General features: G+C 41.1%; 26 protein-coding genes, 3 long non-coding RNA genes and 1 pseudogene across 62 annotated transcripts; 20 read left to right on the top strand and 10 right to left on the bottom strand.

Moving 5' to 3' along the window:
* Positions 1–105,051: 105,051 nt before the first annotated feature.
* Positions 105,052–137,312, bottom strand: tsc22d3 (TSC22 domain family, member 3). 2 transcript variants are annotated; one of them, XM_046406908.1, is made up of 3 exons: positions 136,513–137,312; positions 107,388–107,439; positions 105,052–106,789 (listed from the first exon to the last, which is right to left on the bottom strand). In XM_046406908.1, exons 1-3 carry the CDS (start codon positions 136,845–136,847, stop codon positions 106,496–106,498), a joined length of 681 nt encoding a protein of 226 aa, XP_046262864.1. In that variant the 5' UTR covers positions 136,848–137,312; the 3' UTR covers positions 105,052–106,495. The 2 variants fall into 2 exon arrangements, with proteins under 2 accessions (XP_046262864.1, XP_046262865.1); XM_046406909.1 differs by lacking the exon at positions 136,513–137,312 and adding an exon at positions 107,893–108,371.
* LOC124068560 lies at positions 121,447–134,353 on the top strand. 5 transcript variants are annotated; one of them, XR_006844935.1, is made up of 5 exons: positions 121,448–121,871; positions 123,333–126,877; positions 132,660–132,872; positions 132,948–133,380; positions 134,083–134,353. It is a non-coding gene; the product is annotated as an uncharacterized LOC124068560 (long non-coding RNA). The 5 variants fall into 5 exon arrangements; XR_006844936.1 differs by having other exon boundaries at positions 121,450–121,871; positions 123,333–124,511; positions 126,740–126,877; positions 132,660–133,380; XR_006844937.1 differs by having other exon boundaries at positions 121,447–121,871; positions 124,323–126,877; positions 132,660–133,380.
* Positions 137,313–157,436: 20,124 nt separating the features above from the next.
* mid2 (midline 2) lies at positions 157,437–288,681 on the top strand. 3 transcript variants are annotated; one of them, XM_046405338.1, is made up of 11 exons: positions 157,437–157,889; positions 221,073–221,953; positions 244,431–244,496; positions 246,898–246,993; positions 257,277–257,384; positions 262,420–262,568; positions 264,467–264,594; positions 264,772–264,915; positions 270,916–271,077; positions 284,466–284,673; positions 285,020–288,681. In XM_046405338.1, exons 2-11 carry the CDS (start codon positions 221,129–221,131, stop codon positions 285,441–285,443), a joined length of 2,310 nt encoding a protein of 769 aa, XP_046261294.1. In that variant the 5' UTR covers positions 157,437–157,889; positions 221,073–221,128; the 3' UTR covers positions 285,444–288,681. The 3 variants fall into 3 exon arrangements, with proteins under 3 accessions (XP_046261294.1, XP_046261293.1, XP_046261295.1); XM_046405337.1 differs by lacking the exon at positions 157,437–157,889 and adding an exon at positions 199,746–200,506; XM_046405339.1 differs by lacking the exons at positions 157,437–157,889; positions 244,431–244,496 and adding an exon at positions 199,747–200,506.
* Positions 288,682–307,726: 19,045 nt separating this feature from the next.
* On the top strand, positions 307,727–310,348 carry LOC124068330. The gene is made up of 3 exons (XR_006844901.1): positions 307,727–308,198; positions 308,805–308,946; positions 309,693–310,348. It is a non-coding gene; the product is annotated as an uncharacterized LOC124068330 (long non-coding RNA).
* Positions 310,349–311,735: 1,387 nt separating this feature from the next.
* On the top strand, positions 311,736–321,027 carry pmt (phosphoethanolamine methyltransferase). Of its 3 annotated transcripts, none has more exons than XM_046406852.1 (12): positions 311,736–311,757; positions 315,835–316,006; positions 316,557–316,712; positions 317,031–317,167; positions 317,473–317,621; positions 317,760–317,948; positions 318,738–318,827; positions 318,929–319,018; positions 319,110–319,232; positions 319,469–319,600; positions 320,595–320,711; positions 320,872–321,027. In XM_046406852.1, the coding sequence occupies exons 1-12, from the start codon at positions 311,751–311,753 to the stop codon at positions 320,980–320,982; spliced, it is 1,473 nt and encodes a 490-aa protein (XP_046262808.1). In that variant the 5' UTR covers positions 311,736–311,750; the 3' UTR covers positions 320,983–321,027. The 3 variants fall into 3 exon arrangements, with proteins under 3 accessions (XP_046262808.1, XP_046262809.1, XP_046262807.1); XM_046406853.1 differs by lacking the exon at positions 311,736–311,757 and adding an exon at positions 313,262–313,397; XM_046406851.1 differs by lacking the exon at positions 311,736–311,757 and adding an exon at positions 313,677–313,831.
* Positions 321,028–322,726: 1,699 nt separating this feature from the next.
* On the top strand, positions 322,727–344,245 carry zgc:152774 (uncharacterized protein LOC553526 homolog). The gene is made up of 18 exons (XM_046405261.1): positions 322,727–322,858; positions 323,000–323,072; positions 325,456–325,588; positions 325,824–326,044; positions 326,231–326,378; positions 327,107–327,260; positions 329,597–329,725; positions 330,581–330,700; positions 330,802–330,905; positions 331,233–331,361; positions 335,764–335,880; positions 336,244–336,321; positions 337,114–337,153; positions 337,267–337,613; positions 338,481–339,003; positions 339,532–339,686; positions 340,052–340,205; positions 343,541–344,245. Exons 1-18 carry the CDS (start codon positions 322,820–322,822, stop codon positions 343,541–343,543), a joined length of 2,667 nt encoding a protein of 888 aa, XP_046261217.1. The 5' UTR covers positions 322,727–322,819; the 3' UTR covers positions 343,544–344,245.
* Positions 344,246–345,326: 1,081 nt separating this feature from the next.
* On the top strand, positions 345,327–365,507 carry f8 (coagulation factor VIII, procoagulant component). The gene is made up of 27 exons (XM_046405260.1): positions 345,327–345,597; positions 345,908–346,005; positions 349,568–349,690; positions 350,888–351,100; positions 351,448–351,630; positions 351,800–351,903; positions 353,096–353,216; positions 353,305–353,575; positions 353,671–353,836; positions 353,979–354,066; positions 354,690–354,907; positions 355,104–355,248; positions 355,856–356,065; positions 356,660–357,528; positions 357,644–357,786; positions 358,441–358,606; positions 358,823–359,062; positions 359,462–359,690; positions 359,804–359,986; positions 360,365–360,481; positions 361,623–361,694; positions 361,912–361,997; positions 362,121–362,276; positions 362,922–363,066; positions 363,173–363,321; positions 364,260–364,442; positions 364,828–365,507. The coding sequence occupies exons 1-27, from the start codon at positions 345,419–345,421 to the stop codon at positions 364,981–364,983; spliced, it is 5,013 nt and encodes a 1,670-aa protein (XP_046261216.1). The 5' UTR covers positions 345,327–345,418; the 3' UTR covers positions 364,984–365,507.
* Positions 365,508–370,104: 4,597 nt separating this feature from the next.
* slc16a2 (solute carrier family 16 member 2) lies at positions 370,105–395,106 on the bottom strand. Of its 3 annotated transcripts, none has more exons than XR_006844821.1 (8): positions 393,936–395,103; positions 382,744–382,888; positions 381,395–381,893; positions 379,487–379,630; positions 377,465–377,693; positions 375,255–375,527; positions 374,953–375,143; positions 370,105–374,581 (listed from the first exon to the last, which is right to left on the bottom strand). XR_006844821.1 is itself a non-coding variant. In XM_046405428.1 (8 exons), exons 2-7 carry the CDS (start codon positions 394,360–394,362, stop codon positions 375,271–375,273), a joined length of 1,701 nt encoding a protein of 566 aa, XP_046261384.1. In that variant the 5' UTR covers positions 394,363–394,396; positions 394,710–395,106; the 3' UTR covers positions 370,105–375,143; positions 375,255–375,270. The 3 variants fall into 3 exon arrangements, 2 of the variants coding, with proteins under 2 accessions (XP_046261384.1, XP_046261383.1); XM_046405428.1 differs by having other exon boundaries at positions 370,105–375,143; positions 393,936–394,396; positions 394,710–395,106; XM_046405427.1 differs by having other exon boundaries at positions 370,105–375,143.
* Positions 395,107–401,437: 6,331 nt separating this feature from the next.
* si:ch1073-303k11.2 (leucine-rich repeat neuronal protein 4) lies at positions 401,438–403,571 on the top strand. 2 transcript variants are annotated; one of them, XM_046405430.1, is made up of 2 exons: positions 401,438–401,612; positions 402,389–403,571. In XM_046405430.1, exon 2 carries the CDS (start codon positions 402,395–402,397, stop codon positions 403,190–403,192), a length of 798 nt encoding a protein of 265 aa, XP_046261386.1. In that variant the 5' UTR covers positions 401,438–401,612; positions 402,389–402,394; the 3' UTR covers positions 403,193–403,571. The 2 variants fall into 2 exon arrangements, with proteins under 2 accessions (XP_046261386.1, XP_046261385.1); XM_046405429.1 differs by having other exon boundaries at positions 401,438–401,615; positions 402,393–403,571.
* A 124-nt stretch (positions 403,572–403,695) lies between these two features.
* tstd1 (thiosulfate sulfurtransferase like domain containing 1) lies at positions 403,696–405,889 on the top strand. Its single transcript, XM_046405431.1, has 4 exons — positions 403,696–403,896; positions 404,959–405,087; positions 405,297–405,459; positions 405,662–405,889. Exons 1-4 carry the CDS (start codon positions 403,884–403,886, stop codon positions 405,714–405,716), a joined length of 360 nt encoding a protein of 119 aa, XP_046261387.1. The 5' UTR covers positions 403,696–403,883; the 3' UTR covers positions 405,717–405,889.
* Positions 405,890–406,249: 360 nt separating this feature from the next.
* Positions 406,250–411,376, top strand: zgc:195212 (DUF4554 domain-containing protein). The gene is given in 8 exon segments (XM_046407038.1): positions 406,250–406,265; positions 406,419–406,470; positions 406,862–406,933; positions 407,116–407,311; positions 408,066–408,189; positions 409,934–410,061; positions 410,346–410,402; positions 411,197–411,376. Coding segments are annotated over 8 exon segments (825 nt in total).
* Positions 411,377–411,851: 475 nt separating this feature from the next.
* pola2 (polymerase (DNA directed), alpha 2) lies at positions 411,852–418,526 on the top strand. Of its 2 annotated transcripts, XM_046406922.1 has the most exons (19): positions 411,852–411,923; positions 412,116–412,201; positions 412,735–412,859; positions 412,995–413,083; positions 413,202–413,259; positions 413,380–413,489; positions 413,771–413,970; positions 414,297–414,385; positions 414,612–414,764; positions 415,121–415,183; positions 415,347–415,398; positions 415,537–415,655; positions 415,755–415,793; positions 416,022–416,095; positions 416,216–416,324; positions 416,462–416,568; positions 417,176–417,232; positions 417,327–417,453; positions 417,733–418,526. In XM_046406922.1, the coding sequence occupies exons 2-19, from the start codon at positions 412,117–412,119 to the stop codon at positions 417,883–417,885; spliced, it is 1,809 nt and encodes a 602-aa protein (XP_046262878.1). In that variant the 5' UTR covers positions 411,852–411,923; position 412,116; the 3' UTR covers positions 417,886–418,526. The 2 variants fall into 2 exon arrangements, with proteins under 2 accessions (XP_046262878.1, XP_046262876.1); XM_046406920.1 differs by having other exon boundaries at positions 411,852–412,201.
* Positions 418,527–423,460: 4,934 nt separating this feature from the next.
* Positions 423,461–427,327, top strand: zdhhc24 (zinc finger DHHC-type containing 24). The gene is made up of 4 exons (XM_046407163.1): positions 423,461–423,620; positions 423,728–424,119; positions 424,666–424,943; positions 425,480–427,327. Exons 2-4 carry the CDS (start codon positions 423,815–423,817, stop codon positions 425,770–425,772), a joined length of 876 nt encoding a protein of 291 aa, XP_046263119.1. The 5' UTR covers positions 423,461–423,620; positions 423,728–423,814; the 3' UTR covers positions 425,773–427,327.
* Positions 427,328–427,393: 66 nt separating this feature from the next.
* Positions 427,394–432,313, top strand: LOC124068724 (centrosomal protein of 85 kDa-like). Of its 6 annotated transcripts, none has more exons than XM_046407158.1 (12): positions 427,394–427,444; positions 428,140–428,220; positions 428,329–428,487; positions 429,181–429,292; positions 430,086–430,136; positions 430,220–430,297; positions 430,454–430,510; positions 430,662–430,721; positions 430,902–430,966; positions 431,092–431,227; positions 431,495–431,559; positions 431,723–432,313. In XM_046407158.1, exons 2-12 carry the CDS (start codon positions 428,198–428,200, stop codon positions 431,916–431,918), a joined length of 1,002 nt encoding a protein of 333 aa, XP_046263114.1. In that variant the 5' UTR covers positions 427,394–427,444; positions 428,140–428,197; the 3' UTR covers positions 431,919–432,313. The 6 variants fall into 6 exon arrangements, with proteins under 6 accessions (XP_046263114.1, XP_046263113.1, XP_046263116.1 ...); XM_046407157.1 differs by lacking the exon at positions 427,394–427,444 and adding an exon at positions 427,451–427,609; XM_046407159.1 differs by lacking the exon at positions 427,394–427,444 and adding an exon at positions 427,868–427,892.
* Positions 432,314–432,500: 187 nt separating this feature from the next.
* LOC124068714 (sodium/potassium/calcium exchanger 3-like) lies at positions 432,501–443,562 on the top strand. Of its 2 annotated transcripts, none has more exons than XM_046407140.1 (17): positions 432,501–433,165; positions 433,370–433,468; positions 435,084–435,160; positions 435,277–435,351; positions 435,875–435,959; positions 436,770–436,873; positions 437,081–437,155; positions 437,729–437,754; positions 437,881–437,934; positions 438,030–438,166; positions 438,471–438,559; positions 439,700–439,967; positions 440,578–440,744; positions 440,831–440,945; positions 441,599–441,711; positions 442,145–442,210; positions 442,361–443,562. In XM_046407140.1, exons 1-17 carry the CDS (start codon positions 433,057–433,059, stop codon positions 442,469–442,471), a joined length of 1,770 nt encoding a protein of 589 aa, XP_046263096.1. In that variant the 5' UTR covers positions 432,501–433,056; the 3' UTR covers positions 442,472–443,562. The 2 variants fall into 2 exon arrangements, with proteins under 2 accessions (XP_046263096.1, XP_046263095.1); XM_046407139.1 differs by having other exon boundaries at positions 438,471–438,640.
* Positions 443,563–443,699: 137 nt separating this feature from the next.
* On the bottom strand, positions 443,700–453,689 carry dpf2l (D4, zinc and double PHD fingers family 2, like). 3 transcript variants are annotated; one of them, XM_046407145.1, is made up of 11 exons: positions 453,538–453,686; positions 451,733–451,893; positions 451,197–451,304; positions 450,838–451,034; positions 449,844–449,936; positions 449,514–449,598; positions 448,887–449,021; positions 448,106–448,237; positions 446,980–447,092; positions 446,201–446,282; positions 443,700–445,375 (listed from the first exon to the last, which is right to left on the bottom strand). In XM_046407145.1, the coding sequence occupies exons 1-11, from the start codon at positions 453,567–453,569 to the stop codon at positions 445,290–445,292; spliced, it is 1,224 nt and encodes a 407-aa protein (XP_046263101.1). In that variant the 5' UTR covers positions 453,570–453,686; the 3' UTR covers positions 443,700–445,289. The 3 variants fall into 3 exon arrangements, with proteins under 3 accessions (XP_046263101.1, XP_046263103.1, XP_046263104.1); XM_046407147.1 differs by having other exon boundaries at positions 450,838–451,031; XM_046407148.1 differs by lacking the exon at positions 448,887–449,021 and having other exon boundaries at positions 453,538–453,689.
* A 4,244-nt stretch (positions 453,690–457,933) lies between these two features.
* LOC124068715 (high-affinity choline transporter 1-like) lies at positions 457,934–466,376 on the top strand. Of its 2 annotated transcripts, XM_046407142.1 has the most exons (8): positions 457,934–458,254; positions 458,946–459,059; positions 461,578–461,733; positions 462,084–462,232; positions 462,541–462,684; positions 465,123–465,276; positions 465,353–465,570; positions 465,652–466,376. In XM_046407142.1, exons 1-8 carry the CDS (start codon positions 458,071–458,073, stop codon positions 466,207–466,209), a joined length of 1,677 nt encoding a protein of 558 aa, XP_046263098.1. In that variant the 5' UTR covers positions 457,934–458,070; the 3' UTR covers positions 466,210–466,376. The 2 variants fall into 2 exon arrangements, with proteins under 2 accessions (XP_046263098.1, XP_046263097.1); XM_046407141.1 differs by having other exon boundaries at positions 465,353–466,376.
* Positions 464,831–469,593, bottom strand: LOC124068723. 3 transcript variants are annotated; one of them, XR_006844965.1, is made up of 3 exons: positions 469,440–469,593; positions 465,135–465,290; positions 464,831–464,995 (listed from the first exon to the last, which is right to left on the bottom strand). It is a non-coding gene; the product is annotated as an uncharacterized LOC124068723 (long non-coding RNA). The 3 variants fall into 3 exon arrangements; XR_006844964.1 differs by lacking the exon at positions 469,440–469,593 and adding an exon at positions 469,255–469,420; XR_006844966.1 differs by lacking the exon at positions 469,440–469,593 and adding an exon at positions 467,140–467,652.
* Positions 469,472–476,381, top strand: LOC124068717 (annotated as a pseudogene).
* A 2,353-nt stretch (positions 476,382–478,734) lies between these two features.
* Positions 478,735–493,484, top strand: ttc9c (tetratricopeptide repeat domain 9C). 3 transcript variants are annotated; one of them, XM_046407153.1, is made up of 5 exons: positions 478,735–478,891; positions 479,844–480,007; positions 491,363–491,531; positions 491,785–491,967; positions 492,884–493,484. In XM_046407153.1, the coding sequence occupies exons 1-5, from the start codon at positions 478,885–478,887 to the stop codon at positions 493,039–493,041; spliced, it is 681 nt and encodes a 226-aa protein (XP_046263109.1). In that variant the 5' UTR covers positions 478,735–478,884; the 3' UTR covers positions 493,042–493,484. The 3 variants fall into 3 exon arrangements, with proteins under 3 accessions (XP_046263109.1, XP_046263110.1, XP_046263108.1); XM_046407154.1 differs by lacking the exon at positions 478,735–478,891 and adding an exon at positions 479,393–479,532; XM_046407152.1 differs by lacking the exons at positions 478,735–478,891; positions 479,844–480,007 and adding an exon at positions 490,102–490,255 and having other exon boundaries at positions 491,199–491,531.
* si:ch211-168f7.5 (mucin-5AC) lies at positions 481,429–505,826 on the bottom strand. Of its 3 annotated transcripts, none has more exons than XR_006844963.1 (5): positions 505,143–505,825; positions 498,532–498,751; positions 497,256–497,483; positions 494,480–497,099; positions 481,429–481,619 (listed from the first exon to the last, which is right to left on the bottom strand). XR_006844963.1 is itself a non-coding variant. In XM_046407133.1 (5 exons), exons 1-5 carry the CDS (start codon positions 505,410–505,412, stop codon positions 481,608–481,610), a joined length of 3,138 nt encoding a protein of 1,045 aa, XP_046263089.1. In that variant the 5' UTR covers positions 505,413–505,826; the 3' UTR covers positions 481,429–481,607. The 3 variants fall into 3 exon arrangements, 2 of the variants coding, with proteins under 2 accessions (XP_046263089.1, XP_046263088.1); XM_046407133.1 differs by having other exon boundaries at positions 481,429–481,780; positions 494,853–497,099; positions 505,143–505,826; XM_046407132.1 differs by lacking the exon at positions 481,429–481,619 and having other exon boundaries at positions 493,570–497,099.
* LOC124068716 (high-affinity choline transporter 1-like) lies at positions 482,220–489,030 on the top strand. The gene is made up of 8 exons (XM_046407143.1): positions 482,220–482,625; positions 483,192–483,305; positions 484,032–484,187; positions 484,548–484,696; positions 485,010–485,153; positions 487,802–487,955; positions 488,035–488,252; positions 488,332–489,030. Exons 1-8 carry the CDS (start codon positions 482,442–482,444, stop codon positions 488,887–488,889), a joined length of 1,677 nt encoding a protein of 558 aa, XP_046263099.1. The 5' UTR covers positions 482,220–482,441; the 3' UTR covers positions 488,890–489,030.
* Positions 505,827–505,909: 83 nt separating the features above from the next.
* On the top strand, positions 505,910–509,169 carry map1lc3cl (microtubule-associated protein 1 light chain 3 gamma, like). The gene is made up of 6 exons (XM_046407156.1): positions 505,910–506,013; positions 506,352–506,428; positions 507,536–507,759; positions 507,880–507,935; positions 508,037–508,143; positions 508,268–509,169. Exons 3-6 carry the CDS (start codon positions 507,702–507,704, stop codon positions 508,455–508,457), a joined length of 411 nt encoding a protein of 136 aa, XP_046263112.1. The 5' UTR covers positions 505,910–506,013; positions 506,352–506,428; positions 507,536–507,701; the 3' UTR covers positions 508,458–509,169.
* Positions 509,170–511,187: 2,018 nt separating this feature from the next.
* Positions 511,188–524,250, bottom strand: ehd1a (EH-domain containing 1a). The gene is made up of 6 exons (XM_046407144.1): positions 523,458–524,250; positions 519,010–519,107; positions 514,616–514,857; positions 513,792–513,962; positions 512,697–512,861; positions 511,188–512,348 (listed from the first exon to the last, which is right to left on the bottom strand). The coding sequence occupies exons 1-6, from the start codon at positions 523,844–523,846 to the stop codon at positions 511,815–511,817; spliced, it is 1,599 nt and encodes a 532-aa protein (XP_046263100.1). The 5' UTR covers positions 523,847–524,250; the 3' UTR covers positions 511,188–511,814.
* Positions 524,251–528,289: 4,039 nt separating this feature from the next.
* Positions 528,290–533,025, top strand: ubxn1 (UBX domain protein 1). Of its 3 annotated transcripts, none has more exons than XM_046407149.1 (10): positions 528,290–528,366; positions 528,936–529,000; positions 529,099–529,152; positions 529,260–529,393; positions 530,760–530,844; positions 531,056–531,247; positions 531,555–531,606; positions 531,718–531,840; positions 532,108–532,291; positions 532,436–533,025. In XM_046407149.1, exons 2-10 carry the CDS (start codon positions 528,942–528,944, stop codon positions 532,474–532,476), a joined length of 924 nt encoding a protein of 307 aa, XP_046263105.1. In that variant the 5' UTR covers positions 528,290–528,366; positions 528,936–528,941; the 3' UTR covers positions 532,477–533,025. The 3 variants fall into 3 exon arrangements, with proteins under 3 accessions (XP_046263105.1, XP_046263107.1, XP_046263106.1); XM_046407151.1 differs by having other exon boundaries at positions 528,297–528,366; positions 530,763–530,844; XM_046407150.1 differs by lacking the exon at positions 528,290–528,366 and adding an exon at positions 528,422–528,440.
* Positions 533,026–534,170: 1,145 nt separating this feature from the next.
* si:ch211-114c17.1 (pre-mRNA-processing factor 39) lies at positions 534,171–542,657 on the bottom strand. Its single transcript, XM_046407137.1, has 15 exons — positions 542,504–542,657; positions 540,742–541,055; positions 540,472–540,597; positions 540,225–540,343; positions 539,893–540,060; positions 539,449–539,629; positions 539,217–539,321; positions 538,391–538,508; positions 538,121–538,275; positions 537,886–538,012; positions 537,118–537,389; positions 535,596–535,780; positions 535,396–535,470; positions 534,955–535,126; positions 534,171–534,697 (listed from the first exon to the last, which is right to left on the bottom strand). Exons 1-15 carry the CDS (start codon positions 542,553–542,555, stop codon positions 534,626–534,628), a joined length of 2,241 nt encoding a protein of 746 aa, XP_046263093.1. The 5' UTR covers positions 542,556–542,657; the 3' UTR covers positions 534,171–534,625.
* Positions 542,658–542,969: 312 nt separating this feature from the next.
* Positions 542,970–556,071, bottom strand: ganabb (glucosidase II alpha subunit b). 3 transcript variants are annotated; one of them, XM_046407134.1, is made up of 25 exons: positions 555,864–556,071; positions 554,952–555,053; positions 554,725–554,833; positions 554,279–554,406; positions 553,604–553,783; positions 553,376–553,441; positions 551,245–551,302; positions 551,057–551,138; positions 550,847–550,943; positions 550,570–550,750; positions 550,313–550,466; positions 549,623–549,858; positions 549,384–549,510; positions 549,121–549,200; positions 548,641–548,781; positions 548,052–548,148; positions 547,775–547,876; positions 546,755–546,998; positions 546,362–546,426; positions 545,900–545,976; positions 545,692–545,766; positions 545,437–545,550; positions 545,208–545,317; positions 544,898–544,998; positions 542,970–544,278 (listed from the first exon to the last, which is right to left on the bottom strand). In XM_046407134.1, exons 1-25 carry the CDS (start codon positions 555,881–555,883, stop codon positions 544,169–544,171), a joined length of 2,856 nt encoding a protein of 951 aa, XP_046263090.1. In that variant the 5' UTR covers positions 555,884–556,071; the 3' UTR covers positions 542,970–544,168. The 3 variants fall into 3 exon arrangements, with proteins under 3 accessions (XP_046263090.1, XP_046263091.1, XP_046263092.1); XM_046407135.1 differs by having other exon boundaries at positions 555,777–555,864; XM_046407136.1 differs by lacking the exon at positions 553,376–553,441.
* Positions 556,072–556,850: 779 nt separating this feature from the next.
* Positions 556,851–562,468, bottom strand: ints5 (integrator complex subunit 5). Its single transcript, XM_046406714.1, has 4 exons — positions 562,196–562,468; positions 560,852–561,104; positions 558,237–560,213; positions 556,851–557,943 (listed from the first exon to the last, which is right to left on the bottom strand). Exons 1-4 carry the CDS (start codon positions 562,288–562,290, stop codon positions 557,224–557,226), a joined length of 3,045 nt encoding a protein of 1,014 aa, XP_046262670.1. The 5' UTR covers positions 562,291–562,468; the 3' UTR covers positions 556,851–557,223.
* Positions 562,469–562,930: 462 nt separating this feature from the next.
* LOC124068626 (phospholipase A and acyltransferase 3-like) lies at positions 562,931–565,748 on the top strand. Of its 2 annotated transcripts, none has more exons than XM_046407024.1 (5): positions 562,931–563,073; positions 563,648–563,716; positions 563,917–564,025; positions 564,270–564,538; positions 564,865–565,748. In XM_046407024.1, exons 2-5 carry the CDS (start codon positions 563,702–563,704, stop codon positions 564,985–564,987), a joined length of 516 nt encoding a protein of 171 aa, XP_046262980.1. In that variant the 5' UTR covers positions 562,931–563,073; positions 563,648–563,701; the 3' UTR covers positions 564,988–565,748. The 2 variants fall into 2 exon arrangements, with proteins under 2 accessions (XP_046262980.1, XP_046262979.1); XM_046407023.1 differs by having other exon boundaries at positions 564,267–564,538.
* A 961-nt stretch (positions 565,749–566,709) lies between these two features.
* scyl1 (SCY1-like, kinase-like 1) lies at positions 566,710–576,214 on the bottom strand. Its single transcript, XM_046407021.1, has 18 exons — positions 576,015–576,214; positions 575,199–575,339; positions 574,464–574,586; positions 574,141–574,367; positions 573,934–574,024; positions 573,110–573,265; positions 571,905–572,063; positions 571,549–571,656; positions 571,247–571,360; positions 570,973–571,128; positions 570,676–570,864; positions 570,349–570,424; positions 570,058–570,252; positions 569,591–569,739; positions 569,404–569,493; positions 568,561–568,878; positions 567,930–568,008; positions 566,710–567,702 (listed from the first exon to the last, which is right to left on the bottom strand). The coding sequence occupies exons 1-18, from the start codon at positions 576,120–576,122 to the stop codon at positions 567,578–567,580; spliced, it is 2,604 nt and encodes an 867-aa protein (XP_046262977.1). The 5' UTR covers positions 576,123–576,214; the 3' UTR covers positions 566,710–567,577.
* Positions 576,215–576,716: the final 502 nt, after the last annotated feature.

Genomic DNA, 576,716 nt, shown 5'->3' with positions numbered 1-576,716 from the left:
TTAAGGTGTTTCCTTCAGGTGCTTGTGGTAGCAAGTTTTTTGCTTTAAGATATCACCATGAAGAAAATGTTGGCTGTACAGTGTAGTGACTATGGACTAGTGCAATACATTGTCATTCCCAGCTTGTCAAATACAGCAGTTGGTCAGTAGACCTAGGCTTCAAACTACAACGTGTTTCCTACACGTGGCATCACTTCCTGTGCCATCACTTCCTGTGCCATCAAGTTATCAATTATAAATATACAACATCTGCTTAGACTTTCAAAATAAAGCTTGCTGAGAAACATTTTGTGTATTACGACATATTATGATTTATGGTTAAGTTTGGGCACAAAAACTAAATGGTTATGTTCAGGAGAAAGACGTGTGTTAAATTGCGGATGTTAACATGTGTCATACATGTATGTTATTACATTACATTATGCAACCTTCTGTACACAGGTACATTAATTACATAAAGTAATAGAAGTTAAAAATAAAGCAACTCACATTTTGTTATACCTGGGGTCAAACTTTTTCGCTTTTTATACTCTCTCTATACTACACAGGCGCCTCCAGCTAGATGCTAGAGGGCTACAGGGCTAACAGCATCATACTTTGAAGCAAAGGGCCACTGACCAGGCTGGCATATTTGATGCTCTGGGAGTAAGAACAGGATGAATATTGATGTCATTGGTGTTTCGCCTGGTTCCCTTTATACCTTGAAATATCCCAGGAAAATGAAGGCCAACTGGCGATCCATTCAGACTGGCAGCTTGGCACCATTTCTATCTGTTTTCATGTCACTGTTAGAGACGAATGAACTTGAACGGACTCGTCCTGTGTTGTTGGTAATTGCTACTCTGAAGAAAAAATAAAGCGAGACAGCTGTCTTTGCGACTGCAGAACAACAATCATACCATTTGAAAACACTGGGGGAGCAGTTGTCTCTTTTCAGCTGAGCGTTGAGCTCTCATCGCAGGTATAAGAAAGAGACATATATGCAGTAATGGCAAAATATACACCTATTAATATGGCCAGGCCATTGCTTCAGAGTTTTCTAATTGGATCTCAACTCGTAACGGATTTTTTAAATACAAGTTAGCAAGGAACTTCTCTCTTACTTTGATGTTAGTCTACAATTGCTTTGCCAGTTTTTTGCGGGTAACAGGTCTTTAACATTAAATTGGCGACAGTAGGATGATTGTAGTTTTGGCCTTTTATCATATTTTGCTATCAGCTGTTCACACAAAAATGTTAACACATGATTAACATCTAAATCATGTGTTAATCATTTCAGCAGCAGTGCTAATTCAGCAGCAATATATAACTGTATATCGAATTTTCATCAAAATGGCCCACCCTCTCCAGAACCGACTCATATTGCATCTCTTTCTGCACCCAACTCATACTCATTTGTTCCCCAAAAAAGCTCTTCAGCCTTTCTCATTATAATATATTATCTTTCTTTCATTTCATAAGAAGACGTGATGTCTTTATTTTCAGGGTAACATAGTTATGACCCTTGAATTGCGTAAAAAATGTACAAATTCAACTTCTTTTTAGTCATGCATTTAGTCATCAGTCACTCCTGGATAAGAGTATTGGCTCTGCACATTATAATGTATATTAAAAAGTCAATCTGGAAGTGTCAGTTACTTAAAACACCATGAAATAGGCTTTGTCAACTCCAAACTGTGATTGTACCATGTCATTTAATTAACACGTCTATCTATGTTTTGCAATTACAGTACACTGAATATTGATGAGCCACATCAATAAGTATTTTAGATAGCATCCATTTATCCGAGCAAATAATCGGGCACACTTTTTATTTACTTTCAAAAAGTATGTGCCTTCTACAGTAAAGCACATGAAGAAAGTGGAACAAAAATTGAGGTGAAGCAATCAGCTGATAAATCTCTTTTTTCTTTTTTTTTTTCAGTTTTCCTATCAGACGTGAAAGCCTGATAACCACTGGCACCCCACCACACCCCCCTTCTCTTGCCCTTCACATCTGTGTGTCTGCACAGCCGCGATAAGCAAATCAATATCCTGTCACTTCTCATTTTTACTAGCCCAATTCTGCTCTCTGCACCTTCCACAAGGTGACAAGCTCCTGTCTCATGGTTTGGACTGGACAATCTCAGTCTCCTCTTTGTTGAATATTGTCTCTCAAGCGACTCTGAAAGACACCCCCTATCACTTGAATAATGCCTACATGTTGGTTCTAATGCAGGCAAGGTAGGTGCCGGGTTGAAGCTCAACTTTCTTTCGTTCTTTCTTTCCTTTTTTTCTTTACTATTTTCAGTTCACTCGCAGTTCATCGGATGAAATAGGACTGTGAGGAGTTCTATAAGAAAATTCATGCTGTGAACAATTCCTTTGTATTCGTGAGATTGCACTGAGGTCCCACTGCAGGTGAGGCCTTATGCTGTGATAGTGCACCACGGCATCATCGTGCCTAAACACTGCATATATGACAGCAGCTTCAGTTCAATTTATGAGTCAATACCAACTGATCTTACCTTGGTGACGAAAAGAATGCTTACATCTCATATCCCGTTCTCTGATAAATTAGTGTCAAAGCCACATTCATGCAGTTATCTTAAAAATCTGTAACTATAAAATGTAACTGTAGTGACTTGAGGGTGTGTAGGTGATTCATTTCTTTGGCATCTACTCATTTCAATCATAAGAGTATGTTGGTGCCGAAGACTTGGGGAGATAAAGACTGAGTCCATGCTTTATGTTGTGCATATTAAACTAAATAGCTGTGCCCTAAGCAATACAACCAAAGCCATGGAGAAGTTATGTGTCTGAAATCACTAAAAGCTTCAGTTGTTCCCAGTGCTTCATGATAGATGTTAAAATAATCTCACATTTATTGGTAACAAAAGCAATTCAAGGCAGTGGGGGAAGTTTTGGTGATAGGACTTGACAACTAAATTTAGTTGTTGGAGGTTACAGCCAAATCATTGGGGGTTTAAAAATGTTTCAGTCTCCATCAGAGCTACTATTCTTTTAAATAAAAGACTCTACACAGCATTCCAAGGTAAAGTACTGTGCCAACTCAATATAACCTAACTGTGCTTACACATCTGCCACAACAGTCACTGAAAAACACTCTTTGTTCTTTCATCATGTAAACATTCTGGGTCTAAATCACCATGGACTGCCTTACTAGCACCAGTTCTTTCCCAGAATTATTTGCAGTAGACATGATACGACATGCCAAGTAACAAAGATAATGGAAAGACAACTTTGGCCTGATCTTTTCTAAGGACAGCTAACATTCAACAGGAGAAGATAAAAATTAATTTGGTTGGAGCCACTCAAGTTTTTTGGGCAGCTGGGAGAAGAGTTGTTTAAATATTCAGTGCCCAAGGCAATGTCAAATAAAAGCAGACCCTGATAAGATTTTCAATGCTTGCCACTGAAATTAACGCCTTAAACAATGATTTTTTGGAAATATTCTTGCGCCTTTAGGTTGAAGGTTTAGAAAATGAACTGTGGGACTGAGGGATGATGTGTCGCTTTTTTTCAAAAAAAAAAAAAGAAAACAACTTCAAAATGTCAATTCTAGAGTGGGCATAATGAAATATAAATTAAGCCATGGACCATCACTAGCCCAATAATGATTTCTGCCAAATGTGTGCCCTCCAGATTACTCCTTATCACTACCAAGACACATGCACTGGTGTCCTGAATCGGGTAAATAAACACCAGCATCTAAATGGACAGGGCAAAACGCAAACTTGAAGACTTCATGTCCATTTTTGAAGTCTGTAACCACAGGCTAAATGGAAATGACAGCTATGCATAATCACCTGCAGTTTTAGCTGGGGGTGCTTTGGCTCGCCTAGGACACGGCCTTGTTGAGAGCGGATTCAGCCCCAAAAGCCCCATTAAACTCTAATCCTAATGGGGTTCCATGCCCTGACAGTTTAGGAGAAACACAGTACAGTTAAATGTTCCCTGCCAAATAGATTTGGAAACTACTCTGTTGTGATGCCCATGTCTGTAAGGGAAATATAATATAGGTTGAACAGCTCTTTTCCCTCGCAGTCTGAATCCTACTAAAAAATATTAGAGAAATATTAGATATTCTTTTGTACTTTATGTTCTTATTGTCTCAGTCATCTGCTGTGTCACTATCTTGCATATCTGTCTTCCATATTCCCATATTCATTTATTTTATCCTTGATACCACAGGGGCTGATATGTACCTAACTGATTCAACCTTTCAAGAGATTTGAATAATGCAATTGTTCCTTTTGTTCACATAAATGTCCCCATGGGACCTGCTTGATCAATTAACATCAGATGAACAGTCGCTTTCATTACTGTCTTGCTCAGCATACCTTACAGGGGAGTTAACAAAGAGAGTCAGGCAGATGTTTGGGAGCCTTCATTTAATGCTTGATTTCATTTGGTGAGTGTGTTTCTGTAGTTTTAATTGTTTGTTCATGTGTGTGTATGTGTGTGTTTGTCTAAATTTACGATTTGGTACTTGTGAGAACCAGAGGAGTTTTTAGTTTTATGAAATTTGGGTTTACAGTTAATATTGTGGGCCATAGCCATGTTCCCATATGCCTTAGTTCTATTTTATGTTAAAAAGAAACAAATGGTGAAATGCTAACACACAAAAGTAAGACACCATGGTAAACATTACGTGCTAAGTGTATATAACAATGTTAATATTAGGATTTTAACATTATTATAGACACTATCTTTGCATTCTGACTTCAGCACTTAGCTCAGACCAATCACATAGGCGGATTCAGGGTTGTATCGCAGAAGACACACGTGAGAGAGCATCATCATTTGGTCTGTGAGCTCCGTCTGGATAAGGCACGATTTCTAGCTCTTGGCTTTGGAGCAAGATCTCTTCCAGAGAAGCTTTCTCCATGTGCAGCAAGTTTGCAGAGCATTACTCCTGGTGCTGTCATTTGGCAGTGCAATGTTGTTTCAGGCACCAAGAACCATAACACAAACTCCGAGTAAATTGTTAACAGCTTCAACAACAATCCTGATGACCAGTTGGTCTGATCGACAGGTTGTGTGATTGGTCACCAAAGCATGACATTGGGTTGTATTTCTTCAGAGGTATAGTCAGCCTCAACTTCTCAGGCCAAAGTGTTATTTTTATTCTCTTGGAAACTCCTGTGGCCCACTCCTCTGGAGCTTAATTTTACTACCAACACTCAAAATGAATTCCATTTTTGCCACAGTTCCTAACTAATTCTTACACAGTTTTTACAGAAATGTGAATTACACTCATATTTTCTGCTAATTTGTATTCATGTTTGCGGTTCTCCTTGCCCACGATGTAATTATTTGGTTCGTCTTGGGAAAACTAATCCCATACACTTGTGTGCTTCTGGCCATGAAAATACTACAGATGAATACATTTTGATTTGCAGAGATACAAAACTATTGAAGTAAAGCACAAGTATGTCAAATTATTTTTTTTCAGAATAACTTGAGTAATGAGATAAAAGTATCCATGTCCTTGGAGTAATTAGGTTTACTTAAAGGATAATGCCAGGGAGGGTCCAAAATTAAGTTTTTGGTCCACCAGCTGCTAAGCTGAAAAAATTTACTGGCCAAATTATTTTTCCAACCAGCTATAAAACTGCATAAGATATGATGTACAGTATTAACATTTCATTTGTAACAACAATTTTGGTGGGGAAGGCCTTACTAGTATAAGCTATTTTGATAATTTGATGATCAGAATTTATGGTGCAAAAATGTTGCACGTTTCCACCTTCACAAATATGAGGATTTGCTGCTTTTCCTGCTTTAGTTAATTAAAGTATCTGAGTACTTTGCTGCCTGTTTATCAAGGTAAACAAAACAATTATAATAAATAAATATAATAAATAACAATTATATTCACACTGTTACTTTGCTTGTTAACAGGTTAAGTTAACACACCAACACCCACGTGTGTGTGTGTGTGTGTGTGTGTGTGTGTGTGTATGAGAGAGAGAGTGTGTGTGAGATGTAGTCTAACAGGTCTGGAAACAAGTCAAAAGTGCTTCTACAGGTGCTAAAGTTACTTTAGTAAGCCATGGCATGGCTAGATAATCATGGCAGTGACTGAAAGGTGTTGTGTTTGCTGTCACAGAAAATAAAATGTCCATATTTGTGCAATGTTATTACAGCGTCTTTCTCACAGCAGAGTTGTGAGAAACACTACTTACCAAGGATAAATGTTTCCAGCAGAAACACTGAGCCAGTTAGATAACCCTAGCAACTCCATTAAAGAACTGCGATACAATTATTGATCATAAGTAGTTTTTCCACTGCAGGGCATGGCTCGGCTCAATTCAGCTCATTATGTTGCATACCGCCACGGTGTGCAAAGTCGATGCAAAACAAAACGTGGTCGGTCAACTTAGGTGTTATAATGATGACCTCTTTCAGCACCCACCATGTGGTGACTGACATCATTTATATTATTCCTCAATGTGTGGTGGGTGTTAATTTTGGACCTTGACGCCAGGGCATGTAGAAGGGACTGTGAAGTTTACAGTTCAGGATGAGGAATTCATAGAGTAAGATTAAATTGTAAGTGTTTGTGCAGGAAGTGTTGAGTTTTCTAAAGTGTGAAGCTAAGTGTGAGGGGGTGGATGTCATCAGAGCCACATGAAGGTCACAGAAAAAAACTAGAATGTGCTTTTGTGCACAGCAGAGACAGATCACCTATTTCTTCAGCTACATAAAGGCCAACCACGCAGAGTCAAGACAGTCAAGTTACAGTCCAGTTGTGTCAACTGCACCTACCACAGTTATGTCTATCTACAGCATTAGAAATAGCATCTTAAATGGATTCTATTTGAAAAAGTTGCATTCCCATCTTCATACAGCACAACTTTGCTGGTAACAGAAATAAATGCAGTCTAGCTCATAAACTATTGAGTGTTTACAATAGAATTCCACCATTGGTGCTGCTTTTGAGTTTCTGATGATTCGCGATTAGCTTTGACTGGACTTCATAAATGTAAAATTAAATATTGATGAGCCAAAACAAATAAATAAATAAAATCACTCCCTCTCACAAATAGATTCTAGATTTGGTGAGCTGATGCAAAAAAGGTGAAATTTTGGACGGGATACAAATCCTTCATTTTAAATTGGTCATGAAATATTTCATACTTTTTTTTCGACAGTATATAAATGGAGAATGAAAGAATGAGAATTACAATCCACTACAGCCTGCAGATGAACAAAGGCAGTGAAGTTGTTATGTGCCTCTGAGAGATACGACCTTGTGAAGTCCGTGTAATCTGCACAGCGCACAAGTTCACATGTCCACAAACACAAATACTGCCAACATAGCCACATACATTCGAACAAACACACAGCTGCACCTGCACACACATGCACACACACCTACTGATGCCCCCGCAAATTCAAGTTCCCACCCACACACACACACATTAGCACCCCCACAACTGCACCAGCTAGCTCTCATCTTATTTCATAAAGCAGTTGGCTGAACATCTATAAATAGGCTGTAGGGCACTGCACAACCTCAATTTGCCACCCCGTACACTCCTATAGCAATTATCCCAAGGTTTATTTCGGTTAAGCAGTCAAGCACAGGGAATAAACGACTCAGCCCATTCAGCAGTGCTTAATAGGAATGAGGATACTTAATAGCAGCCAGAAATCAATCAGATCAAAAGGGAGTGAGTAAAATAAGCTAATTTGGCATTGCACATGATCTGAGAATAGAGTATTTGTTGAATTGTCCCAAATTAAGCAAATGTGATGTCCTCTTTTGGGATTTTTGGTGTCACAGATTTTCAGCTTTGACCTTACATTACCCACATGATCAAACCAAGTCAAAAGTCCATGACACAATCATATTCTTGATTATGTTTAAAATTCCACCATACAGTGCATGTATGAATGCTTTCAGGTTACATTCCATGGCAATCTATAATAGTGAGCCACATTTTTAACTTCTAACTATTAATAGAAACAACAACTTGGAATTGAAAACAAATGAAAAAAAATCTTGAAAAGCCCAATCTTGCAAAACTACGGATTAAAAAAAAAAAAAAAAAAAAAATCTAAATCACGAGCTATAAGCCCTAAAAGACAGGTTATCAGTTTTTCAAGTCTGTCTAAAGTCAGTAGTAGGGCATCCATATAAACATCAGCACAGGTTTTGCTTGCTGTAATGTTTCCCCGGTTCATACTGGCCTTCAAGAGATTCCTTCAAAATGCATTTACAATGGAGGTGATGGGGGACACAGTTCTTGTATTCCAAATGTATTCCAAAGTTTACCTGAAGCTAATACAAAGTTTGGTGCTGGCAGACAGCCAGCTTCTGCTGCTGCCCGGCAACACTGGTGTTCTTTGTTCTGAATCGGCATGGCACAAGACCACTACAGCAGCTCCCAGCCACATCCAGTCCTACCAGCCTATACACCACAGGCTGCTGCTATCCACTATACAGTTCAGTATAACCTCATCATACAGCTAAGTGGAGCAGGCTCAAACTTGAAGACGTTGGCAATATGACTCAATTAATGTAGCCTGTTTTAGTTATTATCATTTATTGTCCCAAACTGGATTCAATACCTGATCCAATACCATTTATCCTCATTGATCTGTCTGTTCTCTGCTGATGAAAAGGTGTCTCATTCAGGTAACTCGGATACTAGTGAGATCAGCTTCTGCATCATTTTCCTCACTGTAGTTTCTGTAGTTGCCATGGTCACAGGCGCAGCACAGGGGCAAGCTGAAAAAGTTGAACCTTTGGAAAAACTGACCCACCGTGCTGTGCACGTTCATGAAAATGGCAGGTGTCCTCCCTCTCCTCGGCGCTGCTGTCCTTTCCACAGGCAGTGCTTCTGCGCTGAGCTCTAATAATAAAGAGGGAATTTTGGACTTAAAAAGACTGACTTTAAAAGACATTGTTGAGTTGTCTAACATTAGGCATCAGTGTTCATACGGACATCTGAGAACTGCTTTTAAACTGACTTAAAAAACTGTGAACTATCATAAGCAATCAGTTGCACATTGATTGGTGTCGTGTGGTGGTGGGTGGCTGATGAATGGCCCCTCCTGCAGCCATCTCCTGTGCGGTCCAATGGTGATTTGGTTTGGCTCTCTGCCCAATGTCATTGAGCTATTTCTTCCATTGGGCAACAGTTCTCCCAGGACCAGAGCAACATATGTCTTCTCCTCTCATGCCTATTTAAATTAAGGTGCAATTTATTTGCTTGTGGCAATTACGAACCTCGTGTACAAGGACATGAGTTTTCTCTCAGTAAATCCTTTTGTTATGGACCTGGACTGTCCACTACAGTACCAAATTTTACAATGGATGGACAAAATGGTAGTTCATCGTGAGTGGAGCCAAGCTTGCACAGCAAAGATTTAGAATAAGTGGTGGTTCACAGTAACATGAGACAGAACTATTCTTAATGGTAAATTTTGAGTGCTTTGACTTAAATGACGTTGACGTTATGTGAGATGTTGTCTCTCAATAAGACAGAGTTGTGTTATGTTTATTATATTATCTTTAAGAGGTATAACAATCTCACAAAGAACATTAGTGCTTGAGCTATACCCGGTTTGAAAACTTACAAGACAGGTGTGCATGTGCATGGTTGCTGGTGCATGAACACCAGTCAAATATTGACCAACCATGTGTCTCAGTGTAAATTTGTCATAATTTTGAAATCTTTTGACAAGCTGACTTCTCACCAGTCAAATCAAACCACTAAATCCAAACTGCTGCGGTTGATACGCTCAGATGCCAAAAGTACAAACATATAGCTGTAAAGGCTGCTGCCAGGTGTATTCGGTGTCCATATGGCATTGGAAACTTAATTTCAGCGACACACATGTACACACTCTATTACAAGCCCCCCCTTTCTTCTCATTATTTCTTTAACTTGCATCTTCAAAAACAATGTTCATTAATGAGACTGATCATGCAAGAGTACCTTTTTTACCAATGATATTCTTTCCAGTCAGTCATAGAAATATCCTGTCCTTGGTACAGATGAGGTTGCTATGAAGCTTTGCAGATGTGCCGACTGCATGGGACTGATTGGATGTGAAGATCTGGAGTCAGCACTGCGGCAGACTGTGCCACAAGGAAAAGAAAGTGAATTTTATTGAGGTTATGTTGAATCAGAAACACACACACAAAATGAAAGGAGGGAAGAGCTAAAAAAGATAGCAAGGGGGGAAGTTGTAGAGTGAGAAAGAGAAAAAGAGGGAAGGGGGGAAAGAGAGAGCATGGTGAGGTCAGAGAGAAAGTGTGGGTTTAAAGAAGTAGAAGGAGAGATAGACTTTACTGAAAGAGAACATAAAGTGACGGACAGGTCTAACAGACACAGTGGCTTTGATATCCCCTCAGCTTCAGACTGACCTTCACCTGCTCCACATGAACCAAACAGCGGAGACACAAGGTGGATAGACTGTTCCCTGTGCTGTCCTTTAGCTCACGCTCTAGTAACTGTAATAAAACAGCACTGTCTGGATGGCAAGGACTGACAGAGGAAAAAGGTACTGTGATCTGCACATGCAACCTGTTTAATGACCTGAAAGAGATGTCGGGTTGAATCGTATACATAACCATAAAATTCTATTGATAAATAGCAGTGTGCTGTTTGGTGAGGTGTGACATATATACGATATCTATGGCATAAATTATTGAATATTGAAACATGTTACAAATGAATTATATATCATTATTCAATCACTTTAAATCAGGACTCAAGACTCTTTATCCATGAAGCCATTAGGTATTCTGTCGTGTGCACAATCAACAATAGCTATATGGTAAAGAGAATTCATAATGATTAAAGCCCAGTCTCTTTCACTTTCTGAATTCTTGTATAATTGATGAAAGTAAAAACCACTTTGATATCAATTTCAAAGGAGATTTAAAGTGGGATGCAAACGAAAATTTTAATTACGCTTTAGAAATGTGGGTCATGTTTAATTTGCGCATGGTCTGAGATTGTGTATATGAGTGTATAGCTAACAGTACAAACCATATTCTATTCTGATAAGGCCACATGAGAGTTTTTTTTCTTTCCTTCCCTGTAATGTGAACTTGAGTCTCCCAAGTCATACAGAGCGGCTTTACAGCTTCCCTTATATCCACTGATTTCTCTTCCTGAAATATTTATCATCTGGGTGAGAGGGGGTTAGAGTTGTGCCGCAGGGATGTGATCCACCTGTGGGGGAAAGGATTGTGCTGAAATAGCCAGACTGCACACTGCCTTTATCTTGAGACCCAAATCCATGAAGTGTATGATCTGCTTCACCTTCAGTCAGAAAAATGAGAAAGTGGCCTCTGGGAGACTCTTTTTTCAGTGTACACAAGATCCTTCAAACAAAAGTCAAAGTGGCACGGTTCTTCCAGTATTCATTAATACTGTTATTATTAAGATTTAAACATTTATGAGATCTATTTATGGCTGATTCCAGATTCCATCTAATCATATTGAACATTGCTTACACCTGCCTGATTAGTGTTGGACTTATTCTGAGCTTTGACAAAATAAAAGTAATTTAACACCGCCGTTTGCATTAACTGTAAATACATGTTAACTGTTAATCACCAACCAACAGAAGATATCTCATCCCCAGAATGAGATATCTACTGCTGCGGTGATCCTCTCCATAATGTTTTCAGATACTGAGAGTAACAAGTAACAGTCATAAGATTGCGAGTTGCCCCAAAGAACTGTGTTGCAGCCATTGCAGCCAACACACTTTGTGGCAAACTACTGGACCTTTCAACTTCAATATAAACATAGGACCCAGGTTTAAAAATAAAATACATAATATCTTGTTAAGGACAGTGTCTGAGAAACATCCCAGCCATGTTTGTGACGACTAAAACAAATACCTTGAAAGTCGGGTCCGGCAGCTTTTCCAGCAGCGCCCTGACACCTGGGAAGGATGGCTGCTAAGCAAGAGACAAGCAGACCAGGTCATGCACCACTTTACAGTACTTTTAGGTCTATGAAAACATTGACATGCCATATAATTAAACACAATGGCTTTATTTTCAGAGAGTAGCAACCCAGTCACGGACCACAGGGTGAAGTTTTAATGAGCACAGGATGGTCAGGGGTTTTCATCAGCTCACACAGGGCCATGCTGTAAAGATAATGGGTGGGTGTGTGCAGGTATAAAATTAAAGCGAACACAGACATAGGAGGGGGAAGATTTAGTTAAAGTCAGTTCTACAAAAGGTCTGGGAAACTTAGGCTTTTAAATGGCCCTTCTCAAGTAGATGAATTGAACATAGAGTGACTTGTTTGCTTTTGCATTGGCTAATTACGGAATTTAGTTGTCGAACTGAGAGACAGGAGAAGAGAGCAAATGCAAGAAAGAGAGAGAGGGAGAGCAAAAGAGAGAGTTATGTCTGTTTTCATTTCGAATTTATCTGCACAGGAGAAATTACAGTTGACTCTCCCACTCTAGTGGGAAAGCAAACCAATAAAAAGGAGAAAAAACAACAGCAGCAAAGCTTTGAAACTCTGGTGCAGTTCTTTTCATTAATTGCATACAACACATTGACTTTACATTCCCTTTGAACCCTCACCCCCTTTGAGCTTTCTCTGATTAACCCAGTTTGTCAGACAGATTGCTGATCATACTTGACAGTTATAATCATGAACCTCTATTATACAGCCACTGTTAATAGTTTTGCTTATGCATTTGTGTATATCTTGTCGTTCTTGTTTACTTTCTTCACACACCAATGACAGTCCTTGGAGCTGTATGTGGCTCTTTGTAGATGGTTTCACCACTTTCTGTCTTGAAAACGCCTTGTGATTATCAGTGTGCGTGAATAGCTGCTTGAATAGTGTTTTCTCTCCTCAGCCCCTACTCATCCAACTCTGTAAAAGAATATCCACCGTTCTGTTGAACAGACTGAACAAGGTAAAAGCCATGACTTTCAGTTGCTGCATTTCCAACCTGACCTCAGAAAGAGTGTTCATTCTAAGTAACAAATCATTTAAAAGATGGTTAATAGGAATTTGTACCGTAATATGTATAGTAAGGCCCAAAGATGTAAGAAAGTGAATTATTCATATTAACAAATGCTTTGCTTGGCCTCCGAACATGCGCTAAATAACTTTACATCTTCCCTGAAATCAAAATCATCTCAGTTATCTTTAATCTCCCTGGCAGATATTGGTTAGGAAAAGTCACTTTTTCATATTCGCACGTCGTCTTCGTGAAAGACCATTAATGAAGATACATGCAGAAACCTTTTGGTTAATAAGACACATGTCAGGTTTTTCTTGCCTGCGGAAGGAGCACTAAAACTCAGGAGCAAGCTGAAGTTAAGTCTTAAAACTGTGACAAACCGCACTAAAAGAGGGGGGTTGCCACAGGCACAGGTAAAGAGGGAGATAAGAATGGAGGAAAAGAGGGAAAGGGGGAAAGGGAGACATAGGGGTGTCAAGGCAGAATTACTCCTCATTACAGCGCAGTGAGGAGCCAGTAAATCAAATGCCATTGCGGCCGTTCTGCAACTCAGCCCCCCCCCCCCCCCCCCCCATCATCAGTCAAAAGCCCTCCCTGTAAAACATGCTCTGTGTTCTGGCGCATAACTGCCTCCAGACCTGTAATAATAGAAACATGTCCCAGTGCACTATGTTCGACAAGGTCGCCTCCTGTGTCTTCCATCTGAGTTGTGTTGTCCTGTGGGGGTGTGGCCGAACAACATGGGAATGAAGGGGGGACGGGCTGTCTTTCTCATGGTCAACAGAAGGTCGATTGATGATATCGATGCCTGATTTTCCAAAGACATCCAAGCGTTGTTTGGAGGTTTGATGCCTGACTGGTCCACATGCGCCATCAGTTGAGCAGGTGATGTCCTGCCACCATCGTTTCACAAATGGCATGTTGCAGCACCTTGACATTGTCGTGGTCACAGGGTGAAAAACGATGTCGCACTTCATTAGGTCCCTGCTGGTGGAGAGCTACTCGTCCCATTAGACACCGCAGCGTGTCGCACCATGTTACGGCAAGCCCCATTGCCATTTATTTCACAATCGGCCAGATGAAACGGCTGATATTAACAATCTGTTCCTTGATGTGTTTCTCTCTCTCTCTCTCTCTCTCACTCTCTGTCACACACACACACTTTTTCTCTCTCTCTCCCCTGCTCTTTCTCACTCACTTTTCTCTCCCCACTTGCCTCTGGCTGCAAACTCCTGGCATTAGCCTTGACAAAATTTTAAAAATCATTTGTTATGTTGGGTCACGTTTCAGGACACAATTAATGGGGGGGATCGTGTGGACAGGTAATTTGAATCATCAGCTCCATTTGTTATTTACAATTGTCAATTAATGCTGCCCTCAACAGCCCTTGTGTCAGCTCTCTCCCTGCCAGTTGCCAATTACTCTTCAGCCCACCTTGCTGACCTCCTGGCAGGGAGAGAGGAGGGGGGGGTATGAGACAAGCACGATCCCTCTGAGACATGAAACATCCCAGCCATCTGCCGCCCGCATTCATGCCTCCCCAAGCAGGAGAGAGGGGAGAAAGTGTGTGAGAGTAACAAAGAGAAAAGAGAAAGAGCAAGAACAAAGAACAAAGAACAGAAGATAGAAAATTTGAGAAAAAAAAAAAAAGGAAATGAAAGCAGAGAGGGGATAAAGTGATAAGAGCAAGGAGGACAAGCAAAATGACCTGATTTCTTGGGACAGTTTTGACCTTTTGGCTGAATTACTCAGTATAGAGTTTCTGACCAAAAATAGTCAAAAAGATAATATCAGTCTTTTGTGCTTCATCTTTAACTCAGGGCAGGGCAAGACTGTGTGTGTTTGTGCTTACTTGCACAAGTATGAATTTTGTTGGGTTTTTAATGTACGTACTGTCAGCTCTGACAAGATGCCAGCTCAGAGGTGTGTGAGTCTCTGCTTTTTGTGACCTTTTTGATGTATTTTTTTTATCATTATGAAACACATGAAGAATGAAAGTATTTCTTTAATATATCAAAATCACTTGTGACTGTATATTCTATTTTGAGCAATAAAATGAGACCTGCACAATAATAATAGATTTAATTTAAGAAGATTTGCCGGGTATCCTTGCTCAGATTATTTCATCACAAGTATGTGAATGACACGAGTGACATTTTTTTAACCAAGACTTGAGGAGATGCCAACTGTTCTTAACACAGCAACCATTTAACTTGTATGTGTCTGCTAAAATAATGTGAAAAACACAATCTTAATTTTTATGCCTGTAATATATTTACAATATATATATACCTGTCTTGACTGGTGCAAGCAGGGTAACTGAAACAGGACCCAAATGCATGTGATGGATGCAGAGCTGGTGCAGATAAACGATTTATTCTCAAAAATAGGACCTGAGGATCCCAGGACCATGAGGCAGACAGGTGGGTACAGGTGACAGCGTTCCAAGAAACAAGTAACAGTTTGAAAGCAATTGTACCAAACCACAGAGCAACTCTGACAATCTGGCAAGGAGTGGGAATGGGAATGGTACAGGTTAGAGGGGGGATCTCAAAGTCAAATAAGGATCCTCAAACGGCTGAATTTCAAGAGTGCCACAACATCGAATGCTGCCAATGGACTGCTCCAAAGTCCAAGATCCTTCAAATCCTACCAAGGACTGAATCTTAGAGATTTTTTAAGGGTGTGTGTCCTCGGCAAGATGAAAATACCCTCAGTGCTTTGCTGGTCTTTTAAAAACGGCAAACAAAATCAAAAGCACAGCGTAATGGATGTCACATTCTACATTAAAGGTAGAACTTTTTCAGTGATGCACACTCACTAGCTTGTTTCAAACATGTGTCCTCGAATGCTAGGAAAGAGTTTTGCCTAGCCTCTGTAGGCCAGGTAACTGCAGGGCAGATGAGGGAAATGAGAACAGATGTAAGGTTGGGTGTGGCAGACAGGTAATGGGGCAAGAAGGGAAAGTCTGAGGACATCGAAAGGATTCGTAGATAATAGCACTGAAGGGCCTGAAGGACCATACACATTGTACCTTTGTGTATGGTATATATAGTTAGCGCCTTACGTGTTATTGTATCTATCTTTATTAAATCAATAAGTCAAAGTGTTTTTTTTTAATTATATATTAAAACCATAGAAAGATTTATTTCTTTCTATCTTTTTTCCTCTCTTTTTAGTGTTAAGAGTCAAAGCTAATAGCAGATCTTTGTGACTTCAGCTTCCTGAGGGGATTAAGGCTCTCTTCTTCTACTAGTCTGCCCATATTGAGTGTCATTTTCCACCCAAAGAAAGAGAAACAAGGAGGAAGTGTGAGGCGCTGACCTTATGGGATGTGGAATTGCAATTTGCCACAGTGGGCACCTCGACACATACAAATGACGAGGGGAACTAAAATTCCAATCCCTTAGAGTCTTCAAGCTGGAGGTTATTGCTTTGTAAAAGGAACATGACATAACCAGCCTTGCAAATGTGTCTGATGGCTTTGTTATGGAGGGACTGAGCAGGGAACATGTGGAGGAGTTATATTGTCTATGGTTAGGTGCTTAGCTTTCCAGCCTTTGTCTGACCACTGACATTTGCCTGGAAGAAAAAAACAAAAAACAAAAAAGTGTCACTGGAGGCTACACAGGTCTAAATGCTGTATGATAGGACATTCATTCAGATCTTTTTTCATGACAGCAAATACAAATCAAAGAGCTAACCAGATGTTTGGGTGTTGTCTATAGGCTATGGGCTGTCAACAACAAATTAAGCTACAGCGACAAGCTGTTATATCACTTGGAGGTTTAAAATAAAAAAAGGACCAAAAAACAATCTTTAGAAGCCATACACACTTTAGGAATATGACTCTGGCAAGTTGTTGATACTCAGACATACCCTGTCTCTTGAAATAGGCACTGCAATAATTACTCACAATTAAATTACAAAAGTAAAAATCAAGGCAAAAATAAAATTAACAGAAAATCAACAATCACAAGTAGAAGCAGAGAACATGCCGGCAGTTATTTTTTTTTTAATTCCATTATCATTATAAGTTAATTATTTTGTTACCTCAAGACAAAAAAAGCTACTTTGTGATAACAGGTTAATTTATCTCCTTATCTCAAGCACCTGACTTCATCATGACTGTCAGCGACGATTCATAACTGAGCTGTATATTTACACGCGCTTACGTGATCAACAGGATCACCAAAGTGCACTCGCCTGTGAAGTTGGAAGGGGGTTAGTCTTCTCCTTGAAAAGCCTGATATGAGTGTCGTGTCTAACAGAAAGACACGAGGCAGTTTCTACCTGTCTGAGACCTTACGTCGGACGTGTTGATTCATAATGGGTACTCCTGATCTCTGATGAATTTTAACTGTTTGTTTGAAAAGAGAGCGTGTTCTGATAGTATGGATAGATAGGAGATAATGTGTGACTGCCACTGGACCAAGTGGAGCATGTATCTTGAAAGCTTCACTTTAGCAAACCCACTGGCCCCCTTGTGTTTTGTTCACTGTGAAGCAAAGCTTGGCGAACAAAATTCCATTGCGATCTTTTCAATGCCACGCTAGAGTAAAAGGGTGGCATGTCTTTAAAGTTAACAACCTTTACGTTACACTATGGTTGGATTGGTTTGGTCCTTTATTTTTTTTTTCCCTTACATTCAAGCATTCGAGGGCCATATTTGAGTAAAGCTCATTTCCAAGGCTATGTGAAGATGCAGTACCTGCTGCACCTGCTGCACCTGCTGCACCTGCCCAGTGGAACTTTCCCTGATTGTAGAAAAGCCTCAAATGAGTGCAGGTCATGAGTGCAATTTTGCCATCATATAAGGTACTAAAGAACCTATTTGTGTGATCAATAAATGATATTTGTATTGATATTTCCGTGTTATTGTAGATGTCAGCAGGGGTGAGGTTGCCAGTGTGTGCCCACTTGGCTGAAGAGCTGAATAACAACTGCTGGACTTCCTTTGATTCCTTTGAATAGCCGCCATGGCCAAACATTACAGTGTCTAACCTGTCAATGACATACCACGGATTGCTATTGATTGGCACTGTTATTGCTGCCGGCTAAATTCATTACAGGATCGACCAAGGTTGTCTGAGACAGACACAGAGGTTGAAGCTTCTCAAAGCACATGAAAGGTTAAAAAAGGAGAGAAGAAAAAAATAACACTTTCAAGGCTTAGGGCTATGAATATAAGGAACGATGAGGGAAGGGAAGCAGGATGATATTTTGTCACATCATTTTGCCTTCAAGTAAAAAAAACTGTTTCCTTTCTGTGGGTCAAAGATGGAACAAAATTATTTGTTTACTTATATCCTACTGGCTCCTCTAAATACAGGCTTTATAAACTGATACCAGCCAAGGTTGAATTTGATGAATGGTCAGCAAATAAAATCATTTAAGATCACTGAGTGAGTGTCTAAGTGTGCATTGAGCTCTCAGCCTCATTTGTTAAGTTCATGTGGGTGAGATGTGTTTTGTAGTGACAGAAAAATTAAGTTAAATTCTGCTGAGAGGAAAAAAAAAATAGCTTGACATCTTTTCTGGAAACTGTGATGTACCTTTGGCTCAATCCAACAGAATAGATAATATATGGGGTTATAGAAAATGTGTCAACCAACAGCTGTATCAAACATATAGCGTAGAAGATTAAGGAATATTTTTATGTGAGTCTTCTTGTCTGCAGGCTGGCACTTCAGAGCAGCGTACGGTACAACAAACATACACCAAAGAATAAGACCACAGCCTCTGCATTTTTAGATGCAGAGCATGCTGCGTTCTCCCTCCGTCTATTGATCCTATTGTAATTTCACCATGCTATGTTGATTTCGTCGATGGAGTAATGTGGCCAAACAGTTTGACAAATGAAAACAGAGACATAGCCATCTCAATGCCTAATCTGCAACTTTATATTGATAGATATAAACCCTCTCCTGGACTTCATTTGTTCTTCTACCCATTAATCCACAGCTAGGCATTCTCCATCCAGGGGCTTAGTAGCTCTCCATTCTTTCCTTCCTAGTTGGAGATTGGGAACGCCATAGGGGGCCGGAAGATCCTGCAGCATACCAATTGGCCACACCGGAGGGGTGGGGGGTGGAGGGGTGTGGGGTGTCTCGATTATAGATTTCGCTTGAAACATGTTTTTTTTCCACCCCTCTTCCCATCCAAAGGTCTAAAGAAGGCTGAAGGAGAAAGAGATGAAGTGGACTTTCAGCGCTACAAAAAGTAACAGCATCATCAGGCTGGTGTTTACTGATCTAAAATAGCAGGTCTGTGGACGAGGCTCTGACGTTTTTCTCTGTGGTTTACAAATTATGATCTTGACACCGAAAGTGCAGACATGGGAAGAAGTGAATTGCTTTTCTAAGGTGATTTCACTGTGTTCTATACTATGATTGGCCAAGTAGGTACAGGGTATGTTGGCAGAGATGAGAGAGAAGAGAAAAAGAGGAGGCAAGGAGGGATTGGAATAGCTTCATTCATCATAAGGTTGCCTGCGATTTCTCCCGCCTCTGTGATTCCGCATGATCTGGGAGGATTTAGTTTGAGGTCTAAAGCCCTTCCAGACAAAACTGTACAAATTGAGTTTGATAGTTACCGACTCTTATATTCTACCATAAATCTGGTCTTTGCAATTGACACTCGTACATGTGTATTGGCTTTGTCTGTATTTGCACTGTATATTTTTTCAAGCGGGATCCTTTTCATTCCCTTACATCTTTACTTTTACTTCCATGTTACCTTTTTCTATTATGGACAATGAAGATTAAAAATAAATAAATAAATAAAGAATTAGCTTTGCCACAGTCTAACACACCGGCGGCATGACTGAGTACTCTAAATATATACTACACTGTATATATGTACTGTAATACTGTAACTGTAAAAATATATACTGTGGAGGCAGCTGTGGCCTAGACGTTTGAGAAGCAGCTTGTGACCAGAGGATCGCCGGTTCAATTCCACCCTGGACTGCCAGGAAAAATTTGGGTGTTGTGGAGTGATTGCCCTTGAGCAAGGCACTTAACCCCCCATTTTGCAGTGTGTGTTTCACTGCATGTTGCATGTGTGTGTTCAATCAGTGATGGGTTAAATGCAGAGAAAGAATTTTAAAAAATAAACTGACAAATAAAGTGAAACTGAAGATAAGAAATATAAGCCTAGAGTAGGTCTCACTTAAAATTGGACATCATAGACTTGAATGGACATCTGATAAATTACTGTAAAAACAGTAGCCTGTCTCTGCTTGTTGCTTTACATTTGATATTCCTTTGTGAGCAATATATTCCCTCTGGTATAACTTAATCTACATTTCATTAATATCTTCAACTTGAAAAACCTCATTCAGCCGGAATAGTTTTCAGTTCTGTGATTTTGCCTTTCAAATGCACACCACACGTATACAGTAAAAGACAGATTTAAAATCACTAACATATTCTTCAGTACATATGACAAAACCACGACTTCAGCCCAAGCCTCCATTTACAGGAAAAGAAGTGGTCATTGTAAGTTGCTCAAATATTTTGTGATACTTAAAAAGGCAACACTTTGTATTGTATTAGATAAAATGTTTGCCCAGAGATACCATCATGCAGGCTGATATTCCAGCATCTGACTGTGTCCTGGAGGCCGGTAGAGCAACTACCGGCCGAGGCTACAGGGTTTGGTTTGTGTGGCGGGATCAATGCTGATCGCTTTAGCTTCCCTCTGTCAGTCAGTGAGCATGTTATCTGCTCTCGTCCTTCACTCAATCACCCATTCACTCATTCACTCACTCACTCATTTAATTGCTCACTCCCTCACACTATGCAGCAGCCAGAAAGGCCATCAGACCCACCTTTCTTGCAAAATAACAACACTGCCCCCTTTTGGTCATACTAATCCGTCACCTGGACAGGATGATGTCCCACTTGAAAAACGACTGCACTGAACAATTTCTGACACCCACCCTATCTCATTGATTTATAAATCTTCTTTGCGAGAAAAGAAAGATTTTTTCTTCTTTTTTTTATCAAGAATTGGTTGATAAGGGGTGAAGGTTGATGTACTTTTGCTTGGCCTGACTTGGCTATGTCTCTGACTGAATCACTGCCACTCAAAGCTTGTTACTGAGACACAGTCATTTCACAAGTGCTGGGGATTCACAGCGAAATAGCGCTTGTGGGAGAGATGGAGCTGGACCGGAGTCCCAGGGGGAGGGTAATTATCCGTTATGATCACTAGGAGACGACATGAGTCTGTGTGACAGCTTTTGTTATTTTGACCGCCGAGAAGAAGAGTAGAGGCTAGAAAGGATGATTAAAAGAGTGTCTGCCCTCTTTGTGTCTTTGGAGGAAGAAGTATGGTGACACCCGGGTGGTTTTTAAGGATGCGCCTTGACAGCAGAGTGGGAGAAAGGGCTGGAAGAGGGATGGACATGAGAGAAAAGAGTGTCCTAAGGGGGTGTCGGCGAGATGTTTGAGGCCCCTCCAGCTCCTCCTCCCTCACTTTGTTGCTTGGAGACATTTGGAGAAAATGCAAATGAGCAGGAAACAGAGGGACTGCGTGATTGTATGAACAGTTACACAAACACAGCTGCCACAACAGCCACACAGATCAGTGTGGTTAAATGGCTGATTATGATAACAACTGATAATTTAATGGCTGCATTAATCTAATTTATGCACAGCATGCAATGACACATTTTACGATTTGAATAATTAAAGTTCAGAGAAAAATGCAATCATAGCCTTTACAGGAATATATCAGAAGGGTCTCTGTCTTCCTCGTTTTTTTTTTTTTTCCTTGTTGGCAGTTTCACTTGTCAAAGAAAAATGGACAACACTCAGAGGCCTGTCAGTTTTTGTGGTCATGTCCCAGTTGCAGTATTGTTAACCACTGTTAATTATTGTTAACCATTCACCAATTCATCGCTGGAAATTTTTAATTAGACCACAAAATGTCAGCCTTTCTTCTACAAAGGCTTAATGGGATTTGGGTGTTTTAGTCTCCCGGTGAGTTCTGCTGACACTCTTGTGGTTCCATGACAAGCCAAGGATTAGACTGAGGATGGTTTATTCATTTTCGGTGCACTTTATGGTCAGTTGTTTTCATCTCAGCCTTAAAGCCTTTCTCTTGTTTATGCCACCCTAAAAATAAACATGAAACATTGGTTTTGAAGCGTGAAGAAAAAGCTGAGATGGAATATATAAGTCAGTGAGGGAGAATGAGGAAAAAAAAACTGTATCTACAGAGATTTTTTTTTTCAATGTGATGAATTAAAAATGTGTGGGAGTCTCAATACACTGGTCTTACAATTCCCATGCTAATAGCCCAAGAGTGTAAAGTTGTGTCCAGATTTCAGCATTACATGTGCGATGTTTGTTTTTATCTCTCGATTTCTATATAGGCCATAAACTTTTGTAAGAAATATATGCCAATGGAAAATTCTTATTCATAAACTAACAAGAACACAGCAAGTGCAAAGATGAAAATTCAGTTGTAGTTAATGGTGTGGGGGTGGAATTCACAATAAGTATAAAAGAGCTCGACTATTCAGGGGTGTTCAGAGAGACCAAGATTGATTTCGATAAACAAGTTGTTCAGATAAATGACTGACACAAGTTAGATAACATATGCCTGTTACCAGCTGTATGATTTAAAAAAAGAGAACACATGTCTATTAACCAAATTTTTCTGTTTCAAAACATTGCTTGGATAAACTGCACTGTACATACAGTGAGCGTAAGTGAGAGTATTAATTGTCTGATTCCAGTACAGTTTATGTTATGTTGTAGTAGATAAAAGTAGACCTACCAACACATGTGAAACTGGCCATTTTAGGGATACTGAGGACAAACTAAACCTTTCATCTCATTATCGTTGCAAGCTCCTTGTTAAATGCAGTGAAACTGTAGCTGAACAGGTGCTGCAAACCACTGAGTTTCAAACTTATACAGATTACATTTGCATTTGCATTCACTAGAACACAACAAAATTTAATAAAATTATTTAAAATGTACTGAAGTACAAATAGTAAAGTCGCAGATTGTAACGAGGCAGTATAGTTAACCCATGTTAAAGTGAGACAGCCACAAAAGTGCAAAACCCTTTAAGTAAAGTAGAAAAGTAAAAACCCTATAGGGGTTTTCTGCTGGCCTTTTTCCCACTTCAACAGAAGAAATACAAACATGTATACATGCACAAGCTTCTATCCAAGTGATCACTCACTGCTTTTCCTGCTTTCTGAGCAGCCATTGTTTTTTTGTTTGTTTGGTTTTTGTTTGTTTGTTTGTTTTTTACACTTCAAAGTGAACTTGAAATTGCTTGAGATACAAAAGGTGATCATCACAACCCTAACCCTAACCTTTTCGGCTTCTACTTGTCGACGCAAGAGGGAAACTGCTGAAACCAAAATGAACAATGCAATGTGCGATGCGATGCAATGCGATGTGCATGTTTGTTTTCTTGGGTGGAATTTTCCAACAATATAGCTTGTGAATGAAATGCTTTTCTGTAGCTTAATCTAAAATGTGCCAATTCAAGCTCCCTGTGGTCCTAAGAAAACTTGTGCTGGGAGACTCTCCTACCAGAAGAAAATATGTGATATGCTTCAGAGCAAGGCACCTGGAAGCCAATGTATTTGATTTTGAAAGATTTTAAAATGTGTTCTGCATTGCCAGTGACTTCAATGGTAGTGTAACACATATATATGATCATTCAATGTTGGCATCATGCATATTCACAAGTCATATACACCATTCAGTCCACCCACAGAGAATTTGCTTATACAGTTCTGTCATATGTGTAATATATGAGACAAATTAGTGTGTTCTGACACGGTGAAAAACAACATGTGATGCACTGAAAGCACAGGTTGTCATTTAGTTGAAATCATATCATACAATTGCTTTTTAGTAAACAGTTGTGTAAAGTAAAAAGCCAAAAGCAAAGCCTCTTCAACACTAACATGTTTAGAGATAAAACAGAAGTTAGCCCAGTTTACCTGCTTGCTGATCCTGCAAGTCTTACATGCAGTTGTTATTATTTGTGTATGAATTCATTTGTTTGTTCTTGTTTTTCTTTGTCCAGAGGGATAATGCCACATTGATGCCATCCTTTCATGGCCTTAACAACATTTGCAGTGGCATCTTGACATGGGTGGGCGGGCCAGTGGGCGGACCCTTGGGCAGCGCGGGGGCTCTGTGAATAGCTGCCTTTGTGTGTGTGTGTGTGTGTGTGTGTGTGTCCCTAATTCAGCAGTAGAGCCTAGAAGGCACAGAGAGGTAGAGAGAGAAACACCTTACTCTCCCATGGTTTGGCTTTACCGCTGCAGTGTGAGGCTATTTTCAGGCCGTGGCAATAGGGGTGAGGAAGGGGCCTCTGTAATAGTTTTTATAGGTCCAACACTGCCCTGTCTCTGCACCTGGCATTTATCCCCCCCTGGAGGCGCAGCAAATGATTTTAAATTAATAAGCAGGTACAGGATTGGCTGGCTATGATGGGGTAGGATGCCCTGAACAGAGCAAGATGAATAACTAGCTGCACAGCATACGGTCGTGCCTGTGATTCTGTTTGGACTATTTTTATGTATGATCCATATGGCTAAATCTTTTGCTCATTGCATCATTTGGGGTCCTAGAAAAACAACAACACAATGTGACTAGAAATCTATAGAAAAACATAAACACTACAAACCTTTTGATAAACCTAGATCTAAAGAGAAGTCCCACAAGCCAAATCCCTGTGGTTATCTTGGCCCATTTGCTTACACACAAGTAATCAGCAAGACACTTCTGAAATACAAAGACTTGATCACCATTGCAGTTATCCATTCCACACAGCTGCCTGGACCCCTGTGAATCTGTCTTCTTTTTTTAAACTCATGTCTTGCCTGGCAGCAGCTGGTGCTGTTCTTTGCTTATAGATGGAATTAAACTTTAATAAGTGCAGTGTGTGCACACTCTACTGTCTTGCATGGTTTCCTTTCCCTTTGTGTTTATGTCTGTTCAGGACATCTATACATTTCAAAATGAGGGCAATGCTATTCTTTTCCTTTAACGCTAATGGATTAAGTTTGAAAAACAAGGACCACACCTTAGAGCTGTTAAAAAAATCTTTCTTGCTAGCTTATCAAATTATCACCTAGCATCTGCAGGGAACTGGTTCTTCTTTTTAACAGTGTGAAAGTATCTGCTGAAGTGAACAAGCAGTGCCGATGTGGAAGTGTTGTTTTATTAGTCATTGTTAATTAGGCAGAGGGTGGGCATACTCAGCAGGTTGCCATCTTCCATTATAGCCTTGTGGCAGCATTTAGCTTTTGATAATACCGCTGGTTTCTGCCTTCCAGTGGTTGCTGCCTACATCCATGACCGGGCCATTTCCAGATTCCAGGTGTATGGATGTGGGAAGTCAGGCTGAAGTAAACAGCATGTGTGCATGCATTTTCATACAACGCCCTCAACCCTCCTGGATTTTGGTTGGCAAGATGCCTTTATACTAGCAAAAAGACATTTTTTTCCTTTTACAATTCCACCTACACGCATGGGGTTGCACATAAATGAAGGCCATGTCCATGATTGCCCCACACAAGATAATTTCATGCAACCTTATTGGCACACAGAAACAGAAAGATCATGCACAGTAGCATATATGTATAGGTTCAACAGTCCACAACATACACAAACAAGTGCTTGCACATATGTTAACTCACACACAACCCTTTCTTTTTCTTTTTTTTTGCTCATCCCTCCTTACAGATATTCAGAAGACAAGAGCCATCTCATTAGACTGTTCTTTTGTTTTCCTGCTGCAGTGTAAGTTGAAGTTAACACCTTAAAAATGAATTACTTTCCCAAACTTTGATAGAGTCTGAGTCATTTCAATATTTTTAATGCACATCAGAAAAGAATAATATCTAGCAAACCACACTGCAAGCTGTACTAGGTTTGTGTTCCCAGGTTCATATCTGTACAAAGCAATCCATTCAATAGCTGTTAGAGATGTAGAATAGAGAGATAGAGATATTTCACCCAAAGACAAAATTAGTCATGATATAGCACTAAAACAAAAGTGATGGGATTACCGTAGGAAGTCGGTAGGAATCCTTCTCTAGTTACCATAAATGTTTGTGCAAAGTTTTGCAGCAATCTACCAGATAAGTTGATATATTCCATTCAAGACCAAAGTGGTGGGTCTACCGACTGACCGTGTCTTCTCAAGCAGCGCCTTTAAAATGGCAAAAAAATAATATAAACAGCTGGGTAAAACGTTGATCAAGGAGAGAGCTGACATGACAGTCGCAACAGCTTCTCTAACTCTCGTCTCAACAATCTCCCATTCGCCTGTCTTTGTACCACGTCCATATTCTTTGTAGCGCTACCTTTGTGATTTTAACAAAAGTTAAACAATAACTGCATTGCAGCGCAATTGCAGCTGCCAAACACAGGAGGGACAGCTGGCAAAAAACACTGCTGACTGTCTGAATGCATAAATTAATAGGTTTTTAATATCACTGTCACATCTTTAGGGTGTGTGGAGATCCAACTTCATGTATTTCATTAAATTAATATGTTGCTTAGATGTAGTGTCATGGCTGGTATGACAGTTTTAGCCTTATTCTAAATCAAAGCTTTATGTAGGCTTACTTTTATATATTATAAGTACAACAAGTACAAGTACTCAAGTACAAGTACCCTGAAGACCCAGAGTTAACCCTTTAGTTACCAGAAGGACAAATCCTGCTTCGTAGGAAGGGCCTAAGTGGGGTCTTGTTAGTTGGTTGACTTGGTTTGTTGTGACTGCATATCCAGATAAAGAGTCCACTGTAGTAAGTCGGGGAAATATTTGACCATTTATTTAAACTGATAAGAACTGTTTACCCAAAATATGTCTCTTACTTTTAGATTATAGATTATGTTATAGATTATATCACTACAGTCTCTTCTCTGTTTTATTTTTTCTTTTAGTTCTGTTTGTTTATGTGTGATCCCTCCGACCCAGTCCTTCCTGCACAGATGTTTGATTATTTATTCTGGATGATTAGACTTTTGCTCAGCTGTTGTTGTTTGGAGTTATGTAAATGGTAGTAAAAATGATTAAGTTATCATTTGTTTAAAAGTACTGTAGGTGTAGAAAATACAGACCTCAGATGGGGTTTAATGAACCAAAATAAGTGAAAACACTGATGCTGGTTAGCCACAGGGGGAACCTTTAAACTGAACATAAGTCCTTAATTCTGGTACTTAAAAGCCACAGCACTCCTGGGACTGTATAAAAAATATGAATTTGAACAAATTATGATTGATCTATAAAAATCTTACACTGAAAAGGTGTTGAGTTCAGTTCTCACTGTTTCATTTCAGGTCTGTATGGTTACAATATCTATTGTTTTTGAATGGCAGTTAAAGGAGTTGCTGATTTATATTTCTAGCAATATTTAGTTAAGGTACTGGCCTAAATTTGGTCATGTACCACATAAACATGTAAATAAACATCATTAAAATGCTGAATCTAATCAATAATTATTCTTTTTAGGATTTCTGAAAGAATCAAGAATGTCTATTGAAATTATTATATCCCACCTAATTTCACTTAACATATAAGACTGTGCTACTTCCTGTCCTGGAAGTAGATTTTTATCATTAAAACATTGAGAATAATATTTGATTTTGATTTGCAAGACAGTTTAAAATTTTGTGCTTAATTATCAACAATATGGTTGCTTAACCCAGATACTTTGTAAACTAATTTCTAATTTAATTCATCTTTGCTTTCATTTTCATAGCTTAAGAAACAGAAGATGACAACTTTGCTATTAAGTTCCTGAGATATTTTCAGATAAAATCTTTTAGTCCTTGAGTTCTTCCATGAGTTCTTCCTTCATTTCAAAAACTTTAACCCTAGTGTCTATCAAGTAAGGACCGCAGATCTTCAATTCACCACAGTGTAAAATCAGGGGGCAGGGGCACAGGGGCAGTCGTGGATCAGCGGTTAGGGTATCGGACCCGTAACCGGTGGGTCGCTGGTTTGATTCCCCGTACTGGTGTCCATGGCTGAGGTACCCTTGAGCAAGGTACCTAACCCCCACTGCTCCCCAGGCGCTGCACGCGGTCGCCCACTGCCCCGGGTTTGCTGTGTGTGTGTGCACGTCACTTGGGTGGGTTAAATGTAGAGCACGAATTTCGTTGGAGTGAGTTCCCTCCAATGACAAAATATGTCACTTTCACTTTCAATTCACTGTAACATACATATTAGCAAACCTAATCTGATTCCTACTCCAATTCCTCAGAGGTCCACCTCCTGGCTGAGGATTCTACCAAGTGGGTTTCTGTGAAGAAAAGAGTGGGTTCCTGTCTTGGCATTTTGTTCACCTTCCAGCTTTAGTAAGATTAACTCTAGCCTGAATGTTACATAGTAGAGTTATTGTACATTTTGAATAAAAAAATATTGTGGGGAAAAACGTACCTCTATTCACACTAGCAGTTGTGTGTAGGCTTATTCAGACATGTTTAGACCACCGCCAACATATGCACCATCAAGTATTGTTCTACCTCAGTTCAGCAACAAAACATGAGTAATATTGTGCTAACCACACTGAAATTCAAGATTACATTTTTAGCACAAAAAGAGGACTGTGGATTTGTAGTCTTACTAAAAGGGAATCTCAGTGAACAATATGGAGAGGAAGAATGATGACACTAACCTACTATTTCATTCTACACATGACATGTGGGTGTACACTTTCAGAGCCTATCCTTTAGGTAAGTCTTCTTTAGCATACTGCTGATAACAAAATGTCAACAAACTTTATAAAAAAGTTTTATTATAAAACAAACAACAAGCATGCTGATTTTATCTGTTCTTGCCAAGATGTGGGAGGTTTTATTTTCCCTTTTCATACTCCTGGAACAGCTGTTTATTCACAGGATTTATTAAACTGGATGGATTTTACACTGTGGTGAACTGGCAGCATTGCAGTACGTCATTCCCTCATTGACCTGCAGGCCAGCTCTCCTAGACCTACAGGACATGGCAAAACCTATATCAACTCTCTTAAATGCATTGTGACAATTTTCACTGTAGTGAAACTAATTTGTTAAAAAGCTCAGTTAAATGCAAAGTCGAACAATGTCAAATCTGAGTCAAGGTGAGATATTGCATCTAAGCCCTACCATATATCACAAATACACCTCAGACACATATGTGTAAAGTGTTTGTCCCGCATAAAACAAGCCATAGCAAACAGAAATCCATTTCCAGGTTCTGTTTGTTATGCAGTCTTTCACTAAGCCAGAGCACAACAGATTAAGGGGGCCTGGCTGGTACATCTTATCCCATGCACCAGTGACATGAGGCAAGCACACACACCTGCACAGCAGATATTATGCAGCATAACGCTCACTTACACATCTGTTGAGGAAGAGACTGGATGATTTATTTATTAGCACCCAATTAAAACTTCAGGAACAAGAACACTTCAATGGGAATATAAATATCAAATAGAGTAAGCTCTACACGACTATTTAGTCATGCAATCTGGCTCCTGCACCACGGAATGCCAGAGAGAAAGAGGAGCTGAAGATCAGGAAATGGAAGTGGAAACACTCAGATCTTTTGTGCAGCAAAAGAATCCTTTATTTCGCTCTCATCATTTTCACCTCCTCCTCTATTCTTTCTTCTTTCTGTGCTGTAAATGTGATTTCTTTTTCATGTTCTTTTTTTATTTTATTTTTTTAAAGGGAAACAGGGTCGGTATTTCATTTTGGCTGACTACGGTATAGGCCAATCAATTGGCCTCGCTTGGTTTAGTGCAGGAATAAATGTTGTGGACATAGCCAAAGGGTGGAGAGGACTGATTGTGTGGCATTTGTTAAGCTCACTAGGGAGTCAAGAGCGGTATTGTTAGGGTGAATATAGATTTCAGCACAGCTGAAAATGGACAGACTTCCGATACTGGAAGCAGATGTGCACGTGATGTCATTGAATCTGCAGGTAACCATTGTGCTTTATACACCACGCACCTTATCTGTCCCTGTTAATGATTTTATTTCATGCTATTGCAGGGAAAAATCAGTGACTGTTTCAGCTGCAGCTGTTCCTACATATAATGCTCCATTATACCTCTTCCTAACAGCAATACAGATGCTGTTAATGTGCAGGACACATGGCCCACTTCCTCCTGAATTAATCCATAAAGCCTAAGATACTTTTAGGATAAGTGTCTTCTCTCACACATGATCTGAGATTCATTTGAAAGTCATTACTTAATTAAAAAAGATTGGTATCTAGAGGTTAAAGAAGGGGGAGAAATTCTCACGGGAGGATGAATAATTTCCACAGAGATGTAGATGTCAATTATAGACTTAAAAGTACACTCTCAGAAAAAAGTAGAGCAGTGTGTAAGGATGCAATATGGAATCACTGCAGTTAGGTATGCCAAGTGACCAAAATGCAACTTTTTAGACAATACAGAAGATTACAGTATTCAGTCTCTTTTACTCCCATATGAAATTGCCAGTTCACTTGCTGGCAGCAGTTACTGGTGGATCAAAATACACACACTTCCTGTTCTACTTTTATAAATGTGTGTGCTGAATCCTCTACCTCATCCTGTGCATAGTTAGAAAGCAAGAGGAAAGAGGGAGGAAGTCTTGTTAAAGACCAGTTAAATCACTCACAAAACAGCAGCACATCTCTAAAATTAATAGAAAAGTCTTTCATAACTGCATGCCTGTCTGACTTGCTGGCAGTCTGCCACCTATCACCACTGTGTCCTTATTACCTATGACACAGTAGATGTGATGTGTTCTGTGGCTCTGGTAATAAACTAGACGTCCACAGCCTGCACTGACAAATCTATATCAACAACATGTTCTGTTTGATCCTGTCTAACCTCTCTCTCCTCCTGTCATTCATTTATAAAGGACAGATGGTCAGATGAGCGAGAATTAGATTGACATGGGACCTGTTAATATTTCTTGATGACACATACGCATCCTCTGTCTCATACTTTCTTAATATGTCTTATAGAAATATATGTGTGTGCATGTGTAGCTGTCTCTTTTCTTTATTCCCGTCTTCAAATGGACACTTCTCATCACTGAGCTGTCTATTTGACACGCACCCTCTTTTGTCGTAACCTCAGCGGCGAGACGAGACCTGTGCAGGGCAGAGGGACCAGGTAAAGATTTGTCAGATGGGCCAACAACGAAAACCTGCAAACAGGCTGAGCTTTGGATGATTTATAGGGCTTATTTCTGAGAATGGTAAAGTGAAATTAATCACGTTCCCACCTGAAATCGCTGCTCAGCAGTGACAAATGACAAGCTGCCAGGGACAGACAGCGAGCCATCCATGAAGTGTCCACCAATATGCTCCTTCCTCAGATAGCCTGACCCAGGGTGCTGCCTTGCCAGATGCCCCCCTCTGGATGGCGAGTACCAAGCGTACTGGGGCTAGCCCCGTCCCCTCCTGCTTCACTCCCCCCAAGCTGGGTACCCAAGCAGGGGTCTAATGATTTGGGGACAGCCTGCCAAGCAGATGGAGAGTGGAACGGATGCTTACCCTATCAGCTAATGGTGCCGTCTGATGGCTGGGTCCGTGAAGGCCACAAAACAAGTCATGTATTGCTTCCAAACTGTGGACGCAAGAAGATGTAATAGACAAGCAAAAATTAAGTGGAAGAAAAAACACTGCATATTCAGAAGAACTACTGTAAACTCTGCAATTGCCTACATTCATCTTGTCTTTCTTAACATGCTTTTTTATTTAGATTATTTATTTGTGAATAGGCCTTTTTCAAGGCGGGCAGTTTTCCCAGGGAAAGCTCACATGTATTTACTATCATTAATGATGATTTTACTCCTAGGTTCTAGGATATTTAAGTTTGTATGGATATTTTTGATATTTTTTATAAGTCAGTCATCATAAACTTTATTTTGCAAAATATCCTCTTATGCTGGAGGGTGTAAAAAGTGGTTCCAGAATGCTCAATCAAACATGCTGGATCAGTAGATCTCTGAGCATTGGTAGTGAGCTTGTTTTGTAGCAGTAACTTACACAAATATAGATGATAACATGGAAGAAAATGTTTTCAAAAATGGATGAGAGGCCAAAACATTGAGCTAAATGTGTATTTTCAAAAATATTTGTACACATGTACGCAAGAACCTAACTGATCCATTGTTAATTGTTAATCACCCAACCCTGTGCTTTTCCTTTTACCACAAGACAAAATATAAGCACAGCATTTTTCTATCGTGGAGCACAAGTGACCAAGATGAACAATAATGGGATATTTCTTACGCTTTATTAGCATCATAATTATAGAAACAAGACTTTCTAAAGGAACACTATTATTAGAAAGTACTGGACACACAATCCTCTGAAATGTCTGAGTTTTCTTTTCATAAATGATGATTCTTTTTGTTTGAAAATCATTATCTAGCAAGAAGGAAACTTACTACTTACTTTTTTTTTTTAAATCTGCAGAAAACAGAATTGGGGCTGGAGACGAGAAGAAGTTGAAAGAATGTGAAAGCATTACTGTTGTGTTCATGATATGGTTTAACTGCATCTTTAGTGGTTCTTTAGAGACACTAGGGAGAACTGTAGCCATGAGGACTTTTAGTGCTTCTTTAGGAGATGGCTACATTTTTATTAAGGTGACAGGTGACTTTCAGAGTTATCATTTTCCATTTAGCCAACAGAATTAAGGAAGTATTTTCTGCTGCCATCCATGGAGCTGAATTCTGGAAGACATTCAAAAACCCATAGAGAAAAAAAGCAACACGGCTGCCAATGATGACTGCAGCCAATCTATTCAAAGTGTCAGTGCTCATGAGCTACTTACTTGCAGTTCTTTTCAGTGTTTTTTCTCTGCTCAGCTATCTTTCTGCATTAGGCTTTAAGTTTGAGTCTCTGTGTGTGTGTGTGTGTGTGTGTGTGTGTGTGTGTGTGTGTGTGTGTGTGTGTGTGTGTTTTTCTTTTTTTTCTGATGAAATAGCATTCCTTACCTGTCTGTATATGTACTGTATGTCCCCATTCATGCATTCAACTGTGATTTTATGTGTAATTACAGTGAAGACAGCAAAATTGAAAAAAATTCTAAAACTAAATAGCAACTATTTATCATTATTACACCATGTCTTCTGTTACAAAAGCTTCTCCGTATAGAACATCAAATGAGTTCGACTTTAATTTGAATCTCATACAGGCTCCGCTCGCTACTGGACTCTATGAGTAATGTTTTCCTCATCACGATCATGATCACGATTTACACACCGAAATCTGCGTAAACGTACTCTGCACACAAATACATGGAGACCGCACCATATATGAGCCTGTGAAACATTCATCATGCATCATTTTTCTCTTCAGCAACTGGTAGGTTTGCCCACCCATCTCATTCTCTCCATGGATGAAGTTCAGGAACTGTGGTCGGGCATGTCGTGACCTGGCCTTATTGGGACACACCAGCATTCCTACTGGTTCAAGTGCGTGTGTTGCGGAGAACGCCGAGAGGGTGGTGCTCAGCAGCCATCAGCCTGCACGGACAGCTGAGTCCTGCACCGGATTCCATGCTAGCAGCAATGATGAGCCTGTGCTGCGGTGCGCGTGAGCTACAGCTCGATATTTAGCACTTCAAGACCCCTGCTGCTGTCAGTCTCACGCGGCTCCTGATCCCACTGGGACAACCGCTAGCCCTCCTGATAAAGACATCAACATCTGCTCAGCGTTGGTGGCTTCAGTTTTACGTGGAATTCTAACACCGACATCTGTCCTTCAATAGTTCCCATTAATGACATGGTGGGTTGTCTTGGGCACTGCCCCTGCCCAGCTTTCACCTGATGATCTGTGTCCTTGAGGGTTCCATGGCCCAGTGGCCTGGCCATCCTTAGACTTTTGTCTCACCTTACCCCCTTGACATCTGGTGGTGTGTTAGGGCATCCTGACAACAGCCACTTAAGACAAGAGCCTAGAGGCAACATACTAAGTCATCTCAGACTGGCTTTTTGGACAGCAGCATCAGCTGCCAGATGAACAATCTTATTCAAGGAGTTGCAACTGTCTCATGTTAAATTCCTCACAACTTGTTTTCTCTATTGAAAACCTTTGAGTGGTTTATGGTACCAGTTATATGTCATATGTAGCAAAAAAAAAAAATATCAAAGTGAATGCTAAAAAAAATTACAATTATGATGACTCTCCCCTGCTAGTTCAGTTTCTTCTTTTACTCTGCCCTGAAATTCGGCTCAAGACTAATCTGTTTGCATCTCTCGAAAGGTACAAGTTAGATTTGATAAACAAGTCTTGCATCACTGGAAACTGGAACCATTTTCGATCAGATCTTGCTTCATTTTTCTGCACGGCGGTGAGTGATGCCTCAAAGCAAGAGAGTTCCGGATTCAAGTCCGAGTCTTGGCCCTTATGTTTGGAGTTTGCATGCTTTCCCTGTGTCTGTATGGGTTTGCTCCGGGTACTCCGGCTTCCTCTCGCAGAAAAGCATGCACATTAGGTTAATTGGTTACTCTACATAGGTGCAAGAGTGTCAGCGTGTGTGATTGTCTGTCTTTGTGTTGGCCCTCCAATTGACTGACATCCAGGCCAGGGCATATCTCCAAAAAAATCTTAAAATGATCCTGATTCATCCAACTAAAATTATCTTGTGTTGTGTGTTTGTGTTGCTTCGACCCAAACATTATTCATTATTAACATCCTTTTAGAGTAAAACAAATCATGCAATGTAGCCTTCAATTAAAAACTGACATTTTTGGGTACATTTTCAGTTTTTATTAAAAACATGTTGATTATGGCATCCAAGTATTTCTTATTTGTCCTTTCTGTAGCTGTAAGATGAATCCTGTGGTCTGACTTATATCCTGTCATTGAGCATTAGGAACAACATTCATTCAGACGCTCAGCTCGAGCTTTTGTTTAGTATACAACATTTATCTGGCTATTCAGAGCATGGCAAACAATTCCTCCCTCATTAATGTCAGCAGTGACATTGCAACACTGGCCTATTATTTCCCATAATTCAGGTTAAGCCATCTATTGCCCCAAACAATGATGTAGACATTAGTGGCCTTTGATTAAATGTCCGTGTTTCCTTGTTGTTCCGTTTAGAGGCGCATGTGCACATGAAAAATGACTTCCCTAAAAACCCCAAAGCAGTCACCTACGACATGGTTTCACTCTCTGCCGTGAAAATAAATAATCTTTACCCTTGACAGCCACATAATTAATAGTGATGCGTAGCAGGACCATTTCAACAGACCCACTTAATCTAATTTTGTTTCCACTCTGCGATTTGTAAATTACTGCAAAATGACGCGCCATTTACCACTGTCTCTGTCTGCGACAATGGCAATTTTTCTTCTTGTGCAATTCTCTCTTAGCTGAGAATTTTTTTTAAAAAAAAAACACTCATCTCTTCTTCTTATCTCTCTCACTCTTCCTCCTCCTACTACTTTTTCCTCTGCTGCTTTCCAACTCCCTTACTCCCCTCTCTGCTTTCCTCTCCAATTTAGCAGCATTCGAAGCCGCTGAGACCCTGTAACACATTAGCTGTTTTACAGCTTCCCCAGAACACATATGAGCCCCGATCTAAAATGTCAGCACTACAAATTCCTCGTCCACACAACCCATTATTTGTCTCTAAATGTTAAGTGTTTATATTCACACAGTATTATAGTGACATTTGAGAACAAGAGGTGAGAGTGTGTCCTGGTGATTTGCTGGACCGTTACATAATTTGTGAACATGCTAACAAATGACAATCACTCAGGTGTCCAAAGAGACGATACTCTTTGTTCACTGTCCCGAGAACTGTCAAAGAAATACTTGACGTGTTAGAGTTATCTGCTGATGAAAATGTCACTTAAAATACTGACAGAGTAAAAAGGTTACACCGGTCTCGCCAAACTGAAGACAGTCAGCCCCAAATGTCACAAAAGAATATTCTGCTTAATAATCAGCCAATGAAGGAAGCACCTTTAGAGCATAACCATGCAAATCTTTGCAGTCTGTTACATAATATGAAGTTGCAAAAATGTAAATTGATGGATCAAGTTTGACTTTATATTCACGGCAGTTTTGTTTGACATTTGATGCTGAGATTGACTCGACAGAAAGGCTTTGTTTGTAAAGACCATGTTTTTTCTGACACCTTCTGTATTTAATCACAGGCCAATTTATAGGGACAGACGTCTTGTCGGTTCACACATGATGCAAAGGTATGTCACCTTGCCAAAAAAAAAAAAAAAAAAATTAAAAATGTAGGACTAAATCTTGCCTACCCCCTTTGCTGGGAGGATTAATGAGGCAAGGCGAAGTGTTTGAACAAACCTCTTGGCCCAGGGAGAGCAGGGCCCTGACCTGACTACCATTCACAATGTCCAGTAGGTGCACTGTCATTTTATACATGCCACAGAAGACTGATGGTCCCTGACAAACGCCACCAAGTAAGAGAAAATACAATTAGCAGGCTCGTTGGACAGGGCAGGAGGCAACCATTTATTTAAAATACTGTTGACAGCTACTAGCTGCTGCCATCGAATATCTGCTCTGTGTGTGCCTGTGTGTGATGTGCCTGTGTTTCTGTGTGTAACGTATTAAAATCCGACCTTTCTTATTGGTGCAAGTCTGAGCTGCCTTTGTGTGCATTAGTGGACAACTGTCTTTATTAGAAGTCAGAAGTGAACATGCTGCCTGATAGCATTTAATCCCCACATTAGGCTCCATAATAAACAATTATCTAAGTAGGACCTGCATTGGGGAGAAGCAACTTCTGGGAGAGATAACTAGGGCTGCAAAGAACACGGACTGATCGAGCATCTTGTGGTCCTCCTCAGTGGCTTCCATATTATCCTGTGACAGCGGGAAGAAAATCAGTCTATTTGAGATGGCTACCCCCTGAGACAGTGAGGGAAAGGGAGAAAATGAGAACAAAAAATACAAAAAGACAGTAAATGAAGGATGGGGGTTGCACAGAGAGAGAGAGAGACAGAGAGAGTGCTAGTGCAAGTGTGCGAAATCTGTTTCCAGTACAACCATGGCAGCACAGCGACGATGAAAGCCATGTATCGATTGGTTGGAGTGAACTGTATAACAAGGTCCTGCCAAGCTGTGTGGCTATTGTAAATGACAGCATGAGGAATGTTAGGCTGTTATTTTGTTTTCAATGATTCTATTTCAGGGTTAGATCCAGTAGCCACACCGCCCTACTTTAGAGGAAAGGCATCTCAATAGAGCACTGCGGTAGACAGGCATATGTATGTGTGTGTGAGGTGTGTGTGTGTGTGTGGGTGGGCATCCACAGTAGACAGGCAATTGGACAATGTCTCTCAGGGACTGTGATGCGGCCAAACAAGTGTCTGCTTGTGAGGGAACTTGAAAGAAAAGGCAAATTTGTCAGAGTTGAACAGAAACGGAGTGAGACTTATTCAGACTCAACATCCTCTCTTCTTCTGGTCTCCACCACCCACTTACAAACATCCATCCCACACCCACCCCACTTACAAACAACTCCAACACCCTTTCCACAGGAAAGGATACAGGAAATTACTTAATGGAGCCAATAATCACAATAAATTAAATATAAATTCAGTTTGCATTTGATTTGAAGTGAGGTACACCTGCTGCTGTGATATCACAATAGACAGTTTGCATTACACCTTAGTGTAGTGTAGTGTATATAAAACCTGTCATTTGTACAAGCAGCTGAACATGGCGTGAAATTGTTGAGCAAAATAAATTTTCCCAGCAGTCCCAGTGTTTATTTAAAGCATTTCTACAGTCACAGAATTCATACTTACTAATTTTCAAGCAGATTTACGGACATCTAAATAAAACTTCACTGTCAATGCCGCATTTCTTCACAAGAGATGTTTTCTTTTTAGCCACCTCACAGAGTGTCTCCAGGCATAGTTCACCACTTTACAACTTTTTACTGGGCTACCATAAATAATATCGACATTGTCACCAGAGGATGGATCCTTTTGATCGCTTGACTTTTCATATCTCATCATCAGCAGTTAAAACTTTTTAATTGACCAGGGAAATAAGTCAGCATTCATTTGGTGAATTGGCAAAACATTCTGGACAGACATTCATAATCCTCAGAGGATGAATCCAACACCATGAGGTTGATATTTGTGTTGTGGAATGAATGAATGAAATTTTATTTATTATTTTATTTTTTTTAACCCCCCATGTTCGGCTTGTCCAACACTGGTTTATAAGCAAATACCATTAAAATTAATGCTGTCCCTCCCAGCCTCAGCTGCATGTAAATGATGGGCTGCCAAAAAACTAAACAAAGATGGGGAGTATTATACCATTTATTTTAAAGTCCTTGTGTGCCTAAGAACAGCCTTTTAAAGTTGTTATATGGCTAGTAATTTAGACTTGGTCACTGATTAACAGTATGTTTTCTTTGCTCATTTTTAAACTCATCATTCACATCGCTTAAGTTATTCTCAATATAAAATTAATAAACATACCATAAAACCTAAACATACCACAATTCCCAGTGTTTTCTATGGGCCCATTTCACCAACTACCAAAGTGCAGCTGGTGTTCACTGAAACGTATGTCTTTGTCATTTCGATTAAAGGCCCAGTCAGTCATTTTTGACCATATAAATTACAATTATATTCACATAGGTAATTGAGAATTTTTACATGATTCAGCCGTTCTTAAATCACGAGAAAGCATCAAAAAATATCAATGAATTACGTTTAGGTCCACATGTTTACAGACCTGTCAATTAAATTAAGAGGAAATTAAAATTTTGCATCTTGATTTTTGGTGGCAGGTCAACACTGTTGTTTACATTTGGATATGAGCTCTGCCTTTAATTAATCACTTCTGTCTGGTTTAAGCCGCTTGAGTTAATATACTGTAAGTATTCTTTCGTCCTAATATGTAGAATGATTGACTCACAGAGATTGAAGTTATATTAACAGGGTGTTTTACATGTCCCATGGTGCTCTTTTCACAGGGGCTCTTAATCCAGCCCTTTAGGTGTCTACTTATGTGCTTTTATGGATGATGGAGCCAACACTGAGCCCACGCCTGTGGCACCAACAGCCTTTGAATTTTTCCATTTGCACTCCCTTCTTGGGTACAGCAAAATACAATTTTCGCACAAAAGCCTTATGTAATGACAGTGAAAGAGGTTTCTATTATTTATACAGGTGCAAATGGTTATTTAAAAGCACCCAACCCCCCTCTACCTTTTCTCAGTTGTTATCTCTCCTGTTATTCTTTATTACTTTGCCGGTTGATTTATAGAGACATTTTTAGAGATGGCTGAGGAATGCATGTACATTTTCATGACAAAGCTCAGAACAAAACATAGAACTCTTTGCATTTCAGGGCCGTCTCACACCATGCAGCCAACTCCTTAAATGAATATTTGCACAGTATTGATTAGCATTAAACCCACAGCAGTGTCTTTCATTTGCATATGGCAGCAAGGGATCATCACTGGGGGAAAAGCTGGAGGATGCAAGAAAAGAGATGGAATGTAAGTTCCGTGGGTGGTGGCAAAGATATAAAAAAAAAATCTTTTCTCTCAACAGGGCTTCCCTTAATAATCCACCCATTATCTTGTGTTTCTCTGCTCACTATTGAGCCTCAGACTGCCATGCTATGCAATCTGGCCCTCATCAGTGCAGACAGCCAGACAGAGAGAAGAAGCAGCGAGGTTGGCAGAAGTGTAAGGGGTTGCAGTGAATGGTTGGCCGGGCACCTCACTGTAGGGTACCAGAGAGATAATAATGTGTGGAAGCAAGCAGAAGCCATGTATGTCTTGCAAGAGAATAATTGCTACCCTTTCAAGAGCCATTTCTTAATTGGCCTGGTTGTTATTGAGGGGAATTTGGAGAGGAGACAAGTGAGAGACAGACTGAGAGAAAGAAAAGGAGAAAGAGTTCGAAGAGGAAATGAGAGAGCACCCAGTTCATGTGTTATTACTCCCACATCACATCATATGCTTCAACAGGGCTAAACTGCACCTACCAGTAGGTCAGCAGGTGCATATTATCTATTTTTATCCTACAGGCAGCAAAGGAAGTAACCCAGCTCCATTTTAGTTGCTGATTTCTTTTTTTTTTTTTTTCTCAGACTCCACTGCACATCTTGTCAGGTAAGAGGACTTGCAAGTTTGACAGTTATTTCAAAGAAAAAAAAAACAATATTTAGCCATGGAGAATCGCTGCAGTTACAATGAGATTATTATCTTAGCCTTCCATGCAATTGCTTAATATTTAACTGGTTAACTGTGATAGCAGCTGACAAAATACACTTTAGCCAATGAAGATCTTGCAGTTTCAGTGTTTCTCTCTCTCTCAAGACCCTGGAGAAATACAGTACTATCTAGTTGTGTGTTTCTCTCAGACAATCTGTAAAGGTGTCTATCTCTGTCTGCCTAAACAAAGGAACAGTGTGTGTTGCAAGACCAACAAGATAAAAGTCGTACAGAGGACCACTGATGGCGGTGGTGTTAAATTTTTATTATAAGAAACAGCTCGAGTCAGATTGAGTCTGTCCCTTTCACATCATCCACAGCTCTGCTTGAAAATATAAATGAAGTACCTAGCAGCAGTTCTAATGGGGAGACCACATGTAACAAAAAGAGCTCAGTGTGTACTTGTTGAAGGAGACTGAATCCTCAGCACCATCAACAATCTTTGCGCTGTTTGCAAGGAACATTTTTTTTTTTAAGTTACTTTATTAATCCCAAGCTGGGAAATTACTTCTCTGCATTTAACCCATCACTGATTGAAACACACACACATGCAACATGCAGTGAAACACACAGGAGCAGTGGGCTGCATCAAGCGCCCGGGGAGCATATATTGGGGGTTAAGTGCCTTGCTCAAGGGCACATCAGCCGGCTAAGGAGGGTGGGGACATTATCACTCCACCACACTCAAATTTTTCCTGCCCGTCCGGTGGGGGAATCGAACCAGCGACCTTCCGATCACAAGCCGCTTCTCCAACCTCCAGGCCACGGCTGCCCCCCCATGCTGAATATACAGTGATATACATTAAGTGCCATTTCATTGGAACAGACGTTACAGACGAGTGTTACTGCAACACAACACAAATACTGAAAACGTCTACAGAAATGGTTCAAGAGGACACTGGTGCTGAACGCATCTTGAACTCCCTTGTTGTGAACTCCCTTGTTTTTGTCACTTGTGTATCATCTGTTTAAGTTTAAGTTATGGACTGACACTGTGCTACTGGTCTACTCTGCCCACGTGCAAAAAGCAACTGTTGCATGTACAACTACATATTTTTTCTTGGCATGGCCGAGGAATGGCTTGACCTACTCTGCCACTGATTTTCTTAACCTCATATTCACACCTTAACTCTAACCAGCCCAACCAAACCAAAACCCTCACTGGTTTTACCTTACATCATCAGATCACTCTATCCTAGTCTACATCCACTGCCTGTCCATTTTAGAAATGATTTTAAGATTTTACTGATCACTTTCAAAGCAATCCTGGGTCTGGCCCCAACAAACATAACGGAGTTGTTGACCCCATATGAACCAGTCCACAGACTGAGATCCTTGGATGGGGCCCTTTAGTCGTTTCAAAGTTGAGGTCAAAGACTAAAGGTGGACTAAAGGACTAAAGGTGACAAGGCTTCTGCTACCAGAGCTCCTCGGCTTTGGAAAACCCTGCCTGAGGAGATAAGACTCGCAAGATCAGTGACTTCTTTTAAATCACTTCTTAAAGCTCATTTTTATAGACAAGCTTATATGTGATGTTGTCTTTTTGACATCCTTTTATCTTACTTGTTACATTTCTTATATTTATTGTCAATTAATTTTCTATATTTACTTTCTGTATTGCTCTTCTGTTCTGTTTGATTTGTAGGTACTGATTGTAACTGGTTGTTAGGCACCTTGGGAACATGGCTTTTAAAGGTGCTATATAAATAAAGTTGTTGTTATTATTATCATAAGTACTGGTCAATCAGAGGCAGAGTAGGGCCAGTCATTCCTCCATCCTGGCAAAAACAAATTGTCAAAATGATCATCCACCCAAGAGGGTCACAAACTGTATGAACACCAAACATGTCCAAGCCATGTTAAGCAGTGTAGTATCCTCTGGAAATACTTCCGTTGTCTTTTTTCTGAATTTACAGTGCTTGTCTGTGATGTGTTGTGTGAATTGTGCTGTTTCCGAAATGTTACGCATGTGTTGTTAAAATGATGGAAAAAGTTTTCTTAAGTTGCTTGTGTTTTGTACATTTGCATACATTTTTTAAGATGCCGTGCTCTGATCCTATCTAGCTTATGGGCCCACCATCAACAGAAAGTGGTTCAGCAGCATTAGTATAAGCCAGTGAACCATGGACATGGGAGTGAAGGAAAAAGTGAGAAAAAAAATTAAGAGAGTAGGAAATGAGATGTGAATAGGAAGTGGGACAAGAGATGAAAATGTATTGAGAAGAAAGGCATGAAGAAAAGAAGAGGAAATGAGAGCAGAGGTGTCAGAAGCAGATGTAAGAGAATAAGATATGCATTTAATCTTTTTGCATCTCAAGTTCTTAAGAGTGGAGCTGAGAGAGTGAGAGGAATTAACAGGGAAAAAAGAAGGAAAAGAGAACAGAGTGACCAGGAGTAGACCAAATAAAGTACCGTGAGTAGGACTCACCCCTATACTTCAAAGCTTCGTCCATTTCCATGATAATCTTTGTACAGATCAGTATTCGAATGCCTGTTTATTTTTTTCCTACGAAGAAGGAAACATTAAACCTACTGCACTAACGAAGAGGCAAAAGACAGATGCGAGTTAGATATCGGGCTCCTCCGTGGTTTACTCTCTAAACCTACTCATGAAGATATGCACTACAGTAGCTAAGCAGAATTCTTTGTCCGTTCGACAAAAAAATCCAACTGTTCCAGGTGAGACACATAAGAGCGTGACAAAGAGTTTGTATGTGATGACATTTTGTAGTGTTGGTGGTTTGGGCCTAATGTGGAGGAGATGAGATAGGAAGTGGAAGCGTGAGGTGTTTTATTGTAATTATGGTATGTATTGAAAACTAAGTGTGGCTAATTAAACATATGATCTTAGTAATTTTACCTCTTCATCAATGATGTCTTAAATGTGTGGCTTAATTGTGCAAGGTCACTCATTTGTTGTCTCCTTTCCAGGGTGTTCAGGCTAAAAGAGTCCCCAGGAAAACTGAATGTCAATTTTAACGTTCTGGGAGATACCATATGGTTAATAGGGGGGTGACAGTGTAGGGTATGTTTTCTTTCCAGGTTTCTGTCCCTTTATTGTACTGTATAATATAAATAGAGAGCATGTCAGCTGTGGGTAACAAATATACTGGATATTTATTTTTAATTTTTTATTTATTTGGATATTGTTGTGATGTTTGATGTTTGGGAAGGGGCATATTTTCCTATGTTTGGTAGTGGCTGAGGTCCTAATCAGTGGCAGACTATAAAAGGCTGCCAGTATTTAGTAAGAGAGCCTGCTGTGAGGACCTCATGCTGCCTGTGGGCCACAGTGTTTGTCTGTTGTTCTGGTGTTATGTGTTCTCTGAGTGATGTAAAAGCCTGGTTGGTCTACCCCTAACCTCTGCCTCAAGCCTCCTGTTTTTAAGTTCATTTGCTACATGGCCATCCTAACATGAACAAAATGCTTCTATTTCATGCTGCACACATAATAAAGTGGGAGAGAAATCTTTATGAAACACATATTGTGGAAGGTGTACACATACTTCATCCTATAAAGTTTAACAGTCATGGGCTGTCCACACTAAGAACAACAACTATAATGATGACTGAGATCTGGAGAGCTATGAAAACATGACCTGGTACAAAAGAGGTCGATATCAGTATGAGCAGTCATTGCTCTGCATCATTGTTTACCATGACAACAAAGCCCTCATATTACAACATTGAAAAAAATGATGCTGTTAGACTGAAAAAAACAGATAATCTAATGTAGTATGTTCACTCTTTTGTCTACAAGCTAGCAGCAAGCAGTGCAGACAGTGAAGGTGTATTCTGGTGGAGTCAGTACATATAAGTCTGCTTAAAACAGGCTGTCCTCTGCAAACCAATGACAAATCTGATCAGCAATAGCACATAGTAAACCCTACTTAAGTGAAAGTACTGTTTTGAATCAAGGTTATCCATTGTAAATGCTTACATCATTCGTAACTTAGCATTAGGCAAATATGAACAAAAACACAAATGGCAAACAATCAAATATGTTTTCACTAATGTAATCGTTTATAATAGTAAATAAAGAATTGCATTGAGTCTGTAGAGGATCTGAATTACTTTTGGTCCTCCTTGTGGTGATTTAGATGACAGAATACTAGCTGACTGAGAGGCGAAGATGGCCCCCACACCCTCTTCTGTGGTATCGATAACTGATAATGCCCATTTACCAGAGTGATAACATTTGAAGCAGATGCAAAGAGACATTGAAAAGTCTTCAGCACACAACTCAGTGTGTATACAGTATGTTTGTGTGTCACTGGGATTGGTGTAGACTTCTTTACCTTGTCTTGCACCTCTGTTGCCCTGGGAGCGGCAGCCATGGAGCTGCAGGAGCTGGAGACACACACACACACACACACTAAGGCACTACTGTGCACAGAGACTAAATGCACACAGGCAGATAAGCCCAACCACGTACATGCTCACAGACACAGACAACCAATCATAAATACACGTTTCAGGTTCCGGGTGAGACTTCTTCCAGAATGTGGATATTTCTGGCTTTGAAAAATCAATTTCTAGTTAATATTTCTGTTTGGAAAACTAATTCCTTGCTCCTTGTATTCCTTGGTCTTGCCCTTTGAAACAATGTTATCAATTAAAATCAATAAACAATAGATTGTGTGACTCTCCTTACAAATTGACTGCAGCCATTAGGCCATAAAAAACACAGAACATAGTCTCTTGCAAGTGTTTAGACAGAGAAATTAATATGTAAATGCCATTTAAGCTACCTTTTCATGAGTTAATTTTGCAAATTCAGTTCTGCACTTCACTACACTGTACGCTGTTAAGATTCATCATATACCCATGTGTTGTCTATGGTGTCCTTCCCACTATTCAAAAGGCTCGCTGAAATGTTTTAAAGCACTGTTGAGTGTTTATCTTTCTCTGCTGTCTCTCTGATTGTGAAGCCATAATGACTACAGCTGCCACAAGAGCAATGAAACATGCATTTGCAAATGTGATGCATTAAACATCCAAAAGCAGTGAATGCTCTTTCCTGAGCAAAAATTATAGACGTATTTGATTACCTGTATTTGGAATATCAAAAGGTCCTTGTCAAGAGCACACAGAGAGCAACTCTGATGATGCTGCTTTATACCTTAAAACTAAAATAAAATGTCTTTGCATTAGAGTTCAACTTTTATTGAGCATATTTTCTCAATAAAAGCATCTCTAAATGCGTTATTAACACAGTAAGCAAGTTTGATAATTCAGAGCAAGGCAGGTAGAAAATTTATTGAATGTATAAGTATGACATTTCTAATAACTGTAATACGGCACAACAAAGTTGTGCAATGCACTCAATGTTTTTCAAGGTAAAGCTCTTGCCCAGGCAGCATTGACCAGATAAGGCCATACGTGTTATGAGAGAGAGGGAGCTTAAAGGATGTCAGCAGCATACATCACCACAATGTCTTATACATCTGACAGCCCACAGATGAAAAGAAAGCCTATATGTACTTGAAATGATGCAAATAATGAATGTACTGTGGAAACGTGTCATAAAAATAAAATAAACTGATACCAGCCCTGCCTCCTCCCTCACAAGCAAATACTTTAAAGACAAATACTAACAGGACTCAATAACCTTAATCTTTGACCAAATGTTCCATCTATACCATGCTACTCCCTGTATTAAACTAGGCTCTTGAAACACCCTATAAGCTCACTGCATATGCAGCACAGTATAAAAGCAGAATAAGCAGAGAAGATCCCACCTTTTCCCTTGCAAACAGTTTCATGAATCATGAACAAAAAGTACGATTTAAAAATTAGAAGACAGGGATTGCAAAAAAAACTGCTATGCAAAACAAGCCAGGGCTCAGATCATTCATGCTTCCCTGTTGTAGCTGTAGGTGTATTCTGCCTTAGCTTGACATCAGGTGAGTCTCCTTAAGTGTTAAGCCACTGTTTTATAGGTTGACAGAGGAAGGACAGCAGGGCGGAGTCGGGTGTTGGAATTTACAGTGTTTGCTATCATGGTCACACCTAAAGGAAAGTGATGACCTGCCTGTTTGTAGAGTGTGCCTGTTGGTGTGTGTGAGAGAGAGAGACATAGAAAGCCATCGCAGGCATATTTATGCAATGCTATATCCTGCACTCTGTACGTGTAGGTCATTTTACTAACGGTGTTGTGGGGAGGGGGCTCAGACAAATTTCCACACCTAGAGAGAGTGAAGGAGAAAGAGAAAGGTTTTGATTGAGTGCCTGCTGAGGTCCCATCAGATGTGGCTTAAAGGAATAAAGGATTCATTTGAAGGAGGGTGAGAAAGATTACATACAGTCCTCACATCTATCCAAATCCCTTCCAAATCCCTCTACATCACACTTATCAAGCCATGTGCAGCATGGTAAACTAACTCTCATTGGTCTTATCACAAGGCTACCATGTATCATAGTTGTCTAGTGGAGGTGTAACTTATGCCACCATACACTTTGGATCATGCATGCAAGTGTGAGTGGGTTACTGCTCCTGTTTCTGAAAATGCCAAACTTTAATCACAGCGGTGCTTTAAACAAATGCCAATATTGGTTGTCCAGGCATTTCAGCCCTTCATTATGAGATGGTGAGATAGAGCTCTAAATCATTTTTAAAACAGAAATTCCTATGAACCGGTCTGAACCCTGAAGGCTTCTCTCTTTTTAATTCTTACAGCGTTTGCGAGGAACACTTGTTAGACAGTATACATGTATTGGTCAGCACTGTAAAGACCCTTAGGCATGGCTTAAAGCATTTTTCTCTTGTCTTCAGGGCACCTCAGTTAGGCCAACAGTACCAAGTTTAAGTGCTTCATGCAAATACACATCAGTACTGAACATCATATTAACCACTGAAGTTGCTGCAGAGTGCAGCAAACCGATTAGTATAGCTAGCATAGAGCACTTATATGTTGAGATATTAATATCCTGAAGAAAAAGAAAGAAAAAAGTAAGAAATAAAATGTGTATTTTACCCTCACCCTCTCCCTGATCTCATTAATGACCTTTATTCCACAATACACACTGATATTGTGGTCCAAGAAAAACAAAATGTTACATCCAAAGTTCCTAATGAGATAAAGTTTAATGTGGGAGAACTTTGAATGGGAAAAGCTGATAAATCTGCCACAAAGGTTCACCCATGTGTTTAGAAAGATTTCTCAAAACCCACTCACTGCGACCAACATGTAGACTCAAAATGGTTGACTGACCACTGGCTATACATGAGAGCGGTGAGTTAGTGACTGGTGACCTAGTGACTAGTTTTTTGGGGGGTTTTTTTGTTTGTTTTTTTTTTTTACCATTTTTACCATTTTACCTTTACTGACAAAGTTTTAACTAGCAATCTACCATTACTGTATGTATCGGTTGTGAAATAGGCATAACATGCCTTACAGTGAAACAAAACTGTGGAGGACATGATGCAGTATTTGACAGAGAGGCAAACACGCAGACTATGCCGTATACATGCTATTGGAGTCACAGTCATTATGTGGCAGCAGCAGTAGACAGATTTATGGTCACCTCTATCCGACATGAATGTGAAGCAACTTAAAACCTTTAGCTGATTATCTCTTCATACATGGTAACAGATTGAAGCACTTGACTGAAGATGGAAGAAAACAGTTAAACATGCTGTTGCCATGGCAAGGAAATAGCATATCAGAGTGAGACGCACTTATACAATGCCCCCTTTGCTTTTTCACCCACATGTATGGACGAGTATTGTTGCCTCTGCTGTTTCTCCTGCCTCTCAAGGTTGTTGTACCTTTGCAGATTTGTGCTGCTCATGCCATTATTTTTCAACAGGCTCTGCAGCTGTGCCGTATTTATGTATTATTCACCCAACCCTTTGAATGTGTCCATGTACTGTTTGCCCTCCAAGGCTAATCTACTCTCTCTTCTCTATCAAGCATCGTTTGGCACCTCATTTTGCAATTCACATGACCAAATTGTGTTAAGAGGGATTTGCTATAGAAATGATAAACTGCTGGCCAGTGATGAAAATCAGTCATTGCTATAATCCTTCTAATTCTACGCTTTGCAAGAGGTGCGCACAGAGGTTGTGTTTTGACAGCCATGGAGGCAGACAGGCAATCTGTGAGAAAAGGAGTGAGAGAATAAAACTCACCTCACCATGTAACCCAATAGAGCTTGGTGAAGAATGTGTCTGCTGAAGAAAAAAAAAAAAAAAAAGAATAAATAAATAAGCTCCTCCTGAGTAATAATCCAGATGGTGGGGGGCTCGAATTGAAATATCAAGCGGAAGGAATGGAGGAATATTTGTGCGTGGGTTTGGTTATGTAAAGAGAGAAGAAACACGGACGTGCCATGGTCAAAATAAGGAAATCATTAGAGATGATGAGAGTGAGCGTGTGCAAGGCAGGGTGCATTTTTTTAAAGGTCTGCAAAATTTACTGTTGTTTGAAAGGTCACTGTCTGGTGCTGGCAAGCAGCTGGGAGTTGTAAACGACCCTTCTTATCAAATGTTAATGCTGGCAGACTTCACGTCACATGCGCCGGCAGCGGGGATATGTCTTTGAGGTCCTGCAGGTTCCATGGAAACAAGTCATTTCATTTACATGCGGAAATGCGACCAGCTAATTGGTTTTTGTGGAACATCAAATAGCAGGATGGCTTTTTGTGGCGGGGGCCAAATGGAGGGCTCATGGGAGGGAAGGAAATGTAAGACCTCCCTAGGGTCCATTGAATCTGTCTGTTTTTTTCACCGTATGTGTCACCAGTTTTGTGGAAAGTAGACTCAAGGCTGAAGAAGAAAGGAAGAATATTTTGTGTCTCTGAGGGATGTTTGTTGTTTAGAGGAAGTGTTTGCTTTGGGACAAAATAATGGTCACTTTAGGCATTAATGTTCACAAACCAAACTCCTCACGGGTTCACAAAGAAGGTTCATGAGCAATGAAGACACGGGTGGATGTGAAGATGTGAAACCAGAGAATGACCAAAAAGGGGTTTTAAAAAGCATTTTTTTTACAGATGCGCACTGTAACATTCCCTTTTCGAGTGCGTGGTCAGATAGAAATGAAAAACGCAAAACATAATTTGCTGTCAGCAGATGATCTTTTAATTCTCATCTGGCAGCCTTAACCGCTGACTAAATTAGGATGTGTGTCCACACCAACTCCTCAATAAATTCAGCCACTGTGAATATTGATGTATGGCGTGTCTCTGTTGTAAACATTAACCAGTGGATAGGGTCCATTATGATGTGTGTTCGAATGCCTCTGGACCACAAGGAAGATGGCACTTACTGTCTGTTTACCATCTCAAGGCTGATAACACGATGTGACGGAAGCAGAGAAATTGATTTAATCTTCAGCTGTGTGGCAATGAATGTTAATTTTCCTAGAAGATGTAATCTGTGCCATGAATGGTTTGTTGTAGACATTAGTGTAAACCCTTCTGTTGGAAGGAATATGGCTGTTATCATTTCCCTTTTGTCCCAGCTGAATAGGAGATCAAATGATTTGTGATTACAGTGATACGGTGTTATTTTCAATCCAAAAATGCCGGAACCAGGAAATGTAGACAGCAAATCCCCCAGAATTGTTAATAAATCTAATTACATGCCCACCACTTGGCAATTTTAAGAGAGAAAAAATAAGACTTGCATATGATCCCCCTTTGTCCTTGAGAGCTATTAATAAGAATAAGTTTGCATAATGGGAACAGAGAGGAAAAAAGAAACAAAACAAATATATGGCTAAGACACAGAGGGTCCTCGGTTTTTTTATTTACGAGTGCCCCGGAGACACAAAGCATACTAATCACCCAGACGAGGCCTGAACTTGCGTCCAGAAAAAGTAACAGTGTCAGTGGTAATTACACATGTAGAGTGTGGTTTGTCCAAACACAATTGAGATGTAAAACAAGGGGAGAAACGTAACTCCACCGGCCTCGTCTCAGCCTCCCACCCCCACCCCTTGATGCACTGTTGCTTTTTGTGCAATGTACCCCCCCCCCCCCAATTCTTTTTCTCTCCAATTCTCCCAGTCTTCCTCTAGACAAGACTCCAGCCCCATCAGTCTGAGAGGACAAAAAAAAAAGAGTCACCAGTGAAAGAGGTACCGCATTTAACACTGCCCCCTGCTGTTTGGAAATAGGAAGGGCAGCTCTGAGAGAAAAGGGGAGATTGCAGCTGTACACCTCACTGCTCCATTCAAACAACTTATTCATAGAATCCTTCGTGAATACATAAATTATATGCCTTTAAAATGCCAGTTGTTCTACGTTAGAAATACAGCCCTCTAAGCATGCTGCATATCAAGCCGTTAAATCCATCAATGCACCTGACGAAATGTAGATGTTTGTCTGGAGCAGTTTATAGATCGGTGGTTTAAAAATGTCATTCTTATCTCCCCAACTAGCTATTGTACATGGATTCAGCACTTCAGCACAAGACTTCAGTCTTTGAAGTATTTGAAAGGAGGTAGTACATTGACCATGGTGCAGCAGATAGAGAAAGAGAGTGAGGAAAAGACAGGGGACGAACTGCACAAATGTAAGAGAGAGAAAGAGAGAAAGGAGCAATTAAATCATTATGGCAGACAAATATAGATTTTATGTCTGTCCTTCATTGTAATTATACTTGGACTTGGACCATCTCTTCGGTGTATAGGATGTAAATGAGCTTCAGGGATCCCTGTATGCAGAACTTCAGATTATGTTTGAGTCCTGAGAGACTGCAGTCAAGTCACCTCCTTTAGACAACCTTTACAGGACAGATGGTAAAACACGACAAGGCAAGAGTGGAGGGAGAAACAGAGTTGGAAACCACAAAAAAAAGGGGGAAAGTAAATTCACTTGCACAACATGATGAAATTGGTGCTCTTCTCTATGTCTCCTCCCACCATCACCCCACCTTACTGCTATTCTCACATCCATCCCAATTCCATCCCTCCTTCTCCTCCACCTCCTCAATTGGCACTGTCCAGGAAAATAAACGATCTGCAAGTGCAGGCACAGCATGGTGCCAGAGTTAACTTAGCCAGAGTCGGAGAGATGTTTTAAATTGTATTCTCCAAAGGTCACGCTCCCCTTTCTCACAGTCTCTGCCTGTTACCTCAGCTTTTCGTGTGAAATCCGTGCCTATTGATCTGGCCTCCGACGAGCACGTCCTTGGCGGCAAGCTGCTTGAATCACAGCATGCTGGCGTTGGGAGGCTCCCACACTGTGCCCAGATCACAAAGCGTTTGATAAGGGAAGGGAGGGTGAGAGGGCCAAGAGATAGGAGGGCTGGATGGCAAAGAAAGAGGGATGAAATGACAGAGAGGAAATGGGAAGTAAGCATTGTGTTCAGTATGAACTACAAATTGTCTGCAGACAGAGAGAGAAGCCTCCCCCGGATGTGTGAATCTTTTTTTGAAAGCTTTGAAACTCTAAATGTTCTTCACCCCCCCTCCCCCCCTCAGTTCTTTCCCTTGTTAAACGAAGGCCAAATCACAAGCCCCCATGTGTAATTTCTCAACAATGCCTCTGGCCGCCTGGCTTGATGGCTCAATGTTCCCCGTATGACATGTACTGCCTCAAAGGGAGGTCTGCGCTTTTATTCAGCTCAAACTTGATACCAAAGCTGTTCAAACACCGAGGCTTTTCTTCTAAAAACAGAATAAAGAGCGCGTATGTGTCTGTGTCTGTGTTTGTGTATGTGCGTGTGTGGGAGAAAGAGGTAAAAAGATGAGAGGATGTTTTTGGTAAAATAACTTTGTTGCTGTGTGTGTTTTTCCCTTTATCCTCCTGGCTGGCTTGCATCCTTTCTGTTTTGCTTTTTGTCCTTTCTTTTTACATGCCAATTACATGACCTTTTGAAGGTGTGCCATAACTGAGAATGTATTACGTTATCACTTAGCATGACAAATTAAAAGATCAACTGAAGCAAGAGCAAATATCATCTTTATTTGGCGGGCAGGGGGGATCAATAAAGTTCCTGGCATTTGCGTCTCTTTATCTGTAAGTCTTGGGGGGCATCAATCACATTGCCCATGACTTGTGTGGTCACTGTGGATCTTTACAAACAGCCACTCGGGATACAAATAGTCTGAGCAGTTGTTGAATTACTGCCTTTGAGTTGCTGGCCAGACTGAAGACTCCCGTCCACTTGTGTGTGAATTAGCTGTTGATTGCTGCCTTATGTTGAACTCACAGACACTGATTACCAAAGGATGACAATTCCTGAGTGTGCAAGAACAACCACAAATGGATGCTTGATTATTAAATGAAACAAAGTATCCTTAAAAAGCCTTTGGGCATGAACAGTTCCACACATTTTAATTCGGGTCACATGGGGACCAACAACATGCTTAATGGGACATTGGTTTAATTTGTTAAATTCATCCGTATCCAGGAGATTGCTTCTTACAAGGCTCCGGCAGAATATCCTCCCACACTCATCTCTTTCATGAGTGTCTGCTATCACAAGAAGAATAATGAACTACCTAAAGAACAAGAGCACTGAACATGTAGCCTCATTGTCATGTTGTATCACTGCTTAGGCTGCAAAACACAACGGTCACATGTAGGATTACGCATAACACGTCGAAAGCTTTCATTGTTTGTGTGTAAATTAGACTTCAGCATGTGGGGTACATAATATCATCAAGGTGAGTTTAAGGTATTAAGTGATTAGATTTTGTTATTTTTAGCCACTGAATTAAATTATGTAAAATACAGATGTTAGATTATTACTAATTTAATATTTTATCCTCACATCTCCTTTGTATGTCCACCAATTCAATTTCCTGAAATTAAGTCTAAGTTCTAAGTTTTGTGAATATGAAATTAGATTAAATCTCAAGTTCATAAACGTAACACGTGAAATTATTCCCAAAATGATTATCTTCTGATCTGTTTCTCACGATGCTGTTCGGGTTAATGCCTAGTCACACTGCTCAACTCTCACAATCGCAGTAAAATTGGCAGATAGCACAACTGAGCAGAGTACAGTTTGGTTTGTTGGAGGTGAACATGGCTCTGGTGACTGCAGCAATGAATTCTTAGACACAAGCATAAACACTGCTCTCTAGTGCCACCATGTGGGAATATAGAATACAACTTCTTATGTCTGCTCACTGCACCAAGAGCACGATTGAAAACAGTCTTTTCTGAGATTTGTTTGCTTAAATTATGAATCTCTTTAAGGATCATGGGGTCTGGAGCCAAGTCCTGCATCAGTTTGGGCACAAGGTTGAACACCCAATACCGATGGACTTTCTAAAGCCTCCACCTGACCTGTATTCCTTTAAAATAGGGCTCAAACAGTATGAACACTAACATAGAGGAGCAGGCAAAATCATCTCAGTATCTTGCACATCTGCCTCATCACATCACTATATGGATCAATTATTTAGTACCCCCTTTAATAGCAAATTGTTTTGTTATTTTATTTTAGCAAAAGAGAAGATTTTTTTTTTCCTAAATTTGCAAATTCAATAAGATTATTTCATAGATTGACTATTTAATCTAATTTGACCTAATTGAGGATCAATTTTAATGGAATCTATCCGAACTGTGTAGTCTTACACATAATTGTAATAATGTTTTCTACAGATATTAATTTTGACTTTGTCACTGTAATTTCATTATTAGATATAACTCATTATAATCCAGACTATCCCAAAGGTGTGAGTAAAATTCAATAATAGCCTTAGATCCTTCGTCATACAGGAGTATAATCTATGTTAAGGATTAAAAGGCAAGCATGTGAAATCATGATTGAAGTTACGCTCCTTTTCTTTTGCTTGTTTGTTTAGCAAATCCTTTAAGTCACATTGAACTGGCATGAAGGATCACTGAGCTGTCTGAAGAAACTGACTAAAGGACCCAGCTTTGTGTGGATCAGTTGTTCCCATGTTGTGTAGTAAGCGGGAGATCACAGAAATAAGTGTATTTCAAGCTATATGTTGCAGCACAGATAGTTTAACAACCTACGCCATTGCTGTCTTCCTTCTAAACTCGCGGCGTGCAGTGAGATAATCACTCCTGTAATGAGTCCCCAAATTAGGAAGGGAATGGCATGCCAGATTAGAGCAGAGCAGAGAGCCAACAAAGGGCTCTGGGAGAGGGGAAGGAGAGTTGATGAGGAGCAGCAGTGGAGGGACGGAGAGGGAAAAGTCAGAGGGAGAAAAAGAGAAAGAAAGGGCTGGCAGATAGTTTTATTCCTTAATTACCCCCCTTGTTAACCCCTCGCAGTCTGGTTCGTGTGCAGGTCAGCACTACAAAGTGGCTGAATGAAGAGGCCAGGGACTGTTTAATCCCACTTCCCTCTGTATCACTGCCTCTGCAATAGATTCTTCCCACTGTCAGTTTCTTCTCCTGCCTCCTGTTCTCCAGATGAAAACTTTCCCTCAGAACCACACGCAGCCCTTCACCCCACGGCCTTGAAGATAATGATGGCGGCAGAAAGACTACAGATTATTTGAATAGCGAGTCCCCTTAGAAGTCTCCATTCTCTTCCTTGCAGCCAAGATATTTTGCTTTCAAATAATGTAACATGTGGTAGAGGACACATTCTGAGAATTCAATATCTGGCTCTGATTATAATATTCACCTTCTGATAGTTGACAATAAAACACAATTTTTAGACAACCTAATGTAAAGCAGCAGTCTAGCAGTAAAATTGGTGTTAAATATGAATGTTTCATTTGTCAGACTTGCTTTGATGCCTGTATTGCTTTCTCTATATTCTGTCTGCCCTTGAATATAGTGTAGTATACAGGAAAGGCTCTCACTGCATGAAACTGACTCTACAAGGAAGTGCACCATGTATTGCCGCTTAGTGTCATTGGGATGAATAATGTACCATATTCCTGACTACACATATTACATTCAGTGTGCATTTATTGTTGAAACCAAGTGGAAAGCTCCTAAAAATGTTTTTCTGGAACAAAGGTTCACTGTGTCCGAGGCTTTTCTGGTGGAGGGTGCGATGGGAGATAAAAGTGCTGTTATCAATAAGATAGCATGATAAGGTGTACACACACACACACACACACACACACTGGCTTTCCCACACCGAAGGACACAGTCTCTTCAGTGGAAAGCAGGTAACAGGTTCTGCAGTATTCATATTGCTATAAATGAGGCTCAAGTTGAAAGATGTATTTTTTATTCTAAAGACAATAAAATAAAAATTCACGTTACGGCTTGTCCTGAATCACGTGAGATTTTACAGTGCTGGTTTGGTAAATGTCACGTTCCCTTTTTTCGTCACACAGCCGTAAGCATCAGAACACGCTGCTCCTTCTGGTTATGAGTATCCATCAATGTCTCTTTTTATCAAAGACAGTATTGGCCAACTACAAACTAACTGGCAAGAAAATGACAAGTTTTTTTTTTTTTTTGACAAGGATGGAAACTGAAAGAGCGCTGTTAGGATGAATATATTACGTGAGAAACAGAACTGCATGTACAGTTGCTAAGTATGAAGCGATGACCCTGGCTGCCAAAAACTGTCCACCATCAGGTTTCACAAATGTCACAAGGAGTGTCAGACCAATACAGTATGTGCAAAGTCCAGAGGTTCATTGGCTGTTGGACTTGAGTTTAAAATGGGCAAGCTGAGTGATCGAAGGAAGCTGAAATTTGTTATAATGGTTGGTACTAGGGATGCCACTGGCTGCTGTCAAGGGATTTTGGCTTGGTACATTTAGAGAAACCAAACTAGCTCTCAATAATGAGACATGTCAATAGTAAAACAGTAAGACTAGGTCAAGCCTCAGCACAGCAGTGATGAGCAGAAAGGCATCTAACAACTTGTCATAGGCAGACATATATGGGCTGAAGCAGGTAAAGAGCTACCGGTTATGGTTCAGACATCAGGATGTCCACATGTTGAAGGCTGTTCCACAGTTCTGAATGTGGAAGAGAAGGATTAGCAAATATAGTGTATTACTGTTCAATGTAAGACATTTCCATTTTATACTAGATATGAATTTGGAGGTACTTATATATTGAAACTACTAACATGTACTATGAGTCAAAAGTTGGACTTTAGATAAAGTCTACTGGATTGTCATCCATTCCCACGCACATGAAGAAGAGTAGCATGATTTTAGGTATAATCTAAATCATTTTAGAGGTGCCTGTAACACTATCACTGTCTTATCAATCAATATATTTCAGTCAAACAAACCATGAATTCAAATGTTTATGATAGCAGCAGAACATGTTAAAGTTTGGCATCTAGACTCTGACCCATCACTCCCTGCAGATACAATATGCTTACATGGAATATTAAGGAGTGATAAGACAACATCTTGAATCTCACCCACGCTGGAGCCTGCAGGTGGATTCTGGGGTGATGGAAGAGCCGAGAGGACGAGCAGCAGTACTGAAGCAGGGCGGCAGCGGCATTGCCAGGAAAAGGGCGAGAGGGGAGATTTTTGCAGCTTAAATAGATGACCAAAATAGAAAAGGTGAGTTTGGTGACCACTAGTGAGAGCGAGGCATGTCGCTATGACAGTGCAGCAGGAGTTGATTGCCTGAATTAGCTTGTAGGCTTTTCTCCACTCTAAAAAAGTCAACAAACAAAAAGAAATCTAAATTGTGCTCTTGTGACTGTACTTACCACCACAATCAACACCACAAATTTAAATGTGGCCCATTTCTGGAATATACTGAATATGCTCTAAATATTTTTGAGTTGTTGTACTTGTGCATTTGTCATAGAAAAACACCTCAAAGATTTACCTGCAGAAATTCCTGATAACTGACATGTTTCAGTAGAAGTATAGTATAATAGTAATACCTGTAAAATGTTATGTGGCATACTTTCTGGGCTTATCCATTCAAAACTAAAAAATAAAATAACAGCCCAGTTTTTCCAGTTTTTCTAGGATAATTAACATGCTTGAACAGTTCCACTCATAATATTGTTGTAATGGACAAAAATGGAAGACTGTCTCTAACAGTCCCATTTATGTCTGTTAACTCCAAACTCCAGTTATTGTTTTGTACCTTAAAAAGTAAACGTATCTTTCTAAGTTAACGACTTCCAACAGCTTCAGGGTGTGCTTGATAAGCAGAAGAGTCTGCTTTACCACTTTAAGAAGTGGTCAAACAAACTGCTTCACGACAGATAAAGCAGTTTTAGATGAAAATCATACCTCAACTGAGTTCAACGGCCGAACCAATGATGTGGCACCACCTTCAATACATGACGGCCACCTACACTACATAGAACAACCAGTAGGAGGAAGCACATGCTTTCCCTCCAAACTTCATGACCTAGTTTCAGCTCTGAGCGTCTAGAACATTTTGTTCTAGTCTCATCCCTTGTTCCCATTTTCTCACATGAGGTCAACAGTTTTAAGTAGCTTAAAGGGCAATAGCTCAGGCGACTGAGGCCGGATAAGGACATATTTCAAATCCACAGTGCCAAGCTTGTCCTCTTTTCATGCAAACAGACCTGTGTCCACCATTACTGAATTTCAATGCATTTAAACAGGATTCAATATAATTTGCAAAGGAAAATTTAAAAGGATTTGCACCCCTTCAATTCTCTGTTGACCCCTGCTAATTTAGCAAAACAAGCCTATATCTATGACTACTGTGTATATGATAGCAAATGGGTGTGGATGTGTGCTGGTGTGTATGTGATGTTTGTGTGATGGAGATTAAAAAAAATGCACCCACAGGATCCATGACAAGACTTAGGTGTGTTGTTGGACCACATGATGTTCTCATAACGTGTGCAGACAAAGAAAACACTGTTATGTGCAGACACATACAGACGCAGCACTAATTGTGGTGTGCACATTTGTTGAGGAAGCACATGTATGTCTCGCCATGTGGTCAGAAGCAGATACATTTCCATCGTATTGTTGCCATGCAACTCAGTGCAGTGACAGAAGAAAGAGTGAGTTTGTAAAAGTTCAGAGCTAAGAGGATTATGTTATGTAAAAGCTTTTTGTTGTGCGTGTGCCCATATCTTTATCAGTGCTGCTGATCAAACAGTGATAACGAAGAAGTGGGATCATGTGGGCGTCTACGTGAAGTGGAGCTTGTGTGGTGCTTGCATGATTTAAAAACCGTCACCAAGATGTTCCTTGATGGCTTGTGCTCACAAGTGAAGCTTCACAAAACTTGGTGTGAAGTGATGAGGTGATGTATCATTCAGTTCTGCTTGTCAGTGTGCGTGTGCGGGTATGTGTTTTTGTTTTTGGTCGTGTTACTTCTGTGTGTGTTTTCCCAAATGTATGCATACAACCATGGAAGAAGCAAAGTTTCTCTTGTCTAAATAAGTGATTTTGCACTTACACTGGGGATCATATTAGTACAACGTATCTTTATTTGTATACTTTCTATTTTAAGTTATTATCTTATGTTAGTAAGTAATATTTCTATTTGTCCTACTGAGTCAAAGTGCAAGCCTCACTGTGACAAACTAGTTTTGAAACCAAAATTCCAGGCAGTTCCAGGGAAGACTTCTTGGAATAACTGATAACAAGGATTGATAATGTTTAATTCCAAAACTGTAAACAGTGATGAAGGTAAAGCTTTCAGTAGGTGCCCATTTGGCAAAATGAAAGCTATTTAGGCTTAGCAAATCTCCAGCAGTATGTCTGTGTGGCGCTAAGAGTGCCTCAGTGATACCTACCAATATGGCAGCCAAAGCTGACTGTAGACATATCCCAAAGCTGAACAAAATGCACAGAGCAGCCACCACTAAACCCATGAAAGGCCTTGCCAGTCAGCCAACACAGAAGCCTTTGTTCACTGTATCACTAATCTTCCACAAACCGTTAGGATGAAGCACATTGTATTCAGAACCCTTGTGGTGACAATGCAGATTAGAGACATAAGGGGAAATGAGCTAAGGATGAAATGTTGTGAAATTAACTAACCATTTAGACAGGATTTTCAGTGAGGTGTTTTTTTTGTTTTGTTTTGTTTTGTTTTTTTGTTTTTTTTGACAATACCCCGTGTTACGTGTATACATTTGTTTCTGTACTGATGTTTTTGTTTCTGCACACGTCTCACAGGACCGCAAACAAATACAATTACGTAAAAATGGTGACTACAATGAATGGAGATCACTGTGCAGTTGTCTTAGATCACCTTGATGTTCATTATTGATGGTGCATGTTTCCGTCTCACTCACAGACAAAATTAAAAGGTCGCTTGCACATTCGTCATCTTCTTTCTGTGGCTCATCTACAAAGTGAAAGCAGTCATTTTCAGAACATTCTGTCCTTGGTTGGTTTTTACAAAAGGAAGTGGCTGAAAACCATCGACACACACATGCACGTACACACAAGCTTGCACACCACCTACAGAAACACATCATTAACAACGGGGTGTTGTGTATCTGTTGACAGTGAAAGGAGTCTAAGATGAAAAGATTTTTGAGGAAAATGTCTTCTGAAGTTCACTTAATAGTTCGCCACTGCTGTCATAAAACTATTTCATGAAAATATTTCACAAGTTTTGAAAATGTGCAAAGTAGAACTTTATGTTTGAATCAACAAGCCAGCACAATTAAAACACCTATAATGATAATACATTCTGTAAAGGTTCAGTGGTCTGTTTATTCCAGGTGCAGCATATAAGGCTTAATTGTGAAACAAATCTCAAGTATGAACTATGCAATGATTTAAAATTTGAAATGTGACTTATTTACATGTAATAAATTTTTAGTTTTTCAAAGTGACGCAGTGTATAGTCAAGAGTGCATTCAGAGTTTCACACTGAATGCATGACTGACAGTCCTACTATACAATGCAAAGGCTGCAAAACAAACATCCTATTATTCTTAAGCAAGGTGAGAGGGCATGCTCAAGAAGGTACAGTAACTTGTGTGTATGCGCTTGTTTGTGTGCACTTTGTGAACTTGTTTGTATTGTTTGTTGTGTCGAGTACAGTCTCAGAGTTGTTGATGTTGTTTTCTCACAGGGGTCCAAACCATTGCCACCTTCACCTTATCACTCAGCTGCAATGCAGGGACACAGCTGCAGCTCCCTGAAAAGCTTGAGGGCAATGACAAAGCCCCCAGTGTTGAACTATCAGGACCATCACCTTAAAGTAACAAATAAAGAAATACAATAAAATGAACCAGGCTACCTCAGGCTGTAAAGGGTCTTTTTTTATGTTCAACTTGAATACCCTTCAAGTTGGGGAGTATGGGAAAAAACTTATGCTGACTTCTGTGTTGTGAGCTCCTCTTCACCATCTTACACCAAGGACATCTTTTTGTTCAAGGTATTCTCATATACAGCCAGTGTTGGATGTAACAGGTTATAAAAGGAAGGAATTATATGAATGATAATTTATATATATTAGGCATAAAGTAGCACGACTGTTATACATGTGACTTGTAGAATTTCAATAAAATTATTGAATTTACTATGTTGGGTAATGAGTTGCCACACGATCTCATCATCTGGGGTCACAGATGTCATATACAACATCAAAGTACATTGTGTGCAACATACTAATTATTTCTGGACAGCTGCAAGTTAAAGACTTACTTTTGTTGCCAAGATGAGTATAGTGTCAGTGAGGGCTCTGGTCTGATCTCGTGTGAATCCAGCCTTGAACTGCAGTGTCTTTTTGGAGACTGTAAAATAATTTGATGAATGATAAATATAGTGTTGACTAATCAGAAGTTGTGTTTCTAAATGACAGTCTTCATTAGGCTATACAATATCGACCACCACTAGATGCTTCTTCATCTTATCTTGTATCGGCACACCATGCTTGTCTTGATTCCACTGCTACGTAGATGACAACTTATTGTATCCTCTGATAAACGCTGGCATGATGATTACAAATCACAAATTATAATTACCTGCTGTAACTCCAGTACTGGCAGCATTAAAACTCTCCTCTAGTCTGGATTCCTTATCTAACAATGTTCAAAAAGAGGTTGGCAGTCTTGGTGATTTTTTTAAATTCAGAACTGTCCTTTGATGCTTTTCACATGCACTTACGGAAGCGAAAATATCACACCAATCCTTGCTGCCCTTTAGTGGTCACCTATGAGTTGAGTGGAATTGATTTTAAGATTGTACCGCTTGTTTTAAAAGCCTTGAAACGTCAGGCTCCTGCTAATGTCTGTGATGCCCTATGAGCCTATTTGGTTGCAGGGCCTTACTTTCCACTCCAAAGTCTGGACTTGTCACTGAAGGTGACTGTGCTTTCATTGCACGGGTCTCAGGCAGGCAAACTCAGAATCCTCTTTTAATTCTCTTTTTAAGACTCATTTTATCAAATCTCTTTATGGTAAACTTTTTATCTTGTTGTATCATAATTTCTGGAACTTAATGGCTTTTACTATATGTTTTAATTGTAAAGCACTTTGTGACTTTGCTTTTCAAGGGTGCTATGTAATTAAGGCTGTTCTACTTTTTCTTGTTATTATTATCATTATTATTATTAATATTATTGTTACTGTTATTATTATTATTATTATTATTATAGTCAGTAAATAATGCAAAAAAAAAATAAAAAAATCAGAGATTCCAAATCATCATTCCCACTCGAGTGGGCATTCATGTAAATTTTAACCAGTTGTGAACTCATTTTTCCAACTATTCAGATACCACGTGAATGCGCTATCAAATCCAAATGACCATATGAACAGTATTAATAAATATCCAATAGTGTAGCATGTGTTGCTAGACGTGTACTTGGATGAAAAAGCAAATGATTTACTGGTGCATGATTTTGGTGACTATGGGACAGTCACATTCTCCAAATTCTGATGCAGTATTTTAAAATTTGAAGTTTTGAAGACACTTCAGTTATTTTTTAACTACAAGTTCGCTGACCAGCAGGTCATCAGGTCAAACAGTGGGTTTCTTTTATGTGAATCAAAACGTGGCATGTCCTCATGTGCTCTTTGAAGAAATCGTTCAATCTATTGAGGACATTGGAATTACACTGATGGTTTCTGACTCAACAAACTTTGCTCAAGCTGACCTAGCTCTGCTGTTATGTTTTACTGCCTTCAGGATAGATCTGCTTTGACCTAAAAAAATGGTCACAGGCAAACAGAGCGATAGTATAGAATAGGGTGGAATTGTGTAGATTCAGCATATCAAATAATTGTGTGCTGTTCTGCTAATAATCAGATAATAAACACTGAAGACTGTGTTTTCAATCCAGTTCTCTTTTTGCCCCTGATGCTCTGGCATATAATGAGAAAATCAAGTCACGAAATTAGTTCCAAAGAAATTAAATATCTATAATACAAACAGCCTTAAGTGACTTGCAGTCCTCTGACATTATATGCCCAAATGTTTCAATGATATTTGCTCAGCACATTGCAGAAGCACTTCAAAAAAGTTGGTTTCAAAAAAGTCCTATACATTTAATTATGTGTTCTGTGAAACTAAAAATGAGCCCACTCAAATGGGGTTCGATGAGTAAAGCCTCCTTTGGGGACAACTACATGTCCTGCCGCTGCCAGCTTCTCCATTCATCCATTGGCACTGTATGCACTGTGCTTTACATAAAAGGCCTTGAACGCGTTGCCCTCGTGATGAATGTGAGTATTTTTGCAGGTGTTCGGGGCACAGTCCCAGGTGGGCTCTCACATTGTAAAGTATATGAATTTGTCATGAATACTCCACGTCCCAAGATTCCAGCAAAAAAGGCAGCTCGTTTACACCCTGTTTTTTCCCTTTTTTTTATTTTTAGTCTTATTTATTTATATATCTATTTTGTGCTTGTATTCCAGATGTCCACCTTATTGTCATCATGCACTGTTCACTGTAAGGTACTATAATCAACCATCCACCCCACCCCCATCTCCCCTATTGTTTATTGCTATTGCTCTTGGGAGAATAATACAGAAATAGTTCTACAGAGAAGTGAGAGTAGAGAGGGACGACAGACTTAAGTCAGAGAGAAAAAAACACACACACACACACACACAAACCAAATGACTGATGAATCATCCAAGTTTTTTCTACAGCCCAGATGCAAATCTAACCAAACACTGGTGGCACGCAAGCGCCAACCGTCTGGGCATTGTGCCAATCCACAAAAGGGAGACACACTGTGCTAGGGACAGGCGAGGTCATGCTGTTTTCCAACTCAGCACGTTTAATAGGCATGAGGGATTTTTTTAAAGGAGGTGCATTGTGATTTGTGAAAACTGGAACCAAGATGTAGAATAATATCTCATGGCATGGAGTCTGCAGTTTAAGTCCTGTGCTACTGTAGCTTGCACTGCAGAACAGAAAATGATAGACAGAAGCAGAAAACCCCCCAGAAAGGGGTTGCAGTGCCACTTGCTCTCTTAGAAAACTAATTATTAGATGCATACTTAACTTTATTTACTAGTTACCACAGTTTGTATCACTTTGCACTTTGAGTTAAGTTAAAGTTATTTTACAAACTAAGAATCCTATTACGACAAACAAAAAAATCACTAATTGCTACAAGGACTTGGAAATGGTCCAACCCAGCTAATGATGCAAGTCAGGAGTGCATTCAAGAAAGAAATTTGCTCCAATGATTGCGTAAAATACAAGTCTGCATTATAATATGACTCTTAACACAATGTAATAAGGCAGCTGAAATACTTAGACTTGAGACAGAGAACACACTTATGAACCTGGGTGTTCTTTCACACAAGAATGCATTTATTGCGTCTGGTTTTTTGTTCTATGTGTCACATTTGAGAACTTTGGCATGTTGTTTGAGTCCTCAGGTAACACACCCTCTGGGCATGAGCTGCGATGCAATTAAAATATTTACCTCTAGGGGGCTCACCGGTACAGGATTCTTCACTCATTGCACTGCAGGACAGAACAACTGAGCACACATAAAGTGATTGAAATGATCATTTAAGATGTATAACTGGTAGACAAGCACACAGTTAAGACAGCCAGACATCATCAATGTGTGATATGAGCGAGATCAAAAGCAGAGGATCTCTGTTCAGTAGAGGTTTCGTGGTTCTGCTGGTTCTCATTCTGTCCACTTCTTCAAGAACTGTTTAACACCAAGGATGGTACATGAATGTAGTCACCTACTGCAGCTGTTAGAACAGAACAGCAGTGCCTTGGGCTCAGAAGGATAAAGGTTAGAGAAGTGAGGGTTTTGAACAGCCACCACAGCTCATAACTGTTAACTGTTCTGCTGATGCTGCTAAGTGGCCAGCTTAAAGGTGTAACTGCTGGCAGCTGCGCATTATTGTGTACAGACGCCTAAACCTCTAGAGGGCCCACTAATACTACCTGTAATACCTGTGTATCTGCATGTTGTATCAGTGATTCAGAGATTGAATTTTTCCCTACCATGTGGGAGGTTTACATGAATTTCTGGCATATGCAATAGTTTCACACAGTTTATGCAAGCGCAATGTTTATAGTGAATATTTTGCTGACAACATGTGATTTCCTGGTGACCAATTAAAAAAAATCCAAAAAAACAACAGCAACAAAAAAAAATTCCCTCTGTGTCAGTGACAAATGAGTTTCACACCTGTGGTAAATAGCTGGTAATAAATAGTGAAAGTGAAGTGAAAGTATAGAATCAAATGAATGTGAAAAAAAGTGTTGCTGGCAAAAACATTGGAACCTGAACTGGGTTTTCCTGGATGTAGAAAGGTTGGAAAAACAACCGTAGGCCTTTTGATGACATGAATGTGGTGTTAAAGTTGTGACATTTTAGTAATTAATGTCTTCAGAGGAGCAGCCAAAGTGACTTGTGCTAGCATGCAATTACCACAGCCTCCTTCCCATATTCTGACACGTGCTCTGGATCCAGGTCGCTGCATCTGTTTTCCATCTCGACAGTCTTGTCAGGGTCAAGCTGACCATTACACATTGGTTGTCCACCCTCTGGAAGGCAGCAGCGTGGACTTCTCGGAGAATGGAGACAACAACAGAGACATTTATGGGCAAAGACTGTGCATGTTTGAAGATGAGTTGTGTTTTGTTAATGCATGTGTGAGGTTATTAAGTTCTCCCTGTTCCCAAATTGATCAATAATGTTACAGCTCATGTTAATAACTTGGCCACTGTCTTTGAAACAACTTACCAATAGCTACCATGAACTCTTCAACTTGCATACAAACACTGCCTGGTTATGATTTTACAGCTCCCATATAAAGGTGCTTTTTTGATACGGTAATCTCACCCAATCTCTTTTAATTTGTTTGGCTTTTACTGTTCCCATAAGAGACTCCTCTTCTTGGCAGACAAATAATCCCCTGCTTGGAGTCTGATGGTGCCAAACTGCTTGAAGGAAACACTTTTAGTTAAAGTTGAACAGGGTAATATGAGCCTAAACCTTTTTCTCTGAAACAAGTGTGCACTAAATACCTCAGAAACTTGTGCAATAAGTTTTTTCTGGAAACCCCCATGGATTCAGTTTCGCTTTAGTAGCCTGCTTGGGATGTCATGTGACGACTACCATGTGGCTTTCATGATGCACACTTCAAGTTACTGTAAGTGAAGGTAATTTGTGCTTATAAGATTTTGGGAGGGATGGGGAGAATGAGAAGAACAATCCTCAAAAGTTGTTTATCATGTTCTGTGCCTTCAAAGGTTATGTAACAAATAGTCCATGCATTATTTAGCACACACACACACACACACATATGACACCACACCCAATTGATTACCTTGTCTTCATGTCTGCTCATTTCAAATTCCAACTCAGTGGTTTGTGTGTCGCAGTTCAGATGTTATGGATTCTCTGAAAGCACAAGATTATCTAACTGTGTGAGTGATGGACTGGTGACCTGTCCGTTCTGTGTACTCTGTGTACCAAGGACATGCTGGGATTGGCATTGGCTTTAATTGTTTGAACAACACTGATAAATGATTTTGTGGCTACAAAACACACGTTATCACATAGTTTTTGTAATATTTAATGAAAGGTATTTTTTCAGGGACGTAGGGCCGCAATGCATTTCAGAGTTTTACTTCCTACATAGGATTAGCTCAAAAGGTGAAGCTAACACACCGCCTGACAGATGTGAAATCTCTCGCTGGTGATGCTTTCCTCACAGGAAGCAGAGCCACCCTAAGGTTGGGTCTTTAGACTGGGGTCGTTACGCCACTGTTCTTGATTTCTCTCAAAAATAAGGGAAGTTTGTGGTTGCAGAAGTTACCTCAGTGTCTCATTGCTGTACATCACATCAGCAGGGCGTGATGGGAAAATGCATGAAGACGTCCCGTCGCTATCACGTGTTCAACTTCTGCTTCTCGCTGAGGTATAAAAGCCCAAGGGGTTATTCTTGTGCTCACAGCAAGCCTGTGCTGCAACTGAACAACAGGTTGAGTATGGGTGTGATTGTGTAATATTGATTAGGATCTTGCAAATTAAACAGTTTGTTACCATGTTATTTAAGGAACACATAGTGTTATACTGTTTTGTTTTGTTAGTTTTTAAATTGAGAATGGAAAGTTAAATGTAAGACATGTTGTTTTTTTATTTTCGTTTGTCTGTCAGACAAAAAAAAAAAAAGGTGTTGTCAAGGAGGCAGCTGTTTCAGATGGAAATCATATTCTACTGTGTGTATGTTTGCTGGGGTGCATGAGTGTGGGTGTGAATGCCCACTTCTATACTTATGACTATCTTAGTGTTTTTGTGTGGGTCTGTGTACTGTATATGTATATGCAGTACTATACATGCGCTGTCTTTACATGAAGCCTTCAAAATTGTGAAAAACAAACGCTTAAAATGAAAACTTTCCTCCTTTGATTTCTCTTCTCCTTGTGGATTGCGGGGTGCATGAGATCTCTTTCATTTACTATCACATCACAGCACCAAATCCCCAAGAGTCCAATTTAGACTTCTGCATTAAAAAAAAAACCTTCATTCTCTGTTGTTGTATAACTTTAACCACTGCCTTTGTGCCAGAGTAACCATTCAGGAAGCAGAAAGGGTATAATTTGTCAGGCAGTGAAGTAGTTGGCATCCAGTTCAAATAACACACTTCATGTTCTTTATAACAGTGCTCTATAAAACTGCACAGACCAACATGAAAAGGTTTGTTTATGATATAAAGGATTATGAGCAGTGAGGTAGCGTTCATTTTGCTACATGAATACTGGCAGCATCTTAACCTTTACGGCGTAACCTCAGAGGGGAAAATACTGTATTTGAAAGCACATACCACAATCCTCCAACGCGTGCATGCTTACTCTACACAAAGGGCAGATTTGCACTTGCTGAATTGTTCTGTAACAGCAGACTGGAGCATTATGCTACGTTATTCATTACAGTGTTTTGAAAAATCGGCCCTGGGTCACCTCATACCCGCAGGAAAGCTTTTCAAAATGAGCCCTGTTACACGCAAGTAAATAGGACGCCATCTGCATGCATTCCGTATTATTTTTCTTATAACCTCATCTCAGCTCAGCCCTGTGCAGAAGCAGAGCTCTGTTCCTCACCTGTGAAGTCAGACAGAAATGTCATCACCTCAGGATTACCTCTGCCTGCACTGGGCGTCGGCTCCCTCCGCCCCGGCCATGTTGTGATCTCAGCTGGTACGGCAGCACACGAAAACACATGCACTCACACAGGGTCACATATGCATATGTGTATGACTATTTACACACAAACATACAAATATAAACATTTAAGAAACATTTAAGTTTCCAAAATGAAATTACATATTCAGTCATTTTCAAATTAAAATATGTGTTGTGTGATCTGTAAGAATGAATTTCATTCTTACTGCACTGCACATACTACTTTGAAATAAGCAGAATTGTTTAATGGTTTTCCAGTAAATGATCAATAATTGTTTATTTATTTATTTATTTTAAGATAGTTATCTAGAACCCCAAAGCACGTTTTGTTCTGTGCATACTCAAATTCACATGGAGTCCACACACACACACACACACTTCACACACAAATGAATCACATTCTCACCTGCAGCTGAGCTGGATTTGACAGGCTGGAACTTTCAGCGCAGCGGCTGTGTTGTCGCTCTCCTGGGAGACACTATTAATTGGTCATTTGTTTTTTCAACTGTGCGGGGATGTTATATAACTTCAGCTAACTGGCAACAAGGTCACAACATCTCACATGGGAGCAAACATTAGTTCTTAACCTACCTGCTGTTTGCAAGCCAGGCCTGCTGGTGAGGTTATGAAAGAGATTCTTTGCAGAGTTTGCAGTTCATTTATGAAGGTGTAATTAGACGGTGAAGAGATAACATTGCAGCATTGTTAAACCACATGAGTGTGTGTGCATGTGTTTCTGTGTGCGCAAAGTAGGCACACGCATGTTTTAATATTCTGCACACATGATATTCAGATATACTGCACTCACCTCACAGCTTCTCTTCAAGATACTCAGAATGTTTTTGACCTTAGGTTTTTGACATTGCACCCCTTCAATGAACACACACACAATCGATCAGACTCTCAGGTCCTGAATTTACTCTTTGATTACGTCTCCCCTCGTTCCCATAAAACTACAGGCCAGGTGCACGGTGTATTTCTCTGTCGCTGTGTGTTGGATTCTCCTTTTGGTTTCATAAGGATTTGTTGTTCAGTGTTTGTGTTCAGCTGGGATACTGTGGGTGGGAAACTGAATGTCCTTCGGATATTTAGCTCACTGTGTTTACCTAATGCACTGTGCTGTGCTTCCCATTTATACGTGAAATCTCTATAATAGGTCATGTCTGCCTATGAGAGGGAGCCATAAGTAAACCTGACCTTCTTGCTAGAGAACTGCACCAGTGTCCTTAGATTAAAATCATGTGCCACAACCTCTACAAGTGCAACCGTACCTGAACTTTTTCATTCATTCATTTATTTATCTTTTAAACCATATTTAAGATGAAAAGAAATAAGGCTTACCAATTTCAGTCATTCTGCAACTGCTGACATGAAGCACACGGTTATGCGAGAGGGTGAAGTATTTTCATACGTCCTGAAATCTGTTGCAAAATAAGTTTTCAGCTCGAAAGTGACAGTGCAACTTTCATTGTATCTCTCACATTACCTCAGATAAAATCACAAAACATGGAAGGAAAAGAAAAATGTGACCTGCTCATACATTCTTTAACATTTTTTCTTAGTATTTCGTCTACTTATTCAGCTCATATCTTTATTTCATCATGTTATTTATAGCAGATTGCATTCCAAGAACAGTGAAATGTTAGGCAATATGTTTGATTCAGGTTCTCTAGAGTGCTTTGACTATTTGTAAAATGTCCTGTCCGCACGCCCTCAGAGAGGTTTGAGCACTGCAGCAGTGTCTGCTGCGTGTGGACTCATCCACGCCGTCATGCATGTGAAAAACACATCACATCTCAATGCCTTTTGCCCCTTCAGGCCTCTCGGTCCTGAACTAGTATGTCAGTTTGATAATATATTCAGCATTCAATTTTCTACACTATTTAATAGATGCAGTGGGCCAAATTGCCTTCGAGAGTCATGCTAACCTTTAAATATCAGCTTTCAAAATCTCATATCCGTCAAAACGTCCTTGTTATCCTCTCGTTCTTCCACTTCATCTTTGAAATACACCCCTGACTCCCCTCCCTCTCTACTTCTGTTCCCTTCAGCTGAGCACTTGTTTTGCAAATGTCCCTCGGCGGGTGGCGGTGGAAGGAGGCTGTGGGTTGCAGCCAGTCATAAAGTATTGTGAATGGGTGAGCAGCTTGTACCAGACACATACAAGGTTGTTAGCTGTCTGGATCCTAGGACTTAATCCGTGCACTGGTAGGAGTTAATAAGGGTTTAGAGGTAGGAGACTGTCTATTTATTCTGAGCTTGAATGTCCTGGTAAGGTTGATGTGGCATTCAGGAATGTCCTTCTGCAGTCAAACACGTGTGTCTACAACTGTACAGCAATGCCCATGCACCGCACACTGCACAGCAAGCTGCGCTCAATCATGAATGTCCAAGAGACAGCTCCCAGCACTGTGGACAGAGGAAACGCCCTTGATTGCCTGAAAGGTGTCTTTTAAAATATATATGGACATTTCAACCACCATGCCACTCAGTTCATCTTCCGGGTGTTCAAAATCGATTGTGGTGTGCTTTAGATATTTTGTGAAAACACACAAATTGTTCAAATGTTTGTTTTCTTCACATTTATTATTTGCAGTTAATTGTAGGTTATCCCTTTTATTCACAACAAATGAAGAAAAAACAGCTTTTATCTTGGTAAACGGGGCAATAATGCACAAGGTTTGCTGTTGTAGATAATAATAGAGGCAGACAAAAACTTCCATCTCTGAATCCATAAAATTTTCCCCTTTTGTCACATCATCATGCATCATATGATCACATTTACAGCATAATGCAGCTCCAACCCATCTCATCTGTCCATCCTGAGTGAATGCATCACAGCGGTGGGAGAAAAGGTGTGTAAAGGTTTTCACGTTCCCACCCCCCATGAAACTTTCCTACTGGTAAAGCTCTGGTGGGTGTAACCATCCTGCCTCGGGAAGTCAGGTGTCATCTCGTTGACGGCAACAAAAAAATGGGTATTACAGTGGAAACAGCATCCTGTAAGTCATATTCTTATTATTGATGTCAGCACTGACAGCCTCCACACACCCACCCGCCCACACATCCATGCCTGCATGCAGCAGCATGGTGCTACTAATCTAATCAGCAGGAATATGGCTCGCTGTATGTGCTCAGCTCCCCAGGGCCTGACTGGGAAAAGCAGTGTGTCACACACAGTTGGAAACCTTTGCACTTTCCTCCAATGAGAGCTGCTTTCCTGTTAGTACCTACTATAGAGCACAAAATATATTGTGAGCTACCCTGAGGAAAAATTAGATTGCAGTTCAATATCTTAGAAATTTGTTTTCATCACATTATCTTCCAAAAGAAAAATACAATGTTAACTTCTTCACTTTTCATTCTTGGGATGTATGCTAATCTGTGGTCACTTTAAAAAGTGTCCAAAAAGAAATAAATGAAAATGGCTTTTTTTTTTGTTTTACAATAGCAAAAAGAAAAATCCATTCTTCAGCTTTGTGTCATCGGTGATAGATGAGGATAATGAAATAGGATATGTGCTCATTCCACTGCCTAGCTGTTCTTCATGTCTTATGGACTTGAGTGCTGGTGATGCATGATATTAAGTCTATTCATTGCCATATTATTCAAGTTCAGAATAAGACTGATCAAGTCCTTAATGTATCACATTTTGTACTGTGTTGATGCATGCCCCTTAGCAACATATGCAGTAGCTGCCTGATAGCTGTAATGCTATCAATAAATCTGGCCTAGTCCAGGAAGTGAGAGGGCAGGGCTCACTTACTGTTTCCTGTTACAAAGAAAATTTGTTCCTTCTCTGCAGAGCTCAGTGGTATGGGAATATTTTTACTGTGAGCAGTGCCTTAAAATCTAAACTTTAGTGTACAAATTGTATAGATGGCGCAGCTTTGATTCACCGTCCAAACATCATCTGGAGGACATTTTCAATCACATGCCAGTGTCTCAGCAACACCTTGCCATTTAGCAAACACTCTCCGTACCACGCCTTGTCAGTGTAACATCTATACATATGTCCGACATCTGCGAGATGTGTGCTGTCTGGGCTTTAAGTTCAAAGCAGGTGATGGTGCTTTGTGAGAAAATCATCATCAAGACAAATTGTTTACCTTTTCATGTCAAGGACCCTTGAGGGTCCCTGGACCACACTTTGGTTTAGATCATTACCCCAGATATGATCAGGCTGTATGACAGTGAGGTGTACAGAGCAGGCGTCAGCTCATCTTCTCGTCTGATTGGTGGTTAGGAGAAGAAAAGTTTCTGATTAGAGGGGGAATCAAAGCAAAATGTGAAGAATTTGATTAAATGCCTTCATATTACCGTAATTTGTTTATGTAAACATTGGTATGGGTCTCCGTACAATATAGGCAGAGTACGGCAACATCATGATTGTTCATATGAAGTAACACCAGTGAATGCATAAACAAATGAATAAATGAAGGAAAAGGAAAAGAACAAATGACTTATTGAAAGTTGGGCACAATATGTAGAAATGAAAGAACAAGATGAGATTTGGGAAATCTTTACAAACTATCAAATTTTATATGTTTTGATTAAAATCAAATGTAACCTCTCCCTTTGAACAAAGGTTAAGTGAACGCAGGCAGAAAAACAACACATCCACCAACCTATTTTGGTTGGATGTAATTAACAGGCGCAGCCTTGCTTCCATGGAAGTCAGCTATTAATCTCACTGAAAATGGTTACCACCGGAAACAGGCCTCACCCCCCCCTTTGTAGGCTTCCAGTATCATCTCTCTTTTGGCTGAATTTTCTCTCATTTGTCCTGATCTGCCCATTGCCACACCCCAAAGCTGCCACCCACCTACTTTTGATGTCGCAGGTTCCCTGCCTCAACCAATCATATTTCCAAAGAAGAACAAAACAGCACATTGCATCATCAATGTCCTAGACACACCAGACCAGTTCAAACAATAGCTGTAACAGTACTGGCACAGTCACGTTCACACTCCGAGAACAGGTCAGGCCTTACAAGGAAATCTTCCAACTTGTGAGTGCATATATGCCTGTGTGTGTGTGTGTGTGTGTGTGTGTGTGTGTGTGTTTATATAGTTGAACTTTATAGTTGAACTTTTACTGTCTGACCCGTTGATATAAAGTTCCGGATGGTTGCTGAACATCAATTTCAGCTCACCTGCAGTGCCTGAAACACATGCTGGGGAACACATACACACAACGTAGAAGGCCCAGTGGCATGAACACTGTGTATGCACAAGCAAGTACATGAATACAGCACACACTCATAAAGTATTCTCGTGAATTTAACTGAATTAGCTACAGCACATTTAGTTAAGCAGGACTGCTGAGGGCTGCAAAACTTAAAGCTTCCCGCTCTGATTAAGCTTGCTTAGGCTCAAACCATGTCTCACATAGAGTGTGCATGTGTTTGTACACGCATGTGTGTGTAATTATATACTAATGGACACCATGCTATGGACTTTTGGTGCATTGCATTCTTTGCATTTGTTGCTAATTTGACTTTTATAATGTGGGTACATGTATTGGTACCACCAAACCTTGTGCTTATCCAAAGAAACTTTGAGTTTCTTATATTAAAATTTAGTCTAATACATTTTATCCAGTATCCCTGGTATTCACGAGCATGCTATTTAACTGGCTGAACATTAACTTTGGCCGCCGTTCCACTGAACACATTAAAGTCTTTTCTCAACACGCTTGTGTGTCTGAGACTTTTGTTTGTTCCAAAGACATTCTGTTGTTTTTTTTTTTCTTCCCTCTGTATGTGAAGTGGCTGTGTGGGTGTTTTCACAGCACTGTGGCTGGTTGCCTGCCAGTGACCGTACTTTGAACCAGCAGCAGCTGGGGCGTGAGCACAGCCAAAGATAGATGGCTGACTGGAGCAGAGAAGCCAAGAGAAGTCTCTCTCTCTCTCTCGCTCTCTCTCTCTCTCTCTGTCTGCCTGTCTCTCGCTCTCTCTCTGTGTCTGCCTGTCTGTCTCTCTCTTTCGCTGTCTCTGTCTGTCTTTCTCTCTCTCTGTTTCTGCCCAACCCCTGCTTTCCTCTCTTGCACTTCCCACATCACTGAGCAGGCACTATCTCTAACCTCTACCAAGAATAAAAACACCTTCCTCCTTCCAGCAAGTTTCAGTCTCTCAGATCAGCAGGCCTGTGATGCCACCTTGCCAAAGACATTTTCTCTTGACCTAATTTCTTAGTTTTAATTGCTCTAAAACATCCACATTGTGTTTTTTTTTAATATTTCCTTTGACTCACTGGTTCCCCAGCATATGGACATTCTTATATTTCCAAAAGGCCCCTTTTTCCAGCTGACAGGGTGGCCTCTGTGTATGTATGTTAGTGTTGGAAATGTTTGGATATTCGCCGTCCCACCTCGATTTTCTTCTTCTTCTTGCATTTGCGTTGCCTCCTCTTTCTGGTGTTTGCCATCTCTCAATTATTCATGTATCGTCTTGCCAGTCACAGGGCTCAATCATCTGTTTTTTGGAGTAGTGACAATCATGTGTCAGAGTACAAACAGAAGCAACAAGAAGCAGATAATGTTTATTCCTCACAATAACTTTTGCAAAATGTGCAGTTGTTGTTGTTTCTCTTGTGGTTTTGCTCTAATAATAGGTTTTCCTTCTACCCTAAATAAAACGGTCCCTAATGGACTGCAGATTTCCTCTTTTCCCACCCCCCCTACATGTTTTGTCCTTTAAATGCTGAGTCAGACACAGAGAAAGCCTGCACCTACATACAGCTCCATCCATTTATTTAAGGGAAAGTATAAATGCTATACACCTTCTTTACCAGTGATTGTTATTCTGAGATGTTATAGAAAGCGTATGAAATCCATGACCAGGGTTTTCTATTGGACTAATTATAGAGGCTATGCTGAAAGAACAGAGGTACTGCCAGTGGATCAAAGCTCTTTTGATCCATGTGATAAAGGGTGGAAGTGGTGGATCGCTTTGATATTCACAGTTTTTCCCCCCACTTCTCTGTTACAAATCTTTAAGGCTTGCTCTTGGGGAGTCAGCCAATTATTAATGCCTCTCTTGGAAACCTTGCTCGGAATAACTGAACAATCAACTTATTTGAACATTTAATTGTGCACAGTATGTGGAAATCTGTGGAATTAGTTTACGCCAGCCAAAAGTCCTTTTCCCCCAGACACAGGAAGCATAAGACACAACTGCCAAATGTTTGTTTTAATGTTTGGACTATTCTACGCACACAGAGTTAAGTTTTTTTTTAGACTTTTTCATAATATGAAATATTGCCACTAATATGGGGATAAAGTAGTGTCTCAGATCATCACTAAACTTGTTATTCATGCATGCACATGAGGTTCTATGTGAATGTATGTCAAGCCAGATTTAAAATGCCAGCTATCTCAAAATCTAGTTTACATAAACATTCTGAACTTTGTTGTCTTGTGTTTGGCAGATGTAAAAGGCAGTGTTTCATAACCCAATTTACTGTACGAGTTTATGTAATGCAGACCTAAAAGCTTAGCACAAGGATTTGTGTTCATTTTGAGACTAAATGATGGTATAAATTGTCCCAGAAAATAATGCGTTACAATGTGACCTTCAAACATTGCCACTGCCATTCATTCCTGTTTTAAAATGTCTGTTCAGATGAATAGCATGTTGTATGTGAGTATAAGCATTGAGTGGCACTGATCCCAGAGAATCCATTTAGTGCACACAGTACTGTCTGTAGCATGGAATCAAATTTGACAGCTAATTCAAAGCTAAGAGGAAGGGCACTGTGTCTGCCTCTTTACGCACACAGGCACAGCTTCAGTTTATGTACATTACATTTCATTTAGCTTATAATCAGCTGACTGACTGCACACATTGGGCAATTAGCGAATCAGGTCTTTTATTTCTTCCATTACCTAAATGACATTTTCTTTAGATAGTTTAGCTTAGTTTAGTTTGCTTCAAATGCACTCTGGCCTATGTGTGACAGAAATTAAAATGCCATGAATTTATAAGGCTAACTCAAACACACACAGTTTGCTGAAAAGTAAAAGAATTTAAACCATATGGTTTCTATTGTATTCTTCTTGAGCAAAATGAATACCTGTATGCCAAGCTTTTGGTGTGCAGATGTGTCCCACCATGACTGTATGCATCAACCTTCTCTGGAAAAAAAAAAAAAAAAAAAGCTGTCGGTGGATGTGAGTTAATGTATTTCTTCACAATTTAAAACGCCTACCACCTGTGCTGGAAAAAAAACACTATTTATATAGTGAAGCATCCATTCATGACTTTGTTAATGGGATTGGCACTGGTCCAGCTCTTGTTTTGGCTGCTAGCGACCATATGTCAGGGCCGAACATTTTAGCTGCCAGGTTGTCAGGTCGAGTCCTCAAATCCTGGACTGGCTTCACAGAGAGAGAGAGAGAGAGAGAGAGAGAAAGGGAGAGACTGGTCATCTTGTAAAATGAAGCCAAATGGGAGAAAAGGGAGCACTTGGAAAATATAACACTTGGTCATGTTTCACTGCCTGACTAGGCACGAATCAATAAGTCAGCCGTCACTCCGTTGTCTTTCCTGTTAGTCATGTCAGCTACTTAAAAAATGGTAATTGACTTAGTTGCAAACTTTCGTTATGTGTGTCTATGCGTCTTTGTGTACTCATAGAGACTTTAATGAGCCCATTCATTCCATTTTCAGTCATGGATTTATGGGGTGTCAGGTTTGACCCACATTTTCAGACATGGCTTGTCTCTTAAACACTCTGGCAGCTACAGTTGGTGACTTGAATCCAAGCTGCTGACCCAGTGTCACTTCTAACATCTTTGCGCAGTTAATCCATGGTGCCCTAGGATCAGGCCTGTTTAGATTAACTGTATTTCTCTCCAACTGGAGCAAGCATCATACTTAGTGTTCAGTCATTTTCCTTTTCTGTGTTTAAAAACAAAAAAAAAGGCACAATTATATATGTCTGCCTACCGGTGGAATGATGGAAATTAGTGCCCCAAAATAGAAACACATGAATCTGAAAATAGGCTGACTCAGATAGTGAGGAAAAGTTGAGGTTGAGGCCGGGAAAAGGACATATTGTTGAAGTGAGGTCATCGCTGGAAAAAGACATTATGAGGCCCCCAACCCTCTTGGTACACTAATAATGGGTTGCCTCGTCCCCTCCCGGAAAACAAACATTAACAGGGCTGTAGATGAGAATCACTGTTATAAGAAAGAGAAAAGACTTTTTGTCCCCACATGGCTTCGGTATACAATTTCATAGGTCAACTTCACCTTAATTTTTCAATATCAAACTTAAGATGTATTTTGCTTAAACAGCCTTCTGTGATACAACGTCTCGCTTTAACATTCAAGAGTAAACAAAATTCTAAAAGTGCATTTTGTGGATTTTGTGGGACACTAATTTGTTTAGAGTCTAAAACCAAACATGAAAGTGAATTCCTGTGTGGGGCAGAGCAGCAAAGCTGAAGCGCACAGTTCATCAGCTAACATCCGCTCAGCGTGTTTAGGCTGACTCGCCTTAAACCCGTGAACCTCCAGTGACGATGAAACGGGTCATTTCATCAGGACCGTGGGTAGCTGAATGAAACTCTTGTAGTCACGTATCTGCTTCGAGAGCTCCATTAACAACCAGCAGTGTTGATGTTAACACCAAACATAGAAGCGGTTAACGACGTAATGTACCTACTTTAGAAACTGACGTCTAAGCTTGTGATGGCAGAGTGGTGTGACATTTTCAACAGCCAATCATTTTGTGCAAGTTCTCTTTTTTTCTTACCCAATATGGCCAGTTGTGGAAAAAAAAAGGGAAGGGCTGTGAAAACGATGATATCACTGTGCTACTGTGTACTATCTCAGCACTTTTCACCAAAACAGTCATTGGGAGAAACTTTGCTACTTGACAAACCAGCACATTTCTTGCAATGTTTGTAAGAAAAAAAAATCAGTTTGTTGTGATGTATCATTAAACAGACAAAATACAACATACAACATAAAATATGATTATGACCTGGACCTTTTCAACAAGTGTCCTCTGCTTTGCTTACAGTTGCAGGCAGTTGCACCATGTTCCTAAAGAACTATTTCACTTCACTTCCTCTTTACACATCATTGTTTAGTGTGCCGTTGCCATAGCAGCCACTTGACAACAATGCTGAGAACAAAAACAAACAAAAAAAGAAACATACAAATGACGCAATAGAGAAATTACCCCAATCTCCAACCAGTGTTCATACAGATAGTGAAACAACACCTGTAATCGAACAGATGCAATTAGCAGTCAGTAGTAGCTTCTAGAAACTTCTCACTCAGCTGGGTGTGCCTCAACAAACAAGGGGCAGTATCCACTTGATATTTTATAGACCGGACAGCAGTTTTAAGAGTGGAGGGGAGGGGAAAGGAAGATTTTACGTAGAAGGGATGTCTGAGTCTGGCTCTCTTCCTGATGGAGACTCCGACCGAGGGGGAGGGGGTTTCCCAGTCTAAAATCCATGTTGGTGTCATTCCCCCGTTTAAGTTAATGTTAGTTTTCTTCTGTCATTCTTTAACCATTTCATCATCAGCCTTTCTATTTTTTCCCTCCAACCCTCTGTGTTTTTCCCCTCCGCTTTCACTCAGAAGTGGGAGCCAAAAGGGGTCTGTCCTTATAAGGCCTGGTAAGGGGTCTTGTGACAATAGGCCTGCCGCTGACATTCGCCGCCGTGCTCTGCTTCTCCTGGGGAGCTGAGCGGTAGGTGTTTCCCGGCGCCCCCGCTGACAGATGCAGACACAGACGAGGGTAAACAGGAAGCAGATAAAAAAGCTGCTGAGCTCCTGGGGTTGACATCATCGTCTGTTTTCCAACTCTTTTCTAAGGTTAAAGGGTTTGGAGATGTTTTGTCTGTTTGGGCATCCTGGAGAAAAGGAGGAGGCATGTTAAACAAACTTGTTCTACAGAATGGGCCTGTGATTTTCAGCACAGAGTGATCTTATCCTTGTTTTTTCTATCTTTCCTTCTCTGTCTCTTTGTTTCTCTTTGTAGTCCATAAGACTGGCATCAAAGCTTTTCTGACAGTGTTATTGGTTCACATTACCATCAGTGAAACGTGTTTGTACACGATGATAGCAGGTGAGACAAATGCTGTGTTTAACCTAAATGGAGACATTACATGCTGTCGTGTAAAATAAAAAAAGCAAGAACGTTTCACATTATCTCATCTTTCGGTTGCTAGATTGTTTTTAATTCTGATATCTCAGAAATAGCCCTCAGTTACATGTTTATCACTCCGAAGTGAATGCTACCATTTTGTCAAGCCTATCTTTGCAAAGTTATCAGAGTTTTAATAGGTGTTTAAGGGTGTAACCACCTTATAAATTCTTCCAGAATATTAACTGTAAGAATATTAACTTGAAAATGAAAAAGATGATAATAATATGAAATTTTTTATCGACGTCTCTAAGTAAAAGCACTGTCACAAATGAGATTTCCCTTCTGACTATGATTCACTTCACTGATGCATTTTTCCAACAGACTGTGACTTGAGCTTTGTGAAGCATCTAAAAAAGAAACTAACCAGAAATTGCTTTTTATTTACTTTATGATCGGCGGCAACACAAAAAAAAGTTTTAGTTAAGAAAACATCAAGCTCACAAATAAAACAATGCTATAAATCAGGTAAACTCTAAAATGAACATTACACTACAACAATAATTCTTCATACATAACAAGGCATAACCTCAACTGCGATGTCAGGTCCTCGTGGTCAAACCTGTTTCCGTTGAACCAGACACACATACCCATCATGTTATGAATATTGCTGGGCTTTCCAAATATCTAAGTGTGCTAAGTTTTCCTAGTGAACAAAGCAGAGAGGATGAAATGAGGTCCCAATCTGTTGTGATAAATAGAAAGTCACACAGAGGATTTGGATTTTCTCACATGGAAGAAATGACCTACTTATGGTAACAACATGTCAGACAGCTAATGAACATAACCTTCAGTTAAAGGCTTCCTCCAGAAGGACACAGCATCTAATAGATCATATTTATGATGTGAAAGTCAGAAGCTACTGCTTCCAAAACAATGAAGTGCATGCACTTTCATGCCAAGCAGCAGGCTTACATATTCTTGCTCAGCTAAGTGAAGAAGATATTTTTTTTTCTTCGGTTAAGAATGTGTCTTTCTGCATCACTTAAGTAGGTTGTCAGCTCACAAAGAGTTAATGAAAGGCAACGTATCAACTTACATGAGGCGATAAATGAGGGAAGGGTGTGGGAACAGAGGAAGGGAGAGGGAACAGTGTACAGGTGTGTTTAATTGCTGACTAATTATCAGGATCATATAATACCTGACAGCATGAAGGTCAAAATATTATAACACGATTAACCTTAAGTCTTGGAAGTAAATGATACTGCAGGCGAATTCACACATATTAAGGAACACGGATATCTGAACATTCTCAATGAGGGCACAGTCGCACATGTGCCAAATCAACATTGGTGCATATCTGCCTCCTGTTCACCTGCATTCAGGAGAAGGGAATGACCTACTTCTGATTACAGATCTCATACAGCTGATGACGACAACCTCCAATCAGACGCTATATTTCTGCTGTTTACCTGGCGTTGGTCCCAGTGAAAGACAAATGATTGCTACACTTCACTGATATACCAGTCTTTGTAAGCATTTGTGGTATTCTCATGAATTATGATTGTGCATACATTTTGGATCAGTTTTAACTGTGTGGTTATGGTGCAGAGAAGGCATAAAAAGGTTAGCCTTTGTGGGCAACACAACAAGGAAGAAATTTAAACAAAATACATGTATAAAGATGCATTGGAGGGAGCCTGCCAGAGAGGCTCTGGGTTTAATAGAACCAGCTGAGAGCAAAGAGGAGTGGTGCACTCAAGAACAGTCTAGAAAAGGAGACAAACAACACAAGTGGGGGAATAAAAAGAGATGGTGGGGTATTAAGTGGAAGAGGGGTGGAGATGTGGGAGTGAGATAAACGTAAGAGTGATAGTACTGAGAACTGAGTTTGAGGATATGGAACAGATATGATAAAAGGACGCTTCAGTCGCCTTTTACTGCAGCAGAGCTGATTTGCTGATTTCTTGGAAGGTGTGTGCCTTCTTTCTCAGAAACAATGGTCCCTCCTTACATTTGCAATGTAAACTCACACCTCCCCCGGCACACACCGTTGCCATGGAGCAGCATGGTGCTGTTGTTGTTGGTGATGGTAACCAGGCATGGAGTGAGAGCACAACACCAGCCTTATGACTAATACAGAGAGTGACTCGCCTATCCTTCCCTGCCTACAGACTGTCCATCGGCGGGAGAGAACGCTTTACGTTAGTGTTCACATCACAGTTCCTACATTTTAACATCTAGCTGTAGTTGCCATAGTGACAACCTGTAAGTACAGCTTGTGGTTGTATGGAAATCTTGTGGTTTCTTTGAAGTATGACGCCTGGCAGCTTGCTTACTGTAAAATTTCATCATTCATCAATGAACAGGCCTAATTGTGCCTAAATCCTCATAACTTACATGCAACTTTCAATTGACTAAGTTACTGACAAATGCCAAACAATCCAACACTTGTGAACCATACAATGTCAGCTTTGCAATAATGAAAAGCAATTAAAATTAACCTTAACGATCACACAGGAATAGACACTAATGAAAGAGCAACAAACATAACACACTTGTAAATGTCACCACTGCTGAACAGGGTAAACAGTGCCAGATGGCATTGACAACACACGAGCGGCATGCAGAACTGAGAACACTTAAAACAATATGAGACGTAGCCAGGAAACAGACTCTTAAACACAGAGGTCAACTTGTCATGCTGTGTTACTACTGCTGCAAAGGTTCATGCACAAGACTGCAACACACGCTGCTTGGCTCTGCCATGATGACTGTGTTTACTGTTGAAGTACTTGGAGTGCCACCACGCATCATGTGGAGGTGAAGGCCATATGGTGCACAGTCACACCTGTGACACTGGTGCAGTCACCAGCCCCTTGGTGTACTACAGTATGTTCATGCTATCTGTTCCACTGCTCCACTTCAAGGAAGCTCCCTAGAGTGTTTGTTGGCTGTGGTCTGCTCATGTTGGCCACAATGTAGGGCAATGTGCTTGCTTACATAAGCTGTGGTATAGTGAAAAAAAAAAAGAAAAATTCAAAGCTCATGTTGTCAAGTAGTACCACAAAGGGAAAGATATGTTTTGTCTTGCACAGTCCAGAAGAAAACATTTTGTTTTTTCCTCTCATATTACTTGCCATGAGACTTGCCATGCATTGCTGCTATGGTTGCATTTGCATGTCTGTCTGTTTAGTTCTTGGAACTGTCTTTCTGCTTAATTATAATATGGCATGGTGAGATCCTGTTATACAAAACATAACATTGATTAAACATGGCAGCTCTTACATCAATCCTCTGCTGTTGTGCCATTAAAAAAAAAATCCAGTTACTATCAAAGCAGATTGTGGGCTTTATGAAGTCTAGGGAAAGATCAGTGTAAAATAAGTAAAGTAAGTAAGAAGTCGGGCTCTCTGGTGTTAGTGTGAAAGATTAAAGAAATAAAGGAAGAAAACAAGGAGTTTGCTGTTGGTTGAATGGTCAAGCTGACATACTTTTGCACTGTCTGAGTGACTGCAGGCCATGAGGTTATCCACTTGTGTGGCTGTCATTACCTAATTACCCATCAATTCCTACAAAACTAGAGGGACACAAAGTACAACCTCTTTTGCAAACCCTGTATTTTCCTCAAACCGACCAAACTAATCCTGTTGTGTGTCTAGTGCTAGACATTACCCTCGTGTGTTTACATTCCCATCTGTTTGCAGTCAGACACACCACACACAGGCAAAGACCTGCTCACGGCCATGCACTTTGTCAAGTCTGTCTGTTGCATAACTAACTGCATTGCTAAGCAGCAGTCACACATATTCCTGCTCATCTAATTGGAGCAGATTCTTGTTTAGTTAAGAAAATGCCTTTTCTGCATCAATTAAGGCCAAGGTAGGCTGTCTGCTGCTTTAAGGTATTGTGACAGCTTATGTAAGGTGATACATGAGGGAAGACAGTATATAGTAACTGACTAACTAATTCTTCTCAGGTCCAAACATGTATAGTATTTGAAGGTGAAGTTATTATTGCTAACACGATTAACCCTACCTAACCCTACCCTAAATTAAATGTTATATAATTATTTTTTTCCATTTTTTTCAATTTTTTTTTCCCTTTTACTGCTGGTAAATGCACTCATGTCAGTGATATAAGCTGAAAGTCTGGAGACAAGCACTGAATTTTACAACCAGCAACAAACAACCACACAAGTAGGCTACAAATTGATTTCTGTATGTGTTACATCTTGCACTGCCCACATCCAGTGTGTAATTGTACCCTAATGCCCACACACTTCAGATCCACTGTATTCTGTTAGCTGAGATATCTGAAGCTTTATGCATTATACTAATACCTTTTACATGTCAGTAAATTGTACATAAATAAATAAATAAATTTAGTAAAACGTGCCAAAAGCTGACAGCCAACAGGCACTCGGGATCAACAAGCTGCACAAGTGTATCTGGAGATATACGACCGAAATTCAGTCCTGATTACTTTCACTTGTTGAATCACAGCCCTGCCTTGGTTGGTGATAAACACACTTTGAGTGTATATTATGCTATAAATTCAGGAATACGTGAGTGAACTGAATAGTGATGCTTTTATAAATGTGTGCTGGTTGCAAGCCATTACAATAAATTCTGTTGTTATTGTGTGTACGTCTCTGTGCATATGAGTGTGAGCATGCATGTATGTCCTCTCCAGGTGCATAGATTTGTCCCTGAGTTTTGGTACCTGTGTCTGCTCTTCATCGTGTGATCATCGTCATGATGCAGTTTAAAACTATGACTTGGGGCAAGAGCATGACTCTATATAGTCTTGCAGAAGTGAAAAGTATTGAATGAGTTGGATCAACTTTATACAGCACACAGCTTTTAATTAGATTCATGTTCATGTCTGTGTACAAATAATCTTCTAGTCAAGCTTTAATGTTGTTCATAAAGCTGGTCTGTGCTTGGTATTGACCAATATGTCTGCTTACCCAATACCAGTCAAAGCGTTATGTCTGTGTCTAAGTGTACTTCAATGAGCTCATTGCTCTTCCTGTTTGCTAACAGGCAGCCATCCTTCTATCTGTGGAGGAGATCTTCCCAGGAGATCTCTTGAAGTAGAGCTGTGGTTTACTCCACTTTGTCTGCCTGCCTGCACTTACAGAGAGAGGAGGTGAGTGCAATAGAGCTCAGCTGTTGATGAAACACACCCAGGAAAAAAGAGATATGATCCTAGGATGAACACATACTCTAGTATTTGGTTCCTGTCCTTCATCGACAATCAGTTTCACTTTGTGACATTAAAATGTAACTTATTGTCTAAGGGTGGGTTTTTTTTAGGACTAATGACTCAAGCAGGGATGACTCTGCTTTTACTGTCATTTCTCAGACTTCTCTGTCGCCAAGTGTATTTGTGTGTCTCAACTTAGTATTTATTCCCATGGTAACAGCGGTAGAGGGAAACCCATAATCAACAGACAAAATCTGACTAAGAAATTCCTCCACTGCTCACGACAGTAAACCAAGAGCATCCCAAAATAGAAGTTACTGAGCCCCAAGGTTTGTTCTCTTGTGTGCTGATGCACAGGAGGGAGGGGAGGGAGCAAGTGTTGAGCTGTTGTACTTCAAAGTGACACTGGAACATGATTCAGTCGAACACTTTTTTCCCAGGCTTTGAAAAGAGGGAGAAATGGAAAGAGAGGGAAGTGGGTCACACCCTGGTCAGCTGTGGAAATCCAACTCAGCACAGATGTGTGTCACCAGGAGTCCTGGCACGGCTTCTTTCAATAGAAAAGCTGGACTAAGTTGATACACACTCAGTGCCTGGTGGCTATTGTCCAGAGTGTGTTGGAAAGGCCTGTGCTGGTGCCCAGAAACAGATTAATTCTCTTAGGCTCATTGAAACAAACAGTTGGATTATCTGCACTACTGCAATGAACCTACGATAAATAAAACATGGACCAAACTCTGCCCATGATCAGGTGTCTGTTGTGCAATAAGATATGCAAATGCAGTAGATTTATTTAATCTGTCGTAACCCCGGAGTACAGTTTAGACCAGGCTTATGTGTGCAGCTGTCTAAATAGTGGTTGAGTCCTTCAAGCAGTGAGGGAGGTTAATTTCCCTCTGTGTATCACTCCCGGGGAATCTACATAGCCGCAGCATGCATGGAGAAAGGAAACGTAGCAGTATACACACACACACATAATACAGTATATGAATTCACCATTGCTTGAAGAGGCTTACATGTGATCTCCTGTGCAGTGGCCATAAAAGGCAAACATTACAATTTTCTAACAATAAGACCTCTTTTGGTAGAATTTACAGTGTTGCTATTCCATCTCTTGCTTCACATACGTGTACAGAAATGAAATCCCAGGGGAGCATTACTGAACTTCATTTTGTTTTCCAAAAACCTTTATTCTGAAGACTTATTACCGTAAACTGCAACAGAAAACAGTAATTAAGATGTAGCTTTGCAATACTTGTATAGACAATGCTGTCAGGTATGAAAGTGTCATGTCACTTTGTACCAAAAGTGAAAAATTTTAACTTGAGAAATAACAACTAATTCCCAAACTGTAGTGACAGCTATGTTTGGTGAAAGTTCGATTGGCAGTGTTAGACAGCTTAATAAAATATGTACTTTAGAAAATGATGAAAGACTGGCATGGCTGCGCAGTGTGCAATTTACTGCACTGGTGTCACAGTACATGATTGTGGGGTTTTAAAGGCCTCAAATTTTAAACAATTAGTCTGTCACTCTTGTTTTGGGCCACCAACATGCAAAACACTAGCGAGGTTTAAAATTAACCTGCAGCATTTTCTAAATTACAGATCATTGCATTCCTTAAGAGAACATTTATTCCTGCTAGATCAACAGACCAAAGCCATGGAGGAAGCGCTGGGTGCTCTCCTCTGCAGAGGATTATGGGTTTTCCCTCAGCATCAGGCAACCAGATGTTATATCAGAATGGTAGACATGTGTCAGCTGAAGTCTTTGTGGTGTAGAGCAAAGGCACAGAGCAGAGTATATCTTGTTTTTATCTTGTTTCCTCCTGTCTTGTTTTGAAAAATACAAACCAAAAATAACACACGGTCCTGCTTTCTTTAGTTGTCAATTTGTTGTCCTCACTTTGACTCCTGAGAATCCATGTAAGGAGAAGAAAAGACAGAACAGCAAGACCCCTGGAATTTATATCGTGTTTATTTGGGTTTTAGTCGTATTAGTGTAAGGGTACGTCTGAAGTTTTAAACACACAATTTAGACTTTGAGATCAAGTATTTCTTGAGGTCACTTAAAAGCTCCAGATGCCAATGTTACAGCGTTGAATTTTGTTCAGCAAAGCAGTTTAGCGACACTCAGATTTTTAATTAATATCAATCTGTTCAGAGCTCAGGTTTGTTTTTTTAGTCTGGTATCTTATTTTCAGACAAAGAAAACAACAGAAAATAAACATGTGATTGCAATATCAACACAATCTTTACACTCTTCCAGATCTATCCAGGTTAAACTTATCCACAGCTGGTAGTGATGTAAGTTCCTTCAATGGCTTCAGACCAAGTGTGAATATTAAAACCCCAACACCGCCAGCCTCTGACAAGCACCCCACTAATATGGAAACCAATCCAAAAGACTTGTTCACTTGACTAATCCTCACAGCTTCAGAGGCACAAATAGAAGTTATTATATAATTGAACAAGGAGATACTCTGCGCTGATCCACATTAGTGTGTTTCCTTTTTTCAGTGAATTAAAGATCTAGTTAGTCTTGTTTATATGAACTAATTGGGCAATACGTGTTTCATGTCACTGATGAGAACATCAACATTTATCATGTTCTACCAGTTACAAAAGACTGACATATCAAGCAAATGTTTTCAGGGAGCTAACGAGTTGACCAGCATTAGTGATTTGAAGAATGTATTGCCAATAAACCTCAATGTAAAATGAAAGTAGCTCTACAGTTCAACAGTTTCAGCAAAAGGCCATCAAGGCTGCTGAATATGGTTTGTTTTTCTCTCTCTCTCCCTGGCCTATTAAGATGCCCATGGCATTCCTGCAACGAAATCGTATTTGTTAATATCGTGACCAAAGCTAAGGTCTTACTTTTTCAATTTATTGCCTTTTTGTTTTTGTATTTATTTGTTAAGACAAAGCTACATTTCACGCATAGTCAGCCAGTGACTCATCCTGGCTTATGTGATGGGAATCTAGCCAGCATTTGACATTAGCAAACAACTATCAGTGCCTCCCAATGACGCAGCCATAGCCAGTTTGAACAAGAGCCTCCACTGTTGTATTATGAAGGCCTTCCTATATGGGCCAACACCATGCCATGCCATTTTCAACAAGGAGGACATTCTCTTTGTGTGCACACTATTAACACATTTGGTCTGTAGCATGACAACTATTCCCATCAGCATCTTGGATTTAAATTTTTTTACTTTTGGTTTTGTTTTCTTGTTTTTTTTACCTCCTGTGCTTTGCATCTCAGTTAAAATTTGGCAATTAGTTATATGGCGGATAGTAAAATAGCTGTAAAGTTGATGAGAAATTATATTTTCACTGCTGCTCAGATTTGGCTGCGCACAAACCGTTTACTGTGCACGTGTTGTAGTCAACACCCATTAAAAACGCTTTCTGCCAATTCAGCAGCTGTTTTCATTGACTAGTTTTATAGGTATATAAATGGGATGCGTGTCAGTGTGTTCAGGACAAACTTGGAGATTATTTGAATTAAATCCAAAAGGCATTGCATCACCTTTTAAGATTTGTTGCGTTACTCTCCGCAGCCAATGAAATAATTTAAATAGACATAATAAAACTCCCCATGCATTCTATGCCAAATTAAACTAGAAAGTTTCCGCCCTTTCACAGTGATATTTGTTATGCATATAAACAGAGTCAATTAACTCCCATAGTCTTCAGGACATGCTTTTAAATGTGAAGGGTTTACAACAGTGCTACCATCAGGGTGTTTTAATTATCCGTCAAGTCAAACAAACAAATAATAATAAATGCACTGCCAGCAAATCATCAGTTCCCATCTGTGTACCCATTTACGCTGCATATGTGAGCACATGCTTGTAAAATTTAGGGCCTTTGAGTGTTGGTCCTGCACAGAACTGACCCTGGGAAAGAGTCAGAGGTATTTACAAATGAACTTATTTGCAGTGATAAGCACATTTGAGCACCTTACACAGGGTCTTAGAGAGAGTTAAACTCTGATCCGCTTTCAAGTTTTTTGATCAGATTATGCACAGAAACTCAGAATGGGGATGAACTCCTGTGTGCCAGCATGTAAATACTGGTCCCCAGCAGCAGTGAAGCTCAAATCCAGTTTCCTAACATCCTTAGCAAGCAGTCAAAATGTTTTCCTAACTTATGGCATGAGCTCGATTAGTTAACAGAATATTTTTTTTCTAAAAACCTGATGTTGATTACTGAAATTCAGTATACAATATAATTAATATTTTTTAGCGGCCATATGCAGAATTTGTTGATATTTTACAGGCGGTAAAAAGTGACTGCAGAGTATGGAGTTTCTCTAATTTGTTTCCTGTCGTGCCTGGTTTAGTTCTTCATTTTCTGTCTGTGTGTTTGTCTGATTGTTTGCTCCGCCTTGATTGTGTTCACCTGTGTCTAGTTACCCCTGTCTTTATATACCTGTTCTCCTTTTGTGTCTCGTCAGTTTGTTGTGCTTCCAACCTTCATGTCATTCTTGTGCTTCCCTGTGATTCCTGTGTTTTTCCTTCTTTATTTCTTTGTTTGGACTATATCCCCTGGACCCCCAGCTGTCTTTGGTTTACACCTGTTTCTTTTTTGAGTATGTTCTTTTATTATAAGTCTCCTTGTTCACCTTATCCTTCATGTTGGGGTCTGCATTTTGGGGGTCCTCCACTCTGTAATTTTTAACACAAGGGGAACTGCCCAGACATGTTTCTGTTTCCACGCAGTGTTGTGGGACATAAAGAAACTGACCTCAACTCTGGTAAATGGATTATTATACATAGTCTGAAGGCTTACACTGGGCAAGCACCAATTCCAAATCCAAGTGCTGATAAACCAGAGCAATGGGGTGAAGATCTATAATGCAGGGACACTGGAGGAAGACAAAAAAAGAGCACATTATGAAATCACGACCTTAATCTGTCTGTTGTATTTGTGCTATACAGAAGAAACACCCTCACCCGGTCCACCATGCATTGGCACCCTTCACACTATTTGAACCCAAGGATGGTTTGCAGGAATGTTCTCTCATCTGTGCCCCACATGACCTAAAAACAAACCAACTGAGCCTGAGATTAGTGTGAGGTTAACATGCAACATGTGAATGAATGTAGGTCAGTTGATCCAGCATGTCACATGCCATAACTTTAAGTGTTAAGGGTAAAAACTTATTTTGGAGTCCTGTTGGGTTTCATGCTTGTCAGAATGAACACATTATACTTGAACAGTGAACATATACAGCTACAGTGGTACAGATTAAATAAACAATATATAACCCACTAAGATTTCCTCTATTACCTTTGGACAGAGCCAGGTTAGACATTTCCCTCTGATTCCAGTCTAAGATGAGCTTCCTGGTCACTGGCACACACAGGACAACATTCATTAAAATATGTATTACTTTGTTGCCCATGCTTTCATAGAAACATATCTTCATTCAAGTAAAAATACATGTAAATGTGACAACATAGGGGTGAATTAGTATGTTATTTTGGCAACCTGGGACTCCTCGCACCTACATACAATACATAGAGAATAGTATTCGAACACACCTCTTTATTACTGAATACAGGTGTGGTATGGGGCTGTTTTTCAGGGGTTGGGCTTGGCCCCTTACTTCAAGTGAAGGAAATTCTGCTTCAGCATACCAAGACATTTTGGGCAATGTTATGCTTCCTACTTTGTGGCAACAGTTTGGTGAAGGCCCCTTTCTATTCCAGCATGACTGTGCCCCAGTGCACAAAGCAAAGTCCATAAAGACATGGGTGGGTGAGTTTGGTGTGGAAGAACTTGACTGGCCCATGAAGAGTCCTGACCTCAACCCCATCCAACACTTTTGGGATGAACCGGAACAGGGATTGTGAGCCAGACCTTTTCGTCTAACATCAGTGTCTATACGTCATGAATGGGAAAGAATTCCCACAGAAACACTCCATGATCTTGTGGAAAGCCTTCCCAGAAGAGTGGAAGCCATTGGAGCTGCAAAGCTGTATGTGGATTCAGAATAATTCACCATTTGTGTAATGGTGTAATGTCCCAATACTTTTGTCTATATGGTGTATAGAAAAAGAGATTTTTTTTTGTTTGAATGCTAGTAATGCATCACCAAGAAACCACTGATCTTTTGAGGAGAGATGGTATCACACTCAGATGCAAATGCAGATACAGGAAGCAGCTGTTCCCTAAGCTAGCACAGCTCGTCCTCCACAGTATAAGAAAGTCACCCCACTCCTCAGTGGCTGACTGGTGCTTTGACAGCTGAAAGGAAATGATTCTGAAGCAGGCTGGTGATCCTTCCTGTCCAATTTGCAGGGCCACAAGTCCCTGTGGCTGCAGAAAAGGAAGCGAGAGAGAGGGAGGGAGCATGTTAGTCCTGTCAGTGAGCCATAATAGCTTTCCCTCAGGAAACTGTGAAAACGCACAGTCAGACCTGAATAGCGCTCTGTGAGTCCCAGGCTGTGACTGAGACAGCACCAGGAAAAGCCAGAAGGATTTCAAATCTTTCCTCAGTTTATTTTCATCTGAGTGACACTGTAAGAACCTATTGTTAAAATGGTAGCTCAGATAGCAGGAAATAACACAAACTGACAAATTGAAGCATAATCATCTGGCACTGAGATCTCAGTCACAGGCTCGCTATTTGCTATGAAGAGCCCTGTTTTTTTTTTTTTATTCATCTATAAAATCAAGTACGTGCACAATTCATCTGTTTCTGAAGCTCAACAAACATTATGAAAGTGATTTGCAGAAAACACTGCACACATTAATCTATAAAAATAATAAAAATGCCATATAACTGAATTATCTTGAATGTTCAAGTCCAAATGTACAGACGTATAGTTTAAACGTAAGGTAATAAATTCCTACACTTGCAACTTTCCTGGTATGTGTATTGCTTGGACCAAATGCTTTAAAAAGGTTTTTAATTGTCACTCTTAGCTCATTAGCCTGAAGGCCCAAGAGTCAGCTGCTGTCAGCCATTTAGAGTTGTATGTCTAGTCTGTTCATTCCATATCAGTATCTGCTTGCTCCTTTCAGTCACGGGATGCTGGATCCTGTTCCAGTGTACACTGCTGGGAACATTCAGGGATTTTAGCATAAGTAATGAATTACAAATATGCAGAAACTAATGGCCCTATATCCTGACCGTTTTAAAGATGGTGCACATGCTGTATTGTTTTGTTGCTACGTTTGTGAGCTGTATCAGAAAGAATCTGTCAGAAAAACACCTGCATGACTCATAGGGCCTAGTAAATGTAAATGTAAGTCTACCAACTGTGCAGCACTCTTTGTCTGCAGACTTTATAAAGTCCCAAAGGAAGATCTGGATAGAAAAAAAGAAAAGTACAGGTTTACTGATCTGTATTAACTTGCTTTATTTTCCTTTCTACATCACAAAACATATGTAACTTTTTTTGTTGTTATTTTGTAGTTTGTTTCCTTTTTTTTTGTTGTTCACTATTTTCACATTACATCACTTTATCCAGTTACAGATTAAACTGTCACAAGATAAAAAACAAAAAAGAAAGATGACCCACAAATTAAGTTAAGGACTGAAGTGACCCAACAGTCTCATTTAAGTCACTGTTGTATACATACTGTATGCTGTGGTGCAGTTCAGGGATTCAAAGCAAACAAGCGAGGTTTAAGCACACAAACACAAACACTGTACAGCACGCACGCACGCACAAACCCTCTGCTCGGGGCGAGTTGCGTGTGAAGATTGTTGAGTCTGGAGAGGTAGACTGTTCTCTGCTGGGCTCCGTCTGCCTCAGAGGTTATGCAAGAAAGGCCTGGCCACACCACATGCTTCTTTCTGATTGGTCTCATGGAACTGACTGATTTGAATACCCTTCCCCCCGAAACTGTACCCTGTCTGGAGCTCAACTGACTGAGAGTAGGTCTGTTTTGACTGAATGACTGTACTTCATTTTAGAACAACCACAGCACTGAAAAAACATTGTTCTAAAGGCCTGCTTTTCTTTTTTCTTTCTTTTTTTTTTTATTTGGCAATTGGAAAAAAGGAAATCTTAAGAAAAGCAATACTTTTGGGAGGGAATGAACTGAATGAACTGAAAGATGGGGAATAAAGGAGGAAAACATGAAGTTAAATCAACAAATCAAATCTCTGGGTTCTAGTTTAGTAATGTCATCAAATATGGGAGAGAGAGAGTTGCACTTCCAAAGCGTGACAAGTCAAAAATGAAAAAGACGTCTTACATAAGAATCTGACTACCAAGAGATGCATGGGAAAGATATTCCTTTTCTGTTTGACCCCTCCTCATCTAAGAGCAAATATAGAGTGACCAAAGCTAACCCCAGAGCCTCAGCAAAGTCCTCAGCTATGTAACCATGAAGCGTGTAAACAATATGGACCACCAGAGATGAAAATATCTGCAAGGGTTATTTCATGCTGCATTTCCCCTGACAAGAAAGCAAGCGAGAATAACACCCAAAATGTTATTTTGTTATGCAGACATGATGATTCCATGCAATGTAACATTTCATTTCTTCACTTCTGATCCTGATTCTGCAAGGCAGGATAAGAGAGGGTTCAGATGCACCTTCCTAACAAGGACAAAAACAACACACACCCATGTCTAATGCTGTCCATTAAGGTGGAAAAGAAATGTTACTTTTGTCTTCAAGGGAAAATAATATGGTTTCCAAATCCAAAATTCTTGGATTCATGCACAGTGCTATCCCATATATGTTACACACATGTCTTTTGTGAGACCCGCACACACACATACGTGCAGAATCGTTTCACATTCTTTTTTATTCTCGTTCTACTCAGCTACCAAAACCCACAGGTGTCGCCTAAACAAAGAACAACTGTGTCTGCAGATTGCCTCACCCTGCACTTCCAGTATGTTTTATTTATCATTGGGCTATACTGCTTCAAAAAGCACACACATCAGTTCTGCTGACCGGCATAAGAAGCAGAAACAGATGTGACCCAGTTGCCCCTCTCCTTCCATCCTTGTAATGGTTGATATTCAACATGTCAAAAGGGACAGACTAAGAAAAAAAGGCCCTGGACTTCTGGACTCAGATACCCACCCTGGACTCAATAAGCTGCTCTCATTGCTCCCTGCCAGCACCCTTAGGCTAGTAGGATGATTGACTAGTAATGGTGTCAAATGAATAACTTGTTATTTTAAATCAGTGTCAAAGGACATACCAACCTGCTCTCTCTCCACTTCCCAGCACCACCTTTACATTTTTTTTTTCTTGGTCCACTCTGATATTTCTCCAAATGCTGCCAAAGATAGGCGAGGCCCAGGTAAAGCTGGAATCACAGCTTTACAAGCTGCTAAGTGCTCATATCAGCTATGGCTCGAGAGCCTTGTTAAGTTTGGTAATTAAGCTTCATGGAAATTGCTGGGCAAGAGTTTCCTTCAGTTTATGTGTAATTTCACCCACTGCTAACTACTGAGAGATAGTTGCTCCATTTTAATTCCATTTTACTAATTCGAGCTATTATTTCTTGTTTAACCACGTTAATGAGTACTTCTCTCCTGTTTTACACCCACAGCCACATATTTGCGCTGTGGCAGACATATAGATAAGATGGTAAACAATTGTACCTGATGGCTAAACCAGGCAATAAAGTTCGATAAAGCCAAAGCCTGTCTCCATGTCCTGACCTGACATCTCGTATTGGTGAACACCACATAAGCCAGCTAAAGCCTTCAGTGCAGCTGTACATGATAAACCCTGAGGGCAGCGACCTACCTGGCATCAGTCCCTGTACAGGTTGTCTGTTATATCAGTGCTGTTTTCTGAAAATTGCATCATTTGTTGATTTTCGATGCCAAATGCTTATGGGGTCATCCCACAAATTCTGCTCTATTTAATTGCTGTTAGCCAATCTGGATTACTTTTCTAATTTCTTGAAAAGTCTGTTTTATCACATTCTGACAAATCATGTCTCATAAATTATAAGCTATATAGTTATAATAAGTCTTTAACTGTATATTCGTGATGTTAATATTTCCGTTAATATGATGCTAATGTTTTATCGGTTGTGTTTTGCTTTAATGAGCAGTATCAGAAAGGACCTACTATGTTATACTTTTGAAATTAAACAGTAAAATCCCGGAGAGAAGTTTAGAGTTTACATTCTCTACCTTTGAAATTGTTGTAATCTATTTAGCAGTTCAACTTGCTGAGGTGGCGCTTTGACAGACCTACTAAAGAGGTTAAATAAGTCTTCTGGGTTAAAGGCTGAGTGATTATGCACAAGAGCAAACACGCTGTCTGTTAGCACACACAAAGAGGCATCTGTATCCAACTTGTTCAGTATGTACAGAGAGCGCTGGAACACTCAAGAGCTCTCAGGTGGTATATAACATATATCATAGTCTCATACTCAGCTGTCACTTATGCACTAGAATGGTCTAATTCATTTGTAAGGCTCACAGTTCCATTTGTAGATTTATTTATGAGGTGACTAGAAATATACATTGTGGTAAATGCATTATCAATGTATTATGCATGCAGTAAGTTATGGAAGAGAGAGAGCAAACCAATAGGAGGGTCAGTTTTTTTCTTGCACTGTACACAGTGTGTTGGCTCACTGTGTGTTTGCGTGACTGGCTGTCTGTGTGTGTACATTATGAGTATTGTTTGCTCTGAACGGCTTTATTTTGTTTGTTTGTTTGTTTTTTTCTTTTCCATGGGAACACAGAAACTAAATATAGAGAGCAAGGTCTGACCTGTCAATACACAGTCATGGTAAGCATTGAAGTCAGCCATAATCGCAATGAGTGTACACGCAAGGAATTGTGATAATTCATGATTAATGTATTTGAAGAACAAAGTGTTATCTTAGTGAGGTTAGTTACACATGTTTTAAATTTTTTCATTATCATATTAAACAACATCATTCAGAATCAATAAATTAGGCATTCTTAAAGGACAATTCCAGTGTTATTTGAGTTTTCTGCTTTACCTTCGTGCTTTAATTTTGAAAATATGGTATTGTATAACTTATGGACTGTAAAACTTCTGAGCATTTGAAAGTTTATAGGTGGTAAAACTTTGTTTTATACAACATAAACATCTAGTTTCCACCATAAATGTCTAATCTAATCAATCAAAAGCATCCATGTGTTTAAAATAAACTCTGAAACTAACCCGATATTAGGCTTTACTTGGATTTAAATTAAAACGATTTTACAAACTAAAGCTAAAATTGTTTTCCGTAAAGGACAGGAAGAAATGACCCCAGTCACACTGAGACTGTCCTTTGATGCAATAACTGGAGCCATGAGCATGAGACCCATTATTTCAGTGTTAATCTCACACCGCCTCTCCAGAGCACAATGACAACAGGTTTTTAACACCTTGTCACTTTAAATGGTTTATTTTTTACAGTTTCACTGTTCTTAATAGCGACTTAAAACAAAACTAAAAACACTTGAAACGAACTGCTCTGAGTGAAGCTTTGTTGTGACACAGATGCATATTACTGTGAGGAACACAAAGGTGCAGCTGCCAGGAGTCATCTTCCTCGTCAAGATAAGGAGCATCTTCCTGAAGCTGTCAAGAATGAGCTGTGGGGGATAAACTTACACATTTATGTAACTCTTGCATAAAGCCTAAAGGGTCTATATGTATGTGTGTGTGTGTGTGTGTGTGACCATGTGTGCGCTTGCTTGTGTGTGTCATGTGTAGATCATTTGACCTGACAAATCTTTAGTTTTTTCTCTTTTTGCAGTGTTTCATTTCAAGAGATCCTGCCAAACCCCACGAATTGAATCGAATTCTTAAAGTTTTAGTTATCAACAACAAATTTTCTATTATGAGGTGACCAAGCATATTTTGCTAATTACTCAATAAGAATCCGATCTGATCTCTGAAGTCCAGACGAATGTCTTTGGTCGTTCAGTGGGTTCCTTCTCAGTCAAGACTGACGGTCAGAGGTGAAAGTCAGCTCTCGTTGCCACAGAAAACGAGCAGCATGTTGGTGACCTTTCTGCATATATAACCGTTGCATAAGCCTCAGCGTGAACGTGCGAGTGAACGTGCACCAGTGGAGTTGTCTCCATGCAACATTTGTGTTCAGGTTGAATGCATGTGCAGAACAGCGCCTGTATGTGAGTGCCCCCCAGTTTTTAGATGCCATGGCACTTATGCTGCCACCTTTCACATATATCTGCAGGACAACACAGCACTGAGTCCAGGCCAAGTTATGTTTATGCTCAGAGCCTTATCGTCTGAGACTGTGGCTCCAGTGATGCCAAGAATTAGATCACAATGTTCAGCACCTCTTCAGCAGCAGGGTAAGGGAAGACCATACCAAAACACTGCCTCCTAAATAGGCAATGATACTAAATAAAGCAAAGTGAATGATATTATCAGATGAAACACACTGACACTATTCCTGAAACAGACATTTAACAGCTTATTATGTACATTCCTCCATCAAAACATGCATTCTTCATTCTTTCTGGAAAGAAAGTTCTTTTCCTGAAAATAACACATTTATTTATTACACATTAATGACAGTTCAGTGTGAATTGATGTTATCCTCTTGAGGTTTTTGAGTTTGTCTCATCCTTGACCCAGTGACAAGTTTTCATTTAGCAAAGCGCGGCTGTGCATTTCATTTCATTTGTGGTATGTACAGTATGTGCTTCTTGCGTGAGTTTAATCCCTGGAAACTCAAAACCATCCAGCGAGAGCCCCACATTCTGCTTCGCTAAAGGGTCGTTATCTGTCAGTCACCTGAAGCCAAGCGCTTTGGAATGTTGTTTGATGGTGTGCTGCTTCTGCAAATTGACACCTCGTAGCCTCAAAGCTCATCAGCATCACCAGATGACAAATGATTTCCAGATCAAAGAGGCTGTGGAGACATCTCTCTTTATGACGGATATATTGCACTGGTAACATTAGCCTTTCCTCGAAAAGCTCTGAAGCATTTTTATTAATTATTTTGACAAATGTTATCATTTTTGTATTTGCTCATTACATTCAGTATACAACCTTCGAAGTGCAGATGTTGTCCCCTTATCAGCTTATGCTATTTAATCTTCAGCATGCCTGTAAGAACTCAACAGGTTTCCTGTTAGCAGTAAAATATCAGCATAAATCTTGAATTTCCCTCGGGATCAACAAAGTATCTATCTATCTATCTAATAAAAGTTGATTCTTCTTCTTCTTCTTCTTAATTGCCTCAAAGCATCGTGTGAACCACAGAATGAAATAATGGCATGTGTATTTACGTGTACTGTCACACTTGAGATTCAGAATGTGTGTTAATTTGGGTGGCTGGCAGTCAAACGTGTCATGTAATGAACACATTCCCTTTACCTGCATGAACTCCACTCACAGTTATTGTACTGAATGTTCATACATACTTTCATAAAAGTTTTAGCACGTTTAATTAATAAACTCTATATTATGATAAATGAAAAAAAAATAATGAAAGATCAAAGTCCATGTCATATACATGCTCACCTACTAACACACCTTTCATTCCTCTCATATCACTGTGTGATTTACAAAGCAACTGTGGTGAATTATGCAACAGCAGTAAACAACAACAACAAAAAAAAAAACAGCCAAAAAATAAATAAATAAATAAAAAACAGTGGTGCCTTGACTTGTTATTTCAAAACAACATAATCACATAGTTGCCAGTATAGGAGCATAAAGATTTTTGCCCACTAGTAAACAATTCTTCCTGATCCACAGCAGCTCCACACAGCTTGGGACAGGAGAAACGGCTGTAAAACAGTCCTCATAAAGTTCACAACCCGGAAAACCACAGGAAGGCAATAAACCATCAGAGGACATGCTGTTCTCCCAGTCTCCCTGAACCGTCTGGAAGCGGAACAGGACAGGTGTGAACTCTGAGGATGGATCCAGTTCTTTCTGTCTGTTGTCAGTGTGCAATTATGTTATTTAATTATATGTTTTAATGATATGTTTTTGAAGCTCACTGCAAAGCTCACTGTGTCGCAAGGTGTACACAGATGGCATTTGTGATTCTTCTTTCACTAAAATGTGTAGCCAGTTCTTTTTCTTCTCAATATTTTTTGTGTTGCGCAAGGTTTTAGCATCACCTGTTTGACATTCAGGTTGCCTTGCGTTCATTTTCCCGTCAAACTGTCAGACACACCTGAGAAAAGATAGGAAAGTGAAATGCTTTTGTTCTGCACTGTCTGTCCTCAGCCTGTTGGACCACTTTCTGTCTGTCTCACCAAACTGTCCTCGTGCACCAGGTCAGGTCACAAATTCTGATAAGGCAGTTTTGTAAAACGTGTTGAAAAACTGGAAAGAACCATGAAAAGGGAACTTCTGCTGAGTCAGCTGTTTTTTGTTTGGTTTTTTTTTGGGGGGGGGGGTTGTTTTGTTTTTTTGTTTGTTTTTCTTCCCACCACATTTCCTTTTATGAATTTCCAAGAAATGAATGGAGAAACTGTAAGTTCTAACAAGACTGAAATTCCAAGAGGACGATTTGGAACACAATTAAACTATGAAAAAAGAGGGACCTGAAGATCATGTGACCTGCTGTGCACAAATTCAAAAGCTATTTTCTTATTAAACATAGAGAAAATTCACTGAAAATCATGTTGCAAAAAGGAAAAATGTGTGTGAGTGACATATTCATGACATTAATACACTCCTATTCCAACCTGCCTTAAACAATGTTTTAATGTGTTTTTTCAAAGCACACAGCCTGAGACTATTTTTCCAGACAGAGCGCAAACAGTCATGAGACACAGCGTAAATCTTATCTATATCTGTGAATCCTGTTTGGCCACATCACATTCAGTTGCACTGTATGTAATGAATCCTGTGGGAAACAAGAAGTTTAACTATGAGGACTCGCTATTTGTTATACTGCACATTTTTGGTATTGAATGGGTGCCATTTTGACACCTCAAACATCCTCATCTGCCAGACGACATACACCTTTTTCACAGCAGACATTTGATGTGGAGCTGATATCTTCACCAATCACATACATTTTGGTGGGGCAGTTCCAGGCAGGACCCTGGTATTGTTTGCGGCTCACTGACACTTGATGGAGCCATCTTTTGTGATATTAATTACATCTGTGCCTTTCCTGCTACCACAAGTCAAAATGTCATAAGGTCAGTCCTGACAACTTTATAACTGTCAATAATTTCAGGAAAATAATTTTTTAGACCACTCAGTGTATATTTATATTAATCTATTGCTAATCTATTTAAACAAACTTTAGTATTGTAACATTATACCATCCATCCATCCATTTTCTATACCGCTTATCCGTCACGGTCGCGGGGGAGCTGGAGCTTATCCCAGCTGACTACGGGCGAGAGGCGGGGTACGGGGTACACCCTGGACTGGTCGCCAGTCAATCGCAGGGCCAACACACAAAGACAGACAACAGACAACAGACACAAGACAGACAACCACACACTCTCACACTCACACCTAGGGGCAATTTAGAGTAGCCAATTAATCTAATGTGCATGTTTTTGGGATTGTGGGAGGAAGCCGGAGTACCCGGAGAAAACCCACGCAGGCACAGGGAGAACATGCAAACTCCACATAGAAGGGTCCAGACCGGGATTCAAACCTGGAACTGAAAATGTGTTCCAAATGTGTTTAAAACGATAATCATACCTGTGCTGTGAAGAAGGCCTGTGTTGTTTTGTTTTGGTTTTCCCAAATGTACATTTGTAAATGAAAACTTTCCATTGAGTAAAGCGATTATACAGAGAGTCATCCTTGAAAATATGTTTGGGCGAATGAACAGCAACATCTGCTTAATGTAGGACACTGAAATAGGGTCACAGCATAGGAAGGTTTGTCCCGCCTTCTGTATTATCATAAATAGGACACTTAAAGTGTGATGCTATTATCATCAACCGTCTTCCTATTCTGATATGCGTGTCTTGGTCCTGACATGACTTGCTGCTGTGACGACCTAGTCGACTCCACCCTACGGAACATAATGCAAAGAGATAAACCTGGATTTGGAAAAACTGTGTTAATTTCCAGATGATGACTCCAACACGAGGGAAGAAATCCCACTAAAATCCGTACATTAAAAACGTCTCAAATTTCTCAACTGATGCTGTCATATTTCAAAAACATGTCTACCTCACAGATCATGAGCATGCTTCACATAAATTTACATCATGTTTTTAATGACCTTTACTGCATTGTTTATCTTGTTTTGTATCACCGACTCAAAGGGAAACCTTCTACCGGCTCAGTATAGCACACATCTACTCTCAAGGTTGTCTGGAGATCATTTCCTGCCCTGTTTACATCTTAAACTTCCTGCAGTCCACGGACAGCTCTCTTCACATGGGCCAAAGTAGAATGGAGGATGTGGGATGTTTACCACACCAAGGGCACAGTCATACAAACAGACCACAATAAGAGGGAGAGGGGGATTGCATAACCCCTCCAAAACTCTACCAAATAACTGTTAACCCCACATTTGTGGTAGAAAGTAATATGACCATAAACATACTGCAGTAAACTGTTCCATAAACACTGTCAACTGCCTTGTTGTCTTTGTACATTTGTTGAGGTTTACTGAGGCCTCAGCAACCTGCCTCACCTTTAGGTATGGCCACAAAAAACTTTTTGGAAAAACTGTTCGCTTACATTCTTAGTTCGTGTTGCGTAACATATACAAGATGTTAGCTAAATGTAAAGAGATATGCATTTGCAGAGTTACAGCTGCAATGCAATAACAATATGACCCTTCTGTGAAAATATGTGAGCCCCATGCAGTATCAATAAAAGAATGCAATCTTGTATTTATTTTTAAATTTTCAATACAATACAAAAAAAAAAAACAAAACAAGAAATAGAAAGGTCTATTTCCTTGAATTTAATGAGTATTATATAGAAATTAACTTTTCAGCTAAGTCTTAATATGCTCAACAGTCATGTGATTGATGGCCACTGCTGTGAAGGAGCACAGCTTGAGAAAATGTACAGTTTCAGTATTGTGCATGTTATATAACCGTCTCCCCTTTGACCCTGAATGTGTCACATGTTAGGACGGGGGTCTGCGGTGCTTTAAACTGTGTGCGAGCTCCTGCAGTGCACTGGTGCCATGAACCGGGTTATCGCTGTAAATCCGAAACCGGTGGCTCCTGACCTCTTGTCTTCATGAATAAGATGTCCTGGGCCGGCAGCATTCCTAAAGTGGCTTTGATCAGTTAGGATACAAATACAGCTGACACCACCATGAAGAAAAACAAGTAGTTCCAAGCCACTAAAATGCTAGTTGTATTGTTTTAATTCTGTTGTCTTTTATGTTTACTTGTTTCGTTTTTTTTTTTTTCCCAGAAAAATCTGACATTACCATGTTTTTTTTATATGATTGTGGTAAAATGACACCACATAGTATAATGAATTAAAATGTTAGTGTTTAACACAGATGTTTAGAACAAAAGCTGAGAAATGAATGTGTTTTTTATTATGTAATCACTGGACAGACAAACAATCTAATAAACTCAGCAGTTTGGTCTAAGGTCAGGCTGTCCAACAACCTGAGGCGTGATAAACGTGATTCTGGAAACATGACAAAATTCTCCAAATGGGATTACAAATGCTGCTGATTTAACACACCGGCAGGATGTTGTTCAGTTGTGACCTTTGAAATACAAAACAAATGTATTTTAACAGCTAATTTCTAACCATTTCAGCAACTTTAAATATTTTGTCAACAAACTGGGGAGGGAGATTGTTGTCGTCTAGGAGGATCAACCATGTTTGGAATAATTTTCCATCTTTGAGCCAAATCCCCCACACATATTAACTCTCTGGCTTCATTTCTAATGTTGACAAGTTAGATGATTATTGTTTGGTCCTTAATTTAGTCAAAAATAGACAGAAGTGGAATAATATGCTTCAAAAGCGATACAAAAAAAGTTAATCTTCGATTATTGCACGATTCAAGGCATAATCAGCATCTGTCTGTGGTGCTACAACGTTGTCTGTGTGACTGGACTTTGTACTTTTGAGGATAGTATCCATGTAACAACACATGGGTGAAGCAGTAACAGACACACTGACACAGACAGCAGAATTATGCAGACATAAACTGAATAAAATGCATAAAGTGTTACACATTATTAGGCAGCAATAAACCACCCCAGCTCAGATAGTAACCCTGTATTAACGTGTCCTTTGATTTTCAGTTCCTTGATCCCCTCTCCTTCATAGGTCCACATCATGAAGGAACTTATCAATGAAGTCATGCTTTTAAGTTGTGTGAAATGTTGTGTCTCTGAAGCCAGTCAACAGTTTTCTCGTGAGAGAGCGTTATGGCACATTTTTAGCTTACATAACTATCTGTCATGAACAATTTGGAACCGCCTTTTTCTTACACGGCAGAGCAACTCCTTGTTCATAATACAGGAAATGTGCTGTGCATGACACTGTCTGCAGTTTGACATAAAATAAAAAAAAAAAAAAAGATTTGTTTCATTCAGCTCTGACTTGACAACTGAATGTTGACATGACAAATACGCTGACATCCAGGTGACACCCTGAATTTGTATGTCTGCATGCGAAGCAGTCAGACCAAATTATTGTCTTGCATGTGAGCCCAGCCACACCGAGGCAGAGCACACTTATCCCAGCACAAGCCCTGAATTTCCATCCCAAACAGATGTTCTTTTTTTTCATTGCATAACACTAGTAATCCAACACAAACTCTTCTCTTGGCTGCCTCATTTCAAGCAAGTACCACCCTCAAGTTTAATTCCACACTCAAGGCTCTTCCTACATTGTTAATATTTAACTGTACTTTCTGGGGACTGATGCTGTGACTCAAATCTCGTCTTTTTTTTTTGCCATTTTAGAAAATCCGGTGGAAGCCAGAAGTGGGTACAGGTCTTTAGTCATTAACAAATGAATGAATCTGAGCATGACCTACACATTAGCAAGTGAGCTTTTAACCGAGAGGCTGAGATCAGTGATTGATATATGACTGTACAAGAGGAAACATGTTGAAATCATTTATAAGATCTTTGTTAGAAGTGTTGAAATGGATAACTTCATTTATGCATTCTTCTACATCCACACAGATGTGTTACAGGAGAAAATGTTACAGTACAACCAACTAATGTACACTGTCTATAGTATATGACCTTAATAAAGCCTGACCTTCAGAAATAACTGGAGGGACCAAATAAACAAAAATGCCAATGGAAAATCCTAAACTGGAAACACGGCCACAGAAAAAAAATCCTGACTGAACTTCAGTCGTGAACCATGGCTGAAGATTTATGGTGAATTGGTTTCAATAAAAAGCCACATGCACTAAAGTGATTCTAGAACACACTGTTACCGAAACGGTCCCAGAATAGAAAGACAGAACGAGTCTTAAAGCAAAACAGTAAATCAAGCTAAAGTCTTAATTGTGTTCAGACTTATTGTGAGTCGCTATATCCTGAGGCATGTACACACTCGCTGTACAAGCCTCATGTGATTTTTTTCTACTGTTTCACGCTCCATTAGCTATTAGCTCAAGTATGATTAAACTGAAGTACCACTAGCATTGACAAGCACAAAGAGCTCAGGTATCTGGATAGGAAACAGAGCAACTGACTCCAATTATCTTGTGCAAAAGAGTCAATAAACGCCTGTCCTTCTCCTCTTTGCTACATTAAACAAATGTCCTCCTCGGTCAATACGCTACGCATCCCGCCTGACGCTAATTAAATGCAGAACGCATTTCAGAGCAGCCATATTGATCAGGACCATCAGTTTCTCACAGAATGATTTTGTTTAGACACAAACACGAGGAGAGACCACAGTTTCATGTGTAAGACTGAGCAACGGGGGAAGACTATGTGTTTGCTCTGGTGCTATTTGATATGTGCTGGTGATTCTGGGCTCAGCTTCCCTCTCTCTCTCTCTCTCTCTCTCTCTCTCTGTTGTCATCAGTAGATGGATGGGAGCCTGGTCCACGCACCAGGGAAGCCACAAGATATCTAGTTACAGACAGGCTGCACTGACTGGCTGCCAATCTGTCTGAAGGGAAAATACTACTAGGACAAACTGTTTTTTCACCCCGACAGATTCCATTGGCAACCAGCTATTATTACTTCACTATCATTAGTGGTTACACTGTTTTTGACTTTTGGAAAAAAAAAAAAAAAAAAAAGTTTGTGTACTTTCTGATACTGAAGTAGCATTTCTTAAAATTCTCAATGAATAAGGAGCCCACATGCTAAATCAGAAAGCACCTTTGTCTGAAATCCGAGCGTCATGCTCACTGCGACGTTGTGTTGAATTTTACAAATCACGTGCTCCGCGTCAGACCAACCTCGCAAAACACAAAACTCACAAAGCTCAATAGAAATCAACAAATATTTAAAGATGTTGTGGTGGAGTGGCTCCAACTTCCATGAATGTGAGGTTAGTTTTGTGAACAGGCAACGTGTTGTTTACTCTGAAAATCAAATGAGAGGAATTTCACAGTCTCAGACTCTCAGCACCAGAAAATGAAATTATCCTGGTTATAGCCATTTCATGTCTTCCCTAACTCGATTTCAAATGAGCACATTTCTCCACTTGCATAGAATATGTAACCCCCAAAACACTAACAACTATGGGGGAAAATATGAACAAAAAAAAAAAATACAAATCTGGTTTGGTGGGGCTCCCATGTAATGCATAAGGCACTGGTAATGGCTTAGGCTGAATTATATGCAAAAAAGATTGTGTAGCAAACAAGCTTTGTTCTCCTTACGCCTGAAAAAAAGGCCAGGGCATCTCCGTAGCACCACAGTACTTCATATATAATGATATAATGGTATGTTGTGACACATTTTATCTTTATCAAATAAATGCAACTCCTGCGTCTGGATATTGCACTTGCACCATGCTGCAATTTTGATAATATTTTGATTAATTGTTCAGTCCCGGTAATGTAACACGTAATAAGTAACATTTGAAGTAGATATTCTACTTCCCAATTATTGTAAAATCACAATACTTGATTAAGAATTTCAATTTTCCTTCCAGCAGCCAGTGAAGACACAAGTCATTTGGGCGCAGTAGTGAACAAAAGACAGTTTGTCAGCGTACTGTATTATGCAAACATAAGGTTTATTGCAAATGTGCAGTCGTATCCAAACACCATAGTGAACAAAGGTTTCCAGGATACTTTACAGCAACAATACCGTTATCTTTACAAAACACATAGAAACTTTAGCACTAGCTTCTCCCTGTGAAGTTTCAACACATGGTCGCGATTTGCTCGGCTTCTGTTGTTGTGAGAGCAAATAAAAAAAATAAAAGAAAAAAAAAGAAAGTCTTTGGTAGCTAGAAAACAACAACAACAGAGCTCGGTGTGGAAATGTGTTCCTCTGACTATGAACAGGCACTGTTGTCATGCCGTTGTTTTTAAGTCGCCATCTCAGCGAGAAGAAACGGATCAGATACTGGACGGCGCTGCTAAAATCAGGAGTGCATCTGCAGTGATGAAATGCCGGTGTCTGACCTGTTCGCCATATCCACCACGTTCAGGGCCTCGGGACATTTCAACTTCTAGGTACAATGTAGTTATCTTTGACTGTGAGGAGGCTAGGCAAACAAGGTGGACAGGTATGCCTGTCCCCCTAGTTAACAAAAACAAATCTAAGACCACTGTACAATACTCCGATTTTACGAACTGATTTTTGCTCAGAATCACAAACAAAAACAGGAGCTATAGCAGGATTAACTTTAACCACCCTAAGCAGCAAGCCCCATCTGCAGTCAATACAAGATTACATTTTATGAATCATGACAGTATACTGATCAGTCTGCTGCAGCTGTGCACCAGCTCTAACATGCTATACTGTATTAACCGCCACCTCTGTTACCTTAGCTTATCCTGTTAATTATTCTTGTTATGCTTAAATGTACATGAACACATGAGCAATACATTGAAGGTACAGGGAAAGTCCTTGTTATGTGGCTGAAATGTGTGGCTTTGAGTCCTTGGAACCTGGACAAATCCACATGATGGTGCTTTTCTCTTTGAGACCTGGAGGACAATCCCACATGGGTCTCCCCTGGGTGAGTGGGGTGCAACCCCGCGCACACACACTTTCCAAGTTAGCACCTGCAGGGCCAGCCCGATCAGCACCTCCCCACAGCCCTCTCTAGTGCAAAGGGTGTTTGGTGGAAGGGAGCGGAGGCTAGGAGGGGAAAGCCCCCCACCTGTCTGAAAGCAAGCGCTCTTTGGTGCCCAAGTCAGCCCTCTCTCTCTATTCTCAGCGCTTTTGTCTACACAGAGACTACGACAAAGAGTTGGACGGTATCAGAGGACGGGCCCGACACCGCACCGGTCAGAGCATCTTAAGTTCTGTTTTGCGCTTATCACAGTCAACAGTTCTTTAGTGTCCCATCGATCATTTACAGCCCAGATGCTTCACCTTCATCGTTTTCCAAGGGTTCTTGGAGACGGCGATTTTGAAACGCTTCATTCAAATGGAGGTCCATTACTGTTAAGAGACAGTGGCTCTGCCCGCCCCAAGGCAGAGCCACTTACACAGCAGAACCAGTGCTCTGGATGCAGGTCTGCTGCTGCTGCTGCTGCTGTTGCTGTTGCTGCTGCTGGTGGTGGTTGTCTGGGGTCACCTGGGCGCTCTCATTGTCCAACAGCACGTCTGTCGGGATGCGAGACTGGAACTTCTCCAGCTGCTCTGGACTGGCCAGGTTCTTCAGTAGGTAGTTCTCTCTCTCGAGCTGGTTGTTCTTCTCCGCCAGCTCTTTGATCTGCTCTTTGAGGATCTCCACCTCCTCTCGCACTGCGTACATGAGGTGATTCTTGACAAGATCCTGTCACAAGAAAGGAGATAAATCAGTTTAGATAAAAAAACAAAACAAAAAACAGCTGTGTGTGTTGAAATAATGATGTTCTCCCAGCAAGTGTGCTGTCAGAGGATGTCTTCCTCTCCATTTTGTCTATTTGTCTTCTGTTGTGAGGCACAGTATACATGTTACAACTTTGACTCGAGGGTGTTTTCAATAATTCTGTGCTGCAAAGATGTTATTATTCTCTGTTTTTTGGACTTCCTGCCATCCTTCTGCTCTTGCTTACACCAGCCTGTGCAGCACTCCTACAGAATTCACACACAGCCTGTTTTTGTGCAAAATGCATAAGGGAAAACAGTTCTTTCGGGAATCTATTGGGCTGTCACTGTTCTATTAAATGTTGTTGTTTCTTTCAGGACCAACTCTTGTAGCCAAAGAAACTAAAAGCTCTGAAAGCTCACAGTCTGATGTTAGTAACAGACAGTGTGAAACTACTAATAGTCATTGTAATGACTGTAAGTGGCAACAGCTGGCTGTTAAATGCTAACCAAGACATGCATATATTGTAGAGTGCAATCTAAATCCATGTCTATGCTTGTTGTTTGTATTTTTTTCAACTTACCATCGCTTGTTCAATCTTGTTGTCGATGGCCACAACGCTAGCACCAGAGGCACTGCAGAAGAGAGAGGGAAAAGACGATATAAGTTAACAATTCAACGCCAAACGATTAACCAAAACAAACAAACAAACAAAGTACAGCGGTACATCCTTAAGTCACTGCATTATGACAGTGAAACAAACAGCTTCTAAAACGGAAAGTAAAAGCGTTTACTCAACTGTTATCTCATTCGTGCTTGTAAAGAATGAACTACGTGTTAATTGCCGTCACATTGAGACGAGACTTTTATGTGAGGTAAGCAGAGTAACGGAGAACAAAGTGTGCAAAAGCAGCACAGATAAGTGCTCAAAGTCCAAACAAACAGCAGCACAGTAAAACACAGCTGAGCAGGCAACGTCGCTTTTGCCAATTCCGCACACATTACGCGTTGCAAATGGACGCATTTACTTCGTGCTACTAGCATATGTAAATACAGTGTCTGCAGGCCTGCGGTGCTCCGATATTTACCTGTTGTCAAGTTTGACCGATACAACATCTCCTCCGAGTAGCGAGGAGAAGAAAGAGATGGAGAAGTTATGCAACTGGTAGACGGCAACCTCCATGGGTGTTTTCGTGAACATCTCCGTGCTCATGTTGAGTACCAGACTCGTTTGGATTATACTTCTCGCCACGATTGCGACTGGTTAGTTCACCTAAATGTGTATTCCGGATTTGTTTCGGCTTTAGTAACGATGCACTAACTCGCTGCTGCTGGCTGAGCTGCGGTGCTGTGTCCGTGTGTGAGCTTCGCCGGCTGGAACGAGCGACTGTCTGAAGCTATTTCTGCCACCGCCTGCTATTTCAATGGCTGGTGTATTGACGTCACTTGACGTGCGCATGCATATTCAAATTAGTTGGCGGGGCAGATTTGGTGGTGCCTTCCATTAAATCAGGTCACATTTGTTGTGGGACCTGCACCATGTAAGGATGTGGTGAGGACACATCAGGTTTTTCTTTAATAAACCTGGAGGGTGAATAATACCCCTTGGTCGTGTACTGGCTGGTTCTAGTAGTAGCTTACTCTACTACTCAGGGATATGTTTTTTTCCCTGTGTTTACATTATTGTGCAGAATAAAGATTATAATGTAGCCTAACACACGAAGCAAAAAAAATAAATTGAGTAGACAGCCTAAGCCTACAACTGCAAATATTAAGCCTCATATTAGGCTACTGCACACATTTCACACGAACTATTGTACTGATGAATTAATAATATTTAATTATTTGCCATTTTCACTTGAATTGGCCTGCTTTAATTCATAACACTCTTAGTCTATAAACGTTTACTAATGTGAAAACGTCCACCATTGTAAAAAACACATGTATAGTAGTCGAAAATATATGTGATATCCTAGATTGGCTCCCTTAAATAATTTGTCATATTATTCTGAACTGTGAGGTAAGGATGGTCTACAGCGCCCAAACAGTTAATCTAAACGGAATACAGAGGTCACCAACGACAATACGCTTTAGGTTACAGCTTAGTTTTCGTAAACAAAAGAGCTCTTCGAAAAAAACGATTTCAAGGGGAGTATTTGAACGCATCACTTCGTCTGCCCTGCTCCTGAACTTCTCTTTTGCTGGTGGCTTCATCAGTTAACCCACAGACCAAAAGCCGTACTTGTTGCTGCAAAGTACATCAAAACAACCGACTGAACAATTGGAGGCCTGCACAAATAAGTCACTCGTTGTGCTCATAAATAAAAAGTCGATTTCGACACAGGCGGGTCGCATGTCGCGAGGTTTTGCGTCATGAGATTGTCACGTGAATCGCCGAACTTGTTTAATACGTGTTTTAGAGTATGTTATAGAGTATACATCTATAACATATCTTGGAAATGCATTAGTTACGGATTTGCTGAGTGTAAGATAAGCATGCAAACTCTTCTAGACCTTTGGGCTACTATGACAAATTAACATTTTGTTCCCATCACTTTATTGTTGTTTGTACAGTGAACGCTATAACGGAATGTCCTGAGCCTTCTACACATGCATAGGTACACTGCATAGGTACTTTTCCATCCTTAGGCTCGGTAAATTTCCTCTCAGTCTGTGTCTGAACTCGGTCGGCCTCTAGTGGTGAAATCGTATATTACACCAGGCTATAGGGGACACGGGGCTTTGTTCCCGGACACGTTTACCATGGAACTTTCCGTACACCTTTTCTCCTCTATAATTTAAGGTCGTTTATCTTCCTTGGAAAATTCCCATAGGACACTCTATATAAATGTTATTTATCTATTATTTAAATAGTTCATGTTCGTCTCCATTTTTCTTTTCTTTCATTTTCTTTTTCTGTTTTGTCTTTTTTTGTCAATTACAGCAACACTGGCTGTAGTACTTCTGTTTAGTATCAATATCCGCTCATTGGTACGGTGCAGACCTGAAGCCCCGTTTTCTGCACTTACGTGTGACGCAACTGTGCTGAGCCTCCTGCAAAGTGTCACAAACAATTTGTGATAGAAACGGACCACTGCAAACACGGACGAAAAACATACCTGCTGTTATCTCTTTTCTCTCCACAACACTTTCTCTGAGTACTGACTGTTATTGTTGTTATTGTGCAATAGACCTTGTTTTCACTGAGGCGTCCATGCAGGTTTTAATAGCTCTAATGCAATTGCCAAACGCCTCTCAGCTGTCACATTATATTCCCTGTTGTTGTTACAATTATCTGATTCAATACTGATTAAACCAATTAAGGAGCCTTTGTTGCATCCTGACTTTTCTTCCAAAACACCAACAACCTGTAGAACATTACCAGCTGGTCACAATAAATGTTATGGAAATTTTCTGCTGAAAATATGGAAAAAGCACGCTCACGCCAAGATCATATTGCACAAGAAAACATTTGAATGGTGGCAAATGAACTGTAGCCCTCGCCTTTCTGATCTTTGCATAGTAAACTTAGGCCTAACACGTTATTTGGAGAAAAGTTAGCTCTGTTATGTAACATATGTAACAAAGCTATTTGAGAGGAAAGGCTGACTTTTGGAGAAAGGCTAAGCAGAAAGCACACACACTGGGTATTAGGGCCCGCAGTGTCTGTCGTCTCAGATTTCATGCTGTGACAGTACAGCTGCCAGGTTTAATATCAGGCCTTGTTCTGGTGATGAGGGGCTGGTGAATTACCTTGCCCTGCTGTGATAGTACCATTTAGGAGGGACAAGTCACAGCGATTGCCTGTGGCTCAGCTGAGATGCACAGATAGAAACTACAGATGGTGGGGAGCCTCTCTGCGCTGTTCTAGTAAAATATACAGTACCTAACAAACCACATGCAGTAAGATGATGACAGTGTAAAATAGGATGCCATTGCCCTTGCCGCATTGCCTGCTATAATCACGGTTTCATAAACGCTCCAACACAAATCCTTAACAAGTGAAAGACATTTACACACAACAAAAACTATTCTAATTGAAATTTTGCCAAAGACATTAACCTATGCTGCCCTCTCAAGAATGTTTATATTTATATGGGACTCTTACTGCCTAACCATGTTTGCCATGCGCCAAATCCAGTGAGTCACTCTAAAGCTAGGCTATGGGCCATGGTTTCCATCAGATGTCCCCTGTGCAAGAGCCAACAGCATTATATAATGTCGTGATTCATCCGCACCAACGGCTGTGGAAGACTGAGGTTGAGACATGCCGCCATCCTCCCAGCTTTTGTTATGAGCAGCATTCTGGAGTTTTCACGTACCAAATTCAAGATGGACATAACACAGCCCAGTAAAAAGAAGGCAAATCCAGAGAGGGGAAATTCTTCATCTTATGCTATCCATTTGAGATCACATTTTGGTCTTTTATGTATGTTCCATCATTATTAGTAATGCATGGCATGTATGAGAGTGTGGCCTCAGAACACACAGCCCTGCCATGGGCTGCAGCCAGAGGCTGTCTCGGAGGAAGCTGTCAGTGTGTGCAACACGACTAGTTACAACCAATGCATACTGAACACTCTATATACACTAGGACACCCAGAGGCAGTCATTATTATCACATCACCTGTAAGTCTCCTGAGTCATGAATTGAAACACAGGACATGACCTTTGCTTTGCTTTGAGATTTTTCAATAAATTTAACAGGCTGTCAATTTCTTCCCTTGGATTGCATTTAATATTACTCAGTGTGATAGGTGGTTTGAAACATGCAGTGCATGTGGAAGATGACCGTCCTTATATTATTATCCAGGGTCTGGTAAATGTATTACTCTCTGCCTGCTTTCGGTGCTGTGTGTAAAACAGCCAGTGTAACAGTTTAGCAAAGGAGGATGTGTTATTGTGGCATTCCATCTCTTTAAACACAGCAGATATATAGAATATGTTGCTTCAGTTCTTGTTCTGTTTTGTTCTCTGTTAGGCACAGCTGAACATTGCAAATGTTCACTGTACTGCTTCAGATGACTCTTAATGTCAACATACATATGAAATGTAATCCAGGCCATTTCCTGACTCTGCACACACAACCCTGCATCATGTCAGCACTGACACACTGCCAATATCATCCATTTTCTCTTGAACTGTGCCAGAAACCCTCTCACACCACAAGACAAACACTCTCTCTATCCTCTGCAGCCTCCTACTTACCGCCGATCCGGCCTCTTGAACAGACTTGGAGAGTAAGGGGGAGAATAGCTCATGGCTCTCTCAGGATAGCTGAAGTGCTGATAGTGACAGCAGAATCTGTGGGGAGATTCGGCCAGGCGGAGGGCGCACACCGTCCTGGGCGAGGGTGGCATAACCCCAACAGGGGGAACTTCAGTGGGACGCGTCTGAGGCTGTCCCATCTTGACTTCGAAATGAAGGGGCTGTTCAATTGAGCCGAGAGCCCTTTGACCATTTGCTGCTCACTGCTCCGCTATTGTTTGTTCTCAACAAGTGTGAGCACAAAGAGACAATTGAGCACAGGCAATACCGCTGGATATGCTACCATAACTGTGAGTGCCATGCTCAGACTGGCACTTGTATGATGTGTCTCCAATCCTGTAGAGCACAATGACCCCAGAGATACAATGAAAATGACATGGCGCCAATTGTTTCATCTCTACTAGTGCGTGGGAGTGTTTGTTTCAGGCTATCAGAGAAAGAGGATCTTTCGCAAAGTGTACCTGAAGTGAACAATCATCATTCCTATCTGCATACCTCATTCAATCAGTGTTCAGTTCACCCTGATGTGAAACAAACTTTGACCTTCTCCAGTGCTAGACTTTCTAAACCTCTAAAGGCAGCCAAACAAGAGCAAATATGTTTTAGCTTGTGCTAGCTAGTGCTAGTTTGGAGCTGGTTTGGAGTGAAATTATTACACAAATGTGAGACAGCTTATGTAACATTTCAGATTATGTGTGGTGTGCACAAATCCCCTAAACACTTCAAAATTCTGATTAAGTGCGTTTGTCATTTCCATTAAGCCTCTTTTGTCATCAAGGGTGTAATTAACTTATTAATGTTAGGATAACTAATGTTGCTGGCAAAGGTGTAACAACAAAGGTAAGCCACTCTTGTCATCATTACTTGCAAGCTGCTTTCTAGTTTGACAGCAAATGTCTCAGACTTAATGTCTCCGTCTAATCCATTTGGTTTTGACACTTGATGTTGTGCACAGAATGTGATGCACAAGCGAATGTGATGTTACAGGACAGACAGTTAAGTAAAACCAGTTTCAAACCAAGTAAGTGTCAGGCGAATGCACTTCACACCCTTTAGGTCAACAAAATGTCATTTATATTTAATCATAGAATTGGAATTTGAAGTTCACTCAGTTCAGGTCCAAACAATCACTAACCACAGCAACATTCAGGGTAATTTTCCTGGGACAGTAGTTCAGCTGCGTCTGAAGGGGCAGAGAGAATGGGTGCATTGGGCATGTTTACACCCATCACATCAGGAGCAATTCGTTTAAAATCAGGAACATTTAATCCTTATATATATATACTCAGCTTAGTCATTCAAACTCAGGTGATTTGTTTTTCTTTTTGCTCTCTTTTTTTCTCATGCTCCAGTTTCACGAGGCCTCACTTTGCTCAAAACATCAAAAGACTTCAAGGCCTTTTTTTCTCTAGTGTGAATTATTTATTCTTCTTAATGTAGTACTTTGATACTACACGATATCATGTTTTCTTTTTTGCATCCAGTAAGGGGCAAAATGAGCTGAAACGATCCCTCTCATGAAAGCCGATGAATGCCAATGAGTCAGAGGTAAAGAGAAAATGCCACTTTTGCTGTAATAGCATTACACAACAACTTAAGTTCATACATCGTGTATGCAGGGAATTAAAGTAAAACCAGTTTCCAAGGCTGATTATATATTATTTTAAGATGCTAAAGGACCTACTTTTTAATAGGCTACTTAGATATAAAACGGTTTTAATTACAATTTGCGTTGTAGGAAACATAGAAACCATTTCCTCCACTGTACATCCTTAAAGGCAGTTGTTACACAATCAGAAGACACAATAAGCCGGTGTGTCTGTGTGTGTGTTCACATCTGTACACAGCATTGGTAAGGAACTGTATTAAACGTATTATTCCCATAATAGGGAACATCCTTTGTTATGTACCTTTGCTCTCAGTGATATGCTAAACTTCACGCATTACCACCACGAAGACCAGACAGGACCTGCTCCTCACTGGCCTTGATTCCATTTCTTGAGACAACACAAAGGCCCACTTTAATGCTTTGCTTAAAGAGAATGAATGCACTTAATTTCAGTTCATACAGGGTGATAATCAGTTCGTTTACAGTAGTCTGCACACTAAGAGCAGTTTACAACAGGACGAGCAATATTGTAGCAAATGGTGCTGTGTGCAGTATATTACAGTTAACAAGCTTGGGGACCTCACAGCATCTGGCACTAGGCTGTGATTCAGTACAAGTCAGACAGCTTGAGGCCATAATGTAAAGATTTACCTTGTGTTCTAACTGTGCTATATTTACTGTGAAAGTACTACAATAGAGCTAGGACCCAGAGGAGTGTGTTAGAGGAATATTGCAGTATAGTAAACACTTGTCAGACCCCAACCCCAATTCCCGCCAAGAAGAAATAACGGTATGTTCTCGTTCATAGCCCATAGAATTCCCATCAGTGTTTGAGTGCAAACATGTGTACTCATGAAAACACACACAAGACTGCCTGCTCTGAAAGATCAGGGATTAGACTCTCTGGGTTTGGATGTAGTTAAGTGGTCTTACTAATGGCTCCGTGGATGCTCTACAAAAGGTCAAAGGTTGTGGACTCAATTGGCCATGCAGTGTTAAACAGCTGTGAACTTTGTTATTATACGTGTCAAAGCCCTCTGACTCGTTATGGGTCGCCTGGTTTACCACAGGCTTTTATGAGAGAGCTGTTGGGTCTCGCATTAGGTTTTCTGTCTGATGTACTGCGCAAAAAAATGGATTTGGGCTTTCTAATTGGAAATATCTGTAAGTTTATACAGTATTTCAAAAATAAAAAAGTAAGAAAACTCTTCAGAAAACATGCTGTTTTTATTCAGCACAAAGCATGAATAGTTATACTATGAAAGACTGGATGTTTGCCATTTTGCATGGCACTTGTGATAAATAAACTGTTGGCTGGATCATGTCCCAGAACAAAAGGTTACAGAGTTCAGTGCCATCTGTCTATATTCATCTGTCTATTTCCTGTACTCTATAGGCTACCTCAGCTGTCATAGCTGGGGTGGATATGTGTATCTATATCTAATCTGAGTTGCCTTCAGTCACAGAATGCTGACATTGAACTAATGGGTACATACAGCACCAAAATCCATCACAAGTCAACTCTGACACTGAGAAATGGAAATCTACTCCATGTGTAGTGAAGTTAACTGATACACATACACAAGAACTGTCCTAAGTTGGCAGGTTTTATTTTTACTGCAATCTGTGTCCTTCGTTGGCTGTATCTTAACATCTTCACATACCAACCATGTGGGTGTTCTGGTGCTTCAGCATTCACCAAAAAGGCTGAGCACCCACAGGAGAGGTTCATCAAAAAAATGATTAACTAATTAAACAGCTAATTAGTTAAACAGCGTTTTTGTGTGTATAAATGTAAATACAGTGTATTCATTTGATCTCAATGTGGTCAGTGTGTGTATGGCTGCCTGAAGACTGTTTGCTGGTGTGATGTTGTAGTTTGTAGTGAAGCAATGTTGTGTTTTGTTGTTTGTGCCCGACAAACATCAGTCACTTACATCGTGGTAATTATTATTACAGCATAAAACAGCCGGCATGTGTTTTTCAAGAGGGAAAATGACTGGGAAAATCAATTTGAAAAAAATTACTTTGAGAATGAAACAAGAGTAACAGCATTATGAGAAATAATAAGCAATTTTACTGATTTTGCCTTAGTGCAGTCTGAGGCTGAACAGATGAAAGAAAAATGGATGGTCGAATCCACCTTTGTCACCATCTACCCCTCACAACATATAATACACCCTTTTTATTCTTCTCTAAAGTATCCCACACTCTAACATTACCACCTTAGTTTTTTTTCTGCTTAGTCCCCCCTCTCTTTCCATCTCCCACTTCCCCCATCATTTTTCCTCTGTGTGTCTGCCTGAGCTAGCAGCTGCATGACCCAAGTCACCAGCAACTGGGACAACACTGGAGGGAGCCGGGCGCTCAACGAGTCGTCCCCTTGGTGGGTGTTTGTGTGCTCACTTGTGTTTTTGTTTGCTTGTGCGTATGTTGATGTGTGCGGTTGGCCACATGCTTGCATATGTGCTTGTACATGCACGTCTGGCCTTGTCCGCACGATCTGGATTTAACTGGATGATAGGCACCCTGCTAGCTCACGCTGTCAGTGTCATCCAAACACAGAATCGTTCCCACAGACTCCAGCAGGCTCCTCTGCTGAGCTTTAAAGCTAATCCTTTGTCACCTGCAAAATGACGATGGTGCAATGACTAATTTCCCACGGATAATTTGAGACAAGTCATTAGCGGTCATCGCTGGAGGAAAGTGCATTAACAGCTTAAACAGCTACAAGAATGAAAAGACAAACATACAGACATTTTGACAAAGATGCAATAACTATTGTTTTATTAAAAATGAGAATTTACTTATATGTTTCACACATTTCATAAAACTTTTTTCTGCCATCTGTCCATCTGTTTCTGCCCTTGGGTGCCTGATATCTACAAGATTTCATAATACTTTCCAAAGCTGATGATGAATTATACTCTTTAATTGCTATCAGCTACTAACAATTCATCTATTCAAAGTAGTTTTGGTTTTTTTAAATAAAAAAAAAAACCCAAAACTTTAAATATATCACTCCTTTACCTGTAAAATCACTTTAAATATCCCATAGAGTGCAGTAACCAGGGCTGTATTTATTAGCCTGAGGAAGTTTCATTTGCCATCCACTGATCTCTACAAGCCAAACAAATCATATTGTTCTTCTTCAACAAGACCACAGGAATGACTCACACCATCATTCAGTCAGCTTTCCACACAGCATATTCTGACTCAATCAAGAGACCTGTAAATCTAAACTGTGATGATAGAATAACATGCAAGTTATCTATAGGTAAATGTGTACTGTCAAGTATACAGATACTGGCAAAGTGAGACTAGCACACTTAAATGTAGTTGAACATCTATAGGCTCACATACAGGCCTCCTAACTCTAGTCTAAATGTTAAAAACAAGAATTGGACTTTGAGTGGAAACAGGACACAGACCACTTCTCCTTGGTACTGAATGTACTCGCCAAACCTTTAACATTCACTCCAGGGATCTTTGTGTTTCAACTTGGGGCAACACTATTGAAAACATGGATTGATTGCTACAGACACAGTTAAGTACAGTTGGACAGGCTATGTTGTTTTCATATGTAAATATGCACATAAATTTAGCCAATCCTATACAGTTGTATCAAAATCATTCACAGGCCACTTTTACTTTCTCTCAAAGGGGAATCTGATATAACTCAAAGTGCAGCTGTGAAGTGGTGCAACAGAAAACTCGTCTATATTCAGCACCTCATATAACTCTTTCCTTCCAAATAGCATCACAAATTAAAACCTTTCAAATTTGGAGTCCCACAGAGGTACAGTGTGGACAGCATGCAAACAGAGAGGAGGGCCGAAGACTGTGTGAAAGTGGTGTACAAGATGTTTCCTTGGCCCGTCGGCACGGGGAGGATCCCCTACCGATAAAGAACAGGCTGAGACAGACGCAGACAGGACCAGATGTGCAGGCCCCTTTTCTACCAAGTCTTAAAAAGAAACATGTTGTAGTTTAATAGAAGAAAGCTTCAAGAAACATTAATGAGAAAGTGCAATTAAGGCAGCCACATCTCCAGAAGGAGAAAAAACTAAAATGTATATCCAGATGTCGGCCACCCATGTGGAGACTGTAAAACAAATACATTCAGGCTATAAACTCACATATTACATCACCATTCTCACTGCTAAATTCTGGAAAGTTAATGAGGACATATTAGTGTTAAATACAATGCACTTTTACAATAAAATGTAATAGAACCAATTGCAGCCTTCAGGATGCTTTGTTTTGTTAAATTCCCAAGATGCTGATAATTTGCCAGTATTTTATGTATTAAATACTCAATACTTAATAATTATGTTTTTAGTTACCAACTTCTAAATTGTTTATTTCCATCAATGTATTTCTCATTTGTTCATTTGAAACGACTGCCACAGGTATGCCTGAAAACTTCTGCAAATGATAGCATGCAGTTATACAACAAACTGTGGGGCTCCCTACCAATATGCAGTATATGTGTCACTGCATAGAAGGTTAGATAAATTAAACTGTGGAGTGTCCTACATGGCTATTCATTAACTAAAAATCATTCATTTGCCTTGTTTGCCTGCAGTGCTGCTGAACTCTGTGGGTACATCTTGTCAATGATACTATCATTGTATCCTTGTCATATTTATACTTTGACAATTTCATGATATATTTATATATTTTAAATATAAACATATATTTAATTTTGTTGTGGCTGTAGCATCTGTATCCACTACCATTCACCATTTATTAAGCAGGTAGCTAACATGAGCATATTTATAGTTATGTCTAATTTCTACCTACGAGACTAGAAGACTATTCCTAGACCTCAGAAATTCAGCTCTTGTTAGGTCAGCAGGATTTACTGTGTAACACAATAGCACTTTTACAGGATGTGATTCAGTCAGGGGAAGGATCAGCATCAAAAGCTTCTGTGTGATCCAGATAACTTGGTCATATCCAGCACTGCAGAGCTGATCTGAGAGGCTGTTTGGGAGTTTACAGGAACCCCAACCTATCCTGCCTTCTCAAAGCCAAGACAGCCTGCCCCTCCGACAAAGACGCAAGTCTTGTTAGCTTCACGGATTGGTCATTTGCCTTTTTTATTTTTTTTTTTTATTATTTTTTTGTTCTTGGTCACAGTCCATTTGTAGATGTGCTGCAGAGAGCTGAGGTGAAGGGAACTGAGTGAAACCTGACTTCAGGATATTTAGTGACATTGTTGGAGTCAAAAAATCTGACAAATGGATTGTGAGGTGACATCTTACCTTGCATCGACAATATAATAATATGAATTAAATAAACATAACACATTACAGTCAGTGAGTGAAAGTGACTTCCATCAATGTGGTTTTCAGGCTGTTTTGAGCAGTAAATGCGACAAAACAAATGAGGAGAGTTTGTCTTTATCTAATGGGATTCTCCTTGAAAACACTTTTCAGCTCATTCAGCATGCTGCTATGTAATGAATACAAATTTTAGAATTAAGCAAATTATGCTTTAGTTACTGAAATATCGCACTAATGGTGTCACTACTTTGCAAATACAAAACTCTTTTGAATAATTGCAAAATAGCTGTGAGCTTAGGACAAATTTCAAAGAGAATATTTTATATGCTGCTTTAAAATACAAACATGTCACTGTGATAGGCTTTGCCATTGAGAAGAGGCTTAAATCCAGCAGATTTTACAGCAGACGATTGGCTGACAGCAAAGTTAAGGTTCAACATTTCCTCCAAGAAACAAACAGGAAATACCTTCATTTAAAGCGACTCTTGAACTCAGAGTCGGTCAGAGTACACAAGACAAATTGTCTTTTTTTTCTCATTTTCCTTGTCTCGAAGCTGCGCAAAAGAGAGAGTCATTGTTTAAAAGCTCAGGTAAACAACTGGCCTGCCTCCAGCGTGTACCCAAGAGGTCCAAAGTTCACCTATGAACACTATCTGTTCTGCACACACGCACCACACGCCAGGTACAGTCACACTCCCATGCAATTCAAAAGTGAGCATTCAAGCATGTAAACTAACAGCACCGAGATATTTCTCACTATGTACGCACGCAACAGAACAGACACAACAATACACGCAGACACTCAGGCACAGAAATGGACGTGCATGTGCACACGAATTTGACGTCATTGACATCTGCAGAGAAGGCACACAAATGCATAAAGGCATGCATGTACAAGTACTACATACACTGTCTCTGTCTGGATGTGCCAATTTACAGTGTCAGGTGACCACTCATATTCTCACAACTCTGAAATAAAGAAATTCTTTTGCAGGACTGAGCATTTTTTATTCCGAATTAATCATACTTTTGAAAAAAATGGAGATTTTAGGATTAACACCAACAGGAGGTAGGAGAGACAATTAAGCTAAAAGCTCAGTTCTGAAAATGTCATTTTCTGGCATCAGTCCTACTCTGAAATACGCACAATAAATGAACCGGATAAGGACGATGGCTATGCTTGAGATCTTCCGGAACGAAAGTTGAGACTGACGTAAAAACTGTAATCAGATCTGGCCTATGGGCAAGGAGACATACGTAATAGCCCTTTTTTGTTTTTGAGATGGACAGATTTCCTGACAGAAGCAGTGTTTTGAAGCCAGTAAGTTGTCACCTTATCTTCACACACAAATCACAGAGTTCAGGTGTTGAGAGACAAGGTTCCCACCAGCATGGCACTGCCTCAACACAGCAAGCTGAAGCTGCAAGTGAAAGCTAAAAATGGCATTGCTTGATGTTAAGGCCACGTTAGGCACTGTACAGCACAAAGCACTCAAACATGCTCCCTGGAAAGAAATTAAAACTGTCCAGAAAAGATCTCAGAGGCAGGAAGAGACTGGGAGAGGTCAGTGAGGTCAGACACTCAGGCACCTCCAGAGCGGTGTACTGATCCAGGGTTGTCTTTGGCTTCAACCCTGCAATAGCAAAAGAGCATGTTGCAGCGCATAACAAAGTGGGAGAGAATATGCCAGGCTCAGCTTGCAGAGTTATTGCACATGAGAGCAGGTATGTGCCAGCACATTTGTCAGAGACAGCTACAGGTATGTCCTCAGATATTTTCTGTCATGTCAATACAGCACAGGTCTTCAGAGTATTGGCTTAACGTAAGACTCCCTGTCATCTCTACAGATTCTCCTTAGGATAAATGATTGATTAAATTAATTTGACATCTGGCTTTCTCTGTTATCACGGTAAATTAAGCAGCGAGTCACAAATGAAACTGTCAGTTAAGTTACAGTTTTGAGGAACTACTTCAGGATTTGGAGAATTGAAACAAAATCGGGTATTTCACAGGTTCCCACACCCACTGACTAACTCATGACCTAGACACACACACACACACACACACACACACACACACACACACATACAGAGTCGTGTTTCCATCACTTCTGGGGACATTACATGGACTTTAATTTCCTGGAGGCTTAACCACCACCTAACCATAGCAATAAACACTACTTCCCTAATCCTACCCCTTACCTTAACCTAACCCTAACTTCAAATGAACCTTAAAGCAAGTCTTCTAATATTTAATGATTTATGTTTTATGGACTTTCATTTTGTCCCAACAAGTAAGGCAGGTCCTCACAATGTGACTGTGTAAACAGATTTTTGTCCCCACAACTGCAGAAATATGCATCCTCACACACACACACACACACACACACACCAAATACGCACAGTCAAAAATAAAGCCAAGTCAGTATCTTATTTTCCATCTTATGTGACTGATTGTCTTCTTCACACCAGTCTAATGACCGCAGTGTTCTCTCTTGGTGAGGCTGTAATTTTTGTGTGACCGCAAAGGAAGGAGCACAGTGTGATGCTTGTAAGGTAGCTGCCAACCTTTCCCACATGGGCACCCCCTCAACAAAACGTAATAGTAATAGTGACAGTATGTGGCAATTGATTTTCTGAATATTGTTAATAGAGTGTACAATATCCTGCCAGTGACTGTTTGATTTGGCTTTATGTAACTTCTGTATCTTGTCTGCCACCTTGTGCACAGTCCTTTGTCCTGCTGTCTGTCATCTCTCACTCCCTCTAGATTCTTCTCTGTCTGTGCTGCTCACCTCCTCCTCTAACAGCTTTTGTTATTCCTGTTCTTTCACACTGTCTCGGAGCAGTAAATCCTATCCGACTGGCAAGCTCCAGGACGTCCTAACCCTGACTTGAGGTAATTATCCTGTCTCTGATCTATCTCATCATATTCCTAGTCGTCTGGTACACGCTTAGGCCTACCTATTTTCATCTGTTGCTCTCTCTGTGTATGTAAGTTTGGAGTGTCTATAGATGCAAGATGGGAGGGGTAACTGTGACAACAACATCAAGTCTCATGCGTCATAAACTTAGACACTTGTGTTTACTCTGGAAGCATACCATGTCTGGGCTATATTCCTGAATAAAGGGATAACCACAAAGGGATGCTGTCTGGTCATGCCCTCCCATCCTGTTATTCCAGAAATCAAAGAAAAAAAAAATTGCAACAAAACATCTCCTGTCTGTTTCATTAATGCAAAAAACTAGGCCATCGCACACATCGTGCAGCAACTTGTTGGTTTGTTTTTATTCAGATTGCACAGAGGAGACTGCAGAGAATAAAATTTTATGTGACATAGTACATGTAATTTACACTCACATATATACATATATGTATATAAATGTATGTGTGTGAAAGAACATTTATCATAAGAAAAACACACCACATATATGAAATGTGATTGGGCGGGGTGAAAACATCTTGACATGTACATGGAAGTCAAAGAGTTGTTGCAAAATATGCATATTTCCTTCAACATGCCAGTACAGAGGAGCACAGTTTGAGGCATTTCCTAAGGGCATTGTGTAACTGTGTGACTAATATATATCTTTTTTGTTTTTAATTCTTTTGTCTTGACTGTTCATCACTTCATCTGGTTGCCTATTCACTATTCATAAAGTGTAACTGTTCTTTTCTATTTGCTCCTACAGTTATTTTTGCAGACCACCACCGTACATTTGTTGAAAATGTAATTTATTTGCACGAAATTTAACAAAAAAAACCACAACAAACAAAAAGATGAATTTGACTGATGGCTCCATTTTTTTTTTTTTTTTTTGTCATTCATTATCATGAATTCATTTGGCCATGATAATCAGTGAAAACCTGATATGGTGATGGACCAAGTCTGTGTGAAAAGAAACACACCAGTCAGCACAAACATGTACAACCATGAGGCAGACAGACAAGCAAATGAGGGCAATAACAAGAATCCGTGGTATCGCCTTTCATTAGTTCACCAGATACTGCGTGTCTGGCTCTGCAGCCTGAGAACAGCCTCTTGCCTTGTATCAAAGACTCAGCAGAGCGCTACCAAATGCCAAAACAGGAAAATGCAAAAATGAGGAAGAGAAAAGGAGAGGAGGAGAAAGAGGGAGGGAGGAGAGGGCTTTCACAGCTGTTGTTAGGCAGTGTTTCCTCTGATAGGAGGCTTTGGCTGTACTCCCAGTTCTTCAGATAAACTGTCAAAAAAACATGGTTACCTTGAGATATGAGGGGGGGGCAGGCTGGGGTGTTTGCATTAGAGAAGGAGAGATAGAGTTTTAATGTGCAAATTTAATCCAACTTTTTATTTGACTTTATCCCCTGGTTGGTTAGATAAATCATGCTGCACAAATCCTGCAGAAAACCTCAGAGATACACCCTTTCCAAGTTTGAACACCAATTAAGCAGCGCATTAACTCCAGAAAAGATAAGTCTAACCCTAAATATTATTTATGTCACTATTTGATATGGTTTGTTTACATATGATGGTTTTTTTTTTTGTGCATTTACGGTCTATGTTGTACAGGGACACATTGGTTGTTGTAATTTCCTCATGAAGACATCGTGAGGCAGGAAAAGCTTAATACTCCACTTAAAGGTTTAAGAGATATTGCATTTCCCATTTGAATATTTCATGTTTGTTCCAACAGAATTGTTCGTTCTTTGTGTGCAGCAAGCATTTATTTTATTGTGTTTTAGGTTTTGTTGTGCATATTTACAGTTTGATTTGGTCTAAGGATTGTGTGGTATGAATGCTTACTTGTGGATTTAATTCAAGTTTGACTCAAGTGTGATTAAGATGAATAAATCTATTGGTAACAGAAGAAATATAATAATATAAGTAATAGTTAGGTATACAAGATCAAACTCCCACCTGTGTTTGTGCAGTAGGATGTTGAGCAGGACTGCAGTGCAGACATCTGCAAAACCTGTTAGCCTCTTATCATGGGATCAAGACGATAAGCAGAATCTAAGTCTTAAATCTGTCCTACTGCACGTCTCATTGTGTTTGTGATAGCAAGTGTCACGGACTGTTAAGTTTTATCACCGCTGGGTCAATGTTTTTTGAATTACTGTATGCTATAGTTGGCCTTGGACAAAGTGGCAGCTTAGCTGTTTCAACATCAAATACTGGTAGTTCTGAACAAAAAACATTTCCTCAGAACAAATATCTAAACAAGTGATGTAACACAGTTGCTGAGGTATTGGCTTAAGTACTGGTGAGTTTGGTCCCGCGCTCAAAGGAACAAGAAAAATATGATGATTCATCATTTCATTTCGCAGTAGCATCATGTCATGTGTTTTGTTTCATATCTGTTTCAGTGAAAGCCTAATGGCATCTGCATTTTGATGCTAGCATAAGAGGGACAATGACACGCCAGAGATGACAGAGGTCCTGAGCGATGCTGCTTTCAGTGAATTGGCCCAGATATCATTTCAGAAAACACACAAGGGGAGAAATACCGCCATGTCTGAATCTGATATCTTCTTCTAGAATATGAATGGCAGGAGGTATCATTCTTGCCAATTATTGTTCTTTTTTTATATGTTTTATATGCACCTCTTGCTGGCTGTCACAGAATAACAGCAAGGGAAGTTTTTTGTTTTTTTATCTGGGTGCTTCTCTGAATTTCCTACTAATACAAGCTAATACAAGAGGGTTGCAAAGTAGGTCCATGAACAAAGACAGACCTAGAAATACACCAAACCACTCGCTAAAAAAAAAAAATGGATCAGATAACAGCACATTAAATTCCAAACTGATGATTCTCATGGTAAAATCGGGCACGGCATGGAAGGATTGAAACTGTTTTGCCAACATTTCCACACTGTTGTGTCTGTCTGTTTGTTATGTAAGCTCTGGTTCAGACAGGAGTCGGTCTTGGAATGGGAAGGAGCACTCGGCCGTTACAGGTTACACCTACAGATTATTAATGGTTGGAATATCAGAACATTCTCTGACTGATTGCACCAACCAGAGATGACCTTCATCACCCATATGTTACCTGGGTGTACCCTGCATGAGGGACGGTGGTGTGCTTTCTTCCATTTCATGTCAAATCCAAAATACTGGAAATGGCTGGATTCTGATTCATTAAAACATCACCTTCAAACTGCATAACACATAATATTTAACTGCTAAAAGGGCATTCTGATGCATGCATTATGTGGCATATACATTGTCTTAGTTGCTTCCGATTGATGCATGTAGGAAAGTATCTTTTTGAAACTGAAAACTGAGCCCTAAACACCAGACCAAAATTTGCTTTAAATTGGCAATACTTTGAGAGATATGTCTTTCATGTGTGCACTTACAGCAATTTATTTCAGATGCCTAAAATGAACCTCAAAGTCATTATAAGCTAAAATAAAAAGCTACAGCAGTTGTTTTAACTTTACATTCTGGCCCAAAAATCAGCTCATCAGCATTCAAAAAGGAAAAGTCAACATTTTGGAACACGATTATATAATATGTGCACTGTTCTCTACTTCCCACACACCATGACCTGACATAAAAGAATATGCAACGCTCAAATTATACTAAACAAGCCTGAAGGAGATGTATTAGTGCAAACATTATAGTTGGGCAGATCGAGCGTGTGGAACTCGCAGATGGAAATGTATCGGAGAGAAAATCATCATGCGCCTCGCAGATGATTTTGATTTCCTGTCGAATTCCTGTATACGTGAGCCTTTAGCGGCATGGAAAAGGATTAATAAGTCAACTGTTCCTTGAAAAGCACTCAAAATTAAAAAGGTGTCTCCCCTTTTTATAAAAAATTAAAATTCTGTTTAGTATTGGTGTTCTTTTTTGGAATCCAATTAATCTGTACTAGAAACCCCTAATCTCTTGACTTGTTTAGGGTGACTTTTGCTTTTGTCAGTCTTCCTGCCTAAGCCGAGCTCTTCCGCAACAAAACGTGCCCCTACTGATGCAAGAAAGACCTCCCGACCCCAACCGACTTCCACTCTTTTGGCTCACAAGTACTGAAAGGTTGTGACCTAAAGTGTTACATAAAGCAAAACAGGCTCCACTTCCCCTTATATGACAGTGTGTGTGCAGGTTAGTGATGAATAGGTTTTTGTGTGCATTGCAGACCCCTGAAGGACTTTTGTCAGGGATGTGGATGACAGCCTTGATGGAATCTGTGGATGTGTGCGATGTGCATGAGTGTATGCACAAGAGAGGGGGACAGGAGGAATGGATGAACAAAGGGTGGGGAAAGAGAGTTTCAGCATTCTTCAGCATCATGCCAAGAAAGAGGCCAATGCCACTCTTTCCTGGCGTCGGCCTCACTTGTTCCTAAACCCAGCATCAGAGCCCTATTACTCTGGCCCAGGAGCAGCTGCATGTATTCAGAGAACTGTTGCTGAACCTAATCCCAGAATGTGTAAAAACACCAAAGTATGCAAACATAATGATGATCTGTGGCTCAGTCCTCCTCCATGATGCCATATTGGGAGGAATGCAGAAAGAGGTCATTTAATGTGACTGGTGATAAGTGCTCTTCTTAATGGCACAGTAAGATGGCAGGGGACCGAGCCATAACGTCCTGTCAGACACGACCGACCTGGTCCGTTCCATAATACAACTTCTTCTATTAAAACACAGGGACACAAAGGCAGATGTGAGGTCTTGAACAAGTTGATGTTCATTTCAGTCTGCCATAGTAAAATCACAGACTCACTGAAACTTGGCACATATCTGCATGCTCATTTTTCTCCTTTTTGTCTGGCAGGCTCTTGTCTGCCAGAAAGGACAAAAAAAAAGGAGCTCTGCCAGTGGGACAGGATTTGTGTTCAGTCCAGCAAGCCTCTCCTCTCTGCTGCTGAAGCTATAGTAAGAACTGACTTGGATTTAAGACACAGCCACAGTGGTAAGCAATAAAATGCAGATATAGTCAGCTATGTTTTGTTTGTTTTTTTTTCCCCCATGGACTCACTGTGAAAACTGCATTGTCATCACAGAAAAAAGTAGTACATTTGAAGGGTTTTTTTTTCTTTCTTTCACTGTGAGTTTGTTTAGTTTTATCTTTTGGTTTCATTTTCAGATTTCTTTTTTCCTTCCTTTCTTTCTAACAGAGTCGCTCGCCAGTTGTGCTGGAACACTTGAACCCAGTGAGAGTTCGGAAATTTGGACTCACCGCTAACAAACAGGAAACCATATTCATTACACCAAAGTCAGAGTTTGATTACGGTTCATAGGGATTTGCCAGTCATCTGGCCTTTTTAGGACATTTATACTGTAAAGTGTGATTCAGAGTGGCAGTTATATTACAATCAATTTGTGCCAAGGTCAGCCTCTGCCCTCACAGCAGAAAAAAAAAGGTTTCCAGATTTAGCAAAGTTTATTGCGTACTTAGATACGTCTGACGAAACAAACTCGTTGCACCAAGTTGTGAAGAGGTTGCACATGTTCTCGATTCATTTTCACTGTTTGACAGCTGTGAGAAGTCTCTCACTTGTTTATTTGGCTGTTTTGTAAAGGCCCAATTTCATGATGCAAGTATGAATGACAGTACAACGCAGGACAGTACAACGCAGGCCTTCCCAGACATGAGGGGTGGGGTGGGGTGGGGGTCTTCAAAGTGAGGTAAACACTTGATGAAATGAACTAAATGTTAAAACGCCAGTTGCTTTAGATTTCAGTGACGATATCATGTGTGAGGGGAAGGAGAAGTCAGAGACTCCAGTATAACTCTAATTACACATTTACTTTTAAAAACCACATTACATAATTGTTTAATGGGCCAAAACAACTTGATTGAGTGATTAGCTCAACTGATTTTGAAATATGCTTCCTGACCAAAACTGTGTTCGCTTATGATTCTTATTACTTGTTTGTTTGTTTTTTTCTTGGAAAACTTTGACATTTAAATTACACATCCTCCCTTCAGAGCTCAAAATTGTACACTGCAGTAAAGAAATGCACAGCACTGATGTTGCCAAACTACAGATGCCCAGAAACTTCACAAATAGAAGGCGACTGTCCCTGATGCTGTAACCTTTCCTGTGTTGTGGAAAGAGTTTCATGACCGGCAGAAGTGCAAAGAGGTAACTGTTTTCTTTCGGAGAGACTCTAGGAACATTTCAGTATGATCAGGTATGACAACACAGTTGCTAAATTATGGCTAATTCGTAAGAGTGTTTGTGTAAGTAAGTGTGTGTGTGTGTGAGGGTACATCATGTACCCAACCTGTGTGTGACTAGTACCCAGGGAGGAATAAGAGGGTAATGATAGACCTGGCTCAGACTCGCTCTGGCTGCATTGTGTAGCAGCCTATTGTAGTAAGAACAAAAAAAAACACAGTTTGGAGCAGCAACACTTGGGATTACAAAACAGGTGTCTGGAGAGAAACAGAAAGACAGAATAAAGCTGAAAATATTTACCAGAATTTTAGTGTGAGTTTTTACATCAAAGAGAAAGACACTGTATGCTCATGAAAAGCATTTGTTTCAACATTTACTGTTCCTCTCCTCAGCCACAGTTTGATTTGGCTCTTAGTAGCAGGGTGTGTTACCACATTCCCATGCAGAGTGAGAAAAAATGGGAATCCCATGCTATTGAAAATGGCGCTGAATAAAAATTCTACTGCCCTCCAGCTTGCAGTGTGGGTGGTATAGTGCAAATCATTTCAGCTTGCCTGCATCCATACCATGAACTACGCTGGAGACAATACAAGTATTTTCCAGTGCCCAAATAAACCACTGATGCAGCAGGTTGTTATGTGCAAGCTGCAGACTGATAAAAAAAGCAAATCACACTGAACTAACCCATTAGTGTTATGCAAGTGGTATTAAAGCCTATTCATAGAGTGTAATTATGACATATTGAGTATTTGTGATACTATTACTCACTCTAAAGCACAGGGCTTTGTGTGTGTGTGTGTGCGTGTACATGCATGTGTGGGAGTGTGATGGCAAGTGTTGACAGGCTGCCTTATTATCTAAATAGACGCCGTAGCCATGGTCCAAAAAGATAAGGCAATGAGTGCAAGACAGGGTCATTTCAGCCCCCCCGCTCCTCCTCCTCCTTTACTCAGACTTATTTAAGCCCCGCAGCTCCCAGTTAGAACAACTGAGATGGAGAAAGAAACAAAAAGAAAAGAGAGGGAAGGATGAAAAAAACAAGGATAAGGAGCAAGGGAAGAGATGTAACAAATAAAAGAGGGGAGGACAAAGAGAGCTGTGCAAACATGAAGCATGGAGGAAGAAAGTGTTTTAATGTTTTAATGGATGGGTGGTACTGCTTTCCTCCTCTGAAGGATTTGTGATTTTTTTTTTGTTTGTTTTTAAGAATGCTTCCTTCTTTTTGTTGCTCTGAAATATCAAACCCAATGTGTACTTTCCATATCCATTTTATAGGCGTCTGCACTCAGCTGTGCTTTAGAGGGGTGGAGATCCTCTTATTTGTTTTGACTTCAGGAATTCTTCTCCATTTAAGTTTACGTTTACGTGGCAAAGCTGAACCGCCTCATGACAGAAATAGTTTTCAACAGAAACCACGTTACTCTGGACAAATTTTAACCGCTAAACAAAACCAAAACAAACAAAACAAAATAAAAACAGCTTTACCTTTGCCTTTCCATGACATGTTGGATATTTACAAACCGGAGCCTGGTAACAATCATAAAACAGGCATTAAGCAATCAGAAAATGACCTTTTAATGTTTCACAAACTGCAGATCATTTTCACTTTCATTTACTATCACACTGAAAGTGCTGACGATTTGAGTTGGAGGCACACATGTTGTGTTACTTATGGATTTCTAATCCACCTCTGGTACATGCCGTCTCTTACTCTCTGTCGCTAAGAACAAAAGAGCTTAGCCGGATTCTGCTGCGGTGACGTGTCAAGAAAGCCATAATACTCGGTCACCTTTGTGTACTATATGCTGTAAGTGTGTTCATATTTGTGTGGAATGGAATGTGACCTCTAGACAGACTGATGACTTACTCGTTCCCGACCCTTGCAGCTGTCACAAGCAGTGCAGGACAGGTTTGTGTAAAGGTTACAAGGCTAAGCTAACAACTCTAATAAAGGGGGAAGGGGGAATTGATGAATTTTGTAAATCATAAAAACAATACATAGCAGGCAGTTTGCACGGAGCGACACTTTTGAACACAGAGTATCATAACGGCTATCTGGTGAGCATGTCGTGTTTATGGTGTTGCTAGGCGCAGCTGAACATGGAACCAAACTGGTGTTGGTAAAGAAAGACCTGTGCACCAACCTGTGGTGCAGGGCGTGTCTGCAGATTTCTGAGTTGACATACACTGATCGCTGCCTGCTGAAGTAGATGGTGTGTGTCTGGGATGTAAAACGCATGTGTGATAAACTGAGAGCATGCTCCACAAGGACCACCGACAACTTGGCTGCCGTTTTATAAACTTTACTGTACATCCCTCTTTAAACTGGCCCCTCAGTGATATAATCAAACACAGAACTAAGTCCTGGTGCAAACACACCAAATATATAGCAACATGTGTTTGGAAATCCAGTGATTTCTAATATTATAAATCAGTCTCTTCCCCCATGAATGTCTCTTTTCAACTCTCCACAGGTCAAAGCCTGTGTTATTCAGGAAAGTCATAAAAACAACCGTAAAATAAACACTTTTCATGGCTTTTACTTCCTCTAGCCTCCAAACAGTCACTTCCTTTAACTATAGAAAAAGGTTGTGACTTTTACCACAGACGTCTGCAGTCTACCTACAGCATATCGTAGAGTTCAGTGTTAACAGCACACTATTTTTAGCAAGTCCTGTCTATGTTTTGTCTTCGCACCGGCCTCCTGTCTGGCTGTTTGTCTACCCCTGACTCTTTCTCTATCTTTCTCTCCCTGTAGCTCTCCCTCTCACCCCCCCCCCCCCCCCCCCCCCAGCCCTGCTCAGAGCTCACTTTTGTGGCCTTTGTTTGTTCAGGATTTGCTCCTCAGAATTGCCCGGCCATGAATCCGTTTTTCCACCCAGACATCCTTCCCTTTGCTGCCTTCTCACCGCTAATCCCTGTTTTTTTGTTTATATCCGCATCCCCTGCCACCTGTAACCCGTGAAGTTACGTAACTCCCTTCAACCTTGTGTAGGACACGTAGCTTTTCCTGTGAAAGTTACATTGTTTAGTTGCAAACAAAAAACAAAGTAAGTGGATACAGGTTCTGTTATCAGAAAGGGTGTATTTGATGTGTATCAGCCTTTTATGTGGTGAAACTGGGAGAGACAACAGTAATGATTAGTTTAAAACATATTTCACCTGCCTCACAAAGTATTCTGTAAATATGGAACTTCAGATTATATTGCTCTCTCCTGGATACTGGATACTGGATACATATGCCTGTTACAGCTGTTCCTGAATTCACATGTTTGCAATAAGTGTGCTTTTTTTCATTACGTAGCATTTGTCTGTCAAATGAGGCCAATTTTAGAGCAGTATAGAACACAGGATACTGAGGAAACTGCGTTTTGTTTACCTTATCATAACATCTTTACATTGACGACTGATTTGTGTGCTATTTTACCACCACAATGTTATCTGAACAACAGAACAAGCCTGAATGCACAAAAGCATGTGATATATATATATATATACAAGCGATTCATGCAAAAGATTTGCTCACTCATAGTTACCTCCTGTCATTATAAGGGGCTGTCAATTGAGACATCAGCTGGTCACATCTATCCAATAGCTGCCTACATCGTCACCCTCTATAATCTTGATGCTGCCTTTAATTATGATTTCCTTTACTGTGGCCACGCTGTTGTTATTCGCACCAGCCTCAGCAGAGTCGACAGCCACGGCCACCAGTGTGTGGACTCCAAGGAGGGACTGATCTTGCTGCAGCTCAGGGAAAATGCCCCTCGAATACAAATCTCCCTGAAGAGTCCGAGTGCCAAAGACTGTCTGACAAGGCTTAAATATCACCTACTATCTGTTGTGATAACAAATATCTTTATTTTCTTCGCTTGTCTGTCCGGGTTGAACTGCCCTGTACTCAGCTCTACTTTGACTACCTTGAGCAAGGCACTTAACTCCCAATTTGCTCCCCTGGCGCCTGACAGTGGCAGCCCACGGCTCCTGTGTGTGTGTGTGTGTTCACTGCATGTAATTTGCTGGGTTTTGCGTGTGCATTCAGCCAAGGAAGGGTTAAATGCAGAGGAAAAATTTCGTGCGTGTAAAAATATATATACTGCCAACAAAAGTTGATTCTTCTGATTCTTCGTCTTCTGACACAGCTGGATCCTGAATCCGCTCTACTGTGGGAGGGCTGGGTCATGTTCAGTGGTGTGATCTCTGGTCAAAACTTTTACCACTGTAATGTGGGCTGGTTTAGTTCAGCCAAGTTTAGAAAGATAAATAGTTGTGTCAGAGCAGAAAAAAGTCATAGGTTGTAGCTCTTCTGTCAGAATCCTTTTACTGCCATTTTTGTACATTTTATCATTCAAAGCACAAACTTGGAGTCTGTGTATCGTGTGAAAAGAGCCTCACCTCAAAAAAGACATTTTTGCTTTTAGGAAAATTCTTTCTCTCTCCACAGACCTGAATCAAGAAATGAAAATCATTTCATTAACACCAAGCAACTTCTTGTTTAAACTTGTTTAGTCGCTTCATGTACTATTAAAGATTATACCAACTGGTTTTAAAGCCCTTTCTGTCTTACAGTTACAGATGGAGGTATGCAAGTCCACGCCACTGCATTACTGAAAAGAACACTTGAATAATGACTGATCATTACTCTGTTGTCGGTACACTTGGGAAGAAGCTCTCCACGCTGAAGGGTGCAAATTAATCTCAGCCCTGTCCTGTGGCAACATCATTGGTTGCTGCAGAGATCTTTGACACTTTGACATTCTTGTGACATCTTTTGTGCTGCCGGTAAGTTCTTTGTGCTTTGTATTTTGACTGCTCACTGACGTGAAGTGATAAACGTTGAATGTGTCATCGCTGCAGGCTCCTCATCCCTCTTCACGCCAGAATGACGGTGTTTAGCGGCTGTTAAGTACTGACTGACTGCCTGGGGTGAAGGTGTGCAAGAGACTCATTCCCGCCACGCGTAGCTCTCTAAGTTTCAAAGTAAATGAACACATCTCCTCTGGTTTTATCATGGGGACATCACAGATCCCGTCCCCCCCACCTCTCAAGTGGTCTCTGGCTCGGCTGGAAACATTAAACAAGACTTATGAGTTCAAATTCTGCTCTCTGCACATTTCTGTGACCTCTGTGAACATTTACATAACTAGTTTGCTGGCCACTGCCACTGCCTCATACTGATATTCAGTCCCAAAGTTGTCCTGGCGTCCTTCCTCAGGCTATGCTGAACATTTTATTCTGTTAAGAAGTGGCAAACGCCAATGATGGCAGCTCAGCAGACTGACCACCCAGGGTGAGTTCACAACATAAACCTTTGCCAGGCTTTCATCAGAAACCGGGCCTTCCCAAAGCACTTGAAAAATGTCTGAACTTCTGCAAACTTCAGCAAGGCAGCTTTCTTATTTCAACTGACAGGACTAGACTTTGAGTACGTGTGTGAATGAATGAGTGCGTTTGTGTAGAAATCAATGTTTTAATCCTGCAGGAAAGTCATTCCATAAAAGCCACATGATCCAAGACTGTGATTCCCTCTTGAGAGGGAAAGGTTCAGGTACAAAGTGTTCTAGCTAAACACTCTGTTTGTCATGCAAACAGTTGAGCTGGTACAGACAGATGCACGGTCATACTGGCCAGTGACACGAGTGAGCATATTGCTTATGAGCCAGAAATGCCACAAATGCTGGCATTAGCAATCAGATTTTTTCCTCATTTAAGTTTAATTGATTGAATAATCTTTGGTTAGTGAGGAAATGCATGAAGCTGCGAATACAGCTGTGGCGTTATGACTAAAAACTATTGTGTAACATTTTGAACAAAGCCACTAGAAATTTTTCAAGGTATGATCTTGTAAACAACTGAATGTAGTGACTAATAACTCATTACCTAGAAAACTATAACTTCAAGTCTAAAGATATGTTGAAAGTATTGTCCTAAAATGAAAAGAAAGAGTTTGAAAAGCATTATTTTTGTTCACTGATTTCGTTCTTGTCTACAGAAGGTTGTCCTGGCTGGAGCTGGAGCTACAGTCCTCAACCACCAGCCTCAACCTCAACCAAGTTTCTTCACCCCTTGCTCTTCATTCTACAGTATCATAACAACACACCCTTACTATCATAAATAAATCAAGAACAAATTGTTCCTGCTTGAATAATGCAGCTCCACAGCAAGAACAATGTTGCCTTGAATGGTTTCAAATTAATGAGCATTGAAACAACTGTTATGCAACCTAACAGATGGAAAAATAAAGTGTGTGGAAGTTCTCCAAACAGCCTATATGTGATCATTTATTTAGACAGAAGTAGCCCCTGCAGCAAATAGGTATTAAAAACAATTCACGTAAAAGCTTACTTTTTCCAGTTGCTTGAGAGTTTGGCATTGATAAGCATTTACAGCCAAAAGCAACTGCTGTAAGGTCTAATCATTATCGTCATCAGCCCCATCAGCTGCAGCACTCAGTCAATGGTTTTACATCCCCTGTACTGTATGTACTTACACACTTGTCAATCATCACCACAGGAGATAAGAATAGACTCTAATAGCCGTAGCATATAGCAAAGTTAAAACAGGTTAAATTTTAACTTGTCTGGGAGCTTGATTTGTATGATGTGGCAGCTTCTGGGGATATTTGATAAAGTGCTGATAACGCTTCTTGCCCGAGAACATTCCAGATAACATCTACAAATAACTGAACCAATGATAAAAAAAAAAAAAAAAGTTCATTCCAAGGAAATTTTATCAGGATAAATATTATCACAGATAGTTTATCTGGCTTAATGTCGGGGGAAAAAAAATCTGGTTTTACCTGAGATTATTTTTTAGAAGGATTCACATTGCAGAGTGAACTTTATGTTGAAAAGTCTTATGAGTGTTAACAAATTTAATAGGCTTTCTTCAGTATTTTTGGACGTTTACCATAAAATATTAATGGAACAAGTACATAGCTGTGAAGTATTAAAAAAGAAAAACTCAGAAGGACATCATCAAGAGTTAGTCAGATAAAAAAATCAGTCTGTAGGTTACAGTGACTTCAGGAAAACAGACAAGACAGAAATAGTAGGAACAGGAGCAAAGGTCTTTTTTTATCAGGATTCCTTTAGTCCACCTCCAGACAAAGAAGAAAACCCCTCTTTTATCGACAAATTATCAGATGAGTGTTATCATATGATGTACATATGTCTAACATATATTCCATGATCTTTTGACACATATCTCTGTTTCCCTGACACAAATGAGGACAGCTCGGCAGTATATGACATTCAAAGGTGGCTCCCATAGTGTATATCGATAGCCTTCAGATCTCCACATTTTACTGCTCTCATAACCAAACAGACCAGATGTAATTACAGCTTTTCCAAGTTATCACTGTACAGTAACTGCTGGCTCCGGTTCAGGAGTTCAGCGACAATCAAAGCCGTAGCCAAGTGGAAAGATGGTAACTGCTAATCTGAGGCTGAAGTCATTTGACAGTAGCTGCCAAACAAACTCTCCAATTGGCAACAACTTTGTAGCAGGACATTCTCCTTCTCAGAGACACTGTGAGGTGAGCTGCCAAACGCTGTTTTCTAAACAGCATTTGGCAGAGGCAGAAAGTATCAGGTCAGTTTTAATTGACCTCCAGCAATGATCATTTTAGTTTGGTCAATTTGCTGGCAAGCTGTTTGTTTTCTTCTCTGGCTTTTTGTTCTCCACGTCATATTTTGTTGAAATCTTTCATAGAAAGACTTAGCATTGTGAATCTAGGAAAACCATTTCTTTCTCAGAGTTTTACAGTGTTTTACGAATATAAACAAATGCCCCTAAACTGAATAGCCCTATAAAAGGAAAACACAGCATGGGGTAAATACTGTAGAGCACATGCTCATGTCATTGTCAGCATCATGTAATGTAAGATATCCAGTGTGCCACGTGAAACATATGGACGGTGCAGATTTAAATAGACACTGCGACCTGCAAATACGTTCGGACACTTTTGTATGTTTTGAATTCACATTTCAGTGATTTTAGATGCGAAGCAATACAAAGTATTTAGTGTTTATCAAGCACAAACAACCTGATGCTCAGTCCTACACCTTCTTATGAAGAAAGTAATAATGTTTACTGAGTCATATCTACAGCTCTGACATGAACACCCTTATCCTGGCCTATACTTAATCCATGGCTGCAAACACTTATGTCAGCTGTTACAGAAAAAGTGCTGACCCAAGAAACCTGATTGGTCAACACTAGCCATCTGTAAAGTAAAATAAGGTTCCTGAGCAGCACTTACATAATAATTTGATACATGTAGATCCAGAGGTAAAAGATGGACTTTGTACTGAATATCCCTAAAGGATAACTTTTCACATTTCAGGAAAGGTCCTTTCTAGTCAGTTCCTACCTCATCAAATAAGCATGTGCCTTTCTGATAAGTGAACAACAGACATACCTGTGAAAGAAGAGCAGAATGGACAGCATGGTCTGGTCAATATTGCTGTTGCAGATCCCTTCATTGAGCAGGAAGCAGGGATCCCTCACCACCGATTCCAGGGAGTCCTGCCTCATGATGTTGTTCAGCTTGTCCGTGTTCAGGTTCTGGTACATCAGCTGGTTGCGGAGCTGGCGGAAGTGACTGACACTGGGGCTGGTGGGGCTTGCCGGCAGGCCCCCTGTAGTACCAAGGCCTGGACTGCCGGACATGGAGTCATCACAGCCATTGGCGAGGTCCAGGCAGCAACTGCAACAGTCCAGGCCGATGGGCGAGCGGCAGTCATCGTCAGACATCTCGTCTGACAGGTAGATGGAAAGTAAAGACGCCCAGGTGTGGAAGGGCAGGTGCAGGAATCTCAGTAAACGATTACAAAGACTGAGGTATGTGAATGACAGACAAAGTGAAAGACAAAGCAGTCAGTAACAGAGTGCTTTCCTTAGCTCAGAGAGAGACAGACAGTCTGCATTCTGTCTCGACTCCAAAGCCAGGAGGGTTAAGTGGCAGGTTGAGTTGCTCCCTGAGAAGTGCAGTCACGCTGGGCCACTCAGCCTGCTTCTATCCCTGAGTTTCTCCTCCTGTGGCTCTGCGGTGTTTAGCCTTTTGTTCGGGGGCCGACGCTGCTGCACTGTATTGCTACTGTGGCAGGACAGGGTGAACGCCCCACACACACACACACACACATCCACATTCACTCACACCGATTCAGCAGGAGTGCGCTTGAAAGCAAAACCCAGAAGCTGCTTGCTGCTTATCACTTTTTTCCCCAGCACTTTTTTTTTTTTTTGCTTTGGTTGGTGTGCCTAGAGACAGTAGGAGGGATCTAAAAGGGAGGGAGACAAAGAGGGCGGGGAAGCCCCTGTGATTGGTAAAAAGCATTGCTGGGTACATGCAATAGGCCCTCCTCTTTTCGTTTCCAGCTAAGCCGTGCACACATTAGTTGAAGGGAAATAGAGGGGTGAAGCTTCAGAGCATGCTTGAAACATGTGCAGTTCTGCCAGCTCCACCCGGCCATGATGACAGAACAAGGAGTGGCTAAGCAAGGGAGTCTGCAGGAACACACACAAAGACATGATAACGTGCCTGTCTCGCTAATTTGTGAAAAGAAGAAAAAATAAACTAATCTTTCCAGTAGATGTGAGCTACGACGACTGCATTTTGCATTCTTTTAAAATTAAAGGAAATGTTTCTTGTTGAGCTTGTGTGCTTTTATCCATTTTGCCTGCCTCTGTTGAATTAGTTTTTATTTATTCAGTAGCAGCATCAGCTTCTCCAGTTCTTCAATATTTCCCTCTTCAGATATGGACTGTGAAGAGATCTGAAGAGTCATAGTAAACATTGCATATTATTTAATGCTTTATGTTTTACAGTAATGTGTTTTCTAGAACTTAATGTCATTATAAAAACAACAATATATGTATTTCACATATGCAGACTGATTTAATTTGCCTCTGTGCACATGCATTTGTGTCAGGGCGAGAGTGAGAAAGACTGACAGAGTGTTCTCAGCTTGCACAGTAAACATAAACATCATCTTATCAAGCCTTCTCTGTGTTTCTTTATGATTTCGCAAATTTCCATATCTGTCCCCAAACAGTTTCGGATTGGGTAAGAGCATACTGTGCTCTTGTACTCTAGACAAGTGTTTCACAAGCCCTGGTAAATACTGGGACAATGTCATTACAGCCAAACAGACGGCTCCAGGAGGAATTCTCTGCTGAGCCCCTGACCTCAGTCGCTGACCAACAAGTGTACTGCATGCTGTCTGCAGATGGCCGGTCATGCAAGAACACAACAACAAGATAATTACAAATAGCATGTCTTACTCTGAGGCATGCTGCTGTTTCTGCTGCAATAAAAAATGTCACACCACGCATTGTTGGGTAGCAGTGGGATCAATTAAGCAGAGAAAATGACTGACTATTGCTTTATTGAGTGTGTAATGATGTCCTCGGGCAGCCCGGGGCTGCTGCTGTCTGGTTGGTGGAAAGACTCAGCATTAATTTGGGTAAAGGCTGCCCTCTAGTGAGAAGATTTCAGCATAGTCACTGATTTAGAAGTTAGGTGGAACCAGCATCTATGAGCACGTAAGACAAAACTTTCCAATAAAAAAAAAAATCAATTTCTATACTTTGAAATACCACAGTTGAAAAGATATCCTAACTCAAAATATCACTGTGATGTATGCTCTGAATACGAGTTGTACTGGTTTATATAAGCCTGTAAAAAGTGGATAAACTGAACTTTTGTGAGCTTAGTGTAAATGTGCTGAGAACTTTGTTTCGGTGGAGATGAGGAGAAAAAAGGTCTGCAGTCAAACAGCAAGAGGAATAATTGAGCTATGGATTTACTGCATAATTTTGTATTTAAAAAAAAAAAAAAAAAAAATTCAACCTGGGTCTTATTTTGATAAATCACCATAAATATTATGGATTAATATGGCATTTTACTCACAAATTAAATCCTCTTCCCTCACTATGAGTGTAGTTGCACAGCTCCGCAGACATGAGTTAACCTTTCCTGGAAGCCTTAGCGAAACTGTGCAAACAATATTGAACAACAAATTCAATAATAGGAATTACTAATCAGAAAAACTTAGATTTCACAAACTAGAATAAGACCAATAATATTGTAAAAATAAATATAGTAAAAAAGATGCTTTCTTAACAGCATATAGGTTATTGTCAAATTAGTAATAGCCTATTGCCTTTTGCCAGGAAGAGCATCACCAGTGAAAGATCAACATTTATTTGCTTTCTTGTCAAAAATCAAATGAGAAGACCTATGCCACTCTGACATATGTGTGTTAAGTATAAGGATGGAGCCAGTGAGCAGACACTCCATGCAGTGACTGGTACAGAATAATCCTCAAAACAACAAGCTGTTGTTTTTACACTTCAAGCTTTTGTCAAAATTAATTAATCCAATTAATTAATTAATGTTTTCAGTGTTTGTGCTAAGCCAAGCTAAGGGCTCCTGGCTGTACAAACAGATAACAGAGTGGTATCAATCTTTACATACACTTGGAGTCCACAAGAGCAAAGACAGAAACAGTAAAATGCAAGTGGCCCAACTGTAAATTTACCTGTTACTTCAAATGCTTTATTAGCAGCACTTAAGCCTCAGCCAGCTAACAACAAGCTTGGCTGGAAAAAAAATGTAACAAAATCAAAACAAAAGCAACAATCTCAAAACAACTGTAATAAAAAGAGAACCTTGATGCATTCATTATGTCGTTGAAATAAGTATTGTAAAATGTGGTATGGCTCTGATCACCCTTTGACCAGTCAGTAAAAATTATTATCATTACACATGAATGATTGCAACTACAAATAATTTATTTTGACTATGAAAAAAGTAAGCATCTATACCAAATAATCTCAGCAAAAAAATCTCTGTGAATTCAAACTCTTTGTTTTTCTTTTGCCACACCCAATCAATGTCATCAGAGCAGGTGATGTGTCTTTAACAGATGGAGGAAAACACGCGTTTTGACAGGAGCGATTCAGGTGCGGTCAGTCGGAGCTGCAAAATGCAATTTCAGACCATGTTTCACACCTGTGCTGCAGCATAATTTCACCCTGTATCAGTCTGTGTGGATTCTTCATATACAAATAAGTATGAATTTGTATGCATTTTTCATGCACATATATTCTGATAAAAATAATAATAATAATAATACTGGCAGTTGAAATGTGTAACACATACTGGTCTCGGTTCTCTGGTAGCTTGTTTTGGGTGAACATGTTTGTCTCCAGAACGGCAGACTGCACTGAGCTAAATGATGTGGACAGTCGATATAAATTATTAATTTTGAGGAGAACTGCCTTTTAAAGACTGACTCCCACAGCTGTCTAAACTAGGTCAGTGAAACTAGGGTAGTGGAAACTCATTGCTACTGGTAGCACATTCCTAAAATCTGTCTAAATAACACTGATAAGTCCAGTCAGGCCACGAGACATGTGAGCACATTTTGCTGTCATGTGCAGTCTGCAGGCAAACAAATGATAAGGGTATTTGTTGCTCATATTGTAGTAATAATTATTTATTGATACAATTGAATAATGATTCTGAACAAAAAATAATAATAATTATGGCTGCAGCATAGCGTCATATAAAATGGTTGTCGCTATAACTGCAAATTCTGTTCCAACTGACATGAGCAGTCAAACCTCTAATGTATTTCTTAGTACTTTGTTATCAGGCAGCTTGGGCATTTTTATCCATTTCTAAACACCATAATGAATCATATTAATCAATTAATCAGGATTCTTTAGATTATCACCAGAAAGTTCTGTGTTTTTTGCCAAAAAGTTGCTCTCAAACAGCAGACAGAATTTAAACCCATGAGAAACTGGGCCAAATTTGCTTGATACCCACATTCATTACGTTTCACCGACAGACAACTGGCAAACTGCACCGGAGTTTATGCCAGAATAACATTATTCACATTCTACTGTTGGCTTTTGATTTATTTAGTTAACATATTTATCTTGATATACTGCAGATTTTATATGACACACTGGGATAGTTTGACACTGATATAGTACTGAATGTAACTTCACCAGCTGAGGAGGATCACCTGAATGCTTCATTAAACTCACAAACATGCACCGAATTAAATAGAGATTTGCAGAGTTGTTGTCTGACATATTCAGGTCCATACTCGGCAGGTGTGCACGGCTACGTGCACTGAAATTCTCACACATTGTTGTGAGGTATGTGGAAATCGGAGAGGTGACCCAGTTAATAGGTGAGGACAAAGTCTGTCTGTGTATAAGTATACAGAATAGAGTATCCTCAAAGTATGTACAAAATGAACTTGTTCACTTTAGTGTTATCTTATCACTGGCACTACAAACTGACTTGGTTTTCTTTATCAGTACAGCTTTAGAATAATTATGACGGTAACCCAGATAGTCTCTCTCTATCTTTATTGAACCAACATTAATAATCTCTGTAGGGAGAAATGATTTTCAGTACATGTAGGTTTTGTGAGCAAGAACAGAATACAGCAGAACATACAGCAGACAGAAGATTATATGAAAACTTATGAAAAAAATATGAAAAGGAAGCTAAGGTTCATGCATACACATTATAAGAAAAAAAAAATCCAATTCCATATGGCCTTCAGCAGGAACAAGATACAGCAAGCAGAACCTATAATAATGAGCCAGAGATCCAAACTTGGTGGATTTTGTTTGAGTAACACCAACATACTGCCACTGGAGGGCAGTGAAAGCAAACAAAAGATTCTTACCCCTCAATATCACTTGTACTTTTAAGGTACGCGAGCGCACACACACACACACACACACACACACTCAGAGTTCTAACCTCAGCCTAACCTTAAAACAAATCTGCACCCTAATATTTAATGATGTATGCTGTGGGAACTTGTGTTTTGTCCCCGTAAGTAAGGCGGGTCCTCACAATGTGACTGTGTAAACAGATTTTTGTCCCCACAAACACAGGAAAACGCATACACACACACACACACACACACAGCTACAGCTTCACGAGAGGCCACAGTCTGCCTACTAATTTGTAACTGTCTGCGTGAACATTGTTAGGGTGATGGTCTCCTCCTCTTTGTATTGTTTGTGACACATACTGTTGTGTTTGCATGTGTGTTGGTGTGGGAGTCGCTTGTGGTGCTGCAGTATCATCACAGCTATTTGTATGAGAGTGAACGCATCTTGTTTTTCTTCTGCACGCCTCATTGTGGTGGCAGAAAACAATTTGTGGCCATCATCATGCTAAGCCAACCTTAGCGTTTCTGTTTCTGTTTTGGTTTGTTTTGGAACAATGAAAATGACAGCAGTGGCAGGTGCAGGGTGCGTTGTAGATAGATGAGGAGGATGCACTGAAAAATAAGAAAATGAAACAAGAAAAGGAAAGGGTAGGGTAGGGTAGGGCGTTAATAGTTATTTATTTCATTCACATTTGTTGTTTGAGCAACAGATGCCTAACAGATGAAAGTCTGATGCCCAACATTGATTTGATGAAGGTAAAATGTTTTCAGTGTGATGTAAATATTGGATCAGAAATCAAATTAACAGCTTTGAAAACTTACATGTTTACAGCTGAAGGGACTGTGGTATGAACGTCTACATCATGATAATTGCTGGGTGTTCTAATAAAACAGAAGAAGAAGAATCTATCATTTTGCAATGAGACGTTAACAAGCAAACAAAGTAACAAATGCAACTTTTAAAATCTGCATTAGAATTTTTCTGATGTATTTTGTATTTTACTGTTCTCCAGATCAGTAAAGAGCCACTCCTTTACACCACGGCTATCACAGTGCATCATTTCTTCACTGCTGCTCGCTCCCATGTGTATTTGATCCTCTGCTTCAGGCTGTGATTGGCCAAGACATCGGGGCCAGACAGGCTCAAATCCTCCCATTGGTTGGCGCGATATGGCACATAATCCTAAGCTTCTCTCACCCTCTGAGGATTAATTTTTTTTTTTTTTTTTTTTTTCTGTCCACTCATCTTTAAGAAGTTTACCCCACTGGTTTGGCTTGGACTGTGGAAAAGTAAAGCACAAACTCTTTACAGGCAATCTCTCATCACAGGAACACACAGTGCCGAGCCCAAGTGGTGAGCATTAGTTGGCTGTGAAGGAGATTCAGGCCATGAGTTAAGCCAGGGAAGTAATTACCGTTGTCAGGAAACAGAGGTCTGAGCTGTCAAGGCTCGGTCTCATGCTCTCCACTTCTTTCCCTACCTTCTCTCTCTCTCTCTCTCTGTTCAACTTTAATTCTATGCTTTCTTGCTTTTCCCTTTTTTTTTTCTGTAACATATCTTCCGCTGTGCCTCAGTCTGTCTTCCTGGCTGAGGAAATCCATATTGACTTAGTGTCAGTATCTACCGGCTTGCCCTCAGCTTTGTTATAGCTTGCTTTCTGTCAGAGCATGGCCTTCACACACTACATATCTCTCATTTGTTCTCAGTGATAAGACCTCAAAACATTCAGGACAGAGGATATTACTGAGCTTTGTCTGCTGCTTGCCCAGTATTAGACTTATAGTGATTAAAGTCATACATGTAATACGTGCAGCTTTTAATTATTTAGAAAAAACTAAGTTGAAGAGTGTGATCTGGACGTGCTCCATTTGGAACGTGTCGTTGTGAATTGGCGCTATATAGATAAGCTCAATTGAACTGGATTGAATTAGGCTTTTATATTGCAAGGTTTTAATTTTAGAAACAGTGACAGATGCTGGAGAAACCTTTGAGCTCAGGTTAAATACAGCATTACAAGGAGACAAGCAGAATGTGACTGATTTATTGCTGTGAATGAACTGTGATCTTCATTGCTTCATAATAAAGATGTGGAATATATTTTATATTCAGATCCTAGCAAGAATAAAATGTGAAGAAATTTGAGAGCCAAGACCAATAGAGAAGCTGATAACAACTCTGGCACACGCACACACACACACACACACACACACACATACAAAAAAAAAAAAACATGTAGTATTTAAATGCTGTCATTTATGATTCACCAGGCCGTCAGTGTTTGGAGGGCTGCTACTTCATTTTCATGTCTTCGATCTCTACACCATATTTGTCTACAGCTCATTTCAAGTTCAAACGGATCAGTGCTGAGCAGTTGATGTACGTTCAAGAGAAGCTTTTAAGTATTGCTTCGAACAATCTCTCGCCACCTTTTTTCATTTCAGACGTGTTATCTTTAAGGAAACATTGCAAAAGGAACTATATGTATATGTATATGTGTGAGTGTGTGTGTGTGTGTGTGTGTGTGTGTTGCAGCCTAGATAATGGTAATTGGTAATGTGTGTGACAGAGATGTTTGTCTCAGACTAAGACTGTAAGAGCTTTGAATTATGCTGAACATGTGCGGGGAGGAAAATATTAAGAACGAAGAAATCGTTGCTGATGTTAAATTTATATTTGTATATAGTTTATTACACTTAAACTTGCCTGTAATTCCAGTTATGAAAGTTTTATTAATGAGCAGCTGATTGCAGGGCTTTAGGCATTTCTGAGCATAAAATTTGATGTTCAAATTGACATGATACCAGGTTAACCGACGTCAGCATCTCTCAGTCGAGCCTGCACTATGACAGTGTGCGGGGACATATGCAATGGAGCAAAACGGGAATCGCGATCAATGAAGTATTGATTATCTTTAATGCAAGTGAAATAAATGAAACAGTCGAAAGTCAGATGCATGCAATGAAAAATCCGCATCTCTCTGGACTTGCAGACAGTGTGGAGAGGTCGGTTCCAAAGCACGGGCAAGGTGTGCCAGGCCTAACGTTTAATCTATTTCATCAGCAGCTGCTTATCGAAGAATTTACACACAACAGACACACAACCCTCACACCAGTGGCTGACCAATGCTGTCTGATGGGCAGGAGTAAAAAAATAAAAAAGGCACCTTAGAGGGTGCCTTATCTCATTTGCGCCACTAGAGGAGCACCCACATGCTTCACCCCTTCAAGAAAGTATTCGCACACACAATATACAAGTAGTTTTAGGCAGCTAAATCTTAAACGATGCTTAAACCTACAGTAAGTAAATTTGGCGACCATGGGTCCCACAGTCGACGCACTTACAGAAAAGGGTTTAGTTTAGCCCTGACCTCAACCCCATCCAACACCTTTGGGATGAACTGGAGATTGTAAGCCAGAACTTTTGGTCCAACATCAGTGTCTGACCTCACAAATGCTGTACTGCATGAATGGGCAAAAATTCCCCCAGAAAATCTTGTGGAAAGCCTTCAGAGAAGAGTGGAAGCTGTAAGAGCTGCAAAGCTGTATATGTATTTAGAATGTGATGTCCTTAACGTGCCGGTTAATGTAACTATCAAGTGCCCCAATACTTTTGTCAATACGATGTATATAGCAAAAGTCTAATTGTTTTCAGACATTTTAACACAGAATTCCTACATATCATATCGTCAAGGTTGGGAAGATTAATTAGACTCACAGTTTTCATTTTGGTAAATAAGAAGGAACATTCTGGAAAACGCACACTTGCATAAGGCAATGTCTGTGATGAAGATTTAATTAAAAGCTTGGTCGCCAGATTTAAGGACCAGTCCCCTCCCACCAGTTTATGAATGACTGTATTCAGACTGGAAATAGCAGGAGCACTCTCCCTGATTGACCAGCCTCAGAGGCCTGTATTGAAGTGGAGGCTGCTGTCCTCCATGTGGATCAGTATTGATTGGACCTGTCTGGTTTAAAAGTCCACCTCCTCTTAGTTAATTACAACATAGCCGTCACCAGAGCGTTAAAACAATGGGTGTGTTTATCTGCAACTTTACATTCATTCGTTCATTTGTTCTCTGTGCCACTGATGAGGAAGAGGTGGGTAAAAATGGATTTAAAAACAGTCTGGAACAGCTGAAACGGTCGCTCGTGCCTCTGAAAGCTGCCGTGCTGTGACAGTTTAGTGACTGATTGACGCCGCTGATGAATGCATGTTTGTTTGTTCCTGAGGCTAGTTGTGGCACTCAGCACAGAGAGGATGTGTGTCCTCTGTGGCAGCAATGTCCATAACAGAAGTCAGAAACATTCACTTTTCCTTTCTTGGTCATTAAAATAGTGACACATCAACATTTAAGAGTAATTAAGGCAAGGCAAGTATTTGGTGCCACTGACTAAGCCTCTCACTGTGGGAGTACTAATCCAGGGTTTGCAGCTCTTCTTGGCCACGTTCACTGACATACTAATACATGAGAAATTAAGACCAGGCTGAAACATAACCATCTGCAGCAGAATTGTTTCTTACGTGGCAGTGTTAAAACTGCTGGGGAACACAGCTGCTGCAGCTAGTGGGCCTTGTCTCTCACTGTTTAATTAAATTCCATCAGTTGTTCCACAGAGAGGTCTTTATGATTTTTGGACAAACACCATGAGATCAGGCGCAAAAGCAACAGCAGGTGGCCTGAAGCCCGGTCACACTGCATTTTCAAAAGGAATCTTCTCAGTAAAATTACTTACCACAGAAAAAAGATATTTTGTTTAAACTAAAAGCTGTGGTTCAGACAGTGTAAAAAACACTGGACTGGCATAATGAATTTTAACACTGAGTGTTGTACTTTAATCAGCAGTAGCTACATTATAAGTATGTATGGGAACCTCGTAAGTCAGTCAGTTTTCCATGTGTTCCTGCAAGCCTTTGACAATAACAGAAATGAAGGATTTAACAGGACAAACAGGAGCGGATCAAAACGAGGCTTCATACCAAAATCAGTCCAGTTTAAGCAAAACCAGAACCCTACCCAACCCTACTCGCAGCCAAAAAAGAATAAAGGAGCATACAATTAAGCTTTTTCAATGTATTTCAGGAAGGACCTGAGAATGACTGAATAGTTAATGTAGACCATATAGCAGAAAATGAGAACTACAGAAAAACTGGGGGATACTATTAATGGGTCATTAGTTGATGAGTAGATTCATAAGTGTTGGTGCATAGTAATAATGACTGAGTGAGTGTTTCCTTGTTATTATTTAGAAGGTTTTTATTAACTATTCGTGAATGTCAACTCATTCATTATTCATCTTCACTCGTTTTTTTTTTGTTGTTGTTGTTGCAACTACTCGCAATTTTTTTGCACTGTATTTTCAAGTGCTATCCCATATATTCTATACTTTCAGAATACCTTTTCTAGTTTTTAGCAATAACTGGATATTAAAATCTAAGTAAATAGTGTCTTTAGTCACGGTGATTGGAGTCCTGTAATGAAATCAGCCTGTGTGAATCAGCCTCTTTTCAGTGTACTGAAGGTCTCCCTTGAGTTTGATTGCCAAAATGTCCAGCTTCTCTAATCAAATCCTGTCCCAGATAATTTGCTTCAATTTGTAATTCACTAAGTGAATTTGGAGAGGAAATATTGTGATAGGAGAGACGAGTCCTAACATGCTGACTGAAGTTATTGAGTTTGTGCAGCGGCTACCAGCTTTAGTGCAACGAACACATTTTGATCCATCAGAACTTGTCATCAAAACATCAGTATGAGATTTTCGGAAAGGCTCTAGACCTTTCAGAAAGCCTTTCATTTTCTTGTGAATTGACGAGGACAACTTTTTTTACAGTTTGAAAACAACCCTATCTTTCCACTTTGTTTTTCATCCCTTAAGTAATATAATGTCTATGATTTCCATATGCTGTGACTTAAACACACCACTGAAATTGTATATGTCCTTAAAGGAACCGAAGTCCCTTTGAAAGAGGGAAGAAAATGCCAAGACTGTAAAAGCACATAAACATGCTCACCTCTCACCTCTCTCCCTGTGTACCTCAACTTCTACCACACTAACTTTAGTAACAAAATGTATGGGTGTACATTTCCCCAAATGCCACATCGGGAGGGGCTACATGGGGTCTGTCGGTGCCGGTGGGATAGGGTGACTTAGAGATCAAAGGTCAAGACAACTGTGACAGATTCCCAACTGTGATACTGTGTCTGGGTGCTCGGTTAGTTGACTTTGGAAGCAAATAAAATGCAACTTCTTCGACAACAGTACAATAACAGATAGTTGCAGCTGTTGAATGAGGGTTCATGATGAGTGCATAAGAAAATATGTGTATTAGACTGAATGCATGGGTTTTATGGGTTTTGTGTGCTTCTCTGTGCACACATGGAGGAAGCAAAGTGCTGCTGGGTCACCCAGTGTGACAGAGAAACTATTTGAGGCCTTTGCCTTTGATGTCTGTCCAACAACACAGCATGATCTTCTTCCGCGGGCTGTTAGGTTGCTGGCCGTGTGGTGGCAAACAACATTTCTGTGCAGCACTCTCATTTCCCATCATACACAAACTGAAGCTGACTATGAATATCTGTTTTGTTTTGTTTTGTTTTTTCATTTTCTCTACCAGCAAGTTCCTGGCACTCAAGAACAATGCTCATTTAAGTCACACTTCATCTGCTGTATTATGATGATAAACCAAAAATAAAGGCTTGTTGCATGAAAGGCAGAGGAGAAATGTTTTTAAAACATGTTCATCATATCTTCTTGCTTGTTTTTGCTCATGCTTTTTTGCTTTTATTGTAGCACTCCTATGATAAAGATGGTGCAGTGTACAAAGATGGCACTTTGTACATGTGCTCAAGCTTCATACTTTAGAACTTTAGGTATGTTTTGTATAGAATAGTTTTACACTGTGGTATTGGAACCTTTACTTGAGTAAATGATCTGAATGTCTCATCCACTACTGATAAAGATGTAGCTCTTTCCCTTTGAACCATGTCCTCTAGACATGCCCCAGTCCAGCTGAGTCTGTGACCCGCTGAAGGCAGACGGTCCCTCACCGGGACTGACAGCTTGGGAAAATGTTTGAGAGCCCTGATGACAAGTGGTCATGACCCTCAGGTTTGGGCAGTCAGGGACAGTCTCCACAGAAACAATTCATTAAGAGCCCATGGAACCGCAAAGTGGGACCCAAGTGGGGAAAAGAAGGGGGCCAGTCCAGAGCGGAGGAGGTAACCCGCCAGGGAGTTTAAGTTAATGTGCTGACACTATGTACCTGCCTCTCTGAGGTCTCACAGCCAAACCACTAACAACCAGGGCACTTAAAGAGCACTGAGATAAACATCCTGCTGCAACGATGGCTGTTTCAATCCCTGCACACGCTACACACCACATCTTTTCACAAGCCTCTTGTCGCTAGCAGCACTGTCTGGATGTATCGATATCTTATGAGCTCTGTGTTTCACTGGAAATGAGTGTATAGCACAGTCGAGTACATTTCGCAGTTTTCACGTCCTTTGCCCACACTATATACTCTATAAGCTTGGTGGCATGACAAAAGCACAGATGTCACGTTGATCAATCGCCATTGATGACCACTGTAACGCCTGCAGAGCTGTCATGCACTCAGACGCGTACGAAACAGCATTTTTTGCTCTAAATGAAAAGCATGCTGCTATATTGTATTTTCAGCTTGCTGTTTGAGAAAAGAGAGCAAAATTAAAGGGGCACATGCAGCACAGTGCCGTAACACGAGCTTTTCATTTGAGACAAATGCGCCATCTAAATTGCAGACACACTAAGATATGACTTGGCTTTTTGCTGCAAAGGCACTACCTTATTCTACCTGAAGCATTACATTTATGAGGCTGCCATTCTTTTTTTCCTTAATTTGGATACAATGTTTCACTTACACTTTCCCCTGGAGTTATTTTTACACAATCATCATCATCACCATTTGGCAAATTAGCAGTCACTCATTTCTCTGTGGCACGGGCTTTCGTGTGGATGAACTAGTTTTTTTTAGGAAAAACATACATTCAGGGGTTGAACTTATTATTTTTATTAAGTGCCGCTCAGCAGAGAACGTGTGGGTGTTTAATGGGCAAAACTTGTTTTTATATTAGCTGGCCGTCATGATGGAATTTCCTTTTAAAAGTTGTATTGTATATACACATGCACAAGAAGGATAGGATCGAAATTTTCTATTAAAAGCCTCATTGTCAGTGATATTGGAAACAGCATGAATAGTTTCAGGCTCTTCTATCTGCTGTGTAGCAGCAGGCCCTAACAGTGCAGCAGATGCTTTATTCAGTTTATATGGTTCAAGAATGTAGTTCGAGTTTACAGAATTGAACCCACAGATACGTTAAAATTTCCTCCACTTAATGGGGAAAATAATCTTATATTCATAAGTTTGTCTTAACTGTGCTCACTTCTTTGTCTCCATCTCTCTGTCTCTCGCCCATTGTGCTCCACCATCCAGTCTTCTGTCTGTCACAGCTTCTTGGCATTTTCACCCCTATCTGATTCCATCACACTGAGAGCCAAAGCTTTTAAACCCATTAAATCCCTCCCAATTCAATTTCAGGACGGTGACACCGCCTTGTGGGCTGCTGCCAACCACGGCTGTGCTGCAGACAGGACCCCAAGATAATCACAGACCCCTGCTTTCGTAATCCGGCGACGCTTTCTGGGCAGGCAGCAGCAGATGCTTGGATATTCTGTTCAACTCTGCTGTGACATGAGACCACCCCCTCAGGCCTGCAGGTGGGCGAGGTTTTATCTCGTCCATACGAGGCTGCTGTCAGGTGCCTTTATGGAGCTATGGGCTGGGAAGTTTAAACAGCTTGAGAGTTAAATGGTACCTGCCAACTGCCATGCCCAGCTGGTTTTCATTCTTCAGACGTAAACAAAAGAGTCAGCACATCTTGTAACTGACTTTACTAGAAGGCTTTACAGAAATGCTATTGCTGCTCTTGCCTTCCTTCAATTCCTAATGGATTTCACAGTTTTATGTTTCTGATTCCACATTCAGAGATATAATTGCAAAATCTTAACGGGATCACAATCTTGTGGGATGCAAATCCTTCCCTCCATCACTTGATTCATTTTCACATTTTTGTCTTTCAATAGTGAGAAGAGTTAACAGATTATTTCTACCTTGAGCTAAGCTAACTATAGCAAGGTGTTGACAGCTTTAGAGCTTGGGCCCACTTGCTGAGCACAATCTTCATTCCCTTCAATTCGTACCTCTCTAAATTGTCAGACTCGTCCAAATTCCTGTCTCCGCTGTGTCACCTGTGTCTCAGTAGAATAGCGGTACGTCTACAGAAAGCAAGATAACCTTTTCCAAGTTGACAAACCCCCAGGCTAATTTGATTGCAATCAGTTACCAAACAATCTACTTTTCTAAGGCCACTATTTATCTGATTGAGAATTTCCTCCAGTAATCCACAAGATAAAATATCTGACCCAAATCTGCAACACTTACAGGAGAAATTTCAAATACAATTTATGTATGTTGGGGACAATTTCACAAAATAGCTTCACTTAAAAATAATCTATTTTACTAACTTAAAAGAAAAGATCAAATCCTTCCACCTGACTTGGATTTTCAGTTGGAAAATCCAATGCGGTACAATGATCATAACATGCAGTTGGACTATATTTTGGTCTATGAACTATGAACTCATAAATTTACATTGTGTGATGATGCCACTTGAACTTAAAAGTTTCATTAAAATAGTTTTGTAGCTTAACCTGGGAATCAGAAGAATTGTAGGCCAAACTTTCAATTATTTCACCTCAGCAATCCAACAAAATCTGCTTCAGAGCAAAACTGCAGACTCAAATAAGCAACCCAGTAGCTGAGTCTTCACTCATATTAAGTCTACAAAGCCTATTTTAAAAGTTCGTTCTGACTTCGGTAAGGCAAGTGGACAATTCGATGGCGGTTTTTTGCTTTAACAAGTGATCATGTTAACTGGTGATTTACAGCCAAACACAGTGGAACAAAGTTAGTTTGCTAGCAACGATCCATCCATCCATCCATCTTCTTCCGCTTCATCCAGGACCGGGTCGCGGGGGCAGCAGCTTGAGCAGGGATGCCCAGACTTCCCTCCCCCCAGACACTTCCTCCAGCTCTTCCGGGTGGACCCCAAGGCATTCCCAGGCCAGTCGAGTGACATAGTCCCTCCAGCGTGTCCTGGGTCTTCCTCGGGGCCTCCTCCCGGTGGGGCATGCCCGGAAATCTCACGCTCCCATCTTCCCTCACTCGTGAACAAGACCCCGAGATACTTAAACTCCTCCACTTGAGGCAGGAACTCTCTTCCAGTTGCTACCAACTGTTACATTTAATCTGTGCTTTGAGCAGTGCAAGTTCTGCTGTCATATGTGTTGTGCACCTTTTCCTGCGTCTTTAGCTGACCTGCAGAGTTTCACGGCTGAGGAATCCAAATACAGTGTTTGCAATGCAACAGCTCAGCATGCAACCATCTGCAAGCAGACGCCTTCCTGTTCAGACATTTATGAGCCGGTGCAGGATTTTATTTGCGAGTGGCTCAGCAAACAGGACCGACTGGACAGTGAGCTGAAACACAGCAGCTGGCAGCTACTTGCCTTAACACTATCCTCAGAAACCCCAGACAGGCATGCAGACAGACATAGAGACAGACAGACAGCAAACACAACCAAAGCCTCAGGTCTGCTCAACAAACAAATGTTTTTAAAACTTTACAATTTAGAACATTTAGAACATTTTGAGAGAGGAGATTCATCCACATACTGACACAATGTATACAGTATTATGCAGTCCTTCTAAACTTCCAAGGTGCAGGATATGTTTGCTTATGTCTCCAGGCATGCAGCTGACTGATCAGAAGTTGTTTTATCCCTGTTGCTCTTTTTGAAACTGTAATCTAACAAGTACCTGCAATTAAAAAAAAAAAAAAAAAAAATCATGTTATCAATGTCCAAGATAAAAGCAGTCAGCTGAGAGAAACATTAATTTTGTTTTACACCAAAAACGTCATTTAAAAAGTTTACAGTATATATATATTTCCATTATTATTATATAACATTGTATGATTTCTTTAAACCGACTTTAAACTTACCCATACTCAAAAACAACTTCAAAAATAGGGCATTGCCACTGCCAAAATTTAATTAAGCACCCCATACTGTCCCATCTGCATCCAGCCTCATTAATTATTACTTTTCCCCAGTCTCAGTTACCCCTCTCCAATTAACTATTAATAAGCACTGTAATGATTAACAATATGTTTTGGGCTAATCTCTATGTAAATTAAGGGAGCTTTGTAAGCAATAGTGCAATCTGGCAGTTGTCTGCGCATATTACTAAACACTATTTATCTACCTCTAGGGGTTCAGTATGGGTGAGGGTTAATGTTTTATTGAGGGGTTAATATCTCTTTCTCTTTTCACTGTTAGGTGTAAAACTCTAAAGTCAGCAAAAGCCTCAGAGAGAGAGAGAAAGGTGCTGTATGTCTGTGCCTAAAGGTTTTTGTGATCTCTCACGCCGCCTCTAGCATAGCTTACATGTTTCCTTAGGAAAGGCACAAAATGAACAACTCCACACTATTCAGGGCAAAGAAAAGTTAGGTGGCATTCAGGGTTTATTGCCAAAACATTTTGTGTGAATCCTGGTTTAGCGTTAGCATTAGCAGGAGCTAATGCAAACGCCTATGCATGATGGAAGCAAGAAATATTTGATCGTGTGTGTGTGTGTGTGTGTGTGTGTGTATCTATCTGCAGCAATCTTCCATACAATTGGACCCATCAGATGAAAACATTTTCATATTCATGACCTTTCATGGTTGCAGGAATTATTCAGATTTTTTTTTAATGCTCTATATTATCTTCCACTGTTGACTGCTGACCCCTGACACTCAGTCCTTGCGCTGCAGTACACTGGTTATAAAGGGAAATGCAAAATCAAATGTTATCCATCTTGGTCCATTTTGTTTGAATGGATGAATACATTTCTTTGACAGAGTTTGTACTGTAGATGTGTTTTTGAAAGCTGTTAGCAGTTAAGCATTGTCACGCATCCCATTCATTATCTATGTATTCAGACATGCCATGTGTTCTGGTTTTGTGTTTAAAGAGATCACATTGGTCGCTCCTAATTTGCATTAAATCAATGTCAAGGCTACTTTATGCAAATCATCCAGCGTGGCTCCACACCCCCGAGAAGCTTTTCAGCTAACCATTGTCATTCTAAAATAAAGATAAATTGAGCAGCTGCATGTCTTATTTCTTCAACATTTTTAGAAAAATATTTTAGCAAATTATTTTTGTAATATCAAAGAAAGTTTTGGGAGCTGACAGCCCATGAGTGAAAGCATTTGCCCAATGAGGTGCAGCCAGGAAGTGTTTGCACACCTGTAGGAGGGTGTAACAACAAACAAAGGCACCGCCTCGTCAGGAGAGCTTTCTGCTGCTGTCACCGTGTCCTGACATCGCTCACACCTTGACAGAGATGAAACCCACCTCGCCTAGCTGCAGGTCCTTGAGGGAATGTCAAGTTTTACAGTCTTGACACACCAGAACCAACTGTCACCTTTGATGTTCAGTCCTATGGATAAGCTAAACCCTGATCTAGAGTGGCCCCATTTCACAGATCACATGCAAATATTCATATATGCTCAGGGCAAGTTCTAGAGAAGATTGCTAGGCTTCTCCTTAGGCCTTATTCAGTGATGTTTCCCAATGTGAATCATCACTGAGCATTTCCTTTGTACGTCGTGTTTCTTCTGGGGTGTGCTTCTACAGGTCAAATGGATAGACTGATCCTTCAATAGGCCAAAGGCATGTTGGGAAACAATGTGATGTGCTCAGAGGTGTATAACAATTCAGTCAATAATGCTGACTGTTCAGGATATGGCAACTGGCAGTATGTGTAGGATTTGAGCGGGTGGATGTGACAGGGAGAGAGACAGACTGAGACAAAGACCACCAATCAGTCTCCCCTCCAGCATTAAGCTGTCTTTTTCGTCTCCACTGAATGAGAAGCTTGTCACAGAGGAACTAATTAAGACAGCAACTTGTACGACTGTACAGCTCTGCTACTATTTAACATCTGTCACATTTGCATTTGAGAGCTGTTTGAAGGCACCAATTCAGGAGACAAATCCTTGTTTTTCAGCAGCACACCCACGTTAGCTCTTCCCATCTTCATCTTCAGGCTCATAACCTTGTTTCCAAAGTGCTTCCATGGGAACTGAGTCAAGTGACAGAAATATTTAGGATGCACGTGTTTTTCTGCCCCCGTCGTTTTAACGTCATGTGGCACTTACGCACTGATATGTCTGATCAGTGCTGCCTGAAACGGTAATCGCTTTATCCCCATGAAAACATCATGTTATCATGGAAGGAAATGCTAAATCTCACTTGGACCAGACAGCATCTATTCCAGGTCCTCCACCTTCGCCATTAGCTGGACCAGACAGCTATTACACAACAGATCCAAGGTTTCCACTGCAGAGGCGAGTTGTTTCCACTGTGACTGCAGAGCAGCTGTCAGCAGTCATGGTGTAATAGACACCCCCTTGCCTGCATCTGCACAGCAGGCTAATGATCACATATTAGCCTGCTGTTTCCACTCACCCACTTAAAAAAATGTGGCCATAGGTACCCGAGGAGGTGGATTTAGGCTGAGATGTCTCAAGTTGCTGTTCTGCTTCATTTGGTAAATGTCATGCACTCTCAAGCACAGGCAGAATGCAAAAGTGACATTAATAAGAGAGTTGAATATTCAACAGCCTGACAGCAACTTTTGCTGTGCTGACAGCCTGCTTTGCTGATGGGTGGGAGCAAAGAGGACTGACACATGCACCTCAATGCACATGCCGAGCATATTAACGTTTGCTTTGCACGGATGTATTGTGTGTTTTTTAAGCTTCACATCGACTTCATTTGGAAAACATCCCATCAGAACTTTTCGATTTTGTATATTGTTTGTTTTGTATATTTGTGTGTTTGTTTATTTGTTTTGTGTTGGTCAAAACAGTTCAAGCACACAAACCTGGAACGCCTTTCAGTATCTGCAAACTGGCACACAGACATTGTGTATAAAATACCATTAAAAAAAACAATGTAAAAGAAAGAACTGGACACTCTTTGCAATGGTGGAAATTTATTTTTTGGTTGGTGCCAGTTCAACTGTAGCACTACTGGTATCCTTCATTGCCCAAACCAATCAGCATTTGCTTGATCCAAAGAACAACAGGGATTTTGTTCACATTAGCTTCTCTGGAAACACGCCATGTTTACTGAGAAACCTAAACTTTTGAGTCCCTTCTCAAGGGTGTTTACATACTGCTTACCATTCAAGAATGTGTCGTGCCTCAAGATTCAGCACTTTTGCATGTTGATATGTGATATTAAACAATGTTATCATAGTCACCTGCTACGTCAGAAGACATCAATTGGAAGACTGTGGCACCTGGGCATCCATTATCCTCTCACTGGCTGCTGCAGCGGTTTGCATTTTGTTTTTAATGGCTTCATCCTGTGTGTAAGTTCAGAATGTGGATAATGAGTCAGCACCAACTGCAACCGCGTCCAGTGTTGGCTCTATATTTATTCAGGGTACGTTCGCTGTTGGAATGTTCTCCAAATGCCGAAAACACAGGCTCTTGTTTTACAGCGTGAGGCAATTAGTCAAACCCAAATATGTCTGGTAAGCCCAGTGTGACCCACAGGTGTTTCTGCTGACTCATGTTTTGCTTTCACAGAAAAGTATAGGAAACTGCATCTCCCAGTGCTTTTTTTTTCTGCAGAAATGGACCAGCAGAGTTATCATCAAGTGGCCAAAGATGAGGTGCTACGAGGTGTCCCAAAACATCTGACTGAAAAGAAAAATAAATACATTTACGCTCTATGCAAAGTATTTTCAAAATATGTTTAAAGGTCCAGAGTGTCAGATTTAGTTGCTTCTGGAGTTGTAATTGCAGACTGAGCAGAGCTGCCCAACAGATGGCCATGGTAGGCTGGTTGCTAAACAAAGCAGCTATTATTTTAACTCATTTTCTGTTTCCTGATTATTTCTTTGCAAACTTGGTTTCAAGTCTGAGGTTTGTCGTGTTTCTTAAGTCTTGTGTTGATGAAGTTCTGATTGATGCGTGGAAATATATGGCATCACCTTTTCTTTTACTGCTGGAGCCAAACCCCTTACACAGTGAGAAAAGAAAGTGGAAAGCTGGTCCAAGTGCAGTAGAATGTACTTATTCATAACCTTTCTGTCTGTTACAACATATTTTGCTTTTTTAATATATTTAATATTCTCTGTTCACGCTAGAAACCTGACTGTCACTGATAGAAGGGAAAGCACTGAAATGTTTCCTTTAAAGGTGGCAAAACTGACATATGAACAGTGTGATTGTTTCACTATTTATTTGTTCATTTGTTTTTGTTTTATCAAAATCACCCTGAGATTACTAAAAGATTACTTTCACTTTAGGGACAGTATGATTATTTGCAATTTTTGTCATTTAATTTATGAGTGGAGAAGATGTACAGTATTTTCACAGAAGTCTTGTTTGGATCGTATCTCGATGACAGCGACACCGTGAGGCCACAGGGGATGGGAGGACGGGTGGAGGAGGAGTATGGGCGCGCACAGCTCGGGTTTGTTGCTCGGGCACTGGAGCAGCGGTGTAAGCGATCCCAGCTGCTGCTGCTGCTGCTGCTGAGGGAATGAGAGCTATTCCCGTCCCCTGTGGCTGGTCACGTGTCCTTGGGGAGCGTTTGGGGACCGCTTCGGGAGAGAGTGGGAGCGCATAGTTGCGCACAGCCCAGTTGGACAGCAACGTCTTTAACGCGCGTTAATGATCCGGCGGCGAATCAACCAGATCAATTTTGTTTTGAGGCGTTGTCATATCCACTCCACGGTGGTGTGTGCGTGTGTGTGAGATACACTGATCTGTCAGGCACTGACACAGCGTGTGTGATCCCTCAGTCACTGACTCGTCAAAACTTCTGCGCTTACCAACTGTGATTTTTTTCCACTGCGAGCGTCACGTTGTTGCCAGCCGCTGCTACAAGTCGACACACGGAGCTGTCACGGCGAACTGAGGTAGGCTGCGCTTCTTTCCTCTGGCTTGTGAAGGAGCACACAGAGCAACGTGCACAGGGGCTAAACAAAAACAGCGTCAGTGTGTGCTCTGTAAGGGGCTGTTTAGTGCGAGGCACGGGATAGCTGGTGCGGGATAAACAGCCGTAACGAGTCTATGAAAAGCTTGTTCTCTTTGCACAGAAACATGCAAGATGAAAACAACGATTGTGTTGGGAAAAGCGGGAGAGCAAAGCTGGTGTGTTGTGCGTCAGTGTTACAACACTGACTTAATGTTTCTGCATTAATCTTTATTTTATATTAATCTAACTGAGTTAAATGGCGCTGAAACTACACTAAGTGTGAGACTGACAGCTTCTCTTATCTGGATGAAACTGCCATCAGGGTGCTCTGCTGAGTGACATCTTTTCGTGGCATGTTAAGCGTCACTGGGTGATTTTGCAGCTTGCTTTACGTGTTTTCACGCTTCTTAGTGTAGTAGTACCCTACTATAGGATGACAGGGAGTGACCTGAGCTGACTCCCAACCACACCCCTGAACCAGATCAACACTCACACATACTGGGCATTTTACCTACCCATGAGGTCTAAAGCTACATTGCATTTTTTTTAACAGTAGAAAGTTGTGTGTGTGTGTGTGTGTTTTACATTTTTTTTTAGGTTTAAGATATAGAAAAATACAACACGTGTGTTACGGTAGGAAGACGGAAACACAAAAGCCCTGAACTCACATATGAACGCATTAGGATCCCCGCACAGTCTCTATAGAGATGTCCCATCATGTTGTGGCTCTGACGGAGGGACGGTGTGCTTGTTGTGAAGACAGTGCTGCAGGTGACAGTGGAGGCAGTGTGGCTGTAGGGTCTAAAATATCAGCTCCACATCAATAATGCAGGATACCAAAACAATGGGGAGCGAAAGGCCCATGGCAGCCCCTTTCACCAAAGGGACACGAATCCTGATCGCTACCAAACATGGCGTGTTCCAAAGGCTCATATTAGTGAAAGCACATTAGATGCACTGGGCAGTGGTTCTTCTATCTCATAGAAAAAGATTTATTTCCCTGCTCTCTCTTGCTCTCTTGCTAACGATGATCACTCTGGTTAATGAGACAGGTCTCAGAGTATGAGGCCCGACCCTCTCAGTGACAGCGCTGCTAGTTGGGTGAATACAGCTGACACCCTCATTCATCATGCATCTACAGGGTGCTCGCCTGCGCTCGCTCGCTTTCTTTTTCTCTCCACTTGCACCATTAGATGATAATTATTAAGACACTTTAATGACAACAGCGGTGCTGTTTTCTCAGGAAAAGACGGGGCTTCGGCTTCTACGTGCTGGGATGATTATAGCTGTGACGGAGGGGTTGGCGTTCTGTGTGGATGCTGCAGCTGTGATGACTTCTAAGAATAGATGTTGACACCTACTGTACAGTGGTGTGCTTGGTTGACTTTCTTCAGCACGGAGCAACTTTTACGTCTCTGCTATCCAAATTGTAGAGTTGCTGCTTCTGCAAACTACAGATCGACTTCGCTTAGGAGCAGTTTCAAGAATGCAATACTATTTTTTTCATACATTTAGAAGATCAGGTGAAATTGAAAGCCACCATGTAAGGTCATAATGTTAGTAGCTGAGCCACATATAGTGAAACTTAACACTCATTCACAATTAGTGCACTCTTCATTAAACTTTGTTGTCTAACGTACTCTATTAAACATTGCAGAGTAAGTTTACTCTTTGACGAAAACAGGAAATGTCTGGATCCCAGTTTTACTGTGACTGCCTGGCACAAAAAAAATGAATCCTCAAAAGATATTGTTCATGTTCTTTCTTTGCTTCCGGACGCTCTCTGTATCCATTTAATGGCTTTATCCTCACAGATCTGTTAGCCAGAAAAGATACCCATCACTGGGATGTTTTTATTCTGGGCTGTCTGTCAACAGCTGATGCCAGTTTGAGCCTGAATGAGGCATTTCTCGGGAGTCAGCCTCTTGGCTTTCACAGGGAGCCTCTCGAAACAGCAGGAGGGGGGGCATGTTGTTTCAGGTTTTCTAAAGTTGGGTGAAGGATATAACTCCTGTGGGGAAAAAAGCACTTTGTGGTGTAACTCGGATGTTGTGGTGTGATTGGTTTTGTGTACATATTTTCATGGTAGACTTAATGAGGCGTGAAAGCAGTGCAGACGTGATTTATTGGCAGTGAAGGGTAACTGAAAAGTGGCAGAAGGCTTTTGTCAAGTCATCAGTCAAAAGTCATCATTGTTCTCATGACATCAATAGGCACAGGTGTGAGAAAAAAAAGACAGCTTGCGTCTCCAGAAACACTGGTTGCATGTAAGTGATGAATGCATTTTTACTTTTGAAGAATCCAAATTTCGACCAGCGCACAAAGCATCCTTTGAACTTTACCGCTTTGCGTAATGTTCTGCCTCGGCATCCATTTCATCCGTCAGATTATGGGCAAAACACCAGAAAAATACAATTTAACTCTGTGTGTCTCCTCTCCCCATTTTTATTTGTGTGCCCATGAAAAGCAGATTTGCACTGCAGAATCACAGATTGCTCCTTAACCTTTAGTCTCATCTGTTGCCAAAATACATTTTTTAAAAAAAAGCCAAATTCATTAACTGACCTAACTGAAGCAAAGGCACATTTCTACAGCCTTCCTACACTGCCACCATCTACAGCCAGCTGTGTTTATGTGTGTGGGCGCCAAGTGTATTCATGCCTGAGTACATCTGTGGCCCGTGTGTGAGTGTGTGTCCATAAATACATTTTTTTTTTATCCAAATGACTGAAATTTTGACAGTGTGACAGAATAACCTTGGGGCAGGCACGATAGCAGCAGTAGCAGCAGCTCATCACAGCCTCCAGTCGGCATCGCAGTAGCTTGCCTCGCCACTCATCGGGAGCTTAATATTCAATTAAGAGGGTCCTCAAGTTCAAGCTGTTTTGGATGGCTTGTGGAAGAGCCCCACTGGCTGATGAGTGGGCATCTTTGCTAACTACGCTCACAGTTTGCCCCCTGAAGAAGGACAAGGCAGATGGTTCATGGGAGTGTTTTTAGTTTCTTGTGCGTTTGCCTTGTTAGGGGTGTACGCAGTAACAGGAGTATGACAGTGAATCAGTGTTCAGTCAGATCAGGTATTATGATCGGTATTATTCATATGAGCATATGACATTTTCCCCTGAAATCATGTTTTTCCTCTTTCCTTGAAGTAACGCAAAAAAACGGCTTCAAATGTATGTACGGTATACGTTAATAATGACGCACTGAGGGCGAAGGTTTAAAGTCATCCTTTCAAAATGCCTGCAGAAAAGTAACGTGACAGTGTCATCCCCTCTGCCTTTTAGTTTGCTGCCGTGACAGTCTGTCAAACTGTCACATCCAGCTGAGTCCAGAGAAGTGTAGGTCTCGCAGTGTTGTGCTGACAAACAACAAGCAGACAGACATCGAGGCAGAGAGTGAGACAGGCGGTTGAGCATTTGCTGGGGAGCAGTGTGGGGAGAGCAGCATCCCCTCTGTCATCTCATGGCAGATAAGATTCTTTAGCAGGTATTTGGACCTTGCTGGTGGGCTGCTTCTTGGCTTAAAGCAGGACCAAGCTGTCTGTCAGATTAGTGCTATGAGCAATTGGTGGGAGTGCAGTCCCTACCCTCGAGGGGGACAGCCGTTAGAAAGATCTGCAAATCCCCGATGCTCAGCATGCACGGACACGCACGCGGGCATATGCACACACAACCCCCACCGAAGAAGGAAGGGACGAGATCAAGCCAGGTCATGGGAGGCTCTTCTCAAATAAATTCCTCCTTTGGGAGACTGCTGCCTCCCCCGTGCCCTTCATGCACATGTGCATGCATTTGTACTTGAAAACACACATACCCACACACACGCATCCTGTCCCCTTCTTTAAAGAGGGACAGCAAAAACAGTGACAAATGGTTGGCTGTCCAAGGTTTATGGGTCAGTGATTTTAACTGTAGTTGATATGCACTGTAGTGTGTTGCTGCGTCTATAGAAAAATACATTAAATTGCAATGTGAGACTTTGTTATATTTAATATCTAAAGGTACCATTTCCACCATCAATTCTAATATTTGGGGAGAGAAAATGTGATTTTTCTAAATTTATTTGACTATACATCAAACAATATGTGTCAGTATATAGTCCACAGTTTTACTGATTAGGCTTTTAATACATTGTTTTGCATCATCCTGCCTCTATGCAATAAAATATGTATATGTATATACTGACATGCATTTATGTTGCCAATATAAACTTGGATTTTTTTAGATAAAATCTTATGTTTATGAACTTATTTTGAAAATTGTACCTGGTATTTCATCTTTTTATATGCAGTGAAATGCATCACACGATTCCATATATTCACCATATACTGTATGTTTAAATTCACAAATGTTTCCGTGCATACACGTTTAGCGTTTTAAATAACATTTCCATTTAAATGGAGTGTGAAAACTGATTAATGGTACCTTTCCTCTTGTCTTGTTTTCTGATGCCTCTGTATTCACAGAATCAGACACAATATCAAGCCTCGTGATTTTATCGCCTGCTTCCCCTGGAGTGATTTTATTAGAGGCACGTTGCATGGCAGAGGCGACATGTCCTGCATTTAGAAGAAGCCATTGGGGGTGGGGGTCTCTGAATGTGATCCAACACAGAGAGAGCAGAGATGTTGACTGTGTTGATTGTGTTTACCCATGGGAGGAAAACAGCTTCCAGCCCTTCTTACCATAAATATGGTGTGGCCTTTAGCTGTGTATTAAAGGAGTGAAAAGGTTTCGTTCCCAACTGCTTCTGTACCTGATGATTGCTCTACTTAATTCTAAAGCAACAGAGCTCATTCACTCCTGTGAAATGCCAGGGTTTTGTAACCAAATCTGCTTTCATAGCTTCAGATTTAAATGTTCCATCATGATTATAAGCATTTTTCTTCTGACAGTGCACAGATTTGGAACAAACCTCCAATACAGCCTGCTTGGATTAAGCTTAATCCAATTTTTTGCTCCCTGCCTTTACTTAAACCTCTCTTGAGTGCAAGTTGGATTGTGAATTCATCACCATTTGTATAGCATGATATATTTGAAGATATGTGAAAGCCTTGGGCTGCTTTTTTCATACTGCATCGGTGGGCAAACAGTGATACTTGTATGTAACGCTTTTTATCCAAATGTGATTCTAGTCCCCTCTTTCACGCTATGCAATTATGCATTAGGACCAGACGATCACGTACTGTATTAAAGGGTCACTGCAGAGGGTGTAGGGGCTGTAGTAGTTTGAGAGGGAGATGAGCAGAAGATGACAGCGACCTCTGGTTGTCCTCTGTCACCACTTGTTCTATCACAGCGGGGGAGGAGGAGGCAGTGCAACCGTGAGATCTTCTTTACTTAATTCACTGTGATAAATTGCTCTTGTAACCTCTCACTGTCTGGCTGACCTCTGCTGCCAAACTGCAATGTAAGGATTTCCACATACATGCATAAACATACTCAGTTCCCCTTCCTGCTCCCTTCTCTCCCTCTCTGTCCTCTCCTCCCCTCTGCCTTTCCCGATTATTGTGTACCTCTTTTCCTTATTCAGATACATTCCACACACACACACACACATACATAAACATGATCTAAATCTTCCCTTTGTAGTTTCTAATCATCTCTCTAGCAGTCTATCCGTCTCCACACACTGCTGCCAGTCTCCAGCTAGATTATCTCATCCTCTCGTCCTCTGCTGTGTTGATAGGAACCTTCATTATTGGGTTTATACAAAGACGATCTATTTGTCACAAGCATAAGGTCCTAAATTAGAAGGTCACGTGTGTTTTGTTCATTGACCCGCGCTAATTACTTAACCTCATAGTCCGCCAATTTGTCTGCCAGAGCAGCTGACCAGCCAATCATCCTCATTTAACTGGCACCCTTCTGAATCTCTGGAGGCTCAGGCGGCACTAATCAACATGTCTTGTAAATTTACATTAATGAATAATGGCCTGTGTTCTGCGGTTTCACAGAATATTGAGCCATAAGCAAGAAGATAAACTGGGCTGTTGCGAATAATTGCGATCAGCTATCTGAGTTCTCTGTCTGCATTCCACGTAATGAAATGATTATGCTCGCGTAATTATAGTTGCAAGAATATATTTGGAGGGACTCCATGTTCATTGCTTTGTAATTCTGAGATGTAAAAATGCTCAGTTAGTGAAGTTGCATCATAAATCAGTGTAATGTTATATTTTGACGTGTTTTGAACACACTGTATATTCATGAATTTCAAGGCAAGAATGACTGAAACTGCTGGGTTACAAGGGAATATTACTTCACATAGACTTTGTATGAGGAGCAGTTTGACACAGTTTGACACAACTTTTACTTTAAAAATACAGGACAAGAGAGTCACCCTCCCTAGCCTGCTGTGACATCTTTGCATACTGATTGCCAAGTTAAACCAGAGAGTGCTGAAAGCTTTAATGCTGAGCTGCAGGATCATATGATCGAGTCAGATACACTAACTCCATAAAACTCAATAGGACTCGAGGGCTGTACAAGTCAGATTAACACTTTTATTTTAAGAATCCCATTCGTGACTCTGGGATTAACGAGTTGACCTCTTGATAAAAAATGATTTACAGTAAAGCAGGTGAAAAAAAAAAGCAGTGTTTCTCGTACAGTATTATATGAAACATTGATCTGTGTTAAAAGCTGTCAAACTCTGATTGAATGTTACAAATCAAAGATGACAGGACTTCATAAAGACAGGCTCTGGAGCACCTAGTGGACTTCATGCTCGTCCCTTCAGGCTGGTCGGGTCAACTGTAATCATACAAGCGGGCTTTGACAGCGATATTGAATCAGCCCTACTGCTCACACAGGCTCCTCCACCTCCACCGTCGGCTTTTTCACACACAAAATAAAGACTCTTGCTGTTGCATCATGTTTTTTTTTTGTTTGTTTGTTTGTTTGATGTTTATTTCAGATGGTAAAATTCCTCGAGAGGAGGAAAGCCTAACCAAAGCGAGCGCATAACCCGCACAGCCTCAGCATCTTGGGAAAATGCAGGCAGTCCTCACTCCTCCACCCCTTCACCCCTCCACCACCCCCACTCCGCGGGGATTCTGCAGCTCAGTTGAGGATGTGATCTAAGCTAAACAAAAAAAGAAAAAAGAAAGCTTTCATTCTCAGTGTGTTTGTGTATTCAGTTTTTAGAAAAATACCACACACCAGTTTGAATGTGGCAGGGTGTTTTCTGTCTTTCATATGTGCTGAAATACAAGTGTATGGTGACGATGATCGTGTCTCAAAGGGTCGAGATTACGAAGTGGAGCCTTTATTTTAAAATTTTAGCACGGCACCACTGCCTATGTGGTTACATAATCTCCCCTTTTACGAATTCATGTCTGAGTTGAGCGACCTGGGCGGATTGGTTTAAGGCTATTTGACTTGAGAGAGAATTTGATATCCATATAGATTTTACTCACTTTCATTCATGCCGTTTGCTGCAGGAAATGAGATAAAACAAAATTTAAAAAAGCTCCTTTTTCTTGCTCAAAGCTGTTTGAACTGTTTTTTTTTTTCTGACTTGATCCAGGCCACTTTTTTTTTCTTTTCTGAGGATAAAGACTTTTTTGATGAAACATTGCATCAGTATATGACACCTTTGTGCATATTTAATTGCCACACTATTCTGGTGCTTGATGTTAACCTTGGAATTCTTGGCTGAATGCTAACTGTACCCATATACTTTAGATTGGATCAATTAATAATTTGATTCATTTTCTTTAGTCCAGAAAATGTCATTGAATAATGAAAACAGCAGGTTACTGGTTCAGAACCTGAGATGTTGTCTTTCCTGTATGAAGTGCAGTTTTTTTTCCTCCTAAACTGGTTTGAGCAAATATGAAAAAGCAAATATTAAATCTAAAAAGAATTTATTCCAACATCATTTTTGCTCAACCATTTTCCATATCCATTGCGCAAAAGCTGGTGTACATCAGCAAGTTTGGGAGTGGTTCCTGCATCCCTATCAAGCCATCAATTCTTCTGGACAGGGAATCTCTTAAGAATGACAGCATTTTAAAGAGGAGTGGACGGCATATCGAGTCTGAGTTTCTCTTGTCTTTCCCAAGGGATCTTGTCTGTGCCTTCGAGCCTGGCATACAGTATCCCTGCTCTGCCTTGAAATTAGATCCTTACTGCTTTGAATTAAACCCAGCAGAGCTGCTGGCCATTTTGGTGCTGTAAGCATGATTGTTTTGTGGTAACCCTCCCAAACTTGAGAAGCAGATTCTTACTATCAGTGTTGCAAAGAAGAAAACCAGAACTACACAATAACGGTATATATTACACCATAGACCTAATTATAGAGACCCCTCACACACAAAATGTGAAATCAGAATCTTCTTTTATTGTCAAAATAACAAAACTTTTTTTATATTATTCTCATGTTGCTACTGTTGTTCATATAAGAAGCAAGTACAAATAAGAAAAACAGAACTGTATAATCAGTCAGAAAATAGGCTCCAAAAATGTCTACTCTTTGCAAAGACAGTGTTTATTAAAGTGAAGAGCTACAGATCAGATATGTTTCAGCAGCCGGTGATTCCTCTGACACTTGGAGCCCTACATTCAGCAAGCAGGGTTTCAAAGCGTTGGTGGCGTCTCGTGCAGGCTTCACGTGGATGTAAAACCACCAGGTTGAGTCTTAGTGGGTGTTATGTACCTGACTGTGTCTTTGCAGGGAGTATTGACTTGTTGTCAGAGACTCCATTAAATCCCTTTTTTTATGCTGTGATTTTTGCACAGATTAAACATGAGAAACATTTTTTGTTTGGACAGAATCTGGCTGCCCCCCCCCCCCCCGGTTACGTTCTTTAAAGGTTTTAAACTGTGGCTTCAGATTTGCTGTTCAGATTAGTGTTATCAGTCTTCTCATCTCACTCTCAGCAAGAAAGTGAACAAGAGTATATCCCAAAATGTTGAATTATTCCTTTGAGAGGACTGGCCATCTATAATGAGTCAAGCTTTATCTGATTTTGATCTTAAAGCTTAACGAATCAGTGGTTAAGAAGGATTTTGTAAAAGTGAGTAATCTGTGGATTCATGGATTCATTATGAAGAAGTAACTGACTAAAACCGCACCTCAAAAGGTGTATGATTAATTCCCTTTGCTGGGCATCTGGGCAGCTATTCAACTTAAGCAAGCTGACCTTCGGTAACGATGGGGAAAACACTGCAGAAAAATGAACCACCTGGAGAGAATAAGCAGCCGTTCATCTCCTGGGGTAGAGAAAGGTCAGTCCTTTTCCGAAATCACAAGATGCCCAAACTAGAATTACTCAGTTTTATCTTAAGCCTCATTTTGTCAGCCTTTGTGAGTGTGTGAGTGTGTGTGACCTTGTAGGGAGAGTGTGCTGCCTTCTTGGAGCTCAAGTAGTAAAAGAGTGAATGTGAAAAAAACTACTCCATTTTATATATATATGTGTGTGTATGTGTGTGTTTCAGAGAGATTTTGACTGGTGAAATGATGAAATGGGTCTTTTGCTGCAAAAGAAGAAATTTCAGTTCAATACTTATCAAGGTGAATCAACCATAATGCATTCAGACGGATGTCCCCCAGTGTTTATGTCTCCTGTCATAGCTGGCAATTGTTCACACTCCCTCGGCGTATGAAATTATGATGTAATATTCAGATAATGTTTTTACACCTTTCCTCAGCAGCCTCTTTTTTGAAACATGTTTTTGATTCTTGCAGTGACCGAATGAAATGTTTTTATTCACGATTTAGGGTAAAGTTTTTTTTATGTTTACCAGTCACTGTAAACCTACAAGAGATGCAGACCAATTCTTTATTCCTCACACTGAAGCTTGCTGACAAGGGAATTGCTAATAATTAATGACATCTTTTGAAATCTCTTTCAAGATGGTCTAGGAAAGAACATAAAATGGCTTGGAGCTTGCAGCAAAAAAAAAAATAAAAAAAATAAACGCAAATTCAGCGAGAGAACCAAAAGGGAGTTCTTCAGCTGGAGAATCAAAATGGGGGATTTATCAGTAAAAACATCTCTGTGACGCATTTTAAGCTCCAGCTGATGACTGAAGAGATGCCAGTATAAAGAAGGGCTTGGTATCTTAAAAGAAATCATGAACATAATTCAGGGAAAATTTATTGACACAAAATGTAAATGAAAGAATTCACACATTTCATTCAAAAGAAAACCAGACCAAGTGACTTGTTTACTGGTGAAAATCAGGAAACCCTGAGGCTAATGTTATAACTAATATCTCATTTTTACATGATACAGTCTGCAGTCTGGAGATGCCCATTATAATGCTGGGCTACCTGTCCCTGACAGGTTTTAAGACAGATTAGAGAGTTCACGCCAGAAAACTCCCAAGCAGGTTAGTAGACACTATGAGTAAGAAGCATTTAATTTATTTGAAAAGAGTCCAGCCATCAAAGTCATTTCCATCCTGGAGGGACTAATGAAATGAAGTGGAGTAGACACTGGAGAGTGATGAAGCCTGCAGGACAGTGGAGAGATCAAACAGATGGAGGGTGAAGTAGATGAGCAGGGAGGACACTGATTGGAAGACGAGGGTTTGGGGCTTGCTGCGGAGTACAGGACAGTTACTGGTACTCCCACACACGCGCAAAGCCGTGGCCTTTGTACTCCTGAGGAGAGGCCTCTTTCATAATGGATTTTACAGGACACGGCTCCTGCCAGAAAGAGAATATTGAATTTCAGCAGCAACAGCAACAAACTCAATACAGCAGAGAAGTAGAGCAGAACATGGAGCGTTTCACTGGTTTCTGCACTCAATCAGGACAATGTATTTTCTCTGTTTATGTAATTGCCCTGTTTAGTACACACTGTAGGTTGCTGCAAACGTGTGAGCGTGCACACCTGTTTGTGTGTGCGTGCAGCATCAGACATGCATGGCTGTAAAGGGTAGGCTATAGAATATCCCTGTCATTGTGAGCTAAATATTTTGTGTATACAAACTAAAGTGGAATTTTAAAGTATAACATGTACACTTGTTCTATACTTAGTACATTAATTGTCTGCGATGGCAAAGTCTTAGTACACTTGCTGTGTAGGAATATGGAAATACAACAGAGCACCATATGAAGACTTTTAGAGGGAATAATTAACATTAAAGTGACTTGATTTCTTTACACATGTTGCATGAATAAGCCTTACCTTAGAAACACATGACTGTCCATGTCGTCACTGTAGCTGGAGCTGTTTGTGTGTGTGTTTCCAGACGACACTAGATGGCACTATAGATATATAATCCCTGGGAAAGCTGAATGCCTCTCTCTCTCTCTCTCTCTCTCTCTCTCTTGCTCTCTTTCATACACACAAAATCACAATGATTTTTGTGTCACATTTAAAGAGGGCAATTAGAAAGTATTTTGTATGTTTTATAGAGTGAATTTACAATCTGTAACCATTTGTGTGTGTGTGTGTGTGTGTTTGTGTGTGTGTGTGTGTGTGCGCGCCTATGTTTTTGTTTCCAATCTAGCACATGACTTTTGTATTGATTGACTCTAACGCTGTGGTTCTCAAAGTGGGATCTAAGGCCCTAAGGAGTCTTTGAAGGGTTTCCAGAGGTTCCCCAGCATAAGGAGTATAATTTATTTTCACACTAATTCCATCCATAAGTAACACAATTTGGTTTGGGTTTTCAAACACTTCCACTGATAAAAGTTTTTAAGGGAAAGTTCTTATGAGACGGGAGACCTTGGGACAGAATCTTGTGAAAGTGGTGTCCGTGGTCCTTGACGTGAAAACATTGAGGGACGACTGCTCTTATGTAGTGAACAAAACAACATCACAGTGATGCTGGTTTACTCATGTAAGAAGTCTTTCTGTTTTACCTGAGTATGGTATCTCCAGAGGTAAGATTTTGCATGTGAGTGCATTACTGTGTATCATAATACTGTAGGGACAAAATGTGTGTATGTTTGTCTGCTCCAATCCCTCAGCTTAGAGCTGTACCTCATAAACATGCATTTTGTGTCATGCGCTTAATCTGCTCCATGTTTGGGATTAGCCTTCCTGTTCACAGAGAGGATGCCCTCTCCTCTCCTCTGCTTTTCACCTCTCATTGTATTTCCTCTCCATGTAGCTCTTTCTTCACACTCCCTCCTGTGTATCCTCCTTTATATATATATATAAATCTCACTTTCATCCCCATTGCTGTCCTCACGTATTACTCCCTCTACTTGTCTATTTCCACCTCTTTCTCTCCAGCTCTCCTACCCTCTCACCCATATTGTTCCCCTCAGTAATAATCAATTCAATCTAGCAGGCCCTGATGCCTTGATACAGTTGTTACCATTCTGAGCTTCAATATATTAATATATTTACCCAGCCAAATTGTTAAATGCACTGGAAAAAATGATGACCAGTTGTGCTGGAATATGATGAAAAGCAAATATTTTATAGACTCATGGAATATTTTTCAGATGCTAAACACTGACTTGAAAGCATTTGCCCAGCAAGCTTTAGTTTATTTTATTTTTTATTTTTTTTTGTACTATAAAGGATTTGATTCCTTGAATATTGCACCACCTACAGCGGGTTTCAGTCAAATTTCATGCAACATAACTTTTACATTCTGGCACAGCAATTCAGACTCGGAGATTCAGCCAGCAAAAACTAAAGCAGGTGCACTTGAAAGGAAAGATTTATCAAGGCCTGAAGCAGGGGAAGGCATGGTATCCTTTTGCTATACTACTGCTTGTCCTTCTGTGATGTGTGCGGGGACTGCAAAAATATCATAAAACACATACAGGAAGTGAAGTTTCAACATCACAAACGCTTCCATCCGAGGCAATATGACAGACTTCTTGATGCAACATGCGTGAGGTTTATGGAGGAGTGGCACTGCGTTATAGAAGGAGCGTGCGAAATTTCCTCCAGACAGCAAGAAATCAAAACTGATAACAGAGAAAATTGTGAAATTGATACTGGATAACCAACCCCGTCTTTTTTGTGGTTAATGCTGTGATTCAACTCTTAATTGAACATCTCGAAGCTCGCTACGCTCTTCCAAACCGACAGGAAACGGCTGGCTCACATCTGTTCACTCCGTTTAGCGTGTTGATTTCACAACACTCAGAGAACGTTGGTGAATTTTAACATCTGACATATGGATCTCAAACAAAATTCCCATGACATCACGATGTTTGGCGGCATGCTGCTTGTGTGTTGCAAAAAGTAACTACACAGGATAAACATTTCTCGCATTTAACATCTCAGTCGTCTATAATTCGTTTTGCCAGCAGGGTGGCTGTAGGCAGTGTTCTGTCAGCAGGCCCTCAGAGCAGGTCACTTTGGTCCGACTCAAATTTCTCTGCATCTACTGGGTGAATTACTGTCAAAGTTTGCACAAACGCTCAAAGGAGGAGGAGGCATACTGACTTTGGTGGTCCCCTGAGCTTTTCACTAGTACCACCACCTTTTCCACAAGGTTTGCATGTTTTTTTCTTACAACTATAGAATGTATCACACTGTATGTATTTCATTCCAGCTCTAATTATAACAGGGTTGTGTTCCGCAATGCAACATAGTATGCAAGCAAGCCATGTGCCACCTACAATGAACTGCACTGACAGAACTATCCGTAAAGGTGGGAATGTTTTCAGACGTAACCTGTGTGATGTTCAGGATTTGCGCATGTGCAACCTGGAGGGAGGTTCACGTGTCTCTGTAGCATTTGGGTTGAATGAACGCCAACGCTGTCCTCATCTTCCAACACCTTCCAAACTATATCAAATGCGTCATTTGTGATTGACCTATTGATTTTTGTAGCAGTCTCAGTGGCCATCCATACTGCTCTTACCTGAACTGAATGTTTTTTTTTTCCTCTCTGTGACCTTTTCTCGAACAAAGCTAACAGATCAATTGCAGAGGAAGCTCTATTAGCTTTAACGAGCACACTGTTATCAACACAAATGTTTATCCACACTAATTGGAGCACTTCATAGTCAAGAGAGTTGTCTGGCAGTGTGTACTTCTGTGTCTGCATGGGTGTGTGTGTGTGTGTAGCTTGTTGATGCCTGTTAAGCCCACAACAAGGCCACTAGAACTGACCCAACAACAGAAGCACAGCTTATCCACTCTCCACAGAGAGAATCAGTAATTGATTATATTTCAGTCAATAATAACTCAAAACAAAGAACTTTGTACTCCGATTAGTAACAGACACCCTTGTTGGTAAGTGATTTTTGAAAGTTTCATACAGATGGTTATTAGATGTGTGCTTGAGGCAGCTGCACTCTTCAAGGTGTCTTGGAATAAAGTTGCCACCACAGCAGTATTTTAAAGATGTGAGTACAGGGAAAAGGCCTTGGAGGAAAAACTATGACATGACAACTTCTCCCCATCTAACAAGGAATGAAAATTGCACCTAATGTTAGGCTTCACTAGGCGCGATTTTTAATGCAAGCACAGAATTCAGTCCCTGCAGTAGAATAGTCATAGATTAGATTCGGTGTAAAAATGGAGAATGCTCAACAGCAATAAGAGGAGTGTGCCAGTTTACAACGTTCTGATCAATAGTTCTTGATCATGAACAAATCTCTCCTAAATCCGAACACTAGAGAATCAAGATTCGACCTTGCCATCCAATCATTCTGTCTTTGGGATAGAGATATTCATGGCTGTAAATAGTAATTAGACCATTCTGAAAGATGCACCCATAGGTAGTATTATTTTCTATAGTCAGAGTCCTACTTCCTAAGAATTAAGGTTTGTCATGTGTTTGCAAAGTGTATATTATTATTTTGTTGTCAGCTTCTGTATCAGTTGTAATTTGTAATTTAAAAAAGCGTTCAAGTGCTGTAGTGCCGTCCACTGAGTGTCTGTGGGACCCATGTGTGGTATCCCTGATTACAGAAACTTAATTATAGTTTCAAAGTGTCACAGAAAATTTAGATAGCTGTATCGTGAAGTGAAAGCCGCTGTACCTGCAGAGGAGCTTTCCTGTCCCATTGCGTGATGTGGATGCCTGGTCAGGCTCTCACACATTAGTATTAATGGAGAGTAATGACTTCCGCATTTCCAACATGTTAGTCTGCGATGCTAGCATGTTAAGACTAACAACCCAATTCGAGCTACCATTGTGGAAAAATCAGGCCCTCGAGGGAAATGAATGAGAACATGTTGAAATCGACTGCGCCTATACACAATTTAGTCTATTACTTAAACCATTCAGCTCAAAGTGGAACGACGGTTCAATTCATTTTGAGGCATACAAGGTAGCACTTTAAACAGCATTTAAATCTAAATTTTCTACTCTGAAAGACCCCTGTTCAATATCTCTCCATGACTTGGGTCTTTTGTCCATTTTGTCCATTTTGTCCATTTGTCGTAGCTTGGATTAACAGAACAGGCTTTTTTAAAAATCTGGATCAGACACATTAAGGAATGTGTCTTGCTGTGTTTGTATAGTACTGGACTGTGCATTCCTGTGCATGCATTCACCCAATGCCTGCGCAAATACATGTGGGCTTGGACATGCGTGTGTGCAGCCACCACTTAAAACGAGCCGTGGTTGTAGCTGTGGCCTTTTTTCAAAGGGGCCTTTGATAATGGATGTATGATGTCCTGCTTGGGCTGTTTGGCTGCTTTCCTCATGTTGCTATAAAGGACAGTCCATTTATTCATGTCCGTTCCCAGAGCCCCAGCAGACCCGCTCCCCAACTTTCCCTCAAAGAACATGAACAAAGGGCATATTCTGTCACAAGAGAGTGGAGGGGACAGAAAAGTGTGTGTGCATGTGTGTGAGAGAGCACATTAAACTTGACTTGTTGAGAAAGTCTGAGCATGTACCCAGTTGAATGGTCCAAGTGTGTTGATGTTGTTTTGTCCATCTGTATGTGTGTGTGTGTCTTGTGCATATGTGGCATCCCCTGACTCAAGGGAAATACCCACCAGACATTATGCCACTGTTCTCTGTAAAACTTTGTTGAGCACAAAGGACTCGTTTCATGCTCCGCTCTTTAGAAGCTTGTACATCAAAAATGCGACGGGGTGGGTAATGGGTTGCATTGTGACAGATTCGCTTGGGGCTTTTTGTCCTTGGTTTGACTCATGGGAACCAGGTACTGTTGTGACATGGGAGTCTCATGTTTCTGGTGTCAGTCGTATCATAGCGTAAATTCCCACATTATGAACATTAAACGTATGTGTGAAGTCATCGCACGTCATTGTAACATCAGCCTTGATTTCTTCATGTCCCAAAGGGGGAGATTTCTGTTGCACCTCAGTCCTGTCACTTCAACTGAAGCTGCAGTCAGTCTCCAACTCACTGATGTAGTCCCACATCAATGCTTTTGTTTAAACCACTGCATCAAGCAGTCCTACGAACACCTCTCAGTACAAGACCAGCAGCAGCAGTACGCATTTTACGGAATGTAAAATATGTCATGTCAGGCCTCTTCTTAGAGCTGGTTAGACTGATGTTTGCTAAGGCTTCATATGAAAAAAGATGATAGATATTTCAATAACTCAAGACATGTTTTGTGACCTTGCGAAGTCTATTCCACTGCAAGAATGTAAAACATGATTACTTCTGCTGTTAATCATTACGTTGTACTAATTTCAGCAGCTAGACAAGACAAACCCCCGCATCATTGTTCCATGTCAAAAAGTAAATTAAAGTTTATAATTTCTTTGAGGTGTGCAATCAGGCCTGTTAATTTACATCATCTGTGGTGCTATGACAATCAGTGGGTGAATTACTTCATATCTTGGAGGCATCCTTGCTTGGATCTTTATACACCTTAATGTAGAAGCATAAATCCAGCTACAGCTACTGTTAATAGACCAACTTTGATCTTTACCTCTTATAGACACAAGAACGAGTTTAAATTCTACTTGTGGCCTGGACATGTTCATGTTTCGAAATCTAAACCGAACCTGAAATTGCAGTGGGAAAAAAATGAAATCTGTTTAAAAGGAAGATTTTATCCTCAAACTTTCCATCTAACTTAATACAACCCTGCTGGGATCCCAATTCTACTCAGCCAATTTCAACTGAACTTCTGTTAACGCATTAAATAAATGGGACACTAGTTAAAAATAGCTTTTCCCTACAATTTTATGCCCATTTTGAAGCCGACCTTACACTACCATTTCCCAATTTCTCAGTCCATTTACTGTATCTCCTTTTTTCAAATTTAATTTTACTGCACTCTTTTTCTATGTGGCACTTCTTCTTCATCTGTGTCAGAGCAGAAATGAAATTTAAGCTTGATCTGAATCTATATAATAAATCCTAAAACTATAACTCATTACAGCTAATTTAAAATTCCAAAAAATCTAGTGGAGAAGTCAAGGTTGCATTCCCAGTTTAGATCTAATTATCCAAAGCAGTGTGATGTTCAGCACTGTTTGTGCATGCGTGCCTGCTCCAGCAAACATGTTCTGCCTCTCTCTCTTTGTGGTAGGTTATCAGTAGCCTTTCCAGAACCCATCACATGTTCTTTCTACAAACATGTCCACACTGGACTACTGGATGATGATCAATACAGTATCTATCTATCTATCTACACCGCTTGGCCTTCCGTTTTCCATCCACCACAAGACTCTTTGCTTTGTTCTGACCTTTCACAGGTTCCGTGGCTGTGGATAAAGGGAAAAAGTCACACTGAAAACATGCACCCCTTGACAAAGACAGCATCTATAATCCTCTACTTGGCATTGTTGAGCACAGGAGTGCCCTCTTTTCTTCATCTCTTTTTTTTGTGTCTATCTTTTGCTTTTTTTTTTGGTGCTGTTTTTGCAACACCATACTGAGGAAATTTAAATGTGTGCCACTCGTGGCTCTGTTCCACACTACTCGTTCTTGCTGGAGGTTGGAGTAAGTCGTTTGAATAGCTGTCATGTTCCAGAAGAAGTGCAGAAAATGTTCACACCGGTCCCTCTACCCCTGCAAGTCACTGTAAATTGGAGGATTTTTCAAGGACATGGAGAACAGAATTCGTATTCATGCATGGTGATCAAATGTAAACGATTACCCACAGGATTATGGCGGCAGCAACATTTCCTCTCACTCCCAGATTTTAGACCCCGTTTTTAGAAAACTTTTTTCCTGGCTGTGCAGGACTGCAGTTTCAACATCAAAGCGACAGTAGTTTTTGGCTCGGTAATGCAACGAGAGCTGATATGATTTTGTAGCATACAGCTCATCTTTCCTGACTCAGAAAACTGTCCTTCTATAATTACTGCTACATTTGCTATTTAATTTTTAGCAGTTCCAAAGAGAACTTTCAAGATGCACAAATTAGGATGTCAAATTTCACTGGAAAAAGCAAAATATATTTCCATATTCAGTATACACACACACACACACAAGAAGTCGTTTACAATTAGCAACATGGCTTTCAATTTGGTTTGAGACTAGAAAACCAATTACAGTTGCATGTACACACAAATTGGAGCAACATTCGTTTTACTTTAGGCAACTGTATGTAATGGTAGAACAGCATTGTTTTGGGGCCTTTAATGACTGATAAAACAGCTGAAGACAAGCTGATGATGCATTATTTATTGATTTGTCTTTGTTTTTCCGTGAGCCTGTCTTCTTGCCCCCTCCTCCGTGATGAAACAGCCAATGCCTTACTCTGCTCCAGCAACAAATCAATGACAGTCAGTCTGATCAAAGAGTGGAACTCAACCCTAACACAACATCAGGCTACATATAAAATATTTAGATGGCGCAGAGGAAGACAGTAGAGCGAGAACAGTGCAAAACGGCAGCCGCAGGAAGAACTGCAAAAGGAGTGAAACGAGATGACTCCCACTCAGCAACCTTCCCCTCCTGGTGGTGTATTTGATGTGGGCTCGTGTATGCTGTTTAAATGGGTTTCTTATACTGTCTGTTACATTCCATTCTCCTCTTTTCCTTTTGAGCATATTTCCATCATCTTAGACTAACCCTTCATCTCTCTCAGTGATGTTAGACATCTGTCCATCCCCTAAGTCATGTTGGCCCAAATATGACTCACGCTCAACGTGATGGCTCACAGATCCATGTGTTTTCTCTCGTCTTTCATTTTTTTTAGGTCTCGTCCTGTGCTATTTTTTAAACAGCACAGTCACATTGGAGTTTCTCAGAATATGAGAAACTACTGATTTATTTTGCTGCACAAAATCTGGTTTGCACATCAAAAAGGAGGGCCATTAGATATTTTTTTACAAATAAGACGCTTATTAATTATGTAGCAGAACTGAGCCAATGTTAGCATGTTGCATTCAGGCTATGCTTTCATCTGTGATGAGATACTGTTCTCTAGTTTGCATCCATACTGAGGACCATTAATTTATCTCACACTCATGTCAAATTTACATGAAATTAACATTACAATGTAAAAATGTAAATCCTGAATCTGTTATCTGTTATGTTCAGTATGTTGACATGTGGTCACTAGAGTTCTGTGAAACATGATTATGTGAGGTGAGAAAACTATTTTTGTAGCGTCTTGTAACATTTTGGGTCCTCTAAGGCAGCAGGATATAATCATGAAATGGAGTACGCTGAGATCATACCTTCAATTTGGAAGATAATCCAGCAGTTGAATATGAGCCGGCGGCTTTTCATTTGAGAAAGATTTTTGAAAGATGTAGCAGTCTAGTTCCGCAGCCCAGCAGCTAACAAGGCTCAGTTTTGAGCAGCACCTGACTGGCTGAGCGTAGATATAATAATTGTCTGACACAGCAATAAAGGGAGGAACACCCATGGCTCAAAGATGCCGATCCAGCTGGGTTACTTGCTAAATGAAACACTGACTGACCCAGAGGGATTGTCTACCAATCAATTGTTGTGCCGCCAGTTTAACCATCCTTGTTCACTGTCTCACTTTTTTTTGTTTAATGGAGATGAATTTTTTAAGGTTTGTTTTTCCAGGATGGAAAAATGGAGACATAAAATGTTATCTCTGAGGAAAAAACAGGCTCTCCACAACCTCCAAATTGTGGGGCTTGAAGCTGTGAGTGTGAGTATAGAGGTTACTGTGAGAGGTTACTGTTGTAAGACTAATTGATAGAAAGTAACTTAGCTACCAGATTGTCGCAAGAATGGATATACTTCTCATGCCATTTAAAGTTTACATCCTTTTAATAATGGAACAGCCGAGGTGAGATGCTGTTGCTATTTGAACTCACATTGTTTCATTATATGCAGTTTTTGCATTTCTGTTTCAGCTTAAATTTTGCACAGGATTGATGCAACCCAGCTCAGACAATGTAAAATAACATGTCCAGTAGCATGTGCAGAACATATGAACAGTTATTGTTAGAAAAGTAGTATAAATTAATATTTTTATGATAGTTTAATAATTAACAATGTGAATTTATAATTGTTCATATTGTTTGTAATATATTTATTTAAAAAGGATGTTTTTCTGCATTAAGTAAGAAGTATGACAGTTAAAATTAGGCTCCTGTGTTTCTATAAAATGATGCTTCATTCAAAAGCTGAAGAAAGAAACTGTGCTCTACAATAATGATGTCCCACGGAGAGTTTCAGCGTAGAAAGGAGAGCAGCTGCCTGGTAGAAAGCTATTGTTGCTGTTCGTTTGGGTGAACCACAGAAATAGGAAAAATATGCACAAGCCGCAGCAGGGTAACTTTAGGCAGCCTGATTAGGCTTATGTATGTCTCAAGGAAGTCATCTGCGCATGACTAACGCATCAGATTCTGATAAGATCTGTCACATGTATTGTTATCTCATTGCTGACTGGAGTATAGTAACGATGTGTGCCCGTGCAGCAAGTTTCCAAAATCCAAAAGGAGCTGTGATGAAGGTACAGTGTGTTTTGAGAGACAGACGCTAGTATGATTTATGGTTTAAAGGCGAGTTAGCATCAAAGCTGCTCTCTCAAATGACCCCTCACAGCATCATGACCATGGGAGACCTCATGGTCATGATGCTGTGAGACAGAATAACAAATATGGCAGAGGATTTTCTCATCAAACCTAAACTCAGGAATATTTCTCCACATATTCAGATCAAGGTCATTATGACTTGCCATACAGTATGTCATAAAATACAAAGCAGCTTAGCAACTATGCAGGTTATTAGTTTAACAGCCAGAATAAATACGAGACTACCATAAAAGGGTTACTGCAGTTCTGCTGCTGTGCGGCTGAGTTCAGCAATGCTAACAGATTTTGAGCATGACTTTGAGCCAGCCCTGTAAAGTTGGAGGTTCTTAGTTAAAAGGCAAGCTCTGTCCTCTGAGTACAGATGTTACAGAGAGCCTTGGAGCTGATAATTAAAAGTGCATCCGACTGAGGAATAAAGTCGACAGTCATTAAGGTGAGAGGTTCAGCTTTATTGAACAGTCTACACAAGGACTGAGACCTGGCTGTAGCTGGCGCCCCATTACAGAGTTGGTTGGTTGGTTTGGAGCCATGGGTGGACACCTCAGTCCAAGATGCTTAAATCACTGAGTCCCTCTCATTAAATTCACAATGCTAAACTTGTGATGCAATTTAGTGAAAATGTCAAAATGAATTGCCGTGTGTGGCTGAAGCTCACGTACATTCTCAAAAATGAACACGATGAGATGATCGTCAACTTTGTGCCTTACATTTACTGCTCTCAGACAGCTCTTTTTTCATGCGTGCTGACACTTATGAATAAGTCCCTCATAAACCTCTGCTCACTTCCAAGTAATATATGTCTCTGTAGCTTTGTAACTCAGTATGTGAAGGTGTTTCATCAATGTGAACGAGTACCCAATAGTCTGATTTCACCACATTGCATCATGTCAGTATAGATAAATTCTGTCACCATTGCTCATTTTAACACTGTTTTCAAGAGCACTGTTAGTGTTTAGGCTAGACAATACAGTTCGACTTGCATTTAAGCACTTTCGAGGAACCTACTACAATTCCACCTGCTATTTGTAGATATAATATTCTACTGACATAATCTGTAATTTCAGAGTGTGTAGTGAAACACAGCGAATGCAGTAAATTAGCAAAATGAATGAATGCAAACATAGTAGTTCATAATATTGCCGGTCATTTCAGCTTAGTGAGGTTTTAAAAAAGACCTGTTGACTGCTTTCCTCGTGCTGGGAAAAAAAAACAAAATTCTGATGGTTGACGCACAATGTTTATATTCTGTTACGAGTGAGGTCATACCAGGAAACGCCGCGAGGATGTGTGAGTTTCCCTGCCACTACAAAGTGGCTCCTGTGTAACGTGGTGTAGCTGATAATGACCATGGTGTGTGCTGAGCTAATTCTGGAACAGGCAACCAACGCCCTTTCACATAAAAGGGTCGCCCCGAAGACTTTAAAAGTTTTGTTTTTCCCGAAAAGTTCCCACCAGTACTATTTCTATCCATGCTCCTTTGACAACATGTCACCCGGAACAAAGATGCAGCACATTAGTTTCTCCTGATTTTTTTTTTTTTTTGTAACACTCACATTATTATCCAAGATCAGCAATGGAATGTAAGAGGAATTTTGAGGTACTTGAACATTACTTCAGTATTTTCATTTACTGCTACTTTATACTGCCACTCACTATATTTTGGAGGCCAACATTGTACTTTTTACTCTACTGCATATGTTTGATGACTTCTACACAGTATATACATACATGTACATATACTGCATAAATAGTTTACTTTTGATATTCAAGTACATTTAATATCAGATACTTTAAGACTTCCTCATGGGTCACTTTTATCTTTAATTTTACTCAAGTATGACTTTACTGTTTACAACACTGTCTGATATCAGATTTAGGTTAAGGTGGTCAGGGAAAATAACTCACATTAGTGCTCTTATCTTAAGGAATATTGATAAAGTTTGTAGTTTTTTCTCTGTTCTGCGTTCCATCACAGCATTGACAGTTAATTTACTCTCGTTATTCGAAAATGAATGAGTTGACTGGGCACGGCCTCTTTCCAGGCAGGATAATTGAATATAGTGAACCAGTCATCACTCTTGTCTTTTGTGTTTTATTTGAGCCAAACTGTGTCAGAGGTGTTCAAAACTCATTAGCCTGTGTACATTGCACCACTGACATTTATCTCCTTGTGATACTCCCTTTTGGCATATTAATAGTTGATTTGTGATGGCTGAGAGAAGAGAGTCATTTTAATTAGATCAAGATGGATAGGGTGTTGGTAGAAAATGTAATGGTATTTGTCAGGTTTTAAGTGGGTGTGTAACCACAAAGTGGTCACCTTCAGCCCAGACCAGCTCGAAGAACGTGGGCATGAAAGGAGAATGACTACTAATGTCAGTGTGTGTTTGTGAAATAAATTTGTGTTGCTACTGAGGATCTAGCAGAAGAGGACTGTGGTTGTACTGGGCGGATCCAAGTGGTCACCAGCAGGAAACTGTGGTTGTGAGTACTGGAAAAGAACAAGAGGGTTCAGATGAGTTTTCTTAAATGAGTCAAATAAGAATAATGATTATACATCACACAGCTAGGACTACTGGGTAGGCATGGTGAAGCGATAGGTCTTTCTGCGTTTTGTCCTTAAAGACATACTTGCACAGTATCAGGGTCAGAGAGATAATTCAAGCACACTCTTGAAATTTTTTAACGTCTTATCTGCCAAGCCAGTTTGTGGTCATGAAAGGCCTTTTATCCACATCAAAGGCTTGTTTCTGCTCAGCACATGTTGCTCACACAAGGTTAGCTTTATTTTCTCACAGTAATCACCAGCTAATACGAGAAAACTAAAATTTTCTGACACCAGTTTAGGGTTTTCCTTTTGAAGCAGTGCCTCTGCCAGACAGCCAAGTGAAGCTGGAGAATTTGTGGACAAATTAGAGAAAACATAAAAGATGAAAGCTGAAATGCATTGCGGACCATTCGGATTACATCTGAGCTTTTAACCACCTGAATTCCATCACTTTTTTATGTCAAACTATGCTCCCAATTATACCAATCACTCTCTTTGGTCTGCCACTTTTATCAGCAGGGACAGTGACAAAAGCACATACAGCATATCAACATGTCAAAATGTCAAATCACATGTTGGATAATTTTATCTGGATGTCCTCCTGATTATCATCATTATCATTTTCTGACTACCACAGGAAGGGAATGGCTGAATGATGCCACAACTTCTATAGCAGCTTAAAAATAAAGTGAAAGAGGAAGAGAATAGTTAACAAAAGGGAAAGGTTAGCAAGTGAGGATGCTGTGTTGTTATTTTGTTCAGAGGTTGGTGACAAACCTGTTTCGTAGTTACAGGCAGTGTTTGCCTGTTAAGCGAGAGGGACCACTTTGACATTATCAGCAGGTTTTCACTGCCACACCCATTTCTATTCAGAGGATCCAGATGTTCCACTCAGAGTAAATTGTTCCCTTTTCTAAAAACATTGAGAAGATTAAAGGATACATGAACTTTTTACACCGTTAGTTAGCAGTGGCACTGCCAAGAGGTGGCCGGGAGGGCTAATCAATCACTGGAACCCCCTCATGAACTGCATATGTGTATGCTTCAGAGTATACATAATGTACTTCTGTCTGATATTTTACATTAAGTATTCATTTAGGTCAGTAATGTAATGTATGTATTTTAATAACTGTGAAAGAAAACCATCCATCACTGTGTCACACTCCACTGCCGGATAATCCTAACCCAGTGTTGGCTTGTGGCTTTGGTGCGCCACCCCAAGATGTTCAGTGGTCTCTTCTGGCCACCCATGTGAAAAATTTCTGTGGGCGCCACTGTTAGATGTCACTAATCCTACATGTGATTTCTGACTTTGGAGAACACATATGACCATGTCCTTTCTGTGGGAGCAAGAGACTCTCGGGCATTCCTACAAGCCTTACATAATTGGAATGAGAACTGTTTCTGTATTGTTGGAGTTGGGGACTTCAGAATCACTTCTCTGTTCTTTGTAGATGAGATGGTTGGTTGGAGATGTGTTCCTTATGGCTTTAACAGACTGTGACTTCCAGCATGTGCTTAGCCAGTTTGCAACCAAGTGTGAAGCTGCTGGGATGAGAGTCAGGATCTGTGAGTCTGTGGCTATGTTTTTTTTTTTTTTTTTTTGCAAAGCAGTGTATTTCCCCCTTCAGGTTGGGAGTGAGCCGCTGCCCCAAGTGAAGCAGTTCAAGTATCTTGGGTCCTTGTTCATGGGTGAGGGTAAGTAATGTGGGTGTTTTGTCCATAGCTTTGGGTAAAGACTGAAAGGAAAAGAAGATGCAGAAATAAGCAGCCACCCTCCCAAACATGGGGTAAGTTCAGACATCCAGAGGGAGCTCAGAATAAAGCTGCTGCTCCTTTGCATCATAAGGAACCAGCTGAGGTGGTTTGGGCTTCTGATAAGGATGCCTCCTGGCTGGCCTTTAGAGGTTTTCCTGGCACATCCAACTGAAAGAGGACCCTGGGGTAGACCCAGAACACTATAGAGGAATTATATATCTTGTCTGGCTTGGGAAACCCTCAGGAGGAGCGGGAAGATATTGCTGTGGACTGTTGAAAATGGCGAGATGAACAGAGGTCATCAATTACACTATAATGAAAGAATATATATATATATATATATATATATATATATATATATATATATATATATATATATATATATATAGTATAGTAGAGGGTTTCTCATAATTTTTACCCTTTCACGGAAAAAAACCCATTCAGCTTAAGTCCAGCTCTGACATAGTTGTGACACCAATCTTTGATAAAACTGATGTGTGATGTATAAACATAATCCAGCATCCCCTAAAAAGCCTTTCTAGCTCTCTCATTTGGTGTGTTGAGGGACTTGATGATAGGATTTCTTCACATCAGCATAGGTGCAAATTGTGTATTCTGCAAAGGCCCTTAAGCCTTAGTTTTAATTGAAAAACATTCCAGTATCTTAATACTTGAACTCTAATTGTTACTTGACCTCGTTCATCATCAGACCATTTTATGTGCGTCTTAGCACAGATTAAAAGCAGAAGTAAAATTTGTAATTGCGACATTAAAAAAGTACATCTCTCCTTCTTCTCAAAGGCAAAACTACAACTGTATTACATGCTGTCACCAAGTACAGTATACTCAAAGTTTTTGCAGGGTAGAAAAAACATGTTGTGTTATTTTAATCCATGTCATCAGTGCAAAGCTGTAAGATTTATTGCTCATTACTGGTTAATTATATTCTCTTTTTATAATTGCTAATTGAGATTACAGCTCAAGTTCACTCATTTTCAGTTTTCATTATTTTGCAGTAGGAGATACTTTATGTTGTTATAGATACTAATCCCACATTTACTTTTGTATGTTATCTTATATAACCTTAACTGACACATCCACAATGAGTGATGGAAAAATCCATTTACTGAGTATACTTTGAATATCGTTTAAAAAAAAAAAGGCAACATTTAACAATTGAAATTCAGAATTTAAAAAAAATGGATTTGTCAGGGGTTTGAGTGTTTTTCATTTTGACAGTATTGAAATTAGCTGATTGATATAACATTAAGTATATCTCTGCACATGGTTAAGTAAACTGAAAATGCTTAAAATGCATTTGACTTTAAAGGGTTTTGTCTCTTTTCTTATTTCTCTGCTATGAGGTAATTGCTTACTTACTAGGAATTGAGAGGGAATGAAAACTTGTTGCACCACTTAGTCATCCACTGACAGACCTGTCCTCTTATTTGCTCTTATTAGGTGATCATTATGGTGAATTGTTTTGTGGCACACAGATGTGCTTCAGTGAGTAAGAGACAGTGATGGTGGACGACTGAAGGACGAGCGATTGGCAGCCACTTTGTCCATAATTAACGATGGTTTTGTTAGCACACCTCATCTGAATTAGTTAAAATGCTAAATAAATGAGCTGTATTGAAAATTAATGAATGCTTTTAGAGTGATTTATAACCAAAATTCATTACTCGCTGTGCAGCAAATAAACCTAATTGAAACACATGAATTGAGTGCTCACATGAATGTATCCTGCTCATTGTTTGAATGGCTTGTAACTCTGATTCTCATTATTTTAGTGCCAGGGACCATGAAATCAATTCAAAACTCAACATAAAATTCATACACTGGTGAGTGATTAAACAAAAAAAATAGTAAATAAAATATTTTATCAAAGAGAAATATTTTCATATACCAGATAAGGCACTGAGATTATTTTGAGAACAACTAGATCACATCAACAAGTGATGTCGAAATAATGTTTTAGTGAATACTACAAAATCCCCAGTATCTCAGTATTAAGCTTCAGAATGTGGAGGTATTTTCAATACAGCTGCTCAGCACAGTCTCTCTTGCCAAGTCTTCCTCTCTGACGGTCGTGGGTGACTCACTGAAATCCCTCCTGAACCAGATAGGAACAATAGCTTATTATGAACCAAATGATGAGCTGTGTGCTCTTTTATCTTTGATTATTTAACACTGACATAAAAGTAGAACTGCACCTGGCTGGCCCTCAATTAAACAATGCACTGATTGTCCCCGGGGTGACGGTCCTTCTGTTGTCTGCCTCCCGTTGCTTCTGTTTGGCTTCCTTAACTTTAACCCATCTGAGGCCATTCCTAATATGAAATCATTCCATGTATGATTATCATTTATTTTCTTATTTTTATTTGTTTACATTTTTTTCTTAGTGCTGTTGTCACTCTTTGGGTGCAAAATGTGCTTTGTATGTGAAGCAGCTGGGTCATTTGTTTAGATGAACAGTTGATTTCTTTCTTTCTTTAGCCCCAAGTTGTCACTCGTGTTGAGTCCAGAAGTGCTAACTCCAGTTACCTTGTCTAAAGATGCATATTCTTCTGAGTTTGTGTAGTCAGGGCCTTGATTAACAGTGAGGTGAACATAAAAAGCCTCAGTAAAGATATCTTAATACTAAGTGATTGACTGTGAGAGTGCATTTTTCATCTTTTAAATAAAATTACAGCCATGACTTATGAATGACTAGCTCTCAGAGAGAAGCACCACATGGCAATAATATGTCATCTTATATTGCTGTGTTGTGTCTATATAAGTGTGGCTGTTGGAAAGATTGTTTCTGCAATCCAAACCTCTAGCACCTCCAATATAACTCCCAGTTTGTGTGTGTGTGTGTGTGTGTGTGTATTTATGTAACATTTGTATGATCAGCATGTGGATGTGTCACAGACTATTGCTAGTCATTGTTGTCATCTGCAGCCTGCTGTGAAATTATTGTCTGTTTTTGACTAAAACATGGGGTTTCATGGTCATCTGACTTGATTTCTCATTATCCCCCTCAACCCACCCCCTTCTCTCTCTTTCAGCTCATTATATATCGTCTGGTTGGTTTTCGCCTCACTTCAGCCTCATCTTTCTCTCTCATTTGTCTCCATCCTTCTCCCCCTCTCTCTCTCTGTCTCCCTCTCCAGTCCGTTGTGGTCCACAGTGGTGCTGCTCATTACTAACTATAGGCTGCCTCCAAGCCCACAGGTACTTCCCCTTCACCACTCCATCCCCCTGCCCCCCTCCCTACACACACACACACACACACACACACACACACACTTCAGGCTCTATTTTTAACTCCCCTCTGCAGGATTCTTCCCCATGATTCTCTGTCCAGCCCCAACTCACATCCCCTCAGCACCTCAGCCATGGAGACTGTTGACCGATACCTCGTTATTAATTTATGCCCATGCTTGCTTTTATTTTTATTTATTTTTAATATACTTTATTTTTCTCTCCTTTTGGAGAAGGAGCAGAAGAAGCTCTACCTCAACATTTTCACTATCAGTGAGAAGTGAGTGGCACAGCACATTCATTTTTAAATAGCAACATTAGATGCTTTTTTCCCATATCCTTCATATTATAGGTATCAACTAAGCACATTAGATATGCTTATTAGATAGCAAGCATGAGCTAAAATGAGGATGTGACCAAAGGTCCTAATTAGGACTCAAACACACGATGTCAAAAGTTTACGTATTTTATGAAAACCTGCTGAGAACCACAGTGACTTAAATTACTGGCTCTGTTATCAGTGAGTATGTTCACTCGTGTCTCAAAAGGTTTGCTTTGTTAAGCTGCCGCCTTGTGCGAGTGTGCGAGTGAGTTTGGCAGCCATTTCAGCCCCCCCACTGAGGAAACATAATGCGCTTGTTGGACTGTATAGCTGAAGTCCAGGGCCTTGTGAACCTCTTGTGTTTTTAAGGTAGTTTGACTGGTTTTTCCATGTGCATATCCTCCTGACAAGAGCTTACAGCGCATAACCTCCTTCAGCAGATGTCTGCCACGCTCTCAAAGCCTTCTGCGTTTGTGTGGGAAAAAAGCATGTGGATTTTATTATATACAGGATGAGTGGGTGTTCTTTCATATAAACTAATGTTGTTACTTATGCCCTTGTGATGGTAAAGAGAAGAGCTATAGCATAGCCCTGGAAGCTACACTTTTTTAGAGACATTTATTGTCATATTGCAGAGACTTTTGTACATAGTTAACTTTAACAAAATAATAAATAAACAAACAAAAAACTTTTTTTGCAAAAGTGGTACAAAAATCTTTTTTTTCTAGAGAAAAGCTAAATGTCTCATCAGGACAGTGATATACTTTCTGTTTAGCGGTTGCCACCCTTAGGCTTGTAAGGCCCAGTTCCCATGGTTACACTGTTTGTCTTCAAGTATTTACATCTAATATGAACTTGATCAAGGCTGTTTTTGATACAAAAGGGAAGAGGGACAACGAGCGAAAAAAAAGCATAAAAAGGATAGATTGACTCATTTAAAAGTCATTGAAGCCAAGCTTTTTCCTGTTGGCAAGCATTGTTTGGTTTTAACGTTGGCCTCAGGAACAGATTGCACTCCAAAATACCTGCTGACTTAAATGATGAATTTCCTTTTTTTGTTGTTGTTTGATACAGACAGCTGAGAGAGCTGGCCATGACTGTGATGAACAACATTTTGTCAGCCTTAACTGCACGGTCTGACTCGGTAATGATCCTCGTCTATGTTCTGACACATGTCATTTAGGACTAAGGACAGACCTGCCTTGCAGCATTCCTCCCTGATTTTCCCATGCAGAACCTACACAGGTTGGCTATGAGAGAATCCATTTGTCAAACTCACAGTCCTTCACGGCTATAGACAACCACTGTCAATGAGAGGCTTTTGACTTATTATGTGCCTTACCAAGAGAAGCATGCGGCCTGTTTTTAGAGCAAGGCTTCACAGAGATTTTGCACACACACACACACACATTAACTTCCCTCTTTTCTCGCCTGCCTCCTGTCGAGGCACATCACACACTCTCAAAATACTCTGTCTTTGCTTGTAAAGGACTCACTCTGCAGCAGATGCAACAGGCCAAGCAGTAGCACGTTGAGATAATGTACACAGTAATGCTGCCAAAGTTGTGATGTTACATGCAGCAGTGAGTCTTGCCTTTGCATAACTAGCAGCCATGTCTGTGCACTCCCGTGTTTTGGTTTACAGCACTTTCAGAATTTAAAAAATGGAGCACATCACATAAACATGTCTTTTACTAATCCAGGATAGGATGTTTGTAGCATGTAAACCATGATTTCCCTGTTTTCCTTTGCTGACACTTAATAATAAATGCAGCAGAAATGCACTTTTTAACTGATTTTGTCTTGGACTTATTTTAGGTGAAAGCGTGAGACCCAAGTGGCTGCATTATCAGGAGCTTTGTAAATTGGCACTCCTCCGTGAGCCACAAGGGTTTCTCTGTCTCTCATCTTTCTGCTCCACTTCTGCTTCCCCCTTCTCTGCACTCCATCGTTTCCCTCTGATGTCTGTTTCTCACTCATCTTCATTTACACCCTCTTTTTTAGCGTCTGGCAAAAGCATAAATAGATTATTAATACTAGAGAGGAAAGTTTTTTTGGTCCTTTTCTCTTTCCCGCTCATTGCATTTCATTTCCCTTCTCTCATCCCTCCTCCCTCCTCTGGTGTATATGCCTTCTGACAGCTTAGCTACCCTACAGTCTGCCTTGGCCAGGTATAGCACTAGATGAAAGGTTTGCAGTCAGAGCTGTCTTTCAAAGATGCCTTCTGCTGCATCCATGCTCTCCATGGGCACTTGGTTGTCCCTGCCAGGCAAATGGAGAGAAACGGGGCAAGGAAAGGAGACTAAGGAGGAAAGAAAAGGGGACAAGAGTGAGGGAGAGATTACTAAAGACAAACAGCAACAGAAAATAGAGAAAGAGACAGTGAGATCTTGAGGCATGTCTTACTCCAGATCCGGAAGTTACACCTGGCCTCTGTAGATGATCAAAGAAGCTCAGCATCCAGGTGAGAACAGTTAGGGGAAGTGCTGCACCCTTTACTTTGCTTCCAGTTTGACGCTGCTCTTGTATATCCTTACTCAGTCTGAAGCCCGCCATCGGGACATGAGAGCGTTTTTGAAGGTGTTCCTGGCATATTTTCACCATCCGACGTCTTGAAGTCACTGAGGTGTGGGTTCAGTTGAAGAAGTTGCATGTCATGTTCTTCAACAAAATCCACTCAACTTTATCACCTCAAGATGACATTTAAATGGCTTGATCAGCCTCAGTGATCATTCAAGTTGGGACTGACGTCCTCACATATTTAGTGTAGAGTTTGTTTTATCAGTTTGCTACAATGTAACCAAACTGCTTTCCCCCACAGTCACACATGTGCATCGAAGTTGCAACATTTAATCTTGAGAAAAACTTCCTCCAATTCTCAAGTCTCTTTTCAAACTAATCAATAGGAAATGAGGACTCCCCAGTTAAACTTATATTGGCTTGCCACACGGGAAATATGTCATGCCAGTAGTCCACTATGTGGCAGACCTTTAGAGTTGCCATTTCATTCTCCTGACAATAGTCTGCCGCCTCAGCTCCCAGACTGTTTTATAAGCCGTTACCAGACCAAATCAAAACACAGCATTGTGTTTACAAGTCCAAACAGACATTTATTAGCTTCTGTCAGAAAAGTCATTGCATGGGAATAATTGAAAACTTAAAGTGTAAAAGAGATATTGTATTTGCTGTCAGAATGCATGAACGATATTTTTCTCTAAAACAACCAACCTTGATAGCGTTTACCTCTGTGATTGGAGGGCAGGCAGGCAGCCTCTATAGTATTACTACATAAATCCTATCTGAAGACAAGTTAGATAATGCACTGTAGGTCTGAGCAGAGAGATTTAGCTTCTATAGTGACAGGAGATACTGAGGGGAGGCAGTGCGGGCAGTAAAACAACTGACAGTTGGTCATTACAAAAGACGCAGGTGGGCAAAAAAATCAATCACGCCGAGACTGGCCTGGACTCTGACAGATGCCTGACGTCTGCTTGATGAAGAGCACTGCTGTTCTTCTGAGTGATGAGGAAGAAGGGGAGTGGGGAAAGAAAGAAGAAGGGGGGAGGAATTAGGATGAGTTGGACGATAAGAGGCATAGAGGTAAAGCCGCAGAGGAGGAGGTGTGCAGACAGCAATGAACCACTGAATCAGAGGATCAGCAGGAAAGAACTGAAAGGGCTGTGGTGTCGTATATGTTAATGAATGAATACGGCTGAAAAAGCTGAGGAAACAGGAGGAGGTCAGCATTTCATAGGGTAGAAGGAGAAAGGCACTCGAGACAAAGGCAGAAGAAATTATAAGGAAGGGGAACAAGGCACGAGTCATTTTTGCCAAAACATGATGTCAAGCTGGTTTGGTTTGTCTAGAGCTACCATAAAAGCACGGTAACAACACTGCATGCAGGTTGGGTCGCTGTTTTGACACGGCTTTAAAGGCTATTTCATGGTGTCTGCTCAAACTGTATGAGAAAATATCTCAGGTGTGAAATGTCACTGTATTATTGACCTACACTCAATAAGCGGGAGCACTTGATTTAATTTTTTTGGTCAATTTTCAACTCATTTAGAAAATGTATATATCAAGGGGAATTTTCCACTTCGGGATTACATCCGTGTTGTAAATGTAGTCTTAAAGGTCGGCCAAAGTCGAGAATGAGATTCATTTCTAACAAGCTCTGCTATCGCACCATGGCTATTTTATGGCTTTGTGTGAAATAAAGGGGTGGTGGTAGTGTACACCTGTTTTTCCAGTCTTTAACCACCATATCTTGGAGTCAAGATAGTGCTGTACAACTGCTCATGTTCATTGCACTACGGTCATTTTGCACTACCCTGTCAGCCATTTTGCACTACTGTTTATACTGTTTACACTGGTGTTTATATCATCTACTGTGTTCACTTATATTACACTGTTTTTATACTATATAGCATTGTTTATATTTATATTTATTTTGTTAAGAAACTGGGCTGATACTGGGACCGGGGAAACTAATTTCGTTCCACTCATGTTTTACGTGTGTGAAATGACAATAAAGCTCCTTGAATCCTTGAATCCTTGAATCCTACAAAACACATCCTTGCTGATGGTAATATCTTGTGTTGCGATCTGTCCCAGCAGACTGAGAATCTTTATCATATAGAGAATGGAGTGTCAAGCTCATATCTGTGCACAGCCCTCTTCCTTTTCTGTGGCACAGTGAAATGGAACTACAGGAAATGGAGGCAAATGAAGCAGCAATCCTTTTGCATGTTTACAGAGCATTAAGACTACTTATCCATTTCATCACTGTCAGTCTAAGGATTTCACAGCAAGGCCAGCAGACAACATATGAGCAAACAACAAGTTTCAGATTAGTGTTTGGGCTGTCAGGGTAGAACAGAAAAGGACTTATTTAAGCCTTGCTACTTCTGCTCAGTCACGGTGCTGCTGCCGTGAAACATCCTCCTACCAAACATACCGCAGAGTTGGCTCCATGCATTGAGCCAGGAGCTTTGAAAAGCAATACTGATTCTGACAGTCTTTGTTCACGCCCTCCTTTCAAAGCTCCTTCAAACCACCAGGTATGACCACATACCTGATGGGTACTCTGGATAGCAACAAAGGAAAATATTCCGAACAAGGAAAATTGTTATTGGCTTCTCACACACCACACCCGAACACATCACACGTACAGTATGACGTGCATGTCGAAAGCAAAGCCTTAAAACCCAGAGTTGCCTGACGTCTCTTTAAAAAGTCATGAGGTCATTTGCTGCTGAACCAAGAGTTATGCAATTTAAAGAAAGTGAGTAGGACATGCAATCGGTGCTGGATATGAATAATAGATTGAAGGAAAGATTGTGGGGATTTTCAGCTGCTTTCCCTGCATAAATTACACTTTTACTACAACCACTGTACTTTACAGTTCATAATTTATTCTCAGTTGAAAGAAGGACAGGAAAGACAAGAATGTGAGGGCATGGGCACAATGCAGGTTCCACTCGATGTGGATATAACCATCGTATTGCTGGCACATATCGGTTGCAAATGAGAGACTCTTCCAGTTATAGTTAGTTACAGTTTGCTCAAGTTGATTTCCACCAGATGTTGTCATTACGCATTCACGGTGTCTTACAGAAATCATTTCTTAACGAGGAAATTATGATTTCATACGCATAATTAATGCTCACATTCACATACATGGCCCAGCTACTTTCATTGGGCTCACATATGAACATGTAATTCAGGTCAGCTGTTATTCTTATATGCTATGCAATTTGTCTTAAGCTCTTTATTTGTTCTAATGTGTTGCAGACACTTTTTCATTTTGCCATCCCTCTGTGCCAGTTGATGGGGCTGCTGATACAATACGCTGTGCAGAGTCTCCACCGCACATGTTGCCTGCACCGTACTGTCTCTCTATCTCTGTGTGTTTCTTCTCTATCGGACACTCGATCCATCTTTTGAGGCGTCCTGTAGCTCATACGCCTCCTGCCTCCATCTCCGTCCTCTCTTTTCTTTTATCTCCTGCTTTAATCAAGCATCCGATCACAGGCCCAGGCAGGCGAAGGATAATTAGATTAGGCCTGTTCATGTTTACACATTCTGATTTACACTGAGCTTTCCCTGTCTTTCTCTGTCTGACCCACATTTCCTTTCTATGCCTCCTCCGTGTTTTTGCTTTTTATGTCTTCCTCTCAGGCTCTCTCGAGCTTTCCCACTTGTGTCGCCTGTTTTATTGGAGCAGCGAGTAGTGTGGATACACACGCTCTGGCCACCATCAACCAGTAATGTCATCCTCTCTACACCAGTGAGGTTTTCATTCCAACGCTGCAGGGTCAGATCTAATTATTTCAGTTCGGCTGATGGTCGCATGCATAATCTGTTGTTCTCACTGCTTTGCTTGTTTAGCAGGAGATTGCAGTTGTGTTGTGGGTTATGTAATAAACATTTTTTTTAGGGGAGACCCAAAGTCATTAGAGTCACATCATCAACATGATGACCAGTCACTACATACTGAGCACTCCTCCTCTAGTTATCTGACATTAAAACTGTCCTCAGTGCAGCCTCCCTTTACGCCACCCGATAGTCTGAGAATCGGATTTTTACACAGTAGGGGCTATTCAAACATGGAAAAAATGTTATTGAGACTGCAACTAATGCAACTTGCAGAATCCCAGGTTTTAGCAGCCAACCCTTGAGAGGAAGCATAAGGTCTTTGCAATACGGGAAATGAAATTATAAGTGCTTAGCAGGAGGGCCTTATTGATCCAGTGCGACAGAGATAAGGCGAGTGAGCCAATTCCAGATGTCTGTAATCCTAAGCGACTTCTGTGGTACCCCAGGGATATGAGATACGCATTTCACATAACTGACCATATCTACATAATTGACCAATACTACGCAGCGCTCTAATTTGGAGTCCCTTTTGCAGGCTTGAGCCGTAATCCTAAGGTAATGAAAAAAGAAGTGCCAAGGACACCCATCAAATCTCTCAAACCTGCTATTTTTCTCAAATTGATTGTTTAATCCAAACTTTTACCACGAGACTTTTAGAATAAACTGGCCTTGCACAAGTTTGCTCATATCAGTAATACTTGTAAACACAAAAGTAAAGATAATTTCCCTCCAGGGATTAATAAAGGAATTCTGATTCTGATTCTGATTCTGATAAAATAGTGATCAAAAAATTTCCATCTTCGTAAAGCTCAAACTCTAAATATATTATATGTATATATATGTGTGTGTGTGTGCGTGTGATTTGGATAATATAGTTGTGCCTATAATTACTGGTTCTGACAGTAGTAGTTTAATTGAGCGTGAGATTTATTTATAGATAATGTGCTTGTTCACCAAATCAGTCTCTGGTTTGAATTTTAGAAAAAGAAGAATGAATGAATGCAAGTAATAGTGCTGTACTAGTGAATGCCCACATTGTGCCCTCTCCCTTAGCTGTGAAGTGTGGTTGAGAAACACATATGGGTTGCTTTCTGTGCGTCTTACTTCACACAAGACATTGATTTATAACAGTTAGTGGGTGCCACACTACTGTTTGAGTGAGCCATTTTAATTCTGCCTTTTCAAGTCATTATTAAGTAGCAATACATTCCTGACTTTGTGACAGATACCAGCAGTAGGGTGTAGGACCCGCTAACTTGTAGGAATAAATGTCTATGCGTCCCAGTCGGCCTGTATTTGAAACTAACTCCAACGCACATCGTCTTCTGACCAATGGACCATTGTGGCTGTCATTCATTCATTCTGGTTCCACCAGGCCATCACTGTTACAGTAAACCAAAACTCAACTTGTTGCATCATTATAGGTAAGAAAAAAAAAAAGCAGCTGCTGTGATCTTACAGATCCTGGCAGTTGACAGCAAACTGCATGTTCCCAAGCCAGGCAGCTACTCAAGCAGAAAACACGAATGTGACATTATGGAAACAAGCTGTATTTGACTCCAGATTCCTTTAAAAGGTTTCAGACGACCATGTTAATGTGGAAGCCTATCAGATGAACTTACATAAGTATTACAGTGTGGTCATGAAACATTGATTTGGCTTAGAAACAGAGTGCTTGGTGTTGGATGTTATATTTTGGATTTATGCTTGATTCTTTTTACCAATAAGATTGTGTCCATCAGTTTTTTTTTCCATTTTAATTCTTTGACTTCTCCTTTATTGCTTTGTTGACCTTTTTTTTTCTTTTTATGCCCAGTAATTAGTGTTAGGTGTGTATTAGGTTGTATCAATGACACATTATAGCATATTTTAAGATTTACCAAAGTAATACATTTGCTCCCTGTATGTACAGATTGAATTTATGTTTCAAATTTTGGTCTCCATCAGACATCCAACTATTTTTGAGAAACTTTTCATTGGTTTTCGTCTACTAATCCTAATGAGTTCCCCCAAAGCCCCCAAAATTGCATCTGAGTTCTATAATGTCCCAATGTTATCTTATATGAATTATGGTGTGTCACTGTAACCACTGTAATTACAACAACTAGTGTCAAGAGGCTATAAAATGAAATCACCCATGTTAACTTCTGTGATGATGAGTATAATGTTCCAGTTTATCAGACTGTTGTGTATGGGAAAAGTTTGTTTGTTAAGGACTACGACTTAACAGTGTGAGTCAAGCAAAGGGGCTGCATTCTCTGCTTGTGTCTGTGTTTTTCTTGCGGTTGGTTTGGAAAACAAACATCCTGTAGTGGTGCTGATACAGCATACTGTGAGCTGTTCTTTTTATGGATAAACACACCTCTTTGGCTGTCACAGCTGTGTCTCTGCAATAGGCAGTAGTGGACAGGATGGGTGTCCACACTCACCAAATTTGGAAAAAGGTTAGAAACAACCAGGTCTAAGGACAGACCGCCCTGCAGACACCCAGCCTGTCCAATTTGCTTGGTCCTGACTGAGAGACTCTGCAGAAAAAAGGAGGCTCGGGAGAACGAATGACTCAGGGAATAGCAGCAGCAGGCCAGGCAAGAGGCAATGCACGGGCTGAAGCAGTCTGTGTGTTTACCAAGGGCTGGTGTTTCAGCACTGCCGCTGGTTGTCTGCAGTCCTGCTAGGCACAACCAGCTCTACACTTAACACAGCCTCTATATTTGACTCAGACTGTTAACCTCACAGTCCCCTTCGAACCAATGCAGCCAACAAAGGCTCTGCAGTGCACTGCTGTCACTCATGACATTTCGCCTCTTTTTTAAAAAGCAACAAACCAAACTTGTTAGGAAAATGAACATACAACAGCATGATAAGACTAAAACTAAAATGACAGAAACCTTTTGGGATAAATTCCTTTGATGTGTGAGTTTTCAGCCCATGGAGCGGGAGGGGTTTGTAACCTGTACTGCAGTCAGCCACCAGGGGGTGACTGAGATGTTTTGGCTTCACCTTTGGGGAGTTGACATGTCATCCATCTCTATATACACTCAGTTGTCCAAAATTGAGTGTAAAATTGTCCAAAAAGACCAGATAAGGTAGGTGTGAAAGTGCCTGATGTGTACTATAAGTCTCAGGCTCACAGCTCAGCTGCAAAGGTCATGTGCATTTAGAAAGATAACTTTGTCTAAATGTATTTTAGTCTTTTTAATTGAAATACTTTATGAAAAGTACTGACTCTCTTATTTCACAAAGGCGTTTCAAGCTATGGATGACAAACACCCACGTGGACCCCTGCCATATCCGTTCAAATGACCATGTAAAGAGTGTGTGAGAGTGTGTGGAAAGTGGATATTTTTATTTTCACCTTTTTTTTCAGTTTGTTTTTTTCTCACTCTCACTGATGGTACAAACAAATGCAATGGTAGCCACTCCTTAGATTTGGCTCTGTGTCTATGGACAGCCTGTGTTCGGCTCCAGTCTGTCTTGCTGTGGAGCCAGAGGGTGAAGAAGGCAATGTGACTATGATAAGAAAGTCTGGGCATTCCCTTTACAGAGCACACACACACACACACACACACACTGCCGTGCCATTCAAAGGACACAGCATTATTTCATCAGACAGGGGTCACCGTGTCTTCCGTTTGGTTTACACTGCCAGCTCCAATCTAGTTTTCTCATACCAGCTATGCATTTGATCCTGTCACCAACATGATGCCGATCTGCCCTGTTCACCGTCTAAATATATGCACTACTACTTGAACATCTACGTCAAACTCCTGTAGGAAGAAGAACTACATGATTTCAGCCATTCTACTTAAAGCAATACAGTAACTGGGAAATTTGGGAAGTTTTGGGAAGTTACATCCAAGTAAGTGGCCAGTTAGATTTGTAATGTTTTGTCACTTTAAGGACATCAGAGGGTAAAGTACACCCCCCTTAGTTATATAAAAGTGAACAAGCCAATATCAGAATTCTCCACTTGAAGAGGTTTTGAAGATCTGAACCATTTATTAAGTGAAAAACAAACAGAAGTCTTGTTTAACTCTACTGGCAAAAAAAAAATATATCAGCTATGAGGTTTCAAGACTAATGAAAAGCTGATGGAGCGGTGCCATACCCAGCAACTTTATACCGTCTGAGTGTTTTATTGATCATTTTATGAGGGAATCAATTTAAGTATGGAGAAAAGGGTGGCCCAGAAGATGTCACATTTAACTACATTAAAAATGTTTATTACTACCAACCTGTGGCATTTTATCATTCTAAAATAATAGAAAAATATACATACGTTATTTTAGTTACACAGCTGTCACTGCTACGTTCTGCAAAGCACTGTTAGAGTACTGGACCATTTGTTGCCAAATGAAAGTGTATGAAAATGTGCACAGTAGCATATCACATTTCCCAGCTATCTTGCAAAATGAACAATGGGTGCTTGTAATCAAAGAAATGATGATTACAATTCCGTGAAATGCAAGTGAAATAAGATGATCGCTACGGCTACTGAGCAGTGTATGTGTTAGTGGACAATAGTAGGAAACGCATGCAGACGCAGAATATTAACAACCACAGATCATTCTCTTGAGCCTTCTGCGACTTGGCCATAAATTCTTATGTTCTGAAGGGAACAAAGGGTTTCTTTATGTCTCGGCAAACAGTGGTTTTCCCAATCGCTTCATGTTGCTGCAGTACACAGACAGACTGCTGCTGTACAATAAGTCCCAGATGAGCTGTGGGCTGAGAGGAAAGAGGAAGAGAGGAGCTGATGTGTTTCCTCTGGATACACGCTGCTCGGTGGTGGTGAACTGTCATGTAAGTGTGTGCGTTTCTAAGGGCATGCACACACACGTTTGTTAAGTTCTCTGCTGACTGTAATTTAATATGTAATATGCCCCATGGTAACACAATGGTGAGGCCAAGTCTCCGGTGGGCACTGTGTTTACTGTCCACAGCGGCCCGAGTCTTCCAGCCTGTCCTCATTCTGTCACAGGCCCTTTGTCGTTCACATGTATTCATCACACTTCTCATCATGTCTTCTGTTTTCAGAGGCAACACTTTAAAAAAAAAAAAAAAATACAGACAAACAAATACAGCGGCATCAGTTGCATCAGGTGATTGTACACTAGGCTGACATAAAATTAGTATATATTAGCCCTTCTGTTTACCACAAGTGTTCAGCACTCATTCAAACAGTCAGATAATGGGTATTTATATATGTAATCACAAAGCAGTTAGTCAGTTTGTAAAGAAATGATTATGATGTAAACATGGACTATAACACTGATATTTTGGCTTACAGGCTCTGACGTCACCACTCCTACTAAAGAAGCACCAAAACTGGCATAGCTTAGCTTAGCTTAGCTTTCAGGTAACCAGTTTTTATCAAAACAAGCAGGGAAGATAGACAGATAGGCTGCACCAGAACCATTTACACTCTGGGAGGCCAACATTGATGCAGACAGGAAAACAGGGTTTGGCAAAGAGGAGGGAGCCCAAACAGTTACCAAGACAAGAAAGGGCATGACTGCTGTTGTACATGTATTCAATATAGACATACTAAGACAGTAAATATAGTAAACAGTGAGCCAAATGAAACAGACAGGCTCTCTGACAATTTGTGGTCACTCTTGTTGAGTACACCTGCTTGTCAGGCCGCACCTTGTCTGGCTGTGTTTACCCACAAGCAGCCTACCTACTGTGTTACGCCCTAATGCCACTGATTCTTCCTGCACTGTAGGTGTAGAGAGTATCAGTTTGATATTTATCAGTGTGTGTGTGTGTGTGAGACCAACTGTTAGATACATATTTTTCATATTTCATATTTAGCTCAGGGTCAGTCGTGATCCTGCCTACTTTTGATCTCTTAAATTTATCAGTGACGCCTCAAAAGTAACTTCAATAAAAGGTGGCTGCCTTTGATAGCAGAGGGAAATATTTGTTATGACTAGTGATTTTTGATGGCTGCAGTCAGAAATAAAGCTTCAAAGCATCCTTTAAGATTTCCTTTTAAACACTGTTTCCAGAAAGGCCAGTTTGTCAAAATGTCAGATAATCTTAAAGTCTGTAGGAGTTTCAAGCAGCACATGATCAGTTCTGAGTAACACTTACATCAGTACTACATTATTCTGACCATTTCTTTACATCTGCATGTTACTGTGTGGCTCAAATGCAGACAGCGATACATGGAAAGACAGTATTACAAGCAGTGTTTGGTCAGACAGGTGCAAAACCCTGCAAAACCCCTTAACCTCTGCTGTTTGCAAGCACACATCAAAGCAGCCGAACACACACACAGGCAGACACAGGCAGCACCAGGACCCCCTCTCAGAACAAAGTTACAGTGATTCCTCCGACATATTTCTGGAATATATTCCTCTGGTACGCGTGACACCCTGTAGAAATATGATGGGGCCCATATAAACCACAATTAAGTACCAAACTAACCGTGTCTACACCCAGTAATTCACACAGGCCTTGCTCTGCTCAGAAACACGCAGAATCGAGTAATTAATCCAGGAAATTAAAGTACGATAGCGCCATTAATACAAACCACTTTTGCCCAAGTTTAAATCTATGAATATTCTAATTGCCGCCTTTGGGCCATTTTTTTTGCAATTGAACATGGTATTACCTCCCTGTTTTACTTATTGATACTAACGAACAACGCAGGACTTTTAATATCTGAAGCCTGCTTTATTATTACTCAGTGTTGCATCATTTTTCCAGGATAAGGAAATGAAGAGCGATTGTGGCCATTAATTCATTCGTCATCCAGGCTGGAAAACTGCTATCACCTACTCTTAACTGCCCCGCGTTAAGGGGAATTAAACCGTGTGTGACCTCTTTGCCTGACCCTCGGCGGGCGGCAGCGCCGGCTCAAAGCCTGGGACATGGAGATGGTGATTTATTTAGGTCGTAAGCCACTTGTAGGTCGATTTGTGTTCATATTTTAATGGGATCATCCGAATAAAGTCACTATGAATCAGGGCGTACGTCACGTGGGGCCTGCTGCTAACGCGCACAGTTTCTGTAACAGTGCGTTACAGTTTGGAGTAACGTGCCCGGCTCTGCTCAGCCAAACGCAGTGAAGCCCCTCTGTCCGCTGGCTGTTACTTTTTGTATTGTGTGGGTAGGAGGAGCCGCTTTCCTGTGATTGTCTGGCTGCTCTCTCTCTCTCTCCCTCCCTCTCTCTCTCGGCGTGTCTCTTTCCCTCTCTCGTTTTCCCAAAGTTGAATATTCCGCTTGCCTGGGAGCTGTCGCCAGCGGAGCGGAGGCACCGGACTGGTATTTTGCGTTGCGCCGCACTGCTGCGCCCTCTGAAGCAGATTTGGGGAGAAGGAAGTCGTCAGCAATATCCCGACTTGGTTCATCTGCCCGTTCAGTCTTCCGGCTCCTGTGTTTCTTCCAACTTCATTTCGGGCTACTTTCAAAATGACAGAAGAAAAGAGTATTCGGCATGTAAAGCTGGTAGGTGTCTGAAACCCCTCCCTCCGCGCAGAGAGGTGTCTGTCTCGGTCTGGCTGCTGTGTGGGGTTCAGGTTTGTGGCATCGCACAGACGCGCCGGGGTGAGACAGGCGCCCGGGAATAGAAACGGGAACCGGCGGTTATTTTTTTTCCATCCATGGGGGATTTTCTCATGTTCTATCCGCCAGCTTTCTCTTTAAGTACGCTGCTGCTTTAATGCTCCAACTTCGACACTTGGTGATTTATGGAAAGGGTTTTCTCCTGTGTTGTCATGTCTGGAGACACGCGGAGCCAAGCTGATGTTATGCCATGTTGTGTCGTTGGTTTAGTAGGCTCCCAAAATGGACTAAAGCGTTCTGTGTAGATACTTTAGGAGCATAAAGCATAAGAATAAGACGGTGACAACACTAATTCCAGCGCTTTGAAGACCCCTGCAGCTCCCATAAAACCGTAAAGGCTCTGCACTCTACTTTGGGCAACCCTGCTGCGCAGAAGATTGCAGACTCTTGTTATTTGAATGAATCAGCAGAGAGATTCATGTGTTGCTGTCATGCAAGGCATGTGGAACAGTTTAAACAAGCACGTGTCTCCCTCAGCTTATTTCAGGGTATTTACAGACCCATTTAGGGAGCTGTAGGCTTTCTGTGCCATGAAACACAAACGCTTTGCTTAGGTTTTATCTCATTCTTGTCAGGGGTGATGTGTATACAAGCGTCCTCATGGCTTCCTCGTGCTGTCCAGCTTGTTCTGCATTCCTCCAACAGAAAATCACTAACCCGAAATATTCTTGTAACATTCATGTAGGATTTGAGGCTGTGAGTTTGTGATTTTTCTTTCTAATGTATCACTGTAATATTGCGGCAATAGTCAATACTCAGGAGTTCTGATGTGATTGTTGTGCAGTAACCACAATTAAATGTTAAGCCAGGTTTCATTTTAGGACTCCTAAAGGACTCCCATTTAATAATTATAGTTTGACAAAAGTGTATATGACATTTTTATACCGATGAAGCCAACATGTTTCTGATGTCAGCTTATCCAAAGCAACATTGACTTGAATATCAGAAACAAATCTGCTACTGGTTAGCGCTGAAGTGAGCCGCCCCCTGTCAGACTGTGCAGTGCACAAAGTTGTCATGAGTGCTGAAGTGTCGCTGCACATAATTCAGCTCACGTGGGGCCGAACGCTCCAACAATGAGTTCAGCTGTGTTCTGATGATCCTGCTGAGCTCAGCTGACAGCGCGAGGGAGCGTGTTTGTTGTTAGGCTGTTTCGAATGCCCCTGTATGTAAGTGTCAGGTAGCAGTAACAGAGAAGGTCAGCGCTGTTGTTATGGATCATGCACATCTTGAGTAGTCTGCTGCTTGTTATTTGGCTCTAACCCGTACTTCAACCAGTGGCTCTTTGTTGAATCTTAAACCGTCTTTCCAAACCGATACGCTGCCTCTCTTGTTCTCTCTCTCTGTTGGGTCTGCGCAGTCTGTCTGAGCGAAGGAAAACATAAGGTGGGCTGAGAGCACAAACCCAAACATCCCTGTGCCCTTCGCTTCAGCACGCTGTAGTAGTAATTGTATACCCAGTTGTGTGTTGTTTTTTTTTATTTGCCATGAAGCCTCAACATTGCCCCGTCTCATACCATTACACAACATGGCTCATCAGGCCAATTGCACATCAGCACATGTATGCTTCCATCTCAACTAGACAAGAACAGCGTCAGTGCTGCCACTTATACCTTCAAAAGCCATATGTTCTCTTTCCTGTCTGTCTATCTTTAGGGTTGTTTTCCTGTGGTCTCTCTCTCTCGTTTCGCTCTCTCTCTCTCCCGGTTTATCCATGCATCAGTCGTCCCTCTCCGTCCTCTCGGCTTCCATCCAACTCTCTGAGTCTTGTGGGTGTTGTTCCCTGTCATCGCTGTAAGGCATATTGCAAAGCTCAGTGTTTTTTGTCCGATTTACCTGCCGTTAAACCATTTTGTTTGATGCTTTGTGCGTAAAGTTTTGTCTGTTTAGAGGACAGCAAGGGGGTTAAGGTGGTGGTAGCTTTAAAGAAATGAAATTTGATTGATTTACATTGCTTTTTTATTAAGTTTTAATTGTTGGCATGTTGAATTGGTTTGGAAGTGACACGGTGCAGTTTTCAGAGTGTGCCTACAGCAGATTAGAGGAAAAGGTTTCAACAAGTTGTGAAAAGAATCTGGAAAATAATACTGATGATAATTATTACATTGACTCTTTTGACTTTTTGTGCGGTGAGTGCAACAGTGTGACCACAAGAGGATATTAACACAGCACAGGAGAGAAGAAGGAAAGTGCAGGAGACATGTAATTGGTCTCATTTTGTCCTTTCTTTCCATAGTGCTAATTGCCTTAATAAATATCTCAGATTGCTCATTTCCATATTTAGTGACTTGTGACATTTAGCTGATTGATCAAGGCGTCTACGAGTTCTTATCATAAATTATATTTTGTTCCTCACCTTTACTCAAGTCCTCAAAAGTCCTTGAATACTTTTAAATACAGTCTAGCATTCAGCAGCTTAGACGTAAGTCCAGTTAGGCAGACCTGACTCTGAGAGGACTTATTTTTTTTCCATCTTCATTTCAGAGGTGACATAAGTCGTACATATAATTCCAAGTGGCATTAAAAGGTCTTGAAAGTCTTCCATTTACCTGACTGAAACTTTGAAACAGACAGCCTGAAGTTGGTGCCGCTGTCAGTAATGTTTTAGTACGTAACATCATGTGAGTGTTGTGGTGGTGAACCTCTAAAGACCAGAAAAAAAAAAAGAACCCTAGTGTGTGTTCATTGAGGTGGTCACTTTCATGCAGCTGGCGCACATACCAAGGGAAGCCATGAATCTGTACCCCTGATGTTTGAAAATCCCTGCCCTCTGCTCCACGACTTACCATTAGTCACAGTGTGCCAGCTTTCTGCAGCAAATCTAGACCACAGCAGTTCCACTAATTCTTCTTAACGGTTCAAGTAAATCATCTCAGTGAGCCTTTCAATAAACCGTGAGCTCCTGAGTTTTCACCCTCTGCGATATTGTTTTGCACACATATGGATAGTAAATGAGCTGAAAACAACACCCCTCTGTATTGGCAAATGTTGGGCCTAAATCAGTGAAAGAAGACTTTGGCTTAAATATGCTGCTGTGTTTCAGTGTTACTGCGGTAGGATGAAATGCCATTATTTGTCTGTTTTATAATAGTAATAATACCCAAGAGGACACGCTTTTATGGTGAGTGTAAAAGTAATGTGTTGGGAGCACTGAAGTAAGCATAATCACAGCATCGAATGGTCTTCATGCTGTTGTGAGTTGGACAAAGCAGCTGCCAAATGCTGGCGTGCTGACAGAAAGCTCCTCTTCGAAACATATCTGTGTATCTTAAGTATGAAAAGTGCAACAAAACAGGGGTGTAACAAGCTTCACTTTAACCACAAGAGCTAACACAGCGAAGAAAAAAAAACAAAACATGGCTAGTTATGTTATAAAGGAAGTGTCAAAACAAGTGGAACAACATTACATTCCTGAGCCCTAACCAGCCACAAACACATCCTGTTGAAACTCGTTTATTAGGAATAAAAATACTAAATGTCCTCAGACCGAGGACATTTAGAATGTGTCACACATAGTTGGCAGTAACTGGCAACCCACACAAATCTTGTTTATAGTGGAAAAAAAAGTCTAACTTTTCTTGTCACAGGTCTGATTAGTGGGATGGAGGTGAAATTGTACATTAAATATATACGTGAAAGCTATCGTGAGTCGTTATGGAATTTACAAAAAGCCGCATTCAGCTGCCAGATTGCCAAGTGTTTCCGGAGAGCATTCATTAACAGAGTAAGTGGTTTTTATGTGATATAGAATTGATGAAGAAAATGAATGCCGGAGTCGGGGAGCACCTAGCATGGATGGATGTATGGTGTGACAGATTGCCTCCTGTCTTTGTCTCCAGTCTCCTTTGATCTCTTCATTGCTCTGAGTGTAATGAAGGTCTGTGCCAAGAGAGGCATCGTCTGCATCCCAGATGCATTTTGCTCTTTGTGTAGATCAGCAAAGAATATTCGTGCACGGCACCACATTGCTTAACTTTCTCCTTCTGCCCATAAACAACATTAATGTGATTTTTATAGTTATGCTGGTCAGGCGTTAAATATCTACCTGACTGATGACTGAACTCCAGTTCAGACGGGGACTGGGAGTTGTGGCACCCAGCTGGTTGTCTGGCATGCAGAGCTGTCTGGGTGAATACATTTAGTGGGGGTGGGGGGGTCTTAAGCTCTTTCATCATAAACCAAGATTTATTGTATGGTTTGGGTTTTTTTTTTAGGATTTCTCAGACATTCAAAGTTGTCCTCCAGTGTAAAGGCTTGTACACTGATTGAATCAGTCCGAGCTGCAAATCAAATGGATTGTCCATTCCCATATTCATCTAATCCACAACTCATTGTTTGATTGGTTTGGCTTCCAGCTGTTTCTCTAAATAAATCCTTAGTGGATGCTTTCCAGACTGATATCCCAGAGCAAAAACTGAGCTTGCAAGATTTTCAACCCAACTAAACTATATGTTAGGAACAAAAAGTGGATTGTAAAGAATCTTGGGAGAAGAAGTTAACAGACTCCCTACTGCTAAGAAAGACACTATAGACCTCGGGTTGCTTACTAATGCAAAACATGTTTTACGCCAAATTCTATATGTTATGCCAGGAATGGATCACATACTCTGAACCATTGCTTATTAGATTATAACTGTGGAGGCAGGGGTAGCTCAGATGACAAACTGGTCGTGGCAGAGAACATGTCATGGTCCAGTCTCTGAAGGTAAACCAGTGAACGCTAATAAGCTGCAGGCAGAGGCCCAGGCTTTAGTTTGGGGCTGCAGGCTCCACTGGTTCCAGATTCAACAAGCCACTTACCTAGCAAGGAGAAGTTTGGAAACCAATGTCCTGAAACACGAGACAGCTCAAATATTCTAAAAATAAATAAAGAAACAACAGAGGAGGACAAGTATCACTATAACTTATTTCACTCTTGTCTGGCAGTTTCTTTCATTTCTGTCTGTCTCTCTGTCTCTGTAATCTAACACAAGGGCAAACCTTCTCAGTTGATAGTAATGGCGATGTGATATACACAAGTGTTGCACACACACATAACAGATTACACACCCACTTGTAGGATTGTAAATAAATGATCTTATGGAGGAAATCTCCCATAGAGTACAAAATTCTATCACAAAAGCAGGTGAATTATTTACACATTTTTACACCATTAAGGGTGTGTTTGCTGTGAAGTGCCAGGAAGGCTACACGTCCAGAGAGTTTGGATAACATTACACAGCATGGGTTTGGACTGGAATCCCATGAGGCTAAAATTGAATTGTCTGCTATTATTCCTGCTGCAGTTTAAGTCGACTTTGTTGAGAGTGGCGCCATTTGAAACTTAATTAGCCAGAAGACCAGTAGTCTGGATTGCATGTGATTGGAAAGATGCATTGGCCATGAATCTTTTATCTCAAAGCTGATTTCATACTAAAAAAGATTTAAAGATGTTGACTCTGAGGCAGTACCTCCACTGTTTCGATTTGTTCAATTTGAAGTCAGATGACACTGAATGTGTTCATGCCTCACAATGGGAGTTAGTTAGCAGGACGGTACATTTTGGAAAGGAGTGCAGGTAACAAGTTCAATGGGGTGACATCAATTTGAAGTTGATATTAAAATTTACAATGAATTAGACTCCATGAAGAGATAACAACTCTATTCAGTCATTTGGTTAGAAAATGTTTGGTGATTTAGGGAATGTCTGAATGAGAGGAGCTTCAAAAGCATGGGATAGCAGAGGTGAACGATACTTAATTGGTGCAGGATGTTTGGTAGAGCAGGGAAGGTTGAAGTTTATCAGTGGAATATTAAAATGTGTTAACATGAAGACAAATTTTTTTTCTAATGGAGCCATATTAAAATTTATGTAAATGCAAGAATTTGTTTTGACCTCCTGACTGCCAATAATTCTAACCTTGCAAAGCTGGTGATCAAGCAAGTTTAGGGTCCGTTTGTCTGCAAAAAGGTGGCATGTGCTCTCTTGTAGTTAGGCAGCTTAAGCCTCGACAACCAAATATCAAAATGTAGTCAAAGTAACATTTGGGTTATGGTTTGAACTGAAAAAGAAACTGAAAGTGTGAACAAGGCCTCTGCTTGACCTGTTGCTCTGATATGAGCGTAACACACACACACACACACACACAAAAAAAAAAAACACCTCCGATCACTGGAGTCCAAATCCTAAGAATCCATCCAGACAGGAAGAGGGAGGGGGCTTTTCCACCCCAGCCCAACAGCAGCAGCTGAGCGGAGGAGGCGGCCCACCTCCCAGCACGCAGAGCCCGCTGCATGTGTGTGTGCTCCTACAGCAATGTACGCGTTTCCATGATCTCACCTGCTGGCACCGGGAGCTTGGGATCAGGCGCGGTTCTGCCGTCATGCTGCCCACCCCAGAAGCCTCTCTGCTGGGTAAAGGGTGCCACGCCTTCTCTCTGTGGGATGCAGGGAGTTGTGGATGTGGGGAGCTCTGCTCAGGGAATGATGGTGTGACCCACGCGTGTCGTGGTTGTTGATATTCAACATTAAGTGCACCATGAGAGGATGTTATGAATGATTCTACATAACCTTGCTTCACACGCCACTGCGTTAGAAGATTGTTTTCATAAAGGATTCTGACTACAGTGGAAACTTGTTACTAGCTCTCACTCTTTTTATTTCTGGGCCATTTAACTGAGAGCAGGTTGCTGTAATGAACATCTCTGTAACAACGCCAGCATAGGCTAGGATGCAGTTGTGATAAAAATAGTGGTGTTGGGCACGGAAAACGGTGGCAGAGAAAGCGAAATAACTATAAAGAGACAGATCGAGAGGGTAGGTGTAAACAGGAGGAGGCGTGAAAGAAGATTTTTGAGCTTCAAGGATGTTTGATAGATTCTGGGGAGGGTTAATAGCCACACAGAGCAAAGCAGAAAACAAAAAGTCATGAGGGTAGAGAAGCCAAAAAAAAAGGCTTATTTTTTTGACTTACTCATCTCATGCGCTCGTATACAGGCACATACTTTCATCATACATACTCATCCACCCAGCAGGCGTTTTAAAGGAACACCTTCTGTCTAAAAGCAGCTCTTTCCCTCTCTTGCTTAGATACAGTGACCTCCAAAGTCCGCTGATATTTTCTCCTATAAGACTCTGTGCTAAACATAGAGCATCTGTCAGCACCTGTAGGATGTTGCATTGTAACACTATTAGTTCCTTAAAATATGAAATTGCTCCAATGAAGCTGACCATTTTATCCAGCCTCCATCACATGAGTTCTTGTGAACCTGCGTGCAGCAAAAAGCCCTCGGACTGAGCCTTTTTCTTTGAGTCTCCAGGCCATCGGTTCAGCTCAATATTGATATAGCAGTAGGCATTGTTAACCTTCACAATTATTCTCTTTGGTTTTGCTCTGCCCCAGGGAATGGCTATTTTTAAAATGCCGGCAATGTTGGGCAGCTATTGTTTAGCTAACAACCTATTGATTTGTGTCTGCTTCAGTAGCAGGCCTACAGTTTGGGGGTGGTGGGTGCGGGCTTTGTTTTCTCAGTTCACAAACACATTATTGAGAATGTTTTTAAGGATATCTGACTGCATCTTAGCCCAAGTAATTCGTTTTCTATAGGTATTCACATTGGGATTTTAGGTGAATATAATTACATATTTCTGTGATATGACATTGTGTCTGTGTTCCTCTTTGTCAGTGAAGTTTTGTGGGAAAGCTCCATAAAGCAAGCGACTGTGTTTCCAGTGATTATGTGTCCAGTGTTGCAGCTGCTATCAGATGTCTTGTCGGAGTGCCAGGCAAATGCAAATGCATAATATGATGTTTGTAGCTTAATTTACTAAAAAAAAAAAAAAAAAAGTTTTTAATTTTGGAAATGATTTCATCTGTTTTTATTCAATAAATTTTGAGTTTTGGAGTTTCGATTGAATGCTCTGGAATTATTCATCACACAAGTTGGAAACAGTCCTGCATAGCCATCACTGCAAACCAATTTAGTGTAATACTAATATTAGTGTAGCCTAATTTCTAAATGCAGCTTTCATAGAAATACTGACTTTAAACACAATGAATTGACAGGCCAAAATAAATAAATAAATAAATCTTCACAGCTTTCGAATGTTGATTTAAAATTTGACTGTTATTTTCACGAATGAAACTTCGAAGCTTTGAACCGATCTGATCCAGCCCGCCCCAGCGATGACGATAACAAGAAGGGACAAATGATTGTGTATCGATGATAAATAAATAAATCTAATAGAGGTACAAGCTCCTGACATTTCAATGCATGGAACCTGCTGAGCCAATCGAACGGCAGCCAAGGAGAACAATGGCTCACACGCTCGCCCTCGAAGGAAATGCCAAACATTACAGTGCTGTATAAATAGAAGGCTCTGACTCTGTAGAGCGAGAACATGAGAAAGAGGACAGGAACCCCCTCCCTGGGGTCACACCAATGGCAAGGTCTCCTACCTCTCCGCTTTATTTCTCTTTTTGTTTTTCTCTGTCTGGGTGTGTGATCTATTTTTGAGTTGATTTCTCTTGACCTCCCTGTGTTTTTTTTTTGTTTTGTTTTTTTTCATTTCCTTTGTTTGTGTTTTTCCTCTCTCTCTCTCTCTCACACACACTTTCTTCGGACATAATGAATAACTGAAAAGCCCAGTAGCGCATCACAAACACCTCCTGCTTTATTAATGACACCATCTACTACAGCTGAAGTAGCAAATGGTCCTCCTGGATGTATTATGTTGGCGGGGGGGGGGTCTATGGACTTTGACCCAAGGTGAATGCTGTACTTAGAGCAGGAAAGCGTGTGTTTAATGGGTTTTGGTTAAACAGCCTTTTCTCACTGCTGACAGCTCAGTGCAGTTCAGTTTGATGTAATGGTTCTAAGAAATTTCCCATTGCTTCTGGATAAATGCAGTCCTTGTATATGCAGGCGCACATGGTGCTACAACGTGAAGCGTGAGGTGTGGCAGTAAGGCCTTGTGCACGGAGGGCACAACGCTGGAACAGAAAATCCATCCAGGGTTTAAAGTATTGAATCGTCGATTTCATTTTGTCAATTCATCCTGTTTCTTTTCTTTTTTTTTTCTTTGTTTCTTTTTTTATTTGCGCTGCACCTCTAGTGAGAAATAGAGAGAGGGAGGGAGTTAGAGTCGTCTCAAAAAATGAGGTTAGTTGTTCCGACTGTGTATAATGAGGTTATGGATGATTCAACTGAGACAACTCCAACAAGTCTTTCGTCTATACTGTCTTTTGTATTAGACGTATGAATGTATTTCCCTCTGCTGGCAGGCTGCACAGACAGTTTGGAAGACTGAATCCCAGCTGCTGGTGTATTTAGAAAAACAGCGTGCACATGAGCTGGCACACATATACACACACAAGGATGCACACATTTTGCCACCAAGACATTCTCTCTTTGACTCTTTGTCTTCCTCTGTCTCGATGTTATCAGCGCACTCACCAACAGAATCTGTAGCTCAAAAGTGTAGGTTTTTCTCTTCCTGAAATATTTTTATCTTATAAAATGAGCAGGAAAAATGTCTTAGGTGTCATTTTCTAGCAGACGAATCTGTTGAGTGGCACGACACACCATTTTTTCTCTGAGATGTGTCTTAATAAGGACAGCTGTCGTACGAGCCGTCAGCATTGTTGATGCTTTTGAGGCCCTAGTATTGACCCAAGCAACTGCCTCCTCTGTGGAATCAATAACACAGCTTGGACGACATCACTTGCTAATACAGTTTGGCAAACTACCGATGAAGTGGCTGACACCTTACTGATTAGTTACTGCTCATTTAAAACACAAACATGACGCATTCAAAGCTGTCAGCTGTTTTTCTGCAATGGGAAAACTTTTAAGGAATACATATTGTCAATTTTCATACAGAGGGCTATGTTTTCTCTTGACAGTCTTTCCTGGCTAATGTAGGTGTACACAGGCCGGGAATCCAATTTCCAGCTGAAAAGACCCTCTTTTCGGAAGCTGAAAGTGCCATTTATGTGGTTTGTAGATTGCTTTTTCACGCGATGTGGAGTAAATTTGCATATATATAGAAAATACCAGTAAAAGGTAAGCCATTAACTTGGTACTATGCTCTTGTACACATACGTATGCACGCACAGCCAGATGAAAATAGAGAAAAATTGAAGCCGAACTGGTGTCATCTGTCAATATAAGCAAGTTTGTTTTCTGCAAGGCAAGACAATACATTTCTCAAGTTCTGCAGTATGTGCTTTTTCATATTATTTTAGCCTATGTTATGTTAGTTTTTATCAATGCATGTAGGACAATCATTTTGCTCCTGAATAAGTTAAAAAACAGATTCACTGTTAGTAGTGATCCAGACACTAGTAGTGGATTCAAGTCATGTTAGCATGCTGCAGAAAATACAATATTTGAAGAGGGGAATTACCATTATACTGTCCACCTGACCACAGTCTATCTACAAGCCTGATTTCCAGGGTCAGCAGTTCATAACTCCAACACCCGCCGCTGGGCTGGAAGCCTGCTTACCGATGATATTTTTGCTTCTGCTGTCAGTGAGCGGGAGCTCTGTTCTCCCTCGTTCTTTATCCTTTGCGCCCTCCAGCATGCTCAGCCGGGTCTAAATATCTAATAAGCCGTTCTACCTACTTCTGATCCCGGGTTTGTTCTCACCTGGGCAAATGCACATGATTAATGGAAGCAGCATGAAGTGAGGCAGGGGCATGGTTGCTACTCAGTGTTGTGTTGAGGCCTGATAAGGTTCTCAGCAAAAAGAGCCTCAGAGAGCTGATGAGACAACGTATTAACTTTATTACCCACAGGCTGCTGAGCTGTAACAGGCAAAAGTCTTTAGTGGTTGGTAAAAGAGAGGAGGTGTGTTTTATACACTGTCACAAACCTGTGAAAATCTCATTTAATTCTGCTTTCATGTGTAAACATACTAAACCAATTAACAAGTCTGGCTTGGCCTTGCGCTTGACAAGAATTGATTGTTTATTTTATTTTCAGTGTCTTGCATCAGCAAATGTCCTTCACACAATAGAGTCCTCATCAACACAGTTGACAGGCTGCAAAAGGAATATAAGAAACAAATACGGCTGTGAAAGCGAGTGCAGGCGTATCCAACCACACACTCGGCTGTACCTACAGTGACAAGCCCAGAGCCCCCCGTCGTACTGGTCTGATATACTGAGGGGCACCTGCATGAGACCATATAGGCAAAACAAACCCTTTTCTTAAAACACAGTGCACATACTGACAATGGATATGCGTAAGAACCATGCAAAGCCAAGCCAAGCAAACACACTTTCCTAATTATATATAGAATTGGATCATAGTGGCAGCAATCAAAATTCCATTCATGTATATATGTATGCAGAAGAACATGGAGCAAGATTTAGTAACAAGACACATCCAACCACCTCCTCTGTTTTATCAAAATTTTATTCTTCCTAAATGAAGACAGGATGCAGAAAATACTTGGACCTGGACATTTTTAGCTCAAAATCAGCTTTCATTGGCTGGACATCCTCACTGGTACACGTAGCTGTTTCCACATTTACTAATATTTCCCTGTTTTCTGCTTGCTGTTGTCCCATGCATCTTTCTACTTCACTTGGTGCTGTTGTTTAGGATTTTCCTGTTTGTCTTGCTGCTTGTGTATGCTACTCTTGTTCCTTATGTTCTTTGAAACAGTTGTCTCCTAGCTATGTGTCTGTTGTTTATGTGCTAGACCGCATTTAATTTATGTAACACTTGTTTTTTTTAGCCCCCATCCCATGATGAGGCTCTACCTTTTGCCAATACAAAAAAAGTTGTTCTTAAAAACTTAAATAGAAAAAACTGTGGAAGAGAGCAGGCTCTGTCCTTGAAGCCTACCAGATGTTTGCTAGGCAGAGAAAGTGACTTTTGTTGGAAATCCTTTAAAATATGTGAAATTATTCCCTTATAAGAACTTTTGCCTTCAGCCTGAGACACTTTGAGACTGATATAAACTTAATTAATTGTGGGATTAGCTTGCAGCGGAGTGTTTGCAGATGTACTGATGCAATATATCATTCTAGATTTATTCTGAAATTGGTTTTGTAATAGGACCTGTCTCCAGCATAGCAGTGAGAGGGTTAAGCATAAGCCAGCCCGCTCAGCTGCACTGAATGTGAAATGGAAACACCAGCTTGGCTGCATTACTGTTTACATTCTATGAATAGGAATCACATGTTTGGTGAAACCAACCCACTCTGAGTGCTGCTGGAGAGAGAGACAGAGAAAGAGGACAGAGGGAGGGAGTGCAAGGAAAGACTGGACAAGTGGAGGTTGGAAGAAGAGTGAGAGCAGAGGAAGAAGAGAGGAAAAGATGAAGGTGAAAGAGTGGGAATGAAAGGGGTGGCTGAAGAAACCTTGGCCAGTTTGTCATATGCTCATCTATTCCTTTTTATCCCTTGAAGCAGCTGAGACACATGGCTCCTGTCAAAGACTGAGCGGAAATGTAACACAGCAAGTTTAATGTGCTGCTTGATCCCATTTATATAATCATATGTACAATTTGGTGTGCTCTGGTCATCGGGAGGGCTCTCATTTTGGGAGCTGCCCCATTTCCTTTTTCCAAAACCACAGCGGTAACTGTTCAACTCTTGATGTCTGGCAAAACTCAACAATGCTTGGTTCTGACATTTTCCTTGCTTGTGGTTATTTTTAACCCTGATTAGTTAAAAAAATATACATATCTAAAAATTTGCCCTCCAGAAAAGGCCTGGATTTCAATTGATTAATGCCACTGAATTCCACTGAATCTGCTGAAACAATGTCTCAGTTCTTTCTGGTTTAAATGCTGAGCTGTGGTAATTAAGGTAAATGACATGTTTAGGGCCAGAGCCAGAGATTTATGTTCGCTAACATGGTTGCTAATGAAAGTATTCTTACAGCAGTGCTGCTTTAAGGTGTTTTTATTAGTCATTTTAATGCGTGCAAATATTGATAAGTACCTGTGCAACACCAACATGTGTAGAACATCTGTGAACGCCTAACATTGCACAGGCCAGCCATTCTTTGTGGAAAGACGTGTTTGCTCCAGTTATGGTGTTTGGTTACTTAATAAAGGAACGATTGAAAGCTCCTTGTTTTGGAGAGACCAGGTGCGAGATGGAGATAGAAACCACCATCTTGTCATTCTATGTTTGAACATGTTTCTTGCTCAAGCTTCATTTTTCTGTTTTCTTCCAGGCAGCTTTTTTTTTTGTTGTAATTAATAATGTGTTACTGTTTCACATGAGCAAGCTAGCAAAGAAAGCCTTTAATTTGTTATTATCATCTTTAACCTTTCGCCTGTTTTGAGGCTATTTGTGGAATGCTCACTGCTTAACATCAGGTCTACAGCAGATTGAGGTCACAGACTACAGACTGGGCTTGTCAGTTGGATAGCAACTGTATTTTTCAGCCCCAAACCGCTCTGGAGAATCAGTCTGATCGTGTATGAAACTGGCTTCAAGCAGACCCTTAGCAAAGAGCTACTGTACTTGTTTGCACAGCGGATAAAACAATTTTCAGCTTTCTGTCGATGCGCACATTTGGCCAATTGTTTGTCAGCTTTCTTGCTAGTATTTAAAAGGAGCAGTTCAACATTTTGGAAAATACACACAGTCATATTGACAGTTAAACGAGGAGACTGATACCACTCTCATGCGTGCACGGTAAATGTTAGCTTACAGCTAGTATTGGGTTAGCTTAGCTTAGCTTGTCCTGAAGAAAGGGGGATTTTTATACCTTAGCTCATATCCAGGTGAGCTCTTTCTTAATCTGAAGGCCAAGCTAAGATAACTCCTGGTCTCCTGGTCCTAGACATGCAGTAAGCTAAGGCTCCTTCTTCTTAGCTTTCTTCCAGTTTAAGTGTCTGGCAAATGGGTTGTGAGAGTTCTGCCAGTTCTTTGCTCTTTAGGGAAGGTTTGAATTTTTCTATCATGCAGTATTGGAAGAAAAAGCAAATTCCCTCACTGCTTGTGGCTTCATTTAACTATTACTTAACGTGTTTGTTAAACACACATGGCGTCTCAATTGTTTTTAATATAATCCCTCATGCCAAGCACTTTCAGTTGTGACAAGTCATAGCATTTTCCCGTAATGAGAATACAAATGTTTTTCCCCAGCTTTAACGCCCCACAGGTACAAACATCGTAGCGTCTCACTGTGTGTTCTTTTCAAAGGCCCTGCAAAGGGAACATCTCAATCCCCTGCTGTTGTTGTTTACTGTCATCTTGCTGTCTGCAGCCTTTAAACCCCAACTATGTGATTTTCTGCTCCCCGTACTTCACTGTGATAAGCCTAGGACTGACAGCTTCCAGTGAGATGGATAGATTCCAGGTACACTTAGGGAAGACTAGAGTAGTGGGAATACTAGTGGAGGGATCGGGTGGGGTCTGGAGGGATGAAGGGTGGCAGACACACTGTGAATTTGACAATGAAAACTGTTGATTCACTGTAGATTCTCACAGTGTTGAGATTCAGTCACTTGCCACAGATGAAGGCTGCTGATATGGGAACAGTGACTAAGGGCTCCAAGTGAAGTGTGTGTGTGTGTGTGTGTGTGTGTGTGTTCTCCTTGTCAATGTGTTTACTTCAGTTAAGGATCCACATAAGGATGCATGCATGCGTGCACCTGGCTAATGCCCGTATAATCTACCTTGCACTGAAGCATAGCCCTTCCTGGAAGTAATCTTTTATTCTGTTTTCCACCCAGGGAATAAGTTTATTTGATAAATTTCTAACACCTGGCTCTGTTTGCACATCATCATGTCCTTCGTATCTTTAAAGTGAAATGTTTTCAGTAAAGGAAGGAAGTAAGATTTACTGCTCAACATGTGTTCTGTATTTTTAACTTCTCAAAACACAAATGTTATTGTGTTTTATTCTGTCTGGATTGGATTAGATCCCAGTAGGATAAATGACTCTTCGAGATACTAGTCATACAATTCATCATTGAAAATATATAATTCATATAATATATATGGAAAACATGCAGTGGGATATTTTGAATGTACTCCAATATTTTTAACATTCTTATATATAAAATTCATTACATATACATTAAAATGTACGTAAAATATGTATTTCAGCTAGAAAAAAATAATAATAATTCAGTGCCAAAGTAGGATCACCAACATTTATAACAAGAAACGTAAGAATTAGAGCTTTTGTGTCCTAGCAATGTTTGTTTGAAAAAAGTAAATATTGCTGCCACAGTGGGAATGCACTTGTGTTTTTGATTCAGAGGTGTAGGTGTGGTGATTTGTTTCGATGATCGTGCCGTCATTCCCACATCATCAAGTGTCCATTAAGCTCTCTTTTTGGCTCTGCAGCTGTGCCACTACAATTCAGGAGGGAGCAATTTGGTTTTTACAAGTGGATTGTTTACACGAGGATAATCATCTTTGTTCCACAATTGCCTTTTCTCTAGACTGATGCGTGCGTCAACAAAGTGAACTCATACACATGCAACCATACTCCCGGGGGACTGTGACTGCTTTTAAATAAAAAAAACCCTCTTTTATTGTTTTGATGTTTGCAACATTATGAAATGACAGAAAGCGTGACATCAGTGTTTTCTATTTTGTGGAATTCCCCAAGGTCCTGTCTGATAAACTGATGGTGGAATTTATTACTGTTTATGAATTTATTGGATCCAATTGAAGCTTAAAATACTACCATGCTGGGTACACTCTGGGCCTTAACACTGAAAATACACTAGGCTTATATTTTTTATTTACACACAGCAAATATGTGTAATTTATATGTTTAAATTTGCCAGCAATTTGTCAACGCTCTTCATATCCTTCACCTTTTGACCGCCATGGAGCTTGACTGGCATTGTTTCCTATTGAACCACTCTGTTCCAAGTTCATGCATACAACACCTGACCAGGCATCAGATGTAGCGTGAATGTATATGTGCTAATGCATAAAGCTCATGCAGGACCGTACTGGATCCTAAGTGGCAAAGCAAACACCAAAAGGGATTTTACATACCCAAATACAGGATCCTGTTCTGTGAGACAAACTACAACGTCAGTGTTCTATTTAAGTATTTCTATGTTATCAGTGCCATTTAGGAACAGGGCTAATGTGTCTGCTTACAGATGTGTCCTTGCACCTGTTAAAATGATCTCACAAGTATCAGCAGATTAGAGTCTGAGTGTATTTACTAAAAAGAATTATTTACCTAGCCCTGCTTCTTTAGATAGGACTAATGAATCTAGTGATTTCGCCATTTTTTGCTTTTTCATTTGTTCTGCAAAAAGCCCTGAGTGAGACCTGAAAGTCTTGCTACGGTAAACGATATATCAGAGTGAGTGCCTAACAGATTTTGTTTCTGCGCGCATGTGTGTGTGTGTGTGTGTGTGCGCACATATTCCTGTAGCTGTGGAGAAAAAATCTTTTTCACAGTCACATTGTGAGGACCCGCCTTACCCCACAAACCCCACAACTTAAGTCATTAAATGTTAGGATGAAGGCTGGCTTTAAGATTAGGTTCAGGTTAAGGTAGGGCATGTTTATTGTTATGGAGAGATGGTGGTAAAGCCTTCAGGAAATGAGTGTAAGTCTGTGTAATGTCCCCAGAAATTATGGAAACAAGACTCTATGTGTGTGTGTGTGTGTGTGTGTGTGTGTGTGTGTGTGTGTGTGTGTGTGTGTGTGTGTTTTTCTTCAGGCACCAGCTCAAGCTGTTCTCCGTCCAGATGGGACACTTCACCTTAACAAGAATGGCAGATGAAGAGAGACAACGAGACAGAAGAGTTTGTACTTGTAAATGTGCAGCTCTGGTTTTGTGTGTGTGTGTGGGTGTGTGCACGTGCGCACTGTGAATGTAGTTTGTGAATGTCTGTCTGCAGAACACACGCCTGTACCATGAAGCCAGTGATTCAGTCCCTAAGTGGCTCCCATCACAGCAGACACTGTTTCCCCAGAGTGACATAGCTGAAGCTTAATGGGCCTGCTGATGGTGTGTTAAAGCTTGGTGTTAATTATAACGCCACGCTCTATTAAACACAGTCACATTAACATCGGCATAAGCAGCACCGTTGAGGTCTTTCCTCAGGAGTAAAGTGAGACTGCTGATTCAATCGACGTTTGAAATGGACAGTTGCACAGATCTAGCATGTGGATCATGCACCCAACCTATTGATTCCATGTGCTTAATAAGTGAGCGGTTTAATTCGGTTTCAGACTCTGTGTGTGTGGTTTGTTTGATTTGACTGATGTACAATCCACTTTGATGACATTTGGATTATTTCTGTGAGGAACAAAGGAAGTGAGGGATTTGGATGACTTCCTGTGTTTTATTTATCAAATATTGATGAACGAAGGTGCCATGTAGGAAATCACTCTATGGAATAACAATAACAAAGTATTTGCTTGTATTTTCTTCTTGTGGTGCCGTGATAACGAGACGTTGTTCTTCGTTGCGCTGGTTTCACCTGATTCCAGAACAAAGTTCACATGGGTTTATGTGACCTGATGATCCTGAATCAATGTCTGTCCCGAGAAGCTTTATGAATGAGTGCCCTGTTTGCTGATGTTGACATATTTTGCCTCTGAAACAGTAGCCATGGAGCTGAACTGCTGACGTACTGAACAGCCTAAAGTTGCTCTCAGTGAGAAGAATTCTATCATCTGTTTGTTTAATTTTGACGATTGTTTTCAGACCGAAGTATTTCTCTTACCCACATATGCCTTGCTGAATTGGTTATAAAAAAAGACCTAACAATAAATTATATATTTACTAAAAGTGGCTACAGGTTAAATAAAATGGTTACATATAGCTCAAAGGCTGGAGTCCACAAACCGAGTGGTTAGTGGCCTTGCCCAAAAGGTATTGAAGGTTGTCCTTGTGTAACCCTTCCCCACCTCACGCACACACACACACACACACACGCATCCTGCCTCCATTCGTCTGCCGCTTGTTATCAGCTGTCTAATACAGTGGAGATAAATTAGACCTATTGTTTGTGTGATGAAAGCAGAACCCTATGCTAGCTCACTCTGTGGTAGCTCAACTTTCTCTCTCTCTCTCTCTCTTTATCCCTTACACGGCCAGGCTGGGTGATAACAACCACATGAAGCATCTGATAAATAGCAGCCAAGGTGAATATCGGAGGAGGACATTACGCGCATGTGCAAACGTACCTATACAGCCTCACACACACACACACATGCACACACATATTTATTTGCACACAAACACAATGCCCGTTGGCTTTTATCAGCGTAATATCTGCATGATTGGCTGCGAGCGGTTATTTATTTCTTTTCCAGATAATGAATTTTGTAACAAAGCCACGGTGTGCACAGAACTACTCTCTTCAGTTGAGTGCCTTTCCCAAGCACTTAGCTGCTGCTCAAATCATGTTTGCTTTGAACACAGCTCAGTGTCTAGGCATGGTTTCTGTTGCAGCAGAAGGGAGGAGGCTTTTGTTAGTGCAAATGAGTTTGAGCCTTTGAGCCGTTTCTGTCTTTATACAGTCCTGTCTTCAGCTTGTCCTTAGATTATGTGTGGTTCTGTAATGCTGAGTTTTCAATGCAGCTGAATTCATGCGTCCAATTGAGGATAGTGCCCCAGCACAATGAAGTTATCACAAATGGGCTGTGGGTGGCAGAGCTAACTCGGTATACCTTAATGTAAGTAATTAAATAGGTTCGATAGGAGGACAAGGCCACTCTTCAGCGTGTTTTCACAACAAGTTGTGAATGTTATTATCCATTTGGAGTCACGCTGAACTGTTTCAGCTCATAGCGCCAACACATTTTAGCTGCAAAATCCACAAGAGCTGCGACAATTAGCAAATTTTAGCAGTTATTTTGATAATACACTGATTACTTCATTAGTTGTTGCAAAAACAATGCCAACTAGTCTTGTGTTCATACTGAACTATTTTTTTGTCATATGTGACAATAAATTAAAAATCTTAAGCTTTTGGACTTTAAATGAAGGCATCGTCATGGACTCTGAGCATTTGAGTGATCAGTTTTTTTTTTATTCTCTGGACTAAACAATTACTCAGGAAAATAATGTGCAGATTAAGATACACTCACCACAAAAAACCCTTATCTGTGTTGGACATAGTTTCCGTAGTGACAAAGGACAAAGAGCCAGCCAGGCATGGGATGCTGAACAAAAATGAAATGCTGATTTTTCACATTTCTTTATGCAAAGTGATGTGTTAGGTGTTAAATCTGGAATTCATTTGGAATTCCAGGAGGCTGAATGCTTTGTTGCCGGACAGCTCAGTGCCATTACACTGGATCCACAGACTGTCTTAAACCCTTTTCTTGATAACATGTTTTCACCTGTAAATTATACGTTTTTGTACGCAATGACTTAACCTTCAGAGGACTCACTCACAGGAGTTTAAACCCCTGTCCTAAAGGTGAAAAGTATTTTTTTGATTAGTCATAACCAGTAAAACACAGTCATCAGTAAATCCTGCATGACTCACACAGAGGGAGATGAGGGCAGTCTTTCAGGACCGACCTCACCTAATGAAATTGTCACTGTCAGCTATCCGGGGTCGTCCGCTTTAATACTGTAGTTTCACGGTGTCTGCTTTGTTTCTCTTAAAGGACACAGCCACTACAAGCAGGGCTCCTATGCCACTGAATCAGTGTGGGTGGGAGAGGGTTATTGGTGATTTCTCATGTCAGTGGTTTTAAGGCCACCCAGGGGAGACAGCTTGATATGCAGGCTGCACGACGGTGAGATTTGGAGGGCCTGGAGAAAGAGGACGAGGATCTGAAATCAATTTTCTTGTTTAGCTCAGGCCCTGTTTTCCCTGTCCTACTTGAAATTATTGTTGGGATCATGCTTTAGAAGTTGATATGTCCTTGGAGATGTGTTTATTGCTTGATAAGTCAAGCTGATCTTACCAGTGATGCTATAAAAAAATAGGCAAAGTCAGTGGTGAGAAAGAAAGATGGAAGTGCAATGTATGAGATTGAATGAACCATTTAAGAGTCAGTCAGGGTGTTGCAGGACTACAGAGGTCCTCTGTTTTACAAGTTCCTCATGTTCTGTCCTCTGCTGCTGCTGTACATCCGCCTCTTCACTCCACTGACTTTTACCTCTTCCCCACCAGTCAGTCAACGTCTGTCTTCTTCTTTTCTTTTCATGGAGTCATTCCTTTCCTACTCACAGCTCTGCAGGAGTAATCGTGTTAAAGGCTGACACAAGGAGGCCCAATCCACAGTTGTGCTAGTCGAGCAGATGACATATAATGGTGCAAGAAAATGTGTGTGTTGGTGATGTTTCTGCTGAATCTGTACGGGCAAGTCAATATTTGAAGCCAATATGTCATGAGTGATTCAGTTAAAATCAGAAATTGATGAATTGTGTATACTTTCTGCCGTTCGATAAAATGGCCCAAGAACGAAAAGTGACAGTTGTTGATTAGAGGCATTTTTATTTTGCAGCTGTAAATACTCATACATATATTTTTCTTCTTCGTGCAGGTAATTGGCCAGCTTCCGTGGGATTTGATGTCACCTTTAGATCGGTTCAACTGAAGATGGAAACACTGGAGTCTGAGCTGACCTGCCCGATCTGCCTGGAGTTGTTTGAAGATCCCCTGCTCTTGCCCTGTGCCCACAGCCTGTGCTTTAACTGCGCCCACCGCATCCTGGTATCTCACTGCTCTACCAGCAAGCCCCTTGAGTCCATCTCGGCCTTTCAGTGCCCCACCTGTCGTTACGTCATCACGCTGAATCACCGCGGCCTGGAGGGCCTTAAGCGCAATGTGACGCTGCAGAACATCATTGACCGCTTTCAAAAGGCCTCCCTTAGCGGCCCCAACTCCCCCACCGAGAGCCGGCGCCTGCAGCCGCAGCGGCCCTACACCGCCACCATTAGCGGTACAATAGCTGGAACGGTTGGCGGTGGCGGTGGTGGCACAAGTGGAAGTAGCGCCCGCAGCAGCCCGGCCACTTCCAGCCACTCCCACCCGCACGCCAACCACACTAATCACGCCAATCACACCAACGCAAACCACAGCCCTGCTGTTGTTGCTAAAATGGATCCACGCATCAGCTGCCAGTTCTGCGAACAGGATCCACCGCGTGAGGCAGTCAAGACTTGTGTCACGTGTGAGGTATCATACTGTGACCGATGTCTGCGCGCGACACACCCCAACAAGAAGCCGTTCACCAGCCACCGTTTGGTAGAGCCGGTACCAGACACTCACATCCGTGGCTTGACCTGCCTGGAGCACGAAAATGAGAAGGTCAACATGTACTGCTTGGTGGATGACCAGCTCATTTGTGCCCTCTGCAAGCTGGTGGGACGTCACCGAGAGCACCAGGTGTCCTCGCTCACTGAACGTTTTGATAAGCTCAAGGTTAGTCCTGTGTGTCCTTTTCAGTTTACAAAGCATGCGATAAGGTCGTATCAGCAACAATGTCTGCTTACTGCTCATTTTTTATGTTGTTTGACATCTCTGGGACTGAAGGTAAGTCACGATCTGAAAGATTTGATTGAAAACCACTTACGATTTACTGTTGAGCTTTGCAGCTATTTTCATTCTCACCAAGAGTATTATAGCCTTCAACATTCATTATGATATCTTTGTTTGCAGTTTGCCAAACAGCAAAATCTTTAATCCATCCATTCTTTCCTTGGGGATGTTGATTCTGCATATTTGTGTTGACTATGAACTTTCTGTAGTGCCTCAGTAGCATCATACACAATCACACAAGCCCTTGTTCCACAAGAAGGACAGAAAGACGGATCACAAAAAGAAAGAGAGCCAAACACAATTGGGATGGTGTGCTGGTGAGAAGGGCAGAGAGAGGCGGAGAGCAAAAGGGAGGCCGTGATTATAATAGTCGATGAGCTGGCATTCCCTGTGGCCGCTGAGCTTTCAGTGGCTCTGCGTAAAGTCCAGGACTGCTGAATCAGGGTGAAAAACAACAGAGAGAGAGACACTAGCAAGAGCTAATTCCACGACTATAGACCCAAAGCAGCCAGCCGCATCTGCTGGCCTAAAAACATTTACCATGAGTGTCTGTCTTTTTTTTCTATTTATATACCTCTTTATGGATGCATGAAAATGAAACATTATCATAGATTTTACATGAGCACGCAGAGTCTATGGAATATTGAAGTTGGATTATCATCTCATTACAACATATAGGAAGGGAACTGTGTTTTGTCTGTGGCCTTTTACTTGTTGTTTAATGGCATAGAGGAAGTACTCTACTCTGGTTAAGTTACCTTGCCAATGAGCATCCTCATCCCCCATTGCAACAATAAACCAGTCAACAGAATAATTCAGTGTACTAGAGGTGGTCTCTGCGCTGACACAATGCTTGACAACAGGAACACAAACATCAAGAACAAATTGGTATGAAACAGTGACTTTGTTTTTTATAATGCTTTGCGAATGTGTGATCACACATATAGTGTAACCAAAAGTGAAAGAGGCTCTGGTATTTGCCTTTCAGTCTGCGTGAGATAACTTTTCTTTTGCTATCTGATATATCTGAAGATATAATGTTTGAATGCAGCAGATGATCTGTGTTTTGCCTGACACTGCTTTGTGCAATAGGAAACACAAAGTACTCTGCTTGAGACACCTTATCATTATGTATGCTAGATTTTTTTTTTTTAAGAAGTAAATCCCCTCCTTAAACGCATGATCCCGTGTTTTATACTGTAAATCTCTGAAGTCTTTTAGATTAAGGAAATTCCATTGATGTTTTCTGTCCCCAGGGTGTGAAGGTGTTCCCATGGGTTGATTGTGTCAAATGAATGGCATTGTGTAGCACACAGAAAGAAATAGACACCTGAGAAAGTAGCACATTGGCTGTTTTTGTCTATAGAAAGGTGCGTTGGTAGGTTTATGTTCTGTTTCTCAAAGAAAATGCATTTTAATGCTCTCTCACATTTGGGCTTTTTTGTCCCTCTGCATTACAAAAGTGTGGGCGTGAGAATATGTTATCAGCGTTTCAAGAGACATGTTAACATTCCATGAGCAGCAAAAATCCATCTCACTGAGTCTCAGAGTGATCACAACAAGCAGCGGCATAAAACATTAGTTTTATTTTAGTTAAAATGCCATTTCACCTTCTGTTTTATTGATGATTTGCAAATGTTTGGCTCTCGCTTTCAGGTTTGCTCCAGCATGTCAGCAACATTCCACCTGCTTAGCACCGCTCATCGTCTTAACCCACAGGAGCATGCAGTTTATTTTCACTAGCAGTTTTCCTTTTTTACAAGCACTTCCACCCCCTTCCTCATTCTGCCACCACATTCTCTGTAGACTGTGGAAGAGTTTACTGTAAGTAGCTCTCCCCCTCCTTTCCTCTCCACTTCGTGGCTGGCCGTGGTTCTTTTGAACGTTCCCCAGCCAATGGCTTTGAACTTTCTTGACTTTGAAATCCCCAATCAACCCCAAATCTGGGAGGAGACCAGCCCCAGTCCTAGTTCCAGCTCGGTTCACTAGCGGCAGTGGCAGCTGACTTATAATCTTCTTCTCACTCATGGCAAGGCGGAGAAGAGGAAGTCCTATTTGTGCATAGCTAATCGTGGAAGATGTAGGTCAGAAAGGCTTTCTTGTTTTGCACTTCATTCCCTTTTTTTTTTCTTTTTCTGCGTAAGACAGAAATTCAATGAAACATTCTTGGTTTTCAGTATGCAACTTGTTTTGATACTGACAGGTTTTCTGCAATGGCCCGATCAACTCCTCTAATTGGCCTTTATTTAATACCACTAAATAATTGACTCTGTTTGACCTGTGTTTTCCTCCATTTGATCTTTAACCTCTGGATTACCTTTCACATTATTTCTTCTGTCTGCTGTATACGCTGCAAGCTACTCTGTCACTAAATGATTCGTCACACATTAAGGAAAAGGTAAGCTTCCCTTGGGCAAGGAGAGTGGATAATTCAGGAGAGAAAATGCCAACAAGTGCGAGCGCTCTAAAAGATAGAATGTGGCACAGCTGAATCTGCAGGGAAGTGAGTTAATTCCCCAGGCAGCTGTTAAGCAGAGCTCTTTGCTCAGAAGCAAAGACATTTGTGTTTTATAATTGGCAGACCTTGGATATAGTTTTTTACTTTGATATTCTTGAAAGACTGCAGCTCCGAGGTACTACATTTGAGATATTTATTTGTTTTTACACAATCAGAGTCACCGAAATCACTTCCAGCTAGGATACATTCTGTTTCATGAATGTTTCATTGCCTGCTGCTTGCAAGTGTTTATCGCAGGATCATTAGAGTGTAATTTAGATAAATTTGTGGCAGTCTAACATCCTCTTGCAGAGGCTGAGTAGAAAAAAGTGTGTGATGTGTGCTCTCACCACTCACGATTTTAGTCTTACATGTGTGATGCAACTCTGGAAAGGGAAAAAAAAGTGTAATACCAGTCATGGCTGACTTGGTGAGTTGAATGGGCTTTGAAACAGTATGCAGGTATGCTAAAGCCACAAGTGGTTGTGAGATTGCTGCAGCCATTTAGCTTTTTCTAGCTAGCTTTAGAAGTTTTCTTGGCCTGAAGATGTTCCCACACAACCAGTAGCAACACCAGAAAGTTGCTGCCCAAGTGGTCCTATCATCAAACAGCAAAATGTTGATTTTACACCAACTTGTGAGCTTTGAGGGTAGATGTTTCCTCCTGTTTGAGTCGTTATGCTAAGCTAAGCTAAGTGCTGCTGGCTCCAGCTTCATGTTTACCAATCAGACAAAGGGATACTGATCTTCTTATCTAACTGTGCGTAAGAAAGCGAATGATTAATCTTTCTCAAGGCTGCCTTTCTCTTGATTATTCATGTCTTATTTGAAATTTTGCTTAATTTGTTATGTGTTTTCTTTTGGCCTGCCCTAACATGACAGGCCATCTGTTTCGTCAACTTGCAGCCCTCGTGACTAAGTTTGTGCGCCAGTGTTTCTGGAGTGTTTCTCCCGTGTTTAACTCACTTAGTCATTGTCTGATTAAAGTGTCTTCAAGTGTTGTTATTGTTGGCTCAAGGACATCTGGATAGCTTTCTGTTTTCCTCATAGTAGCAGCTATCAATAACAAATGACAAACGTGTGAGCTATTTATTCATGTGCAACCGAGTATGACAGAGACATGAAGTCAGATAGAAATGGTGCCACGTTGCCAGCCTGACTGGATCACCAGTCAACCTTCGTTTTGGAGATTTTGTGCTTGGTGGCATTGTGGATCTGAACGTTGATGGTGTCATTATTCTATTGCAGTGTGCAATGACCGTGTACTTCAGAATGAAACTTTTGATCAAAAACACTTGTCTGTTGCCAGTTTCAAGAAAGACACATGAATAAAAATAAGTGGTAAGGAAAAGAAGAGGCACGCAAAGACAAAGACTGAAGGAAGTGGAGGAATGGTGATAAATGGATCACATCACAAGGATAAGAAGTCTTTCTGTTCTCTTCTGCATTACTGGCAGTTAATTTACTGACTCTTGGTCTCTGGAGGGTTTGAAGTGTGTGTGCTTTAGAGTCAAGTGCTAATGAACTGACATGGAGGCAAAGCCTATAGCAGAGCTCCTGACATTTGTGACACTCAAAGCGACACTTGAAATAAGCAGCAGATAAACTTAAAGACTTTGGATCTCCAACTCTTAGTGGCGTCACGTGCAGTAACCCTACGGCACTGGGATTTGTTCTGTGTGTGTGTGTGTGTCTGTGTGTGTGTGTGTGTGTGTGTGTGTGTGTGTGAGGTCTTGACAGGACTCACGCATACTTGTGCCAGATGATAGTTTGTTATGTACACGAGAAGAATGTAGAAATATGCAAAACATTTCAAAGCGATTATTGGATTAATTCCTGTTTTGGAAGAGGAAAGTCATAGCATACTGACTACCACCCCCAGCTCCCCTCTCCTCTCTGCATTTTTGCTCTCTAAGTCTCCCTTCTCTTCATTTTCTTCAGTCCCTCCAGCCCTGCCCTGCTTATCCCCACCGATTTCTTCCTTCACCTCCCCCCATAACCCCTCCTTTTCCCCCATCGTAGCTCCTTAAGGCGCTGTCTAAGTCCTTTTCTGTGTGCTTCTGAATGTGTTTGACGTCTGCTCCCGCTGCTGACTCCACTCCTGCTGTATTTATGCCCATTTGCGCTAAATCCTGAGGTGAACTTGTGTGCACGTGTGCATGAGCACAGACGCAGGTGTGCAGATTCTAATCACAGCCACACCCTCACAAACTCGCTTGTACTTTCTCACTCTCAGTCTCACGCGTTCATATACACAAAATGGAGCTCATTTCACCTAATCTGACTGTACGCCAAACACTGACAGCAAAGATTTTAAGAGGAAATTAAGAGGCTGCAGTGTTAAGTACTCAACCAAGCTTTCTTTTACCTTTTCACACAGACTCCCACTGCTGTCCCTCTCTGTCACTATAGCCCTCTCACTTTCTCAGCTTTGCATGCAGGCTCACAAACATCATCCTTCCCACCTACTTTCTGTCACCCTGTCTCGCTCTCTCGGCTCCCTCTCCCTCATTTGGCCCCAGGCCAGTCTGTCTTGTTTTTTAAGGTAACACTCCTGTCCACCCGCAGTCGCCCACAAACCCACGTACACTACGCAGCATATTGCTGGTGAGAGGGAGACTCACAGCCCTCCAGTGTGTTTGTGTGTAGGAGGGTATATGATTGCTTTCAAATATGTGTGTCTGTGTGCAGTATTTACAGGTGTGTGCGTGCGTGTCACTGCGAGCACATGTGGGTGTGCATGTGTGTCGAAGCAGATACTATTAGGTCTGACATGTGTGGAGTGATTGGGAGCCGAGTGTGTGATGCCAGGGGAAATCATGGCTCTATCTGGAGAGGAGTGTGAGATGGAGCACACTTAGTCATGCTGACGGAGCCACCAAGGATGTAGAAAGCTTTTAGTGTCTGTGTGCGCCACTTCTCTGGCTACATGCGTTCACATGCCTATCAGGAAGTCCGCATGAGTGTGTGTGTTTGTGCGTGGGTAAGTGCATATACTTGCCCTGTCAATGCATCATGAATGTGTTGTGAAAATATGTCACGCCAGCCCATCATAAAATTTAGTGGGTCATGAAGAAAAGATTATCAAATTGCTCCCAGCCTCTGCATCATACATATGCACAATTTATGCAGAAAGAAAATGGAAAGCTTTTAAGAGCTTTGTGTCAGCGGTGATACAATGCAGTGCAAAAAGAGGGATTTAATGAGTGAGCGATGTACAGATTTCACCATTTATGCATTATCCATTGATGGATGTCCTCACTTTTCTTCCATAATGTGAAAGCAGGGTTCACTTACGTAGCTGGATCCTTGTTATTGTCAGTTCAGGCAACTATACTGTGATACTGATAGTCATTGCTATATGGTGGACAATAGGAGCAAAGTATATTTCTGCAAATCAGTTTTGTTCATCATCACTCAGGATTCAGCACAGCTACATATACACTATCCTTGAACTCTGCTACTTGATGATTTGAAGCTGCAATTCATCCTAAACTCTTTCCTATTATGTAATATACATTATAAGTACAAAAATACATTTGGACACATTACACCAACACAGTACAGTCATGCTGGAATACAAAAGAGCTTTTCCCAACCTGCTGCCACAAAGTTGGAAATATAGCATTGTCCAAAATGTCTTGGCATGCTGAAACATTAAGACTTTTACGCACCATGCCCCTCAGCAGTTGGTGAGCCTGATCTGTGACGCGGTCTTCCACTTCGTGGCTGCTGTTCCTAAATGCTTTCTCTTTTTAACAATACCACTTACAGTTGACCGTAGAATATCTAGCGGGGATGAATTTTCACAAACTCTTCAGAATGACCCGCTGTTTTCACAAATGTTTGTAAATGCAGACTGCATGGACCGGTGCTTGATTTTATATGCCTGTGGCAATGGGTCTCATTAAAGCCCCTCAATACAGTAATAAAGAGGTGTGCTCCATTACTTTTGTCCACGTAGTGTATGTACTAAATATTGTTTTAGAGGATAAAATCCGATTTTTGTTTAGAATGAAAATGCTCAAGTTCAAAAACTCTGAATAGCAGCACAAAATATTTAGAACATTCATCATCAGCCTGTATCTCAATATTTGCCTCCTAAATCCATGCTGGGTGAACCCTGCTACATTTTCCATCCTGTCTTTTTTTCTTCATCTGCTTTTTTGCCATCTCTTTTTTTTTCTTGCCTTTTTACAAGGCTTAAAACTGGAGTTTAGGCACTTGAAGACTTGTGCCATGTCTATTTTAGCATAAACCTTTAAGAAGCTGCCAACATAGCAAAGCTTTGCTGAGCCTCTGACATTTTTGACACTCAAGGAAAATCATTTTAACTAAGCAGCTGATAAGTATAATTTTCGAATCTTTGTGACTTCTACAATACGACCTTACATATGTATATCTGCTCTGCATTACTGGGTGCAGCACTGAGTTCCATATGTTCTCATGTGTCGTATGTTATTTTTTTTACAGTAGCTGCACAACATGGTGTGTCATAATGCATGGGAGATCATGAAGTCATTACTATTTATATATTTTAGTCAAATGGCTGTTAGTTACACACCACACCGTAAGAGGATTTACACATTAATCAACAGTGGATACTCACCTTGCTGTGCTGATGTTGGGCTTCTAAGCATTTTGATTCCAACCTCTCATATAGTGCTCCATTAGTGCCTGCTGTATCTGATGAGTAAGCACTTCCTCGTATTAATCTGCAACAATCCGTGCCACAGATCACATTTATATGAGGAGAAGGGAGGGGCTCTGTTTGAGGAAACTGATGACACATGCAGTCTATGAAGATTACTATGAGGTTTGCCTGATTTAGAAATTACATTTCACTGTCTCTCTGAGGCGATTTGTAAAAAAAATTTTAAGGTTCATTGAAATCCACAAATTTTATTTTTCAGAAACAGGATAAATCACACGTGTCCGGGTCTTCCAGAAGATACAGTGTTTCTGTTTGTGGCTCAGGAACAGTGGTCAGGCAACACAATGAGGTATAACAGGAATGTTTATACTGAGTCTGGAATGTCAGGCAGCATCCAACTTTGAATTTTTTGATCCCGTGCGCACACACATACACAGATGTAGGTATGTGTGCATGCGCATGTGCACAGTGGCCGAAGCCACACTGACTGTGACAGTGACAGTCTATTTTCTCTTTCATAGTATGTTTGAGCAGATGCTTCCTTTTTGTGTGTGCTGTGCGGGTGATGAGCTCTTCGTCCTGTTGCGAGGCTGCCAGGCAGGAAAACTGTGTCGCGGCTGCGAAGATACTTAGTTTGAACTAATGACACCAGTGTGAGATAAACAGCACGTCGTCACTGGCCTGCGGACAACTGGGACCTCTGATTCATCCACAAATATATAAAATCCTGTGGTTAGTATCCGCTGAGGTGCACCACGGGGAAGGATAGCAGTGGGTGAATAATAGTTTTGAGCAGTTAATAAACTTTAATAAACTCAACTATTCATTCACGACGTTTCTTGTTTTTGTTTTTGCCTCTTAATGTTCTTAAATGTGCACCTCTTCACTTTTAAATTGTACATTCAGAGCCACTCTAAGCAACTTTTTTGCATTGCAACAGTTGATGAAATTACATTGATTAATGTGAGAGGTGTCACTTATAGTGACAAATCCACAGATTACTATCACTGGTCCCTGCAGTTCTGTGATCTTTTAGCTCATTGTGTTGACTTTACCGCCCCTGACTTGTTTTAGGTTATGCTGCTCAGCTCTGATCACTCCTGCCCAGCGCCGAACAGCAGACATGCAAAGTTAGTGACTCATTTTCAGCAGCTGAAGAGCCACACACATCCGTCAAGAGCTGGTGGAGTCCAAACAGCTGAAAGGATTTAAAATTGACTCTGGTGTTGCTCTGTGTCTGCTAGATGCGTCGATGGACAACTGTTTGCTAACGTGGCCACCATAAAAACTTCATAAGGTGGTAATGCTGTATATTAATATTGCATTTGCACTAATAATAATGAAGATTTCAGGATTTGGTCACATCAGAAGACAATAGCACCAGAAGCTAACTAAATCTACATTACTAGCTAAATTTGCTCTGAATGATGTTCAGTGTAACCAGTAGCAAAATGAGGCTCATTTGTATTATCCCATCCCCCATTTGATAAATAATGATTTACTTTGTGAAAGTCGCTTCATATCATACTCTCTTATTATAGGGTGCTTTTCATTTTTTGAAGGCAGTAGTTCTGTGCACATTTGGCTCAAAACAGCTGGTTTTTAGCAGCTGCACTGTTGAAACTGCTTGAAATGTAAAACACATCAGCACAGAGCTGAAGAATTCAGTGATGCTGGGTATTAAGAGCAGCAGTGCTGGATGTAGGCCATAATATGCTGAGCTACTTAAGATAGCGAGAAACCAGTCGCGCCTATCTGCCTATAATCACACTTGGTTGAACATCGTCTCAATTTTGGCCGCATTTCTTCCACTTGGACGTGATTACAGATTTCAACCAGCTCAAGCAATCCTGTTAGAGTAACAGTGAAAAATAAAGGCCAGTCAGTTCAGTTCCAATCAGTTGGCTTGGTTCAAAATCACAAGCCTTTGGGGGAGAAAAACAAGTGAAATATGGGAGAAAAGTTTAGCAGAAAAGAATACTGGCAGGTAAACTGATGAACTCTTTTGAAAGAGCCCAATTGCTCTTCATTCTTATCTGTAGATTCTTATCTCTATGGGCTCTCCATTTAATCATTTGATTGTCTTCCATCTCAAATTTTCATTCATTTTCTTTCCAATTGAAATGGGAGAAATGGTGGTTAATATAAGTTCAGTCATTATGTTTTTTGTAGCATTGGGGTTGTACAAAGGAAAGAAAATTCTCTCATAAATGCATTTATTACTCCATCTTTTAATGTTGTTATTATCAGCATTGTCCCACTGAGTAAGAGAATCAAGTGCTTTGGTCAACTTTAGGGCAAGGTTAAGTCATAGAAAAGGACTTCTAAGTGTGTGTGTGTGTGTGTGTGTGTGTGTGTGTGTTGCTTTGTCTACTGAGGAGACTTTCAGTCTCCCACACTGTTTTCAACCGTCCCACTTTGCCACAGACACAGCTGCCTTGGACAGAAATGTTCTTTGCTGCATTCCGTTCCCATGAATCTCTTGCTTCCTGAAACATGCACGTTTGTTTTCAAAACACACACACACACAAGACCATGAGAACCATCATCTAACATAGAGACTCTGTTATGCAATTTATGTAGCATAGGAACCTTTGGAGTTCTGCATATAAGACACAGGCCAGTCTACAACAAGCCACTGTATGTAAGATCTGCAACATGTTCTACACAGCGTTGTGTTATGGAGGCTCTGATGGTATGTGGTACTGTGACTCAAACTTTTAAATATATTTTGAATTGATGTGTATTTTAACAAGTTACATTTGTATTGTTTATGTCCAGAAACAGTAGAAAAGTTTATTTTATGAATGTCTTTCCAATTTTAATTGTTCATCTGCAGTTATTATTATGTTCTAAAAATGTCCATATCAGAGCCGCACCAGGAATCTGTCTATAAAATGCAACTATTGTTTTTGGTACTAAATACAAAATGGATTGCTGTGCGCTTAGCTTATACATTTAAAAAGTAGTATCAGCTTTGGCTGTATTCAGCAGTTCAGGGAAGTATTTCTCCTCAGCATGAACTTTTGACCACAATTGAACCTGCATTTCCTGTCAGGGGCACCAGACATTCAGCAGTCAGCCAGAGTTAGTCAAAGTGTCAGCCCCAAGAAGTCATTTAGGTTTACAAGATTTTGGACAGGATTCTGACTGAGGGGTTGAAAGGTGAGGAACAGCGATACAATATGACCATGAATTGACTTTGCAAACTTGAGTTACCTGGGAGCTTGTTCATTTCATGTGATAGAGAGATTGAGAACACGGGTTAATGGCACTGTGCTCCGATGTCCCCCTCTTAAAGCCAATGAGAAAAGGGTGCACTGATGCATGCTTAAAAGCATGCAGGGCTTCTTTTATGGTTTCTAAAAAAAGGACACATCACCTATCCTCTCTGGCCAGCATGGTGGTGACAGCAGCAGCCAGCACCCTGTTCACTCAAGCTCCACAGAGAAACACACACAGCCATGTGCATTTATATAGATTCTATTGCATAAAGATTGTGTTATTTTACTGTGCATGAAATATCACAGATTACAGTCCACACCTCAAAATTTTCCTTTTCCTATTGCAAACTTCATATATTTTCTTCATTGAGATGTCAGCTTAATTAAGTGTTAAATTTTTTTTGAAATTTTAACAGTTTTTTCAGAAAAATCAAGCCACATATAGTACATACACGCACAAACAGAAACATACCCAAGCCAGGTTGTTTTTTACCAGCAACTTTGTATACCTTCTTCAAAGATTTCCCTTTGGAATATAACAGTCTGTAGTGCTAATAAAAGCCATCAAGCTAATGCAATTACTTTTTTATGGCTGACTCCTTCATTCATATAGCGCGACTTCAACAAGAAGATATCAGAGAGAACATAAATGTTGTGTGTTTTTATCTCTTAAAATACAAATGGCTGCTTGATATTAATTATATATAGAATATGAGCTCAGGATTTTTTTTTTACAAAAACTCACATCTGTTTGCAAAACTCTAAATTCTGATTTACTTCATGTCTGCTGAGCCTCATCCTCCTGGCTCTTACAGCCACTGACCCACAAGAAAATCCCTGGAAGTTTCTCTTTTGCTCGGGTTACGCAGGAGGAAGTTCTGCTCCCCAGGGGGTCATACAGTGCAGAATGTCTGTTTCAGATGTCGACTCCAGAAAGTCAACCACGCAGAATCTCAGGAACGTAAGGAATGCGTCTCCCAGATTTGCAGTGAGCCGAGTTACCATCGCAGAGTAGCTCTTGCACTATAAGGAATGGACGGTAAAGCTGAGCCCGAGTCTGAGGATGCCATATTTATCTGTGCAGTGATGGTCATAATTGTACTTCCTGTTATCATTGTCTCTGTCTCTCACATGTGCTTGCTTCCTCTTTATCTGTTGTTACTCTGTCTGCAGTGTCCATTTCATTTTTTGGGCATCCTGCCAGCAGTTTACACGGGAACAGGTGTCATATATAGATGTTTTGTAGCTGCCATCAGCACCGGTGTTACATGACCTCATCTATAAATACATGATAGTGACATGATTTACTGGCCTCCTTCCTGGGCATGGTCGTTCCAATTAGATAAGGCAAAGTACAGTAGAGTAAATCACTTCGCCCACCTTGGAGGAAGCAAACCCATCTGTTAGGGTGGACAGAGCCACTTCAGTACTAATAGAGACACTCTGTCTTGTCACTGACCACTGGCACCCTGAGCAAAAGGGAGGAGGGGAGTTGTTTCTTGTTGTGTGTTTTGTGTATAAGCGTGTATAAATTTGGCTGTTTTTTTTGTTTGTTCGCATGTTGTCTGATGCAGCCTGAGAGTCTGTGGTCTTTTTTCTGTTCTACATCTGAATGCCTGCAGGGCCCAGTGGGGGTCACGCTGGGGTGGGCAAGAGAAAACGCTTCAGGGTGGAAATCTCACTGTTCCTCTCAAACAGGTCTCTGTGTGGCATTATCTGCCATCACATTCAATACCGCTGAAACAGGAGCAAACATAAAGCTGCTGTTTTCCTTTATAACTCCAGTTCTGCTGGGTTTGTTTCCACTTGCCGTTTATGTGCTGCACGTAAAATCTTTACATTCGTTCCTTGAGGCACCGACCTCAGGGAACCCATTCAATAAATGACATGGCTATCAAATCACACAATTAACTGCTGAAAAAATCAAGTTTGAGCAGAAGACAAGGTTTTTAATCTGAAAGGAAAGGAAATTAAGTATAGCTGTGGTAAACTGACATAAAACCATGCCGAGATCGGCCGAGATAAGAAAAAGTCTTAAGGAGGATGTTTTTTTATGGAAGCTAAATTTGAGAAAAGCAACTTGAAATCACAGTTGCTTCACAACAGAGCCTTCTGTGCCTCTTTTTTTTTTGTCTTGACAAATCATGAGTCAGTTATGATACATTATGGTGCATTGCGATGCCCTTGAGCAGACGGCAGCATCTCAAGTTAAATTTTGACGCACATCATGATGATTGTGCTTCTCTGTGTTTTTTAAGAGTGTTCACCCTCCTGCTGGTAGCACCAGTCTCATATGCTTGCAGATAAGAAGCGTTAACTGTCTCTGAACTCGCTCACCCCGAAAAAAATCAGTTGTGTTGCTCATAACCTTATCACACTTTCACAGAGCCAACCCCCATTTATGTAGTCCGTGAGCTCAGATGAACTTCTCTGGAGGTTTTACTAGACGCTGGCAAGTGTAAAGCTTTTAGCTTGGAAAGTGTCAATCATGCCAGATTATTGTTCCTGTTTTGTGGCTGAAGGTTTAAAAAGATGACGTGCACAGCAACATCAAGCTTTGAGATGACAAAAAGAGTGCAAAGAGAGAGGAGATTCGTTTGTAGAGCTTCAGTTATTCAAGATTAGAGAAAACTTGTCCACTTGGGCAGTGGTAAAGCTGAAGTTGTTCTGCTCTGTCTATATCTTTAGGCACCTGTAGGAATAAAACACATTAAATCTAAACCAAACAAGCAAAGCAGAAATAGTATCTGGCTTAGAGACAGGGCCCTTACTGTATTTAGCCTTTACAGACTAAAAAAAAAAAAATGTGGAAGTGGAGAATAAGAAGATGAAGGTCAGGGGCGAGGAAGAAACAAGGATAGGGCGACAGCTGACATTGTAGAAGAGCGGTAATGAGAGATCAGAAGTGGCAGGGAAGCAGAAGCAAACAGTGGAGTCGAGAAAGAGAAGAAGCTGTTGGATTTCCATGATGTTAACATTCCGGGCGAGTCACTCATCACCGCTCAAGGTTAAAATGACAAGCCATTGCTTCTACCCATCCTGCCTGCAGCAAACCCACAGGTGAGGCTTCAGCTGTCAGTGTAGTCAGTTTAGCAAAAAAAAAATACCACAGCTCAATTTTTTTTTTCTCATTTTATTAGATGCATGGTATGGTACTTTGTGTTTGGTTTTTTGTTTGTGTGTTTGTTTTTGACAGACTTTAATGAAAATTGACATTTACTATTAAAGGTGGGGGGGAGTAATTGCAATTGATAAAATTAGTAATAGTATAATTTATAATTTGCAGGTACTAATATGATAACACAAAGATGATATTCTGTACAAATTTTAAAAAATTACATCAAAGAAATTGTCTGGCTCTGAACTGGCCATAAACAGCAGTGTTTAACACCTCGTGTTTAGTGCAGATTAAACATAAATTGTGATTAGAGTCAGATTTTGTCAGCTTTGGACAAAGCTTCTTTGGCTGTTTTCCCCCCCTGCTTTCAGTCTGAGCTTACCGGCTTATGGCTCCCGCTACATATTTTTTGTACAGTCATGAGAGTGGCATTAATATTCTCATCTCAATCTCAGAGAGAGGGTGAGCAAGAGTATTTTCCCTAAAATGTCAAACTATTGCTTTAAACAGTAATGTGTCTGTAGAAATTGAATTAGCTGTACTGTGGAATTCAAAACCTGGCCTTGTTTTCACTCTTTGTTAGTGTCTGAGATCATCCGAAACGTTGTCTGTGTGAATTCAGACAGGCCAACTTCATTCATTATCTGCATCAAATGTTTTGGAGGATTATAGGATATTAGCTATGAGAAGTGAGACTCAAAAGAGCAATAACAAGTCGGGTTTACACTAATTAAATTGCAGTATGGGGGAGGAGACGCTGAACCAGAGAGCTGATATACACACATGAACATGCTGATGCGGGCAAGAGAGATGATGATGATGATGAAGAAGAAGATGCCCTTCTTTAGTTGCCGCTCTCAGGAGGCTGCAGAGGGGGTAAAAGGGTTTGAGGGACTTGGATTAGCTTAACCAGAAAGCCCTGCATATCCAGTGTTTGTAAAGTGCACGTGAGTTTTCCACGTGTGCTACGGTTCTTGTGTTGGAAGTGAGATTATCTGATATGTCACTTTGCCACGAGTGATACGACAAAACTCTGTCAAGGACTCTTAAAGCTGTGGGGCCGTGATGAAAACTTCACAACTGTCACGTCAGTTATTCATAACATTCTCAGTGGCAAACTGTACCCAGCCCCGAATCTCGGTGTCTCAAGGGAATAAAACGCCAACTGTTCTCTACCAGTCGGCTTTCAATAGCTTTATGTTTTCCTTGAAGGTAAAATCTAATGAGAGACAGCAAACATGATCTGCAGGTGGAAAAGCAGGGTGACACAACCTAGGTGACACAAAATGTTCACAGCATGCATGAAAAATATTTCAACAGCTTCGGTACATGTGCGCATTTAATATGTTTCAGTTTTGATTTCCCAAAATGTGTCTCAAGCATTGTTTGCATCATTTCAACATCTTTCTGATGTCAAACTGTCAACTAATAGAGGATGATCGTTTTGTTTGAGTCTGAGACAGTAAAAAAAATGAAAAAAATGCCACAGATTTGCATTAGCTTGTAACTAGACAAAGTTCCCAGCTGAAATTTGTCACCTCCACGTAAATGTGACTTTATTGATGTCTCCACACAGTTTTTTTCTCTCTTCCTCAGGTTGCGTGGTGCATGAAGGATTATGGGAAGGTTTAGTGAAAACTGCACCTACTGTATGTTAGCTTATTCTTTTTAGGCCAGCTAACCACACACCACTGACAGCTCTGCTTATCTTACTTCTGTGGTAACATTCTGCATAACCCTGGTTGCAGGTGAATTCAGATAGGATTATACAGTTGTATTTAATCAGAAACACATCATTATTCTACTTAAATTATAAGTTCCTAAGAGATTCATGCAGCCAATGTAGAGTTGCAAAGCTGACATGAAATTGCCTCTTAAATCTCTGGCTCCAGCGAGCAACAACCAGCATGAGGTGGTTTTATGCTTGTGCACGAATCCACATTATTTACGCATACAAAACACACAGAACCTTCATACTTCATCTTGGGATTTCCTGCACTCTCGGCACCGAGCTAACCAATCAGGTTGACTGTGGTTTTTTTTTCTTTTTTCTCTTGGCAAACATCTTCTGCAGCAGCCGCTCGTCCCTGCATATCAGGCGCGGCTCTCATTATGCAGCTTTATTTGTGATGGTGAACACGTCACGTCTCTGTCACCTCCAGTGGGGGACTGCCCACCTGGGTTTGCAGGTCTTCAAACTTCTGCTGAAATATTTTTTTTTTTTTTTAATAATTATACTATGCTTTATTGGCTTTTGGACCAATCACATGCTTCATTTCGACTAATGTCACAATCAAATACTTAATTTCACGCAACATTTTGCCGGTGGGTAATATTTGTATTACTGTTTACTAGTGAGCATTCCCTTTTATTGTGCAACACACATCTCACACATCACATGATTTCAATTCATTCGTTTGCACAGTTCAACATGTGTCTGAGAAACATTCAGCAAAGGGGGAAGGTGTGAAGAATGCCTACAATAACCTTGGATTGAGCTAAACTAAAGCATAAAGTCATTCTGTGTGTATGTACGCTGTGTATACCCACTTTTCTGGCGACATAATTGGTAGGAATTCATAGAAGTGTTTTGTTGAAAAGATGTTGGTATTTTGTTGAACATTTTCCATTGTAGCACTGAGTCAGAGGATTTTAGAAAAACAGAGCCAAGCAGCGGCCCCTGGGTTCCCATCAGTCAGAATGACTCAGACCCAACACGCTGCTCTCTTTCTGTTATTGCATTTTAGAAAATAAGGCAAAATGAATAACCATGTCATATGAATATACCAGCGAGCCGGCAGCTAGATAATTGTATTATAGCCAATGAAATGTGGCTGCACAGTGTCTGTCTGTCTGCATGGCTCTCTCTGTCTGTAAGGTGCTCTTTTTATTTTTTCCTTTCTGTACCTTGTCTGGTTTTTCATGCAGGAGCTAAGCAGGCATTTTTGCCAAATTAATTTGTGAGTGTAAAATCCGTTTGCTACGGAAACCAATCAAGAGGAGGAGAGGACAACGAAGCCCATCATGCTGAAGGCTGCCACTTGGAGCTAAATGTAGGAGGACAGGTGGTTGGTAACAAGCCATGGAAATCCTGCCTAATGACCTGGGCCATGTCCTTACTGTCACACAAGCCATCTATTCTAACTCCAAATACTGAATTTCCAAAATATCTGCAAAACATGGTTTATTTATTTATTTTAGAAGGAAAATTCCCCATTAAATTCCCTCTTGCTCTTTCAAAGAGAGGTCTGTGATAAGGGTCAGCCACAGCACTGTGTGTTTGGAAGCAGCAGGGATTCAGTGTGTTGCTGAATGACACTTCAGGGGAGATGCTCGTTAACTGAAGAGATTTAACCCGGATTATGTGACTGGTTTGATGGCAGCCTTCATGCTGATCACACCACTCTGCTGCAAATCAAACTTGTATGTTAAGATGTTAAACTTGCTGCAACTTTTTTGAGTCCCCTAAGGAATTCTCCTGAGATTTTACCATCCAATTAGAGAGTTGTAAATCAATATCAATTTCATGTGTGCGTTCAGAAAGTGACTAGCTTAGCGAATCTGGCTAGAACCAGTGGGGCTTCAGAAATCTGCAGCGGCACACCCCCTGCATTGTATCTCTATAGCAAATACTTTGATTTTAGTCAACATTATTATTGTTTAAAAATCTGTGGGTAAAGGATAGCAAGCAACGAATCAGAGACAGACATGCAAGGTACATCCTGAGCAGTTGTTTGTGACCGTGTTCATTTTATTTCTATCTTGCGATCTCGGCCCTTTTCAGAGCTACAGGCTGTAATCAGATGTCAGTCACAGATTAACCGAAATACATTGCCACAGCTGTTTTAGTTTACGACACAGCTGTGCTCTCCGTTTCGTAGCGCTTTACTATCGATGTTGCACATAAACGTGTGCACACTTTAAATTGGTGTTTTACTCTGAGTACTGCTGTTAATCTATCAAAGCCCTGTCATATCCTCCATCTGCACAAAGCAGCCAGACCGAGCCACTGTGATGATAATTTCTTTTGCCAGGAGTCACAGTGGTTGGCTCCAGCTTGAGTCGTGAGGACAGGAATATTCCTTATCTGGCCGCCAGCTAGTAACAACCTAATGATATCATCTACTGTGGATAAAACCGGACATGGATAACAAGGATGTGTTATGAGCTGCAGAGCATACAACTCAGATGATGAAACTATTTTACAGATTTACTCAGACTTGTTTGTAATATCCCATAGGCACGGTGTTTGTGGGATGGAAATAGTTCACAAATCGCTGAACAGATGACGGTTGCATACAGACACTGAGTTCAAATAAGAGTTGCAGCAGCTTCAGATAAGAAAGATACAATAAGGTTGCAATTTAGACTGCAATTGCCGACCTCTCCGTTACATTTCTGACAAACAGTTGGTATGTATTACAAATTCCATTTTCAAATGCTATCCGTACATATTATCTGAGATACCACCTCATTTGGCATTAAAATCGGTCTAAAGTGAAGGTCTAGTTGTTGAAAACAATACCACATGAATTATGAGACATTCAGTGCAGTAAATGATGAAATCATTGGCACATTTAAATGAACCCTTCGCTGCAAAAGCCTTTTTTTATGTCCAAAAAAGATCATTAAGTTTGTGCACTCCATGTCTCCTGTGGTTGCCATGCACTACAAGGACTACAAGGTCAGACAGAAATTACTATGATACAAAAATGTCAGTGCAGGAGGGACTTCAAAGAGAGAGGTGTGCTGGCTAAATTTTGATTTGAGTTATAAAGCGACTGACAGCTGATTGTTTAATGTTGTTTCATTTCTAAGGCATCCAGTGTGAATACCAAATACACAGTCAACAAACCAAATACAGAACCAGCATTTTAGTGCTTCATATTAAAGTTAACAGAAGTGACATTTGCAGCACCAGTGTTTTATTTGATTAAAGGAGCTTTCATTTTCACTTTATAGTTTTTGTGCCTTGGTCTGTTGCGTCTTGCTGCTCACCGTTGGCTCAAACAGCAGGTGTAACAGTCCCTCTCTCAGTTAAGCACAGATATCGATCATACTAAATAACAGCCGAGCTTCTCTTATGTGTGTACTGTCTCACTATTAATCCATGAAGCTGAATCGCACTGGTCGAAAAAGAATCCTGCGTAGGCCGATTGAAATGAAACCGAAAGATCCTTTAAGCCCATTCAACCATATCAATGTTTTCTACTAATCCCACTTCATCTCAGTCCAGGCCCCCTTAATCTGCAGCATTAAATTCCCCATCTCTTTACATTCAAATATCAAGATCTTCAGTCTGGAACCTGATATGACATTGTCTAATAAAGTTGAGCAATGGTCTGTGATGCAGCTTTGTTTCATGCGGCGTTTATTTGCCTTTTCTTATTATTTTCCCTGTCCTTTCTTTTCGTTTTTGGTAAGTCTTAGTTCAGTATGTCCCTACAAATAATTTAAAATCTAATAAATCTAATAAACAAAATCAAACCCCAGCTCCTGTCTAGCCTGCTAGGTGTTGTACAGTAGTAATGACGTTTCATTATTTCCTTTCAAACCTGTAGAGAAATTTTTCAATCCTAATCCTCTCATGTGGCTAAAAACTTGAATTACTCGTGGATTTGTGTCCATTTAAGATGGCTTTTTCTCATAATAAGCCTTAAGAGGAAAAGGCAGTTGGGATTCATACAGCTCCTGAGTGGCTGACTGATTGCAGTGACTTGGCTCGTCCTTTCATACCTTTCCCTGTTTCTTTCTCCTGCTTTATCCCAGCAACTTTATTTAAATTCCCCTGCAAGAGCTATGGATAAAAGCAAGCATATTCTTTCTGTCTGCTCCCATTTATCGCTGCACCGCCTCTGTTTTGAGATCCCTTGAATGTTCATGTGGTTACTTATACCTTGAAGGTCACAGGAGTTCATTCGGAGTTGAGACCGGGAATTTGCATTGTACGTTCATTTTTTCATGTTGAATTGGTAGCTGGGAAACAACTCTCGCTTCAAATGAGCAAAGCTGGTGCACGGCAAGCAGAGCCGAAATGCACAAATGGTCTGCTTTAAGTAGCCAGATACAAACAAGAAGTGTTAACATTTTGGCTTGTTTTAAGCATCCCCATTGATCTCATTAATTGGGCACCAGCCAGCGGGTGATGAGACAAGCGTGACTCCCCATTTGTTATACTCCTCTACAGTTCTTCAGCCTCAAGAGTTCTGCCTTATGGAATATTATCCTCAGACAAAAACCCAGTTTCCCAGAAGGCTTGTGTTACTGACACGTCCAGACTCTGAAAAGCCTCTCGTTAACAACAGCTGTAAAGTGAGCTTGTTCTATTCTGTTGCTCTTTCTCGAGTTTAATCTCTCCGCCTTTTCTCTCGGTTTCATTTCTGTTTCTCTTACTGTCTTCTGTGTTTCTCTTTTGCATTGGAGAGGATCTCGCATTAATTGAAAGAAAAAGACTTTGAAGTTGGATACTTAGCCTCGGGGCTTTCCATTTTTGTTCTGGTGGCAGTTTAATTTTTGTGATGTTGTCTGAACAGCCCAGAGATTCATCTTCTGGACATTGTCATCTAATTAGACAGTTGAGGCAGCGCAGGATAAAAATCATGTATACATTTTTTCCATATAGCCAAGCACACACTGATGTTTAGGAGACAGCCTTCTCCTGTCTGAAAAGTGGATTTTCGTAACACTTGTGTCCTCTTCTCTTACTGTCTCTCAGTATTTTTCTTGAACATGAATTTGACCTCCGATGAAAGTCCTTTAATGTTCCTCTAGCAAAGCAACAATGAGCTGAGCCAATGCCTCAGGCTGGGGAGTAGCACATTACCCTGTAATTGGATTACCTTAATATGATTTCAGAAATTGCCAACTGTTAATTTGTCACAGTCACTGTCACAGTTAGAACTGAAGCACAACACAGACATTTTTGCAGAAATTAGTGACTGGTGAAGTCAGGAACATAAGTATTTGGATTGTCACCTTGCAGACACAAATCATGTTATTTCTTACTTTCTGTGATGCACTTCTGTGGGATTTCAGTGTTTAACTGGAATGTGTATTGAATTACAACCGCAGATTGTGTCAACAACGATGGCTAAAGATTGAACTATGACAGCAGTGTTAAAGTTAAGTTGAATGTGTGTTCAGTCTCCTGAAAAAAAAGACAATTTTCCCTCTCTCTCTCTGTCTCTGTAGCTACTGTAATATAAATAGGGATCTTTCCTTTTTTTGTTTCAAAACGAAATGGGAACATCTATAAAGGAATGAGACCCAGGAGCCCCTCAACACAATGAAGTCATATGAGGGGGTGGTGATCTAACCTAAGATGATGGGCTGTCAGCAGCTGCACTTGTAACTGTGCCAAGATGGACAGAATAAGGGCTGAAGTAGAGAGACACAGAGACAGAAAGTCAAGTTAAAGGGAGAGGAGATGTAACATTACTGCAAAAAAGAGAGAAAGGTAGAGAATGACAGAGAGACAGATAACAAGGGAGCAAGAGAGGCGCAGAAGAGACTGAAGCCTGAATTAAAGGGAAGGCCAGACTGGAGCCGCTATGCCAAGCTGCCCCTCTCAGCACGGGACTCGTGCCTATTTCCATCCCATCAACCCCCCCCCCCCCCCCATCTCTGTCTCACTCTCTCTCCGTTCACTCTCTTGACATGTCGCGTCCAAAGCTGTATCAGTGGAAGAGTGATATTACCTTATGTTAATAACCCTGCCTACCCCAGCAAGACCCATCGTGTGCCTCCAGCAAACGAAGTGTAACTCATCACTCATTCTGCTTGGCTTTTATGCCCTCCATTCTAACACATCTTCCACCCTTCTGTCACTCCCCTGTTCATATACATATATCTCTGTCTGCTGTGTTTATATAGAAGATATAGTTTACAAAATTTGAGCGCTTGGGATTGAAATCATACCAAAGATATTAATGCATTTAGACATTACTACCTATAAAATTCAATCACTAGTTTGAAACTAGCCACTAGTAACAGAAAACTAAGGATGGTAACTAAGGATATTTTTCTCCGCTAGCTCACTTTGATGTCTTGTTGTGTGTTTTAATGAGTTTGTTGTTGACAGTTCCTCTGCTTCTCCCTCTGTCCCCCTCTGTCTGTCTCTCTGCCACTTGTCCTCCCTGCTGGTCTGAAGCCACAGGAGTGCAAGCACAAGTCAGGCAGCACCCTGTCTACACACACACACACACACACACACACACACACACACATGCACTCACACACTCAGCAAGTCTTTGTGTGGACACTTATGGAGAGGATAGTTGATGTATTAGCAGATGTCATCTACATACATAGAGACCTGAGCGTGACTCTGACAACATGCATGCTCAAATGTGTGAAATCTATATGTGCTTTTATACCTACTGAGTCACACACCAAGACAGGAAGAACACACACACACACACATGCATGCATGTAGAGGACAGAGGAGTTTGTTCCACTGCAGTCTCATGGGAGGCAGCTGTGTTCTGATGTATTAATCATCTTCGTCTCCAGCTTGCTAATTAATGACCCATCTGTCCCCTCTCATTGATGTTCCACTTCAGACTCCCTCATACAAAAACACACTCACCCAGGGCTGCGACACAACAACTAAATGCTGGTTCCAGTGATGTAACTCCAGCGCCAGCTTTAAGGAAAGAAATATTAACAGCCGCTGTGAGCTTCACTATCTCATATCGATTCAAGACCATGTATAAGACCAGAAGAAGAGCGTTTGTGGCAACTTTATCAGCAACGAGTTCTCCTCTTCGGTTACTGTGTGTTCATTTGGGGCAGATGCTGCTGCGACCAGGCTTGTCTGTGTGTGCGTTTATGTGTGCACTTATGTGGGTGTATGTGTGTGTTTGTAGGCTTATCAGGTGAGCCCGGGCAGAGTGTCAGATGCGGTAATGGAGGCTTCAAAGACAAGCGCTGCGGTGAGTTCCCTGGCTGCCTTTTACCCACCCCCTCCTCCTCCTCCTCCTCCTCCTCCTCCTCCTCCCGCCCCATCCTCCCCCATCCTCCCCCAGTCCCTGCTGCTTGGACGCAGACAGGGAGACAGGCACACAGGTAGACGCCTGGATGGATAAGGAAGGGTTGCAGGGAGGTGCATAAACAGGCAGATTAAAAATAAAAAATAAAAAATTTAAGCAGGCGCAAGCTTAATCAGACAACAGGCAGACAGAGCGAACTGGGATGAGCGACAGACAGGGGAGGTATCGGACTGTAGGGAGGCTGCCTGGCACACAGGCAGACAGACAGAAAGAGAAGTCAGACAGTCAGAGTCATGGCCAGGTGCTCGTCCAGCCCACCTCCCTTTCACTTGCATGAGAAAAGCTACTTCAAACACCCGCCGCTTGTCTGCTGCTTTGTTTTGCTCTTCTCTTCGCAGCTGTGGTTGTTGTTGTTGTTGTTGTTTTGATGCTCGTCGTCGTCGTCGCCACCATCATTGATTTGCTTCCTTTGAACAGCAGTTCTATTTCAGGCTCACTATTTGCTCGTTTCCATTCCCATCTTTTGTACCGTGTTTGTGTTTGAGTGAGCTCGTGAGCGTGGGGGTGCGCGCGCGCGTGTGTGTGTCTTTTGCTTTGCGTTTGACAAACAGTCACAGTTACGGGATAGTAATTGAGCGTTTGATCATTAAAATTGCTACTGGAGGTTGATTGGTTTAATTTTTTTAGAGATCATATGGTTGGTGTTGTGGCTTTAAAGTAAGGTATGACAAGATCATGCAGCTAAATCATCGCATTATGTCGGCAAATAAAACTGCACTATAGGCATTTGTAGTCATTTAAACAGAAATTGCTTTGTGTGAATGAATTCTTAATTTGTTTTGTTAGCAGCGGAAGCATGATCTGTTTTAAATCAAGATATTGACATGACTTCTCAACCCTGATGTTTGCTCTTATGTATTTAAGTAATTTTAAAATTATGGTCAAAATCTATACAGATTTTCATGACATGAATTTTAACAACCTTTCAATGCAGAAAAGCTGAAAAAGTGCTGTGCCTTTAAACAAATAGTGAGATTTTCTCTTTCTTTTTTGATTATTGCTTGATTGATGCAGTAAGTGACATATTAGCCAATTTTTGGTACATGCTTTGATCAAATTTTTTGAATCTCACATACCTTCATATCATTGAGTTTGCATCTACATATTGGACAATTTTAAACGACTGGTTGTTTAACAATAGCGGTTGTGAAGAAACTGTTTTGAATGGACAGGGAAGAGCATCAGTATGAAAGTACAGAACCAGTGGTGGAAAGTACATTTTCTCAAATACTGTACTTAAGTACTATTTTGACATACTTATACTTTACTTGATTATTTCCATTTTATTCCACTTCATACTTCTACTCCACTGCATTTCAGAGGTACAGAGGCAAACATTTAATTTACACTTTCCATGCTAGTTATATTAAATAGCATATGATGTGCTTATGTGATGTGATGCAGCACTACATTACCAATCTACCCAGCAGTATACAGAACATCTCAAATTAACTTAGTATTGAATGTGACTTGAAAATGCTCTTACATGTACTCATTAGTGACAAAACAGAAAAATATGATATTCTGTAATAATATAACACAATGAAAAGGAGTCATTCTGCATAATGAACTTTTTATGAATTTTACTGATATTACAGATAGTACTTTTGAATAACATTTTTAATCCATGTTTTTAGACCATAGTATATGATGTTGTTGTTTAAGTTAAGGTGTGAGTACTTCTTCCACCACTGATCTTACTAGTGACCACTGATAAAGTATCACATTTAGCATATGATTTATGTGTTGTAGCTGAGACAAAAACCTGCAGCCAATGTGAAGTAAGAAAGTGATTAGTTTTTACCATTAGAAAGATTAACAAGAAAAAGGTAGGTCATGTAGCAACCTTACAGTGCAGATCTTTAACGCTTACAATCACTGTGCTTTTCAGTATAAATGTAAAATGTAAAAACATATGAACCAGGACTAAGTGGGTATTAGGTTGGTGACAGGCCATGAGACATCACCGGAAATTCTACTAAACCACATCATATAAAATCACATATGTCAGACATTGTTCCCCTATTTTCAGATTCATGTCAGTGAGAGTGATGGATATCTTATGTATTATTTGTTTCATGAAAAGACACAATTGCATGTGTACAAAATACAATACAACTGATCACCCAGGTTGTGGCTAGTGTCTGGCTGGCTGAATGTTTAAGAAGTGTATATACAATAACATTGGTGGTCATCCATTGCATAATCTTTCTAGTCAATGAACACTGACAGATATGCTAATATTTGGTCTTTGTCCCTGCTCTTCCCTTCTCCCTCCCAACAGCAAACCCTGGAGAACAACCTGACCAACCTTGTGAAGAGGAACAGTGAACTAGAGAACCAAATGGCCAAGCTGATCCAGATCTGTCAACAGGTTGAGGTATGCAACATGTTCCTATGTCTTCATTTAGTGTGAAAGTTATAAAATTAGGTTGGATTCTCGATTGATTTTGACAGGGAAGTTGGCTTGTTTGTTGCCAGTTATCCTGGTCACCAGAAGTCAAGGTCAGCTACAGGACAACAGCCAACAGCCCTGGAGCTGCTATAGATTTGTAATTGGGAGGACTCCAGCTGAGCTGGAAATAAGCACAAGGCCAGAGCCCCTGGTGGTTGGTCGACATAACGTAGCTCCCCTGCCACACCACTAAAGCTAGCCTAGATTTTAGTTAAAGCCAACACAGTCCCTCATCCCACACTATCAATGTATCAAGCTTCAGAAACAATCTCATGAAAAGCCATGGGTTCCACTGTTTGGTTCCAGACCTATGAATAAATCAGAACAGAGGACATTTTAGGGGTTAGGTTTAGACCTTAGCCTGCATGAAGTCTGCCACTGTTATTGATTGTGTACAGATTACTCCCTTTGCTGTTGGCGACTGCTTTTTTGCTACACTCCTAACACCTTGTCTCTCATTCTGGAACACATTTGTTTGAAGAAGTACAGTGATAGAAACAGAACCCTTTTCCCTTTATTTCCATGTCTCTCAGTCCTCCTGGATCATAGTGGTGCTCGCAATAAAATCAGGACTCTGTTTCACTCACTAGCTGCATCACATATTGAGTATAAACAATTTGAACTGAATTCCTGTTCAGTTTATAAAACGTCAGCATTGCATTTCTGTTTTTAGATGATTTTAATTTGAGAATTGTCACTTGAAAGTTGAACACTCAAAGAAACTTCAGCAAACAAACAGAATAGATACATTAATGATGACTGACATGTGTTCTTTAAACATGTTATACTCACTCTCTTTATCTAAAATATGCTTGTGCAGAATGATCTTTTTTATGTGTCATTTCATCCAGTGACTGGTGCAAAGCTCTGCCTTGAAAATGGAAACACCAGATACCAATTATGGTCTCAGTAACCTCTTGTACTTTGTCGATGGAAGCTCTCCAGACAATCTGACTCAAGCCATGACTCAAGAACAAAAGATGAACTGGAGTAGCTCTCAGCAACCATCCACCCTCAAATCATTTAAAGAGGCAGTTATGTAATTCAGACAACTTCAGATGCTGGAATGACCACTTAATTGTGGACAAAGCTCCTACCAAAAGTTTGGTCCTCATGTGTGTCATTGCATTTAATCAAATTTTTGATGAATTACTGTTGATACACTCGACAGTTGAATTCCCACTGGTTCCACCGGTAACATAAATGTAGTCTATGCTCCCAAGTCAAAGCAGATTATCTGTCAAAAAGCATATAACTTCAAAGTGGAAATTTAATTTGACTTGCCACAAGACGGTAGTTTCTCACAGCTCACCTGGTTTATTGACAGCATAGGAGTTTGCACTCTGCTGTCCTAGCGTGAACCCATATCTGTCTGCAGATTATACCTCAGCCAGCCTTGTCACTGTTGACCTCTTCCATTTGGGCTCACGCTGTGATTTAATGGAGGTAGTGTCTGAATCCAGCCAGAGAGTGCTAATGCATAGTGGTACCCGCACTGCATTGCTAACGTGTGCATGTCCTAACACCCATGCATTCTTTCTGTCTTAAGGCACTCACCCTTAATAAACGCTGTCATTATTCTGTGAGATTTGACATTAATGGCCACAGAGGACAAATGCATTCTGGTGTCGCCATCACTGTGTTTTGCAGTTCATTTCTTATTAACTGGGCCTGACTCTATTTTCTCAGAGTCACTCAGAGGTCTGTGAAACACAACTCTTGCAGTCACTAAAACAATCAGAATTAATTGATAACTGCGAGATTCATTATGTACAGACTCGTTGTTTGTCAGTGACGCATGGAGGGGAAAAAAAAAGTTTGTCTTCTTTTGTCTTTTTCTGCGTACTGATGATGTGCCACCACACAACAACAGCGGAATCTCACCAAATATTTATCAAAAAGAAATGAGGAGTGACGACATTGGGGGGATGGGTATGCTGCATTGACTCCTAAGCAACTTGTCAGTTGTAACAAAATATTTTTTCCTGCCTGGTTTGTACCCATTCAGAGCTATTCTCCTGTGTAATGTCAATGTCAACAAGTTTAAATGTGAGTAGTGATGGACCATAATGTATTCAGGTGAGTTCACATTCATGTGCTGTGGCTCTTTATGTTGGTCAGGAGAAGATGGGTGAAAATGTTCTGCAAGTAAAAGAGGAGGCAAGCAGGAAGGAAAGGAAAGGATAAGGAAAAAGGTACTGGAAAAGGAAGAGATCAAGCAGGGTTGAGAGGGCAAGCAGTGGAAGAGGAAACAACAATGCGAGTGTTAGCGTGACAACCAATGATCTTTTGACCGAAACAGATCCAGCCCTCGTGCTGTATCTCCCAGAATAATGCAAAACAACACAGACAGGGAATAAAAAAAAAAGAGTTTGTGCAAAAGAAGTTTGTACAAAGGAAGAAATCTCTGAAGGGTTTTGAGCATGACCTGGATTCCTCTCCTCCTTGTTTGCATCATATTGTATTGGTGCCAAAGATATGATCAAACACAGCATGTATCAACTCTCAGTGTGTCGGCACACACAGCAGCTATGCAGCCTCGTTCTCCTGGGGTTCTCTTCTCGGGAGTTAGCTTCTCTTCAGTGTTGGAAAGGATGCACTGACTTGATGTGTAGGATGTTTCTTTCTTGGGAGCCCTCTGCCCTTGTAATAATATTTGGTGCAAAGTTGTTAAATCCATTGCTGTGCTTAATGACATTTAGAATAATGTTCAGCATTCTTGAAAATGCTGAGAAAATGGTGTCATTTGAAGTCATTTGAAGCATTTGACGTGATTGTTGTGGAGCTAACGCACATCGTTGTTATGCATTCAATAGCAGATCGCTGGCTGCATTTTAATAGGCTGCAGAGAAGAGACACTCGGTAAGGCTGTCATATTGCATAGATGCTGGTACAGTCATAATTGAGACCAAATGTAGACCAAAGGTAAAATCTGAGAGATGAGATGATACTCATCGTTCACATGTTACCTGCATATTCTTTGTAGAGATGCATCAATAAATCGATTGAAAGAAAATTAATTGTCAACTGTTTTGATAATGGACTAAGTTTAATTTATTTTTCAAGCAAAAATGTCAAACATTTATTGGATCCAGTCCAAAAATAAGTCCAAAAATATGTCCCAGTTTCACCCCAGCTGTTCCCAAGTTTTTCCCTCTTGTTCACTTGGACATCTCAAAGTATACACACATTTTTTTGCTGTTACCTCTGGACAAGTTTTGAGCAGATGTTCGTGTAATTTCCAGGGATCCATTTTCTATACCGCTTATCCGTCAGGGTCGTCCGTCAGCTGAAGCCTATCCCAGCTGACTACAGGCAAGAGGCGGGGTACACCCTGGACTGGTCGCCAGTCAATCACAGAGCTGACACACAAAGACAGACAACCACACACTCTCACACTCACACCTAACGGCAATGTAGAGTAGCCAGTTAACCTAATGTGCATGTTTTTGGTATTGTGGGAGGAACCCGGAGTACCTGGAGAAAACCCACGCTTGCACAGAACAGAGAACATGCAAACATAGAAGGGCCCAGACTGGGATTTGGAACCCTCTTGCTATGAGGCGACAGCGCTAACCACTGCACCACCGTGCTTGTGCATCTGAGACTTAGAACTTTGCCATGCTGTGAAGCTCTTGATTTTGTTTTCAACGTCTCTCTACTCTGAACCCATCTTGCATCCTGACAGTTGATAAGTTTTTGTCTTGCTATGTTCAACTTTTTCTCACTCTGACTCTCTATGTTCGTGCTCACTCAGGAGGTGGTTCAAATAACCCTCCTGAAACAGATTGTGTTGCAACAAAGCGTGTTCGCTGGCAGCTTTTAATGAGGGCGCTCCTTAATAAGCCATAGGTTGTCCATCTCAAACATTGTATCTCATTGTAGGCAACACATTATCTAGACAAAGCTAATGTGGAGGAAGTCTGGTTTGAGGAGGCAGTAAAAGCGACAGCCAGTTTTTCCAACCCCTCGAATATTGTTGCCAGGTGGGTGGAAACTAAAGTAGCTCACGGTAAAGGTTGTGAGCATGTGTATTAGCACTGATGGAAAACGGAAAGAATCACATCAGACTGAAGCCTAGTGGGTTTTAATCTTCAGACATGTGTGTCTACTGATTAAACAATGAGATTTAAGTCATTAGACAAGACCTGTCTAGGTTTATGTACACTGAAGTTAATCCCACTGTGTGCAGAATATGAATCACCTGTGTGGAGATGGCGGTAATGCTGCCTAATCCTTTGTATCAGGTCTCATCTCGCCTCTCTTTACCTTTCTACTAGTGCATCAGTGAGATCAAACAGTCTGCTGGTGTTATTTGTCTTTGCTCTACTTCCAAAGCCATTTGTGACTCCACTTTCAGGGGAAGATGAGGACATCAATGCAGTGGGATAATGGCATATAATAAAATAAAATCATTGCCTTCATACAGTCACTGTTTCCATTTCTCAGTAATTGTAGAAAGTTTTTATGTCAATGTTCTTCCCTCCATCCATTAAGTCCATTTGTTTATATATACAACATTTTAGTGAAATGGAAGATGATTTGTCAAGTATAAAGAAACATCAACAGAGTTTACAGTTATGCTAGCAGCTGTGCTAAGGCAGAGTGGTGCTTGAAACCAAAAGCTAACATGCTTAAGTTTAGCATTTTAGCATGCTATCAAATTAGCACTAAGCACAAAGTACGACTAAGGCAGATATGGCTGTCATTAGTTTGGCAGGTATTTGGTCATAATATTGGGTAGGTTTGAATTTGGACCTGATGATTGACTGGATGAGAAGAAGTCAGAGGATCAATGAAGTCTTTAGATTACATCGTGTGGGGTGTAGAAATATCTGTGCAAAATTCTGTGCCAATTTAGGCAGTAGATGTTGAAATCTTTTACAGGATATATGAAAACTTTTACTTTACTGATTCAAAGTCAGGGGATCACTAATATCATTGATTCATCCTCTGGGCACAGGTAATTCATCATTCAGTTTCATAGCAATCCAGCTGACAGTTACTGAGATATTTCAGTCTGGACTGAAGTGGTGGACAGGCTGACAGCAGATTTACATGGGCATCCCTAGATCATCCATAATAATATCCATGATGATTAATTAGTGACAAACTAACGCTTTGTCAGCTTAAAAAGCCAGCCTTCGTGTTCATTGCCAGTGGAGCATTTCCACTGACCACCTTTCTGACACCCATGATATCTGTGCCACAGTTACATTTTCTTTCACTCCGATGCACCAATAAAGCCATTTTTTTAGAGCCATTAGGTGCCATTCAGGTGACATAAATCTCTGGGAACTATTCCAGAATTTATGGACAGCACCAGAGATAAAGCTGTCAGACTGAATCCTTGCATCTGTTTGAGAAGATCACGCCTGAGAGAAAAAAGAAAAGAGGGGCGGGGGGCACTGAGGGAGAAACTGGAACGGTCAGGGAGAAGCAGACAGAATGAGGACCAGTCAAACACAAAAGAAGGAACAGAAAAAGGTAAAACAGGACAGGAGGCAGTGGAGGCTGATGGGAGTGGAGTGAGCGCAGAATTGATTCAAGATGTGAGGGTTTTCATGTCGATCAGAGGTTAGCAGCTGTTTTAAACCTGGACTAGTCCTGACAGAGTTTGAATGGGAGTCATTTGGCTGGAGCGGATGATTTTGGGAGCCATACATCGTTCAATTTTCTGTTATTGTTGTCAGCAGTTTCATCCCCACATGTCCACATGCCAAAGTTGATGGGTGTGCTACAAGGCAAGGAAATATGTCTGCAATATTGATATACAATATACAACAATATGTGCAAAGTCGAATCTAAATAAACATCAAAATGTGTTGTAGTATGTTTTCGATTTAATTCTTAATTACCGTTAGGTTAGAATTATTAATTTTCAGTATGAACGCTGTAACAGTGTTTTAACAGTGTTGTAAAAATGCACGTGTGACCCAATTCCACTGAAAGTCAGCTGCGTTATCTCAGTTTGAGTTATCTCTCAGGACTGTTACAAAATGATATATGTTGGACATGCCCCAGTGGCCTAAGGGTTACAGCACCAACCCTGAGCTACAACATCCCTGATTCATTACCAACTGGGACATTTTGTTTTGTTGAGTGTCATTCCACATTTCTCTTTTATTCATTATCCTGTCATCCTTCTACCTTCAACCATCAAACAGAGGCATGAAAGGCCTCAAATTAATTATTAAAACAATATTTTTTCCCCCTCTCCATTCTGATGTCTCTCTGTGCTTTAATGCAAGTGTGTAGGTCATGTTTGTGTGCATTTTGGGCCTGTATGTGTGTGTGTGTATGTGTGTGTGAACCTAAAGGGATTAATGAAGTCTGTCCTTTTCTTCTTCATCATATTGTGTGATGTTGTCCGATTGGCTCCGTGTTGCCATCTGTCAGAGATGATGTTGCCAGGCTTACGTTGTGTTTTTCTAGCACTTTTAGACTTTTAGGCAGGCTTAAATTCTTTCTTTTCTTCTATAATTTTGTCTTAGGACTCCTCAACCTCAGTATCAGTATTGCCTATGTATTCTGTATCTTTTCACTCCAGCAATTCCTTGGACCTATATAAAGCATATAATGTATAAATTATTCAAATCTAAATATTTTTTCCTTGTTTCAGACATCTTGTGAATATTTATACATCTGCCAGTGGCGGTATATTTGATTTATACTTGCATTGATTTGAACAGCTGAACAATTTAAAGATAAACTGGGATTTGTTATGTCTTTGAGTTGGTGATTTATCCACTTTTGACAGGGTTTGAGATGTGGCTGTGGTGTTGCATCTGTTGATGTTTTTAGTACACATTCACATTATCAAGGCCATTATCAAGGCTGGATGGGCAGTGCAACATCATTAAAACACAGACAGCTCAGTTTATGTATCAGGAGGGATTATGTTAGTAATTTTGCCCCAAAATATCAGGGGAATTTAAGACTTTCCTCCTCATTCTGAGTTTAGCTGTCCTCAGGGTGACTGACACCATCACTCTGCTCAGCCACACGCATCAGTTCTGTCATTATTTTTAATAACAGCGCAGAGCAGAGTGGTTGGTGAATGGTGTCTGTCAGTCATTTACTTGAAAAAACTGTAGCTGCGTGGCTCATTTTTATTTCATTTCAGGGTGTAAGTAATACAGTGCTCATTTCCACAGAATATAAATATGGGTGAATATTTCTGAGCTGAACTCAGTGGGAGCATATGTGTTCAAAGTAGCCATCCAATCAGAGAACTAGAGGTGGAAGTAATTCTACCAGATTTAGGTTTGTAATGACATCCCCTTTTGGATTTAATTATTCTGCTGTCATATCGCACTCTGTGGGCGACATTTTCATCATAATGGGCTAGATGGGCTTATTCAGTATTATTCAGTTGCTAATTATGTCTGCATTTCATCTTCTTACCTAGAAGAGTGTAATTATGACTGCTGATACCGACATGTGGCTGTGATATTTTTTATTTTATTTTATTTGTCCTCATGAGATAATTAGTGGAACGCACTGAATGGCGCGTATTTCGGTGTCACCTGCGTCGCCTTTTAAAGTATAATCCCAATTAGTTTGTAAAATATTACAATCATAAATATTAGCATGAAGACGGCTGGTAGCTTATCTCCTACTGTCCATCTCAGACAGCGTTTTCACTGCTTTTTGTGAACTCTTTTGATAGTAAGAGCAGCTGGAAAGTCTCACACACTGTGTTCCAGTGATACACTTACACTTTAACGTGGAGGTGGCATTGTATTTTCAGCGCACCTGCAGAGGAGGCTGATGAATAGGGAGACGCGCAGCAGGTGACAGTGTTTGTGTAACAGGGAGTGGATCATGATGCCACGAGTTGGCAGGAGGTTTTGAGTGAGGGGAGGACGCAGATGAAGATTGTTTCCATAACTCTGAGCTGCCAAGTTGGAGTTGTAATTCACAGTGATCCTGGGCGGCTGCATTTATCCTGCTTAATTACTGACCTGCAGTCATAAGATGGCTCTTTGCAGAAATCAGTGTGTGTCTGTGTGTGTGTGTGTGCATGTGCATGTGAATAATCAGGCTTAAGTGGATCTGCATGTTGTTATGAGCTTTGCGGAGTGATGAGTGGAACCTGGTTGTTGGGGTAAGCAGTCTGATAGTCTGTAGCATGACAGAAAGTCACAACCCTGTAAAATTTCCGGATAAAAAGATAAATATCTCTCTCTCTCTCTCTCTTGATTTACAGTTGAATTATTTTGAATTACTGTCATTTTTTAATTAAGATAATTTGAATGACCTTATTTTATTGGTTAAAAGTAAATAGACAAAATGAACATGTGGTAAAACAATTTAAATGTCAAAAACCCAATTAATTCTGCAGATGATACAAATAATAAATAGTGATGACAAGTCATATATTTAAGATGCTTTAAATAAAACTTCTACAAGACAATAAAAGACATATTGTAACTACCGAACTACTGAAGACTGAAATCCATTCCAATTAGACAGTTTACAAAAATAATTTGTCATTTTGGTTTTACTGGTTCAACATTTCTTCATTCTCTCAAATTATTTTGTGAACGTATTGTCGCAATGTTGGTGGGATCTTTGATTCAAATTTTGCTAAAGTTTGGCACACTCGGTCGGAGCAGCGAAAGGCTTCCTGCACAATACGTCCTCTGCTGTAATACTGTAGGAGGGTCACCAGCTCAGCAGTTCTACAGTCAGTCACTGCAGAAAACACTCACCAGTGCTTTTCTGACAACAAACACAATAGCATCTAGTGAAGCAGTTGTTAGCGAATTTTGGTGGTCTTAAAGATCATCCTCGATGGATGCCTCTGTTTGATTTGGGTTTGGAATTTCTCCTCTCCCGTGTGGTTTTTCTGGATTGCTCTGAAGCTGTCTGTTTGAGTGAAAGCCTCCCGCTGCCATTGCGCTGCAGTGATTTCTTTCTGAGCATATTCCCGGAGTTGATTTGTCATTTCTTTGATTTAGTCTGAATTGGCTCCCGCAGACAAAATAGTGGTGACTCCTGTCATCACTGTGGAGGAGTTGGGCTCACAGTACAACTCTGTGTGACTGCAACTTTGTGGGAAATCTATCTTTGATGGTACACGGGAACGTTTTGCATCCTTGCGTCACGTCACAGCGACATTTCTTGGAGCAGAGAAAACAGTGATAAGGTTTTTCTCACATGACATGAGGAGGCCAAGCGTAACAAGTTTTGCCTCATTCAGACTGATGCAGTTTCTCACTCACATGTTTGGAGAACTTCAGATTAAATTTAGTGATGAAATGGGAATCGCAGCCACTCACGGTGACGAGTCAGATGTCCCTCAGCAGTGAAGATGAAGCAGTGCATCTGAACTTTTTTTTTTTTTTCCCATCTGAGCTCCTGCCTTAGCTGTAGGTGAAGTTATAATTGTACTTTACAAATGGCAAACCTGTTGGTAGTGGTTCAGCTCTCCAGATCAGCAAGCACCCAGAGTGTCAACACTTTCTACCCACACAAGTTTGAAGTTGGCTGTTCATTTAATGCTGGCCTGAGATGGTGAACTGATGATGGGTTTCCTTGGCAACTTTGGTCCTGAAATAATCGCAAAATCTATTAAACTGACGTGGCATAAGCAAATTCTGTCGTTTAATTAATTATTACCGTCTACACTGGCCCTTTTTGGCTTTTGTAACAATGTATTGCATACTCCAACATTCTTCCAACCCATGTTTCAAAAAAGGTGCACCTGTAATGAATTTCTTGCAGCACTCTCTTAGCATATCGTGTTTTTGTCCTGTATAGTAGATATTAGTGTTACATTATTAGAGGTGGTTTAAATCCAGCAGCAGTGTAGACATCCTTAAAGGCTTTCCTAGAACATAGAACATTTCTGAGTAAAAAAAAAAAATACATTTCCAACTTCTCTCGACATGTTTCTACTTTTTCGTTTAACCTGACGTTGCCTGCCTGACTCTAAACTCATGTTTTATTTCCCCCTGGATGAATATCTAGATTGTAAAGTAAGGATTGTAAAGGATTCCTTGTCTTTCCGCAAATATAATTAAAGAGTTGGAAATCACTTGTCTCAGTTCGTCACAAGTTCATTCTAATCCATGTGCTTTTCTTGGAATATGAGTGTGTATGAGGGTGTGTGTAAGCAATCTTACTTTAGCTCGACTCAGGAAATCCATATAGGGGGACCTCCCAGTGATGTTCACATGTGTACCTGTTGCTCTCTCCAGGTGAACACAGCCATGCATGAAGCCAAGCTGGTGGAAGAGTGTGACGAGCTGGTGGAGATCATCCGCCAAAGGAAACAGGTCATCGCCGTGAAGATCAAAGAGTCTAAGGTAAAGTATGCCGTTAATGCTTTTTTCAGTTTCAGGTTTGTCTCGAGAGATATTTGAATAATAAAGCTCCACTAAAGACCATAAAGACACAACACAGAAAACGTTCTGTGCCTTGACGACAAACGAACTGTCTTGAAGTTATATTGCTTCAAAACGATGCTTCAGTTAGCATTAGCAGTGAGTTCCCTGTTTACACATGCAGCAGACACAGAGCAGCATTAAATCATTCCCTGACCTTTTAGCTCTGGGTGTGTGTGTCCAATCCCTGAGAAGAAGTGTCTGTTTCTTCAGCAGCTAGTCACTAACTTTATCTGGCTGATCATCTACAATGTGTTCGAATTTTTTGTTTTTGTTTTTTTAACAAAACAACAAGACAATTAGCTAAAAGTGGCTAAACAACTGCCGCTGTAATTGCAAGTGACTAATTGGACATTATACATTTAATTCAGTGTTCATGTTAAGAATATCAATTAATTCGCTTTTAGGTTTATAACAGACAGATGTGGAGTTTACTGGTTTCACTTTACGTTTCAGTATCGGTTCAGTCACAGCTCACTGCCATCTGAAGCAACCAAATACATCAGGAAGAAAACTCAGCTCCGCGTTACAGTCCACTGTTACGGAAACAGATTTGTACAAGAGAATGAATAAGAGAGCAGCAGCGCAACACGCTTGCCCATGTTTCTCTGTGTTAGTCTTTATGAGACTGGTTGCTGGTTACTCCCAGGTGAAGGAAGCCAACCTGTGTTTGTGTTTGTGTGTGTGTGTGTGTGTGCAGAAAGAATCTGAGATGGCAGCAAAGACTGTTGTGAACCTTTTGCTGATGTTTTCAAGTGAGTGCAGGACGTACTGTACAGGCATCTGTGTGTGCTTGCGTGTGCATGTGTGGACACATGCCCGTGTGTATATGAGTGGTTGTCTCCCTGCTTAGGGTTTCAGGATAAAGGCAAACTATGAATCTCAACCTCCCAGAGGTGAAATTTTAAGTGCTTTTGGAAGATTCTCTGAAGCAGCAAAAGAGCTTTGTCGAAAGATGAAAGGTTTCCAAACACTGAACACAAGCACTGAAGTAGGTGTGCTGGTGTGTGTGTGTGTGTGTGTGTAAGAGAGAGAGAGAGAGCAAGAGTGTGTCCGCAGTGATTGCAGACAAAGAGCAATACTTGTTCTCCTGAGAGTCTGGGTCTGTAAGAGGCTGTCTAACGGAGGCTAGAGGAGTGAAATGCAGGAGGCGGAGGTAAGAGGGGAGGAACACACAAAACACTGGAGGAACACTTGATTGATGTCGGCCTGCAGGTGATGTGTTAATATTTGAGGCTGTTTACGGATCAAGAAAGAGTAATGAAATGAACCTTGAGTAATTCAAATAATCATGGTTGTGTTAAAATGGATGTTTGCCTGAGAGGAGGGAGAAGCCATTGGAGGTCAGGTAAAGGAAGGTTGTTTTAGGCGTTCCAACAAACCACTCATGTTTTTTTTTGTTCTGTTTTGTTTTTTTTTTTCTGTTAAGGACAGTGTAGGAAAGGAAAATGCTCAGAGGTGACTGCAACAGAATAACAGGATTATGTAGGCATGATCATGGTGAGCAGAGCTGAGCAAAATGCTCTTTCTGTCTCTATCTCTTTCTTTCTCTCTCTCTCTCCCTCCCTCACCTCCTCTTAATGAGCTCTGTCTCTCTCTAAGGAGAGCGCAGTCATGCCTAATCTCTCTGTGCCCAAACAAAACACACAACGTTCCCATGTGGTCTGGTGTGTGCGAGAGAGTGTGTGACTGTGCTTGTCTCCCATCCTTCCTTACTCATTCGCAACCTATTTTAATTCATTTTCGAGCCTTGAGTGTGTCATTATGTCATTCAAACCTTCAGTTTACTGACTGCTGAAGACGGTCCTCAGCAGGAAAACAACAGCATTAGACATTTTTACTAACTACTGACTGTATTTCCCCACTGTGGGACTAATAAAGGCCTATCTTATCTTAAAGACGACCGAGATGACAGCTCCCCAAAAGCAAAGCCAAAACATCTTGATCGCCCCCTGGTGGCTGGCTCCATTATAGGTCGTATAGAAACTCAATGTGCACGTCACATAAACTTTTCGCAAAGATGGTCTTTGTCATTTTATCAAGCGTTCATCGTTCTGATAAGTTTGGTTTTAATTATATATTTGATGCTTAGAAAAGGGGATGAAACATCATTGACAGCTGAGTGCTGCTGGCCATTTGGTCAGAAGGGTGTATGGACAAGTACTCGATCCATCTTGGGCTATGAATGATGTCATCAGCCAAAGTGGAAGCATTCATGTACGTTATATTTTGGCTTTTCTTTAGTGCTGTGGGAGGAGGTGAAGATGCATCACTGATTACTCTATATCTTAATGCTTTAAGTGGTGAAACAATCTGTTTCCCTTTACCGGACAATGAACTTTTGTGCCACAAGCTCCACATTTGCACTTCAGTTTTTTTTGTACAGATTATGCAAACGTTGTGACACTCCTGTTTACAGACATGAGAGTGGTATTGATCCTCTTACAAACAGTGAATAAGCATATTTTTTCTGTTGAGCAAGTTTTTGTGTCTACATCTAACATAGCTAGCTTGCTATGCTGCTTATCTGGCAGAAGTTAACTGAGCACAGACTAATTCACAAAATCCTTCATTTCACTAAAGCTACATATATTTTTGGACACTCCACTTCCTGTGCTGTCCTGAGATTTTTAAGAGAAGGACTGTTTGATAACCTCGTAGAGCTCTGAGGAACAAACTAATCCTGACGGACTGGCATCGCTGTATTTAAGATGCGTTTAAACAGTCTGCTGTATCTCAGCTTTAGATGAAACAGTTCTTTCCACGAGGTGAGGCGCACACACGCACACACCTGCCATATTGTCCGTTATTTTGAGGAAGAGGGAGTAATCATCTGTAAAGTTGTTTACGGCATATGTTGCCGAATAATAACCCATCCATTAAACCCGTCTTGCTTGTCCTGTCTGCAGTCGACAACCTGCTCAAATGTCATTTACAGTGACAACAGATTATGACGTGACATTCTGTGACTGGAAGAGTAGCTAAGACAGCAATTGAAAACTCCATTAAATCGCCAGCTCAGATAGGTTTTTTAAGCGGTAGCAGCTTTCCCAGCACTAGAAAGTGAGTGCACATTAGATGCTCATTTGGTTCTTTGAGAGCTTTTGACAACATGCTCTTAATCGACTGCCACACATTTTGTTTTGTTTTTTTTTTTTCTAAATCTTTATTTACATAATCAAGCCCTACAGGCAAAAATTTGCTGGTGAAAATACAGATGACTAATCCTTTAAGGGCACTCATCATTTCAAATGTTTTAGTTTCATTTTGTGTTTGGAGATTCGTGTTGTTAGCAGTTACTGAAAGTATGCTGTTTTCAGACCAACAGGCAACTTTGCTGTTTTCCATATAAAAGTTCCCTGAGGAGTCATTTAATCATCATTGCTGAGACTCAAGCAGCAGAGCCGTTATTTTATTCTTCAGCTCACCTTTCACCAGTCTCGAGGCTCACAAGCAGCCCGTGTTGCTTCCTGTGCAGAATTTCATCAAACTAAATTCATTAGGGGAATCAGGATGCCAGCCTTATTGAAGATAAATTTAATTTCAAATGAGCATACAGTGGCTTCCTTATGACCACTCGGAAATTACATTACAGTACATCCACTAACAAATTACAGTCAAAACGTACCGCATTACAAAACCTTGTGTGTGCCTGTTTGTGTATGAGAGTCTGAACCCTGATCTGACTGGTCAACCTGTCGTTTGATGAGTACAGTGTGCTTGTTTGTGACGAAAAGGAGGCGAGTTAGCGCGGGTATTTGTGGGCCATTTCTTTCTTGTTTGTTCTTGTTTGTCCTCCAGCTGCCTGTGCTGGTCTAGCTGAACATGCACCACCAAGTGTATGATGTGTTTACAAGGCTGAAGCAAAGTGATTGTGGTCTGGTTGGTTGTACAGGTACTTTTGTAAGTATTTTTACTATTGTAAATAGAAAGGCATGAGAAGCCTGCTGTAAATCTCTCTCTGACTGTCAGATAACAATGCATTGTGCTGTTCACCTCTGCCCTTCTGTTGTGTAACGTGTTCGTAGGGTCAGTGTGAGAATATCAGGATTATTCCCATGGGTTCACTTCAACTCCGATCCCATAACCACGACTGTGTCCTCCCCTCTGCATTCTTGGTGTCTCCCTGTCTCCATGTTTTCCTGTCTCTGTTTGTGTGTGTATCCGCATCACTGTGCAGATGTGTGATAATATCCTTTGCTCACTTCTACAAGTTAAATTAATTACACATATTTCGAAGATTCCTGGGACAAGATTGGCTTTTGGTCAGTGTCCAACACATTCAGCATCCGTCCAAGATTCCTAGGGCTTGTGTATGCTTTAGTTTTGTTCTCTTACAGTAATGACATTTCAGTTATATCAATATTCTGCCAAATGGCAACTTTTTGGTTTCGCCCAGCAGGATTCATCTCGGGAGGGGGTGCTACTAATACTGACTGTTTTAGAGCAATTTGGCAGCAAACTTTAATTACGTTTGCTGAAACTGCTGAGCATATTTGCGGAGTGACTTTCAGTGACTGTCACAATGATGAATACTTCATATTGAAATCACTGGAGCACAATTGAGATGCATTTTTTGAGGTGTCTTGAACCCTGAGGCACCTTTTTCCCCAAATGTGAGCAGCTGAAGGGATGTGTGTTGCCACGAGGAAAGTTGTTTTCAGCCACGTGAGTTGAGCCTAAAAGCTCAATAACACCAGAACTACTTTTGTCTGAGTTTTCAAAGTGATGATGAAAAACAGCATATGGCCGAGAATTCATGCACAGAAGAACAACGTGATGCTTGTATTTGTCGAGACCGGGTATTATTGAGTTGGTGTATTTGTCTGTGTAGTTATTTCTAAGATTTGAATAGTCTAGTGTCTAAAACAATGGAATGTAAAGCTCAGATAAATCAAATCAAGATAAATCAGTGTGTTACAACATGCAACATGTCCTGTATTTGTGTGGGTTCCAGGTGATGAAACTGCGCAAGTTGGCTCAGCAGATTGCAAATTGTCGCCAGTGTCTGGAGCGTTCAAGCGCCCTCATCACACAAGCTGAGCAGAGCCTGAAGGAGAACGACCACGCTCGTTTCCTCCAGACCGCCCGAAATGTAGCAGAAAGGTGGGTGATGTGGTGCCCAGACATACACACACACACACACACACACTGCTGCAGAAGTGTTCTTGTGGACAGTGTTGAGGATTCCAGGCTGGATTACTAAACATTTTAAAGGAATACAATGGCTGTCATTCACACAACGATATCCATCTGGGAAAGTTTAAAAAACAAGTCTCTAACTAACATTCAGCCTTCCAGAGATATTTACTGTGTCCTTTACGACGTCGTTAAGCTCAGGCAACGAAGTCAGATGGTAATAGATAGATAGATAGAAAGATAGATAGATATCCTTTATTAATCCCAGCCTGGGAAATTTCACAATACATTACTTAACATAGGAAATGTGATAGTATTATGTGACAATATTACCAAAATGCTCTTCAAAACGATGCCGTGAGTAAAGTGTTACTGTAGTGGAGTACTTTTACAACATGTTACCCCCAACGCTGGGAGTGGAAGATCAGTTTGCATTTGTTGGAGGCATCGTTGTAGTTTTCCTACCATACATTACTGGTAAGATTAATAAAGTGTTTTGACAGACAAGGCAGAATACTCAGAAAGCCAAATAGTGAGGTCAAAACAGAGCCAGGACCAAATTAGTGAAGGGTTAAGATACTTAAATATCAATATAGCATCAATGTAATATCAGTACAAGTATCAGTATAATATCAATAAATATAACCGACATAAACAACAACAACACATGGACAAATAAATACAAATTTCAGAATAAGAGCAGTAAAATAACAGAATAGGAGCAATAAAATAGATAACAGATAAAGAATAGTAGCAATCAAAGCAATAAAAATGATAAAAGACGAAAATAAAGGAATAAAGGAGTAAAAAGACAGCGTCACATAAAAGCAAGTCTATAAAAATGGATTTTAAGAAGTGATTTAAAAGAAGTTTCTGTGTGCCTTATCTGCTCAGGCAGGTTGTTCCAAAGCCCTGAGGGCAGAAGCACGGTCAGCTTTAGATTTAAGCCTTGACTTGACTTGACTGGAAAGAGCAAATGGGCCTCACCTGAGGAACCAAGGCTGCAAAATGGCTCATGTGGGATGAGCATTTCTGTTATCTATCAACGGTTTAACAGCTTAACTTGTACTCTGAATCTGCGTGCTGCCGAAGAGACTGATTTCACTTAATTTAATTCATTAGACTTACAGACAAAAAAGCAAGTGAATGAAGTTGATCTCATTATAGCTTTCATTTCTCTTTCTCCTGTATGTGCTGAGATTTTTAATAAAAATTAAAAAACATTTTAAAACCCCTGCCCTTCAATAAGTTTGTAGTTTTAGAGTAGAGTTTAGAGTAATATACTAAACCTCTGTGGCTCCTGTCAGGCCTATCATTTACAAGCCTGGCTCTGCAGTTTATCTTTCCACCTGCATACTGGTGTAATACCTTCATCCCTTCCTCTCACCACCGGCCGACAGGTTTCTCACTTGTTCTCTCACAAAGACCTGTGAAAAATATGCAGCTAGCGTAGCATCTTTAATGTCCCATTTTTCCAGCACTGGGTCCAAGGGGTTTATTGACCAACTGCTTTCTCTTTAGTGAGGAGAAAAAGTCTCAAGGACTCTCGCTGGTCTGTGCTCAGCTCCGTTACCCTGCCAACACTGTGGTTCAGGCTGGCTACTGCCACAGATGGCTCACTGATGCTCAAAGCACAAGTGGGCGCAAGTTCCCACAAAGCTGTACAGACTCTGGAGTCAGTGTGTCAGTGTGTCTGGTTCATCAGTGTTTACGATGGTGGGGCAGGTTGCAAGACACTGCGGTTACAAGGTGTAGATGTTTTTATAATGTAGTCTTCTTTTTTAAGTTTTGTATTCTCTCTCTCTCTCTCATCCTTTTCTGGACTCTACAAACTACTACTGTTCACCACCTGACTGCTCTAAAAGGGTTGCCATGGCGACAGCCTCCTCCCAGGTACTCATCCCTGATGTCAACCTGAATGAAGCATTTGACAACTTTGCCCTGGACTTTTCCCGAGAGAAGAAGATCCTTGAAGGACTTGATTACCTTACAGGTAAGAGATGTGCCTGTCTGATTTACAGTGGAAACACCATTATGTTTGAATTGATGCATTTATACTTTTAATTTTATTTGATATTAAATTCTATATTAAATCAAAATTAACTATGACTACTATAACTACTTTAGTTTTTACTGTGAAGTTTTTACTAAGTATCATGTTCTTGTGCAGCCCCCAACCCGCCATCCATAAGAGATGAGCTGTGCACAGCCTCCCATGACACCATCACTGTCCACTGGACGTCAGAGGACGAGTTCAGTGTCACTTCCTATGAGCTGCAGTACACCATCTACACTGGCCAGACAAATTTCATAAGTGAGTCATGTTCAAACACACATACACACACACAAACACAAAATGAGATCAGTGCTGTATCTCACGAGCACTCTTTAAGGGCATTTCTTGGATTGTTTTAATCAAGGTTTGGCCAAGAGGGATCAAACATTTTGTTGACCTGTGTTTAAAAGAGAATTTGACTTTGATAAAGAAGGCTCAGATATTTAATTTGTTTTTTAAGGCGGTAACGCAGAGGCTCCTGTTAGAGAACAACGCCTGCACTGTAACTTCAAAGACTGCAGTCCAATAGAGCTCTCTGGCTCTCTCTTAATAATATTTTAATCATCTTGAGTGTTTTATTATCAAAAGTTGTCCATTTTAAAGAGCTTTTAAAGTGAGAGTGTTTGAAAGAAAAAAACAACATGATCCTCTTAGAGATGTAAAGGTGAATTCATAAGCAATCAAAAACATTTCTGCTCAGTTCGGTCCCCTCAGGGATTTTGCTGCTACATCTCAGTTTGGTCTGCTGTGAACAGCAGCTTCTGGCAGCTTGATGTTAGCTCATTTTAGTAAGCTATTGCTGTATAATTGACATTACTGAGTCAGTTTTCTGACTTAATGACTCTTCCCCACTGTTCTGTTTCATTTTAACGTTTACCAGTATTGTACAATTATGACTTGTGATTAACAAAAAAAATCTCACTTTAAATCAAATGAAACCGGGTTCCTTTGACTCACAAAAGCGCTCAGAGACAGTAAGTGCACATGACAGAGGGCAGTGTTTTTTAGTTGTATTCACCATCATAAGAATTCCCCATGTATAGAGACATATCTGCACCTACACACACACACACACCACAGAGAAACACACCATTCACACTATCCTCTCTGCAGTGACAAAGAGAAATAAACTGGAGCACTGCGATGCTTTCAGTGTTGCTTAGTCTTATTTTCATATGCTCAATATTTTATACGAACCGTGTTGCATAACCCAGATTTTCTGTCCAGCTTTAGTCTTTGTTGTCCTCCATGCTTGTATGTATTTATAGAGAGACAGAGCTGAGTTCTCAGAAGCACTTGTTATAAAAATAGGACATACAGTACATATCAAGAGAGGATGCTTTGAAAAGATTAAGTATTTAGTGTCTGGGTTTTTGGGGGTTTTTTTCTAAGGAAAGTGAAAATTTTGCAGGAACAAGAGATGAGAATGTAAAATCTCTGCTCTGAAACACTGCTGCCCTCTTTCAAACTTTCCTGTTTCTGCCTATGCTATTATAAAAGCTATATAAAGCTATTTAATTTCTCACAGCGGCGTTTTGATTTAGTGTTTACATATAATCATATTGCAATTTTTAGGAGCGAGTGATTAGGTTTTTGGCCATATTTCAGATCCAATTTCACCACTGGCTGTTCATGCCGCTTTTGATGTTTTGGCTCATAACTAGAGAACATGAGACTCTGAAGATGTTCTAAACTTCTTGCTTAAAGAAGAAAAAAGTTTAGAACATTATGGTCACAAATAGCTGTGCCTGTGTTTTTCCCAGTTGTGAGGGTTTTTTTGGTCAAACTGTTCCATTTTTTTAATCTAATCTTTGCAATATTTTTGTGCACTGGATGAGTCATATTTTCCAAAATTGCAATTATATTTTAATGATACATGATACAAGCTAAACAATTTTGCCCACACTTATGACATTATGACAATGCACATTAAAATGACGTCAGCAGTCCTGGGTGTTACTACCAAACTTACGCAGGATTCTGACACTCAAACAGAATTTAAACATTTTCCAAACATCTGGCCCCCATTAGTTAATCAGCTGAGTGTCTATTACTGCATAAATGACAGGAAAGAAAGGCCACAGTAGAGGAGGAGAGAAAGAGGAGAACAGGTGAAATCAGAGTGGATAATGGTTACATCATGGAGGTGAAAATTACCACTTACTAATATGAGGAGGATACGATTAATGTACATAATGATGCACATTCAGACATGTGCACACACACGCACACACACACACACACACACACACACACCTGAGCCTCTCTCCACTGTCTTTCCTCTTTTTTGATCCTTTCATCATCTCTCTTCTTGTCTGTGTAGCCTGACATTTCTCCATCTAACCGTGCAGCTCGAGTGCCCCAGCCATTTGAAACATCGAGATACATTTCAGCTGCGATAGACTGAGTGACTCAGATATTCAGCAGTGTGCTGCTACAGAGTCCTCCGAGATTCACAGGAGAAACTGAGAAAGAGAGAAACCCATTTAGCCTGCCATGCCACTTGAGTTTTTACCATAGCATTTTTTTCTCTAACTTCACAAGTGGCTAAATGCTCCCACTTGAGCACCATCCTGTCTCTCTCTTTTTCTCTCGCCTGGCCTCATCCTTAGCCTTGGCCTTTCCCATGAGGAGTGGAAAGGGGGCGGGGGGCTTGTGGGGTCCTGCCTCTGTAGGATCATCCATGCACAGTGGCAGAAAATAGAATCAGCAAGTGAAACCGAACACCATGCAGAAATGTAAGCAGTGTCAAAAAACCCAAAAATGACTGAGTGAGTCTGCAGTGTAAACATGTAGCTGCTACCTTTACAAGTTTTTTTATCCGTGCATATTATAGTCGGTTCCTGCAATGAAGGTTAAGAGAGAGAACGAGAGAGAATTTAAAACATAATTGATTGAAGAATAAAATCGTGCAGGATTTGGATTTGAGACCTCTGTGTTTGATTCACACTCCCTTAAGGTTGTCCTTTAGTGTCAGACAGTCACGCTGATGTAAACACTATCAATGCATATGCTGTACATCCTTTGTAATTAAGTGTTGCATCCTAATCGTTTCATCTGTGACACAACATTAAGATATTTTGATAGCTTTAATCTGTGCACCACTTTTTGTTGAACAGATTGAAGTTTACCTAAGTGTTACTTTTCAGCGTATGTTTTCCACTGTAGTTGTCCTAATGTTTATGCGTTAAAATAGAATGATTTTAAAGGAAGTAAAAGTCCAGTCCTTCCACATATTTTGTAAATATTTCATTGCTTACATTTTGTCATTTTGTATGGATTGAGCAAGTGGATTAATCAACTAGTTGTTAAGCTAAGCTAACACATCTTGGGCTAAACTAACACCCCTTGTATTGAAAGCAAGCATAACCATTTTGACTAGAATGTTAAAACAAGAGACAAAATGCATATTGAAATTCTTCTCAGCGTACATCTACAGCCATTTTCTTTCTTTTAGTGCACCTTCCTTGTGGCTCTTGGCTGATTGACTTTTATTCTATAAAACAAGTAAGGTTTAGAAGCCACATATTCTCACTAGTTAAATATGCATGAGATTTCCTGCATTGCTCTGAAACTAATTTACCGTACCTGTCTGAACTAACAGAAGTACATACCTTTTCTCCTCCCACCACATGACTTTAACCATTTTTTCTATTGCCAGTTTGCACATTTTCCTGATAGGCTTGCATATTAACCACACCAGCAAAGCATCTACCTTCTGACTCCAACTGGCAGCTTAATTCATCTTTCATGTGTATTTATAAGCTCTGGCCTGCGGTGAAGTATTAATATAATTATCACAGGTGAAGAGCAGTGGGTGTTAGGACAGCTCAGAGTTCTGGTGAAATCTCTCGTTCTCTGTATCTCGACATGTCCTCTCTCAGCATCGGCAGATTTAATCTTTGATCAGTTATTGAGGTGTGAAAATAATACACTGATTAAAGTTATGTGAAAGTGCTAAGACTTAGGTGCAGGTGGACTTGATGTGTTTTGTTGGAGCACAATTTCTCTCTTCCTTCAGACGAAACACACACACACACACACACACACACACACACACAGTCACCAGCATGAACTCTGTATTTCATCATCAAAGACAGTCCCTCTTCCAATTTCCAGGATACTTTGTTTTTCCCTTTCCCTTCTCATCTGTCCCCTTATGAGTCTGAGTAACACACACACACACACACACACACACACAAGCACTGTACATACATACACATATACACGTGATGTCTGGATTCAAGTGGATCTGTTTTTTTCCCCCGTTTCCTTCTCCATTTTTTCTTTTTTCTTTTTTTTTTTTGTACAGTCACACTTTCAGATACTTTTGCACACTTTGAAGTCACAATGCTGTGCAAAGCTGCTTGGCTACTGTCACAGAGCCCCTTTTCAGTGGCAAAAGTAGCGATAGCATATTTTCTTGTACTGACCTAATTTGATCTGATGAAAAGGGAGAGGTGCTGTGGAGATCAAAAGCTTTAAAAAATGGAAAGCAGCGTGAAGTTCTTCTCCCTCGTCTTTCCCCCGGATCTCTTTCTGAGAGCCCGCATAACACTGTAGCCTCCCTAATTTCTACAGGATGCGGCTGAAACGACAGGTGGGAGGCATAAATTTTAGAACGACAAGGGACAGCTGTCTCAGTCTTGCTTTTTTTTTTTGCGAGGTAAAGCAGCAGTAGGATTTCATTGTTGAAAGGGGATGCACATTTTAAAGACCAGCCTGAAATAATATGCAGATGAATCTGTTTTCTGCATACAAAATGGATTGGGCACATGCAAGGGGTAAAGAAGAACTCCTTCACTTTTTCTGTCTCTCTCATATTAAAGGAAGATGGAAAATGTTTTCTTTGTCTGAGAAAACCCACTAGAGGTTGACAAATATGTAAAGATGCAGCCTCCACTTTATCTTTAAGTACGCTCATTCATTCTTAAAGCCACCTCACTTTTTAAAGGCCTTATTTGCGTCCTGTGAAGTATTTATATTTACAAGCAGACTCGTGGCTATTACTTATGCATGCTGTTGCCATCTTATTTAATAATTTACAACGCATCCTCACCAGAAGGGGCAAGGCAAGCACGGCCCTGAGAGCTCTCTCCCTTTTAGGATTTTTATTTCCCGGAGATTTTGCAGAGCAGAGGGAAGAAGAGACAATGACAAAGACTGTTATTCTACCTCCATCTCCGCAAACGTTGACCTCAAACTAAACGAGACGGTTTGTTATGGCTGGGGTTTATTTGAATGCGTTCAGAATTTTGTTTTTATGTAGATGAAAGATATTTTAAGCTTGGCGGTCAGTGTCATTGTGTGTTGTGCTGCTAAGGAACGTTTGTCGGTTTCCTTCAACTGTCTCCTGTGACAATGCCAATAGAGCGAATCAGGCAGATTTGTTTGTTTGTTGTTTATTTTTCACACATTAACCAGAAACATAAGCATAGGACCTCAGCACTAACAATACGTAACTGTAAATTGTCCAAGTTTTGAAATAAATGATTTAAATAAACAGCCGTCCTTCAACAGCAGCTCTGTCCATCTTTAATTCACGCGTCTCTCTCTCTCCTTGTGTTGAAGACTGTGCGTTTCAAATTTAAAATCAGATCACGCTGCACCGTCTCATGAAATCATATGTGGTGGTGATGTTGTGGGTCAGTTAAGGAGAAACAGCAGTGACACTGATGGTTAAATTCATCCCCGCTGCGAGCCCAAAAGATCACCCATTGTTGTCTCGTCAGCCCTGTGCTCAGATTTCCTCCGGATCCTTCACAGTCGGCTGCAGCAGAGAGACTGAAAACACTGCGTTTAGAGGCCGGTGAGCTAACCCATTACTAACCCTCTACTGCAAGCTGCTACGAATCAAAGCACCCATCAACTAGGGTCATGTTGGGATTGCCCACTTTTCCATACATTTGAACATTAAAAGCTATCACACTCTTTTGCCCTCAGGCGCTTGCTACATGCTACTGCATTCACTTGTCTTATTGTGTAAGCAGTTTGTTCTTAATGGGTTATAGATTCAGCTTAGTGAACACACAGGATTGCCTTAGGGGAGCATACCATGATAAACCTGATGGAAAGGTAATGGGATGGATCGGCATGTACACATAAATGTTGCATAACACCTGAACTGTGTGATCTCTGTGTTTTTTTTTTTACTATGTGATGACTCACTTGGGGCTCCAAGAAAAATAAAATACTGCTCTGGTCAAATTTCAGGGGAGAATTGTTTATGCTGTGTGTGTGTTTTTCTGGATATGCCAGGTTTGTACAACTCGGCAGACAGCTGGATGATCGTGCCAAACATCAAGCAGAACCACTACACGGTGCACGGCTTGCAGAGTGGCACCCGTTATATCTTCTTTGTCAAGGCTATCAACCAGGCAGGAAGCCGCAACAGTGAGCCAGCCCGCCTCAAAACCAACAGTAAGTGAAGGCTCGTGTGACACCTCTTCCTGCTTTCCTATCAGTATTCACAAGCTTTGTTAACTTTGTTTTTAATGTATAATGCAGTTGAAAATGTTCCTCTTTGTGTATCATTTGTGTGACTTAACTTAAATGCAGGCTTTCACTGTTCAAAGCTCAAAGCTTTTCCAAGGTGGGAATGTCTTTGAGTGAAGGATTAGTAGTAGATTAGATTGTGATCGGTTGAAAAATATTTATGCATCGCTTTTAGTTTCCAGCGCTGACTGTTAAGGTTGCTGTCCAGAAAGCAATGAGGTCTGAATGACAGGAACAACGTGAAAGAAGCGTCTGTATTGCTTGACAAATTTCTGTCACAAACATTTCACTGCATGTTAGACGAGAGCTTCCCTGAACGACTTTAGTCTATAAGTAAAGAAGTATTACTTTTCTTTTTTAGTCATGTCATGCTTTACAGAAGGTGCACGGTCATTGTGTGATGTATTGAATCAGGAAACTGCCAGTTTCAACAATCCACAATGAGAAGAGCCTAAATAGAAATAAAAACCTAAATAGCCCCCGAGAAGCATTTGGATGTCATCATGGCCAGGTTGTCGATATAGATTCAGAATAGCCACAAGTGCTTCATCCACTGTTTTTGATGAGCCTTTGAAATCAGACATTTTCAAAGAAAAGGAGTATAAACTACTAGCTAACTTGTAATGGTTTGTAAAATTTCAATCATTCTTGTTGTCAGTGTCAAAGTGCTTTGCCTAAGTACTTTTACTTTGTGAGAGTATTTCCATTTTGTGCAACTTAACACTTTTTTTCCCACCACATCTTAGAGGCAAAAGCTGTACATTCTCCTCCATTGCAACTGTGTGGCAGCTTTAGTTACTAATCAGTTTTCAGGTTATATTTCTTCATGCCCCTCTGGTGCGGTGAAAATCGCGTATCTGCCAATTTTTAAACTGGAGGAGGCGATGTTTCTTTCTGCGCTGAAAAGATTTCTTCTACCTCCTAAGCAAAATAAAATGTTTAAAAACTCTCTTAAGTTAGATGGAAAATTCCTAGCCACAAAGCTGAAAAAAAATAAACGGCTTACCATTTAGCTGTGTTATAACCTCCCCCTCAGAGGATGCAGACGGCCTCACCGGCTTAAATATGAGAAAGTGTCAGCGCCAAAAATGTTCATGTTCATAATGTGCACATAGTGTAGAGTTCATTGTGGTGCACAGAAGAGCTTCTTCTTTCTTCACTTCGCTCTCCTGCACACCTGCCGACTTGTGCTGAGCTGCACAAATGCTCCCCTTTTTCGACTCACTTGTACCACTACGGATGTTGCAGGGATTAAACCTGTGCCTCTCCAAGCACCAGCACCTCTGTTGCTTGGCTTTTAGAGAACTCCAGGCTGTTTGCCCTGGACTGAAAAGGCCTAAGTTTTTGTGGTATTTTGCACAAGAACGAGTGGAGAATATTAATATGTAGCATCACATTCCCTTTTATCATATTCTTGTTTTCTTGTCTTTTTGACCTCTCCTTTTCTTCTTTAGTCAAGCTCTCTGGTGTTCCTGCCACATATACAGTAGTTGTTTCTTTATCTAGAGGAACACAGTTTTTTTTTTCACTTTGGAAAACATTATGTTTAATGACACCTTCTCTGCCCTGAATCTGTCTCTTTTTGTGTCTTTCTCTCTCTTTCCCTCTACTTCAGAATCTTGTCCTGTCCTTGAACTTTTTTCATATGCTTCTCTTTCCCTGTAACGTTAAAAAAAAATAAAGAATGCACCTAAATAAAGCAAAAGGTGACCAAAATGTGAGTAAATAAACACTGAAGCTGGTTGGGTTACAGCGAACTCTAAGATGCATATGAACAGACGTAAAGTAAAAAATGAGGCACATGTGATCTCAGGCTCAGCCGTGGCCTCGAAAGGGTTAAAACCTCAGCGATATAAGCTAATTTAGGATATGCCTTAAGGGTGCTCAATAAAATTTTAAAATCAGTCTTTAACTGCAGCAGTAGTGCAGTGAAGCTAAAATGGAGTTGATATGCCAACTCCTCTTAGCTGCTGTCAGGAGTGTGGCTGTGGCGTTTAGGATTAGCTGTAATCTGGATACACTCTGCCGGGTGAAATAGGTGTGTGGGATACTGCAGTAGGCAGGGGGATGATCTTTCATTCTCTCCATCACTGACACAAACATACACACTCTTTCCCTCACTTTTACTGCTACTGTTGCTTGCTCTCAAAATGTGGCTGTGGGTTGGATTTGAAAGTAACGTATTTGTTGTTTTATCTTAGATTTCCTTTTTCCCCCTGTTTTAAAAGCCCCGTGTGTTACCCTTTTTTTTAATTATTATTATATAATCCCTTTATCAACATCTAAATAAAGATAATCTAAACCGGCCAATGTCTGAACACTTGCTGGGTTCAGGAAAAACCTTTTTTTATTTTCACCAATGCTTTTTTCAGTTTGACAAAGACGTGACTTTGCTGATGTCTAAGCTGCCTTTTTGCAGCTGGACAATTTTTCTGTATAGTTTAAACAGACTATAATTGGTACTTTTAGGATAACAATATAACTTAAGAACAAGGTTACCATATCACCTGCATCTGCCCCCAAGTGGCCAAAAACAATGAGTTTTTGCAGGCTGCAGCTGCTGATGTACTTAATGCTTTATGGGACTGAATTTGATTAGACCTCAGCACATGATGGTTGTTATTAAACTGTTAAGGCTCAGTTTGGTAAGTCGTGGCTCCACAGTGTAGCTTGGATTCTCTTAAAATGATGTTACTGTTGTAATGTGTGTGTAATAAAATCCACTTTGTGAGTCCCGCAGTATTTTTATTGGATTTGAAGATTTGATTTTTGCTTTGAGTTGACAGTAAGATGTGGCGGACAACTGTTCTTAAAAGTGTTACTACGGGCGGGAATATTGTCTCTCCTTAAATAACTTCCAGTAAAGTCTTCTGTGCTTATAGGACACCTAGGCATACTTTGGAGTTTGTCCCCTTTTTATGTTCATATTACTAATTAAAAATATTTTATATTTAATGGTATCAAGGGTCCCCTAAAGAGAACTTTACTGCTTCTCCATAAGTGTGTTTAATACTGCCATCTGGCACTTTGAAATTAACCATTTATCACTGAAATGTCGCCATCCCCTCTCATCTGAATCTCTGCCCACCTCCCCAAAGTAAAAATCATCTGTACATACTCTGCCTGTGGGACATGGAGCACGTGAGTACTTTCGCTCTTTTCTTACGGCATTAGAGTGGATTACTGCCTCGCTGTGATGTGGGCACGACATCCAGCCGGGGAGCATTTGGAGGTGAAGTGCAGGGTGTCTGGAGCTGGCAGTCAGCTTGCTGTCATTGATGCTCTGGGCTCTTACCGGGCACATAAATAACATTCAGTAGCACTTCAGTTCATAATGTCTTCCCTCAACACAGATAAGTGGGATGATGGTGTATCATCAGTCTCACTTCTGTCTGTCTGTGTCTCTCAGATCAGTTCAGTTCATTTATGGCTTTTACTGACATTTAATTTTAATAAATGTGTTGCCAGCATATACATAAACAGGTTAAAGTGAATAATGCATACAAGGCAAGACAAACCGCTCTGGTTTCTCTATCTCTAGTCTGTTTATAGTCCAACAAGTATTGACCAATCATGTTTGAGTGGACTTTGGTTATATGCAAAAGCAAAAGAGGCAGAACCAATTGGAGAACCACTGGCCAAGATGCAGTCACAGAACCCATCAGCTATCATCTGAAAATGATTTACCCTTTTATTAGCTTTCAAAAATATATATCTGCGCCGATGTTAACTATGTAAAGATTAGATGAAATGTCTCCTTGCATTCATTCATTCAGAAGCCCCAAAACACATTGTCCTCGGAGGGTAAATCATTGTTAGACGACAGCCATATAGATACTAATTCTCTCTTTGAAGAAAATATACAGAAATACCATAGATTATGGTTTAATCACAAAAAAAAATGTTCATTGACAACTCATTTCATTTGTTTTGCCTGTACGGTATCTATTCATAACAGCCAACACATTGTTACAGTTTGTGCTTAGACATTGAACGCGCTCTAGTGGGGATAACAAAACATCTTTGCTTGGTTCTTCAGGGCACCATCTGTCAAAGTCCTGCACTTTTTACGTCCATTTCCACATCGATCTGTACGCGCAGTACAAAGAAATGCAGTGCTTGCTGATCTAGGCTACGTATTGTAACTGGTAATTGGAATTGGAATCTTTGTCCAGATCCACACCAGCAGTCTACCCATTTCCACGCATTTTAGCCTGTATAGTGAAATGTATTAGCGCAATAAGGTATGTAATGTCCAGTGCAGGTGTAGTACAATGCTTATAGATTACCCCCCCCCGCCCCGCCGTCTCTCCTCTTCCACTCCCACTTTTCTGTCATTCCTCCTCTTCTCTGGCAGCTGGTGATATCATGGGGGAGAGCTTGTCCACCCACAGCCATGTTTGGTTGAGATTCTGAGCTTGTGATTGGCAACCGGCATTTCTCTCTGTTGTAATGGTTTGGACAAGCCATCAAAATAACAAAAAACATTCAATATTTTTATCCATGATTGAGGTTTTGTGGTTTTCATATTGTCACCTGCGTGTGTCTGTCAGTCTGTTCATGTGTCTTTATCCCTCTTTCGTTCTCTTATCTTCCATTCTCTACTCTACTATTTTTCTCAGAGGAATTGGTATTTAGATTAAAGTGCCTCACTCATCTGTTCATGTGAAGCTGTGCAGTGTTTTTTTTTTTTTTTTTTGGATTCAAATGGGTCACAACAAAACCGATCACAAATATCTCACTTTGACAGACTTATTAGGTTTCTCTCTGTTGTATGAGCTCTCTCTTGCAAGCTTTTGAGCGGGGAACTAAATTCTTTCCCTGCACTTGAAGTCTCACTTTCTGTGTGTGGCTAGATTGGAGGGTTTAGCTGTCATATTTTTAAGATGAGACGCTCTGGAAGCTTTTAGCCTAAGCTCATCATATTTCAGGCAGAGGCTTACAAAGTAAAGAATGCAGTGACAAGGCACACATGTACTGGAAAGCATCACAGGCCTGTCTGCTCAAAAGAGTAACTCGTAAGAACACCTAAAATGTTGAACTGTATGTGCGTAAAACATATTAAAGCGTGTTGTTTTAAATGTTTTTTAAAGCAGGTTGCTTTCTTAATCATTATTTCAACTGTACCATGTATATTGAACATACGGTGCAGTAAAAATCTCACCACTTTTTTGTTTTTACTTTTTTTTTTTTTGTTTTGATAACTTTTTTGGTATGTAATCACAAATGTTTCAAGTGGATAAAGTGCTCTAGTTTAACCTCAGGGGAATGAAAAACTGAGCATACAGTTCTCAAGAAAAGTTAATTCAAGCACATGAAGTTCTGCATCACAACACACCAACAAAACAGCTCTGATTAAGAGATACTGGAGAACTGCATGTTGGAAAGAAGTGAAGGAATTTTGCATAGGCTTGGTTTTGTTTGTTTGTTTGTTTTGTTTTGTTTGTTTGTTTGCTTGCTCTTTGTTTTCTTCTCCTAGACTACAAGAGCCATCATTAAAGTCTGCTCTCTCATGCAATGACTTTTCTTCGCCTCAAACTCTCCATGTTCCTCTTTTATGTCCTTCTGTAACCCCTCTCTTGGCACGCTGTCCTCTCTTACCCCTGGCTATGGCATATGATCTCGTCTTCTGGTGCCCTTTCTTCAATCTTTATGCCATCTGTCGATTAATCCCAAAGGTAAAGCGTTTCATCTGAAAATACCATAACTTTTGATCTCACGTTGAAGGATAGGCCAGACATACTTACTTGAATGTCACACAGATGAACACAAAACTAGAGTTTGTATACCCATTTGTGTCTGTACATTTGTGTATGTTTGTCAGAAAGAAAAGCAGAGAGAAGAAACAAGACAATGTTTCAGCGTCTGCCTTCAGGGGCCCCACTCAGCATCACTATGAACACACCTGAAATAACTTTAGCTGGAAGCTGTTTGTGCAAACGTATAAATTTTCTCAACAGAAGAGATGGCCGACTTAAATATGTTCTCCTTTCCAAATGATGTCCAAACAATATTATTTAAGAAATTATGAAAAATAAAGGTATACAATGAAAATATCAGGGTATTCCAAAACATTAAAGGAAAATTACACCAATATTATGCATCAAAATCTGTGGACACGTCTAGAGAAGAACGATGATGCTCTAGGAGGGAAATGATAAATTGGTGGAGTGCTCTTTTAATGGCTTCACGCCTCTGCTACGGTCCTTTCGTGTAGATTTGAGTTGGTTTGATGGGAACAACTTTTAAAATCATGTTGTCAAGTCTTAAAACCTTCACAGGCTTTTTAGGTCAGTCCAGTCTCACTCCAGTGAAACAACTCATCGAACCCTGAGTGGCTCAAAGTGAACCGCGGCACTGATGCCGTAGTATATGCTGTAGCCGTATCACTGCTAGATGCTCATAGCTAACACGTGAAGTAACTCACGGCCTCTTGAAATACGCATGAATTAAGTACGACGAAGGAGACGGACAATAAGAAGAGAGTGTGTGCGTGACCATGTATGGCTATAAGCATACCTCTCCATTTACCTCGTAGTAAACTGTGGCCAGGTTTCTACACCACTGCCTCCTGCAAAGAAAGAGAGAGAGAGAGTATGAAAGCAGATAAAAAGTGACAGATTGAGAGTGAGAGAGGGAGTGTGTTGAAGACACCAAATAGCTCTTCGCAGGGATGAGTGTCTGCAGACATGAGTGCCCTCAATCCACTGCTCTTTACCCATTTATACAGTCCAGGCCTGAGCGATGCACACAGATGGGCAACGTAACACTGTGGCAGTCCAGTTAAAGCCTCTAAATCATAAGCCAGTGAGCAAGATGTTGCAATAGAATAAAGAATAAAGCTTTTTATCGCACTGACTTTCATCCCTTTTTAAAATTTCCGATAAATATGGATAAATTCTGTGATTCCTCTAGTAAGAAAAACAAAAATAATGAAGATGGTCTAATTAATTCAAATCCGAGCATGTATGCCGTCATTTTAACATTAAAAAGTCCAAGATAACTAACAATTCCAACTAACAATAATAACCATTATATGTGTGTTTAAAGAACTATATTTTTAGGCATTCATAAGCATGCGGTTGTATTAAGGTTGCGTCTGAGTTTGGTCACAACTTATTAGGGTGTACCCTGACAGAACACAAACACACATTAATTTAGACAGCTTTTATTAGACTGTGCTCTGTTTATGCTTTTTAATTGGCTGTCTGTCTCAGTAATGAATTCATACCAACAAGAAAGTTGCAGTAGAGAAGGAAGGCAGTTTGTTAATTTTTGACAGTAGAGAAGGTTGAGATTTAGAGGAGTATCAGCAGCTAAACCAGGCCATGCGTTGTTAGTGTGGTCTCACAGTATTATCATGCAGTAGAGTTGTCTCCTCTCTATAAGCTTGATATTCCAGACTGAGTCAGTCAGAGGAAACGATCTGTGCCGTTCGTGGTGTCTGATTTGATTGCAACACACAGGCAGAGGTCGACTAAAGGATGTGATTTCCTCAGCTAAAAATTCAGCACATGTGCCCAGGCCGACAATAACCTTTTAAGATTTTTTTTTTTTTTAAGGCTGTTGATGTGGAATAATTTTTATTTTTTTTACTTGTTGCATTTTCATGCTCACAGAAATTTGCCTTGCTTTAGGGATATTAAATGTCATTTTATAAGAAGGTAAAACATGATTAATCTACCAGATTTTCTAAATGTTAATGGTGCATATGAAAAGGGGCCGACTCTGGGTGAATCAGAAAGTATTCACATTTGCACATTCAAATTTGCTTTACTAACAGTGCTAATACCACACTGTAAAAATACGTTTTTTACACGTAAAAGTCCTGTTTCTCAAGCATAATCAGGAAAATGTACTTAAAGGATTCAAAGTAAAAGTACTCAAAGCATAAAAATGTTTTCTGTGGCTATTATACATGATATTATTAGGTGATTCTTACTCATCCATCCATCCATTTTCATTACTGCTTTTCTATCAGGATCGCGGGGAAGCCGGAGCCTTTTGTATGGAAGTAGTTAAGCAGTTATAAAATAGTTGCCGATTAATTTTCAATCAATGTTCAGTCAGTCAACTATTGAATTAATCGACAAATTATTTCAGCTGTACTTCTATATACTTTTAGTTTACATCATCACAAAACATCATATCGTGTAAGCTCTCTATGTATGGAGAACATTCATTTGTAAAGTGACTATAGTAACCAAAGCTGTTAGTTAAATGTACAGTATTTACCTCTGAAATGTCCTGGAGTAGAAGTACAAAGTGGCACAAAAAAGAAAAGACTCAAATAAACACTTTAATGGTGAAGTACAGTACTTCAGTAAATGTGTTTCGTTACTCTTCAACACTGAGCAGTTACGTTGAGAGTCCAGCCTCCTGGCTTGACATTTGCACCTCTCCCACAGTGTAAAGCCTCCAAACGTCAACATCCACTTTTGGGATTTTGTAGTACAAAGCTGAAGGATGGTGTGAAGTAGGACATAAATCCAGGCTTAAATGTGTCTTTATGTAGCAGCTCTGTTGTTTACAGGTTAAGACTGCAAGCTCTATTTTGAGTGAGCATATTGTTTGTGTGAAAACAAAAGCTAATCTGAGTGCGTGCTGGTCTTCCTTTAGGCAGCTACTGTGCTGACAGTCAAACACTGGACTGTTGACTTTATGATGTTCGTCACTCTGTTGGTAAGCTATTCTGGGCATTCACATTGTGTGTTCAAAGCAGGAAATGAGCAAACACCCCAGTGTGTGTGGGTGGGTGGGTGTGTGTGCATATGTACAGTACAGTATCCTTGTATTTCAAGTTCCCATGTGTTGAGAAGTTCAAATCCAGGCTGGTGCCCCAGGGGTGTGTGAACCTCATTACTATCTGTTAAAGAACCTGCAATAATATTTACCCAGCATGCATCTCTGATGACATACCTCAAGCTACTATACAGGCCCTAAAGTAAACAATAGGAGGTGTAGGAAATGAGGAAGAAGGAAATGAAAGGTGAGAGAAGCAGAAGAAGAGACAGATTTGTCAGGGGAGTGGATAAAGGGAGGAGAGACTGGTGTCACCAGGAAATAGTGATTAAAACTGGGTGGAGCAGCACCTTTTGAGTACCAGAATAAGGGAACATCACGTAATCTTAATAATTTAGCAGCTTCTCATCGGCTCTATCATCATGCAATAAAAAGGGCACCATGTCTCTAAAAAGATAAAGTTGGAGGTGCAATATTAGCTATTTCTTCTTTTTGCTAACAAAAAAGCTTTAGCAACCATATAGGCATCCAACAAACTGACTATTCACTTCTGCTTGAGCAAGAGTGCTAAAACAAATTTTTATGCATTTACTTCCTCTGCAGGAACCAGTGGGCTTGGGGCTCAGTTAGGACAGGAAATTACTGGGGGGAAAAAGGAATTGTTTGATTTAGTCTTTTCAAGAGATTTGTTTACATTACAGTTAAAATAGGTAAAATAGAGAATAAAACTAGCCTCTCCACAAGCACTTCAGAGATGACCGAGTCTCCAGTGTTGGATTTGTGACACTGTCTCAGCTCTGTGCTGCTGGTGTCTAGTCTCAGTTAATGGCATTGGACTTCCATCCGACTATAAATATGTTTGCTTTATAAGAACTGAAATCCAACAACCCAATCGGTTAGTCTGCAGTAGCACGCACACATTGTTTTAATGCGGCATCATATTCCATATTGTGGCAACACAGCATATTTCAGCATTTAGGTGGTCTGTCATTGATGTGAAAATGAATTCACATTTTCACTATTGAGAGCAGAGAACAAGCTAAATATAGCTGTCACTTAACATTAAATGTTAATTTTTATTGTACCAAAATGCTAGTTGGCAACTGACACTGTGCATCAAATGTACGTGCATCGATATGCCAGTGCAGAAGACTTGTCTCATTAAGACCTGAGCAGAGTTTTAATGAATGACCACATTTCACACACGCATCCAAACGTACAGCAACTCTTTCACGTGCTTTTACTCCCGTGCACCATCACAAAAACTTTCTTTCGAAAAATTCTTCTTAATCACAGTAATATTCTAAGCAGACCCAGAAGGTTTACTAATAATTATTTCTTTTTTAGCACGGGTCTCTGAAGACTCTGCTGAGTTCATTAAAGGGTGAAGCTGGAGAACATCGGTGACTGCTGTTTGTTCTTCTCTACACAAAGTCAGTTTTTGTAGAAGTTGAGCACAAAGAGTCAGAAAATGTCCAGCAGTAGTTGAGAAGACCAGATTTAATCCATGTGAACTCGCACTGCCAGAAGAGCCTGCTGCTCACTTCATACGCCTGCTGTGCGTCCTCAGCCATCTTACATGATTCATGCATATTTAATCTCACCAGCTCATGAAAGTAGTCAGCACTACATACCACATTACATATAGATCAGTCAATTAAAAAACCAAGTGGCACGCAGCAATGTATTTTAATGACACGATTTGAAAAGCTAGGTCATGTTCGACCTCTGATGTGTCTAGAGAGCTCGCTGTGTCCCTGCTGCTGTTGTTACTGCAGTAATTGTTTAGTTATGTAGTAAAATGGATCTTTTTTTTTTCAGTCTCCCTCATTACAGAGGCAGCTCAATCTACCCCTTCAGCAAAAATGAGAGCCAGGACAAAAAAAAAAAGGAAGCGTGAGTGAAACTGACTGAATTGAAATGAAGTCAATTGCCCAGATGCTATCCCACTGCAAGTGTTTCAACAAGGACCCGCCGAAATGAAGTTGGAATGAAATAGCTTTTTATAAATGCTCCCACAACAGTAGCTGCCTTTATTTCTCTCACATTTCTCCCTTGATGCGGGTTTCTTTTTTGTGTGTTCTACAAGTTTCCATTAAAGACGTCCCAGTTCAGTCACAATGCATAACTTCAAGGCAGTCAAACAGAGAGCAGTTATCACCTCGGCAGACAGTGGGAAACATCTCTAATTACCTCTGTTTTACAGAGTGGGTTCAGATTAATCACAGACACTGCTGAGAAATCCAGAGTGTGGGGTCTACTCTATTCCTCCATTACTCTGTCCTGTCTTTATTTTTTATGTAATATAGAATCTGACCGTGTGTGTTGTCTTTACGAAAAAGCAGATGTGAAAAGTCTGAACTTTCTTGGACGTATATATCAATTAGAAGCACTGAAATATGTAAATTACTGCAGATATATATATATTTTTTTTAATTTTAAAAAACCAACCTAGTGGCAGGGATTAAGAATAGTCAAACAGAAATAGCCAACCTGCTGACTGATGGTCTTTTTCTCACATGTAGGTCTTTGTTGAGGCAACAGTATGAAATCGAAACTGTTTTTAAACCGGTTAAAAGTTCCTTGTGTTGTACATTTAACAATGCAAATAAACAGTTCACAACATGACAGTGTTGACGAGTTGTGGTCAGCGATGCACTGGGAGTTCTGGACGTTGCCACCCTGCAGCATTATGGAGTTTAAAATGTGCAACAGTTCTTTTAGTGGTCACACCTGCCACTTTGTCTGAGTCCAATTACATGCAGAGTATCCTTCATACGCAATTGTTCTCAGCATTTAAATCCAAGCTTATTATGCATGACTTTTTTCCATTTACAAAACATTTCCACTTGGCCACTACTGTATGTCTGCTTGTGTGTAGGCCAGAGTTGATGCTCTGTGTGTGTGCGTGTGTGTCTGCTTGTCCTCTACCATCACGTGTGTCTCCCCTTCTCAAACCTCAGGCCTAGCCCGGCCTCTCAGGAGTCATCCCCAGGAAAGGCATGACAGAGCCCCAGTGTTTGGAAATGGCTGCGCTGGCAGCGATAAGCAGTTCAAAGAAGAGAGCGCATTAATGTAATTGGCTGCCAGCAGCACATTGGCCTTGTCGTCTCATATCCACACACGGTAACACACACTCACCACGCGGATTATTGGAGGGGAGTGTGTGAGAGAGGAGAGAGGATAGAGAGGATGAGAATGAGGGAATGAGGGAAGAGAGACGAAGGAAAGGACAGATATAGAGGGGGGAGAAAGTCCTCATTGTGTCATTCATTAAGCCGTGGGAGGCTCAGGGAGGCTGAGAGATGAGATGAGAGGTGTCAGAGTTAAATGTCAGGTCTGGGAGGGACATGGCTGACCTCCATGAAGCCTACATGCACATAGACATGAATGCACAGAGGTAGAGAGGAGATTCTCTGCTGAATTCTTCAGCCCCGTATCGTCCCCTCAACTTCTCCTCTTCTTCTCACTCCTTTCACTCCTCTTTCTCTGCCACTCACCTAGTTTTACCCTCTCAATTTTCCACCTATTACATCCAAATTACTGGTGTCACTGCAAATTGAATTGTTGCAACCGGATAGCAGTATTTCCACTGAATAGCCCCTACTGCAGTGGGAGTGAAGGCTATTTCCTTCAGCTAATTTCCAAGTCTGTGTGATGGGAGGCAAAAAGGAGAATGCCGGGTGGCTTCCTCCACTGTTATGAAATGTTTTCACCAAAGGCTGTGAGAGGCTGTGTGAAGCTTTGAAGTTTAGACTCTCGCCCTTGTATTTCAAACATCCTCCTCTTCTGTCTCACTGTGAGTTCTCTGCAAGTACTTCTCAAGCCCGCTTTCTATTTATTTTCTTCTTTTGCTGATGCTCTGAGTTCTTGCTCTAATTTTTTATTCTTACTCACAGCTCTTTCACCTTCTGATCTTGTTTCATCTTCTACCTTTTTTTCCAAACATGAAATAGCAAGAAAACATATTTAAATATGGCTAATTGGGTAGCTTCAATTTCAAACAAGTAGTGTTGTTTAGCCAAGTGTTTCTTAAAGCTGCACTAATCAATGTTTACATTTTAAGAATGGATCAGAGGTGTTGCAACCCAATTTCTAGCCACGAACAGGCTGAAAAATCTCACTCACTCACTGTAAGCTTCCTGCCCAGCAGCAACAGCTATAGCCTGTGAAATAAAACACGGAAAGTAGACCCTGCTTTCAGTTGCTGCCCTGTTTTGTACTGGGAGTTTATCGTAAATAAAAAAAAAATTCTCATAGTCTTCTCTGATGGAGAACACTGGAAACTGCTTGATCGACAGGAAATGCATGGGTTTTTAACCATTGTTTCGTGTGTAAGATTCCTATTTGGGATTATTTTAATGAACTGTAATCCTGTTCCACAGTTTTTTTTCTCCTCCATCTATGCTGAATCATGTTTTAGACAGAGGTGTTATTTTGTCAAAAAAGATGATGTTGTTAATGGTGATAGCGATAATGCACACCGTCGTTATCATCATTATCATTAGCGACATTAGCTGTCAAGACACAGTAACAGACCCTTAAAAGCACAGCATCCTGTCTCTTTCAAGGTCAACCCTTCAAGTTGGACCCAAAGACTGCCCACAAGAAGCTGCGACTGTCCAACGACTGTCTGACCATGGAGAAGGATGAGAGCTCACTGAAGAAGAGCCACACCCCAGAGCGGTTCAGTGGAACAGGCTCCTATGGTGCAGCTGGTAATGTCTTCATTGACAGCGGTTGTCACTACTGGGAGGTTCTGCTGGGAGCGTCCACATGGTGAGAAACACACATCCACATGAGCGCTTTATATAACTTTTCAAGGAGGCTTGATAAACGGAAATATCTTTCTTTAGGGAGTTTAAATCTAAGCTGTTATGCAAACCCACACACATGCATACACACAACAGACACACACTCTACACACTCAGTGTGTACTCTTATCCTATTAGTATTCTTTGCACTAATTGGCTCTGAAGTAGACCTCTTCACGCAGGGAAAGACCCAAAGGGCCCATGCCTATCTTGTGTGTCCTCAGCATGAGGTAGCTTGACTGTGCAAGTAAAGTCATTAAGGACACTAGTTTCAGATCACTAATGCATTCCACAATGTTCCTTCCCTGCAGGTATGCCATCGGCGTAGCTTACAAATCAGCCCCAAAAAACGAATGGAGCGGCAAGAATTCATCCTCCTGGGTGTTCTCACGCTGCAACAACAACTTTATGGTGCGCCACGATGGCAAGGAGATGCTGGTGGAGGCAAGCCTGCAGCTGAGGCGGTTGGGTGTCCTGCTGGACTATGACAACAACTCACTGTCCTTCTACGATGCCATGAACTCCCAGCACATTCACACCTTTGAAATCTCCTTCCTCCTGCCTGTTGTACCCACTTTCATGATCTGGAACAAGTCGGTCATGATACTCTCAGGGCTACCTGTCCCCGATTTTGTCGATAGTGTGGCCTCAGATTTTCAAGAGCAGCAACAGCAGCAGATGGGCCTGTGCCGACAAGAGTCTCCATACTTGACGGGGATGAAGACCTGCCACTAAGAAAGGCCCAGCAATGGCCGAGCAGAGTCCACTCAGGCGCGGTGACAGGAAGGCTGATTGGGAAGTGAAAGACAGTGAATTCTGCTCTATTCTCTGCATAAGAGTGGACCAATTTAGAAAGTGTTGGAAATATGCACACCAGTCTGGAAAAATGTCAGACCTGTTGGTTCGTAGCCACCCGATGCTTTGCAAATCCATCTGTGAATGGAAACAAAGTCTGTTGACCACAAACGTTAGTAGACCTAAAATTCATCTGAGGGCGAGGCCAGACATCTGGTTTTCTTGACCATTTAAGGTCTTCCTTTTTCATTTCTTTTCCTCCTGATTTGACCCGAGGCAGAAGACCAAGGCGGGAATTTTCTCATCAACACTTTACAGTTTGAAGTTACAACATGTGAACAGTGACATTATATATAAGTATAGTAATACTGTATCTCACCTGAGATTTCTTCCTGTTAAACCACAAAGAGTTAGATTTACTTGAGAGACGCTGCAAGCTGGATTTTTTTTTTTTTTTGGACTTTTTGACAGAGTAAGGCTCTTTCCCCTTTTCTCCAGTCCTTGTGCTTAGAATCTACTGGCTTGACCATTTGCAGATGTGAGATTGGTATTGATCCTTTCATCTAATTCTCAGCAATTTTGTGTCCCAAAACATTGATTTATTTATTATTTTTTTCTTTTTAATGTGGATGTGTGTTCTCTGAGTCCACATTATCGTGTTGGCTAGATGCTGCCACCTTGCTAACGTAAAGTTGTAGACTTTTTCTATTGCATGACAATAGGGTGCGTTCAATTCAATTCTGGTGTCCCTGTTCATGTGTTGTACCCTCGGTAACTGTAAGTGGTCGTTGTTAAGATCTTTGACCCGGCAGTCCTGTATTGCAGTGTCAGATTTTAACGAGAACACAGGAGGTAGATTTGCATCATGTGACTACTCAACATGTATAATAAGAGATTTATTGAATATTAGAGGAAAAGGTGTTATTTATGACAAAAAAGATGGTTTACTTTTATTATTAATCTCAACATATTCATGATGCACTTTTTAATTAACACTATTTCCCCTCTATGGTATGAAAGACGATGCAGTGAGGTGGCAGGGATGTAATGGGGAGGGAAAGTGAAAACTAGTAAGCACTACTGCTGGCTGTGTTCACTCATCCGAAAATGTACATGTAATTATTTTCCTACTCATATTTAGAAAATTATTAAAGGTCAATAACTTTGAGTGGATATAATTCATAATCAAAATGTGTTGTAATAAAACAGTGTAAACATTTTTTTATTTGTTTGTTTTGCTAACACCTCATCTGGCTCGTTTAAAGAACCTTGCAGTAAAACAGACACTTCTGCTGTAAAGTTATAGAAGGTTTTTTTTCACTTTGAACACAACCAGTGACTTTCCCTCCCCATAGCGCTTTTCCATAGCATATAGTAACTTGATTTTATTTAGAAAAGGGATATGATTATGATGATCTTTCTGCGATTTTTATCATGATGAAATGGTGATAAACTACTAGCTGTTTTTAAAGTAACAAGTTCACTCTGTTGTGAACTATTCAGGGAAGGAGGAGGAGGTTTAACACTTTAACTTGCTGTCTGTCACAATGTCATGGCATGATTGTGTTTTCCTCTGTGATTTGTTAACACGCACACATGCACATACACACACCAACCCACACACGTACGTCATGTTTTGTTTAGGTTGGCCTCGTCGTGATAAGTGCATGAAACATTGTAAAATCCCTTACCAGCTGACTGGGTAATTTTTAGCAGCTCACCAAATCTTGTTTTTCATCAGATACTGACTCACCTGCACATTTGCTTACAACAGAATTGACCTTGAACTCTTTTTGTTACCCATCTATTCACATAACAGCTGTGACTGGATCCTCTGTTTGCTTTTGATTTGAATTTGAAGGCCTCGTGTGGGTGACAGTTTATCTCTGGATTGATATTCAGGTAGCGGCTCTGATTCAGACAATCAAATATGTATTATAGTTTATGCAGATTTAAGAAGTTGTGTGGCAGGAAAAAAATAGAGATGGAGTGCAACAACGCTTGAGGTCGGGGTTGTGAATGAGTTTTACATACCATCTTGCTAGATTTGACAACAAATTATCTGACATCTCATGGCCACTTTCACTCTTTTTACACATGACCATGTATGTACTTAATGTTGAATGTCATGTAACGTTTGTATTGACAGGTCATTTGCTAGAAAACCTTGTTACTTATTGATGAGTTAAAGCAAAATCCAGTGATGTAAAACTCTCAGCTAACGAAAGGTAGTGAAAATCGCACATGTCATGGCCTCCAGGTGTACCTTTCAAACTGCAGTGTTCATTTAGGTCAACCGTGTGATGCGTCGGTCCTGATTGTATGATAGAGGTATCATTGATTGCCTGACAGGCAACAGAGAGAATCCGCAGGTCGAAGGTAACACAGGAGGAGCACCAGTATGAGGGGAGGGTTATTTTCTTCCTGTCAGGAAGATTAGTGAATGTTACCTGACTTCCAGATATCCAGCCATCTTGTTGAATAATGTCGGTCACAGGCTCAAAACAGCTATGCGTTGATTTGTGATGCAGACTGACAAGCTCAACTCATCTGTGCAAGTGTGCTTGGCCGGGTCACTGCATGATTATGTGACCTTGCTGCAGGTTCATAACTTTTTCCTTATCTTCATGATGGGGTTTCTTATCATGTGTGGAGCATATTCTCTCTCTTTTTTTTTCTCTCTTTGCAAAAAAAAAAAAAAAAGAAAAAAAAAAAACATGACAAGAACACTCAGACACAAAATGTTCATTGCCATGCATATCAGATAGTTTGCAGTGCTCTTTCTTTTTTTGTGTCACAAGTCAATACAGTAAAATATATACAGTGAATGATTTTCAATAGCTACCCACTCCTTGTAGTGCAGTGTAATACCTTAGAGACAATGCAATAGATCCTCCTTTTTTGCGTTTACATTTGTGTAACTTGGGGAATTATTTTTTACAACTCATGAGAAACACGCTCCTCTCCTTTTGGCACTTGGACTTTGATAAACAGCACAAAAAGAGCAGCATTGCATTCGTGCAAAGCTTCCTGTTTCCATAGAGAGATAATTTTAGCCAGAGAAGAATGGAAATCATAGGGGGAAATATATATTATATAAAGTTGTATAATATACAAAATATATATGAACCAATGTTATTTATGTGAATTTAAGTCCAATTAAAAGTCTGATCTCAAATGTGTTGGAGTCACAGTTTCTTTAATCGCAGCTGTGTTGCCTTAAAGTCTTATATTGTAACACTCTGAGGTTTTAAAGCCTGTGATCTTGCAGCCTCACTTGTAAAAATATAATGATCTGTATAAAATTACCTATCGAGAGGCATGTCAGACAAAAGCAGTGCTTTGGATTGCTCTTGCATAGTCATGTTGCGGTGTTGTTCGGACACCAATTTAAAATGCAGCCCAAAGCCTAAGAAGGCTGAACCTCAGAACCTCGGAGCATTTAGAAAGATTAGCAGGCTGGCAGGTTATCCAGAGCTCAGGGTGTGGTTACTAAGGCTATACCCTTTTAGTCCTCATCTGTCATCACTGGCACGAGTGCCTCATTACCACAATATAGTACTGTACTGCACGGGTCCCAGCACTGCCTGCGAGCATGGCACATGCACACACTGACCCTGAAACGATGAACAATATGCTCACTTATTTTGTAGCTCATTTCCTGTGAGACAGGACCGTTCTCACAATGTCACGAGAGAACCAAGGCAATCTAAGTCACTAAAATCATTCATATATTTCTCACCATATAAAATGATTTCTTTATTTTATTATTTATTTATTTATTTTTTTGTTAAAAAAGTGTGTTAATAGAGAAATATACAGATGACATGGTGGTATGACGTGGATTATCTGGTCGTCTGACACCATATCTGCCCAGCAATATTAAATGTTACTTTTGTGCACTTTATGGTGATGACCTGTGGCGTCGCTACATTAGGGGCCGGTCAAGGCCCCACCCACCAGATGTCGCTGTTGAGCACTGCGCGATATGATCAGTAATTCAGTCTAACAATATATATTTTTCTTCACAGCTAACTAATATTGTTGTGCATTTATTACATACGACAATGCTAGCAGTGTGATACATGCCAAATATCTTGCTATATATGTGATCAAAGTCAGGATGGCTTCTCACAGTCTTCCGGTGGTGCGCATGGGGTCGGCCGTCTCCGTTTGTTTAAGTACGTTAGCGGTGGATAACCGTATGCGCATGTTCAACGTGCTTTCAGTAATGAGCCGTGCTGATAGCAGCCAATAAAATGAAACGCTGACTGATTTGACGTACGTCAAGACGTCGTCATTGGTCTTTTCAAGCAAGAGCTAGTTGTTGTGTTAGCCACCACTAGCAGGGCTGTAAAGTGAATCAAGTAAGACAGTTTATTTAAAAGTTAGATTTAGCAAATTGCCAGTGGAGCAAAATTTTGAAATTAATCCTTTTTGGACCACACTTCACCGGATTTTAACGTCATTCAACCAGGAAAAGACAAAAAAACGCTCCTTCAGTCCAGAATGGTTCAAAAGACAAACATGGCTAACTACAAAGTGTTGCCAAAAAGTCACTCTTCTGATATCCTTGCCTACACCTTGGAGGGGATGCCAAATGGACCAGCACAGGATTCAAGGATCCGAACCATCTTTCGGAACGACTGGCCAAACATGAAAGCAGCGTTTCGCATGTGGAAAATGCCTTCAGATTAGGCTTGCTAAGGACTAACATAGCAGCTCGATGATGCTTTCAAACGTGCCATTGACCTTCACGACCAGAAGACAACAGGTATGTCCTTGCTACTAATAACGTGCTTAAATATTTGTGGCAAATGTGAAATTGTTTTGCGGACCCATTATGCTTCACTAAACTCTGAAAGCTCCCTTTGTTTGTTCCCTTTGTTGACTGTAAGTGAAGGACAGTTTATCAGTGGATTGTTCTGAAATGTTGCTTTGGATGACCTATGGCAGTGATCGTTTGCTGATTAATAAATTGGCAATCTGGTGGTGTATAACAGAGTATTATACTAGTTCTGTGAGCTCAAAGATCTACTCCTGCCCCATGTTACATTAATGCGTGCTTGTGATTTAAATGATGAGTTGTATTTTTATTCACTGAACAAGTTCTTTGCACCTTAGTGTTGTGCCCCACCAGGCTTTCTGTGCCTGAGATGCCACATTTCTGCAAATGTCTGAACCTAAAAATGCGAGAAAACAAAAAACAGTTTATGTCAATAGTTTACTGAACAGATTTTAACCAACCGCGATCTTAAAGAGAGCACTGTAGTCATCAGAGTCTGGAAACTTTGATGCTGCCTATGACTGAAGCAGAATTTTCAACATACTTTCAATTCATTAATAATAAAAACAGCATACATACCAAATGTGGGACTCGTCAGGGAAACATGGAAATCAGACATGTTTTTAGACTCAACGTAGCTATCATATCTAGTCAATTAAAGTAACAGTTTCAGAACATTTAAATGTAACAATATTACATTTGTTTTGGTGAGCTATCAACAATAACTAGCAAAGAGAAGACCTGTAACTGCCCACCTTCATAAACAGCACTGGTTTAGCGTCCCGTTCATGTGTTGACAAATGACCGACTTTCCTTCCAATACATTCATGGACGTTTTTACAGTCAAATCAAGCTAAAACATTTACCTCTAACTGGATAAATAAATTGCTGTGGCAGGACAGATCCACACCTCCAGACTCAATCCTCAGTCCTCTGTCATGAATGCATTGATATGAGGTATGAGACTAGAAGAATGTCTGCAGTAGAATGCAGGTGAGGGCCAGTATGTGGTGAACTGGGAGTGCAGGAACGAAGGAGAGACAACATGCAGCTTCCCAAATACCAGCAAACACAGTTTCAATGTGTAAATGTCCTTGAGCATGAAGTCATAAGTGTGTACAAAATTACTAGGCTGATGGATCCAGTAGTTTGAGAGATCATCCGTGGACAGACGCACACGCCTGGCAGTCTAAGCTATCTGCACCATTTGTACAAAACCTGTTGTTCTCTTTAGCAGGCTGATGCTCATACTGTCGACTGTACATTTGCTGAGAGACTTCATGGCTACTAATTTAACCATCCAGTCCCAGAACAGCCCATTGTCTGCCTCTAGATCAGCCCCGCATTACTAGTTGTGACTTGTTTTTGGTAGATTTGAAATGGCATTTTGTGAATTTCTGTCCTCTGTAGGTTCACAGTGATGGATTACAAACCTCAGTGTCTTAACTCCGTCCAGTACAGTGCGCCTAGTTTAAGTCAGGGGACTTTGGTTGGAGGCCTAGCTACCTTTCTAGGTGTGACAGATTATCTGGCAGTTAAGTGTGCTGCTCACTTTGCCTCTTCTCCCTCACACTGCTAGCCAGCTAGCAAGCACGCCTTTGGAGCAACCCATAATTACATTTCTAATTGCAGAATAATTAGGACTCCCTGTGTAGCTCGTTAAGTCATTTGTCACCGAAGCCTCTAATGTGGCATACAACAACTCTCTAATTACACCGAATGAAAAGTCTACATGGTGGGTAGCATTTCATCATACCAGTGGCCTGAGTTTTGTCTGTTAAATCATATTTAATCAGTTCACTTCTGGATTATTTGTCGTTATTATCATTATCATTATTATTATTATTAGCTACTTACTAAATGGGTCAGTACTTTATCCACGGTGGATGTCTAGTTTCAAAGTTTAAATTATAGCCATGTAATCACAAAATACAATGTGTGTGTGTGTGTGTGTGTGTGTGTGTGTGTGTGTGTGTGTGTGTGTGTGTGTGATCACAGTTTAAATTTGCTCAGCACATTAGAGATGTGATCAAGCTGCTTTATTTCACCCTTGAAATACTGCGAGGTCAGATAATTTATTTCTCCAGAGAACAATGAAAGACTAATGCATGCTTTAATCACCAGCAGACGATAGATAAATAAACGTAATGTGCTCCCAAACTCTCCCAACAAAAGACACTAGCTACAACTCTAAAACTCAGACGGCTGATGATTTTTAATAGATCTCTTCACTATGCAAAATTGAATATGTTCAAAACATGCTTCATAGAGCGCTCAGCTCCTCTGATGACTCTGACTATTAACCACCCAGACTGTAATTAGGTCCTGTGTGGATGCTGAAAAGCCCCTCAGAGGACCTTTGTTTGTCTTGCAATTGATAAATTTCGCTTATCTAGTTTATCTTTGGTCATGTATGTACTTGAATCAGTTTAAATGTCACTTTCAGTGTCTGGTCACTCCAGAATTTAGAGATGAAATTTATGTACACTCTCCATTATACTCCCTTAAATCCCTTTTTTATGGAATCACATTACTGTAACATGTTTCTTAGATTTCCGCTTCATTGTGAAGCACATTGAAATATGACTATACTGTTGTTGTTGCTGCTGCAGGTTCTCTGGCATAGTTGGTCCAAAATTATATACTTCTGATGGCTCAGAGCACTATATTGACAGCCCTATAAATAGTACTTATGCATGAAACAGAAGTTACACACAGCCTGCTGCTCTCCCAACGGAGTCAGTCTTCAACGTCCACAGCATTAAGTTTAATAACAGCTCCTCAAAACTCATTATCTGTAACCTAATAAATTGTGCAAACAATCATTGGCAGGGCTGTACACAGCTGCTTATTCAGTAGCACTGTTTATTACTGCCTAAGCTTTTTGATACAGAACGTCTTAGGTGGGAAAGAAATACAAGTCTGGGGTCGGTTATGGTAGCATTTGTGCAAAAAGGAAGAATTTTCTTTACAATTAACATTTAAATGCATCATTACTATTCATCTCACAGTAGTACTACAACCTTCACAAAAACCCGCCCAGATTTGTCATCAGCTGTGGACGGCCATCTGTGTGTGTGTCAAAGAGGAGTCGTAGCAGCTACAAATGCACAGCTGGATAGAATGAACTGCAGATCTGCATCAAGCTCCTGGCCCTGTTTGACCAACACACACCTGCTCCAGCTGCTCCTACCTGCCCAGAGTGAAGTGGTGGCCAAAGAAAAAAAAAAAAGCCTCATTTTATTACCATCTGCTTTGGTGCACTTTATTTAAGTGTAGCTGAATTAAAGGCTGAGCTGCTTTCAGATGTAACAGTTTGACAGTGTGAGTAGGAGTGCAAGCGTGCGCAGTCCTGCATGTGTTTCCTCTGTGTATTTAAGCCTGCTTGCATGTGGGTGGTTGCACGTGTCTTGCGATAAGACTGTTTTCTTCCCTTGGCTACACTGTCACCTGTTTAACCTTTGCTTAAGGAAATTCTTCTGAGACTGAGGCTCCTTTTTACTTTTCCAATGAGTACATTTTTAAACAAAAAGATCAACGGAGCACAATTCACACAGTAAATCAAGGATGAGAAAAACTGAGAGCACGGATCAAAGTGAAGTGATAAAAATGAGTTGCCTTTAAACCTGTTGAGGCAGACAGAGGCAGCCTTTACCTTTCCTAAGTGAGGATAAATTAGACCACCACAGAGGAAAGAGCAAAAGCTTGGCTCCCTGCCTGCAGGTTGATGGAAGAGAGCTATGAACTCTGGGAAATGAGGATCTAAACAGGCTCTAGATCACCAAGCCCAATGTCTCTGTCTCTGTGTCTGTGTGTCTCTCTGTGTCTATCTCTCTCTGACTCAGACACTCTTGACACACACTCGCACTGCACACAGTCAATATCTGGATTAATCCCCGAGGCTGGAATCAATCAGCGGGCCCAGTGCTGTCTCTGAGAGCACAGGAGCTTTAATGGTCCTGCTGAAAAAGAGTGATATGTCCAGGTGCTTCAGAGAGTTCACAGAGCTCTACCTTTCCATCTTCCCATATGGAGATGACAGGATGCTGGTTTCATAGAGATATTGTTAATGTCGCTGGCATATTCATGACCAGTTTTGGGAGTAAACCTGGGCAGGACTGACGTTAATGAGTTCATTCCTCGAAACAATAATTATTCAGTAGCATGGTTTGTTGGTTGCAGGTTATCTTAAAAAGTTTGTGACTATCACCCACTGTGCAGTATTTCCCTGCTGTGTGAAAACAGGTTACACACTATCAGAATTTCAGGTAACCATAGTAACTCTGTCCTACTTTCGTGATTTGAAGAAATCATACTCGAGATATCAGTACATGTGCTAAAAACAGTCATCATCCTCAAGAAAGTGAAAATGCAAGCATTTTGGAAGAAAACCAGTCAAACGGGGTTACATAGTAGAACAAAATAACAATATATTTCTGTTCACAGCAGAAAACACTGCACGGTTTGAGCTTCAGAGATGCAGGGGAAAAATGCAGCTTTGTGTGGATGTTGCCACAGCATTCACTCAATAAAACAGCAAATTTACCAAAAAGGTTCAGAAAACAATGATGCTACCAGCATAGTACTCAAATAGGTAGTTAATGCTGCTACTGCCCAACACTACTTGGAACTGTAAACTGCATAAAGTGAATGACAGATATAGCAAAAGTAACTAGAGGAGGTTGCAAAGCCTTCCTGCTGCAAAGTAGTTCTACCACGTGGCCTAGCACTTTGATAAAGTTTAGGCACAAAAGCTTTGTGTTTAGGCTGAGGAAAAGATAGGTCGTGTGTCTTCTCTGACATACAGAGCGCCCACTCCCGTCTCCTGGCTGAAAGTCGTTTGCGTGACCCACTGAACTATCAGTTGCTTAATGACACACGTGTGTTTTGTACTGTAGTTACATTCAGTCCTGAGCGGCGGCTTTTGACAGGCTGGGAATGAGACCAGACTGGTTGGACTTAATAAATAGTCACTTAAGTTTACACATCCTCTTTAATTTTATCTTCTCCTTTTCTTTGCTGTGTTTTTCTCTTTCATAATCTTAAATTACCAGAGATGTAACACTCCTCACTTGTGTCTTTTTTTATGGCCTTTTTTATTAGTTTATATAGCCTAAGATATTTGGAGAAGATGAAATGATCCAGGTATCAGAGCCACATCACTTTGACACCTCTGCTTTGTAAAAGTGTATCTAAAGCATTTATTGGTGACACACGATTGCAGTCGGTGCGCCGCATCGCTTTTCACCAAGCTGTCCGTAAGATTGAGTGCTTCTATTTGAGTGAAACAATCTGGAGGAGGTTTTGGTTTCACGAGGCTCTTCATCATCACCCACAGCTACTTTCACAGGTTAATGGATTAAAAAAATACACTTAGGACTTTTTTTTTTTTTTACTGACTGGCTGTTGCAGTTTACAGTGCATTTTAAAATTGATGGTTGATAAAGATTGGTGAGATTATTATTTGTGCAGACTCTTAGATCATTGCAGTCAGACAGTGACAGAAAATGGGATAATCTTTCTTTAAATGCCTTATGCAGATCAGCAGTGAAAGTGTCAGAACTTCACAGGCAGTGGTGAACAATGTGTTTTTGAAGAACAAATTATCCCCGTGTCACTGTTGTGCAGAGAATAAATGTGGACTGACATCAAAGGTTTAGTACAAAGAAGTGAGCTTTGCTGAAGCAGTTGTTGTTGCTTTCAGGAGTGAGTATAAGCAATGAAAAACAGACTCCTTTTGTTGGGCTGGTGAGGCCTAAATTGTCATAAACACAGCATAAGTGATCTAAACTCTCAAAATAACTCCTTCTCTTGAGAGAGAGATCGTAACCAAAGAGAAAACACAGCTTGATAATTTTGTTAAGTGAGCCATTTTGATTCTTTGATCCTTGCATATCTGGTCTGTGCACCACAACAGCCATCTCCATCTAAATGATCCTCTGTATTATCATTAATATCAAGCTGTCTCCTCTCTTGTATGTCCTCGTGTTTGCTGTTTATCTTTCATGCTGATGCGAACCCATTAGCTGCAGAGGCTTTCAGCATGACACGTTGACTTAATTGGATGCAGCTTACCCTATAAATAACTGTCCTTGACCCAAGTGTTGTCTTGGTTAACGATTTTTTTTATGAAATGGGGATGTTTAGTAAACCAGGTGAATAATAAAACACTAATCTAGGCCTTTGTCAACCATGACTGCAGCATTAAACAACGTCATATATTTAACAGAGAGCAACCAAAGGTTAAAGGAGGGTGAATATTGAACTTCCATTCATCAGGAACATGGGGACAGGAACTCGACTTCAGATGACGTCAGTGTTAATGTTGCTCCTTGTCTCCTCGGTGTGTGAATCCAATAGTGTGCTAACACGTTTACCATATCAGCTTTATGAAGTTGTAAGTGTATGTCCGTGTTGGCCAAAAATGTGGTCATGAAATGAGTAGTACATATTAATGCGTGTGTCGTATTTTAAAAAAGAAGGTTCAAAGAATATAAAGTTAGGCATTTTTTGTTTTAATATTATATTTATAGGCCGTGCTTTCTTTCTGCATATCACTGTGTGTGTTAAATTAGGAACTGATGCAAAGATCAAACCAACTCAGTGAATTTGTTTTGGTCCATGACAGTCGGGGATTTCTTCCAGAAGTGGAGAGTGACTTGGACAGTGCTGCAGAAAAGAACAGTCTTTTTTTATATATATGTTTGTTTCATGTTAACAGATGTAGGCATTTCAGCAGAGCCAATCTGTAACCAGCTGTTCCTTTCTGCAGTGTGTTTGGATTTCCGCCGAGGTTGGGTTGCGAACAACAAGCATGTGACAAAAACATTAATACGTACATTGTCTGCCAGCGCTGGCAACATTATCACAGAATGTGAATCAGTGATCACATGAATGGACCAACATTCCTTCCTTTGCATTAATTGGATGCCCTCGGTGTTGTTTTCTTCTGTCTCTCTCTGCCAAGACACGAACACCAGGATCCCTGAGAGAGGAGACATTGTTATCCTCAGACTGCGGTGCCCCACACAGCTTCACATCAACGCACACACACACCACTACCACCACTTTGATGTCCTATAAATAGCAAAGCCTCTCATCCTGATCATAATGAACCTGCTCTTGAAGATTCCCCCTTCCAGCTGCATTTCTGACTGTGCTGATTCTTATTTAAATTGTTCTTGACTAGAGATTTCTCACAGCAGTGTGCAGTTGCTCGCGGACAGTGACTGTCCCCTCTGTAGCCCAACACATCAAATACTGCTATGATGATATAATATCACAGCGTAATGTACACTAGGTGTGGACAAAAGGCCAGCAGGTCACATATGGTTCACTTGGCTTTGAACCAGTTCTAAATCTGCTGTCCTCTCCACTCGCAAGCACCTCCACAGGGCAGAGAACTGGCCTCTTTCATCAGCAAGCTGACATTTCATCGCGGCCAACATTAAAATGTCGCCATATGAGCATGTGTGTGTGTCATGTATCTAATGTAGCTCTTGGTCTAGCAAAACAGTGTACGCTGTTAGAGATTAGTCCTTTACATGTTTTCTCGGGAACCAGAATAAACAAGTGCATAAGGTCTCGAAGTGAATAAAACTGGTGTAACAAAAAAAGGTTTGACCATCTTTCTTTAGCTAATCCAGTTGGTGCACTACATTGGCTAAATACTAAGTGGTTTTGAGCAGATGTTCTCTGCTCAAAACGACCTTCGAACTACCTCAGCAATTGTCAGAACACTGTAAAATGTGGTTTGCCTCTGCACTGCTCAGGTAACACTCTCTCTGTTCTCACTTATCTTGGGTGGCTGCATGGTTTAGCAGAGCATTCATTTGGTTTTGTTCTACCAATTGTGGCCTAGTCAGCCCAGCTGTAGTTGTTTGCTTGTCTTTTCAGACACCCCCCCACCCCCTATTTTTGCACAGCACTCTAGAGCTCTCTGTTCTCTTTTGTTCCAGCTAAACTGCAGATGGTTGATGGTCTGATTGTCCACAGCAGCTGCTGCAGAAAAAAAAATGGGAAAATACAACATGCAGCACTGCAAACAATCAAAATAAACACTTTCTTTTCAAACTGGACACATGCAATCATCCACAAATATCCATACACTAGATGCATTGTGAAAACTACCTCATGTGCTTGATCAGAGTGGTCAAAAGCTGATCTGATATTGTCATTATTATGTATATCTTTTATTACAATGAAATTCTTTACATCTGTTTTTAATAGAATCATGTCGTATACAGTGTTGTTCTTCTTTGAAGTTCTTCAAAAAGATTTTAGGTAAATATAAAATAGTGAAGCAATCAGGCCTGTCTGGAGTAGATCTTGGGTGACATTTACTGGCTCGTGGCGTTTACATATGTTGGGTTTATGTATGTTTCAAGTGTCAAGTTGCTCATTAGAAAGGGAACATTACATGTTTTTTGTAAGACTTTAGTCAATCCGCACAAGTAAATTTAAGTCAATACAACTTTCATTTAGTTTTTTTTTTTTTTTTTTTTAGTAAGTCAGTGTAGTTAGTGAGTGAGTCAGTGGGTGATGACAGAGTGAGGCCTGTCAGTTTGTCTGTATATGCTATATGTTCATGTCCTGTAATTGCACCCATGTGTGCATGAGTATGACTTTGTGAGCCACTTTCACTCATGCATTCTTTGAAGGAAAAGTGACAGTAATATAGTCAATTTCCACACTAATGCAGCCTCCGATATAATGATTCACACAATGCATTTTCCATATAGGTTCCACACAGCTGAGTAAAACACAGATTTTTTATGCAGCTTGCTGGAGGGTATGCGCATTAGTCAATTCCAAGGATGCAAAGGCTATTTGAAGAGAGAGAGAGAGAGAGAGAGAGAGAGAGAGTTCAGGTTGAAGGTGCGTCCCCAAGGACACAAATTTCATGAAGGGATACACAAAAGCTTGAGACATTAATTTGCATGACAAAAAAAGAATCTTCCAGCGGTGGTCACCCCTTATTCTCACCTTCACTTGCTTTTTGAATTTATTTGTGATCCCTTTGTTTATGCAAAATGGGGGTGAAACTATTAATGTCCTTCAGAACCCTTCAGAATTGTTCAGAAAAAGAACAGTTATTTACACAGTGATTCAGAAAAATAATTGCAAATGTTGGTATAAATGAATCCTCCTTCCAGAACACAATTTGTTTTAAAGCTAGGGTAGGTAATGTATGTAGATAATGTTTTCAAAGTATTATATTTTTTGAAACTCTTTTTGACAGAAAGATTGTCTGTGGCTGTTGTGGGGCTGTTACAAGCCCATCAAGTCGTTTCCTTCAGATTGGACGGCCTGTCTAATTCTTCACGTATGTACATGCCTACCCCGCATTTTCTGTCCGTGTACTCATTCTGCATGACTGGAGTCTTGTACAAGGCTAGGCAGATATTTCACGAGAGCTATCAGAGAGCTAGCCGCACGAGAGCTGCAGAGAAATTTCCATTTCCACTTATGGTTTACCCTTGCTGTTTTTTCCAACATTATATTCCCAGAGTTAATCTGATTCCTGGCTACTCGAAGATTAGCTGTTATTGCATTCACGAGGGCAACATGTCCTGTTAGTTGTGCAGATAAAATAGCTGCAGGTGAGGTCATATTTGATGCACTTCCTCCCAGGGCCATACTAAGACAGGTCAGCTTTGTTTAGTGCTGTTCTTTTTGTGTACTCTTATTATTCATGTGTGTATGTAAATGTTTATATAACAATCTAATAAGCCAACAAGCTGTTCGCCTATGTAGTAGCCTGAGGATAAAGCCCTATTTTGAGTTACAGTGGGTTAGATGAAGCAACATACAACCTCTCCTCCCAACCCTTGCATCAGTCACATTTACAATGCAGCTGCATACTACATTGGGTTTAGCTGCCTGCTCCTTGTGGCTGGAATGACTTTTCCTCCGCTGTCAGGAGAGCTGCCTGTACTGTACCGTGCCTATATCCATAATTTCATCTCTTATGTCCTGTACTTTCCTTTCTGTCAGAAAATCACATATGACATTCTCTTGCCTCACAAAAGACTATGTTTCATTGACAAAGCTTATTTCAAGTCCATGTTACTACATGTATCTGCCAGTTGTTTAGTTTTGAATTCAGCAGAATAACAAGAATCAAAGATAAACACAAATTTTCTGCTTGGTGTTTTTTACTCCGTGTGTTTTTATTTTGTATTTCCTACAGTCTGTGTGGATACTTTGGGCCTTTGTCGTCTGCGACTGTGTGAATTTTTATGTGCATGCTGCTCGATATACAAGTTCAATTACCTGTCCTATAAATTACATCACCCAGTTCATTAGTAGCCTGTGCTGGGAAAAAAAGGGTATGGGCTCCAAAATGTAGATTCATGGAACTGAAACTAGAAAAAATGGGGAGTTATCATAGTTATTGGCTGTGTGAGATATAAAACTGTGGGATGAAAACTGCAGTTCAGTAAAGTTACTTTCATCTTGTGGATTAAAGCTACAGGATACTGCAAGAACGTGCTATGCTGGTCAAAATGAACAACATCAAATTAAAATACACGCCACAGTCCTGCGTGTGTGTGTCGCTCAACATCAACGTGTATTATAATCATAATAATAGTAATAATGTGGCTGATAAATGAGTCTGGCAAACTCAGATACTACGCAACATTAGCCTGGAGCATAGCTGTTTACTTCACTCCCAAAAGACTCAAATAATGATTTATTAAAACAATCTGTAGACGTCTACAAGCGTGGCTGAGGTTCCAGAATAGCATTTACTCCTTTATTTGATTAAGTAGGAATTATTTTCTTTCTTTTTAATGGGGGTTCTTTGTCATGCAATCAAGCAGTTATCATGTCTCAGAGAAGCTAGAAATACCAATAGAAATATCATTTTCCAATAATGTTTCCTACTGATGTTATTTGGAGAATTTATGAGACAAACCATGCGCAAGCCATGTAATGAGTTGTTTATGTATATGTGTGTAGGTGGTTTGTTGTGTGTTTATTTTTGATCATCTTTGCGTCAGACCAGCACGTGTCAGCTGGGAAGGGCCTGTTTCTGACTACCTCGCTTGGACCGTGGAATTTGCCACAGGCCAGAAGGTGCTTGCAGCATCACCAATGAGCTAACGCTGATGATAATTCAGGAAATATTATAGCATAGTATGGAAAAGTGTGTTGGAAAACGAGGACACAAAGAACTCGATGGTTACACATGTCAGTGACAGTATGGAGTAGACAAAAGATCAGGGAGTATGAGAGAGTAATAAAAGGAATCACTTTAATAAAAACAAAAATGTTTCCAGAGCTGAAAGGCAGTAGGAGGCAGAAAATGAGGAAAAAGTAAATCATAAAATTCTTATCACTCGATCTGCCAAAGAAACATTTAGAGTTTTAATAAGGTATAGCTTGTCATCTGTACTGTATCCTATTATGCTGTGCTTCGTGAAGCAAAGATTGCAATAGTAAAATGACACAAGGATTTATTGTTGTTGTTGTAGTAGCAGTAGGAGTTGTATAGGGGTACCAACTACAGCACATTTCCTTCAGAACCTATTTGGCAAAACCATTTCTATGATTTAATAAATGTAATTTATAGATGACGCGCTTGGAAAAGTGGCAGGAAGGGAAAAGTCTGCTTTTATGCAGACTTAATTAGGGGGAAAAAAATATATATATAATTGCAAAATAAATAAATGCTAAATTATGCAAACCACAAAACACTCTCCTCTGGTGTATTTGACCAAAAGATAATAAACTGGGTGTTTTTTTAAAGGAAATAGGTGTGTGTGGATGCGTGATTTTGTTTCTCAGTCATGCATAGTAATAAGCATTGACCTCAGAGTAGAAGCACCACAGGGTCACACATTAGAGTTCACTCACAGCCCTATTGAGGTTGGAAAGTCAGAGGTCATTTGCTGCAGCTGAAGTGCCGGTTTATTCTACTTTTCTAGTTTGTTCATTATGTTCATCAGCGCCATCATGACTGCCTCTAACCACATGCCTCCATAATAAGCTAATTGAGTTGTGTTTGCTCACGCATAGAAAAATGTGCTCTGTCAACAGCTTTAAAGGTCAAGTCGTTTGCTTCATTTCTCCTCCACCTGAAGCAGCTTTCTGGTTGCTCATTTCCCACAATGAATCCCTTCACATACACAGAGATCATAAAGGCAGCCCAACTTACACACAGTATACATTGTGGTTTGCTTGCGAATTTGGTGGACTAATATGTGGTAGTGATAAGGGAGAGTATTACCCACAGAGTCCAATAGAGAGCTCTCCCTGTGTTTATAGAACTAGGGTTACAATATTGTAACCTTTAGTTCCTTTTGGTTTGGTTAAATGTTCTGGAATGAGAGGAACAGTGTAGTGTACGAGCCCAACACATACAGGTACACAAACCCACACAAATATGGATACTCACAAGGGCACCCACACACATACTCATGTACTAGTTACATAGACAGAGACACAACAGTACTGTGCAGCAGTTCTCCTAAACTTTCTGAGATGTTATCAGATCACGGAGTGCTGCAGCTCGAATGCTGACTTATTGACCTCAGAGCCGACAGGAGTAGTGGCTGGTAGAGGCTTTTTTGCCGAGTTGTGTTGACATGATTTCCCTCTTTTTCTCTCTTTCTCCTTCCTCAGTTGTTTTCTCTCCTTCATCTCTGTTCATCTCTGTTGCTATCTCAATCTCATTTTCTCTCTCTTCCTGTTCTTAGTCAGCTTCTCTCTGATATACAGAAAACGGTCATCTTCACCAACCTTGGAGGTCCTTCAGTGGGATTAGATGCTTGAACTGTCAGTGCAAGAAAGATGCTGGGTGTTAGTGGTGTTGGAGGTAGAGGGGTAGAGGACAGAAAACCACCTCAAGGGTACTGATCCGTGGGTTGATGGAGAAATAAAAATAATTACTTGGATTTTCTGATTTATGCGGGCTCAGAAGTGTGCCTTTACGCCACTGATTCAGTGCGTCGTTATCCCCAGCCCAGAGTCTGCAGGTGTCAGTTTAAGCATGAGGAAAAGCTCTGCTTCATGCTTTTAGAGGGGAGAAGCAGGAGAGGCAACAGCTTTTACAAGTCAGACCTCCATGCCCCATCTCTGCTTTTTTTTTAATCCAAAGTGAATCATAGAAAACTGCTGATCCTGTGTGCTTGCCAACATAAGGTCACTTTGCTCTGGTAGTTTACAATGGAGGAAAGAGATCACCCCCTTTTCTTACTGCATAACTGTAATTCCTCTTTGATTTTAATATTCAAATGCCTGGAAATTCAACCCAAAATCTGCTTCTTTAATCCGAAGTTTAATGAGGCATTGCAATCCAGTGGCTCAGTCATGAAAGTTAGAGGAGAAGTTAGGAGGCTTCTAAGGGTTCGTAACTGACAAGGGCCCTAGAAAATCATTAGAACGTAAGCCTCGGTATTCCCCGACCCCCCAGACAATGAGTGTCGGTGGAGCATCATGTCTTCAGATAATATCTTCAGAGAATTTTTTGTTTTTGTATTTCACTCTTCTTTTGGCCAAATTTTAATCAGTGCAGGCAAACTCTAAGCAAGCTTTTCATGCTAAATAAGTTGTCCCTGACTGGTGCAAGGCCAGACAGATGCAGTTAACCAATGAACAAGCCCTGCTTCCTGCTGGAGAAGGTTAGCAGCGCTGTGCTGAGTTGCATGTCAGCTGGCATGATTATTATTTTTAAAAAATGGTCCTGATCCCTCTTTAATGATAAGAATACAAATACTGCAATTATTTATATACACTTTATTTATTATATCAAACAAAACAGTCTAGAGTCAGTATAGGATGTTGTCTGATGCATTGAGTGCCTCTGTCTGTATGAGTGGTGTCCACAAATTCACCCTTTAAATTTTCAATCCACTTTTTTGGGGTTTGTAATAATTCTAAACGCTGAAGTCAACACCACTGAGTGAGCAGCTACTGTTTGTTGGGACAAAAGTTTCTCAACAGTCATATTGTCATAAAAGCCAGTAATTTATAAGCCTGGCAGGAGAAAATGTGATTAAAAAATGCAGTCTAATAAATCATGAAAGATTGCATGCTCTACACACTCTAGAAATTGATTTTCACATAAAAGAAGAGATTGCTTGTGGTGCACTTCTGCTCCAAAGGTGGCAAATCAATCAAATCATTCACTGCTACATTTCTGAATACAACTTTTTGTTGTTGTTTTGAGTTTGTGCTTGTACTTCATAATTTTTTACGTAGTGATTTTGTATTGGTAAGTTTACATGTCATATTTATGGGGCAACTTTTGGCTTATTTAGTAAAATCTTTCACCAGTTTATTTTCAGCCCACGCACTTTAATGAGTTAGTCAGACTAAGTCTTATGAACATAATCAGCATAATAACTCAGTCCATAGACGTATGCAATAATGCACATCCTGTATACTGTAAAAGCTGTTTTGAGTTTTGGGTCCATTTTTGAATTAATTCATCAAAATTGGTTATATATATTATATTAAATATTTACTTATTTTCATAAAACAGTAATGTCACCATCATATAGTGGCCCGAGCAGATGGTCGCCCTAATGAGCAGCCGGACAGCACCCACGACAGCACAGCAGCAGACTTTGAACAGCAAGCCACATTAGCTTTCCTGATAAAGTTTCCTTAAACATGCACAAATCTTGTCCTGCAGCTTAGCTTACTGAATGAGCCGTCAAACATTCCCCAGGGAAAATTTCACTGCTAATGTCAGTTTTAATGTTAAATATCTAATTAGCTGGTCAGTTGCAGCACATTAAACAGCATATGACTCTTTAACAGCTGGAACAAAAAGGTACATTTCTTTTATAACAGCAAAACGCAATTGACTGAATCTAAAACCACGCTAACGTTATTTATTAGTAGTAGTGGTAGAACGACTGCAATAGACGTTGTTATATAGCCATTTAAGCACTGTCCAAACCTCTGTCAATGCTAACTTTTTCAATTTATCAAGACTTCCTCAAAGCTTTAGTAAATTGCCATTTCTCATTCTCTCCAGCATCATTCACTCCCATAAATATTGTTGTTGTTGACTGATTGTTTGCAAGGGCATCTGAAATTGATAACAGTCAGAACAGCGACTCTTATTACATTTCCACACCTTGACAGCAGCTCACCAGGCCCAATGAGAGGCACAAATACACACACACACACACACACACACACACACACACACACGAATCAGCACTTCAAGGTCTCCTTCATGTTTGAGCGACCACAGAAATTATGTGTTGATGACACCTAAACAGATTGTGTAATTACTTTTGCCCTGGTGGCCCTGGCCTGCAACAGTGATTTCAAAGTCCTAAAGCAGGTTATTGCCAATCCAGAATTTTAATGTTTGTGCACATTTGTGACGTTTATGATGAGGTGCAATATAAATGCAAGTTCAAATTCAGCCTCCAGGGCAACAAATGACTACATTTCAGAGGAAGGAGGGGCCTGACAGAGTCAAAGATGGCAGGTAAGATTGGAGAGGGGGTTATCAAAGTCCTGAAAAAAGGAGGACTGGTTTGTCAGACACTGTGATTCCTCCTGTGCTCAGTCTAATTTGTTCTATTGAAAGCCAGCAGACAAAGGTCATCTTTGTTTTCTCTGGGGACTTTTGCTCCCCAAGTCTTTAAATTCATGTTAAACATCATGTCCTGCTTAAAACTATAAACAGCAGAGCACTGACAAGGTCAGACTATAAATGGACCCTCAGGGAGGTGTTGGACACAATGGAGGCTGGTGGTCTAAATTCATCTTGACATGCTTAAATAACACACACTCTCTTAATTTGCTTATTTATTGTAGCTTCGGGCTCGTGATGTCTTCAAGCGCCTCAGAGCAAAAATATTTTTTTTTTCTCAACTGCTAAATAAAAGACAGAAAGGAAATCATTTTTAATAAATGGGCTATGGTGAAGTCTTTCTTGTATTTAATTGTGAGTGATGCTTTTTAATTAGTGTTCAACTGTAGTTACAGAGCAGATTAAGAAGACACGGCAGGCAGCAGAGAAACGAGAGAGAGTTGGTCATCAGCACCTGGAGAAAACAATGTGTAAAAGCGTGATATTTTCACATCCTACGTCGTTTATCTCTTCTTTGAATGATGTGTATTTTAAAATAAGTTACAAGGCAATCAAGTTCTGTATTAAAATGTGTATAAAAATAGGCGCAAGACTACTAAACGCTAAGAGAGCTCGTGTAGGATCTCCCAGCTGAAACTACAGGGTGCTATCAGACTACTGCCTCAAGAGGTACAAAGTTGTACCATACTAAGAGACAGGATGTGCCAGGGCCAGCTGGTTAGCAGGCTAACTTCCGTAGATTTTTCTTCAACAATAAATAATGTCAACACTGTTGTTCCTTCACAATCTGTTGATGAAGTTGATTGTTTTTTTTAAAAATTGTTCTTAATTTTGGCCATGTCTTATGATTTTCACCTTTTTATGTGAGTTTAGACCACGCACGGGCCCGTCTCTGATGACTCACTTGTACAAAGATGTGTGAAGAATGTTTTCAACAACAGAAATTTAATTTCAGCCAGAAACTCCTTCGTTGCAACAAATATGAACCTCCTTCCAGAGTAGTTGAAATTTAAAAAAAAAAGAAAAAAAAAAAAAAAAAGATTGAGCTGTGTGCTTGTTAGAGTAAGCAGGTGGTGTTTGTGGCACAATCACAACTGAAATGAGAAAGAGAGGGGGAGAGTGTCGAACAGGTTTAAACCAAGCAAGGCACTACATATAGTAAACAGATGCAAAAAAAGAGGCAGCAATTACCTTCCTCTCCACACAGTCAGTTTGCATGCATTTACAACAAGATGTTAAACTTCAGTGGTAGAAGAATTCAATTAATAATCATTTTCACTGCCTCTCTCAAAGATTAGTCCATTCAAAATATAAGTCCTGTCTTCAATTTTGTATTTTAGTAAAAGCACAGCATTATTACTGTTGCACAGCTGTGACAAGTTGGAAGTGGTATTTCATCGCTGGCCCGTGTGTTACTGACTGGCCCACACAGAGCCCTGACCTCAACCCCGTTGTGCACCTTTGGGATGAACTGGAAGGGAGGTGCAAGCCAGACCTTTTTGTCCAACATCAGTGTCTGACCTCACTGTTGTTCTACTGCATGAGTGGGCAAAAATTCCCACAGAAACACTCCAAACTCTTGTGGGAAGCCTTCCCAGAGGAGTGGAAGCTGTTAGAGCTGCAAAAATGTTTGTGTATTGAGAATGCAATGTCATTAAAGTTCCTTTTGGTGTCGTGGTCCGGTGGCCCAATGCTTTTGTCTATATAGTGTACGTTAAGTTACACTGTACTGCATCTTCTAGTAGCTGTGTACCTTTTTGCCTTTGTTAGTTTTAAGCCCCCCCTCCACTCAGAAATCTATTTTCTTATTGATACTTGATACATATTGATACATAAACCAGAAAGTTGCATTCACATTCATCTGTTGAAGATGGAAGGTTTCTTCATGTTCACCTTAAATCTGAGTCAAAGACGTGGATGTTCAAGCAGCATTGTCCCCGTTCACTAATAGTTTTGAAGCCACTCATCGCCCAGCAGGCAACTTATCCAAGTGTGACAGACAAACTGATACCTTCAGTGCAAATACACTAAGCATGGGCAAACTGAAACAGCAGTTAACCTTCTAAGATGAACAATATTTGCCTGTTCATATATTCTGGATTTGTCAATTAAGGGAACGAAATTGTTTGTGATTTTAGGTCTATCTAGGGTTTTATACCTGTGAGCTAAACTCACCAAAACTATACAGTGGTAAACTTTTTCTCAAGGGTACCTTGACAGTTGTTGTTGAGAGATGAGTAAGCATTACCTATTCCCTGTCTTCTTCAACTGTTCTTCAACATCTTCAGTGTTCCAGTTACAGCCCCACACTGTGGTTTAAGTCCCTCAGCGAAGGATTAGTCAGGTGAGGATTTGCCTCAACAGGTAGACTTATTCCATGCATCATATGCTCACAAAGCATGCTGGTCTTCTGAGGGATGTTACACAGTCTCGACAGTTTATACAGCTGAGAAACACATGCCTCCTGTCACTGTAATATACGTATTGAAAGACATGATCCTTTTCTGCCAAAACTCCAATGTCAAAGATGGACAAAATCCACAGTCTTTGTCCTGTGCAAAATTGCCTTACCAAGTTTAGCTGAGGCAAGTATAAGACTTCAGCAGTCTGAGATAGCCAATTAAGCAAACATCTTTCAAGGTTACAGTCTTGATTTATTGTCTTTTGCCAGACATTTTTTTTGGTGAGCTGCAGTGTATGGATATTAATGGGGTATCTGAAAATCTAACCCTGTACTTTAAGTCTGAAATACTGTAGAGAACTCCATGATGGTTAAACATCATCCGCTTATTTACAATGGGAAAAGCTTATTATGATTTTGTTTAGGATTTTGTCTTTGCCAGTGATGAGATTACAGTCAGAGATTGCAATCTAACACACCTGTTAATATGACGTCTTGACTGGAGTGCAAGACTTTTAGTATAATTTGATCACAGTTTTGTAATTGCAGGTTGCTCCAGTGAAAGATGGATGGATCAAACTTGCCTCTTACTGACTCTGGATGCCTTCCCTCTGGATCCAGTGACACTGCTTACCCTCTATTACCTCTCATCTCACAGTCTCCATGATCTACGCAGAGAGAAAAACCCAAAGTAAGTCTAAGACATAGATTCCTTCACTTGCACTTTTAAGAAAACTTTCATGATTCATTGTTGCTTCCTACTGTGAGGGCATTCTTCTGGGAACAGAAGACAATATTGACAGCTTCTTTGTGCCTCCATTTGTCCTTGACAGACGAGAGGAAACGGGGTGGGGGGTTAAAGAAGGATGGGCGGCACAGAGCGTTCACGCAGAGATCTGTCGATATCACAGGGAACTTAGCTCAGAGTGACATCATTCATATATAGAAAGACGGGACGGCTGGATGGATGGGTGAATGGCTGAAGACAGACCAGCACAGCACAGAGCACACAGAGTGAAATGTTAGCCTATTTTTAAAGAGCAGTGCTGTGCCTGCGTTCTATAATTCAGAAATGCACCCCAGTAGTAAAATCAATAAGTAAACACGTTTTACATACATCGTGATCGCTCTCTCCGCTGTGTTTCATTCCACCTTCCACTTTCTCTCATGAGACGAAGGAAACCTGGAAGATGTGGTGTGTGTGTGAGATTTCTGTTGAATCTTTCATGTGCAGAGATTTTTTTTTTTTTCTTACCTCCAGTGACAACTCATCTGCACTCGAGTTCAACTGAAGTGCAATTATTACGTTTTCTCCCTAGGACCAAGCACGTCTAGTATATCTTTGTTTATTTCCCCTATCGTATTGGCACCATTTTTTTCAACAACAGCAGCATCACTTAAGAAAGTGAAAGAGTCTCCCTGTTTTTCCTCTGTTAGGAGAACCTGTTTGTAAAATGGACAGAGATACGCTCCAGTCCCAGGGGAAGTTGCTAATTTTGGAGCGTAGCACACAAAACAAAACAAACTGTCTCCACATGAAAGGCCTCATGAATATTTACAAGTGATGATCACAGTGGGCTGCTATTATCATTACACGTCTGTCCGTGCAAGGAATGTAAAGCCGGCACACACCCCGGACTGAAAGGTGCCTTAGACCTCATCCCGAATGCACCATGTCATATTTTGATGTTATGAAGCATGACAGTGATTCTCCTCCTACTTCATATGTAACAGCTGTTGATGCCTGCTGCTTTACAGCCACGTTTGAATTAGAATTTTGTGAAATGCCCTGAAAGCGGAGAGTCGAATGTGACTTTAACCTTCAAAAATATATAAAGTCATAGCACGGCTCAGTGGATCAGCTGCCTTTACAGGAACGATTCAAAGTGTGCATCCAGGATTCCCTATTCTGTATACAAGCCTATAAACTAACCATGAAACTGTTTGTTGAGTGTTATATAGGCTTTGATGAAGTTTTTCTTTGTGCTAAATTTAACGTTATGATGTAATTAGCGTCCTGCTTTGCTGCTTTCCAAACTTTAGATGCTTAAAATCTGTCAACAGTCGCTTCTGCTCTCCTTTATTATGAAATTGTAATGACAGTAGAAGAAACAAATGACTTTGCTGCCAAGGTTCTTCAGTACATGAGTCCCTCCTCATATGCTCTCACACTCCACAGCCGCTGCCTGCATGCACCTGCTGTGCTACCAGCAGTCATGAATATTTTTGTGTGCCTTTCCTGACATCTAGTGGACAAGAGTGAGTGTGTTTTGTTTTGTTTTGTTTACTTTGGTGCCCTCCCTTGGAGAGTTTCAGTTCAATCTTGTCCCTTAATAAATATGCTAATGCACTTAATGTGATCGGTTTAAACCATTGCACCAACAGGGACTTGAAGCATTAAGATTTTCCTTCACTGGAAGAGAGGGGCCAAGCCCAACCTGTGAAAAACAGCCCCATGTGTCTGGATACTTTTGTCCATATTATGTATGAAATATTTACATGTTAAACATCAATGTCCATTTTGAATATTTTGTTACAAATGAAATATGTGAAAAGACTTAGTAGTAGTTAGTAGTCTCTTGTTAGCCTGGATGGCTACAAATACAACACCAGCAGCAACGAAAATCAGACTGCGAACGATGGCTCTGAATGTGTTTTTTCCTTGCAGAACGTGTCGCTTTAATTTAAGAAGTGAGCCTTTCACAACAGCTGTGCCAACAATAATAATACCACTGTGACTAATCATTTACAGACTCTTCACTGCAGTGGGAGATTTAGACTCTTCAACCTGCGCTTCCAAAATTATTTTCCTCCTCAGCTCTTTTTGTTCAAACGCATAACTCGTCTCTGTTACGTGATGTTCAGCGTTTGATGGCAAATCTCCTACCAGTGTGTGGGTTACATCAACATAGCTTTAACACAGCTATACTGTACACCACGTGTCTGCTCAAATGGCCCCAAGAATCATCAAACTGTCTAAGCTTCTTTGTTTCAGATCTTCTAACTTAATGAACCAGTACATCATATTAATTTTCACATAAATGTGCTGCTTTGGGTCTCAGTTCTTCCTCATGCTGTGAATGTTGTTGATGTTTAAAAATACTACTACCATTGGTGTTTCTAATTATTGCAATTTACAAATTTGCTTCAGTGTAAACACCAGGTTTGTCTGATTTTAAAATATGTATTATACTGTTAATACAGTCACACCGAAAGGTCTATTTTGTATGGCCAGTCTGGAGCTTTTGGTCTCACTAACAAGGGTTGTCATGGAAATGTAGTTGTTCAAACGTTCATTCTTCTGAGTGTTTTAAATACTTGTTGTCCGTGATGGACTCCAGAACAGTTACTGAATAAACCTTGTTCAAAGACTTGTTTAGTTGTTTCCAAGGTCGAGGATTAACGTAACAGTCTCGATATATTATGTAGTAGTTCATAAATAGTAAGTAAGTAATTACTACAGGGATAACACAGCTGAGGACATAGCCAGCAGAAATGGACAGTGAGTATAAATGCAATTACATGAACCACATTCAAAATCCATTCAAACCCAAACACCACACATCTTTATTCACATTAAACACACGCTCTTAGTCCATGTTGGTTATACACAGGGACTTTCTGAGCCACTATCTGGGCCTTAAAGTCCCAGAAAACCACTGCTGACCTCATTTAGCTCAGTCCGGTTACAGTGACCTTTGGATATGTTTGAGTTGGAACTGGGCAAAAAGTCAAACAAACAATAAATTGCACATACACACAAACACGCATCCACGAGTGCATGCGCGCATAAAATGATAACACACTGCTTTAGCTCCAAAAGCCCTTCCCTCTCTCGCTCTCTAATTCAATGTCAGATCTACGGTAATGCGTGCTGAGTCATGCCTATAACAGACTGTATCACAATACAATATTCATCAAGTCTTGACTCAAAATAGCACATCTGGTGCATTTATTCCATTTAGTACAACATGTATTGAGCTAACTTTGGAATGTTTGTTTGTTTGTTTGTTTGACCAAAATATTATTCCTAATTCAGATCCAGCTGTACTGGTGGCGACTGAGTATGAAAATTAACAAAATAAAATTACCATTTCCACTCTTGGTTTCCATAATTTGTATGTAGAGAGAAGGAGACACAGTAGAAACAACCAGAATAATTTGCTGGTGTTGTGTTTGTTAGAAGGAAGTAAAGTTGCTGCAGTGTCCAAACCAGGCCTCCTTTCACACACTGTGGCTGTGGAAAACCATCAGCTGTAGCAGGTGAAAAATAAATGTAAACTGTTATTAATGGTAGCAATTTTGGCAACTGTTAGACTTAGAAATAATGATAATCTAGTCTGTGTGTTTGCACCACAACAATATATGACTGCAAATAATGTAAATCTAATCTAAATGCAAATAAGCTAATCTGATGAATGTAAATAAAAGGTGGCTTTGGAAAACAAAATAATTTGAAAGTATTTTAGCCAATAATATATGTGGCAATAATGAGGATTAAGTATGAATTGTATTACCTTGTCTTAACTGCTAAATATACTACTATATACTAATATTGATACATGTGTCTGCCTACCGGTATGTCAGTGTCAGGCTTTTATTGTGAAAGGTAGAAGAGTCTGTCCTTATGCGCAACAGTAAACACGTAAACGTATATAACTCATCTTAAAGAAGGAGGAAATGATGCATTAATTGTTACCTGTTACCTGTCCCTTACACATGACATCAACCAGGCTGTGCCTTTGGCTGGATAGCCGATATATATTGACTGTATATATACGTATTAATATATTAAGAAGGCTCATGTAGCCCCTGACAGCTTGGCAGTTTTTGTTGTTTGTTTTGTTTGTTTTTTGCACATGGACAATCGTCTCTAATTCTGACAACTGCTCCTCCCACACGACCTCCCGTGGATAGTGGACTAATCAGAAAATGACAGTAAAACACTAAATTATCTGGCGTGATAGTAAGGGGAGGGCGGCTCAGCGCTCTGTGCTCTCCACCTTAACAGCTGCACCATGAGGCAATGTTGCGTAATCGGCGCATGCCACGGGACATTTCCTCCTCGTCAGCACATCTGAGACGCGGCGGACCCGGAGCCGGGGAGGGAAGCCGTGGCTGGGAGAAACAGCGCTATTCAACGTAAGCCAACAGATGTGAGTGTACTTCACTGACGCGCTAACTTATCAACGTTTGGCAACAGTCTGAGGTCTTTTATGGACGCTTATTATGTGTTCACGCTGTCAGGGGAATCACGTCCATAAACGAGCTTCTGATAGGCTGGAGACCCTTGTCCTCGTATGATTATTCATGAACACCCCCCTCCTCTCTCTCCCATGCCCTCACATTTGGCGCATCCTAATGGCCAGTTTCCTACCTGGCGACCATCTCCTCCACGGTCCTGCTGCTATTTAAGGAGCTCCCACACAGGCTGAAACCTCCACTCTGACAGAGAGGGGTTGCTTACAGTAACCTTTTATATATATATAATTAAGACATTAATTGCCAGATTAGGTAGCTATTGGAGGCTAATTTATAAATAAGGATAAATCAGCTAAAGACCATCATGGAAAAAGGTATGAGCAGAGTGAAACTGTGTTCCTGTGGTGTGACAGTTTGATTTGTGTCTGCTTTCTTGATGTTTGGTGTTGGAGCCTGATGCCACCGACATGTGGACTTCATTAGTGCTGCCACATGTTGTTTTGTGTCAAGTGTTCAGCCGGTGGAAGTAATCCTACTGTGAACGCTGTGCTGGAATGTGTCAGTGATTTGAGTGAGCTGTCAGATGAACCTGTAGCTTTATCCTGTGTCAAAGTTAACTTCCTAGTACTTCATGTGGACCCACACAGAGGACTGTGAAGACTTTTAATGTTGTTTGCTGTGCCGTGATTGATTGATTTATGAGTTGTCTCTGGATGTCAAGCAACAAATGATCAGGAAAGGGAAAGAAAGGCTTGTGTTTTCTTTTTTTTTAGTTTTTACTGTAAATTGTTTCGGTCATGGTAGACCATATTTCTTTATTACATACCACTACATCATTGCATCATTTCCTGAAGCTTGTTGCATTGTGTGCTGGAACACATTACAGACCAATAGCTTTGCTGATAAATCCAGACACCTGAGGATTTCGTCATTGAGAGTTTGCGGATTTTTTTTGTTCATTTATTTTTATATTTGCCACATTATCCAGCATTCTCCCTTTTGGCAGAGTGTCTCGTGGAAGTAGAACATACTGCGCGCGCTACTGACAAAAGCATGAATCACTTTTGAAACTGTGATGGAGAAAAAGTGTAAACCTCCGCAGTCTGCAGATGTGCTGCATATTGTTTTGAGATAGTTTGCCGTAATCAGGTTTGAGTAAAGGTTAATCCGGGTGCTAGACATTTGTCTGAAGAACAGTAAAAAAAGTTATGTATTAAAGTACATTTTTTGTAAAAATGTCACTTTTAAACAGCAGTTTACTGCTTGGACATATATTTTATATTAAAAGAAAACAGGTTGTTTTTTTTCTGAACTACTTGATAGATGATTCACAGGCAGTTGTCTTTGAACTTTGCCACATATTTCAGAGAAAACACGATCAGCAGAGCTACATGTATTTTCCGTTCTGTGCTTGCATTTGAGACACAATTATGAATACTTCATCAAATGGATATCCGTGATCCCACTGCGGTAAAAGGAGATTAATAAGACTGATTTTGCTTCATGCTACATCAGATTTCTACTTCACTGCGCTGCCTTTATTTGGCAGCTATAGTGGCTGCTTACTTTACAGCAAGATTTCTCATATAAATCTGATTTCTGATCTGCTTCTGAAATATAAAATATTGCTTAGTGCACAAAATCTCCATGTCAAGTCGCTTTGCTCTGTAACTGAGTCAATGATTTTGTGCACTAAAAGTGAAAAACTGTCAGCGCAGTAAGAATATTCCAACCTGCACTTTCAAGTATTTTCACAGTTTTTCATTCGTTGTTCATTTTCCGTAAATCTTCTGTAACAACCTGCCTCATTGTTTCAATAAATTCAACTGTTTGAATATAGTAGTTTTTAAACTTCTTTTAAGAAAATATGGATTTTAGGATGTAAGAAATGTTTTCATGAGATTGGAGGTGGAGGGCTGCAGGTTAGACTGTCAGACACTATACAGAATAGCTAAATTAAGTTTTCTCCGAGCTACAGCAGTGAAAGATTAGTTACATATTAGTGTGTAAGTAATAATCATCCTGTATTATAATACTATATAGCTCCCTAAAACTAAGCTTCTTTCAGTGAAATGATTGCTTTTAGTTTTGATTCTTTAAATACATTTTGCTGACAGTACTTTTCTAATTATACTTAAGTAAGCCTTTGAATGCAGGACCTTTACTTGTAATTTTTTTAAGATGAGGTATTGCTACTTTTACTTAAGTAAAGGTTTTGAATACTTTCTTCACCACTAGTTCCCTTTATATTTTACCCAGCAGAAAGAAAGCTGTAAACAATTTCTGGTTCACCCTGTAAGAGTGAATATTCTGTTAGTTTCATTTGTGTCCAGATGCCTTTTTGCCAGTCTAATCTGGGCACCTGTGTGCTTCACAGCTCGTAGAAACATGACAGAGTTTTGGAAGGAGCACTCAAAGGGCGCCACAGTAGAGGAGATGATGCTGGACTCTCGTGCCAAGGAGCTGACCCAGCAGGAGCTTCCTGAGATCCTGTCCATGCTGCCCTGCCTGGCTGGATACAAAGTGCTGGAGCTGGGAGCTGGCATTGGGTGAGCGCAAAGCTGTACCTGTGGGGACAAAAATCTGTTTACACAGTCACATGATGAGGACCCGCCTGACTTATGGGGACAAAATGCAAGTCCCCACAACATAAATTCTAGAATATTAGGCTGAAGACGTGCTTTAAGGTTAGGCTGAGGTTAGGGTTAGGTGAAGGTATTGCCAAAGACCGAAGCCAATGATGCTTTCTTATTGGAATGCAAGAAATCCAGCCCAGGTTTTGTTAAAGTGCAGTCACCAGTTATGAATCTAAAGCAGAATGACAGGTGGCATCGTGAGATTTCACAGTGGATAACACCATAACACGCTCACAGATAATAATCTAGGACTGAGAGACTGCCTGTCTCTACAAAGCTGGGAGAACAGGACCTTATTTCTGTGCAAGAATCCTTGCACAACAATGAATTAACATTGTTACAATGAATTTTAATACAATGAATTTTAATACAATGAATTTTAATACAAATATTTTGATTGAATGCTTCGTGATGGATTGATAATGAAGGCTGGATAGATTTATACTGACGCGTGTCTCGACAGTCGTTACACCCGCCACCTGCTGACCGTGGCCGACCATGTGACTGCCGTGGACTTCATGGAAAGCTTTGTGGAGAGGAACAGGCAGGACAACGGTCACCACAGTAACGTCACCTTCATGCAAGCTGACGTCACAAAGCTGGAAGTCCCCCCGAACAGGTGTGCGTTAAGACACCTGTAGCGTTAGTACTGTAATAATTATGCAGATTCTTTAAGTTTTCATTTAGTGACATCATCAGGGCATCAATTTGATTTGTCAGCTGATGCTAACTAAAGTGACATTATGTGACTATTTTTACCAAAAAAATAGCTTAAAACTAACACAAAACTGGATCGTATTTATTGGAGATGCTAAATTGCTGTTGTTTCAAATACAAACAGATAGATTTAACAAAAAGTCCTACAGTTAACGTGTGTGGTTAAAATTAAATTAAAATTATACCTTGTATTTAGTGTGTCTGTTCCTGTTCTCCTCAGCATTGACTTCATCTTCTCCAACTGGCTGCTGATGTACGTGAGTGACGAGGAGCTGAAGTCCCTTATGGAGAAGATGCTGGGCTGGCTGCGACCCGGTGGCTTTCTTTTCTTCAGAGAGTCCTGCAACCACCGGTCAGGTACTGGGCTAGCAATCAAGACATGTTCGTCTCTCTTTCATCATAATAACGACGTAAACATTGATACAAACTGAATCTGACTAGAGAAATTCATTACAATAATTAAGATTCACATTCAATTCAAGGTTCTGTTTTAAATTTGGAACATGACAAAAAAAGTGTTGTAGTCTAGATTCAATTTTGTCTCTTAAAACGATGTATATAAGTCTTTTTCTGTTGATTCTGAATGTTCAGCAGGAATAGCAAATAGATTTTTCTTTACAAATGCGAGAAGGACTCATTTCAGCTTGTAACTTTCTACCAAGGTGACTCCAAGAGGGACTTCAACCCTACCTGCTACCGCACTGACGCACAGTACAGCCACCTGGTATCGTCAATAGAAGAAGGGCCAGAGGGGGGCCAAAAGTTTGGCTTTGACATTGTGTTAAAAAAGAACGTGAAGACCTACATTGAGGTAGAGTCATTTAAGTCTTCTGAAATGTCAAATAAAATTTAAAGTATAAAGTAGGAGGCCATAGCAGTGTGTGATGGAGGCATGATCTGGAGGCATCTCCATCCTTTCTATCATGTCTTCTTCTTCCTCCTTTTCCAGATGAAAAACAACCCAAACCAGATGTGCTGGCTGCTGGAGAAGGTTCCCCGCTCCTCAAACACCCAGAACGGTTTCAGCACCTTCCAGCAGTTCCTGGACAACCAGCAGTACACCAGCCGTGGCATTCTGCGCTACGAGAAGATGTTCGGGGCCGGTTACGTCAGCACAGGGGGGTTTAACACCACAAAGGTAACGAAATTGACTGGAGGGAATAAAAAGGTGCCTTTGTGAGAGGATGCAACAAGAATACTGAACAAATCAGTGTGATTTCAAAAGTGAAAAGCTCAGCAAACAAATGACCTATGAGACTGAAGTTGAGAATGAAATGAAAATTCTAAATATATATACAGTTTTGTAGCTATAACAGCTTCCCATTCATGCAGTAGAGCCTTTGTGAGCTCAGGCGCTGATGCTGGACCAAAAGGTTTGGCTCACAGTCTCCATTCCAGTTCATCCCAAAGGTGTTGGATGGGGTTGTGGTCAGGACTCTGTGTCAAGTCAAGTTCTTCCACACCAAACTCATACACCCATGTCTTTATGGAGCTTTGCTTTGTGCACTTGGACACAGTCATGCTGGAATAGAAAATGATCTTTCCCTAACTGTTGCCACAAAGTTGTAAGCATAGCATTGTCCAAAATGAAAAGATTTCCCTTCAGTGGAGGTAAGGGCCCCAGCCCAACCCTGTCTATATAGTGTAGCTCAAAGCACTGCTGTTCTTAAATACCATCTCAGAGTGTGATAGATTGATAGTGTGGCTTCTTACAAATAAAGGCTTCAAATGTACTTCAGCAGCAACAGAAGAGTCGCAAACAAAATAATAAAAAAATAAACACTTAAAATCTCCGCTGCTTAATATCACATCTGTCCTAATCATCATCCTTATCTCTCAACCACTGGAGTTACTGAACACGTCAGTGCAGGTTTATCTTTGGGGTTTTAATGAAACTAAAGAATGAAACTTGTTGTTGTTCTATCAGGAGTTTGTGGACCTCCTGAACCTGAAGCCAGGGCAGAAGGTTCTTGATGTTGGCTGTGGCATCGGCGGAGGAGACTTCTACATGGCAAAGGTAAGAGCCGAGGATTCTGGCATAGTTGGGGTTATCCGAATAATGGTGAAAGAGAGATTGAAATGGCTGTAATAATGCTGTTTCATCATGTAACCCTTCAGACCTTTGGAGTGCAAGTACATGGCCTGGACCTGTCAGACAACATGGTGAACATCGCCATGGAGAGGGCGATCTCTGAGAAGCTCCCCTCAGTAGGTCTAAATGTTCCTCATCCTATAGGTTTGAATATCATAGATAATGGTTTGCTTAAATAAATCAATAATGCCATGTGCTCCACCTCAGGTCCAGTTTGAGGTGGCTGATGCCACTAAGAGGACGTTCCCAGAAGGTTCTTTTGATGTGATCTACAGCAGAGACACAATTCTGCACATAGATGACAAACTGTCCCTCTTCAAACGTTTCCATGTGAGCATCTTCTACATAAGCTTCAAGACCACATTTTCAGTTCGCTGCTGTTCAGATCTTTCTTTCAATTTTTAGTCTGAGAGGAAATCTATTAAATCTTACAAAACATATACGAGCGACATTATTATGTCATATACATGTTTCTCTGGGAAATTTGTTTTATTTTCATGTTACTTTATGACATCTGACTTTACTGACTTATTTTTTTTTTATTCACTCTCCCTCTTTGTGTTCAGTCATGGTTAAAGCCAGGTGGCCAGTTGCTTATCAGTGACTACTGCTGCGGGGAGAAGCCCTGGTCGCCAGTGTTCGAGGCCTACGTCAAACAGAGAGGCTACATTCTCTATACACCCTCACAGTATGGCAAGGTAAACATACAGCAGATCCATTATGCAATAGTTTGTGATTGGACTGTGAAGAGCCCAGTCCTTTGGTCCTCTTTACCGGTATGTGACGAGAAGAGTGGCACATAAAGTATAGCTGAGACTTGGGTACGCTGCAGTGTCTGTTCTCCCACTTCTGAGCCAATATATAAGCTAACTGATGTCCAAACTTTTATAAGTTAAAAGGTAAGCTCTTAATTCTGTGTTAATAAATCAATCAAGTTGCTCCACCTGTTGATGTGAAGCGCTGTCAGCTTTACATAGTTTGTCCACCAGGGAGCACCAACAAGTACATTTTCCAACTGCAAAATGTCCCACTCTCCTTGAAAGACTTGAAAGAGTCGATAACAATCCTTTATGTCACATCTCCTTTTATTTTTACAAAACTGCATTATGCTGTTGTGTAATAATGCACTTCATACTTTTCAAATCTGTCAGGTCTAATGTCTGCTCTACCACATAAACAATAAGGAGACTTTGATAAATAATCAACACAGACATTATGTTCACTTGAAGGGATTACCGAAGTGGTGTTATTATACTGATGAAATCTAAAACGCTGCAGCATTCTTTAAAGAGTCACACATCCTGGTGACTTATGGGTAATTGGTTCGATTGTGGCCGGGAACCTTTGTTTCACATCTTTCCTCATCTCCTTCTCCTTGTTTCCTGTCATATGTGCGCTGTCCTCTTTCTATTAAAGGTACAAAATGCAGGGAAAGAAAAAACAGTATAATGAGTCCAGTCCTTTAACTATAAAGTTACCTTGCTGACCGATATGTTAATGGTTTAATGCTTTCAAGCACACAAAGGTGAAGTGAAGATTATGTCAAACAACTACATATGCATATTGAGCAACTAATAAAAAGTAAAAGTTTTCCCCTGGTGGCACTCTCTGTGGATGTGTTGCTAACTACTGTCCGTCTGTTGTTAGCGCTGATCCCTCTCTGCTTCATCTCCTTTGCCTCTTCTCCTGCAGTTCCTTGAAGAAGCCGGTTTCTGTAATGTTCGGGCAGAAGACCGGACAGCCCAGTTCATCCAAGTGATCGAGACAGAGCTGCAGAGAGCTGAGACCATCAAGAAGGAGTTCACTGAGGTTAGCGCGCTCACACAAACGCACAAAATTACAAGGCTTTGCTTGCGCACACATCATCACAATCATCCATGGTTGGTTTCAACCTGATGAAGCCAACCCAAATCCAAATTCCTTCCTAATTCTGTGAATGACTGCTCATCATTTCCTCCACCCCCGGCAGGAATTCTCTGAAGAAGACTACTTTGCAATAGTGAATGGATGGAAAGAGAAACTAGGACGTTCCAACAGTGGAGACCAAAGATGGGGACTCTTCCATGCAACAAAGGACTGAGTGATTGTACTAAAAATAGCAATAGTAAATAAAAAAAGAAAAAGAGCAATGCTTCTCCCCTTATTTCCTCATTGTCTTTTCGTCCATCCATTTTCTATATTGCTTGTCTGTCAGGGTTGCGGACCAGGTCTTATTTTAAATCTAAGTTACGTGGGTAACACCACTGATTACAAAGCCCGGTCAGGGCGGGGCTACATATCCAGCGCAGACCCTTTAGGCTAAATCCTTAATGCTATCGGCCTACCTCAGGCACGAGAGAAGCCGAAGCATCAGTGGTCTCTGTCCAGAAGAGTGCAATCCCAGAACCCTCAAACTCCCAGGCCTCGGGTAGAGGACCGGACCTGAGCTTGAGGAAGACACATACACATGCACCATAGGAGAGGGGATATATATATATATATATTCTCATAAGTCCTAGTACTCAAGCATAGACAGTGCAGATTCAAAAGGCTCAAAACTTGTCAGACTTGTACAGCCAGTGAGTTTGACAAGAGCGTTGAGAAACAGGCAGTGTGCATACACTAATTACATCCAGGTTACCCAAAATAAAATCCTGTTTAACAAAAACTAACTGTCAGATCTGTGTAACACAATGAGCTCTCTGAGTGTCAGCTTGTCTGCATAAATCTCCTCTCTGATCATCAGTCAGGGTATTCTTTTATCACAAATTCAAAAAATAATTCAAAAGCGATTTTAAACAAAAATAAAAACAAAACGCTCTTTCTGTTCAGTAGTCGTTTAGCAAGACCAATGACTTTGTGTCCTCTGTAATGATGCTAATGTTAGCCCACGCTTTGCCTTAACATTTGCCTTCACCTTTTAACTGCCACTTGTGGTCACAGCAGCTCCTGTTTAGCAAAAGTTACACAGCTTATTAAAATAGACACGTGTTCAAAAGACACAAACACGAAAAAAAGAAAAAGAAAAACGGCCAACAAGCTGTGAAATGTCTTAAAGAAAACCTTAAAGAACTGGCTCATAAATCAAGATTTAAAGCTATGATGTGCCATATTTTATATTATTGCAGGATAAGTGCATGTGGATTATCTGTTATGTTTGAGCTGCATTGTGAGGGATGCCTTCTGGTCTGATAGGAGTCTCTCCATACAGCAAGTCAGAGCAGTTAGCTGCAGGAAACAGAGCTGGGGCCACTGCGAGAGAGAGAGAAAACCTAAATAGTAGGTGTTAAGCTGGTTTGTTACAAGTTGTCTTCTTTTTTCCCCCCTCACAGTTGGCCTCTGTACAGATGCCTTCAGGCAGCCTATTGTGTAAAAGACACCAGCATATTGCCTGTTGAGGGAGACCAGGAGCTCCCACCTCAGGGATCATTCTGAAATACTGAAGGCTTCTCGTGGCCTCTGAAAGGTGTAACAAAGTGTCTTTCACACTCGAAATGTGGGTGACAAGTTTATTTCTCAAATCCTGTACCAGCACTTCAGTTTCTCCTGCCCCCACCCCAACAACTACTCTTTTAATTCATTAGTTCATCAATTGTATACCTTATTAATGCCTCCCAAAGAGATAACAGTGACAACAGAGCAAGGAGACCTGTCCTTTTATTTTGACATTGCTTCCATGTGAAAGCTGATATGGAAGGGAAAAGTGTTTGAAAAGTGCAGCATTGTCAGTAAGTTGGCAAGATAAGGTGAGAGGTGAGAAACGCTCTAGTCGCCGTTTAAAGTTACACTGCGAAATCTTCTTCTTTCTTTTTTTTTTTTTTTTTTTTTTCTTCATCTGTCACTTGACTTCCTATGCGAGGACGGTCCGCCCTTGGCGTTTTGTTACGTGCCTGCGCGCAGAGAAGAAGACAACAGGAGAAAACAGTCAGACGCGAAACATGGCGAGGCTGAGCGAGCATGGGATTCGCCTGAGTTCCGTATGTATTCACTACTGTGTCATGTCTCGGCATGTTGACGTGGATTCTGTGCTTATTTGCTTGCAAAATGACTTTTACTGCAGGAGGGGGGCGGGAGAATGACAGCTGACAAATGAAACTTGATTTTAATTTCTTTTCAAGATGAGTCCTTCCTTCCTGAACAGCAACTCCACAAGTCATACCTGGCCCTTCAGCGCAGTTGCCGAATTAATAGGTGGGTCAAGTTATGGAGAAAAAAAAAAGCACACAGAAGCTTGAATGCGCACATCTGCGTGCACCTGCTGGCGCGTTGGCGCTCCGACTTGTTGCTGCTGCTGCGACTTTTCGTGGTTTCGTGTCGTGCACGTCTTTCGCGCTCTCGCACTTTTAAGTGTACTGTGTTGATGCTAAAATGGACCAAATGGACTTCCTCTTTCTTTACTCCAGCGATTGTATTACTGCTTCACGGTGTGTGGACTGTGGCAGACGAGAGGCTTTGGGGCGCTGTGGTTATAACTGGGCTGTGTTGTTGAATAAAAACAAGCGAGCTTATTAGCATTTTTACGTTCTCGGTTTTCTCATGGATATGGCAAGGATTGTCCTAATATCTAACAGCTTATTTCTCATGCTCAGACACTGGTGAATAGTTTTGCGTGGAGTCACCGTAGCTTTTTTTTTGTCGCGTAAATGTGTTATAAGGGACAAAGTGTGGATCAGAACTGCGACCATCGATCGATGATTTGCGCCTCCACGTGATACCGCGTCTGTTCCTGGGCTGTCAACATTGTCATTTCCCCACTCTGTGCTCTCTCATTGGTGCAGACGTGCCGACTGTCTGTTGGCTGCTGAACTGCAGCATGAACAACAGTGGGAGGTGAAGCCTGCTGTGTGAAAGTGGACGCGCTCTGGTGTATCGCATCACCGCTTTCTCTCTGCGTGATGTGTCCGTTGAGAGCGTTCGAGGGATGGCTTGGATAGATTTTATACACGTTAGTGGTGTCAAGCAAGGAGAGGAGAAGAACTGCTAGAAATGTTGAGCTTTTTTTTTGTCCTTCTACATCAGTACCTGTATTGTACATGCTGTCCAAAGAGTCCCACTTGGTGCCATAGCGTGTAATAGACCAGTCAGTCCACTGTTCACTGTGTCAGCATTTAGTCCTCAATGAGGCATCAAAAGTACACATTCTCAATTCACAGTCAATTTAGCAAGAATAAATAGTGGAAGTCCCGTGAGACAAGTGTGTGTGATTAGGTTTATGAAAAAAAAATAAGGTATATGATCTAAGTTAGGTATATTATGTACATAAGTGGCATTACATACATGAGTTATGTATGTTATACGTTAAGTAACTCGCATACATAAGTTGAAAAAAATCAGGATTGACTTTTGGTTTCACGCAGGACACAAACCCCAGTCGCCTTCGTGACAGTGACAGTAATTTTACGTAATGTAACTTTATGTAGGCCCTATGTGACACAAATTAACTTGTGTGCATTAAGTAAAAATAAGTCAAATAACTGGAACGTCTGGGCGCGCACCCAAGTCTGTTGGGTAAAAGTCCTGCATTACACCCGACTACTATGCGAAAAGTGACAAACAAAAATGCAGAAGTATAGTCTGTATTTGGAACAACAGTTCTAGAGCTCCTTTATGACTCAAAACATGACTTTTGCTTGCAAATGAGTCAGAAGCTCTGAGTGCAGGCAATGTGTAGGAAAGTAGAACATTGCAGTGATACGATTGCTACTTACTAGTGCATCTAAATGACAAATATCATCTCTGTTTGAACTCAGAATTGGACGAAGACTGGTGTTAATAGTCAACTTTTTTAGGTTTATCCAAATAGTGATGAGGCAACCTTGTGCACTGTTGTTCCAAACCACTTTAGATGAAACCACGCGCACTTCCCTATGGCCAAAGCCTCAGCAGCTGCGTTCCCGTGGCAACTGCACTCACATGGGTCCCATGAAATATGACAACCACAGGGGCCTGGAAAACAGCACTACGGGGCACTGAATATGATAAATTTACTGTTTTTCACATCACAAATAAGACAAGCGTTAGCTAGCTAGCATTTGCATGAGATTGGGATTCTCAGCTGTCAAGGCATTTTGTCACACGGATTGGATCTGGTTCCATCAAAATTACGTGGGAAAAGTGACAGGTGCAGATACGACCCGATGCGACCTGACGTGAATGCTTATCAGGCACGCAACACAAGGCGTAAGGCAGTGTCCCCGGATGAAATGCCAAGTTATTAGGGAGTCGTTTGTATGCAGTTTTCCTGTACGATGAGGAATCAATGACAGCATTTCTTTTGCTGTCTTTGATGGTTTGGCTAAACTGTCAACTGAATGGCCAAACGAAACTATTCAAAAATAAGATCTGGATTATAATAAATCCTTGAAATTTTCCAGGTAAAATCTTTAGTGCGAGATTGTCGTGTATCTCAGACGAGCAGGTTTTAAGACGTAGAATCATGCCTGAATGCATACATGCGTGTCTTCCTTCCTCTTAGACTACTCAGCAGAAACACTGACTCGGTCAATGAGAAACCCACCCCACACTCATGTTTCTTTCCCTTTTTGTTAATTGATTTCTTTCGCTCGTGCTGTAGACAATGCCTCCGATCCCGGCGTATCCGCTAAACAGATCTGGATCGATGTAGTAGAGGAAGCCGGCCACCCCTGTCTAACTTTCACTGATAATGGCAGCGGCATGACCCCCAACAAACTACACAAGATGCTCAGGTGAGAAACACATGCATGCATTGTGTACACATATAGTATGTGTGCACAAGAACAAGCCACATGAGGACACCTTTTGTTTGACTGTTGTTACTTTTTATGACTATGACTAACATGACTGTTTATTATTGGAAGTTGTACTGCAATAAAAATAACACTTAGTTACAGTAATGATCTCTAATATACACACAATCACACACCTTTACTTTCTCACCCTCCCTTTCACCCTTATGTCCAGCTTTGGTTTTACAGAAAAGGGGTCAAGTAAGGCCAGTCAGCAAGCCATCGGCGTGTACGGGAACGGTTTTAAGTCTGGCTCCATGCGTCTGGGCCGCGACGCGCTCATCTTCACCAAGAATGGTGGCTGCCAGACTGTGGGAATGCTGTCTCAGACCTACCTGGAAAACATCAAGGCCCAGGCCGTCATTGTTCCCATCGTCCCCTTCAACCAACAAACCAATATCCTTCATGATAGACTAGGGCGTGAGAAGGAACAAATACAAAGATGTGTTATTTATGTGTGATTGTGGTTCTGTTTGTGGACGTCTTCATGATTCCTTGGTGCAATTACTGCAAATTATCAAGATGTTAGTCACATTGTGATTGACTTTTATACAAATAGGCCTGACCTTAACTCATTGTCACAGTCTCTGGTGATGACTGAGGACTCGGAGGCCAGTCTGGCAGCCATCCTTCAAAACTCCATCATCACGTCCCTGGATCAGATACATGCACACTTTGACTCCATTCTCTCCAAAAAAGGCACCAAGATATTAATCTGGAACATCCGCAGGTCTGAGTTATACGTTTGCTCGTGCAGAATTTGGGTTGAAAGTAAACGATAAGAGATTTTTTTTTCAGCCTGCATGTTAGTAATTCAAAGTTTGGTTAGACAAATTGTTCAAAAGTAGTGGTAGCTTCTGTAAGGCAGAATTTGTAAACTAGTATTTCAGCCAATAAGCATATTTATTATAATGTTGGTCAGTTCATGTAGCTTGAGTTCATGCAAAAATTGTTGGTTTGAGTGTAGCTACAGGTTTTTTTGTATGTCTTGTGTACAGCATGTGAGCTTAATGAATATGCAAACGCAGACTCAGAGAGGCAAATAAGGACGAACACTCATAAGATATTTGTTTAAGCGTGCTTTTATACAAATGTGTGCAAAGCAATACATGTTCAAGAACCAACCCTCACACCCTCATCATACGAAGTGCCGAAAAAATTATATCGAAAGGTCTGAAGGCAATTTTCCTTGCGGTTTTTCTAAGCAAACATCTCTTTGCTTTAATTGCCGCCAAGAGAGATGTTCATGTTTTTCACTTACTCTTTACACTGGAGTCATAAAGGCTCTCCACTGTGATCATTATTGTCAAGGTTCTGCATAACAAATTCAAAACAAAATTACAACTGGAAAATCTTTCATATAAAAATCCATTCTTAAAAAACTAGTTTGAGAGCAGTGATTTAAAAAGTGTGCCTTTGCCTATTTTAACACATGCTCTCTTTGACGTTGTCCTGAAGGGCCAAAGATGGCAAGCCAGAGATTGACTTTGAGACAGATGAGAGTGACTTCCGTTTGCCCCCGATTCAGATCGAGGAGCTGAAGAAGGGTCTCAGGAGCAGTGGATCCCTGAGAGCCGAACACAACATCCCAGAAATGCACTACAGTCTCAGGGTGAGTGGAGAGAAAACTATGTGACTTGTGTAATCAGACATAAGCCTGCCTGTTCCCATCACATGAAGACATTGTCACTAGACCTCCCTCCTCTCCTGACATTTCTTCTGATCTATTCCTTCTCCTTATATTGCAAGAAACTCTGACAGCTTCTGCTCAGGTTCTGCTGACAAAACGGCACCCTGTTCCTGTTTTGTACAGTAATGTGCTTTCTATCCTGTAGATCTTATTTGTCCAGTGTAAAGGCTGACATTTGCGGTGATGATCTTGTGTTTGCAATAGTTATTGTATTCACAAACATACCCTTGAACTGGTTTAAAACTTATCTCTCTGAACGCACATCGTACATTCAACTCAAAACCTTCAAATCCCATACATTTTTAATCACTACCGGTGTTCCCCAGGGTTCTGTCCTGGGTCCCCTTCTGTTTATCATCTATCTCCTTCCTCTTGGCCTCATCTTTCGCAAATTTAACATCCAATTCCACTGTTACGTGGATGACACAAAGCTGTACTTGTCCACCAAACCCTCTTGTACCCTCTCACTCCCGTCCTTCACTGATTGTCTACAGGAAATCAAAACATGGCTTCCAGATAACTTTCTCAAACAAAACAGTGACAAAACTGGCGTTCTCCTAATTGACACAAAATGAACCCGATTAAAATCTGACACCTTCTACATAAATATCGATAACACCTCAGTTTTTCTCTCCCCTTGAGTCAAGAGTCTGGGAGTCTGGGTATCTCCAAAATTTGTTTTTTCCAGGAGCATTTTTTTGACTGATGTTTGACTGATGGTCGTATTAATACCCAACACATCAGTGGTTAGGGAGGAATGCGGACTTGCCCTACAATGTAAAATGTCAAAAAACTGAAGTGGAGGTACGTTTCTTTCGTCGGACAGCAACAATATTTTCATTTACGTGATATCGATCACCTTCACGCCACTGATCACATCCTGTATCGATTAACGCAACTCTCTGCTTTTTGGGCTCCCTCTGAAGTCCATCCGTAAACTGCAACTGGTCCAGAACTCTGCCGCTCGCACCATCACCAGAACATTCTCCGTTAATCACATCACTCCTGTCCTCCAGCAGCGCCACTGGCACCCGGTCAAATACCGAATTGATTTCAAAATTCTGCTTCTCACTTTTAAGGCCATCCATAACCTCACTCCTTTTTACCTCTCTGAACTTCTTCACATGAACACATACTCCCACAGGTCTTCTTCTTCCGTTCACTTCGCTGTTCCGTCAGCCTGCCAGACCGCTATGGGGTTTAGGACCTTCAGCTGCTCTGTCCCCCTTCCCTGCCCTCCAGACCACCGTAATATTGATTTCCTCTCCACTTTCAAAGCACATCTCAAAACTCATCTCTTTAAAATGGCATATTCAGTCTGATGCTTTACTTGTTTACTTTCCAGCCTTTCCAATTTCTCCGTTTTCAATGATTTTATACATTGAAATAGTTTTAATGTTAATGTAGTGTTGTTTCTGTGCTTTAATTTTCTATGCCTTTTAATGTGACCTTGGGTGTTTTGAAAAGTGCCTACAAATAAATGTATTATTAATCATACCAGGAATTATATGCTGGATTTAAGTATGATAAATGATTATACCGCACTTTCAGTATAAATGTGCTAATGACTGAGTCACACCACAGGGTCCATTCAGTAGCTGTTCTGAAGCTTTCGATCCTATCAGAGAAGGACTTTGCCCATCTGTAGTGGAATTGTGCAGTAGTTGTTTATATTTCCATTTGTCTGAGCACTTCTCAAATGGTTGAAAGTTCACTTGTGACCTCAGAAACAGCACTTAACAAAACAGTACTAACGCAAGGTCCATTTAGCTGTCCTGGAGCTTTCAAATCCTTTCAACTGGAGCTTTATCAGTGAAACTGCTTTTTGTATGAGCTGTTTGTACAACAGTCTACATGATTTTGATGTCAATATACGAGTGTGTAGATGTCAAGGTAAGAGATGTAGTGGTTGTGGTTAAGATTTGGGTAAGTCCCTACCGTACATAGCAAATATAAGTCCCATACAAAAGTGCGTGAGTGGCTGGGTGTGTATGCCAGTTTCAAGCACAAACCAGAGCATTTTTTTACTACCTAGTATGTAGCTGTGGTTTAATGGTAACACTGCCCCAGTTTCATGTAAAAGCCAGATTCAAATCCTTAATGATTTGTAAACCACATTGGGTATTTTGACAATCTCAGAATCATTCTAAGGTTTCTGTTTAGATGTCGTGCGCAGTTGGTGTTCTGAATTTAAAATGTCTTTATTTTTTACGTTCTCTCTCCCTCTCTCTCTCTTTCTCTTTCTCTGATCACCTCAGGCCTACCTCAGTATCTTGTACCTGAAGCCGAGGACACAGATTATTCTGAGAGGGAAGAAGACTGCTGCTAAACTGGTTTCGAAGAGGCTCAAACACATTGAGCATGACGTGTACAAACCCCACTTCAGCGTATCCTTACACCATTGTCTGCTTGTGTGGATGGTGTTACACTTTTGAGTTGTGGGGTTCAACTCCTTTATGTCCTTTCCTAGAGTGCATCTCGAAGAGACAGGAGTGAGGACAGGGAAGGCTTACCAGAGAAGCTATGAGCAAGAATACACAGGTGTGTCCTTTGTGGAAGTCTGTAAAAGACACATAACACACAGCTGGAATATAAAGAACCATGGCAAGAGCCGGACTCTTCAAATGTAGTGTTTTGTATTCGTTATATTAGTTATTTAAGATGATTGAAACTCAAATATTTCTACTCTTTAACGTCTCCTCTAACTGCATTTTTTTATTTGTTGAATGCAGGCCACACCCAGTTCAACTGCTGGCTATTATCGTGACATGTTTGCAAAGCTAACATCAAATTATTACATCAGCAAGAATGTGCTCATGTATTGTATTTGCATAATAACTACTACAGACATTATTAGTGCTTCACACACAATGTTGCACAATGCAAGATTCAAAGGTTTTGACGAAGGTTAAGGATTTACCAAACAGGCTTTTCAACACAATTCAAATGTACTGCAAAAATAGATGGCTCCGAAAATGTTAATTTATTTTTCTACAGTTCATATTTATCAAAACTTTTAATACCAGATCTCCCAAACTAAACCTGAGGCAAGATAAAAACCCTTCAGATGCAGAATGTTGCTTTATTTTATATCTACAACTACACGTGCAGTTCAATTTCAGACAATTTTCCCCATAATACTGCTATTAAACTACCCCCTGTCATTTAAATTTTCATTTTGTCATTAATTTGCATTAATACACCAACGTCCTGCACTATTAACCTTAACCGGTGTCTGTCAGAAAGAGAAGGTGAAGGTGACCTTCGGGATGAGCCTGAAAAACAAAGACCACTATGGCATCATGATGTACCACAAGAACCGGCTCATCAAAGCCTACGAGAAAGTGGGCTGCCAGCTGAAGGTAGAGGAAAAGGAATCTCCTACGCATGATGAGCACACTGCAGTCCTCCAAATGTAATATTAATAGAAACCTGCCTTTACTTAATTCCTAATGTCCCACAGACATCAGGTCAAAGGGCAGGAGTTGGAGTCATCGGTATCATCGAGTGTAACTTTCTCAAACCTGCTCACAACAAACAAGACTTTGAATACACCAAAGAATACAGGTACAACACACACATGCAAAACAAACACGCAAGAGGTTTTCTTCATGTGAGATTACGGAGATAACTAGCAGATCAGGTGAATGTTTGACAAGCAGCAGATAAGGGATGAAAATGCTGCACGGTGTAAATATGTTTACATTATTTTCTGCATATGTGGCATCAGATTAGAGTGTTTTACAGCAGGGAAGCTGATCGCAGCTGAAATCCCACACCATGAGACAGACCCTTGAAATATATGCCTAATATCTTACTTGCGCTGTTGTGTTTACGACCTCAAGTAAAATCATTAAAAGAAATTGACTGTCTTTTCCTTTTTCTTCTCTCAAGACTCACTCTCGGTGCTTTGGGCCTAAAACTCAATGACTACTGGAGAGAGGTGACAGAGAAGAAGGCCAGAGAGCGAGAGTTTCAGGCTCTAGACAGAGATGAAAACGAAGATGAGCCTGACGATGACAAGTGAGTGTTGTCTGTTTCCTGACAATAGCTGTGCAAGTAGTGAATATTCTTCTCCTCGCCTACAAGTGTCTTCGCGACTTGTAAAATCCATGAAACGCGTTTAGAAAGTTCTACGGTCCTGCAAGCTCTGCAAGCCTTTTAGATGCAGGTCACTTGATAAACCTCTCGTGCAGGAAGTTGTCGATTCAAATGAAAGTGAAAATAGCATGAAACAAGAGCTTGAAACCTGAGAGTTGAGACGCTGTTCCCAGAGCTGCTCACTTGACAGTACAGTAGATTAAACATGCTGAGGCAGAGAGCTTCAAAAGAGCTTGTACACAGAACGAGAGAATATACACGGGTTAACAGGAAATATTTTCCTGTGTGTAGCTTTTGAACGGACACATTCAGGTACACTAATGTGGACTTGCTGAGAGAGTTTGAAAATAGATCTAATAATATTGTTTTTAGTGAATGTATTTCTGCTCACTGACAGTCTTTGCAGCCTGATGACTTTAGTTTTGAATGGTTGATTATTACACTTTTTAAATTCTTTTTCTAAAACATTTTCAATGCTCAGATAGCTTGGTATTTACCTGCAACAGTGATTTAATTTGAATTCAGGAAATACCTTTTGGATGGCTGGATGGCTTATAGAGACTTTCCCTTGATCTGTATGCTTTAAGGCAGGGCTATTCAATTAATTTGGGTCTGGGGCCAGTTCATCAAACTGAAGCAAAACAAGGGGCCGGAGAATATGACTAACCGTAGTAACAAATAAAGTAATTAACACAACAATTGGTAACTGAATACAACTTTTTCCTTCGAATAAATAAAACAGACTTCCCCATGAATTCACAGTGCTGTTCTCACATTTGTCTTTATTAATAGACACCAGCAATATCACTATCACTATCAAATTGCACTCATTTGAGTGACATGAAATAACAAAAAATAAAACCAAAGTGCATGTGTAGGCCTATGTTGCAAATTACATCACTCAGGTTAGGTGAACAGTATTACAATTACATTCATAGGCTATAACTGAGAAATTGCCTCAACACCCAACAAAAAGAAAAAGTGCAAGCCCCCTTGAGTGTGGAAATTTGTCTTGGCTGACTAACTAAATGGGGAAATTTTCAAAAACTGCCTGCTTCAATGAGTTCTAGACCCCTCATTCAAAGTCTGTCTCAACATAACACAGAAAGGGTCCTTCACAAATCTCATCACTTCACTGGAGATGCTGAAATTACCAAACCTGATGGTAGAGTTTTTTTTTTCAATGAATAGGCCTAATATCGGACATTTAAGATTGCACTCATTTCAGTGACATGAAACAACAAAAAATAAAACCAGTGCATGTATGCTGCAAATTGTACATAGGTGAGCAATATTAGAATTACATCCATAGTCTATAACTGAGAAACTGCCTCAACAAAAAGAACAATAAAACCAGCAAACAAACTGGCATATTATGCCTCTGTTTATATTAAACAAAATAACAGTTTGTTGCATGTAGTTTGCCAACAGTGTGCTATTTAATGAGAGAAATGGCATGTTTTTGACTGAGCGAGAGCAGTGAAGTCAGGTGTATATGTTGTCAGGGCAATACGCATGCAGTGATGCAGATGCTGGTCAGTGAGTGATATGCGATTGTGAGTTTTAATTGCATTCATGTGTGAGAATGATGACTCACATGTGTATGTTGAGCCAAACATTGTCAGAAGAAAAAGTGCAAGACCCCTTAAGTGTGGAAATTTGTCATGGCTGACTAAATGGGTCCAGAATTTTTCAAAACCTGCCTGCTGAAATGACTGTCGCAAGTCATCTGATGACTGCATGTCAATGAGTTCTAGCTGCAAAGACCCCTCATCCAGAGATGATACCACCTCCTTTCCTTTCAATGCAAAGTCTGTCTCAACATTAACACAGAAAGGGTCCTTCACAAATCTCATCACTTCACTGGAGATGCTGAAATTACCAAACCTGGTGGCAAAGTTTTTTTTCAACGAGTCAATAAAGTTTGGCATCAGCTCAGCAATTTGCAGGCCAGATTGCCTCAGTGTGGGGAAGTGGAGCATCTTTCCAGAACAAAGATCAGCAGAGAACAGTGAGAGCTTTCTTTGAAAAGCGTGAAGTTTCTCCACAAGTTCCGCGGCTGTTTTACCTCTGCCCTGCAACTCCATGTTGAGTTGGTTCAAATGATGGAAAACGTCACTCAAAAAGCAAACAGTAGCATTAAACTCATCATTTTCCATTAGTGCCAGAAACTTGCCAGCTTTTTTCAATTTCGAAGCCTTGAGAAACTGCACAATCTCCTCTCTTAGTTCACTAAACCGTTTCAATGCGTTGCCTTTGCTAAGCCATCTAATGTCATTGTGAATGAGCAAATCTTTATATTCAGCAGCTGTGTCCTTCAAAAGCTTACGGAAAAGGCGGTGCTGTAAACTGGAGGTGCACCGGATAAAGTTTATAATTGCCATGACAGAGTCCATGGTCTGTTTTAACTCACCACTGAGCTTGGCACACAAGAGGCTTTGGTGAATGAGGCAATGTAGCGATCTCAACTGAGGAGCCACGGCAGCCATCCTCGCAGCGAGCCCCTGATCCCTGCCCGCCATGGAAGGGGCACCGTCTGTCACCAGCATATTGATGTGCGCTAAATCCAGGTTGTTTTCCTCAAAGAACGAAGTAATTTTGGTGAATAGAATTTCACCAGTAGTGTGCCCCTCCATGGGAATTAGTCCAAGCAAATCCTCGCGAAAACATTCACCATCAAAAAATCGCACATAGAGGCACAACTGTGCAATATCGCTGTTATCTGTCGACTCATCCACAGCCAAAGACATCACCTCGGCCTTCCTCAGTTTGTCCAAAAGCGTCTCGAAAACGTCCGATGCAAGGCACTCGACTCGCCTCATATTTGTAGTGTCAGATAATGGAATTTGCTTGATCAATTCGACTATGCTTTTTCTGGTTTTCTCATCTGCTACAATCTCCTCAATGGATGCCAGCATACACTCCTTGACTGTCTCAGAGTCTGTAAACGGCCTTTTCTTTTTGCCCAATATCCATGCCACTCGCAAAGATGCTGCCGTTGTCCTCTCTTGATCCGTCCAGGCCCGAAACAGTATGCGACGTCTTTGCTCATAACCAGATGTAAGCCCCAATATCCTCTGCCTCCGGGCAACGGAGCCCGGTGGGAAAGTAGTGTCAAAGTTAGCATGCTTTGTCTTAAAATGCCTTCTCAAATTAAACTCTTTTGACACGGCGAGGCACTCGTTGCAGATTAGGCACACAGGTTTCACATTGACCTCAATAAACGCATATTTCTCTGTCCATTCTTTGTTGAACTGCCTATTCTCTGAGTCAACTTTCCTTTTTTTTAAGGTAGATAGAGACATTTTGTCTTGTTGCTGGCCTAGAAAGTGTCAAAGTGACAAGTTTGAGCGGTCCGTCAAAATATATTTCCGACCAAAACAGGTAACGTTAGGACTACGAGTAGATATTTAATTGTAATGTAGGCCTACTGGCCACCATGGTTAAATTTTTAAACGGACTCCACTGTCCATGAGATAAATAGGCCTATCATTTGGAGTGGCAAGTAGGCTATATTGTGCAAAAAGAAAAAATGGATGAGTTGACAAATAACATTTATGGTGCACAGTTGTGTCTTTGTGCCATTTCTTTGTGGGGAATATTTTCGCATTTCATGCACCAAAGAGGCGGCAGTGTTTTAGAACAACCTGGATTTGGCGAACGTCAGTAACGTTATGATGTGCACGAACCAAGGTACACACCTAACATCCACAGAACATAATTTAAAGGCGCCACCTATAGGCAAATGTAGGTACAACACAGAAAAAAATCTATCCGCTCGTTATCACTTTCCCCGCTGACTGTTTACAGACGTATCTGCCGGATTTGCTCATGTAATAAATTACACTTCGAGGGCCACTGCGGGGCATCTCGCGGGCCGCATCCGGCCCGGGGGCCGCCATTTGAAGAGCCCTGCTTTAAGGCATAGATACAATCAAGTCAGGCAGGAATTTCCACCGCTACTTCCTGTCTGGCCTGCACTGTTTTCCAGGTTCTTCTAGTCTCAATAGCAAATCCATTTGCAGATATAAAATTAAACACTGACTGCATTCTAAACTGACGTGATTCCTCTTTAAAAGCCTTTTCTAAATCAAAGTCAGCGAGTTAATTAACTCTAGCCGAGAACACTGGGTAGAGTTCTCAAACAGGTTTTTTCCTGCTGCTGAACAGCCTTTGTATTATGAATTGCCCACGTGGACTGTGCTAGTGTGTCAAGAAAATATATAGTCTCCTCACTGTTTTGGGTGGGCCGGTTGTAAAAATGGGTTGGGCCCAACGCTGCCTCTGACTGACATTTTCCACACCTATATGTCTGTATTTACAGGGCTCCCATGTGGTTACAGTGTGAAGAGTGCCTCAAGTGGCGAAGCGTCCCCACAAATCATTACAACGTGGCTCCTGAAAGCTGGACCTGCAGCCAGAACCCCAATCCACGTTACAGGTGTTTATTTCTACAGTATTTTCATGAATAACAAAGACACACTTGCCCCTAAGGCTTGGGGCGTCTTCATGGTGTTAAGATGCCAACGGCGACTGGAGCTCCAGGTAGCCATCATTTTCACAAAGGCAGACATAATTAGTGTTTCCTGTGGAACCAGTCTAAACACAGGTGATGTCATTATTCTTTAGCCATTAAATTGCACAAAAAAATATTGTTTGCTGCCAGTTGAAAGTTATCACGAAGGGCTCAAGACAGAGGAGACCACTGTATTTGTATGTGCGTGTTTTGGGGCTGCAACAGGAAGGCTCTGAGCCTAACTTTAGCAGTAGTTGAGTTGCTAAGACCAGTCTCTTGGTCTTTCAGAAGCTGTTCTGCACCAGAGGAAGCAGAAGACAGTGAGGAGTTGTTAACGCCCAGCTACCAGAAGAACCACAAGAAGCAGTAAGTTCCTATTTCTCTTAACCTTTTAAACTGTGCATGTGAGAATTTATAACTGGACAGATGTTTCACACTTCTACACTTTATGCACGTCTGTATGCATGCCTGCGGGTTCAGGTGCCATTTTGTGGTCTCTATCTGTCAGTTTCACACTCTTTTTCTTCCGGTGGTTGCCCATGTGACTGATGAAGAGAGAAAAGTCTGGGTTTTCTATACTCTGACTTATAACGACCAGAAAAAGAAGGATTGACGTGAGAAATTAGTCAGTTCTTCTGTTTTTGGTTGTCAGTGTGTCAATTTTGAGCCAAAAATGTTTCTCATCAAATATAAACATTATTTTGAATTACTGGGTCTTGATGGCTTGTTAGAAACTGGAATCATCAGATTAGCTAACTAGTTTAGATAGCCAAGCTGGCAGAGATTAGCTACATAGCGAAGTTGCAAGCTAATCAAGTACAGACTATACAGTATGTAGGCTGCATTACATACTATTATTCCAGTGCTTCCCTAATTCCATAGTAACCGATTTTAGACAAAACAGCCAATCAGAAATGACCTGCTCCAGTTTTCTTAATGGTTGTAATTATAGCACACTGTAATACATCTCAGGTGTCCAAGGGTTTGGGATTATAAATGAGTAAAACTGAGTGACAAAACTTGTTATTGTGCACTTAAATGGCAAGTGGATATTATTTTCATGATAACACCTTATCTATAAAATATAATTTCCCATTCACCTGACCATATATAGAATGTCTGCCTGTCTTAGTATCTCTTAAATTTCTCTTCTTGCAGAGAACATCCCAAAAGCAGAAAACGAGAAAAATCACTGGAGGTTCGTGAAAAGTTCTACATTTTAGGCAACTTTCCTTTTGATAAAAGTACTGTTTCCCTGCAATACTTCTGGACTGTAAACACTGTAAGTGTGCTCGATTGCTTGTGTTACAGGTGTGTGCGTTGCAGGACCAAGTCGATAAACATCAAATCCTCTCACGCAGTTCATCAGAGCCCGGGCAGCCCACCTTCCAGTCTGTGAGAACGCCAGATGAATGCCAGACAGAGGAAGACACCATAGAACAAGAACAGAGAGATTATGATTCAGACACACACACAAGTGATGATGCACACACACAACAGAAACTCGCTGGAGGAGAGACAGCCGTTAAAGACGGGGTTCAAGGACGGGTGCATGTGGAAAATGAGACAAATGTTCTCGGGCTTGAAAATAAACAAAGAAAGAAACAGAAGGACACAAACATGGAGTCGATGGAAAGAGAGAACGCAGACACGTCAAGGTAGATTGTGTTTCATGCAAGTCAAGGCTGTCTTTTCTCATCTGCAGGTTTAACATTGTATTTTTTCCTCCTTTAAGCAGGATCACAGATAGACAGAAATGTTTCGACTTTTTTTTTCTTTTTTGTTTTTTTTTTTACTATGTCAGTGTTTTTCATTATTATTTGCCTTCCAGGTAGCTAAAATCACTGATACTGACATGTCCTTGTACAACAACCAGCATTCTCCCTCCACAGACTATTTAAATGCCCAGTTTAAAAACCTCACTTTGTTCACAGTTATATAATTTTTTGAGAGCACTGAGCCAAATAAGTCGAGGGTGGTCCTCCAGTGCGGAGACATTGTGACGGGCTGCTTAATTTGAGCTGGCCATTAAAATAATTACTCACATTACTCTGGACATGCTTTTAATTTTGGATTAAAAAAAATAAAAGTAGTACATGAAAAAAGCTCAGGTTGGGATTGATGGTGAAGGTAAGAGTTGGAAAATATTGCTGAGAGTTTAGCTAATGTGGTCATCTAAAAACATTATACTTTGTATTATTTATTTAGCCTTTCAATTATTTAACGTCTTTTAATTCACTAGCATTCTCATTTTCCCAATTATACAGCGACAATACTATATTCCTAAAGGCAGAGTAAGTTATTTTATGATTGGGTTCTGATTGACCATCTTTGCATTGTTTTCAGCCAGAAAATAATCCAAAAAAATGTCAGAGATGTCTTTGTTTTCAGCTGCATTATTATACTATTATAACACAACTTTGACAACAAAATAAAGCCCATGAAATGCTCAGTGCTACACAGATTTTTAATTGTTCAAAGTGCCTGCAGGTTAATTTTCCGCACTGTGCTTTTGTTTTCTACAGCTACAAAAGGAAATCGGGATCATTAATGTACTGTGTGACAAAGAAGCTACGTCTTTTGGACGAACAACAGCCTGACTCAGAAAATGCAGCAGAAGCGGTGAGGCCTGAGAAACAAACAAACGTGCCGGAGACACTGTCTTCAGACAGCGAAAAGCAGGACAGCAGCAGCAGAGTAGAGAAACCGGGTGACACAGCACAGCGAGTCGTCACCAACCTGACCTGGACCCATTCACTCCCCTCCACCCAAACTGTGATGGTGTCTCCGCTGAGTCGAACAGAAGGACAGCGGAGCAGACCTCAGTCTCTCGAGGGGAGTGACCGGGAAGCTAACGTTCAGAAGCTGGCAGGGCTGGAGAAAGAAGCCCAGAGGCTACGGAGGCTTCTAGGTTTGGAAATCACAAAGATAACTCAAGGCACAATGACCATTGCTGGTGGCGGCACTGAAAAGCCAGACGGAGGCCTGGTGACACCACCTGCCTCCACAGCCAGCAGAGAGGTCGGCTGCCAGACGGACACGGCTGAGGTCAGCAGAGTTTATGCACAGTATTTCAGGCTCATCATGCTCGTGACAAATCGCAGTGGGAATTGTAAATTGAATCATATGCGCTCACTCATACATAGCAGTGGACTTCAACAGTATAGCAAGCATTCAAGTTGTCACTGACCCAGCTAAAGGAAACATCTCATTAATGTTTTTGCAGAATATTGTGGTTTAAAATTTGCTTAACAGTTCAGTGCAAACCATCTCACTGTAAGGAAAATGACACTAAATTTGTTGCTGGCTAAATATACCCTAAGTAATGATGACTCTAACGGCGCTTAATGTGGTGTATGAAAATCAGTGCTTAACAACATTTTAAATGCTTGTGACCACAATCATCACATATGAACAAACAAACAAAAAAAAAAAAGAAAACAACCCACTGATGAGACATAAAATGTTTGACATAAATGTTTTCATCTAGTACATCTAAGCATGTCCAGACATGCCAAAGAAGGTCTAATGGCAACTTCTCTATAATCTCCCACTGTCCTTGTGTATCTGCATCAGAGCTCTACGTCGTCTAGTAGCACGGCCCAGGCTCCAGGACTTCAGAGAGCTCTATGTGGGTCAAAGGAGCAGCCGGAGGAGAAGGAACCCAGGAAGAAGTCAGAAACTCAGAGCAGGATGAGATCCAGTGACAGTGAGGCCTGTGAAGACAGCAGGTGGGAGTCCCAGACACACATGACGCATGTCAAACAGGTGGTTTCATAGATGACCATCTGTCTGTGTATACATACGGTGTAGTGTCTGCGATTTTAGAATCATCTCCTGTAGCTGGCAGCTTTACATTTGCGTGCAGAGACGTACAATCTAACAGATAAACGAATCCAAACAGTCTTAGTATGAATGTCAGATGCCGTCTGTGCGGATGTTTGTTTTATTGCCACATCCAAAAAACGAACGTCCTTTTTTGTACGTCTCTCTCTCTCTCTCTCTCTCTCTCTCTCTCTCTCTCTCTGTCCATTTTCACCTGAGTGGCTGAACATGCTTAATCGCTTGAATAATGATGAAGCTGTTCTCCAATCAGATCACCACAGGAGAGCCTTCGCGGTATCCGTAACAACGTGTTGGTCCTTCTTACGGCTCTCTTGCCTCAACTGGACCTCGCTGGCATCAGTCTGGAGACCACGGACATAGACAACATCCTGCAGCAGATCATAGAGGTCAACTCACTGAAACCATGATCAATACCAGGGCTCTTCAAATGGCGGCCCCCGGGCCGGATGCGGCCCGCGAGATGCCCCGCAGTGGCCCTCGAAGTGTAATTTATTACATGAGCAAATCCGGCAGATACGTCTGTAAACAGTCAGCGGGGAAAGTGATAACGAGCGGATAGATTTTTTTCTGTGTTGTACCTACATTTGCCTATAGGTGGCGCCTTTAAATTATGTTCTGTGGATGTTAGGTGTGTACCTTGGTTCGTGCACATCATAACGTTACTGACGTTCGCCAAATCCAGGTTGTTCTAAAACACTGCCGCCTCTTTGGTGCATGAAATGCGAAAATATTCCCCACAAAGAAATGGCACAAAGACACAACTGTGCACCATAAATGTTATTTGTCAACTCATCCATTTTTTCTTTTTGCACAATATAGCCTACTTGCCACTCCAAATGATAGGCCTATTTATCTCATGGACAGTGGAGTCCGTTTAAAAATTTAACCATGGTGGCCAGTAGGCCTACATTACAATTAAATATCTACTCGTAGTCCTAACGTTACCTGTTTTGGTCGGAAATATATTTTGACGGACCGCTCAAACTTGTCACTTTGACACTTTCTAGGCCAGCAACAAGACAAAATGTCTCTATCTACCTTAAAAAAAAGGAAAGTTGACTCAGAGAATAGGCAGTTCAACAAAGAATGGACAGAGAAATATGCGTTTATTGAGGTCAATGTGAAACCTGTGTGCCTAATCTGCAACGAGTGCCTCGCCGTGTCAAAAGAGTTTAATTTGAGAAGGCATTTTAAGACAAAGCATGCTAACTTTGACACTACTTTCCCACCGGGCTCCGTTGCCCGGAGGCAGAGGATATTGGGGCTTACATCTGGTTATGAGCAAAGACGTCGCATACTGTTTCGGGCCTGGACGGATCAAGAGAGGACAACGGCAGCATCTTTGCGAGTGGCATGGATATTGGGCAAAAAGAAAAGGCCGTTTACAGACTCTGAGACAGTCAAGGAGTGTATGCTGGCATCCATTGAGGAGATTGTAGCAGATGAGAAAACCAGAAAAAGCATAGTCGAATTGATCAAGCAAATTCCATTATCTGACACTACAAATATGAGGCGAGTCGAGTGCCTTGCATCGGACGTTTTCGAGACGCTTTTGGACAAACTGAGGAAGGCCGAGGTGATGTCTTTGGCTGTGGATGAGTCGACAGATAACAGCGATATTGCACAGTTGTGCCTCTATGTGCGATTTTTTGATGGTGAATGTTTTCGCGAGGATTTGCTTGGACTAATTCCCATGGAGGGGCACACTACTGGTGAAATTCTATTCACCAAAATTACTTCGTTCTTTGAGGAAAACAACCTGGATTTAGCGCACATCAATATGCTGGTGACAGACGGTGCCCCTTCCATGGCGGGCAGGGATCAGGGGCTCGCTGCGAGGATGGCTGCCGTGGCTCCTCAGTTGAGATCGCTACATTGCCTCATTCACCAAAGCCTCTTGTGTGCCAAGCTCAGTGGTGAGTTAAAACAGACCATGGACTCTGTCATGGCAATTATAAACTTTATCCGGTGCACCTCCAGTTTACAGCACCGCCTTTTCCGTAAGCTTTTGAAGGACACAGCTGCTGAATATAAAGATTTGCTCATTCACAATGACATTAGATGGCTTAGCAAAGGCAACGCATTGAAACGGTTTAGTGAACTAAGAGAGGAGATTGTGCAGTTTCTCAAGGCTTCGAAATTGAAAAAAGCTGGCAAGTTTCTGGCACTAATGGAAAATGATGAGTTTAATGCTACTGTTTGCTTTTTGAGTGACGTTTTCCATCATTTGAACCAACTCAACATGGAGTTGCAGGGCAGAGGTAAAACAGCCGCGGAACTTGTGGAGAAACTTCACGCTTTTCAAAGAAAGCTCTCACTGTTCTCTGCTGATCTTTGTTCTGGAAAGATGCTCCACTTCCCCACACTGAGGCAATCTGGCCTGCAAATTGCTGAGCTGATGCCAAACTTTATTGACTCGTTGAAAAAAAACTTTGCCACCAGGTTTGGTAATTTCAGCATCTCCAGTGAAGTGATGAGATTTGTGAAGGACCCTTTCTGTGTTAATGTTGAGACAGACTTTGCATTGAAAGGAAAGGAGGTGGTATCATCTCTGGATGAGGGGTCTTTGCAGCTAGAACTCATTGACATGCAGTCATCAGATGACTTGCGACAGTCATTTCAGCAGGCAGGTTTTGAAAAATTCTGGACCCATTTAGTCAGCCATGACAAATTTCCACACTTAAGGGGTCTTGCACTTTTTCTTCTGACAATGTTTGGCTCAACATACACATGTGAGTCATCATTCTCACACATGAATGCAATTAAAACTCACAATCGCATATCACTCACTGACCAGCATCTGCATCACTGCATGCGTATTGCCCTGACAACATATACACCTGACTTCACTGCTCTCGCTCAGTCAAAAACATGCCATTTCTCTCATTAAATAGCACACTGTTGGCAAACTACATGCAACAAACTGTTATTTTGTTTAATATAAACAGAGGCATAATATGCCAGTTTGTTTGCTGGTTTTATTGTTCTTTTTGTTGAGGCAGTTTCTCAGTTATAGACTATGGATGTAATTCTAATATTGCTCACCTATGTACAATTTGCAGCATACATGCACTGGTTTTATTTTTTGTTGTTTCATGTCACTGAAATGAGTGCAATCTTAAATGTCCGATATTAGGCCTATTCATTGAAAAAAAAAACTCTACCATCAGGTTTGGTAATTTCAGCATCTCCAGTGAAGTGATGAGATTTGTGAAGGACCCTTTCTGTGTTATGTTGAGACAGACTTTGAATGAGGGGTCTAGAACTCATTGAAGCAGGCAGTTTTTGAAAATTTCCCCATTTAGTTAGTCAGCCAAGACAAATTTCCACACTCAAGGGGGCTTGCACTTTTTCTTTTTGTTGGGTGTTGAGGCAATTTCTCAGTTATAGCCTATGAATGTAATTGTAATACTGTTCACCTAACCTGAGTGATGTAATTTGCAACATAGGCCTACACATGCACTTTGGTTTTATTTTTTGTTATTTCATGTCACTCAAATGAGTGCAATTTGATAGTGATAGTGATATTGCTGGTGTCTATTAATAAAGACAAATGTGAGAACAGCACTGTGAATTCATGGGGAAGTCTGTTTTATTTATTCGAAGGAAAAAGTTGTATTCAGTTACCAATTGTTGTGTTAATTACTTTATTTGTTACTACGGTTAGTCATATTCTCCGGCCCCTTGTTTTGCTTCAGTTTGATGAACTGGCCCCAGACCCAAATTAATTGAATAGCCCTGATCAATACTATTATAATATCCATGTTTTTTTTCTATATCCATAAGCAAAGTTTGGGTTGATGAATGTCAAACCAGGCAAAGTATATCAAATACCTTTCAGTGCTCACTTGGAAAGCACTGCTTTTGGACAGACTCTCTGACATGACATTTTTATTTTTATGTTTGCATGCAGCTGGTTATAGTACCTCAGTGTGCCTTAAATTAGATTTTGGGTTTAAAAGGACACATGCTTAGAGAGATGTCGAAATCTGTGGGAAAAAAAGCATTATTTTCATAGTTTTGCGTTGAACAATGACAAAACAAAGTTTTAAAACCGTCTCCTCTCTTATCCTGGAGGAATGTAGTCTCAGTGTCTGTCAAGTCTGACAGTTACCGGTTTTTCAGCTTTCATTAACTGCACACACACATTGTTTTTTTTTGTCACATCATTTTTGAATAAATTGTGTCCTGTGCTAGTCTATTTAAAAAAAAAAAACATCTTAAGGTTGACCTCCTAACTGTTGTAAAATATAATCCTTTTGATCTGAAATGATCTTGTAAGTTAAAAAGTGTGTGATGTTTTGCTATGGTTTGTTTTGCTACTGTTTTTACTTAGGCTACTATTTAAATTTGTTTTATACACATGTAACATCAGTGAGTCACTGAGTAAGCTTGTCCCTCGACTTGTTCGACTTTTTACATTTGCATTAAAATACTGAAACCATTTATTGTACCCGGCCTCTTAATTTACAAAGAGTTAATCAACGCTGCCTCATCAGCCCAATGCAAAATACACAAGCTCTGCAGTACCCAATATTAGCCGCAAGGTGACAGTGTAGTGTACAAAAATATGCTTCTCTCACATTGCTCAGGGTAAATTCAATCTTATTTGTGTTTTATTACTCTTTTCTAGTGCTGTCATGTATTAAAACATTGACAGCACACCACGCATTCAAACAGACGGTCTGGCTTTAAAAAACATCTGAAGCCATAGCCATAAGCCTTAGTAAAGGGTTAATGAATACAATCTAATTTTTATTAACGGTTTATAAATCAGTGATCAATAACTGCTAATAACAACAGTCGTTCTGATGCTGGCGTTTACTCTGTGTTACTTGGCAACACATCAGTTACGTGTCGTATTCATAAACAATAAGTGTGCAGGTACAAATATGAAGTTCTTAGTATTCTGGTGAAAATGATTCAGAGGTGTCACGATATTAGATTATCGTGGTCAAAAGAATTCCCGATATTACCGTGATATCTCTCGATATCTCATCCTTAACTCTGTTTATTCTGTGTTTTGTACCTTTTTTTGGATTACACTCCTAACATCTGAACTGTATTACGTACATGACGTTATTAATGCATGTATTATTCATACTATATCAGTATTTCATTTTTTTTAACATCACGGTGGATATATTGCGACACCCTAACACCAGACAAAGGAACCTTTCACATCCTGGCAACACAACACTTGTTTCATTAATTTATAACTATAACTGCTAATAAATGATTAAATAACGTTAGTTACAGCAAACAAAGCCTTCACAGTGGGTGCCTTAAGAAAAAGTGGAACGAAAGAAGTCAGCTGTTAAATGCATAATGCCCAAGCGTGCTCGGCCCCGTACTTTATGAGTGCAGCATGCATGGTGTGTCCAAGAACAATGTATCCCCCTGAATAATAAAGTCTCATCTGAGAACACCCTGAGTCCACCCACATACGTATCTCCAACTACCACCACACGCCCCCACGTCCAGCCTCAGCTTCCCTGTTAAGCTGCTTGTCTTCTCTCCACCCCACCTCCTTCCCTTCAAATAGTCGAGTCCACAGGACGCGCAGCAGTGCTTGAGCCGGGACACGGCGGAGCTGAGAGGCGCGCACACCGCTGCGATGACAGGCACACTCCTGCCGCCGCCGCCGCTGCTGCTGCTCTCCTTCTTCTTCTTCTTCTTCACCGGCGGAGAAGCGCAGATACCTGCCGCTGCTGTGAGGGAGTATTACATAGCAGCTGTAGAAATCGGTTGGGATTATATCCATCTGGACAGTGTTGACCCAGCGTCCGACCAAAGGTGAATATGTACTTGTTTAATTTAGGCAGCCCACTCTGATATGACATTTAGACCTCGCTGCCAGTTTCCAAAACCTAGATCTGCTGGGGGTGGGTGGTGAATCTGGCAATAAATATCAGTAACCTACAGTTAAGCCTTTTTATGGTTAAAATAAGGGCAAATTTACAGCTTTGCAAATTCAAAATTAAGATAAATTTACAATTGAGCATAGGTGTTGAATGTGCAAAACAAAAGCGATTTGTTTTTTTAAGTGTTCCCTGAGAGTTTTCTTATTATTTCATTTGTTTTGTTTTGTTTGTTTGTTTTTCAGGAAATTTAAAGATATTCCTCAAAAATACATCAAGGCCGTTTACAGGGAATACACCGACTCCACATACACGGTCCCCAGGCCGAGGCCAGCATGGACAGGTAGGTCTCCTCTTCTGATAATCTCCTAATCCAGGGCTATTCAATTAATTTGGGTCTGGGGCCAGTTCATCAAACTGAAGCAAAACAAGGGGCCGGAGAATATGACTAACCGTAGTAACAAATAAAGTAATTAACACAACAATTGGTAACTGAATACAACTTTTTCCTTCGAATAAATAAAACAGACTTCCCCATGAATTCACAGTGCTGTTCTCACATTTGTCTTTATTAATAGACACCAGCAATATCACTATCACTATCAAATTGCACTCATTTGAGTGACATGAAATAACAAAAAATAAAACCAAAGTGCATGTGTAGGCCTATGTTGCAAATTACATCACTCAGGTTAGGTGAACAGTATTACAATTACATTCATAGGCTATAACTGAGAAATTGCCTCAACACCCAACAAAAAGAAAAAGTGCAAGCCCCCTTGAGTGTGGAAATTTGTCTTGGCTGACTAACTAAATGGGGAAATTTTCAAAAACTGCCTGCTTCAATGAGTTCTAGACCCCTCATTCAAAGTCTGTCTCAACATAACACAGAAAGGGTCCTTCACAAATCTCATCACTTCACTGGAGATGCTGAAATTACCAAACCTGATGGTAGAGTTTTTTTTTTCAATGAATAGGCCTAATATCGGACATTTAAGATTGCACTCATTTCAGTGACATGAAACAACAAAAAATAAAACCAGTGCATGTATGCTGCAAATTGTACATAGGTGAGCAATATTAGAATTACATCCATAGTCTATAACTGAGAAACTGCCTCAACAAAAAGAACAATAAAACCAGCAAACAAACTGGCATATTATGCCTCTGTTTATATTAAACAAAATAACAGTTTGTTGCATGTAGTTTGCCAACAGTGTGCTATTTAATGAGAGAAATGGCATGTTTTTGACTGAGCGAGAGCAGTGAAGTCAGGTGTATATGTTGTCAGGGCAATACGCATGCAGTGATGCAGATGCTGGTCAGTGAGTGATATGCGATTGTGAGTTTTAATTGCATTCATGTGTGAGAATGATGACTCACATGTGTATGTTGAGCCAAACATTGTCAGAAGAAAAAGTGCAAGACCCCTTAAGTGTGGAAATTTGTCATGGCTGACTAAATGGGTCCAGAATTTTTCAAAACCTGCCTGCTGAAATGACTGTCGCAAGTCATCTGATGACTGCATGTCAATGAGTTCTAGCTGCAAAGACCCCTCATCCAGAGATGATACCACCTCCTTTCCTTTCAATGCAAAGTCTGTCTCAACATTAACACAGAAAGGGTCCTTCACAAATCTCATCACTTCACTGGAGATGCTGAAATTACCAAACCTGGTGGCAAAGTTTTTTTTCAACGAGTCAATAAAGTTTGGCATCAGCTCAGCAATTTGCAGGCCAGATTGCCTCAGTGTGGGGAAGTGGAGCATCTTTCCAGAACAAAGATCAGCAGAGAACAGTGAGAGCTTTCTTTGAAAAGCGTGAAGTTTCTCCACAAGTTCCGCGGCTGTTTTACCTCTGCCCTGCAACTCCATGTTGAGTTGGTTCAAATGATGGAAAACGTCACTCAAAAAGCAAACAGTAGCATTAAACTCATCATTTTCCATTAGTGCCAGAAACTTGCCAGCTTTTTTCAATTTCGAAGCCTTGAGAAACTGCACAATCTCCTCTCTTAGTTCACTAAACCGTTTCAATGCGTTGCCTTTGCTAAGCCATCTAATGTCATTGTGAATGAGCAAATCTTTATATTCAGCAGCTGTGTCCTTCAAAAGCTTACGGAAAAGGCGGTGCTGTAAACTGGAGGTGCACCGGATAAAGTTTATAATTGCCATGACAGAGTCCATGGTCTGTTTTAACTCACCACTGAGCTTGGCACACAAGAGGCTTTGGTGAATGAGGCAATGTAGCGATCTCAACTGAGGAGCCACGGCAGCCATCCTCGCAGCGAGCCCCTGATCCCTGCCCGCCATGGAAGGGGCACCGTCTGTCACCAGCATATTGATGTGCGCTAAATCCAGGTTGTTTTCCTCAAAGAACGAAGTAATTTTGGTGAATAGAATTTCACCAGTAGTGTGCCCCTCCATGGGAATTAGTCCAAGCAAATCCTCGCGAAAACATTCACCATCAAAAAATCGCACATAGAGGCACAACTGTGCAATATCGCTGTTATCTGTCGACTCATCCACAGCCAAAGACATCACCTCGGCCTTCCTCAGTTTGTCCAAAAGCGTCTCGAAAACGTCCGATGCAAGGCACTCGACTCGCCTCATATTTGTAGTGTCAGATAATGGAATTTGCTTGATCAATTCGACTATGCTTTTTCTGGTTTTCTCATCTGCTACAATCTCCTCAATGGATGCCAGCATACACTCCTTGACTGTCTCAGAGTCTGTAAACGGCCTTTTCTTTTTGCCCAATATCCATGCCACTCGCAAAGATGCTGCCGTTGTCCTCTCTTGATCCGTCCAGGCCCGAAACAGTATGCGACGTCTTTGCTCATAACCAGATGTAAGCCCCAATATCCTCTGCCTCCGGGCAACGGAGCCCGGTGGGAAAGTAGTGTCAAAGTTAGCATGCTTTGTCTTAAAATGCCTTCTCAAATTAAACTCTTTTGACACGGCGAGGCACTCGTTGCAGATTAGGCACACAGGTTTCACATTGACCTCAATAAACGCATATTTCTCTGTCCATTCTTTGTTGAACTGCCTATTCTCTGAGTCAACTTTCCTTTTTTTTAAGGTAGATAGAGACATTTTGTCTTGTTGCTGGCCTAGAAAGTGTCAAAGTGACAAGTTTGAGCGGTCCGTCAAAATATATTTCCGACCAAAACAGGTAACGTTAGGACTACGAGTAGATATTTAATTGTAATGTAGGCCTACTGGCCACCATGGTTAAATTTTTAAACGGACTCCACTGTCCATGAGATAAATAGGCCTATCATTTGGAGTGGCAAGTAGGCTATATTGTGCAAAAAGAAAAAATGGATGAGTTGACAAATAACATTTATGGTGCACAGTTGTGTCTTTGTGCCATTTCTTTGTGGGGAATATTTTCGCATTTCATGCACCAAAGAGGCGGCAGTGTTTTAGAACAACCTGGATTTGGCGAACGTCAGTAACGTTATGATGTGCACGAACCAAGGTACACACCTAACATCCACAGAACATAATTTAAAGGCGCCACCTATAGGCAAATGTAGGTACAACACAGAAAAAAATCTATCCGCTCGTTATCACTTTCCCCGCTGACTGTTTACAGACGTATCTGCCGGATTTGCTCATGTAATAAATTACACTTCGAGGGCCACTGCGGGGCATCTCGCGGGCCGCATCCGGCCCGGGGGCCGCCATTTGAAGAGCCCTGTCCTAATCAAATAAGGTTTGTGTCATTACATCACATTTCTGTCTGTGGTTCATACTCCTCTCTTTTTAAGACAAATAACAAAATGTGCTAGCTGTCAGTTCTGCTTCGCAGCATGTGTCTTCAGCTTTGAAAGTGTGTGTGTGTGTGTGTGGGGGGGGGGGGGGGGTCATATGCACATCTTCTTATTGTGTTTTCTGGTCGCAGGAATTCAAGGTCCAGTGATTGTTGCCCAGGCGGGTGACAGGGTGGTGGTCCACTTCAAAAACCTGGCCTCTCAGCCCTACAGTATCAGCCCTGTGGGGATCACCTACTGGAAACAATCTGAAGGTTGTAAAGTTTTTGACTTTCTCTCATTCTCCCCACCACACACTAAACAGTAGTCAGGAGCATCCTGTTCTTCTTGCTCATTTTTTGACTCAGCGTTTTGACTCACTCTCAGGTCCATGTTACAGCATTGATGAGTCAATGGCAAAAGCATAAAAATCCTGCTGTAACTGTTTCAAGGGAAGGTCCAAGTCTGATCTTCTTTGGTTTGAGAAAAAAAGAGAACAGAGAAGCAATTCATGGCAAAGGCAAGGACGTAAATGTCAAAATACTACATATATGTACCATATCACACTGTAGAAATAATCATTCCTACGCTAACTGAGGCATTTTAAAAGTGTAAATTGGACCACAGTCAAGAAAAAAAAGGTCGCCTCCTTATTTTTTTAGAAATTACGGCAAGCAACGTTTATCGCTATCTTGCCTGTGCAGAGGCTGTGCAGCGGCTGTGCAGCATGTTCGAGCCAACTAGTCAGCCTTACAACGTGAGTTCTGAGAATTCACCACACATACAGATCCAGTGTGGTTATAATGTCTCATTTTACTTGCCTGTGAATTTCAGTACCTGACTGTAAAGTAAAATAAACAAATATCCCGATCCGAGAAGCTTTTTATTGTAACACCCTTAATACCTTTCACAGAAGGCGCTGGCATATGTCCTAATACTGCTGCAGATCCAGAGCAGTCAGTTCCTGTAAATGGCTCATTGCTTCCTGCCATGGTGTACATTCCTACAAAGGAGTTTATTATAATCTGAAAAGCTGCACCTGTCACATTCAGGAATGAGCCATCTTGAAGCAGCCATAATCACATAAATGTCTAGTATTAAGGGTGAATAAAAAGGCTGCTGCTTGTGGGTGAGTGTGTGTGTGGACATGTCTGATACAAGTCAATACTGAACATTATCAAGAGCCAGTGCTTCCTCTGGATGTTTTTACAGCAGCATTTTGTGGTCTTACTTTTACCTTTGTGTCTGACAGTTTTTATTGAGAAAGTGGTCATTTTAAAATTTCTCAAAACACTGTTTTCTCTACCTGTTTGTTCCTCTGTAAAGTATATCTTTCAAATCATAATTATTATGAGTAAGTAAGTAAAACCGAGCCAGCTTTAACACGCTCTTGTGAAGAAGTTTCCTGTCTTCGACTCACCTCTCCTGCTGAATGAACATGGAGGAGTCATACTGTGTTTTTTCCCTTCCAGGAGCTGGGTATGATGACTCCACAGCAGGCCAGGAGAAGGAGGATGATGCCGTCTTTCCTGGAGGATACTACGAGTATGTGTGGGACATCAGTCCAAAGGACGGTCCCACCGTCAGTGACCCCGAGTGCCTCACCTACTCCTACTCATCACAGGTGGACACAGTGCGAGATGTCAACTCAGGACTCATTGGTGCCCTGCTCATCTGCAAATCAAGTCAGTGTGTTTTAGTGCAAAGGGTGGCTTTGATTTGTTATGGTCTTTCACAGACACAGTATCTAATGTCTCCAACAAACCTCAATGAAGTCTTGTCCGTATTGTGACTTTAAATCTTTTATTTACATTGATTAATGAGTAAATGTCAGCTCGTTTCATTACACATAAACACGTGAAGGAACACAAAATGCAAGTTGGAATTGCAGTTTTAGAACGTTTTTTTGAGTGACGCTAGACCTAATTACAGTGCAGGAGTTAATGGCCTAAAGATAAAGTGATGAGTTACACAAAGAGCGCGCATGAATGAGTGTATTCTCATACCTTTCATCACACGTGGTTTTTCCCAGGTGCCTTTGCTGATGACGGCCAGAGGAGAAATCCAGCTTTTGTGCTGATGTTTGCGGTGTTCGATGAGACCAAGAGCTGGTATGGAGAAGTGGGAGAGAGGATGAGCAGGGAGAGGTTCAAGAAGACCAGGACCAGGAAGGAATACCACACCATCAATGGTTATGTCAACTCGACGTTACCCGGTAATGAACCGGGCTGGCTGTACACAGAGAGTTTGTTCCATGAAGTTGTGTTGTAACGTTAAGTGTTGCTGACACTGTGCATCAGTGGCTGCACCCCATGTGGTCCACACAGGAATTTGTCCTCATCTTCTCCCCGTCTCTCTCTCTCTCTGTTTGTGTGTGTCTCCAGGTTTAAAAATTTGTCAGGGCCGTAATCATGTGATCTGGCATGTGATTGGGATAGGCACGGCTCCAGAAATCCACTCCATTCAGTTTCAGGATCACTCTCTGGAGGTAACTCAAGTATTCACACAAAACGCAGTCACAGGCAAATGAGATTTAACTCCTAAACTAAACATTTTACTATAGCTACTAGCAATTTGAAAAAAAATCTGATAAATAGACTCCGCGTTTATTCTTACATGTCTTTCCAAAATCAGATTTTCTCTAAAATAGAACATCAACACATGCTGCGTAAGGGTGATTTCTATTAGCTGAAAGCACTGTGCCAAGAATGACATTAAGTTTAAATGAATTTAGTAAAAAGAAGTATACTTACTGTTCGTACTCAGCATCAGACTGTATTTGCTTCTGACAGCTCTGTGATTGACATTTATAGAAATATGTTTTCTTTCTTAGTGTCAGATGTCAAGACTGATACCAGACCTGTCTCTGTACCTGACGTAATGATCTGGAGCCAGGTGATTAGCTTAGCTTAGCATGAAGACCTGAAAGTAGGGGGAAACAGTCATCCTGGCTCTGACTAAGTTCCAATAAGCACCTTCCAGCTTAAAGTTTACCATTTCTACTTCTATTTCCAGTCTAACTGCAGCTAACCTGAGCTGATTGTGTCCTGGCTCCAGATTCATACATGATACCAATATTTGGAATCTACGACTGCAGTAAAAATGAAAATCTTCTTGTCAGAATTTAGAATAACCATTTATGGGATGTAACTAGGTACATTTACTCAAGTGCTGTGTTTAATTACAGTTTCGAGGTACCTATACTTTACTTGAGTATTTTCAATTTCTGCTACTTTGTACTTCCACTCCACAACATTTGCGAGTCAAATACTGTACTTTTTAATTCTAATACATTTAATATTTTTAGTTACTCATTACTTTGCAAATTCAGATTATTAATGGCAAATATAAATCAACTGTTATGAACAATTATGATGTATTATTATATATTAACCCACCCAGCAGTCTGCTCCAGTCTCTTTGCCTGTAGCCAAGTCTTGTGGGCAGGACGTTGTGAGCAGTCACTGAGTGGTGAATACAGATCTGATCATTGGTCAGGCCAATAATCAGTCTAGTCTACCCCCCCCCCCCACACACACACACACACACATACACACACTATTGGGGATCAAAAAAGGAAATATGGGCTTTTCCCAAAGCTTCCCCTGTCATAATTTAGTATTTATTGTCTTTATAAAAATCTAATAATTATTGGCTTGATTGGTTGTATATTTTTTTAGGTGCTGACCCATCGTAAAGTCACCATGGAGGTGACCCCTATGACATTCATCTCTGCAGAAATGAGACCTGCTACTTTAGGTCGCTTCCTTATCAGCTGTCAGATACATGCTCACCGCCACGGTAAGAGGACAATCTCTTTCAAAATAATTTCACAATTTCACAATTTAAATGATGACTGACTGGTACTGTGCACTACTTCTCTATCCAGATGGTATGAACGCTTTCTTCACGGTGGAGAAATGTCCTGACCCCGTCACTCTGCCGGGACCCGACTTGCGTAATGTCAAACACCAGGACGATAGTGAAGAGTACAGTGAAGAAGACAGTGAGGATTACTTCAACATTATAAGCTTTCAGCCTAGGAAGCCACAAGTGCAAGCCAGATCCAGCGGGGGACAGCAGTCTAAAATCTGGGAGCATTACATCGCCATTGAAGAGGTCACCTGGGACTACGCTCCTCATCTCAAACCAACAGACAGGTAGGCGACATGGATAAGGAGAAGAATGAACTGCTAGATGTTGAGCATTGATTGGAACTGATTGGAAATGTTTGTGTTCTCTTTTGACATATCAGTGAGCTGCAGTCTGAATATCTTCCTGCTGCTCCCCATCACCTGGGCTACAGGTATAAAAAGGCAGTGTATGTGGAGTACACCGACAGGTCTTTCACTCAGAGGAAGTCTACTGCAGAGACTCTGCTGGGTCCACTTCTGAAAGGAAAAGTCAATGATCAAATCCACGTGAGTCAGTTGTTTGAGGACAGAAGATGTGCAAATTGTACTTTTGTCATCAGATTTTTCAACAGAAACGTAGAAAAACAGTAGTAGCTCTTTGTGTGACTTCTTGTTTATCACTTGTTTATGGTTTAAATTGCATCTCCAGATCACTTTGAAAAACCTGGCCAGTCGCCCTTTCAATATCTACCCCAATGGCCTTACCAAGATCTATCTCCTGCGAGGATCCACAAATGGTAAGCTTTAGCATGAACAAAACAAAGCTCTGTGTTATTTGGTTGTTATTGGGGGTTTTTTTCCAGAATTTGAGCACTTTCGACAAAAAAGCCCAGTAAAGGAGAAGTTTTAAGGGGAATTTTTAAACTGGTCAGGCTTTTAATTGGATTTCTTAAATGTAGCCTACCTAGCACAATCTTGAGGACTACTGCAGAACAGGGCTGAAGAGGACTATTGCCCTTCAAACACACTTCCCCACCCAAGTTAGATGAGCAGAGGTTGAAGGAAAAACCAATAAGTTTAATGTCTACCACAAAGGTTTTGCCTACTGATGTACACACAGCTCCAGCTCATGTCAGTGACAGTGGAGTGTAGATTCATGTAACATGAAGGTTAGTCATAGATATCTCAAGCCCCTGCTAGCCAAACACATCTTGCCTCCATCAATCACTGGAACTTGTAATTCTGACAATTCTCAAAACTTGTAATTCTGCCAAAATATGAATGTCTTATATTTTCAGCATATTATACTTGTTACTTGATGCGCGATCTTTAGTGTTCACTGTTGATCTTCTGCTTACGTCATTTTCTGCAATTCTACAAATTGCCGACACTAAAGATTCATGTAATCTCATCGAAACAGTGGCAGAGAAGGACTTGCGCTCCATGGGAGTGCCCCCCAATGGGACGTTTGGTTACGTTTGGAGGCTAACAACAGATGATGGGCCTTTGAACAGAGACCCCCAGTGTCTGACACAGCTGTATCAGAGCACCGTCTCCCCCGACAGGGACTTGGCCTCTGGGCTGGTGGGCACCTTGCTCATCTGCAAGAGCGACGCCATTGACACCAGGGGACGCCTGGTAAGAAAAACATTCATGTAATGATAAATATTCTCAAGCTGCACACATGGCAGTTTTTACAGGCTGCTCACCCAAGAGGAATCATTGCAACAAATCCTTTAAAAATGTAAAAAGATTGAGGCATTGCAGCAATGCTGTCTCGCACCTGCATTAATATATAATACCTTGTCTCTTTTAATGAATCTGTTCTATGCAGATTGGACCAGATAAAGAGTGGAGCGTGATATTTGCTGTGTTTGATGAGAACAGAAGTTGGTATGTCAAGGAAAACATGGAGAAGTCCAGCAAAAACTCCCCTAACATCACTGACCCTGAGGTCTACAACTCCAATGTCATTTACAGTAAGTTCATCTCAGACTCACATTTATATCAATATTACACAAATGTATTGATTTTATTAATTCTTCTAAAGCGTTGCAAGTTCATTAAGCATTCCTTTGGAACATCAAGAAATATGGACAGAATTCATTATATGAGATTTTTAAAAAAGTGACACAGTCGTCACCCATTAGCATTCATTGGGATTAGAGTTTCTGACCATCTGGCAGATGTTTGTCCAATAATGACTCTATTTGTTTTTGGTTTCTGCCAACTCCAGGGAGAAATATGTGGCTTTATAGCTTTGGAGTTACAGGTCAGACAGCTAAATTATGAGCTGAAACTCTTAAAAAGTCAAGAGTAGCTGGAAATTTGAATGATAATTCATTATGAGTGACCCTTTCATTGTCATGTTATTTTCACATTGCCATTCGATTTTAAAATAACATTTTATAACTGTTTAAAAGAGATTTGTTTTTTTTTTAAGTAAATGCCCTAACAGGCATTACTGCACTTCCATTTGTTGTTGTTGGTGAAGGTTTGCATGATTGTTTTGAAAAAATCATCCCATTATATATTAAGCTATCAGATTCTCAATATTAAACACTGTGAATTTCCTTTGACCTCCAGGTGTAAACGGCTTCATGTTCAGTGGGCGTCAGTTTGTGTTATGTAAAACTGACGTCGCCTTCTGGCATGTGGCCAGCGTTGGCACCCAGAGTGACTTCCTCTCTGTTTATTTCACGGGAAACCTCTTTCAGTACCAAGACCTCTATCAGTCCGTCCTCACCCTCTTCCCCATGACTGGTGTAACGGTTCCCTTGGAGCCTGAGCTGTTGGGTGAGACTGAAGATTTAGTCGTTTGTTTTCTCTCAGACTGAATTACCTAAGATAATGTTCTTGTTCTTGCCTGTCATACCTAAATGCTCTGACAGTTACCAGATAATCTGAGTAAATATCTGTATGAAAGAACCCACCTCAAACAGCATCACTAACACAGCTTATAAAAACACACTAAATCCTGCTAAAATCTGACCTTTGTCGTCACGGGGAAAGGTATAAATGGCCTTCATTCCCACGTCAAATGCAGAAGGTACTACTATTTATTGGTCATTTGTTGGTTATTGGTTAATTTTGGTCTAAATATGGTATTTGTCAAGTAGAATTATGACTGTTAATAATTAAAGCCATTATGTGTAAATTTCTTGATTTGGCGCACTCCAGTCGTGATAGTATTAAAAGAATAAGGTGGACAGCTACTACTACTAACTACTAACTATTTTTCTACAAACTACAGAAACAAATAAAAATAATTATAATGATTTATAAGACTGAAATAAAAGCCTACATTCTGAAAATAAATAGTTGGAGTGCAGAAATGTGACTCAGTGTTGCCCCTGAGTCACATTAATTCTTATCTATGTCTTCTCTCAGGTGAATGGGAGATTAGTGCCTTTGATGGCACCCTCAAGAGCCGGGGGATGAGCATCCGTTACACTGTCCGTCCTTGCGACAATGGAGAGCTCCCACTGGTCGATCATGATAGAGACGAAGATATCTCTGACTATATCGATTGGATAGATATGACGCCGAGGGGCAGAAGACCTCAAAATCGAACAATGTTGGTTCGAGTGTGCAAGAAACCCCTCACTAGTAAAAGTGCTCAATCAGTGAATGGCTCACGTCACAATGTCACTGATGATAAACCTGAGGAGGCTGGGTCTGAAGGACAGTCAAGATGTCAGCTGAGGAAAATGAGAATAACATCACAGGAAGGAGCAAAACCCAAAATGGTGTTGGAGGAAGAAATCCCACAGGATATCTTGGAGGAAATAGAGATAGATGGGGAGTGGGCCAATTCTCAGAATGAGACTGAGCATGAAAGAGCGAGAGGTGTCAGACAGAGAAGGCAAGCAGAGCGCAATGGGACAGATATCGGTTCTGGAGCCTCAGAAGATGGAGGAACTCAGATAGAAATTGGAGAACAGGCTGTGGAAAATAGGACTGACACTGTTTCAGAGGTAAAAGCTGAGGAAAGGAGCGAAATGTCAAATGTAAATAATGGGACAAAAGGAGAGCTTGAAGAGAGCGACAAGTCCTTAACGAACAACAGTCCACTGCCGAACAAGACAGCCTCCAGTATAAAACCAACCAGTTCAGAGGAGAGGGATCAAAACCACATGCGGTCTAAGCCTAAGCAACTTAAAGCATATCTGAAGGATCGGAAATATAACTACACTATTACTAACGGCAACACAACAGGGATTGATATGTTGCTTGAGTATGATGACTACAACCAAGAGGTACTATTTTCTGTGTGAGCATATCTTAGTACACATAATTCCATTTGTTGATACTAAATGCCACAAATTGAAACACTTCCCCTTAACCCAGAGTAAATGGTAAATTTTATCATAGGTGAACAGCACATCAGATGGATTTGCAATGGATTATGTGGATCCACGCTCTGGAGAGGTCAGATATCGCCACTACTACATTGCTGCAGAAGAGATCACCTGGGACTACGGCATCAGAAAACCTCACCAACTCATCAAACCCATGTAGGAACAATTTTTCATCCATGGACATAAAAGGGAACTGTTTGAAGTGTTGCAAATAGTCGTTTTGTTGCCAAGAGAGATGAAAATATTTCTCACATATGTGCCGGATTGAAGCTTAGCTTAGCACAAACAGTGGAGATAGGCGGAAACAGCTAGCCTATCATCTGTGTTTCAAAAAAACAGAGAACACTGTTAAACAACCAAATGTCTTGCACAATTAAGATTGTGCTTGTGTTCACAGAAAGCAACGCGAACTTTTGCCTCATACATGAGCCAATTTGACCGCAAGATCGTTTGTGTTCATTGCCCCAAACAGCCAGAATACCTTACTGTACATAGGCTGTGAAACAAGCAGACAACTGAACTAAGTGACATGTTCTGCCTGTCATCCCCTCCGCACTTACAGAACCATCAGCAGTAGTAATGTGAGTGTTTTCTTAATACAACACGGATGTTTTGGCATCTTGTATGCCTTTAAACCCATCAAACTCCAATTGAACGGCACATTTTATTGATTATCAAGTTTTAAACAGAATGGCTCCACCTGTGCAGCCTCTTGCATTGTTATGACACAGGGTAAAATCAACATGATTTCACAATGAACAAAGAGTTGTTGATTGCTATCAGTATTATCAATTCAACTAATCTCTTTAGAGAGGTGCGTCGAGGGATGAGGAAGTTCCTGCCAGAGTATAAGAAGGTGGTGTTTCGTGCCTACAAGGATGAAGCTTTCCTTGATCCCGTAGGCAGAGGAGAGCTCCAGGAACACCTGGGAATCATGGGACCTTTCATCAGAACAGAGACTAATGATCTCCTCACTGTGAGTCTGTAACCGAGCAAAAATGAATCAAAGAGACAAATTTTGTTTTCATCTGTAGTCAGAAGCTACTTCTACTTTGACGAGCTTTGGTTTTAGTGTTTAATGAAACAAATGTGAACATAACTAGATCATGTAGTTCTCTGTTTGATAAAAAGTCCCTCTCATTTATTTTTTTTTACTTGTTGATCCATCTGTTGTCTCTCTGTCTTGTTCAAGGTGATCTTCAAGAACAAGGCATCCAGGCCTTACTCCTTTCACCTTCAGGGAGTCTATGACCACAGTCAAGGGGCTGGCATTGTCCAAACCCATGCCTTCTCTGCTCCACCTGGGGTCCCAGGAGAGCCTGTGGCTCCTGGGGAGGCGCGGACATATAACTGGAAAATAACCAAAAAACAAGGACCAGCAGACACTGAATTTGACTGCAAGACTGGGGCTTACTACTCCACTGTGAACAAGGTCTGTTTCGGTCTTCTCCAGTAGCCTGTCTCAGCTTGATCTTCTATAGATATACACTATATACTGCACACTTTAATGTGTATGTGCATTAAAGAAAGAATTTGTGTTTGTTTGGGGTTTTTTTTGTTTTTTTTTCTTCATTGGCACATTGTTCACACAGTATGCGTGAAGATTATTATATTTTATAATATTTTTAGGTGTGCAGCATTAAGTGAGGCAGCAGTAATTTTAACTTAGTTTGTTTTTATTTTGTGTGCATTTACCGTGTTTATAAATGTAGTGTAACTTTTAATCAGTTGTCTGTAACTTAATAAGAACAGTCCCAAAATCTGTATAAAATCCTATCCAAGCAAAAGAAATAGAAGAGAATAAAAGAAACACTTCTTTGCTGTGTTCCAGAACAGGGACCTTCATTCGGGTCTGATTGGTCCACTGGTGATCTGTAAACCCGGCACCCTCCGCACACGTCGGTACACGCAGCCAGACATCCAGGAGTTTTCCCTCCTTTTTCACACGTTTGATGAAACTAAAAGCTGGTACATGGAGGAGAACCTGCAGCGGCACTGTGCTCCACCTTGTCAGGCCAACACCGAGGACCCCTGGTACCACATCAGCAACAAGTTTGCAGGTGGAGACAAAAAGCTTGCTAAGTGACATCACGTTATAATCATACTGTAATCTCTAAGTTTTGGGTTTGGGTTTGTGTGGTTTCTCAGAAATAATACCTCCCTTTTTCGATAGCGATAAATGGCTACGTGGCAGAGACGCTTCCAGGTCTGTTGGTCGCCCAGCACCAGCAAGTCAGATGGCACCTGCTGAATGTAGGAAGTGACGGAGAGTACCACGCTGTACACTTCCATGGTTTGCCTTTCACTGTCCACACTAAAGAGGAACATCGTATGGGGATCTACAACCTCTTCCCAGGTAAAGACACATACATATGTATTGTGTTTCATACCTATAAACTTTATATAGATTTATGCATACACTGTGTTCCTCTCATGTATCACACACATAATAATAACAGATTATGTTTATCCTGGCATTTACACAAATATTGTGAGTTTCAGTTAAAGGACACCGATGTCAAATAGTATGTTCCCATTGCAATACATACAATTTTTATTGTGAAGTACTAATGACGGAAGCTCTGTGAAATAGGCCAAACATAAGAGCATTTTCCCGTTCTGATATTTTGAATCCTGGCAGGGTATGTACCAAGTGGGAAAAGGAAACAGTAGAAAATAAGCTGACTCTAACTTATCTTAACTCAAATGTACTGCATTGCTCTCTGTCACCCAGGAGTGTTTGGCACAGTGGAGATGAGACCCCCCACAGTTGGCACATGGCTGGTGGAGTGCACTATAGGGGACTATCAGCTGGCTGGCATGAGGGCCAAACTACTGGTCTATAATCCACGTGGGTACACGCTGTGTCACGTATCTGTGAAAACATGTATATAACATTAATATTTATGATGTAATATGATACATAATCTAATTGCTAATTAGAGCAGTGGATTTTCAGGACTGATTTATTGCCACCAATAGGCCAAATTTTCTCTTTTCCAACACTGCAGTTCACAAAAGGAAACCCCTAAAACTGAATTCCTGTGAGTCTCAGATGTAATGAAATTCTGAAAGTAGCATGCTAACATGCTAAACTTTAGCATTATTTGCCAATACATTAAGGCATGCTACTATGCTGTACAAATGTCACTGGCTAAGTAACAATGATTAAAAAAAAAAAAAAAAAGATTAGTTCTAAATACAGTTTGGTGGGTTAGCAGAACATACTAAACATAACAACATGGGAATGTTAATGTGACAACATGCTAAGATACTGATGTTAAGTGCTACACTTTATTATGCTAGTGATAAAATCCAGCTTAGAGTATAGCTGAGCCAATATACATGGGTCAGGTAAAGTATAGATTGACTATGACAGACAGACATATTATAAACTATATCTGAGCCTGACTCGGCATAAAATTGTCAGTGATACACCTTTTTGATTCAATAGTGACATTACATTCCTATGGCACCACCTTCAACATTTTTCTCATTCATCATCACTCATCATTTGTGTCAATTCATCATCTTATTTTGTGGTATGCATTGAGCAAAGCAGTCGAGTTGTGCTGTAAACCTTTAGGCTTTTGAAGGAATGAAGGGACATTTGCAAGACAAGGAACTTGATTCCTTATGGTTGTATTAAACACTCATTTCACTGCATTTTGAAGTTTCATCATCAGTTTCATTTCTTGACATTGTATGAATCTGTTAAAGACTTTTCCCACATTTTCCACATAGTAAAGCATCTTGTTATTGTGTAATTGGTGGGGTTTTTTTTATTCAATTTGTGAGGACTTCCGATATTGCTAGGTCAAATTTCTGGGGTAAACCCGTAGAGTCACACATGTCATCATTTCTTAAAGTGTGAAAAACAGACGATGCAATGTTCAGAAGTGAATTTGGGGAATTTTTTGTTAATTGTCTACATCTGGAAATGTGACATGAGTTATTGAGCTATTGAGGATTTTTCTTGTACTGACATGCAGGATGTGTCTCACCTCTGGGGATGAAATCAGGAAGGATTGACGATTCCCAGATCACAGCGTCAGATCACATAGGTAAGGTGGTGTTTTTTAAAACTTTCATTTAACAGGGCAAACACACCAAGAATACTCTTAACATTGGTCACAGAGAGAGGAAGTAATTACTACTAATATCCACTGCACTGAAAAATGAAAATATTCTTTCTGGTGGCCACCAGGCATATTTGTGAAACCTGAAAGCCTGGAATTGACCCACAGTAAGTTCTATAATCGTATTTACACATGTGTCCAGATAACTGGCAGCCAAGGCTGGCGAGGCTGGATCAGTCTGGTTATATCAATGCCTGGATGGGCAGAAACAAGTTGTCATGGCTACAGGTAAGATCCGCACCCTTTCTGCTGCTGTACACTGTATGTGCCACATTATATGATGTTCCAGTGTACCCAATGCAAGATCTGAACTGTATATTCTTTGTAATTAAAGTTCACTTGTGGTTTTAGGTTGATCTTCAGAGGCCCACTCTGCTGCATGGTGTGCAGACACAGGGAGTCAGGGCAAGGCTAAGAGATAACTACGTCACATTCTTTACCGTCTCCTACAGCCTGAACCAGGAGACCTGGACCACTTACAGGGGAAACATTACCAGCCAGATAAAAGTATGTCCTCTGGACACCACACACAAAATGTAAACATGCACCTGCAAAGCACTTTATATTAGCATTTACTATTTACTATAGCTGAAAATGCATCATTAAAATGATTTCAAACTAAAAGCATCCTACACATCTTTTAATTACCTGTCAAGTGGTTCATTAATAACAAATTCTGCATTCTTGTAAACGCTGAATGTTTGACTGGAAGCAACCACCAGTCAAAAAAGAAATCAAACGAAAGATACTTTAGATTGCTATTCTGATGTACATTTTGCCCCATTTTGTAATATACAATTTGGAAGCCTTTATTGGCTGTGCATTTATAACATCTGAAGATACAAACATTAAGAAAAGGTTTATTGCAGCAAAAAATGGTCGCTGTTCAACAGCTGAACATAGGAGTTTGATCAGATTGATTTCATCGTAGATAGATCGATAGATAGATAGATAGATCGATCGATAGATAGATCGACTTTATTCATCCTGGGAAATTGTTGCGCTACAGCAGCATCAACCGCAATAGAATAAAAACAGCAAGTTACAAGAGCATCACCAGCAGGCACCAGTATGTTTGACCTATGGTATCACCTGTGATATTGGACTCTGTATGGATCAGCATCCCTGAGCTGAACAGTTTCTTTATTTTAGGTATTTTATGGCAACATGGACAGCTCCAGGGTGAAATACAACAGCTTTGCTCCACCATTTGTGGCTCGTTATGTCAGGATTCAGCCGGTGGACTTCAAACAAAATCCTGCTCTCCGACTGGAGCTGCTGGGCTGTGACCTCAACAGTGAGTTGTACTCACAGCAGCAGAATTTATCGCAGAGTTAACTTTACTTTGCTGTGAATGACTCTGGTGTGTGTGTGTGTGTGTGTGTGTGTGTGTGTGTGACCAGGCTGCTCTCTCCCCCTCGGGCTCCAAAAGAGGTTGATTTCTGACAGCAGCTTTAGTGCCTCCTCATTTTACTCCTCTCTGCTGCGAAGCTGGTCCCCCGATCTCGCCCGCCTGCATCTGGAAGGGAGCGCCAATGCCTGGAGGCCAAAGGTGAAATACACAAATACACAGATAGACATACACTGTATAGTAGAGTTTAATCTTTATTCTTGCACAACAGATTAAGTCAATGAACTTTCACTTGGGCTGTGACGATCTCTCTCTTTCTGTCGTTGCTTCCTGTCTGCCTTTACAATGTTCTATCCAATAAGAGGCAAAAAAAGACAAAAAATAACCTCTCAAAATATAGCTTTATATTCTTGGATACATGCTGTCTTGCTCAAAGTTAGATGAGAAGATTGACACCGCTCTATGTGTCCATTAAATATGGTGCCACCACCAGGAGACGGTTAGATTAGCTTAGCATGAAGCCTGGAAACAGGGGAGAACAGCCAGCCTGCCAGTGCTTTAAAGTTATCAAGTCTCTGCTCTGTTGCACCTGTAGCCACACCTGACACTGATGTCACTGGCTGAAGTACGCTTTTACATCACTGTAGCGAGATGAGAGCTGGAGGACACCACAAACACGTATTTTAAGCTGGTGTTCGCTTGATATTTAAGCTCACAGTTACAAACTTTGAATTCCTAGTTTTACAAAGTCGACATTTTTTCATGTCTCAAATAAAATGCGAAACACCAACACCAAGTGAAGTTGGAGGAACAGGAACCCGTGTTACCCTTTTACTCTCTTCTCTCTATCCTTTTATGATTTTGCTCTGTAGTTCCTCCTCGACATATCGTTTTCACACTTTGCAGCACTGAACTGTAGATTGTCGGTTACAATATGCATTTGCATTTGGATTTCTGGTCATATTATCTCATAATCTTTCATAATTCTTCTGTGCATAATGTCATATACTGTGAGTCTAAAAGAAATTACAAAGTAAAATGAACACAGGAAAGAAAAACATTTATTTTAACCTAATTTAAGGAATGTGGACCTTGGTATGCATGATCTAAATATGTTTGTTGTGCCATTTTCACCCCAGAACGACAACCCCCATGAGTGGCTGCAGGTTGACTTGAATAAAATAAGGCGCATCACAGGTGTTGTGACCCAAGGAGCACGATCACTGCTGACCCAGATGATGGTGACAGAGTTCTCGGTCACGGTCAGCCATGATGGACGCTCCTGGAGCAGTGTGTTAGAGGAGAACTCCCAAAGAGAAAAGGTACAAGTGCACACTGAGAGTTTCGACCAGTCTCAGAGCTGCTGCTAATGTGATCCAGGTTCCTGCCTGACTACTGCGTCATTAAAAAAAAAGGTCCATAAAAGTGCAATGACTAACATGTTCTTTAGTCACTTTTTCCTTCATTACACATTAACCCAGGAGCACCTCAGAGTTTCCCCTCACTGCTACTCTGTAATGTGGGGCTGTAATGTAATGTAAGTGTGTTTCCACCTTTTAGTGGCACACAGTGGAGTGAATGCTGGTATGATTCTTGAAATCTTAAATCTGCTTAACCTGAGAGAATGTATTTACTGTATCTAATCTGCTAAACACCCCTCTATTGTCTTTCTGTTTCTTTATTTCTTCCCCCGTTTTCTTTCCTTAGATCTTCACAGGAAACACTGATCCAGACGAAGAGGCTCACGCTATGTTTGATCCCCCTCTGTTCGGCCGCTTCATCCGTATCCACCCACGGGGTTGGATCAACCACATCGCCCTGCGTCTGGAGGTCCTGGGCTGTGATACGCAGCAGGGGCTTTGACGCCACTGGCTAAACATATACCGCATATGCCATGCAAGCAACATTGTAGTAGCATAATGTATTCCTGTTTCATTTCGGCAAGTGAGGAAAACATTTATATTGTCACGTAGAGCACTTGTTAAGGTATATATTATGAGAATCTGAGAAGCTATTACTTCAGTGGCCACAGCTTTGTTTACATTTTCAATTCAATTCAATTCAACATTATTGATCCCTGAAGAGGGAAATTAGTTTGTCCCAGCATCATTTTACATTTCCTCCTTTTTGACGACATGGTGTTGAGTCATTTCATGAGAAGAAGAGCACAGAATCAAGACTGATGTCAACAGAAAAGAGTTAAACAGTATTTGGTTTCCCTTTGCAGTATATGGCTGGGCTCATCACAGAACAGACCTTGTGAATGTAAATATTTCAGACTAAGATGGATGTATAAAGTTTGAATGGTCGATGTATATTGCTGGATTAGTTTATATTAATGTCCTTTTTCTGCTTTATTAGAGTTTATAAAAACAATGAATCTTGAAGGGTTTCACTGGCCTTTATTTCAGGCGTGCACACAAGCACACAAGAAAAACACACTTTCTTGTTTTACCTGACAGACAAAATGAACAATCGTATGTGCTTTCACAACTCACAACCAGATTCAGGTGACGTGACAAACAAGAATGTGAACAACACTTCTTGATGCTTCTCGTCCTGTTTGTCATTTCTGTGTCAGCAAAGGCTGCAGAGCTCTCTCCCTTTACTTTTTTTTATTTTGTTTCCCTCTTAACAACACACATTATCTCTGTTCTTTCTGTGCTCCCTCTGCCTTTAGTCCAAAATGTTCCTCATCTGTTGTTTTGACTTATCCACCTCCAACAGACCCTCACTTCAGAAACAATGAGCGACTGTGCTCCAACATTGTTCTGTTAAAAGTTAAAGCTACCCAGTCGTGAAAAACAAGTACGTTCACAGACAAGGATGGAGTCATGAGGTGACCGGGAGGGAAGCAGTAAGAACAACAGTGTGTGCATGCTTGTGTCTTAAACTGTATGTTTTGGGCCTGACTGTGTGAAACATGAAAACACGAGCAGTAGGTTTGTGAGTCCGACCAGGCTTTTATCACGTCGTTATCAGCAGAGGAAGTTTCCGAGTGGGTGGGGGGGGTGTGTTTCATTTGGAGGACAAAGTCATACCGGACAGGACATGCGTTGGCAGAGACATGGCAGTAGCACATTATGTCTGGCTCTCACACTTTATCTCTGTGAAAACAACAACACACTATCCCCAATCTCAGTAACAGACAGAGCACCTGTATGCAAGTGAATGATAGTTACTTCACATGATCTGAACCAAATGAAACAGAGGTGAGCAGAGGCCATGGCCTGCTGCCCAGGTGTGATCATCAGCTCCTGGGTTTGTGTTCACAGCACATGAAAGAAGCAACAACAACAAACACAGACTCCCTTGGGCCATAACGAAGGCTTTCACGTGATGCTCATTATCTCCAAATGCTGCTCACATTTAACGTTTTTGCTGACCAAATGAATGTGATACCTTTAAGGCAGACATCGACTTGCTGCAGACGCATTAAGATGTGCTCCAGACAGTTAATCAACAGAGAATTTTTTTCATCACAGATATTAGCATTTAGTACAATATATAAAATAATAAAACCTCAAAATGCCCCTCAGATTAGTTCAATTTCATGTCTTCAAATTGTTCGTTTTGTCCAGCTAACTGTCCCAAACCCCCAGAGGGACTCCATGAACTACCATGTCAAACAAAGAAAAGCAGCAAAGTTGGGAAGAGATTGTCAAAGTTCTTGTTAATTAACTTGTATCATATTTTTTGGAACATTTATGTCTTTAACGGACAGGACAATCAGAGAGAGCCACAGGAAATGGCGGGCAAGAGACAGGGGAGGACATTCAGCAAAGGACTGTAGGCCGGACTCAAACTGCTACCATGAGGGGAATTCAGCTTTCTGTGAGCAAGGTAAGCACAGCAACCATCAAGCATCACCTCGTCACCTCACTTTTTGCAAAGAAATGACATTGCTAAAAACTGATTTAATGATAATTTAATCATTTCAAGTGAAGAGCTTTGAAAACTCCTGTTTGTTAATGTCTCAGATTTTGTGGTTCAGCAAAGTTCCTTCAATGAGTGCTGCCTTTCCTCTTTTTTCTTCCTCTTTCAGTTTGCAACAGACCAGAACCCCAAATTTGCCAACACAAAGCTGTAGAAATACATGTACATTACACACATACATATTACATACATTCATTTAAAAAAAATATGGCTTTCATTATCATCGTTTTTCGAAGAAATGAAAGGAATAGGATTTTTTACAAGTTATCCACAAGGACAAGTTCAAGTTACCAGCCAAGTGCTACCAGGTGTAATGAAAACTGTGTCTTAGCTGTGACCTTAAGTTTCAGATTCTGACCTGTGAGTGATTGTCACAGCTCTCTGCTAATATGCAACAGCAGTGTGAAAGAACCTGTTTCCTTTTTGGCAGATTGTGGAGGAAGTGCCATGAAGTGGCAGGAAAGTAAACAGAGTAGCACAACAGAAGAAATGACCTGAGTTTTATCATCCTCTCTTACATCAGTTCCTTGACGTGGTCCTGAGGGCCCCATGAGGATCCAGAGGCTCCTGGCTGCAAGATAATGCAAACCAGAAGTAGGCCTTATCTACCCTTTTCTTCTTCTTTTTGTTTTTTCTTCGTGGTCACATTGACAACGCAGTTTAATGTGACAACACAGCTACAACGTACATCTGGATTTTTTTCAGAATTTTCATACTTCTGTGAAAATCCTGCCAAAATCTGTGAATGGCTGCATAGCAATACAATATACTCCTAACCGTTTGTTGAGAAATAACCTCCATCCAACACATTCTGTGGAAGAGGAAGAGTGAAAGTATTTTCTCTTACTGACATGAAGCCCGTAGTCATATTTCACACTGAAACAGTATCATTTGCAGTTACCAGGAAGTCGAATCACACACTCATACACTTTCTGTGTGTACTGGTTGTAAGGGACATCTTCATAAGTTTCCAATATGACGACAAGTTAACCCGAAAAACTCGAACATTTCACCACGACAGTAAACATTAATTAAATTAAATATTATTACTAATTAAGTATCATACGAAGCAATAAGTTAATGTTTTTAAGTAAGTAATCCAGTTTAGCATTAAAATGAAGTCGCTCATCATACAGAATGAAACAATGAAACATAATTTATAAAATATTCCTACCCCCTTTTCTGTTTTAATGTAATTATATACTTTGTTGTATTCATGTGGTGTTTTATGTATACTTTGTGTGGCCTGTCGTACTTATGTTAACTCCCACATGTTCTCAGATTTGTTTGGGTTCTTTCTGTTTGCTTTGCTTTTTTCTTGGGTTATGAAAAAGATATGCTGCCATATTAACTAATAATAACAATCATTATTTTCAAGCTTTGTAAGAAGGTCTTTCTAAATAACACCCACTTAAAATAATTGCAGACCTCTTTTACAGCTGTATCCTGAAGGGTTTATTTTGCATTTTTTCTCTAAAGGCAACACGTACAGGCATACGTTATCATCTAAATTCAACAGAACTCATCGGTACTTCTCTGGGTCTTTATGGTCTCAGATTCTGGGGTACCTTGTGGATAGCCACATCCTGCAAGTAAATTCAATCATTATGTTTTACTCACAGAAAATGAGGTAGGAGGGACCCCTGATGGACATTCTACAGTCATACATTAGTTACTGCACTGACGCAGTGATTTTCTACACTTGTTTCTACAGAGACACCTAGTGGGTATCTGTTAGCTGTGTGGACACACAGACGTAGGCTACAGTCTACATCTATACAGCTTGTGCACGTCCATCTCATAGCTTTTATCTAAAGTGTGAAATAAGACATTAAATGAAAACCAGTTTCATAGCCCTTCAGCCACTCAGCTCCATGGTGATTTTTCACACTCTAATCCAAGACTGAATTTTGTGTAATTAGCTATGTCAGCTGATTATCTCGATTTATCTCCCAGAATAAAACAGAAGTAAACTGCACAGATGCCTGTTCAATGGCCCACACTGTAAAAATATCCATCTTAAAATGTAAAGAATGTAAAGAATTACATAATTTTTGCATTTTTTTTTTTTTTAGATCAACAACAGTAGAAAGACATAAATTCTCCGATGTCCAAGGTAAAATCAAAATGCTTAAAAAGTCAGAAAGGTGTGTTTTTTTTCTTCTTCTTGTTCCTTCATTTGAAAGTTTGAACCTCACGGTGCAGAATGATGTACGTGCAGAGTGTGACACCAGAAATCTGTTTCACATTCATCTACTTAAAGTGTAAAAATTTGTGCAAAATTTTCACAAAATGTTTTGTGCATACAAAAGGGTTATGTAGAAACTTGAAGCATCCTGCGCACTTACACTGAGAATGGACTTTACAGTGATGTAGGAGACGTCTTGTGCCCATCAGTTAAACTTTGGAAATGAAAAACAATTACATATTCATAGACGCTTGGATGAAATAAGTGGAGAAGAAGCTGAAAAGACAACTGAAGAACAGTCATTAAGTAGAGTATTTTTATTCGCTCATAACTCATGGAGGATAATTCTTCATTCTGTTAATACTTATTTATCTAAAAGGGAAAAAACAGCCCTCGGCTCAGACAGAGTCAACAAGTGATTTATTCTTTGCCTAGCGATGTGTACACAATAGCTCACTGTATGTATATAAAGAACTCAGCTGTTTGCAACTGATTCAGTGAAGCGTGACCTTAAATGCCGCGCAGGATTGGCTGCCAGGCTGTGAGATAGCCTACTTTGGTCAAATAGGGTTATGGGGAGTCAAGCGAGGACTTAATGCCTGAATGAACGACCACGTTGCTGTGGTGATAATGAGCAGATCAAAGGTCTGAAGTCACATTCAGCACGTCCCTAAACTGCAGCAGAGTGTGGTGTTTTCTTACCGTTTGACTCGTGTCGTGATGACGTCTCCACGGCTTTGTGCATTGAAAGGGCACATGATCTCACATGACCGCATGGTGAGGACAACCTGAGCACCTTTACCGTGTCTGATGTGGAAGTGGAGCAACAAAACAAAAGAGACTGACAATTGCAGCATGGGTAGTTTTCATATTACATCTTTATTGTTGGTTTAATAAAAAAAAAAAAAATGTGCCTCTTCTGATACAGATTTAAAATTACTTTGACAAATACACAAAAATTCTATTATTTTCTCTAGCAGCGTGACTTAATTTCAGATCTTGCGGCATCACTGGACTTAGAAAATGAAAATTTTGTAAAATGACGAAAGCGGAAATGTGTTTTTATATGAAACAAGGTATAGCTTATATAGGGAGGACAGAGGCTGACAGCTTTAAGAAGAGGACAGGCAATAGAGGTTTAACTGCAGCAACCTTTTGTTTGTTAATGAAGGAATGTTTAGCAGAGCCCTGCACTGAAATATTATTCATATTTCAACATGTAAGGCTGTGGAAAGGCCTGGCCCAAGTGTTGCCCTGGGAACCATACAGAATGAGAATATATCACCAGAAAAAGTATTTATAGCTGTCAAAACACAATGCTTACAGTCAAGATAATGAGAAATAGTCATGAATAACACAGGGGTCTGACAACATAAGGAGCATATAAAGGTTTACACATTATTCAGGTGTGACTAAAAACGAAAATACAAAATAAACTGTGAAAACGTATTCTTGATGAAAATGGTACAAGAGCTTCAGCTATCCAGTTTTTCATGTTGTTTGTATGGTTTCGGACTGAGGAAAAGCAGTTAAACAGTAAGCAGAGATTGAGGTCAGAGGAGCAGAGAAATGGCACATTTGCAGAGCTGAATAACAAGCCTCCATGTTGCAATAGTTTGGATGGACTTCAAGTCAGGTGGGGGGGTGGGGGGTGGGGGGGGGGGGGGGGGGGTTCTGCGAGAGGTAAACGTCTAATGATGTTGGACCGAGAGGCCAGGTTCTGTTCTCTTGCCAACTGGCCGATAGAAACCAGCAGTTAATTCAGCCAAATGCTAAATGAAATGAAGACAGCGATGAATAAAAACTGAGTAAACAAGTGAATATGACCCATTAGTTGGCAATTCATGCAACATAAACATGATTTTTGTTCTTATGACCTGCGTTGCACTAACTTTAGAAGAATTTCACAACCCAGAAATCAAATAGAGCCTAGCCAGCTTCACTTTGTCACGTGTTAGGCAGTTTGATATCAGCCTGTTCTTACTTATGTGCCACATGTGCCACTCTGTAACTCTTACCTGAATAACATGTGCCCCAGGATAGCACGAGTAGAGAAAGAAAAGCAAGCACAGGAAAGAAATGTTAAGTTATCACCGTTTTGACTGTCAGGCGAAGTGGCTAAACCCAGTAAAACATGTGGTTTTTTGACTTAGAAAAAGGGCTCTACTGTGGGTTTAGCTGGTCCACAAACTGGTGTAGGCTACAGCTCTGGGTGCTACAGGAGACAAATGCTTGACAAACTTGGGAATCCAAGTAAACACCATCCCATAGAGACTGATGTGTATGGAGGGCGAAATGGGCAGAGGGAGTGGACCATGAGCCCAGCGATGCTGCATAGACGAAAGAGACTTTGTCAAGCTAAACACTGGTTCACATCACGCAACCATCCAGCTGTACTGTGTCATTGTTCATTCATTCAGCTCCTTCACTTCGATATATTATTTCAAATCTGAACAGATACAGCAACTCGACACTTCTGTCTTTTTCCAGTAGTCATTTAAATGTATCACCAAAGACACCAACAAACAAAAAAATAATTATCAAAAACAAACTAACACAACAATGGTTAATCAAAAACCATTACAAAGTATATAAAGTACATGTGCTGATACATAAGTGTTCTAATTAAAAAGGAGCACTCAAGTGCTTCTGAGCAGACACCAAGTAAGTCAGAGTCGGGTGAAATCAAGCAAGGAGGCTGTTAGGACAGATCCAGGATTGACAATACATGTAACCATACTGACTACAAAAAAGAAAAATAATTATCTAATAATTAATAATGATCCGGAAAAACTCACTATACAAGCTTGGCTCTTATGTCTCGAATCTAGCAACTCAAATCTGGTTCTGGTGTACCAAAGCTGTTCAGTAACTTTAAGGTGGATACATTTTCAAAACGCCGTAACTCACGTCTTGTTTTTTTACTCTGCGTTGCTTCTTCAAAAATTAACAGAGTTCACATTAACCCACAGTAACCACCCACCCACCCAAAAAAAACAAAACAAAACAAAAAAACAAAAACAAAACAAAAATAAAAACCCACACACTCACAAAGACTAAACAACTCAAATAAAATTTTTGAGACAAATATGTTTATATTGTGCGTAGAAGCACAATCAGCCTTTTGCAGCCATTGTTAACCAAAAGGCTGAGGCTCCAATATGGTTGTCAGAGTTTAAGTCCTCTGTAGTAGTTTTTATTCAAATTGTGGGACTTCAGTTACATGATACATAACACTCACCACTAGTGCAACTTGAATTACATCTTTTCTGCAGCCTTCATAACACACACAAAAAAATAAACAAATTTCACAGTAAATCTTAGTTAATAATAGTCAAGAGGGCATTGATTCGTTTAAATGAAACACTTCTGAAAGCCATCACTGAACAATTAGGCACTTTGAAAGTGATGAAGAGATGTTTCCTTGATTTTTTTTAAGATAAAGCTGTTTCCAGTCAAATTACTGTGAGGGAGCTCCACGTTCAGGTGCTTGTGGTTTTGTTTCCTTTGGATGTTAATGAATGAATTTCGAAATTGAACTCAAAGTTAGCTAGTTAGCTTACATGGCTGGTACGTGACAAAATTCACTCGGCCCAAAATGTAACACGACCTCAGTCAAACTAGAGGCCTATCTTTTTGCTTTACAATATGATTTAACCATTATATGGCTCTCCACTGCTTATAGTTTAATGTCTCTTTTGTCTTTAGTTAAAAATATTCAGCATACAACTGCATTCTTCAATTACAAACAGAGAAACAAGGCTGTGATAAAGAGAGATAGTGTGTAGGTGGAGGTAAGAGGGAGCAGAACGGTAAAGATTAAAAACAAATGTATATGAAGGCAAAATAAGGAGGAAGGATAAATCAGCTGTTAAATTACAGGGAATAGAAGTTTGACATTTCCATAGTTTTATGGTGCCTAAAAAGACCTTAATTATGTTTTGGAGGATGGAAGGTTGATTGAAGACAGTTGTTTGGCAGCTTTGCGGTTCTGAAAACGGTTCCAGTACAGAGAACAGAGACACTATAAGGTAATGATGAACGTGAACAGGATCCACTGGATTTCTGGGTATTGTTTGATTAGTGAGGTATATGTGTATATTTCCTATTCAGAACTGTTTGTCCTATAGCATCACCCTACCTCCCCTCCAAAAAAACTACACTCAGCAGTGAGGTCTGTGCAGCTTTCAGGCTTGAAAACGTTGTAACACAGAAACAGACTGAAAATTGACATTTAAAGCAAAGAGGGGGTTGGACAGAAAGGAACACAACCTGACCACGAGAGCACTGTCTTCCTTACCGTGTACCAATTACCCTCTCTGTTTCTCAGTCATGTATACAACCAGAGTGTAACTTAAACAGTGAATTATTGCAGCTGTACTTCACATCTGTTCATTTAAGTTCATTGTTCAAGACAACTTGTAATCTACAAGCACAGAGGTAAGTGGTCCAAAATGTTCATGAAACATAGCAACTGCAAGCTGTCCTCTTGAGGGAACACAGTGAGTGACGCTCTCATGACACGGAGCTAAACAAAAGCAGCAATTTAATTGGATCATCTGTGAGATGGTCTGATGAGGGCTCAGGCCATTTGGCAGTTTCAATATCAGTAGTCCCCTCTCAACGTAGCAGTTTCATATTAAGTAACTGCCCCTGCTATCAAAAACATAAGTGCAGTGCACAGAACAAAATGCAAGATGACGAAACCTGATGCTATCACCAGCTGTCAGTCTCCCTTTAGAACTGCATGAGTCCGACTCTTTCCACCTAAACAAGTATACAGTGTGCACACTGAAACTGAAATCAGTGAACTATCAGAAACTATTCTGAATTATTGTTACAAAGCTGTAACAAACACAGTTTGTGCAGATTTGTCTAGCACCCTGGTAAAACTTTGAAAGGCTGATAAGAGCTGTGGATTTCAATGACTGAAAAAGACAAAAGCTGAAATTTAAGGCTGTACAGACTCATGAGAAGCTTTTGTATCGACTGTAGTGTTAAGTTCTATAAATTCAGGCACCACCCTTCACCCCTACTGGCTTTGACTGCATACGTTAGCTCGCAAAGACGTTGACTTGTATTAAAACTGTGAAAAAAAAAAAAACTAAACGTAACAATACACGGTTCATGGCATACAAATGAGTGAAATCAGCACCTGCTACAATCACACGTCTGTCTCCCATGCAGGCAGACTGGTAGAGAAGTTGAAGTCATGTTGCTGAAGTTTTTTGGACCCTGGGTGTGAGTTCAGTGTGCGTTGTGATTTGAGGTGATTGTTTCTGGTGGCTGAACTGTCTGTCACCTCCTGTGACATTTACCACGGATGTGTGTGTTTCTCTGTCACAGCAGTAAACAGAACAGAAAAAAGAAAACCTGTAAAGGTGACGTTACAAAAGTTACAAAAACTAAACTTAAACTCATTGTGTTAAAAAACTAGATGCAATGAGGTACTACATCTACAAAGTCTGAACCTATCCCTTCATTAATTCTTACTTTATATATGCCTCTCTGTTAATATGCAATCTAAAAATAAAGCATAGTATTTTTCACATCTTCAAAAAGCCAAGCTAGCGAGATAAAGGCTGTGAAATCGGGAACTGCCAGCTAAAATCTCTTCATTTCTTTCCTCTTAGAGGGATGTGTTACTACAGAGTCCCCACGGAATGAAACAATCCTAGCGGAGACTGTGTTGTGCTTATCCTCCTTACACATGTCCATCATCCTATGCCGAAGTGCACCTTTCATCTGCGAAGAAGATTTTTCCTCCACATGAAAATAACCGCCAATGAAAGTCCAGGAAGGTGAGAGGGTTAAAGGTAACAGGAAGTCCATGGTTGAGAGATCTTTTTGGCAGGAGGGCAATCTAAGGATGAGAAAAAGGTGCTGGTGGGCTGAATCCCTGCAGAAAACCCAAAGGAAGGTAATGTATGAGAAGAAATATGTGTGCATTTACATAGTTCCTGTCGTAATTAAATTACAAATTCTTAACATATACATGAATACATAAAACCTTTGTAGAGTGCAACTTAGATGTGCGTCTCTACGTCAGTGTAGCCAGGAAGGATGTCTCCGTTGGAGCAGCTCTTGGGCTCGCCTGCTGGTTGGCCAGAAGGCAGCATGTGGGTGGTTGTGGAGATCTCCTCTGGTGATGCCGTGGCATTTCCTTGCTGGAGCCTGCGGTGTATCAGGGGCACAAAGAACAGCACCACGCCCCCCACCATAGGAGGCACCCCAGCTAAGGAAAAGGCCACCATGTAGTTTCCAAAGTAGTCATGTAGGAGACCTGGGCAGCGGGGACAGGGGGGACAGAGTTCATGTTATTAATGACCGATTAGGTGGGCAGACATCAAAGAGAAAGATGCTCTTGGGTTAGGGCACTGGGAGCACTGGATTGATTGAGTGCCTGGGGGATGGGAGCAAAGAGACTGAGAAAGCTATATTTAATGAAATAGTTCACCATTTTGGGAAATACACATATTTACTTTCTTTGGACAGTCAGTTGAGGAGATCAGTCCACTTTCATGTTTGCTAAGCATGGAGCTGTGAGTTAGACTACCTTAGTTTAAAGTCTGGTAGACGGAAGCAACTACTAGCAAAAGGTGCTAATAAGCGTAGCTTTGAAGTTTGTAGCCAACCAACTTCTATGTTTAAATACCAAGCTAAGCAGGTGGAATCAATTTTATGATGTGGCTCTGGAAGAAAAAGCAAATTGGCATATTTTCCAAAAACATTCACCTATTCCTCTGCAAAAGTGTTGTAACCTCAGCTGCAAATCTTGTTTAGCAGACCTCTTGTGGTTTATCATCTCATGTGACATTGCCAGGACTGAGTGTCATGGAATTTCCTGGGATTTGGCTGGCAACTGTTTGGCTCATTAATGCACTATAGCGTGTTTTAACTATAAGTAAATGGTTAATGGACTATGTTTCTGTATGTAGACCGTAGGGGTTGGGATCGAACAACTGACTTTATGATTATTGGATGACTCCACCTCTTGAGCTATATCTGCCACACAAGACGTGGCCTCAGGAATTCTCTAATATATTTCAATTTGATTTGAGTTTATCCTCACGTCAGGGGAAGTCATGTGAGCTAAAACAAACCAATTACACAGTGACAGAGCAAGGTCAAAAAGTTTAGCATGCTGCACTGTACTGCATGTTGATTTACCACTGAGCTTGTGACATGACGGCAGAGCGACGGGTGCTAACTTGCATTGTTACACCGTATACATTCTTGATCATGAACTGTACAGACCGTGCTGAACAAATATGCTCACACAGTGATAATTTCATTCCAATTTTGAGGAGCTGAGCTGTCTAGTATTTGATACATCAACTACAAGTTTTGTTTAACTACAATGGATGATTGCAATCTGCAATCTGCAATCTGTGGTTCGTCAAAGGATAAACCACATGCCACTGTACTGTACTTTATGTCTGGAAAGACAGACATAAATTGAGCAGGAATTATAGCGAACAACAAACATTTTTTTCTTGTCCACACTATTAAAATTGACATTTCCCACACCCCAGGTGATATCTTCAAATTGTTTGCTTTTGTTCAGCAGTTCAGAATCGTTTCAGATTAATTTTCTATTGGTGGACAAACAGCTCTAGTATACTATATCACCAAGTTTATTGTCTTTGGATAAGGTCTTTATAAACACCTGCATATTGCTCTCTCCAAAAATGTAATCCAAAGTCTAAAACAGATATCAGCATGTAAAAATGATCTGTTTACATGAACTCTACAGCTTGAGAACTTGTTTTGAACAAATACATGAACTATTAATTACACTTTCCAGAATCTGCGAGCGTTTTATAGTGAAAGCAGTCCAGTAACAATAAGTGTTGTATCTGAAAGAGGATGGCAGGAGAGAGCAAGAGTGTTCAAAGTGATGTTCTGCCCTCTGTGTACTTCTACATGCCCCTCAAAGAGCTGGAGCAGATAATGGCAGAGAGGGGAGGAAGAGGAGACATAAAGGGAGCTAAGTACTGCCTGAATGTGCTTTTTTTTCTGGCAGACAAACCTCATCAGAGCCTGCAGTTGGCCACCAGCCCAAACCTCTCTCGAGGGAATTTGCTTTACAGTCCATCCTGACATATATTTGTCTTGCCTCCCCTATACTCCCTACATTTGTTCTATGCTTACTCTGCTAATATTATTCAACTTGTTGTGTCTTTCAAAGTAAAAAAAAAAAAAGAGCACTCTTTTCACCAGCAATAGGTGGACCCGCTGTCATGGGAAGAGCCATAAGGCCTAGAAGGTAGCCAATGGCCTGCGAGGCTTGCATGGGTCCGACCAGCTCGAACGCTATGGGGGCCATCACGGTGAGGAAGCAGCCATCGCACAGTCCCACGCACACGCACACGACCACCAGCCCCTCGAACACCGTGCACTGAGGAATCATTATGGACATCAGGCCCAGAGTCACGAAGGACACCACCTGAAAGACACGGCAAGAACATATTACATAACAAGTTTCAAGTCTCTTTGTTATTTCTACTGGTAAAGGTCATGGCTGCCTTTTTCATGGGCCATAGCTGCAGCAGGCGTTGGCTCGTTCTGGTATTTGATTTCTTTAGCACTAACAGGACTAATGGCATTAGGCCAAGAGAGAATATACACACAGTTTTTTGCTAGGTCATTTTCTACCCTTGTTGTTGCTAAAAAAAAAATAAATGAATAAAAAAGTGAAAATGTAATAAGGATGTGAACTGCTAGCTAGTTAGCTACACAGAGGGGGATCTGAAGTGTAGGAAAAAAATCAGAATATTAACAGTGCTGATATTTTCACATTCCTGTAGCTGCCATTTTCCAAAAAATTTAGAAAAAAAAAGTTAGCTTGAGCTCGCAGGGGCTGGTACTACCACCATGTATGTAGATCTCATAGCTAAGCTAAAGGAATATAAAGAACATAAATTTTTAGATTCTCAGTCACATCATCTGAGTGTTTGTTAGCTGCTGCCTGGCTGGGGTTCAGAGCAGGTTGTCCACTTATCAGAGGGTTGGTGGTTCAATCCCTGGCCCATCCGGTCTGCATGTCGAAATTGCTCCCAATCCTGCGTCTTGTGTGTGTGAATGTCTGCGCATGTTAAGATAATTTCTTCTGATGGATAGAAGGCCATGCTGTCATTATGCGAAAGTGTGTGTAAATGGGTGAATGCGTCAGCGGAGTAAAAGCGTTTTGAGTTGTCAGTACGACTGGAAAAGTCCTATATAAGTACAATCCATTTACTCTGGCATTACACCAAGCTCCTTAAAGCCGTTTCCTGAGAACCATTCATTGTTACCACATTGTGCAAGGGACTCGGCCTTAAAAATACAGTGTGTTCAACTCTGGATGAAAGAAAGAACAGGCCTTTCCACAGATAAAAGACTCCCTCACAGCCAGTGGGTTTCTTTATTGTGAGCAACATGCTGTAAACACAATCTCCTTTTCAGTGGAAAACATTATCTCTTCTCAATCTAGATGTCCAGTAGTGTCAAAGGAGCACTGGAACCACACACTGTTGAGTTTAATAAGATGCAGATTTGTGTATTTTCAGCATGCATGTCACATCATTTCAAGGTTTTTAATTTTTAATTCTTCCGTTCTTTAATTCAGCCTAAGACTCTGACTGATCCCTCTGCTGAGTAACTCCATGCAGACGGAGTGTGGTCGCTCTGGACGCAGCCAGTCGATTATCTGTGTTTGCATTCAGCAGGAAGCATACATCATGTACCAGCATAAAATGAGAAACCCTGTTTATATTCACCTCCAACTACTCTGAACCGCTGTGCCTTTCTCCCTTCCATTTTCTCAGAACTGAATCATCCATAACCATTATCCAGGCAGGTCCATCAGGTACATCTGAAAGCTTCTTTTTACTCTAGTAGTGGAAGTGTGTGCATGTCATGTTTATATTGAGCCTAATAAGCCATTAAAGACATTTAATCACTCAGACTGTGAGTAAAAAACATCACATTTTCAGCCTAGTGACACTGCAAAACCCCATGGGTTCTTGAGGGCGTACCAGGGGGTCCCCAGCAAAATGGGAATAATTTGTTTTCATTATGATTCCATCCAGAAGCAGCACAAAGAAGACTTCATATTATAAAACTTCTAAAAACAAAATTCACATCAGATGGGGGACCCCGAGCTAAAACTTTTAAAAACTGTGGTTTAATTTGTGTGAGTTTAAGGGACCCTGACATGACGAAGTGGACTTCATTTTACGCCATCATACATTTCCTCACCTGCATGTAGATCTTTTGAAGACCGGGAATGAGGTCACCGATCTTGCCAAAAGCAAGGCGTCCCACGCCAGATGAGGCTCCTATGCAAACAAGGAGCACCCATTCCTTCTGGGTGTCCTTGAACTGCTCCTTCACAAAGTTAATCTGAGACACAGAAAGAACAAAAGGCAAAGCGCTGTGTCAGATTTGGATGTGTTGTCGGTGGATTAAAGTGATGGTACTGCATAACAAATTTAGCAGAAGAACATTTTCATATGTTTTTGTGCTCCATGCCTAAGAAGTCAATGAACTGAGCAAATGGGTGTGCATTTGGTGGAGTGGAGGAATTGTCCACCCATTACCCTGAAACTAAGGTCTTACAACAATAAAACATCTTCATCCACAGACCTCTGGAACAGCATGACAGGAAGACCCACAGTATATAGGTCAGACCCTCCCACTCCCCTCAGCCCTGACCCCTCAAATCTGATTCAAAACATTAAACTGCCCTCTGAAGTCTTTCCTGAACAAGCTGGTCCTTGTGAAATATTTGCTCTGCTTTGAAGGGCTCTACATTCATCAATGGCCATAGGATAGGAATGTTTAGGGATACAGAGAGGCCATACAGGAGAGGTTTCCTGAGGTGGTCAAGCCAATACAAAGGCCGGGGCTGTGTTTACATCTGGGCCTGGGCCTGAAACAACAGGCCTGACAGAGGGAGGCCGGAGCTGGAACATCCGACATCTGGATAGAGGGAGATCAACTTCACAGCTCCACATAGCAGCTTTACACTTCATCCTCATCCTTCACTATTTCACGATCTCACACCAAAGTTGGCCAAAGGTCATGGGAAGTCTTTGCAAACATAATCTAAATTTTGGGTTCCACTAATCATGGAATATAAAATTAGTATACTTTAACTTGGGAGTGATATGACTTCCTTTGTCATCTTGATGTCCAACAGAAATCACATTTAGTAATCCATTTGTGCAGTCAGTGTCAGTGTTACTTTACACATACTGTCAATTGTATTTTGGGGAAGTATCAGAAATACTCCTTTTCCTCAAGGGGTGTGTCTGTGTTTGACAGCAGGCCAAACCCCAGCAGGGAAACAAGACACAAAGTAAACAAACTTTAGCTGTAGTTTACAAATCATGGGCAGCTAGTTTGTTCTTGGCAGCAGTAAAAGTAAGAACCAAACAGTATCTACACAGACTTAAATGACATTTGCAGGTATGTTTACATGCTGTTTAATGTGCTGCAGATGAAAAGCTAATTGGCTACCAAGCCTGCAGACTGATGTTAGCGGTGCAAAACAAGGCACGTGTTAGTACTTGTAAATCAGATAAGCTTAGCATGTACATACTAAGCCTTAGCAGGAAAGCTAATCTGGGTTGTTTTCACAGTCTGTGGTTCATGTGTAGCAGCCTGCCAACTGGCTAGTTGGTTTATTCAGTGTGACCGTCTACCTATGCAGAAGGAGTAAAGCTTTATGCAAAAATGATTTAAAATGGATAGACATCAATCACATAATGGCATAACTTTAACTCATGGATGTCATAATGCTGTTTCTATAACCCCCTAATATCAATATCAATAAAAGGTCAGGATTCAGGATTCAAGGTCAGCCACATGCCAAAAATACTCAAGAACATTACAGTATGTATTCCACATTAGGTTAACTGTTAGCACACTGAGATAAATGGAGGACTGTTAGGTATGCAATATGTTAAGTATCAAATATAAACAGCCTTCCATTAACATCTAACAAACATAAACAAAGTGCTGTATGTTAGGCATTTGGAAGACAGAAGACATTTTTTCAAAACAATTTTACAGTCTTGAGTTTAGATTTAGACAATTTAAAATAGGAGCAAACACACAACATGCACTTACAATCTGACTACTAACATGCCTTTATGTTCTTACCAGATGGACATATGGCACAAAGTAGCCCAGTGTAGCTGTGGCTACTCCAAACGCCCACACCCGGTATGTCACGATGTGAAAAACACGCAGATTGAAGTACTTCCTGACCCCACCCAGGGCCCTGCTCCACCTGCTGCCCCCCTGATCAGTGGCCCCTGGCTGGGTTTGGGGATTGCCAGGGTCAGGACCCATACCTGGGGGTCCCATGCCTCCTCCAGCAGGCAGTAAAGGTTTGAACAGCAGTGCCAGCAGACTCTGGACCAGCATGAAGAGGCTGAGGATCTGAAAGGTCCTGCTGAGGCCCAGAGGCTCCACCACCTTCTTGAGGAAAACTGGGAGGCCGATGGAAAAGAGGCTGGCACCGGCCGTCACCACACCATTGGCTAGGCCCAGGCGCTGGCGGAAGTAGTGACCGAGGATGACCAACGAAGGCTGGAAGGCGAAGGAGCAACCGCAGCCAAACAGTATGCCATATGTGAAATAGCGAAGGCTCAAAGAGCTACAGTAGAAAAAAAAAATTATTTGACCATTTGTTTTGCTGTAACTTAAACATATGTATAAACTGACTAAACAAGCAAGCAAAAAGTAATTCTTATTTAGGAAAGGGCATGCAGTTAAACAAAATAATATTTATATTTTGTTATTATGTATAATTTGGATTTTGCGGATGTTGAATATCTGTTTGATATCTCATTGCCATTTTAAATTTGCAGTGTTTCCTACTTTGTACTGCAAAAGTTGCACAACAATTTCCACGGAGAGAAACAAAGTTTCATCTTATCTTAAACCATCAAATGTTTTTTTTTTACATTGTTCACTTTTTGGCATCTAACTAAGTTTGTACTGTAGCATTATTTTCATTTTGGTGCAAGAAAGTGGAACATGGCCAAGGGTTCCCAAATAAGGACTAAATTTACTCTACGATACTGTAAGCACTGTAGCTGCCTGTGGGGAGCACAGTGTAATTCACACTCTTCTAACAATGTGAATGAAAAACTAGATCGATTACCAAGGTGTGACTCTGTTTCCTAATCTAAACAAAAGATAGTAGCTGGAAAAGCCTTACTTCATTTATACAACATGAACCAATATTTAAAATGCTCATTTTCAGTTATATTTTGACAAAGGACAAAGGCCATTTCCAGCTCTTGGACTGAGAAATACAGGAGGGATATAAAGGAGACTTTAAAGATTAATTAAATGGGGTTTCAAACACTTCAGGGTATTTATTTTTCAGAAAAACTGATTAACGATGGTTAACTCTGTAACTAAAATGTAATGGGAATACATCAGGGGCACAAACAGGAGCTACAACAAGAGATGTCTTTAAGAAATATACAGTAGCTTACTTTGCAAAGGATGAACTGAGCAGCCCTATAAAAGCCACCACTGCCCCGCTGACAGCCGTCTTCCTGCAGCCGAAGCGGTCTGTGAACATGCTGACCACAGGTGAACAGAAGAAGATCATGCCCATGGCGAGGGCCCCGACCCAGGCTGGACAGGAAACAGAAAGGAAAGGGAATTCATTGTCACAAACATGTGGACACCCAGTAATTGTATCTGTCACCTAAACTAAAAAAAACTTATACCCGCTTATACACCAAGCAAGGATTAAAGTTCCTGTGACATGAGAAGCACCATGTGCCGTAAATCAACGTACAATAAACATACAGGATACAGTGCCATGCAGTGCAACTGGCAAAACAATGAGGAAAGTCGGATTCCTTCTCCTGCATAGACACAATGTACAGACTCATTTTGTTATGTGTAATTTCCCTGCACTTTACACACTTCACACTTCAAACCCACATTATAGGCAGCTGAAATATTTGCCTCAAAGCAGCTTTGTCATGACTTGCACAGCCAATTAACTGTAGTGTACATAAGCCTCACTTGAAACTGAAAACAAGAAATAAAGATTGTTTGAGGACAAAGAGGAGAAAACAGAAAAAAAACTAATGAATGCTTCCTTTGTTACATCTTCATTTTTATGCACATAGACATCATTGTATGAAAATTAAAAAGGCATCACCGAGCAACAACAAGGCCATTACGCATGACTCGCTGCACTTGTATGCAAGTCATCAAGTCTGGCTTCATTTCTTTCATCGGCATCATCATCATTTCTTCATCTCTGACTATTTGTACATGTGTCACCTGTGATCTCGCTAACCAAAGGTTACCATGTGCTGTGTGTTGAAGTTTGTACTCACGCATGTCAAACTCATATTCGAAGAAGCTTTGAAGAACTGAAAGCATTTGCATGCACTAGTTTTTCCTGGAAATTTCTGTCTCCGTGTTACCCTCCTCCACCACCACCACCACATGATGTGATTTGCTATAAATATAGATTTATGTAACACTTTATTGTGCCTTCACTTACATCATGTACATCAAAAACATTCTGTAAGATTTCTCATGATGATTAAGCAGATCAAAAAGAGGATCAAAGTGGATAGGTCTGGCTTTTGCTGTAATATCCAACCAGTGTTAAAACGTAACAAATCGCAACCAATCCAACTGAGACACTGCGTGCCATGAAATAAAAACAAACAAATGTCTGGGTCGAGTCTCCCAGGGAGCAAAGGTAGCTTTAATGTCTACAGTGATGACTGAGTTGTGGGTCACACTCATCCAACAGCTCAATGGGAATGAGACCAGACAGAATGATAAACAGGTGGACAGACTGGTTTACCTGCTTACACACACGTACACACAAATGTTTAACATGAAACATGAGCTCTGTAACGCAATATAAACACAATGTCTTTGTTGTGGAGGCTGAACTAAACATTCTGTACTACACATGTGCAGTTTTTTTGTTTTTTTTTTTAAACAAAGATGTGGGCGATGTATGCAGTTTGTGTACCTTTTCAAGTTCCACATGCTTAAGTGAAAAAAAATCATGATTTGACAGATGAAAGTGTCCATGGGGATTGAGATGGGGGGGGAAAAAAAGAAATAAAAAATTGTGACAACTGACAGTGTTTACTTTGGCAAAGAAATCCACTTAAAAAAAAAACCTCAGTCGCCAACTGTGCAATCTTTCTGTGCACAATTCATTCTCCTAGCTGAACTTTATGATAAAACAAAAGGGCAAAGACAAGAATGATGAAGGAAAAGTGCTTTCCAATATGATTAGTGAACAGACTCGAACAGATGGGTCACATCATGATGAAAAACAATATGATGGAAAAAAGCATTAATGTAAAATAGAAGAAGCACTAAAATACAATAAAAAAGGGTCCAATTTGTCCAGTGTTGTGATACAATTTGTCACTGGGTCACATAACATGGAAGCTATCAAAAAAATGCATTTTTTTGGCACATTAGCATTCAAAATAGGTGGGCTACACAAGACCAATCTTGTATAATTTTCTATCATATTTTTCACTAACACGGGTGAGTCAGCATGAAAGAATTAAAAACAATACTCTGTCGAATATCAAACTTAAAACGAAAGTCACCAGGGGTTTCTTTAATCTAATATGTAGTTTACGCACAAAATGTTCAACTGACCTCGTTAGAGAGCTAACAAACACTTTCCTGAGGGGCTTAGCATGCTTCATACTTAATGCTTTTCAGATTGTCTCAAACCCTCTACAGTGCAACATTCCAAATCTGTTTTGGTGAAAATATGTGGCTCCTTAGCTGCTAAATGCTTCACTTTGTTCAGCAGCTAAGTGCTAATACAGAAGAGCTTTATTGCAAAATAACAGCTGCACGGAGTGGCCGAAAATGACACTGATGACAGTAATGAGAGCGATTCAAAACAGTATTGTTGCAGGCCATAAACCAAAGAAAGAACTGCAAGATGCTTAATGCTTCACAGACCTGAGGGAAACTGAAAAGATGGATTATAATTCTTTGTTGGTTTGTCCCTACAAGCAACCACTTTAGCATTAAATGTACATATTGTTCAGTAACTCCCAATTTTCCAATTACCAGTGCCTACCAGAGAGATCGAACTGTGCAGCGTAGGCCTTACAAAGCAAGCCTTTATAGGACTCAACCCATGAAAGGCTCCTGGGCCTGATGGCATACTATCATGGCTGCTGAAGGACCACACTGAAGATTTGGCCATTTAGATCTCACTAACATTGTGAACATTTTCTACATGCATGGAACACCTTCAGCTGCATGGAAGACTTTAAATGAGTGCCACATAACCAAAATTTCAAACCCCAGGACCTCTAGTGACTAGAGCCTCCTCTGATTACCATCATCAGGAATGACTCATTATAAATAAACTGATGCAAACAGTGATGTCTGAATGTAAATACGAGCATGCCTATCGCTTTTCGTCTAGCACCATAACTGCCCTTGTTAAAGGCACACATTTTTGTTTAGTCGCTATAGATGGAAAAACAGAAAACAATGATTAATGTGCACGCAAGCAGTAGCCTGACGGTTCACATTTAAAGAGAATTTCTGTGCGATGGTCTTCTGCTCTGTTCTCTCTTTTTTTTCTAATCACACATAGAGCTTTATAATAACCTGAATTAGCTTTTTATTTCATTCCTGGATAAGCACGGCACCGATAATCAAGGAGGGCTTTCTCTCCTGCTTGCAGTCTTAGTGTGGTTGCCTGCTCTTCTCTCTCCTCCTCTGAGGAAACACTAATGACAAATATGCAGAATAAGTACATAAAAGCACAATGACAAATAACTGGGATACTTCTTCTAATAGACTATCAATGTGCTCTCTCCACAGACTTGCCCATGGCAATGCGGAGAGAACAGAACAGACACTAGCCAGCTGTGGAGCTCCACGCCAGGGCACGCTCTGTGAGGACAGCCAAATTGGTTAAGATGGGCACCAAAAGAAAGCAGGCAGCACTGACTGCCGCTTTGGCTTTGGTCCTTGATAAGGTGGACCGTGCCCAGCTGCTGCGACATCTGGCCAACATGGAGCTGTGTCCTAGACTTTTAGCCTGGGTTCACCGCTACAGGACTGGAAGAAGGCAGAGGGTGATCTTACATCTGGGATCCCCTTAGGAGGCATACCTCTTCCTCCAACACGTCCTCTTGACAAGGGAATGGACACAGGTATGCCAAAGAAACTATCTTTTACACATCCAGTGCAGAACGAACAGGCTGAACGCAGCAACCCTGCCTACAGCAGTCACATTGTATAATAATATGATACAAAACTGAAGGGGGAAAAAGACTTTGGGGTTTGTATAGTGTTCCTGGGATGTGTTTACACATTGCTGGTATTATGACATTTTAAAATGTATGCATGGTTAAAAGTAAATAACATGCAAACATATAAGGAACTGAACATGAATAAACTGCAGCTTCAATTATGCATGCAAAGACGCGGAGCATACAGTCTGAAATACATCAAAAATTGCATGTATTCATAACCATAAAGGTTAACCACACAAAAAATTGCTGCGCTCAAACCTCCCTTAATTTGGGGTGTAGTCTTCTGTTGTCTAGAATTTCAGAGTTGTTGTCCAGAGCATCGCTATTAGATCGCTTTTGCCTTCAGTATTTCTCAAACTTTCCTATTTGTTTTTATTAATGTTTCAGTCACTTAAGACCTCTCAGTCTACCACCAGTTCAACTTTCTGTTCCATTACCACATTCCACATTGTCTGGAAGGACCAGTCACTCTCGACCACCCACTGTGGTGTCTCTCATCTGGACTCTGTATGCTCTATATGTATGCTGTTTCCACCAGTTGCTTGCACTTAAGATGTTCAAACTCAGAAGCCCACAGAGTTGTAAAATGTCAGTCTGGTTGGTCAGTCTGTGCTCTTTCCAGCTGTACTTTGGTATGTTGTGTGACTTCACTGCAGTACATAACAGATGCTGATTTGTAGAACAGGGCATCACATCGTTTCTCTAACCACAGAACAAAGTAGATAGAAAACAGCCATAAAAAATACATTTAAATTTTATTGATAGATCCAAGAAAATATGTCACAGTACTAGAAAATGCTAACTTATAATTTATCCACGACAGTTTAGATTTATTGCATTACAAGCAGGTATATGGTTCAAGTCATGCAAAAATGAAACACAAAATCCTATCAAACATATTTATTCTGTTTCTCAGTGGACTGTATAACCAATACCTGCATTCATTGAGACTAGAATGTGGAAATATGGAAATCTTGTTTGGATGCATTATCATTTGTTTAAGTCTTCAGTTTCTTCTAGCCTCAACAGGGAATGCATTTGTAGCTATGAAATTAGACAGTGACTGCATCTGCATTCTGCACATCTGGAAATTCACGTGATTATGGTGACTCTTCTTTTAAGATAGACTGTTTATATCAATATATGATATATGACGTTAGAGTTTTTGTTGTATCATAGCAATTAATCAGTCAGAAGTGTGTTTGGGACTTTTTTTTAGAATACTGTTTTAGTCTTTATTTTGGCTTTAACAATGATTAATAACAAAAAATAAATCTTAAGCAAATACATAAAATGGGCGAGGCCCGTTAGGACCCACCCATAGCACTGTGCCTGTAAGTGGCTACATTAATCAAGAATTCTGAAGCCTCAGCATACCAAGACATTGTGGACAAAGCTATGCTTCCAACTTTGTGGCAACAGTTTGGGAAGACCCTTTTCTATTCCAGCATGACTGTGTCCCAGTGCACAAAATAAGCTCCATAAAGACATGGTTGGATGAGTTTGGTGTGGAAGAACTTGACTGGCCCACACAGAGTCCTGACCTCAACCCCATCTAACCAGGCCTTTTGGTCCAACATCAGTGCCTGAACTCACAAATGCTCTACTGCATGAATGGGCAAAAATTCCCACAGAAAGCCTTCCCAGATGGGTGGAAGCTGTTAGAGCTGAAAAGCCATCTATGTATATGGAATCTGATGTCATTAAAGTCGCTGCTGGTGTAATGGTCAGGTGGCCCAACACTTTTGTCTATATAGTGTATATGTTAAGCATTCTACTATAAATGGAGCAGCTAAGAACATCAGGTGCAGTTCTAACTAATCAGCCCATCAGTAGAAGTAAGAGGATTTAACATTTCTAGATGCATGAAAGGCTTCAGAAAAAAGACCTGACGGCTCATTTCACCTCATTTCATTCAATTTCCCCTTACAATCAGATTTCCCCTCACAGTTATGTGCACATTCTCACCTCCAAGCATCCACTTCCCACTGCCCTGGCAAATGCAAAGTTCCGTGAATAGACTCAGTGGAGTGTATTCATTATATATGATTAGGTCTGAACACTTCCAAATAAAAGAAAAAGAAAAAAGCAAGCGAGGTGTGTGTGTGCGTACATGGTGAGGGTGTCTAACAAGCTTTCCTCTCTTTATTTGGCAGATGCAGTCTGACAAGCAGAGAGGCTGAGACACTCTATAGGACTGAATTATGTACATTTTTCAAGTATTTTGTCTAAAGAAGGAATTAAACCAAACCAAATACATTAGAGTAATGTAACATATCCGTATACATGCTTGAATATGTGTTTTCGGGGACTGACAATGCCATTTATGACTAATCTGTCGTAATTGAGTTCGTTATTTTAATAAACAACCTAGATACTAAACAGACTTCCTTTTCCATTGCTGCAACATCCAGTCATTCAGGTCCACTGACTCTTTTCAATACGACAGTCTTTTACTCGTTTACTCACATCAGTGATGGAATAATTACCTCTACAAATATAAAACGAAGCCAACCAGTCCACAGAAAGCTTACTAGCAGTAACTGCTACGGTGCAGTGACAAAGTGTTCAGATAGTGACAACGTTTTGTGAGTTGTGTTCGTCCTATTCAGCTTTTGAAATGAAGCAGTGAGGTTAAATTACCAACTTTCAGCTTTAATTGGATGGCGTTAACATTCCTATCAGACCACCATTGGAGGAATTACAGTTCATTAGTCTCCCATTCGAAAGGACAGAAAGTAAAGCAGGAAGTCCTTACAAAGACAACTGTTTATAGCAAGGGCTCTAGTAAATGCCAGTGCATAAATAAGAAAAGTATTTCTTGGACTTTGAGAGCATCAGCTCTTTAAATAAATCTTCATTTTAACCTCATATTCACTCTTCACTGTTTACTGTCTAGTAAATCTAGTGCCCAAAATAATCAAGAACACATCACTGTCCGAATGTTTTCTGACAACACAGCTCATGGCAAACACGAATTTCCTCAGACGCAAAAGGAAATATGCCAAGAGCAAGAGCATAACAATGGATATTGTGTTAGAAATTACCTTGGGTGCTCGCAGTTAAAATAACAATAGCCATACATATTTTTGTATCTGAAGTACAAGTCTAAAGATGTGGTACAGAAGCCCATTTCCTCAAGGCCACATTCAATGCCTAAGAAGATGTTGGACAGTGTGTTATTATATGACATATATAGTCATTTCAATTGGAGGACACAGAAACTAAAAGATATTTTAATACATTTTGTTGGAAAATAAAAAATGCCTATGTGGCACAGCACTGGTTAGCAGTATTGTAACAAAACACTTTATGATCAAAAGTACACACTAGCCAGATACCAGCGAAGAGTAGCAAATGACCACAGGATATTATAGATTTTCTTTTCATCTTTACCATAACCAAACAAGTAATTCAAACAAATACGTTTTCACTGGCATGCTCTTTGTGCTTAAGTTTCCCAGAAGATACTGTATATGGTATCTTCCAAACAACAGTCTGCAGCATTTACCTTGAATTTTCAATTAGCCTTTTAGCTCTTCTTTAAATCCTCACCAAGTCTTACTGGACAGTATTCTTCACCGCCAAGAAACGCAGCTTAACACCTTTTATGAGCACACAGCAAAGACAGACTTTTCATTTTTACAGACAGCAAGTCAAGCTAACTCAGCTGGTTTTAGCTAGCAGACAGCCAGCACAGATTGCACTGTAGCAAGTGCATGCCAAGAAGTAAAGAAGAACCCAGGTTTATTACTTTGTTGTCAGAGTCGTCTTTCTTGTGTTCAAAAAGCTATGTTGTAGCACCACCCTTATTAATTATCATATAGAACATCAGGTTTGGCTGCACAGTTTACAGAGAACTGCCGGTGGAAGACAAGTCATTTGAAGATGTGGAGGGAGCATTTTCAAACTGATCAGCCTCGGCCTGCGACTGTTCTGACAGCAGAAGTCTCTGATTTGTTTGCTTCTGATGTTTACTAGTTATATCATGTTCCAAACGACCAATATTTACTGCTGAGCAAACCTCTTGCACTGACCTGAGCAGTCATGCAAGGGGAGAGTATGGGTATATTTTGAATGTGTTTTACAGAGAGTGTACCGAGTCACATGTGAGTGTAGCAACAGAGCTCGACACTTCTGTCCGAACTGGCTCACGGACTTCAGTATATGACCTGCCTCTATCTCACACTGGTGAGGCCGAGCCTAAGTGACTCAGAGTGTGTGTTTCTCAAAAGTAAACACCATATTTTTCCATGTTTGCTTCTAGCTGTGAAAAGGATGATACTACTTATCACATCACTCCTTTGTATCATCGGAAAACAGAGAAAGCTTGCTTTCTTTTTCCATCACCGTTTCCATTTGCACCTTCTTGCACCAGAAAGCGTTAATTCAAGTGGTTAAAACAACCTCACATTCAACAACAACAGTCCTGATTATACATTTGCACCTGCCTATAAATGCATGGAGAGTTTGGAGACTAAACTGACCTAAACCCAATCACCTGCCCTCTGGAATGCCAAAAATGCCACAGTGCTCCTTGTTCTGCCAACCTGGTGTTCCCAGCTACCCTGGAGATGCTGGTGAAATCTGGGCCAGCAGAGCTACAGTACAGCACTACACAGAGCACAGCAGCATGCTAATGACTGGAGAAGTTTGCTTGTGACAGCACAGATACCAGTTTGAATCCTTGTTTACTGCATTGTTACTTGGTTTGTCAGCCACTACGTATCAACCTGAAGTTTGTATTCTGACCAAAACTACATTTTTATTTCACTGTTCATCTGAAGCCTGGAGAATCCCTGAGTTTCTCAGACAATTCAGCGGTTATAATGAGATATTGTCTTTTAAAGAACTACTAATTCAAAACAAACTGTTCATACAGGATACAATTCCCGTAAAGACACAAATGCCCTTGCGTTTGTGGTAAACACCTGCTAGATTATTGTTTGCCTACAGCTTCCATACAAAAAATGTTTAGAAGTGATACTGATTTTAGCTTAATACAAATGACTGCCAAGCCAGATAACAGAGAAAAGGGTTACACAAAGAGGACATATGAACAAACACACAACTTGACATTTCAAAACACAATTCTAGATACATCTCAGTCTGTCACTGCTACTGAAAGATTACTGCAGTTATTATGAGTGAACTACTACTAGCATATAATTTAGTGTGTGTCAGTGTTTAAGTGTGGCACAGAGCTGCTATTATCCTTCCATGTTCCCACTTACGCAGTTAAAAGACCGGTTTATGTACAAGACTTCGGGCCAGTGAGCCCGTTTGTGGCATGTGCGTATCAGTGTCTTTTCGACATTTAATGTAAAACACTTCTAATACCCAGATGGTGCTGTCACTGAGATTTATGGAGTGGTACAGATCACAGTCTTCCCATTAATCTGTTTCACACTATGAAACAGTCCAGTGAAAACTGAATCGCTCACTCGTCCCTTTCTTCCGCCCCTTCACACACTTTCCCAGTTTTGTGAAAAACAGTAACGCAGACTGAACTTCTCTGTCATATTCGGGGCACTGATGTTCAATCGCACACTCCCCACTGATTATACAAGCACCACAGTTTTTGTTTTTAATTTTGAAAGAATGTACTGTTGGAAACTTGCACTCCCATACACACCTTGACATACCAGCAGTTTTGTATCGCTGTGGCCCCAACAGGAGTGAAGCCTCTGACTGCGCCATGCTGTAATCACTGAGCGAAAACAACACCTTCTGCAACTCACAGCTCGTTCGCCTCTTCTTCATTACCTTCTTTTCCTTAAAAAAAATAAAAAATAGGCTGTTCTGATCCCCCACCTTGATACTTCTGAGCTATTTTGAAATATCTTGTTTGCAACTGAAGGCTTGATGAATACCCAAGCTTGGTATAAAAACCTAATGGTAATAATTTTGTCTTTTCTTGTCACCTCCTCTCCTTATCTTGTAGTTTGTTGCTTATGAAGTACTTTGACGTGTTGTTTTAAGATGTTCTACACATGTGAATTTAAAGTTTACTGAGTAGACAGTTGTGAATATTATACCACAGTTAAGCTGTTCCCCTTTGTTTTGTTCTGTTGCTGGGGGTAAAAGATCAGGACTCAGCACAGGTGCCATCTTAGTCCTTTCACATACAAGAACGGCCGAGATTCAATTACAACAAAGGGCTGGAGATCAAATCTTACACAGTGATTTCTCTACATAAGTAACTGTTTTTCAAGATGGTCAGAAAGGGTTGAATTTGTTCCAGGGAACAGTCTTAAAACCATAATCCCATCCCACATCCTGACCTTAACCTTTGCTGGTGATTATGGAACTTGACAGGAAGTTAAGAAAAATACCTAATCCTGTTACCTGCTGCTCCCTTCCTCACAAACAATTTCTTATCACTCAGATCTGGGCACACCATTTCACGGCTTCACCGTATAGAACAAGCAGATTCCTTGAACAGAAGGCTTATGCTTAAAGAAATCCCCATAATTTCTCATTTATTCTGTATTTGTTACAGGATTAGAAACCTAAAAACTCGAAGCACGCAGAGCAACAGACGGGTGAAAGTTGGCCTCATGCTGGTCTGGTCAAAAGCAACCTGATAAATGAATATCAGTCCCTGAAACAAAAGCACCATGTCATCTTTTAACTTTTCATATACTGTACGTGGCAGTAGCATCCAGTCCAGTCCAGTGAAAGGTAAGAACCAAAAAAGCAGTGCAATGATAGATGAAATATTGGATATTTCACATTTGTGGACTATTGAGGATTGCAGAAATCCTGAGTTTTCACAAGTCACAAGTTTGTTGACTCACACAGTACGTTCATGTGCTCACAGTCAGTTCACATGTCTGCAGCACATTTCAATGATACTCAGCCTTCAGCAAAGATGGCATCAGAGCTCGGCTTGTGACAATCTGAAATGGATTTGCAGCGGCCAGCTATTGGATTTAGTATAACGTTGGTGTTAATTTGTAATGAACACAATGTGCCTCTGAAATGCCTGTTATTCATTGAACATCGGTGATGATGCTTTTGGAAGCATGCAACGCAAGTGATGGTCAGACTGCAGAAATGCTCTGGTGAGGTACATATGTAACATAACACTACTGTGACCTTTACGTGCAGGGTGAACTCATCTGAACTCCGAGCTAATCCACATCCTTTTATTTAGACTGTTGCATGAGTGTGACACACTGACTACTGTACATAGTCACCAATACATCATAGACTACCTGGTGTTATCTAATTTGTTTGCATCATGCTGATATTCTTTCAAATCATAATAATCCGCTGAAGGTCCAACATCTACCCTTTAGACTGTAGCCAACCACAAATGTAGGACACCACATGATGTTTTGTTTCATCCCATCCAGGCCCACCTCAGGAGACCGTCTGGTACTCACCCACTTTGAACTGAGTGGTCTTGTCGTCCGGGTTTTCATACTCCTTGACCAGCATCAAATGCAGGATGCCGAAAGAGTTTTGAATCCCGAAGATCGACCCATTGCACCAGGTGGCTGCGAAAACCACCAGCCAGCCGTAACCTCCTTCTGGCGGGATGAATCCGCCTCCGTGGCCGTGCGTCTCCACCTGAACCCCCGCCTCGGATTCAGAAGCCGGGGAGAGGTGCGCTTTGCTGCCGGCCTCGACCATCTGCACGGCGCTGTCCTGCACTATTTTACTCTCGCTGCCAGCCGCCTGATCATCCTTTGTCTTGTCTTCTTCTTGGGGAGCATCTCTTTGCTCTATCTGAGGATCTGCAGCTGGCTGCTCCGTCCGGGAAAGTCCGCTGGACGGCTGCGCTTGACTGTCTAACCCGTTGATCCCCATGCTGTCTGCTCTGACGGAGACGTTACTGTGAACTCTAGGCGTACATGCATGAGATATAGGTCACTGACATAAGAGGACAATTTGAATAACAGATTTGATTGGCTATCTATAAAAATGTGCAGCACACACGCTCCTTTATTAACAGACAAGCCTCCTACACGCTTCTTGTAGCAGCCCAAGTCTGGCCGTCAACTTTAGCGAATAAACCCCAACCTGCACACGTTAAACGCATCATTCTGGTCAGAGATCTGTATTTTTCCAGGAAATAGCAGGCGCCGCCTATTTCTCATTTAAATGTAAGCCTGTGTTTCTAGGAAGAGCCTTCAGAGACTAAACAATGTATTTACTTTTGCTGCTTTCCCTTCTCGGTGCCAAATACGGATCATCAACCTGTGAAAACGTCCGCTCGACACCGTGTCGTCCTGTCACGCAGTCCGCACTCGGCACGCAACATCCCGCGCTGACAAAAGAAATTATCAGGCGGTCCTCTTCTTTCATCTGATATCTTTATTCAGTGTGAATGTAAAATAGGCAGGCCCGTGTGAGTCCCAGAGGCTGTCTCAGCTCCAAAGTGCCAACAGATCCGCGGCCGTCACTCAACATCTCGTCCCCGCCTCTCTTCCCCCGGGCGGATGATGGACGGTTGGAACCAATGGTTTGGCTTCCGAACAGTTACGGTAAAGCAGACGAACGTACACCTCGTGTTTCATCGGATTCACGTAAAGAGCCGAGTGGTTATCAACGAGACTTAAGCTCCTCGGACGGGACTGACGTGCTGAGGCGTTATTAACCGCGGATTCGGCCGTGTGTGTTTGGTTAGCAAAGGAAACGCTGTTCGCTCGCGACATTGACTTCATTATGACGTCGTTCAGATAGCCTACATGTTATACAGTTTCTCGACGTTGTTTGTATAAATGTAGAAAAGGACCGAAGTGCTGCATGTTGCCCATTAGGCCCATATGTCACTGGATTAGCTTACGGCTGTGCTGTAGTAGCCTGCAGGGTGGTTCACTGTAGGCTGTCATGTTTGAAAAGCTGACCACATGTTTTGTATATGTGCAAGTTAAATATTTAAGGCAGTCTTGTGACAGGTGTAGTAAAATGCTCAGTATGGCCTTCTGAATTGTAGCGAAGTCGAAGTATAAAGTAGCAAAGGAAATAGCTATAAAATGCTCAAAAACAACATTAGTGCCTCGATATTGTGGCCTACTTAGTACTGTAGTGTGTACTATTTTACTGATAAATCTGTACTTTTACGTAATTTTGAATGGGCAACTTCGTTGTATTGCTGACTCATGGTGGGAAGAGTAAGTACTTAAGAGTCCTGCTTTTTACACTTTATCTGAAGTGAAAGTACAGAAGTATTACAAGCAAAATGTAGTTATGTGTTATTGAAAATTAACTTCACTCAGGACACACACAGGCATGTCCCATTGGGATTTATTAAGCGGTACAATAATGTGGCTGAAAGAGGAGATGTTTTCCCCACCTTCATATACTGTTGGGTAGGTTTATCTATGATAATGCATTTTATTTTAGGAATCCATTATATTTTTTTTATGTAGAAATCTATAAATTATCAAGTGCTAATACAAATTTAGTGGAGTGAAAGCTCCAATGCTTCCATCTTAAATGTAAAGCATGAAATGGAAATACTTGAGTGTAAAACCTCAAAATGGCGCATATACATAGCAATGTTTACTTAATCAATTTCCCCCAAGGATCAAGTATTTCTTATTCTTGCCTATTTATTTTCTATTGTTGTCATCTTTTACTCAAGTAAAACAGTCGGAAACAATAGTTTATAGGCTTAAAGCAGGCTAGGATGATAATTATTTTTTGTTTCTGAACACCAAGGTCAGCTGTACAGTTTCAAAGCAAATGATGTTGTGCCTCTTCTGATTCATCTTTTCTAAGTCAGAAAGAGAAAGAGAGATGGAGATAATTAATGTCAGAGAATTTCACACTTCAACAGAGTTTCCGAATAAGTGAGCAACACAAAGCAGTACCGTGATAATCTTATCTTTGTGATACTAAGGTTATGGTATGCCTAGTAACCTTTGGATCTACAGCATAGATTTTTAATCTCTTTTAGTGTCTCGGTTTGTGTGTTTTTCAACATTTCTGCTTCTTTTCCAGGGACAAAAAAAAATAAATGTCATGTTTACAAGCCTATTTGATTCAATTAGATATCCTCAAATAGGCAAGAACCGCAAAAGATTTTTCCCAGGGACAGACTGAGAAAAAGAGAAGAACTTTTTTTATGTGAGAGTAGAAGCAAAAATAAGTGTTCACCAGTGAGTGGCGCTATAACTCTGTTCAGGATTGCAAGGGGAAACAAAGGTTGGAGGTTATGCAACATTTCACATTCAAGATTCTCTTATTATGTTACAGTGCTTCACCCATGCAAATTCATTCAGGCTTCTTTTGGTCTGTTTCAAATAACATAGAAGTTGAGTCGTATGCAAGACCTTTTTCAGTAAAAGCACCACATGTAGGGAAAATCCAGGTGTGAATGATGTGGTGAATGTCAACTGAATTTCATTTGGCTGCTTCACTTTCAGGGTCCCGTGTGTGCTGGTCCCCTGTCACACTGTTAAATCAAGCTTAATTGTGAATGTTATTAGTGAGACTGTGCTTTTCCCACCTGACAAGTCAAAATGTGTGTAGTGTTTACAGGCGAGGACCACCAAGGGATTTTAGTCGTGTTGGGGCCAGTGGTGGTCAGTGCCCCTCTTACCTGTTTAAGGTTGTAGGTTGTACAGGTTGTAGCCGACTATTATTTCACTGTAATGGTGAGTGTAATATAAAATCACCCAAAATGAATTATTCGTTCATGTACAATAAGTGAGATGTGATATCAACCACCAGAAACATGTTGCCAGTTACATGTAGTAAATATTGATTATGAGGCCCTGCGGTCTCTCAGTTAGGTAAACAGCCGAGACTTCCAGTAGAGCACGGCCTATATGCACACACCCCACTCACACTTTGGGGTGTGTCGCACTCTGCCTGAGGAGTGACACATTTTGTTGCTCATCAGGAAACACCTGAGACATATCAGCATGTGATGATGTGTATATTTGTCGCCGTATAGCACCGCCAAGTAATCCGTTGACAGGAAACCTTGTCTGAATTGTCTTGTAGGGCATTAATAGAACACATGAATGGGCATTTAACTCATTTCCTGCTTTGACAAAAGTTAAAAACTTTACTTCAGCAGGGTGGATTTAAACTGGACCCTTTCTGTTGTTGTTGTTCAGCACATTCTTTCAATTCTGCATTGTTTATAATCGCAAAAGTATGCAGTGGAAGGTGGAATGTTGGACCTTGTCATCAAAAAGAGCTGCTGCATCATCTCACGCCTGTTTCCAATTACTCCCACGAGGGACAGCACGACTGCAGAGCCCACTCTGGCTCCACGGTGTTTTTTAGCTAAAAATATCAGTTCACACAATTTCACAGAGTCCAGTTTCAAAGTCTACCCTGAGATTCCTTTTGAATGAAGTGTGGGTCAGAGGTGATATAGTCGTAGTGCTTCCTGTTTAAATTGGAATACTTCAACTCCTCAGAGAGGTGTGGGTAGCAGAGGGAATGAGCATTTGTGAGAGGCCCACACATTTCAGAGTCTGATGAAGTCAGACTCTGAAAGATGAAGGCTGACTGAGTGAGTGAATGTGAAAGCAAAGGGGGAATTCCTGCCTTAAATGGCTATTATTTCAAATTTAATAAATAAACATATTCGGTTCCCATAAGAATTTCCAATGATCCTGTGAAATTGTGACCTTATCTGAAATCAAGTGGTGGCGGCGATGGTATGGGCAGGTTGTCTGACACGTCCAGCGGCATGTTCAAACACGCTGCAGTGGTGGGAGAGGGAAAATGCACTGGCAGACTCGTCACTATCGAGTAGTATGACTCACGCTCAGTGGCTTCCTTCATTCCTGTCTTGAAACCACAGATTGTACAAAACTTCTTCATGCAAGCCTGCCACTGAGAGCGGAAAAATGTATATAGTCAGCACTGTCTCCTTAGTGACCCCCCCCCCCCTATTCAAGTTAAAATGTTCAATCACAAAATGCTTTAGTCATCACCAACAAAGACATAACAGTAACCCACATCAGCGGTACAATCTGAGCGCAGTTATCTGTCTGTCTCCTGTGCTGTGCATGGTTTCACCTGAAAGGTGAGTTCAGGGCCTGACCAACCTGTCCACAATCACAAGTGTTACTGAACAAGCAGCTGCCTGTTTGTCACTTTGCTGTATATGGGATTGAAAGTGGTTTAACATTACTTACTGCATGTCAAACCTGGCCAGAGTCTCTTTGTATTTTCTCTCTCATAAATGGTAAGAATATGATAACCCGAAGCAAAGAGACAAAAGACAAACCAAATCGATAGACGGATGTTTTGTGGTCCGTGTCACATGCTTGTTTGTGTTCGCCTCTCTTCTCCTTTTCCCTTATTTGAACAAGAGTGGATCTCTGTTTTCCTTTGATGTAATGGTGCACCGACACTAGTATGAGTTCATTCATGCAGACGGCTTATTTTTCTAATATCCATGACACTCATACAGTGTTAATAACCGCATTGGTCACAGACTAATTCTTGTCTGACCCATAAAACGGGACACACCTACTGTACCATAACCCTACAAATGACTGATGTTATGTTTGGATGTGGATGTTTCTTTATGTTATTTGTTATTTCAAGTAGACAGGGTGAGCTATTTTAAAACTCGCACATTAGAAGTTGAAATGTTTTATGGTGGGAAATGACCGTATTCAGCTGGATGATGAAACCGGATGATTAAGATTGCGCTGCACTTCTGAGAAAACCTCTGCAGCAAATGTGGATGTGCAACTCAAATTTCCAGATGGACTGTCTTGTTCGGGAACGATTGTTGAAATGAATTGCATCGACTTCTGATAGGTCAGAGCAACCCGTACCATCCAGTTACAGGCAGGTTGTTGAGAGTTATCGGCCCCTGACGCTGCAGACGAGGGGGCACAGACAGGGGGTGGAAGTGATTGTTGTCTCCCTCAGCCAAAACAGCCCGAAACTTTAAGCCGAAAGAACTGTAGACATGAGGGTAGACTTGAGGAAAATCCCTTCTCCTCTTTGCTCCACATTTTCATAGATAAGGAATATATCCATTTCTGAACTTTGCATTTTAATTCATACTGAATACAAGTTTTTAATACATACAGCCTTTTCATACGTTTGTCTCTGATAATCATACAAGCAGACGCACAATCACATATCATAAGGATTCTTTTTTTCCACTAGCAATGTAGCATAGACACATGCAAAAAAAACATCCCACCAATAGTCACTGAAATTGTTCAGTAATTATTCAAAGATTTGGTGCCGGTTAAAGAAAAGTCAGGAGATAAAGTCATACAATGGATAATATTTAAAAATTCCTGGAATGTAGGCTCTCCTAAGATGTGAAATAGAGGAGGAGCATCATTTAAATGTACTTTCAGTGAAAAATTACAGTCCGTTTCAGGAGGTGCCATTGTATTTTTCCATTCAGTCCATGTTTTCCCTCTATAGGCGCCTGGTTTGAAGCAGCGACCCTGCATGGAAGAACACAGCCGTGTGTGTCATCTAGCCTGAAGATAAAATTATTTGGATGTAACATGCCCTCCACGCATGACAGCAGATCCAAAACGTACATGTGGGCAACGCTGCACCGACGCCTCTCGCTCGAAGCACCGCCTTTTCCGAGCAGTCCTGCGTGGTAAATGGATGGTCTCTGCTTTTTCCTCAGTGCAACAAATTTTACAATAGAGCTTGTCACTTCTTCATGACTCACCCCACTCCCTTTAAGCAAGCCCATAATGTTGGTCTTAGATATAATTTAAAAAATATTTCCACATACCAAAATTCAGCTCTAGGCCCTCTAAACGCTGTTGCTCATGTACTTTAGGATTTTTTTCAAGTTCAGGATGAGCAAGCAAAGTATTTGGCTTCATTAAGCTCAGCCATCTGCTTAGAGTTTTGGTGTGTGCAGCAAAGCTTTTTAATCTGTAATATATTAATTCATTTACACAGCTGAACAGACAGATAGGAACACCACATGTTTTCTCAGTTAGGTTAGATCATTTGAGTACATCTTTGTGTAAAAACAGTTTAATCTGTTCTTGTTCTTCTTCCTGCTGCAATGTGTTTGTACATTTAAGTCTATTCTCAGTGGTTATTTATCTCCCAGTTATTTATTGTTAATGTGTCCTCGATTCCTGCCTTGTGAGCACAGTATTAAATCTGCTGTGCCTTCATGTGAACAGTTGATTTGTACATGTAAGTGCACACTCTCACAACCTCTTCCCTCTTGCCGCTTGGTGAGATACTTTGTTTCCGCTCAAATTCAAATTCAGCCATTTAGTCGGACGAAAGGAAAAAAGATTTTAAGTAAATGTGAATCTTTCGAGTTTTGAAGTTGGAAAAGAAGCAGGCCTCTGCCCGGGTGCTTTTCCTCTCATCTGTGCACTGTGGGTACTTGGAATACAAAAGAACGTGCCTGCTTTGCCAGCTTTACCCCATAAAAGGATAAGAGCGAGGAAAGCCTTGATCGTTCCCCACCGCAGCTTGTCACAGAGGGGGTTACAAGAGGTGAGGGGGGTCCATATTAAGTACACATGCATGCATTCTTCCCCACCGACCCTCAAAGGCACACATAAACACACACTGTAGAGACCTTATGTCCTGTCCATTCCCACGAGAACACCTGCAGAGTGTGCAGGAACTCTTAAAAAACTAATCAAAAACAGGAGGCGATTACATAAACACATACTGCAACAAGCACAAGCCTGCCTCATGCTGCTGCTGTTCACCCAAATTAATATGCTAAGCAACACACTGGCACATAATGACTCTACATGCCCCCTTATACACACACACACACACACATACTTACACTTTGCTGACACACATTCACATGAAAAAATCTGGCCAAAAGAAACCAAAAAGAGCACCAACGGCTCACACTGGAAACCCTGTTGAGAAAGAGAGGGAGACAAGACGTGACAAAAGACAGATGAGACACGCAGAGAAGCAGTATAATGGGAGGGAGAGGCACTGAAGGGAGAAAAAGAGGGGGTGTTCAGGAGGAGGAGTGAGTCTGAGTGAAACAAACTTAAGGCGGTGAGAACAGAAGACGCCAGCTAGTACACGGTGAATAGCAGACAGAGTGAGAGCGACGGAAAAAGAGAGAATAAAGACTTGAAACATCCATCGCCAAAAAACAGGTACAGTAAACCATTTGCACGCTTTGCTTTTAATTCACTTTGATCAACATGGTGACATGTGCTGACCAAATACAAAACACTGGAACGGTTTTACATGTCTGTTTAAAGATGTAATCGGCATGTGAAAACATCTTCAGGGAATTCAGATTATTTTAAAATTAACCACAGTGTAAAGAGAAGATCTGGTTGTGCTTTGATTCAGATTTTGGGTTCCCACAGAACTCACCTGGCTTGTTGCCAGATGAAAATGGAAGTGCTGATGGGGTCACCCCAATAGTTGTATTTCTGTTTTTTCCCTTCCCGGACTCATTTATTTATCTAAAGCTGTTTACAGGATGGACATTGCAAAAGTTTGATTACACTGAGAGCCATTTCCGAGCCACAAACTTTGATAAAATGGGATTCTGGTGAACAAGCCAAAGAAACTTTTTTTGTGTCTTAATATTCTTAGCAAACCTTTCTTGTCTCGTGTTTGTTGCTTAGGTCTATAGTAACGTAACCAAATTCTGTGTTTTGGTTTCTGTATTTCAACATAGTGACTGTAATGACTCCAACTTCTTGATTTGAGTTCCATTATTCCACTTCATTCACACTTTAAATTCCATCTGGTAACTGACTTCTAGGTATAATTTAAATATACAAAACCAACAGAGAAAAAAAAATGACCCATGAAGATGTATTTCCTACTTCAGACTGAATGGGTAGACACAGTCAGCTGTTATTGAGCTATTTGTGGCCATATTATTTTTTCTCATCATTTGTCATTTCTGTCCACAGACATGACGTCACTCAGCAGGAACCTGGCAGTGCTTCTCCTTTTTCTGAGCGTCTCGCCTGTCTTCCACTCCTATCTCTTCGCTGACGCTGCCTCCATTGCCCCTGCTGTCACTCGTCCACGGATCATATTCATAACTGGCTTGGGCTCAGAAGCCGACTACGATGATGACGATGATGACTTCGACAGCCACAGCTCTCCTCCTAAAGTGGTGTCCTCCATGAGAACTCCCTTTCTCCAACGGGAACCGCAGCTCTGCAAATACAACCCCTGCCTGGAGAATCAGGAACCCTGTGCACAACTTTCAGCAAGGACTGGGTGCCTCTGTCCTGGGATCAGTGGGAGCGATGTGGCTCCTCATGCACCACGCATCAATGTGCTGATGCCAATCACTGAAGGGGAAGACAGAGGGAAGGTAGAGGTTCAGTGGTGCGCTCCATCTTCTGTGGTATCCACTTACAGAGTGGTGATTCAGGGAAGTGAAGGTGAAGCCTTGGAGTTTCAGGCAGCTTCACGAAGAGGTTTAGTCGGCTCTTTGGAAGCTGGGACTAAGGTGTGTGTGGAAGCGGTGAACAACGCAGGACACAGCATCCCCTCAGACTTCTCCTGTAAACGGTATGACCCTCCTGACTCTTCTGACCATAAACTATTGGTCGGGGTCATAGGAGGAGGAGTCGCCCTAATTTTAATTCTCATCATATCAGCTGTGATCCTCTGGAGGTGTAAGATTTGTCAAAAGGCAAAGAGGGACTCCACCGATGGACTTGGGAATCCATCTTACAGCACAGAGGGAACTCTGTGATAGAGACTGGTTCAGCATAGACAGACAATCCAACCCAGTTACACTGAGCAGGGCCCCTGCAATGGAGGCACGGTGACGATCATAAACGAAAGCTTAATATTTCTGTGGTGTATGTTTACAGTCCTGTTTAAAGGAGTATGTCAACATAGTGGGGGGGGGGCGTTCATAAAATAACACTAACAAATGGCTCATTTGTCATCATAACTACAGGTTTATTTGCTGGCAAATTAACCTTTGTAGGTTTATTGTAGTGGGTTTTTTTTCATTTAATCATGGATGAATTTAATTGTAAATATTACTGAGTTCTAGAATATACTGACTGAAACTTTTGTAATAATCCAAGGCTTATTTTAATTAAAAAAGAAATTGTGTGAAATGTCTTGGTTAAATTTTTGCTTTCATAGGAAATATTTATTAATGAAGAAAATCAGCATAATATGTTTTAGAAGGGAGTGAGACCATCACAGTTCGCAACAACAGCTTTAAAATACCTAATGTCAACACCGACTTTTATTTTGAAAGTCTCGAGAAAAAAAACAAAACAAAACGCTGCGGCGCAAAGTTAATTTAATTGGCTAGGCCTTCCAGGTGAAGCCCCGCCTTCCTGCCGGCTTCTAAGACAATGACAGCCGGTAAACTATTTTATTTCAGGAAGGTGTACTACCATTCATAACTGCTTCATACAACCAGGATGGCAAACCAAGGTGAGTCTTCTTTCACTTCACTTACTGAGACAGACGCCATTTCACTTACTGCCACCTTAATCTCATGAATGACTTGAAATATCCCTAATGCTTGGTTGAGAAACTTTAGTTTACGCAAAATCGCAAAACACTTGTCCGTAGGTCACAAACAACAGCATGTGGCTTTCGCTACTGTGGCACATCACAATAACTCAATATTATATTATATTATATTGTCTCTGATGAACTGTCCTAAAGGTGTATCCCTTATTTCCCTTATATACGTCGATAAAACTTTCTCGCGCATAGATTTATCATATAACTAAATATTATGGGAAATAATTAATTATGAGAGAATATTCAGTTGTTTTTCCTCTTGTAGAATGACTCAGCAGATAATAGAGGTCTGGATAAGGTCAAACCCAGAAGCCTCTCGTATCCCCCGGGATTGCCATTAGGTTACCCGAGCAACATAAAACAAACCAGCTTCATAATTTCACCCTTAAGCGAAGCAAAACATGATAATTGTTTCCATAGAGTAACCTGTTACATCAAAGGCGAGTGGTAACATGGTACCTTTACTCCTACTGTAATTTTCAGACACACAAGCATACCGCATGATTAAAAAAAATAACAAACAAAAGTGCCAGCATGATAGGACAATCATCTGAGGAATGTAAACTGAAGGTGGAGGAGTTTCCGGTCCGGTTTGCTCTCTTGATGCAGATACCTAAATTCAGGTGCTAATCCGATACCAGTGCTTTCTTTATCCCCCCCCAAAAAACAAAAAATCAAAATCTGTATACTTCAGTGTGGAACTTTTTATTTAAGATAACATGAGACTGTTGCTGTGGCAACATGTGAGAGTCAGCAGCCTGAGTGAATATAACTTGCTTTAGTGAGTTTTATAATGACACTGGCCAAAAAAAAAATAATTGCTCTAATGTGGATTGTGTCATTTTATGAGTGATACCCAATACCCTTATCATTTGGTGACGTGAATTGGGCAATTTTATATGAGCGTTCAGCTAAGACTTATCAGACCGTGCAAAGGTTTTAATGTCTGCCCCTTCTCATTGCCAGTCACTAAGGAAATCTCTTATGAGGATCTGAAAGCACTTCTTGGAAAGAGTCCAAATCTGCTTTTGATTGATGTCCGCAACAAAGACGAAGTGGATAAAGGACGCATTCCAGGATCTGTTAACATCCCACGTGAGCTTCTTTTAAATGCATTTATAATGAGGGGGAAAATACAATAATAAGGTTGTTATCTGTATGTCAAATTGTTCAATGGTGGTTGAACATCACGGTACTGTAATGGCAGTTTTTCTGGTTCTGAATGTTTTAGATGCCAGTGTTTATGAAACTCTGTGAATTTAACCTTAAAACGTTTTTCTGCCTTCCGCCTCCCTTTTGTTCAGTCGATACAGTAGAGGCTGCTTTTGCAATGGAGCCAGAAGCATTCAAGGCCAAGTACGGAGTAACCAAGCCACCGCTGGATGCGCCAGAGCTTGTGTTTCACTGCCAATCGGGCAGGAGAGCAGTGATGGCCATAGAGAAGGCCTACCAACTTGGATACGTGAAGTAAATAAGTTGTTACTGGTTACCATTCACACACACACACCAACAGAACAGACAGACAGTCCTAGTCTCCTAAATACATAGCCTTCATTGTTTTAAGATTTATCTCATACCCATACAGAAGAACCTCACTGAAGCTTTGGCTGTCCGTGTGTGTCGCCTTGTCGTGTTTTTCTAAAACCTGTCCCTCTGTCTTCTATTCCAGTGCACGTAATTATAAGGGATCATACAAGGAGTGGTGTGAGAAAGAGGGAAAGTGACTCCTGTTGAACGGAAAGCCTCATACGTGTTTACACTAATAACAATTGTGAAATCTAGACAGACAAAATAGAGAAACATTTTGTTTATATTTTGTTACTGTTTTGCACTGCATTGTTATTGAAAATATATGAATAAAAACAACATCAATAAATTATGTTATTTATGAAGATTGTATTTGTGGGGATCATTATATGGACATGCCAAAACTGTAATAACTGTAAACTAAACTGCATACGTTCAGTAATACTGTGAGATGTGGTTGACAGCAGCTTGGAGATGGACTTTTTAGTTAACATCGTGTCCTCGACGATTTTACATTTTGCGTAGATTGAAGACATGAAGACAAGCTTACATTCAACAATGACACACTAACAATAAGACACAGAGTCAGTGCTCTTATTTTTTCAAATTATAACATATTGGAGGAATCAAAAATATAATATTAATGTATTAAATATGAAAATATGAAGCAAGAACAAGTGATTGACAGGGATTTGCCCCACAACATACAGCTGGTGCCATTTTTGTTTTCATGACAGTCAAACACCGTGAGTCTACCACTGGTTGGAATATCCAGTGAATATCTGTGTGGGATCACTTCACTGAAGCAAAGTGACGTAAATGTCAGTAACTAATGCTACACTAAACCCAAAACACATTAAAATGAAGTTGAGCATTGATATTTTTTCCGCACTTTTCAGTCCAGAGTGTTGTGCTCATATTGAAGCGTTCCTACGGGCATTCAGTGCAGGGGTAGGATCCGTTTCCCTCCCACCCACGGCTTTGTTTTAGAACAGAAAATGTGACTGCCCTTCTTTTTCACAGATCAGAATTTACTTACTTATTGCCATTACTTTACTTACTTTGCTTTACTTTCTTGTTTATAAATTTGACGCGCTCAATGTATTCTGCAAAGAGTCGTTCATTCACTCTGCAGCATGCAGAACTGATCAGAATTAGAATAGTGTAGTCAATAAAAACTGATTGCGCACACGAAGACTGTAAGTCAGTAGATGTCTTGTTATGTTTGTGGCTTTAGAAGTTACAACTCAATAACAAACATAACCACAGTGGCTCATTGCTCTTGTTTTACTCCACTGAGTCTGTTTTATGAAGTGCTCAGGTTATATTCATATTCTTGCAGGGTGAAGACCAAGAGCGAAGTGGCATGAGCAAATCAACCGACACTGACACTGGATGTCACCACAAGTACACAGTCAGTACGGTTGTTTTCAGTTTTATTAAAGGCGTAGCTGTTAGTGTGGTTCTTATTTTCAGTCAAACCCAATAGTTTGTGTAACCAAAACCTATTAATGCAACAAAAGCATTGTGAAAATACTGGGGAATACACAGATATGTTGTTCACAGAAAATGAACACTCTCCTCTTGGGTCTAAAGGCCTCCAGAGTGTGTGAAGAAAGGATGTTGGTGTCAGGGAGGACATTCTGTCCTTGGGGACCGGTTGCCACTGAATGTCCCGTCTGAAGCGATGGACCGTGGCCTGTTTGGGGAGCTCAGCATCCAGCTTGTCACTCTCCTCAGTTCCTGTGTGTTGCACTACCCCAATATGGCAGCAGAGCTCACCCACATGCCAATATCCTTTGTTGATTTTATCTCACTTCGGTTTGTGATTATAATCGACAGCAGAAGCCGAGTTGTGGGAGTTTTAGGATTGATTCACTGCTTTTTGTGGAGGACATGGTTCATCTGGCTGCATCAGACTGTGACTTCCATTGTGCGCCGGGACAGTTTTGCAGCTGAGTGTATAAACAGCAGGGATGAAGGTCACCACATCCTGAACTCAAGGCCATCATGGTAATCCCTTCGGATTGTAGTAGTGAGTCACAGCTCAAAGTCCAAGAGTTCAAAAATCAGTTTTGAACAGAAATAGTTCATAAAACATGCTGTCCAACCACTGCAGAAGTCAAAAGCTAGAGATACTCAACACAAAGACACTCACACACTCATGATGTTTGACTCAGCCATTCACATGAAAAGTAACAGCAATGGTTGTGTTCCAAACAAAAGAAAAGAGAGAGCTAGAGAGAGAATTTCACATCCAGGTTTCTTTCTTATCTCCATACAGCAGGTCGGCCTGAACCATTTGATTTGGATGGGCAACGTTCCAACCCTTACTGATGGTCATCTTGTTTGTGTAATAACCACAGGAGTGAAATCACGATGCAACCAATCCAAATGAGTTTCTCCGGCATGTTGGTTGGGCTCACGGTCAGAGTGAGGAGGATGACGAGCTCAGAGTAGAACTTGTTTGTCCTTAGTGTTTTCACGGTTGAGGGGATTTGTGCATCTGATTTGGATTAGTCTTCCTCGACTTCACATGTGCTAACGTGTTGGTATGCGCCCCCAGTGTTGTTCCTGTCACAGGCCCCTCCACCCTCTTCCAGAACCTGCCAGCACATCTGGACTATCAGGAACTGGGCTTGCGAGGCCTTCACTGCTCGTCCTTCAAAGGTAGACAGCAGCGGGGACCGGGATAAGTATTAGGTGTTTTCAATTTGAAGTGGGTCAGAGGACCGGGACAGTTAATCCTGTATTAAATGAGTTGAAGAAGTTGTAATTTCAACCACCTGTGTATATTTATGAGAGAATCAGCCCTGGCCCGAAGCTTCTCATAAAAACTTTAATGGATCACAAAAAACATGCAATTTGAATCACAGCTATAAAACCAAACAACAACGGAAAAAGAAAAAGAAGAGAAGAACACACAGAGAACACGATAACAAAAAACTTTGTCAGCACATGGAGGGAAACCGCTAAACACTGACAATCTGGGCTTGGGCAGTGAAATGATTGTCACAACATTTCCGCTGTCCCCTGTGAACTATGTTCACATGCAACCAATATGTGCAAGTGGTGTAGAGTTTTTGTGTGGAATTTGGGGTGGAGAAAGGCTTTATGTTGTGTTTTCCATTGTGTCTTATACTAGAAATAATTAACATTTGTTCTGCTTAACTTTGCCCATGGTGTTTCCAGCATCTAATCACACGTTATTCATGCGTTAGAGAATAAAACATTTCATAATTTTCGTCATGTTTTCATCACTGGTGTGATCAGCATTGCTGTTTTGTCTTATGTGTTTAAAAAAAAAAGCCAAACTGGGCAACGTAACTCTGAGGAGCAATTTTGTGTACCTGCAAATATGGCTCCTTGAACCTTTAGTTGAACACTTTGTCTTTGTCATTATGATATAATGTAGGGCAGTGCAGTTAAATGCGGTTATGGGACAAGCAAAACCACAAGTCATCATAAATCACCAATAGGTTGTTCATTCATTAGATTAGATTAGATTAGATTCAACTTTATTGTCATTACACATGTACAAGTACAGTGCAACGAAACGCAGTTTGGCATCTAACCAGAAGTGCAATAAGCAGTAAGTGCCAGATATACAATAATTGACAGTATGTACAGGGTATGTGCAGGTGTCTATGCTACAGATATACTATAAACATGATACACAGGTAGGTGTCATAATATACAGAGGTTCTAAGTACTATGAACATACTATACAGATGGATATGTGCTTAAATGTGCATCCAGTGTAGGCGGAAACTATAACACAATTTACAAATGATATTTACAGATGTTAAATTAACTATAAATCACTAGTGCAATGGACAATATGGTGTGTACAGCGATAGGCAGTAGGCTAACTATATTAACAGTGAGGTAGAGTATATGTATTAAAGGTACATATTGCACCCTTAGCTAAAAGAAATACCTCACATAAGACAGTTTGCTCTTGTGTCTGCCTGCTAGAGGGAAGATCCTCTGTCACAAACATTACATCTGTGAGGTTTCGTTTACTCTGGGACACATTTTAAGTCACTACTGTTTTCACTTTACGCCTTGGAAAAGACTTCTCTACAGACTTCAGCAAACTTCTGTTAGCTCGTTGTACTTGACAGAGCTGCCAATAGAACATTATAACAATCACTTGCCCAACCCAAAGGTGTGTCTTCCTTTACCACAACATTATGTACAAGTTGTGTTTGTTAAAACCCACCGCCTTACACCAGTGTGGACTTGTAGAGTGTTTACTGTTTAATGTAAAAAAAAAAAAATCCTTTTATTTCCTTCTAATTTTCCTGCTGATTTTGTGCACAGCGTGTACACAGCAGAGCAAGAAAAATAGGAAAGTCCAGAGCGAGAATCAAGGTATCCCTCAAGGGCAGGGTCGCCGATCCTTCCACAGCCAAGGAGGTGCTGATAGAGCACCACCTGGTGGATGTTCTGAACTACAACAGGCAGACGGTCACAATAGCCCTGCAGACTGAGCTGAAGAACGCATTGAAAGCCCAACATCACAGAAAAAAAGGGCAAGTCTGAGATGCACGATCACACTAACTGCCCCAAAGAAAAAAAAACAAATTTTGACAATTGTGTTCAATGGCTGAAGCGCCTCTATTTGATTAAAAATCGACAGAAGGATGAATGGATAATCAGTTTATTGTCAATGTTGTTCATCAAGCAATGATGTCAAACATTTGCAAGTTGCAGCAGATTCATCATGAAGTGAAGAAAGACTCAATACGTTAATGAAGATTTATCAGTGATTTGGATCCTAATATTGTGTGTTCGGGTGGTGTGTGTGTGTGACATGTGAGGACCAAGAGAAGCTGCATTTAGCTGCTGAGGTCATTCTCAGTTTCTGCCTCAGTGCTGTGAGCCACACACAAATGTCTAATAGGAAAACATTTTATATCCAGAAGGTCAAAGATCAGCTTCACTGTGACACCAAAGTTTTTTCTGTCCGTTATTCAACACCATAACTCAGGAACAGAAGCGCAAATTGTGACCATATTTCACATTCGGTCAGATACTGAAAAGGTGACACTAATCTTGGGTGTTTGAATAGATCTTCTGTGCTACCGAGTTGAAAGGGGTTTGTTTGATTTGTAGGTTCTTTGTTTTCTATCCGAATCAGCTCAACTGGACGAGCATGTGAACACACTAAGGGAATCTGCCTCTGATTTTTTTTGTTTCTCTCACTGGATTCACACATATAGACATACATCTAAAGTCCACTACAAGATTGTTGATTTAGATGATATGGAGCTTCTGTTCATTCTCAGTGAAGAAGTTCTCCATCAGGCCCCAGTGCACCTTTGTAAATATCTCTAAATGAAGACTGTGTGTCTCTTATTGGAAATTATTCACTGGAATCATACATGTCAAAATAGTGCTAACATCCCTTTTGTCAAGAAATACACTTTTACTAAATACCTTTAAAGTCTTCTCTGCATTATATGAGTCTGACAGACATAGATGTAAGCTGTGACTTGACTGATGCATGGAGGCACACAACCATGAGGCAGTATTTCTAGTCAACGATTATGAAATTATGGCATTTTGCACATCTGTTATGTCACACATACATACATACTTACAGGCATTATAAGTGTATATGTGTTAGAACATACTGTGACATGCATCCATAATGTATGTTTATCATGTGCAAGACACTCTTGTGCTGCCGCTTTCCCTCTGTGAATCACTTAGGAGGGTGACATCATGGAAATTCATTCCCAGGGGCAGCTGCTACTCTGCTCAGGCAAGTGGGATGATTATTGTTCCTCACATCAAGCAACAGTTCAGTGATTTCAGGCATTTTGGACATCAAACTTTTAACCTATAGTCTGACAACACTTCATCCTGAGAGTGATGTACGCATCAGAACTGAGAGTAACTATGTGTCTTAAAGAGTTTAGTTTTGATTGAAAGCTGTGGAAACAGTTGACAGTTGAATGAGTATTTTGTTGTAGAATATTTAATACAAATCTGGTATTGCATATTGGAAATGTGCTGATGATAGATAGCTTTTTTTAAACTGAATTCCTTAGTTATTTTTTTAAAAGTTTAAAAAATATAAAAGAAAAGAAAATAAACACGTTTGACATGATTTACTTGAATGTATAAATTCATATTGAGACTGTAAGGTTGCAGCATACAGTTTTGCAGTTCAGGCTGTTGTAAGTTAAGCTGGTAAAAACCAGTGTTTAAACATTAAAAAGATTTCGTTAGACCAGACGGTGAGAGATAAACATCCCTCGCTGTGACCACTAGATGTCGTTAGATCATTTTATTTTATTGGCTCTTGTAACTTCCGCTTGGGGCTGTTTATGAGTGTGACGTAATTTCCGGCCGCCAACACCGACGGCGCTTTTTCGCGGTAAACTGAAATGGTAATCTGTTATTGAGATTTTTCCTTCAGGTATACCATTTAACGTGTAGTTAATTGCATTTGGCATTGTAGCAAATCGCATTATTAGAAGAATTAGGCCGTCGGCGTTGATATGAAGTGAGAGCCAAGTTAACGTTAGTCACATTAGCATAGTACCTTTATAATCGATTAACTACTGTACACATCGTAAAAGAATGGCACTCGTAACCGGAGAGAGCCTAAAAGCGGAGCTGGAAACGTTCGACGTACCCTGCCAAGATGACAACGTCCTCGACAAGAGTAAGTAGCTAAGACCTGCTATATGTCAGTGGGATGCTAATCCTTTTCAGTACCGTAGATTATCATAACCTCAGCAGCCACAACAAAGTGTAGCATTACGTGACTGGACTGGCACGTTTTTGTTCTTTGTGATCTGTAGTCTCATCTGCTATGAGGTCGTGATTGTCCTACATCGTATGTACAGTGTTTATACTATTTTGTAAAGGCTTACTCGCACTGTCCTGTGATATTAACTTTTTGTGTTGTTTATTTTTAGTAACTGCAGGTGAAACATTTACATCACATCGATGTTAATCATCTGTAATTTACAGATTTGCAGAAACGTATCTTTAATCATGTTCACGTTTGATTTAAACATGCTCAGTTCAGAGTGATAATGCACATTTAAAATGTAGTTTTAGTAGTTTTTAGCTGTAGTTATCCTCCAGTGTCAATTTTCCATATATTCATTCATGGTAATGTCACAGTTATGGTTCCCACAGTGATAATGCAGTACATTTACATACATCATTCCCCTCATATGTCTCCCTCAGTGGTGGAGCAGTGTATCTGTAACAGGATACAGACAAATGATATGGTGGCGGAGTGGGTGGCCTACAGCACCAGAAAAGATGGACTAATACTCACCATGGACACACTGGAGCAGTTTGAACATGAGGTAACATGAACGTATGGACTTACTTGGACTTAATAAATTGATGCTGGTGTGTCCTCTAGTCATCAATAAATGCTTCAATTCACTGTCCTGACAGCAGATGGGACAGTATTTACAGTGTGTTCATTTTCTTTGCAGGTGTTAAACAAGAAGACTAAATCTAAGCAAAGCTTCAGAAAAGAAGAAACTCACAACAGAACCAGAGACATCTACTCACACCAGGACTTGTATCCTTCTCAGTGAACTCGTCTTGCTTTACTATGCAGCAGCTTCTTTCTCTGAACGGCTATCGTAAGTGTCTTTTGATGCCATTGTGTTACTGTCCTTGACATTTTTTTTGTTCAGAATCAAAATGGAGGAAGAGGAGGAGAATCTACTGGATTCATACTCAACTCCTGCTAAGGTAATCAGTCACTTCAGACTGTGGTTCTCTGTCTGCTAAATTAACTAGGATGGACTCATTTGCTGGCCATACAGTGAGTGTGACTCAGTAATGTTCCCTACGTTGTGTGTTTGAACGCAGGGCTCTCAGAAGCGAGCACTGACCACTCCTGAACACCCTCATTCAAAAAGAAGTGTAGCTTTGCTGGCCAGTCCAGGCCTTCTGCTGTCTCCTGCCAGCTTTTCTCCAAGGTACTCAGCAACAATGTGGACACAACACACGCTGCTGGAAAAATTAAACAAGCATAGGTTGGATAGTAGTAATAAGAAACCAAAAAATCTTGCAGGATAAACTTTTTTTAATTCAAGCAAGACATTTTTTGTTTAAATTTAGGTTTAAGGCGTTATGTAATGTGGCTGTGATGATAGCAACAGAAAACCAAATTTTAAACGCTAGACGGAATCTGTTGTTAGGAGAGACATTTGCTGCTCCGTGACTCGACTCTGCCTTTCTTTCCCTCTCCCATTCAAAGTGCAACACCGTCACAGAAGTACAGCCAGCGGGGCGGGAAAGGGGAAGTGGTGGTCACATTCGGGGCTGTGCAGGGCACTCGCTGGACGGGCAGGAAGGCTCCTGGTGCAGGTGTCCAGCTGGAGCTGCTGGAAGGGCCTGAAGATTCCCTGCGTTGCAGCTACAAGTACATGTTCCAGAGGTTGCGCGATGTTCGAAATGGTAAAGGAGCCTACGTATGAATTTATGAAAGTACTTTGAAGGGATGAGTCTCATATTTTACTATCCTGTTGTAGAACACACCAAATAAGTGCAAACTGGGGTCATCGGGTTCCACTCTGTACAGATGTGGTGGATGTCTCGCTTTTAATGCAGTCACACAGACTTGATAAATGTCATACAGTCTGTCCCATGGCATGACACTTCTTCATCTTAAATGCCAATTTAAACAGGTTTGACCTAAATGGGAATTTTACGCCCTAAATAGAAACACATATGATTATGTCACATAGTTTGAATTTGAACATCAGTCTATATGTTTTCCCCAGTGCTGACAGAGAAGATAGAGGAGCTCAGCGAAGGCCTCAGGTCTCACTTCAACATCGAAGAGTTCTCCCCAGTCTCTCTGCCCGCCCAGGTACAGAGTTGTTTCCAAAAGTTACTGAAAAATTGAGAGCTGGTTAGTAGAAAAGGTTGCACTTTTGGGAAATGTGTAACATGGGAAATGCAGGAAAATGTTAAATCTGTGCATCTATTTAATACTAGAAAAATACTTAAATAAAAAAGGTACAATGTATGAAACGTATTTGTGTGATTAAGTATTACCTGACTTCTGAGTTCTGTTTACATCTCTTCAACTGTAGGACAGTATCACAGTGTTGGGTCAGGTTTGCTGTGACAGTAATGGCAAACTGAATGCGCAGTCGGTTCTGTTGGAGGCGGGACCAGAGCAAGGCGGTCAGGTGGTACCTGTTGACCTGTCGGAGTTAAAACAGTACTCCTTGTTTCCTGGTCAGGTGAGCAGAAGGAAACTTATCGTCTTGGCAGATCAAGCCATGGATGAGTCTTCTTTTTAGCTGAGTTTTATTCACATGTCTTTGATGCTCCTCTGAGAATTACATCTTCACATGTTAGTGAGCACGTGCTGAGCGGTGGGCTCTCCTTTGCCTGTGCACTGAAGTGTGTGTGCAGCAGGTTATATGACCACCAAGAGTAACAGAGCATGCCAAGGAGCTGGGCCGGAGACTCACCCAGTGTCTGACCGAGAACTCTGACAACCATTCGACGTAAAAAAAAACAGATTGGTAAATAAGTGCCCGTCTGTGGTGAATGAAACTACAGAATCATCTCCCTGTCTGTTCTGTTTCCTCAGGTGGTAGTGATGGAGGGGATGAACACAACGGGAAGAAAACTGGTGGCTTCCAAACTCTATGAGGTCAGCTATAAATTAACAAGTGCTGACATGCAAAGAGAAACAAAGATCCTCCACATAAGCATCTTTACTAAAAATACAAACTAAGTAGCTCAAAGTATCTCAGCCTTTTCATTTATGAAGTGTTTGTGACCATTAACAGAATTAATCTTGTCTTTTTTTTTAGGCAGTTCCTCTTCCTTTCTACGCTTCTGAGGTGAAAATGGAGATTGATGAAGGTAAGGTGTGATTAAATGAAAACATATGAAGCTTTTAAATAACAGTAACGTTAGTGACTGAGCAGTCTGCTTTGTTAAAGTTTTGGCTTTTCTCTCTTTCTGCACTCACTTCTTGTCTGTCGTCTCGCGTAATCGCAGAGCCTTTGAATGTTCTGGTGGCATGTGGACCGTACACGCCCTCTGAGAGCCTGACCTTTGACCCTCTGTTGGACCTAATCAGTGTCATTGTCAGGGATCGTCCTGATGTCTGCCTGCTGGTATAGCTTCCTTTGTTTGTGTATTACAATCAGGCCTTTTTCCTGTTGTCGCATGGCTGCATGTTATATTTTAATTTCCTATTTCTTTCTCTTCTCTAGCTGGGCCCATTTGTGGATTCCAAACATGAACAAATTGAGGTATGTTTGTTTGTTTACGGTCAGTTTGAGTTTTTATCCCACAGTATCCGCTGCTCCAAACTTTGATGTTCAGCATTTTTAAACTAATTTGAACCTTCGCATACAAAGTCAGCACACGGCAACGTGAATTCCTTCGGTGTAATGTATCGACCTGTGTCCGTCTCTTCACGTCAAGTTGGTTGATCGTTAATGTGTGGCCATCTTTGTCCCCACCTGTTGTTCAAATAGAAAGCTCAGGTAACTGAGACATTTGAGGCCATTTTCTCAAGATGTATCGACAGCATTGTGGATGGCACCAAAAGGTGAGAGTCATACCTGCCCTAGCTGTGATTTTTACTGTTCACTCTTCTTTTCCTCCTGGTACCTTGTAATGTGGCCCAATCAGAAACCTTTACCAAAGCCTAATGTTTTCTTTTATCCAGTGTTGGGTGTCGCCTGGTGTTTGTGCCCTCCCAGAGAGACATCCACCACCATTTCATCTACCCACAGCCTCCCTTCTCCCTGCCAAACCTCAGCAAGGACCAGGCCCAGGTCAGACACGCAGAAGCCCGACTGTGGGATCGTATATGTATACTGGCAGGCTTGAGAGCAGTCACGGCAAGCCTCATTGTAATAGCAAAGTTTGCCTTTCACAGGTCTCATATAGTGTGTTTCTTCTCGCACTGCAGCGTGTCACCCTGGTCCCTGACCCCTGCACCCTGCTGATCGACGGGGTGACCTTCGGCTTAACGTCCACTGACATCCTGTTCCACATGGGCGCGGAGGAGATCAGCTGGTAAGGAAGTCCGTTTGCTAAAATTGCCATTTATCATTTTCACATATCTTCATCCAGCAGTGGAGCTCAGGTAGAAATGAACTTGAGAGAAAATGTGTTAACCCTTTCAGTCCCAGGAGAAAAGTTGCAGTTTTGTTTTTTGGTTTTGTTTTTTTTTAAATTATGTGCCTCTTGAAGTTTCCTCATTATCTGCAAATGTGGATGTATTGCACATATTTCTTATCATTCTTATTATCGATCAGAATAACAAGAACTTAAGTTTGATAAAGAACCATAACAAACGTTTACTCACTACCTTTTACTGAAATCTTAAATTTCCTTCAGGATCAATAAAGTATTTTTCTATCTATCTTAATCAAACTGTATCACAAATTTTTGTGCCTTCATACGAGTCGAAACTCAAACCCTTGAATGTGACTATTTTCCTACTTATGATAACCATTAAATAACAACTATTTTGTGAAGACTGTGCAGCCTCATTTCTCATTAAGTCTTTGAAGCTGACTCTCTCTATGGGAGTTTTCTTCAGAACACCAGAAGCGGCAGAGTATTGATTATATATCTCATTGAAAGCCAGCACTGCGATTGAAAATGTGTTGTGTTGCAGTGGCACTGGATCGGACAGATTTTCACGCATACTGAAACACATGCTGACCCAGAGGAGGTAGGAGTCGTCAAAGAGTTCGCTTGTGCTTCTTTGTCTTGAAGACTGTCCGACATTATTGACCCCACCCTGCGTTTGTGTTTTCACTTTGCAGTTACTACCCGCTGTACCCGCCCGTGGAGGACGTCAACATGGATTATGAGAAGTTCCAGAGCTTCGGTCAGATGCCGGTCACCCCGGACGTTCTCATCATTCCCTCTGAGTTGCGCTATTTTGTGAAGGTACGGAAGTCCTGTTTCTGTTCACGTCCTCTACACAAACATTTAGTCCGGTTATTACACGGTCAACGGTCATTACATGCATTTCCAATAAGAAAGAAAGAAATGCAGCTTTAAGTTCAATATTTTAAGATTTTTGCACTTTAATTTAGTGATGAAACCAAAAATCAGATTTATTTGAAGAATTCTGTGTAGACAAAAATCTCAAAACAAACGATGATGAGTGTTTCCTTGTTTGATTATTTGGGAATTATGTCTTATCCCACCCGCCTGCATCCTCAGGATGTGGTCGGCTGCGTATGTGTCAATCCCGGACGGCTGACCAAAGGCCAGGTGGGTGGGACCTACGGCAGGCTGCTCATTCAACGCGGCGCTACGTCAGAGGATGGGGAGAGAGTGAGTCCCTGTTTGACTGCTCAGGTGGTGAAAATCTAAAAGGAAATTTAAGACTTTTGGATGCTCGTAGTGAACAGAAAAAAAACAGACGCTGACCGGAACGGGACCAGTTTGCAAGCAGCTGTGGATGCTGTCCTCTGAAGACACGCTGATGTAAAATATGTTAAAACATTTCGCTGTACTTTTGGTTTATTTTTGTATGACAAACGTGTATGGGCTTAAAATAAAATAATTGTTTCATATGTAAGTACAGTGGAGTTATGCAAAGTGATTTTTGTTTTTTCACAACATTTAGATACGATCTTTAATCAAAGACCAGAAAACAAAGCAGTCAACATGTGACGTTTTTCAGAAGTTGGTTTACGTGAGTGAGGGAAGTTCTGTCCTTTATTCTCCTTTCGGCAGACCGACACATTCAGTCATAAAAGTGATCAAACTCCTCAGAGTCACTTGAGTGGTTCTTGTTTGCTGATCTGTCCAGCTCCACCTGAAAAATCTCCACCTTGTCACAAACTGCTGGAAAATAAATTGAGCAAAGATCAGTCAGGTTTTGTACACACACACACACACACACACACAGTCTATTTTGTGGTTGTAATGGTACTGTACCTTTAGGTTTCTCATCAGCTCTCAGTTCCTTTTCTCTGTTTAAATAAAATAAATGTCATGTGAGAGGAGTATTTCAGGGCGTGTTTTTTGCCATCAGAGACCTAAAAACAGCAACTCACTCTTTTCTCTGTGATTGTTCTTGAGGTGCGAGTCGGCGCTCAATATCCTCGTCACTGAACTCGTTTGAGTCATCATCAGAGGGTCCTGTTTTGCTCCTCTCCTCCTCCTCTTCTTCAGATTCATCTTCTCTTTCCTCTTCAGGAATTATGTGCAACTTTTTACATCTGAAAACAACAGATTGCATGTAGTTGGTGTGCCGTCATTTGTGAGTAAGATCACTGAGGTCTTTAATTATCTTACTTGTTCTGTGGCGCGATGATGCTGTCCTCTGAATCTCTCTCCTCCTCTGGTTCTCCCGCCGTGTCTCCCTCCTGCTCCTCTTCATCAGACTCGTCTTCCATTTTGTCCGCCCGTCCTTCACTCTCATCCTCACTCGCCTCTTCATCTGGAGAAGATGCAGAACCCCGTTTTCCTTTGTCTTCGTCCTTCAGCTTGTCTGGCTTCACTTCCTGGTCACCTGCCTCGTCTGACTGCTGCTCCTCCATCTCCTTCTCTGCTCCTGTCTCCTCTTCTTCTGTTGTGCTCTTTCTGTCAGAAACATCAGCATCCTGTGCATCTCTCTCGTCGTCCTCTTCATCTCTCCGACTGTCCTCTTTTCCGTCGCCATCATCATCATCATCTCCCTCTTTGAGATCTATGTTGTGCTCCGTTTTTTCAGCCTTTTCTTCTACGCTGTTTTCTTCAGAACTGCTGCTCATGTCTTCACCTCCACTTTCAATCTTCACACCACCACTTTCTGATTCTTCTTCTTCTCTCTGAGATCCTGACTCCTCTCTGCAGCTCTCTGATTTGTGGTCAGGACTTTGGTCCCCTTCTTTTTGACTCCTGGACTCTTCAGCAGTAGACTGACTCTCTTCTTCATGACTCCCTGAGTTGTTTCTGTCACTCCTGGTCCTTTCCATCACCACCTTCTCAGCCTTGGGTGGTCCAATAGCAAGCCCAGCACTACTTCTTCTCCTTCTCCTGCTATTGCTGGTGCTGCCTTTTTCCGATGAGACGTCACTTTCTGAGCTTTGGGCCACAGTGACTGCAGCAGTGATGGTGGCACTGGAAGTCCTAGATGACCTGAGAGAAGGATGGATCGAAATAAATGAAGAGTAAGATATACTAGTTGATTTATATGGTAGGCAGAACATTGATCAGTGGTTTCCAGTCTGTGAGTTGTCAACAAGAAAACTTCCGAAATAAATCTTTCCTCAGATTTGCATTTTTTTCCATTGTGAATTGCTAAATAGATTTACCTGTTCGGGCCTGTAGAAAGTATTCGATGTGCGTGACAAGGGATTATTTTGGAGATTATTTTAGTAATCCCATTCAAATGCTGTAATTATAGTTCAGTGCCAGCTGGTCTTTTGGTGTGTTGCAGCTTAATTTTTGGTTATTTTGTGTACACTGTGTGCAGGTGGTGCAGTGGGCAGTAGAAATGGGAAGCATACAGACTGTGACAAACGCAAAGTCACTGGTCAGAAGCACGACTTACTCCTGAGAGCAACGTCTTTCTCTGTCTGTGGAGGTACGTTGCGATCTTCCTCTCTTCTTTCTCCTCTCTCTGCTCGCCTGACTGGACTCCATGCTGCTCTCACTGCTCTCTGCAGGGCCACCGGACAGACGAACTGGGCACAGTGTGAACACGTACGCACAAACATTAAAGCCCGTACTAGTGATGAAAGAAAACATCTATCGCTTGAGGAGATAAATGCACAAGATAAATCACCCCCCACACACAGATGAGCACCGTATTTTCTTTCTCCACCTGGTCTGATGTCCAGCTCCTGGGATAAGTGACTGCTCCTGCTACCACCATCTCTCTCTCTCTTTGAGCTCGATGCTCTGCTCGCCTCAGCCTCCTCTCTCTCAGGAGAAGGCTCCTCAGTGTAAAGATGACCCCACAGAGCCTCACGACCTGAATGTATTCCAGCTGCACTAGCAGTCCAGGACCAGGGGTAGTCGGGCTGCGGGGAGGCCCTGCCTGGTGGATTGTGCATAGACCAAGAGTGCAGATGACCAGGCATGGAGGCGAGGTGGTGGGGCTGCAATGGGTGTGAGAAGATAGGCGGTGGGAGGAAAGACGGAGGGACACGGGAGGAAAACTGAGTGTGCGCTCCGATGGGAAGCCTTTCTATCTGGGACTGAGGGTGGGTCTGCCAGGAAGGCTGCATGTAGGGTAGATGAGTGAACCCGTCCTGGTTGTAATCTACGTGGCTGTTTTGGTCGTAGTGCTTTTGCGGTGCAGCATTTATTTGTGCCTTTGTGGAAGAGCCTGCAAAGACACACACTGGACTTTGATACACCTTTACAATGCAAGAATAAATACAACAATATATCAAAGTCAGCGAGAAGGGCGAAAAACCTTGTGGAAGTAAAGGTCGATCCGCTGAGCACTTTGTCACTCGATCTTCTGTGTTCTTTAGACGTGACTTCAGATACTCCTCCATTTTCTGTAAAAGATTTTTTTTGCGCAGTAATAGAGCTGCAGAGCATGCAGTAAAAGGTCAACAGAAAATGTTTTACATGTACAATCATAAGTTCTTTCTGGACATTGTTTTGACAAATGGAAACATAATTTATCTTTACTTTGGTGAGCAGAGACGGTTACGATTATTATTAATGACTACTGTACACTGGTTGTGCAGTACCTTTCTCTGAGCAGCCTGTGTTTTCTCCTTGAGTTGCTGCTGCCAGCGGGGGGAGCTCTCCTCCAGATACCTTTCATACTCCATCTGGAGGGGTCAATGATGAAGCGGAAGATTCAACACCACAGTCAGCTTCATAAAGGGCAAATAAAGAGGTGCTTTGCCAGGCTCATTTTCCTGAGCTACATCCTAAATTCTTGCAATGCATTTCCCATGTATGTGTGTGTGTGTGTGTGTGTGTTTTCTTTATGTCTGAGCACCCGAATAGTTTTCATGGCGGTAGTGAGCGTTAACATCTCTCTCACTGTGTCCTGGGCTTTCTCAAACTGCTGCAGCAACTGCCTGTTGTGTTGCTGGGCTGTGAGCTCTCTCTCCTTCAGCTCATGCCAGTGCTGCAGCAGATGCATCGCTCTGCTGCCGGTAACACACACAGATTAAAAACATTCACACCAGCAGACATAATGATGTTCACTTCATGCATCTTGTTGCATTTTGTCTGTGCACTTACAGATGTTGATGACCCTGAAGAGTTGAAACGTCAGCTTGCAACATCGTTCGCCTGCCGAACCTGTAGGAGAAAGACACTGTGTCAAAACAGCATCACAGTAACCCATGACACACACACACATTCATATACAACCCCTGAGTGGACAGTACCACTATATATACTATAGGAGGTATTTAGTATTTCAGGAATATTATATAAAAATAAATAAACTTTACCCAGCCTATTTATTACACTGTGGGCCTTTGTTATTGCCAAATTGTACAGAACTTGGTAGAAGTATAATGTTATTTTTTTTTAAGAATGATAATAATTGTAAAATAAGAAATAAGAAAAGATAGGCCTCCATTTGTCCCTAACTGAGGAAATTCATGTTGTAACAAAAGATAAGATCTACAGAATTTCACAGTTTTAAATAGTTAGCAGCAAAAAGAACTATTACTGTATTGCACTAGGCGATGGGGGATTATTGCACTGAATATATTAAAAAAGGTCCAAGTCCCTGTCCCATGGCAGTATTGAAGGATCTTACCTCTTCTTCAGACTGTGCTCTCTTTGTTTTGTGAAAGTGTTTCCATCCTTGCCGGTCAGAGACAGTAAATTCTCCTGAGATGCGGCCATGATGGCAGGCTTTCGGTAGATGCAGAGATTATCTGGGATTAAAGTCTGAACTTTGGGGGAAGGGACCTGCTGTCAATCCACACATGGGTGTGGTAACAGCAGTGAGAGCTTTTTTAATGTCACACAGGTAACCAAGTTATTGAAACATCCACTTACATGTAGGTCTCCAAGACAGTAATATGGCACTTTATTGCAACATATTATAAACTATCCATCCATTTTCTATACTGCTTATCCGTCAGGGTCGCGGGGGAGCTGGAGCCTATTCCAGCTGACTACGGGCGAGAATATTCTAAACTAAATTCTATAAAATTTTCTGATGTTTGGGAGAGTTCAGAAAACATCAGTGTCTTGTCATCTGAGGATCTTCATTTTACTTAATGCAACACAAACAGTTATGCACATCTCATGTGTACAACAGACCCCTGAATTTAGGCCATGAGGCTATTAAACTTCATGTTCAGGAGTGTGATATTCAATATTTTATTTTGATGATGTAACATAAATCCTGTTTTAATAACAAAACTGCATCCATTTTTCAGGCTACTTTTCAACAACATATATTGGCGATACACATATTAGGAATTAGATAGGTGTAGTAAAAAGGTCTTAGCAGGACTGAGGAATATGAAACATTCAGCTCCTGTGGTTTATAGAAAATTGCATTCACCTGCACGTAGGAAATGATAGTTTAAACGGACAACTCACATATTAAAAGAATAGTGCTATTTTTTATTTTTGATATGTTGAAATGCTATTATTTTTGACATCAAGGTGAAGGGGGCCTGAATGGGGGAAAAGATGTAGAAGAGGTGGAGGCTGACAGGGGTCAGGAACATGCTTAGGACACACGCACATGAGATGCTTTTAGGGAGCCCAGATTTTCTAGCATCGCTCCTGGGATCTTGGTCGCTGTAAACAGGACGTGTTTTAGCGTCAAGCTATCATAAATAAAGCAGAGAGGAAAGCAGTATATTCACAAATATGTCCATTAAATACTAACATCTAACTAATAATCCACAAGTATAACGTAAAAACCACAATAAAACTACTTTTTTGATCTGTATTTTAAAAAAGGCACACGGTTGGTCACCCATGTGATATGTTACAAGCGGAACCACAGTAGGTTGTTGCGCTGCGGATATATTTTCACGTAACACCTAAACAGCAGAAACTTGATTTAGTCCGACAGCAGAGATCGTGATTGGGGAGCGGGTTTGAGGAGACTAACAGCGTCACATTTTAATTCTTACGTTACATGAACTCGTCCATAAGATATATATCAGGTATTGAAACCTTATGGTTCATCTCAAGTCGGAGAGAAAGCTACTAACAGAGCGTGTTTTATGGCTAACTAAGCTAACCGACGTTTCTTTGCCATCGATTTCTTCAGTGCGTCTGTCAAACCAGTCCTGCCAGTGAGCTCAGCGCCCTTTGAGCTGTGATTGAAACCCCACGGAGAGGTGGGTGGGAAGGAAACATGACGAGTTTCTCCAGTAAAGTGTTCTGCAAGGTCGAGAGGCTGTGTCACCATCTCCCCGTGGTGCTCAACACCTTCCTGGTGTTCTCCATTACCGGGGAGGTGAGCTACCTGGTGCTGGTCGAGGCTCCGCTCGAGGCGGACCAGAAGAAGACGAACTGGTCCACCTGGTGGAAAGCGGTTCACCTTCTGGCCCAGTACTTCATGCTGGGGAACATATGTTGGAACGCGCTGCTCTTCATCAGAACCAACCCCAGCATCAAGGGGGTGTTCCTGGGAGGAGAGGGCATGGGTCAGGGGTGGAGGTAAGGTTGTTGATGTTTCCATATTACAGTTTCCTCCTGCGGAGAAGAAAGTTAGAGAGAATAGAGAATATAGAAAGTATGACCAAATATGATCTCAGCTGAAGCATAAGATCAGTAATTATTACAGTGATTTCTCGTCCATGTAACTGACTCTAAGCCTGAAATTAAGGTATTTAGTATTTCAGGAATATTGCATATATACAGAGAAGTTATACACAATGGGCCTTTTTTTTAGTATCACATTGTACAAATCCTTGTAGAAGTCCATGAGTGAGTTGTTTGTTTTTATTCCGAGAATAGACTGTAGGTGGACTATGTTGTATGCCCCACCTGAAGGTAAAAAGGCATCACAGTGGGATTAATGAAACTGACTCTATACCAGCCAATATTTTTCTGTGACATGTTGTTTATTAGCATCCCTAAGCTTCTCTCTCTCTCTCTCTCTCTCTCTCTCTCTCTCTCTCTCTCTCTCTCCCTCTCTTCCTCTCTCCCTCTCTCCCTCTCTCTCTCCCCCCCCCCCCCCCCCCCCCCCACACACACACACAGATACTGCTATACATGTGAGACACACACTCCTCCTCGCTGCTCCCACTGCTACGACTGCAATGTGTGTGTCCTGCGGCGGGATCACCACTGTGTCTTTTTTGGCCAGTGTGTGGGCTTCCGCAACTACCGCTACTTCCTGAGCTGCTTGTTGTTTATGTGGTGTGGGCTCCTGTACGCCACTCTCATGAATGCGGAGGTCTTCATCGTCATATTGAAGGAGGGTGTGACGTTACACAGCATCTTGCTGCTGCTCATACCCTGGATCATGCTCATTTCGGGTAGGATCTGGTTTGTCTAATGGTGGTTGTCTCATCTCTTGTAGTTCTGGTACTTATTTTCTACTAGTGTTCCTCACCCTGTATACACTGAGCGGTAGAATGTAATCTTTTGTATTTTTTGCATTAGTTGTGCTTTTCAAGTTTTCAAGTCTGTTTCTGAGAGATGACCAGCTAGTTTTTCAGGTCAACTTCAACTTTTTTAAGGTCAAAGTCAACTTTTGCTATGAAAACAATTTCCCTACTTTTGTTTATTGTTCTTGCACTTTTGAATGACTTCAAGTTATACACAAATATATAGCGGAAAATATGTTCTTAGTAATTCTGTTTTATTTATATAAACCAATCTTCTCTTTAATGCAGCAGGATGATAGATATAAATATATCATAATACATCAGCTCTTGAGCACATTAGGTCAGCTGTTTGTCATGGGTTGAATCCCAGAAATGTAAGCAAATCTGTTTCATGTACAAATTTAAACGTGCATGTTTGTAATTCGCTGTGATTTAATTCTTTCTTGTCTTCTTTCTCTCTCAAGGTCAGGTCTCAGCACGTGCCTTTGCCTTCGCCTTCATCGCGGACACATGCGTTGTGGGCTTTCTGCTGGTGTCCGCCTTCTTCTTTTTCCATCTCTTCCTGATGTGTCGGGGACAGACCACCAGGGAGTGGTACTCGACCCGCCGGCCCTACAGCCTCGGACTCCTGGGCAACCTGCGTCACGCTCTGGGCCTTCGCTGGTACCTCTGCTGGCTTTGCCCTCTCCTCCCATCACCTCTACCTGGAGATGGGATAAACTTCCAGATCACAGGATCACTGGAACCCACACGATAACAGCCGGAAGTGTGAATGTTAACAGGCTGCGCGTCTTCTCTTTCATGGTGATGGGTGATGTTATCGGGAGCAGCAGCAGAGAAAATCACCTCGGTTCAAGACGAGGTATCTTGGGATGGGAAGAAGGAAGAATAGTATATGCTTGTTAAAGATGTCACTGGTTATAACTGTCCATGGATGTATTCTTCAGTAAAAGCTGTTATTTTCTGTGCTGAGATAAAGAAATTGTGGCTTTACTTTCGATGGTATACTGATGTTGACCTACAAGTAATCTGTACACTCATTGAGGCAGGCCTCAGAATATTCACACGGAGAATTTCAGTGTTCCTTTGGAATACTGAGCACTGAAAATGTATGTAAAAAGCACTGAAATGAGAATGTATTTTATTGATCACACAAATTTTACGATTTTAAATCTTGGTAACAAGCGCTTGGAATTACAGACTATGACTCCCAGGTAGTCATGCACTTGAGATTGACCGCTTACAGTAAATGGGCCTTTCTCATACTGCTTATTTTGAAGAAATAAGTCATCATTAGCCTCCAGCTGTTATGTGTTAGCTGCTATTATCACAAAGTGCTTGCGCTTTCCACTCGTCCATGTCTGCTCCGGAGCTCCAGCTGAGTTTATTACACCAAGCTGTTTTTGTGGGACAATGAGAGCTCCCAGAGGGGAATCATAATGATGTTGTGGGACAACATGTGAAAAAAGAAAAAAAAACAAAAAAAAAAACAAGCCATGGTGTGAAATACAGTGCTGCAGTTTACAGAGTTAATAGCCTTACTTGCGGATGTCAAAAGTGAACACTCTTTCCCCGTGTTTTAACATGACGTTGTCTGTGTTTCAGCCACTAAGAGACTCAAACTGCGAACCCAGCGAACGTGCAGTCAGTGCAACAACATGTCGTGTAGTGACTCAAGCAGCTGCTGTTATTCTAACTGTACACACTATACACTGTTTACTAATGTTGCCATCTGTGTTTGCAGTTCGTAATCAACATACTTTGCCGTTTTTTTTTTCCACAATACTTACAGTGTCAGAGACATCAATCCAACTAACTTTACATTGTCATCAATTAAACTTAACAAAGAGAAGAAAATCTCTCTCTATATATACAGTTCTTCTGTGTTTTCTGAGATGTTCCTGAAGCCGTTTCATCTCACTGTTTTGAGTATATTTTATATTGTCACTTTTCTGATGTGAACATACTGCTGCATACTCAAAACCTACTTTGATTGAATATGTAGTAGGGATTTGGATCACATCTAATACATCTTACAGGACTTGATTATTCCAAACAGACATCAGTCCCTGTCTCCCTGCACTAATACTTTTGTAAAATTACAACATTTTTTGCTTATTCTGGCCTTAAAAAAAAGACAAGTCTTTGTTTTGACAGGTGCTCATACTTGTAAATAAAACCAAAACAAACAAAAAAAAAGTATTGTAAGTATTGTTAACCGTTTGATATTTCATATGGGTCGCACCATTTGATGTTTGGTTTTGCCATTTGAAAGTGCTTCAATAAACTGTATCAAGGGGAAATCTGAAAAATGTTTTATGATTTTGTTTTTGGTACTTTTTACGGCAGTAAAAGTTCTGCTGTAACTTTAAAAGTGTTTTATCCGTGGCTGTTGGTGCCAGGTGTAAGCTAGTTTGACTTCCTCTCCGGTAAGGCATGTTTGTTGTTGCGGATACGGGTGTGAAAGAGCAGCTCTGGCCGTTTGAGAACTTTTGGTCAACTTGGAGCTTATTAGCTAGCTAACTGAGACGCGTTAGCTAATAGTAGACTTTAGCAAAGGCAGTGAAAACGTGAACGGAGGAAAAACACTCAGTGTATGTGTCTAACACTTATCTGAAAATTTGTTTTGTTAGCTAATGTCGAGCTTGCCGCAGTTTTTATTTGCCTGAGTTCGATGACATTAGCTATATGTAAAGAATGACAAAAGTGATGCTAGCTAAGCTACATTTGAAATAGCCGTTTGTTTCGTTTTTGTTTTTGTTTTTGTTTTTTTTTTTTATAATGAATTTAATTGTGCTTAGAAGAGGTAACTGAACTATATGTTGGTGGTAAAGTCGCCTTGCAGGATTTCTTCTTATCTCTTATTTTAATTGTCAGGTGGGCTAAGTCATTGTTAAAACATCTCATTTATGCAGACAAATTTGAGGAATTAAATGTATCTTATACCAGCTAGATAAGTTAACTGCCTGAGTAAGTCTAGTCTAACCTTTAAGTTAATATACATGTTAAGAGATTCGCACCGTCGACACATTTGAGTGGGCCCCAGTCCTATTGTGTCATTTTTTTTTGGAATAAATTAAGATCAGATGAAAAATGGAAAACATATCTGTGTGTTACACCTTAGTGAAAGTTTGGTGGATTATTTGTTGATCGTAAGCACCAGGGAAGATTAAGCAAGCAGGATGGATGCCACGGAGAAAAATATGTGAGTGATGTCCACTGAACGAACCACATAAAAATTATTTGTTTGAGTTGCATAGCAGAATTCCATAAATCTTTTTCTCTGGTTTGTATGTTCTGTGTGTGAATGTAGGACCCTGAAAGAGCTGCTTGAGAGAATAGCTGAGCTGGATTACAGTAAAAGCCAGCTGAGGGACCTAAATGCTGAGATGAGACACTGGCTGGATCTTGCAGATGATGAGGTGACAACGTTGCGCTCAGAGAACGACCGCCTCAGACAACAAGTGAAAAGGTAACTGGGCACACAGTTGTCTCTGTCAAGCAGCCAGTTTCCTTTTTTCTCAAGCATGTTGTTGGCATAGCTCAAACACAGAGTATATCTCTGTACTCACTTGTGGGGTCCCTCAAGGTTCAGTGTTAGGTCCTGATTTATTCTCAGGGATCCTAATATATACGCTCCCTCTGGCCTCTGTGATGATACATACCTGTTACTTCCAACCTGGTAATCTATGCTAGTTCCATGTTATGTTGAACTGATTTTAGAAAGTCAAATTCTTTTTTGATTATGGCTCGGAATCTGATGAACCCATCCATTATATAAAGTGTCCTCGACAATTTTGTAACTTCTGTAGTCCTACTTCTGATTGTTAAAAAAAAAACTGAAGTACCACTTTCCCAGTTAAATGAGAAAAAACCTAACATGCACAATAAAACAAGGAGCATAAATGAATAAACTGGACAAAGTAAAAACATGTTTGTCTCTACCATGCATTGTAATTTGATGATTTTTATTGATGTGATTTCTTGAGCACATTTAGGCATAAGAGTGACTAGCTTTGTAAGCTAACCAAAAACGTTCATTTCAGTCTAACCATTTGGCAATCCCGCTGGATGGTGTTCTGAGGTCCAGCAGTGGGCCACGTCCCACTGGTTGCACTACATCATGAATGTTTGAGGTCTTGTAGCTGTGTTTGTATGTCTGCAGCCTGGAAAAGATCATCAGTGAAGCTCAGCAGGTTGAAGCAGAGCCTTGCAGGTCTGCCCTGTCTGATAACCTTGATGTAAAGAGATTCAATGAAAAGGAGATTCAAGAATTGGTAGGTGACCTGAGACTGTTGATTATTGATTGATTGTTGTATTACAATGTATTACTGGCTCTTTTTCAAGATATTTAGACTTAATAGAAACACATCCATGTAATATTGTGAATATGATGTGATATTCATTGCTGATTTTACCCAGCTATAACAGTGAACTAAGTTCACAAAACTGTACTGTAAGCTTATTAATTCCTCCTTTAATACCAAGCAGTGCAGCAATCATGACATCAAAATCTATGATCATGTGTAGTCTTACTAATTACCCAAATCTATTCCTTTGGTTAATTGTCAAATGGTAAATTGTTGCTTCATAGACAGAGCTTAGAGGTCTTCACTTTCAGTTTGCACTCAGAGCTGCTACTCGAGCTAACATTTAAATATTTTTAGAAACTACCATATTTGCATCCTTTATAGTTTTTAGTGTAAATTGAGTAATAAGAAATACTGTAATCTAATCCACGTTGTAAGTGGATGAATGCAGACCCCGTCACTGTGGTGGCATCTCATTTCTAGATCCATGTAGTAACACTGTAGTGTATGTCAGGGATTTAACTCTTTTGACTCCTTTGTTCAACTTCTACAAAGAAATAAGAGAATTCCCCTTCAAAATTGCATGTTTAAATTGTTGTTGAATTAAGTTCACCTAAACCATCTCTGCCAGAACAATAATTTCACGACATGTAAATCAGATGTCACATTAGTGTGGAGATGTAGCAGACAAACTTCACTCGGTCGGTTAGCCAGGTGGTTGTATTCAGGTGACTCTTTGTGCTGTTGTGTTTTTGTGCAGGAGAGAGAATCTACCAAGATGAAGGAACAAAATAAGAAGCTAACCGCAGAGGTATGATGTTTGTTTCTTTAATGCTACACTTAAAAGTGATTGAGGATGGTTTGCACTTTTAACTGTCATTCTGACTCGTTCAGCTCAAGAGCCTCCAGCAAGAAAGAGACCAGGATAAGAGCAGCTTGAGCAAGTTCAGGGTTGCACTTCAAACCACTGAGGTAACACTGTGGATTCAATTTTTCCATTTAAGATAAGATAATCCTTTATTGGTCCCACAATGGAGAAATCCACTTTATCTTATCTTGGCAATGTTTACATGAGCCGTTTGATGCCATCAAACATCTCTTGATTTGTTATGTCATGTTTTCCATCAGTGGGGACTGGAAGAGGCTCAGTTAGAGCTGCAGCGTAGGGATGAGGTTATTCATCAGGTAGGAACGGAAGCATCAGCGCACGATAGTGACTGACTGACAAGTCGGTATTTTCTGATAAATAATATTTTTTCTCTTTGGAGAGCAACATGAATATGTTTGTCTTTCCATTATCTGAACATCACAGTTTTCCCTGTGTGTTTTGTAATAGACAAACTTACAGTTAAAGCACTCAGAGGAAACATTTGAAGAGTTTTCCAACATCATAAAGGTAAAGATCATCCATTGCTATTCAGTTAAGAAAGATAAATCCAAAACATTTACGCACAAATGAGTCAGCTCCTCATTGCATCCATTATACACATTACTACTAAGTTAAGAGGTTAAATTGGCACACTGTTATGAGTTGCTGAAGCTTGTTTTGTTGTCTGCTTATGTTTCTCTGCTCCAGGATCTCAGGCTGACGAACCAGGAGCTGAGAAAGCAGTTGGAAGACAGACAGGCCGAAGCCTCATTGTAACCCTGACACACAAAATCATATTGCTTTGAAGGGACTATCATGACATACACCGAATCATCTGTTTCACTGTATGTCACAGTATCATCTGATGCTGTAAAGTGTGTCTGTTGTTGTTTTCCAGCGCTATTCTGAATGATGTGATGGTAGAAAAGGAAGGATCTCTCAGTGCCCCTCTGTCCTTCGCAGAGGAAATTAAGCTGCTGACCTCCTCAGCAGAAGTGACAGCCAGCATGTCAGACTTCACAGATCTTAGACATGTAGGACCTTCTTTGGAACATGATATGCATTTCTATTACTCTGTCCATCCAACTTATATGAGCGATTGCAGGCTTAATAATAAATGCCTCCTTGTACAATGCGACCCAGTTTAACAGCACCACAACCCACATTATCAAAGATGATTGTGCGTCTGTACTTCTACAAGTGACCACTAGTGGGTGCTAATACAAACTTTCAAACTGCCAGACAGCAGCTGCATGATGTAGGAATTAGGAGATGAGTGCTCTGTTTTACGGTTTCTGCAGGAGGAAACTGAGACTGAAGAGCAGCTGGAATCTCATAGTCTCACTATGGACCTTCGGACTCAAAGGTATTTCACTTTAACTTCATAAAACAGCTCTGATAGACTTGTGATAAGGTATGTGTGAATAGTCAGAATCTCACAAGACAGTTTTATCTTGCAGTACTTCCGTTTTGCATTATCTTACGTTGTGTCAGTCATTATCGACCCTCTGGTTTCTGTGTTATCGAAGGCGCGCTGGTATCTTGGAGTCAGTCGGCCGGAGAGCGGGACTTTTTATGCTGTTCATCTTCATTATAATTTTGGCCTTTGGGGCTTTGGGAAGCAGTACAGGAAACTTTTTTTCCATCAACACCTTGTGGAGCAGCGCAGGGCTGATGTTACAACCCTACTGCAGTGTGCATTACGACGCTTTACCTCCTATTTGATCTGCTCAGTCTAAACCTCTTTTAAACATGTTAATTCCATTTATCTGGATGACTGTGAAGTAGTGGGTTGTAGCTGGGTGTTTTCTACTCAGCAGACTATAAGACCAAAAGATTTATATTAAATATTTATATTTATTAGTTTCAGAAGAAAACTGAAAAATGTCCCTTTTCACTGAAGATATTTCATAGTAACATTAGTGAAAGGACAGGTGTAAATAACAAATTTCCTCACACCTCATTTAGTTGAACTTTTTTCATTTTGTCCCTAATTGCTAGATAAAAACTTTCAGGGAGCAGTTAAACCAACCAGTAACTCTTAACTTCTGTGTACATATGGTCGTCCAGTTATTGTTTAAGATACACTTAAATAAAGTGAGCTTAAAAAAAAAAAAAAAGACATGACTTCTTAGTTATTTTAAACAAATGTGGTATTTATTGACTGTTCCTGCTTGTACTAAGGGTAAACCTCATTAGGTCCTAATGTAGAAATCTGTCCAATTACACTAAATTTGTGGTGATCACAAAATCAAGCTCTAATTTTCCCATTACAGTGAGAGCAGACAGAAAGGCCTACTCTGTTAGCATCAGGAGGTTAGTCTCCCAGCTTTACTACAACAGTATTAATGCTGCCGATTACTTTTAACATTTTGAAGTGCCTGCTCGTCGTCTTGTCAGTCTCTCATGTCGCCCCACCCCAGCCGGCTGAAGGCGCTCCCTGGTGGTCTTAGCTTGTGACTCCAGGAAAACGCCTCCTCCTAGTGGAAGATCATAAAGATGGGTGGGGGGTGTCAGCTATAGCGCAGGAGGGACGTGGGTTATATTTTTCTAAAGGCGCTCGCTGATGTCTTTGCGTGTGTGTTGGAGCTGGAGCTTGTTGGGTGCAGATGCTGCTTTGATGTTGACTGAGCGGTGCTGGACGCCGGGCTGCTGCTGCTGCTGACGGGCCGACAATATCAAACATCCCCCTTGTATCGCGGATGGAGCCAAAGGCTGGAAGACCTGAAAGACGGTGAATCTGCGGGTGGTGGTGGTGGGCGGGAGGGCAGGGGGTGAAGGAGAGCGTCAAGCCAGTTTGTTCCAGTGTGAAAGCGGCGACGACATGTTCTGAGCCCGGGGAGCGTCGGCGGCGTCTGGCGGGATGAAGGTGCCGCGGAGACCGAGGCAGACGCGCCTCCTCCCGCGGTTCTGCGTCTGTGGAGTCGCTGTGCTCGCAGCCACCTGGATCTTTCACTTCACTGATGTCACAGGTGCTTCTCAAGAACCAAAAATTAAATAAATAAATAGCAGTGCATGAAAGTCGTGATTTCACCACCGCAGGCAAAACAAATAGCATAAAGTTGCGTGATGGCTTTGCCAAACTTAATGTTTTTCACAATCAGATCTACTGAAATATAACCACTGTATATTTTTATCCTAAGTATATGTTTTTATCTGTCAACTCCCGTTTTTAGGGTCCCATAGACCAACTGTGGACAATGACATCTCCTTGTATAAGAGAGAGATCATCCAGCAAAAAGAAGACAACCAGACTGACAGTATTTCTAAATCTGGTGAGACATTTTACCATGTGTCTGTGTGTGTTTGTGTATGTGTGTGTCGGTGTGCGTGTGTGAGAGAGAATTTCTTTTGACAAAAAAATAGAAAAATACATTAACTTGAGAGCATGCTGAGTTGGACTTGGGACCTTTTTAACCATTAACAAATCTAGATTTATGCTCGGGTTTAGATGCTCATTCAGTAATGAATCTACAGCCACTGTTATGATGTTAGTGACACGAGTGTGTGTGTGTGTGTGTGTGTGTGTGTGTGTGTGTGTGTTTGTTCTGAAGCAGTGTGAGGACATGTGGCCCCATTAATCTGTTTAATTCAAGTCTTTCTCCTCTGTGCATCCGTCTACCGCTGCACCTCATCCTTCATTTCTTCGAACTCTCCACGTCGAGATGTTTAAACACAGTTAGGCCTTTGAGGGGACCCGGTTGCTAGGAAACTGAATGCTGAATTTGTGGTTGGATGGACTGTGCATCTGGAGCTGTTCAAAGTGGCTGCCCTGTCGTAATGACCTGCTGATTAGTAGCCTCTCATCAGCGGTTCTCTCTCATCGTGTGTGTGTGTGTGTGTGCTTGAATCTGTTTATGGGTCTGCTGTGAGATGGAGACAGCGTGGTAGCCAATAACAGGTCGAGCTACATATACTCACCTTGAAAACACTTACTGCCTCTGGACTAAAAAACAAAACAGTGCAGATTAACGTAAAGACCTGGAAGATATTGTTTTCCAGTTTTTATTTTCAAGAGCATCGTCATGTTTTTGAGAAATACACTGAGGTGCCCAAACAAACAAAATCATGTAACAGGTTGTCGTAATATCACACCAAATCTGTGTCTCCGGCTCTTCGCTTGATGCAGGATTTTATCCAATTTTGTCACACTTGTTTGTTTGTGACCTTCATCTTCAGTGTATGTTCTATAAATCCTGACCTGCAGCTAAACCAGAAAACCTTGTGGGGAAAGTCCCCTGGGAGAAGCTTTTCAGATTATTGTTTTGCGCTGTCTCATAACGGAACCTTTTTTTTTTTTTATGGCGTAGTAAGTCATGGAATTTGTTTGCTTTCCAACTCCTTACGGGTGATTGTGATGCATCGACTCTGACGGTTGACTTTATAGGAATTGCTTGACATGCCAGCTACAGCCAGGTAGCTGGCTGTAGCTGGCATGAAGTCACAAGTGAAGGCTACTGATCTGGTTTGGTCACATGACTGTGGCACTACTTTAACCTCAAGCTGTCTCAGCCGTTTTTGCTACAGATGCAAATGAGCGCATCCACGTCACGCGCAGCTCCGCATTTGCATTACATGCACACACACAAGTGACTTGTGATTCAGGATAGAGCTGTAAATAAGGATTATTTTCATTAATGATTTCCTAAAGGCTTAAAGAAGAAAAAAATGATTGGGAGCCAATGGAGGGGCAGAAAATCAATAAATCTTCAAATCTGAAAAGTTGGAACCAGGATTGTTATTATTGATTGAAAAATGGCTTAACCGATTCATTGATCATGAGGCTTTTTGATTAACTGATCAATTAAATCTGCTTATCAGTTCAGCTCTAGTTCAGGGATCTCCTTCATTTTACATCATTACGTTACTCTCTGCTCATCTCTTCTACAGCTGTCATGGATTTTCCTGAAGACATCTTTACTCTGGAGCAGAAGAGACACGGAGCTGTGCTCCTTCACGTTCTCTGCGTGAGTGTCGACTCTGCTTTAAAGCCAAAACTTTCAACCGAAAGAAGCTTTGCATTTTGTTTCGCCAGTACATTTATAAGCCGTGTGAGCAATCATGTGTCTCCTGTATTTCGCAGGCTGTCTACATGTTTCATGCGCTGGCCATCGTGTGTGACGTTTACTTTGTGCCATCACTGGAAAAAATATCAGAGGTATGAAGTCAAGACACATATAATGGACTGAAAGTGAAATAATGAAAGAGATAAAGTGTAATTTTTCAGCTAGAAAAACAACCAGAGTTTACATCTTTGTGTTACTAAAGCACTGAGGTTTATTTTCTTCAAGTCCTGACAGAGTTATTCTTTATTTTTCATACTGTTTTTACCACAAGCAGACACAAGCCAACAATACATTAGTCCATCTACCGTATATCCATACTTAAAAAATGTACTTGGGGCCACAGATGGGGTCTCATTACAAATATATTGTTTTTATTGGTTTTTATTTTTTTATTAATTTTTAACTTTCAAAAATTTCCCACATCAGATGGACACTGTAGAACACATTACTCAAACATGACTAACCAGTGCATTTGTTGGGGTCTATTTTCAGTTGTGGATTGATACACATTTTGGTGCACTAGTGATTATCTGCAGCATGTAGTGTTGATTCGAGTTAAACTGTAGTGCCCATAATCATTGTAATAATGTGTTCAAACTCCTGATTGTCCTCTAGAACCTTCAGCTCAGTCAGGATGTTGCCGGGGCAACCTTCATGGCAGCGGGGAGTTCTGCCCCTGAGCTCTTCACCTCTTTGATTGGTCAGTATTGATGTTCGTCTAATCAGCTGCTCACTCTGAGCGGGTGGTCACACATAAGCAGAGGCAGGCGAGCTTCACTATTGGTCGAGGCTGCGACTTTATCAGTCAAAGTTCGACAAAGCTTCGGTCCACGTGAACGTGCTTCGCAACTGTTAGCGAATAATTTACTCTCTACTTCATTTGCATAGAATCAAAGTGAACCTGAGGCAAAAATCGTCCAGTGTTAATTTGGCCTATGTGTGACTGTGCTCTAACCGGTTAGCTGAACACTCCAATGACCTGCAGTCACATGTGTCTTCACCTGATTAGGACTGAGAAAAGTCAGGTGTATGAAGGAAGCATCACTGATTGGCCAGTTTCAAGCATTAAGCAGCTGCACACACAAAGAATAGAGCATGTTTCATTTTGGCTGATGGATTGCCAGCTCTCTGGCTAAATATCATCCCAGTATTGACCCAGATGTTCTGACATGTTCACAAAGTGGTTATTGTTTCAGTGAATGTGGATTTAGATGAAAAGCACACTTTTGAGTAGAAAAGAGTTGAAAAATCCAGGCCACTGAAATAATCTATTTTATTCACAAAGGAATAAATATTGTCTTTGATAAGTGTGGGAGTGACTTAAGACAACATGCAGAAAATATTCCACAATCAGTGGCTAAAGATAGAAGAAACCTGCCAGACACTGTAGGTATGAGCTGAAGGTGCAATATTTCTGGGAGATGCAGTCCACCATTTCCTACAGATTAGCACCTTAAATTAAATTTAGCTGATGATTTATTGCTCGCCCTTTCCTGCCCTGTGTTGTTAGGGGTGTTTATCACGAAGGGAGATGTGGGTGTGGGAACTATCGTGGGATCAGCCGTCTTTAACGTCCTGGTCATCATTGGCATCTGTGGAATCTTCTCCAGACAGGTACATACGCTGTGTTCAGCCCTGAAGCTAAAAGGATAACTCATCAAACATGTGTGCTAAAAGAGGACAAATGGCAAAATAAAAAACTTGTCACACATACAAGTTACAGTATATTTTTTAACCGTCTCGCCCAGACTATGATCACATGTTTGCATCTTGCATTGCATACTTCATTTTGCTTGCGCTCTGTGCGTCTTTTCTCTCCAGCCCATCACTCTGAGCTGGTGGCCTTTGTTTCGTGATGCTGTCTTCTACATCCTTTCCATAGTGGTGCTTATCCTGGTGAGAAATCCTCCAATAAAGAAAAAACAAAAACAAAAAACACGGGGCTCTTTTGTTCAGCGGGGAAACTGTTTAATATTGGCTGCATCAGTGGAGCAAAGGAATCAGACAACAGTAATAAATGAAAGCCTACAGTAAATAAACAGGAGAGGTAAAGTTTTTTAAATGTCTGGTGTGTAAGATTTGGGGGATTTACAGATAGAAATGGAATATAACATTCATCATTATGTTTTTATTAACGTGTAAATCAGCAGAAACTAAAAACTGAAGCAAAATTGTGTTGTTTTTTCGTTACATGGTTCAGTTGCTTACATGACTATATATAATAAAAAATCATTCCATTAGGATCCATTAAGTGATGTTTGATTTTTGGAGTTATAAACAAGATTTTTTACATAGCAGAGTATTTTACAACCCAAAAAAGGCTATTTCTCTACTTTAATGCATATAGCAGTATCAGTAGTTACAACATCAGCTGACATCAGATAATCGTTTTTTATGCTCATTTGATGAGCAATGTAAAAACATGAATTTTCCATATGTAATCATAATATGTTTTTATTTTATTTGCAGGTGATCTATGATGAAAAAGTCATGTGGTAAGATGCAAAAACCTTTTTAGCATTCAGCAGCCTCTCTTGTTTGCATATCAAATCAGTTTGGGAGACATCTGACTGTCCCTGTGATGAATGTAGTATCTATGAATCTGTGTTGGTCTGCCTCAGGTGGGAGACCATCATCCTGATCTCTATGTACGGAGTCTACATAATAATCATGAAGTGAGTCTCCGTCTCTCCCCTCTCGCACTGCCACCGCGTTGTTATCAAGCCGTCAGAGCCTCTGTATACCCACTAAAGACGCAATATCTCTGCAGGTTCAACAGATCTCTGTACAGCCTGGTCGAGAGACACTGCAGCAGGGCAGGTCAGCCGTGTCTGAGCAGCCTGCGACGGACGACTGCCGTCGGAAGCGTCGGGGACTGTGACAACGACATGGTGCCGCTGAAGCCAGGTGGTGGAGCTCGTGTTTGTGCGTGTGCACGTCTACACCGAAAATATCAAAAAGCGCCCTCCCATCTTTCAGCGGTTTTCAGTAGACCTACTGACACAGTTTAGGATGCCAATCGGACCCATTTCTGTTCCCTTGCTGATTTCTAGCAGGCTGAAATAGAACTAAACCGCTTTGATGGGCATGGAATTTTTTCTCCACTTGTTGTCTTTCTGTCACAACTGCCCTTTTTCTTTTATTAAACTATTCTCTCCTTTCCACTTTTATCTCCTGCTAACCTCCATCCGTCTCCCCTCACCTTCCCCAGATTCATGTGTGGTGGCCGGCCAGGATTCAGGGGTGGTAATGGTGGATGAGATGGTGAACCTGCACCCCCACCAACTTTCATTCTCAGAGGCAAGCCTCCGCCTTTTCATCACCTCGCATTTCCCCCCCTTCACCCGCCTGCGCATGGCAGGACGCATGGTCATCAACGAGGTACACCGCACGTGTTCACACCCTTCACATAACATCAAGTTCCCCTGCTGTTTTCGCTTAGGTTGGTGGGTATTTATTGGATCTGCATGCGCCATAAATACAGCGAAGGATCACCACACTCACTCGAGTGTATCTGGTCGGGGCCGCACCAGCTATTCATAAAATCTTTCCCGGGTCGGTGTTGTAGTCCTCCCTAAGTTCTTAGTAACTCCTACTGCCTTTTGTATTGCAGAAGAGTAATAAACACAAGCATTTCAGCTGATGCCTTCCTCAATGTGCACGGTCACAGTGTAGGTGCACATCTGGACTCTGCTTGCTTGTTTCAAACTTACAAGGAGGGCGTCAGCCAAAATGTTTCTGTTTACTCTTTTGCATGACAAATGAATAAAGACACGACAAACATGAGCTTCAGAAGACTACTTTTTACCTTCAGCAGAGACCAGAATGTCTTTGTTTACTTCATTTCTCCTCCCACCATGTGCCATTATGAGGTGAAAAACACCCTTTGGTGGTGATGTTATTTGTTTACGAAAACTCTATTTTTAGTAGCCATATTGAATTGGCATATTTGGTAATGATTTAACAATAATAAGATACTCCTCGCATATTTTGTAAACAGGGTTTGCGAGTAGACAGAATGATGGTTCATGAGTAATATTGTTTGCTGTGGTTAGGCACTATCTGAGAAGCACACAATGTAACACACACACACACACACAAAACACACAGACCAAAATGCTGCCAAATGCATATTATCCCAGACACAAAAGCAACCAACAACTCATTCTCAATCAACTCAAATCTGCTTCCCTGCTCTCCCTGCTCTCCCTGCTCCCCTGCATGTGTGCTCGCATTTTTCAGTGCCAAATCAAAGTGCCAGTGCCCCCCCACCCTCACCCTCACCCTGTGGTGAATGTGCCTGGCCGCCCATTCACCTCTCCCCCGGCAAGATCTCATCTTGTTACCTACAGTGAGACGAAGTCATTATCGAAAGCTCACTGCGGTATTTTCTTTTTTCCTTTTCTATGACTTCACCTCCGCCTCCCTCCTCACCCGCAGAGGCAGAGGCTGATTCGGGCTCGAGTTGGCCCAGAGGAGGGAGGAGCCTCGGGGGAGGAAAGTTCGGGTGCCAACGGAGCGTGGGGGAGGGAGAACGGGACGATGGCCGAGGGAGACGCGCAGCCGCTGGAGGGAGAGAGGGAGAGGGGTAAAGAGGTGGGGGGGGAGAGAGGTGGGGGAGCACAGCCTAAAGAAGAGGAGGATGAGGAGGAAGAGCAGGAGGAAGGAGAGGAGCAGAGCGCTCCTTTCAAGCCTTTCGTCCTGCCAGGTGAGTGGCGAGTGAAAGCTCACAGAGGCAGAATGAGGTTTTGGTAGCACAAGTAATTCAGTAATATAAGTTCTGATAAAAGAGAAAATTTACTAGAAAAGAGTTAAATTAAATAGCAAAAGAAGCACGTTTTCTCTAACTTGAAGCATGTCTGTTGGGGGGGGGGTAAAAATCCTTCATTTTTATGAATGACTTTGCAAGGAGACACAAATCTTAGTCTTTGTGTTTAAACTTGTCCATATATGGTGAAACTCGAGCTACATTTATGCACCCGATCACAGGTCGTCTCTTGACGTCGGGAGAATTTTTCAGTTGACTTCTCTCTTTTAACGATTTCTGTTCAATCTGACACACAGTTGGCAGTCGTTTTGTCTTTGATTCTACTGTGACGTGTCTCGTCAGCCTTTTTTTCACCTCCCTCTGCCTTCCATTATTCTGTTTATCGCTGAAGGAGCTAATTAGAAAGGGATCTCACAGACACATTCAGACCGCGCCGCATGAATAACTCAGAGGCTTAGATGAATCTGTTATGAGCCCTGTGGGGAAACTTGTGTGTACGTTGTTGTTTGTGTCTGTGTGCCTTTTGCATGAGATGTCATCATTTCCTCAGATGGTTGGTGTGAGCGTGTGAAGTGGCTGCTCTCGTGGCCCGTGAGCATCCTGCTTCACTGCACCATCCCCGACTGTAGCCTGCCGCGGTGGGAGCGCTGCTACCTCCTCACCTTCCTGTCCTCCACCCTCTGGATAGCCCTCTTCTCCTACCTCATGGTCTGGATGGTACGAAACAACACAAGTTCACCGGCACGCTCACACCCGCACACACACACACATACACAGCCTGCTTCCTCTGTGTTTCTGTTTAGGTGACCATAATCAGCTACACACTTGGAATCCCAGAAGTCATCATGGGCATCACTTTTCTGGCAGCCGGCACCAGTGTCCCTGACTGTATGGCCAGTCTCATCGTCGCCCGACAAGGTGTGTGTGTTTGTGTGTGTGTGTGTGTGTGGATCCACATGTGTGTTCAATCTGTTTACATTCTGATTATTATAGCCATTTATAAACTAAACTAGAAAGATAAATCAGAATAATTGCTGGGAGGTTCGTTCCTGACCTTGGAAATACTGGTTCTTGACTCTGGAGTTTTCAGCTGCAGCTCACAACCTCCATCAGAAGATGGAGTCACCAGTGGTTGAAAGCTTAATCTTCAAAGCTGGTTGAAAGCTGCATGAAGCAAGTAGCCTTTTCTGGACAAAGCCTCATTATTGTCAGTGCAGTACTGTCATAATACACAACATAAATAACATACAGTATTCTTCAGCTGTAAATAGACATTTTGAACAGTAGTACAATAATGCTCACATCTGATCTGATCTTACTGGAAAGCATCAACCCATCATCTCATCTTTATTACATCTTAATGGACATTTAGTGTGTGGGGTGTTTTCTACATCACAGCGCCTTGATGGATTATATTTTGGTTTCAGAATATTTTTTTTTCGGCCATGTGACATCATGATAGTATACTGACTGTCTGTATGTTTGTCTATCTGTTGTTGTTTTAATGCCTTTGCACTGCATATTTAATCACGGATTCCACGTTGTGTGTGTTGGTGTGTGAAATGTTGCAGGGATGGGTGACATGGCTGTGTCCAACTCCATTGGCAGTAATATCTTTGATGTGCTGCTGGGACTGGGCTTCCCCTGGGCGCTGCGGACTCTCATAGTCAGCTATGGATCAGTGGTAACACCAGCTGTTTCCTCCACATAATACCTTGACCTGTGATCCTGAAAACATGGTGAAATCCTGGTGGTGTCCAAACACACCTGTTCACATGTTCAGGGTCAGGATCTTTCCTTTTTAAAGACTATAACTGAAAAGTGGTCTACTATTCATACTTTCATATGTTTGACAACCTCGATCCCTGGTTTGATTGCAGCTGGGATTTTTTTTTTTTTTTTTTTTTTTAAAAGTCTTGACTTTCCACTGTTAAAGAAGGCAAAAATATCCCCAAAAATGACATAGACAAATATGAATATTTTTAGCATTTAAAAGGAGTAAAGACACAACTTTCTGTGACAGATGTTTATGTGGGTGTAGTCAGTAAATTAGCGTATGTGTCTACTAATTTGTGATTTTTGAAACATGTTAATGCTTTGTCATCTCTGGTCTTTAGGTGACCATAAACAGCAAAGGCCTGGTGTATTCAGTGATTCTGCTGTTGGCCTCAGTCACACTTACTGTGAGTATTTGTCCACCATCTATGACCTTAAAATTCAGTTAATTATTTAAATTATTTCTAACGTGACTAGTGTGTATTCAGAGTGTGACATGAGGAAATGAAGCTTTCTCTCTATATATATCTTTTTTCTTCCTGTCCATTGCTGCTCAGGTCCTGTGTGTCCATCTGAACTGCTGGAGATTGGATCGAAGGCTGGGATTCTGTCTCATTCTGCTCTACGCCATCTTCCTTATGTGCTCCATCGGCTTCGAGAGGCTGTAGAGGACACACACACACACACACACACACACACACAGTCATACTAAAGGATGCACAAACAAGTGATCCCTACGGTGGCCGACAAGTATAAACGCGCTGCAAACAAGAAAACAAATGCAAAAAGCAAACGCTGCATGGAGCAGATGAGTACATGAGAAGAAGAAAGTTATAGTGCTCTACATGTTTATACATCTATTGTCTGTCTCTCTGGTGGAAGGTCAGCACTGCCCCTAGAGGCCTGGAGCACTTCTGTTGTATGACTGGAGAGGCAGCGTTTTCTTTTTGCAGCTGTTTTTCTATATGTGGCACGTTTCTGTTTTTGCAGCGCGTTTGTACTTATCGGCCACCGTAGGGTCCGACTTGTTTTCCACCTTCACTGCTGCCATTATTAATCAACTGTACAGACGGATGAATTTTCGTTTCATGTCAGGGTGGCTCTTTGAGTAGCAGCACTGCAACAACAGTTGCCTGAAAGCTGCATTGTTTACCTTTGATAAACAAGTATTTTACATAGTTTTGTACCAAGCACCTCCAGCCCAGATTTTGCGAAATCAAAGCCAACTGATAACACTCTAAGTCTCACAACAAATTTATAAAGTGCTGAATTTGTATTCTTAAGCTGAAAATATTGTATAAGGAACCCCAAAGTGTGTTAGTTTACTTATTAATACTTTGACTGCCACAAGTAACCTCAATGACCAGATGATCATACATGTAAGTTTATATAGTTGCTTCTCAGTGCGTGCAGTTATTTCATGTAAAATTTAATGTCAGGTTTTTATCGCACCTTTGTCTGTACTTGTACGCAGTATAGCATGGCTGATCATCACGCTCCAGATAATTGCACTAAGCCACTGTTGTCTTGGCCTTGTACAGAACGTAGGCCTCCCTCATTCCTAAAAGCTTCTCAGCACTGAGGTGGTGTTTTTGTGCTGGAACACAGGAAAACTGTATCCCAACAAGTTTTTGAACGTCGGTGTTTGGAGAGACTCCTTGCGTGTATGTTGTTGATTGCAATTAAAACGTTTGATTCTGTAAGGTTTCTCTTGTGCGTCTCATGACCCACAGTCTAACGCCCATTCAAAGCCTAATCTGCATTTAAAGTTAACAACCAACAAAATAACAAGCAAGTGGTTTTAATGTTGCGGCCGATCGGTGTGTGTCAAACACATTATGTTGTTTGAACAGGATGGATATGCTAGTTTTGAAAGTACTGAAAGTAACAACAATGGACAAGTAACTCAAAGTGATTTTTATTTCAGTCAGGCTAAACCGGCTTTGATACCAAAGAAATGTAAAAATAAAAATAGTACAATAAAGTTCATCATTTTACAAATACTCATAATGGAGGTCTGACATATTGGAATAATCAAATAAATTCAAACATGTCACAGTCATAACAAAAAATAGAAAAAGTCAATACAGTACATAGAATGTATTAGGAGCTATATACTTGAAGTGTTTGCTATACCATAGACTTTACAAAATTCTACTAGAAAAACTCCCAGTATCACATATCACGTAATATAAAATGTTAAAAAAAAAAAATAATGATACAAATAATACAACAACCCCCCCCAAAAAAACCCCATGTGATTTGAGTGTGTATGCATTCATACAGGTGCAATCTGCATGCAAATCCGTCTCAGTGTGACAAACGATAAAAGCAGCTACTGTCTGTATACGATTCTGTGTCATCAGTTTGACAGCCGCCGTTTAAAAATGACCTGTGAAGGATAACGTGCCAAACATGTTGTAAAATGCTGGCATTAAACATCTTTCAGAAAAGGATCCACCTTTATGATTACTAGTTTTATGTATTAGACTTAGGAGCAGTCAGTTTCTCCAGTAAGAACAGCCTTATCTGACTTATCAAAAGTCAGGGTTTTCAAAATAAAAGAATGTTGGCTCTGATGGCGAAATAATGTTCTTGACTGGCATTATACTAAATCCATTTGCCTGCTAAGCCCAACTTAGTATATTTTCTGCTGTACGCCATTTGGTTAAAGTAACAGAATCAGCACTGAAAAGTTGCTTTTGGTGCAACCCTAAAATAGCAAGGCCAAAGACTTAGTGCTAACAGCTTAACGAGGCAAATTCAAAGTTTCAAGACAAATTTAAAGTTTCAAGACTGTTTCACCATCTATTCCCCACTGGTTTAAAATGAAACAAAGATGGTTTGCATGAACATTACAAGCTTCATGGGTCATTGCTGTGTGTGTTTCATATGATGGTGCACGTTGGCACTGAGTGGCTCCCCTCAGGGAAACGTCTTCAAACGATAACTGCTCCAATCAGACAAAAGTACACAGACAAATGCCACTACAAAAGTCCACTAGTAACCAGAACAACAACAACAGTAATAATAATAATAATATTAATTGATCATATAAGTGGTGACACTTTCTTTCTCCCACATTCAGGGAACAAAAATAGATAATTTGGCAGAAAGGAAACTGTTGTCTCCACAGTCCACAGTATGTCTTTGAGAAAGGGTGCAGATAATTAGCTGTGATGCTAATCCGTTTGCTCTTGGGTGCCCCGATGGAGACAGCACTCAGAGAGTCCAGGAGAGAGTGTGTGTCTATACTGTATATACGCACAATGTGTATGTGTTGATAGTGAGCCTCAGGGACTTTGGAGGCAGATTGGTAGTGATAGTTTGATCCCCCAACTGACACTGTAGATATGAAGCTGATCTGCGATCTGGCTCACCTACTTGCGGATAGAGCCTGGAGCTCCGGACTGAGAGGAGGTCTGACGTTTCTATCGAGGGTGGGGGTCCCGTTACTGAGGGGGGGCCAGACTTGGTTATACGATGTCACTCGGGGGCGGAGCTCTGGTTCTGCTGGTATATGGAGGCTTTATCCTTCAGCAGAGCCAGGCACAGGTGACAGCTCCAGCTCCCTGTTAAACACATTGACACAGTGAACCATTGGCGTAGAGATGCACCATCAGCTAGTCAAGCATCACTGTGAGGAAATATTTGTTTATTTACTCTACATTTACAGAAAAAGATACTTCACACTCTGTTGTCTATAAACATCACAGCACACAACACAGTATCTAATTTGTGGACGATAATTGGACTGCAAAATCTTCAATGTCTGTCTTAAATTAGGACGTTTTCCCACACTATGACATCAAGTGCACAGTAAGATGCTTACACTGTGTGAAACTTTACAATTTGTCAGTTCATTGATAACTGGTGATTTGATTTATTGATGTTTTAAACTATGACCACAACTTAGCTGGGACTTCTCTCATGTAACTGTTATTAAAGCTATACTGTTTATGTCATATTATTTGCCATCCAATGAAAAACTTTTCTATTATTCTTACAGTATTAACAAGTCAGGGTAATTAATCTAACTTTCACAAAAAGGATCATTTTTACTCATAATTCACAACTAATATGGACAAAGACTTCTATTTACATGCCAACTGTAGTAGATTGAATGGGTGCGTGTTGCGGTGCGTCACTTTGTCCTACAGCATGCATGCATCAATTTCTGTGGTAAAGGACACACTGTCCCTTCTGTCACTTCTGATAACTCTCTAAGGCAAAATGAAACCAGAAGGGGTGTGAGTGCTATTAAGGTGACCCTGAATATACTGGACTAACTGGTCCTTTAACCCAGTACAAGCTGATTATATCAGGGACGTACAACAACATGCACACATCTTTTGAGTCTGTTAATTTCTCCAGTTCAGTGTCCTGTGTCTGCTTACCCTCTGGTGGTTCAGTCATCGGGGGACTTAGACAGTACATGTGGTAGCCTCGGTCGCAGTCATCACAGAACAGCAGCTGGTCCTACAGAAACACATCATGTTCAGTGGACTGATTAGCCGAGGAGACATTGGATGGATAATGGCAAACAAAAACAATGTTGTTGTTTTTTTTTTGTTTTGTTTTGTTTTTTAAAAATCAGCTCACATTATGATGAAAGCTGTCATGAGCCAAGGACTCACACAGGAAAAAAAAAATGCCGTCATTAAGGTAATTAGGTTGTATGTTTAAAAATCCAACAGTCCAATTCAGTGACGATGAATGTCAGCATGTCAGCCCACTTTTCATTTGTTTTCACAAGATTCTGTGAAAACAAACTTGTTTATCGAAATACACGGCCGCAGATATTTCTAGCAAACCACTGGAGTGGAAGTTCATCCACTTTAAGCTGGAAAAATGTGGAACAAGTGCCATTTTCTCTCCACGCTACACTAAGGCTGTATTAATAACAGTGTAGGTGATCACAGAGAGCAAGAGAGGACTGAACAATGTTGGTTTAACAAGCAGATGTTGGCTAAGATGCACAGACTTGTTGTCTTGATAACTGAAGAAGAGGACTGGATCGTTTAAACATAATATTAAATGTTGAAGGAGCCAGTGTTTCCTTCATGTAAACTGGGTTTGACAATCTCTTCGGCAGAAGCCTGTTACCAACATTATTTTTTTGGGGGGCGGGGGGAACATGGAGGACACATGTTGGAAAAATCATAAAGAGGCTCACGTCGTTTTCTGAGGTACCGCAAACGTTGCAGCACTTGCACTCAATGCACTGCCAACGGTAAGTCTTCACTGCAGCCATCATCACTGGTGTGAACTGCAGGCAAGTTGGGTGGCCTGCAAGAGGGAGACGACATGGGAGAAAAGTTGTTCCATAAGATAAAAACTTCATGCTTGACAAGTGGCTTGATTAAAGACATGATATGTAACGTTTCCGCATTCAAACGTCTAAGAACAACCGGACCTTTGTCATATTTTGCTGAGTGGTGCATTTATGTTATCCCAAATGTTCCCAACGATGTTCAAACCCAGAGGAATCCATCATTAATTCATTCAAGGTGAGGAAGGAAGTGGGCGAACATGACTAAATGTAACACGAATAAAACTTCATCCAAATTAAAAGTAATACACAACAGCCATGCTGGAGACTATGTAACCACATGGATCCAGACCACACACACACCCATTTTCTGGAAATGCATGATTATGCAGCCTTTCGGAATGGAAGTTCATTCAGCTCTCTGACGTACTCGGTTATGTAATTCTACAGAACAGAATACAGAACAAGATCCTGTCTTGTTCTGTAACTCTCATATTTGGAAAGAGCTATGAATGTGGAAGACCAATATTTGGTCAAGATTCTCCTAGCAGCTGGGGAAAAAGGCCATTACTAAGAACTGGCTCAAGACTGAAACACCAAGTGACAATGGTTGGTAATTCTAGATGATATACTTGAGATGGAGGCAGTTTAAAAAATGCCTTATTGTCTTTCTTTGTTTTATATGTCAAGCATTTTCCCCAGCCTTTTATAAAGAATTCTTCCATATTTTCATCACAGTGGTAGTCATTCAACAATGAGGACAACTCCCACTATCTCACACTATTTCATCAAACTACATCTTTCATTTTCATTATTTTCATTCATTCAGTTGACTGTTTGCTTAACCCCTCTCCTAAACAGCCACTGGTGATTCATAGCACGACAATTAACAACCATAAGTGGGCCCAGCTGGGCTGTGGAGCTTTGGATTTCTCTGCGTGTTGAAGTGGTGTGCATGGGGCTGTGGTGAGAGAGATACTCTGCATTTAAACGTTTTGGAGGATGGTGTCAAGACAAGATGATTTCATACCTGAGCGTCCACAATCTGAGCAGGACACCAGCTCTTCTGATTGTCCAGTCTTCTGGTTTAAGGTGGAGTCTCCCAGACAAAAGTCACAGTAATCGTTGGGCTGTGCCAGCCCATTGGGACCCTTCTTATTGGCTGAGCAAGAGAATGAGTGAAGAAAGCATTCAGTGCACATTAGATCTGTCACTTTCAACATAATTATCTAGGAAGATGAGTTCAACATCGCTAAAACCTTGACAGTCGCTGACTGAGATGAACTGTAGTTTATAAATGAAATGCTTTGAACTGTGAAGCACAGATTTAAAAACCTGTTAATGCTAAACCAGCCAACAACACCTCTTTAACTCAAAAACTGGCAGGCGATGTATTGAATCATGACTCAAATTAATGAATGAGTGACAACTGACAAAACGCACTTGTTGAATGTATTTGCTAACACGATGTCGCGTGCACAAAAGAAAACAGCAATGCGATGGACATGTTTGGGGTTTGGGTGGGAGAAAAAAAAATGATGGATGATATGCTGAAAAAAATGCCAGGAATCCCAACTGTGCAAGCATGTTTTAGTCAGGAACACTGAGTTTAATCCCAAATTTGAGATTCAAAATCATCATGGGAAAAAAATAAATAAATAAAATAATAATAAAAAAATAATAATAATTAAAAAACAATGAGAGAGAGACATCCCTGGTACAAACACACACATGCTACACTGCATGCAACCAAACCTCCTTCCCCTGTCTCTCTCTCTCTCTCTCTCTCTCAGCACTAGAGAGTGACTCACTCTTCTGCTCCTCAGGCTGGCGAGGAGTGGGTGGTGCCTCGATCTCCTCGCGGTCCTCGCCCTCCTCCTCGGCCAGGTGAGAGTGTGTATAGTGGTAGCTCAGGCCAGGACGGTTCTTGTAGCGCTTCCCACAGACTGACACACACACACACGGTCATACAATAGTGTTACAGTGATGGCAGCTAATTCTAACTACCGTCCAAAAAAGGCCAAAGGTGGAACCGCCAAACTGTACTGTTCAACACCCCACAACCAACTTTCAGAATTTTTCAAAACTATTTTCACATGGTTAATTTTTTTTACTGACGCACTATAGGTAAACTCATACAGCGGAGGTGAGCATTTGCACAGTGAGCGATGGCCAGCAGGAAGTTACAGAGCATACACGGAGCGGCATTTCAGGAGGGAAAAAAAAAAAAAAGAAAAAGGGCAGGGGGTGTGGGGGCATTCACACGGGTTTTTGCTCAAATGGCTATGCTGTCAAATCTGATCTAAGATTCCGATGAGGTCTTTCAGCTCACACCATGCATGGCAAACAGGTTGCTTCGGTCTTTCAAAGGGAAAAGCAAAAGCCTCTCTTGCTGACATGCATGATGCACGGTTGTTGCAAAGGAAACTTTTACTCACTGTCGCAGGCGTAAGGCTTGTCCCTCTCCTCCAGCGCTGCAGCTGCAGCCTCCTGTTTTTTCTTGCCATTCTTGTCACTGCGACCCTACAGAACCCATTTAACAGTTGAGACAGACAATGCTGAAACTTCTACAGTGTGGTTTGGAAGACCCTCGAGGTTTAGAATTCACAGGTATCATCATTTAAACACATTTCCATTCACGAAGAAAATACTGCAACAACTGCGGAAACATTTCTGAACCATAATGTGACAACCTGACTACAAATCTGTCCAGAAGTTACCGTCACTCCTGAGACTCCTGAACTCTGAGACTTTGGTATAGCACTCACCTTGGACTTGCTCTTGCCTCGTCTCTTGGGAGTCTCATCCTCAAAGTCTTCATCATCCAGATCGTCTAAGTAGTCATCGTGATCCAGGACTCTCTGAAGCGGGAGGGTCTGATTAAGTCTCTCTGCATTGAATGCATGAATTCTTCCTCACTTTTACTTAGAGTCGACGACTGGTACTAACTTGGTCGGTGTACCTGGTGCATAATGACTTTGTGGCTCTATTAAAGGCAGTCATTCTCTGCTCCTTCCACTGATCCGTATAAAAGTCATGCTAGATAAAATGACAAAAATCTATGATACCAAACTCTCTGTTTGTGGCATCCTGACTGGACAGCTTTTACATTCACAGTGGAAATGATCTGCCAATCACTGCTCAACGACTGTGGTAATTTATTGTTGTTAGCTGTGTGTTGCGAGCCAAACACTGAAGCAGTCTGCCACTGGATGTGTGGTTTGTCTTTGTAGCAGTGTTGGCCATCCAGAGATTCAAGCAGATTTGTGAAGCAGTAGTTAGAGATGCTGATTATTTGAGGCAGCCTACCACAAAATAAATGAATGTACGGGAAAAGCAAGGTGAGCAGATTAAGGTATTTTGTGAGTAAACACTAAAGTAAGATTTAGAATTAAGTAGAATTTAAATGCTGAAATAAGAAATAACCTCTCTCTTCTTTCAAATATTTTCATAAGAAAATAGATTTGTAGTCTGTGGGAAACACTGCATGTTTAAAACTAAATTAATGAACCTAATCAAAAGGCTGAAATACAGCAAAGTGAGACTACTTAAGTTGTTGTGTAAGTTTCAAAAGAGTTCAGAAAAGACTGGGCGAAGAAATCTGCCTTGCCTTGGGAACCACAGACAATGACCGACTCTGAGAAATAAGTAAGCTCAAGTCAAAAGCTTGTGGCATTTTTGCATTATGTATGTCATTCGTGGTACTGATTTGCTCTAGATGTCAGTTGCACTGGCAAAAAAAACAAGAGTGTTCAGCCAGACCTTGCGGATACGCCCAGAGGACGTGTGGGTGGCTGCCGAAGTGGCAGGAGGCTCCACGACTGCTGAATCATCCTCAGGGCCACGGAGGTCTGATACTCCGCTCCTCCTGTCGAGGGGTTCTCCCTTCAGCAGGGCCTCCAGACTGCTGCCATCCACCGCCCCCAATGCATCTCGCTTCAGACCCAGCTCCAAATCTGCTACACACAAAGCAAAACACCACGACAGACAGACAAAGATGTGATTGTTAATACATATAATACATTTACAAACTTTCCCTGGGAAAGTTCCACAAGCGTGAGTCAATGCAACCTCTTGAAGGTATTGTGATGGGAGAGAAGTAGATTCACCAGAGGTGGTACCTGCTTTAATAGGGGGGAAGGCCAAACGGGGGTCCTCAGGGGGATGGGAACGCCGTTTCTTCCTCCAGCGACGGGCTGGATATGTGTACAGCTGCCCTGGAGCCACACCTGATGAACCACAGAACAGCACAGATAGAAGAATCAACAGGTGAACTAAGTTTCAAGTGTGATTGACGACCCTTAAAACAAAAATAAACAGTATTGTGGGTCATCTATAGCCAAAATTAATCTTTCCATGTCCACGAGTGTGTGAGGGTCCACGTGACGGAAATTTCACTATCAGAGGATGTCTTTGCACAATTTCATTAATTCCAGCTAGAGAATACATCAACACGAGTGGAATGCATCGTCCAAGCAAACTCAGTATAAACAGAAGTACAATGCGTCCATGATGTCTGCTGCTGTCTATGTACGCATCCATATGGGTATAACTCGGGCTTAAGGACAATTTTTCTACATTTTATTAATTTTTAATTAGTGTTTCCAGATTATTTGTTAGTATAATGTTGAATTATCAGTCAGCACTTATCATATACCTGCACTTCGATGTCTCTTCTCCATCCAGATGTAGCAGTTGGACTGGGCTACACCAGTCTGAGAGTCCAGGAAAGGCATGAGGATGCTGCGCTCAGCACACAAACGAGCGTTGTAACTATGACACTGCTCCATGGCATCTCTGTAATACTGCTCTCCCAGCCTGAAATGTAAACACAGGTCAGGATAGACTGTTAATTACCACTGCCATTTTTTTTTTTTTACCACTTCTGGTCAACAAACTATGCAATAGCGACACTGTTTTTTACTCAAAAATCTTTTACCAAATCTTTGTATCTAGCATCTTAGAAAATTAGTTGCCAACTATTTTGATAATCACTTAATTGTTTGTTATTTTGTCAAGCAAAAATGTCCAACTTTTCTTTTCTCTGTTTTGAATTCTTGGATGAAGAAAAAAACAAAAAAATCTGAAGATATAACTTTGGGCTCCTGGATATAATGAGATATGCTGAGAATTTTTTCACAATTTTTGACATTTTATATCCTCAATGACTTTTCAAATAATTGTGTAAGCAATCTACAGATTAATGGATAATAAAAAAATAATCGTTAGCAGCAGCCGTGGTTACTTACGTACCAATATATAATATTTAACTACATATAATATATGCAAATAGAGAACCACAATATGTTATATCAATATTTAAATCAATAACTGATTAAAGCTGCAACTAATTGTCATATTCAAAATCAATTATTTTGCCAATTATGTATACAATTAATCAGCTGAAGTTTATAAATTCTCAAAAAAAGAAAAATGTTCATGACAATTACAGACAGCCCAAAGTGACATCTATTAATAGCTTCAAAACTAAAACCGATAAACTTTTCATTTTATCAAAAATGACAAGATAACAGCAAATTATTGCATTACCGGCAAAATGTTTGATATTCTTGCTTGAAAAATGACTGAAACGAGTAATCCTATTGACCAATCAATTAATCGGCTAATTGTAGCAGCTCGGTAAATGATAAATACCCTTTTCTCATGGCTTATAGCAATACGACAGCCGACAATTTAATTTACATAACTTGCAGCTTACAGACGTTTAAACACACTGAGACACATTTTGTGAATGGTTATGTGGCTGCTCACAGTAATGAAATTTTCTTAACATTATTACAATTATAATGGGGCAGGCATGTTCGGTGTAACTAAAATGAATATTTACTGGGGAAGAGTAAGCGCCCTTTCTCACACATATTGTACTGATTCTCGGCTTGACCCCCTAACCAATTTGTCGCATTCTGCCAGTAAACTGCTCACATACTGATGCTCTCTCGGTGCAATTTCTGCATTTATTAAAACAAACACACACCCAATCCTCAGTTCTTTATAATGCACAAGACCAACGCTATCGATGGAGGGTTGTGAGAACAAAAGGTTGTTAGCAAGCCCCTCGTCAAAACAAAGCACCCGCCAAACTGACAGTTTACTGGAACATTAACTCTCTTCTTTATCTACAGACGGCTGGCAAGGAACAATTAGGATGTATCGTGTGTAAGACCACGTTAGTAACTCCCTTCCAGTAGCTAAATTGTGGAAAAGTAGCGGCTAACACAGAGCTCCACAATGGGTTCGTCTCATTTATATTTGCCCTCAGCTAACAAGCTAACCTTAGCCCAGTGGATAATGTTATTCTCTTGGGACAAACACTGCATTCAAGATTGAGGACGCCATGTTTATAGTTTTCTGTACTCTTTAGTAACATTGCAATTAATTAATTATACAAAAATGCCTGTATGGCTGCTCGTTTTTATCTACAATAAATAAAGGTAAACTTACACTTTCACAACACTGTCGACGGCCGCCGCCATGTTTTCTTATTGCGGTTGTGTGAAGTGCCACTGCGCCTGCGCACACTCGTAAGTCACCGTTACTGCCTCCCAGGGAACAAAAAACGAAGTGTAGGACAGCTGCATAGGTGCAGGATGGCTGACCTGGATCGTCTGGTAGTCCCATCTTTACTATATTAGTTTGAATTAGGCTCAAAGTAAAGATCAAGATTAAGTAGGCTACTTTATTCGTCCCGTTCGTTTCATTCTGCCCTGACTCTACACCATACAAAGTTACCAGTGAAGCACGTTCAGCTGCTTATATTGTTATTAAATCCATCACAGCTTTGCATACATGGCATAACACGTGCTATAGCCAGCTGCTCCTCACAAGTGTCTCTCACAAGTGTTAAAGCTATTTAAGTTTAATTTTAAATGCAAAAATGCAGACACTGAACTCTGCTGTTGCAGTACCTTAAAATCCAAATCTGATTTCTGACCATTATATCTGCATTTACCGTAATTGTTTTGTTTGCATGTCTGACCCATGAATATGACTTGTCATTTTTAATTGCAAAAATCATGTAAACCCATTTTTTAAATTAGATATGTGCTCTCAATGGATATAATCAGGGAGAGAGAAATTGACAGCTGGCTGACAGTCAGGGAATTTTCAGGTGAGCCTCCCTTATTGCCTGTGCTGTTCAGGTTCTTCTAGTCTCTATAGTAAATGCATGAACACTTTAAAATGTTTCCGTGGTTCATTGTCTTTTTATCGTGCAGTTGCGATATGTCCACTTTATTCTGATGAACCCGCATTCAGCTGACATCACCAAGACTGCTTTCAACTTCACCTATCAGGTGCTGTGGATCGGTTCTGTGGGTAAAGAAAGAGCACCATTATTTGTTTATTTATTTATTTTAAGTCACAAAGATACTGTATAGGCACTGTTCACTATATATCAAGGTGGTCTTCCTAACAGGTCACAGTTTTCTTTCCCACTTGGCTCTTGACTTCTGGCTGTTAAAAAAAATTGTTCAGTCCACCTGCATGTTTTAATTTGGAAAAAGAGTAGTTATTGTTATTTATTGTGTGGTATGTGAAAGGCATCTGATTCTATTAGAAGCCATGTGTTTACAATAAATGGTCAGGATGACACACACGTGTCTTTACAAAGAAATAGTGGTTTTGTTTGGTTGTTGTAAGGCTCCAGAATTTCAAGTTCAGTTTGTTTACAGTATTTACCTTGTTTACATCACTTAAACATTAGTTACCGTTTTCTGTGCACAGCAGTGATACATATTAGATCGTATTACATCGTTACTAGGTTGGCCCTTTATTAATTCATTATTATCTTAATAAGTACTTACTCTAGTTGTGTCCCTTCAGGCAAAGCATTGCGCAAGAGTGGGGACACCTTTTGCATTTCCTTCAGTTTCTCAGAGACTGTTTGTATTGGAATGACAAAATTGCTTTCAAGTAACAGAATAATAGTCTTGTACTCGAGGAATGAACTGAACAAACCGGTGCCACAAGTGTCGCCGGTGTGAAAGCCCCAACCTCTCTATCAAGGCACCTGGCAACAACATGTCCTGGGTTTTGGACAGCTGATAGACACTTTATTCACGCCCCAAGGGAAATTCACAAAGGAGGACTAAGCAATGTCGCAACTGCCCCGTGCTGCATGCATCCTCTCTCTATACTCAACCATTACTTCATCATCACCTGTCCATTAGCTGCCCTCGTTGTGTCTGTGTCTCCCCGTAACCTTCTGCTGCTCGACTCGGACCAAACTGACCATTCGTGCGTGACCAACGAGTTCAACATTTTTTTTAAAGTTAACAGTAGCGCGTCAGCTTTATTATACTGAGACATTTACGTTAGAAAACGCTGAACGTGTTTCAACAAAGGGAACCTGATATATAAAACTTTATCTAACTAATTCCTATTGTCTTTTCTCTTACAAATTGTACATGTTCAACTGGTATGCCGCCAGCCCTCAGGCTCAGATGACTAAATAAAATAAAAAATACAATATGAAAAGAAGACTAGTCTTTTTGTCCGCTACCGGCTCTCTTGCCACTGCTGTCAAGCCAGCCTGCGATTCCAAAACGGGCAGTTCCAAAACGCGGTCAAGCCAGCCTCCCCAATAATAGCATAGTGCCTCCGTATATGAGACACTATGGTAATAGCGAGCTCGAATAAATTTCACAATAAAACCAGTGTCCGGGAAACTAAGCAAAGATACATTAAGTCATTAAATGAATAAAATAATATAATAACTGAATAAATATATGAACGAATAAATAAATCAAGATAAATAAAATATAAAAAATGCTAAAATTAGTCAAAATATCGTCAAATTTGTTCTCTGAATTCAGAGTGCAATTAAAAGGAAACTTCCGGTTCCCAGTGACCAATTTCACTTCACCATGATACCAGGGTGTCACACAATAAGTTCTAGGAAGTTCTGATGTAGCATTTCAAAATAAAGGCCATCCAAAATCCCATATATCATCAGATTTACTATATGTTTTGAAAGTAATTAAAAGGAAACGCCCTGTTGCCAGTGACCAATTTCACTTCAGCATGATAGTAGACCACCCTGTTGTCTCGGCCTATGGGCCGAACAGCAGTGCAGAGTGCCTGGCTTTCTTGGAGTCCCAGGGAGGGGCGCTGGAAGGTGCACCGACTAGGGAACACAAAAGAGATTTGCAGCCAAATGTGAAGCGGCTGGGATGAGGATCATCACCTCCAAATCCAAGGCCATGGTTCTCAACCAGATAAAGGTGGTCTGCCCCCTCTGGTTCCCCAGTCGGAGCACCTTCCAGCACACCTCCCAGAGAGCACAAGACAGTCAGGTAACCGGCTGCCCACAGCTGTCGCCCAAACCACATTGCACTGGCCCCTTCTAAATCTTGCCGTGGGTGGTGGGCCTACGGGAGAACAGTCCCACATCGCCTATTTGGGCTGCGCCCAGCCTGGCCACCAAACACTCGTCTGCGAGCCAGAACCCCAGGAATGGCTCCAGGGTGGAGCCCTGGTAACACTAATCCAGGCAACGTACACGTCCTTGTTGTCATACCAGTCATGAGAAGCTTTTGAACCGCTCTTGGTCAGATCTGTATCCTTGGACCTGTTTGCCTTGGGAGACCCTACCAGGGGCATTAAGCCCCTTACAACATAGTGCCAAGGATCATTTGGGCACTCAAACCCCTCCACCACGTTAAGGTGGCGGTTCAAGGAGGAGGAAGTTTCTTTTAAACAGCACTCTGAAAACAGAAAACAATTCTGATGATATATGAGATTTTGGATGGCCTTTATTTTGAAATGCTACATCAGAACATCCTGAAACTTATTGTGTGACAACCCTGGAGCAGTCTGCTATCATGCTGAAGTGAAACTCCTCACTGGCAACAGGGCATTTCCTTTTAAGAGCACACTGAACACAGAGGAAAAATCAAGTTTTTAAAAGACCTTTATTTTGAAATGCTACATCAGAACATCCTGAAACTTATTGTGTGACAACCCTGGAGCGGTCTGCTATCATGCTGAAGTGAAACTCCTCACTGGCAACAGGGCATTTCCTTTTAAGAGCACACTGAACACAGAGGAAAAATCAAGTTTTTAAAAGACCTTTATTTTGAAATGCTACATCAGAACATCCTGAAACTTATTGTGTGACAACCCTGGGGTGGTCTGCCGTCATCCTCAAGTGAAATTGGTCACTGGCAACAGGAAGTTTCGTTGAAATAGCTTTCTGAATTCAGAGATCAAATTTGACGATATTTTGACTAATAATAATCATTTTCTTTATATTTTATTTGTTTTGATTCACTTTTCTGTTCATAAATTTATTCAGTTATTATATTTATTTTATTCATTCAATGATTGAATGTAACTGTGCCTAGTTTCCGGGACACTGCTTTTATTGGGAAACCGGTTCGAACTCGTTATTACCATAATATCTCATATACGGAGGCACTCGAAAACATTGGGGACGCTGGTTTGACCGCAGTCTATTTTTGCCAGGGTGGATTACACAAAATGAAAACCCCAAAATAAAGCAACAAACGTGGAGTGGGTCACTGGTGTCCTGCAGGTAAAACAAATATTAACAATCGTAAAAAAAACACTTCCTTACAAAATATAAAAATATATTTTAATCAAACGTTAAAAACTACAAAACTAAACTTCTATACTGCTATACTGTCTATACGACGATCTACTTTCCAGCGGCCTGCGACACCACAGCAGGTTTGAATTAGTATGGAGTACACCGAAATGCAACGACGTGAAACACCACTCACCTAAAAACAACCGGAGGCCTACCGCTGTTCAGGCAGGAGTGATCATTTGGCCAACACAGACAACACACAGGTGTGCGCTCACCTCACTCCACCGGCGTGAACCAACACCACTACCTGCGTTCCACCCATAGGTGGGTCTATAGTTAAAACCACTGACAAATATTACACCTTCCATTTTCACTTACCACACAAGCAATTGCTGCTTTCGGGAGCCTCGGTCGGTCAGTGCACAATGAGCTTGAACGTCCCAGGGTTGGTGGTTATGGTGCTGTTTTACCTGCTGGTGCTGGGCACCGGCATCTGGGCCTCCAAGAAGTCCAAGCAGGTGAAGCACAGCAACCCAGCAGAGCAGACGGAGATTACTCTGCTGGGGAACAGAGGGATCAGCCTGGTGGTAGGGGTCTTCACCATGACAGGTGAGTGTGTGTGTGCAGTTGATATACATTAAAACTAGAATAAATTGATTTCTAGTGAATATAGATCTAAATTCTAAATCTAAATTCTATAGTAAAATTCTAGTCTCTATGGTAAATTTCCAGTCTCTGTAGTAAATTTCCAGTCTCTGTAGTAAATACCTTTGCAGCTTCAACTGCTGTGACTGCATCTGCATTCTACACGAATGGAAAATTTCGGCACTCCTGTTAAAGCTATCTCGAAATCAGTTTCACTTGTCCGTTAAGGATTAAACTTTAAGGTTCATTTTCTGCACCCTGCAACAAACAAGTTTTTTTGGCAATCATCTGCTCCAATGATGAATAAATGACCTGTTGTGACTGGTTGTGTAAATGTCTTTGTTATAAATCTATATAAAAACAGTCCCTCCTTCATGGGGTAAAACATCCTTTATAACAGTGATCTCATCAGATTTACCTTTAAATTTTCATATATAAGAATAGGTTAACATTCTTAACACGGGTTATAAATATGAATACATTAAAACAATGTATAGTACAATATTGAATCTTTAAATGCATATAATTCTTTATGCTGCTTTTGCTGCTGAAAATTCCTCTCACATATAAAGAGAACATGTATATATGTATATGTAAGTAGGGTGTGTGTGTGTGTGTACACATGTTCATACGACCATATGCATTATTCTTACAGCTACATTTGTTGGAGGGGGCTTCATCGTTGGCCTGACAGAGTTAGTGTACACTCCAACAATGGGACTGATCTGGGGTGTCATGCCTGTCACAGCAGCCTTGTCTTTCGTTGTTGGTAAGACGGTTTTTCACTTTTTCTCTCTGTTATGTCCAGTAAGATTCTTTTTTTCTGCAGTGATGTCATGGTGAAGGACAGCCATTATACAGAGTGGAAAAATATATTAAAATTGAAAATGCATAATTTTAGACATGTCTGGGTTTGTGCTGCTGGATATGGTATAGGACATGGTATGTGCTGAGTAGACATATCTTGAAAGACCTGAGCCTGTCAGCACAGCACAGGAAATTCCTTAAATTAAATTGTAACAAATTTCCTGTACAATTTACATTTTAATTTAGTAAATTAGTTACCTGGCAACTAATTTTGAATGTTTTTACAGTTAATATTTGTTTGAAACATTTAGCAAATTAAGCACATGATGATCGCTGATAATCCAAAATGTATCAACACCACATTAGATTATCTTCAGCTGTTAAAGAAAACAAGAGTCAGTGCTGAAACAAAACAAAACATTTATTAAGACTCAATACAGTGTATACCATATGTGTATGTAAGATGTGTATGTGTATTAATGTCTACTAAACTCTATATTTTAAACAAACTCACATAGGCATAGAAGGCATAAACATAAGACAGACTGCACAAGACTACTCAGTGTAACTCGTGTTACTGTAATTTGTAGCAACAAAGTCAAACTTCTGTAACATGTAAAAACTAACCATGTTTTGGAACCACTTTTGTTAATGAAATACAGTGTGCCATTGTCCTTTCTTTTGCGACAGGCTCAAAACCATTCAAAGTAAAATTAATCTTTTAAGAAGTGCAGAGACATTAAGGCTAACACTGTTGTTCCTCATCTCATGCACCTTCCCACTGGTTGGGTTGAGAGACAGAGAGAGATATAGACAGACAAGGGAGAGAGGGAGAGAGATGTATAGCAGCAGTAATAATACTAGAAATAATGGAAGTGTAGATAATAATAATGGAGTATACATGAGGTACTATGGTGATTATGATAGCAGTATTAGTAACAGTAATAATGGTAGTAGCTGTACAGAGTAGCAACAGAATTAAAATAGATTATGACTAAACAGTAGTAATTGCAGTGAGTTTCGAGCAGGACCGCAGCAGGAACTCCAATCACGATCCATGGGAACCTGAGAGACGAGAAGGCACAAGGACTCCAGGGAAGAAGTTGGGTTAGTGATATGCATTAATGGGACATAAATGTGTGCAGAAGGAGAGGGAGAGGAAAAAAAGAGCTCAGTGCGTCATGGGAGGACCCCCGGCAGTCTAAGTCTATAGCAGCATAACTAGGGGCCGGCCTAGGCCAGCCCTAACTATAAGCTTTATCAAACAGGAAAGTTTTTAGTCTACTCTTAAACGTAGAGAGGGTGTCCGCCTCCCGAACTGAAACCGGAAGATGGTTCCATAGTAGAGGAGCTTGATAACTAAAGGCTCTGGTTCCCAATCTACTTTTGAAGACTCCAGGAACCACAAGTACGGTAGTCCTGAATTTTGGGAACGCAAAGCTCTGGTGGGATAATAGGGAACTATCAACTCTTTAAGATAGGATGGTGCCTGACCGTTCAGGGCTTTACATGTGAGGAGGAGAATTTTAAAATCTATCCTGAATTTTACAGGTAGCCAATGTAGAGAAGCCAGTACAGGAGAACTCTCATGCTGGTTCTTGTGAGTAATTTTGCTGCAGCATTCTGGATTAGCTGGAGAGTCTTTATAGATTTAATAGGGTAGCCTGATAGAAGGGAATTACAATAATCCAGCCTGGAGGTAATGAATGCATGCACTCATTTTTCGGCATCTTTCTGACTCAGAATGTGCCTAATTTTTGCAATATTACAGAGGTGAAAGAATGCAGTCTTTGAAATATTCGATATGTGTGTGTTAAAGGACATGTCCTGGTCAAAGATAACTCTTAAATTCCTTACAGTGGAGCTTGAGGCCACAGCTAAGCCATCTAGCATTGCTATATCACTGGATAATTTGTTTCTAAGGTGTTCAGGGCCCAGAACAATAACTTCTGTTTTGTCTGAATTCAGAAGTAGGAAATTGCAAGTCATCCAGGTTTTTATGTCTTTAAGACATGCCTGAAGTTTGACTAGCTGATTTGTTTCATCTGGTTTCATTGACAAGCACAATTGTGTGTCATCTGCATAACAATGAAAACGTATGCAGTGTTTCCTAATAATATCACCAGTGGGGAGCATATAAAGGGTGAATAATATTGGTCCACGGACAGAACCTTGAGGAACTCTGTCACTAACTTTTGTGAGTGTGGACAATGGGTTGATCCAGACGAAGCACCTGAAGTCACAAAATCAGAAAAAAAGACAGGAAATACATTGTTTACAAGAGACAGCAGAATCCATCAAGCTGTGGAGACAAGCTTGTCAGTTTTCCAAATCAAATACTGCAAAACAAAAATTTGCTTTGATTACAGATGTGCCGTCTAAGTTACCGAAATTTATTACAGTGTACATTAAACAGACAAAATGCAGGGATACATGCAGTAACACAAATCTGTCTTCCTTTGTGTGAATCAATTATGAAGGTGGACTCTTCTTTGCCAAGACAATGAGAGACAGAAAATACATGACAATGATGGACCCGTTCCAGATCAAGTATGGAAATGTAATATGTGGAATTCTGTCTGTGGCACTGCTGATAACTGAAACAATCTGGGTAACAGCAACTCTAATTGGCTTAGGTAAGTCACACTGGTGTCAGTCTTTTCTAAAAACACACTTTTCAGCAATACAGTTTGTACTCAATACCATTGTTTACTTACTGCAGTGTGATGAGCGTACATGATTTCAAGGTAATTATTATTTTTCTGCACTTGAAATGTTAATGTATCAGTGTAATTTCCAGGAAAAAAACAAGCGTTTTTTATTTGGAACAGTATAATAATTCCAGGAATATCACCAGGTGAAACAGCTGAGACATGTCTCGCTTAAAACATTTTGAGTCATTAATTCATTAGACTGTAGATTTGGCATAGTGTAGCCTGTGGTTCAAGTGTGCTAAATTTGTGAATGAGTCAGTGTTACTTCACAGGTGCAACAATGAGCGTGATCCTGGATTTGCCCTACTCTCTTTGCATTTGGATCTCTGCCGCAGTAGCTATCGTCTACACGCTGCTGGGAGGTCTCTACTCTGTGGCCTATACGGACATCATACAGCTAACCCTCATATTCTGCAGTTTGGTGAGTTACTTGCTTACATAGGAAACAATTTATGATTTATAATGACACGGTTCAAGTTAAGCATGGAAGCTTGCCTGTTATATTGTAACTGCACTGAGTTCAAGGAATGTTTCTTACAAGGGACAAAACATTTGTCTTATCATGTCTTATGATAAGCTTTCGTAGCCTCAATGGTGTCCTGCCAAGCCTCTGATCTTCAGATCATCACACTAGCATACAGCATGGATATTCTGAAATTGTCACCCTAATTGAATATGAACATTTTAAAATGTTTATATCAGCGGTTCATTGTCTCTTTTTTGGTGCAGTGGTTATGTGTCCCCTTTATTCTGATGAACCCGCATTCAGCTGACATCACCAAGACTGCTTTCAACTTCACCTACCAGGCACCGTGGATCGGTTCTGTGGATAAAGAAAGAGCATGGAGGTGGATTGATAATTTCTTATTATTGGTAAGGACCACATTCAGTAAACTGTTGCTTTGTGTATCAGCACATGCAGTTATCGAATGGAAGAATAGGCAGTATCAGAATCAGAATCAGAATTCTTTTTTGTACAGACATTGCACTTGCAGTTTTCCCGACCAAGAAAGAAAGCAAAAGATATTAGAATAGGATAAACAACAAGATAAGTATAAATCTAAAAATACAGGTATTTACATGTGTAACACATGTACATTGTATATATAAAAGTATGAGTGTCCGTCACAGTGCAGAGTTTAACAGTTTGATGGTGACAGGCAGGAATGATTTCCTGTGTCGCTCTGTGGTCCATCTTGGGAGTAAGAGTCTGTTGATGAACGAGCTCCTGTAGCTGATCAGCACATTGTGGAGAGGGTGAGAGGGAAAGTCCAGTACAGTCCTTATTTTGGACAACATCCTCCTCTCGGACACCACAGTCAGAGAGTCCAGTTCCTCTCCCACAACATAGCTGGCTTTCTTAATGATTCTGTTGAGTCTGTTAGTGTCCCTCACCCTCAGGCAGCTGCACCAGCAGGCAACAGCATATGTGATGGCACTGGACACCACAGACTCATAGAACATCCTCTGCATCATCCTGCAGATGTAGAAGTACCTCAGTCGCCACAGAAAATAGAGGCAGCTCTGGCCCTTTCTGTAAACAGTGTCCACGTTCTTGCACCAGTCCAGTTTGTGGTCCAAGTACACCCCCAAGTATCTGTGCTCTTCCACCACCTCCACAGTGGCCCCTTTGATGTTGATAGGGGTCACTGGATCCTTAGTCCTTCTCAGGTCCACCACCAGTTCCTTGGTCTTTGTCACATTGAGCTGTAGGTGGTGTTTTCCGCTTCATGTGACAAAGTTGTCCACTACAGTCCTGTACTTTCTCTCATCCCCCCCCAGTAATACACCCAACCACCGCAGAGTCATCAGAAAATTTCTGAAGATGGCAGGTCTCTGTGCAGTGCTAAAGGTCTGTGGTGTAAATGGTGAAGAGGAACCACCACCACGGAGACTCTCTGAAGACTAAGACTCAGGCTGAAGACATGATGAAGTACTCTGCTTAGCTGGGGGGCACAGGCTTTCAGGACCCTGGGGCTCACAACATCTGGGCCTGCAGCTTTGCCTGCGCAGCTGTCTTCTCACCTGCTCACCTGTGAGGGTCATCGTTGAGGTGATGGGAGTTTCCACTCAAGCTTCCTCCGGTACCTCTCCTTTGCCTCCCTGATCCTTAATCAGAGGAATCACTGAATAGCTCTCACTTCTTCCCTATTGCCCGCTCTGAAAGCCCTCTTTTTGTCATTGAGGATGGCTTTGATGTCCTTGGTTACCCACGGCTTGTTGTTGGGGTAAATTTACAGTTAGGTTGCCATGTAAATATGCCCTTTCCTCAGAAGACTGTTTGACATGTCACAGTAGGACAAACACAGGTGTAATTAATGATTGCTTGAATTCCATTGAGCTGCTTCAGTTTCAATGTCCTGTTATGACCGGGACACTCGAAGGAAACAGAGCCACCATTAAGGTCATTGCTATCACTCGTGCTTTCCTTGCTATAAAGGTACAGTCATATTCATTTTCCTTCAGCAAAATTTAGTTGCATTCTGCTCTGAAGAAAGATGTGACATCACACTTCCAGTGCTAGTAATAATTAAATAGTGACCAGAGCTATGAAAAACTATAAACAGTGTGTGAAAGCAGTGATACAGTTTGTATTTGGGCATGCACTTGTTACGGCAATTTAATTTCTGCCTGTAGTGAGTTAAGCAAAGGAAAACACAGCAAATCCGGAAGATAACTGTTAGTACCCCAATTCAGGCTTATCTCTTGTGAGATTAAGATCTCTTCCTGCCCTCTGCTTTACCCAGGATGTTATTTATAATGGACCTATAACAGTCAGTTCATCAGGTCATTACTTGGTCACTATAACACTACACAACTAAAGCTACAGATTAACTACACTAAATATGAAGTAAAAGTAAACATTATGTCATTGTTACTACAAAGCATACAAAATTTCCATCACACACTGAAAACCCCTCTGCCAAAGAACAAATCCCTTAAAAAATCGTTTTTAAAAGCATTGATTATGAATGTACATGTACATTTGAAATCGATCGAAACAAGACAAGATTCTAAATATTATAACATGCAAATCAAGATTAGTTTACTTTATTTATTTTAAGTCACAAAGATACTGTATAGGCACTGTTCATTATATACCAAGGTGGTCTTCCTAACAGGTCACAGTTTTCTTTCCCACTTGGCTCTTGACATCTGCTGTTAAAGAAATTGTTCACTCCACCTGCATGTTTTAATTTGGAAATAGAGTAGTTATTGTTATTTATTGTGTGATATGTGAAAGCCATCCAATTCTATTAGAAGCCGTGTATTTACAATAAATGGTCTTTTGTTGGTTTGATTTTTGTAAGAGTCTTGGTAACCTGGGATGTCAGGACTTTCACCAGAGGACCCTGTCGGCTTTTTCCTCTGCCACAGCCAGGATCACCTGCTTTATTGCTGCTCCCTTCATCCTCCTCCTCGGGGTCCCGTCAGTGCTGATTGGCGCAGTTGCGGCATCAACAGGTACAGCGATTGAACTATGGAGAAAAGAGTGAGACTGTGCTTATTTATGCCACATTTTTTGCTTTATTGGCATTAGACTGGAATATGACCACATATGGCTCCCCGTCCCCTTACGAACGTGGAGAGGCCAGTCAGGTTCTGCCCATTACTCTGGAACAACTTGCCCCACCATACATCTCCATCATTGGTATTGGAGCTGTAGCTGCTGCTGTGATGTCATCAACAGACTCAGCTTTACTGTCGACTGCCTCCATCTTCACCTCCAATATCTACAAGAACATCCTGAGGACTGAGGTAGAAGGAAACTGGAGGGGAAGAACAGGTCTGTGGTTGTTACTTTTTGTGTTTCACCTCCTAGGCTTTTTTTTCCTGCAGGCCTCAGTCAGGGAGCTCCAGTGGGTGATCTGTGTCACTGTGGTGTTAACGGGTTTGGTTGGCACATCGCTGACCTTCCTACAGAACAGCATCATGGTTTTCTGGATCCTGGGCTCTGACATAACCTACACCTTCATGTTCCCTCAACTCGTCTGCGTCCTCTTCTTTAACATCTCCAATGGTTATGGCTCCGTCATGGGCTTGCTAGTTGGAGTGTTATTGAGAGTGCTGAGCGGTGAGCCATCCATAGGGTTGCCCGTCATTCTCCAATTCCCCGGCTGCTCTCTTGAGGACGGCGTGTATGTCCAGCACTCTCCTGTGAGGACTATTTGCATGTTGTCCAATGGCTTTGTGACTTTGTTGTTCTCTTACCTGGCTTTTGTGCTCTTCAGTAAAGGAGTGATTCCTGAGAGGTGGGACGTATTTAAAGTGAAAACCCATATACCACCACCAAACCTAATACTAATGAGCAAGGGCACCACAAAAACACACGAGAACGAGGAACCTGAAGTTAGGGATGAGAATGAATTAATGTTGACCACAAATCAGCAGGACTGAAAGCAGAATGGCTTAATGGGTTAGGTTAGTTAGATTATCATGTGTTGATCTTTGTTAAAAAAAAAAAATCTTTATGGTATTCATTCATTAAGAATTAATTCATTGTGTGTGTGTGTGGGGGGGGGTGTCTGGTTAATAAAGAGAATAAATTGGAATTTGTTGTATTATATCTGATGTCTGTGTGGTGGTGTTTACAGTGCTGACTGCTGTCCCACTTGACATGTCTGGGGATTTCAATTAAAGTACAGTACAAAGTGTTTGACATTCAAAATTTCAAGTTGAGTTTGTTTACACTGAATGTCTCTACACTCTTACGGTAAAGTTTATTTACAGTAACTTTATGTGGGAAAAGCCGATCACAATCTGGTGTTTCTTCAGCCTGAGTACACACCGAAGATTCAGAGGCAGCCCACAACCACCCGCTGCTTCAGGAAGTGGTCTCCTGAAGCAGGGAGGCCCTGAGGGACTGCTTTGATTCCACAGATTGGAATGTGCTGATGGAGCCACACGGTGAGGACATCGAGGGGGTTACACACTGTTTTACGAACTACGTGAATTTCTGCAGGGACATTGTTCTCCCCATCAAGACTGTGCGCTGCTTCCCCAACTACAAGGGGCATCAATGACAACCTCAATAGAAAAAAGAGAGCGTTCAAGGAGGGAAACAGGGAAGAGTTGAAGCAGGTACAGAGAGAGCTCAAGGTCTGCCTGAAGGAGGCCAAGGAGTCCTACAATAGGAATGTGGAACAGAAACTGCAACAAAACAACATGAGGGAGGTCTGAGAGGGGATGAAGACCATCACAGGCCGCAAAAAGACCTGCAGCACTGCAGAAGGGGACACAGAGAGAGCGATCCAGTTCAACCAGTTCTTCAACAGGTTTGACTCTCATGTTAATGTCTCCATTCCCCCCTCTGTCCCCTCAACTCACTCAACACCAAGACGTTGGTGGTTGACTTCAGGAGGAACAGACCCCATCCCACACTGATCTCCATCGAGGGTACAGAGGTGGAGGTGGTCAGGACTTACAAGTACCTGGGTCTGCAGTTGGATGACAGACTGGAAGGGGACACAGAGAGAGCTAACCAGTTCAACCAGTTCTTCAACAGGTTTGACTCTCATGTTAATGTCTCCTTTGCCCCCTCAGGACTTACCAGTACCTGGGTCTGCAGTTGGATGACAGACTGGACTGGTTAGTGAACAGACACCATCCACAGGAAAACACAGCGTCGTCTGTATTTCCTGAGGAGGCTGGGCTCCTTTAACATCTGCAAGAAACTGCTGCTGATGTTCTACCAGACTGTGGTGGCCAGTGTTCTCTTCTATGCTGTGGTGTGCTGGGGAGGCTGCATCAAGAAGAGGGACGCAACATGTCTGGACAGACTGTTGCGGAAAATAGAAAGAATGGGAAACTAGTTTCCTAGCAACAGAGAAACAAAGTTGTTTTTTAGCCCAATAGAGCAAGAGTTTGGCTATTTGTGTGTTGATTTTGTAAAGTATTAAGTAAAATATTTTTTATAAATAATGTTCAAGCTCAAATGTTTTTTGAAACTACTTTGATTGCCAATGAAGAGTATATAATTTAGGTATTTCAGGCACAATACAAGTTTAGTCGAAAGTTTATTTTATTAATCATAAGCCATGAGAAGGAAAATTTTGTCTCAAATAACCCGTGAGTATTTTAATCATTCAATATTTATCTGAAAATCCTGAGCACAATATCAAGTTAAAGAGTATTTGCTTGGTTTTGGTCATTATCTGGCCAATGTGATTGTACTTTAGAGGCAATGTTGCCCATAAACAAAGAGAAATATCACATTCTCACAATAGCGATACTGAACAAGTCACAGAGCAGCATGCATGTACACATACACATTCACACTCATGGTTACAGGAGGATTCAGTCAATATGTAATGAAGCTGCTTGTACCTAACATTATGAGTCCATATTCAGTATCTTTAAATCAGACCACTTTTCAGCAAAAAGACAAAAAAAGGATCCTTCGGTAGTGTTCTTGCGTAGATGTCAAATCCTTAAAAACATTCACACTACGAAAAGCTCCACTGAAACTCAAGTTTAAAAAAGGTTTGCAGTTCTTTGCAGGTCCTAAAAGGAATTTTGCCTCACCCCCAAAATAAAACTACCACCTGACATTTCTCTACGGGCCAATGATGCATCCTAAATTGTTCTTGCTTTCTGCTGTAGGGTGCACAAATTACATTAATACAGTGTCAGTCAGGAAACTCTTTGCATCATTTGTCTACAAAGTGTTCTGATTATGCTGCAGAACCTGTTTGAAAAAATTTCACAAAAACTTTACTAGAATGAAAAAGTTGAGCCAATAACAAAAGGGGGTAAGGGGGGAGGCAGGGGAGGAGGTTGTGGAATAGGGAAGGTCGGATGGGGAACAGTAGCCCGTCAACTTTATTATACTGACATTTACATTTACATTCAGATGTACTTTAGAAAAAGCTAAACATGTTTCAACAAAGGGAACCTCGTATAGGCCAAGGCAAACTTTGTCTAACTAATTCCTATTGTCTTTTCTCTTATAAATTGTACATGTTCAACTCGTACACCGCCAGCCCTCAGGCTCAGATGGGGCTCGGATGACAGGCACGTAACTGCGCCACAGGAGGACCCATCTTAGTGGAGGAAGCAGCCAAATAAGCCAAAAAAATAAAAATAAGAATACAACAAGAGAAGAAAACTAGTCCGCTAAAGGGGCAGCACCCACATCTTTCTGTCCGCTACCCGCTCTATTGGGTGGATTAAGCAAAATGAAAACCCCAAAATAACAACAAACGTGGAGTGGGCCACTGCGGGAAAAACAACCATTAACAGTCTTAAAAAACCACTTCCTTACAAAACATAAAAATATATTTTCATCAAACGTTAAAAACTACAAAACTAAACTTTAACATATCTGGTACAACGATCTACTTTCCTACCGACAACCAGCGGCCTGCGACACCACAGCAGGTTTGAATTAGTATGGAGTACACCGAAGTGCAACGACGTGCAACGACGTGAAACACCACTCACCTAAAAACAACCGCAGGCGTGCCGCTGCTCAGGCAGGAGTGATCATTTGGCCAACACAGACAACACACAGGTGTGCGCTCACCTCACTCCACCGGTGTAAACCAACACCACTATCTGCGTTCCACCCATAGGTGGGTCTATAGTTAAAACCACTGACAAATATTACACCTTCCATTTTCACTTACCACACAAGCAATTGCTGCTTTCGGGAGCCTCCGTCGGTCAGTGCACAATGAGCTTGAACGTCCCAGGGTTGGTGGTTATGGTGCTGTTTACCTGCTGGTGCTGGGCACCGGCATCTGGGCCTCCAAGAAGTCCAAGCGGGTGAAGCACAGCAACCCAGCAGAGCAGACGGAGATTACTCTGCTGGGGAACAGAGGGATCAGCCTGGTGGTAGGGGTCTTCACCATGACAGGTGAGTGTGTGTGTGCAGTTGATATACATTAAAACTAGAATAAATTGATTTCTAGTGAATATAGATCTAAATTCTAAATCTAAATTCTATAGTAAAATTCTAGTCTCTATGGTAAATTTCCAGTCTCTGTAGTAAATTTCCAGTCTCTGTAGTAAATGCCTTTGCAGCTTCAACTGCTGTGATTGCATCTGCATTCTACACAAATGGAAAATTTTGGCACTCCTGTTAAAGCTATCTCGAAATCAGTTTCGCTTGTCCTTTAAGGATTAAACTTTAAGGTTCATTTTCTGCACCCTGCAACAAACAAGTTTTTTTTTTGGCAATCATCTGCTCCAATGATGAATAAATGGCCTGTTGTGACTGGTTGTGTAACTGTCTTTGTTATAAATCCGTATAAAAACAGTCCCTCCTTCATGGGGTAAAACATCCTTTATAATATAACAGTGATCTCATCAGATTTACCTTTAAATTTTCATATATGAGAATAGGTTAACATTCCTAATACAGGTTATAAATATGAATACATTAAAACAATGTATGGAACAATATTGAATCTTTAAATGCACATAATTCTTTATGCTGCTTTTTCTGCTGAAATTTTCTCTCACATACAAAGAGAACATGTATATATGTATGTATAAGTAGGATGTGTGTGTGTGTGTACACATGTTCATACGCCCATATGCATTATTCTTACAGCTACATTTGTTGGAGGGGGCTTCATCGTTGGCCTGACAGAGTTAGTGTACACTCCAACAATGGGACTGATCTGGGGTGTCATGCCTGTCACAACAGCCTTTTCTTTCATTATTGGTAAGACAGTTTTTCACTTTTTCTCCCTGTTATGTCCAGTAAGATTCTTTTTTTCTGCAGTGACGTCATGGTGAAGGACAGCCATTATACAGAGTGGAAAAATATATTAAAATTGAAAATGCATGATTTCTAATAATGTATGCATAATAATGTCTGAGTTTGTGCTGCTGGATATGGTATAGGACATGGTATGTGCTGAGTGGACATGTCTTGAAAGACCTCAGGCTGTCAGCACAGCACAGGAAATTCCTTAAATTAAATTGTAACAAATTTCCTGTACAATTTACATTTTAATTTAGTAAATTAGTTAATTAGGCAACTAATTTTGTCAGTAAATAGCTGTTACCTGTTCATATTTCAATATTTGGTTATATAATGTTTTTATAGTTAAACTTAATCTAGCAAATTAAGAACATGATGATCGCTGATAATCCAAAATGTATCAACACCACATTAGATTATCTTCAGCTCTGCTTGATCCAGACGAAGCACCTGAAGTCACAAAATCAGAAAAAAAGACAGGAAATACATTGTTTACAAGAGACAGCAGAATCCATCAAGCTGTGGAGACAAGCTTGTCAGTTTTCCAAATCAAATACTGCAAAACAAAAATTTGCTTTGATTGCAGTTGTGCCGTCTAAGTTACCGAAATTTATTACAGTGTACACTAAACAGACAAAATGCAGGGATACATGCAGTAACACAAATCTGTCTTCCTTTGTGTGAATCAATTATGAAGGTGGACTCTTCTTCGCCAAGACAATGAGAGACAGAAAATACATGACAATGATGGACCCGTTCCAGATCAAGTATGGAAATGTAATATGTGGAATTCTGTCTGTGGCACTACTGATAACTGAAGTAATCTGGGTAACAACAACTCTAATTGGCTTAGGTAAGTCCCACTGGTGTCAGTCTTTTCTAAAAACACACTTTTCAGCAATACAGTTTGTACTCAATACCATTGTTTACTTACTGCAGTGTGATGAGCGTACATGATTTCAAGGTAATTATTTTTCTGTACTTGAAACGTTAACACACCAGTGTAACTTCCAGAAAAGAAACAAGCGTCTTTTATTTGGAACAGTATAATATTTCCAGGAATATCACCAGGTGAAACAGCTGAGACATGTCTCGCAAGACTCGCTTAAAACATTTTAAGTCATTAATGCATTAGACTGTAGATTTGGCATAGTGTAGTCTGTGGTTCAAGTGTGCTAAATTTGTAAATGAGTCAGTGTTACTTCACAGGTGCAACAATGAGCGTGATCCTGGATTTGCCCTACTCTCTTTGCATTTGGATCTCTGCCGCAGTAGCTATCGTCTACACGCTGCTGGGAGGTCTCTACTCTGTGGCCTATACGGACATCATACAGCTAACCCTCATATTCTGCAGTTTGGTGAGTTACTTGCTTACACAGGAAACAATTTATGATTTATAATGACACGGTTCAAGTTAAGCATGGAAGCTTGTTAAACCTGTTATATTGTAACTGCACTGAGTTCAAGGAATGTTTCCTTTGGGGGACAAAACATTTGTCTTATCATGTCTTATGATAAGCTTTCGCAGCCTCAATGGTGTCCTGCCAAGTCTCTGATCTTCAGATCATCACACTAGCATACAGCATGGATATTCTGAAATTGTCACCCTAATTGAATATGAACATTTTAAAATGTTTATATCAGCGGTTCATTGTCTCTTTTTTGGTGCAGTGGTTATGTGTCCCCTTTATTCTGATGAACCCGCATTCAGCTGACATCACCAAGACTGCTTTCAACTTCACCTACCAGGCACCGTGGATCGGTTCTGTGGATAAAGAAAGAGCATGGAGGTGGATTGATAATTTCTTATTATTGGTAAGGACCACATTCAGTAAACTGTTGCTTTGTGTATCAGCACATGCAGTTATCGAATGGAAGAATAGGCAGTATCAGAATGAGAATCAGAATTCCTTTATTTATTCCCAAGGGGAAATTCTTTTTTGTACAGACATTGCACTTGCAGTTTTCCCGACTAAGAAAGAAAGCAAAAGATATTAGAATAGGATAAACAACAAGATAAGTATAAATCTAAAACTACAGGTATTTACATGTGTAACATATATACATTGTATATATAAAAGTATGTGTGTCCATCACAGTGCAGAGTTTACCAGTTTGATGGTGACAGGCAGGAATGATTTCCTGTGTCGCTCTGTGGTGCATCTCGGGAGTAAGAGTCTGTTGATGAACAAGCTCCTGTAGCTGGTCAGCACATGTGGAGAGGGTGAGAGGGAAAGTCCAGTACAGTCCTTATTTTGGACAACATCCTCCTCTCGGACAACACAGTCAGAGAGCCCAGTTCCTCTCCCACAACATAGCTGGCTTTCTTTATGATTCTGTTGAGTCTGTTAGTGTCCCTCACCCTCAGGCAGCTGCACCAGCAGGCAACAGCATATGTGATGGCACTGGACACCACCGACTCATAGAACATCCTCTGCATCGTCCTGCAGATGTAGAAGGACCTCAGTCGCCATAGAAAATAGAGGCGGCTCTGGCCCTTTCTGTAAACAGTGTCCACGTTCTTGCACCAGTCCAGTCTGTGGTCCAAGTACACCCCCAAGTATTTGTACTCCTCCACCACCTCCACAGTGGCCCCTTTGATGTTGATAGGGGTCACTGGATCCTTAGTCCTTCTCAGGTCCACCACCAGTTCCTTGGTCTTTGTCACATTGAGCTGTAGGTGGTTTTTCCTGCTCCATGTGACAAAGTTGTCCACTACAGTCCTGTACTTTCTCTCATCCCCCCCAGTAATACACCCAACCACCGCAGAGTCATCAGAAAATTTCTGAAGATGGCAGGTCTCTGTGCAGTGCTAAAAGTCTGTGGTGTAAATGGTGAAGAGGAAGGGAGAGAGGACGGTCCCCCGTGGAGCCCCAAGGCGGAGCTGGTAGGTGAACTGACGAGGATCCTGAAATGGTTGGACCATGGGCCGGAGCTGTTCCAGGACGAGTCTTTCCAGGGTCTTCATGATGTGTGACATCAGAGCCACAGGCCTGTAGTCCTTGGGGTCGCTGGGACGCGTCGTCTTTTGGACAGGAACGAGGCATGATGTCTTCCACACCACGGGGACTCTCTTAAGACTAAGACTCAGGTTGAAGACATGATGAAGTACTTTCACAGGCTTTCAGGACCCTGGGCTCACAACATCTGGGCCTGCAGCTTTGCCTGCACGGAGTCTCTGCAGCTGTCTTCTCACCTGCTCAGCTGTGAAGGTCATTGTTGAGGTGATGAGTGGGGGAGGAGTGCACGTGGTACCCAGGTGAGAGCGGTCCACCTGAGTGTCTGGGGACGAGGTGTGAGCAAGGTGGGGTCACAGTGTCGAATCTGTTAAAGAACTGATTAAGCTCATTCGCCCGTTCCACACTGCCATCAACTCCTCCTCCGCTGTTTCCACTCCAGCTTCCTCCAGTACCTCTCCTTTGCCTCCCTGATCCTTAATCTCAGGATGCGCTGAACAGATCTCACTTCTTCCCTATTGCCCGCTCTGAAAGCCTTCTTCTTGTCGTTGAGGATGGCTTTGATGTCCTTGGTTACCCACGGCTTGTTGTTGGGGTAAATTTACAGTTAGGTTGCCATGTAAATATGCCCTTTCCTCAGAAGACTGTTTGACATGTCACAGTAGGACAAACACAGGTGTAATTAATGATTGCTTGAATTCCATTGAGCTGCTTCAGTTTCAATGTCCTGTTATGACCGGGACACTCAAATGAAACAGAGCTATCACAGCATTGCTATCGCTCGTGCTTTCCTTGCTATAAAGGTACAGTCATATTCATTTTCCTTCAGCAAAATTTAGTTGCATTCTGCTCTGAAGAAAGATGTGACATCACACTTCCAGTGCTAGTAATAATTAAATAGTGACCAGAGCTATGAAAAACTATAAACAGTGTGTGAAAGCAGTGATACAGTTTGTATTTGGGCATGCACTTGTTACGGCAATTTAATTTCTGCCTGTAGTGAGTTAAGCAAAGGAAAACACAGCAAATCCGGAAGATAACTGTTAGTACCCCAATTCAGGCTTATCTCTTGTGAGATTAAGATCTCTTCCTGCCCTCTGCTTTACCCAGGATAGGTTATTTATAATGGACCTATAACAGTCAGTTCATCAGGTCATTACTTGGTCACTATAACACTACACAACTAAAGCTACAGATTAACTACACTAAATATGAAGTAAAAGTAAACATTATGTCATTGTTACTACAAAGCATACAAAATTTCCATCACACACTGAAAACCCCTCTGCCAAAGAACAAATCCCTTAAAAAATCGTTTTTAAAAGCATTGATTATGAATGTACATGTACATTTGAAATCGATCGAAACAAGACAAGATTCTAAATATTATAACATGCAAATCAAGATTAGTTTACTTTATTTATTTTAAGTCACAAAGATACTGTATAGGCACTGTTCATTATATACCAAGGTGGTCTTCCTAACAGGTCACAGTTTTCTTTCCCACTTGGCTCTTGACTTCTGGCTGTTAAAAAAAATTGTTCAGTCCACCTGCATGTTTTAATTTGGAAATAGAGTAGTTATTGTTATTTATTGTGTGGTATGTGAAAGCCATCCAATTCTATTAGAAGCCGTGTGTTTACAATAAATGGTCTTTTGTTGGTTTGATTTTTGTAAGAGTCTTGGTAACCTGGGATGTCAGGACTTTCACCAGAGGACCCTGTCGGCTTTTTCCTCTGCCACAGCCAGGATCACCTGCTTTATTGCTGCTCCCTTCATCCTCCTCCTCGGGGTCCCGTCACTGCTGATTGGCGCAGTTGCGGCATCAACAGGTACAGCGATTGAATTATGGAGCAAAGAAAAGTGAGACTGTGCTTATTTATGCCACATTTTTTGCTTTATTGGCATTAGACTGGAATATGACCACATATGGCTCCCCGTCCCCTTACGAACGTGGAGAGGCCAGTCAGGTTCTGCCCATTACTCTGGAACAACTTGCCCCACCATACATCTCCATCATTGGTATTGGAGCTGTAGCTGCTGCCGTGATGTCATCAACAGACTCAGCTTTACTGTCGGCTGCCTCCATCTTCACCTCCAATATCTACAAGAACATCCTGAGGACTGAGGTAGAAGGAAACTGGAGGGGAAGAACAGGTCTGTGGTTGTTTCTTTTTGTGTTTCACCTCCCATTTTTGTTTCCTGCAGGCCTCAGACAGGGAGCTCCAGTGGGTGATCCGTGTCACTGTGGTGTTAACGGGTTTGGTTGGCACATCGCTGACCTTCCTACAGAACAGCATCATGGTTTTCTGGATCCTGGGCTGTGACATAACCTACACCTTCATGTTCCCTCAACTCGTCTGCGTCCTCTTCTTTAACATCTCCAATGGTTATGGCTCCATCATGGGCTTGCTAGTTGGAGTGTTATTGAGAGTGCTGAGCGGTGAGCCATCCATAGGGTTGCCCGTCATTCTCCAATTCCCCGGCTGCTCTCTTGAGGACGGCGTGTATGTCCAGCACTCTCCTGTGAGGACTATTTGCATGTTGTCCAATGGCTTTGTGACTTTGTTGTTCTCTTACCTGGCTTTTGTGCTCTTCAGTAAAGGAGTGATTCCTGAGAGGTGGGACGTATTTAAAGTGAAAACCCATATACCACCACCAAACCTAATACTAATGAGCAAGGGCACCACAAAAACACACGAGAACAAGGAACCTGAAGTTAGGGATGAGAATGAATTAATGTTGACCACAAATCAACAGGACTGAAAGCAGAATGGCTTAATGGGTTAGGTTAGTTAGATTATCATGTGTTGATCTTTGTTAAAAAAAAAAAAAATCTTTATGGTATTCATTCATTAAGAATTAATTCATTGTGTGTGTGTGTGTGGGGGGGGTGTCTGGTTAATAAAGAGAATAAATTGGAATTTGTTGTATTATATCTGATGTCTGTGTGGTGGTGTTTACAGTGCTGACTGCTGTCCCACTTGACATGTCTGGGGATTTCAATTAAAGTACAGTACAAAGTGTCTGACATTCAAAATTTCAAGTTGAGTTTGTTTACACTGAATGTCTCTACACTCTTACGGTAAAGTTTATTTACAGTAACTTTATGTGGGAAAAGCCGATCACAATCTGGTGTTTCTTCAGCCTGAGTACACACCGAAGATTCAGAGGCAGCCCACAACCACCCGCTGCTTCAGGAAGTGGTCTCCTGAAGCAGGGAGGCCCTGAGGGACTGCTTTGATTCCACAGATTGGAATGTGCTGATGGAGCCACACGGTGAGGACATCGAGGGGGTTACACACTGTTTTACGAACTACGTGAATTTCTGCAGGGACATTGTTCTCCCCATCAAGACTGTGCGCTGCTTCCCCAACTACAAGGGGCATCAATGACAACCTCAATAGAAAAAAGAGAGCGTTCAAGGAGGGAAACAGGGAAGAGTTGAAGCAGGTACAGAGAGAGCTCAAGGTCTGCCTGAAGGAGGCCAAGGAGTCCTACAATAGGAATGTGGAACAGAAACTTCAACAAAACAACATGAGGGAGGTCTGAGAGGGGATGAAGACCATCACAGGCCACAAAAAGACCTGCAGCACTGCAGAAGGGGACACAGAGAGAGCGATCCAGTTCAACCAGTTCTTCAACAGGTTTGACGCTCATGTTAATGTCTCCATTCCCCCCTCTGTCCCCTCAACCCACTCAACACCCATCCACACCCATCCCCATGAAAATGGGTCCGCTTCCCCCTTCATCCACTCAACACCCAGCCCCAACGCAAGGACACAGACTCAGCCCCCATCAACATCACTTGTCACCAGGTCAGCAGGGAGCCGAAGAAAAGTCGCTCCAGCAAGGCAGCCGGCCCAGACAAGGTGTGCCCGAGAATGCTTAAGGCCTGTGCTATGGAGCTGGGGAAGCCCCTCCAGCAGATCTTCAACATGAGCATTCACCAGGGGAAGGTTCCAACCCTGTGGAAGACATCCTGTCTTGTCCCAGTCCCCAAGAGGCCACACCTGAGACAGCCCGACGACTTCAGACCGGTGGCCCTAACGTCACACGAACGATACTGTGATAATGGGATGCATTGAGGATGGACAGGAGGAGGAGTACAGGACCCTGGTAGGGGACTTTGCTGAATGGTGCAGGGCTAACAAGCTCCAACTCAACACATCCAAAACCAAGGAGTTGGTGGTTGACTTCAGGAGGAACAGACCCCATCCCACACTGATCTCCATCGAGGGCACGGAGGTGGAGGTGGTCAGGACTTACAAGTACCTGGGTCTGCAGTTGGATGACAGACTGGAAGGGGACACAGAGAGAGCTAACCAGTTCAACCAGTTCTTCAACAGGTTTGACTCTCATGTTAATGTCTCCTTTGCCCCCTCAGGACTTACCAGTACCTGGGTCTGCAGTTGGAAGGAAAACACAGCGTCGTCTGTATTTCCTGAGGAGGCTGGGCTCCTTTAACATCTGCAAGAAACTGCTGCTGATGTTCTACCAGACTGTGGTGGCCAGTGTCCTCTTCTATGCTGTGGTGTGCTGGGGAGGCTGCATCAAGAAGAGGGACGCAACACGTCTGGACAGACTGGTGCGGAGGGTGACTCTGTAGTGTCAGTAACAGAAAAACGGACCCTGGATAAGATCCTGTCCATATTGGACAACGCCTCCCACCCTCTGCACAGGACTCTGATCAGTCAGAGGAGTGTGATCAGCACCAGGCTGCTGTCTCTGACCTGCTCCACAAACAGACTCAGGAACTCGTTTGTTCCCCTGGCCATTAGACTCTACAACACATCTCTGGGTGTTCCGACGTCATGATCCCAGTGACAGTCTGTGCCTGAGTCACATCAGGCGTAACAATCACATTTATTTATTGGACACTTATTCCACTATGCACATTACCTTATATGTTTTGTTGCACAATTAACCTGCACTTTATAACTCATTTCTGAGTAGCAATCCGTTTACATATGTTTACACTGTAGCTTTTTTAGTCTGTTATTTCATACACACAGTCAATCTGGTCAACCTGTTTTCTCTGCACTCTATTGTACTTTATGTAGCATATGTTAGTTTATTTAGTATATGTTAAATCTATTTTTCCTACTAACAGTTAGGCCTTGTTTGGTCGTTTGTTTGCTGATTTTTGACTAACCTACACTGCTGTAATGGATCAGTGAAGTATCTATCTAGCTATCTAGCTAGCTAGCTATATTACAGTATATCATGATATTTCGGAGTATAGGCCTACTTGTAATTCCTGGTGCGGCCTCTGTGTGGCAGTAACGCTGCATGTTGAAGTTTTGACCGCTTCATTAGAAAGCAAGGAAGCGCCTGTACAGCAGCAGGGAAACTGTCAACTACCAGAAATCGCTGTCTGTTGATCAATATCTTATCAGTGGCATGCAAGGTGAGATGATGATTCGCAGTCTTTCCATTACACTTTCTTGTACCAGCGCGTTAAAAAGTGTGACATCCTGAATTGAACAGAATGAGAGTTAAGCTCGTGTGTGAGGAGGTGAAGTGAGCACTCCGGAGTAACGTTGCTAGCTCGATTAGCCTTAGCATTGGAACATGTTAGTGTCACCACATCACTACAATGGGATGAGACGACCTCATTTTTTTCTAGTGAAGTCATAGTAAAAGTACTGCTATCTGCGAGCGTAATGTTTTTTCTTAAAACATGTGAACCCCACCTCAGTTTGTATTTTAAGTTAAGCTGCAGCTAAACATGACTTCTTCAACGTAGATGCAGGTAAACCAACATTAATTTAGGTGTGAGCAGAGTTTCATTATATTGTGCTGGTTCAAGGCTCGGCTTTTAATGTGGACTGGTCCATCTGCAAGATTGCCAGCCCCTTTACAGGGGGTGTCCCAGCAATTTAATATTGCACCTCCTCCACCTAAAGCTGGTGACTGATCAGACAGATTGAGATATCCTGGCGTTTAGTTACTTGCATGATTTAAGCTCCAAAGGTATTATTTAAAAGTAGAAAAGCAGACTAATTGTTTGTTGCTTGATGGGGAACTCTGCTTGACCCTCCCTGCTTGGTAATTGCCTTTGTCTTTTAATCTTCATTTTATGGCGCTGACTCTCTATGTAAGAATTGTAGTCTCTAAGTTGAATCTGACATTAGTGAAGTCATGTCTCTTTAGTGGTTTTCTCAGACTTGGCAAAGCCCCTAAAGGTATTTTACATCTACAGAGCCTGTGTCACAAGACTAGTAAACTACTAGTAAAGCAGAAATATGAAAAGGAACAAGAGCAAATGTGTCTGGATGGATTTGTGTTGCCCTCCAGAAGCTACTTCACAGTCACACATCAATTTATATGCATTTATTAATCAGAGAGCTCTGTTGCAGAAATGGAGGCTGGAGGAGAGGAGAGTCTGGATGAGCAGGGAGCAGCAGCGGCGGCAGCAGAACCAAGCTTTTCTGGCCAAACTTCCACAAAGCCGGTTTGGGCTTTGCTGGAGGAAGCAGCCCAAATGAAAACAGAAGGGAACGCTTTCTACTGGGAAAAGAACATTCGCTCAGCAATTGCTTAGCTGGTAGATAGCACTTCTGCAATCGTCCTGCGATGAATTGAGTACTAGATTTGGCTAAAATATATCATTGGTTCTGTCAAAATCTATTTACATGGTAGCTCTTCAGAAAACTGCACCCACCAACAAGTCCCTCTGAAATTCAGAGATACTCCAAAAATGTGACTTCTGTAAAAGAGAGCGTTTTCACTGATTACATTATGGGAGAAATTGGCAGCTATTGTACACCATCTACAGTGTTTTGTATTATCTGTTTCAGCCTGTTTGCTGCAGAAACAGAATGTCGACTATGCTCGTGTGCGTGAGTACAGCTTGCGTGTACTACAGTGGCGACCAGGTGATGTCAAAGCACTGTACAGGGCAGGAGTAGCCACTCTGGAGATGGGAGATGCACAAACAGCCAAACAGTATCTCACCCAGGCCTGCAGAATTGCTTAACATAATTCTGCAGATTCTCTCCAAGCCTTCTCCTACATATTGAACACTTCAATTTTCGGTTTCAGATGCCAGTGTGAGGAAGCACCTACAAAGGGCTGAAGAGAAACTGAATCAGGAGTTGCAGAAAGAGAGGGCCGTGTACAGAGGCATGTTTTCCTCCAGCTTGAAAAGCAGCTCTGGAGAAGAGAGTAACCAAACCAACACAGCTGGTGAGAGAGTTTAGCCTGCCAGCTCAACCAGCAAAATAAAGCCTCAACCTGAGAGAGACTGTGTTTTTTTATTTCAGGCACAATACAAGTTTAGTCATAAGTTTATTTTATTAATCATAAGCCATGAGAAGGAACATTTTGTCTCAAATAACTCGTGAGTATTTTAATCATTCAATATTTATCTGAAAATCCTGAGCACAATATCAAGTTAAAGAGTATTTGCTTGGTTTTGGTCATTATCTGGCCAATGTGATTGTACTTTAGAGGCAATGTTGCCCATAAACAAAGAGAAATATCACATTCTCACAATAGCGATACTGAACAAGTCACAGAGCAGCATGCATGTACACATACACATTCACACTCATGGTTACAGGAGGATTCAATCAATATGTAATGAAGCTGCTTGTAGCTAACATTATGAGTCCATATTCAGTATCTTTAAATCAGACCACTTTTCAGCAAAAAGACAAAAAAAGGATCCTTCGGTAGTGTTCTTGCGTAGATGTCAAATCCTTAAAAACATTCACACTACGAAAAGCTCCACTGAAACTCAAGTTTTAGAAAAGGTTTGCAGTTCTTTGCAGGTCCTAAAAGGAATTTTGCCTCACCCCCAAAATAAAACTACCACCTGACATTTCTCCATGGGCCAATGATGCATCCTAAATTGTTCTTGCTTTCTGCTGTAGGGTGCACAAATTACATTAATACAATGTCAGTCAGGAAACTCTTTGGATCATTTCACAAAGACTTTACTAGAATGAAAAAGTTGAGCCAAAAACAAAAGTAATAATTGGGTTTCAAAGACTTTGTATGCCTTACAGGAACCTTATCATATTTGTGGTGAATGAAAGGAATGGCAGATATCTTATGACTCGTGCTATAAAACCGGTAAATGTATTTAATCAATCATACGTCTTTAAAGTCTTTGAAAATTAAAAATAGCTGTAGCTAGCTAGAGAATGAAGGAGAGGGGAGAGGGAATGGCAGCTGCCTTCCAGGCTCTGAGAACGAGACAAGTTAAAGAGACTAGCAGTGGATGACAGGCGTTTGTCTTCCTCCTTTGCTCTCAGCAGTCTGACCTCTTCCTCTTTGCTGATGTACAAACCACCTTGCCCCACATCTACTGAGGAGGTTTAGTGGAGGAAGCAGCCAAATAAGCCAAAAAAATAAAAATAAGAATACAACAAGAGAAGAAAACTAGTCCGCTAAAGGGGCAGCACCCACATCTTTCTGTCCGCTACCCGCTCTATTGGGTGGATTAAGCAAAATGAAAACCCCAAAATAAAGCAACAAACGTGGAGTGGGCCACTGCGGGAAAAACAACCATTAACAGTCTTAAAAAACCACTTCCTTACAAAACATAAAAATATATTTTCATCAAACGTTAAAAACTACAAAACTAAACTTTAACATATCTGGTACGACGATCTACTTTCCTACCGACAACCAGCGGCCTGCGACACCACAGCAGGTTTGAATTAGTATGGAGTACACCGAAGTGCAACGACGTGCAACGACGTGAAACACCACTCACCTAAAAACAACCGGAGGCGTGCCGCTGCTCAGGCAGGAGTGATCATTTGGCCAACACAGACAACACACAGGTGTGCGCTCACCTCACTCCACCGGCGTGAACAAACACCACTATCTGCGTTCCACCCATAGGTGGGTCTATAGTTAAAACCACTGACAAATATTACACCTTCCATTTTCACTTACCACACAAGCAATTGCTGCTTTTGGGAGCCTCGGTCGGTCAGTGCACAATGAGCTTGAACGTCCCAGGGTTGGTGGTTATGGTGCTGTTTTACCTGCTGGTGCTGGGCACCGGCATCTGGGCCTCCAAGAAGTCCAAGCAGGTGAAGCACAGCAACCCAGCAGAGCAGACGGAGATTACTTTGCTGGGGAACAGAGGGATCACCCTGGTGGTAGGGGTCTTCACCATGACAGGTGAGTGTGTGTGTGTGCAGTTGATATACATTAAAACTAGAATAAATTGATTTCTAGTAAATATAGATCTAAATTCTAAATCTAAATTCTATAGTAAATTTCCAGTCTCTGTAGTAAGTACCTTTACAGCTTGAACTGCTGTGACTGCATCTGCATTCTACACGAATGGAAAATTTTGGCACTCCTGTTAAAGCTATCTCGAAATCAGTTTCGCTTGTCCTCTAAGGACGGGTTCATTTTCTGCACCCTGCAACAAACAAGTTTTTTTTTTGGCAATCATCTGCTCCAATGACGAATAAATGGCCTGTTGTGACTGGTTGTGTAAATGTCTTTGTTATAAATCTATATTAAAAACAGTCCCTCCTCCATGGGGTAAAACATCCTTTAAAACAATGTATAGTACAATATTGAATCTTTAAATGCACATAATTCTTTATGCTGCTTTTGCTGCTGAAAATTCCTCACATATAAAGAGAACATGTATATATGTATGTATAAGTAGGATATGTGTGTGTGTGTGTGTGTGTGTACACATGTTCATACGACCATATGCATTATTCTTACAGCTACATTTGTTGGAGGGGGCTTCATCGTTGGCCTGACAGAGATAGTGTACACTCCAACAATGGGACTGATCTGGGCTGTCATGCCTGTCACAGCAGCCTTGTCTTTCATCATTGGTAAGACAGTTTTTCACTTTTTCTCTCTGTTATGTCCAGTAAGATTCTTTTTTTCTGCAGTGACGTCATGGTGAAGGACAGCCATTATACAGAGTGGAAAAATATCTTAAAATTGAAAATGCATATTTTTAGACATGTCTGGGTTTGTGCTAGTGGATATGGTATAGGACATGGTATGTGCTGAGTGGACATGTCTTGAAAGGCCTGAGCCTGTCAGCACAGCACAGGAAATTCCTTAAATTTGCACAAGATCATTGTGTGTACACTGTAACAATTTTAATTTAGTAAATTAGTTAATTAGGCAACTAATTTTGTCAGTAAATAGCTGTTACCTGTTCATATTTCAATATTTGGTTATAGAATGTTTTTATAGTTAATCTTAATTTAGCAAATTAAGAACATGATGATCGCTGATAATCCAAAATGTATCAACACCACATTAGATTATCTTCAGCTATGCTTGATCCAGACGAAGCACCTGAAGTCACAAAATCAGAAAAAAAAGACACGAAATACATTGTTTACAAGAGACAGCAGAATCCATCAAGCTGTGGAGACAAGCTTGTCAGTTTCCCAAATCAAATACTGCAAAACAAAAATTTGCTTTGATTGCAGTTGTGCCGTCTAAGTTACCGAAATTTATTACAGTGTACACTAAACAGACAAAATGCAGGGATACATGCAGTAACACAAATCTGTCTTCCTTTGTGTGAATCAATTATGAAGGTGGAGTCTTCTTCGCCAAGACAATGAGAGACAGAAAATACATGACAATGATGGACCCGTTCCAGATCAAGTATGGAAATGTAATATGTGGAATTCTGTCTGTGGCACTACTGATAACTGAAATAATCTGGGTAACAGGAACTCTAATTGGCTTAGGTAAGTCACACTGGTGTCAGTCTTTTCTAAAAACATACTTTGCAGCAATACAGTTTGTACTTAATACCATTGTTTACTTACTGCAGTGTGATGAGCGTACATGATTTCAAGGTAATTATTATTTTTCTGTACTTGAAATGTTAATGTACCAGTGTAATTTCCAGGAAAAAAACAAGCATCTTTATATTTGGAACAGTATAATATTTCCAGGAATATCACCAGGTGAAACAGCTGAGACATGTCTCGCATGACTCGCTTAAAACATTTTAAGTCATTAATGCATTAGACTGTAGATTTGGCATAGTGTAGTCTGTGGTTCAAGTGTGCTAAATTTGTAAATGAGTCAGTGTTACTTCACAGGTGCAACAATGAGCGTGATCCTGGATTTGCCCTACTCTCTTTGCATTTGGATCTCTGCCGCAGTAGCCATCGTCTACACGCTGCTGGGAGGTCTCTACTCTGTGGCCTATACGGACATCATACAGCTAACCCTCATATTCTGCAGTTTGGTGAGTTACTTGCTTACATAGGAAACAATTTATGATTTATAATGACACGGTTCAAGTTAAGCATGGAAGCTTGTTAAACCTGTTATATTGTAACTGCACTGAGTTCAAGGAATGTTTCCTTTGGGGGACAAAACATTTGTCTTATCATGTCTTATGATAAGCTTTCGTAGCCTCAATGGTGTCCTGCCAAGCCTCTGATCTTCAGATCATCACACTAGCATACAGCATGGATATTCTGAAATTGTCACCCTAATTGAATATGAACATTTTAAAATGTTTATATCAGCGGTTCATTGTCTCTTTTTTGGTGCAGTGGTTATGTGTCCCCTTTATTCTGATGAACCCGCATTCAGCTGACATCACCAAGACTGCTTTCAACTTCACCTACCAGGCACCGTGGATCGGTTCTGTGGATAAAGAAAGAGCATGGAGGTGGATTGATAATTTCTTATTATTGGTAAGGACCACATTCAGTAAACTGTTGCTTTGTGTATCAGCACATGCAGTTATTGACTGGAAGAATAGGCAGTATCAGAATGAGAATCAGAATTCCTTTATTTATTCCCAAGGTGAAATTCTTTTTTGTACAGACATTGCACTTGCAGTTTTCCCGACTAAGAAAGAAAGCGAAAGATATTAGAATAGGATAAACAACAAGATAAGTATAAATCTAAAAATACAGGTATTTACATGTGTAACATATATACATTGTATATATAAAAGTATGTGTGTCCATCACAGTGCAGAGTTTACCAGTTTGATGGTGACAGGCAGGAATGATTTCCTGTGTCGCTCTGTGGTCCATCTTGGGAGTAAGAGTCTGTTGATGAACAAGCTCCTGTAGCTGGTCAGCACATGTGGAGAGGGTGAGAGGGAAAGTCCAGTATAGTCCTTATTTTGGACAACATCCTCCTCTCGGACACCACAGTCAGAGAGTCCAGTTCCTCTCCCACAACATAGCTGGCTTTCTTAATGGTTCTGTTGAGTCTGTTAGTGTCCCTCACCCTCAGGCAGCTGCACCAGCAGGCAACAGCATATGTGATGGCATTGGACACCACAGACTCATAGAACATCCTCAGCATCGTCCTGCAGATGTAGAAGTACCTCAGTCGCCTCAGAAAGTAGAGGCGGCTCTGGCCCTTTCTGTAAACAGTGTCCACGTTCTTGCACCAGTCCAGTCTGTGGTCCAAGTACACCCCCAAGTATTTGTACTCCACTACCACCTCCACAGTGGCCCCTTTGATGTTGATAGGGGTCACTGGATCCTTAGACCTTCTCAGGTCCACCACCAGTTCCTTGGTCTTTGTCACATTGAGCTGTAGGTGATTTTTTCCACTACAGTCCTGTACTCTCTCTCACCCTCACCCCCCCGGTAATACATCCAACCACTGCAGAGTCATCAGAAAATTTCTGAAGATGGCAGGTCTCTGTGCAGTGCTAAAAGTCTGTGGTGTAAATGGTGAAGAGGAAGGGAGAGAGGACGGTCTCCTGTGGAGCCCCAAGGCGGAGCTGGTAGGCGAACTGAATGGGGATCCTGAAATGGTTGGACCATGGGCTGGAGCTGTTCCAGGGTCTTCATGATGTGTGACATCAGAGCCACAGGCCTGTAGTCCTTAGGGTTGCTGGGACAGCTGTGAAGGTCATCGTTGAGGTGATGAATGGGGGAGGGGTGCACGTGGTACCCAGGTGAGAGCGGTCCACCTGGGCGTCTGGGGACGAGGTGTGAGCAAGGTGGGGTCACCGTGTCGAATCTGTTAAAGAACTGATTCAGCTTATTCACCCGTTCCACATTGCCATCAACCTGTGATGGTCCTCAGGCTACTCCACACCTCTCCCATGTTGTTCTGCTGAAGTTTCCACTCCAGCTTCCTCCGGTACCTCTCCTTTCCCTCCCTGATCCTTAATCTCAGGATTCGCTGAATAGCTCTCACTTCTTCCCTATTGCCCGCTCTGAAAGACTTCTTCTTGTCGTTGAGGATGGCTTTGATGTCCTTGGTTACCCACGGCTTGTTGTTGGGGTAAATTTACAGTTAGGTTGCCATGTAAATATACCCTTTCCTCAGAAGACTGTTTGACATGTCACAGTAGGACAAACACAGGTGTAATTAATGATTGCTTGAATTCCATTGAGCTGCTTCAGTTTCAATGTCCTGTTATGACCGGGACACTCGAATGAAACAGAGCTATCACAGCATTGCTATCACTCGTGCTTTCCTTGCTATAAAGGTACAGTCATATTCATTTTTCTTCAGCAAAATTTAGTTGCTTTCTGCTCTGAAGAAAGATGTGACATCACACTTCAGTGCTAGTAATAATTAAATAGTGACCAGAGCTATGAAAAACTATAAACAGTGTGTGAAAGCAGTGATACAGTTTGTATTTGGTCATGCACTTTCTGGTTCTTTGTTTGGAGCTTCAAAGACATTCCTTCACAGGTTGAAGGAAAAACAGATAGGATGCAATAACTGTTAGTACCCCAATTCAGGTTTATCTCTTGTGAGATTAAGATCTCTTCTGCCCTCTGCTTTACCCAGGATGTTATTTATAACGGACCTATAACAGTCAGTTCATCAGGTCATTACTTGGTCACTATAACACTACACAACTAAAGCTACAGATTAACTACATTAAATATGAAGTAAAAGTAAACATTATGTCATTGTTACTACAAAACATACAAAATTTCCATCACACACTGAAAACCCCTCTGCCAAAAGCACAAATCCCTTAAAAAATTGTTTTTAAAAGCATCGATTATGAATGTACATGTACATTTGAAATCAATAAAGACGAAACAAGACAAGATTCTAAATATTATAACATGCAAATCAAGATTAGTTTACTGTATTTATTTTAAGTCACAAAGATACTGTATAGGCACTGTTCATTATATACCAAGGTGGTCTTCCTGACAGGTCACAGTTTTCTTTCCCACTTGGCTCTTGACTTCTGGCCGTTAAAAAAATTGTTCACTCCACCTGCATGTTTTAATTTGGAAATAGAGTAGTTATTGTTATTTATTGTGTGGTATGTGAAAGCCATCCAATTCTATTAGAAGCCGTGTGTTTACAATAAATGGTCTTTTGTTGGTTTGATTTTTGTAAGAGTCTTGGTAACCTGGGATGTCAGGACTTTCACCAGAGGACCCTGTCGGCTTTTTCTTCTGCCACAGCCAGGATCACCTGCTTTATTGCTGCTCCCTTCATCCTCCTCCTCGGGGTCCCGTCACTGCTGATTGGCGCAGTTGCGGCATCAACAGGTACGGCGATTGAATTATGGAGCAAAGAAAAGTGAGACTGTGCTTACTTATGCCACATTTTTTGCTTTATTGGCATTAGACTGGAATATGACCACATATGGCGCCCCGTCCCCCTACGAACGTGGAGAGGCCGGTCAGGTTCTGCCCATTACTCTGGAACAACTTGCCCCACCATACATCTCCATCATTGGTATTGGAGCTGTAGCTGCTGCCGTGATGTCATCAACAGACTCAGCTTTACTGTCGGCTGCCTCCATCTTCACCTCCAATATCTACAAGAACATCCTGAGGACTGAGGTAGAAGGAAACTGGAGGGGAAGAACAGGTCTGTGGCTGTTTCTTTTTGTGTTTCACCTCCCATTTTTGTTTCCTGCAGGCCTCAGACAGGGAGCTCCAGTGGGTGATCCGTGTCACTGTGGTGTTAACGGGTTTGGTTGGCACATCGCTGACCTTCCTACAGAACAGCATCATGGTTTTCTGGATCCTGGGCTCTGACATAACCTACACCTTCATGTTCCCTCAACTCGTCTGCATCCTCTTCTTTAACATCTCCAATGGTTATGGCTCCATCATGGGCTTGCTAGTTGGAGTGTTATTGAGAGTGCTGAGCGGTGAGCCATCCATAGGGTTGCCCGTCATTCTCCAATTCCCCGGCTGCTCTCTTGAGGACGGCGTGTATGTCCAGCACTCTCCTGTGAGGACTATTTGCATGTTGTCCAATGGCTTTGTGACTTTGTTGTTCTCTTACCTGGCTTTTGTGCTCTTCAGTAAAGGAGTGATTCCTGAGAGGTGGGACGTATTTAAAGTGAAAACCCATATACCACCACCAAACCTAATACTAACGAGCAAAGGCACCACAAAAACACATGAGAACAAGGAACCTGAAGTTAAGGATGAGAATGAATTAATGTTGACCACAAATCAGCAGGACTGAAAGCAGAATGGCTTAGTGGGATGCTCACTAGCTCAGGTTAGGTTAGTTAGATTAGCATGGGTAGTTAGATTAGCATCTCTTTTCATTCCAAATACTTGATCTTTGTAAAAAAATAAATAAATAAATAAAATCTTTAAGGTATTCATTCATTAAGAATTCATTGTGTGAGTTGGGGGGGATTTGTTGTATTATTTCTGATGTACAGTGCTGACTGCTGTCCCACTTGACATGTTTGATATGTCAGATAGCCTGGGGTTTTCAATTAAAGTACAGTACAAAGTGTTTGACGTTCAGAATTTCAAGTTGAGTTTCTTTACACTGAATGTCATACATGAAGTCTCTACACTCTTAAGGTAAAGTTCATTTACAGAAACTTCATGATACTTTGTTGAGTTTCTGAGTTGTCCTCACACCACGTAACCACGTAACCACGTAACAGCCAGCTAACAAACTAAAAAAGGTCTCCAGACAAGGCTTGCTTTTCTGGAGATCTTTCACAAAGTTTAGTATTTTTTCTTGTAACTGAAATACACAGAAAGAGAAAAATAAATTACTAGCTAATACACAGTGCCACACTATGTGATTAGCCGTTTGCATTACATTACATTCTAACAACCAAAATACTAACACATCGGTACTCACAGAGACGAAAGTTTCCCCACGGTACAAGCGCTTTTAGCCACATTTAGCGTGTACGTGAGCCGTTTTCACCTTTATTTCGCCGAAGCACTTCCTGACAACATTACCGGAGAAAGGTACGTCAAAGATCCATGGTAAGAGCGCTCACTCGTTCGTGTTGCCGCGTATACAAACCAACAAAGAGCACTTGTGCTAAAGATGTCTCATTCTGATCAGACTTCAAACCAAAACATTTTAAACTTTTCAAACATTAATTCAGTTAGACTACTTATTAACTACTAACTTATTCATAAACTTATTTATGTAACTTAATTCCTTCATGAACTACTTACTGCCTTTGACCAAAAGGCATCACAGTTTCTATTATTTATTTTATTTATTTATTATTTAACAGTTAGGCCTTTTTTGGTTGTTTGTTTGCTAATTTTTGACTAACCTACACTGCTGTAATGGGCTACTGGATGATTGAATTTCCCTCGGGATCAGTGAAGTATCTATCTATCTAGAAAGCTATCTAGCTAGCTAGCTATATTACAGTATATCATGATATTTCGGAGTATAGGCCTACTTGTAATTCCTGGTGCGGCCTCTGTGTGGCAGTAACGCTGCATGTTGAAGTTTTGACCGCTTCATTAGAAAGCAAGGAAGCGCCTGTACAGGAGCAGGGAAACTGTCAACTACCAGAAATCGCTGTCTGTTGATCAATATCTTATCAGTGGCATGCAAGGTGAGATGATGATTCGCAGTCTTTCCATTACACTTTCTTGTACCAGCGCGTTAAAAAGTGTGACATCCTGAATTGAACAGAATGAGAGTTAAGCTCGTGTGTGAGGAGGTGAAGTGAGCACTCCGGAGTAACGTTGCTAGCTCGATTAGCCTTAGCATTGGAACATGTTAGTGTCACCACATCACTACAATGGGATGAGACGACCTCTTTTTTTTCTAGTGAACTCATAGTAATTACTGCTATCTGCGAGGGTAATGTTTTTTCTTAAAACATGTGAACCCCACCTCAGTTTGTATTTGAAGTTAACAAGCTGCAGCTAAACATGACTTCTTCAACGTAGATGCAGGTAAACCAACATTAATTTAGGTGTGAGCACAGTTTCATTATATTGTGCTGGTTCAAGGCTCGGCTTTTAATGTGGACTGGTCCATCTGCAAGATTGCCAGCCCCTTTACAGGGGGTGTCCCAGCAATTTAATATTGCACCTCCTCCACATAAAGCTGGTGACTGATCAGACAGATTGAGATATCCTGGCGTTTAGTTACTTGCATGATTTAAGCTCCAAAGGTATTATTTAAAAGTACAAAAGCAGACTAAATGTTTGTTGCTTGATGGGGAACTCTGCTTGACCCTCCCTGCTTGGTAATTGCCTTTGTCTTTTAATCTTCATTTTATGGTGCTGACTGAATTGTAGTCTCTAAGTTGAATCTGACATTAGTGAAGTCATGTCTCTGTAGTGATTTTCTCAGACTTGGCAAAGCCCCTAAAGGTATTTTACATCTACAGAGCCTGCGTCACAAGACTAGTAAACTACTAGTAAAGCAGAAATATGAAAAGGAACAAGAACAGATGTGTCTGGATGGATTTGTGTTGCCCTCCAGAAGCTACTTCACAGTCACACATCAATTTATATGCATTTATTAATCAGAGAGCTCTGTTGCAGAAATGGAGGCTGGAGGAGAGGAGAGTCTGGATGAGCAGGGAGCAGCAGCGGCAGCAGCAGAACCAAGCTTTTCTGGCCAAACTTCCACAAAGCCGGTTTGGGCTTTGCTGGAGGAAGCAGCCCAAATGAAAACAGAAGGGAACGCTTTCTACCGGGAAAAGAACATTCGCTCAGCAATTGGGCGCTATCACCGTGCTCTGCTGGTCCTCAGAGGCCTCGACTCTGATGTGATGACATCAGTGAAACGATTCAGACCTGAGACACCTGCCCTCACACCCCAACAGGAGTCCATGCTGAGAAACACACAAGTTGACTGCTACAACAACTTAGCTGGTAGATAGCACTTCTGCAATCGTCCTGCGATGAAATGAGTACTAGATTTGGCTAAAATATATCGTTGGTTCTGTCAAAATCTATTTACATGGTAGCTCTTCAGAAAACTGCACCCATCAACAAGTCCCTCTGAAATTCAGAGATACTCCAAAAATGTGACTTCTGTAAAAGAGAGCGTTTTCACTGATTACATTATGGGAGAAATTGGCAGCTATTGTACACCATCTCCAATGTTTTGTATTATCTGTTTCAGCCTGTTTGCTGCAGAAACAGAATGTCGACTATGCTCGTGTGCGTGAGTACAGCTTGCGTGTACTACAGTGGAGACCAGGTGATGTCAAAGCACTGTACAGGGCAGGAGTAGCCACTCTGGAGATGGGAGATGCACAAACAGCCAAACAGTATCTCACCCAGGCCTGCAGTGAGCAGCCTAATGGTAAGGAAAGAACGGGCACATGAGGATCCTCCACAGCAGACTTAGCCATCGCCATTGTCAATAGTTGTTTGTTTGCATGTGTCTGTACAGTCTTGCACCTTGTCTACACTGGCCACATAGCTTGAGTCTGCTGTCAGTATGTACACAGGATGCATTCAGCATTCATTACTGTTGTACAGTGGAAGTGTTTTGGCAACACTCTCATCCAGCACGAACTCAGTGATGTTGCACTGACTGAGTGAGAGGGAAATAAGAGTTTGTGTCGCTGCAGAGAGCATAAGGTGCATGTGCAATGTGAGCTCCTACGTGGCCTGTATTGACAACTGCATTGATTAATTTGGAAGCACAGACAATGCATGAGACAGATGACAAAGGTGTCCAGTGTCCAACAGTAGAGGCTGTTACATTTTCACAATTGGTTATTTGTCTCAGATGAGAACTTAGTTTCTGTTGGTTCTTCTGTGTGAAGCTTTCTGTAGAACCATAGAACACATTATATAGTTTATACTTTATCCACACTTGTAAATTGTTTGAAATACTTTTGGGGAAATGCATTTATTTGGGCTCTTGTCAAGTGTTTGTTGAGAAGATCAATGCCACTCTCACTCATCAGATCTTAAGCTCCAATCGCAGCATGGCATAAAGACTTGAGCCTACCGCTGCCCCAAAAAATCAAACTATCACCTCCTCTAAAACTGAGTAATTAACAATTATATCTTGTGCTAATACAACTTCAGATGTAATAGCTGTAAATTCAGAGCTGGAACTGACCAACAGCATCATTACATCTTGCTGTTTTTCATTCAAGTACATTTGGCTCTCTCACAGAATTGCTTAACATAATTACTAACATAATTCTGCAGATTCTCTCCAAGCCTTCTCCTACATATTGAACACCTCATTTTTTCTGTTTCAGATGCCAGTGTGAGGAAGCACCTACAAAGGGCTGAAGAGAAACTGAATCAGGAGTTGCAGAAAGAGAGGGCCATGTACCGAGGCATGTTTTCCTCCAGCTTGAAAAGCAGCTCTGGAGAAGAGAGTAACCAAACCAGCACAGCTGGTGAGAGAGTTTAGCCTGCCAGCTCAACCAGCAAAATAAAGCCTCAACCTGAGAGAGACTGTGTTCAGTCTTAACTGATCACAACCCACTGAAGAATGTTCACACATCTTGGATCACTAATCACATTACTGTGTCTCCTTTAGGTGCTAATGAGATGAGCTTTAGAAAGTATGAATTGTACATCATACAGAATACTGGAATGCGGTCATCAGGAGAGCAAAGCTGTTGCTGCTGAAAATAGAAATGATGGGAAACTAGTTTCCTAGCAACAGAGAAACAAAGTTTTAGCCCAATAGAGCAAGAGTTTGGCTATTTCACAAAATGCTTCCGAAAGCTAAAGCGAGACTCCTAATGCACTACTCCTTATGTCTTTTATTATGTCTTCATGCTTGGAGTTGTCTGGTCAGTGCTGTGAATGTTGATTTTGTAAAGTATTAAGTAAAATATTTTTTATAAATAATGTTCAAGCTCAAATGTTTTTTGAAACTACTTTGATTGCTAATGAAGAGTATATAATTTAGGTATTTCAGGCACAATACAAGTTTAGTCGTAAGTTTATTTTATTAATCATAAGCCATGAGAAGGAACATTTTGTCTCAAATAACTCGTGAGTATTTTAATCATTCAATATTTATCTGAAAATCCTGAGCACAATATCAAGTTAAAGAGTATTTGCTTGGTTTTGGTCATTATCTGGCCAATGTGATTGTACTTTAGAGGCAATGTTGCCCATAAACAAAGAGAAATATCACATTCTCACAATAGCGATACTGAACAAGTCACAGAGCAGCATGCATGTACACATACACATTCACACTCATGGTTACAGGAGGATTCAATCAATATGTAATGAAGCTGCTTGTAGCTAACATTATGAGTCCATATTCAGTATCTTTAAATCAGACCACTTTTCAGCAAAAAGACAAAAAAAGGATCCTTCGGTAGTGTTCTTGCGTAGATGTCAAATCCTTAAAAACATTCACACTACGAAAAGCTCCACTGAAACTCAAGTTTTAGAAAAGGTTTGCAGTTCTTTGCAGGTCCTAAAAGGAATTTTGCCTCACCCCCAAAATAAAACTACCACCTGACATTTCTCCATGGGCCAATGATGCATCCTAAATTGTTCTTGCTTTCTGCTGTAGGGTGCACAAATTACATTAATACAATGTCAGTCAGGAAACTCTTTGGATCATTTGTCTACAAAGTGTTCTGATTATGCTACAGAACCTGTTTGAAGAAATTTCACTTACCAATTTCACAAAAACTTTACTAGAATGAAAAAGTTGAGCCAAAAACAAAAGTAATAATTGGGTTTCAAAGACTTTTTATGCCTTACAGGAACTTCATCATATTTGTGGTGAATGAAAGGAAGGGCAGATATCTTATGACTCGTGCTATAAAACCGGTAAATGTATTTAATCAACCATATGTCTTTGAAAATTAAAAATAGTTATCCCTTTAACATGAAATATAATACCAACCATCACTGGTGTTTTCAACATGACGAATGGAAGATGCATTCACTATGATGTTCATTAATTGTACAAGTGTCACTTCTTGGATGGCTTCCGTTTCAGACTCAGGGACCTCATGGAGCCAAACACTCTCCTCCCCAAGTCCCTCAGTGATCGAGACCGCTGGAGGGGCATCCGTGGAGGAGGGGATGGAGAGAAGGAAGGAGAGGAGAGAGGGGAGAGGGAATGGCAGCTGCCTTCCAGGCTCTGAGAACGAGACAAGTTAAAGAGACTAGCAGTGGATGACAGGCGTTTGTCTTCCTCCTTTGCTCTCAGCAGTCTGACCTCTTCCTCTTTGCTGATGTACAAACCACCTTGCCCCACATCTACTGAGGAGACCCAGTGTGCCCGTTTTGTAGGCTCCTCTCTGTGGTTACGAGGCACCAGCAAACCTTGGGACTCACTCCTGAATAAAGCTCTCCTTGAAAGCCTGAGGCTGGAACTGCGCCTCTCACCTTCTTCTTTGCCCCTCTTCCTTGAGAAGATGGGGGAGCTCTCTACTTTTGGCCTCTTGTCATTGCTGCTGGATGAAGCCTTCAGCCTTCGATGCTCCCTCCTCCAGCTTCCAATGCTGTTTCTCCTCCAACCATAGCCATACTCAGCTCTGTCCATCTCCTCCTTTTCGCTTTCAGTCTCTTTGCCCCAAAGGCGTCCCTCAAATCCCTTCCAGAGTTTGTGAGAGGTTTTCCTGGGTGTCTGGGCTGCTGATTGCTCCCGCTCCTCACCCCAAACAGAACTATAGTCCTCTCTCTTGGCATAGCTGCTCACTGTGGCTGCCCTGATCAATTTGTGGGAGGCGTGCTTTCCTCTATAAAGCCCCTCCCTTTCCACCCTCTTCCATCCACCACCGCCACTGCCACTTCCCCCCCCACTTTGTCGAAGTGATCCACCCCTTGGTTGGATACCAGTATGCTCCGAAGGAGAGCTTCTTGTATTGTTGCGAGGCAGGGAGCATTGGAAGGGTGCATCCCGTCGGAAAACAGAGAGCGGTGTGGCACCTAAAGGGGATGGCTGAAGAGGCCGAGGAGGGGAGTGGCCCCTGGGGGTAGGGCGGGAAGCAGGGGAAGAGGCTGTGGAAGAGGGAAGGTCGGATGGGGAAGGGATCTGCTGGTAGTGACAGTGTGAGGAGTAGTGAGGAGACGGAATATGGATGGACTGATAGGGATGTATGGGGCTGTTGGAGTGTGAAAGAGGAGGGGTAAGGCTGGTCTGAGACTGTGGAGAATGGGTGACACTGAGAGACAGCTGGATTGGTCTCTGGGGAGTCAGGTCAGTTATTCTAGTACAGTCACGTGATTGATCAGTCTGGGCTGTCAGGTGAGCTTTACTATGACCCCTCACCTCCCCTGCTGTATCTGTTTGGAAGCAGTCAATATCTAACTCCACACCTTGTTCCATCAGTCCAACCACAACAGCCCTAGAGAGGCCAGAGAGGCGGGAGATCTCCCCCACCATGGGGGAATCTTCGCTTAACTTGGGACTGGAGCTCGACTCTTGGATCAAGCTGCTGCGCTGAGAACTAGGAGCCGATCCAGAATTTGCACCTAACACTGACGGTGCAGTCTCAGGTGGAGGACCGCTGCTCCAGTCTAATGAGCGACAGAAAGCAGATGACCCAAATCCAGAACTGGGTCCAGACCCTGAGGTGACCTCCAGGGAACTGCGGTGGCTGAGGTTGCTTGGACATGTTGAAATGCGGGGACGAGTCCTAAGTGCTGGGGTGGGTATAGCAGAGGAGAATGATGTAGCAGAAGCAGCAGCAAAATCGCTCCTCAAAGCTCCACAACTGCCATTTTTGGGATTGTCAGCCAGTCCCTGGCTAGAATTTAAACCAGGTGTCAGGTTCAAGTTGAGATTCAGATGCAGATTTATATTCAAATCCTCTCCAGTTGCTGAAGGAAGATTACCCAGGTTGATTGAATTCCTCGTGGCTTTTTTCCCAGTAGTGCTAAGGCTGACTCTGGCTGAGTTTCCCAGTAGTGACTTGCAGGGGGTGATGCTAAGAGTATTGCGATTTTCAAAGGCAGAAAGGGACTGGGTGGAACCATGACTTTTGCCGGGGGTACAAAGGCCTCTCTTCATGATTGGACCAGGTGTGGCAGCTACATTGAGATCGGAGGCAGAGGACATTACTCGACTGTGATACCTGCGAGCCAGTCGAGTGATGTACTGCTCTAGCTGGGTGAAGGAAGCCAGGGCAGCAGGCTCTTGAGACCGGAGAGACAGAGTTGGATCAGCGTTGGACTCTGGTGGTTCATCTAGTTGGACCGATTCAGGGCTTGGAGAGGTTGAGTGCTCCTGGCTCTGGGAGGTGAAGAGGGGGCTCTGGAGGGCAACGGCATGCAACGGGCTGGGGTAGGAATACACCTCTTTGGTCCGACGGGACACCAGGTCTGTGCAGTAGCGAGGCTCTAGCTGAGGATTTGGATGAAGGGAGGAGGTGGAGGAAGAGGAAGTGGGGTCAAGAAGCAGGAGCAGTGCAGAAATCAGGGAGTCATTGAGTCCAGAGCAGAGGTCAGACAGAAAGTTCAGCCCAGTTGCTTCAAGGTCACTTTGGACTGTAAAAAAGACAAGAGAAGAGTTTAAGACGTTTCAGTTTCAGATTATCATTCCTTATTAATTTTCCCTGACATTTAAAGCCAGAATGCAGCTTTGAACTGACAGCTATGAAAACATTTTAGATGGATAGGTTTACATGACATGGATCTGCCCACCTGACACTGGTGTCTCTTCTGTTGGTTCACCCTCTTCCTGTCTGTTCTGCAGTGCAGGCTGCTGCACTACACCTTCTGACCACAGGATGTCAGTGTTGTCAACAGACAGAGGAACCTGCTCCCACAGCTTCAGGGGTCTGGTCAGTGGCGCCGATCCTCCCTGAGCAACTTCACTGGACACAGAGTAGCAAGAGTCCGAAAGAGAGCTCCCACTCACCGAATAAAAACCTTGACAAGAGGAGGATAATAATTCAGTACATTCCTATGTCTTATGCTAACATCTAAGCGACAATATCCAACAATTATTTTATAATAATTGGGGGGCTCTGATGACATAGGAATTATGGCCATCTAGAGTCCTGACCTCTTTGCTTGTGATGTAATATACAGTCCATTTAATTAAATATGCTATTATTATTAAATGTCTAAATTAGGGATTATAGTTGTTTTCGTTGCCTATTTCTGTTTTTTGCAGGTTTTTTTGCTGACTAGATGTTTTTACTTTTGGTCACTACTTCAATTGTTAACTTTAATTGAAAAACAGTGACAAAAACATCCAGCAATTTTATACACATGGATCTGTGTTACTTGCTGTTCCTTGCACTCTTTGCCTGGTGAAAGAAATTCTGTTTTCCTTTCCTTTAATTTGTTTAGTTAGTTTTACCTTGGGTGTATATAAACAGAAATAAAACAGCATAAAAACAACTCCTATGGAAACTCTAATGTTATTAGTATAAATTCTGGTGGAAGGTGTGACAATGCTGGATTCACTGTTTAACAAGTGTATAAATACTTATAGGAACTACAAAAATTCAAGGATCAGCAAGACTATAAATTCTATAAAAGTTATTCAGGCTTAAAATGTAAAAAAACAAAAAGATTCCTTTAGGTTTTTAGGTTTGAGTTGAATTACTTGTTAAGTGTTCAGCCTCTACGCCAAAGTAAAGAACAGTATAGAAGAAAGCACATATGAGTGCATAGCAGGGAGAGGAATGCCTGAGCTGGGTGTACAGATACAGAGACCACAGTTATGAGAGCGGATAAGAGTTTGACAACAAAGTTGACACAGGGAGAAACGAGTCTGTGACACAGTGCAGGTAAACAAAAGTAAAAAAGAGTATAGTTAATGTTTAATGAGACTTCTTACACAAGGTGAGCTGTAGTCAGAGCAGAAGGTGACAAACTGTGTTGGTCAGTGCAATGGACCACACACTGTTTACCACTGAACACAACTGTTAAGCTGTGTGGGTGTGTGTGTGGGAGGGGGGGTGTTTACCTGAACTAGGTCTGGAGTCACTATCCAGAGGGACAGTACCACTAGAGTCCGGTGTTGGGGGAGAGAGCAGGTCAGAGGGGGCATCCCAGGACAGAGTTGACCAGCGTGAGTTACCTCCCCTGCCAGATGAGGAGTGGACCGTCCCATCCCCTGCATTACTGCCACAGTCCTCTGGGCTGCTCTGACAGGGCAATATCACTATATCCGAGGGAGACGGAGCCTGAAAAAAAGACAAAACATGTGACTGCTAAGGCCTGAGCAATGCTAACAAAATCAAATACTATGATCAATCTTTGACCAAAATATTTGAATACTGTGTCTCTGACTATAGGCGCATACAGGATACAGTATTTGTCTGGAAAAAAAAAATCAACCATTTTAAGGGGGTTCACAAACCCCTTGCATGTGTAGTAGTTAATTTTAGTATCACCTTACAGTTTATTTTGAATTGTTACTCTGCTTTCATTTGTTTTGGGTTTTTTTGTTGGGTTTTTTTTTTTATTTTGCAACATATGATTGTATGCTCACATTAAGACTGGGCTTTCACTGAAGCTCTCATTGTTTTGTTTTCTGTTTCCAGTCAGTACTTCTTCTGGAATAGCCCACCTGTTTTCAGAGGGTGCCATTACTGACAGCTGTATATTTCCTTATATCAGTAATGCCCATGATATGGGAAATGTGTGCAAAATGCCATATAAAAGTAAAGTCATACACCTAACAACCAGAGGAAGGTTAAGGAGCCCATCTTTGAGCTGTGGCACTGGTTACCTTCTCCCTCTTGTACAACTACTTGTTACCATTTGACCAAAATTACGTAATAAATTCACCTGATGACAAACTAAATCATCACCATGATGACGATTAATTCCTTCTGCTTAGGACATTAAGAAAATGGAACTTGGCATGATCATCTTTTGTCAAACTTGTGTTTTCAATATCAAGAATGAACCTTCAAACCTAACACACGATGAATGAAATAATCAAACTACAAACTTTGTTCTACTGTCACGCATGAACCAGAGACCAAACTCCTGATTCCCCGTTTTATTTTATTGTTGTTTCTGGTTGTGGTGTCCATCCATGATCATCATTTACTTAAATAAAGGCACCAAAACAAACAATAACGTCACTGCTTTAAACACGCAACCCCTTGGACATTACATGTCTTTGTGAGAGCAGGGAAACAGTTGTGCAAAGACGTGTGGCCTTGTAACGTGCGTGATGTCATTTACCAGAAATGCGTTCAGATGACGTCACGCCGCTTACCAGAACAGCCAGTATTGAGGTCCCCGCGGACAACAGCAACAATAACAATCGCCCTGTCAAGTTAGCCAAGTGTCTCCATTTCCTAGATTAGTAGGTAGAGTAACGCCCCTCCTCCAGTTATCCTTCAAATCCCCTACACACCCCTCCAGGACAGCAACACAGAGAAGCCCCGGCATTAGACTGATCGAGCCCAGACAACAGAAGCACTGTGAGTGGCACTGATCAATCCTCTTGTTACTGAGGAAACAAAACAGGTAGTGACTCACCGCTGGGGCACCAGGAGGGCCGGGTTGTGTGTGTGTATGGGGGGGGGTCCAGTAAATAATAGGAGAAGACAGATGACGTAACAAAGAGCAGCAGAAGGAAGGGGGGTGGAGGGGTGCACTGAGGGGAGAAGGGGGGAAGGAAGGAAAAGAAAAGGGAGAAAGAGTAACAGACTTTGACCTGTCTTAGGCTTATCTCCCGCCTTACAGCTTACAGACTCACTTCTGTCCCCTGCTTTTCTTTTTTCTTTTCTTTTCTTTTTGTTTTTCCCATGGTGAATCTACAGTGAGTCGTGGCTGAGTGGGAGACCAACATATGAGTGAGAGGGACAAAAAAAGAGACAGAGACTGAGAAATAAGAGAGTGAGTCACCATGCGAGTGAGGGCGGTGAAAGGAGGGTGAGGGGGGGGGCAAGCGGTTGCCGGGTGAGAGAGAAGGGCATCTTGAAGGACCCCACCCCCCCTCTCCTGACAAGTACCCCCCCCCACCTCCTACACTTCTGTAATATCCTTCGAGCCAGCCAGCCGCCCCGTACTCACCATAGCTACAGCTGCTCGCCGTCTAACTCTCGCTCTTCTCTCCTCCCACACAGAACCACAACATCACAACAGGCCCGGCGAAATATTTAACTCATCCTCAGCCTTAACACACACACACGATCCAGTCTTGTTGTGGCTCTTGCTCGCATGTATGTTCTGCATTTGGAAAGATCTTCAACTCAACTTCAACCCTTCTCTAATTCTGTCTCTTTAATATGAACCCCTTAAAATACCTCCATCTGTCTCTTCTCACACAAACCTCTCGTCCTTCATATTGTAACATAATGCATTGCACATTATAGGATATATTGTTACACGGAGACCAGTGCATGATCAAATCATAGGAGGCTGGCAGACAAGAGGGCGGGGGGCTGTAATGTGATATTCCTTCATGAGAGGGAGCAGCCTCTCTGGAACAATATGAATACAACGTATGGATCAATTGGACGATGATGCTACGGTGCACAAACTGCACAAGCAACACACCTCGTCTTGATAAGTGCCTTATGTAATTACAGCGAGACAAATTGCAGCGGTTGCCATGTTGAGGCTGGATAATTTGGTCAAACAGTGTAGGACGGAGCGAGTGTTTGGTGAGAAGTGCTTGTTAGTTCTTCAGGGGACATTATTGCATTGTTGCAAATGTTTGTTCCATGCATTATTAATGCGTTGAAGTTTAAAGACGGCCCACGCGGAGCATGTTCATTTTCACCAGCGGAGTGGAGTGATGTGCTCCAGCTTTTGTGAAACACTCAGGTGATTCTTTGGTTGCACATAAATGTGTCAACGTTACAGACTTCCTCTATTTTTTTTTTCTCTCAGGGAGCTCAGAAGGATCCCGAGGCCAAGAATGAGAGACAAAAGCTCTCTCACTCCACAAGTCAGGATAATGGCTCTCCTTGTAAGATGATGCTTTCCAACACTAAACCTAATTTCAGGGTGCCTTTAGTAAAAGCACAGACAGCACTGCAGATGGTGAAGAGACGCATGCATATACACTACAGAGACAAAAATACTGGGCCACCCGACCATTACACTGACAGGGACTTTAATGACATCTCATTCTAAATACATAGCTTTTTCGGCTCTAACAGCTTCCACTCTTCTGGGAAGGCTTTGCTCAAGATTTTGTTGTGTTTCTGTGGGAAATTTCTGTCCATTCACGCAGGAGAGCATTTGTGAGGTCAGGCACTGATGTTGGACCAAAAGGTCTGGCTCGCAATCTATATTCCAGTTCACCCCAAAGGTGTTAGATGGGGTTGAGGTCAGGACTTTGTGTGGGCCAGTCAAGTTCTTCCACACCAAACTCATCCAACCATGTCTTTATGGACTTTGCTTTATGCACTGGGGCACAGTCAGAACAGAAAAGGTCCTTCCTCAAACTGTTGCCACAAAGTTGGAAGCATAACATTGTCCAAAATGTCTCTGTATGCTTAATGCCCCATAAAGAGGTCTGTCTGTATACTTTTGTCTATATAGTGTAAATGCTTTGGCTGCAACTAACAATTATTCTGATGATCGTATCATCTGTTGATTATTTTTTCAATTAACTGATTAGTCATTTGGTCCATCACAGTTTCCTGAAGACCAAACTAATATCATCAAGTGCTGTTTTGTGTAGATATTCAGTTTGCTATTCTGTTAAGCTAAGAAAAGGCAACCAACTAGGTTGTAAAATGTCTGAAAGCATTTCAGCGATCAAAATCGTTGCTGATGAATTTGACTAATCTCTGCAGCTCTAATGTATGCGTGTAAGGGAAGCGCTGCTGCATAAAATCTACTTCTCCCACTTCCTGTCTTCCATGTGCTTTCTTTAGGGAGGAAAATTTTAATCTTTGAACACCGAATGGCGACAATCAGTACTTCACCCATCTGGCCTTGACGCCTATTCTGAAGGCATGCTGCAAAGTGTGAAAAGACACACTGAGAACTCAAAGTTTCCAGTTGGTACAATACATGCAGAGTAGTTAACTTGTAAATAAAAGCTGGTTCTATTTGCATGACCAAAACTGAATTATTAATACTACTGGATCATATTCATGCGAATCAAATGTCTTTTCTTTCCGCAAACAGTACTGAAGATTGCATTGGTTTTGATTTTTCAAAAACCAGCGTGCTTCAGCTACACACTAAATTGAATGGTTCCATCACAGATGACAACATACAACTGTAATAATCCTGACCTGCCAAATATGGATTTGCACAGTGATCAACTCTGCACTCTCTGTGCTATTAAAGACAGAAAATATGAATCAGATTTTAATTCCCAAAGAAAAAATGAAAAAAAAAAACGGTGTTGAAGTAGAGAGCATTATGTTGTGAGTCATCTAAACCTCAGCTGACAAAATAGTTACAAAAAAAAGCAGGACAATCTGTGTTGTCCAGAGCAAATGGTAATGGATTACTGGTAAAATAAATATAATGTGTTGGGGTGAAAGTTTTACAGTAAGCAGCAGGTGCTCCATGCACTCTTTTCCTTGTTCTCGCTCCAGCTGCTGCAGTATTATGGCCTCTTACGCAACAACAAGAACAATTTGTCTCCATTTATGCAAATGATGTGTGTGTGTGTGTGTTGCCTTAGGCTGGCCTGGGCAGAGGGCAGAGTGCCAAGCCGCTCTGCTACACTGGCAGCTCCCTCAGAGGTGAGAATGAGCAATGCTGCGAGGCCTCTCCACAGGACATCTCAGCGCCACAGGGGGAAAACAGAGGAGATGTTGGTCAGTGGGCGGTGAGGAAGGCAGCACATTGTGAGCCACACTTCCATGAAGATGCCCTCGCTCAGATGGGACTGCGATTTCTGTCCCCGCACTGATAAAAACGGATTTCATTATTTAGAGCTGTTTTCCTCCCTGCAGCGCACCCTGTAAGAGATTTGATTTAATATTACCTTGTCAAATAAACACACCGCAAAAGGTGACCTCAGCTGTGGCCTGATTTAGACAGAACAAGTATTAATGTGCTGCAAGCTGCTGACTAACACGACTTGTCAATACGAGGCACACATGTTTGCTGTGTAAGAACACTGTGCAAAGTGTCCAGGGATCAGGTTACTTCGCAGAATAACAATAAAATATTATTAAATCAGCTAAGGATGAACCATTTAATGTCCGAGTTGAAAAGTTCCCCCAGAACCAGCTGTCCCTGAACACAACATGAACCTGTCATGTCACTTTTTTGTTAAATCCGGAAATGATCTACATATAATCCACGACTTACACGGATAGCGCAGCACTTTCAACGCAATGGCGGGTCCATGGAAAGGTGCCAGTCGGTGTTATTTATTGTTGTTTTGGTCTTAAATAGCAACTGGATTGCTAGAAAGAGGATCATTTCATTAAAAGGCTGCCTATGTGGTGGAAAGGTGTAATTATTGTTGATAAAAGTGGTCATCATCATCTGACATGAAAGGCTGTGGCATTTTGTGTGTATAAATTCAGCTTATTATTACGAAGGGCAAACAAAAGCGGCAAATCCTCACATTTCAGAAGTTGTAACAGTAAAATACCTGGTGGCAATTTTGCTATAAAAAATGATTTAAATAACCAATTCTTTATATATAGTTGACATTTATGTTTCAGTCAATCCCCTAATTGACTAATTTTTCAGCTCTCCTTATCCCTTCTGTTCTTAAAATAGCCCATTCTCTTGTCATTGCCCATTTCAGATTAATTAATTTCTACATCTCCCATTTCTAGCCATAAAATCCCGTTAACAGCACTCAGTCACATTTATCCTGTCCCTCTCAACAGTCTACATCTCGACGACTTCTAGGGTTCAAATTCAGTTCATGTACAGTGTCCGGTCTCCTCTGTTCACATCCTGTCCTCCTGTGTTACACGTCAAACCACATTCCTCACACTGTCAACATAAGAACACCTGCGTATGCATTTCAGGAAATGGTTGGAAAATGGGTTACTTCATATGTGGGTGTGTTTGAGGAGCTCACACGCCCGAAACCTTCTGTCACACTCCACTGGAGCATTCAGGAATTCACAATAAAAGATCAAAACTGTATCTTAGCTCTGGACACTGATGGAGTCTACCTTCACGTAATGATCGAGGTGATTTAAATGCAAACTGGGTGCCAAAGTGACCTTTACAGCTGATGAGCTTACCGGCTGGAGGCAGAATGCTGCAGTGTCTGCTTGTTCTCTTGTGTGTTAATACCTCCACCTGATCTTAGCGCCTGTATCCCACCACATCCTCATTTCTAACCTTGAGGCAGGGCACAGAGCCATCCAGCCAGGAACTGGTCCTGGTACCCTGACCTCAATGACATTTACTCCATGTGGCGGTCAAACACAGGCGCGCACACACACACACACACACACACACACACAATTGTGCTGTGTAAAATGATCGGGCTGCATGCTTGGATGGTCTCTGGCTTCATCTCACTCTTGTTAAGCTCTCGGCACAGCCATGCGCCGCCAGGCAGCGATAAAATCTGCCTACTGAGCCGCAGAGGGACCGGCTTGTTGGCAGATCACCATCATCCCTGCATTCATATTTAATAATCTCGTCATGTAGAGGCTGACTGACCTGTTGCCTGCGGGATGTCGCAGAGCCATGCTCGGTATCCGAGGCGACGCTCTCCGTGGTTCCGCTGCCCTCCTTCGCCGCCAGTGGTTCTTTGGCGCTGGCGGCAGCGCAGGCTCGGTCCTGTAGCGCGGCGTCCACCATTTCCAGGTGTTTGCACCTGAGCAGCTCAAGCTCCAGCACGCCGGCCAGCGTCGCTTTGAGGCGCTCTCCGATGCGGACGCGCTCGGTGCCCGACCAGAGCGAGTTCACGCACCCGCGGCGGACGGCCATCCTTGTCGAGGCGCACCGCTGACCACCCCTCTGTTGTCGCGTCGCGCTATCGATGAGAGAAATGTACCGGCTAAGCTCCTGCTCCGAGTGGAGCTACGCGAGTCCAGACGACAGACAGCAACATAGTAGCGCCTCGAATTAACGCAATAACGACAATATAATCCTCACCATCTCTCTAACGTGCCATGCAGCCTACAGCTGTACGCAGCCTCGCTGACGGCCACAAGACTAGAATTAATGAATCCACCGGTACAGTGAAGTAACATCAACCAGCCATGTCTCATATTAATCCAGTCTCACACTGTCCTTTTTCATGTCTCCTATACACTTCCCTGTCCAGTGGAGTTAACATGGTGCTGCGCTCCGCTCGCTGCGTCCCCAATGAGACAATGCAACAGACGGATGGAGGGTGAAAGCGTTGCATGTGTGAGCAGGCAGCGGGGGGGGAGGAGCCACTGCGCCAGGGCTGCGCTCGGATTGGTCCGTGAAGTTTTTCGAACGGACGCGTGGGGAGGAAAGAAAAAAAACTCTTCTGTGTCCAACTTCCACTGCACAGGAAGTCAGAAGAAAAGTGCTCACATTTCTCAGTAGTTCCATTAAGGTGATGAGATTACAAAGTGATGCTCTATAGAGTCTTTTATTGATCAGTGGTGTTTAGGTGTCCACCAGGAGCCTAGAATCCAAACCTTTGTTTGGGAATAAGACTTTTTCACTGAAGCAGGTGTAAATAGTAAAATGATGGCTGAATTCCATTTAGCTGCTTCATTGTCCGGGCACGGTGCATGCTAGCTCCCTGTCACACTGCCATGACTTTACTGAGAGCGTTTGAATCTAGCAGAGCTGTGCTTTTCTTTCTGGGACGAGTCAACATGGCCTCAACATGTAGCACAAGTTCTTCATTACGTCCTCCTCATCATCAAGCTGCTCTGATTTTCACAGGGCCAAGTAAAGTTGGAAATCAGTCCATAAACTAACTGACACACTTTTGACTTGACTTGACTTTGGTCCTTTGACGGGTGAGTGCAAGCATCTTTCTGTCGGTTTGTCTTTAAGCTAATGGCTTAATATCATCATTATTATTATTACTATCACTAAATTTGCCAACTGCTTACACACTTGATGGGGCCTGCCTTTGTATTCATCGAGACACACATACAAGTCATATGAACATCAAAAAACCATCAGTTTCAACAACAATCTTCAATTTGAAAAAAAAAGTGTGTGTGTGTGTATGTGGGGGTCAGGTCTATCAGCTAGACTCATTTAGTTTGATGTATGCATGTATTTGTACTCTACACAGGTGCATTTTACTTTGCACTGCCACCTTTCATCCAGCAGAGGGCGACCTTCCCTCACAGCAGAGCGTCTGTCTCTGTTATGTTTCAACAGGCTGCTGGCTCCCAAACAACAGCCTGACTTATTGCTTATTTCTTTCTTGTATCAACCTTCTTTAAACTATTTTCAAAAAACCTCGTCGGTGCTTACTGGGTGACTTTCAGTGGAGTAAATGTGTCAATTCAGCATCAGTAAATAATCATAAATACGTCATAAAGAACAAGAAAAGAAAGATATTCACACCAGTTTAGAGATCCTGTACGTCAAAGAATCCTCGTATTGAACCTCCACATCACTGTTACTATTGATCATTATTGAAACATGAGTGGAACATGTGGAGCATGATAAACAGCTGTAATGTGGCCAGCAGGGCGATCAGACAGTGAGGTAAAGGTCAGGGGTTAACAGAGTGTGTATTCGGAGCAGCCTTATGATAAAGCTGGCACCGTGTTTTGTTTTGTTTTTTGTCAGTGTGAGACTTTTGAGTCCAGGTTCCTGTGGAGTCCCTGTTTGTCTGAATCATTACTGTCATGTGTTATTTATGCCCTCCACATAGTGGGCTGCCCTCATTACACTACTGTCGTCCCTCTGTGTGAATGTGTACGTGACAGCAGCACCAATTTGACAAGCAGATGTGAGAAGGCCCTGTGAGATAACCAGTATATGTGAATCTGGTTTGAATCACAAACACACACACACAGATCGTGAACCCCTGCATCCACACACTGTCCACCAAGACGAGGAGTGTGTCTTTGTTTGTTGGTGTCACACACTTTGACTCCTCCCAGCTCTGTGACCTATAAATCAGCGGTGGTCAGAGCAGCTCGTCGGGGTTTGCTGACTTCCACCCGAGGGGACTTCACTGTCAGCCCGGGCAAGACCGCCACGCCAGCACCAGCTGCACCGCCTCCATCACCAGTGGTCTCTGCAAACCGCCCCCAGCAACGAACTAACATGGCTCCTTTTGAGAAATCCATAGAGATGATGCCCTTCAAGCAGAGGAAATGCCTCGGTGAGTCACAGTTGATTCTTTGATTGCTGTGAATGTTGCATCTTCTTGTGTTAAAAACCTCACAATGTGTGGATGCTGGTTTTAATAGAGTATAAAATAGTGTATATTATTTCTTATTAGAAACAAGAAAAGATGAAGTGTGCAGCATTCGGACTAAATTCCCCAACAAACTGCCTGTGAGTTGTTTGAAATTCAATGCCTTTAGTCACCAGATGTCTTTATATTTCGCCTGTGATGGCTCTAGCAGCTGAGCTCAGGTGTGTGTGTCTGTGTTCAGGTGATTGTTGAACGTTACATACGCGAAAAGACCCTCCCCCTGTTGGACAAAACAAAATTCCTGGTTCCCTTCGAGCTCACCTTGGGTCAGTTCCTGTGCCTGCTCAGGTAAATGCTTTTGTGGCTTTGTACAATCACACACGTTCTAGCCTTTTCATTCTCACTGCTGTCAGATTTGCCATTGTTGTATCCTCCTCTCCAACTGTCTCTTCGCCGCCTCTGTTACTGTTAGGAATAAGATTTCCCTGGACTCCACCCAGGCTCTGTTCCTCCTGGTAGCGGAGAAAAGCATGTCCTGCATGTCCTCCAGCATGGGGGAGGTTTATTCCCGCTACAGGGACGCTGATGGCTTCCTCTACATCACCTACGCCTCGCAAGAGATGTTTGGAGCACCTCAACCCGCAGCCACACCGCCCTGCTGAGCCCAGTGCAGATAAAATGAACTGAACCCTGGACTGACGGTGGTCACAGCATGCAGCCAAACTGGGGAAAAAAAAGGACAAACTGAGCCAAACCCAGAATGTTTCGTCGAGATCTTTAAATCCCAAACGTGCGTATCAACCTACCTCATGAAGCTTACTGGATGTTGAAACACAGCGAGTCACTCCATCACCCCTTTGCCGTGCTCTGCCACCTCAGTTATGTGGAGACTCTGATTATGTCTTTGTTGTAGACTGATTGATTGATTGTTTGATTGCCTTATTGGGGGATTTATCACTGGTAGGAGACATTTTTGTCTTCTGATGATGATCAAGAAGATCCAACAGGAGAAGACTGTTGTGATTATTCTCTGTTGCTTCAAAATAATAAAGAGCATCCAAAAAATATGAATTCTGACTGTGAAGAAATGCACAAATGCTGAGCTTCAATGCAAATAAACCTGTAATGTCAGTCCAGTGTAAAAACCGCCAGCACACGGCACAAACAGGATCAGTGTCTTGCAGGAAATCAGACTCCCTCTGAGCACTTACCTCCTTTTCTGCCCTTGATTGACTGCCTCTTCATCTACGTCTTCCCTTTAAAAATGTGAAATTGTGACTCTTGAGGCGCTTGCTTAAAACACAGATGTCAATTTTAATGCTGCTCTGACTTGTCCTGTATCCAGTTGTTGGTATACCAAGAAATAAATTCTTGTCCTGTTAATTTATCGACTATGTGTGATGAATACAAAAAGTTTTGAAGGTAACAAGATGGTGCAGTATGAATTGTTTTATTCCCGCTGACTTGCTGTTTTAAAAAAAAATAATCCCTTCAATATGTCAATTCTTCAATGAACAGGTGTGTTTTTTAGTTTGGCTCCAGATGTTTTGAGGTTGTTGAATGGAATTCAAAGTGGTTAAGAGATTTGTCAAACCAAAGAAAAACATTTTCATCCTTCATCTTTGAGTTTAAACATCATAAACATCAAAAGTATCTACTATATTAACCACAGCTGAAATCCAGTTGGAAATCCAGCGATTTCCCTACAGGTGCCTCATTCCACACCTGGGTCTGAGAAGTGGCACTCCCTCCACATAACCATGTTATATAAGGCTGACCCAGTTAACTATCTGCAGGGGTCAATGTGTCAGAAGGCTAGAGCAATTATTTTTAGAAATACAGCAGAAGAGACAAACACTGGGATGCAGGGTTAGAGACCAAAGCAGACAAACAGGAGACATTTGCTCTCCATAAACAGTGAAAGAAAGGGAGGGAAGAGGGTGAAAGGAGACGGGGGAAGACAGTGACGTCTTGACAGAGGAAGACAGGAAAAAGGAAACGGTGTATAGGAGAGATATACAGAGCCAGCTATCCAAACACATGGTGTACAGAAACAGGGGGACATACAGTAGTGCCTCCTCTCACTTCACACCACTGTGGGCATTCCAGCAGCTCTCTGTCAATATATTATCATACCAGAACAAGAAGAACCCTGAAGCCACTGCAAGATGTAAATCAGCTGTTTCAGAGGAGGAGTTTCAGTTTAAAACCCAAGAAAAAAAAAAGAAATGATTTTTGACTGCCCTTCAGTGCTTCACTTGACTTGACTTTTCCTGTTTGATTTTATACACTGCATCTTTGATGTAATGGTATATATACAATTCACACTGTAGCAACAAACACTTAATACATCACATTTTTACAGTAAAAACACGTGTTTCTTTTGTAAGTGTTTAACGAAGGCTTTGTAAGATGCTTCAGTTAGACATATAATTTCAGGAGCCTCTTTTCTAGCTGCTTGTGTTTCTAAACTATATTTTTTTGGACATAACCTGCAATGAGAGACCTCACAAACAGACTTTATTTTGAAGGGGCCACAAATGAGAAAGACTGGAAACCACTATTCACAGAATCACACTCAGCAGTAGCTGCAGCTGCGACATAAGAAAAGACACTCCCATGTATGCTGTAAGAATTGTCAAAATCCAAACACGGGATCTGTAATGACATATCAGAACACAAGAGAGCGCCCCTGGACTTTATCAAACCTGAAATCTGCTGCCACTGTGGTTAAAAAAACCATCTTGTGAACATCCTGTGTTGGACGCTGACTGACAATCTGTGAGTCAGTGTTGAGAATTTCAGTGAGTCTCCATGGAGGCTGATTGCACTTATGAGGAAGGGATGCATGACTATGAGTATAACGTGAATAAGAAATGTATCATTGTGTTTTTCTTGGCTTCTTAGTTTGGTTCTCTGAACTCAGTGATTCAATTCAGTGACTGATTCAATTTTCAGAAATACTGAACAACAGCAGAGTGGCATTTTTAAGTCAAGATGCCGCCATCTCTGTTTTCAGTTTGCCCACAGTCATATGCAGTTAGTTGTGTCGCGTGGCCTCATACAGTATTATGTCCTGCACCATCTATCCTGTAGAGGGCAGCAGATTGTCTTGACAAAAATAAAAATGGGAGCATTTCAAAATAAAAGTCAGTCTCCGGATGACTTTTTGGGTGACACAGTCCTTTACATGACCCTCAGTGACAAATGGATACAAATTAAGCTTACAAATTAAAAGCATACAACTCTGATTCAGTTCAGATTTATCATACAATATAACATGTTAATAATTTTTTATTTAGTGGCTCTTCTCGGGAGACTTTCTTCTCTAAGTCAGACACGTGATGAAGAGTATTAAAAGAATAATAAAAAAAAATCCACATGACCACATGTCAGATGGTACAGTATTTCTTTTTATTTATCTGGCAAAATAATGAAAAGGGAAGCCTTTGGAAAGAGTCAAAGTTAACAAATAGGAAATACAAAAATAGAGATAAAACAATTCTAACAGTTGTTTCGATTTATTTCCTCTTTTTCTCTCCAAATGGCAAAAAAAAAACCAACAAAACATATTTCTTTGGATCAACATACTGTATAATAATAATATGGACTGTATACTTATAAGACATCTTTTACACTGGATGCACAAATCCGTGTTCAACAACCCCATGCAACCTCCAACTACCCATCAGATCATGAACTACTGAAGTCCTTTCATTAGTTAGTTTGTAAATCACGCCCGCCCTCCCACCCTGTTTATTTCTAATAGATCTCTAAACATCCCCTAATGCACAAAAATGGAATTCCCTTCCTCCCACCCCCTGAAACCCTCCAGTCTCTTTCTGGTGAAAAAGATCACAGCGATACCTCCTCATGGTGTGTCAGGATGCCTGGAGACTCGCAGCTTGATGGAGCTGGATGATGCTGTTCATGCCTGTGGTTGGACTATTGTCTGGAGAGTCCTGAACATGATGCAAAGCATTGACAAGGCCGGTCTTCACAGGCTGCTCCATCATCCTCTAGTCATCCTGGACTGTCCCACGTTTGGACGGCGGCACCAGGTGATCTGGCAGCGTGGGCGGGAGCTCGTGGCCTTCCAGCTTCACCTTGATCAGGTGGTTGGCTAGGGCAAACTCCTCATCATCAAGGAGGCCATCCTTATCCACGTCTGCTAGCTTCCAGATCTTTCCCAGAACCGTGTTGGGCAGCTTGGACTTTAGCATCTCCTTCTTGGCTGCGGCACCCGACACTTTGCCATTGATGGGAGAGAGGGTGTAGAAGATCTCATCATATGTAGGCTTGTCACGACCCACCACCCACTCCAGCTCGTCGATGCCTTCGCTAGCGCCCTCTCCATAGCCATGACCAAAGGGACCACTCATGGTTCCCTCAAAGGCTCCACCCTTGACAGACTGGCTGGGCATGGAGGCCTCTTCCTGACGCACCATGGCCATGAGACGGGCGATGTCATTGGCCAGCATGTCCTCCACCGCCTCCAGCAGCTTGGGCTTCAGTGCTGAAAACTTAGAGAAGTCCTGGCCATTCAGCAGCTCCTGAAGGGATGGGGTGGTTAAGAGAAAACAGGAATTGGTGATAGAAATAGATCTGTCTTCAATGGCTACCAATGGGAACAGCATACAAGAAGCAGGATTTCCTGACAAACCAGGAAAAATAAATCTCATCCCCATCCTGGCCCATCCTGGAGGGCAAGGGCAGGAAAGAAGGGCAAAGACGTGAAGAGAGTAAAGGTTGGAAGGTCATTCTACTCTGAACTTTTGTCTCTAATGATTTATACGACATGTCAAAATGTAAGATGTGTTATTTCATCAAATATGCAAATCAAAGTCTACTGTGTAGTCTAGATTTCCTGTTTTGTTTTGTTTTGTTTTGTTTTATCTCACCTGCATCTTGGCAAGGTTGGGGAAGTCTCCAGGTGAGATCTGGTGATCCTTCTCAATCTTATGGTAGATCTCTCCCAGGTTGGCTATCAACTCCTTCTTCTTGGAGTCCTTTCCAAAGACACTCGGCATTTCCTTTTTCAGAGAGCTGATAATGTAGGCTTGAACCTGTACATATCGTATCATAAAAGAAAGAGGACAGAACCACATTTTCAGTTATTACTGAGCTGTGCCCTTGTGATAACTCTGGGATTACTTATATTTTCAGAATTTTTAGTTATTTCCTAAAAGTAAAAGTTGAGTGTACTGAGTGTCTTCCACCGTGAGTTTGAGTGTGCAGAATCATGTATGTGCTGACTTTGACACTTCTGTTTTCACATTTGTCTGCCAAAGGGTGAAGTTTTTGTGTGCTAAGTGAGTGAGTTCAGGACGTGTTCATACAATTTCATGACATCACAATAACTTTGGAGATCAATCAGGGTCCAGTAATCAACTTAAACACGCATCATCTGGAATTGTGAAACCTCCAGTGTTTGTTTACTGAAAGTGAGGACTTATCAGCAACGAGACATCTCATATCCAGTAGTTCAACATTTTTCACTAATTGCGTACTTCTGGATTTTTCAAATGATGCAGAAGGAAGTAGATTCTTTCAAACATTTCGTGGAGAACCACGTCGGACACAATTTATTATTCGAAGAGCAGTGTTTTCATGGGGGGGGGGAACTTTAAAATTTAACAACTTCTGCCTTTGGTTAAGTAAGAAACCAAACACGAGCAAAGTTGTGCAAAACAAATTTTTTAAATCTTTTTGTGGGACTGGAGGACGGGGGTAGTGGTAAAAGAATGAGGAAGAGAGAGAGTGAAAATAAGATGAGTTGATGCAGCTTTTTAATCTGGAATTTTTAGACTGTATTTAGGCTGAACGTTTTGCTAAGATATATTTTGTGGTAATTAGCAAATGATTGCATGCTAACAGCCTAAACTAAAATGGTGAACATTATAACTACTAAACAGCAGCATGTTAGCATCGTCATTGTGAGCATATCTGCATGTGACATTAGCCTTTAGCCCAAAGCTAGTTTTGATGATACTGACCTTGGCGAGGCGAGCTCGTTTGATGAGGTCATTGAGTTTGCGTAGCGCTGCGTTACGTGGCAACGACTGGATGTCCAAGAACAAGTCCTGCTCCTCTGCTTCAAACAACTTCCTGTTGTCAGGGACCAATAGGGGCTGGGCCCAGAATGATCCAATGTATACGCGCACAACCTGGAATAAAGTTTGTACAAGTTAATCTCCACCGTTCAACAGGTTACTTCACTGCCCACACCCACATGGGAGAAATTCTTTGAAGGAGACAGATAAACACTTAATATACTCAAAACAAACAAACAGGATGTGTGACAATGCAATACAGGATGATACAGGTTGACAGCGAAGCAACACTAAAGAAAAAGTGTGTTCTGTGCTTCACATTCTGTAGACAGGCTTCACAATACAATGCACTCTCAAAGTCAATGAATAATTCCCTCCATGATCCAAAGGTTTCTCTGGAAACGGTTTATGAATATGGCCCCGCATCAAACATTAACTACACAGTAGGGGAAAAATCACAAGACAAGCTGGGTCACATGGTAACAGATAGTATACAGGGTTTCAAACACATGGTTTAAAAACTTGACTTTTGTTACATTCATACAATAGTATGAACACACGTATTTTTTCTTGTGTCTTTTATTACAATGACAAACTGCAGCCGCAGTAATTTGTCACTATTTTATTACTGTATCCTTACGATGGGTCATCTGAACTCTGTCCAGACTGACTGACGATTGAATGGGATTGAAATGTTGTCCATTGAAATACGTTTGTGGATTACACAAAAGTACAAACATTAAAAACAGGTTTGTTTGCTTCTTTACCTCAGGCGTGTTGATGATTTTTCCCAAAGACCACATCAGAGCTCCATAGACCCTCATGAGCTGCTGAGTGCTGATCTGGTCGGCTTTGTTCAGCACTACACGCATTTTGTCTTCATGGTTCTTCAGTGCTCGGATCACCTCGGAGAACTCGTCGGAGATGTCCAGCTTGTGGGCGTCAAACAGGAGGATGATACGGTCCACGCGCTCTGCAAACCACTCCAGCACTGCAGCGAAATCATAGCCTGGAGAGAGAGAATAGGAGAAGATATTGGCTGATTAAAGATGGGAGCTGCACAGCTGTGCCCTCTAATGATGTTTCCCAGTAACCTGTCTTTGTTGTCAGGTTAATGGATTTTGTTTCCCACTCTGATATAACTAACTGACACAAGGTCAGAATAACACTACGACATTAGTTTCCAGTTGCAGTACACTACATGGATGATGCAAGTTCGGAAAGAAATTTTATAGATGACTTTAGAACAAATCCAGTACCAAGCTCGCGTGTGATAAGAGGCTCATATTGTGAAGTGCCAACTTGTTTGCACAGGAGAGCAATTCCTGCTACGCTATCAGATGACAGTCACCAGCGAAACATGACTTGGGGAAGGTATTCATAACGTTTGAGGATGTTACACTCTGAGGTAGCCTACTAGCATACAATGGATTATAATTGTCCGTTTTCCCACTTATGTTAGCATGGAAGCATATCTCACGAATATCTTACAAATAATACACCAAGAACCCTAGTGCAGAGAAATACAAGAGCTCAAGCAGACAAATCAGTCAACAGATTGTGTGCTGGAGCAGGTTTAAACATGGGTCTGTTCATATTTCAAGTCATGTTGAGCCAATTATGTTTAGATAAGTGCTTTTTAAAAGGCAGGGCTTTCTCCCCTGGTTACATATTAACTAGCTTTACTGAGACAGCAGACGAGGCGTTTAAAGCTAAAGTTTGGACTAAGTCCTGACTTGAAAATCTACAATACTAGCCTCAGGCATTAAATGACCTCTGCTTTATAAACAACTAGCTGGCCAAAAATGACAGATAAAGAAAGGAAGCAAGAGAGCAAACACTGAGGATAGTCAGCAAATACGAAAGCACAGGTTAAACGTTGTGCAGTGTCAGTGACAGTAACGCCAAAAAGGGTCCAGCGACAAATACTTTCTGTCAATGCTAGAGAACAGAAACTCACTGTATGACACACTGCCTTTGGGTATTTGGGAAACAGTGGGACTAACTCAAATTACATAAAACCCTTTTTCTTTCTGAGCTATCCTTTGCCTCGAGGAGCTGAGGAGGGATTGATGAAGAGAGAATTATGGTTCTGATTAGTGTCCGTGTGTCATCTGATCAGAGAAGAATGCAGTTGTGCTCAAAGCTCATCTCGGCTGTCGCACAATCACTGCCAGATCTGCTGCACTTGCATTCCAACATGGGCAGATTTTGTCTGGCTGAGCATGTGTATACAAAAGAGAGACAGAGAAAGTCGGTAGACAGAGAGCTGTACAGAATGAGAAAGTGCTATGATGAAAATAAGAGGAAGAAAAGGAAAGAGAAAGGGAGAGAATGACAAGCATGTGGATAAAAAGGAAAGTAAAAGAAAGATGTAATAAGAGATGGACGTACAGGTTGATCGCAGGAAAACACCTTCGGGCCGAAAGGAGTTTGTGTCTGTCTGGGCGTATGACGGCATGTGAAAGTAGAAGGGGATAAAAGGGGAATATTTAAAGTCCAAGATCCCCGTGGGAGCCAGCTGAGATGATTTGCTTGTTTTCTCCTAAGTCTGTTTTTAACACACACGTCAGGGTAACAGACGGAGAGACAGCTGCTCAAGCTTAGACTTACTTATAGCACATAACTTGAACAACTGCTGTGTCTCCAACATATGCAGCACTACACCGCTAATCTGGAATACCGGGCATTTCCCCGGCGGGCCGACGCACTTTGGTGCCAATGTGAATTTAATTAACAACCAGACAATGAAGCAGGGGCAGGCAAACATCTGTGAGCAGAAGAGCAGAAGAGGTAGCTGGCCATGGCTCCTCTGAATGACATGTCCCATGTGCCTCCCCTGTCACACGCCAGCATTTGGTTTCTGTTTGCTGGCTGGCTGTTTCTCCCTGTTTCTAGTCTTTATGCTAAGCTAAGGAAAGCTACCGCCTCTGACAGTAGCTTCACATTTAGCATACAGACTAGCAGAATGGTATTAATCTTCTCATCTAACTGTGGGCCAGAAGGCAAATAAGTTTAAGAAGATGTCAAACTATTCTTTGTAACAATGTTACAGGATCTACATTGTGGCCACAAGTTCAAATTCAACAAATTTCAGCTTTTTTTCTTTACTAAACTAAAATTTGCTGAATGATGTGAAACATGTCAGTATTCATGTCAAGTCATCAGCAGTGATTACGGGACAGAAGCCATCCAGTTCTGCAAAATCACAGTTTCATTATAGTTTTCATCACTTCATGATTCACAGAGGAAGAGGCACTGAGACATGCGTGCTGACCTCATCAAAAATGAATCCACTATCAAAGTGTTATTCAATGAAAACAGGGACTCCATTTCACTCTTCCTGAATGCTTGTGGGAGACCTTCAGACCGTGCTGGTTGACTGGGCCAGTACGCAGAGCACTGCCACATATACACACATGCCTGTCACACTTGAGCTGCACAATCCAATCGGTCCTGTTTACATATGACACAGTCAGTACAGTATGTCTGGATAGTACAGTACTGTATCTGTGTTTATACAGAAACAGTTAAGAGGATAACGTGTGCATGTGAGAGTGCATGTGAGCTTGTGAAAGACAAAGAGTGTGTGTGTGTGTGTCTTAGAGAGCAAGAATGTATAAGTATGTATCTATAGAAACAAAACTGTCTGAGGTATGAGGCATCAGATTTCATATGCTCCTCCTCTTTTAGGATGGGGTCACTTCGACGTGAGACAGTCTTTTCACACACACACACACACACACACACACACACTTTTCTTAGGTCTCTTATCAATTACACTTGTCTGTTTACAGTCCCTTCTTTGACCTTTTCAGTACCAACCACTCATACTGTTTCCATCACTCCTGCTGCTTCTTATTAGGGATGCAGCCAACCCTTATTTTCACTATCTGTAAAATGTCAGAAAACAATAATAAAAAAAAAACGGCCATAATTTTCCCAAAGCCCAGAGTAATGTCTTTAAATGACTTGATTAGTGCATCCAAAAGTCCAAAACTCAAAGGTATTCAATTAAGAGTGACGTGAAACAGAAAAGCAGCACAAATCTGAGAAAAACACCATCTTCATTGTCTTAAAAGATTATTCAAAACATTTGCACTTTAGTCCACCCGCTGTTGACTGACTCTGCTTGATATTTTTTGTACTGCTGTGTCTCGTGGGAAATCAGCTTCCATAATAAAGAACAGATTAGCTGACTGTTTATCAGCTCTCCGTATGACACAAGCAGTGGTGGACGTGGGGGGTGGGAGGGGGTCAGTTTTGGGAATCTCTGTGCTCCGTTTGCCATTTTACTTCACATCCTTTCCCTGCAGTACATAAAAACTCCACTGCTTGTACGTGCGCTTCCTCTTGATGGGGCTTGTGTCAGGTAGAAAAAGCAGAAGCTGTGCTCAGCTGTGCTATTATCTTCTGCCTGCATTCTGTCAGGTCATCAGAAGTAAAACTGTGTATGTAGCAAATCTGATGTGACCCTCAAGGTCACAGAACTGTTGGAGCACGTGGAGAAAGTGATAAAAATATGAAATGATTTATTTCCACTAAGCGCAGGGAAACGACTCGGATATAAGATGCTGCAGCATAGGAATAAAAATAGGTGGCATGCTGCTTAATAAAGCAAATATTTTTGTATACTGTTGTTGAGCTAATATTTTAATATAAACCTGCTACAGACAGAAATGAAAACAAAAAAAAGAAAAACATAAAAAGAGGAAAGAACGCAAAAAAAAGGAAACACATAAAACCACAGGTACAGAGACAGGAACTAAACTTCAGAGTGCTTTGCACCCTTCCCTTGCCGCTGTCAAGCTGTGAAGGCCTCTATCGGATTTACATGGCCTGTTTGGTTAGGCTTTGACCTGAGGGAGTTGTGAGTTGAATACGAGTGTGACAGTACTGTGAGCCAAAATGTTAGCATGGATTATGTAGCGTGCATAATAAAATAGAAACACCAAAGACATACTTAAGGACAGGAAGAGTATGTAGGTTGTTTAAGCGTGTTTCCTCTTCATATCTGAGTTTGTGGTTTCCTGTGGGTGGTTTGAATTTGTGCAACACTCTGTTTTTCAGGGTTCTTGAGTGGAGAGGACATGGCTTTAATACACATCAGTAGTGGAAGTGAATAGGTGAGTGACAGTGTGGATGTTTATGTCAGACAGACCTCTGCTTATCCTCTGTTTCTCCCCAGACAGGATTCCAGGAGTATCGATGATACTGATGCTCTCCAGGACGGGGTTAGGCATCTGGGCACACATGAACCTAGAGGAGCGAGGGGAAAGTACAGGGCGGGGAAGAGAGGAAAAGAAAGTAAAAGAGAAAGAGACAGAGGACGGGGTATGTGGGCAGAGAGGGGGAGGTGCAAAAAACAGGTGGGTGAGGGTGTTTATACATAAGCTTAACATTAAACAGACATTATTCTGGAGGTTTCCAGTGACAACCTCCATGTTCTCAGGTATTAACATTAGTGGAATACTTTCCTGGGAAAGATACACAGCTAAAACACAAAGAAGCTGTGTGTCGTAAAGAAACATTTGAGGATCAGGGTGCTGCCATTATTCTTTTTTCAGAGATCACTGTAGTTACAAATTGTTCATATTTAGACAGTAAATTGATAACAGAAGATCACTTTTATAATAATAACGCTAAATGATTTGATCTGTCAAATGTCAGAAAATATTGAAAAACACCTGTCGCAACTTTCCTAAGTTAAGCCCAAGGTGACATTTTCAAAATGCACGTATTGTCTGACCAGAAGTATAAGAATCTAGTATATTCAACAAAAAGCACTAAATCCTTGGGATTAAAAACCTGGGAATAGTCGTCGTGCAATAAAAACACTGAGACTACGTAATGATTTGAGTTTTCCCAAACAGTTTGGCGGGTGTAACAATGTTAGGGAAACACCAGGACAACACATTAAAAGTTCTGAATTGCAGCTCTGAGTCATTCCTAATGCAGCATAATTGACTACACAATGGCCTCCAAAAGGGGAACATCACACACACCCACACTGACAAATACACAGACTATAAAGCAATGAGAACGAGTGGTTTTGCATAAACCCACCACGTCCCACTCAGGACAAAGAAGAGGATTGTTAAGAAAGCCCACAGGTCAGACTACTACTTCTCGCTCTGCTGCCCTTTCACTCAAACTGAACCGATACTCCCAGTGTGAGCTCAGAGGCACCGGGTCATAAGACTGGGAGAACCGGGCCTTTACATTCCTGTTGGAACCACACTGAGGGCAGACACACACACACACACACACACACACACACTATGCAAACCCTAACATACCTCACGCAGGGAGGAAAAAGGAAAAATCCAAGGACAATGAACAAGCCAAAGAAATATGAGAGAATGGAGATCCTATGCATGGTATTACATTACAATAACAGTGACAGCCAAAGATAACAAACATGCAGATTTTCTACTCCCTCTCAAAGATGATGGTGTATGATATCTCATTGGAATTTTGGCAAAGGTTTTCCATTTAACCATCTACCCCTGCATTTTCCACACAGAGCTCCAACGTACTCAAGCTGGAATTCTTAGAAAAAGAGCACTCCACCAGGAACGGGTGACCCAAGAGCCTTTAGCTATTGGACATCCTTGGCTGTCCGATTATGCGTTGAGAATGTGACAAAACCATGCTCGCCCCTCTCGTGTCCCACCTCCTGACCTATAACCTTCCCTCGCACGGTAACCTCAACTTCCTATAGAGAAGAGGAAAGGCTGTCGTTAGCACAGGGGATGTGAGCAGGGAGGTCTCAGCTTTGAGTCACTTTTCCACACTTGCTTCCTCTAAAAAATTTCCCAGAAACTGAGTGAGTAAATTATCCATATATTATCCATCCTTGTCCTTGTGTATTTGTTTGGCATGTGCAACTTCTCAATAAAGTGCAGGGTCGGTGTACTGGAACAGGACAGTGCAGGCCTGTGCGGAACTTAAACTTTGCTGACTAATGGTTTTACTGAGGCTTACAGAGAGTACAAACACACTTCAGACTCTCTGGCTGTAGTGCTATTTTAACTTAAAGGGAACAAGAAGTTTGAAAGAAATATGCAGATTTATTTGGAAGTGGAAAAGGAGTTACTTTCAGGGAAACGTGTATGATTTAAGTCTTAGTACTAAGCGGCGCACATTTCATGGAACGCAAATCGAAACCAGGCTGCTAATGAACAGAAATAATGGAAAATAGTATGGAAAATATAAAAAAAAATTGGCACCCTTTGGGTTTGCCAAATCCAAGAGCTAACTGTAGGTGTGTGGGTCACATGATTTCTGTTTACTCTCTTCATAAATAACTGATTATACCGAGGTAAGCCCTATCTGAGGCTGGTAGTTAAAGGCTAATCTGTAGTTTGAATGACTATGGTTAAAGAGCTACACAGCCGAACTGCCATCACGTTGAACAAGGTGCTGTGTGCCCCTATGACATGGTATTTTCTCCTCCAACTTATACATTGAAATAACAATCTGATCTTTGATATCTGTGTTTAGAAGCAAAAAAACATATTTAACCAAGTAACAGCTAATGGCCATTTCAAATACTTTTGGCCTCCTAAGAGGAAAACTGGCCCAGTCAGAGCCAAAAACAGCCCAGTTCCAAATGTTTGTCTGGATCTAGTTCTCGACTGAAGTTTTATCAGCTGTAGGCCTGCTCGGGGATATGCGTCATCAAAACTGATTAATTATATATTAGATCTACACATACAAAGAGCCATTCAAACAGGTCATCCACCTGCTATTGTCATACACACATATTCTGTTATGCACGATCATGTGAGACTTTCTCTAAGCCAGTGTGTGATCCTCAAGCCTGAGCATGCTTCTGAGACGAAGATGCAGACTGACTTCAGAGAGAACAGCAAGTCTCATGGTATCGCAGGACTGTGTCCAACGGTTTAACAACTGGACAATAGCCTTTCTTTATACACAATCTTATCTGGTTTCCCCTCAAGTCCGTAATGAACTCCAGAGAGGTGAATCGAGGCATATGAAGACCGACAACTCTTTTTAAGTGTTATCTGAGCTGCATGACTTCATTTTACTCAGTTTGACGGATGCTGTTTGGCAGACGCTTGCACTCATTCAAGATAAGACAAACACTCCACATAAATGAGGGAAGGGGTGCAAGTGGATAATAGGAAATAGGTCTAACTGGGGAAGTGTCAGTTTGAGTGTCTGTACACATGCAGCATATGGCCCCACAACCTACTTGATAATCTGAAACTAATAACAGATTAAAGTCAAGGCCTTCAACAAGTTAGTCACTGGTGTATTAGTTGGTCTGTTTGTATGGCTGGCTATTGCTCTGCCGTGTGACACCACATTGGCCTCTGTGGACAGAGGGGATATACCCACATCCTCTACAGGAAGTGAGGCTATTGGCAATCGGATGTTAGTCATGTGATGTCATCACAAATCCACACACAATAGATGGGATTAAGATGCGTTAGTTTTCGCCGAGCACCGTCACATTGGTTCTGACTCATAGCATCTTTGCCTTGTCTCATCTCACCTTGCGCTCGGACTTGTTTCTGTTCTGCTTTTACCTTGCTGTTGGTATTTTTGTCAAGTGTTTTCTCCATCTGAACAATACTGTAGTTCTCTGGAGTTTTTTGCACTGAGAACATTTTTACATGAGGCTGAATAACTGATCTAAACTTGTGCTCTGGGTGTTTCCTCACAATCTATGGATCATCGGTCATGTGGATCACGCTTTAACAAGCTGAATGTCTTGACACCTAACTATAACCTTAGTGAAACACCTGCAGACATGATGAAACAATACTAGAGGAAGATAGACAGTCCCACCAAAACCTTTAACCCCACTGTGATAAGATTTCACAAGGCCTACTCCCAGGTAGTGAGTAAGGGAGCTAGCTTGTCGGCTTCTACTGATGAAATATCACTTATATGACTAGGTGGTGCAAAACTTATGGCACCGACATCCGTGGACAGGACAAGGTCAGCTCGTTGCCTAGCAAACTATTTCTACGCTCAAGGGGCCACACCATGACATTGGGACAAAACGATCTGTCACCAGTGACTCTGCCAGGTGCTTTTCCAAAGAAGTGGCAGAAGAAGGTCAAGGTACATTTGTGAACTGGTATGATCTGGTTCAAAGCAAAAGGACTTCATTGTCAAATGAATAAGATGTCGGAAAACACCTTCCTGTGCTTTCCTTTGTAATACACACAGAGTGGCTCTTCCACATAGCTATTGACACTAAATACCCGCATTCTCTCAGCATGATGAAAGAGGGGAAACTCTCTCTCTCACACACACACACACACACTGTTGGGAACATTGTGCAACACCACAGTGTGAGTTTACCTTGAAATATCACAGTACGTGTAAGAACTTGTAGGGAGGGCATTTAAACCACGGGTGATGCACTGTTATGACACGTTTCCTCAACACACAGCTGTATCAAGTAATGATATTTCAAGACAAGCATACCAATGACATGGCACACATTCGTTCATTTCATTCACACGTTAATAAATAAGTGCAGGGCTCAGTTCCTATAATCCTAGTGTATGGCATTGTTCAGTGTAAGCTCTTTCATGCGGTCTGGGGACTTGGCACTGACTTTACCTGTTGAGGAACGCGTTACCAAAGGCGTTGAGTTTCCGGAAAGGCTTCTTGGGGTCGACGACCAGAGCGTTACCCGGTATCACCCCCTCTTGTTCACCGTGCATCACGGCGATAAAAGAGTCCGTGGTCGGCTCGGGGCCAATCCGCATACCGGGGAAGTCCTGTTCCATGAGGTGTCGGATGAAGGTGGTCTTCCCGGTGGAGTACTGACCCACCAGGAGGACCATAGGCTTGTTATCGAAGTCGGCATCTTCGAGTGCAGGAGAGTGGAAATCGTGGAATCGATACGTGTCCTCCAAGGGGAACAGTTTGGTCCGATAGAGCCGCCGCAGCCCATCCGACACGTTTTGAAACAGCTCGGGGTCTTTTTTCAAGTTTTTCCTGAACATGATCACTAATTTTTGCACTCAGTTGACACAACTGTGCCGGTCTCCACTTGAATAATTAGCTGATTTGGTGGTGTGGATCTCTCACACCGCTAAGAGAGTAGCTGCCTGCTGGAATGAAGCAACGGCTGGGCGAGGTCTTGGAAGTTTTCGTCCCCACCCTCCTCTTCGCTAGCTAGCCACACACACTTCGAGTCAGTCATTCAGGGAGAACTCCCTCTCCAGCTGACGTTGGCTAATCTACGATAGCCAACTACACACCACCATAAATACTTAGCTGCAGGTAGCTAACTTTGATATCGTTTAGATGTTGTTCCAACTCCTCTTAGCGGTTGGCTAACTCGCTAGCAACCGGCTGTCAGTTTGGTAAACCTTACCAAAGAAGGCTGGTACCCGGATACCGGAAGACGTTATGCGTTTTCACAATAAAAGCCCCAGTAATACCAGCCAATCAAATCTCCAAGACACAGTGGTATATGTTTATGATCAAAACTTTATATTCGATACAGTTTTATCAGTATTGTATTTCTTTACAATACCCCTCACATAAATTGGGCCGCAGTGGTACATTTGAAAGTTGTATTTTTACGGTAATACTGTAGATTTTTTCACACAGAGATTTTCACATCTTTCAAATTTTGGAGTTTCTCGTCGAGCCTTATAAATAATCGTGAATCAGCTGAGTCTCGTCTTTTTAAGTTTCTTTATGAGATACCGCGTCTTGACCGCCAGCTTACTGACTCTCAAGTGAAAGCATTCATCGTGTCATTGCAACTTCAAGTAACATGTTATCATCACCAGAAAATTTTGCTTTCATGTTCGTACGTGGTTTCGATTTTACTTTCAAATGGCTGTATCTACTTGCACACAGATATGGTTACAACGATAATGATACAATTATTTTCAGTATTATTTTTTCCTTACATTTTCCTTTTTTTCCTTTTTTTTATTGACTCCGAAATATTTTCAGTCTGACTTTTATTTGTTCTGTTGTTTTGTAGGTGTCAGTAGAATAAAGCCCTTGAACACACTGCATTCACCCATTCATTCATATCATTAAAAGTAGCAGTGTATTTTAACCATTTATTCAAAATATTGCTTTCTATTCATATTGTATGAAGGTTTGATTTTAATTTCAGATAGTTACCATATATGAAATGTGCATAAAGTGTTTGCTCTTTCTCTCTCTCTCTCTCTCTGTCTGTTCTCTGTACAACTGCACAATAAAACAGATAGAGTTACACAGGATTTAATGTCTCAACTTAATTTTATTGGAAATAACATCCTGCACAGAAATAAACAAAAAAAAAAAAAAAGGCAGACAGTATGAAGAAGCAAAAAATAGAAGTCATTAATGTACACAACACAGTGATGTTTGAAAGTCAGATGTGTGAACTGTAGTCCATGGAGAATCCCAGCAGCTTTTCGATGACAAGAGGTGTCCCTCCACAGATAACAGCAGCTCCACTGGAAGCCAGAGTTTTTCCATATGGAGATGCTGTTACAGCTGGTGAGACCCACAGCTGACAGCATGTGTAGACCATGACAGGGTGGTGGCATTCACTTCAGCACAATTTCGGTTGTACTGTTTTCTGCTGACATATCATTCAGTGGTACAAACAGACAGAAGGTGTTTGGAATTACTTCTGGTGTTTCTCTGATGTGATCAGAATCATTTGACAATTAAGATGCACTTTAATGCCTTTAATGTGCATTTTATAAGGCATGTAAAATGTTCCCAGCATTATCAGAATCACGGCATTATTGTTATAATGGTTTTAAACTAGAACCTGACAATAGTGCAAATATAAGAATTTCATAATACTTGAATTAAATAGCACCAATGTGACAAAAGTTTCACATATAGGCCTATGAAATAATGCTGCCCTCTTTTGGTCAAATCTCACTTTCTGCATAGCATAATTTCACCACTCATTTAATTGAGTCCCTCTGTGATAATACCGCCCACCTAATAAAGAGATGGTCAGATATCATCCACTGTATTCCTTATGTCTCCTGATCTTGTTTTTTTTTACTGCTTCCAAGAAACACGATACTCTTATGACACTAATAAAATCAGGGTTATTCATTGTATCAAAATGTACTACCATCTCAGCAAATGATATTTAGCCTTTAGTCCATTGAAATTAATCTTTGACATACAGGCACAGGCATGACTTTGAACATATGTTGTAAATGTAAGTTTGCATCATTTCCTTGTGTGTCCTTATTTTCCCGTAATCTCTCTTAACTTTTGCCGACTGATCTTTGACCCTTAACCTTCTCCTTCATTTTTTTTTTTAAAAAAAGGCCATAAAGCAATTTAAAGCTAGACTAAAGAGACCTTCACTCCTATTGTCTCCTTTGACTTTGCCCACACAGCTATAATTCTATTGTGAAAGTGTTATCAGTGCATTCAGAGGATCTGTAAATCTCAGCGCTTAAATTAGAATTAAAGCATTTAAGTAATTTTATATCAAGTGTGGACAGAGAATCTGATCAATACTGGGACAGGAAATCGAGTTTTTCTATTATGAACATATTATATATCAGTAGTAAGATTTCCCACAGTCATTGTGGTTTACAGACTGATTGAACACAGATAAGTTTTTTTGCAGTCTGTTACTGAAATGATAGTAGAAATGTTGATTTTAGCCCCATAACACCTGTGCAAATTGATGTCTTGGTAAACACAATCATCAAACAATTTACAGAATGAAAGCAGATTTGTTGCTTAGCAGCCAATCGGGAGCTTAATTCAGTTTTTACTGATTTCATGAATTTCCTCAATAGGCATTTGGGGTCTCTCTTTATAGCCTATCCTATAGCCTCAAATGAGATTAAAAAAAAACCTGCTCAAAAGATTATCATTGACTGACTTTTTACTGATTGAAGAAAATGAATGCACTTAGAGCAACTACCTGCTCAAGTTGTAGAATGGGTGTAGTTAATATTTAATCAATACAAGGTACAAAACAGATTACATGATCATCATTGTGTGAATGCAAACTAGAGATGTCCTGTGCATGCTTTATAGTCTACAAATTAGATGTTATTTTGTTTGATATGATGAAATAAAACGTCTCCTGGGATAACCGATTTTCATTTCATTTTTCATTGGTCACAATGAAATATAAAAAAAGTCCATACTCACCAAGAAAATGCTGCAAAAGAAGCTCATTTCAGGCAACAACTCTGTGAGAAAAGACAGAAAAGTGGAAAACAAACAAACAAAAAAAGTGTGAGGAAGGTTAGGATGAGCTTTTAAAAGAGGAGAGGAAGTGAGCAGGCTGAGACAGAAGTCTGTGCCTGAGTAATGGTGGACTCTTGAATGAAGGCTGCTTAAGACTGTGTGGGGGAGAGAAAAAAATTAATCATTACACTTACTGTAAATATGTAACAGACCCAACCTGCCCATAAAAGTCAGCAAATTGCATTGTTTCAACATCCACTGACACATAAGGATGGAATAAAATCATACAAGATAGAGAGCAGCCAATAAGAAACACAATCTGGCTTCAAAGCACTTCAGCCTCCTCACATGCACAAGACCTGGCCATTTCAGGTACCTGCTTCTGCTGTCACAAAAAGCCCCCCAAAAACAAACAAACAAAAAAACCCATAGATATACCTCATTGGAAAGAGATAATTACAATTAAATAACTAAATTAATCAATTAATTGCAGATGCACCAAAGAAGCAAGTCAAAGTTTACTTTTGCTCTTATTTTAGAGTAAACAAAGAACCCGTTGAGCCTGTTTGATTTCCGCATAATTTAGTCTAAAGGTCACTTAAAAACTGATTTAACTGTAGAAACTTTTATGATACCTATTTTTTTCTTTTCTTGTTATCTTCATTTAGTTTTCAATCCTTCTCACCATCTACTCATGTATTACCCAGACCAAGAAAGTTCCAGGAACTCAGCTACAAGCAAAAAACACTTTTAAATCCTAATCGGGAAGAAACTGAAAGAATTCCAGTTTCTGAAAGAATTCCAGTTTCATCTGATAATGTCCCAAGGGAGCTGCACTAGTCTGTAAAATCAAGACACATTAGCAGACTGAATGACATTTCTTTTCAAAGGCAGTGTAGCACGTCATGAAATGTTTGTGCAGCACAAAGAATAATGAAACACTGGGAATGGCCGAGGAGAAAAGTAATTAAGTACATCATAACACCAGAGGTAATGATTCCCATTTTAACTGGCACCAGATTTCCTGCTTTACAAAGGATGTGTTTTATATCTTACAACTAATATCCTCTTTGGAGGGTTTCACCAGACAGATTCAGATTATTGTACCTTACCAGAGTATTTACATTTTGTGTTGCTTTGTACATCTACTCCAATACATTCCATATGAATATTATAAACTCTACATTACACAGGACACCTCATATTTTGTACATTTTTATATTTTAGCTAGAGCGTGGAAAATAATCGCTATTTCGTGCTGTACAGTTTGTTCCATATGGGTTCCCGTACTGTTGAAGCGCTGTTGACGAGAAGTGTCTTTGACTGATGTGTGAGTAGCTAACTACCCATGTCTTCACGAGTATATTAGTTGATATTATCTCTGTTGCAGATTAAATAACACTTGTGTGTGTCTTCACATATAACATACAAACAGTCATTAATAGCTAACGTAATGGAAAGCACATTAGCGCTTCGGATCGTTTTAAATCGTGCTAACCAGCGAGGCATCTAAGCTAGTTTTGAAGCTAATTTGATATGTAGCCAAATTAATGCTAATTTTAGCACTCAGCATTACAATGACTGTGACATTATATATCTACAACTAGTGAGCATGAGTAAACACGTTTTGCCAGGCTGCTAGTTTAGAAAGTTTAAGTATTTGTTCTCGCAGAATATGCTACGGGGTTAATGTAAATTAGCTCCTTCAGACATGACTGAGCTAAAGGATGAGCTGTTGTATTGACTTTAGCTACATAGTGACGTAAATTCACGTGTGCTAAAGCGGGGCCATTATCGTGACTTACCTTAAATTAACAGCAAATAAGTAACCTTGGCGTGTCTCTGTGTCAAAATGAAAGTCGCGTGTTAATGTAACGTTACTTATACAATTTGTTTCAGGTCAAAATGGCAGATCAAACAACACTAGAGAGTCTGCTGGAGATGGGCTTTGAAAGAAACAGAGCGTGAGTGACACTAAATCCACAAATTCCAAAATGGTTAATAGAATTTTTGAAACTTCACTGAAAGAAGTTAAACTCTGTCCTTTATCTTATGTTTTAAGGGAGAAAGCAGTGGCCAACACAGGAAACCAGGGAATAGAACAAGCCATGGACTGGTGAGTGTGTGACACATGCCAAAATTCACATAATAGTATTGAACTAACTGGATGAATGCAGTCCTCTGTGTTCTCGTACTCAACAAAGTGTGATGTGCTCTCCTCAGGTTAATGGAACATGAGGACGACCCAGACATCGATGAACCCTATGTGCCGCCTGTAGGAGATGTCTTGGGAGGAAAAGACGAGAGCCAGTCCACCACCGAACAGCCAACACAAGCAGACACCGCTGAAGATCAGGGTGCGTTGTGCTATTTGGGGGCAGAAAGGGTCATGATATTGTGGTGGAAGCATTCAAGACACCCCCATCATCTAGGGGTCATCTAGGGATGAACAATATAAATTTGTCTGCTGTCAAATGAATTGAATACATCCCTGATTCCTAAAAAGTTGGGACTCTGGAAATGTTAATCAATACAGAATGCACTGATTTGCAAATCATTTTCGTCCTATACTCAGCTGAATACGGGACAAAGACAAGACGGTCACACTGAAGTTCACATTGAGAAACTTTATTGATTTATTTATAAATACACACTCATTCTGAATTTGAACAACACCTTCTTAAAAAGTTGGAACAGGGGCATGTTTATCACCGGAGAGACATCGTGTTTGCTTTTAATAACTCTCAGTAAGCATTTGAGAACTGAGGACATTAATTGTTGAAGTTTTGAAAGCGAAACTCTTTCCCGTTCTTTCTTACATGACTGCAGCTGCTCCACAGTGCGCTTCTCTATAGGACACATTTTGTTGTATTTGTCTGCGGTTGAGTCGTGGTGGCAGGAAGCCAAGCAGGGTATTCAAAACACCCGTCTGCCTCACAGTGTTTTCCAGCTCCTCCTGGTGAATGCCAAGGCTTTCCCAGGCCAGATGGGATATTTAAACCCTCCAGTGACCTCTGAGTCTACTTCGAGGTCTCCTCCCAATTGGACTTGCCTAGACAAGCTCCAAAGGAAAGCTCTTATGACGCATCCTAATAAACAAGTAACAGTAAAATTTATCAGTTTGAACAATAAGTATTTCATGCTTATATTGTATTAATTTGAATATAGGTTGAAAATGATTTGCAGATCGTTGCATTCTATTTTTATCTGCGTTTTACACAGCATGCCAACCTTTTTGTAATCAGGGTTGTACCATTGTATCGTCCCATTTTTTGTAGTGTATTAGGACTATCCAACGTTGTTTTTTTTGTATGACGTTTCTTCATTTGTCAGATATTTAGTTCACACAATGAGTGAAAAACAGACATTCCCATCTGGTAATTTAATCAATAAACAGTTAAATAGTCAATAGTAAAAATTAACATTTATTGATATAAAATTGCACATTTGCACATGTGATGAAGGATTTTATCCATATTAAATAGCCTGCATCTTGCATTTAAAAACAACATACAAAATCTAAATTATTAAACTGAGAGTTGCTGCTAATTTACCCTCCTTTTGGTTATTTTCTGTTTCTTTTGCTCTGTGTATTCTTGTTTCGCCAGTTTGTGATGTTTGCTAAGATTTATGGTTACCACAAGACCACACAATGCATATCTCTTTCTCTGTTTCTTTTGCTTTCATTTTCTCATGTGTGTTTGTGTTTTGCTCTACTGACAGCAGATGGAGAGAGCAGTTACAGTGGTGGTGAAAACAGTGCAAAGAAGCCAATGACAGAGGAGGAGAGACTTGAGCAAGTTAAAAGGTCAGAGAATACTGACCACAGACACCATCTCTTCCCTGTGTGTGACCAGTAGTTTGATGCTTATCTCCAAACATAATTTGGAAATACTTAGTTTTTTTCCGTTTAGGCATTCCTCGTCATGCTAAGAGACACTGAACAACTTCAGTGTGTAAGCAAAAGCAAAAATTGGCCTGATGGTAAGCTGATGCCTGTATCGGTGTCTGTCGTTCAGGCTAGAGGAGCTGATGCGGGTGAAGCAGGCGGAGAGAAGACAGCGAGAGCAGGATGAAGAGTTGGAAAGGGAGAAGCAGCGGAGGAAACAGGGCCAAGAGCTGCAGCAGATTCGCCAAAAGCTAATGGACGATGATATGAAAAAACTTGCTGAGCAGCGCCGGAGAGAGAAGATGGAGGACAAGCTGGCAAGGTAAGGTATTCTCTATAACACATTTATTCAGGTAATGATGTAGCAGATGACAGTACAAACATGGATGAATGACATGCTTACATCATGCTTACACTGTTTATTTCATCCACAAAATAAACAGTGGGTGGAAATAATGGGAGCAGCAAAGGTTCAGGAGGAAATCCTGTGGCAAAGTACAAGATATGAAACTGATAGGACAAGAAATGCCTCAAAGAGTCAAATTAGACTATCAAAGTTTGAAAATCCTTTTGAACTGCTGTACATTCTTCACAGCTGTCATTGTATTGCTTGTCTTTATTCCCATCAGGCAAAGGGTTAAGGAAAAGATCGCACGAGACAGAGAGGAGAGAGCACAAAAGGTCACCCAGCCATTGGTTACTTGTCCGATTTTTGTTTTTTTTTTCTCCTTTTTATCATGACCACTTCTGTTGTAACCAACAACAACTTTGCTCTTTGTTTTGCCTGTTTAGTTTGGAAGCGGTGGACAAACGAGCACGACCGCATCGTCCCAACCTTCCCAGCCCAGCCCCTCATCGCCCACCAGTCACGGCCCTCCACCCACTAAGAAGGAGTACGATGAGTCCAGGATTCAGGTAGGGACTTCAGTTACACTCACACACCCACGTGCTGCACTTCACACCACTGAAGCACAAAGCACATGTTAAACACGAGTGCTTCACATCTGTTGTTTTGTCACAAACCTGAGCTCATTAGGACACATTTAACGGCTGGGTAAAGACTTATTTTTCAACGTTAGATATTAAGGTTATATTTAAAATATCCCCCAAAAAATATTTTAATTCTACACTTTTTTTGGTATGGCATGGTCAAATGGAAAGTTTACTTCATCTATTGTAAAGGTCCGTCTGCTGGACGGCTCAACCATCACAACGGTGTTCAAGGCCCAGGAGCCGCTGGCGGCAGTGCGTGTCTATGTGCAGGTGAACAGCAACACACCTGAGGGTCAGGACTTCACGCTGCTGTCTCCCTACCCCCGTCACGTATACACTGAACTGGACATGGAGAAGCCCCTTAAAGAACTGGGTGAGCGCTGCACTAGGAGCTACTTGTGAATGTAGAGCACTTACACAGAGCATTAACATATTCCCGCGGTCTGTTTACTTTAAACAGTCAATTCAGAAGCTCCACCTGACCTTTTTCTACTACTTTCCATTTTTCCCTTTTTAGGTTTGGTGCCTTCAGCTGTGCTGGTTGTTACCAAAAAGTGAGAACAGGAGCATCTGCTCTGTGAGCCTACCTCACTACCTTCATTACATCAACACGAGAATCACCGGATCTGATCCAGGAACGGATCCGCACCCTTTTAGTATCATTCAGTAAGCCAGCTAACTGAGCTGATGCAGACAAAGTGAAGTTGTGTTTTCAGAAGTTGTTTGAAGTAGCGCTGAAAATGCCATCACACGTGCCGTTCTGGGCTGACTGATTTCACTTGTTATTGATTGGTTTGTGTGCAGTGTGGTGGACCGGGACTTTTACAAAGTGAAGATAGCTGGCTTCTGATGGATACTGCCTCACGGTTTTCAACATTTAGAATAAAAATGATTCGGAACAAAATCGTTACATTTTCACATGATGGTTACATAACAAAGACCCATTCGATTGGCTCTGAAAGGGCCTTAAATCTAATTACCACGACCTTCCAGATTTTGTGACATTGTACTTTTGCCAGTTTTTTTTTTAAATTTAAAAAAACATTAACAGTAATATCTGCATAATCACCAAGAATCGGTTTCAAATAAAGCTGAAGTGGAGAATTATGATGGTTGACTGGATTTTCTGCAAGTCGTAAATGTTACGTTCTCTTAAGTAAAGCAGGTGATGTTCTGTGTTTTACTGTTTGTCGAAAAAAATCCCATGAAAAGAATAAAACCAACGAAGAACTGATTCTGTTGGTTTAGCCATAATCTGATGTGCCATAGAGCCCCACTCTTGTCCAGACACTACAAAGACCAGCTGTTTTAGGAAATTATTTTTACTCTTAAAAAAAAACCCCAAACAAACAAACTAGACTACACATGAAACTACACATTTGTGACCCATTTTTATAGGTGTGGGGTTAAGTAGCACTGTAGGGCAGACATGCTTTTTGTTTTTTGGATGTTATGTGTGTTGACAATAAGAAAACTAAAATATTGGCAGGCTTGCCCTTTAACAGATGTAATCACCACATATGACTACAGATAACTGAACGAGAGTACGCATATCAAGGTTGTGTGGGAAGGTCCTGTTTAATGGCTACTGCTCTCATTATTATGACACAAACTCAGGATTGTTTTTGAAAGGGGAATTAATAAAGACCGATGTAACCTAATAAATTGAATTGTCATCATAATTGACTTTTCCCCGAGTTAAGTGACATGGTTAGTTTCAGACATTTTATTGAACCACGTCATGCTTATTTTCTTCGTAGTAAATCCCTTGTACTCCATCAAAGTGCTGCTAGCCTGGAGCAAAAGTCCATTCAAATTCACTCATCTCACCAGAGCCTGAAACATCTGTGTGTCTATAAGGGGACTCCTGCCTGTGATCCTCTAGCAACATCTGAGTGTGTCACCTACTTAAAAATGTGAATTTAAAGGCTTTTAGACGGTAGCACCCTAAAGGATTTGAAATGATTGTTCTAGAAGGGAACCAGCAGAGCCTGTTCCTTCCTTTGTTTTGGCTTTTTATTTGATAATCAGACTGATCACGTGAAGAGTACAGCCTCTGGCACCTGCTGGCAATGAGACTATCAAACTTGATTTTTTTGGAATTGAAATTCTTTTAAAATTGCTGCTGGCACAAAATTAGAGGCAAGTCTTCCCTAACAAACCAGTTAGTTTTATGTCATTGTTAGTAAGTGTTGATTGTTTTCACCTTCACTGTGGAAGTCTGAGCAAACAGACACACAACACAAAACCTCTTGTGACACACTATAAAACGCCTTTAAATACATTAGAAAACAAAAAAAAAAAACAAATAGCCTCTCTGGAATGGTACAAAATGTGATTCATACATCTGCTTGTAAAGTTTGATAAACTGCATGACTTTAAAACAGGAGCAATGGGGGTCGGTTTGCAACTACAAAAATATTTCTTATTAAAACACAGACGCTGTTGTACTGTGAATGGGTGTCATTGTTTCCTACCATCATCTTTCCAGCTGTCCCTCAGAATAAACACTGAAATGACACGACGTGCTAAGACGCATCCAGGACAGTGAGGTAACTCAGAGGAACGAGGAAAGGATGGCGGGATGTCACTTTAGCAGGTGGACTGACAGGACTGGGCGGTTCAGTTTGTTGTTCAGCTTAGAAGTCATTTGGGGTCCGAGTGCTTCCTGTGGCCCGCTCTGGGGTCACAGTCACTGTCGCCCGCTTTAGCTGGGAGGATAGTAGCCCTGGTTGTAGTTCCAGGTGTTCTGGTATCCGTAGCTGCTGTACTGTGGTTGCTGGAAAAGAATCACAACAACAAACAGGCAATCAGCTTCACCGAACATCTCAAACTGTACTGTGCTGTGGTGTCCCAACGCTGACCCTTCTATAGGGTCTGTTTGCTTGCTGTTAAACCCAGATGTTAGACCCAAGTGGACCTGTTTTAGCCACATAATATATATTTTATATGGACTGTAGTTTTATTGCAAATCATTAAAGCCCACTTAAATGTCTTTTTTATTTTTTTAAATTGTGTAAAAATCCCATATCCTACCTGGTACCAACTGCTGTATCCTCCGTAGCCGGCCTGTGCACTCATGTCGGCGCCCATCACAGGTGGAGGTGGCGTGGTGATGGGGACATGCGGCATGGTAGGTGGACCTTGTGCAGACACAGCAACGGCAGAGCCGTCGTCAACTTTGCTCAGTTTCTCTGGGTCCTCATCCCTTAAAAACAAATAATAACAAATTATCTCTGTAACTATCAGAATTCCTTTATTCATTTATCCCCGAAGGGAAATTCTTTAATGAGAATTACTGCCCAGCAGTTTGTATACCAGTCAGGCTACAGTTTGCAGCCATTTCTGTCCAGATTCAAATAGACTATATGGAGAAAAGTTTTGGGATTTGAACCCAACCCCTGAAAAAGCAGCCCCCTACTTCATGTTAAGACATCCTTCTTTTGAACTTGAGTGGGATATTTGTTCCCCTCTCACCCGTTTTCTGCATCTCTCTTTGTTCCACCCAGTTCTTTCAGCAGTTTCTGGTGCTCCTCATACACAGACAGCACACTGCAGAGGACGGACGCATAAGACAAAAAACAACAAGATGATGAATGATATGTCGGGTACCATCAGAGTTTACATGACCAGCTGGATTTAAAATATTTGCCAGTAGGCTTCTGTTGAACTCTGACCTCTGGATGGAGTTGCTGTAGTCCTCGGCGAACTGCAGGCCTCTCTGTGAGAAGAGGATCTTGGTGTGTGGGGTGAGGGGAGATGCCAGGGCTCGCGTCACACACTCCTGCACTGCCTCAGCTGAGGCCCAGGGGTCCCCCGATGCCTCCAGCTCCAACAGGTTCATGTGCAGTTTATCATTATCCTGATGGGGAACACATTGAGTCAGTTACTCTGTATCTTAAGGACAAAGTTTTAGGCTTTTTACATCTCAAGTTTCAAACATGAACGTTCATCCTCAGTTTGCCGGTAGCACACAAAGTGCATGTCGCAAAGTGTGTATGGAATTTAAATTGCTGTGTCCCACATATGCAGCAAATGTGATGATGTAAAGAAAGAGGTGGGAATAATAACATTACATGGAACAGCCAACCAAATCCTACCGGTATTATAATCCTATGGGTAAGTCTTTTTTTTCCCCCAGTCGAGCCATGAATAAACAAAGATAAGTGCAAACTGAGCGTGTGTTATGGAACTAACTACTGACTGTTTCCTGTTTTTCCTGTTTTGCTTTGTGCATCTTCTCACTTTTTTATTTTTTTCCCCCCATCAGGATTGTGGTGTGATCCTCGTGTGAGAACATGGAGTGAAGGACGCCTCCACTTTAGATATTTCAGTCTATAATCAAAAGTATTTCTTTGGTGCAAGTGGTTCGGTGGTTGTCCCTATAAAAGCCAGCACAACAAAACAGACGTCCAAACACTTAGCAGAGAAGATCACCAGGGCAACACAGCAGGCCAGTGTGTAACTGTAAGCCCTGTTTTGCTTTTAACTGCAAAGCCTGGTCTGGTGTCTACTTTTTACTACAATGTACTTTAAAATGCCAGAACAGATTCTTAAGACTGTGGACAGGATTAGACTAATCCGAGGATTTTATTTATTTATTTTTTATTTTTGCAAAATTAACTTCTAGTGTCTTCTTCTTGTCTGCAGATTTTTAAGGATGGAGCTCCATCAACTGACAGGAGCTACTAGCTACGGCCGATCTGCCAGCTGCTGTACCAACAACACACCACAAGCCCCCAACTTCTCAGAGACACATCATTGGTACATCATGGTTGTCTTTTAAACAGTTCACTCATACTCTGCATGCTGCCTCATTAGTAGAGAACACATCTACTGTAACATGTACAGTGTTTTTATTGTACATGTGGTGTAAATTGAGCTTATATTGCCTTATCGCTAAAGAGACATCACCAGCCAAAACAAATTCCTTTTGTGTACCAACATACTCAGCCAATAAACCGGATTCTTATTCTTCTGACTGAAAAACAAAAGTCTGATGTAGACCTTTTAGAGCTGTTGTCGTGGTTTTATATCTGGTCGTTTGTGGGATAAATTGTGTCACAGAAAATAGAGCAGGATTTTTACAGCAGAACTACATTCACATTTTTTAGCACGATGAGCTCAGAGGAGACAAATCAAAAGTCTGTCATGGCGTCAGTGGCTAAAATATTTGCAGGTGTTGGTTACTTCTCTCACCGGACTGATCTCCAGAGCCTCCTGTAAAACCCTGCGGGCTCGGCTGGGGTTCCTGCCCAGTTTCAGCAGCAGACGAGCCAACTTGATGGAGTAGAAAGCGTGTAACGTAGGCTTCTCTTTGGATTTATCCACCGCCTCCTGCAGCAAGGCCTCCGATTGGTCCAGCTGGCCTGCTCGTCTCTCTAAAGCAACCCTGCGAAGAAGAACCACCGCCAGCCCTGGTAGGGTTTTCTCCAGGGCCTCCAGCACTCGTCGGGCCTCGTTTAAGTCACCTGATCGCGAACATAAAGGAGTTTCATGAGTGGGGTGGCTACAAAATACAGATGGCTTTCTAACAAAGTGTTTCTACTCATTTTAAATATATGGAGGAAGATAAACCTTTCTAATGCAAGAACATCAGAGGCGACAAACTTTAAACACCTCAGTGACACTCAGCAACTATTGAAATTAGCCTGCTGTATTAGATTCTACAAGATGAACATGTTGACTGTTAAAGGTACCTTATGATTTATGGCAAATAGCAATATTTTTAAACATTTTATTTGCAAGTTCAAAAATATCAGCTTGCAAAGGAAGGAAATACATTCAAGACTTCTGTCACACTTCATGTGCTGCTGAGTAACCGAAAACGCAAACAGAAACTTAAACAGACTACTTAAACAAGTCCTGAAAGTACGTGGGACAAAGCAAGACTTTTCAGGGTATGTCACATTTCCAATAAAATGGAGAGAGAACAAAGCTGGGTTTGCGCAGCATGTTTTGCCGTACCGTGCCTCTCCTCAAAGGTGGCCCAGTGCATGTGGATGTTGGGTTTGTACGTCAAGTGGATTTCACAGGCTCGTTTGAAAACAGCTCGCGCCTCCTCAACACTCTGCGACTCCAGGTACTGAGCGTACTGAACAACATACACAAGACACATGCACACTAGACATTAATATGCACTAAAATGTCAGTATGCTTTCACTAAATTATGGGGCTCACACAAACACACCAGTCTCCTTACCCTGGTCCAGAACTCCTCATAAAGAGCACAGGCGATCAGGCAGCGCTCAAAGAGGATGCGAACCCTGTAGTCGTCATGGGCAACTGCAGCATCCTCTGATCTTTCCTGAGGCTGGGCTTCGACCTCTGACCCCTCTGTGGCTGTCTGGTTTGGATCTAGTCGGAGACAATGGTTATCGGAGCTGTGGTCACTTTCAGGTGTGAACATAAATTTGTATCAGCATATAAAACTCTTAGTTATATAAAAATAAAATCTTAGTTATGATGTCACCTGGGTTGGACTCTTTTGTGTCCATGCTCAGCTGAGCGATCTCCCAGTCCAGGTAGGAGTGCCAGGTCCGCAGCTGGAGGCGGTCAAGCGGCTTGACGTGGAAATACGGACGTTTGATCTACAGATCACAAAAAGAGACATCGGTTGTTGAAGTAGGCAGTAGACAAAGTGCGTAGTCAGTTCAACGAATACAACAACAAAATATTAATAAGAAAATCAAATCAAATTCACATGCTGTAAAACTGCAAACGCCGATTTAAGAAGAAAAGACATCAAGCATTAACACTGTCTTCGGCCTTGAGCACAAAGGCAGACTCACTGAGACTTTGGATTTCAGTTTTCAAAAAGGTCTGGATACTGAACCTCAGTTTGCCTACCCAGTGGGCAATAAGTAGGTATGATTTAAGAACGTTCACTTTGCTACACACAAAGCAGGAGAAATAAGTCAATGACAGGTGCGTGTTTGCAATGTGTTGTAGAGATGGCTCATTAGTACTCGGCTGTTTGGTGGTCAGCCGGTGCTTATGGAAAGCTTCGTCTGATTTAAATAAGAATTTGGATTGAGGCAAAGTTCTCGTACAAATAAATTCTTTCAGACGACATTAAAAATTTGAGTTTGGCTTCTTTTACCAAATTAAAAAAAAAAAAAAAGTTTTCATAAAACATGTCGTTACTCCTCAAAATAAGTACAGTATGGTTTTCTTCAAATACTATCAAACACTATCAAACAAATACTATTCAACCTTCCAACCAACCAGGAAAATCGGTCACACTGGAATATGATTTTGTTGTCATGCAAGTGGAGTATAAAGAGACAAAAGCTCACAGCGTCTTCAAAGTGCCATCTCTTGCGAACTTCTCCCTCATTGTCCTGGTATACTTTGTCCCTGTGAACCAGCACTTGTTCCCTGATCCTCTGCATCAATTCCTCCTGAACAGAGAGAGCAGAAATCATAAAAATAATCACTGTAACTTATGTTTCAATAGTACATACATCAACTTCCCATCCTGTCAAAATCCTGTTAGGGATGAGTGTGAGGCAGTCAGAAGTTACTCACGGTGTCTGTGCCCTCAGGTGTGGCAGGCTCCTCCTCCCCCGGCGGTCTCTCCTGCTCCTCCTCCTGGGCCTGTTCAGCACGCTCTGCTTTTTGACTCTGCCGGCATAACGACCTGAGCTCCTCGTACTCCTCGGGGGAAAGCACTTCTTTGGGCTCGTGGCTGTTCAGGTGTTCCTTGAACCTGACGGTGAGGGCAGCAGTGAAGACGAAGCGGGATGCAAAATGAGATTAATGGGAGCGAAAAATGGAATAAGCTCGAGCAAGATGAGGATATTTAAAAGATCACAACAGTATGTTGATTTAATGGCGAGCCCCGTGTGAGTGAAAGCACCATCGTCACAACAGCACACAATAACACTTTACATCAATATTCTTTCTGTTATAAGTTTACTTCAAGAAATGCAGACTGACTTACACACACGGTCCATATTTGTGTGGTCTTACTTGTCATAGTGGGTGTTGTAGAGCTGAGTGGGGACTTTGAGAACTCTGTCCAGGACGGCTGCTGCGTTCCTCATGTTCCCCTGCTCCTTCTCCCACTCAACATAAAGATCCCAAAGCCGATCTGAGTGGAAGTCCAGACCTGCAGCCTGAATTGCATCCTCAAACACACTGAGGGATGAGGTCGGAAAACAAAACGATAAAAACAACTTTCAGAAACAGAAAAGTCTTTGCTTCTTCCTTTAATTTTTTTCAAACTTTATTAGTATATCTGAGCTGTAAATGCTCCAGAAGGTAAACTGGCAGGGCCTTGAAACTCACAGACATTAATTTACCTGCGAATCCGTTGGGGCGACTCAGGCAGGTTCATGTCTAGTGTTCCCAGCAGCAGATTGATGTAGTGGATCCACAGATCTACACTCAGAGGGATTACTTGGAGACCCTGAACACACACCTAACACAACACACCACAATCATATTCATTAGCTCATAAAAATTTGTGAAAAACACTTAACAAGCTTAAAATTAATCTTAATGGTGTGGATAAGAAAAGAGACAGAATTATAAAATCTCAGGTTTTACCTCCTCTGCTTTGTTGTTGTACCCAGCGCGGCGCTCCAGATCAGCAAATTTCTTCCAGTAGCCGTAACAGAGCGGGTATCGAGAGAGGAAAGCCTCTAGTGCTCTGCGTGATGCTGTGACGTGACTCTGAACAGATGACAGAAAAATTAAGCCCTCAAGCAAGCTTACAGACCAACACGTTTTGTGGCCTCAAGGGGGCGCTAGAAGTCAATATTTCAAGTTGAAGGTGGTAATGCATCATTACTGAGGGACGACAGCTCGTACACGCACCTCTTGCTCACAGTACTGCAGCAGGTCGGTCCAGCTGGTGAAGTCTTGAGGATTGTCATGGGCAGCCTTCCACAGACGCTCAAAGTCTGCGGGCAGTTCTCCCTCCTCATCTTCTGCGGCTCGGGGCATGGAGAAGGAATCTGGGTCCGGGCCTACGTGAGCCTCATGGGCCACGTGAGCCTCAAGGGCCACGTGAGCCTCATGGGCCTCATGGGCCTCATGAGCCTCATGAGCCTCAGTGGCACCACCATTCTCTTCCGACATTTCTGTCATGTCAGTTGGAGGCAATGCAGGACTCTCACAAGTCTCCATGGCTAAAGAGGGAAGATGGTAAAATATTCCTAAGTAAGACACATCATTTACATAACTGAATGGCTAAAGGTTGCTGCAAAAACAACTGGACTTGCTTGAGTTGTGCACTGAGTTCTGCCAGGTCTTCCAGAATTAAAGAGGCCTCATGGATGAGAAGTGAAACATCTTCAAGAATCTCAAGCAAGTCCAGCTGCCTTCAGATAAACGTTTATATACACCATGACTGATGACTGAGAATCTTCACAGACATAACTGAAGAGCATTACACAGGCAAGTCCCACTTGTTTACTACTACTTTTCAGCCTTAACTTTGGACAGATTTTTATAAAGCTAATTGGGACATTACAAAAGCACAACAATGTCACAGCAAGCCATTTTAACATACCCCCAACCTGTGGATCAAAAACTAATTTCAACATAACACAGCTAATGCTACTAAGAAATAAATGACTGAGAAGTTAATACTTGCTTCAACTTCACCAGATTGCACTGACATGGCTGCATGATAAAATGTCTTGAACTTCACAACACGTTTCCTACCAAATCCCCTTAACTTGACTATTTTCTGGGGTGCGGTAGCAAAGGAAACACAGACACTTGAGTGCTGCTGTTTTCTTTTTTCCCCTCTTACTTAGTAAATGATAAAACAAGAAGAACTACTGAACATATTGCTATATTGTTAGCCATTTGTTTGGGAAATTTTCATGACATCCAGTTTGTTGGCAGACTAAATGCATAAAACAACAAAAATACACTACTGGCCACATGATTGTAATGTGATGTCATTCATTCATTCATTCATTCAAGTTTTAAGGTCCTCTGTGCCTCAACAGTTTTGTGGAAAAGGACCTCTAGTGGTCCTAACACAACAGCAACCGCCATGGGTGAAAAACCCACACATCTGCATATACGCATGCAACATTTATCAGAATTACAGAGTAGCAGTAAATCCAAATAGTTTTTAATTGCTATGAGTGATTTTATAAAAACTCAGTCTTTACAGATCACATTGAGCAGTCAAACATGGGGGTACATTAATCATTGCCCGAGGCTGGTGATGCACACATGACGAAAACATCTAATCGTTTTTCTTTCTTGAAACACCACCTGTATACACCTGCAGAGCTACGTTTCATTCATAAAAAGCTCACTGGTTGGTTGTCGCTGACTTTAAAACTTCCGATATATTTGTGGTGAAAAGCGACAAGCAGCCGCAGGACACTTACTTAAACACAGGAAGGAAAGTTAGTTTAAGTCATTCAACATAACACTGTGCTGTTTCGCGATGTGTTGAAATCACGTTAGCCTAGCTTAGCTTTTCATGCTTTCCCTTAAAACAGGCATACTCGGTTTATTTATTCAAAATGCTTGCAGATGAAAAATAACCACAGCAGTAACCGCGAAACAACAAAACTGTGTATTGTAAATTCATTAAGGTACATCAAACTACCTGAAGAAAGCTCCCCGTTGCCGCTCAGCTCCTCACAGCCTTCCGCCGCCATGATGGAAAACGGTTCTCTGACGTCATTCACGCGCGACAAGACGCCAATGAAAGGAGTTGCTCTGAAATAAAAACTGTGAAATTTGGACACAAAACCCCACTGGTTTTGGCACTGTGTATGTAGTGATCAGCTGTGTAAAATTTTCTTCAAGTTTAGAATACTTATCAATTTGAAGTCATGAGTTTTACTTTACATATTACAGTAACACAAATGTTACCTTTTATAGATTGCTCAACTTGTAGAAGTATTATCTGCTACATAAATGTTCATGAATCTAATGATTTTTCAGCTTTTTGTAATTATATTTGGTCATAAATGTAGCATTTTATGTTCTCCACTAGGCAAAGACTTCACTAAATAAGAACAGAAAGTGCAGTTAGGAACAAACTCTTAATTGAATCAAAACCAGACTTCTACATTTGGTCAACTTTATTTTCACTTGGTCTCATCTTTTAGAGTACATCTGACAAATTTGATTGACAGCTGAAACTTGCATTTCCACCACTTCAAGCCAATACCAACAAAATTGTAGCAACATGGACATTTATGATCATAAAAACAATCAAGGAGACAAAATCAAAGAACGACAAAACTGCTAAAAGGTGGGATGATTTGACTAGTCAGGACTCAATCCGATGTCCAGAGAATCACTTGATTATTCACACCTGCTCAGTATGCATTTAGAATTTCCTTTTGTATAAACTATAGAAAATGGGTACTTTTTAATGAAACATTAGACACGCTGGAAATCCTGGACAGTCTTCATCTCACATCTAGTAATACATGAAAGTCTAAACTTATAAGTTCTCACTCTTCCTCAAGTGCATTAAAAATAATCTAGTAAACAAGGCTGAGAAAACAAACTCGATAAAACACAGAAAGCACGCTGACAGGATGATCCACAAACATCAGTGGTTCAGCCCCCCTGAAGTGATTCCCATTGCCAAGTTTGTTCAGAAGAACAGAAAATCCCCTCTCAGTTTAACAACCTCCCCGAATTTATGAAATGTGACATGAATAAAGACAGTCGAGTGCTTAGTTGATTGAAGTGCTTGGCTTAAAAGGGGGATGGAATGAATTTTTGAAGGTGTCAAGTCAGAAACAGATAAGGGGGAATCACCAGCAGGTGGAGCGCGTGCTTTGAATGTGAACCTTCATTTTAAATTGGGAAAAAAACAAACAAAAAAATCCCCACAGTGATCTTTTGTCTGAGGCAGACTTTATGGACAACCAAGTGGACAAAAAAGAAAAAAAAAGTGTCTTTCTCAACCACAATGATCCAATACAATGACAAGATTTAAGTTGTTCAGTTGTCATCTATCTGAAAAATGTGACAAACACGATGATCTATCTAGCAGTAACCTTTTTTGTCAGTTATTACAGTGTGACTAAACAGAAGAGGGACATGGCAAAGACATGTGGCTCAGTTTGACTAACAGGTCTACATGGGTTTAAGCATGTGTTGTGTGTGTGTGCTTATGTCTTATTTTCCATGGTGGCTATCCTGTTGTCTTGCTTTAATTAGCTGTAGGTATCAGCGCCTTGTTATGGGTTCTCTCCTCCTGCTCAGTCCAGTTCAGTCATCTTCTCCTCCGGCTCCTGCGACTCCACTGTTACTGAAGAGTAACAGTCCAGTCCACCCCTGCATTCATGCCTGGCTTACGCAGGGTCAGCACTGACATGGAGGCATCAAACTCAAACTCCAGCTGGCTCTCCTGACCATCTACAGCAAAGAAGAAACAGTATTGGAGAAAGTAGACCATTTGAGGTGGGAAAAAAAGGCATGTGAATCTCTTCCCAGCACGGGTCTCTAAGATCTCACATAAGAAGAACTTCAGCCCTCAGTTTGAAGAAGTTCACATGCACATAAAGTTTAGTTGTCCACAAAAAAATGGTTCAAGACCAAGCAAAAACACTCCCTATTAAAAACCTGAGGAAGTTTTGGCAGCAGTTGGTGTGTTGGTACATGAGCAGCTAAAAATAAAGGGCACCTGGGAAGCCAAAATGAGCAATGAACCATTTTCTTTTAAAAAATTTGGCACACAGAAGGGCAGATTCACTTTCACATTGTCTTAGGTACTGAGAGAGAAAGAGAAACTACTTAGGAACAACCTCTTTCTAAAATTCTGTTAACACGAATTAAACTTAAGGTTAGTGGGAGGGTTGTTCCCCACTAGACTGAAGTACGTTTAAATTCAGGGTTATAAAACCTGTTCAAACAGCCTCTTGTGAAACAGCTGGAGGCCATTTAACAGATGCCGCTGAGGAGCATTCAGTTTGTAGATTGGGAGGAGTCAAACTGCAAGAATTAATATGAGAGAGACATTACATGTGGCACTCACCAGCAGTCTTAAGGGTAACCTTGCTGGGCTTACTGGCACCCAATATGACGATGCGTTCGATCCAAGAGCGAGTGGAAAACTGGGCATCTGGAGCCAAGTTACTGTGGATGAAATATTTTAGAGGTTTTACAATTTTGAAATGATAAAATGACCACTTTGATGCAAATCAAATGTTTCCCCTCTTAACTTATGCACTTATTCCCATTCATAGTGTTGCTGTTTTCCTTTGCTTTTATCCCATTTTTTTTTTCTTTAAGAGGCAAATTTTATACTGAACTAAAACAAAACACAGAGAATATTCATCACTCACTCAGAGGAGAGGATGTTGTTGGCAAAAGACAGTCTCCTGTGGATGAAATCCTTCTTTTCATAGTTGAAGGTGTGGCCGTCGTCTATGTAGAGCACCCCCTCTGCAGTTCTCTGTCAGACAAAGATCAGAATATCAATAACACTGCAACTTGGAATGCAAACTTGTCAAAATAGCACTGAGTGATAGCTGTGTCTCGCAGCCATCATAACAGTTTGTACAACTGAGTTACCTGGAAGTTAAGGGCCACAAATAAAGTGTAGGGATCGTGCTCCATGCATTTGGAGGATCTGCGAACCCGAAGCTTCCTGGGAATAATAGAGCCGCCACGCTGGAACACAGGGATCTGAAAAGAAGACAGTCAGGTTCATGTTAAAACCAGAGGAGAGTAAAAGGAGGAGGATAAATAGTAACTGATGTGAAATGTAGAAATCTGTAATTGTAAATTATCAGCAAATCCTTTAAAACACTTCTTTTTGTGTCTTACGGAGCTCATGGTGACGGGGATGTAAAGATTCTGGGCTCCATTGTGCTTCTGGAAAGTGTGGACGTCAAACCAAACCTGAGGAAAAACAGATAAAGACAGGATTTCTTCAAAAGACAGAGGAAACCTTAACCTTGTCATGTTACTGACACAATGTCCTATAAAAAGAACGAGTCAACACCAGAATGATGAAGTAACTGTGTCCTCTTACCTCATCTTTGCCTGGTAGGTAGGCAGTGACTCCCCTGGCTCCCTCCTCAGTAACTGGGTGCACCAACAAGTCTCTCCCTGCAGCAGCAGTTAAACACTGTCAGCTTCAAATAACTGTTTCTAACTGCTTCTGCAAGTACCACTTCTGCAGTAACATTAGTTCCTGTGATAACTAATAACTAAAATTCAACTTTCCATTCCAATTTAATCCTCTTGTTCCTTGGCTGTTAGCACACTAAACAGAGGTGATCCACATGCAACACATTTTGCCATCATTATGTGACGACAACAACAGCAGTGCAGTTATTAGTTCGATCCCTAAACGTAGGCAACTTTTACCAGCAGAGAGCTTTTGTTTTTTTTTGAAGAAGATTTCTAACTAAACTCACAAACACATCTCTTAATGGACTGGTTCAAACTTGGCAGAGGAAAAACATTTAAGTTTTAGTGTCTTGTATCTAACCGATCAAGTACTCGTCATCCACAGCGAAAGTAGCAGGATCCTGAGGATACTCCACCCACAGCGGTCTGCAACAGCGAAACACACACAATATTATAAAGAGCATTACTGAAATCTGACATGTGTAATTAGAAAATGAAAAATTAACTAGCCTGATGCATTGTTTGAGCTTACAAATTATGTTGTTATGGGGTTGGTCTTTTTCTATATGCTTTGCTAGCAAAGGTTAAATCAAGTTTACAATTATTTATAGTAAGTACTGCGGGTACGGCAAAAAGCCAGAGTAAAATTACTACAATTACAGACATCCAAGACAGGCAGATACAGATATCTGTATATGATGCATGCACATGAAAGAGACACAAACACAAACAATGTCTCCCATCCAGCCCTCACCTCATGATGGGCTCTCCAGTCTGGTGTGCGTGGTAGAACTGCTGGTACCAGTAGGGCAGGAGGGTGTAGCGCTGACGCACTGCCTCGCGGATCAGCGCAGTGTTCTCTGGACCGAACAGCCAGGGCTCGCGACGGGGCGTGTCCAGGTGGGCGTGGGCTCTGAAGAACGGCTGGTACGCACCGGTCTGATACCAACGCACCAGCAGCTCAGTGCTCGGGGACTTGAAGAAACCACCGACGTCAGCTACGAGGCAAACAGTTCAGTTTTAATATTAGTGTGTTAGGTCCGGGTTGTTCAGAGCCTGATATGAATGAAATGTTTTGCTGTAAACAAACCTGTGAGCTTATAGCTGGACGAGAATAAAATGTGTGCTTTTCCTGCTCCAAATTAAGCACCTGATCTTACTGCATGCAACTGAAACTATTTTCAGGATACTGGTTTTATTGAATGGATTTCCTTCCATCAAAGTGCCACAGTCCTGCTTGACAGCTGTATAGGATTCTCTGGCAGATGATTTAGAGTGGTGAGCAAAAGATGTGCAATGTATCCTTCTAATTCTAGTTGAATGTAAGCTCTAAAGCATACACTCAACAAAACGTTAAAGGATCCTCCATAACGTTAATCCTCAAAAAACAGTCCAGACAAGTCGACTGCTAACAGTCATTTAAATACTCACAAATATTACTGCTAGTATTTTATTGTAAAATACTGCTGGTATTTTATTGTAACTGTTTGCAAATGAGGCAAGTTGCTACAGGGTGTCTGCAGTGGCTTCTGTCCTACTTCCATCTCTCAGTTTTTAAAGGGTTTATTTCATCAAATATTCTGAAAGCTGAAAAAAATGATCATGATGGATATGTCCAAAGATCTCATGGATAAAAGAAAAAAAAAAGCTTCCAACAGGGTTTTGATATCATTGAATTGCTACACTAAATTCATAGCAACATTAACTAAGCTCCACATGTTATAAAAATGTATATTTTCAAGCAACTTTGTTTTTTTTGCTTGATAATACTCACCACCACAGAAAGAGATTCCCACCAGGCCCAGGCTCAGACACATGGGGATAGAGATCTTCAGATGGTCCCACTCTGCAGCGTTATCTCCTGTCCAAACAGCGCCTAGAGACACACACAAACACACGCTTAACACCAAAGTTCTTGCACTAAAATAGCCTGACACAAAAGTATTCTAGCATATAACTCAAGAGACTTGGATCTTTGGTCACAGATCAACAGCTTCTGTTCTGTGGTGTAACATGGAATTGTAGTTTAAATGAAGAACTAAAGGGCTTACCGTAACGCTGGGACCCAGCAAAGAAGGCTCTGGTCAGGACAAACGGTCGCTCAACTCCTCCCGACCTCTGGATCAGACCCTCCGCTGTGGCCCTTTGCTGCGGGTTGTACACAGGATCGTCAGTGGAGAGCAGGTGTTTTTTATTTCTATCATCTGAACTTTAGAGCATATTTTGGTTCTCTTTCAAGGCAACTTGCGAGCTTTGACAGGATGATCAGATCATCCTGTCATAGCTCGCAAATTGCCAAAACATGACAGAATGATCAGATCATTAACATTACTTTAAAACCATAATGCCTCGCATTTGATTTCCACCTTTTCGCTTGCCTAAAGCTGCCAAATTATTATTGCTACAGGTCATCTTATTCAGCCAAAAAAAAAAACTGACTTGTGTTTCTGTACTGACACAACAGGGAAATCCAGTTCCAGTCATTTTCCCCCCTTTTAAATAAGAGTAGCCCACTTGATAGCAGTTACATTCACGCATAAAAACTTAACAACAATGTCTAAATTCTCCAGAATTTGAGGAAACATTTAACAGAAAGATTCAGTTCTTCACACAAATCCACAGATGACGGAGTGCACTCACCACATAGAGGCCATAGAGGTTGTGCACATCACGGTGCTCCCAGGCTCCGTGCACTGCGTCCTTATGCATAGTGACCTCTGGTCCGTTGAACACTGATGGCTCGTTCATGTCGTTCCACGTATACAGGTTCTCCATGGTACCCTGGAGTGGACAGAGATAGTGGATGTAAGACTCCATGCCAATCGAACCATATTATGGAAAATATGCTATTTTAAATCCATGAACAGATCTGATAAATCTGATTCTAAAAGTGGCCAACAGTGGAAGATTGGGCCTGTAGTTAGCAGCTGCCCAGTGAGAATAAGTTACTGACATTTTCCAGTTAAACAACATTTTAAAAATGACCCGCTGTCATTGTCAGTGTGAGTGTTTCTCAATCATTGTGTTGTCTTGGACACAAGGAGCCAACAAGCCAAATCCTCAGTATCTCACTTGCACATGTAGTTGCAGATTAGTGACAGACGTGCCCTCGAGACTCACCTCATACTGATCATAGGCGAACATGCTGGCCCACCAGGCCCTCATGTCTGCACGGGTGAAGTCTGGATAGCTGGCACTTCCTAAAAGCCATCACGCATCCCGAGGAGAAAGAGAAAAGACAGAAATATTCATTGTACTAATGAAGGAAAAACATGCCACTATAAATAATTTTCCTCAGCAAAGATCCAGTTCTTTAAAGTATATTTACAAATTCATTTTCTACAGATTTTATGTCGTTTGGCGTTGAGTTGTCAGTCTCTTACCAGGCCAGCACCAGCCCTCGTAGTCTCCACCGTCTTTATTCTTGACATAAAAACCACGAGAGCGGATTTCATTATGGATCTTGTAGTTGCTGTCTACTTTGATATGAGGGTCCACAATGGCCACCATCTATTTAAAAAAAAAAACAAAACAAAAAAGTTAAAGTGAGATAGAAAGCAGCAATTATGGATCCTGACATTGTCCATAGGCACAGACGTGATTATTGGATCATCAGTCGTACCTTGCGTTTCTTGTCCATAAGACCCTGCAGCATCTCCTTTGGCGTTGCAAACTTGTGTGGATCCCAGGTGAAGTAGCGCTTGCCATCCGTGTGCTCAATGTCAAGCCAGATATAGTCATAGGGGATATCGTGCTCGTCAAAGCCAGCATCCACCGCCTGCACGTCTTCCTGGTCGTTGTAGTTCCAGCGGCACTGATGGTAGCCCACAGCTGATAGGGGAGGGAAAGCCTGGGTGCCTGAAGGACAAGATGTGGAGAGAAGCTGAGACTGAGGAGCTTTTACTGGGCTGCACAGATACTGATATAAGGGAGCAAAATGTCTTCATATTTTATCTTGATTTTATCTTCCTTGTCAGAGAATTCACTTGTTAAAAACTGAACGAATTCCTTTGTGTTTAAGGTCTGAATGACTCCAGCGCTCTCGTGATTTTAATTATTTTCATAACTACAAATTTCATTTAAGTGAAAAAAGTTTAAATTGAGAAATTAAAATTTCTTTTCATTAAGTTTTTAATTTTGAGAATTACACATAAGTGAGTGGTTGTTTCAACTGAAGACTGTCAAAACGGTTTCAAATGTCAGTTCTTTTGCAGAAGAGAACAAGTCAACAGGAATCTCTGCAAACTGAATCTATTTAAGACAAAAACATAACTGCATATATTTTTGTGCTCATGCAAATCCATCTTCCTACCTGTGAGAGAGGCATACTGAGAGAAGACGTCTTTGGGTGTTGGTCCGAGCATTATGAAGACATCAATGATGCCGCTTTCAGAGATCCAACGCACATCCGTCTGCGGCGTCTCACTGGATCCCTGCACATAATCCAGCATTTTCCCAAACACAGTCTGGAGAGAGAAGAAAACGAGTGAGTGAGGCAACTGCTATTTTGGCAGCAGACATTTAGTGCTAGTGATTTCTGAACAAAACAGCCCCAAAGAAAAATTGTACCTTTCCAGCTGTGTTGGAGCTGATATCTACCCAGGTCTCGGCAGCATTGAGCCAGAAAATGCCTGTGGTCCGCTGAGTGTTGTGGGCCAACATGACCGGTACAGCGCCATAAAGGGCCATAGGGTTGTACAGCTCATATTGGAAGACATCGAGATTGTAGAGCCGATACGGATCTCCATTACTGTGAAACAAAAGAACAAACACTCAGAGCAACGAACCTTCACTGACCATTGTTCTTCTGGCACCCAGCGTAAATACAAGACTTGTTAACACTCACTCTGTTGTTTTGAGTCTGAGGGTGTCTGCATGTTCTGGGATGCCGTAAACGTGCTCAAAACCCGGTAAAGAAAAGTCTAAACTAACAGCAGATGGACCTGTAAGGTGAGAGGACCAATGATCAGTTAGATTAAATTAGAAACTAACACACACACGCACATTAACAGATCAGTCAAAATTAACTATAACTGAAAAAGTAAGCAGGACCTACCATTAGGTTTGCTGTCCGAGTGCGATTTAAACGTTTCCTCCCACATCCCATCTTCTACTTTCTCTTCCTCTTCTTTTGCCGTCTGGCAGACAAACAGGGAGAACAGAAATGTAATTTGCAAGCGAAGATTGAAGCTGAGACAAATAAAGACAGGAAACGGAAATGAAGTGTGTTTTGGGGTGTAATACCTCGGCCTGGTTCGCCGGATCGGCCTCTTCTTTCTTCTCGGCCTCTGGGTCTGCCTGACTGCTCCATGGCACAAAGAATGCAGGGAGGGTTGAGGAAAGGGAAATAGGACAGAAGAAAGACGTGTCACTATGGTAATGCTATCTCGTGATGAGTAACAACAAATGGGAAGTTTATTAATATTAAACTATGATAAAAGGAAAAGGACGTACAAACAGGGAGGTTGGTGAATGCCCACCGACTTCCAAGTGACAACTAACAAATACTCTACTTGGTCTTGAATTTAATGACAAAAGGGACAGAGCAACTCCCTACCTTGTGGCTATTTCAAGCTACACATTATGGGAGAGGACCTCGAGAGACTGCAGCATCTAACCCCGACATGGGTCCATAATCAACTGGTACCCAGTGGATCCCCTGAATACCGTGGTGTATCAAAACCATGGCAATGCACCAAAGAACAATTCAAACAAGCCTTGAACTGATACAAATTTTGGTAGTCACACACAGCTGTGGTGGCAAATGATCTGCAACAGTGCACATGCAAGAGGCAGTGAAGCCAAAAGAAGTTCTGTAAGCCTGTTAGAGCAGAAAACAAGGCTGTGTCGTTCCACAGATGAGCCTGTGCAGCCAACTTAAAGGCAACCAGTAATTTGTAAACAGAAAGAAAACTCCACTGATTTGCCATTGCACTGTTACAGCCTTGTCAGACTTATGATGGCCAGTTAACAAAAAAGGGAAAAGAGATCAAAACTGAAATAGCAGAACCAGAGAGGTTGTTTCTTTTTTACTTTTCTTTCTTTTTTTTTTTTTTAAAAATAAATTCTGCACCTTGTGAAATCCTCTATCTGGATTACAGTAAATACAACTGGACCACCAACAGTTCAGCTGAAGTTAAAACACGTAGAGGACAATGTAGCCTTGAGCCGCTTGCCTCAAGTAAAGGTGAGGAGTGGGCTACAGACATCTAAAAATTTGTAGTCTCCAGCCCCAACTGACAAAATGACATTACTTGAAGCCATGTATCTCTCACTGAAATCGCAAAAGGCTTTATACAACTTCTTTTTTTTATTTTCCCCCCAAAACATATGCAGTCATACTGCCCACGATAGTGTGAACATTGTGAGTAGACAGATACTGGGCAGTGTTTTTGTAACAAACATGGTAAAATCTGGAGGCTGACATTTCACCCAGAAACTGTCATGAGTTTGGTCTCGATGTGATGATGATTTGTTATTGTTTCACTCAGTGACGCTACTCAACAATTTAGCCTCAATCTTAAATTGCAACCAAACTGCATATATCAGTGCAGGACTGTCATAATACACCAAAAACACAACAATGAGGAAGACAAAACAAAAGCTGCTTTTCCGCAATAATGAGAGTACGGTTGGCTTTAGAGCTCAAACAAAGCACTGTCCCAGAAAAGGTGCGGAAAGCGTCCCAATTTAGAGAATTACCACCTATAAACTGGAACACAAAATGAAGCATAACCACAAAGAGAGATGTTGCTGATGGGTTTGGGACTGGGCTGCATTATCACATTAGACAAACTACATGGTGGGAAACAGACTACTTGTTATTTTTCCATCTACTGCAGTTAGCTCTGACAATGAACCGAGCAAGCGGGACAAATCATTTCGGTTAACATAACTGGTCAGAAAACAGTCAGTCATGCAGTTGCAGCATCACACCTGCTGCAGCGACACTGCGTACTAGGCAACTGAACACTGATCTGACAAAACTCTGGTGCACAGTAAAAATCACTGCGAGACACAGCAGAGATCACATCATTCTGCTGAAAGGAATTTTTTCATGATCTGGATGATTATTTTCATGATCTGGATGATTTTTTTTCTTTGTTTCATGAAATAAGACAAATAAAAAATCAACATCTCAAGTGGCTATTGTTTGAATGATCCTTCAAAATGCTAGCAGGATCTTCCCCTTAATTCAGCATCGGATTAAACACAGACATGCATGCACTCACCCACACCCCTCTCACTCTCAGTCACATTTATTTTAGGGCAAACACTGTGCTTGATGTGATGGGAGTCCCTACATTTCTGGTCACTATTGGCAGCATTAGCACAACGAACAGAATACACACTTACAAATCTTAAGGGTCTTTACCTAGAGAAAACCCTCTTGATATTATCCCACACGCTAGCAACTGTGCTAGTTACTTTATAGGAGAAACTAGGATGATAGGGAAAAGAGGACAGAACAACGAGTCAGAGACAATACTCAAAAAACAAACCATTTCATGGGAACAAAAATAGAAATCATCCACTTAGTGAGGACGTGGATTAAAGAAAAGACGGCTGGCATTTGTAAGTGTGTGCATGCACGGTTTCTCACGTGTCCTTGCGCATCCTCAGGTGCTCAAAGGCCAGCAGGCCGCGAGAGTTCAGCGACATCAGCACATCTCGCCCTTCCATGATGTCCAGTCGGAAGGGCCGGGCGCTGACGATGACCCTCTGAGACTCCGCCCCCAGGGAGAGCACCACCCCGTTCTCGTCCTGAGACAAGAGAGACAGGCTGAGGCAGAGAAAGAGAAGAAAGGGAGAAGAAGAGAAGTTTTGGTTTAGAAAAAGAAAAGTGACAACAGAAACTGAGGAACTCATTTATTATCTTCTCACCATCGACCTTAAGAAGAAATTCTGTGGGTTATTAAATCCTTGTCAAGCCAAATTGAATTTCAAGGTTGAACATTTGAAATGAAAATGGAGTCAGAGAAGGTTGTTGAGAGATGAAGAGTTTCAGTTCTAACTCTCCTCCTACGTTTCAACCGAGCTAAGCACCATGGGTCTCAGTATTTAACGCACAGGAGAAAATGTAAGTGGTTTGCTTTTCGTGGTTGAGATGTCACTTTGTTTAAGATGAATTTTTAGTCAACAGGCCGTTGCCACAGTGTGGAAAGCACAGGCTGTGACAAAGGCCTACATTATTGTTCTCTTTTCCATATTAGGTTCGCGATATCAAATCTTACACTCGTACCACACAGTCGGTAAGAAACACCCAAGAGAGACTTACGGCTCAGTAGGTGGCTCCCTGATAAGTACGTCAGGGACTTCATAGCGAGGCTTCAGCGGCTTCAGCTCGTTAATCTTCACCCTTGTCATGTTTCCCTGGAGACGGTAGAGCTCGAGCAGCAGACGCACCTGAGAGACAAACAGGAGGACAGGGAAGAGAGGGAGATACAGAAGGAGCACGGGAGGGTACAGAGGAATTTCATTACAAGCTCATAAATACAACAACAGAGGCCAGCGGCATTTTGTTTGCAATCTTAGGCATTTGGTTTTGATAGCACAAAGAATGGAAACCGGAATTCAAGTGGCAGGGATATTTCAACATCCACTGTTCAGCTGAGAATACGTGAGTCACTGCTAGCGTACGGCCAAATTTTATCAAGCCTTGATGTTGAGCAGCCAGTAGACATAATTTCTGCATTGAAAACTGCTTCTCTACATGCAAGTTACCTTATTGTTGTCATTGATGAGCTGCAAAGTGAGCCTTGTGTTTGTCAGCTCCATGGTCTCCAGCAGGGCTCGATAGGGAGACTCACCAGGCTTGAGCGCTCGCTGACGCCTGTTTAAAATTTAACAAGAGTGTACACCAGTGATAAATCAGTATCTGTCCGTTTTTCCTTTGTCTAACACTAAGTTGAGGTCAGTAAACGCATTATTTTGTTCCATATTGCACTCACTTGCAGAAAGCACTCTGGTCACAGGTCTTGAAGTTGCCTCTGTCCACAGCCCACGTCTCACAGAGGCACAAAGCCAGCCAGAGTACCAAGACAGGTGCCATCCTACAAAGAAAGATCAAGGAGGCAACATAAACTTAAGATGGATAAGCCTACTTACTATTCATCTCTACAATTCACCGACTCACACTTGAATGAGCAATGCCCGTAATTACCCAAGAGAGGGCCTTAGCCAAACCACAGCACGTAGTATACAAACGTACACAGAACATGCACAGACACACATCCGGACTTTGATCACTCGGTGGAAGTAAAATGTGTCCGCAAGTGAAAGGCAGCGCCAGAAATGTAACAGGCGGCTAAACCATTTCCCGTATCCTCATCCCCTTGCAGCTACTGTACACAGGTTTAAAAAGTTTAAAAACGCTTTTCATGTCACCTAAAGATTGAATTCTAAACAACATATTCCTGTCGATGCCGAAATCACGCCAAGAGACAGCATTACAGAAGCTAACGTAACCGCTAATGTGGGCTAACGTTAGCTAGCACTTGAACGGAATTCTGGAAAAATCCATCAGAATATTACTAATTTGACAACAATAATGCATCGGTCTATTACAGACCCACTAACGCCTGACTGTGTGACAGTAGAGTTATCGTCAATCGAATCTTTTAATTAGGATTTGGTGCTAACCTTGCTGACAACGTTAACGCTACAGACAACCTGTCAAGCTGCTAATTCAATTGAGGGAATCTCGATTTTTCCTGGCGGCCGTTAAACCCTGAAACAGTACATGTGTTTACACGCTTACAAAAGTGTGCACCCACCGCAATAATCTTCGGCCTCCCACACACTAACGATAACTCAAACAAGTAATAATTTCACAATGAAACCGCGGACCCGCTTTGTCTTACCTCTCACTGAAGGTGGCCATCTTGATTATACTCCAGTTTGACTCCGCCCATTTCACTCCGCAACAAAGATCGTTAAAAAGTAAGATTTCAATTGACTAAAATATTTATCGCTTTAAACTAACAAAGATAACATGAATAGCACTGTCCTGATCGTAACATTTCCGTAATGGAGTTTTTATACTTAACCACAATGCTTTCTTTTTTATCAGACTGACGATAAAAGGAGTACGTCGTTGAACTTCATTTGAATATTTATCCTCTCAGGCGCTTACACGTCATCGCCGAGCCCCAGTCAGTAAAGTACACACTGGCACTGGATTCATCTCCAACCAGTGCAACGTACAATACTACGTACGCGCATTGAACACGTGTAAAATCTAACGCAATGCATTGCAACAGCCCTGCGACACATCTTAATTTCGTGAAAATATATATTATACATACACAGACAAACACATATGTGTATCTGTATCTGTATATATATATATATAAGCACCCAAAGAATAAAAAACGTGTTGACTGACTCTGTTGTAAGTTTAAAGGATACTATTTCTGGTGTTGAATTGTTTTTTATTTGTCATTATAAAAGAAAAAGTGTTATTTTGTCCTCCTTAAATACAAAGGGGTAGGGGGCTAATGAAATGCATATATAATATAAAGGTGTCTCCATTTTTATGTCCAACCCCTGTTCATTAATTTACAACCTGGGTGATCAGGGCCCCCACAGGGACCAGTAGACGTGTCGAAGGAGTCGCAAGATGATTAAAAGGATATAAAATAATAAGAAACAAAAAAAAGACTCTTACATAGGTTTATATCAATTTTCTAGTATCTGTTTGTTTTTTTTACAATATATTTTTACCTAAAAAAAAATCAGTTTGTAGGAAAGAAGAACTACTTTCCTGTGATTTAGTGCTTAGTATTAAGGGATCACAAACCAAACAGGTTGGAAACCACTGGCATCAACAAGGAGGTTCATTTCCAGGCTCTAGGACCAAATTCAAATTTATTTTGTGAAGTGGTATTAACGACAGTTTGCACATATAACAACAGATGCAAGGCATGTTTGTAGCCACAACTTTAGAACATGAACAATTTGAAAATGATACAAAATAATCTATAAATGATTTAGCAGAGTTAAGTTGTATTTTTCTACAGAAACAACTAGTTGGAAATGTATCAAGTCTAAAAATATAGTACAAAACGTACACAAACACATGAACACAGCTTGTACTTATATGAAACTGAAGTACAGTGAAAGCAACTTTGCAGTCCAATCTTGGAGCAATTTAACTCCATCTATTTTATAGTCTCTACTCATTCCCTGTTACCTGCTCTTCGGTTTGCTTTCCACTACCCTTTAGAGCTGGAATCGCCAGCACAGATGTCCCAGTCTATCTATGTTTTTATGCAGGACACTGTGGATCGGTGCCACATATCTTGCCACATCACCATCCCGTGAGAAATCCCTGCAGAACAGGCCCTTCTCTGAGTTGAAAACAAACTTCTGGGGCATGGGCCCATTGCCTCTCATGTACTCCCACACAGCCAGGAGCAGCAGCCTAACCTCAAAGGGAGTGAGGTGGGGGAAGGTTTCGTGGACGTTGGCCAGCACAGGAGGTAGCAGCTGGCCCTCTCCCATGCATGACACAAGGAGGCAGGATGCCTGGAGGTGCCATGGGGAATCTGTGGACAACATCCCGCGTGATGCCTCCCAGTGGGCAAGCAGAGTGGCCAGGAGGCCTCTGAGCACAGCTGAGCAGTAGCAGAGAGCTGGACGTCCAGCTGCCACAACATGGAGCAGAGGGAAGATCACCGGGTGGGCTTCAAAGCAACGTCGGATGTGAATGTCTCGCTCCACTGTGGTGCGGGCGTGCTCTTCTGGGGGCCAGGACAGCTCGCCATTGGCAACATCCGGACAGACGTTTTCCACCAATGTGACTGCAACTACCTTGGCTGCCTCTGCGTTGATGGGTGAGGGCTCGTCAGGGTCAGACGGTGATCGCGAGCCATTGATAGAACCGTTGAGGCCAGAGGAGCTGCAACACTGGACTATGACAGCTAGCAGAGTCTGAATATTCTACAGACAGAAGAAAATGAAGGTGACACAGTTTTAGTCTTGGTGACATAAAACACACACACAGATTTTTGTCATTTTTTTCTCTGTCAGATTTACATGATGTATGTCTACATTATGTATTTTAAAAATAAAACTAACTGAAAAGGCTGCTTAAATGTGCATTCACCTTATTTATAAAGGGCAAATCAGCCTAACTTATGTATATCTTGGAACGCACTGTTGTTATCTTATTCAATCCACGTTTTGCTTGAAATTACGCTCAATTACAGCCCTTAATCAATTGTGCTCCTCACCTGGATGACCCCAGAAGGGTCAGTCAGCTTGCTTGCGGTGCGGACCTTCAAACCCTTGCCAATCACCCCAGCATGAAACACAGACCACACGCTGCCAGAAAAGTTGGCGGTGGTACCAAAATGACAGTTGATGTCCAGCAAAGAGGCTCCGAGGTCAGGGGACACAGATGGGGAAGTCACAGGGGCACCAGACATGTCAGCGATCTGCCCTCCAAACAAGTCAGCATTGCCTTTATGTAGCGCTCCCTCAACCAGCTGCTGCAGTACTGCCTTGAGAGTAAGTGGAGAATACGCTGCAAAACGGGACAGGAGCAGGACTGAACAGTTCACCGCCTCGCCTGCCTGTCCCCCATCTCTCCCCACCTTCCCTCCTTCACCTCTTTTCCGCAACGCAAGAAAGAAGTGAGTGACTGCAGCACGGGAGAGCAGGAGCAGGTGTGCTGGGGAGGAGGTGCGAGGGAGCGGGCTGCATGACAGGAGACGCACTGCAGCATGAGATACAGCCGGGTCACCGTGGAGAAGGAGCGGGCCAAAATCATGAAGGTGTCCTGACACAGCTGAGCCCACCTGAATGGCCATGGAGGACTGAACACCTGCTGTTCCTCTTTTCTCCTCATCTTGACTCTGGATGGCTGTGGCCAGGTTAAGCAGCAGCTGCTTCAGCTGCCGGGGCCCCAGAGTGTGTGTATGTATCTGAGCCACACAGCGAGTTACAGCGGCAGGAATGAGTCCCACCATGCAAGAGGAAAGCATGGTATGGAGCTGCCAGGCCAGAGCCAACTCCTCTGGGTTACGGGCCTGGGTGAGCAGCTGGCAGAAGGCCTCAGTGGCTATGCTGGGACCTCCATACACAGACAGCAGACAGAGCAGCTGGTGCAGCCACAGGTGACGCTTCCTCTCCAGTCGCAGTGTCTCGGCACATAGCTGACCTATGTGAGACTGCAGCTCCTCCAAGAAGGGGATAACTCTCTGGGGCTGAGAGGAAGCAGAGTGATGGGGGTTGACCTCAACTCCATCTGAGCGGTTGAAGACCAGTTTGTGGAGATGCAGAAGCAGCATCTGAAGGAGGCGATCGCAACCTTCTCTGACTCCTTCATGAGGGGCAGGTGTAGGGCCGGAGATGATGACCGATGCAGGGGTTGCCGTGTCTGCCAGAAAACGGAGGACCCGGGCACCTCCTGATGGGCTCTGGCTGATAAGGTGGACAGCTAGTCCCAGCATGTTATCCAGTTCCTCTCTTGGGAGGCCCTGCAACAAGGCCTGCAGCTGGAGAAGCACAGGAGGCCGTAGCAGCTCTACCAATTCTGCAGACACTGCACCAAAGAGGTAGGGGGACATTGCAGCTAACTGCAGCAGAAACGGTACTGCGGCACGACGAAGTTGAGGGGAACTCTCCCAAGATGTTGAGGATGAAGTGGGTGATAGAGGGCTTGATGGACCCAGGCTTTCCTGAAACATTCTGAGCAGCTCCTTCCTGATGCTGTCTGAGTGGTGAGCTGCAAGGTGTCCAAGGATCCCCACCACCGAGCCAATCTTAGGCACCCTGCTGCCTTTATCCACTCCCATCACCATTAGCCCTTGGTCCTTGGCACCATGAGAGCAGAAGTCCTTGAGTCCGCATGCCAAGACTCGGCTGATGATCGTACCCGGAAAGGCAGAGCCAATGTGAGCCACCACCCAGTCAAAATGCGGGGAGTGCTGTACTGAAGTGTCCAACAACGCATCTACACAGGCATCAGGGCACCAGGCCAGCATGGCAGCCAAACACTGGGAGTAAGTCTCCATGAGGGACCGGGTTGCAGCACAGGACATCCAAAGCTGGAGCAGCTCATTGAGGCTGGAGGAGTGAGGGGCCACCCTGCGGCCAGCGTGCTTACTGCTCAGCTGGCCCAGCAAGTCCACAGCCCAGGAAGATACCAGAGGGGCCCAGGCCCGGGGGTTGAGACGGATGAACTCTGACAGCACACCATGAACCTCCTACAGACACACAGAAATAATTAGGTACATCTACTGAGGAATTTTCCAACCTCTACCATATTTTCATTGAATGCAAGAAAACAGAGGTTTAGTCTAGCAAAACTGAGTGTGGTCTGGATCTGATACTCTTTGGGCCTATAAAGATGATTCAGACACTACAGACAACCTCATGTGTCTGTCTCTCTTCATCTTACACAGAAGTGATACTGAATGTTTAAAATTCAAAGCATAAAATACTCGCGCTGCAACAAACAAATCCTTTCATTATTGATCAGTTATTTAGACTTATTTCAAATTATTCTGATGACTAATCATTTGTTCTATAAAATGTCAGAAATTAGTGGAAAATGCTCCCTACAATTTTCTAAAGCTCAAGATGAAATTGCTCGTTTCATCCAAAACATCAAAAATATTCAGCATTGTTATTACAAGAGCAAAAGAAATGCAGCAAAATCCTCACAACTGAGAAGCTGGAATTAGATATTATTTGGCATTTTTGCTTGAAAGGTGATTATAAGCAGCAATCAACATCAAAACAGTGATACTAATCCACAAGAATTGAATGGAAATGGCCTGTGATGTTAGCCTTTCATGCTACCTTCATAAGAAGTCCTATGTGTGCTCTTTTGTCAACACACCTGTATGATGTCCTCCAGGTTGGAACTGACCCCAGAGCTGGCATCACCCTCTGTTTCCAGGTTGTGTAAGAAGGCAGAGACATGCTCATCGTACACGCTCCTCAGATGCTCCAGCACCGCCCCTCGACAGGCCGGGACCGAGCGCAGCAGGCGCACAGCACAGCGAGCGTGTTCCCGAACGCTGAGCTTCCTACCCTGAACCGTGTCAACGCCACTGATGAAGGACTTGATCTCCTGTGACAGATCGTGGGCACTGAGAAGGACAGATGTGACGACATGATGGGCAAAGTAGGAATTTTGGCAGAAGAAGAAAACAGATGAAAAAAAGAGACATTAATTATCAAAATAGTTGCTGATTGATTGCTTTTTTCCTCAATCAACCTCAACAACGTGGTAACCAAGTAATCGTTTGAATCATGTGCCACGCACGCTTGATACAGCTTACCAAATGTCAGATTTATTTGCTTTTCTCTTTTATAGCTTTCTGAAAATGTTTGTCTTCTGAGTTTTAATTTGGACAAAGCAAGCAATTCAAGGACATCACTCTGGGCTCTGGGATGTTATGGTAGTTACGGTTTCTTATGAATGTCTGACTAATTAATTAAAAAAAAAAAAAAACTAAAGAAAAAGGCCGACACTAACAATTATTTTCATTATCCATAAATGCGAACACTTTTTCTCACTGCAATGATTAACCGCTTAGTCCAAGTGGACGTCTTCCAGATGTTTTAGTTGTGCAGTTTATTACTAACATCAAATCCTCATAAATAAGAAGGTGTGATTAGGTAATATGAAGAATTACTGTTTTAAACAACTTATCATCAAAAGAGTTATAATTCTACATTGATTAAATAATTGATTAACTGACTTATAATTTAAGGTTTAAAAATTAAAGTAATAACGGAAATGATTAAATTGCACTGCAGCACTAACATATAAACTACTTAAATATTTTATAAAATTAAAATACCAAACATTTTCTGGAAATTTTATACAATTATTAACTTTTCTTCAATCGATATAATGTCAGTCTTTTAGTTGAAATCTTTTTATCGAATGTGAAGGATTTCAGCCTAAACAAAAAAACTCGTCATATGTATATGTTCTTAACAGAGCACATGAATAATCGATTAACTGAAAACTACTCAATGTAGCCCTGACGTCTATTGTTAATCCAGTAACTTCAAACACGAGCTGCCTCTGTAGACCAGTGTAGTGACATTGACTGATGAATCTTTGTACGGTTCACTTTGGGGGTTAAAAACGTACTAAACTGACTTCAGAGTCTAAATGTACTTTTCTCTGTTTCTGTTCTGTCAGTCCAGCCGCTTCCGCTCCACTCACCTCAGGGCAGCCTGCGGTGTGTGAGTGTGTGAGCTCTGCATCGCTTTCAGCGGACTCCCGTCAAACGCCACAGACATTGCTGGATCTTTTAACATTAAAGCATCACATCAAATCCACCTTTCGGCTATGGGGCTTCGACGTGTGCGACGGTGGCAGATATTTGTTCTTTTCTCTGTCCGGTTTCTGAACAAAAATACAGCGAAGAGACACTCCAAAACCGGAAGTTACGACTTCTTCGTTGTTAAGAAAAAGGGAAAACTGTGAGAGAATGTTAACGACACTGGCGACACCTAGTGGTGCTAAATGGATTATCCATCTATCAATCTACTGGTTCAGCTGGCGTTGATACTCTGCTGCTTTAACACAATTTCAGAATATTCATCCAATGAACTAACATAAAACTTGAGTCAACAATTATGAAATGAAATTAAATGACAAAAGATGATGATGACTGAGTTTGTACTTATGTATTTTATGTATTCTATCTGCAAATGTTGAATTAATTAATTATTTCTAAAAATGGATGAGGATATTTAATTTTACTTTCTGTTTCTCCTTCATGTTCCATTTCAAAATTCATTTTCAGTTACATTTTCATTACAACATCTCTTTAATCTCAAAATGTGAAGGTTGTCACCAAATTCTGACAACAATATCATTATTGTTATTATCCATTTACTTTTGCTTAAGTTGTGTTTTCAGTCAGTGTTAAAGAGAGCTTGTCTTTATCTTCTGATGCTTGAATGCTGCTTTTATTTTGAAGGCTCCGGCTGAAAGGAGCAACAATCAGCTGATCCCCCACAGCTGAGCTTTGTTGTTGGCACTTTGGTGGCGTCTCCGGTACCGAAACGACCATTGGGAGTGGGTCACCGTCAAAGGTAAGAAGACGGACTGTCAAAATATGTACATAAACCGCATCGCTAAGTCAAGTGAGCGGGGACTGATGCTTCCTCAGCTATAAAGCCGACAGCAGTCAAAGGCATTTGGATGATGTAAACGCAGTTCACGTCGCTAAGCTAGCTGTCGGCTGCCTTGTTGTTTACGTTGTTTGTTGAAACTTCAAAATTGAGCATTTATGTAATGGACCGCGTCCCTTTAGGCGGGAATAAAATGGCCTACTTTGTATACATTACAGCAGGGTCACAGTGAAATTTAAATGATGTAAAAGTGTCAGTGACAAACGTCCAAAACTTAGTTTGAGATATACAAAGTTTAAACCTGAATGCATCAGTAATCTGCGGCAACAGTCCTGAGATAAGCCCTCAGTTCATAATGCTGTGCGGTTAATCTTTGTCCCTTTGTCATTTGTACTTTGTGTGTCACTTACTTTGTCCATTTATATCAAAAGACAGTAGGCTAATTCAGCATCTTTTACTTTTCTCTCTTCTCATGTTGTGTGCTAATAATCTTATTATTATAATATTAGAATTCTAAAACTATTTGTTCCTGCAGGCACTGAAGGTCATCTGGAAAGTCCAAGGTTTTACAGTCAAAACAAGCACGGACATGGCACCAACACTGGTCAGGAAATTATCTCAGAATGTAGAAAATTAGACCACAGTGATTAGTTTTGTTTGTTTGATAATAATTAGTCACAATTTCATGTTTAAGGTTGTTTTAATTTGAAAGTTGTGCGTGTCTTTAACCCACATTATGTCAGTTGCCAAACACAGTCTGTTGCAATGTGTCAGACTTTCTCTGTGTGTCTGTTCTCCTCCAAGTACGATGAGAAACCAGAGATCGGGGACTTGATAGAAATCTTCCGGGGCTCTTATCAGCACTGGGCTGTGTATATTGGTGATGGCTTCGTTGTTCACATGGCCCCACCCTGTGAGTCAACTTGCACCACACAACAGCCTGCGCCGCCGCCTCCTTCATCCTAACCTGTAACCTGAAACAAGAACAGCCTGACGCCCCACATTTTTTCTGACATGCAGATTTTTTCAGACCAAAATATCAGCTTTGGCTGCTTGTCTGGTTGAACTGATTCATAATTAATAAACCGGCAAAAAGTGCAATGTTTTAGTGCACATTATGTCTGTCCTCTCTTTCTGTCGTTCCTTTTTATTCGTAGCTGAGGTCCCGGATGCGGGCTCCAGCAGCATGATGTCTGTGCTGGCTGAGAAGGCCCTGGTGAAGAAAGAGGAGCTGTGGGACGTGGTGGGAACCGACCAGTGGAAAATTAACAACAGCCTGGACAAGAAGTACGAGCCCCGTCCGGCACGCGTCATAGTGAGGGAGGCGTGGGCACTGGTGGGCCGGGAGCTGCCCTACTGCCTCTTCAGGGGCAACTGTGAGCATTTTGTAAACGAACTGCGCTACGGAAAAGCTGAATCCCGGCAGGTCAGTGAACCCGTGTTAGTCTTTTACAATACTCTCTTTATGACTGGAGAATAAGAACGAGAAGATTGAATGTTATGAACAAACAGCTGCTAAAACGTCATTCACCATTTTCTCACAGCAGATTTAAATGACTGTTTAAACGGCGAGGCTCAACACATCTGTGTAAACTCCTCAAACCTCTTCGACAGCAATAATTTACATTTTCTGCTCCTGTAAAGGAAAAAGTCGGCACAAATAATGGATGATTTTAATGGGGTTTTGAATGTCCGCACCGCTCATCACATCTCTGCTCACTAAACTAAAAGAGCGTTCGTTCTCCTCCGCAGGTGCGTAAGGCAGGTGAAGCGGTCATGGTCGCAGGTGTGGCTGCAGTGGTGGGCCTGGGTGCTGTTGCCCTGGTGGCAGCTCTGTTTGGAGGCAGCAGGAAAGAAAACAAGGACACGCAGTGATCAAAGTCCTGGGTCACCTGTTCAGGGGCTTGATTAATAGATTACCAGCAGAGCCTAACTGATACTTATCGTAATCCCTCACAGATGATGCTGCTTAGTTTACATACAAACATCTGTGATTCAGTGAGAAATTTATGCCATCTTTAGTTTGATTAACGCTGAAAGGCTGAGTGGTGGTTTGGGATCAAGACCCTGAATTTCCCAGACTTTTTAAAAAATTTCTACAGGCAGCACATATATGCACAACAAACACTAACTCCACCAGTTGATTAAGGTGCCAAGATGAGGTATGTTTAAATGTTTTAATATGACTTTTTTGAAGAAAGCTCTATATATATTTTTGAATTCAACCACAGGGTTGGGGGCTGTTTTCTATTGGTAAAATCTAATAAATAAATAAAATATTAATAGAAAAATAATAGCTACCCAAATCAAATCTAAACATCTGTGTCGAAATGCGGGTTCCCATTAGCCTGTGTTTAATGCAACAAGAATATTTTACATGTAATCAGAATAAGCTAATATGATGATTTTGTTGTTGTGTCTCACAGAAAAGCCATACACACTTTCACTTAGCATTTATTCTAAGAGCACATTAATAAACTGAGGGTCCTCGGCTGAATAAACTGAACAACTTCGACATTTTTGTCAGGGCGTGTTACCTCAAATTAGTTCACAGTTCATCTACAACTTGTGTTCTGTCTTTCTCTGACATTTAATTGTTTGTAATTGTACTGAATAAAGAATAACTTGCAATTGTGGATGGTAGTCTTTTCTGAGACTCGCAGTTTTTGAAACCATGTCAGGACTTGATCTCAGTCTGGTGAATCAATGAAATGTGATTTGCAGGTCTTATAACATTTTTTTTTTAAAAAAAAATAAAAAAATCATCAGCATAATTGAATGAATAGTCCACAAAATTGTTACAATTCCCATCCCTGTCCTCATGATTTCAACTCATCCGTCTGCTGAGGAGGAATACGACCGCAGTCTTTTAACTTAAAGAATAAACATGTTTATTTTAATCATGTTTATTTTCCGAAGAGCTCACATGCTACATGGTTCGAATTCTCTATTAAAGGTTGCACCCAGTCCACCAGCACAGCACAGTTCCTGACCTGACCTGACCCGACCTCCCCATAACGGGACATTAGCTCCAGTGGTGATGGCTGTTGATTGCGTCAGCCGGTTAATCTGTACCGCATCTTACACCAAATCTAACACCACCACGTCCGACACAGGCAGGAGATGTGGGGATACGCTGAAAGGTGTGTGATGGAAACCACAAAATCTGCTGGTGGGAGACAATTCAGGTCTGCTTCTCAAAATTTTTAGTCAGACTTGGAGGTTGTTGGATGCGATCCTACGCAACACGTCTCCAATTAAACAGAAGGCACAAGTAAATGAGTTAAAGCAACTTTAAGGGAACTCCTTTACCCCGACTACGCCCACTACAGTCGAAAATGACCACTGAGTAAACCTCACGTCCTCAGATGATCCCAAAAGGTTTTGGTGATAACTGCAGGCTCAGTGTGCGGCCACACAAGAAAAGATGCAAATTAACTCACGTGCTTCTCTAATTTCGCACTTGTGACCGTATCTTCATACAGGCACAAATTCATGACAGGATCTTCAAAAGACTTTAAAATAAAACTGCACTGATTTCATAACGCCTCCACCACAGCAGTACTGCACACACGAAAAATCACGTTAACACACACGTCAATTTTTCCTCCCTTTGAGACCAGCCTCATTTTATCCACTTATTTCCATCCAAGCGCTCGTCATGCGTCTGCAATGTTACATATTAACATCAGTCAAATGTGTCACTCGTCAGGTCAGTTCAGTAGAGTAAATTACAGTGTCGTATGTGCAAAGTAAACTCAACACAGTTGTAGTTCTTCTTTGCTGTGAAACCTTTCGTTAGGCCACAGAAATACACAAGTGCATGCATGGATTGGTCTTAAATCTGTAGGTTAGTGACAGCTGAACTAAAACAATCATATCCACTGTGTGTGTGTGTGTGTGTGTGTGTGCTGAAAGACGTTCAGCATAAGAACGCTTGTTTGAATTCTGTTATATATATATATATATATATATCTGTCAATCTTTTAAAAGGTGTCATTTCTTCATGTCAAGACAAGTTGCATCATATGTACAGGAACTTCACAACTGAAACTTTATGAGTTATGTAAAAAAAAGAAAAAAAAAAGGGTGGGGACATTTTGTGCGATCGACTCTGCTGCTCTGTGCTGCTGCTGCTCCATGAGTCTCTGGATTTTCCTCTTCTGCTTTTGAGTCGCTGCGTTTGCCATCCACAGTAATGCATTTGTAAAGCACTGGATTGTTGCTTTTTCAGCGATGTGTCGGAAGCAGAGAGTCATCTGTTGACCAACAGTAACATTTTCCTCTGCTCACACAACAAGCCACCTCTGTTACAGTGACTGTCCACAGAGTTCTCCTCACTGCTAACGCTCCTTTCTGGTCATTTGGGGGAATGTCAAGCCTCTATCCTGCACTCTGGGATCCAGTTTCTGTGGTCCATGTTCCTCTCTCAAACCTCTGTTAACACCCCGCCCGCCCACCCCCATCAGTCCAACTTGCGTGCGCCCAGTTTGAGAGGACCTTTAGCAGCTTTGCGCTCCGCCCGTTTCGCCTCCAGCTCTTTCCTCCTCTCCTCCCGTTTCTTCTTGGACAGCTCGGCCTTACTGAGACCTGGTTTACAGCAAAGACGGGCAGCTCAGTAAACAGGTATATAACTGATACAGCTAATGGCATTAGTGTGAATACAGAAGCAATTCAAGTGAAGATTTGGGGGAGAAGTGAAAATGCTCCAGTGATGTCACACAGGAAAACACACAGAAGTTTGGTGTAAATGTGACGTCTGTTTTGCAGCTCATCCTAAACTGTGAATGTTCATATTTCTGATAAAGGGGACTTACCCTGGTTCCCATCCACGGACTCCCAGCTCTCCTCAGCTCCCCAGTCTCCTGTTGCCTCCGCGCCCCATCCATCACCAGCCTGACATGCAGAAAATACAACATACACATCACTTCTCTGAACTGCCTGTGCTGTCAGATTATCCTGATAATTTCTCTCATTTCATGTTCATGTTTTCTTGACCTACAGATCAACTTCGCACCAAGAGAAGGCAGTATTTTTTAATCTCGTTGAACAGTTTCAGGAAATAAGCTTATTCACTTTCGTGCTGAGAGTCGGGAAACAAGGTGGATACTCTCTTTTCATGTGTGTACACTTCATGTAAAGCTGGAGCCAGCAGGTGATTGGCTTGGCTTAGCAATAAAGGCCTGAAGCAGCTACACCTTAGCTCTGAAAAATCATTCAAATCCCTGTAAAAACTTAAACATTTTACATTTACATAAAACATTTTTTCAGGTTGTTGTAGAGTTTAAACAAATGAGATATAATGTGTTGGCCACACAAATATGGTCACAATTTTTTTTTGAACACCAACCACCTGGGACACTTTAAACGATGATGATGCAGAATTGACATCTAAGCAGCATTAATTTAATCTGTCCATTTTTTGTTTTTGCCTCCCTCTGTCCTCACCGTGGTGGCAGCAGTGCTGGTTGTGTTTCTCTGCGAGATGCTGGCAAACAGATCGTTCTGACCGGCTCCCTTGGCCGCACTGTTGGTCTCCCAGTTGTAGTCGCTGGCTAACCGCACCCCTTCGGGCAGAGGGAGTGTTGCATTTGCCAAAGCTGCGTCTGTGTCCTCTTCCCCCCAGTCATTCCCCCAGCCCTCCTCGCCTGCAGAGCTCTGACCCTGCCCTTCCTTCTCGTTGGACCAGCTGTCATCGGCGTCCCAGCCTGAGCTGCTCCAGTCCGAGCTCTGCTTTTTCACCGCCGTGGAGGACGACCGGCCCACCTAGATATGGGAAAGATGATAAAAATGGAGACCAATTGAAAAACTATTTAAAAAGAAAAAAAAAAAAAGAGGCACAATTTCATCCACATAGAGAACACTGATCACAAAGTTACTGAACTCTGTAAAATTGTAAAGACAAATAGGTCAGATCACAAGCTCTGATATCCTGTTCACTGTTCATTAATCACGTCTGGATCAACTCATTAATCTTATCAGCTCAAAGCCCGAGCACCAAAACCATAAAGTGAGTGTAAGAGAATTATTTTTCTTTTTGTTCAAAGCAACCAAAATTCCTTTTCTTTTCATTTGTTTTCAGTGCTATACATGGCTCTGATTATATGGGGAATGTTTCTTTATCATCTGTTTCAGCCCAGTATCAACAGTATACTAGCAGAAGTAATGGTATGATAATTATTACTCACAGTAGGAGTGGCTATACGATCAGTGGAGTTTGTTGCATTAAAATTAATGGTATTAGCACTACAGGTGGTGTTGTGTAATTGATTCAAATGAAAGATCTCATACTCCTCTGTCACTGGCCTTCTTTTTGGATGATGCCATTCCTGACCAGTCTGTGTTCCAGTCATCTGGCTCAGTGTGAGTTTTCTCTGGCTCCTGTGGAAGAAAAAGCCAACAATTTTCATGATCTGAAATTACTACTGCAACATAATGCCAGATAATTCTGTTAAAAAAAAAAATAGTACAATCTTACCTCCAAACTTCCCCAGTCTTCCTCCTCATCCCAGCGGTCTCCCACTGGCTCGTCATCATTGTCTGTTACGTCAAGAGCCTGCGATTGGTTGGCACGAGTAGAGGCAGCTTGGTGAGTCAGAGAGGGTTGAGGAGTTTTATCTTCAGAACCTGTGATAGAAAGGAACACAAGAGGTGTGGTTACAGAGTGCATGTTTGGGACTTCTTAAGGAGGAATCTGTTATACACACCAAAGTGTCTTTGCATGACTCGGGTGGGATGAGGTGGCACATATAAGGAAAAAAGTGGTACAAAACCTTTTATGGTTGCATTGTGGGTAATGTATGTGGCAGGTTTAGACAAGGGAGAAGATAATGGAGAATAAATAAAAACAAAGACTCTAGTTGTGCTGCATCGACTTCTTTTCAAAACTGCCCCCCACCCACCAGTCCAACAATGTCCCAAGCAAATCAAATGTGACAACCCTACCAGGTGTAGGTGTTTCACTGGTGGCGCTGGTAGGGCTGGTGTTGTTGTTGGACCCGCTGCCCTCAGCTGCACCCCCCTCGGTCCCTGGAGCGTTGCGGATCAGCTTAGAAGTCAGCGAGGACATGCCAGTCACGGCCCAGCCGGCCCAGCTGGAGGAGGCACCAGCAGGTTGGGCACACGACGCCACGTCCTTCTCTGCAAGACAGGCAGAAAAGAAAATCTCAAGCTTTTAGTTCAACACTGAATTTCAGATATAAAACTAAAAACAGCTCAGTGTGGTGTGTTACACACCTATATCAGCCAGCTTGGCGGGGTCTTCTGATACCGTCTCCAGCTTGGAAAGGAAACTCTTGATGGCTTTGAATGTCTGACAGAAAAAGAAAGAGAAGACATAAGAAAAACATAGTGAGCAACAATACATCAGCATATTCCAGCTCTGACTGGAATGGTTTAGAGAGGTTGACGTAGTCTTGATATAATTACATTAAATATTGAATAACTACATCACTTTGGGCAAACTGTTTTCTCATCTCCACTGCAATGATAATACAGGCAATCATAGCCAAGCCATAAGAAACAACACGTAGTCATAAGTGTCAGTTAGTCATGCGCGTATACCTGGTCCCTGACACTCTTATCAGGGTCAACAGCAAGGGCACAGAGGGTGGGCAGAATGCGGGCGGCGATCTCCCCTACGCTGTAATAGTTGTGTGTGGCGGCGAAGCCAAGTACACCAGCAGAGCGTGAAGCTGGGAAAGGGTCTTTAGTGGCTCGTGAGAACGCAGAAATCAAAACACGTTGTCGAGTCTGTGAGGAGAGAGTCAACCAAATTCATCCATCTGAACAGATTCCTTCCTGAAGTGGTGTTTTGCATTACATGAATCAAGTGTTTTACACAGTGCGGGTGTACTTTACCCCAGCATTGAGGTAGGAGGCGATCTTTCCCAGACAGACAGTGGTGTTGCATCGGATTGGGCCTTGTTCGTCTCTGGCCTGCAGACGGGCAAAGTGACGCATCAGTTCTTGGTTCAGGTTGGTCTCATTCAGCTTGGGAGCCAGCAGTAACATAGACTGGAGAGAGAAACAGAGGAGTTACCGTTATGGCAGGCTGACAACATCTACTGCACAAGTAATAACAAGATGCAATAACAACTCCTGGTTGGTTGTTGAATTTAAGCATGCAAATTACCTTAACAGTCTGTTCTCTGATGGCAGGGTTGGTGTCTGTGAAGCCGTGGACAACGTGAGGGAAAATCTGGGAATTGACTGCTGCCTCATTCAGATACTGAATGAACTGCTCCATCTGGAGACAGACAGACAAGAAATAATGGGTTTACCACAGGCTCAAAAATGACAGACAAAAATATATCCTTCCTTTGGTCAAGAGCAGCAACGTGCTCTTGCACAATGGTACAAGTTAAATTAACTAAAAACCACTTCACTAATCAACCGCTTCTTTGTCGGTGGCCGGATGTAACGGCCGTTACAGACCTGCTGCAGCAGCCGTATCCTCATGGCTCTGTCTGTGGAGGAAAACATCTTCACGATAACAGGGATGATCTTCTGTTGGTACTCTTCTGCTGACAGGAACTTCCCCACCTGGCAGACAAATAGAGGGACAGATAAAAAGACATGGGATAAAGGAAATGGGTTGGGTTAACATACAATATGTTGTATTAAAATAACTAAAAACAGCTTGCTCTTTGATATATTTTTTGTTGAGTTGTGTGTTTACATTATTCTAAATATTTTGTTTTGGGAACTTAGTAGACTAGGGAATATATTTATGCAAGTTCTAGTGACAGATACTTTGTTTTACTCTGAAAATGAGATGCTGTAGGATTCACCTTGAAAAGCGGCGTGAGGACTACGGCGCCTGCGTTGCCAAACTCAAAGGCGGTGAGCAGCTGAGGCAGGACCTTGTGTTTACAGAAGTCTTCAGGGAAGGAGTCCAGATTGTCACTGAGATCCTGGAAGAACTGCTGCTTCTCCGCCGCCTCCTTGATCTGGAGACAAAGTTCAAGTTCCACTGCTGTCATCCATTATATGATCAGAAACTGTTATGAACACTAACAAACAGTTTTCAGTGGCATGTGATGGTAACCGTTTTTTCAAATTAAATAATGTTTCCCTCAGGACAGATCCATAAGCACTTGCCCTGGTTCTATCTTGATACGGCAGGTGTGGTGTAATTTCTATGTAAGTTGTGATGAGCTGAAGTTATAGTATGCACTGCAATATAATAGCATGATGTAGTCATGTTATGTTTCCATTAAGACTGAAAGAAAAGCAAGATACAGCCGTATTAAAAGGATACAACTGATTAAGGGCCTGTAAGCTATAGAAGGTAAAACTGTAATTGTGTAATCTCATTGTAACTGCTGTAAACCTGGAAAAGAGCATTTATTGTAATCCTGCATAAAAAACAATTATTTTAAAAAATAGCACAGAAAGAGGCCTGGAGATAATAGTGTCAAGTGCCAGCTGAAACTTAGGCTGAAATTGGAAGGCAGCTCAGAGAGGAGAACTAGTGGTGTAAACTGTGCACAGAAGCACATAAAAATAATAAAATAATAAATAAACAGGTGCAAGATAAGGCCAGTGGAAAGTCCCCAGAAGACCTAGGGCAGGTCTACCTAATGGTGTCAAAAGTCACCACCCAATCCAGGACAAAAAGAGAAATCTATTGGTGTAAATAAAAACAAAGTTGGCAAAAGGGATGGACAATAGGCGTGGAAAGGTCCAAACCCTAAGGTATATAACGTGAAGCCACCAGTCATTCTGTGAGAGACCCTTCATGTGTACCTAGTGTGCTTTGTGAACGGTTTTTCCCTTTTTTGCCGGAATTAAAGTCTTTGCTGCCCAGAATCCTGTCTCCTGCTGATGATTCTACTGGACTTCGAGGGAAGATTTTCCTGAACAATTGGACACTGCTAAAACTTAGAAATTATTGTGGTGTGGCTTTGAGTCTCCGCTCTGAGCCTACACGACACAGGCAGTCACTTGGGCACAATTACAAACACCATTGTTATGATTATGTGTGTCTTTGCACCTGTATCTCTTCCAGGAAAAGGTTGCTCTCCACAAAGCTGTTGCTGAAGAACCCTCCGGGGGTTCTACAGTTCTGGAGAAAGCGAGCTGGGTTGGGCCGAGCTCGGGGATTAGCCCCCACCAGCTCACAGTAATGAGGGACGAGGGCCTTGGGGATCTGTGGGCAAAAAGGAAACACAAGAGGCAGAAGACAAATCTGAACATCACTTCTCCATGTTGCCAACAAAGATCCCTTTGAGCCATCACTGAAACCATGAACAAACTGTTGGTTTGGTTAAATTCCTTGCTTGAAGGCAACTTGGTAGGAGCATATTTGTCTCATTCACAGTTTCTGCTAACTCTTCAAGTTCAATATGACTACACTTCTTCTTCACAATGACAAAATGTCTGCCCTTTAATGCAAAAGAAACAACAGAATGATCTAAACATTTATTATTTCTAATAATCCTCATTTTTACTCAAAAACAAAGTTTATAAGCTTTTCTGACATCACCACAACACTTATCTAGTTCTGCCTTTGCATTCATTCATCTCGTTTTCTCGATTTTCTCCATTGGTCCGTGGCTGTTCCTGACTAAACCCTCATTTGTCCAGGAATTATACAGGAGTAGATCACAAATCACAAGGCAGCTGCTGTAAATTTTAGCTGATCTGAGATATTTAGTGAGTCACAAATGGGATTTAAAGAACCTGCTTAAGCAAGTTTTTTTATGCTCAGCATCTTTTATGAATCAAATGTAAGCACACCGTCAGAAATAAAATAAAAGGCCAATTTTAACTATAAACCTAAGAATATTTTTATTAGCATGGTCACAGGTGTCGTACCTTTCCCAGTGAACGAAGGGAGGACGTGCGAGGTAGAGGCCCATTGAACACCTCCCAAATCAGGCAGCCTAGCCGCCACACCTCCCCCGCCCTGCAACAGACATGAACCAGGGCAAGGCTCAACATCATATCGACACTCAGGTATTACATTATTATTATTCTGATTTGCTCTGTTCTGTTTTCTTTTAAAATACACCCCTCTCTTACCATTTCTCTGCATTGCTATTGGGCAGCTCTGGCGGGTCATATTTCTCCATGTCTGGGTAGACAGCTTTGGGGGCAGGGAGTGACACACCACTTGGATCACCCTGCTCGGGGGCCACATGGTCAAGGGCCCCGAGCTTCCACTCCCCAGCTCGATCCACAAAAACAGACCATACACCCAAGTTGTTATGGAGGAGGTGGCAGTCGTTCACTAGGAAACTGAGGGCTTTCTGTGATGGAAGGCAAACAGCAGAAGTGAAGCAACTGCTTGCAGAACTACTGAACTATGGCTCCCATGAAAGTATCAGCACCTCCTATCCACTTACCACAATCTGGTGCAGTCCCCAGGAGACCTCCAGGTCCCCAGCTCCACCTTTCTCTGCCTTGGCCTTCAGGTGGACTGCCAGGGGTGTAACCTGCTCAGTAACCAGGTACAGGCTTTTCTCTGTCTGTGAAAGAACCACAAAACAAAGAAAAAAAAACAACAACAACAACTATTATTTAATGTGTGTGTTTCTAACTAATATTTATGTTTTATTTATTATCAGCTCTGCTACAAATCAAGTCAGTGGCTGAATGAAAGTTAAAAGCAATATGCAAAACAAATACACAGCAAAACAAAACAATGTTTTATAATAAACAGTTCATCGCCAAAGATTTCTATCAAAAAGCAACAAATGTAAATACTGAATTATTGCACACACCCACAACTAAGTGCAACACAGCACACCTTGTACACGCGCTAACATTTAGCAGGTGTGAGAATCTACTTACATTCTGTAGTGAACTACTCACTTTTGTACAAACATTACAGGCCTACAGTGGCATAGTCACACTCACCTCTATCTGAATGCAAACATGCAAAGAAAAGCAGATGGTGAAGATGAGATACTAATTATATGTTAGTGAAATGACAAAAAAAAAAACATGACAGTTTTTGCAACATGTGCCACAAGCACGCTGAGTGACATTTTCCTCTCAACATTGTAAACATGAAGAACTGGGTGAGTAAAGATGGATGCAAAAATCACACTCCCACACACACACACACTTGCACATACCTCCAGTCCATCCACATAAGCCAGGATGTTAGGATGACGCAGGGTCTTCATACGCTTGAAGGCAGCCTTGGCTAGCTGGGTTTGCTGCTCTGTTCCTTGTGCTACCTCGTACACAAACACCGACACTGGCTCTCCATTGGTCTGAGGAGACAAGTTGGGCTGAAATGAATCACCCACAACACTGACACATAATATTTAAAGCACTGCACTAAGCGCTAAACGTTTGTGCTTTGTAATTAATTCAAACAAGACTACAAACATAACAACCATAGAATTGAGATATGACCGTGTCACATTTAAATAAATTACAATAAACGTGATGAAACAGGAAGCGGGTGTTTGACTGTCATTATCCGGCCCTGCAGTGTTTGTAATGGCATTGTCATTCCAGAGCTGCTCGACGATAATACCGAGGACAGTTTCCTAAGTGAGGTGCTAATAGTGGTGGGGCACGGACTCTTTATTCATGTGATGAAGCATTAGCTCGAAAACTATTATAATAACAGCGGTTAACTCGGCTAAAACGGGGTGACGTGGCGAGAAATACGTGTCTGTCTCTCGGAGTAAACAAAGCCTGAACTCACTTCGTTAGCGAACACTTACTCCATATAGAAAAATAATCAGCACTGACACTGAATCGGCGTGAAAGACGAGAAAGATATCGACGTGAAACCACGGCAAGATAACACAAGACGTCGCGTCTGAAAGCTGAATCGAAGTAGTCGATGTCACTTAGCCGCTAGCTAATCAGCTAAGTGACAGGCCTCCATAACGAAACGGGATAACTCTTAGCGGGGGACTGGTAGACTCTATTACCTTTCGCTTCCCCCGATGTAGAGTCCATATTCCAGACTTTTCTTGGGTGTCTGGTAGAATTTCATAAGCAAAGTCTTTGACAGGATCCCTGGCAAAAAAGGACCACATCTCCTCTTTCCTCCACACCTCATCCAACACACACACACACACCGACAGGAGAACTACACAAACTGGCAGAAAATAGCTAGCTAGCGCATGGCACGGACGTATAATGGCTCCGTGTAAACATTGTTTCGGCAAAATGGTTCCGCAAAAGGTTGTTTTTCAGTACTGCTTTTCAGTGGCAATTTTAATAAGAACAATAAACTACATCCAGATGATAATTAGCTTTGAGAAGTTCATTTCTGTGTAAAGGACGTCTAGGTAAAGTCAAAATTTCTTTGTAGCATTTGTTTGTGCCATAAAAAAAACATCCCGTGGCAGTTTAAGTCAATATTGAATAATTACAGTTAGAATTAATGATTGCAAATTTGTTCGGTAGTATGCACCGCTAAAGCAATATAAATTCAAATGAGTGCCTTAAGGCAGATCTTGCAGTATCAGTTGCACTTGTGTTGTACCAAATTACCATAAATAATGGGTCAATAAGGTTTCATAGATACTCTTTAAAAGACTCAAATCTTAACACTATAATTTTGGTGGCCTCATTGTTGTGAAATCTACATGGTGAAAATTTTCACGAAAATCTTTGACATGCTGATA

Source organism: Scatophagus argus, chromosome 12, assembly GCF_020382885.2.
Source record: "Scatophagus argus isolate fScaArg1 chromosome 12, fScaArg1.pri, whole genome shotgun sequence".
In the NCBI taxonomy this organism is placed as follows: Eukaryota; Metazoa; Chordata; class Actinopteri; family Scatophagidae; genus Scatophagus; species Scatophagus argus.
This window is presented reverse-complemented; position numbering and strand designations above follow the sequence as displayed.

Bases quoted from the DNA above. Each gene is read 5' to 3' on its own strand.
- tsc22d3 (XM_046406908.1), bottom strand. From the start codon at position 136,847: ATGTCTGACGATGACTGCCGCTCGCCCATCGGCCTGGACTGTTGCAGT. The intron at 107,440-136,512 runs GTATGTCTGTTG...TCTCTTCTGCAG, and splicing joins ATTCTGCTCTTCTTTCACAG to TGCCTCTGGTGCTAGCGTTG. The intron at 106,790-107,387 runs GTAAGTTGAAAA...TTCTTGTGACAG, and splicing joins ACAAGATTGAACAAGCGATG to GATCTTGTCAAGAATCACCT.
- mid2 (XM_046405338.1), top strand. From the start codon at position 221,129: ATGGAAACACTGGAGTCTGAGCTGACCTGCCCGATCTGCCTGGAGTTG. The intron at 257,385-262,419 runs GTAAAGTATGCC...TGTGGGTTCCAG, and splicing joins TGAAGATCAAAGAGTCTAAG to GTGATGAAACTGCGCAAGTT. The intron at 262,569-264,466 runs GTGGGTGATGTG...CTGCTCTAAAAG, and splicing joins GCCCGAAATGTAGCAGAAAG to GGTTGCCATGGCGACAGCCT.
- pmt (XM_046406851.1), top strand. The intron at 318,828-318,928 runs GTAAGAGCCGAG...GTAACCCTTCAG, and splicing joins GAGACTTCTACATGGCAAAG to ACCTTTGGAGTGCAAGTACA. The intron at 320,712-320,871 runs GTTAGCGCGCTC...CACCCCCGGCAG, and splicing joins TCAAGAAGGAGTTCACTGAG to GAATTCTCTGAAGAAGACTA.
- zgc:152774 (XM_046405261.1), top strand. From the start codon at position 322,820: ATGGCGAGGCTGAGCGAGCATGGGATTCGCCTGAGTTCC. The intron at 331,362-335,763 runs GTGAGTGTTGTC...CTGTATTTACAG, and splicing joins GATGAGCCTGACGATGACAA to GGCTCCCATGTGGTTACAGT. The intron at 339,004-339,531 runs GTCAGCAGAGTT...TATCTGCATCAG, and splicing joins GCCAGACGGACACGGCTGAG to AGCTCTACGTCGTCTAGTAG.
- f8 (XM_046405260.1), top strand. From the start codon at position 345,419: ATGACAGGCACACTCCTGCCGCCGCCGCCGCTGCTGCTGCTCTCCTTC. The intron at 351,904-353,095 runs GTAACTCAAGTA...ATATTTTTTTAG, and splicing joins TTCAGGATCACTCTCTGGAG to GTGCTGACCCATCGTAAAGT. The intron at 353,837-353,978 runs GTGAGTCAGTTG...TTGCATCTCCAG, and splicing joins AAGTCAATGATCAAATCCAC to ATCACTTTGAAAAACCTGGC.
- slc16a2 (XM_046405428.1), bottom strand. From the start codon at position 394,362: ATGGGGATCAACGGGTTAGACAGTCAAGCGCAGCCGTCCAGCGGACTT. The intron at 381,894-382,743 runs GTAAGCTACTGT...TTTCTACTGTAG, and splicing joins CTCAGTTCATCCTTTGCAAA to CTCTTTGAGCCTTCGCTATT. The intron at 379,631-381,394 runs GTAAGAACATAA...TCTGTGTCTCAG, and splicing joins TTGTGCCATATGTCCATCTG to ATTAACTTTGTGAAGGAGCA.
- si:ch1073-303k11.2 (XM_046405430.1), top strand. From the start codon at position 402,395: ATGACGTCACTCAGCAGGAACCTGGCAGTGCTTCTCCTTTTTCTGAGC.
- tstd1 (XM_046405431.1), top strand. The intron at 405,088-405,296 runs GTGAGCTTCTTT...CCTTTTGTTCAG, and splicing joins AGGATCTGTTAACATCCCAC to TCGATACAGTAGAGGCTGCT. The intron at 405,460-405,661 runs GTAAATAAGTTG...CTTCTATTCCAG, and splicing joins TACCAACTTGGATACGTGAA to TGCACGTAATTATAAGGGAT.
- pola2 (XM_046406922.1), top strand. From the start codon at position 412,117: ATGGCACTCGTAACCGGAGAGAGCCTAAAAGCGGAGCTGGAAACGTTC. The intron at 413,971-414,296 runs GTAAAGGAGCCT...TGTTTTCCCCAG, and splicing joins GTTGCGCGATGTTCGAAATG to TGCTGACAGAGAAGATAGAG. The intron at 415,794-416,021 runs GTATGTTTGTTT...TTGTTCAAATAG, and splicing joins CCAAACATGAACAAATTGAG to AAAGCTCAGGTAACTGAGAC.
- zdhhc24 (XM_046407163.1), top strand. From the start codon at position 423,815: ATGACGAGTTTCTCCAGTAAAGTGTTCTGCAAGGTCGAGAGGCTGTGT. The intron at 424,120-424,665 runs GTAAGGTTGTTG...ACACACACACAG, and splicing joins GGCATGGGTCAGGGGTGGAG to ATACTGCTATACATGTGAGA. The intron at 424,944-425,479 runs GTAGGATCTGGT...TTCTCTCTCAAG, and splicing joins CTGGATCATGCTCATTTCGG to GTCAGGTCTCAGCACGTGCC.
- LOC124068724 (XM_046407158.1), top strand. From the start codon at position 428,198: ATGGATGCCACGGAGAAAAATAT. The intron at 428,488-429,180 runs GTAACTGGGCAC...GTATGTCTGCAG, and splicing joins CTCAGACAACAAGTGAAAAG to CCTGGAAAAGATCATCAGTG. The intron at 430,137-430,219 runs GTATGATGTTTG...TGACTCGTTCAG, and splicing joins ATAAGAAGCTAACCGCAGAG to CTCAAGAGCCTCCAGCAAGA.
- LOC124068714 (XM_046407139.1), top strand. From the start codon at position 433,057: ATGAAGGTGCCGCGGAGACCGAGGCAGACGCGCCTCCTCCCGCGGTTC. The intron at 440,946-441,598 runs GTGTGTGTGTTT...GAAATGTTGCAG, and splicing joins TCTCATCGTCGCCCGACAAG to GGATGGGTGACATGGCTGTG. The intron at 442,211-442,360 runs GTGAGTATTTGT...ATTGCTGCTCAG, and splicing joins TGGCCTCAGTCACACTTACT to GTCCTGTGTGTCCATCTGAA.
- dpf2l (XM_046407145.1), bottom strand. From the start codon at position 453,569: ATGGCGGCGGCCGTCGACAGTGTTGTGAAAGT. The intron at 451,894-453,537 runs GTAAGTTTACCT...TTTACATTTCAG, and splicing joins GTCGACAGTGTTGTGAAAGT to GCTGGGAGAGCAGTATTACA. The intron at 446,283-446,979 runs GTGAGCCTCTTT...GTGTTTCTGTAG, and splicing joins GCGGTACCTCAGAAAACGAC to GACCAGCTGCTGTTCTGTGA.
- LOC124068715 (XM_046407141.1), top strand. From the start codon at position 458,071: ATGAGCTTGAACGTCCCAGGGTTGGTGGTTATGGTGCTGTTTTACCTG. The intron at 458,255-458,945 runs GTGAGTGTGTGT...TTATTCTTACAG, and splicing joins AGGGGTCTTCACCATGACAG to CTACATTTGTTGGAGGGGGC. The intron at 462,233-462,540 runs GTGAGTTACTTG...TTTTTGGTGCAG, and splicing joins CCCTCATATTCTGCAGTTTG to TGGTTATGTGTCCCCTTTAT.
- ttc9c (XM_046407153.1), top strand. The intron at 491,532-491,784 runs GTAGATAGCACT...TATCTGTTTCAG, and splicing joins CTGCTACAACAACTTAGCTG to CCTGTTTGCTGCAGAAACAG. The intron at 491,968-492,883 runs GTAAGGAAAGAA...TTTCTGTTTCAG, and splicing joins CTGCAGTGAGCAGCCTAATG to ATGCCAGTGTGAGGAAGCAC.
- LOC124068716 (XM_046407143.1), top strand. From the start codon at position 482,442: ATGAGCTTGAACGTCCCAGGGTTGGTGGTTATGGTGCTGTTTTACCTG. The intron at 482,626-483,191 runs GTGAGTGTGTGT...TTATTCTTACAG, and splicing joins AGGGGTCTTCACCATGACAG to CTACATTTGTTGGAGGGGGC. The intron at 487,956-488,034 runs GTACGGCGATTG...TATTGGCATTAG, and splicing joins CGCAGTTGCGGCATCAACAG to ACTGGAATATGACCACATAT.
- si:ch211-168f7.5 (XM_046407132.1), bottom strand. From the start codon at position 505,412: ATGGCCGTCCGCCGCGGGTGCGTGAACTCGCTCTGGTCGGGCACCGAG. The intron at 498,752-505,142 runs GTCAGTCAGCCT...TCTTTTTTTCAG, and splicing joins CGACATCCCGCAGGCAACAG to GCTCCGTCTCCCTCGGATAT. The intron at 497,484-498,531 runs GTAAACACCCCC...CCTCTTGTCAAG, and splicing joins TGACTCCAGACCTAGTTCAG to GTTTTTATTCGGTGAGTGGG.
- map1lc3cl (XM_046407156.1), top strand. From the start codon at position 507,702: ATGGCTCCTTTTGAGAAATCCATAGAGATGATGCCCTTCAAGCAGAGG. The intron at 507,760-507,879 runs GTGAGTCACAGT...ATTTCTTATTAG, and splicing joins CAAGCAGAGGAAATGCCTCG to AAACAAGAAAAGATGAAGTG. The intron at 507,936-508,036 runs GTGAGTTGTTTG...GTCTGTGTTCAG, and splicing joins AATTCCCCAACAAACTGCCT to GTGATTGTTGAACGTTACAT.
- ehd1a (XM_046407144.1), bottom strand. From the start codon at position 523,846: ATGTTCAGGAAAAACTTGAAAAAAGACCCCGAGCTGTTTCAAAACGTG. The intron at 514,858-519,009 runs GTCTGTCTGACA...CTCTCTCTCCAG, and splicing joins GAAACAGAGGATAAGCAGAG to GCTATGATTTCGCTGCAGTG. The intron at 512,349-512,696 runs GTGAGATAAAAC...CCATCCCTTCAG, and splicing joins CCAACCTTGCCAAGATGCAG to GAGCTGCTGAATGGCCAGGA.
- ubxn1 (XM_046407149.1), top strand. From the start codon at position 528,942: ATGGCAGATCAAACAACACTAGAGAGTCTGCTGGAGATGGGCTTTGAA. The intron at 529,001-529,098 runs GTGAGTGACACT...TTATGTTTTAAG, and splicing joins GGCTTTGAAAGAAACAGAGC to GGAGAAAGCAGTGGCCAACA. The intron at 532,292-532,435 runs GTGAGCGCTGCA...TTCCCTTTTTAG, and splicing joins GAAGCCCCTTAAAGAACTGG to GTTTGGTGCCTTCAGCTGTG.
- si:ch211-114c17.1 (XM_046407137.1), bottom strand. From the start codon at position 542,555: ATGGCGGCGGAAGGCTGTGAGGAGCTGAGCGGCAACGGGGAGCTTTCT. The intron at 538,276-538,390 runs GTGACATCATAA...GTCTCCGACTAG, and splicing joins CACAAAAGAGTCCAACCCAG to ATCCAAACCAGACAGCCACA. The intron at 534,698-534,954 runs GTAGGATATGGG...ATTCTTTTCCAG, and splicing joins GATACAGCAGTTGGTACCAG to CAACCACAGTACAGCAGCTA.
- ganabb (XM_046407134.1), bottom strand. From the start codon at position 555,883: ATGGCCACCTTCAGTGAGAG. The intron at 553,784-554,278 runs GTAAGTCTCTCT...TCTCTGCCTCAG, and splicing joins AGGGAGCCACCTACTGAGCC to CCTGTCTCTCTTGTCTCAGG. The intron at 549,201-549,383 runs GTAAGAGACTGA...GATGGCTTTTAG, and splicing joins CGAGGGCTGGTGCTGGCCTG to GAAGTGCCAGCTATCCAGAC.
- ints5 (XM_046406714.1), bottom strand. From the start codon at position 562,290: ATGTTAAAAGATCCAGCAATGTCTGTGGCGTTTGACGGGAGTCCGCTG. The intron at 561,105-562,195 runs GTGAGTGGAGCG...TGTCCTTCTCAG, and splicing joins ACACCGCAGGCTGCCCTGAG to TGCCCACGATCTGTCACAGG. The intron at 557,944-558,236 runs GTGAGGAGCACA...TTCTGTCTGTAG, and splicing joins ACCCTTCTGGGGTCATCCAG to AATATTCAGACTCTGCTAGC.
- LOC124068626 (XM_046407023.1), top strand. The intron at 564,026-564,266 runs GTGAGTCAACTT...CCTTTTTATTCG, and splicing joins TGTTCACATGGCCCCACCCT to TAGCTGAGGTCCCGGATGCG. The intron at 564,539-564,864 runs GTCAGTGAACCC...TCTCCTCCGCAG, and splicing joins GAAAAGCTGAATCCCGGCAG to GTGCGTAAGGCAGGTGAAGC.
- scyl1 (XM_046407021.1), bottom strand. From the start codon at position 576,122: ATGTGGTCCTTTTTTGCCAGGGATCCTGTCAAAGACTTTGCTTATGAA. The intron at 575,340-576,014 runs GTAATAGAGTCT...TTGTCTCCTCAG, and splicing joins TACATCGGGGGAAGCGAAAG to ACCAATGGAGAGCCAGTGTC. The intron at 571,361-571,548 runs GTCTGTAACGGC...GTCTGTCTCCAG, and splicing joins GGATACGGCTGCTGCAGCAG to ATGGAGCAGTTCATTCAGTA.